Raw genomic sequence first — 576,716 nt, 5'->3', positions numbered from 1 at the left:
GAGTAATGGGCTAATATAAGTTATAAGAGTTAATAAGAAGCCTGAGCTAACAGGCCAATCAGTTTATAATTTATGTACACCTCCGTGTGATTTTCTTTGGGGCTTAACAACTGTGGAAACTGGGCAGGACAGAAACCCCAACAAGCAGGCCCTCAGTCAACAGTCAGGGAAGTTCTCTCTATAGTTGTACTTGAACAGAAATGGAAGGAATTGTGTGTGAGAGTCAGGCTGTGCTGGACTCGCAGGACAGCCCAGTATAGGGTGATAGCAATGCCTAGGCTAAACACAGTGCGTAAAGAAGCATGACCAGAGATCACAAGAGCTAGAGGAGCATGAGATGTGCCGCCTCCAAGCCTTGGTTTCAGTCTGAGACTGAAATCTTGGAGGGTTTGACCAGCGAAGTGACACCAGCTGATAGGATTTGGTATGACTTGAAAGCTTACTGTGAACTGTCACATAAAGACTAATCTTGGAATGGGGAAGGTAAAGTTAAAAGAAGGAAAAGAAGCTGGGAGTAAATCAGAGTAGACAGCGAAAGAGTTGTCTGTGGCATAGACCAGGTTGAACGAGTGCGTTAGGAGCAAGGGAAGCCATTCTGAATACTGTAGGGCTGGAGGGATTTGCTGTTAGACTGGATGTGGAGCATGGTGCATAGACTTAACATTCCTTCCTGAGGCCAACAGAGCCGCTTTCTAAGAGTTGAGTGTCAACTCTTCTGACTCTGCTAAGAACCGTGGCATTCACCTTCCTTACTGCCTCTATTAGGTTTTTTCCAATTCTGCTACAGCATTTGAGATGTATTTTCTGTCTTAAAATAAGTTCTAAGTTAAATGACTTTCATTATGTTTTGAAATGTATATTAATCTAAGAAAAAATAGTACAAACTCTATAGAAATATGATTATGGAATTGATGCTTAAGGACTTGTATGATCATTAAATTAAATATGGGCACATAAAAAGTCCTGATGAAGAAAGTTCCAGGAAAATGAACCTGTGTTTCCATAGCAAAAAAAAAAAAAAAAAAAAGTGTTTCAGAATTCTATTCTTGCATGTCACAGTGAGAAGTTTAGTCTAGAAATTTCCACTGGGAACTAAAGGAGCACAAAATCTGCTGGTGACGTATATGCCGTCTGCTCATTACCCTGTTTATAATGCAGGCCAGTGTGTACAGAAAAGGAGCTGGAGGTCGCATTACTGCATCCTTGGGTCGGACCAAGGGAGTCTCACTTTGCTGCTGTATTGTGGCTGTGACATGGATGCCTGCTCCTCCACACCCCAACAGGAGCTGATTAGCACTCTGGTGCCCTATTTAAGCTTTCTAGCTCCAGAGAGAAGCTATTTTGAAAAGTGAAAAGATTACACTCTGATAATAGAGCCTTACACATGTGGATGGTTCACAGAGGATTAAAAGACAGGTTCAGAATAAATGCAGCCTGCACCTGATGGAACGAGGGTGAATCACCTTGCACTGACTAGCAGGGCTGTTCAAAGAAAGTTCTCTGCTCAGATCATTGATGTCTCTGTGAGCCAATGCAGCGGTGAGGGGTTAGGGGGCTTGTCTGACTGCTGTCTCCTCGAGAAATCAATTATATTGTTGCATAGTCCTGTGATGTGTCCAGGATCTATGTCCTAATTGATAAATATCTCTGTTCCAGCTGTGATCTCTTTCTATGTGTTCCCACATGGGAACATTTTCCCCAGGATCACCAATCACCTTAAGACGGGTATTTCATATTTGTTCTAGTTTATTTTAAAGATAAAATGATGCAGATTAGAATCATTTTGTAATTTCAGGCTAAGACTGTTGGAACTTGCACCAGAAAGATGTGTTGGTGAATGGGGCCTTTAGGTTGCAGGTCAGATTTGAAGTCAAAGCTCAAGAAAACTGACTCACTCAACTATGCTTCTACCTGTGTTTATTTACCAAGAGAAACTACATAGTTTAGGAGTTGGTGTGTGTTGTGACATGACATTGAACTTTTTTTGTAAGTTCAATTTGAATTTTAATATTGTTTATTTCATATCAATATCCCCTCTTCTGTTCAAGTGACAACAACTTTTCATCCACAGAAACCCACATGGAGTATTCTTGAAGAGAGTATGGCCTGGCGATACACATGGCTTGTCAGATGACCTTTGAAGATAGTTTTATTCAACTAGATGTGGCTCATACCAGCCCAAAGGACAATGAAGCTGAAGAATTGCTATGACTTCCAGACCACACTAGGATATAGAGCTAGATCCTATCTCAGAAAAAAAAAAACAAGTAAAATCAGATATATATAAATAGCAGTGACTACTCATTTGAAGGAGGAATTTACATGTGTGGCAAATGACAGAACCTTTTCTTATTAATTTCTGAAAGATGAATTACAGCAGCAATGTGTCTTCCTAAATTTTTCCTTTATGTACATAACACATAGTCCCAAGAGGAATACATGGAATTAAGAATTTGAAGGAATATAGCTATGAAGTTTCCCACTAGGAAATTAAATCTGAAAGTCACTTGAAAGTACTGTGAGCTAAGATATAAACTCTTTCAACATCTCAATTTCTTGATGTTTCTAGATTGCGTACTATATACTTACTGAGATTGTGACAATAATTGCTCAGATTTAAAGGCAATATAAAGAGATATGTATCAAAGTAAAACAAAAACTATTTAAATCACTTTTATATATGACCAGGGAGGGTTTATTGTTATAGTACTTGAGTGGTGTAGGAGGTCCTTCTGTTTGTTTGTTGCTTTCATTGGTTAATGAATAAAGAAACTGCCTTGGTCTGTTGATAGGGCAAAACTTAGGTAGGCGGGAAGACAGAACTGAATGCTGGGAGAAGGAAAGAGTCAGGGAGATGCCATGGATCTACCACCAGAGTAAGGCATGCTGCCAAAATTTAGCCAGTAAGCCACTGCCACAAGGCGATACACAGATTACTATAAGTGGCCAGGCAGCCAGGATGAACAAGCAGTCCTCTTCCAGTAACCAGTTGAGCACAAACTGGTTCTTAGAAAAGATTCTGGCACGAGTTATTTTCTACTCAGAGAACAACCTAGGAAACTCATAATTAAATATCTATATTCAGTAACATTAATTAAACATATTAGATGTGTATTATGTATCAAGGGCCATACTTGCTAGTGAGAATTTTTTGATGGAAAGGTTTAAGACCTTTGTCTAGGTTCTACAGCCAAGAAGCTCCACCCAACACCTTCTTCTGAACCCTGTGAAAGGTAGAAGAGAGGGTTAATATGCATTATGTAGTCCACCATTTGTGTCCTAGATCCTCTCAGGTATCTAATGCGTCTTTTTCTGATTCAAGCCTATACTGTAAGTAAAAAAGACTGCCATCCGCATGGAGTATCAGTTGTAATGGGTTTCAAGCTGCATGTCTGAGAACTTGGTCAAAATAACAAGAATCAGGGTAGCATCAGTAACCCTCACACACTCCGGTATGGCTCCCACCCTTCTCCTGGCGCTGCTGCCACTGGGAGGCCACATAGCTGACAAGGACAAGATCACTGGAGCCTCCAGACTCCACAGGGATGGGAAGGACTTGGAAGTGCTCGAACATATCAAAAATGGACTAGAAAATGGATTAAACTGGCAGTGACTCTCCTCTTCAATGCCAAACACAGGTGCTTGGCCCTGCCCTAGAAGTTGAGAGTGAGGACATATTCATTACATCTTGTCTCACGTATCAGGAAGGCACTATGGGAGCCATGGTATGGGAGGTACTTTTGTCTGTCTGATGCTTTCATTGCTTAATGAATAAAGAACTGCTTTGAACCTATGGCAGGGAAGAACAAAACAAGGAAGGGAAAGCTAGGCTGTATGCTGGGAGAGAGAAAGTGGAGTCAGAGAGATGTCATGTAGCTGCTGCCAGAGTCAGACATGCTGAAACTTTGCCAGTAAGCCACAGCCTCATGGCGATGCACAGATTACTAGAAATGGGTTAAATTAAGACATAAGAGTTAGCCAATAAGAAGTTAGAGCTAACGGGCCCAAACAGTGTTTTAATAAATACAGTTTCTGTGTGATTTTTCAGATCTAAGCTAGCTGGGCAGCTGGGAACCAAAAAGCAACCCTCCTTGCAACAGACTGGCATCCACGTGGCCAACTAAAATCCACTTAAAAACCTGAGAGAGCTTAAAAAGTAATTCTAGACACAAAAATACAGAGTTTAACACAGCTTCTTGCTGTTTGCTGGTGGTATGCTGTGGCTCCTTTAAGAGAGGTTTTCCTGATTCAGCTGAAGCAAAAACAAAACAAAACTTATACAGTTTTAAAATGTGGCTTCCTGGGCCGTGCTGCCAGCATGAACTCTGGCTATGAAGCATTTGAATGGTATTTGTGGGTCCAGGTGTTTGTGTGTCCACTCAGGTCCTGGTGGAAAGTAACTGAGACCATGACCACGGCTAAGTACTCCCCACCTGGGCAGGCAGCAGGATCAGGTCTACTAGGTGTGCACAGGCAAGAGAGCATGGCAGATTGCTGTCGCCATACACAGAGATATTTTCAGGCCACACAGTGCACTTCAGGGCATATTTAGCTATTACTAAGATAAAAAAGGGGGGAGGGTTATGTGCTTCATGCTCATTCTGAGTTAAAGTGCTGAGCATGGCTCTTACCTGGAGGCCCCAGAACTGGCAATAATGGTATCTCCGCCATTTTAAAAGTAGAGAGAGGTGGATCCAGCATTCAAAGCAGCTGCAACTAAGCTGCTTACCATTTTAAAAGCTCTTCAAGACAATAAAGAATTAAAGATATTGCAATAAGGGCAAATTCAGACATGAAAGAACTCTAAATGGGTCACGGTGTTTGATAAATGTATGTAGGCTTGGGAAAGAGAAGAAAAAGAGTATAGAGAGTTGAAAAAGAAGTAAATCATTTAAATAAAAAATCTTTAAAGAGACAGAATACAGATAGTCACAGATTAAAAGGAATAAAGAAAAATAAGCCACGTAAAGATGGACTATGCACAAAGAGTCTGGATTATGTATATTATTATGTTTTCTTTGAATTTTTTGAACTGTGAGGGAGCTAAGTACAGAGAAACATTTCATTGTATGGGCTGCTAAGCTAAACCAGAATGTATATTATAAAGGTACCATGACTTCAAAATTTGGGTCTAAGGATATGTTGCTTTGGAAAAAATGATCTTCTTTTGTTTCCACTGAGGATGAGAACCTGTGGATTTATTCCAGGCTAATATGGTTTGATAGATTACAAGCCCCCAAGAGGTTGCTATGAATACCTTCAAAAAATTACTTCACTCAATAAACAGCAAGAAGAAGTTTTGACAGAATTGCACCCATATTCCCAAATATTGTTTGTAAATGTTTCTTTACATTTAAAAGGGGATATGCTATAGAGATTTGCATGGGTATGGATCTTGGTTTATTGATGCAAATTTAAGGTTAATCTTGTTATATGTATTTTTCTGCTCTTGATTAAGGTATTGTGATTTGTAGTTCATTTAAAAATATAATGTATAATTAATAAATAGAGGTTAATAGTCATCTATAATAGTCAAACTTGTAGTCATGTTAGTTAGATTTTCTAGATGTACAGAGATATATTTCAACTAGATAGGTATTCTTCAAATCTTTCAGAGACCTTCAGAATATTGCATTTAAAATGTTTAAGAACTTAAGACTTTTCATGACAGTGAGACATATCTGCTCCTGGCAACACCAACCTGTCTCAAGAGGATGATGGGCTTTGAAGAGGCACTTTATAGAGTTGGTTGACCATTTGGAAAGAAACTGTTCTTGCCTGGACTTCTTGATAAACTGGACACGCAGGACCCACAGAGAAGTGACTGCTAAACTTGCCTAAAGGTGAGATGATCCTTTGGGGTTCCTGACTCATGAAAGAGTCTGCTAGACATTCTGTAGGACACACACACACACACACACACACACACACACACACACACACACAAATGTGATGGACAAACTGCCAGTATAAGTGGAACTGTCTTTGAAATTTCCTGCTTTGTGAAAAAGTCTGCTAGATACTGTGGACCTGTAGGCTGAAGATGGATGCCCCAACAGTACAGAAGAATTTTGGGTGACTGTCCTGGCAGCAAGATGTCTCTGTCGACTGTAGAATTTTGGAAGTTGCTTATAATGCACTTCCTAAACAGTAATATATAGGTAATATTATATCCTTCTGGAGTCTTTGATGGAGTTGAAGAATAGATAGATAGTTATAGATATATTTTTCCTTAGTTACTATAAAAGATAAAGTAAATATAAATGTTGTAACTGTAATTCTTGCTTGATAACTGTTTTGTTATATGTAATTTTACTATGTGAAAGCCTTTTGTATAAACAGAAAAAGGAAAATGATGTGGGAGGTCCTTCTGTCTGTATGTTGCTTTTATTGGTTAAAACTGCTTTGAGTCTATGGCATAGAAGAACAGAACTAGGCAAGGAAAGCTAGGCTGTATGCTGGGAGAAAGAAGGTGGAGTTAGAGAGATGCCATAGAGCCACTGCCAGAGTCAGACATGCCAAAACTTTGTTGGTAAGCCACAGCCTCGTGGCAATGCACAGATTACTAGAAATTGGTTAAAGTAAGATGTAAGAATTAGCCAATAAGACCTAATGGGCCAAGCAGTGTTTTAATTAATATAGTTTCTATGTGTATAATTATTTCGGGTCTAAGCTAGTTGGGCAGCCAGGAACCAACAAGCAGCCCTCCTTGCAACAGAGCCAGTGCCTCCTTCCAGCACTAACTGGGCAGCCTTGAGTCAAGAGACCTTGCCATGGAACCAAGGATATCCTGAGAGGGGTTGATCCCCCTCAGCACCTTCTGACTCTCCCTGGAACAGGAACGACCCTGTGGCTACTTCTGAGGTATCCAGGGGGAGTGGGGTGGTTGAGAGGCAATGAACTGTCCCTGCTCAGGGCCCTTCCTCAATGTGAATGTGAGGGGACAATTTCAGAGGAAGCAGTTCCATTGAGTCAAAGTGGGAGCAGCAATGCAGGCAGAACTAGGGGAGAAGGTTGCTGATGACTGTTCAGAAGGGCCCGCATAAGAACCCTGCAACAGGCGGTCATTGCTCTTGCTGGGTCCCAGCAGCAGATCCTGGCTGGGCAGACTCTCTGAATGATTCAGGCAGGGCAACTCCAGGCTTTCTGTGTTACCTTTTGTGAGGAAGGCACTCCCAGAGGCCAGAGGAAGAGTCATAGGACAGGGGCTGATAGTAGGGCAGAGTCCAGGGCTTAAACTGGATGTCAGGCACCTGGGCTTCATATCTAGTACATCAGTTGTCTCCAGAATGTACTTTGAAGGGTCTGCTACCTTAACCACAAATGTGTTCTCCCTATCAGGCATATCTAGGGTCATGGCTGTGCAGAAATCATTGAGAGTAGAACAGGGAATGCTGAGTAGGGGCTGGGATGCCTAGGGTGGCATGAAGAACTCCAAGCAACTTCCTCCTTTTCCTCCTTCACTTTGTAGCAGGAGAAGATACTTCTGCCACTGAGACCGCCCTCCTCCCCCTGAGGTCATCCCAGCTGCCCCTCCTCCATGACCCACTCCTGCTGGGTCAGGGGCAGCTTCTTCAGCCCCCAGAAAACTGAACAGCTCTTCTCTTTGTACCATTCCTGTAATGGATTAAGTAAGTATGCTGTGGATTCCCAAGTGTCTGCAGCAGCAGAAATGCTGCAGGTCCCGAAGTGGCGGCAGTGGGCAGTGGGTCCCAAGAGCAGCCAGTCCCAGGCAGGGAAGGCACAGTTCTCCAAGTGGCTGCAGTGGGTCACAAGGGGCAGCGAGTGCCGTGAGGAGAGACAAATGGAATGGCACACCACGAAACCTTGCTGCAGGTCTCCAAAGGCAGCTGGTCCCAGACAGGGAGCCACGCGGTGGGTGAGAGACAGAGACATGGATAGGCTCGCCATGCAGAGTGAGGTTGGATGTTATTTAGTGGGTTATGGAAGGGAAGGGGAGAGAGGGTAAGGGGAAAAAGGGGACTATGAGGGAGGGAGGGAAAGAGAGAGAGAGAGAGGGAGGAGGGGGAGAGAGAGAAAGAGAGAGAGAGAGAGAGAGAGAGAGAGAGAGAGAGAGAGAGAGAGAGAGAGAAGGGAAGAAGAAATGGGGGAGAATGGAGCTAGGCAGAAGCTGTCTCTTAGGGAAAGAGACAGAAAAGAGAGGGGACTCGGGCTGGAAGCTAAAGATCAGCTTGGGGGGGGGGGAGTGGGCGTGGATTGTCTCTTAAAGGGCAGAGCTGATTGTTACATTTACTGTTCTGTCTTTCAAGGTTCCCCCTCCACCACTCAATCTCAGTCTCTCAAAGTGGTAAGTCCCTTTGTCCCCAGGGAATGTGCCGTCACTAGCCAATCCCCTACTAACCGTCCCAGCACCACCAGAGGAATTGGAGTTGCTGTTTCCACCTAGGACTGAAGGGCTGACGTGGCCTTCAGAGGCCCAACTGGGGAGGAAGTGTCAATGGCCCCTTGCCACTGCAGGATGCCTCTTATAGAAATTCTGACTGAGCGACCCACTGAAGGGAAGGAAAAGTAAAGTTTCTTGAGACTTTGAGGATGCTGTAGAACATGAAGAGACTGAAGAAGGAAGGGGGCCAGCGAGGTCCTCAGAAGATAGAGATGGGTCCATCACAGCCGGGACCCTGCCCTTTCTGCAGCTGTCAAGGGGCAAGTCATGTGATGGTTCAGTCTGCACACCAAGAATCAGTGGGGTCAAGACAGTTGGGGAGAGTAAGCCCAAGGTCCAGGCCACCTCAGCTTCAAAATGGCCAGAAAAAGCAGCTTTTGCTCCAGGCTCTACATATTGTGGGTGGGAGGCCAGGTAGAGGCAAAAACTGGGTAAAATCTAGGGCAGGAGCCCTCACATGGGACTCACAAAACTCTTGCCGACCTGGGGGAAAGGGTGATGGCAGCACTTCCAGAGAAGGGATGACTCCATCCTCCGGGGAAGGAGCATCATTCACAATGGGCCCCAGGAGGAGCCTGTGAGGAGCTACAGCAAAGAAGAAAGCGGCCAGAAGACATGGGGCGAGCAGCAACAACTGCATCCTGGTCCCCACGCTCAGCTCCAGAGTCAAGCTAGTAGAAGTAGCCGCCATCTGAGGAGAATGTTCCAATCCCAGAAGGGAAAGGGGATTCAACCACAGTTGAACGGCAAAAGCCTTTCTGTGAATTAAGAGAACAGCCAGCTCCCCATGGCTCTCAACTGCTGGACTGTAACCGGATTAGTTGGGATGAGAGGCTAGGAGCGGAAGTTAACAGTCCACACTCCGAAGAGCAGTCAGGACTCCCTGGAAAGCAAGAGAGCCTTCAGACCATCCCAGAGAGTGGCCCTGGGACAAGTCATTAGTTGCTCTCAGGCTACAAGGGAGTCTGACAAGGACAAGGAATGAAGGGAAAGTACTGTTTGCTGACCCAGTGTGCTGCTTATAGTGAGGAACTTCCGCGGTTTGTTAGGCCATACATTTACACAGTGATTCCAGGTTAAAAGGACCTGACTAAGGGTCCTTTATTGGTTCTACCTCCTGGGTGGTCAGCCCTTATGTGGAGGTACTGGGACAAACTGAGTCACGATGGAGAATTCCTAACCAAGACGATGAAACAGGGAAAAGAAAAAAATACATAGGGACAGAAAAGAAAGCTCCATTCACCATGGGCTTAGAAAACGAAAATAGGGGTCAACTCACGGAAAACAGCTGAAGGAGCAAACTCAAGACACCAGCCCGAGCACCAAGCAAGAAAGAAAAATTCCCAAAAGAGGGTAAGGAGAACTCAAAGAGAGAGCAAAAGGAAAGGGTTCATCCAGGTCAGGTGCAAGTTACAATTTTGCAGGCTTGTTGCCGCTGCCTGTTGTGCGATCCATGTTTCCCAGGGGGAAGGGAAGAGACAGATGCAATGGTTCAGACTCTGAGGGATTCCAATGCAGAAACCCTGTCTCGAAAAACAAAGAACAAAACCAAAAAAGGTCAGGGGTTTATATGGGGTTAGCAAAATTAAGCTGCCTCAGGAATGTTTCTGGTTGGTCCTTCTGAAACTAATGATCACTGCTGGTGTGTTACGATTGGCTAGGAGCACATGTCATTAGTTACCACACTTTTGGTCTGCTGACAGGTGTCTTGGTCAGTTTTGTTTACTCATTGTGAGCTTGTATGCGCTTGCTTGTGCTTACATAATTGCCCTACCTCAAAAAAGGAGATTAGACTCAGAAACTTATTTTGAAAAGAATAAAAGGGGAAATGCTGTAGGACAATGCTTTCGTACACTGTAAAGATTTGTCAGTTATTTTATTGGTTCAATAAAATGCTGATTGGCCAGTAGCCAGGCAGGAAGTATGGGCTGGGCAACCAGACTAGAAGAGTTCTGGGAAGAGGAAGGACAGAGACACAGTCACCAGCCAGACACAGAGGAAGCAAGATGAGAATGCTACACTGAGAAAAGGTACCTAAGCCATGTGGCTAAACATAGACAAGAATTAAGGGTTAATTTAAGTTATAAGAGGTAGTTAAGAATAAGCCTGAGTTAATAGGCCAAACAGTTTATAATTAATATAAGCCTCTGTGTGTTTCTTAGGGGCTGAATGGCTATGGGACTGGACAGGACTTAAACTTCTGTCTACAATAATGGTAACTTTACAAATCTTCTATATATTGTTAAAAACTTTAAAAGAAATTTAGTTTTAATTATATAAATGTGTGTGTGTGTGTGTGTGTGTGTGTGTGTGTGTGTGTGAATGTGTACATCAATATTGGTACTATAGAGGCCAGAGGAATCAGATCCCCTGGAGACAGAGCTACAGGTGGTTGTGAGTCCCATGCTTCCCAACAACCCCCACCCTGTAGGTCCTCAGTAAGAACAGTGTGCTCTTAGCTACTGAGCCATCTCTCAAGCCCCTAATAAAAACTTCTGGTACCTATCATTTGACGTTGTTTTCTACTGTATGGATTTACTCTAATTCACTAACCATTCTACAAATATTAGACACTTGGCTTGTTCTCATAAATGGTGCTTTAGTGAACAACTATGTATTTACATCTTTGACCTCATTTAATATCATTTCTTTATAATCTATCCCAGAAGTTGAATCATAGATCAGAGGTTACAAAGATATTTAGAGCTCTGGGAACCTATTCCTAGAATCCTGTGCAGAGGGCATTATGCTTGTAAATTTGCCAGCGTTGAGCATGTTGCAGACTTGCTAGTTTGATGGGTAAAGAATAACTATCATTGTTTCCATCCAAATTCTTGTTCTAAATATATTAATGTTAGGATTACTATGTTATTGTAATCTATCTCCTGGTTATCATTTGCCCTTCCATCTGATACCAGGTTTTGGGGTATGTGTGTATGTGCGCACGTCATGTATGTGTGAAAGAGAGACAGTAGAGACAGAGGTAGACTATTATAGGTACAAGTGTGTAGGTATATATGCATGTATATGCAAATGCATACATATATGTGCACTTTAAAGCCAGAGGAGGCTGTCAGGTGTCCTCCCCACTCCTTTTCCCTCGAGTCAAAATCATTCAATGAATCTGCATTTAGTCCATGAGCAACAAGCCCAGTGACTTCCCATATCTGCCTCTCACAGCCCTGAAATAACAAGTATGTATGGTTCAAAACTCTTGTCATGCTTATGTAGCAGTTTTATTAATCCACTGAGTCATTTTTCAAGCCCAGGATTAGTTTGTGATACACAGGAACCCTCTATTCTCATTAATATCTCCTCTTGAAACATCTTCTAGTAGATCTTCAATGTCTACATTAATAACAGAAGTGGGAGCAGGGATGGAGATCAGTTGGTAGAGTTCTTCCCTAGCACACACAAAGCCCTGGATTTGATCTCCAGTACCATACACATGGTGTTGCAGGTCTGTAATCCTAGCACTCAGGAGGTGCAGAATGGAGGATTAGAACAAGTTTGGGTTTCTCTTGGAGTACATAGTCACTTTGATTCCAGTCTGGGGTATGTGAGACCATGTCTCAGACAGACACTAGAAGTGAAAGGCAAGTACATATTCACTTGATGTAAGTTAACTTTAAATCTGAGTTTGATGATGCACTGTTTCATAGTACAAGAAACAATATCAAAGATAAGGGTGATCAGTGTCCCGCGTAATTGTTCGGTCAGTGAGCACTGTCTGCCCTCCTCTCTCCCCTGCCATCTGTAGTGCTGAGAATGGCAGGACCCTGGTTTCCCAGGACTGCTTCTCTGTGAGGGGCACACGTGACTCCCGCAGCGTCACAGTCACCGCTGTAATCACTTTGGATTTCTGTCTCAAACCTTTAAAAATGTCTCCTCCAGAGGCCTGTGGGACTAGGGCAGCAAAACATCCACCACCCCTCTGCCAGCCTCACAGGGAGCTGTGGTATGTGATAATGAGCGGAAGAACCAGGTCACCTGAGGATAGTTGCATGGTCCAGGAAGGACAGTCTCAGAGTGTGCAGTTGACTCCATGAAACCTGCTCTGTCCTCTCCAGAGAAGATGCTCCTGTAGCTGTGTCTTCTGACGCCTCCTCCTCCCCTCCTGTTAGCTGCCCCCTTTCCTCCTGCAGTTCTCTCCTAAGTCACTCAGTACTCTCCCCCTGCCCTTCCTTCCTTACTGCTTCACATAAGAGGCTCATCCTTAGCATCTCATCAGCTCCAACAGTCTTATGTGCTCCTGTGTGCTTATTGCAGCTTCCCTGGGCCCAGCCCAATGCTAGGTTAGAAAGAACGGAATGAGAAAACTGAAGAGAAGGTAAGATTTTTAAAGCAAACCAAAAAATTACAACCTAAGATACAAGCATAGCTCACAGCGACATTATTTTTATTTTAGATAATACAGTATGACAGGAGAGAAGCGATTTGTGCCAGCTTGACTCTGGGCCCTGCCCACTATTGAGCAGTAACTTACCATTATTGCATTAAGAAGCATTTATTTGGCTCTCTGTGCCTGGTCTTTTCTACAGAAGGAGCCACGCTGTCTATAAAAGACTCTGCAGGATGGATGTTTCCTGCAGCAATTAATTTGTGAGTTAGTTTGCCTCACCTCAAAATGGTGTACTCCCCACTTGCCTCCAAGATAACATATTTCTAGAGGATTCTCAGTCTCCATGTTTGCTTTGATTCAAACATAACCCTTGTGTTTTAAAGAATTAGCTTATACATTTAGACACACATTTTTTGAATTAAAGAATATATAGGCTTAAGTTTGCTTTCCAGGAATAATGGAAAATGTGATTTTGCAGCAGCCTTCTCTATATATTCATGGAGATAGCAATTGGAAGGATTCTCTTTTTACTGGGAATCAAATACTAAAATTATTATATTAAATATATGATCAGTAAAACCAGCCTGCCCTGGGATGAAACATAAGAAGAACATTTTCTTCTTGTGTAAACAAAAGCTGGTTGTCCTCATGGCCTTGTGTTCATGTATACTGAGCTTGGGGAGGCAAATTATTTACATGAGGAGATCTGCTGGTAGGAAAACCTGCTGGAGTTCATTCTGATGCAAACGTGAGGCCCAGAACTGAAAATGACACAAAGGTTCTAGGGTGTGAAGGGTATTTCTTTACACTGTGTGAATACATCTCACTACGTTTTGTTTAATAAATAAGATGACTTGCCAATAGCTGGACAGGTAGTGGTTTGGTGGGGCTTGCAGACAAAAAGAGAGCATGAAGAGGAAGAAGGAAAGAGTTTTAGGGTCATGAAGAAACACAGAAAGAAGCAAGATGAACTTGTCATGTTTAAAAAAGCAACCACAACATAGCAGTGTGTAGATTTGAAATAAGGGTTAACTTAAAATATTGTTAGCTAGTAGCAGGTCTGAGCTATCAGCCAAGCATTTTTAATTAATAAGTCTCTGTATGATTAGTTGAGAACTGAATGGTGGGACAGAGAAGTCTGCCTATAGTGTAGTTCTGGGCTGTGGCCTTGAATAGTGTAGAATACTCAGCTTCAGGATGTCTTTGGGATGTACCCATGCAACAGATTTATATACCCCAAGGTTGGTATAACTTTGAAAAAAAGCATATTCCATGTTGGTGATCTGAATGAGGACACTGCCATAGCAGTGAGGAATCTTCATGGACTCTTGCCACAGACACAGTTGGGCACTCCCTGGCTCATACCTGCAGTACTGGCATATTGAAGTAGACTGTGGGACAGTGGAGGCTGTGGGGCAGATATGTTTTCTGAATTTTCTTCTTCAGATGCTCTGAGTGAGCCTCTAGTGTTCCTAAACACTTTATCACATTCAGTGGCTTCAAGAAGAAAATCTGGGTTTTCCAGAGTTGCTTCAATAATATACCTGTTTTCCATTTTCATGTGTCCAGCCTATCACCAGTTGATTGTCAACTTGACAAGATGTAGGGTCACCTAGGAGACAGACCTACACACATACCTGTGAGGTGTTTAGATTAGGCTAGTCTATGACCTTGCTTGTGATGGACTCTTTTCTATTGTTTATATAAAGCTGTCAAACTTCAGCATTATATTAGCAAAGGTCACAATTTTAGAAATAGTACTAAGGCAATGTTTTGATTAACACTCATGCAGTTCAAACAGAGGTTAAAGAGGCTGAGCGAAGCAGTAACATTGTCAAGCACACTTCTCACAGAGATGGCTGCAACAGGTTAGTGTGAGAATGATCTCAGTTTTATCTGAAAAGCGTGTTTATAAATAGTAAGAGTGGGGTGCCTGTGTATGTGCCCTGTGTCTGTGAAGGATTATCTTGATGAGGTAAGTCTCTCCTAGTTTGCTGTCACTGTCAGCTTGACACAGTCCAGGGGTGTCTGAAGGAGTCTCGATTGGGGAGTTGCCGAGATCAGAGTCGCCTGTGGGTATGTCCTTAAGGATATTTTCTCCATTGCCAACTGATGAAGAGGGCAGGGTGACTAGCCACTGTGGGCAGTGCGATCTTTAGGGAGGTAGATGGACCTGGGCTATTAAAACTGCAGCTGAAGGCTGGGCATGATGATATACATCTATAATCCCAGCACTTAAGAGCCAGAAGCAGGATGATATCTGTGAGTTGAAGGCCAACCTGATACATATATTCATCTTCCCAGTGAGAGGAGAGACAGAGAGCTGACTGTGAGCCTGGAAATGAGCCAGTAAGCGGTGTTCCTCTGTGGTTTTCGCTTGAGTTCCTCCAGTGTAGGTGGAGACTGCTCGTTCATTCCCAGTCATCCAGACCTGAAATAATTACACAGAAACTATATTAATTTTTACATTACTATCTGACAAATAGCTTAAGCGTATTTCTAGCTAGCTATTACATCTTAAATTAAATCATTTCTATTATTCTACATATTACCACATGACTGTGGCCTACCAGTAAAGGTCCAGAGCATCTCTTTCCTTTGGCAGCCACATGGCGTCTCCCTGACTCTGCCTACTTTCTCGTCTATCTCTGCTTGGAATTTCCTTCCTGCTTTGTCTATTCTGCCCTGCCAATAGGCCAAACCAGCTTTATTCATTAACCAATGGTTCACAGCATAAAGAGGGGAATCCCACATCACTCCAGGTCTTTATCACTGACTTCCCTCAGTGACAGACTGTAATATGTAAGATGAATTAATATCTTTCCACAAGTGGCTTTTGGTATTGGTGCTTATCACAACAAAGAAAATCAAACCAGGACAGTATCCAACCTTTCCTATGCGAATTAGCTTTATTAGGTTAACTGAGGTAGAAACCTGTACCAGTTTGGGGGGCACCATTCTCAGGACTAGGATGTGTGTGTGTGTGAGAGGGGGGGGAGGGAGAGATTCCATATGTAAGAGAAAGGGGGTCGAACACAGTATTTATCACTCTCTTCTAATTATATTGTGGACAATATGACCAACTACTAGAAGCTCCTACTGCCTTGACTTTGTGCTGTGATGGGCAGTATCTTAAACTGTGAGAGAGAAAAAAGCTTCCTTCTCTAAGGTCCTTTTGGCAGAACGTTTTGTCACAGCAATAGGAATAGTAACTGAGACAACTCTAAGTGAATCCACCTGCTTTTGCAAACCTCCGCCTTGGCGGCGCTAGTTGACCATTGGCGTTTTTCTGCTTTGTTGCTTTTCCAACTCCCTGTGCAATCCTGCTCCAACAAAATTCACTCTTGTGAGTCAGAGTTCACCTTTTAAAATGTAAGTCAGCCTTGCTGCTCTCCTGCTTTAAAATTCATTCATAATAAAATCTCCAGCTGGGCTAAGAGGTCCCACAAGGTTAGACCTTTTCAGTCTCTCATCCTTTCTCACCTTTTCCATTAACTAAGACACTTTCTGCTTGTGAAACAAGGTCGGTCATTCCCACCCACTGTCAGCACACTAGTTATTACCTGTGCCTGCAGTGCATTTCTTCTGACTTATTTTTCCTCGGGGAGTCCTCAGGTCCCCTTCCCCACAACACGGTAGTTTTATTAATTATTTGAGAATTTCATACAGCACTCACTGCTCCTTCCTCCCAGCTCCACCCTCCTACCCTTGCACCTCCCCCAAAAGAAAAACCAGAAAAAGCCCCACCAAGTCCAGTCTGTGTTGCCCATATACTCACTGTAGCATGGCCATTCTGGTGGCCAGCCCCTTAAAGAAAACTGAGTCCTTCCCCATCCCACTCTGCCAGAAGCCATCAGCTGTGAAGAGCTATAGTCCAGCATCATTTTCCCAGTTTTTAAGGACTCACCAAGTTAAGGCAGCCACTTCTGTATGATCCTTTTCTGGTAACCATTGACTAAAATAGTCACTTTTTGTGGTTTCAGTTTCAGTTGTCTGTGGTAAACTGTGGTCCAAAATCTATTAGGTAAAAGTTGGAGGAACATCATATCTTTACATATTAAAGGCTTACCTAATGTTCACAATAGATAGTATCCATTTTACAGAGAAGAGTGTGGTGACAGTTATTTTGGTAAACACAATCTAAACACAAGAGTCCAAATTCTTAAACATGCCAAAGTTTTCCTATTTCTATTCATCCCCTCCATTCCTAATCTGCAGTCAAAATAATCTCAAATATACCAAAATCAAGTAAAAAACTTGATTCATCACCCCTATGAATAAGACCTTTTAATGGTATACTATTGACCTAAAAAAAAAAAAGTTGGAGGAACAAAGCAATGAAATCCTAAATCATTTTAGTCTGTTTTACCCAAGATGTGAAACATCCCATGGCCCAGGGTGGCCCAGTAGTGTATCCATGTGGTATATGCCACCTGCCTGCTGATAATTCACGAGCAATCTCAGCTGTCAGATCACTTACTGCAGTATCACAGTGCTTGTGAACAGACTGGGGATGCTGGCTAATGTATAAAGTACCTCGTTTGATCCACAAAGTCATAAAAAAAAAAGAGAACAAAACCAGAACCACAAAGGAGGCAGTGCTTGTGTTCAAAATAATCCTTGTTTTTTCTTAATGAGGTCCAAGACAGGAACCCTGACAATTTTATTATACTATATTATTGTACTTATAAAGCTGTAATTGTCTTTATAAATTTGGGTGTCAGGGTAAAATCTGAGTTCAAAGTGAAAGTTGGGAGTCACCACATCCCAGTTGGAGGTACAAGTTTCTCTTAACATCAGGGAGTGTCTGACTTTCAGGAGCATCTTCTTTGGAAGGTACTTCCCATCTCTCGCTTTAAGAAAAGCTGGCATTTGTATCTTTGTGGCTTCATCTCTGGCAGGTGGAGATTGGTTGTAAGCCGACCTGCTGAGCCTAGCTATGAGGCTTTCAGACGTGAGATCTTGATTAACAGTAAATGTTAATTGAAACAGTGAATTATTAATGTGCTTTTTCATAAATGATAAATGCTGCTGTCGGCTTCTTTACCCTGGTGACATCATAAAACTTTCCACGAAATTGCTGGGTTTGTCCAAGGGAAACAGAAAGAGATGGCTGCATTTGATGGTGTTTGTGGTGATCTCCGTATGTTCTGTGCCCAAACCTGACTGAGGATTACACTATCTTTTCTTCTAGACTTCTATAACACTCAGACAAACTAGCAAATCATCTTTCCCACAGATGCAGAACATTTTCAGGCGATCTCGTCCAGTATCCTCACTTCAGTTCACATCAATAGCTGATGACTCCCAACTTTCACCTCAAACTCAGATTTTACTCTGAACCCCAGATTAATAAAGACAATTAGTTTACTGAGAAATTGTGTCTGATACCATGAATCCTCAGATTCATTCCTGCTCATGCTTGTCCTGTACCTGCCGTATGTCCCAGCATCATTCAATTCAGGTAGGCACTAAGACAATAACAGCAGGAGAATAGAATCCTTTGTGGCCGAGGATGTAAGCTGAGTTGGTTGACTGCTCAAAACGTGCACAAAACCTCAGGTTCTATATACAGAATCCCATTAAAAAAAACTGGCCATGGTTGTGGCCATACAATCCCATTATCTGCCTATAATCCCAGAATTCAGGCGGCAAAGGCAGGAGAATCAGAAGTTCAAGATCATCCTCAGCTACACAATGGTTTCGATGCCACCCAGGGCTCTATCAGACACTGCCTCAAATCAAAGTTTCTAGAATGACTGGAGGAGGAATGCAATGTATAGGAGTTGATCAAAATTGTACTGCTTTAATCATAATAAGTTAGAAAAATTATATCATGACCATCTCACTCTTACCTGTGATTACACATTTAACCCATGTGAATTACTGGATTCATACCTGAAGACAAAAATAATTGTATGAGGAAATAATTATATGATGAAATAACCAAATTCTCTAACTGAAATACTAGGCATTTAGGCCCAACCAATGACAGCTTAAGGTATATAAGAAAACCATATTAGGCATAGCAGATAGGGTAATATTAAAGGCCATGGACTGCTCAAAAGAACTGTGTAGAAGTGATAGGGTAGGCACTCAGTTATGAAGAACAGAGAGATCATGAAACAGAGAAAACTAGACTCCACTCTAAATAAGAAGAAAGTGTGGGCATTACAAAAGAAAAGTGACAGGTCAAGCATGGAGGTGGACACGTGGCTGCCCAGGGGAATAGGTTCTTTAGAGCAAGTATAAGCAGCAACTGTTTGGCAAGGGTAGTGTGGACTTTATAGTAAATGCCCTTGATGTCAGAGGGAGGGTTTGTATTCATGTCTGTTGTATGGAAGTGGGAGACAGAAAAGATTTTAGGAAGTTCAATTTTCAGAAATGCTTACTAATGACATTCTGTGGGGAGAACCAGGAGCATGCAGCAGTATTCTGCCCAGCAACAATGGTTTTCCTCTTGGATCCAGAACTATGTTCCACAAGGATAGCCTGAACTTTTCTTGAGCTACTGTGATGAAATAGGATTTAGGAAAATCCCCAAATATGTAGCTCTGGGGTTTGGGCATATACAAGAATGGAATGTGGTTTGTTAACATAATTCTCACTGGAGAAATAGCTGAGTTAGGTAAATAGTTCCCATTCAGACCATAATCCTGCCTTGTAAGGTTTGTGCACATACTGCTCAGGAAGCATGGATTGTGCCAAGCCAATAATAGGAATAATGCCCTGGATTTTCCTTTGAATTCAATCATAACTCATATGGGAGATTGTAAAGAAACTGCTCGTTTTTGAAAATATCTTTCGGTACTGATCATCTAAGCATTTGAGATCAGGACAAATCAAATATTGTTACTCTCTTTTGCCAGCCTCTGATGAAAGAACACACATCAAAATACAGTCTACAAGGCAGACTGTCTCACTCAGCTTCCATTTCTGTCTTTACTAGACACTTGCTATTTGACAAAGACTGAAAGATCTCAAACTAAGATTCCCTACCCTCTCTTTCAGCTAGACATTTGGATATAAATTAGGGTCTACCAATTGGATATACTCACATGTAATTCAGAAGGACTTATTATTCTGCTTGTGACTATTTGCCATTGGCAAACATGACCCAGAGAGCAGTGGTTACTCTGCTGCGGCACCCCCAGGCCCATTTCCCAGTCCTCTGAGTGTAGAGAGGCCATTTCAGCAGAAGTGTGACCAACTGTCCAATTCTGACATTTTGAACTGAATCACAGCTATGGAGTATGCTCTTGTTCTAAGTTGATCAGTTCTATTGTATTATGAAAATCCCCCCAGAAGGCCCAGCCTAGACACCGTGCACAGTGTTAAATCTCCTTCTGTTTAAAGTATTTAGAGTGTATTTTATTCTGCAATGAACATTCGCAGATGGTATAAAGAGTATATAAACAAAATAAGTGAGAACCTAGTCAAGTCTATAACTAATTCTCGGATGAGTTGGAGAAGTATCTCTATAGGAGGAGATGCTGCTTTGTATCTTTGTTACTGTCTTCTTGAGACATGATGTTTTGCTGTGAAATGGACTTGGGAACTGAATAGCTTAGACTAGACTCCATCCTGCAGCATTCCTCTTGCTTTGGCCTTCCAAAGAATAGGTTACAAGAATGTCTGATAAATATAGTACATCATAAAGAATGAGTAGTAATTATTATTCTGGAGGCTGGCAGGGCAATCTAGGCATTGAAAAAAGTTAATACAGAAATACAAGTGTTAGCCGATAGTCATCACAGAACACTGAGTGGACAACAGTAATTTTAGGCGAGTTACTAGTATAGTACTTTCATAATTCAGACATTTCTTGGTATTTTCCTATAGAATATCAATTAATTATAGCTTATAGTGCTAGTGAGAGAGAGAAGACACAGAGAGTGCCTGTGTGTGTGTCTTATATAAAATCAACCAGCAGTGTAGGGAATTATCAGGCAGAAGTGTAGTGGGGTGATGGTTTGAATGAGAATGGTCACCATAGGCTCATATATTTGAGTGCTTGGTCCCAAGTTGGAGGTATTATTTGAGAGTAATTAGGAGGTATGGCCTTGTTGCTGGAGGAATGTCACTGGGGTGGGCTTTCAAGTTTCCAAAATCCACATCCACACCATTCCCAGTTAGCACTCTCTACCTTGTTTTTATAAATAGTGATGTAAGCTCTCGGTTAGTGCTCCAGCATCATACCTACCTGCCTAATGGCATACTCCATGTTCCCTGCCGTTGTTGCTATGGACTCTGAAACTATAAGCATGAAATAAACGCTCTCTCTCTCTCTCTCTCTCTCTCTCTCTCTCTCTCTTTCTGTGTGTGTGTGTGGGGGGGGTTGCCTTGTTGACTATTGCTCTGAGGTGCCTGACAATGTTGATCTTTGGAGGAACATAGAAGACTTTGGAACTTTGGACTAGGAAGTGTCTGTTGAATGCTATAGGGGGCTTAAGGGGCCAACCTACTAGGAGCTTGGAAGATAAGACTGCAGAGCACACTGTGGACAATGGAGGCCCAGCTCAAGAGTTTTCGGGGGAACCAATATTAACAATCAGGCTAGAGACTATCCTGGTGATATTTTGGCAGAGAATGTGAATGCTTTTGTCCTTGTCCTAAAATCTTACCTAAGGCAAAATTGAAAAATAATGGATTAATTTAGTTGGCAGAGGCGATTTCAAGACAACTTAATATTGACTATGCTGCTTGCTTATTAGTAATCACTCTTGTGCAAATCTGCAATGAAAAAGCCCTAGCAGGACAAAAAGAAATACTAAATACACAATTTGAACACCACGAAATTTAATGTTGGAGTCAAGGCGTTCTGAAAGAGATAAGGAGAGGCTTGGTTTGAAGTGGAATAAAGGGAATAATAGTCAGTCACCTCAGGGCAGGACCCCACCCCGGAAATTCTGCCACTTCTGAAGGGAAAAGGCCTGGGGGGTGGCTTCTGGTCCTAAAAAGCAACAACAAATCTAAGTTTATGCAAAGATAATTCAAGGTGGTGGTCAAGCTCTGTAACTGGAGGTTTCTCTACCTCCTGCCAGTTCTCAAATCAACACCAATGGCTCAGACTTCCTACTGGCTAGCTCTCCATATTTAAATTAACCCATTTCTGTTAATCTGCCTATTGCCCTGTGGCCCATGACTTACTAGCAATGCTCTGGCATCTTCCTCCTCCAGCAGCTGCTGTCTCCCTGATTCCTTCTCTTTCTCCCTTTATCTATGCTTAGGTTTCCTGCATGGCTCTATTCTGCCTGACTGTTGGCCAAATCAGCATTTTTATTGACCAGCAGTAATAAAACATACTCATAGCATACAGAGGGCATACCACATCAGGTTCCACACAAGCAGGCAGCTGAACTTGGCAGGTTAGGTCACAGTGGTTCTGGTTTTAGAGTCATGAAGGGTACAGTGTTATTCCTTTGCAGTGCCTTTAAGGACTAACCACGCCCACTCCCCAGCCACTTCTGATCTCCCTTGTCGCCATCTTCCCTCTCTCTGTCCTCCTATGGTGTGTACACACGTGTCTCTGTCTCTCCCTATGCTTCTCTTTATGTCTCTCTGTTTTCCTCTTCTTTAAGTAATAAATATCTCCCTCTTCTCTAAGTAATAAATGTTTAGCTTTATGTATAGCCTTATGTCCATTTACTCTGCCATCCAATGCATCCAGCCGCCTGACTCTGCTGCTTGCCCAGGGACCCTGCACTGCTCTGGCGGCAGCCTCTGCCTGGCTCGCAGGCCACTCGGGGCATCCCAACCTATCTTCTTTTTAAAGAACAATTTTTTTTTAACTTAGAGAAGAGGGAAATATTTACATATTTATATTTATTTATAGGATTTAGAATTTGCCCTGTTGAATTTGGGTCTTGCTTTGATTCAGTATTTTCTCACTATGCCCCCAATCCTTCCTTTTGTAATGACAATGCATATTCTGTACCATTGTGTGTTGGAAGTATATAATTTGCTTTTTGATTTTAAGTTTACAGCGGCTTACAGGTACAAGATTGTCTTGGGTCTCAGAAAAGACTTTGGACTTTGAAACAGTGTTGAGACTGTGAAAGACTAGGGGCACATATGAAGTTGGACTAAATGCATTTTGCATTATGATAAGTTCACAGACCTATGAGGGTCAGGAACGTCTGGTTCCTAATTGGTAAAAATATTTGGGAATGATTGGGGAGTACGTCACTGGGGGTGGGTTTTCAGATTTCAAAGTTCACACTGTTCCCAGTTAGGTATCTCTGCCTCTTATTTATGGAAAAGTATATAAACTCTTAGCTACTGCTCTAGTGCCATGCCTGTCTACCTGCTATTGCCATGCTTCCTGCCACCATAATGGTCACGGACTGACCCTAGAGAGCTTTAAACCCCAAATAAATTCTTTTTTTATTCTATAAGTTGCTATGGTCATAGTGATTTACTGTGCAACAGAAAATAACTTAGACAGGTGGGTAGGATGTGGGCTCAGGAATCAGACTGCTGATATTGCTGAATGAGTCTGTCTCTTGGATCTCTGAAAAACCCTTTCATATATGCATAAAACCTGCAGTAAGTGTCATTTACAGTGACTATTCTTAGGGCCACACTGCCTTGGTCAACAAGTACGTATGCTATTCTCTGTCTCCACCTTTGCAATAAACTGCTTTTGAGCTCCCCTGTGGTATTTCTTCCTACTATTATTAATGTGGTTTTGTGAGCTTACTTGACTTTTTCTGCCTATGAAAAGATGTTTCAAGACAATGGTCACAGTGTTATAAGACTACCAAGAAAAACTTTGGTGTTGGTTGTTACAATGCAAAGTTTATGATGATACAACACAACAGAAGGCAAATATCAGCTGAAATTGGTGGACATGCCTTGACATTTTAAAGGGAATTAAAACATACTGTAGACCAAAACTGCTTGACACAACCTGAAAAGAACTATTGATAGTGACAGAGAAGCTCTGGTAAAAACAGCTTTGAAGCCTATTTGGTTTACCCTGCCACTCTTAAGAAAAAGCCTTTTCTGTACTCAAAAGGCTTTGCCTAAACTTTCTTTATATTTTGTGGGTTTTAATTTTAGACATATTTTTATTATTATTTCAGCTGGAGTCTATATAGACAGGAATCAAACTGAATATGGAGCTGAAAATAATTTTGAACTTCTGATCTTCGTTTTTCTCTCTCTCGAGTACTAGGATTACAGGCCACACACCATCACTCTCATGTTATTTGGTGTTCAGGAATGAACCCAGAGCCTCATCGCCCCAGTCCCTTCTTTATAATCTATATTATTTGTATTGACAACTTTCTATTTTTGTCCTTCTCTACATTTCTTGAGGTTTTTTATAGCTTTTTGTTGTTGTTGCTTATTTTGCTTAGAATATATTGGCAAGCTTCAGTTCTATGCAGTGGACTTTAGTTAGAACAGCAGACTTTAGTTGGAACAGCAGACTTTACTTAGAACAGCAGAATAGGCTCCTGCTATTCAGCTCCTTTGACCTCTTCATGCCTGGGACTTATGTGCTGGAACTTTGAGCTGACTGGCACAGTCTCCTTTGTATCTTTCATCAGCTACTGTTTTTATGCCCCATGCTTATATTTTCCACCAAACAACTATTTAAAGTTTTTACAACTTTTTCTGTTCCCAAATATAACAAAACCCTTCTATCTTGATATTAATCTAATTATATTGTCAAGTTCTTCTTTGATTACAAAATCTGTTGTATTTGTTATGGGCAAGTGGAATTTAAATAAGGAGGGAGATTCCTTTCAAGGAACACTTTGTGGGTAGGGGGTGGAACTGACAACAGTGGGTAACACTAATATAAATAAACACCTAGAGATTTCTGTAGGAAACAGATCAGGTGCACAGAAGTAGGACGTCTTTCAGTGGAAAAGTAGCGTGAGCTCTTGGCAGATGCTTAGAGATGGTAGACATGTAATTTTCTTTTTACAAGTTTTGGTCAGTTATCTATTTTTAAAAGATTTATTGAAATATAATTCACGCCAGGCAGTGGTGGCACAAGTTTTTAATCCCAGCACTTGGGAGGCAGAGGTAGGAGGATCTCTGTGAGTTCAAGGCCAGTCTGATCTACAAGAGCTAGTTCCAGACAGGCTCCAAAGCTACAGAGAAACCCTGTCTCAAAAAAAAAAAAAAGAAATGAAAAGAAAAAAGAAATACAATTCACTATTTGTAGATATTAGTGAATCCAAAGACATGTACATCTAATACCAAATCCAACTTCAAAGGTTTTCTCATGATCCCCAAATTTCTTATGTGCCTCTATTGCAGAAGAACCATTACTTTGTTAATTTTTTTTTCTTTCCCAAAAGGAGTGACACTATTAGGAGATGTGGCCTTGTTGGAGGAAGTGTGCCACTGTGGGGTGGGCTTTGAGGTCTCTTTTCTCAAGCTTCACCCCGTGTGACAATCAGTTGACTTCCTGTTGCCTCTGGGTCAAGATGTAGGACGCTCAGCTCTAGTATCACATCTGCCTGCATGCTGTCATGCTCCCTGACATGATGATGATGGCCTGAACCTCTGAAACTATAAGGGAGCTACCTCAATTAAATGTTTTCATTTATAAAAGTTGCCATGGCCATAGTGTCTCTTAACAGTAATAAAAACCTCAACTAAGATGTAGAGAGGAGACCGCTTGTTCGTCCCAGACACCCAGAACCAAAATAACACACAGAAACTGCTACATCCACGGCTGTCTCGCCAGTGTACCAGAAATGCTGACTGGATGGGCAAATATTGCCGGAAGGATCAGGATCTGCGCTTCTCGGAGTTGTGTCCTAGGCTGTCCCTTGGCAATCAGTTGTGGTGCAATGCTACCTGAGTTGCCATTTGTACTGACTCGACCTGACTGTACTTGGTGCTATATGTCTGTCTTTTCCCCTTATCTGTGTGTTCTTTGTGATCCTTGCATATTGCTAACAGATCAGACTATTCCAGGCAGCTACGGATACAAACAAGACTGCTGAGGACATTTTTGAGTTTTGCGCCCCTATTCATTAAAGCCGTTAAAGAAATAGCCAGTTCTGGAAATAGGGAAATCATCGTTAAAATAATTCCTTAATGATGTGGAGCAAAAGGAGTTGCTCTTATCAGGAGAAACCTTAGAAGCCTTCTGTAGGAAAACAGCTGCAGCAACACTAGATGTTTGCCTGAGAATTACGTGCAGGAGGCCTATGCAGCCTTCATTATGGCCAGAATAAACCTAGGCTAATTACAACATCTGACCCTGAGAGTCAGGGAGGGAAGAAATTTGAGATTTATGGTATGAAACCAGATTCAGACAAGTTTGAGATCATGTCTAAAATTTCCTAACAGAAAGTTTTCCCAGGAAGATAGTGGCCTTCTCCTCTCACACCCCAAGATATTCTGAACACAAGGTCACTTAGCCCTGCCAACCGCCTGGTACAGACTGGGCGAAAGTCCTTGTGCCCAAGTCAAAGCATTTTCAAAGATTCTTTTTGTAAACTATTCTATGCTTTTTTTTATGATCTGATGATGTATGCCTTTGCCAAGTTCTTTGTTTGTAATAATATAAAAACCTCACACTGAATAAGTAAAACACAGCAGCATTTTCAAAATACATTGAGAGTGGCTGTCTGTCAATTCCTCCGCCGTATCCTGAAATCTTCTGTCCTTCGCCCTGATTCCCTCATGGTCTGAGTGACTCCCCTGAGCCAGTCCGTAGCAAGAAACTATATTAATTAAATTATGGCTTGGCCCATTAGCTCTAGCTTTTTATTGGCTAACTCTTACATATTAATTTAACCCATTTTTATTATCTGTGTATCACCATGAGGTCATGGTCTACCAGCAAAGTTTTACTAAGTCTGTCTCTGACAGTGGCTTCATGCCATCTCTCTGACTCCGCCTTCCTCCTCCCATGCTATAGGCTAAGCCAGTTCTTTATTCATTAACCAATAAAAGCAACACATAGACAGAAGGACCTCCCACACCACTAAGACATATACATATATGTACATTTCCATATTCTGAGCATTTCACATAAATAGTGCCATATAATATATGGGAGTTTGTCAGTGGCTTCTTACATTTCTGAAGTTTATCCATGCAGTCCTGTAAGTGCTTCATTTCTTCTCAATACCAAAGACTACTCTATTGTATGGATAGACAGTACTTTATCTGTGCACAACACAAAGGATGTCTGAGCTGTTTCTCCTTGGGGCTGTAACAAATAAAGCTGCCCTAAATGTTTAAGCACAAGCTTTGATGTAGACATAAATTTTCTTTTCTTTGGGGTGAATATCTATAATTTCTGAAATTTCTAGTACTCCATGTTTAATTGCTTGAGGAACTGCTATGCTTATTCCAAAAGCAGCTACATCATCTTATATTTGCCCAGTAGATGCTTTAGCTTCTCTGGATGTTTATTACATTGACTGTGTGAAATGGAACTGGTTATAGAAGAAAGTGTTTTACTGAACTTTATATTTCCAGTATCTAGAGAATACCAACACAGAGAGTGCATCTTATGTTTCAGAACTGAGGAACACCAACAACAACAATAAAGCCATGCTAGCAAAAGGAAAAGAATTCAAAGGCTCTGACCAAAAGAAAATCAATTATTTTCTGTGAATCATTGCAGACTTAGTAGGCTGAAGCATCATTCGATGTAGAGAATTTCAGAGAAAAAAATAGTCAATTAATCAATAAATATTGATGCCATCTTATACCAGGAAGTGATTTTTACAATGGAACATAACAGTAAGCAAGCTGAAAATTCTTTGCTCATAAAAAGGATTGAAAATAAAAATATTGCCTGTGATAGTGAAACACTCTTGCAATACCATCTAGGACAACAAATTCCCATTTGGGACAGGCAGATTCTATCTCAAAAATAACTGGAATATAAGATAGAACTATTATAAGCAAATCAAAATTTCATGAATGAAAATATTTGGAAAAAAGTGGATGGTATTATATAATAAAGATAAATTTAGGTAAAGGTTATGGCCACATCGACACAATTAGAGGCAGCAATGACCCTTTGGAAGGACTGACTGATACATGTAGGTAAGCATTTTACCAACTCAGCCTCATCCTAGCCCTTTTTTTGACAGAGCCTTGTGGAACCCAAGCTGGCCTGGAACTTGCTGTATTGCCCAGGCTGGCCTCAGACTAACAGTGAGTGTCTTCACACCCTATTTCATCACTAGTCAGCAGGTATAAATGAAAGCTGGTCCCAAGTTCCAGTTTTGTTGTATCTCAATTAAAAAATATGTGAACACTAAATTTGTATTGCCCCCAAATACACCATGTGTATTGGGGAGTGAGAATAAAAATTTACTATTAATATACATGTAATGTATGCTATTTTTTCTTTTTCAGTTGAGTTTCATGTCATGTAAACTTGAAAAATGAAATAGAAACAGCCCTAGAAGGGAAAAGATAAGCCTGAATGGAAAAAATTAGTGCAATAAGCCAGGTATGCTTTGGAGACTGAAGTAGAAATGTTTCTTTAGTCCAGGGATTCAGGCCAGTCTAGGAAGCATAAGGTCTTTTCTATAGATAAAGCTCTTGAAAATACACTTAGTAGAAAACAAAGAAACAAATAAAACAAACAGGAAGTGCTGTGGGACAATGGTCTTCTGCACTGTAAAGAGTTGTTACTTGTATTTTAATAAAACACTGATTGACCAGTAGCCAGGCAGGAATTATAGATGGTGTAACCAGAACAGGAGAATTCTGGGAAGAAGAAAGATTCAGTCTACAGCCATCATCCAAACACAGAAGAAGCAAGATGAAAATGTCTCACTGATAAAAGGTATCAAGCCACAAGACAAGAATTATGGGTTAATGTAAGTTATAAGAGTTAATAAGGAGCCTGAGCTAATATACCAACCAGTTATAATTAATGTTTAATATATTTTTAATTTATTATGTTTTAAATACATACATTTATTGCATTTATTACATATATATGTGTGTAATTATATATATATATACACACACACACACATATATATATGTGTACTTGCACCCAGATCAAAGGGCTTATGTGGCTATAAGGGAGTAACTTGCAGTTGGTTTGTTCTTTCTACCATGTGGAACTTGGGGATAAATTGATGTTGTTTACTCTGTGGGTTGGTTGACCCTGTGTTGCCACCTTTCCTGCTGATGCTTTTCTTCACTGGTATCAGAACCCAGACTCCTTGGGCTTCCAGCACAGACTCAAAATCAGTGGCTCTCCAGGCATCCCCAATAATAGTTATTTGTCTGGGTAGATTGCATTTTGCTTCTCCATTCTTCCTTTAAAGGACTTGTTGGTTGTATGTACCTTCTGACTATTTTGCATGTTCAATGTCCTTGTTTATAGGTAGTACCCACTTATGAGTGAGTACATACCATATTCATCTTTTGGGTATGGGTTACCTCATTCAGGATAGTGTTTTCTAGTTCCATCCATTTGCAAGCAATATTCAAGATGTCATTGTTTTTTTACCGCTGAGTAGTACTCTAATGTGTAGATGTGTCACACTTTCTTTACTCATCAGTTGAGAGGCATCTAGAGTGTTTCCAGGTTCTGGCTATTACAAATAATGCTGCTATGAACATAGTTGAACAAATGCCAAAAGCCTCTTTTAAAAAAAAAAAAATGATGTTTTAACCTGGGCTAGAAATACGCAATATGGGCTTTGAAAATTCTGTAGTGCCAAAAGGGAAATGTTACACACAGTCCCCTACATTCCCTACATGTAATTTAAGTAAAGAGATGTCAACTGAAAGAGTTCCTTGTGGCAAGGGAGCCTCTTGAGCCTCAAAGAAAATATTGCCGGATTATAAGCCAGATACTAAAATAAATACTCATCAGTACATACTTGAAATGAATTCTCATTTCAAAAGTAGGGGTTCACTTAGTGACTTGTTCCAAAGGACACATCATGAGAAAGGAAATAATGAACAACCTCAAGCTGTGGAAGAGCCTGACAAAAACTGCCTCAGTGGTGGGGATCCATCATCAACCACACTGATGAACAGGCTGATATGAACACCTTTGAAATAATATTTTTATATATTTGTATGTGTGTGTTTGTGACTGTGAGTGTGTGTGTGTGTGTGTGTGTGTGTGTGTACACATGAAGTTCAAATGGAGACTTGGTTCTCTCCTTCTACTGTATGGGTTTCAAGGACAAAACCTATGCATTCAGACTTCATGACAAGTTGCTTTACCCATTGAGTTATCTTTCTGGCCAGTACCTTAGGTATAACAATGCTGCCTTGAAATTGTGGTCTTCCTAATGCCCAATTTAATCATGAAATGTCATCTAATTCTCAACTGAAGAAGAACAGCCTGCAAAATACAGGACCAGTACTTAAAACTGTCAAGGGTTATCACGGACAAGGAACACCTGAAAAATTGTCGGTTAGATGTAGCACAAATTCTTGTTGTTCTTAACAGAAAACCTGAAGTCAGATTTTAGTTGGTGAAAAATGAGAGATCAGAAAAGCAGAGCAGACAGCCACTAGAGAGAACTTTTCACTCCACCAATGCTCAGACCAAAAGGGCGAGTCTGTCCTCAGACTGCCTCCTCAGACTCCATCCTCTTTCTGACTATTTCAGATGTATTTCAGATTGCATCCTCAGACTGTATCTGATCTGTCTCCTCCCACCTTACATTTCTCTCTTTACCCAACCATACCCCTCCTACTCTCCATCTCCCTAGTGTTGGGATTAAAAGTGTGCTTCTCCCAAGTACTGGGATTAAAGGTGGCTTCTAGTAATTTAGCTCTGCACTCTGATTTTCAGGCAAGCTTAATTTGTTAAAACACAAGCAAAAGATTACCACAGTTAGAGGAACTTAAGAACACCTGACTATTAAATTTAATATGGTATTCCAGATGTGTTCCAGGGATTGAATAAAATATGTGAACCGCAGGGAACTCTGAGTTAATTGTGAACCTTATTTAATAATCACAAATCCAACTAATTGGAAAAAAGAAAGATTAATATTAAAAGACGGGGTCAATGAGATGTCTCAGCATGTTGGAGTACTTGCTGGCTGCACAAGCTGACCACCTGAAGTTGAGCACCAGAGCCCAGGGTAAAAGGAAAAAAAAACCCTGGAAGAGTTCTCTGATCTCCATACACCCATCATGGCATGAACACACCCACGCTCATACATCTGTGTCACATGCACAGTGCACACACACAAACACTAATAATTATACAATAAAATGTGTTAAAAATTAAAAGTGAGAAGGGCCTTTACCTGTCACTAAGACACAGATGCCAACTTTATCTCTGTCTCGGGTATAAGCTGGAAATCTTTTACCTGTATGCGTTTTAACTGTCTTCAATTGCTTTTTCAGGTTTCTTTAGAATATTTCATTTTGTTTCCCAAGTCTGGTTCAGCATGGACTTCTGTTCTCACTGGGAAACCACTTCCTATTCCTCTATATCTTCTCTGAGTTTCCAGCCCTTTAATTTGTTAGTTCTTAATAAGGAAATACATTTTAAAAGAAACACGCCACAGAAATCCCTGCTGACTTCCTTCATTTTTCAGACCAGTTAATAGAACTCTGAGATGGGTTGCAGAGCACTTCTCTTAGGGAGTCCACCTCTTACTGGGAAGTGTTCCTGCTATCCATTTCCATATCATTAGCAAATTCTTCATCTGTGGTGGGAGGGGGAGGCCAGATCCTTCAAACTCAATGATCTGTAAGAAAGGACTCCTCTTCTTTACATTGGAAACACATCATATTGCAAAGTTTCTCCCAGATGTCATGTTAATCTTTCGGCATGTAGCTGATACTAGTTTTCTATCATAATTGGCAAGGTGGGATGGCATAGGCTGGGTATTGTGGAGGATGGCACACATGCATTCCAGGCAGAACACTTCTGGTACACTAGGGGCTTGGAATGTTCTAGATGCAGCAGGAACATAGATCATGGTAAGTGAGATACTGTAAACAGTGGGTGGGTTTAGTTGGGAGTTTGGGGCTATCAGGCCTTGGAGGATGTGTTGAGCACACTGGAGTTTTCTCTGAGGAACATGGTAAATTGTCTCTTCTCTTTCACTGGTTTTCTTCTTCGGGGCAAGGAAAGACAAAGCAGAATCTCTTTTGACAAATCTATACCCAGGCCCCTTTATGTTCTCTCACAAGTAGTTGTGGCTTTTGAACCTTATTTTTGCATTGCCCATTTTCTCCAAGAATCCTGATAACCTGATCACCGTGGATCCCTGATAAAATTCCTCACCCCCTCCACTCTGTGGTAATGCATTTTGACCCTAGTCTGAGCAGCAAAATTCCTGTCCTATAGGTCATCTTCTTTCTCTAGATTTTTTAATTACTTTTTTCTCTATTTATATCTTTTCCTTTGCTGTAAATTGCCATTTTTGCTTGTTTTACTTGAAGTTCAGTCAATATCTCCTTCTTCAAGATACCATCAGAATAGCCATTATAGCTAATAAGATGACCCTGAATGACCTTTGCATTTATATTTTAATAATTACTATCAATATTTTTATTTATTTGTGTGTTTGTTGGTTTTGCATCCAGGGCACAGTCTCCTCTCCTCCCAGCCCACTCCCCCAACCCATCTCTGTTTCCACCTCCCAATCCACTCCTTCTCTGTTTCTGTTCAGGATAAGGCAGGTCTCCCACGGATATCAAGAAAACATGGCATATCAAGTTGCAGTAAGACTAAGCACCTTCCCATGTATTAAGACTGGGCAAAGTGACCCAATATAAGGAGTAGGGCCCCAAAATCCAATAAAAGAGTTAAAGAGAGTCCCTGCTCCTTCTGTTATGAGTCAATCAAGAAAACCAAGCTACACAACTGTAACATATACGCAGAGTGCTTAGGTCAGTCCCATGTAGTCTCTCTAATTGCTGGTTCATTTTCTGTGAGACCTTATGATCCCAGGATATTTGATTCTATTTTTTCTTTAACAGAAGATTTCTTTTTCAAGCCCATGGCAAAATCTTCTATCTAGACTCTGAACCTCATTTTTTTTGTTTTTGTTTTTTTGTTTGTTTGTTGTTTTATGAATTGCTTTTGCTGCTGTGGAATAATAGTTCTGTACACTGTGAAGATGTGTTGCTGTCATTGTTAATAAAAAGCTGATTGACTGATGGCTAAGCAGGATTTGGAGGGCAGAGAGAATGCTGGGGAGAAGAAGAGCATTCTTGGAGGCGATGCCACGAGATGTAGAGTGAGCAGGTTGAGAAGAATGTACACGGGAAAATAAGCCTCAGAGAAGCACATCCAGTAATAGAAATGGGTTAAATTCGGTTATAAGAGCTAGCTAAAATGAGCCTGAGCCCCGGCCAAGCACTTATAATTGATATTAAGTCTCTGTGTGGTTATTTGGGGCACAGCTGGTGGAACAGAAAAGTCTACCTACACTTTGCTATGTCGTATACATTTCATCATCATCATTTATGCCCTGACAATACTTAAGCATGAATGGGCAGCCCTTCTATAGTGGTTCTCCAGTTGTTTTTATCCTGGGAAGTCCTAGAGGCTTGTGTTATTGTCATATCCAAGGTTCCACGGTCTTCCTTTATGCTGTCTATCCAGTGTTTTGGGGGCCTTCCTCTTCTCCTTATCCCAATCAGTCCTCCAAGCAGTGCTATCTTTGGGTATCTACCATCATTCATACTCATAACATAGCCAAAGTATCTCAAGCGCTGCTGCCAAATCATATAGTTTCCTTCCTTCTGTAGGTGGAAATGCCTCTTTGCACAGTTTATATCTTCGTGTGATACGTAGAATTATCCTGAGACATGCCATCTCAAACACATTCAGCCAGCACTGAATCTTGATTAATTGAAATTTGAAATTTTCAAACATAATTTTCATGGTGCTTATTTTTTTGCTTTAAATGATGTGGCAGGTCCTTCTGTATATATGTTGCTTTTATTGGTTAATGAATAAAGAATCTTCCTTGGCCTTTGATATGGCAGAGTAAAGCTAGTCAGGGAAAACTAAATTGAATTAGGAAAAGCCTTGCAGCCCTACTGAAGACAGACACTGGAGGGAACTCGACCTGATAAGCCACAGCCATGGCTTATTAACAGATTAATGGAAATGGGTTAACCAAAGGTATAAAAGTTAGATAGCAATACATTTAAGTGATTGGCCAAGCAGTGATTTAAATAATATAGTTTCTGTGTGATTATTTTATGGTTGGACAGCTGGGAATGAACAAGAGGCCTCCAACTACACTTAGAGACTATGTTTTCCTTTGGTAATTATTTGCTTGTTTAACTGACATTTTTCTTTGTTCTCTTTTTATACTTGTTTCTTAAGGAAAGTCTACTGTTGTTTCTTTTTTAATCATTTTTTAAATTTTTTTGTTTATTAAAAATTTCCACCTCCTCCCATTTCCCTCCCACTCCCCCAATTCCCCTCCCCCTTCCTCTCCAGTTCTAAGAGCAGTCAGGGTTCCCTGCCCTGTGGGAAGTTCAAGGTCCTCCCCGCTCCGTTCAGGTCTAGGAAGATGAGCATCCAAACAGACTAGGCTCCTACAAAGCCAGTACATGCAGTAGAATCAAAACCCAGGGCCATTGTCCTTGGCTTCTCAGTCACCCCTCATTGTCAACCACATTCAGAGAGTCCGGTTTGATCACATGCTCATTCAGTTCCAATCCAGCTGGCCTTGGTGAGCTCCCATTAGATCAGTCTCACTGTCTCTGTGGGTGTTTTTTAATCATTTTTGTCATGTTTGTGTGGTGTGTATGTGTGTTTGTATGTATGTTTATGTATGCAAGATAGGGACTCTCAATCAAACCTGGAATTCCTCAATATGGCTGGTCTTGTTGGTCATCTTGCTCTTGATTCTTCTATTGTCTTTCAAGACTGGAATTACAGGCAACCTGTAATTATTATGCCTGCCCACTAATTTTATCTTGTTTCTGGATTCTGGTCCTTGTGCTTAAGTGGAAAGCACCTTAGCCACTGAGCCATCACTTCAGCTCCACTTTCTCTTTTCTTTATTTTCCCATTCATGGTTTGAGTTGTAGGCTGTGATTCACAGCATTTTCTCCTTCAAAATAATAGTTGTCAACTTCATAATTCACACTCTGATGGCAGAGTCTTATCCACATCAACCGTGATCACACTTGTACTTCTGCTGATCAGTCCTTTAGTACAGTCAGTCTCCTTGTTCAGCTTCTCAATGTCCTTTTTCCTTCTCTCACCTCTGTTAGGTCAATACTAGCTTCTATTTTTCCATTTAACTATGTGTTTTATTATTAACCAAAATCCTGCTTTGCTTATATATTTATATTTTAAACATGTAAATGAAGTGCTCTGAGACTAAAGAGATAGTTCATTAGTTAAGAGCACTGACCACTCTTACAGAGGGCCCAGATTTGGTTCCTAACACCCTCTAGCTCTAGGGAATCCAGTACCATCTTCTGACCTCCAAATGCTCTCACATTCATGTAGTATGAACTCTGTTTCTCTTACACACACATACACTCTGGTCCATACATGTAAATTAACTAAAGGTTAAAAATCAGTTAATTAATTCAACTAATTAATTAACTAGTTATATGATCATGTTCAGACTCATAGCTTTAATTATTGTGTAATAGCCTAACCCCAGTATTTCATTTTGATATCTCACTGAAATTTAAATATATATATATTAGACAAATGTGTTTATGTTTAGCTTATTTTTTATATTTATACATTCAAGATATCTGAAGCTCAGCATATCTTTAGTTGTGTATGTTCCTAGTGTTCATAGAAAAGTTATTATTTAGCTATGAAAGCTAGTCAAAAATTTGGACATTGTCTCATATTTTTTTTTCTGACCTCTGACAGTAAACTTTGTCTATTCCCTTTATTAATTACTTTAAAGTCTGACACCTCATCTCAAGTTTCACTATGTACAATCTTCCAGACTTAGTTCAGGTTGTTAATTTTATTGCATTGTTTATTAAAGTATATGACCAATTCTTACTCCCCTAAATTACAATTACATGATTGTTATGAATGTTTTGCTTCACAGGCTGTGAAGATTGCCGACTGATATATTTACTGATATATCCATAAATGGAAAATATTAAGTAGAGAGTATAACCATATCTATCAATCAAAAGGTAGCCAACACAGGCAATGATCTTTGAGATAAAATGATATGTTTTTCTTTCAAAGAAAGCAGGTGATACCTTGTGTGCAGCTATCAAAGTGAAGCATAGTCAGGCAGAATTAAGAGTCTAAATGCAGATTTTATTCAGGAACCACTGCAGTAGAAGTATAGAGACATCAGCATAGAACTGGGATCAACTCCAAGTATAACAAAAAGCAGTTGGGAGTTTATAACAACAAGCTGGATGAGGGAGGGGTCAGTGGATGGAAACTTACAAGTAACAAGATAGACACAAGGGTTGAGGGATCCTCACTGAACTCAGTTCTGGCCAACAGCAGGCCAAGGTGGTTAAGGAGATTTGATTTGATTCAGAAATTTTATTAGATATTATGGTAAATCACATATCAATGGCAAGGACCTCTCTACTGATTTATGGGGGATTTTGCTAAAATTGGATTATATAGGCCCAGCAGTGGTAAGCTCTAATGTTTAGCTCTTGTGGAGAAGAAAGCTCATTTATTGCACTCTAACTAAAGCTTGGTCAAAGGGAGTCTTTGCCAGTTGTCAATAATATTCGTAGTTCTACTGGATAAATTGCCAATCAATACAATAAAGGAACAAGAACTTCAGAAAAGTAAGAATCAATTTTTCAAAAATTATTCATTTATTTATTGTGTAGGGGTGTCATACTGTGTGTGTGGTCAGTGGCAAAATTTTGGGTGTTAGTTCTCTCCTACTCTGTGGCTTCTGGGAATTGAACCCAAGTATGGCAGCAAACACCTTTACTCACTGAACCATCTTGCCAGCCAAGATCAAAAATTTAACCAACATATTTTTGACATAGGATGATTTTAAAATCCAAACTTATTATTTTGAAATGGATTTTGTTTGATTGTTTGGGCTTTTTGTTTGTCTTTTTGTTTTGTTTAGGGGAGTAGGATCTCACTCTGTAGCCTGTATTGGTCTGTAATGCCCTATGGAGATCAGAATGGCCTTCAATTCGTGATGACTCTGCCCCCTCAGTGCTGTGATCTGTATAGGCAAGGGCTTACAACCTTTGCCACAAGAACCATTGTCATACACATTTCATATGCCTTATAAATCAAGCAAGATAGAAATAGTTGCTTTTTCTTACATATTCCTTTTTTCGTATGTGGCTTTTTCTATACCTTAGACTTCATGTAATATATTCCTCAATTTCTAGCATGCTGTTGCTAACTTTATAAACCCTTGAAGTATCATTTGAGACCTACCTTTCCATTGTCTCTTCCCCAGAGCTTTCTCTTGCCCAAGAGTTAGGTGGAAGTGCTCTACCTTCTGTATTCCCAGAGACCCTGACTATACATTAGTTGGAGCATTTATGATACTGATGCACTGCCTACTGTACATAAGGAGGCAAGTCAGTTGGAGCATTTATACTGTACTGCAATTCCTAGTTTTCATGCTTGCTGTCCCTAAAACATTGCACCACAAGTAGGAAATAGGATTGTTACAGTCACTACTGTACTCAGATTCTCCCTCCAGCCTCACAGCATCTAGTTGGTGCTCAATATATGCTGCATATTGGTTTAATGAATGGATTAATCAATGAAAGAGCCAGGACTTTGTGCAGAATTATCTGCATAACATTTGGCAGCCAGTGCAGACCACTGCTAAGCCCAAATCTCCAATTTTTTGTATGCAACAAGAAAGAGACACCTGCAGTTGTTATTCTTGGGCAACTTTGGGAAGTAACAGATTCACAAAGAGTGCATACTGCCTGGCATAATTCTAGTGGAATTCTGACAGGTATTTTTGTGATTGAAACAAAGTCCTTCAAGATGTTTCTTTAGAAGGTAAAGTTTTGATCATTATGAATTGATTTTTATCTCACCAGGCACCTGAATCATTCTATAGCAGGATACGCAAGAATAAAATAACACACAACCCGATTGAGACTTTTCATGGAGACCAGAAATGTTTCATGAATAAAAAAAATCCGTAGTTACTGTTCTCTTGTCATCTCTCACGCGAAAGCAGCTGACTAACAAGGTAACATTTGCCATTCCTATGTGAGGTCTGTAGTTTGATCCAGGAGAATGAGAGAAGAGAACATTTTCAGACAAATACTAAATGCCAATAGGAGAAAAAAATGCCAGAGTCAGTGTAATATAAGTAAAGAAAAAATTAAATAAAATATTTTTTGAGGGAAGAAATATATGAACATTTATTCCAGAAAGTAGATAAACATCTTGGAAAACAACTATTTCATTTGTTTGTGTGTGGTGGGATTGATAAAGAAAACAGAAGACTGTAATGATAAATATTTTCTAGAAAAGCGAGTAAACAGAATTAATTAGCAAATATAAATAAGTACACAGTTACTTATTTTAAGGTAGATTGCGAAGTAAATCTAAAATAGACACCGACAGGAGGTTAAATAACATTGCAGACAATGACATTGAAAGGACAAAACTTCAAGAAAAGGGCATCAGGATTAAAAGCTTTTCTTTAAAAATAAAAGTTCCTTTACTGTCATTTTAGGAAGAGCATAAGAAGGAGAGCGGTAAATGCTTGCTTCAACCTCTGCTAACAAAGAGGAAGAAAATGGCACTGTTGGAGCAGAGAATAGGACCTGCGCGCTGGTGAGTGCTCATGAGCCCAACCCATCCATAAATGTTCCATTACTGAAAAGCATTATTTTTACCTAGGCTACTGATAAGGAACTCTTGACTGGAGAGCATGTCCCAGGCACTCCTACTTGTGTCCTTTAAATCTTACATTGTTGAGCCTGTGCACATGTCATCCGCAGCTCAAAGAATGCCTTTCTAGTGTCTAATGCTCTGTATGGACCTCCTTTTCTTTAAGAAGGTGATGGTATATGCTCTCTGTTGTCAGTATACTGCCATTTCCTAGTGATATCCCTTGCTTTGAAACTTTTTCATCTACTGAACTGTGCATTTAGTGGATCTTCATGCCCTTCAGTCCAAGGATTGTTTTTGAATTAATTCCTTGAAAGCTTATTTTTCTCTTTCTTGGATTTACATTATTCATATTTTCTAAAAACTCTTTCTAAAACTCTAATCATGAGCACAAGAGCTTCCCATCAGAGGATCCATATAGCATACAAAGGGTGTAGAAAAAGTCTGGTAGGTAAGAAATGAACACAGCTAGACATAGTGGTGCACAAATGTAGTCTCAGTGTACGGCAGAGACAGGAAGATCATGAGTTCCAGGCCAGGTTAGACTGCATAGTAAGACGCGGTCTTGAAATTTTGGTCTGTGAGGTACTGATTTCACCTTCAGCAGTGAAATCCTAACCACATGTATATGGTCCTGGGTTGCATTCTGGCTCTGTAGCAACTGGACATGGTGACAGTGGTACACATCTGCAATTTCAGCACTCCCAGCAATCAGGGACAGAGGCAGGTTCAGAAGTTCAAGATCATCCTTGTTTATACAGAGAGTTTGAAGCTTGTTGGGGAAGATGCTTTTTGTTCCCTGCTGCTCAGACCCAAAATAATCACACAGAAACTATATTATTTGCAATACTGCTTGGCCAACAGCTTAAGCGTATTTCTGGTGTACTCTTATATCCTAAACTAACCCATCTCCATCAATCTGTGCATCACCACGAGGTCATGGCCTACCGACAAAGATTCTGCAGGCTACAGTGCAGGCATCTGTCACTGGCAGAGGCTACATGGCTCCCTGACTCTGCCTTCTTTCTCCTAGCATTCAGTTTAGTTTTCCTGCCTAGCACTATTCTGCTAAGCCACTGGCTAAAACAGATTTATTCATTAACCAATAAAAGCAACACATAGACAGAAGGACTTTCCAAACCAGAAAGCTAATGAAACCCTTCCTCAGAAAGAAAAGAGACAATATGAAAGAGTGAAAAAGATTACTCACAGAACAGGAAAAATATTTGAAAATCATATTCCTGACATGGCTCTAATATCTGAGTCATATACAAATGATGAGAATAAAATTGATATTGGATTTTTATCAGATTCATCAAATGCAAGAAGATATCATCCTTACTGGGAGATGTTGGAAGCATTTCCTTTTGACATAGAAGAATAATACTGTGTGCTCCCACAAGGAGGAAAATTCATTTCATATTAATGTATTCAGTGCAATTTCAATGAAAATAAACACAGAATATGTTACAAAAATTATCAAACTATTGCTAAATCTTGTATTACAAAATTGAGCACCCAAACAGGAAGTCATTCTTTATAAGACAACTAGGGCAAATGCATAATTTGTAGCCATTGTGATATGTTGGGAGTGGGTGAAATCCTCAATGAATATGTATTGTTGACAAGAGCATAGCCCTCTCAGGGATTCCAGTGTCTCAGACCCATCAGAATGGCAAACCCTTCCCTGGGTCAGAGTGTGTGCCAACAAGATCAACCACAGCTTCCTCCTAGATGATTGCAACCTGAGACCATTCCTTACAGAGACTCCCTGCTGAGCAGTCCTTACTCCCTACTGAGTAAGGACTGTTTCAGCAGTCTACAATAAAGGTGTACACAGGCTGAGATTCAAGGATGCCGGTTCTTCTCATTCAGAAGTCCTGGCCCACCAAATCCTAGCTTTTCTGTACCTGTGTCTTTTCATTATTCTCCACCCCAGTCAGTTCAATCCCAAAGTTGTGCAGATCGTGACAGTGAGATTAATTTATGTCAAAAATTGCTATTTCTAAAGAATAATAAAGTTATTATTTATAATTAGTTATCTTCTAATTCATTAATCATTTCTTGAAATCTAGGACTTATTTAAATATTAATAACATTCTACTGAATATTATTACACAGATGTACAAAACTAATAAATAAAATGTATTCACTAAACAGATTGTTTTGCAAACATTTAAATGTTGATTTCAGACTTAATCAAGTAATTCTAAATATTTAATTAGAATCTCTTGAATGTAGATGTAGAGAAGCTTCCTAAATGTCCTAAAATCTATCAAAGTTCACATGCAGGATGATTACTGTAAAGCTAACCAAATGCACACTAGGATGCATATATACATACAGGGTACACATGTGGATTATACAAGTTCTTATTCCCATTATATTAGGTCGCTTTATACAGTGAGATGATTGCTGACTGATGGAAAGTTAACACATCTATCATCTCATATATTTACTTTTTTATGTGCCAAAAACTCTGAAAATCTGTCTTAGCAAATCTCAGGAAAGAGTACTCTATGGCCCACTCTACTGCTCATGCTATGAAGTTGGCCTCTAGATTTTTTTCTACACAATCAACTTTATACCCTTTGACCTATGGCTTCCCAATGCTGGCCCCTCCCCTACCTCTGCTAACAAATTTTGTACTTTTTCTATGCATACTTTTTTGGCACATGAGAATGCAGTATTTTTCCTTCTGTGTCTGTGTTATTTCACCTAATATAAACTCCAGGTATATCCACTGTTTGCAAATGAAAGATTTTTTTTTCTTTTTGAAACCCATTATATGTGTCTGTTCATTTAATTATGGATTACTGGGTTGTTCCTGTGTCTTGGTTACTGGGAATAATGCCATAAGCAATAGGGTATAAAGAGAAGCTTTTCATCCCACCCTGTCCTGCAGCCACTTTTAAAATAACTTTTATTTTAATAAAATTTATTTAAATAAACAATTATTATTTATTTAAATAAATAATAGCTATTATTTATTTAATAATTTTATTAAATTATTTAATTTATTTTTATTTAATTTACTTTTATTTAAATAAATAATAATTATTATAAATGTTTGGCCAATGGCCCAGGTTTATTATTAGCTAGCTTTTACACTTAAATTAGTTCACTTCTATTAATCTAAGAATTGGCACGTGGCCATGGTGTTACTAGTCTTTTGGCATATTGTTCCTTGTCTGGCAGCTGGATGAAATCTCCCAAACTCCACCCTTCTTTTTCTCTATCTCTGCTTGGATTTCACACCTGGCTCTATCCTGACTTGTCATAGGCCAAAGCAGCTTTATTTGTCAACCAATGATAGCAATACATATTCACAGAATATAGAAAGACACCTCACAGTATTTCTCCTTTCATGCCTAATCAAAAAGAAAGGACTGGAGAGATGGCTCAGAAGTTAAGAGCACTGGCTGCTCTTCCAAAGGTCCTGAGTTCAATTCCCAGAAACAACATAGTGGCTCACAACCTTGTGTAATGAGGTAACCTTGTGTAATGTCTCTTCTGGCCTGCAGACATACATACAGGCAGAACACTGTATACATAATAAATAAATCTTTTTTAAAGAGGAAGACTTTAACATAGTAAAATTACATATAACAAAACAATTATTAAGTAAGAATTACAGTTACAATATCTAGTCTATTTGTATTTGACAAAATTAAAAAAATACTTTATCATCTATCCTACCTTTCTGAATCTAAAATTTTATGTATAACTTATCTTTTATCATAACTAAGGAAAACTGTAATTATCTAGTCTTCAGCTCCATCAAAGACCCCAGAAGAATATAATATTACCTAAGTAAAAAGGAAGTGCATTGTAAGCAACTTCCAAAACTCTAAAAGTGACAGTGACATCTGGTTGCCTGGAGAGTCACCCAAAATTCTTTTATAATGTTGGGGCATTCATCTTTAGCTTAATGAAGCAGGAAATTTGCAGTGCAAAAAAAAAAATCTCTGAACATGTAGAATAATAATCACAACCCTCTTAAAAATCAAAGCTGACTTTGGAGTTGGACAATGGTTATCTTTCTCTAAATCCAAGCATGTTGTTAAAAGAAAGATTCAGAGTTTCTGTCTCATATCAGGAGCCATCATCTATGGGACAGAAATAAGAAAGAATTTAGAAAAAGTTTTCCTTTTCTCCATACCTATTCTTGTCTCTATCATATTTTTCATTGACTGTATGCCTATATAAATAATGTTCATTGGATATATATCTGTATAAATAAAGTTTAAATTTTCTACAATGAACTGATTCCTGCAGTAATCTAAGTTTCCAGGAAGAAGATGGGGCCCTACAACAATGACTCTACATAGTTGATATGACATCATAATGTTGATAACGCTACTTTAAGACTGTTTCCACAAAACAGGCTTTTGTGGAAGGTTTCCACAAAAAAAGGCTGCTCAAGATGGTTCCAACTTGGTTAGCTGAAATGGTGCACCTTCTTACAACATTCTGGCCAGAACTTCAAATGGGAATCTCATATAAACTGATGGGGAAAGCTCTGTTAACTAATCACCTTTAAGAAGTGGAACCTAGTTAAGGCATAGATACCTGGAGCCCAGGAAGAAAACTGGGTCAGACCAGGTGCACGCTGTCTGGGTGATTTCCGCCAGACACAGCAGAACTTGGACTTTCCATTCTTGTGGCATAAGTTTCCCCTTATAACAATTAAAAATGTAATTGTTTATCTTTAAGTTGGCCTGGTTATTTCCTGAATCTAGCAAACAGGTACAATAAACCCTATCAAATACTCAGAGATTATTTGCAATTATACAAGACAGTAATCTTAAAACCTAACCATCATTTTACTTTTAAATGATCCCATAGAAATAACATTGCCCCCATGACAGCTGGAAATAATTTTAGAAGACAACATCCCTTCTCTCAGCAAAGCTTGTCCTCAGGGTTAGGGACATCAATTAGGGGTTGATTATAACTGGTATAGGGTTGGGGGTTGGGGTAGAATTTATGAAGGCTCAGGGATCTCTTTGGAAAAAAAGAAAAAAGGAAAATTGGATGGGATAATAAATAGTTTAGTGTGATCTTACTCACACAAATAATAATAGTAATAGAGGAAATACTTGTGAGCATTTATATTTATAGGCAATTTACATTGGTGTAGATTCTTGTGTATTGATACAAATTCAAATTATATTTGTTATATTTATTATGCTCCTATTTCTGTTTACCATATTTGTACATCTCTGCAAAGTTATTTGTCAGATTGTATGCAAGCATGCTTCTACCTCTGCTTAAGACATTTTGCATGTTGATATAATTTTAGTATATATTTATCATCTTGCACTATCCTTTTCTACCTCTGATCAAGATACTTATACACTGTTTACATTTTGAAGTCATTGTCCTCATTTGTTGCACAGCTGTTTAAAATTGTTTAATATATTCTAATATGAAGTCTGAGTCTTTAAGATATATAGGTATTAAGAATTAGAGGTCAATAGTCATCCATGTTTGTCATACTTATAGTTAGACTAATCAGGTTCTTTAGATACATAGAGATTATATTCTGCATAGATAGATAATCTTCAACCACTTCAAAGAACTGTAGAATATGGCATTTAAATAACGTAGGGTTCTTTTGACATGAGACATGAATGCTCTTGGCAGCACCAATCTATTCCCAAGAGAATGCTGAGCACTGAAGACACTCCACTTGGAACTTGCTTTGTTCTTGGCAAAACTGGTCTTTGGGCAAGGAATTCCCCATGTCTGAACCACTGACAAAATACATGGTGCCTGCACAAGGCAAGCACGATACAAGAAAAAAGACTGTCAAATCTTGCCAAGACAGGATAAGACGGTTTTGAAAAATTTCCTGCCTCTGAAAATGGTATGTCCATTTTGGCCTTAGCAAAAGTTGGTTGCTCCAATGTTGCAAATGAGACTTTGGGTGATTGCCCAGGTAGCCAGTTGTCTCTGACATTTATTGTACATTTTGAAAGTTGCTTGATAGCACTTCCTGTTTACTCAAGTAATATTATTTCCCTTCTTAGGTCTTCAATGGAGTTGAAGACTAAATTGTCATAATTACTTTCCTCTCATGATTTAACTAAGCTCTTTCTAATACAAGACTTAGACTCCTTAGGATAAGATAATTATTGAAACATTTAACATATCTTCTTTGCTTGATATTGTTCATGCTGGTTTTAATTCTAATTTTTATATTTGATATTTGTTCTTATTGTATATAGTTTTACATTAGACGTAGAACTCTCTTATTTAGACAAAAGGGAGTGGTGCTGTGCAAACTCCTTCAGGCAGCAGCCTTTAAGATACCAGCCACTTGGGCATGGTCTGTTATTCTATAAATGCTGTTGTAAAGCTTGCGGGCACTCTCTCTTCTGGCTACTGGATTCAGTTCTTGTTCCCCATTCATGCAGAGGACTGTGATCTGTGGGTCCACTCCTAAATAAATAACCCTTTATTGTATTCAATTCTGAGCTAGTATGGAGTTTTTTTTAGCATCCATCTTCACATTACATTTTAAATGAACTTCATAAACATAATACCTTAAACAAGAGCACAAATATACCTACAGTATAACAAAGTTGATTTTAAATTTGTATCAACAAGCTAAAATCCCTACCATTGTAAAATATTTTGAGATTAACAGTTGTATTTTTGGATTAAAGTACATTCAACATCTACCTTTTTCCATCATTTCAATATCAATTTCTTTTAGAAAGAGATTGACTATAACTGATAGCAATTTATAACCAATGCCTCTTAATTGAAAATAAACATTGATAAACAATATTTTGGGAATTTGTATGTAGTTATCTAGACTTCTTCCTGCTGATTGGGAGGAATGGTAATCCTATGAGGACCCTGCGAAAATCTGAGATAATGGTCAAGTCCTGGGGAGACCAGTTAAAACTTTTGTTAATAGGTATTACCTGTCAAGGTTCAAGAGATCTCCCTTGATCAAATATGATCCATGTTAACCTGGAATGAATCCATAGCCTCTTGTTTCCTCTGAAAACAAAAACAAAATTGCTTCTCCAAAGCAAGGCATCTTTTCAGTTCCACTTTAAATATATATATTTGACTTCTGGTTTAAAGCTAAGACATTTTTAAATATTCAAGTTGGTGTATTTCATCAGTCTCTCTAATTTATCAGTCTCTCTATTTCACCAGTATCTCTAATTTATTATTCCCTCTAATTTATCAGTCTCTCTATTTTATCAGTCTTTCTTTCAGTCTCATGTCTCCCAGCAGCTGCCTTTTGTCCATCAGCCAGCAAAGCATTCAAAATCAGCACAATACTCCACAGGATTCAATCTCCCTGTGCATTTCCCTTCTTTACTTGGCTTTTTCTTTTATATTATTTTTTACTGTATCTTTAAAGACTTTGTTTTATTTTTTAAAACTATTTATTTCTATAACTGCCTATACCCATTTTCTCTCTTTCTTAAGCCTATACACATTGTAAAACACCACTGGATCCTGTTTAGAGGTTTTTCCATCTGGACCTCGTTACTGCATATCTTTTCACCTTTTTTGTCTGTATGAGCAAAAGTTAAATCTGCCATGCAGCATGCTATGTGGCTTGGAGAAGCCTCTGTGTCCCATGGCGGGAATCTGCCATGCTGTGCTCAAAGCATGCATGACACTGTATCTCTGTACCAAGGCCCACATAAGAGACACAGCTAGGAAGCTGGTTTTTGACTGTTTATGTGTTCTAGAACCCCTTTTTTAAACTTTCTTGGGCACCATGGAAATTTGAGAGCCTGGTGTTTGTAGATGGAGACTTTCAGTCATGCCCAGTCCTGCAGCCACTTTTAAAATAACCACTGAGTGGTTTAAAATTAATTATAAATGTTTGGCTAATGACTAATGCTTGTTACTAACTCTTACATTTAAATTAACCCATTTCTATTAACCTAAGTATTGCTGTGAGTGTGGTGTTACTAGTCTACTGGCATGTTCCTTGAGCTAGTGACTAAATGGCATCTCCCAGATTCCACCCTCCTTATCCAGTATCTCTCCATAGGTTTCCCACCTGGCCATAGGCCAAAGCAGATTTATTTATTAACCAATGAGAGCAGTGTATATTCACAGTTTACAGAAAGACATCTTACGGCAATAAGGTGCCAATATCTGCATGAGGTATAGACTTCACTTCTTCTGAGTATATACCCAGAAGAGGACTCATGTATCCTATGATGGTTTAAGTCTTGATTTTTGAAAAATATACATAGCGTTTTTCATAATAATTGGGCAAATCTTCATTCCTACAAGTAATGTCCAAGGGTTTTCCTTTTTCCATATCCTCACCATTTCTCTGCATTAGCTGTCCAGGCATAGACAAGCATATAGCTCTTTAAGAGTTTGGAATTTCTAGTTTCTTTCTTGCTGTCAATTTTTGACCTGCGATGCCTTTGCCAGAGATAATGTGTATGTTTTAGATGGCCCATCTTTAACGTGCATGTGCTAAGGCAAAATTTAGAATTTTTGAGAAAATATAGGAAACCATGTAATATGAAAAGAAGAGATCATTTCTTTACACACAATTCTAAAACAAGCATGAGAGCCACATATCAGCTCAGTGATTTGACGTTCTCCACAGACAAACACCACCAGCATACATAAATGACGCTGTGTGAGCCCTGTTCTGTAGGATAGGAGAATAGAAGGTGTTTGCCTTAAAGCAGTATTCTGACACAGTCTTCCAAAGCCCTGCTTGATATTTCTATAAGTTTGTCTAGGTCATTATCAGGAAGCAGGTTTTTCAATTCGTTTCTTTAATAAATTCTTTAACAAAAATTCTTTCTCTGTACTGCACAAGTCTGCATGAACTATAAACGCTTATTAAATGTGCAACATTTTCCCTCACACCTGAAGCATTTTCAGAGAGACGCTCTCAGAGCTCGAGACAGCCTTTTCGCTCTTTCCTTCTCCTGGATTCCCAGGTGATGTTTCTCTGCTCCCGAGTGAAGTAGGAGAGAGCAGAAGCTTAGGTGTGGGGTGCACACAAAGGCAGAAGTCAGCACTTGCCTGACAGCTGGTAGTGTTTCTAGGTGTGCAGGGGACTAGACTGACCTTTCTTCACAGACATCTCCCCACACCAGCATATCGGCCAGGAGGTCCTCACATTTCCTGCCTTCCCAGCCGACATAATCATCCTCTAAATTTCAGACTTCATGAAGTAAAATCAACTGACATTGTTTGCCTTGGGCACAAGTTGGAAGACAAAAACACATGCCATCACAAATAAAGTTCACACATCACAAAGTACATGCTATCACAAACTTCAGATTATCATAAAACAAGTACATACTGTCACAGTTCACAAAATACGTGCAATCACTAAGTACATGCTATCACACAACATCCACACTATCACAAACAAATGATCATGTGATCACAAATAAAAGTTTATGCTGTCACAAAAAAGTATAACTAAGAAATCCTTAAAAATTTCCCCACATTCTGTATCTCAACTTAGGGAATATGGCAGCTCTTCTCACCTGCTATGCACAATTGCTGCCAAGATGCAAAACAGTCTGTGGGACAATGTTCCTTTAGTTAAGGTACACAAGAATAAACCAGTGCTGTCAGTAGAAAGAAAGATATTTTTACAGGATGTAACTGAATAATGGCATTAAGGATCATTTCAACTGACGCTGGAAAGAGAAGAGCATTTGCTCCCAAGACCTTATATGGTGGCTCACAACGTTCTATAATTCCAGTTCTAGGGAATCCTGATGCCGTCTTCTGGCCTCAGCACAAAGCACACACACATACACATATTCAGGTGAAACGCCAATACAAGTAAATGTTTTTTAAACATTTATGTTGATCTTCTTGAATGTTAATTACAAAATAATTTTGCATAATTTCTAAAGAATAATTTAGTATTTTTTCCACTCTAGAATTTTGTTTTTTTTTTGTGAAAAATCAGGTATTCTTAGCAACATGGATTTGTGTCAGGATCTTCTGTTTGGTTCTATTGATCTACCTGTCTGTTTTTATGTCAGTACTATGCTGTTTTTATTACTGTAGGTCTGTAGTAGAGTTTGAAATCATGGATCGTGGTACTTTCAGCAGTTCCTTTATTGTACAGGATTGTTTTAGCTATCCTGGTTTTTTTATTTTCTAATATGAAGTTGAATATTGTTCTTTTAGTCTGTAAGCATCATGTTTGAATTTTGATGGAGATTGCATTGAATCTGTAGATTGCTTTCGATTAGGTGGCCATTTTTCCTATGTTAATCCTCCTAATCCATGGGCATGGAACATCTTTCATCTTCTGATAGCTTCTCCACCTTCCTTCTTCAAAGACTTAAAGTTCTTGTCATATAGGTCTTCCACTTGCTCCGTTAGAGTTATACCAAGATATTTTATATTATCGGTGGCTATTGTGAATGGTGTTGTTTCCCTGATTTCTTTCTAAGCCCATTTACCACATGTATATATGGGAGATACTAATATTTTGAGTTAATCTGATATCCAGCCACACTGCTCAGGGGTTTTATTAGCTGTAGGAAATTCCCTGGTAGACTTTTGGGGGTCCTGTATGTATACTATAATATCATCTTCAAATAGTAAAATTTTGACTTCTTCCTTTCTAATATGTGTCCTCTTAAGCTTCTTTTGTTGTCTTAATATTCTGGCTAGAACTTTGAATACTAACCCAGGATAGCTAAAACTGTCCTATACGAAAAATAAATTTCCAGAACTATCATCATCCCTAATTTCAAACTCTACTACAGATCTACAGTAATCAAAACAGCATGGTACTGGCATAAAAACAGACACATATATCAGTAGATATGAATAGATATGGAGAGAGTGGACAACCTTGTCTTATTTATGATTTTAGTGGAATTGTTTTGAGTCTCTCTCCATTTAATTTGTTGTCCTCAACAAATGATAGTGGCATAACTGAATTTTGGCATATAGAAAAATGCAAATAGATCCTGCACAAAGCTCAAGTCCATGTGGATCAAAGACCTCAACTTAAGTCCAGTTACAGTGAACTTGATAGAAAGAGAAGTAGGTAGGGGCGTAAATAGAAACTTTTTATAATTTAATAAAATTACTAAAAAAAAATAAAATAAAATACACTCTGTGCCAGGTTAAAAAAAAAAAAAAAAAGAAAGAGAAGTAGGAAGTAGCCTTGAACTTATTGTCACAGGAGACGTGTTCCTGAATAGAACAGCGATAGCATAGACACTGAGATCTATGATAAAAGGGACCTGCTGAAACTGAAAATCTTCCATAAAGCAAAGGACACAGTTAATAAGACAAAATGTAGGTTATAGACTGAGAAAAGAACTCCACCAATCCCACATTTGACAGAGGTCTGATCTCCAAAAAACTTAAAGATATCAAGGAACTAGACATCAAAATACCAAATAATCCAATTAAAAATGGGTTGTAGATCTAAACAGAAAATTCTCAGCAGAAAAATCTCAAATGGTCAAAATTCATCTATAGAATTGTTCAACATTCTTAGCCATCAGAGAAATTCAAATCAGAATACTATGAGATTATATCTTACTCCAGTCAGAATGGCTAAGATCAAAAATATCAATGATAGCTTATACCGAAGAGGAAGCAGGGTAAGGGGAACACTCCACCACTGCTGGTGGGAGTGCAAACTTGTACAGAAACTTTGGAAATCAACATGGCAGTTTCTCAGAAAATTGAAAATCATTCTACCTCAACATCCAGCTATACTAACCTTGGGCATATACCCAAAGGAGCTCAATCATACCACAAGGACACTTGCTCAACTATGTTCATAGCAGCACTGTTCAAAATAACTAGAACCTGCAAAAACCTAGGTTCCCCTCAACCAAATAATGGATAAAAAAATTAATATATTTACAAAATGGAACATTACTCATCTGTCAAAAACAATGACATCAGGAAAGTTGAAGGCAAAAGGATGGAATTAGAAAAATAATCATCCTGAGTGAAGTTACACAGACCCAGAAAGACAAACATGGTATGTACTCACTCATAAGTAGATTCTAGCTGTTAAGTAAAGGATAGTCATGCTATACTCTACAGGCCGAGAGAGGCTAGGGAACAAGGAAGGCTCATTGGGGGACACTCAGATCTCCCTGAGAAGAGGAAATAGAAGAGATCTACTTGTAAATTAGGGGTGGATGGGGATTGGAACATGAGGGATCCATTGAAAGTGGATGGAAGGGGGGACTAATGAAAGAGAGGTCTTAATGGGGGCATTACAGGGTGAGGGAGAAACCAGTAGAAGGGAAACTCCCACAGATCTCTAAGGATGACCTCAATCAAGACTCCTAACAATACTAAGGTGGATAGGTAGCCTGAACTGGCCATGTCCTTTAATCAGATTGGTGACCACCTCAATTGTCACTGGAGAACCTTCATTCAGTAACTGATAAAAACAGATGCAGATATTCCCCAATCAAGCTCTGGAGCTGAGCTCCAGGAATCCTGTTGAAGAGAGGGAAACAGGATCGTATAAGTCAGGGGTCAAGGTCATCACAAGGAAAACCACAGAAACAACTAACCTAGGTTTGTAGGTGCTCACAGACTCTGGACTGACAGCTAGGTAGCCTGCATGGGACTGACTTAGGCTGTTTACATATGTATGATAGCTGTCTAGCTTGGTCTACTTGTGGGACTCCTATCAGTGGTAACAGAGCCTGTTCCTAAAGCTTTGGCTGGCTCTTGGGAACCTATTCCGCATACTGAATTGCCTTGTCCAGCCTTAATACAAGGGAAGGAGTTTAGTTCTCTCTCAACTTTATATGCCATGATTTGTTGGCACTCATGGGAAGCCTGCCCCTTTCCAAACACAATCAGAGGAGGAGTAAATCTGGGGAGGATGCAGAGGGGAGGGGAGGAAAGAGGGGAAACTGTAGTCAGGATATAAAATAAATGAATAAATTTAATCAATCAAAAAAGAACAATTTATGATTGAAAACATGAGCCATGAGTCCCATGTGGTAGTTCACACTGGAATCCTAGAATATAGGCACGGAACCATATGTGTGTGAGAGCCTGGTAACTCAGTGACTTGAAGGCCCTCCTTAGCCACAAAGCAAGACAGGATTCAGTCCACTAAATTCAATTACACAAAGAAAGGACAGATCCTAAGTAAGAATCAGCAAAAAGTAACTCCATAAGAAGCTGGGAAATGTTTTGTAATATCAGAATTATGAACTATAATTAATAAATACCTTAAGATAGTCATGCTAAAGAAAGACTGATCTATATCTCTCACAAATGACAATAACAATCATAATCATCTCAGGAAACAAAGAACAAGTAGAAAAATACATGAGGAAAAGAGTTAAAGATCTATGTTTGGCTAAACATAGGACTGGAATTATTCCTGGTAGGTCTATTATGGTTGTTCAAAGCTTTTACAAATGTATAATTTGTGTTGTCTTTCTCATTCTCAATAGATACTAATATTTAATAAGAACTTCCTGACTTTAATTTTATATCACTTTCTTTTTTTGTAGAGGTCTTTCATTGGACCTAATATTGTATGTATCTTTTTTCCTAAAGAGAAGTTCAAATATTAACTTGATTAAAGTATCAAATATACTCAACCTACTCTTTCATGCAAAACTCAATGACATGATGTTGTAGAAAATATTGCTACCACAGGTGAGTGAGAGAAGTAGGGGATACACAGAGCATTTATTTATTACTGGGCATGGTGATGATACCTGTCATCCCAACACTGAGGAGGCCATGTCAGGGGATTGCCATAAGCCTGAGGCCAGACTGGGCAGCAGAGACCTTGTCTCAAGAAGTCCAAACCAGAGCCAAATCTTTTTGAAGCTGTAAAGAGATAAATCTTCAGAAAATTCACATTGTTTGGACCACAAGATGGCTTATGAAAATTAAACCTTTTTTCTTTAATGAAATACCAGTAATAAAACATAGAACAAATCCTGTTCCAGAGTATTGTAACAAGTTGTTTAAGAATATTTGTTCCAAGGGACAAATAATTTATGTAGAGTGTCAAAAAGTCTAGTTTGATATATTTTCATATGGCATAGTCAATGTGCAATAGTGACAGATTTTTTTGTTGGCCTTTTGGTTGTAGATGAGGTGCCAGAAAATAAACATATTGAAATACATACTGAAATATTGAACATCAGAGTAAAAAGTACTGAATGATTGATAATCAATTTGTCTAATTTGTTCAAAAACTCTTCTTAAAAATAAAACTGGGATAGGATCACTGAAAATGGAATCATGTAATGTCTGAATCTTACAACGACCAAGGAGAAAATGAGTGTTAACCCAGTGTACACAATCACCCGTTTCCACCTAAGTCTCCTGTCTGGAGGCAGATGTGCCCTCCAGCAGGAGCAGAACTGTAAATGTAACTTCCTGTCTTGAGGGCTGAGACAATGCATAGATCTGCTACAAAAAAGTCATGGACACAAGTTCCATGCTTGAACAGTGTAAAACCTCATCTACTCTGTTGCTAAAAAATAAATAGGAAAGGGGACAAGTTTGTCTCTTTATGTTTCCTCCCATTTTCTCAAGTTCATATAAACCTCAGCTCTTCAAATTAAAGTTTACTTTGATGATTTGTTATTAATTAATTTATTTATTTTTGTGAGACTGAGAGTCAAATAAAGAGAATTGTGCTTTCTAAGCAAACACTCTGTCTCTGAATTACAAACACCAGTCCAAACCCTAGCTGTTGGTAACATTAAAGAGAATATGAAAGTTAGCAAATACAATACCAATTAATATTTACATCCTCACCATGATATGTACCAGACAGCCTTTAATTTGATTGAAGATTTGCCACAGCAGAGACGGAGGCCTATGGTATTTAGTGGAGGTAAAACAATAAATAAGGACAGAAATTATTTTTTTAATATATCAACCATGTTTTGCTATAGTAGATTTCCACATGACAATAAAGTCAATCTCTATTTCTGCCTTTTACAAAGATACACTTATACCTATACATCCAGCCATTGGAGAGTTAGAGTAGGGGAAATGCAAGCTCAAGGTTAGCACTAAGTATTCCTGGGAAGCCTGAGGTACAGCAAGATACAGTCTCAAAATCAGCTCAGGATAGGTCTGGTGGACCCTCAGAGAACAAATATATCTCTGTTCCAATTCACTAGATGTAGGGCAGGAAGAAGTTTACCCACAAGCCCACCTGCTGCTTCTCAGCATCTGGCCCTAGGAAGTCAGGTACCATTATAATTCTTGGAAGAGGTGTATTGCCCGGTACCATACTGGACAGAGTAGACAGCAAGGCCCACACATGCTGCTGAGCAGATGGACACTTATGCTGAGCAAGTGTATGATTTAGTATGGGAGAAAAAGAGACAGAACCAGAATAGCTCATGTCCTAAGGACAAAGGCACATTTGACGTAGAAGCAGTGAGGAGCAGGCTGATATGGGTAGTGTGATTGCCACCCAGGTCCTGGTGATATCTGTGCCTGGGCTGCAGCAGGGACCCATGTCTGAGATCATGATCCTGATGCAACTATGATTAGCTTTGATATCCATAGCTCCTGATACCACTAAAGGCTGAGAGGCAAACCCTGTACAAATTTGGTACTGCTCCATTTATAATTAATAAGTCTCTGTGTGGTTATTTGGGAGCTGACTGGTGGGACAAAATACTTCTTTTATTCAGAAATATTATATTGTTCCCAATGTCCACCACGTACATTCACATAAGGCCTGAGAAAACTTTAAAAAAAAAAAAACAGACCAGAGTCAAACCTGGCTTCCTGGTGATTGAAGTCTCTCAGATAGGCTTAGCATACGGAAACGGCCTGCAGGCTGGAGCTAGCCACCAATACCATTTGCTAAACTAAGCTGAGTGGGCAGCTGACAGCAGTTTAAGATCCATCCCATGGGATTAGAGAACACTACTGATGTTCAGTAAAGACAGAACCAAATGGGGGAAAAAATCCTCTAAAGTGGTCACAGTATATTTATAAATGTACTTAAGCTCAAGAGGAAAAAGAAAACATGGCATACACAGTCATAGGAAAAATAGTCTAAAAATAATAAAGTTTTTAAAGAGAAAAGTAATATAAAGAAAAAATCATGAAAAATGGAAAATACGTCCCGGGTCCTGGGAAGACCAGCTAGCCCTGTTGCACTGCTGAGGAGCTCTTCCCAGAGAGCTGAGTGGGTACTAGTCTGGGCAGCCTGCCTGCCTGTCCGGGAAGGGAGCACAGCCCTTCCCCCCTCAGCTTCTGCGGCAGGGTCTTCGGTGTTCCAAGGGACCCCTCCCCTCCCCCCACTGCTGCGGGCCCTTTGTCTCCCGGGTCCTGGGAAGACCAGATAGCCCTGTTGCACTGCTGAGGAGTTCTTCCCAGAGAGGTGAGTGGGTGCTCACATGGGCAGCCTGCCTGTCCGGGAAGAGAGCACAGCCCCTCCCCCCCGCCCGAGCTTCTACAGCAGGGTCTTCAGTGTTCCAAGGGACCCCTCCCCTCCCCCGACTGCTGCGGGCCCTTTGCCTCCCGGGTCCTGGGAAGACCAGCTAGCCCTGTTGCACTGCTGAGGAGCTCTTCCCAGAGAGCTGAGTGGGTACTAGCCTGGGCAGCCTGCCTGCCTGTCCGGGAAGGGAGCACAGCCCTTCCCCCCTCAGCTTCTGCGGCAGGGTCTTCGGTGTTCCAAGGGACCCCTCCCCTCCCCGCACTGCTGTGGGCCCTTTGTCTCCCGGGTCCTGGGAAGACCAGCTAGCCCTGTTGCACTGCTTAGGAGTTCTTCCCAGAGAGGTGAGTGGGTGCTCACCTGGGTAGCCTGCCTGCCCGGGAAGAGAGCACAGCCCCCCCCCAGTTTCTGCAGCAGGGTCTTCGGTGTTCCAAGGGACCTCTCCGCTCCCCCCCACTGCTCCGGGCCCTTTGCCTCCCGGGTCCTGGGAAGACCAGCTAGCCCTGTTGCACTGCTGAGGCGCTCTTCCCAGAGAGCTGAGTGGGTGCTAGCCTGGGCAGCCTGCCTGCCTGTCCGGGAAGGGAGCACAGCCCCTCCCTCCTCAGCTTCTTCGGCAGGGTCTTCGGTGTTCCAAGGGACCCCTCCACTCCCCCAACTGCTGCGGGCCCTTTGTCTCCCGGGTCCTGGGAAGACCAGCTAGCCCTGTTGCACTGCTGAGGAGTTCTTCCCAGAGAGGGCTGAGGAGCTCTATCCAGAGAGTGCTGTGAAGTCCTACCCAGAGAGTGCTGAGGAGTTCTATCCAGAAAGTGCTGAGGAGTTTCATCCAGAGTGGAGGAGATGGGCAGGCGCCAATGCAAGAATTCCTCCAATAACCTGAAAGGCAACATGACATCGCCAGAATCCAGGGAGCTCGAAACTAGAAGAGTTGAACACCCTACTCCAGAAGAAATAGAAGAAATCGACTCTAAGCGCTTCTTTATGAAAATAATAGAGGAACTTAAACAGGAGGTGAAAATCTGCCGTAAAGAAATGGAAGATAAGTATAACAAAAAAATTGAGGAAATGAGTAAAGAAATGGAAGAGAAATATACCAAAAAGTTTGAAGAAATGAGTAAATCCGTAAATGAAATTCTGGGAAACCAAGAAAAAACAATCAAACAGGTAATAGAAACAGTTCAAGATTTGAAAACTGAAATGGAGTCAATGACGAAATCACAAACCGAGGGCCGGCTGGCTATGGAAAATCTGGGTAAACGAACAGAGACTTCAGAAACAAGCTTAACCAATAGAATACAAGAGATAGAAGAAAGAATCTCAGACTCTGAGGACACCATAGAGAAATTAAACACTCTGACCAAAGAAAACAGCAAATCCAACAAATTCTCATCACAAAACATTCAGGAACTGTGGGACACAATATAAAAACCAAATCTAAGAATAATAGGAGTAGAAGAAGGAGAAGAATTGCATTTCAAAGGTCCAGAAAATATACTCAACAAAATTATAGAAGAAAACTTTCCCATCCTAAAGAACGATATTCCTATGAAGGTTCAAGAAGCATACAGAACACCGAATAGACTGGATCAGAAAAAAACATCCGCTCGTCATATAATAATCAAAACACAAAGCATTCAGACTAAAGAAAGGATATTGAGAGCTGCAAAGGAAAAAGGTCAAGTAACTTATAAAGGTAAACCTATCAGACTTACACCAGACTTCTTGATAGAAACCATGAAAGCCAGAAGGTCCTGGATAGAGGTACTGCAGAAACTAAGAGACAATGGATGCAAGCCCAGACTACTTTACCCAGCCAAGCTATTGTTCACTATCAACGGAGAAAACAAAATATTCCAGGATAAAAACAAATTTAAACAATACGTAGCTACTAATCCAGCCTTACAGAGAATACTAGAAGGAAAATCACAACCCAAGGAATCCAACATTCCCAACACTGCCTACATTAACTCAGACATCTAGCGACCCTTCACAAGCACAACTCAAAGAAGGAAAACACATACACTCTACTACCCCAAAAAATGACCGGAGTCATCGATCACTGGTCATTAATATCACTTAATATCAATGGACTCAACTCACCTATAAAGAGGCACAGACTTAGAGATTGGATACGAAAACAGGATCCAACATTCTGCTGTCTACAAGAAACACACCTCAACCACAAAGACAGACACCTACTCAGAGTAAAGGGTTGGGAAAAGGTTTTCCAAGCAAATGGACCTAAGAAACAAGCGGGTGTGGCCATTCTAATATCTAACAAAATCGACTTCAAACTAAAATCAATCAGAAGAGATGGAGATGGACATTTCATACTCATAACAGGAACAATTCATCAGGAAGAAGTCTCAATCTTGAATATCTATGCCCCTAATATAAAGGCACCCACATATGTAAAAGAAACTCTTCTAGAACTCAAGGCAGTCATCAAACCACACACACTAATAGTAGGAGACTTCAACACTCCTCTCTCACCAATGGACAGGTCAATCAGACAGAAACCTAACAGAGAAATAAGAGATTTATTGGAGGTACTGAATCAAATGGACTTAACAGACATCTATAGAACACTCCACCCAAATAGGAAAGAGTATACCTTTTTCTCTGCAGCTCATGGAACCTTCTAGAAAATTGACCACATACTTGGTAACAAAGCAAACTTCCACAGATACAAAAAAAAATATTAGTAACCACCTGTGTCTTGTCAGATCACCATGGATTAAAATTAGAATTCAACAACAATGGTACCCCCAGGAAGCCAACAAACTCATGGAAGTTGAACAGTCAACTACTAAATCACCCCTGGGTCAAGGAAGAAATAAAGAAAGAAATTAAAGTCTTCCTTGAATATAATGAAAACAAAGACACAACGTATTCAAACCTGTGGGACACAATGAAAGCAGTGCTAAGAGGAAAGTTCATAGCACTAAGTGCCCACCTAAAGAAAACGGAGAAAGCACACATTGGAGATTTAAGAACACACTTGAAAGCTCTAGAAAAAAAAGAAGCTGATTTACCCAGGAGGAGTAGAAGACTGGAAATAATCAAACTGAGGGCTGAAATCAACAAAATAGAAACACAGAAAACAATTCAAAGAATCAATGAAGCAAAAAGCTGGTTCTTGGAGAAAATTAACAAGATTGACAAACCCCTATCCAAACTAATCAAACGGCAGAGAGAGAACTTGCAAATTAATAGGATCAGAAATGAAAAGGGGGACATAACCACAGACACAGAGGAAATTCAGAGAATCATTAGATCTTACTACGAAAGTTTATGTGCCACAAAGTTGGAAAATGTAAAAGAAATGGACATTTTTTTAGATAAGTACCATATACCAAAGTTGAACCAAGACCAGGTGAACAATCTAAATAGACCTGTTAGTCGTGAAGAACTAGAAGCTGTTATCAAACATCTCCCTACCAAAAAAAGCCCAGGACCAGATGGTTTCAATGCAGAATTCTACCAGAAATTCCAGGAAGAGCTATACTCCTTAATGTATTCCACAATATAGAAAAAGAAAAGTCACTGCCAAACTCCTTTTATGAAGCTACAGTCACCCTAATACCAAAACCACACAAAGACACAACCAAGAAAGAGAATTACAGGCCAATCTCACTCATGAACATCGATGCGAAAATTCTCAATAAAATACTGGCAAACCGAATCCAAGAACACATTAGAAAAATTATCCATTATGATCAAGTAGGCTTCATCCCAGAGATGCAGGGATGGTTCAACATACGCAAATCTATCAATGTAATCCATCATATAAATAAACTGAAAGAAAAAAAACATATGATCATTTCATTGGATGCTGAAAAAGCGTTTGACAAAATTCAACACCCATTTATGATAAAGGTGTTGGAGAGACTGGGGATACAAGGATCATACCTAAATATAATAAAAGCAATATACAGCAAGCCGACAGCTAACATCAAATTGAATGGAGAGAAACTCAAAGCCTTTCCACTAAAATCAGGAACACGACAAGGCTGTCCACTCTCTCCATACCTCTTCAAAATAGTGCTTGAACTTCTAGCAATAGCAATAAGACAACATAAGGGGATCAAGGGGATTCGAATTGGAAAGGATGAAGTTAAACTTTCGTTATTTGCTGACGATATGATAGTGTACATAAGCGACCCCAAAAACTCTACCAAAGAACTCCTACAGCTGATAAACACCTTTAGTAACGTGGCAGGATACAAGATCAACTCCAAAAAATCAGTGGCACTCCTATACACAAAGGATAAAGAAACGGAGCGGGAAATCAGAGAAACATCACCTTTCATGATAGCCACAAATAGCATAAAATATCTTGGGGTTACTCTAACCAAGGATGTGAAAGACCTATTTGACAAGAACTTTAAGCCTTTGAAAAGAGAAATTGAGGAGGATACCAGAAAATGGAAAGACCTCCCCTGCTCTTGGATTGGGAGAATCAACATAGTAAAAATGGCAATTCTACCAAAAGCAATTTATAGATTCAATGCAATCCCCATCAAAATCCCATCAAACTTCTTCACAGACCTTGAGAGAACAATAATCAAGTTTATATGGAAAAACAAAAAACCCAGGATAGCCAAAACAATCTTATACAATAAAAGAACTTCTGGAGGCATTACTATCCCTGACTTCAAACTCTATTACAGAGCTACAGTATTGAAAACAGCCTGGTATTGGCATAAGAACAGAGAAGTCAACCTATGGAATCGAATAGAAGACCCAGATACTAACCCTCAAACCTATGAACACCTAATTTTTGACAAGGGAGCTAAAGGTATACAATGGAAGAAGGAAAGCGTCTTTAACAAATGGTGCTGGCATATCTGGATGTCAACCTGTAGAAGAATGAAAATAGATCCATAACTATCACCATGCACAAAACTCAAGTCCAAATGGATTAAAGACATCAACATCAATCTGTCCACTTTGAACCTGATAGAAGAGAAAGTGGGAAGTAGTCTACAAGATATAGGCACAGGAGGCCACTTCCTAAGTAGGACCCCAGTAGCACAGACAATAAGAGAAACAATGAATAAATGGGACCTGCTGAAACTGAGAAGCTTCTGTAAAGCAAAGGACACTGTCAGTAAGACAAAAAGGCTGCCTTCTGACTGGGAGAAGATCTTCACCAACCCCTCATCAGACAAAGGTCTGATCTCCAAAATATACAAAGAACTCAAGAAACTAGACACTAAAACTCTAATTAACCCAATTAAAAAATGGGGTACTGATCTGAACAGAGAATTCACAACAGATGAACTTCGAATGGCCAGAAGACACTTAAGGTCATGCTCAACCTCCTTAGCGATCAGGGAAATGCAAATCAAAACCACTTTGAGATACCATCTTACACCTGTCAGATTAGCTAAACTCAAAAACACCAATGATAGCCTATGCTGGAGAGGATGTGGAATGAGGGGAACACTCATCCATTGTTGGTGGGAATGCAAACTTGTGCAGCCACTGTGGAAATCAGTGTGGCGGTTTCTCAGGAAACTGGGAGTCAACCTCCCTCAGGACCCAGCAATTCCTCTCTTGGGAATATACCCTAGAGATTCCCGAACATACTACAAAAGCGTTTGTTCAACTATGTTCATAGCAGCACTATTTGTAATAGCCAGAACCTGGAAACAGCCTAGGTACCCCTCAATAGAAGAATGGTTAAAAAAGGTGTGGAACATATACACATTAGAGTTTTACTCAGCGGTAAAAAATAATGACATCTTGAATTTTGCATGCAAATGGATGGAAATAGAAAACGCTTTACTGAGTGAGGTAAGCCAGACCCAAAAAGAGGAACACGGTATGTATTCACTCATAAGTGGATTCTAACCATAATTAAAGGTCTTTGAGCCTATTATTCGTGATCCTAGAGAAGCTAAATAAGAAGACGAACCTGATGAAGATTATTTAGCTATCCGCCAGGAGGTAGGAAATAGTCAAGAGTCCCAGGTAACCTTGGGTGCATGGGGGGGGTGGGAGGGTTGTTGGAAGGGGAGAGGGTTAGAGAGAAGGGAGTAGGGGAGGAATGGAGAAAGCTCGGTCGACCGGGATGGGGGGAAGGGAGGAAGGATGAATATGGGATCAGGGAAGAATATATTTCAACTAAGGGAGTCATTTTAGGGTTTACAGGAAACTTGATTATATATGGGATCCCAGGTCCAAGGAGAGATCCCCAGATTGTTCTCTGGACAGAGGAGAGGGTGCCTGAACCGGCCTTGGCCCATAACCATACTGATGAATATTTTGCTTATCACCATAGATCCTTCATCTGGCGTTGGATGGCGATACAGACGGAGACCCACATTGGAGCACCGGACTGAGCCCCCCAAGATCCAAATGAGGAGCAGAAGGAAGAAGAAAATGACGAAGGACTGCGAGGGATGCTATCACCCACTGATACAAGGGGTCGGATCTAATGAGAGTTTACCAAGGGCAGTTGGACTGTGACTGAACGAGCACATGATCCAACCAGATTCTCTGAATGTGGCCGGATTCTCTGAATGTGGCTGGCCTGGAGTCTTTCTGAGAAGCCATTGACAATGACACTGGGACTAGTTTCCTCTGCATATACTGGATTTTTGGGATCCAGTCTGTTTGGATACTCACCTTCCTGGACCTGGAGGGAGAGGGGAGGAACTTGAACTTCCCACAGGGTAGGAAACCCTGACTGCCCTTAGGGACAAAGAGGGAGGAGGAGAGGCAGGGGGGAGTGGGAGGGTGTTGGGAAGAGGGGCGTAAATGGAAACTTTTATAATTTAATAAAATTACTTTCAAAAAATGGAAAATACATGGGGATTCTGAATCCTGTACGTTATTGTATTGACTTTAAATTTTTTGTTTGCTGATGAACAAACAGCTGCTGAGAGAGATTGGATTATGGAGGCTGCTGGGTTCAACAAACCTATATATTTTAAAAATGTCATAACTTCAAAAATGGAAGTCAAAGGCTGTGTTACTTTGGGAAAAGATTGTCATTTTGTTACCACAGAAAACAAAAGACTGTGTATTTGTTCAGGGTTGAAGAAGATCATATTTGACCAGGGGAGACCTCCTGTATATTTTGATTATAGACATAAGAAAGGAACTCAAAATAATGGGCTCTTTGCCTCCTGGGCAACACAGTAGAGTTGACCCTGTAGAGAGGGGCATTGATGAATCAACCCTGAGGGTGTAAGGAGGCATAGCTGGTACAACCACTCTCAACCAACTTGGTATGGTGGAAGGGGAGACAAGGGAAAGATGCCCACACCCATGACCTTATGGCTTCCAATAGGAAAGGGAAATGACCCCTTACTAGCTGTAACAATTGTGAAAACAGGTCCTACACTTCATCTAGGAAGCACAACAGACATGACCCTGTTGATGAGAGCACAAGTAAGCTGCCCTAGAAATGTGAGCATGGGAGACCTGGTCCCATACCTCACCTGCTTTGTGATGGTGTGGGTGGAGAGAGAGATGGACCCCCATCAATACCTGAGACAGATAGGAGAGCTGTCCCTAAGGTCATAAGAACTGGAAAGCTTCCCCTTCCCCCTACCATTTGCAACACTCAGAAGAGCAGGCCCTGCACCTCATCTGGAAAGCACAAAAGAGCCAACCCAACTGGCAGAGGTGAACTAGCTCTGAAGTTGTGAATATGGGAGAGTTGTCCCATGACTCATCTCTCATGTGGTGATGTGGTTGGGGGAGAAATGTCTTGTACAATAGAGATCCCTGACATCAAACTCCATTATAGAGCTACAGTAATGAAAACAGCTTGGCATTGGCATAAAAACTGACAGGTTAACCAGAGGAATCAAATCAAAGACCCCAATATTAATCCACACTCCTAAGAATGCCTGATTTTTGACAAAGAAGTTAAAATTATACAATGGAAAAAAAGAAAGCATCTTCAACAAATAGGGCTTGCATAAGTGGATGTCAACATGTAGAAGGCAAATAGATCCATATTTATCCCTATGCACAAAACAATTCTAAATGGATTAAAGACCTCAATATAAACCTGAACACACTGAACCTGACAGAAAAGAAAGTGGGAAGTAACTTTCAATGAATGGGCACAGGAGATCACTTAGTAAATATAACCCCAGAAGCACAGACACTGAGAGCAACCACAAATAAGTGGGACCTCCTGAAACTGAGAAGCTTCTGTAAAGCAAAGGACACAGTCAGTGAAACAAAAAGGCAGCCTACTTAATGGGAAAAGATCTTTACCAACCCCACATTTGGACTGATCTCCAAAATATATAAAGAACTCAAGAAATTAGACATCAATATTTTAAAAAAATTAAAAATGGAGTACAGAATAACAGGGAATTCTCAACAACAACAAAAAAATTCAAATGCTTGAAAGCACTTAAGGAAATGTTCAACATCCTTAGCCATCAGGGAAATGCAAATCAAAATTATTCTGAGATACCATCTTATATCAGTCATAAAGGCTAAGATCAAAAACACCGATAGTTTATGCTGGATAGGATGTGGAATAAGGTGAACACTTCTCCATGGCCAGTGGGAATGCAAACTTGAACAACCATTCTGGAAATCAGTATGGTGGTTTCTCAGAAAATTGGAAATCAGTCTACTTCAGGACCCAGTAATACCACTCTTGGGTATATGCCCAAAGGATGCTCAATCATGCTACTAGAACATTTGTTCAACTATTCTTATAGCAGCATTATTTGTAATAGCCAGAACCTGGAAACCACCTAAATGCCCTTCAACCGAAGAATGGATAAAGAAAAATGTGGTACATTTACACAATGGAGTATTACTCAACAGTAAAAAATGACATTTTGAAATTTGCATTCATATGGATGGAACTAAAAAAAAATGAGTGAGGTAACCCAGACCCAGAAAAATGAATATGGTATATATTCACTCATAAGTGGATACCAGCTGTAAAACAAAGGATAATGAGCCCAGAGAAGCTAAGTAACAAGGTGAGCCCTAAGAAGAACATAAATAGATCCACTTGGAAAGAGGAAATAGATATGATCACCTGACAAAATTGGAAGCACGAGGGATCGGGGAGAAGGGAGGGCGAAAGAGGAAGAGGAGGGGAGAAGTGGAAGGGGGAAGAGAACTTGAGGGAACAGTATAGATGAGATGGAGGAAGGACAGAGATGAGAACAAGAAATGAGATATCCTGGTTGAGGAAGCCATTATGGAGCTAGCAAGAAACTTGGCACTAGAGAAATTCCTAGGAATCCACAAAGATGACCCCAGCTAAGACCCTAAGCAATGGAGGAGAGGGTGCCCAAACTGGCCTTGCCCTGTAGTCAGATTGATAGACATCTTTGTGTAGAACCTTCATCCAGCAACTGATGGAAACAGAGGCAGAGACTCACAGCAGAGCACTGGACTGAGCTTCCAAAGTCCAGTTGAGGAGTGGGAGGAGTGAGAATACGAACAAAGAGGATAAGACCATGATGGGAACACCCACTGAAACAATTTACCTGAGCTAATGGAAGTTCACCAACTCCAATCAGACAGGGAAGGAACCAGTATAGGACCAAACTAGACCCTCTGAATGTGGTTGTTTGATTGGGGCAGACTGTGGGGCCAATGACAGTGACACCAGGATTTATCCCTACTGCTTGCACTGGGTTTTTGGGAACCCATTCTCTTTGACTGGATACCTTGCTCAACCTAGAGATAGTAGGAAGGGCTTTGGACCTGCCCCAAAACACTGTGCCTTACCCTCTCTGAGGAGTGCATAGAAGGTGGGTTAGGGGATTAGTAGAGGGTCTGGGGGAGGGGGGAGGGGGAACTGGAACTGATATGTAAAATGAAAAAAATGTAGTTTGTTTTCTTTAAAAAATATAAAATAAATTGTAAAAATTAAAGTAAGTCTACCACTGCAACCTTTTCAGTTGAGAGATTTTATTGTCCTCACTCTTTTAGTTATTACCCATGATGCTTTTGTAGACAACCTTATTGTTCTGCATTTTTTTCAGTGCAGGAGATTGCACCCAAGATACATGGTAGTAAAATGTTCTACTACCATTGAGGCACACCTGTAGCTGTAGATTTAATTGTATACTTTTATATAAGTATTTCTGTAATCTGTCTTTCCTGCGAAAACAGAAATGCCTTAATGCTATGCCTCCCACTACAGTAACGTTTGCTACATGTGACAATTCAGTTCTTGAAATTCTTCAGTTGCTAGAGCCCAGTGAATGCTCATTTTAAAGGAAATTCTTTCCTTTACAATCAACATTTGAAGCCCAGTTGATTCCGCATGTAAGAAGGGGCTTAGATAGTTCAAGAGATGCTAAATCGTCTCTCAGAAGTGAAAGCAGGAGAGGTGCAGGTCGATAGCTACTTTTAGTGGGTGCATGTCTCTCATGATCCTGACTTGGCTGGACTTCTGCTTATTTGTGAGTTACTACTGTTGCACTCTGGATTGTCCTTCCAGTTAATTAAGCAAAATTGTGTTTGATGTTCTGATAGAAGTTAAAACTAAACTAAGCCAAAGAATAAACATACTGGTTATTAGAGGAAAAATATTTAATTTTAAAACTTTGATGAGGCCGGGATGCAGACTTGAGGATTGGAGTTTGGGCACCCAGGACACGTGTAATGTCACTTTGGTGTGAGGACCACCTGTAATCTAACACAGAGGAGTCAGAAACAACAGATTCCTAGAGCACGTGGGCCAATGATGAGCTCTGGTTCAGATGAGAAACCCTGTCTCAATATTTAAAGAGGAGAGCAGCTTAAAAAGATATCCAATGTCCACCTCTGGCCTCCACAAGCATGTGCACACATGCATACCCATGTGCACACACTTACAGATGAACATATATAGATACATGCAATGTACTGACCTGATTCACCACCACCCCCCTAAAATCACCAAAACCCACCAACAAATGGTAGAAGGGAGCAAAATGAGTACTCAGTCTGCTCACAGTGAATCATTTATCAAAGCAGACTGGCAAAGGCAGTAGTGCTGCTGCTGGCTTAGCAGCTGACTCTTAGAAGTGGACTGATGGAACAGTCAAATAAAATAAAATAAAATTTTTTAGTCCAGAGTAAAGGGATTGGGAGGCAGAGGCGGGGAACATATGGCACTGGAATGAGCAGGAGACTCTGATAAACCGTAACCCCAAAGAGGCAAGGGAGACCCTGGGAAAGTGTAGTTACAAGACTGCATCTTACGGCATAAGAGCAGAGGGCTTCTCACCTTTACTTCATGGTTCTCAATCTAATGCATTCTTTGGGGGAAAGATAAGTAGAAAGATAGATTGGTAGATAATTAGATTGATGTTTTGAGTGGTGGAAACCACATGAGATTGGGAAATTATATAATTAGCATTCATTGCTATGCTTTTTTCCCATAAAATGTATTACCTGGTTCAGGTACTGTAATGCACAATAACCAGACAAGGAACAAAATGTTCTGAAGATCCCACACAGTAACGATAAAGTCCTTGAGGGCAGGAAAGCAGGAAAGAGACATCTGGACACAATTTAATTCTGTGACTAGAAATTCTTCCCCTATTATGGTGAAAGAAATTCAGCATAATCCTTTTATCTTGTTGCCTTATAGCAAGAGCCCCTGCTGTGCATTTTAAGAATCAACACCAGCTTCATCTATGGTTGGCTTAGTAGCGATGACATTCTTAATAAAATAAATGTGCATTATTAAACTCACACATGGACTTTCTCATTTGTGCTATGCATTTTTCATAAAATCTTTTGTACCTTAATATTAAGATAATGACCTACAAGCTGAGTGGTGATGGCCCACGCCTTTAATTCCAGATCTCTGGAGGCAGAGACAGGGATATCTCTGTGAGTTTGAGGCCAGCCTGGTCTACAAAGTGAGTTCCAGGACAGCCAAAACTAACCAGTGAAACCCTGTCTCAACAACAACAACAAAAAAATAAAACAAACAAACAAAAGATATTGATCTACACTGAAAATTAGTTGTTTGAGTATTAGAAATAAGTATCATTGAGCTGGCAAGGTGGCTTAGCCAACAAAGGCGCTTTCCACCAGTGGAACAAGCGAACTGCCTCCTTCAAAGGGTCCTCTGACTGCCACATGTGTGCCATGACACATATGCATATGATGAATAAAAGTACATTTTTAAAGAAGGATACATTCCCATCTAAACATAGGGATTTTTCCAAATACCTAAATTTAAATTAATTGTCAACATTTGATTCAATGCTGTATCATTTTCACTGGAAATGAAATAAGGCATGGAAGTCTTCTGAGTCTTGTTGTCTGCAATGTACATTAGCAATCATTAAGCTGGAGGCAGTGGCTCCTGGGCCTGTTGGTCACATACTCAGGATGCTGATTGGGGAGCATCAGTAGAGCTCAGGAGTTAGAGGGAAACTTGGGTGATAGCAGGATCCTGTCTCAAGGACAAGCAGAGAGACAAAAGAAGTAATGTGAGCCTTACCACACGAGATAACAAAACAAAATATGTGTGTGTGTGTGTGTGTGTGTGTGTGCTAATAAGACCTGAGAGATCTAATAAAGAATAGCAATAACTGGTGGCAGAACTAACTGTAGCTCAAATAATACATCTTCTATATGCCAGTAAGAACCAATTAGAACGCATCATAGAAAAAGTCTACTTTATTATAACACCTAAAATCATGGTATGAAGAGAGAAATTTATGAAATAACCAAACTTTACCAAAACTCATAAAAAAGCCAATATTGTTTTTCTCTTTCTTAACTTTATTTATTATTATTATTGTGCATATCCATGTGTCATGTGGGTAGTGGGCACTCACGTGCCATGGTGTGCATGTAGAGGTCACAGGACAAGTTTGTGGAGTTGGTTCTCTCCTCCAGCTTTTATGAGACATCTGGGAATTGATCTCAAGTCATTAGGCTTTTGTAGCAATCACTTTTACCCACTGGGCCATCTCCCTGGCCATGCATAGCATTTTAAGATAGATTCATACAACAAAGAGACCAAAGAGGGGCAAGGTAGTGCACACTTGTAATCTAGCACTTGGTATGCTGAGGAGGGGTCATTGCCACAAGTTCAAGGTCAACTTGTGCTACATAGAGTATCAGGTCAGCCAGGGACACATAGAAAGACCCTCTTTCAAAAAGAAAAATCCTTGTTACCTTAGATCAGGCATTGTTGTCTATAGCTGTAATTCTAACACTCAGGAAAGTGAGGCAGAGAAATTACCAAGAATTCAAAGCTAGTCTAGGATCTATAGTGAGACCTTATTTTGCTTATCACCATAGATCCTTCATCTGGCGTTGGATGGCGATACAGATGGAGGCCCACGTTGGAGCACCGAACTGAGCCCCCCAAGATCCAAATGAGGAGCAGAAGGAGGAAGAAAATGACGAAGGACTGCGAGGGATACTATCACCCACTGATACAAGGGGTCGGATCTAATGAGAGTTTACCAAGGCCAGATGGACCGTGACTGAACGAGCATGTGATCCAACCAGATTCTCTGAATGTGGCCGGATTTTCTGAATGTGGCTGGCCTGCAGTCTTTCTGAGAAGCCATTGACAATGACACTGGGACTGGTTTCCTCTGCATATACTGGATTTTTGGGATCCAGTCTGTTTGGATGCTCACCTTCCTGGACCTGGAGGGAGGAGGGAGGAACTTGGACTTCCCACAGGGCAGGAGACCCTGACTGCCCTTGGGGACAAAGAGGGAGGAGGAGAGGGAGGGGGGGAGTGGGAGGGCATTGGGAGGAGGGGTGTAAATGGAAACTTTTTATAATTTAATAAAATTACTTTAAAAAAAAACAAACAAAAAAAAAAAGAGAGAAAGGGGGAGGAAAGCTTAAATCCTACATCTGTTTGTACATTCAGTGTAACTTCATTAAACTACAATAGAAAGTCTTTTCAACTTTGCAAAACAATTAGAGAAATATTCAAGTGAAAATACTAAAAAATATTGAGAGCAAAGGTTGCCTTGACTTAGCACATATTATTGTATGTATTATACAGTAAAAGTAATTTAAAAAAATACCACTAGTGGAAGCCAGATGAAACAATGGAAAGGCTTTAACTCCAGGCTCATACCCAAGGTAAATGAGACTCATGTATCTTAGTGAATGTCTTTAGTTGGTAAGGATTGGAAATGGTTATGTAGTTAAGACAATAAGCTATTTGAAGAAAAAAAAAACTTGTACTATTACATACAAAAGTTAACTCTTGCTGAAACTGAAAAGCTCACTTATTGGTCCGTAGTATAGTCTTGGGTGAGGAAGACCTTTCTAAGTTTGTCTTAAGTCTCAAAAAGCATAATAAGAAAGACTTGTAAATTTGACTCCTTTTAAAAAATAAAAGTTCTGTACAAAAATAAACATTGTAAAATGTTGAAAGATAAAAGGTGAATTGGAAAACTATTTGCCATAAAATGAAGACAAAGAATCAATATCACAGACAAATAGAAGGCTTTTAAAAATCAATAAGGAAAATGTTAAATGTTTTAATGGAAAAATGGACAATATACTCTAAGGTAAATCAACAAAGAAATACAAGGCATATGAAAAGTACTTCGTCTCACAAATAATCAAAGAAATGCTGGTAAAACATGGATAGTTCCCCCACCCCCACATCAAATCAGAAAACTTTAAAATTACTGAGGGACTCAAATGTGTGGTTTTGAGAGGTCAACAAGCATCTTATTTAAAACTTTTGAGGGTGTGAAGCAGCCAGATGGTCTCAGGGAATACTGCTGCAATCCATGTTAAGATGTGAGGGGACACCTTCTGCCTCACACTTGAAAGGAATTGGCCATCAGGAGTTATATATGCATTTCTCCTCTATTTACAGCACTGAAATGTGTGAAAAACCCTAATGTCCATCAACAGTGGAGGGCCACCTAAATTATGAGGTACAAAATTTATATTGCTCTCAAAAAAAAAAACTTTTTATTGACCACGAAGATTTTGTGAATTGAAAAATTGGAGTTTTGGAATATAGACTGCATAAAATTAGAACGTTAAGTTTTGCGCCTACTTCTGAACAGATAGATATTTGAAAACATGTCTCTTCTTTCCCCCTAAAGAAACATAAAACCAAAATATGTGCCATTTTTATAAGAAATCAAATTATACAGAGGTATTAAAATAGGTTAACATGCTCTGGTTACATTTCTAAGTCCCTACAACATGTGCTCCACTGGCAGCCACCAAATTGTCCACAAGATGATGATTGCTAAGATCAAAACTTCAATATTTGTGTCTACTCTTTCACTAGCACAGATGGATATTGAAATATATTGTATTTCAAAGTCTATATTGAGCTGGGCATGGAGGCACACAAATATAATCGCAGCTCTCTGGAGGTGGAGACAGGAAGGTCAGGAGTTCAAGGTCTAGGCTCAGCTGCAGAAGGAATTCTATACGAGCCTGGATTACATGACCAAATGACAAAAGCTGTTCTAATTACACTGATTTTATATTTCATGGAGTATTGTTTGCATGTATAAAAATGCACATACAAAATTGTATATCTCTATGACTTCACACAAACTAAACATATTTGGACAAGTAGTTCCAAGATTAAACAATAACAAAGTTATCTAGAACTTTCTGGCATCCCAGAAGATCCCCTTTCTGTCCTTTCTAGTCTCCGCTCTAGTCACTGGGGCAGGGACGAGACACAGCTCTATACAACTACCTACCGCAGCCCGAGAAGGTCTACTAATTCTTCAGGAATCTCACTCAGGAAAAACAAGGTCCTTGGATTCAGTGTAGTGCTGTGTTTATCTATGTTGTTCTGATATCCATAAAGACTCAGGGGGCAGATATTGCAGTGAATACATGATAGATCAAAGAAGCAGAAGAGGAGCAATCAGCTGACCTTTTCTCCATACTTCCTAGACCAAAAAGAAAGTCCAAAAGGCCATGAATATCCAAGTTTCTTTCTATTCCTTCCTGTGCCTCTCTATTTGTATCCTGGGTCCTCTATAACTACTTCTTGTTGACTAGTTGCTGACTACATCCCCTAATTCACGATTAACTTTATTAACAGTCTCAGGGTGTCATAGTACCATCTAATATCCTGCAACAATGTAGTAAAGAATTTTAGGAAAAGCAAGTGTGAAATAGTGTCAAGAGTTTCTTAAAAACCTGTTTTTACATATGTATGCATGTGTCTGTGTACACATAAGTATGTTCATTGTGTGGTTACTTGGGTGTGTGCTGATGCAAGTGCGTGTGTGTGGATACTGGGGGTTGACATTGAACATTTCCTCAATCTCTCATCTTATATACTGAGGCAGGGTCTCATTGAACACAGCGCTTGATGTTTTGACTGCCCCGACTACCCTGCTTCTCCAGAGATTCTCTGCCACCAAACTACTAAGCAGTGCTTGGGAAAAAAGACACACCCAAGGGTAAAGGTGTGGGCACTTCTAAGAGTGAGTTGCTCTTAAGCAGCTGAATATTGGCAGTGTATTATTTTGATGAATCTCAAGTTGCATCTCAAAAGGCTGCTAAGAAATCTTTTTTTTCTCCATCTCTTTCCCTTCTTTTTCAGTTGATGAGATTATAAAGTGGCTTCAGACGTGTCATGGATGGTGTTACAATCTAACAAGATAAACCCAGGAGCCACTAGGATTGAGCAAGGTATGGAACATATCATTTTACTTTAAAGTAGACTGAGAGTCTTAGAAATTGTATGTTTACATTGAGAATTGTAATTGAGAAAGGCCTTAAGTAAATGCTATCAATTGTAATGTAATTCTGGATTCTCAGCTAGACCAAAATACTAACAGATACCAAAATAGATATTCCTCAGCCATACTCCTGTGTAAGGGGTCCTCACATGTACCTATGGTCTTCCCTTACTTTCTATCCTTCCTTACTTTGACTGCAGACTTCTAACAAGAATATTTTGGTCAGCTTTAATCTTTAAAAAATGGAATGACTACCACAATATTTAAGGGTGTTACTTTTGTGTCTTGATTCTTTTTTAAGGAGCATATACCTAAGATAGTCCACTCTGCTGCATATAGTTGGGAATCACTTCTTACAGAGCTGTCTAGTGTTTTATTGTGTGACTGTGTCACAGCAAATGTATCCAGTGACTTTCTGAGGGCTTTGGAGTGGTTAATAAATTGTACACATTTTTTGTTGTTATTATAATTGTTTTGTTTTTTTCTTTGTGAGTATTAGGGATTGAACCCAGAGCCTCAACTCTGCTAAGCAAAAACTACACCACCAAAAGGGATCCTCCAGCCTAAAATTTATAGTTCTGGTGAAGAGTGCTCCTGTGAACATTCTTGTGCATGCCTTTGGGGAATAATACATATGCTTTTCTGTTCAAGAAAGGATGGAATTGCTGGATCATAGAGTCAAAATAGCATTCAGTTTTGTATACATGTCAAAGAAATTTTCCAAAGGCAACTTATATATTGCTTGTGATGATTAATTTTACAAAGAAGCTTTGTATGGCCACATTGTCTAGGTAGTTGGTCAGACAATTCTGAGAAAGTATTTAAAGATGATATTAACACATACACACACACACACACACACACACACACACACACACACAACAAAGTCTGAATCGGTAGTCTTTGAGTAAAGTTGATTTTAGGTCACAGTGTGGTCTGCCTGGTGGTTGGGACAGTTCTGACCGCACACTGCCTTCAGACTTGAATTGCATGAGGGTTATTTGTGGTCAACATGACAGGTGCTAGAATCACCTATGAGGTAAACTCAGAGCAGGTCTATGAGGGAGTTTCTAGACTAGGTTAACTCCCTGGATGTGGATGATATCATCATGTGGGCCGGGGTCTTAGACTGAATAAAATAGAGAAAATCATCATAGATCATCTTTGATCTATCCGTTTCCTGACAAATGCAACGTGATCAGCTGCCACACACTCCTGCCGCTATGACTTTACCACCAAGATGGGCTTAAACTGTGAGCCAAAACAAATCCTTTCTTTCTTAAATGTTTGTGTCAGGTACTTTGTCACACCAAAAAAGAAACATAATTAGTATAATAAACAACTCCACCCTGTATCTACAGCCTACCGCATCACTCAGCAAACACTGGGCTTGTCAGTCCCCACAGCTGGAACAAGTTTCTCAAAATAAATCTCTCTCTTGTGGTACCATTTCTGGAAAGTCCCTGCTTAGTAGTCTCATCAGCCAGTATCTGGGAATTACTGTTCCTCCTCCCATCTCCAAACCCTGGATTTGCTATCTTTCATTTTTGCAGTCTGATGGGTTCAGAGTCACTTATTTGAGCACCATCTGGGCCCACATAAGATATTTGGCTTTAGGAAGTCTAGTGCTTTAAGAGCTACATAGTCTCCAGTTTGTGTGCATAGCATCTTTTATTTAACTACATCCTAATAACAGAGATTTGGATCATCTCAGTTTTCCGTGGCTATAGATAAGAAAAATGAAATGGCACAGGAATGTTTTACAATACAGTGTTTCTTCAGACTATATTATTGGATCTGAAATTTGGGGTCCTAAATACCTATTTAAAATGATGGCCAACATTTCCAAAGTGTCTAAATATGTACCAGTGCATGTTCCCACTGTGCTAAGCAATGATACACACTCTCTACCCCGTTGCCAAAAAAAGACATATTTTGAAGATCTATCTGGTTTTCATTTCATTTGCATCTTTTTATCTGCCCCGTGGAACTGAAAACCTTGTAGTAGTCATGTATATTTTATTTTCTGTTTGTATCTACTTTTCCTGTTGAATTTGTTCTTTCTAAATCATATGTGGCTGTTCCTTAGGCACAGTAGATATTATATTGAATAATTTATGATGTGACTGCCCCTTTAGGCTTCTGCATGTTTAGGAGGTGACAGAGTATACTGTTTAAGCGAGTAGCATTGGAACCAGAGTTCAGTTGTTTTATATATATATATATATATATATATATATATACTGTTTGTCACAGAAATCTCACAAGATGGATCTCACTAAGCAGCTCCACCTGACCTTAGCTCCAGACTTGCTGCGTAGCTGAGACTACAGGAATGAGTGTAAGTTTGGGCAACCTTGGTTTCCACAGTGCCAAGTGAAGACAACAGCAATCTTCCTCCCTGACCTGGAGAGCTGGGACATGGATAGCTGTGAAAACTGTCACTTGTCAGACCCCACCCTCTGTCTATCTGGTGGAGCTTGTCCTTACTGTTGCCCTTTACCCTGTAGCTTTGGTTGCTTAAGCAGTTGACTTAATCTTCTTTATCACCTCCCTGTGTTGTGCCATCCTCTGGGGTGGTAAAATAATGCTCTTTGGTCCCTCCTAGCCTTAGTATAGTTGGAGATTCTTCTTTTGGACTGCCAAGCTATATAAGATTCGTATTTTGCATGCTATAGGGACTCACCTTTATCTTCTTCAAAATAGAGAGACAAATAGAGCTACTTTATAAGTCATTTCTTCCTGGGCTTTAAATGTCACTGTTTTAATAGTAAAATAATATTTGCCCTTGGACCTGTTTCCGAGTGTCCTTTCTGTTCCTATTTATCTTTTTCACACCATGCATCTTGTAGTTCAACGTTGATGGAGATGTTCACATCTTCTGGGTAAGGCTCCTATTACTTTCACTCCTTACAACAGGGTCTAATTATTGCAGATTTATGCCTCCAAATGAAATGTGGACTCAGCTGCCATAATCAACCTCCTGGGGCATGACCCTTGCTTTCTTCTTGGTTTATCTTAGCTCCTTTTGATCTGTTAATCTTTCCTTGATGTTTTGATTCAAAGAATGTTTGTCCTCTAAATTCTCTGAGGATACAGGAAGGATTTAGTTTCAAGTTTTCTTTTTTATAATTCCCATGCATATGACCCACGCACTCTCATTTCCAGTACTTACAGCAGAGATGTCACATGCAGCTGCCCAGTTTGTCTGGTATACAGTTTTAGGGGTCACTTTTTATATAGATACAGTACACATCTTGCAAAACTGTTATATGGCAGATCTAATCTGCTGTCCAGAATCTTCAATTTGCTGAAGAATAGTGTGCATTGACTCTACTTGATGGCAATCCAAAGTAAACTGAAAACAGAATGATTTGTGTCAGTTTGTAACCTACTTCTAATCATTGTGGGGAGCCAGAGGCAAGAGTCAAAGCAAGCAGTAAACTGAGGCTAACATCATTCAGAAAGGTTAGCACTAAGGCTAAGGCGTCAAACTGTTCAACATACCCTTCTCCATGGTGTTCATATCCCAAAGAAGTTAGATATAGCCGTATGACAAGGAAGTGTGAGCTCAATCTATGTGTCCTTTTCCAGATAAGAAGGAAGAAATCAGAGAAGGTTCTACTTTAGAATAGTGGCAATATTTGGTTTCCTAACTGAGTTACTGCACATAGTTCTGAGGAGCAGTGAGATAACTCGGGGGAATAGAGGCATTTGCCATCAAGCCTGATAACTTTGAGTTTGATCCTCAGAACTCATATGTCTGAAGGAGAGAGCTAGCTGCAGCAACTTATCTCCTAAACACCGCATGCACACTGTGCCCCCCACACTAATACATATATCAGTATATGCATATATACATGTAAACACCACATTCACACTGTGCACCCACACTAATACATACATTATTATATGCATATATACATGTAAAATCTTGAAATTTTCTCACTTCAGGACCTGTCTCTTTTATAGCAATAGGGTAACTTGGATGAGAGGACCCTGCATGGATAGCTCTTGGACAAGTTGCAGTTTGACCAAGCTAAGGGGTTGGAGCTGGATCCTGTCATGGGGCCTTAGAGAGAGGACAGGAGGTAAGAGATTCTGCTCGTCTACAGTAGCCTGTCAGTCCACCACTCATGCCAGAGGCCTCCATCAACATCCCTAAGGACAGTGTTCCGGAACCCTCTACTTGGACAGTGACCTGAAAGTCACACCCCTCCTCCCCACCCTGCCCTGGCCTGCATCGCTTCCTTTGTCTGTTCCTGAGTCATGAATGAGTGGCAGGCAGTGAAGCCCTTCGTTCCAATGAATTGCAAACCTGAAGGAGGCATGGAAATCCCTGACTTCTAGCCAGGCAGTCAGAGGTGCAGGCCACAACCCACAATTCTCACATGGAATCTGAAGTAGGGTCAGCCATGTGGGTTGTCCTGTGGGCTCATGCTGGGGCCCATTATCCACCTCAGGATGAATGCTAAAGACTATGGCCCAGAAGAAAGTGAAAAAGACTACTAAATTATTGGTAGATGACAGTTAACTTACCAGGAATGTTTGCCTGAGATTATTATGTGAGGAAAAAAATGACTTTTTATTGGGTTAAGTCACATTCCGCGGGAGGATTTGTATGCTATAGGATATATTTCTAAATAAAATAGAGAGTCAATCAAATCAGTGTGAGGCATTGCTAGGCAGCCAGTCAAACGTTAGCAAGCTTTCGGGTCATTGAGGATGGGCTCCTCATCATAGTAAGCCTTGGGTTCCACCACCTGTATCCTTGGAAACGCATTAATTTTTAAAACAGAAAGTATCACAGTTGTCCCTTAGTGTCTGAAATGCCACATGAAAGGAGGCACGACAACTTGCCTCCGTAAGGCTCAAAATACTATAAGCAGCTACCTCCCCCAGAGCAGGTACTAGGGAGAGACCTCTGAGGGAGCAGGCCTGAACAGTAATCTTTGTGGGACCAGGTCCAAGCCAAAGACTTCCACAGGAGCAGGCCGAAGCCAGCAATCTCCACAGGAGCAGGCCCAGGTCAGTGACCTTCATGGGAGCAGGCCGGAGCCAGGGATAGCGACAGGACCCGGCCCTAACCAGCGACCTCTGCCAGAGCGGGCCTGAACCAGAGACCTCCTTTGGAGCAAGTACAAGGGAACAACCTCCAAGGGAACAGGCCTGAACACAGCGATCTCTGTGCGACCAGACCCAAGTCAGTGACCTCCACGGAAGCCTGATCCAGGGACATTTGTGGGACCAAGCCTGAGCCAGTAACCTCAGCTAGGCCCAAGCCAGTGACCTCCACGGGATCAGGCCCTAGACAGGCACACCCACAGAAGCAGGCTCAAGCCAGCAACCTCTGCCAGAGCAGGCCCTAGCCAGTGACATCTGGTGAAGCAGGCTCAAGCCAGTAAACTCTGCAGAAACAGGCCCAAATGAAGCAACCTCCACGGGAGCAGGCCTGAGCCAGTGACCTCCCCAAGCCCAGGCCAACAACCTCCATGGGTGCAAGCCTGAGCCAGGGACATTCGTGGGACCAGGATCCAGCCAGCAATCTCTACTGGAGCAGGAACAGGTATGAGGGACCTACTTCTGAAGAAGTAGGCTTGAACCAGCAACTTCTGTGGAACTGGGCCACAGCCAGTGACCTCCACAGGAGCAGGTCCAAGTGAACGACCTCTGTAAGAGCAGGCCAAGCTAGCAACCTCCATGGGACCAGGTCAAGGCCAGTGACCTCTGTGCAAGTATGTCTGAGCCAGGGACATCCATGGTACCAGGCCTGAGCCAGCGACCTTCACTGCAGCAGGTACCAAGGAGCTAGCCACCTCTGTGGGACAGGACCTGAGCCAGCTCTACCTCTCCGGGAGCAGGTGCAAGCAAGTAACCTCTGTGGGACCAGGCCCAGGCCAGCAGCCTCCTCTGGAGTAGGCCTAAGCCAGTGACACTCTTCAGAGCAGGCCCAAGTCAACCACATCTGCCAGACCAGGCCCAAGTCAGTAACCTCTATAGGGGCAGGCCCAAGCAACCAACCATCATGGGAGCAGGCCCAACTGACCTCCGGGATTCCAGAGCAACCTCTAGGAATGCCAAGCAACATCCAGGAATGTCAAGAGACTTTTGGCTTGACTGGAACCGTGGCCCCAACTGCACCATGAGGAACAAGCATCTAAGCCATGGATTCACTTGAAGCTGGAAGAGTGATCACTAGAGACATGACCCCAACTACACCAATTAGAGGAAACAATGGGTAGACAATGTAAGAACATTCTCAACAGTACAAAGACCAACACAACACCAACAAAAACTAGTGACTCTAAAACAGTAAGAATTGAGCACCCCAATACAGATGAAATAGAAGAAAATTACCTAAAAATTAACTTTAGGAGAATATTTGAGGTCCTTAAAGAGCAAATAAAAAATTCTCTCAAAAAAAATGGAGAAAAAGACAAACTAAAAATTGGTAGAAATCAACAAAACTCTTAAAGAAAACCAAGAAAAATCAATCAAACAGGTGAAAGAAATAATTAAAGACTTGAAAACTGATTTAGAGCCAATAAAGAAAACACAAACCAAGGGAATTCTGAAAACAGAAAATATGGAAAACCTATCAGGAACCACAAGTGTATAAGCATAAGCAGTAGAGTAAAGGAGAGAGAAGACAGAATCTCAAATGCTGAAAATATGATAGAAGAATTAGACTCATCAGTCAAAGAAAACATTAAATCTAACAGAAGTATAACACAAGATATCCAGAAAATATGGGAAACAATGAAAAGACAAAACCTAAGAATAATAGGGATAGAAGAAGCCCAACTCAAAAGCACAGAAAATATACCCAAAAATATCATAGAAGAAAACTTTTCCAACCTAAAGAAAGATGTAAATATGAAAATACAAGAAGCTTAAAGATCACCAAATAGACTGGATAAAAAAAAGTTCCCTCACCACATAATAAAAAAAACTCTAAACATGCAGAATAAAGAAAGAATATTGAGAGATGCAAAGGAAAAAGGTCAAGTAACATATAAAGGTAGATCTATCAAAATTATTCCTGACCTCTCAATGGAAATAATGAAAGCCAGAAGGTCCTGGTCAACCATTATGCAGACATTATGATACCACAGATGCCAGTCCAGACTACTATACCAAGCAAAATTTTAAATCACCATAGATGGACTAAGCAAGATGACATGAAAAAAAAACAGATTTAATCAAATCAATCAAATTAAACCTACCCACAAACACAGTCCTACACAAAGAACTAGAAGGAAAACTCCAAACCAAGGTAGTTAGCTACATCCACAAAAAACACAAACAACAGATTATCTCACAGTAACAAATTCCAAAGGAGAGAAAAATGCACACACTGACATCACCAATAATGAAAGCTAAAATAACAAGAACCAGTCATTAATATCCCTTAATAGAAATTGACTCAAATCACCTATAAAAGGACACCGGCTAACAGATTAGATACAACAGAATCTCCTGCATACAAGAAAAACAGCTTAAACTCAAAAGGAGACATTACCTCAGACTAAAGGGTTGGGAAAAAAATTTCCAGTCAAATGAACTTAAGAAAGAAGCTGGTATAGCTATCCTAATATCTAACAAAACAGACTTCAAACTAAAATCAATCAAGAGAGACAAAGAAGGAAATTTCATATTAGTCACAGGAAAAATACATCAAGAGGAAATCTCAATACTGAACATCTTTACTCCAAATACAAGGGCACCCTCATATGTAAAAGAAACACTTCTAAAGCTTAAATCATACATATAACCCCACACACTAATAGTGGGAGACTTCAACACTCCCCTCTCACCTCTGGACAGGTCAACCAGGCAGAAACTTAAAAGAGAAATAAGGGAACTAACAGATGTTATTACGCAAATGGACTTAACAGACATTTATAGAACATCTCATCCAAACATAAAAGAATATACCTTCTTCTCAGCACCTCATGGAAACTTCTCAAAATTGACCAAATACTAGGTAACAAAGCAAACCACAACAGGTTCAAAAAAATTGTAATAACCCATGTATATTATTAGATCACCATGGCTTAAAATTATAATTCAACAGCAACACTAATTCCAGAAAGCCCACAAACACATAGAAATTAAACAATGCACTCCTGAGTCACCACCGGGTCAAGGAAGAAATAAAGGAGGAAATTAAAGACTTCCCTAAAATTCAAGGAAAATGACCACGTAACATACCCAAATTGATGGGACACAATGAAAGCAGTGTTAAAAGGAAAATTTATAGCGCTAAATGCCTACATAAAGAAGTTGAAAAAAAATCCCACATTAGTGAGTTAACAAAACACCTGAAAACTCTAGAACAAAAGAAGCAAACTCACCCAGGAGAACCAGAAGAAAGGAAATAATCAATTTGAGAGCTGAAATCAACAAAATAGAAAAAAGAAAACAATACAGATAATGAGACCAAGAGTTGGTTTTCAAGAAAATCAATAAAATGGACAAACCTTTATCCAAACTAACCAAAAGACAGAGAGAGAATAACCAAATTAGTAAAATCAGAAACAAAAAGGGGGACATAACAGCAGACACAGAGGAAATCCAGAGATTCGTTAGGTCATATTTCAAAAACCTGTATTCCACAAAATTAGAAGACATAAAGGAATTATGTCAAGACCAGATAACTCAAATTAACTCAAGACCAGATAAGCAAATTATATAGATATCTGCTAAAGAAATAGAAACAGTCATCAAAAATCTCCCAACCAAAAAAAAAAAAACCCAGGACCAGATGGCTTCAGCTCAGAATTCTACAATATTTCAAAGAAGAATTAATATCAATACTCCTCAAATTGTTCCACACAATAGAAAAAGAAGTAACATTGCCAAACTCTTTTTATGAGACTACAATTACCCTGATACCCAAACCACACAAAGACATTACTAAGAAAAAGAATTTTAGACTAGTCTCACTTATGAGCATTGATGCAAAAGTACTCAATAAAATACTGAGTACTTTTTATAAAATAAAATACAAACCATATCCAAGAACCCATCAGAAAAATCATTCACTGTGACCAAGTAGCCTTCATCCCAGTGACGCAGGGATTATTTAACATATGAAAATCTGTCAATGTAATCCACCATATAAACAAACTGAAAAATAAAACCACATGATCATCTCATTAGATGCTGAAAAAGCTTTCAACAAAATACAGTATCCCTTGATTATAAAGGTGTTGGAGAGAGTAGGGATACAAGGAACATGTTTAAACATAATAAAGGCAATAGCAAACTAAATGGAGAAAAACTCAAAGCGATTCCACTGAAATCAGGATCAAGACAAGGTTGTGCACTCTCTCCATATCTATTCGATATAGTTCTTGAAATTTTTGCTAGAGCAGTAAGACAACAAAAGGAGATCAAGGGGATACAAATCAGAAAAGAAGAGATCAAACTCCCAGTATTTGCTGATGATATGATAGTTTACATAGGTGACCCCAAAAATTCTACCAAGAAACTGCTATAACACATAAACACCTTCAGTAATGTAGCAGGATACAAGATTAACTTGAAAAAATCAATAGCCCTCCTTTACTCAAATGATAAATGAACTGAAAAAGAAATCAGAGAAATATCACCTTTCACAATAGCCACAAATAACATGAAGTATCTTGAAGTAACTCTAACCAAGCAAGTGGAAGACCTGTATGATAAGAACTTTAAGTTCCTGAAGAAAGAAATTAAAGAAGGCCACAGAAAATAGAAAAAAATCTCTCAGGCTCTTGGGTACATAGAATTAACATAGTAAAAATGGCAATCTTACTCAAACCACTCTTCAGATTCAATACAATGCCCATCAGAATCCCAGAAAAATTTTCCAAAGACCTTGAAAAATCAATACTCAACTTCATATGGAAAAGCAAAAAACCCAGGATAGCCAAAACAATCCTGTGCAATAAAAGAACTTATGAAGGCAAAACAACCCCCGACTTCAAACTCTACTACAGAGTTATAGTACTGAAAACAGCCTGGTATTGCCATAAAAACAAACAGGAGGACCAATGAAACCGAGTTGAAGACCCAGATAACAAATCTCATACCTACGAACACCTGATTTTTGACAAAGAAGCAAAAAATATAAAATGAAGAAAGAAAGCATATTCAGCAAATGGTGCTGGCATAACTGGATATCAACATGTAGAAGAATGAAAATAGATTCATACCTATTGCTGCATAAAACTCAAGCTCAAATTGATCAAAGACCTCAACATAAAACCAACCACATTGGACCTCACAGAAGAGAAAGTGGGAAGTACACTTGAATGTATTGGCACAGGAGACCACTTCTTAAATATAACCCCAGTAGCACAGACACTGAGAGCAGCAATTAATAAATGGGACCTCCTAAAACTGAAAAGTTTCTGTAAAGCAAAGTACATAGTCAACAAAACAAAATGTCAGCCTACAGAATGGGAAAATATCTTCAACAACCCCACATCGGAAATATACAAAGTACTCAAGAAATTGGCCATCTAAAGAACAAATAATACAATAAAAAAAATGGAGTAAGAATAGCTAAGATAAAAAACACTGATGACACCTTACGTTTAAGAGGCTGTAGTATAAAAGGAACATTCCTCCATAGATGGTGGGAATGCAAACTGACACAGCTGTTTTGGTACTCAGTATGGCAATATTTCAAAAATTAGAAAATAACCTACCTCAAGACCCAACAATACCATTTTTGGGTATATATCCAAAGGATGCTCAATCATACCACAAGTACATGTACTCAGTTATGTCCATAGCAGCATTATTTGTCATAGCCAGAACCTGGAAACAACCTAAATGTCCCTTGACTGAAGAATGGATAAACAAGATGTGGTATATTTACACAATGGAATACTACACCGCAGAAAAAAATGACGACATCTTAAAATTTGCAGGCAAATGGGTGAATCCAGAAAACATTATATTGAGTGAGGTAACCCAGACCCAGAAAGATAAACAAAATATGGACTCATTCATAAATGGCTTTTAGACATAAAGCAAATAAAACCAACCTGCAATTCACAATCCCAGAGAAGCTAGACAATAATGAGGATCACAAGAGAAACATACATGGACCTAATCTACATGGGAAGCAGAAAAAGACAAGATCTTCTAAGTAAATTGGGAGCATGTGGATCATGGGAGAGGGCAGAAGGGTAGGGAGGAGGAAAAGAAAGGAACAGAGAAAAATATATAGCTGAATAAAAAAATTTAAAAATTCTTAAATAAATAAATTAATTAAATACCATAAGAAAGGGAGGAAAGTGGAGGTAACAGGCTTCCACAAGACCTATTAAATGAAGAACATTTTGTCCTGTTAACACAGGACTGTTTTATCTTGGCATGTCAATTCATACATGTAGTCCCAGCACTCAGGTGGCAAGGGCAGGAAGATAGTTGCAAGTTTTGGGCCAGTCTGGTATTGAAAATTCCATGCTAGCCTTTCTTTCTTTAATTCTTTTCTATCTGTACTTTATCATAATATTTAGTTAAAAAGAAAATGAAACCTGAGTTGTACCCAGCTTGGGAAGACACAGGACAGTCTAAGCCATTCAGAAATTGCAAGGACATAAAGACATACTATTGCCACTTTCCCTAAGAGTTAATCCAGGGAATGGCCTATCCATCACCTGGATCGGGTATTCTTCTTAGAACGCTAGAACTTCAAGAAACATGATCCATGTGAAGATATATCAAGAACATGGGAAGAATAACTAATGCCTTGTTGAGTCAGGTACTTGTATACTCCAGAAGCCCACCTCAGTACAGTGGCCAGCAGACCCCCACTGATAGGCCTGCCCTGTTTCTGAATTCTAAATAAGAAAGCATAGCTTTGTGTTCTCTGCCTCTCTACCTACCCTTTTCAGACATGGGCCTAATCTCAAGCCTGCTTGCCCTGATACTCTGGACATGTTCTCTCACCCTCTAAAGCGCCCCTCCTCTCTTGTCACAATACGCAGGGGCTCACAGACACCCATTGCTGAAACTACTTAATTTCACTGACCTCTGACTCGAAAAGCACAAATTTCTCTCTCTTCCCCCTTCAGTGATCTCTAGCTTTCCATCCCTGTGCTTTTCCCCACATCTAAAAAAGTTATCCTAAAGTTTCCATCTGAGCTAATTTCCAATTTTTTTTATCTGCAAGACTATGAACCCAGAAAGGCGACTCCATATTTCCCAGTAGCAGTATGACCGCTCCTCCTGTTGTCTCTTGAGAACAACTTTGAAGAATTTCTTCAAGGGTCATCATAATCCCCTGGCAGGACACTCCCAGTGCGCCGCCCAGCAAGCCCACCTGTTAAAGGTTCCACACCATCTCTCTGCACTGCCACACTGAAGGCCAGCCAAACTCACAGCACACAAACCTCAGGAAGACACATTTAACCCATTTTCAAAGCATAGAAGATGGTGTTTGTGCTATCTTAATCAATCTCAAAACTCCTGTTAAATATAACAAACTGCTGACCTGAGCCGTGGTATCTCGTAGCATTTATGATAAATATGGCATATTTTCCAAATCTTATCACTCAAGTTTGGTCATGACAAGACGCTAGATGCACTAACCTGGACAGAATAGTGCAGAATAACTAGTCTGTCATCTTTGAAATGCTTGAATTCTGGGGCTGGAGGACTTTCCCAATATAAAGGAGAAAAAAAAGAAGTGTGATCCCTATGTTATATTCTTGTAATTCTATGGTTTTGTTGTAAGGGACATTACTGGGTGGCACCAGGGAAACCGGCAGGGGAGAAACTCAGAAAACAGAGATGAACTATGCTAACATTCCTAGAAGGAGGTAAGTTTAGGTGTCAGATTCACTGATAGTTAACTGAAGTTGTCTAAAACTTCTAAGAAAAGATCTGTTGAGAGAACATTCTTTAATTGTGAGCCTAAGAGCTTCCTTCATATGGAGCCATGGAGGCTCTTCATGCTGAAAGGGATGTTTACTGGTATTTGTGGATATGCCATGGCCCATGGGTGGAGGTCAGAGGACAGCTTGTGAGAGTCGGTTCTCTTATTACACCTTGTAGATTTGGGGGATTAAATTCAAGTCCTCAGGCTTGGTAACAAGCACCTTTATCCACTGAATAACCTCGCCAGTCTTATTTCTTCATTTGGGATATGTTTATTCAGATTATTTACATGATTTTAAATTAAGTTGTTTGTTCTTTCACTTTTAAGATGTTTGAATTCCATTGATATTTTGTTATTGCTGCTCCCAATCTGTGTTTTGTCTCTGCTATGGTGGTTCTTTCCTTAGCTGGACAGAAGCACTTTCATTTGCTGTAATCTTGCTTGCCTATTTTGGGGTTTGATGCCCTTGCCTTTTGGGTCTTACCCAGGAAATCCCACTCCAATGCCCTGAAGCATCTTCAGTATGCTTGTTTTTCTCGTTTCATGGTTTCAGGTCTAACATTTATTTGAGTCTTTGATCCATTTTGGATTGATTTTTGTAACTGAGAGATTGGTGTCCCATTTCCTTGTTCTGTATAAGTATATCTAGCATTCCCAGCTGTGCTTATTTTTAAAACTCAGACTTTAGCCACTGAGATAGAGGTGGGAGAGCAGTAGGCATATCTCAGCACATCTGGTGTTCATGCTGACAGAAGTGTGAAGTCAGGTTGTCAGAGCCCTAGCAGATGTGGTAGAATTTGTATTATCTGTTTCATAGTATTACATTGGAGCTTCATAAACATTTCTGTCATACAGACCAAAGATATTATATTATTTCATGTTATTCATAAATACTTATCCTGTGCATAGTACATATTTTATTAATTTAATTGACAATTAAAACTATTAAATATTATCAATCATTTAAAAATATTACAAATATATTTAGTCGTGAGAGGTGAAAGATAAATATTGCAATGTATGGTTGTAAACACAGTGAACTCTGTGAGTAGGAAACAGAATTATCTGTTAAGGAAACAAATATGTTTCCTGCCATCTGTGTAGATAAATAAAAGAATTATAAAGTGTAATAACTGGAACAGAAATGAAAACCAAAGATTCTTGTAGGTACTGGGGAGAGAAATATATTTTTTCAGCTGTACAAGTGCTTCTTTTAAAATGGAAATATTTTTTAAGTATGCACCTCACTATTTAGTAATATTAGCAATTCCATGTTGTTTATAATATCACTAGGGGCATGCATTACCAGGACACAAAATAAGAAACTTGTTTAGCAACTTGTTAGTTGCCTGCATGCTATAGCCCATAAACACCACAACCTCCATCCAGTTGTGTTAGCATGTTCATGCTATGACAACTCATTTAATACTAAGGCATTGTTTACATATACCATGGTGGCCACACAAACATGCACACACGTACACAAACACATACAGTCATAACAGTCCAAAGTATATCAGTGAATATGTTTGCATTGTCATTGAATTGCCCCAATGGTTCAACCTACATGCGGTGTGATGTGACCACCATTACACTGATTGCTATTCAGCACCACGCAGGACCAGAAGGCATCAGCCTCACATAACTGACAGAAGACGTCTATAATGACAACCATGTGTGCTAGCCAGGGATCTAGGAGCCCGGATGCTCTCTAACAACCAAATTCATGCACTGTAACTGCTCAGTCTCTGCTAAGACAGCTTTATGTGAACCAAAGCAGATAGATTACTATGAACAGAGAGGCATTTTCTATTACTTTGCAACCACCCAATATCCAAGTAGAAACTAAACCTCTTAGAAGACCAGAATGCAAAGTAAAGGCCCAGAGTGTGTCAGTTTGCTTGAATTTTAACAGTCAGGAACCCTTATACTCCTTCTCAGCCACTGAAAAGTGTATTATAAGCCATTCTGTGAGCACAATGACAACTTTGGACAGTGACTGCCCAGAGTGTGGAAGCTTGCTTGTATCAGAGCAGTCAGTGTGTACATCTTATCTGCATCATGCCCTTTCTTCTAGGAAAGCAGTGCAGTGTGTGTGTGTGTGTATGTGTGTGTGTGTGCATGTGTGTCTCCCTCACCTTGGTCTCAGAGGCACTTATGTCAGTGCACTGTCTCATGTTTTGGTTGCTTGTTTTCGGCTCCCACTTCCTTCAAGCGGTTTCGTCTTATCACCATTCCCCTTCCTCACTGCAGAAGACTGCAACAGCCTGCTGACCTGCTTAACATCTCAGACTACAATTACCAGCACCAACCATAAACCCCCTAAGATGAAATATGAATAAGTAAAGAAACAGTCACTTTAGGAAGAAATGAATTTTACAGTTTAACATCTTTTCTTCTCTTCTGACTGGGCAATCATTGCATACACACAGACAGACACACACATGCATGTACACATGTACGCACATACACAAAGAAAGGAAGGAAGGGAGGGAGGGAGGGAGGGAAAAAAAGAGGAAAGAAAGAAAGACAAAAAGGAAGAACAAAAGAAAGAAGGAAGGAAGGAAAAAAGGAAGGAAGGAAGGAAGGAAGAAAGAAAGAAAGAAAGAAACAAACAAACAAACAAACGTAAGCCAAATCTCCTAGTAGAGAAACAGCTTGGGCTCACTGTCCTCAGCTCCCATAATGCTCTCAGGCTTTCTTCCCAGCTCATTTGCATGTTACACCTTTCTGTTATCCAGGAATAAAGCCCTGAAATCCCTGTTCTCTAAGAATGAGAGTCCTCATGGTTTCCATTCATTCTCGTCTTCATTGCCTCTTATGTCTGGACATCTGACAGTCAGAAAAGTGGCATGTCAGAAAAAAAAAGATCTCATGTTAAATACATAGCCACATGTGAGCTGTTTTAGGAGTTTGTTAGTCTGGCATAATTCTTTATAATTTTGGAGAAGTATTGCAATAGCGTCTCTTGTAGCCTGGACTGGCCTCAAACATGGTACGTTGCAAAGTCTGGCTTTGAACTAGTGGTCCTCCTGCCTGGGCAGCCCAGTATCTTCTAAACATAAAACATGTCTCAGTTCCCAGGTTCAAAGGGGATAATTTCTTTACCCAAAACAAGCAATAGTCTAAGGATATATATGGCTTTCAGGAATTCTCACTGAACTCAGTCCTCAGCCTCTACTTCCTGAGTGCTAAGATGGCAGATATGTGTCATCCATGTGGCTACTGTTTATATTATATTTATTTACCATCAGCGCTGGGAACTGAACCAAACCCTGTACTGTCTAGCACTGACTGCACTCAGTACCTCCCTAGCTGCTTTTGTTTCGTTTTGTTTTTCCATTTATTTTGAGACCTGGTCTCACTGAATTGTCCAGGTTAGTCCTAAAGTCACTCTATGGCTCAGGCAGGCCTGTAATTTGCCATCTTCCTTCAGCTTCCCAAGAAATCATAATTATAGGCATGGTGCCACCATGTCCAGCTTTTATTAAATTTTAATAAGAGGAAACTGAGTAGTCATGCCTATTCCAAACTTTTTGAATCAGATTTTTGTTTTTTTTCTTTTCCTAACCTTTCTACCCTTTGGAAGATATTATTATTCACAAACATTTTGTATAGCCATCATTTTCTTAAATGTAATGAAAGAAAACTCTGCATATTTTAATCAAAGTTTCATATTTTAATGAGGTTCAGACTCTATGAAGACTTTCGACTTTATGAATTTGCCACGCATCATGTTAGCCATAAACTACTATGGAGCCAAGAATCATTTTGAATTTCTGGTCTACCACCTCCACCACCTGATACTGTAATTTGATAATTACAAATTACAGGCATGTGTCACTAGGTCAGATCTGAGAATTCCTGAATATCAGGCAAAAATTCTGCCCCCTGAGCTACAGTCCCAGCCTGGTTCCTAAATTTGTTACAACAAAATTGATAGTATCCATCTTAGAGCATTGTAAGAGTGAAATGAGATAACTCATTGTCCCTGTTACATGCCAGTAACTGTGCTGGGGGTGTGCCAGTGAGAAGAGAGAGAGAGGGGGGAGAAGAGAAAAGGAGAGGAGAGGAGAGGAGAGGAGAGACAAAGAGACAGAGATTCCTACTATCAAAAAACTGGTGATTCTAGCCAAAAGCAGCTATTCCAGCACAGTGTGTGATGGTTGGGGGGTCAAGTTAAGAAAGACTGAGATCTGGGATGAGTGTGCAGGAGCTGTTCTCTGAGAAAATGAAATTTTAACATTCAGAAAACTGACAAAGGTGAATCAGGCAACATCTGGAGAAGGCACAGCTAGCACAATAATATTGAAGGAACCTTTCAGTTTGTTCAAGGAATTGCAAGGAGGCCAATGTGTGTGCGACTGTGGCTGAATGAGTAGGAAGACCAAAGATCCAATCAGAGGCTGAGCCCCAGGTCACCTGGGACTTTATTGGTCACGGAAAAATCATAGTTTTCCTTGCACCCGGATGAAACAGCACAAGCGTAGTTTAGAGCAGAAGAGAGCATGATCTTATTTCAATTTCAGAAGATTTGTTGTCTTGGCTAGAATTACAAATGAGTAGTAGAGAGAGGCAGGTCAGGTAGCAGGGAGATCATTTAGAAAACATACAGGTAGGCAATAACAAGCTTGTCCCAGAGACTATCTCAAGTGATTGATGGCCATGTTTGCCTTCTCATTCAGTCATATTACATTGTCTCTGGCTGCATCAGTGCTCAGGAGGACAATTATAATATTACCTCTTACAAAGAAGGAAGATAAACTTTTGTGACTGGGCCGTCTTTAGACTCATCAGTTCACTTGTTTATCTAGCTAGCAAATAGTTTAATAACATTTTTAAGTACTTATCATGTAAAACAAATAAAATACATATCTAGAAATAAATGATAATCAAATTATTTTAGTGAGCATTTTAAAGGATCAGTTATATAGGATCAATGATTAATCCTAGTGAATGGAATAATTCATTAATTTTAAAATGTTTGGGTTTTTATTTGGTTGAGGAAGTCTTGCTGTGTAGCCTAAGCTGGCCTGGAACTTGTGATTCCCCTACCTCAGCCTCCCAAGTCTGTAATAATGGCTACTAACTATTATGTGCCACTGTAAGTCATCATTTTAGACAAATACGTGCTCATAGGGTAAATAAATACACAAGACAAATCAATAGTCGAAGAATTTTAGAACTAAATCTACACGATCCATATATGAGTACACATGACTGTGGATTTTAAGCCAAGAATGAGCATCACTTATTAACATGACCCCCCCTACACACACACACACACACATAGTTCACTAAAAATCCAGTTCTTTCCAGTTTGGAACTAGGAACTATGTAAGAATGCTAGAAGGCAGAATAAAACTTCCTTAAAACTATTTATAATTTTTATCTCATTGACTTGTCTCTAGCCTTAAAAAATACTATGACTCCTTTTGGTTATGGTGGGTTTGTTTGTTTTTGTTTTATCATAACTATTTGGTTCTTCTTTTTTACTTTCTTTTTTATTTAAATAGCTTTTTTTCATTTATTTTACATTCCCCTCCCTCCTCTCTTACAGTTCCCTCCCCTTTCCCATCTACACCGCTCCCCATTTACTCCTCCTCCATCTCCATGCAGAAAGGGACAGGCTTCCCATTGACTGGCACAAAGCAGGACACATCAGGATGAGACAGAAGCCAGCTCCTCCCCTTCAAGGTAGTGCCAGGTAATCCAGCATGGGAAACAGGTCACCAAAAGACAGCTAAGTACCCGGAAGAGGTCCTGCTCTCACGTTAGAAGCCTTACTAAGAGAGCAAGTTACATGATTGTCACACACATGCAGAGGTCCCAGGTCGGTCCCATACAGGTTCGCTGACTGTTGATCCAGCGTCCATGAGCTCCTGTGAGCTCAGGTCAGCTGTCTCTGTGAGTTCCCCAACATGACTGCCGTTGCCGGTACAATCCCTCCTCCCTTTAGTCTGCAAGATGCTCAGAGCTCAGCGCAGGGCTTCTCTGACTCTGCTTCCATCAGTTCCTGGATAGAGTATCTCTGATGGCAATTAGGGAAGTCATCAATGTGCTTAAAGTAGATGACCAGTTCAGGCACCCTCTCCAATCATAGCTGGGGTCACCCTTATGGATTTCTGGGGATTTCCCTGGCACCAGGTTTCTCCCTAACCCTGAAATGCCTCCCATCAAGATGTATACATATATATGCACACACACACACACACACACACACACACACACACACACACACACACACACACTTGCTAGAGCAACAAGACAACAAAAGGAGATAAAGGGGAAACAGATTGGAAAGATAGAAGTCAAACTTCTTTTGCTATTTGCAGATGATATGATAGTATATATAAGTGACCCCAAAATTTCTATCTGGGAACTCCTACAGCTGATAAACACCTTCAGTAATATGGCAGGTTGCAAGATTAATTTTTAAAAAATCAGTAGTCCTTCTATATACAAATGATAAATGAACTGAGAAAGAAATCAGAGAAACAACACCCTTTATAATAGACATGAATAAAATAAAATATCTTGGATTAACTTTAATCAAACAAGTGAAAGACCTGTATGTATGATAAGAATTTTAAGTCTCTAAAGAACAAATTTGAAGAAGATACCAGAAAATGGCCTTGTTAGAGGAGGTGTGTCATTAGGGGTGGGCCATTCCCATGCTTAGCCCTCTTACTCTCTACCTGGTGCTTGTGGATCACATGCAAGCTCTTAGCTACTGCTCTGGTGCCATGCCTGCCTGCCTGCCTGTTGCCATGTTCCCTGGTATGATGGTCACGGATGGACTTTCCCTCTGAAACCCTAAGCCCCCAATAAACTCTTTTTTTCTGTAAGTTTTCTTGGTCATGGTGTTTGTTGTAGCAATGGAAAAGTAACTACGATAGTTATTAAGTCTCTGTTCTGAACTTTTAATTCGTTTATCTTTCCATTGAGATGTGTTTAGATGATTTTCTTTCTTGAAATCTGGCAACTGTGCTGAGGAGATGAGTGTTGGTAAAATGCAGGCCACACTCAGAACTAAGAGCTAGCTCCCACACAGGAAGCTGAGCACAGCCATGCACATCTACAACCACAGTGCTGTGGCGGGGAGAAGACACAACAAGAGCCCTGAATTGTGTTGGCCAGCCAGCCTAGCAGAATCACAAGCCCCAGATTTAATGAGAGACCCTGTTTCAATGAAAGGTGAAGAGTCATCAAAGAAGATACAGACTTGACCGCTGGCCTCTTCATGCACCTGCATATATACATGTATGTACATGTACACACCACATGAACACACTCGTTCACCACAAGAGAGCAAGAATTCAACAACTGGGTCTTTCCTATTAGCACACCACAATGTTGAATAGAAATAAGAGTGCATATACAAAGATGTTACAGAAAACAGTGAAAGTAGAACTGATATATTTTTACTAATAAGGAGATGGCTGTATTCATGCTAACATATCCGTTCAGTGGAATATGCTAGAGCCCAGTAAGAACCTTCCAGAAAATTAGAACAGTCTGTCTTTAAGGACTGCATCTTAGTACTTGCACAAATTTATATTCTCGTTTCTCGGCAAGCTGCGCAGATTTTCTCCAACTTAATTACTCCAAGAAAATGATATGCTCATGGATGCCACACACAACTCTAGTAGATTTCGAAGCTCTGTAAACATTATCTCACTCAATTAAATTGTACATAGTCTCATAAACCTCAACTCCAACCCTTTCTTGACTGTTGCTCCTTCATTTTTGTGAGTTTTATCTCCAGTTCTTTTCTCACTGGATTTTAGCAACTGCGAGCTAGTCTTCCCGATCCTCTGCAGACCTGGCATTCCCACCTGTGCTTTGTACTCGCCTGCCTTTGATAAGGGTGCTCCTTGTTCTACACATCTAAAGATGCCCATGCTTCTGTGCCCAGTCCTGTTGTGCAGCAATACAACTGCAGGAGTCATACATGGCATGCTGACTTCACCGACTTCCAGCATGCATTCTTGAGAACGGAGGAGAAACAGTCACTGTGCCCTTCCTGCAGAAGGGGATGCTGGAAAATCATGTCAAAATGTGCAGCTTCACAGACAGAATAGTAATGTCCCTTCACGAGGTTGACAGCCCGGGAGTCAGGCTGTGCTGAAGTAGTGACAGGGACTGCGAGTGAGGGCCTTACCTGCCCAGGCTTCTCCTTGGGTTGATCTGAGGAAGAGATGAAAGACTGTTCTTAAGAATTACTCAGACCCCCTAGGTAGGCCAACCAGAGTCTGTAGGGAGCTTCCAGACCCTTTTTGCTATGAGCTTATCTTAGGGGAATGAATGGGAAGTGGGTGGGTGGTATTCCTAGTGAGAGGGAGCCCCTTTCACCGGGACAGTTAGGACTCTGGAATATAAATTACAATGTAGATGGCAGTTCTGTGTCTGGGTAATAGTGAATACTGATAAAAACAAAAGTTTATCTCTGGCAAAGGAAAGAAAGAAGAAGATGCCTTATATCTCAATGTCCTTTGATTTAATGTCTGAAAAGACTTGTCCCTCTTACAGGCTGAGGACAGATTTCATTTCCTTGTGGTTACAGACCTTATGTTGGCGGCTTTCCTAATCTCTGACAGAGTACCTGTCAGAAGCAACTTAAGGGACAGGAGATTTACTATGGCTCACAGTTATCATTTGTCATGGCAGGGGCGCTATGGAGTTCATGCCACCAGGAGCACGAAGTGACAGCTCCTCTGTTGATCATGAAGCAGAGAGCTCCAATCAGAAGCAGGACTGGGCTATACCCTTCAAAGATTTGGCCATGGTGACCCACTTACAAAAGTCATGCCTCTAGTCCCAAAGGTTCACAACCTCCCAAAACAGCACTCCCTGCTCAAGGACCAGCTGTTCTCACAGACGTCTTTGGGTAGGACATTGCTTAGCTGGTAGAGAACTTGTCTAGCATGCAGAAAGCCCCTGGCTTTTGTCCTCAGCTCTGCATCAGCCAGGCACTGGAGTGCACACCTGAAACCCCAACACTTGGGAGGTGGAGGCAGGAGTATCTAAAGTTCAAGCCCTTACTGGGCTATATGAGACTTTGTGTCAAAAAGAACAAGAAGAAAAGTAAAAATATAAAAAAATATATATTAAACACAGTTCTTAATATTTCATGTGGATAGTGTGACTATATTCCATTCATCCATGTACCCCAGAGTCTAGCATAGCCTCTGGCACACAGGTGTTTAATATACATTTATTGAATAGGCTCAGTAATGACCACTTCTTTGCCTTGTGGCCCATGTCCTAGTTTCTTAGTTTCTATTTTGTATGTGACATGTCTACTTCTGCACAGTATGCATCCTTTTCTAAGTAGAACACTGTCCAAGCAGAGTGGTCCAACTTAGCCGTCTGATTCTCCAACCATCCAGGGTATCAGACTCCTGCTGTCTGCTGTGATAAGGCTTGTTCTCACCCATCTCCTCATGGCCACAGCAAATCATTTCATCAGACCTCCCAGTCACACATTATCCCAGTCTTCCTCCTCAAAATGCCCCCATACAAATTTAACTTCCTAAAATATATATCTCTAGCCTAGACCTCCCTAAACTGAGTCCCACATATATCAGTTTGTCTAAGAAGCACCTCAGGTTCAAAATGTTCGAAACTCAGTTTCTAGCCCTCACCCGAACAGGCCCCTTGTGTTCTCCTTGTCATCTTGGTTCATTAGCTGGATTCATTGAGTTATCTTTATTCTCTTTTTCTTTCATATATTTCAAAGTTCTATAACCTATTTCAAGTTTTCTACTGGTTTACTCAATTTAAATGAGTATTTGAACCTTTTTATCCTTTAGCAATAGTAAGAATTAAATAGCAATTATGTTTCTGTCCTCTGAATGATATGATAATAATAATAAGAAGAAAGAATAGCCTTAATGGTGATAATAACAAATGATAGATCCTGCCCGTTAAGTTCTTATTGCCTGCTAAATACTCTTCTAAGTCCTTATATATCCTGATTTGTGTATTTCTCAAAACAGTCTTATGAAGCCTGTGCCATTATTAATCTCATTATTATTGAGGAAGAAACCAAGGCACAAGAGGCTAAATAATTTGCCTTTCATTAGAATAGCTAAGACATGACGCAAACAGCACTTCAGCCTGGGGAACTGCACTCCAACTTACTCCCACATTGAATATTAACTTTTTTCTTATGTTATGTCCTTCCTATTTCAAAAATTCTGTCTTAACAATTCCCATAAATATCCAAACCATAGTAACAACTATTATTTAAATTGAATCTTCACTAGTGTCATTGATTGCCACTATTTCTCGTATATCCAATTTTTTTCTGTTTTGAGATCTTTATGCTAATACAATTTTTATTCAACTGGGTTGCTTTTAATGGATTTCTATTTCTTAGAAAGAAAATATGGGTGTACATTTAAAAAGTATGAATCTATTGCTGTCATGAGTGAACAAAATTTGATTGGACATGGTAATATGAAATTAACACTTATTTCCCTCAATAAACCCACTAATATCACTCCACTGGGAGGGTATTTCCAATACCAAAATGAAGACATTGGTGCCGGTCTCATTATTTTTTTAAGTAATGCATAAACATTTGGATTTCATCTTTTATTTCTAAAATGTCACCAGGATATGCTTGTGTGTACACATTTTTCAATAATCTTGGCTAATATTTGCTTTTTCAGTTCAGAGAAAATTTCTTCCAATTCAAATTTTATTGCCATTTTTCCTTCATAGCTTTGTTTTGTTTACTCCATGAGTCTTCCCATTTGAAGTGTCAGACTCCCCACTTCAGCGATCCCACTATAGACAAAGCTTCTGCAAAAGCTAATGAAAACCTGGCATCTTATTAATCTAGAAAAATAGCAGCTTCTTTTTATTTTTCCCTAAAAGGTCATAGGTCAGCAGAGACTGTGGATCAGTTCATTGACTACTTACCTAATGTGCACAGAGCCTTGGATTCGGTCCATAACACAGCATAAGGGCAGTAGTTCTCAACCTTCCTAATGCTGTGACCCTTTAATACAGTTCCTCAAGTTGTGGTGACCCCAGTCATAAAATTACTTTCATCACTACTTTATACCTGTAATTTTGCTGCTGTTATGAACCGTAACCAGGAGGTGGTGGCAAACACCTGGGAGGCAGAGACAGGTGGATCTCTGAGTTTGAGGCTATCCTGGTCTACAGAGTGAGTTCCAGAACAGCCAAGGCTACACAGAGAAACCCTATCTCAAAATAATAATAATAATAATAATAATAATAATAATAATAATAATAATCAGAATGTAAAAATTTTTGAAGATAGTGGTTTGCCAAACCTCTGGTGTGTTAGCACACTCTATAATCCTGGGGAAGTAAAGGTAGGAAGATCAGGCATTCAAGGTCAGCCTTGGCTACATAGGAAATTTGACACCAACCTGGGCTACACAAGACTCTGCCTCCAAGTAAATAAAAGATCATAGGTGAGAATGGGGCAGGCCGTCCCATGCATGGCCAGAGCTTCAACACTGGTAATTCTCTAGCCTCACAGAGAATAGAGTTGTCTGCAAAGTTGCAGTTGATGAACAAGTTAACCCCTTGCCAGGCTATAAATGAGAGCCAGTCAGAGGTGTTCCTGTAGAGTAGGCCCCTTATAGAGGCAGGCAACTATAAACATAGATTTGACTTCCAGCTTTGGCTAGTTCTGAGTAACTATAGGCAAATGGCACAGACCTGAGTTAGAAACCAGGAGATACCAGCTGACAACCTTCTGCCTGTGAGCAGTAGATGCTGGCAGACAGTAGGCATGAGGTTCCTTTGGCACCTCTCCCTCTATGAGCCTGTGAAGCTGCAGTTTGACCTCTCTCTGTTTCCCAAAGATAATAACTGAGCTTTGATTTTCTTTCAGTCTTTGTTAGACTGTTGCAGTAGTAAACAGAATTTATGTTTCTCCCTTTTCAGAATTGTACATATTTTAAACTTAATTTTTCCAAACCTTAAATTTGTAGTAATAGAAGTACATTAATTCATTTTAAGAACAGACTGTGGGAACTAGAGAGATGGCTCAGTGTTTAACAGTGCCTAGCGATCTTGCAGAAGATCTGAGTTCAGTTTCTACTATCTACAAGGTGGCTACTGTTCCAGGTGTTTCTATGACTTTTGGCCTCATTGGGCACCAGGCACAGAGGTAGTTACATACATACATTCAGGCAAATACTCATATAAATAAAATAAAAATAAACAAACCCTTAAAAAAATAATTGGTTAAACCGTCTTGAAAAAACCATGAGTAAGTAAATAAATAATTACTTGTGGTCTTAATTAACCCTACAACCCAAATTTCATGGACCACAGAATGTTCATGAGATCCTAACCAGCTGGCGTTCACCCCTAGAGTTCTTTTCCTTAAACAATAAGTCAGGGGGCTGGAGAGATGGCTCAGCGGTTAAGAGTATTGCCTGCTCTTGCAAAGGTCCTAAGTTCAATCCCCAGCAACCACATGGTGGCTCACAACCATCTGTAATAAGGTCTGGTGCCCTCTTCTGGCCTTCAGGCATACACACAGAAAGAATATTGTATACATAATAAATAAATAAATAAATAATTTAAGAAAACGATAAGTCAGGTTAGAAGTGCTATGAAGAAAGAAAACATAAGCAAAAAAGCAACATTCTCCTTTGAGTTGTATAGGAAAGATGTGCAAACCAGATCAGCAGGAGTAAGACACAGTGGTCCAAGACGCATGATAGAATCTGGAACGTTCTGAATTTATGAAGTGTCTGATGTGTCTGCAGGAGCCGGAGCTCTGAGAGCTAGGCAGCAACAGACCATGAGGCATTTTTAATGCCATGGTAAAGAATTTGAACACTTTCCAGAAGGCAATGGGAACTTGCAGGCTTTTAAGGAAGGAGCAATAAGATTTAGAAAAGTGTTTTAAGCAAATCTTTCTAAGCAGCAGTGTGGGAAATGAGGGGGGAGGGGAAAGGGAGTGAGGAAACCCATTAGGAAGCCATTAAAGCGGTTTGGGTGAGAATTTATGAGACAGGACTAGAGTCTATAGCAACTTGGGGAGGAGTGGAAAGACTTGAAAGCTTCTCATCAAGGAAGATAAAGAAAGCTGCTCTTGGATTTTAGGCTGAGGTGAAGCGGAAACATAGAATGACTGGTTGATGCTGTGATCTGAGACGGGGAATACAGAGAGCAAGCAGACTAAGAAAGGAAGAAGACAGGGTCTAATTTGCCTAAGATATGTGAGTACACATGCCCAAGCAAGCATCACATATACCAGCCTGTTAGGAGCCGCCAGGATGTCGCCTTGGCGAGGTAGTGACAGCGGTCCTACAGCCTGGAGGTATACAAATCCTTTGATGCTGGCCAGAGTGCTTGGGGCCTTGTTTTGCATTTCAGAGCCTTGGTCCTGTGGCCTTGGGCCCTAGCAGAATGGCATCAACCAATCTGCATTCGAGCCTCTCACCCTAGAAAAGCGGCTGCCTTTGGGTTTTTCGCCCTCTCTCGTCATCCCTTTTCCCCATTCCCCTTTTTAATCAAGTGGCTCCAATAAATTGTGATTGAGAAGGATTCTTGATTTTGTGATCGTTCCTTCTTGCTGGACAAGGAGTGTGTGTCGCACCAGCCCAAATGCCTGAGTAAGAACATATCATATATAGGGACATCAAAAGCATATGTTTAGGTCACAGGGAAACAGTTATTAAGCCAAATACAATCTGGTGTTCTTTTTGAGTTCTTTTTGTATGCGTGTGTCAGGCTCCCTGAGTTTGTGTGCCTCACATGTGTGGATATGCCTGAGGAGACCACAGGGCTTCAGAGTCCCTGGAACTGGACTGGCAGACAGTTTTCACTTGCCTGATGTGGACTCTGGAAACCCTGGTCCTCGGCAAGAGCAGTGTAAATTTTAATCACAGGACCATCTCTCTGGTGCCCCAAATTTGGACTTCTTGATACTATATTGATGTATTAGAGACAGACAGAAGACAGAAATCTAGAAACTCATGCCTAAGAGCCAAAATTAAACAGAAGTATAAAGGAAACATGAAGTAAAAATAAAACGTGGGGAAGGAAGAGAAATGATTTAAAGAGTAAAACAGTCATTCTAGTAATGTCAAAGAAGTTGCAGACTACTTGTGTTCATCAGTTAAGAGCATTGGCTGCTCTTGCAGAGAACCCGGATTCCGTTCCTGGCACCACATGGAGGTTCACGACTACCTGGAACTCTAGCCGCAGGGAATCTGATGCTCTCTTGTGTCCTCTGCAGGCATGAGGCATGAATGTGATGCATGTGCACACATGTGTGTGCACACGCACGCGAGCGCACACACACACAGAGAAAGAGAGAGAGAGCGAGAAAGAGAGAGAAAGAGACTCATGAACATAAAATAAAAAGAAATAAAAGTTTTATTAAAAGGAAAGGTAGCCTCATGATGTGGAGAAGTTCAGATTTCTTCCCTTAGAATTGAATTTGGTGTTGGTTAGCTGCTCTTTGATCTGGTGTTAGATGAAGTACTCAAGATTGGAAAGAAGTCCCTGAGAAGAAAAAGCGCCATTGATTATTGCTGGAAGTGAATAATGCCAAATTTCTAAAGTGTGAGGAAAAGCTGAGCCAATCCTGCCCCCACAATTAATGTGGGAGGGCTCATCCCATTGTGGGTGGTGCTGCCCCTAAGCAGGTAATCCTTGGATGTATTTATAAAAAGAAAAGCCAGCTGAGTAACTGCCTGAGAATAGCAAGCTAGTCAGCAGTGTTCCTCCGCGGCTTCTGCCTCAGTTCCTGGCTCCAGGTTCTTACTTGAGAACCTGCTCTGACTTCCCTCCATGATGTACCATGATACGAACATATAAGCCAAATAAACCCTTCCCTCCTCTAGTTTCTTTTGATTATGATCTTTTTCGCAACAATAAAAGGCAAACTAGTAAAGGGGTGAATGCGTAAGATATCATCTACACATTCTCTTAGCCAAAAAGCCTTGAAATCATTGTTACAGCATCAGATTTGTATCTACCTATCAAAACTTGATCATTTTACATCATTTTCAGACTGATAAAAAGGCTCCAGAAGTTAATTTGAGGCAGATAGAGATGGTTTCTCCATACCTACATTTTCAACCCCATAGGATAGTGAGATTTGATGGGGTTCTGGCACTTTAACCCATTTCCAGATGCCTGATTGCCGGGATCTCAACCCTTGGTGGCCATGATGAGGGCAAGTCTCAGCATATTTGGAGTTCTGTTTATGACTCTGCTTCTCGCCTCTAGCTATCTAGACGGTCTGGGTAGTTCTTCAGCAGCTACCCTTCTTTTCGAATCAAAATGCAAAGGTTAATAAATGCTTCCATATCTAACAGCTAAGATAAGGCTTCACTGAAATTAGAAATCTCTCCTGAATGCTGACACCTCTATCTGAGTTTCAGTTGGAGAATAAATTGGATGAGAAGAAAGCATAGGGCCAGTAGAGGAAGGGGGGGAAATTTCCAGAGGTCTGACAAACTCTAGTTGGAATGCCCTCCCCAATACTGCTTTGGAAAGTAAATCAAATTGCTCTGGTAGGAAACGATTGCTTGGGGGCTATTAGCAAGATATGACCTGAGATGCAATGTTTCCCATGGTTGTAAGGATGGCTATATGTGGGAGCTGATCATTAGAAAAATGATGAAGGCTATTATTAACGCATTACTCAATTACTTATTAATTACTTTAAAATGTGGCTAGAAATGAGGCAATTAGGAGTTCACAGTAGTAATTGGTATTTGGACTCACAGAGGGTGAATTGATGAGCACCAGCTGCTCTGACATTTTGCCTGGTGATCAACTACTGAGGAAGCAGGCCGCAGAGCAAGCCTGTGATCTCTCTATTCACAGCATGGCTGCACTCAGGGAGGGCGGATGTTTCTCCTGGGAGAATAAAAGAGCATTCTTGCTTCCGTTTGACTGAGAGCTGTGAAGTCCGTAGAAAGTAGAAGGGAAGTTGTGTCTCAGACATTCCCATAATGGTCAGTGGGTCAAATCTGCACTAGAGAAATGTATTAGAACAACTATTGTTGCAGCTTAGACTGATGGGTTATTAACCATAAAGATTCATCTAATGTGCATATCAGTCATGCAGCCTCAGAGACTTCGGACCTCTTGGGACAGGGTCTAAAACATTGAAGATACCTGCATTCGGGTTCTTGGATGGCACTTCTGTGTCTTGGGATCGTGCACAGCTACTCTAGTAAGAAGTCAAGAGGCCTTAGGAAATAGCCCTCCGGCATGCTTCCCAGGGACTCCATTCTCCAAGGAGATACCCTTCAGTTGTAATTCCTATCTGGAATGTCCCCTACAGGCTCATGGGTCAAGCCCTTTTAGCTGATAACAATGTGTTGGGAGGTTCTGACAACGTTAGAAGATGGGATCTAGCTGGGAAAAGTAGTTTGTTGGTGTGGGTCCTGTGCTACCTTGTCCTGCCTTCTTCCTCTCTCTGCTTTCTGTCTGTTATAAAGAGAAGCTTTCCTTCCATAAAACCGTGCTACTATGATGTTCTGCCCAAGAGAAAAAGAGCGCTCTGAAACCATTGGCCAAAGCACATTTTGTTTCAGAGAAAAGAGTTGAAATTTGAATCAGGTGTCATGACCAACAATGTAATCAGTCAATGTCAGCCTCCATAAAAATGAGAAAAGTGGGGTTCTAGGCTTCTGGATGGTGGAACATATGAAGGTTCCTACAAAGAGGATATATAGGTGAGAGGGACACAAATATGATCAAAATGCGTTGTGTGTGTATCAAAATCTCAAAAACAAATAAAAATAGTATGTTAAAAGAAGTAACTAATATATTTTATACTTGTACAAGCTATCATATTAGATGCTCTCTAATACTGTTATGCTTGTGTTTTTGTCCCCTCATCCCGTGCCTTTACTCATTTGCTTTGAAACAGAACAGTTTTCATTATCTCTTATCTATAAAATCTTCTCATATTCAGTCTTATAAGAAAAATAATGAAATTCTTTCCCTCAAATCTCAGAGTTAGTTATTTTCCAAACATGACTTCTTCTTATAGAAGATGGAAAGAGGTATGCCATAATGTGGGGAAGTGAGCATAGGAGGTAGAGAAGAATGAGAAAGAAATAGAGGCAGGGCATAGTAGCATTTAGGAAGTTGAGGTAGGAGCATGTCATGAGTTCACGGTTAGCTAAGGACACATAGTGAGTACAGAAAGCCAGGGATATATAGCAAAGTCCTGTCTTAGAGAAACAAAGTAAAAGGATGAGAGGGGAGCAGGTTCCTGACATACCTTGGTGAAATATCCCAACCATATAAAAGTTGGAGCATCTCTGACCACATCCCAAAACTTTTCAATTTCTGTATGTTATGGGAAAAGAATAGTTGGTATGACATTCATTTCTAGGACAGATCATGCTTGAGGACATCTCTGTCATCGTCTAGTCCCCACCTATTGTAACATGTGCCTCAGGTGTCTGGAGCTCTCTAACTGCCATCCTCCACCACATCCATCTTCCATGCCAACCTCCACTGTTGACAGGAATTTCTGTCCCGCCCGGTCCCTCAGCCGTTCAGTCCGAAAGAAACACACAGAGGTCTACATTAATTGTAGATTGGCTGACCTATTAGCTCAGCCTTCTTATTAACTAACTCTTACATCTTCAATTAGCCCATTATTCCTGTCTATGTTAGCCACATGGCTTGGTACCTTTCATCGGTGAGGCATTTTCATCTTGCTTCCTCTCTGTCTGGGTGATGACTGTAGACTGACCTTTTTCCTCTCCCAAATTCTCCTGTTCTCATTGCCCCACCTCTACTTCCTACCTGGCCACTCAGCCTATACTTCCTTCCTAGCTACTGACCAATCAGCATTTTATTAAAATACAAGGGACAGGATAAAAGAACATTATCCCACAGCATTCCATGAAAGACAATTCAGAGAATGCTATTATCTTTTAGAGTTTCATATTAATTCTCCAGAGACCTTTGAATAAGAGAAAATTATATAGAACTAAAGTTTAGGGATAACTAGTGAAGAATTAAAGTGAATATTGTAGTGTAGAATATTTTTGACTGCATTGTACAAATGACTTTCTGCTATAAAAATATTTTCACTTTTATTGCCAACATTTTCTCTTCATTGTCTGGTAGTAGCGCCCCTCTTCCATTTGAGAAACCACCGTTTCCGTTCTATTGGTCTGTTATGCTGCCATCATGGTACCCACTGCTCCTGACAGTCTTAATTTTTCCAACAGGTAGACACAAAACAGAAACAAGGAAATCAAAGGCTTTCCTTGAAGCTAAATGACACTGAGAAAAAATGGCCATCCTTTTAGTGTAGTTATGCAATCAAAGATTTGAACTGGGAGTTGTTGCCCAGCACGTTCTATAACCATAAAGAAATAGCTCATCAGCACAACTAGAGACTGGGACCAGCACAGCGCCACATGCCTGTATGTGGTATATACCACTGGAGATTTGGAGGAGTCGGCACATAGTGTGAACACGAGAAAGCATTCTGCTGCTTCTGGCCTCCACTGACAACATGCAATGTAAAGTAAAGCAAGGCAAACTTTGCTTTCAGACAACTGATCAGAAAGCAGTAAAATAGCACCAGCGAATTTTACTACATGCCTCTACAAGGAGATGCCTCCTTGGCCCTGGATACAACAGTCGGTAGAAGAGGGCTGGGAAAATAATCCTAGAGCTTTTGAAAACAGAGAAGTTTCATTCTTTGCCTCTGCAGAGACTAAAAGGTGGTGAAAAGTGGGCAATGCAATTAGGACCTGAAACATTGGGAGTTTTGAGCAATTTATACCTCCTCCAGGTTGGAGGAGCCTCCTCTTCCTTTTACTTTTCTCTAAAAAGAAATTAAAGATATGTAAAAGTAAAGGATAACTCCTTGGAAAGGAGAGAAATGATCGACCTCAAGATCCAGCAATAACACTCTTGGGCATCTACACAAAGGAAACTTTAACCTGCCACAGAGACAGTTGCTCAACCATGTTCACTGCTGTCCATCCATAATAAACAGAAATTGGAAATAACCAAGATGTCACCTAACAGAGAAATTGATAAAGAAAATGTGGTATATTTATACAATAGAATATTAATTAGCTATCTAAAAAAATGAAGTCATGAAATTTGCACATAAATGAATAGAAATAGAAAAAGAATCATTCTGATTGAGGTATCCCAGACCCAGAAGGACAAATATGACACGTATTCACTTTATGTGGATAGTAGCTGTTAAGCATATAATAACCAACCTACCGAACAAAGGTTAGGTAGGGAGTAAGGGGCTAGGAATGACAGATCTTGTTAGGGAAGAGAAATAGAGTGGATACTTATGGATCAATAGGGGCTGGAACGGGAGGATCAAGTGCGGATGGGGAGAGCTGAGGGGGGTGAAGAAGGGAATATGGGAGAGACAGCTAAAATTAAGGACCATTTGAGGAATAGAATGGAAATCTACTAGAGTAAAAACTTCCTAAATTATGTACATATATGAAAGTGATCTCAATAAAATCACCAAATAATGGGGGAGGCAATGCCCCAATTTGACATCTCTTATCACTAAATAAAACTTCCAGACCAGGAATGAGTTACTTCTATTTGTGTTGTTGTTCAAAGGAGCCCCATGGGAGTCCCCAAACAACCTTTGCCAAGAAACTGATGGCAAAACCCTATTACTAAAGAGAAGACCTACACAACTCATTGAACATGAAAGAAGTCCAGCTGACATCTTCTTAGAGTCTTCAACCTTACATCCCAGTGGCTTTGGTACAGGAAGATACTCTGCATGTTACCAAAAAAGAAACATTAACACCAACCCAGCCACAACCTTTTGATCAAACATGGCATCCTGCTGGCAGGATACACTAGTGAAATTGTGGCACAAAGCTTGTGGAAATTAACTAACTCATATCTAATTTGATGTAAGGCCTAGTCCATGAGAGGGGACCCATAGCCAACACTACTTGAGTGACAAAGAACCTGAGACGCTCAGGATAAAACCTAGCACTGCTTGTCTTAGTTAGGGCTTCTATTGCTGTGAAGAGACCCCATGACCACAGCTACTGTTATAAAGGAAAACACCTCATTTAAGTGACTTATAGTTCAGAGGTTAAGTCCATTGTCATCATGGTGGGACACAGTGGTACACAGGCAGACATGGTGGTGGAGATGGAGCTAAGAATTCTACACCTTGATACAAAGGCAACAGGAAATGGTGTGAGACATTGGGCATCACTTGAGCATATATGAGACCTCAAAACCCACCTCCACAGAGACACACTTCTTCCAATAAGGTCATACCTACTCCAACAAAGCCATACCTCCTAATAGTGTCATTCTCTATGAACTTATGTGGACAATTACATTCAAACTACCACACTACTGTTAAAAGAGAAAGCAAACAACAATGGCAGCAATAACATGACTTTTAATGGTATTCTGCTATACTCATAAATGCATGCTTTGTTCACCATTATCAGACAAGCGTCTTCTTGCAACATATGGAAACAAATGCAGAGTCTCACAGTCAGAAATTATGCAGAGTGAGAGAACTTGAAACACTCAGCCTTAAACAGATTGTCTCTATCAAATCCCTCCCCTGAGGGATCAGGGAACCCCTCATCAAAGGAGACAGAAAGAGTCTAAGAACCAGAAGGGGTGGGGAACACCAGAAGAACAAAACCCTCTAAATCACCCGAACAAAGCTCATATGAACTCACAGAGACTAAAGCAGCAAGCAGTGACCTGGTCTGCATTAGGTCCTTTACTTATATAATATAGTTTCCAGTTTAGTGTTTTCGGACATTTTTTGAATGAGTGGGTCTCTGGCACATCAATGTGGTCCCCAAATTTCTAAATAGAGCCTGAGCAAGCTGAAAACAAATAAACAAACAAACAAGCAATATATGACTCCTTTAAAAGGCTCTGCTGTACAGTGAGAGCTTTAATAGCCAGCACATTAAGTAGAAACAGCGATCAAAGTAAAAATGCTGCCACAGTGAGGGCACCAACTTTCTAAAGGTGGAGCAGTTGAATGCAGATCCCATTTAAAGAGTTAGATGGTTAGAAGCAGTTCCTAGTTGAATCCAGCTCTCAGCCAGGCCTGTGGCAGAAGGCAGGGTCTCACAGACTGAAGAAGGGATGGAGTCAGTTACCAGAACCATGACAGAGGGTCAAGCTACTGCTTAGCAGTTTAAGGTTTGGCTCATGAAGTCAGAAAAGGTTACAGATACACAGTAAAGACTGGTCCAGATTAGGAAAGAAAGAAAAAAAACTCTAAATAAGTTACAGTGTTTTAAAATGTGTTTAGATACTTAAGAAAAAAGGAAAATGGGTATAGACAGTCATAGGAAAAAATAGTTTAAAAATGATAAAGTCTTTAGAGAGAGAGTAAAGTAATATAAAGGGGAAAAGTCACATCAAGATCAGAAATATACAGGGAGTCTAAATCCTATATTATGTTGTGTTGACATTGAATTTTTTGAATTCCAATGACAAAACAACAGCTGCTGAGAGATATTGGATTGTAAATGGGACTGTTGAATGAACCAGCCTAGAAGCTTTAGGGATGTCTTAACTTTAAAATGAAATTCAGAAAATGTATTGCATTGGGGAAGGGGTTATGGATATATGGTAAAGTCTGTGGAATTCTTTAACTTTAATAGAGATCAGATCTGATTGAAGAAGACCTCTTAAAAACCTTGGCCTCAGTATAAAGAAATAAACCAAGAAAAACTGTAAGACAGGTGACATATACACTGATCCCTCTGCATGGGACACTTCTGAGACTGACAACAAATGTTAGAGCTAGCTTTCCTAGGACTTGACCATTGTCTCAATTTTCTCAGGGTCCCTTGAAGATGTTGCCACTCACTCCCAAACAAGAGGAAGCAGTCTAGAGAACACAATACCCATATTTCCAAGAAGTGGGAAAGGTAGGTGGTATGGGAGGTCCTTCTCTCTATGTGTTGCTTTTATTGGTTAATGAATAAAGAACTGCTTTGAGCCTATGGCAGAGAGGAACAGAACTAGGCGGGAAAAGCTAGGCTGTATGCTGGGAGAAAGAATGACAAAGTCAGAGAGAAGCCATGGAGTCGCTGGAGATAGACGTTGAAAACTTTACCCAGTAAGCCACAGCCATGTGGCCATACACAGATTAATAGAAATAAGTTAAATTAATATGTAAGAGTTAGTCAATTAGAAACTAGAGCTAATGGACTAAGCAGTAATTTAATTAATATGGTTTCTATGTGATTATTTCAGTTCTGGGCAGCCGGGAACAAACTAGCAGGCTCCTCCAACTGGTGGGTTTTGTCATTTGGTGAGTTATGGATGTTTGTCATCGTTTAGCAGGGAAATAGGGATATAGGTTAAAAAGACAACTATTAGCCTCAAATATTTTATATTGGTATGTACTTTGGTATATTGATGCAAATTTAAAATTATTTTTGTTATTCTGTACGTTTCCACTCTTGTTTCAGGTATTGTAAATATGTAGCCCATTTTAAAATGTAATGCATAATTAAGAAATGCAGGCTAGTAGTTAGTCATCAATAATAATCAAACTTGAGGTCATATTAGATGGGTTTTCAAGATTAAACACATACATTTTAGATAAATAGGTGATCTTCAGATGCTTCAGAGAACTATAGAATGTGGCATTTAAGATGGTTAGTAATCTACGGCCTTTCATGACAGTGAAACATGTCTGCTCCTGACACCACCAATCTACTTCATAAAAGGATGATGAGCATTGTAGAACCTCCATATAAGGTTGGTTCATTGTGGCAGTCTAGTCATTTGGGCAAAAAACTGTCCTTGCCTCAACTGCTGACATAGCAGGACACAAAGAAAAAAGACTGCCTAACTTTGCCATGGCAAGGCAAGACTTGCAAAACTTCTTCTTCATAGAAAAGTCTGTCAGATATTCTAGGCTTTTAGACTTAAGATGGGTGCCCCAATGTTGCAGAAGAATGTTGGGTGACTGCCCAGGCAGCCAGATGTCTCTATCATTTCTATAGTTTGAAAGTGGCTTGCACTCCATTTGTTGTTTACTCAGGTAGGATTGTATCTTTCTAGTGTCTTTGATGGAGTGGAAGACTAGATAGTTACAGTTTTCCATAGTTATGATAGAAGGTAAATTAGGTACAAAACTTTGGACTCACCAAGGTAGGATAGATAATGGAGTATTTTTTTTCTGAATTTGACAAATTTAAATGAACTGGATATTATAAATATAGTTCTGACTTGATAATAACTATTATTGCATATACTTCTACTATGTTAAAGTCAAAACCTTTCCCTTTTATTTACATAAAAAGGGAGAAATGTTGTGAAATAGAGTAATTAATTGTAAAGTATTACATTTGTTTATGCTGCATTTGTTTAACTATGTAAGGATTGTTACATTTGTTTATGTTGCATTTATTTAACTATGTAAAGACATGTTACATTTGTTTTACACCTGATTGGTATAATAAAAAGCTGAATGACCAATAGCCAAGCAGTAAAGGAATTGGTGGGGCTGGCAGGCAGAGAGAATAAATAGGAGAAGAAATCTAGGCTCAAGAGAGGAGAACAAGGGAGAAATAGAGGGAGATGCCTGGGACCAGCTAGGCAAACAACTGTCAGTCAGCCAGACATGATCCTCCAGGAAACTAGAACATACAGAATGAAATAAAGGAAAAAAGTCCCAAGGCAAAATGTAGATGAAGAGATACAGGTTACTATAAGTTACAAGAGTTAGCGAGAAAAGCCTAAACTAAGGTTGAGCATTTATAATTAATAATAAGTCTTTGTGTCATGATTTGGGAGTTGGTTGGTGGCCCAGAGAAATCCTACTACAGGTCTCTGAGTTTTTAGCCTTCTCTTGGACTCTTTTTCTGTTTATTTTGTTCAATTCTGATGTGTTTTTGTTTTATCTTATATTTTATTGTTATACATTATATTATGACATTATACATTATGTTGTATACATTATGTATGCATTATTCATTACATTATATTTTATTGTTATACATTATATTATTTCTTAGAAGGCTGTCTGTTTTCTAATGAGACAGAAAGGGAGTATATCTAGATAGGAGATGAAGTGGGGAGAACCTATGAGGAGTAGATGAAGGGAAAACAGTAACCAGGATATATTATATAGGGGGGAGTTAGTTTTATTAAAAGGAAAAAAAGAATAACATGACAAATATGCATTCACCTAAAACCTGGACTTCACGGTGTTAATTTGTAGATGTTTAAATTAATTCACAGCTCAATTAAGTATCCAGTATTTGACTACACGATTCTACTTAAAGCTTTTTTTTTTTTAACCAACTCACTTTGTAACAGATATTTTTCTGTTTGACTCTCTTACATTGCAAATGGGACATTAATTGCTTTTGCTAATCATGTTTTATTGCATATGCGTGTAAGAATTTCTCCTAATTTCTACACCTAGAAATAGAAGCTAGATTATCAAGTTTGCATAGCTGTAATTTTACCCAGTTCCAACAGTTTCTTTCTGAAATTGTCATTTATAACATATAAGAATTTTGTTCTCCTAAAATCCTTGCAAATAATTGGTACTTGCAGACTTTAAGTGTTTGTTTAGCTGCTAACAAAAATGATACTACGCTGCTGTTGAAGTCTGCTCATCACAGAATTGGAAGGACGTGCAGCTTACTGCCCTATGATCATTAGGACATTGTTTTTGCTTTTGTTTCTTGGTAGGAGTTCTTTGTACTCATTCTCATATGGATACTTTGCTTAGGTAGTGCTTGTCCTATCTGGACTTTGGCTCACTCTCCTCAGACAGTAGTTGTCACCTGAACTCTGACTATATCTTCCTGTGATTGAATGCTGACTTAACCAGAAAGTTACCTTCTCTGTGCTTCATGTAAACTCTAAACTAGAGATAGTAATAGTTCATCCTTTATGGTGTTATCATGAGGATCTTTAGCATTAGAATTTTTCAAAAACGTTTATAATGTGCTTAATAATTTGAGGAATATAGCAGAGGAGGAAACACAATGAGAAAAAATTCACATTCTGATATTATTTGCTGCTGCTTCTTCTTCCTCCTCTTCCTTCTTTTTAGTAGCAGAAATAAGACAACCAGCACAGGTCAAAACAAGTTCCTAAACCACACACTTCAGTATCCTTGCAGCATTACTTACTTTGCTTTTCACATGCAACAGCTTTAACTGTCTTTATTTTGCATGCCACTCTTTACAAAGTTAACATAAATGGTACTTCTTGAAAGAAGTCATCTGATGATACTTGGCTTCCAGAATTCTCTGACACCCAGTTCTGATATACTCCACACCTCTGCTCACCCTCAGATATTCGAGGTCATCACCATCTCTTAGAGATTGATTAAGTGTCAAAGGACTAGCTGATAAAAGCTGCTCTGAGGCAGGACAAAGATAATGCTTTAAAGTTCTTTTTCATTAAATCAATAAAGAAGAGAGCAGGAGTATATGGAAGATTCATTTTGTAATTATGTGTCAAATGTGTTTTTTATGAATTATGACATTTTACTTGGGAAATTCAGTATACATAATATGTGCACACTGTGTACTGCACATCATGTGTGGACACATGCAAACACTACATTACAAAAATGGCAGCACTGCCTGGGGAGGAGAAGAAAGTAGCTGACTCTAGTTCTTCCTGCAGCTTTTAACAGAATAATAAATAGTGCTTTTCTGGGCCTTAGTACAGATTTCTGCTAAACTGAACTCCTGAACAGCAACACATCAGAGAGGAAGGAAGGTGTCATTTGGCAATTTGGCGGCTGCTGATGATACAATTGTTTCTCATGAAACAAGTTAGCTCCAGGGGAGGGCTGCCTATGAGAATAGGGTCAGAATAGAAAGTTACCAGAATTGCTACTATGTTTCCTTTGCGGGAAAGCAAGCTATTTTTTCTGATTATGAGAAAAATGCAACCTATTCATTCTGACTGTGATAATAGTAGAAAAAGTACAGTTGAAAACCAGAAATACAAATCCCAAGGGACAGAACTTGAGCTGGCTCAGCATAAAGAGCACTTGCTGCTCTTACAGAAGGCGCTGGTTTGGTGTCCAAGACCAACTAGTGGCTCACAACCATCTATAACTCCATTTCCAGAGAATCTGACACATTCCTCATGTACTTAGAGCACAAACACATACTCAGACACTCACATATATACTTAAGATGAATAAATAAATCCTTAAAAAAATAAATACACACACACACACACACACACAATGACCGAAGTGGAACATAGTGAGACAACTCTCTGACTTTTCTGTTTGTACCTCCTAAGGACTACTAACATAAAATATAGATAGTCACATGGAAATATTGGCAAAAGTCCCAGCAGATCCTAAGCAAAGCTATTGTATATTGACCATAACTTTGGAAGATACTAAAATATCAAGGGCTAGTTCCCTATATCACAGCAGCAGAGAAGCCAACATCTATGGAACGCTCATATTCAAATCACATATATTAAGTATACTCTCTGTGTTTTTAAGGAATTCAGTTCCCAGGATTCAACACAGCAGAATCATAGAGAGATAGATTGAGCCTTGTATCCAAATATCAAATGGTTAGTAGGCAAGAAAACACAGAAAAGCTCTACACATTTTTTATCATACCTCTGAGCTACGCAACAAATTCAATGGTTTCCACCCTATTTCCCTTGTTATAATCCTTACACTCAATTAATATGCAAAATGTAATTGCCAAAGGTCTGTTCTATTTTAGGCTGTGATTTTCTTTTAATATTGATATTGAAAGTTATTTTGAGAGGGTGCTTGCAGCAGTAGATTAGCCAATTACAAGTGTGGTAACCCGGTTAATAAAGTTGTCTGGGCAGACCGCCTGGGTTAGAACCCCAGCTCTCCTGCTTACTGTTTGTGTCACCTTGGGCAAGTGGTCCACTGTCTTCCAGGCCCTGGAGTCCTTGCCTGAGATGTGAGATAGAGGTAATACAGCAGCCAAAGTTAAAAATCATGTTGAAGAATCAGTAAGTTAATTCTTGCAAAGTGCTTAGAACAGCAGCAGCTCCACAAATGGACTCTGCCTGTGTTAACACTTAATTCTGCAATGAGACAGTCAAGGAGAGGGGGCGGGGACAGACAGTGGACAAGAAAAGAAACCTTAAGCTTCTGGAGTGCAGAGACATTCTTTTTGCCTCAGGAGTCGTCTTGACCCAGAAACAGTGTTAGTGGTATGACACCAGGCTACTCTGTGTTCCATGAAAATCTCATATTAATATTGATGCCCAAGAGGTCATCCCTGGAGATCTGCACTTGGGCCTGCTTACACTTTAGCCCTGGTGAGCCTTGACTCATACAGATTTCTCAGACAAGGATGACCTAAACTTGAGGAAAATTTTGCTTATTGGGCCTCTGTTTTTCATTTTATGATTCTGTTTACTTTTGTAAAACAAATGATTGACTTCTTTGTCTCTCAAAGAAGCAGAGAAAAACATAAACTTAAAATAACTGCATGCAAAAGAACTTTCCAGACAGCAGTGCTGGTGTTTGGGACATCATCTATTCAGGACAGAAAGCCCAGTGTTGATGTACTGTCTGTCAAGACACTGGAGGAAGCTGCTGAGACCTGTGGCTTTCCCAGTGTCCACCTAAAGCTTTACAGTGAATTGGGATGGGGCACTAGCTCTATTAGCAGAGTGCTTAACTAGCATGCAGGAAGCACTGGGTTCCACCCTTAGCCCTGCATAAACTGGACATGATGGCTCAGAGGGTCTGGAGTTCAGGATTATCCTTGGATGTCTAAGGAGCTGGAAGAAAGCCTGGGAGGCATGAGACTCTATCTCTAATAATAATAATAACAGCATTAGTAAAAGGTTTACTCTGAATGGAATCCTTACAGGAACAGGAGACAGCAGCCTGGGTACAGACCAACAAGAAGCATGAGGCTCACTCATGCTTGTTCTTTGTGATAAGGTCCATAACAGACAGGAAAAGGCTTCGAAATTTAGAGATTTGTCTGGGAATTCTTCAGGGCTTAGAGATCTCCTATACTCCTCACTGTATTAATCAATATATATAAGCATATGTCAGGCGTTTTTCTGAGTTATCTTGCATGTGTGTGCACACACACAAACACATCTTCAAGTTACATACACACACTCAAGTGTGTAATAGCCATGGGTCCACGAAGATAATGAGAGGCTCATAGAAGAGGGAATATTTTGCTTCCATCATAGAAGGAAACTTTCTGAGAAGTGATCAATCTGAAACTTCTACACACAGTCCTTCACGGATCCTTTTGGTGGGATGTATTAACAGTAAAGTGCCAGGCAAGCAATAACTAACTCTCTGTTCACATCTCAAATTATCTGAGATTATTAAAAGTAAAATGAAATTATCTTTAATTTCTTGTAGAATTCTGTCAGTTTACAGTGTTGAATTCTATACTATCATAGGATATTAGAACAAGAGGATAAGACAAATTTTAACTAGCCAATCTACAAACACTTAGCTGATGCCTACTGTGGATTTGGCAGTGTCCTGGGCACAGGGACTGAAATGGAAACACTATTCCTGTCCCATGGGAAGCTATCAGAGGAGATGAGACTCTTGTACGCCTGGGACTGACTGAATCCCAGATAATTTTAGACTATCAGTACCTCAAAGGACTTTATCAAACACATTTTCTTTTGTCAGTGAGACACCTATATCAGAGATATATAGGTATATTTTGTTGACGAATATCTATGCATGTATGTTCTTATATAATAGACGAATTCTTCTGGGCAGAATTATCATTTGTACTCTTCTGCATTGTTTTGTGATTTTATAAATGCTTTAATTTTTTTATTTAGTGTATCTGTGTTGGCAGGCATGTATGTATGCCACCGTGTGTAGAGAAGAACAGTTAGAGGACAACTCTTGGGAGTTGGTTCTCTTCTACTCCCTTGTGAAATCTGGGGATCTAAGACAGGTCACCAAGCCCATAGACAAGCATTTCAACCCATTGAGCCCATCTCACCAGCCTTAAAGCTTTGTTTTAAACAAAACACTATGCTTTGTTTTAAATGAATCAACCCATCTGCCCCACCCCCAGAATCTTGACACCCATAGGCAAGAAGATGATCTTGTACATCTATGGAGCCACTGTGACTGATGGAGCCACTCTCATGCAGGGAGCATTCAAATCACCAGCCTAACTTATGAGGGAAGAGCAGTCTGGGAATGTTGGCCTTGGTCCACAGTATCATTCATTACAACAGGTAGAATACTGATGAACATGAATCATGGATACAAAGTCAACTGACAACATTGAAAACTCAGCCTTAGTGGCAGAATAGTCTTTAAGCCCTTACATTTTCTTTCCCATATTAGCCTCCACTCTTGTGTAGTTTCGCACAGGGCCAAGACTTGTTCATTTGAGATAGAAGAAAAGGTCAGGTTGTCCAGGTACTGTTGATTCTTCATGGACAGAATCATGGAAAGCTTTTGATATCTGTCTCATATGGTATTTTTTGTTTGTTTGTTTCTGTTGGGTTCCTCAGTCATCAATTTTTTTTTTAACAAACTCCGTTTAAAGTTTCTACATCTTGTCATATACTGAGAAAGTTGTTGCCTTTAATTTGCCTGGTTGAACTATTAAATAATTACTTTATGATCAGGAAGAGAAAAGGGTGTAACTGTCATAGTAGATGGCTAGGGCTGCTGTGACAAATTGTCACAAACTCTGTGGCTTGAACAACAGAATTAACCCTCTCTATAGTTCTGGAAAGCGCAGGTCAGAAATCCAGGTATCCTCAGGGCCTTTAGAGGCTCCAGGAAAGAATGTTTCATTGCTGTTTAGCTTGTGGTGGCTCTCGGCAATTCCTTTGCATTCCTGGGCTTGGGACTGCATCACTCTAATTTCTGACTCTGTCTTTTCCATGCATCTCTCATCTCCCTCTAAGGAAGAAGTCACAATGGTGCAGCCTACACTACATCAAGGGCATTTTCATCTCATCCTATATAACTAATCACACATGCAGATCCCTTATTTCTAAATGAAGCTGTTTCCTGAGATTCCAAGAGAACATATATTTAAAGGGTAGTTTAAACCACTATTAACATAAACTCAGAGACAGAATTTGGGGTTCAATCTGAAAGTCAGAAAAGCAAAACAGCCAACCACTGGCTCTTACCTCTACCTCAGTCCGAAATGGCGATAATACCTCCAGGAATCTTAGAATGAGACTGTGACTGAGAACTGTCTCTTTTGTCTTGTAGTCCTCTCTAGTTCTGGGATTAAGGGCATGCACCACTACTGCCTGGTATCTATGGCAAGCTAGTGTAGGATTAAAGGTGTGTGTCATTGTTGCCACTGAGATTAAAGGTGTGTATCATTGCTGCCTGGTCTGTAAAACTGGCCAGTATGGATGTTTTGCTTTTCTGACCTTCAGATTGAACCTCAGTTTCTGTCTCTGAGTTTTTGTTAATTGTGCTTCATTTGGCACCCAATGTGGGTGGTACAAATTCCCCAAAAGAGCCATTTGCCTGAGGCTTTTTAGCCAACAGTACAGGCCAGAGCTGGAACCTAACCTAGCCACTGACATTTGGGAGAAAAACTAGTGCTCCCAGCTCCCATCCACCTCTGCTTAGCTTCCATATAAAGATGGAAAATACACAGAGATTCTGGATCCTGCATGTTATTGTGTAGCCTTTGAGTTGTTTGACTGCCAAGGAAGGAGCAACAGCTGCTAGAAGACGTTTGATTATAAACGCTGCTGGATTAATCCAACCTATATATTTTGAAGATGCCTTTACTTCAAAATTTAAGTCAAAAGATATGTTACTTTGGAGAAGGGGCTTTGCTTTTGCTTCCATAGGAACTGAGATACTATGGATTCATTCTGGGTTAAGAAAAATCAGGTTTCATCAAGGAAGAACCCCTCAAAAATCTCTGATAGGGACAGATGGCCCAGATGATCCAACATTTTAGAACACCTCTTTTGCAGTTTCCTCTGAGCTCTACCTACAGAACATCCTCAAGACTGCTGGCTGAGATGATACAGCCTTACAGAATACTCCAGTCAGGACTTGATCATAATCCTAAATTTTCTTTGGGTCCCCATAAGATAATCATCACCCCCAATTAGCAGCAAGTAGACTAGAAAACTATGCCCATATTCCCCAAAAAATGGATTATGGATGTTTGCCTTTGTTTAGTGTATTGATTACAAGTTGTTATGGATAATGGTCAGGAAAAAAGCAAAACAAAGAAGAATATATTCAGGGTCTTGTTTTGTAAAGAAAATAGGGGGAACTGCTGTGTGATAATGCTGTTGTATAATCTAAAGATTTGTCACTCTTATTGGTTTAATAAAACACTGATTGGCCAGTACTCAGGTAGGAAGTATAGATGGGAAAACTAGACCAAGTGAATTCTGGGAAGAAGAAAGGCGGAGAGATGCAGTTACCAGCCAGACACAGAGGAAGCAAGATGAGAATGCCTCACTGATAAAAAGTACCATGCCACATGGCTAAACACAGACAAGAATTATGCGTTAATTTGAGTTGTAAGAGCTTGTTAATAACAAGCCTGAACCAATAAACCAATCAGCTTATAATTAATATAGGCCTCTGTGTATATCTTTGGGACTGAACAGCTGTGGGACAGGCAGGACAGAAAATTCCATCTCTAACAGTTAAAACTTAAAAGTCAACCCATGATGGCTGTCATTCCTAGCTTGGGTCTGTGCTCATCAGAGTGAGTAAAGGACGACAAGGGAAGGAAGCTTAACTTGATCTGCATGGATGCTTCTCCTACCTTTGTGCTGGGTCTGCAGAGTTCTAGTCTCTTCCCTGAGTTTGTCCACATCCAGAATACTCTTGGAATCTGTCACCTGACTCGAATGATTCTCCAACATTAGACATTGGCTCTTACCAATTCAATGTTCTCTCGAGTACCATCTGGATCTGAGTGTGGTGCTTCGTTGTCTATATTTTTCATTTAACAATTATTCACTAGACAAGTCAGGCATGATCTTGGATGCCAGGACCTCAGGACAGGCATGAAGGAAAAGCTCTTACCTTAATTTAGCAAACATGTAGGTTGGCATGAACTAAACAAGAAATAAGCAAAGGCAGATGTTGTGGTGCACTCCAGTAATCTCAGCATTTGAGAGGTGGAAGTTGGAGGATCAGGAGTTCAAGGCCAGCTACATAAGAACTGGTCTTAATAACAACAAAAAATTAAACAAACCAAAACCCTAGGGTAATAAATATTCAACACCCAGAGCAGTTTCTGTCACATAAAGATATTCAATAGATATAAAAATAAGCTTGATAGGATGTAGAGGGCTGTTTCTGATAGTGACTAAGGTTACCAAGGGAAAGGATTGTTGTGAAATGGAGCATCAAGGTATGGCCACCACAGAAGGCTGTTGACAAGGCGTTTTTCAGTCTGACATATGAGGAAATCTCAGGGATCAGCTACAGCACATGCCCAAGCAAACAGAAGATCAAAGAAAACATCAGTGAGTTAGTAGCAGGCTGGGAACAGACAAGAACAGTGGAACTGAGTCATCCTGAGTGAGGGGAGACTAGTGAAAGCTGGTGTGAGAAAGGTGGAGGAGACTATCACTATCAAACAGGCATTTTCAGGGCTACTGGAAGCCATCTGTGCATTAAGGAGTAAACTGATGTTGTTGCTGGGATGGATTTGTATCTCTAACATATGAAGTTCTGGATTCAAACCCCTACCCCACAAAAACCAGGTGTGGTGGTACAATTCTGTATTCCTAACACTCTGGAAATACAGCAGAAGGATCAAAAGTTCAGTAGACTACAAATCCTAGTTTGAGACCATTTCCAGCCACATAAGTTTGTGAATCACAAAAAAAAAAACAAAACAGATAATTCAAAGAGAAAACCTGTAGGAGGTAGGATGTGAGTGAGAACAAAGAGGAAAAGGTTGTGGAAGTATAACATCCCCCAGTGCCAGTGTAACTAAGAAAAGACTAGGTTGATGAAATCTGGAAGTCTGCAGAGTTGCTCTGGTCTTGGTGAGACTCACTGCTAACCTGACCATGCTAACCTTCCTGTCCTTGCCTGCTACCAGGTAGAAGAGTACTGCTTGCCTCAATAGTTTTCTTGCATTCTGACCATCCTTTTTTCTAATAACACATTCCTTCCATATTTGAAGAATTTTCTGCTATGGTTTACTATGGTCCTTGTAGCTGGCATCCACACACTATGTTATTCTCCATCATTGTATCAGAACTTCCTCTGGGAAGCCAGTAGAACAGAGGTGGTGGTGTAGCCTTGTTTCAGAAACTTTGGAGGGAAAGTCAGGGTTTGGGCAGCCCCAACAGGCTAGGATTAGCCACACAACCCCATAAGTTAATTAAAGGGACACATCCTGCTAAAATCCAGAGATGATTTAATCAATGTGACCACATTCAGAAAAACAGATAAAGGAATCCAGTAACCCCAGTCCATATTCAGGATTTGTGAGATTTGTCTTAGGGAAAGGACTGGGGCAAAAGGTGTGAATAATTAAATAGCCCAGTGCAATGCCAAGAATTGGATCAGGGCTTCACACAGAGGAGACAAGCATCCTTTCAACAGAACTAGATCCCTAGGCTAACTGAAACTACTTCTTTCAGAAATGGACAGTGAGCTTTGATATGCAATGTCATTTCCCCAAGGCTGTACTTGATTAGAAACTGGCTCTTACAGCAATCTCTGCCCTTTGTGTTTTTTAGGGGGAAGTAATACAGTCATTGTTGAAATATTAGTCAGTTGGGTCTGATTGCCAAAGCTCCAGGTCATTTTGCCTTGGCCTAACTGTTAACAGCGAATAGTAAAGAAAGGCCCTGGCTTGTACTTGCAGGACACAAAAGGAAGATGCATCTGCTAACCTGACATCAGGGAGCAGGTTAGAAGAGCGAACAGCACTGTCCACAGTCTCCAGGCCTCTGGTCAAGAGCATCAAATGGGGCTGCAGTCACTTTCCTTTAACTGAGGCTGCTTTCAAGGGCTTTTTTTTTTTTTCTGGTTGGCGTTGGCCCAGCCTCAGTTCCTCAGCAGGCCAGCCTTCCTACAGAGACAGATGAGTGATCTCAAGGAATGGTACCCCAGAATGAGCCATCCAGGGGGATGACAAGAGCTGAAGCTATAGCCTCTGGCTTTTATCATAAAATCTCCAACGTCTTGCAGCAGGTACTTTAGAAAATGCTTTTGCTAAAAAGCTCTGTGTCCTGTATTGGTTCTACACAGTAAGTAAAAGCCAGACAAGAGCTTCCATTAGAGAGAGCCTGCCTTGCTCTGGCTACCTGCTCGGCTCTGCTCAGACAAGGTGATTTCTCCAGGTGTGCCTATTAAAGTGGAACCTGTCCATATTATGGTGTCAGCATTCAGAGGGCACCTCCAAAGAAGCTGCATGATTTTGTGTCCCAGAGAGAAGGAATTGAACACCACATGGATAGCTGCAGAAGCAGGAAGAGTTCATTCAGAGAGAAAAACAAACCAAAAGGCAAATTTTTAGACAAAAAAAGACAGGGCCAAGCAGTTCCTCTTCACTTCCTCAACCCAACCGCTCCTCACCCTGCCCACCGACTCCACTCTGTGGGACTGTTTGAAGGTAATGACCTTTTCATTTCAACTTGTATCTGATGTCACAGATGGATTTACCTCCAAGTGAGTTTCACTTGCAGTTGAGTCTAATAACCACCAGAGACTGAAGAAAAATAGAAGTATAGTTGAGACAAGGAATGCCTTAGACAATCCATCTTTTTTCTATCTTGAATAATATTTGAAAGAAATTTTCCTCATAAATGTAATAGCAAAGGCTAAAAACTGAAAGCCCGTGAAATAAGCCTTGAATCTCTCTTTTTAAACCCCAAGCATCTCATTACCAAACCTTGAATGAGACTATCCCTTACTAATTTATTCAGGTGACACAGTCAAACAACTCAGATGGAACCACTGCCATAGTAGCACTAGTTCCAAGGCAGATGGCCACCTCCAGGTCAGCGAGGGTCATAATCTGCATAAAACTCTCATCTGAACTTTGCAAACTTACTTTCCTTTCAACAGACCAAACTCTCAGAGAAAGTCTGAATAAAAGATTCTTCAGAAAATGGAAAATCAGCTGTCTCCTTGGTTCACTGGGGTATTCTCTGAGTCTCAAGGACGCTAACTCTACCTGGAAACCAATGTTTCTTCTTACTGAATGGAGTGGTACATGCATGCCTGCACGGACAGTGTCTTCCTTTACAATAGAGAGGAAGAGAGAGAAAGATAGAAATGCAGACAAAAACAGAGAGAGAAAATACTCTGGACCAAACAAGAAAAGAGATTTCCCTAACTAGATGAAAGAAAGGAAAGAGAGAAGGAGGAGGAGGAGGAAGAGGAGAAGAAGAAGAAAAAGAAGAAGAAGAAGAAGAAGAAGAAGAAGAAGAAGAAGAAGAAGAAGAAGAAGAAGAAGAAGAAGAAGAAGAAGAAGAGAAAGAGAAATAAGAACCTCTGTAAAGTCTTTCAGATAGGAGCAGAGAACACCTGTTTGTGTGATAGTGTGAGCTGATATTCAGAAGAAAGTCTGTGTTAAAGATTTCAAGATTCTACAAGGTTGATTGGCCAATTAGAACTTCATGATTAGAGAGTTGGAATGCTTCTCATCTAGAGCCAAAAGAATATTGGGCATCTTTTGCTGTAGGGTAATCTTTCTGAACACAATAAAAATGTATTCCTCTCATTGGTTAATAATAAAAGCTCTTTGACCAATAACCAGACAAGATAAGATTAGGTGGAACAATCAAACTGAGAACTCAGATGAGGAGGGGCAGAGTTAAGGGAGATGCAAGCCAGCCACCCAAGAAATAAGATGCCAGCAGACCAGCCATTGGCAATACATAGATTAATAGAAATGGGTTAATTTAAAGTTAAGAGCTGGTTTGCAATAAGCCTGAACTATAGGCCAAGCAGTTTGTAATTAATATTAAGGCTCTAGTGATTATGTAGGAGCAGCTGCAGGACAGAGCAGGACAGAGAAGCCTCTGTTTACAATCTTTATTCCCCTTCAAAGCCTTTCATGATGCACCTCTGTAATCAAACATTTGACTACCAGGTAAAACTGTCAGAATGTCTTCTTAGCTGATCACTAGCTTCCACCCAGCCAAAAGCTAAGAAAGGCATCAGAGAACTTCTAAAAACTATTGCTGAAATTTCCCCATTTTGCTATAACCCACTTACCTGGTATCTCCATAATGCATTTGTCATATGCGTAGATTTATTGACATTCTTTTGTTCTGTGACTGTAAAAAAGTCACGTGACCATGTCCATCCAGGTAAACCTGAATCTGGGTTCCCAAGCCATCCTCACTCATGTTTGACTCAGAAAAGCTCTACATCTTACTGGCTCTGGAGTGAGCACTGTGCTTTGTGTTGGCAAGAGAGAACAAAACTTACTCCCATTTATCAAATGGGAAGAAAACATAGGTGCTGTTACTGGGGATGTACCGCGTAAAGTCTGCAATCTGACAGCTGCAGATAGGGAAATTAGCATCTCTTAGTTGGCAGAAGATAACACAACACAGATGGGCATGAGGCAGAATTGTAGAAGTGGGAAGGAAGTACAGCGGGAGACAGCCTGGAGGCAATGCTGCTGCTTAGGAGGTGAGACCGGCTGAGCAGAACATAGGAGCGGCATGCTGCTTGTAGTCTGTGTAATCTCCTGGGCTTTAATCAGTTCTTTAGGAAGTCACATATAACTTATTTTCAAGTTGGGTATTTGATTTTCCTAGGCATCATAAATATTCACTTTAGAAAATGTATTTGACTGCCCAAGGTGATCATAAAAGTCTCCAGAAATTGATATAAAAATGAGAAGGACTCCTGCAGGCTAATTCTGACAGAAGAGTCATGGGGAGGCATATTGTAGCAGTTGAATTTAAGTCTCTGGAAACCCCTATCCTGGATTTGAATCTCTGCTCCATAGTGTGCTAGTGACCTTGGGCAGGTGACTAGAGCTTTAGAATTTTGATATTGTTTTATAAAATCAGGATGATAATAATATTAAGGATTTTAACTAGTAGTAGTAATAACTAAAAGCATTGGGTACACAGCTCAGCAGTTAAACGTACTGACTACCTTTGTAGAGAACCTGAGTTTAATTTCTTGTACCCATACTGAGGCTCCCAACCATCTGTAACTTCAGTCCCAGGGAACCTAATGAGCTCTTCTAAGCTTCCTGGGGTTCTGAACACATATGGTCTACAGGCATGTATACAGACAAAACACCCATACACATAAAATAAAAATAAACCACATTAAACATAGCATATGCCCATGGGACACCCAACAGTTGCTCGGTGAGCTTCACCCATAAATGGATACCCAGGACAGTTTGCAAAGCCCACACAGGTCACAAATGCACGTTGTCAAGCCCTCCCATCTTCACGTGTAGAAAACAAAATCAAGGTCTACTGCATTCCGCATGACTGGAGAAGGCATCAAGTCAAAACTTTTCTTTTTGGCCATCTGGACCACTTTAAAACCGGGGTTCCCATGTGGGTAACCTACAGTGAGTCACACAGGCCATCTCTACTACCAACTAGTTGTGTGAACTTGAACAGGCTACATAAATGTCTTCCACCTCTTCTTGATTCTGTCTCGTTGTTGTTCTAGACAATGCCTCATGTAGCCCAGCCTGACCTCAGACTCTCTATTTCGCCTAGGCTGGCCCTGAACTCCTGATTCATTTGCCTCTACCTCCAATGCATGCTGGGATTACAGGCATACAAACCACTGCTTACTTACATTTCCAAACTTAGTTTCCTTAGGGAAAGGGGGGGGGGGGAACACTAACATCTTTCCCAATGAATTGTTAAGAAGATTACATGAGCTAATTTATAGCATTTTAAAAAGTTTTTTGGCACATGGCATGAGCTAAAAACGACAGTTAAAATAATTAAAATATCAAAAATAAACCTCTAGGATTCTAAATTCTACTTTGCTTCTTGATATGCTTTGCAGAATACATTTCTGGAGATAAAATAAGAAAGAACTGAAGAGGGGGGTAGCAAGAAAGTTTTTAATAGAGATAAAGAATTGTACCAAGAGGATAAAGGTTTTATATATATTCAGAAAAATATTTTTGTGGTAAGATAGAAATAACTTTGCAAAATTAATTCATGTGAGATATAAGAAAGCTTATTAATCGTGGAATTCAAAGTTCAACACAGAAGTTAAATTTTTAAAAAACAAAACAAAACTTTTGTATTTAATGGGCACTTGCTGGACATTGGCTGATTAATTGTATTAAAGGGGACTCCACTCCCCAAACCATAACTCTGGTCATACAGTTCCTGCACCAGACTTTCCCGAGAAGTATAGCTCTCACCACCATCAAAGAAGTTTCTTTCTACAGCACACAGAGAACCTTACAGAAATCCACCACAGGTCAAAGTGCAGAAAACAACAGGCTGTGAGGTACCAAACCCCAGTTGATACTTTGCAAACTCTACACTCAAGACTTGGGACACATTGCAGAGAAGGGGAGAAGTGATTCTAGGAATCAGCAGTTCAGGATGTCTGCTGTTTGATTAACCTGAACCCATGAAATCCCAACAATGTGGTTGCTTAAGAATATTTGCATAACAATGTCAGCTGATAGGCCAACTCCGATGGAGGGGAATTGCAAGGGGCCCCACCTCTAGATGAAGAGCTACAGTCAATTAAAGACTGCAGAGACAATCCCCCTGATTGGTTAGATCTAATCCCATGTAGTCACTACTAAATAGATAAATTCAAGCAACACTAAGTGGACTCAACTGGTTGCATAAATACATTCATATGCATGCATGCATTGCAAACACACTTTGTTACATATATTTAGGTAACAATAATACTTAAAGAACAAAAGGCCTTGGAGTTGAGAAAGTGGAGCAGGAACATGGGAGGAGTTGGAGGAGAGGACAAGAAGGAGTAAAAATAAGGTAAATATAAATTTCTCAAAAATATTTTAGCAGTTTAATTATATTAGTCTAAAAAATAAAAGAAATAATTATAAATTTTAAAATAAACACTGATGTTGAGAAAAAAATAAATAAATGTAATAGGGAAAGCTAAACATGGTAGAACATACTTGTAACCCCAGAAATTAGGAGAGAGAGGCAGGAGGTCATCCTGGGCTATGGCAACATAGCAAGTTTAGGGCCTGCTTGGGCTACATGAGCACTGTTTGAAAAGACACACATACATAAACACACACACACATACACACACACACACACACACACACACACACACGTTTTTAGAAAAGTATGTTTAAAGTAAAAATATTATCTGGGACCTGGAAGTAACCTAGCATGCAGGATGCCCTGTGTTACTTAACCAGCACAGAATAAATCAGACACTAATTATGAGACTGTAATCCCAGCTGTAGGAGGCAGGCCAAACAGAAATTCAAGGTAACTTCTGTTGTATAATAAATTTGAGGTCAACTTGGGCTGCATGAAATCCTATATCAAAAAATAATTTTTATCCAATGGTGGAGGGAGATGAGGTCCAGAAATTTGACTTCAGCTCTCTCTTCTGACCTCATTATAAACAAATACAAACCTGTGTGACGCAGAGGACACAGTAAAGGAGGGCCAGGCCTGTGGCCCATCACTTTGCCTTCAGGCCTTTAGTGGTTGTCTCTGCAGTGGTGTGGCTTTTAAATGACAGAGCTGATACAACTCTGCTTTCTTTAACATGAAAGAAATGGTAGTTACGATATTGTAGCCATCAACCATTGCGAGGTTTCCTGAGCCTCCTTATTCCCCAGGGAAAGGTGAGTGTGCTATCTGCTGATCCCATAGCCCCATGATGCAGGACAATCAGATACAATAGTGAGTCGAGTCAAAGCAGGAACTCAGTTTATTACTGTGAGCGGCTGCTTATAAAGGTTAAGCGACATCCCGTGATGTGAGGGACCTCCAGCCAATGAGAGGCGGCCAACTCTCCCCATGGCTGGAGGGGCGTCTACCGAATTTTTGCTATCTCATCCTTACTCAAACTCGAGTCAGGCTTTTCTCTGTCTTACAGGCCTCGATGTCTCGGCCCTGAACCGAACCAGGTTTTTTCTGTCCTATAGGCCTCAAGGTACAGACCCCGAGATAATTTTGGCCCAACAAACCATAAAACTAAGAAGAAATTCACACAATCCAGGCAGGAGGAATAAGAATCTTGAACATAGTTGGACAGTCTGCTCCTTGGAATAATAGCTAAGAGAACACTCAAATGGACAAAGAAGTTTCTAACAAGTTCCCGAAAACTTTAATTTAATCTCAAGAAAAAATTACCTAAATAGGAAAGAATGAAGCTATCAACTTACAAAGGAAGCTAATGACCAATGAGAAAGCAGGTGTCATAGAACATGAGCTCCAAGTCACTGCAATTCTCTTGGTCAAGGTGAACTGTATGTCAGGGTCAGAGGCTACTGTGATAATGAATGAGGAGGTTTGTGAGTACTTCAGGCCAGTGATAATTGTTAGAAGATAGCTCTGGGTCTCATTTCCTTTTGCATAAAGCAACGATTTGAACAAGAACTGGATCAGCAGAAATTATGACTGAAGAAACTTCTGTCATTAGGCACCCATAGCTGCTCCTCCAGAATGGGAGTTGGGTCTAGAGAGCTCATTCATGGCATCCCCTCTTTGCCTTTACACGGGGTCTGCACCATGGGTACCAGGTGTGATCAATGAGCAGCATGAAGTTGCAGGGCACACACAGGGGTTCTACTGCTATATCCTAGGTACTGCCATCCATGAAGCAAAGTAGAAGCTTGAGGCCCAAAGGAAGCAGGAGACACAGCACCATATGCTGGGTAACACCAGAAAGGCTGCCTGACACTGACTTACCGGGTTCAGCTTAGGTACCACATTTCAGCAGGAATTTTCAGCAACTAAAGTCATGTAGCAGAGAAGGAACAAATTGATAAAAGACTTTCAAAATCTCAGCCAAAGAGTAAAGACACTGGGTACTTTCACGCTAGAGGTAAAAGTACCTCCAGGTACAAAAGTTTCGCATGCAATGGTGTGGCATATAAAACAGAGTCTATCTGGATGTGGTAGCTCACTCTTGTGATACCAGCATTCAAGAAGGAAGGGAAGAGGAATCAAAAGATCAAAGCTAGCCTCAGCTAAACAAGACTCTTTCACATAAAAACAAAAATAAACAACACCACAGAAATAAAACATAGGCTCTGGGGCCAGACATACCCTGAGTCTTGGCTGTCAGGACTGAGATACTTGGAAATGCTACTACGTCTTTCTGTGCTTATTTCCTGATATGTAGAGTGAAGAAATAATAGAGGTCAAATGCAGTAACGAGTGTAAAGTACACGGTATGGAATAAATGCTTAAGAACTATCAGGTAGAATGACATCACCCAGAGGATGCCATAGCTGCTATTAACTGTCTTTCCAAAGTTGCTTTTCCTCAGCGTGCAAACTAATAGTTCTTATGCTCCATCTTCAGAAGCATTGCAGCATCGATACCACTTGTCTAACCTGTGTGATAGTTCTGTGACAGTAGAGCTGAGACAGAAAGTCTATTGTCTTACTTGTTGACTTACTGTGTAATCAAGTAGTCCAAGACAGGCTCAGCCTTCCTGCACAGATCACAGGCATGTGCCATCACTCCTAATTACCAGCAATTGTCACCATTCTGGAGGCTGGGAGTCCAAGTGGAAGGCAAGGGCCCCCATGCTGTCATGACACAGAAAAAGGTGAAAAGAAAAATAAATAAAAGAAGACAACTTGTCCTTTGATAATGATGTCAATTCCATCCTCAGCCCTCTAAACCTTATCACTTCTCTGTGGTCCCATTAAAATAGTGGTACAGTGGAACAATATTCAAGGTAAGTTTGGGGTACTTAGAAGAAATAATTTTGTAGGCCAGGGTGAAGCTGAGGAAACAGAATTCTTTTTCTTTTAAAAGATGGATTTATTTATTTTCCTACAATTTCATACCTATATGGATACTGATGGTGTTGTCCCTGTTATCTAGCCCTTTATATCTTTCTTCCCCCTATTGATCCACTTGTTCTTCCCAACAACCTCCTCTTCTAGTTCATGACTGTCTGCGTGTGTGTGCGTGCATATGTGTGCACTTGTGTGTGACACTGCATTTAATTAGGATTGCTTGCATAAGTGTGGGTGTGTAGGACTGGTAGATATTTACTTGAGAAAGGGCCACTTCTCAGTGACTATACCCCTCGGGAATATGACTCCTCATCCTCCTCCCCCCCCCCCCCCCCCCCCCGCTAGCAACCATATGAACTTTCTAAAGTTCCTTAAGGAAGGAAGGGGTCTCATGAACCCCTTTCCCATATATGATGGAATGTTGATGATTCTAGTCTTGTATAATCATTGTTTGTTAGTTACAGTTGCTATGTGTTTATAGGTGCACTACCAGGTCATGTTCAGAAGATATCACTTTAAAGCACCCTTTTCCATCCTCTGGATTTTAGATTCTTTCCTCCTGCTCCTCCATGATGCTCCTTGAACTCTGGATGGGGTGATGGAGATGTTCCACTTAGGGCTGAGCACTCATAGTCACTCCTTCTCAGCGCTTTGCCAAGCTATAAGTTTCTGCATTAACCATTGCCGATTGAAAACAGAAGCTTCTCTGATCAAAGCTGAGCAGCACTTAACTATGGCTATAAACACAAATACATAGAAGGCAGCTAGATACCATGTCTACTCAACACAGCACAAGTTTTATGTTCTTCTCTAGGTCCTGTGATTTTTCCAAGCCATGGACTTGACAGGTACCAGGCAGGAATTCCTCCTGTGGAGTGTGTATCTCAACTTCAGTCAGAAAGTGTTTGGTTACTCCCATGATAGTTATGTTGCTATTGCACCAGTGGGCACATCTTGCCTGCCAGATTGATAGTCAAGGTTGGCATGTGGATAAGAGCACTGATGGTTTTTCTTCCCCAGAAAATATAATTTTAGTAAATTTCCTTTTTGAGTCAGGTTGGCATGGAACCTACTATGAAGCTCAAAGACATACACAACCAGATTTTAGCCAAAACACTAACAAGATCATGGCCATCAATATCACATGTCATTCCATTGTAAGATGTTTAGGAGAGTAAAGGATATGGAGTTTTCATTTTATCCTAACAATATTTTCTTCTGAAATATCTCCTGAAAGACCTGACTCGAGATTATATGACAGATAACTTTTTTTTTGGGGGGGGGGAGGAGTTGAGACAGGGTTTCTCTGTAGCTTTGGAGCCTGTCCTGGAACTAGTTCTTGTAGACCAGGCTGGTCTAGAACTCACAGAGATCTGCCTGCTTCTGCCTTCTGAGTGCTTTGATTAAACGTGTGTGTCACCACCACCTGGCTCCAGATAACTGTTTTAATAAGTAGAAACATTTAAACCCTGAAGGATATAAAATATAGAATACACATAAATTAGAAACAGCCATTTTTAAACATGGTATTATGTAGTATACATAATTTTGCACCCTCTACTTTTATGTAACTAGCAATATAAGTAGGTTTGTTTATGCCAACATTGCCAAAATGAGCAATGCAGTGGGCTGCAACATTTTTATAGCTAAGACATCACTTGAGTGATAAGAATTTTTCTGTTGTGATATAGTCTATTCTTGAATGAAAATGTTATGTAGCTCATGACATCTCCCAGTTTAGGATGCTATGAATAACAGATTAAGAAATGTGTTTTGTACCAAGTATATTACAGTAGACATAAAACAGCAACAAGGAAAATGCATGAGACTGGGCATGGGGGGCACATCAGCAAGCTCAGTACTCTAGAGGTAGCTGCAGGAAGATCATAAGTTCAAGGTCATTGGCTACAGAGAGAGTTCAATGTTGTCCTGAGCTGTCTGAGACCACTTATCAGATAGTCTACTTACGTCTATCTGTCTGTCTGTTTGTGTGTCTATGTATAAATGTACACACACACACACACTCCATCATAGTCAATTGCACAGTTCCAAATGCATTACTTGTACATTAATAGATTTAAATGTATTGCTTTAGGTAATATCAATATCAATTCAATTGTGCACATATTAGTATTATCTGATAAACTCCATGTAGAAACATTTTAACTTGCAAGATGCTGGTTGCTTAGTAACTATTTTACTTCTTGAATGTCATATAATCTGTTGTATCCTAAGGGCAGTTATTTTTTTTAATTGTGTTTTGTTTTATTTTGGGAAGGGTTTGCCATCAGAATGTGAGTGTTATGAAAAACCACTGGTATCTTGAAACCAAAATGAGAAAGATAAGACATCACCATTGCTGTTAATGCACACAGATTCATCCAGGTCCACCACTACTGGCCGCCTACTCTACAAATGTGGTGAGCTTGATAGGAAGCATCGATAATCTTGAAAAAGGGGGTGCTGATCTGGGAAAAGGCTCTTGCAAGGATGCCCAGGTCTTGAACAAACAGGAAGCTGTGCGTGAGGTTGGTATCACTATTGACATCTCCCTGTGGATATCTGAGAGCAGCAAACATTATGTGACTATCATTGGGCTCCCAAGAACAGTGACTTTATTTAAAAAAAAAAAGCAAAATTTATAGCTCAATAAAGATAATAAAAAATTAAATAAAAAAATTTAAAAACATAATTTCAGATTGGCGTGCTAGCGTTAGTGAATTTTGATGCTGGTTTTTTCCAAGAATGGGCAAGCCTGTGAGCATGCCACCCTTCTAGTTTACACGCTGTGTGAAACAGCTAACAGTTCATGTCAACAAAGTGAATCCCGTTTAGCCACACTAAAACCAGAAATCAGCATGTACATTAAGAAAACTGGCCACAACCCCGACATGGTAGCATTTGTGCCAATTTCTAGTTGGAATGGTGAAAACACGCTGGAGTCAAGTGCCAATAGACCTCAGTTCAAAGGATCAAGATGGTGGTGTAGATAGAATGATAGTGCAGGGAGCTTTGGATTATATCCTACACCAACTCATCAGCTGACATGTCTGCAGCTGCCCTTCCAGGGTTACTATACCTGTGGGCCTAGTAGAAACTGGTGTTCTCAGACGTGGTAACCTCTGTTTAAACAAATCACACAGCCTTGAGTGAAGTGCTTCTTGGAGACAGTACGGGACAATGTAAACTACATGCCTGTCAGAGATGTTAGTCGTGACAACATTGCTGTTAACACCAATAATGACACAACAACTGAAGCAGGTGGCTTCATTGCCCAGCCAAATTTGCACTGCCATGCCCTGTACTGGATTGTCACACAGCTCACATAGCATGCAAGTCTGCTGAGATGAGAGAGAAGATTGGTGACCATTCTGGTAGAAAGCTGGAAAATGGTCTTCCATTCTTGGTATTTGGTCAATACAGCCATTCAACAATGGTCTCAGGCAAGCCCACGTGTGCCTAGAGTTTCTCTGACTATCCTCCCTTGATTCATTTTGATGTTTTCGACATGAGGCAGACAGTTGGTGTGGAAGACAAAGCACCTAGAACTGGCAAAGTCACCAAATCTCCCAGAAAGTTCAGAAGGTTAAATGAATGGCATCCCTAACTGTTGACAGAGGTTTCTGTCCTGCCCGATCCTGCAGCCGTTCAGTCCCAAAGAAACACACAGAGGCCTACATTAATCATAAACTGATTGGCCTATTATCTCAGGCTGCCAATTAACTCTTATAACTTATATTAGCCCATAATTCTTGTCTGTGTTAGCCATGTGGCTTGGTACTGGTGAGGCAGTCACATCTTGCTTCCTCTGTGTGTCTGGATGATGACTGCAGACTGAGCTTTCCTCTTCCCAGAATTCTCGTGTCCTCATTGTCCAACCTCTACTTCCTGCCTGGTTGCCCCACCTCTACTTCCTGCCTGGCTACTGGCCAACCGGCATTTTATTAAACAAGTACAAGAAACAAATCTCTACAGGGTAAAACCATTGTCCCACAGCACCTAACACTGGCTGCTCCAGTATTCATCAATTGTGGAGGAATGGTTTCAGAAAGGTTTGCCTAAATCAGTCATTAAAGTAAAAGTCAAAGGCAAGTTAATAGTTATTGTACAATGTAAAACCTTTAGAAGGAAAGGAGAATATTTTGTGGACCATTTGTTCATTTGTGTGGCAGTTTTATGTTAGTAGTTTTAAAAATCAGTATTTTTGTTTGTTTTTGAGTTAAAATTTCACTACATTTTTCCCTTCCTTTCCCTTACTCCAAGTGCTTACATAAACCCCTTCCAGTCTCCTTCAACTTCATGACCTCTTCTTACTAATTGTTATTGTATGCATATATGTATTTGTATACACAATCATATACATATATATTCCTAAATATAACCCATTGAGTCCATATAATAGTATGTGTATGTATGTTTTTGGTGCTGTTTAACAATGGATAACCAGTTGGTGTGCTCTTCCCTGGAGAAGACCACCTCTCCTGCTCTCAGCTTTACTCATTTGCTTGCAGTTCTTTGTGTAGGGCTGAGGCCTAGTGGGCTTATCTATATCCAGTTTTGCATGTCCACTGGTGCCATCCTTGTTCAGTTGACATTGGTGAGGTCATATTGGTGAGACTTTGTCATCCTAGCTTCTGATGTTACTAGGAGATACAATCTCACAACAAACTCCCTGATCCTTTGGCTCTTACAATCTTTGTGACCCTCTTCTGCAGTGTTCCCTGAGCTAGAGATGTGGGAGTGTTTTGAAGATGTATAAGTTGGAAGTGAGCTACACAATTCTGCATTTTGATTGGCTATGCTATTCTGTAGCGTGTTTTGTCTGTTGCAAAGAGAAGTTTCTTTAATGAGAGGTGAAGACTATACCTGTGGGTTTAAGGCCAAATGTTTATAGGCTGTTGTTAGGGATTATGCTGTCTTAGTAAATTAGTGGTTGTAGAGTCTCCTCCACTAAGCATGATTTCACTAGCACTGAACAGTTAGCTAGGTTTCCAGCACTAGGCATGTTACCACTCTTGTTGAGTGGGTGTTAAATGTCCAAGTAGAGAAGTGTTCCTTACTGTCAAGATAAGCAACCTAATTGAAAATCTGTCAGAGAATTCTGAGATTCATTAAGACAAGTTCAATGAGAAAACATTGTTTTGTGGTATTTTGTTTTGTTTTTCAGACAGTAGCCCAGGCTGGTCTCAAACTCCTGATCCTACTACCACTGCCTGCCATGGGTAGTGATTATGCCTATGCACCAGGATGCCTAGTTTTCAGGACACATCTCTAAAATTGACAGTTGTCAATTACTTCTATCAAATATACTTTCTTGTACTTTTGTAAATTTTCTAATTTCTCCTTTTTAGTTGAGTCACATTTTAAAGGCCAGAGTTATGTCCTATCCCGTTTTTTACCTTCAATGTGGCAACTCTCTTTTTATTCTCATTAATGACTGACAGACTTCTGTCATTCAACTCTAGGTTCACAATCTTGGTGCCATTCGAGACTCATATGTCCCAGGTATGCTCTCAAACTGTGGGAGACTGGAAGGATTATGTTTTGGTTTGGTTTCTTGTTTTAAAGTGTAAATTGTTTTATTTTGTTTGTTTGTTTTGTGTTTGAGTCTTATGGTGTAGACTTGGCTGACTTTGAACTTGAAGGAATCCTTCTGCTTCCACCTTTCTGAGGACTGGGACTACAAATTTGGGCTACAGAACCCAGCTCTACTCTTAAAATTTCTATGTCCTTGTATTTTTCAGCTTCTGCTGGTTACAGTCTTGTTGATATTTGAAATATCTTTCAAATTTGAATGTTTCTGGCATCAGCTGTTGCCTCCTGTTTGGTCAAGGCTGTAACCAGATCCTGATCTCAAGTCATTACCTAACTGAATTTAAAGCTTTCAGATATTTTCTGACATCATGGCATAAGTTGTATTCCCGGGGTGTCTGGGTTCCTGGCTGGTGGGCCCAACTCTCTAGACCCTAACCCCCAGAGGCACATCTCATGCTGCTCCCTGACAAAGCCCCAGAGATCTAGTAGCAACCTCCCCACACCTGCAAATATCCTCCACGGCAACTGGGCATCTGTGACCACCAGAGCCTTGACCCTGACTACCCCTGGAGAGGTGAGTGTCTGGGTTCCCAGATAAAAGGCCCTGCTCTCAAGGCCCTAAGCCACAGAGGAACATCCCATGCCCCACCTCCAACCACCAAACCCCAAAGACCCTGGAGCAGCCTCCCCATACCTGCAACCATCCCCCACTGCACCTATGACAATCAGAGCCTTGGCCCTGACTGCACCTGGAAAGGAGACCCCAGAACCATATCAGTGACTACCAGAGGCACTGCCCTGCCTACACCAGGAGAAATGGTGACCACCTAAGCCAAAGGCTCCACCTGTACCAACTGAAGAAAGAGGTGGGTAAGCACCAATGCAAGAATACACTCAACAACCTCAATAGCAACATGGCAGCACCTGAACCTAGTGGTCCTACAAAAGGAAGAACTGAATATTCTAACCCAGAAGAAGGAGAAGAAAACAACCTTAAATATAACCTTATGAAGATTATAGAGACTCTTAAAGAGGAAATGAAAAATTCCCTTAATTGGAATTCCCTTAAATGGAGGAAAAGACAAATAAAACATTGGAAGAAATCAATAAATTTCTTAAAGAAAGCCAGAAAACTAAGAAAAAAACAAACAGGTGAGGCAAACAGTTCAAAACTTGAAAACTGAAATAGAGACAAAGAAAACATAAACAAAGGGATTCTGGAAATGGAAAATCTGGGTAAATTAACAGGAACTACAAGCATACCCAACAGATTACAACAGATGGAAGAGAGAATCTCAGGAGTTGAGGATATGATAGAGAAATTAGATTCATCAGTCAAATAAAATAAAATAAAATAGATTAAATCCAATGAATCTTTAACACAAATATCCATGAAATCTGGGACACCATGAAAAGACTAAATCTATAAAAGGAATAGAAGAAGAAGAACTCCAAAACAAAGGCACAGAAAATATATTCAACAAAATCATAGACAAAGTTTTCTCAACCTAAAGAAGGATATGTCTATGAGGTTACAAGAAGCTTACAGAACAACAAATAGATTGTACCAAAAAAGTCTCTTTTCCATATAATAATCAAACCACTAAACATACAGAATAAAGAAAGAATATTAAGAGCCACAAGGAAAAAACTCATGTAACACATAAAGGCTAACCTATTAGAATTATACCAACTTCTCAATGGAAATTCTGAAAGCCAGACAGTCCTGGTCAGATGCGCCACAGACATAAAGAGACCACAGATGCAAGTTCAGACTACTATACCCAACAAAGCTTTCATCAATCACCATGGACAGAGAAAAAAAGATATTCCACGACAAAACCAGATTTAACCAATACCCATCCACAAATCCAGCTTCACAGAAAGGAATAGAAAGAAAACTCCAACCCAAGGAAGTTGGCTGCACCCACAATAACACAGACAACAGATAACCTCACACCTCACACCAGCAAGCTCCATAGAAGAGAAACACACAAACACTACCACCGAAAAATAACAGGAAGTAACAATCATTGGTCATTAATATCTCTTAATATCAATGAATTCAATTAACCTATAAAAAACATAGGTTAACCGAATGAATATGAAAACAGGATCCATCCTTCTGCTACATTCAAGAAACACGCCTCAACCTCAAAGACAGACATTATCTCAGAATAAAGGACTGGGAAAAGATTTTCCAATCAAATGGACCTAAGAAATAAGCAGGTGTACCTATCATAATATTTAACAAAATTGACTTCAAACTAAAATCAATCAAAAGAGATGGAGGACACTTTATACTCATCACAGGAACAAACCATCAAGATGAAGTCTTAATTCTGAACATCTATGCTCCAAATACAAGAGCACTCACATATATAAAAGAAACATTACTAAAACTTTAATAGCACATTAAACCTCACACACTAACTGTGGGAAATTTCAACTCTTCACTCTCACCAACAGACAGGTCTGCTAGATAGAAACTTCACAGACAAATATGAGAACTAGTAGATGTCATGACTCCAAGGGACTTAACAGACATCAATTGAACACTTCACCCAAACACAAAAGAATATACCTTCTTCTCAGAACCACATGGAGCATTCTCTAAAATCAACCACATCCTAGTTAGAAAGCAAACCACAACAGATACACAAAAATAATGGAAGTAACTGTTGAGGACCGGCCTAGTTGAAATCACCTCTTACCAGGGTAGGGGTGTAGGAATTTTAGAAATATAAATAAAGAATATGAAGATGCATAAAAAAATAACAGGACAGATACCATAGAAAGTATCAGGAGGGCATTCCAGTGACTGAAAACCTGAAATCAAATCACCCTTAGTTATTTTTCCACAGCTTTTATACCCAGCATAAAAGGAGGTGGGGGAGAAGGTAACCAAAGACTTTATTAACATGATACAAAGGATAACCCACACAGTCAATTGCTTTATCACTCTAAGACACCAAATCATTAGCATTTTGTTGTCTAGGTAGCCAAGGTGCACTAGATCCTGAAGACCGCCCCTCCCCAGGTGACCTCATAGTTACAAAAGAAGAAGCAGAAGTATGTTAGCAGGATATTTAAATGTGTTAAAAAAAGAAAAAACCAAGCATTCACGGTCTCAGTTGGGATGTGCAACTATGCTTGTTGATCATTTGAGCAACCTCCAAACTCTCTGACCTTTAGACAAGGTGGACCTAATATCTTGGGCAAGTAACCCCCTGTATCTTATCAGATCACCATGGCTTAAAGCTAGAATTCAACAATAATATTAATTGCAGAAAGTCTACAAACTGATGGAAATTGAACAATGCTCAACTAAATCACTCCCGGATCAAGGAAGAAATAAAGAAAGTCTTTCTAGTATTCAATGAAAATAAATACATAAAATATCCAAACCAATGGGACACTATGAAAGCAGTGCTAAGAGGAAAGCTCATAGAACAAAGTGCCTACATAAAGAAAATGGAGAAATCTCATACTAGTGACTTAACAGCACACTTGAAAACTCAAGAAAAAAAAAGCAGACTCACTCGGGAGGAGTAGACAACAGGAAATAATCAGATTGAGGGCTGAAATCAATAAAATAGAAACAAAAAAAAACAATACAAAGAATCAATGAAACGAAGAACTGGTTCTTCAAGAAAATCAACATAATAGACAAATCCTTACACAAACTAATCAAAAAGCAGAGAGAGAATATACAAATTAACAAATCAGAAATGAAAAAGAGGACATAACAACAGACACTGAGGAAAACCAAACAATCATTAGGTCATATTCGAAAACCTGTACTCCACAACATTGGCAAACCTAAAAGAAATGGACAGTTTTATGGATAGCTATCATATGCCAAAACTAAATCAATACCAGATAAACAATTTAAATAGATCTATAACCCCTAAGGATATAGAAATCATCAAAAGTTACCCCCTCCCCAAAAAAAAGCCTGAGCTGGATTGTTTCAGCATAGAATTCTACCAGAACTTCAAGGAAGAGCTAATACCTATACTCCTCAAATTGTTCCACACAATAGAAACAGAAGGCACATTGTCAAACTCTTTTTATGAGGCTATAGTCACCATGATATCCAAACCACACAAAGACTCATCCCAAGAAAGAAAATTACAGACCAATCTCCCTCATGAACATTGAAGCAAAAAATCAATAAAATATTGGTAAACTGAGTCCAAGAACACATCAAAAAAATCATCTACCATGATCAAGTTGGCTTCAACCTAGAGATGCAGGGATGGTGCAACATATGAAAATCTGCCAATGTAATCTATCTATCTATCTATCTATCTATCTATCTATCTATCTATCTATCTATTTATCTATGGATTAACTGAAAGATAAAAACATATGATCATCTCATTAGAAGCTGAAAAGTCTTTGACAAAATCCAACACCCCTTCATGATAAAGGTGTTGGAGAGCTCAGGATACAAGGAACAAATCTAAACATAACAAAAGCAAGTCGAGAGCCAACATCAAATTAAACGGAGAGAAACTCAAGGAGATTCCACTAAAATCAGGAACAAGACAAGGCTATCTACTCTCTCTATATAAGTTCTAACTGGAACAAAAAGACAGCAAAAGGAAATCGAGAGGATATAAATCAGAAAGAAATAAATCAAACTTTTGCTATTCGCAGATGATATGATAGCATATGTAAGTGACCCAAAAAATTCTGTTAGGGAACTCCTATAGCTGAAAAACACCTTAAGTAATGTGGCAGGATAAAAGATAAACTCAAGAAAATCATTAGCCCTACTATATACAAGTGATAAAAGGGCTGAAAATGAAATGAGAGAAACATCAACCTTTATAATAGCTCGAATAACATAAAATATCTGGGTGTAATGCTAATCAAAGAAGTGAAAGACCTGTATGATAAGAACTTTAAGTCTTTGAAGAAAGAAATTAATGAAGATATCAGAAAATGGGATGATCCCCCATGCTCTTGGATAGGTAGAATCACCATACTAAAAATGGCAATCTTACCAAAACCAATCTACAGATTCAATCAATGCCCATCAAAATCCCAGCATAAGTTTTCACAAACCTCAAAAGAACAACACTCAACTCTATATGGAAAAACCAAAAACCCAGGATAGTCAAAACAATCCTGGACAATAAACATCTGGAGGAATCACCATCCCTGACATCAAGCTCTATTATAGAGCTACAACTAATGAAAACAACCTGGTATTGGCATAAAACCAAACAGGTTGACCAATGGGATCGAACTGAAGACCCTGTTATTAATCCACACACTTATGAACACCTGATTTTTGACAAAGAAGCTAAAATTATACAGTGGAAAAAAGAAAGCATCTTCAACAAATGATGCTGGCATAACTTGATGTCAACTTGTAGAAGAAGGCAAATAGATCCATATCTATTCTCATGCACAAAACTCAAGCCCAAATGGATTAAAGACCTCAATATCAGCCCGACCACACTGAACCTGACAGAAGAGAAAGTGCGAAGTAGCTTTCAATGCATGGGCACAGGACACCACTTTTTAAATATAACCCCAGTAGCACAGACACTGAGAGCAATAATTAATAAAAGGGACCTTCTGAAACTGAGAGTTTCTATAAGGCAAAGGACACAGTCAGTAAGACAAAATGGCAGCCTACAGATTGAGAAAAGCTCTTCACCAACCCCATGTTGGACAGAGGACTGATCTCCAAAATACATTAAGAACTCAATCAACTAGACATCAAAATACCAAATAATCCAATTAAAAAATGGGGTAGAGATCTAAATAGAGGATTCTCAACAGAAAAATCTCAAGTGGCTGAAAGGCACTCAAGGAATTGCTCAACATCCTTAGTCATCAGGGAAATGCAAATTAAAGCGACTCTGATATATCATCTTAAACCAGTAAGAATGGCTAAGATAAAAAATCACCAATGATAGCTTATGATGGAGAGGATGCAGAATAAGGGTGGCACTTTTTCATTGCTGGTGGGAGTGCAAATTTGTACAGCCACTTTGGAAATCAGTGTGGCGGTTTCTCAGAAAATTGGGAATCAATCTACCTTAAGACTCAGCAATACCACTCTTGGGCATATACCCAAAGGATGCACACTCACACCACAAGTATATTTGCTCAACCATGTTCGTGAAATTTGCATGAAAATGGACAGAACTGGAAAAAAAACCATCCTAGGTAAGGTATCCCACATCCAGAAAGATAAACACAGTATGTACTTACTCATAAGTAGATATTAGATGTAAAGCAAAGAATAACCAGCCTGTAGTCCACAGCCCCAGAGAAGCTGGGTAACAAGGAGAACCCTAAGAGAGACATACATGGATCTCCCTGGGAAGGGGAAATAGACAAGATCTTCTGAAAAATTTGGGAGCATGCCAGGGCAGCGGGGTGGGCAGCAGGGGAAAGAGGACGGGGAAGGGGAAGGAAGAGAAAAACATGAGTAAACTGGATAGTCAAGACGTGGGAAGGACAGAGAAGGAGAGCAATGAAAGAGATATCTTGACTGTGGGAGCCAATATGGGCTACCTTAAATCCTGGCACCACAGAAATTCCCAGCAATTCACAAGAATGACCCCAGCTAAGGCCCTAAGCAATAATGGAGAAGGTGCCTGAAATGGCCTTCCCCTGTAATCAGATTGATGACTACCTTAATTGTCATCATAGAGCCTTCATCCAGAAACTGATAGAAGCTAAGCACTGGGGCAAGCTCCCAGAGTCCAGTGGAAGAGAGGAAGGAGTGATAATATGAGCAAAGGGATCATTACTACGATGGAGATACCCACTCAAACTAATGGACGCTCACTGACTCCAGCCGGACAGCAGGGAACCAGCATAGAACCAAACTAGTCCCTCTGAATGTGGGTGACAGTTGTGTGGCTTGGGCAATCTGTGGGACCACTGGCAGTGAGACCAGGATTTATTCCTACAGTTTTTTGAAGGTCATTCTTTTGGAGAGATACCTTGCTCAGTCTAAATATAGAGAAGAGAGCCTTGGTCCTGCCTCGAAATGATGTATTAGACTTTGTTGACTTCCCATGGGAAACTTTTCCCTGCCTGAGGAGTGGATGGGAGGTGGAGTGAGGTGAAGTTGAGAGAGCAGGAGGAGGGGAAGGAGTGGGAACTGGGATAGGTATGTAACCGGAGAAAAAGATCGTTTTAAAAAAAACAAATTAAAATAAAAAAAAGAGTTGCATTGCTACTGTCTTTAACACACACCGCCCCTGTTTATACACAATCCTCCAGTCTGTCACCTCCACTGTCTCATTCCCCCCACACCCTACCCCCAGTCCCAAGTGTTCCCTTCTTTGGAAGAGGAGCGCCTGCTCAACCTTTCCCAGGGCTTCTTTCTCAGTTGGTTTCCTTTCTCACGATGTGGTTTTGTCCGAGGTGTTGTTTGCTTGAGACACGTGTAGCCCAGGCTACTTCAAAATCATTTTGCAGTCAAGGACGACCTTGAACTTCTGATCGAGTGCTGGGACTATAGGCTTGTGCCACTTTGCTGGGTGTATTTGGTACTGGGGGTGAAATCTGGGGCCTTGAGCACGGTAGGCAAGCACTCTACCAATTGGTCGGCATCCCAGCCCTACCCCTTATTTTTAACCAAAAAGTTTTAAAAGTGGAAAAAATAAAATACAAAATAAGAAAAATAGAAGAGTCTACCTGCCTCTTCACAGCTCTTTGGAGTTACCTTTATATCCACAACTGTCCATTCTCTATTACTCCAATATAAACTCCACAAAGCCTAGCAACACTCACTACAGAACTTTAGATTTTGTGTGCTGAGTAATATTCTTAGGGACCCTATATTACCTCTGGGGCAAAAGATTTTGAATGAGACATTCTTAGAGACAGTGCAACCTTATGGATAAGAGTGTTAGTTAACTGTTCTAGAATGAATTTTGACATCAGGTTTATCTAACTATGAAAGAGGGGTGTGTGGGAAGAAAGAGGAAAAGAGAAGGAGAGAGGGGGAGGGCAGTTAAGGAGAGAGGAAGAGAGTCTAGTCCCTTATTAGGAACTTGAGCAAGTAGCACTTTTGTGTGCCTGCTTTTTCAGTGATAACGTGGGCAATACACACACACACACACACACACACACACACACACACACGTTCAAGGCTATCTAGAGAATTAAATAAAATTATACAAAAGGCTGTAGCACAGTGCCTTGTGCACACAAACAAGCTCAATAATTCGTGGTTATTTCTGGGCTTAGTGCCTAAAAAACTGAAGAGATGGGTAGATGAAAGGTGATTGAGGTCTTCGCAAACATCCACAAATTCTGGATCCACTGTCTCCTGTGCTAGGGAAACGCTGGCAACCTTTGTCTTTCCAATCAGCTGCTTAGAAAACCAATCAGGACCTGTGAAGCTCCAGGTAAGCCTCCGCGTCTTTCGCTGGGGTAAAGCATCTGCTGAACTCAGTTCTGATCAGCGCCTCCACCTTCTCCAAATTACCACCGTGCTGTATATCCATTCTTTGTTGGCAAATCTTGGCTCCAAACCTCGCACGTGATGTCCTTAGGCCCGCGGTTTATGCTTAGACCGCGCTTTCCAAGTTCGAAGAAGGTACTGATAATACTGGCGGGTGTGGTCTACCTCCCAGCCTTAGCTTCATTCACCAGAAAATGTGCCTTGGCACCACGCGGGGATCCAGAGGTGCGGGGGGTGGTGTGAGCGGGGAGGAAGGAAATCGTGGGATGCTAGGTTTGCATCTGGGCGGAGGAATAGGGTGCCAAGAGCTTCTGGTACGCGTACCAGCTTGTCATCCCTGAACCTGGGCACCGCCATTCGGAACCTGGGGTCCCAAGCGAGTCAGGTGCTCCTCCGGCAACAAGCAAGCGCCTACGTCTCGGCCCACTGCTCCCCCGCCCCGGCGCGTCTTCTTGGAGGCCGCAGTGAGCCCCGCCCGCTGCTCGCACCCCTGACCCGGCCCCGCCCCCGGCGGCTGCGAGTAGCGGGCGGAGCGCGGAGAGGCGCGCTGGGCTCTGGATGCACCGCCTCCCTTCGGCTCCGGGGGAGGGACGAGGGGCCGCGCGGGAGACGGAGAAAGCCCGAGCGAGCGTCTAGCGGACCTCTGCATGCAACCGGTGGGAGGCCGGCCGGGCTGGCGCTGCGGCTCGGGCTGGGAGAGCGGACCGGCCGGCGGCGGCGGCGGCGGCGGCGGAGGCTCTGAGCTGGCAGGCGAAGGGCTTTCTCCCGCGCCCGCCTGCCCGGCGCGGTCCGAGGATGCGGGGGGGCGATGCCCGGGGCCAGGGACGCGCTCTGTCACCAGGCGCTGCAGCTGCTGGCCGAGCTCTGTGCCCGAGGGGCCCTGGAGCACGACAGCTGCCAAGATTTCATCTACCACCTGCGGGACCGTGCTAGACCCCGGCTCCGAGACCCAGGTAAGCGCCGCCGCCCGGCGCGACCCGAGGGCCCTGGGATGAGGACTTGGGGCCGCGCCAGGGCCTGAGCCAGGAGAGCAACACAGACTGGAGGAGAGCAGGGGGTGACCATTGAGCCCAAGGAGCTCTCCAAAAGCACCACATCGTGGCCTGATGCTAGAACTGGATGGAGGCTGCTGAGCGGAGGCCGAGCCGGGGTGGGCTAGGGCAGGCTTGGAGGAACCACGCCCGCCGCCACCTGCGCTTGGCTCCTGGGGACAGCTTCTTAGCTTAGAGCTGTGACTACCACATATTACCAGCTGGCTCCAAAAGCTAGGGGAGGCCGCGGAGGCCTCGGAGCTGGGAAAGGGATCGAAGAGCCCAGGTAACTCTCGGAAGTTGGGAACCAGGCTGCAACTGATTCCCACCGGGAGCTGCTTAGCCTGAGTGCCCAGTTCTTCTCCTGCTCTGGGATGAGAAGGGAAAGATAAAACTGTGCATGGGGCAGGGCCCTGATGCCACACGTCTAAGGTAGCTGGGCTTGAACCCTATCGCTGCATGTCGCAAGGTGTGCAGGCACAGAGGCCTTAGTTTCCAGTTTGTCCCGCTGCTGCAACCTGGCATACTACACTGGTGGGCTTGCTGGTGGTGTCCTGTGCAGTTGGCAGTTGCCCTAGTTAGAGCTGGCAGGATCCTAACTTTGAAAAGTTCATTTACTTTGGCATTTGACCAATTAAGATTAGAAGAAGGCATTTTATTTGAGCAGTTTGCTTTTTCCCACTGCCCTGGGTCCCACTGTCTTCTCATTCATCACCGGTCATCAGGAGAGGAGATGTGTTCCTTTACAATGTTGCCTGAGCGTCTTGTCAGCTGGAGGACTCAAATTTTCAGACTTTTTTCCAGTGTAAGTGTTTTAAGTTTTAAAAGGCATATTGTGGTTGGGTTGTTCAAAATGGGATGAGAGTGATCTGGGCCTTGATGGACACATGTGGACACTGCGATTCGCTATTGCTGTGCAAACTATTAAGTGCAAGTATTTCTCAGGTTTTGCCAGTTCGTTATATAAAATACATTTACCTAAAGGGTAGAGAAGTGCTTGGCTGTCAAAGAGCAGTCAGCTGACTTAAACAGCCTACCTTTAATAAGATATTCTAAATGTGTGTGGTGAAGGCAAGTGTTAAAAGTTTGTCACATTTTTCTATAGTCAAAACGGCTTTATTTTTCCTGCCCGTGGTTACGTTAATAAGTTTCTCAAATGATCGCTAACGTTTTACTCCAAAGGGGAGAATTAAGTGAAGAAATACTGATTCCAGTGACTTCCTAGGAGGCTTGGTTGTCCAGTCTGTGTGTGGCTCCTCAGTGGATGAGACTGTGTCTCTCAGACCACAGATATGAATGGAAGTGCTTCACCTCACCCACAGGAGTGTGGGGTGTGGTGTGTGCCCGTATCAGGACCAAGGATACACACTTTCCCCAAAGCGCATGTGAGGGCTGAAATCTCTGTGTTCCTGCCCCTGTGTGGTAGGTTTTCCTTGTTATCTCAGACAAGCTGTCATCTTTGGCTGTACAAGAGAAGGGGAATGAAGCCCGTCTCTGAATTGGGCTGTAAATGCCTCATCTTTTTGGCCAATTCTCTGCCTCTTTCCTTTACTGCAAGGGCTGCTTCCCATGTGCTCAGGTTCTCCCAGTTCCCACACTGGGTGGGCCTGGAGGAAGAGTCCCAAGGAATACTCCTTACAAGAGGAATTCTGGCTCCTTGGCTGAGAAATCGCTTTTCTGAAAGACTGACTGCCTTGCTGCTCCCTGACTTCCTGAAAGCAGTGCTCTGCTTAAACTAGGGCACATGGCTTTGAGGCAGCTCCTGCCCCTCTGGCTCCTTCCATGGGACAGGAGAGGAGCCCCGAAAGTAAAAGCTTGGAGGAAATACAGCTGAAGATGCCACCCTCTTCTTCAAGGCACTTCTGCTCAGTCCAGAGCTCCCTGTCTCCCTCCCTTCCTCACCTTGCTCACAGTAATTCCCACATACATCACATGGATTTTTGTCCATTCCCCTGAAGCTGTTTGTCTGAGCCAAGAGTGCCCTTAATCTCTGAGCCGTATAAGCTGAGTGACTGGAGAGGCCACACTGCACAATACTAAATGAACATTCCCCTGCTGTTGGATAATGTGACCCAGAACATCCATGTACAGCTGCCCGTGATGGTCCCCAGAGAATCCTTTGTGTAACTGGGTGACTTCCTGTTCTGTGAAGGAATCCACCTGAATGCCATGTTCCAGCCTTCTCTGCCTGATGCCTATCCATGCTACCCCATGGAAGCTGTTTTCTTAAGCTCCATCCAAGATTTCAGTTATAAAAGAAGAAAACAAGTAATTTTGTATCTAGGATGTTTTTTTCCCTTTTTCTGAGAAGGGGTAAGGCTGGGTCCCAAACCAGTGTACTTGAGTTAACAGGAAGAGGCTGTGGAAAGGTTCTGAGGCAGGAGCATTGTGGCTATGATTCAGAGAACACTAACTTCAGGGGTGGCTGGAGGTGGAGCGCGGTCAAGGATTGGATGGGTCAGATCATGTAGGGTCTTGTAAGCTCTTAGAAGGACCTTGCTTTTTACTCTGAATGAGATATGAACATTAGAAGTTGTTAGAGAAGTGGCAGCCGGACTGCCATGCAGGATGAAGACGCATGAATGTATCAGTGGTCTGTCTCAGAAATCCAGGAAGAGGTGCAAGCTCAGCATGGTCTTAATGGAGTCACTGAGGTGTAACGGTTATGGACCACTTTGAAGGAACCACTACTAATATTTGTTGACGGGGGAATCAGGAGGGTGGAAGAGCTGAGGAGGAGTTGCAGGGCTTCTGACGGAGAAGCAGGTTTCAGGAAGAGGCTTGGAGTAGGGAGGGAAAGCAGGGACGTTCTCTTTGATGTCTAGCGTTTTGTGCATAACTGACTATGCCGTGCCTCTTTAGTTAGCCAAGCTGTCCTGCAGCTGATGGTTTTCCCTTGTAGGGAATTGAAAACTCTCTGAGCTTCTCCTCATTCAGCTGTTTGCTGTTACACTAGGGAATCGAACCCAGGGCCTCTTCTGCACCACTGAGCTACACCCCCAGCCTTCTTGATTGACATCTTGAATGTCTCATTCTTATTCTCCATTCTCCATCTCTGACTGTTAGGAGGGAAGCCATCGGAACTCTGTGCCCATCGTTTCTACAGCTAGAAAAGACAGGGTGCTCAGATGCACTTCCTAGTTTCAAACATTATGATGCTCCTGTCTCTGCTCTGTAGGACCCTGATGGGACTGCACGGATGCCTTGTGTAGGTCAGTTCCCTTGGTCCTCTTAACAGTCTTCTGAGTTACTGCTGCTCAAAGCAGCTGTCTTGTGCCAGGAACGTCTGGGTCCTTGTGAGACACCCCAGATCCTAGGCCTGCTCCACACTTGCTCAATCTGCACCTTTGCTTTTGCAGGATCCCCAATTCGAGTTCAAGAAGCATGGTCAGGATGATTGGCATGTATAGGGAACGTGAAATCAGAAACTTACGCTAGTCCATGGCCATGCTCCTCACTTTCAGGAAGAGTTGGGCCTAAGTCAAAGTAGCATTTTAACCAGTCATGTCCTATTTACAGTTGTCCCTCAGTATCTGAAGGACATTGGTTCAGGGTTCCCACAGTGCTAAAATCTGAGGATGTTCAGCCGTTCATATAAAATGATGTAATGTTTGCAGGTGGCCTGTGCTCACTCTCCCACAAACTCTGAATAATCTGTTGGTTTTGATACCTAAGAATGTAAGTGGCATGTCAGTTGTTACAGACTATTGTTTACAGACTAATGGAAAGAGAAGAGTCTGTCCATGGTCAATACGGGTACACTCTCCCCTGGACATTTTTGATATACAGTCATTTAAATCCATGGATGTGGAGACCTTTAACACAGAGAGCTGACCGAACTCAGAACTCAGAAGTAATTGTCAGTGGTGATTTCTTAACCACTTTGTGACAGCCATCCTTAGGCCTGCTTTCTCTATTCTGAACATGTATAGCAGATTAAATCCCCCAAGTGTAGGTTAAATTGTGTGGATTAGAGACACCTTACTATTTGGTTTATGAATTCTTTAACCAATATCGTTTTTCCATTCCTGTTCCACTGCCATGTTCTGGAGGATTTCCTGCATATTTTTATCATCTGTACCAAAGAAAGGCCTAGAAAATGTTTTTGTACTAGCTCAGGTATGAAGTAGAGCTCCAACGTCATGTTATCAGTGACCCTTCCTTCCAGCCAAATACTACTGTATTATGGGAAGCCCCACCTCCACGTTCTCTACTTTGGCTATGGATTAAAAATATTTAAGGGCTCTAACAGAAGGAAAAATAACAACAAAAACATAACAATTACTGGGCTGTATGCCAGACCAGTCAAACAAAAGTCCCAGGCGTGGTGGTACCTGGGATGAGAGGGGTGAGTATAATATATTCCTTACATTTCTTGATTGATTCTGACTTATGGTCAGGTAGAGGACAACTCTTGTGACATAGATGAAGGTAAAGACCTCCTAACGCTCCTCAGCTCACGTTTCCTTACTGCAAATTATGAAAAACGATTTTAAACCCAGGAGAATTGACTGTTGCCTTTGTATATACTACTCTTATCAGCTGATCTATACTTGCTTTTGACAATATTTTGCCAAGTTTTTTCTTGAGCACTTTTAATAAATATCACAAGACTTTATCATGTCCATCCACTTTTAAAGGGAAAAAAAATTACATTCAAAACTGAATGTAGTGACATGTATCATGTATTTGCAATCTCAGTAGTTGGTAGCTAGAGATGTGAGATCAAGAGCTCAAGGCCAGCCTCAGCTATGTTATCAATTTGAGGCTAGCCTGGGCTACATGAGATCCTGTCCCCGGGCCAGAGAATGTAGCACTTTCACTGGTAAAATCTTGTATTGAATTATAGTGAAATCTCTTATCAGGAGGTATGTGTGGAAAATAATAATTAAATATAGTTTTAAGGGAAAATCTTTGTAACCATCGTGAATAAAAATTACCCTTAATTCAAACCTTACAAACTAGTAAAAACAATCATTTTTAAAATACTGTTTTTTTTGCGGGGGGGGGATAGTTTTTGGTGTGATTATGCACAGTGAGATTAACTTTTAAAGGTTAACGTTAATTGCAATGGGGAAATAACCTTCCAAGGAGTGAGTGGCATTGGATGTACAGTATGTGAAGGTCTCATTTGCATTTACTTCAGTGACATTTTAGGGCTTCGTCCTAAATATTTTATTTAAACAAGTGTGTTTTCATCTCTGTGGGATTCCTCTACATGGACCAGTGAGTGGTTTAGTCTCGAGGTAATTATCAAGAGAGAAAAACAAAAGCAGAGCCTGGTGCAGGCACCACAGGCAGGCCCCTGACCAGGTGCCTTTCAGAATAAACAATCAAAGGCACAGACTTTTTGATGTGGGCCAGGGTGTGGCAGAAAAATGAAAGAATGAAGCTGAGTGTGGAGGAACATCCCCTAAAATCCCCCCTCTCGTGTGTGTGTGTGTGTGTGTCTTGTGTGTTTGTGTGTCTATGTAACCCAGGTGATATCACTAGAAGCATGCTGGCACTTCTGTATGGGCGTGGTGGGTTCCCATGTGGTTGTCTTAGAAGAAATATACACTCATTTCTTCATCAAGTGACCACGTTCAGAACTCAGGGTTCATTAAAAGGGACAAAGTCAGGAAGGCAATTGCACTATGAGAGGTTAAATGTGGAGTGCGTATTTCTGCATTCTAAATGAAGTCTCAACTTGATTTGTGCAGGTTTTCCCTACGGGAATTGATTTTTTTTGGGATCACTCACTGTGTATCATGGACTGAGCAAGAGCTTTAGAGTCAGAATCTTATCCTGTACTTGATAGTTTAGTAACCTGGAACAAAATATTTCAACTTACTATTCATTGATAAAATGGGAATGGTCTGTTAAGACAACTGCGTGCTCAGAATAAATACTCAGACTCTGGTTTCCCTGCCTGGTTCCCTTTCAGTGGTGGTCCATGGACATGCCTGGTTTGTTGGTTTTTTTTCTTTTTTTCTATTTTAACTATTTTTCTATTGAACTCTCTTGAAGGCAGTGTTTCTGTTCTACTCTTTTTTGAGCATAGCATCTTTTCACTTTTTTTTTTTTTAGCTGTAGGCCTCTGAGAAAGTTTCTTCACCTCTGTATTCTTGTTTTCTCATTGATAAAATGGATTTCTAATATTTTTGTTCCCATTAAAGGAGCCAAGTAAAGTTCTGAATGCCATTTCAATTTAAATTTGAGATAAACATGTAATATTGTATGGGGCATACTAGACAAAGTAGCTAGCTGTTGCTTTTCTGAAATTCAATTTGAATTTGTCGTCCTATCTTTTCATTTGATTAGATTGGCAAGCAAACTCAGTATATCGTAATTCATATCAAATACTTATATAATAAATGCAGAGTCACCCTTAGCCATTGTTTCTATGATTATTGTCCAGTTATAATTATCATTGTTGTTGTGATTGCTATATATACTTTCCAAAGAATGAATATAATTCTTTTGGACATCTTAGCTGCTAATTTTACTGTCCCTCTTTTCCTTCTTCCTTTCTGTCTTCTTGTTGTGTTGTTGTTATTCTTTGTCTTTTGAGACAGAGTCTCACTGTGTAACCCAGGCTAACCTCACATTCACTCTATCTCAGGCTAGCCTTTAACTCCTGGTAACCCTCCTGTCTCCCCACCAGAATGCTGGGATATGTGTCAGCATGCCCAGTGGTGCTTCTGTATTCTTTTCTAGTATGATAATAACTTCTATGTATACTCCTTTGCTTTCTTTTGAGGAGTTCTTGAAATAATAATGAGCTTAAATTGATTTCTAGTGGGCCTATGTCATTTAGTCCTGTTACATATCAGCCGTCAATTCATTCTGAATGGGAGACACAACTTGAGCAGAAGCCTGCTGATTCAGTAGGCTTGAAGTGGCTACCTGGTGATTTTAATCTGTAGTTTGTTCTTGGTAGAACTGAGTGTTTTGACTATGTTAGACCTGGCTAAGCAGGCTCTCCCAGATGAATTTTCTATTTATTCTTGACAATGTGCATTTGAGTGTTGTTGGTTTTTGTTTTGTTTTGTTAGAGAATCTTAATGCTTTTCTTACAAATTTACATTTATTAAAATGTAAAGTTCAATCAAATTAGCTCATAGAGGGAGCACTGTATATTGACTTAATTAACTCAGGTTGTCTGACTATAATCAATCCATTGTATTGTGCATCCCATTTTTTATCTTTGTATGTGTGTAGGCACATGTATGTATGATATATATGTGTGCATGTTTATGTATGTGAGTGCAGACACACACCTGAAAGTCAGGATAACCTTGGTGTCTGTTCTTGCCTTCTACCTTGCTTGAGACAGGTCTCTTTTTGTTCACTACTTTACATTTTACAGACACATACTACCACAGGAGGCTTTACACAGACTCTGGGGATTCGAACTCAGGCACTCATATGGCAAGTACTTTATCCACTGGGCATCTCCTTTGCCACTTTTTAATTTCTTTTGGGACAGGATATCCTGCAGGCCCAGCTGGCCTTGAGCTTACTCTATTACTGAGAATGACCTTATGCTCCCTGCCCTCCTGCCACCATTGTAACGGTCTTCCAGTGCCAAGTAGTGCTTTCACTTATACGAATATGAAAGGATTATTTATGTAATTCATCTGTGACTTCACCCCATTTCACTCTTTTGTCATGTGACCTGTATGTTAGCCACTCTGATATGATCACTCTTTCCTAATGAAAATTAAGTTCAGAAACATTCATTGAGTGCCTCCTAAGTGCCATGTACCAGGTTAGCCATGAGTAATTGAAAGGCACATTAGACAAGTTTACTGCCCCTATGGAACTGAGATAGAATAATAACTGCAATTAATAAAATCAGGGGAGGAAGGGAGCCTTGCACTGAATACAGTACAGGAAAAGGGAAGTAATCAGCCGGTGTGAGTGGGTCTTTAAAGACTTCCTAGAGAAGTCTATTTGTGGGGCGGGGTGAATTCTAGGAAATTTTAAACTCATAACACAGGAGAGAATGGATCCTCTGTAATAGTAAGCGCAGTTCATGTTGGGAAGGCTGAGAGGTGAAACTGTTGTTCTTAGTACTGGTCCATCACGGAAGTCCTTGTGGGCCATTGTCAGAATCCAGGGAGGCCAGAGCTAGGTGGGCTTGGGCCCTGAGAGGCAACCTGAAAATGTTTGGACCTGCTGGGAGTCCAAAGGATCTATTCTCAGCAGAGTGAGGCAGGAAGTTTTCAGACAGGGGGAATTCTGTGGTGTAGCTTTTCAAGTCCTCTCTGTCCTCTTGGGAGACATGTTCTGGTTGTCAGTTTCTTCTTCTCCAAGGTAAGGTCCTGACAGATAGGAAATCTTCTGCTAAATGATTCCAATTTTAGATTCCCAGTCATGTCCCTCTGAAATGCAAGTGTAATTACCTCATATAGTTGTAAAACCTGCCTTTGACATCTGGTTCCAACATCTGGATTCCAGATATAATTTCCAGCGATGCCAGCGGTGACATCTTTCTACTTTGCCTAGCTATTCAACAATGAAAAGGCTGCCAATTCAGTTGCACTACAGTCACCCGGTCCGTGGTTGAGCCCAGTCTGTGTTCTCTGTGTCGGCAGCATCCAGGAGGGAGTGAGCATGGACCCAAATCCATGCTGTGAAGATCATTATTCTCCTCTATATGGGAACTACCGAGGAAGAGGCACTTTTTAAACAATTGAATCAAATACCTACAGGTAACGGGCTGTCTCCTTTTCCCCTCTGTACTCTGCCTCCACACAAACTTTGCTTTCGACACGTAAAGGACATGCCTAGTTTCAGAACACATTTCAGGTTGTATGCATCATAGCAGTCAGACCCACTGAGGGCTTTCACCTAAAGACTGGCATGAAAAGATTTGCTTCTGTTTGTGTTGTTTCGGGTTCACCTTGAGATAGGCGCCTGCAGGGTAGCCCATCCAGGCCTGGAACAGCGTATACCATGTTGGCCTTGAACTCATTTCTATCTTTCTACCTCATCCACATGAATGCAGGGATCACAGGGATGTGCTACCATGCCCAGTTCAGATTCACCGCTTCATTAGATTATTCTGGAATCAGGATGAAGGTTGAGTATATAGGTTGTTAAGGGGTTTGTTCATTTGTTCCTCACATTTATTGAGTTTCTTCTGTGTGTCAGGTGCTATTGCAGGTGCAGTCACACGTCAGTGATAGGGAAATGGTTTGAAAAGTGCAGTGTTAGGCAGTTTCTTTGTTTTGTAAACACAGAATAGATTCATATAAGTCTGTTGGTATAGACTAGTCTAGTCTATTACCACGATCTCAGTGCAGTCAAGAGACAAGAGTTTTTCTCTTCATCATAACAATATGATACTATCATATATGTAGTCTGTTATTGACCACAATGCCATGCAACCTTATGACCACTTACAATGGAGAGATGTTTAGATATTGTACACAGATGCATGTAGTTATATATACAGTAAAAGCATGCAAACACAAAACAGCTTTCCCTCATGGAACATGCATTATTTGTGAGAATAATTACATATAAATCAATTACAGGGTATGTTAGGTATTACTCTGTGCTAAGGAGAAATAAAAAAATGGAAAGAGTATAATTTGCTTATGAGTCAGGATCAGAGGGAGATGTGGGAATAAGATACATGCATCAAGGGAAAGAGCATTCAGGCAGGGGAATGACAGGTACAAAGGTTCTGCTGCAGGAGCATGCCTAGCTGTCCAGGTGTCAGCCCCAGAGTCACTGGGGTTATAGTGACATAGGCAAGGAGGAGGGCAGCAGTGGGTGAGGGCAGAAAGATCATGATAGTTAGAGTATAGGCTCTAAGAACCATTAGGGCTGAGTATGTAGCTCGGTTAATAGATGAGAGCTCACAGAGCTCTGGGGATTCATAAACTACATAAAGTAGTGCATGCCTGTGATCCTAGCTCTGAGGTGGTAGAAGCAGAAGGATCTGAAGTTCAAGGTCATCCTCAGCTATATAACAGATTCAAGGCCTGCATGGGCTACATGAGATCCTTTCTGAAAAGAAAAACAGAAATTGGAGAACTAGCTGCCGGAGAGAGACCTGAGAGACATTTGTATATGTGTTAGTCTGGGAGAGCTCACAGCTCTTAGGTGATAGGAATAATCTGGTGTAGGAAGTAACAGTTCCTTATGGCAGACAAAGATGGGGGGCTGCTGGGCTGACATCTTATGTTGCCATATGGATGCACTTCCCAGGAGTTCGCAGAAGAGGTCTAGATAGCAGAAACATATTTAGATGCCTAAGGAACATGGGCAAATTTATAGCCGAGTGATTAGATGGGAGTACTGAATTAGTCTGTTAATCCCTTCATAGCAAAATTGCTCTGAGTGGGGAGGAAGACTGCAAACACTAAGCATCTATGTTTTGTAGTTTTGGAGACTAGGAAATCCAATTAGGTCTTAGGTGTCAGTACCACCTGAGGTCCTGTTCCTCATAGATGGTTCCTCTCTGTGTACTCACACGGTAGAGGGACCATACATTCTCTCGGGCCTTGACTGATCGATTAATTGCCCGAGACAGAATCTTATGTGTCTTAGGCTAGTCTCAGCCTTGCTATGTAGGCAAAGATGACTTTGACTCTCAATCGTCCTGCCTCTACTTCCTGAGTGTGGAAATTATAGGCATGTGTCACCATGCCCGGTTTGTCATGGCATTCTTCAAAAGCAGCTCTAATCCTATCTGTGTGTGCTCTACCTTGATTTTTATATTTGGCAGTTGTGGGAATTAAACCGTGGCCTTGTAATATTAAACAAGGGCTCATTCACTGAACTACACCACCAGCCTTCCATCCTTGTTTTCTAATCATCTCCTAAAAGTCTCCACTTCTTATTTTCTTATTATTCATTTATTTATTTAATTTTTGAGACAGTTTTTTTTTTGTTTTTCTTTTTCTATATAATAGCCATGGCTGTTCTGGAACTCACTTTGTAGACCAGGCTGGCTTTGAATTCACAGAGAATCACCTGCCTCTGCCTCTTGCTTGCTGGGATTAAAGGCATGTGCCGTCACCACCTGCCAGGTCCTCTTTGCTTCATGTTGTCACTTGGTGATTAGGTTTCAATGTGTAATTTTGGGGCAGGACATGAATGAACATTCAGACCACAGCACCGACAAAGAGCAAATGAAGATAGGCCTCACACAACTTCAGAGATGAGGACCTGCCAACAAGAAACTGGGAAGGACCAGCAAGTGGGAGAGGAAGCAAGAAATGGGAGTGTGTGCCTAAACATGAAGAGAGACTTCTTGAGGCACGGACATGATGCTATGCATGAAATACAGCTACTAGGCCAAGCAAGGTAGCAACCAGGCTGACCATCACACTGAGTGATGGAGAGGCTCATTGGAAACCTGGAACTAAGTTATTTTGGGGGTAAAAAAGAAAAAAGCTGGGGAATGTCTAAGGAGCGTCTTTAAAAAAAAAGAAAAATTAAACAAGAAACAAATTTGTAACGGGAAAGAAGCAAAGATTGAAAAGATGACTTGTAATAAAAAGAGAACCATTTGTATGATGGGGGAGAGGAAAAACAGGCAAAAAGGAGTGACATGCTGGGTGCAGGGTGTGCTTCTCAGCAGTTCACCCTTGATCAGAGAGGTAAGGCAGAATCCCTGGGCACAGTAGGGAAGGGATGCTGCCATCATTGGTCTTAGATTATTCTTCCCATCTCAGTGAATGAGGAGTAAAGCTCTTGTGACAGTCAAAGTCGGGGGGGGGGGGGACTGGAAGCAGGAGTGTGATAATAATTACCTAGCCGAATGGGCGACTGAATGGATGTGATGACTGCTGACCAGTACTGAGGTCCTGCCTCAGACTGATGATCATGAGTTTCATAAAATGTGTTTGCATGTATGTGTGTTACTTTCCTACCACATTCAACTCTGCTTGTATAGATAAGGAAAAGATTTGTGTTCATTTTCTTGAATCTTTATTATGTCCTGGGGCTCAAACTTAGAGGTCATCAGACTTGGCAGTAGGCTCCCTTACCCTAAGTCATCTGCCACACTGATATTTGTGTTTAAACGGGAATATGAGTATGCATCAAAAATGAAAGAGTAGCAAAAATGTCGAGAATGCATAGCATGCAGTGATTTGACTGAAATTTATTATAAGGAGAGAAAGATGCACATGGAAGAGGAATAAGGGTGGGCTGGGAATGTAGCTCAATCAGTAGAATCCTTGCTTAGCATGTGTGAAGCCTTGGGTTTGATCTTCAGCACTGTGTAAGACCAGGCCTAGGGCACAAAGCCCATAATCTCAGTATCTCAATAGAGACACGAGGATCAATTAAACGTTATTCCCAGCTGTATAGTAAGACACTGGGAAATGCTGTGTTAAAACAATTAAAAGAGGGGAATTAAGGATGAGAAAGATTAAACAGTCCAAGGCTCTGTCAGGGGATGGCTATTGGAAACTCATTGAAGAAGGGGAGAGGGTGCAGTTTTTCAGGGTGATGGAAATGCTGGTCTGTTGGTGACACCAGGATGCAAGGCATTTTCACCACATAAGGTTCTGAAATAGGGCGGAGGACAAGATATTGAAAGAGAAAAGCTCAAAGAACTGCATCGAGGGTTTTGGAAGCGTTATGACTATACAGATAAAGAATTAACCAGGAATTGTGATGACAGTGGTTTTAGGGAGAGGGACAGTAAGTCAGCAAGTGGGTTGTGCCAGGAAAGGGGGAACAGCCTAAACAACAGTAAGCGGTGGGGGGAAGGATGGGCAGTTGTGGAGCAGTGGTGTGGGAGAGCTAAAGCTGGGGGATTTTAGAGGAAACACCAGCAAGTTATTTATCAGGCAGAAATGTTGACGGGATATGTTAAGGCAGTAGACAGATAACTTAGAAAGTATTGAAGAGGCAGAATAGCCCGTGCATGACATAAAATAGAGAGTTCTTGATTTCCAAGTGTCTGGTGGCTGTACCTAGGAAGGTGATCACATGATGGATAGGGCTTACTATAGGAAGTTGGGACTATGGGAAGTTGTGAAAGAAAAAATGAGAATAATTTTAAATACATCAAGTTCAAGAATGCATATGGTGCCTGCTGCAGGTGCCCACGGTTATGGGGCGAAGTTAGAAGATCATCAGAGTCTAAAGTCCTTTACCGTACAGAAATTCTATGGAGTAGGTCTCTGTGGGGCTGGGGCATCAGAATCAACCCAGGAATCTTCAAAGATACAAATTCTCTGCCCTGGTTGACTGAGTCGCAGTCCTCAGGTTGACCCCAAATTATCTGTGTTCTTGAGACTAATGAACTGTCAGGGCTGCAAAGGTTAGTGGCCTTCACGGGTTGAAATGACTTTTGCAACCCAATTATAAAAGAAAAATATGCTCAAATCACCTGTGTAAAACTTTTATAAAAATTAGGCAAAGAAATACAGACATCCCAATGCATTTATTACATAAAATTGGTAATTTGTAAAACTACGCTGGGAATTAATACACTTAGATTATGCGGTACAGCCCCCACTGGCAACATAAATGGTAAATTTTGAAGAAAATTTGGCTTTAGGATGTAGCTGTAATATCCCATCAATAAGGAAAACGTTGGCCTTCTTTATTACTAAGCATGTAACATGAATAACATCTGTGCATAATTTAGTATAACCGTACAGTAGATATGGTTGCAAAAACTCTGGGCTAGAAGAGTCTCGTCAGCTAGAAATCATCTTGGAATACTGTAGCTACAAATATTCTGAGTTCTGCTGGTTCCCCTGGACTGGGTTTTCTCTACCTAACTGTTCTCAAAGCCACTTATAAAATAACCACTCTGAGGCTTAATATTAATTGCATGCTCTTTGGCCTATTAGCTAAGGCTTTTTTTTTTTAACTAACTCTTACATCTTAAGTTAACCTGTTTCTGTTATTTTATATTCTACCATGAGGCGTGTGGTTTGTTACCTCACTTCTTGCTACTTGGTTGGCAGCATGGCATCTGTCTGACTCCGCCTCCTTTCTCCCTGCATTCAATTTGGTTTTCCCACCTAGCTATATTTTGCCCTGCCATAGGCCAAAGCAGCTTCTTTATTAACCAATGGTAATTAAAAAAAAAAAACACAACATAGTGAGGGGAATCCCACATCAGAATACCTTTTCTCTTGCCAGAAATATTCCTGGAACAGAGAACAGATTTGACTGGATTGAGAAAGCCACTTTTAATATTTTATTCAGGAGATAAAGTGATTCAGGGAATCCCAAGCTAAACATATTTTCAATTTTATTTTTTCAAATACTATGGATGTCAGATGCCAGCATAGCTGAACTCACTCTGCAGGCTCCCCCAATATTTCCTGGGGAGTGAGGAAAACAGGCTGCCAGCCCTTCTTCAGTCTTCTCTTGAACCATTGCTTTGGATTTCGTGTTAGTGCAATATCTGGGATGTATTTGTCATTTTTAGTCTAGGGATTTAAGCCTTTTTGTGTACTGATTTAGTTTTGAGGTAGCTAAGATTCATCACACCGTATTATGATTCAGAGAGAGTCTACAAAGAGAACCAGAATATCCCTCAAAGTGTTTCTTTCCATGTGTTCTTGGTAAAAAAACACCCATGGATTCTAACTGGCATTGCTTTGCAGACATTTGTATGTGGATTATTTATTAAAGCCGTCTCTTGTGTAGTGGGGGGGAGGATCCAATTCCCATGGGTTGGATCCACTCTGCAAACTGATGACGATTCAAGTCACAATTCTCTTCCATTATACTGGATTTTAAAATATCTTTTAATTTCTATAAAATTGTGCTTCAGTAACCCAATCATAGCTGTCTTCCCAGTGGTTCAGTCTATGGGAAGTTAAGTTGGGGACACCATTGTGCATAGACTGGATCCAAAGAGGTTCCAGGAAGGGAGTGACAAGTGCTGATCATCATAATGCCAGTGAAAGCGTGGGGAGTTGTCCCTGACAACTTGTGTCTGACTCTTTCCCTGTTCAGAAGTTTCATTAAATATATTGAATTAATAAGTGAAAAATACTTGTCCGTGGATTTTCTATTGACTTTATCTGTTCTTTTGACAAAACTTCATGCTAATTGAATTATCTCTCCTATAAAAACTGTATGCAAAGTAAATCATCACATAAAACCTATTTATAGTCATATTATGAAAAACAATGGGAACTTAGGAACCATAAATTTTTAATTAGTGGAGAAACAATTAAATGTGTAAAACTGAGTTTACTAAGGCTTTACAACCTAAGAAAATCAGAATTGGGGACCTACTGCGGTAATATGTTAAATAGACAAATAATTAGAGAGTAGAATTAACAAGCAGTTAAAAATCTGATGCACTTTTGGAAGTGTCCACCCACTAAGAGAAAAGTAATGTTCAGGAATCATTTTGGAAACTGATAAGTACATGACCAGATCTTAGAAAGGAAACACAGCCTTCAGCGGGGTGACTGTGTGTGCACAGCTGAGCATGCTGGCCCATACTTGGAATCCCAGTAGTTGGAAGGCTAAGGCAAGAGGACCGTGATGAGTTCAAAGCCAGTCCGGGCTACACAATAAAACCGTGCCTCACCAAAAATATTCACTAGGGCATATGTTCCACATCACGCACTTCATCCCTTCTAAGTACGCAGTTTGGGTCTCTCCCATAAATCATAGCTGTTCTGTTCGAGCATCACCATAAATCAGTTCTAGAAAGTCCCTATCACCCCAGAGAGGTTCCTCATGTATGTGTTCTGCTAATTCCGACCTCAGGAGGTCATTAGGCAACCTTTCATCTCTAAACTTATTTCTTCTGGATGTTATAGATAAATGCTGTCTATCACAAGAGCTTGCTGCGGCAGGGTTCTTTGAGCATAATTTTGAAGTCCAACCATGTTCTCTGTATCATTAGTTCTTTTTAATGCTGTAGTATTTCATTATATAACTGCACTGTGTTTTATTTATCTGTTTACCACTTTGGGGCATTTTTTCATTTTCGTGGTATTATTGATAATAGTATTTAGAAAATTCAAGTGCAAGGGAATTTTACTAAATTTATTCTTTACAAGTTTTCCAAACAATGTGTGTGTGTGTGTGTGTGTGTGCATAAGCATGCATTGGGGTATGTGCTCACATGTGCAGGCCAGAGACCAATATTAGATATATTCATCTATTTTTCTCCACTCTGTGTTTTTAAGACAAGGTCTCTCACTAAATCTATAGCTTGTGACTCAGGTAGACTGATTAGCCAGCAAGTTCCAAGTATTCTCCTTGTCTTAGTTACTTTCTATTGCCATGACCAAGGAAACCTATAAAAGAAAGAATTTAATGGGACCTTACAGTTACAAAGAGTGACTCTATGACCATCAGGACAGAGAGTGTGAGGCAGGCTGCTTTAGAACAGCAGCTGGGAGCTTATATGTGGTCCACAAACATGAGGCTAGGGAGCTAACTGGAAATGGTGTTGGATTTTGAAACCGTAAAGTCCAGTGACATACCTCCTCCAACAAGGCCACACCTCCTACTGCCTCCCAAGCTGTTCTAATCCCTGGGGACCAAATATTCAAACATGAGTCTATGAAGGCCGTTCTCATTCAAACTACCATACCCTTTTCCCACTTTCCTCACATTGTTAATAGGTGTGTGCCATTATTTAAGCCTGGCTTTTCCCACGGTATTTGGATATACTTGGTTCATCATGTTTGCGCAGACAGCAACTTAACAACTGAAACTTCTTCCTGCTTCCCTAGGTATAAGTTTTTATATAGATATAGTTTTTTTTTTCATTTCTCTTAGCTGTATGCCTAGAAATAAGATTTCTGGGTTGTACTGTAAATCTGCATTTAACATCTTGATGAACTGCCAAACTGTTCTCCACGATGACGGCAGTATTTTATATTCCAACCAATAGTGTACAAGGATTCTCATTTCAAAAAAGCCTTGTCAACATTTATCATTATCTGTCTTTTTTATTACAGTCATTGCAGTGGGTGTGAAAAGCTATTTTACGATAGCTAAGATTTGGAGAAACAAATACTGTCTTCTCAGGAGGTAAGAAGAAAGCAGTGCTACTCCTGATAAAACCTTCGGAAACAGAAACAGAGGCAGTGTCTGCATGTGAGAGGGATGCTGCTGAGAGCAGCCATTATGACAATAGCAACAATGCATTCTAGGAGGTGTTAACCCTTTTACACAATCACTAATGCAGCAACCTTGAGGTGGGGTCTACTGATAAGCATGGCTATGAACTACCATGTGGATGCTAGGAACTGAACTGGGGTCCTCTATGGAGCAGCAAATACCCTTAACTGCTGAGCCATCTCTACAGCCCATAGCCTGCCCTTTTCCACTCAGCCCCCTGCTTTCATGCCATTGATCAGATTCAGTCATGTGGTTCTACCAACCTACGGAAAAATGAAGAAATGAAGTCTTTTGGCTTGAGAGGTATCATTTCTCATACAATGCTTGTTCTTCTAGAAAACTGGAGAAATAGATTAGGTGGCAACGATCCGTTTCTGTCATATTTAAGGCATATAATACCTTTGCATGACCTCAGACCTAGCAACTGCAAAGCACAAAGTTGAAAGATTCAGACAATTATAGCAATTTTTACAGAAGATGCTACAAACAAAATGAAGTGTACCAAGTAGGGCATGTTAATAGCAATAAATGACAGAAAATGCACATCCTTAAGTGTACAGAAATACGCTTACTAATAAGAAACACGACTGTGTCTTTTGGAAAGAAAACACTGCAATTTTGATTCCTTTTTACAGGACACTGAATAGACAGTTCCTAGTCTTATGTGTGCTTTTTCGTTCTTATGAGTTGAGTGTTTTAATTTTAATTCTCTACCCTCAAGGGCACATTCTAGACTCATCTGTTAAATGCTTGCCTGTATTACTAAACACACATATAGAGGCTGTTTGATTTAGGACAGACTCAGCAAGATTACTGGAATGTTCAATTGACTGCCATGGTGAAAATCGTCTGCTTTGAGATAGATAAGAAGATCAAATCAGTGGCTATCCTCAGTCCAATGCTTTATCAGGAGTGAATGAAAGGGAAGCCATTAGTGGTCATTTCCCACATACTAATTACTCAACTTCAAATCCTAGAAAAATATTTGCACATTCTTGGTAATTATTATAGATTGGAATTTTTTAATAGAGTTCGAGAGTTGGGAACATTGGGAGGGCACTATTTCTGGCCAGGTTATTTAGACAGTAATAATTCTTCACAGTTTTCTGATAACATCTTCTGATTTAACAAGCAATATGGAGCCAAGTGATTCTGGCTATTTGGTATCCTTGGCAACCACTGTTAGATGGTAAATTGAATCAGTTAAAATTAATTTCTTATGAAAAATCTGCCTTCATCAAAAGGGTACTAACTTTGATGCTTACATGCACAAGATGTACATATGCATCCACACATATGTGCAGTGCCATCGGATATGATATAGATGAATTTTTCAAAGCCTCATAACAAAGGCCTAGCACAGAGTGGGGAGGTTGAGGGAAGGTTACAAAGAACTCTGCCTCTAAGTATTTTTGCTTCTGTTTGGAGCGGGAAGACTTACATAAATGCAGAAACCTCAGGCATGATAGCTGCTGTGTGAGTGTTAGCCATCATGACAAAGCTATGCAAAAGATTTCAAAGGACTAGAGAACACATTTTCCCAAATGTATAATGAAACAAAAAAAAAGGAAGAAACAAAGCAGCCTTTAAGTGTTAGGTAGTATCTGGGAAACTATTTGAAGGAACCTGAGTAAGTTTAAGGTCAGCAGAGGTAGACTGAGAAGTTAGACTATGTCAGCTTTGTGCTGATAGACAAAATTTAGAAAGCTATGTAAGGGTCTTGGGGACCATGTTAAAATTTGATTTGTACTTTAAGGTAGTAATAGTCTATTTTCTAATCAAATCCATAGGGCATGGGCTAGAATAGAAGAAAGGTATAAAGACAGTCTGGGGCTTATTACTTAGGCAGGCTACTGGGTTGTTCACTATGCAGGGCCAGGACTGGGCTGAGGGAGTCACAGAGATTGTATTGAGTTTCCGAAATACAGATTGGAAGGGTGTAGGACTTACAGAGTTGAGTCTAAAATGAAAGAACTCTTTCAAGTATTATTTTGAAATTATAATAATAGTTGCATTCCTTTGTTCCTGGCAGCACTTTCCTTTAAACACATGATTCTGTTGCTTCTACACTCCCTAGTGTTTCTATGTGTATAGTGGTCATGGCTCAGTTACATCCTCCAGGAGAGATCACAGTACAAGAACAGAGGTGAGGTGGGAGAGGGAGCCCAGTGTGCACGTTCTATGAAGGGATTAGAGCAAGACAGGGTGTGTTTAGCCTACAGTGCCCGGGAGTGGCTTACAGGAACTCAGAAGTTGGCGTCTTTCCAGGAAACAGAAGTGCCATTCTAAGTGAATTTCAGACCTGATGGCGGTGCCGGGAGTGTGAGAATGGGGTTATGGAGGGAATAGTCAAGTCTTATCCTAAGTAGACTCAATTGCTGAGATTGCAGGGCCTTCCAACCATCACCTAATTTCAGAAATAGCCATGATTTTTCTCTCTTGTTGAATCTATCTAAAATCTCTTGGAGTCTATTTTTATTGCTGCCCTTTTAGATAAAGTCCTCTGATATGTTTATTGCCTGCTGTGCTATGTAAAACTGCTTTGATTCGCCCAAGCTTTATTTCTCTTTTGCTTGCAGCGAAGTGCTTCATTCTGATATTTCAGGATATGTTGTTCAGACTGTATGTATAAGGAACAGCTTTTTCCTCAAAGAAGATAAGAGGTGTTTTATTCTGGAGCCAAATCTGAGTGACCGCGGCCCAAGAACACAGAATCAGGTTATCCCAGATTCCATTTTCTGACATGGAGAAAGTTTCATGAAGTTTTATAGTAACAGAACAAAAGAGTCATAGCACAAGGCACTTTTACATTGGTGGGAACATCAGGTAGGTGCTTCTATCAAAGTGGGGGCGTCTCTGCTATAGGCCTCAGATGCTGTCTGACAACGTTCTTTGCCTTTGGGCTTGTGATACCTGGGGATTTGTTCCTGCATTTTAAAATCAACCCAGTAGTCACATATACACAAGTAGGCAGCACCTGACTATTAAGGTGTTGAAGATGACACGGGATAATTTGTCTCTGCTCTTACAACGTCCCAACATGTCTACATCATTGATGTGCTAATCTGTCAGTTAACTTTGTAATCATAGAGGCTCTCTAGAAATTTTCACCCACAAAACCATGATTTTGTTGCTCACCCCTGCCATGATTGCTTAGTTTTTGCTCAGATCTCTGCTAGTTCATCTTTTTATCTTACTAGTGTGCTGGGTTATTTTCTCTCTGTTTACTGTGCCCTTCCTCTCCATTACTTGTTATGTTTCCTTTTCCTTTGTCCTGCTTGATGCATGAAACTAAACATGACCTTCAATTTCTGGGGCCTTCTGAATGGATGGTGGAATGAATTTTCCCTTGCAGGATGCGGCACCACAGGAAAACCACCTGCATAAGAGACTTAGCAGTAGGTCCCCAGCCCCCTTTCCATGGGAAAGCTCATCACAATCATGCTATATCGTGACTACAGCATCTCCTATTCCACGGGATCCCATATACACACCTGGGCATAGTTTGCTGAAAATTCTTACAAATCTGTCTGAGGAAGAAATGATAGGTGTCCCAGCTTTGCCATTCTGACTTGCTCTAGCGGAGTCATTGGTTGGAACTGGTTTCCAGGAGCCAGTGCTGTTCGTGATTAGCAGGCACAGTGAGCATGCCCCCTGCCCCCATTATATGCACTTTGTCGGAAAGTGGGGCTTACGTTCACCCTCCCTGACTGGCCAGCTCTGGTCTTCATGGGATAGTCTCCCTGCTTTCACAGCGATCATAAGGCACCTTTCTCTGGCTGAGCCCCCCCCCCACTGCCATGATGTCACACCACTGTAGTACAGTTCCCACACTCCCAGCTCCTGAGGCTGCACCAGCTACAGTTACAGCTACAGCTACAATTACCAGTGACCCGCTAATTTCTCACCCCGGGAGACACATTTCAGCCATCAGGACTCTGCTGCATTTAAAATGGTGAAGGCTGCCTTCTGGCCTCAAACACTATGTAATGGTGAATCCCCTGCTTCCTTTCTTCTCTCATTGGTGTCTTGTCTTCCACTTACTCAGTAAATGTTGGCATTTTGTCCCTTGTAAGCTTGACCCATTGTCTCCTCATGCTGATATATCTACCAAGTTGTCATCTCCCATCTCAAGACTTGGGAGAGTCTCATATAATGGTAATTCCAAATCAGTATTCCAGCCTGGGTTCTACTGAGCTTCAAATCTCCACTCGGACAGAGTGACTTGCGATTCAACATGATCTCATCCTCACAGGTTCCATGTACCTCACCTCTCTTTCATTAGCCTTGGTGCTCAATGAGTAACTTCCTAGAAAGGTCTTATGTGCCTTTTCTTTTCCAGGCTTTCTTTTCTTCAAAGAACGTTATCAGCATTTTACCTAATAGTCTTTGCTTGTTTAGTGTGTGAACCCCCCACTAGTATACAAACTGCATTTGTCCCCTTCAATGCCCTCAGAACACCTAGACCAACCTTTGATACTCGAATACTAGGTAAATGGCTAAGGCATTCCTCCAGTTCTGCCTATTTCTCATCTCAGTGGGTGGCACTACTCCCACCCCCAGTCACTCACCCATAAAGAGGGAGTCATTTCAGAGACATCGTCGCCACGGCCCCACAGCTATCCATCCATCACCACCTATGTCCAGTGGGTTTACCTCGTAATTCTTCCTTGTATCTGTCTTCCTTCTCCACTATTATGACTGCCACCCAATTTCACACCATCAGACCATCCCCTAGCTATGGAACCTCCTTCCTCCTTCCTGCATCTGTTTTTTACAGTCAAAAATCTACCTCCATGGAGGCAAGAGTAGACTGTCTGAACAGCAGATATGACTCACTGCTTTCCTTTAGAAAACTCTTCAGTGGCTCCAGTCTACAGCTGGACCAAGACCAAGGTGCTCTGTTAGGCTGACCGGGTTGCGTTTTGTGTCACCGTCGCTTTATGCTGCGTTGGCTGCTGTTTCGTATCTCTTAAACTGCCCCTAAGCCCAGGCTAATTCTCCTCGCCTACCTTCTTTCCTTTCTCATTCATTTTTCTCCATCACTCCTTAGTCCTCAGCTTCAGAGTTCCCTGAATTCTCTGTTCACCTGTTCTTTTCCTATCCTCTGATCATTTCTTCTCTTGGTCCATGTATCTGCTTCCTTCTTTAGCCTAGCAGTATGCTGAAGGAATGTGATGCATATTTTCATCTTTTTACTCCCTCATTCAGTGCTCAAAGCATCATAGGTACTTGATAAATATTAAAATAGATGGACGAGGATTGGATGGTCTGAGTACATATTTGGTTTTGGCTGAATTCTGGTCATTGTCGCCATGTTATATCACGAATTACATTTTCTAAACCTGAAAGGTGTGAGAGACTTGCAAAATGAGACTTTCTTACATGTTGTATGGTAAACAATATTGTGTTTACATTTGTCAGACTGTCCCTGCCTTACCTTCCTCATCAGAAGTCAATGATAACTACAGAGATAATTAGTGAGGGCAGGACAAGGAGAGCCCATTGGAAGATTGCTCCTGTCATTATAAATCTGAAGGGTTTTCTCAAAGGGAATTTTTGGTACTAAAGTAGCTTTGCTGTTATGAGTCTATGTACTGTATTGGGCTCTGGCAAGTACAGTTTATCAGAGAGCTCCTTAAGCATCCTGTATGTTTAGTTGAAAGTTGATGCCTCTTCTCCCAGACTGCATGCTAGATTTGTGTTTTCAACGTTGAAAACCATGTGTTTGTTGCAAAACTTTTTTACAGACTCACTGGAAATCATGCTTAGAGTATTTTCAGTTGAACAATTCTGTCACGGTGGTGTGTAAATACACTATGTAAGGCAGTGTGCCAAGGACGCTGTAGGTGTGTGTAAATCCAGGAATGTGGCACAATACTTAGATGGCAAAGGAAAGCAGGTTCTAAACTGAAGTGAGTGCTGAGCTTTTGCATCTGCGCAGTGCTTTTAAAACTCTTGTTTCACTCAGCCCTGGGTTTCTGCAAGATTGTCTTGGGAACACCTAAGTGCCTAAGGAGCAGAGCTGAGCTTTTCCCTGCTGCAACACCAGGATGTGATTCATAGACGGTGGGTGTTTTTGGTTTTGTTTTTGCTTTCCCTTGGTTTGTGAGCCCCTCTACATCCCAGAAAGAAACCTGATATATAGATGACAGTGACCACCCATCTCCTGAGCGCTGAGATCACAAGCATGTGCCACAATGCCTGGTTTATGAAGTGCTGGGGATCAAAACTGGGGCTTTGTGTATGGTAAGCAACCACTGTACCAACTGAACTAGATACCTCCAACCCCTAGAAAGGGACTCTTTACCATATTTCAGTATTTGTTTTCCTGATTTAGCTAGATGGATATAGCTCAGTTTATGTCCTGTAATATAGATGACTTAAACGAAGGTATAGTTTTCTTATTTAAAATTTTTTGACAAATACCAAGTAAATAAAAGCTACTTTTTGTGCAATTAGATTCCAAATAACTTAAGAATGAAAATAACTTTTAAGATTTTAATATTCTTCAATTGTTTTCTTTTAAGTGGGTTTGGAGAGCCCTCACTATCTTGGCTACTCTTATCTACCAGTAAGCACAGATTAAAATGCTTTAAGACACACAAATGAAAGGGCCTGGCTAACATACATCTAGAAACCTTCAGAAAGCATATGGTGTGGAGAAACTTTCAGGAATTTCAGTTGCTAGAATTAAATGGATTTTGAAAACATCCAAAGAATATTCAGAAATGTTGTTATTTTACTTTATGTTTAAACTGAAGAAGAAGATATCTCCTTCCCTGGGGAGAGAGAATAATGGTGACAGATGCTAGAAGATGTCCAATAGAGGCGGCTCCCCCAGCAGATAGAGTTGGGCACAGAGCCCAGTCCTCACAGTGGAGGAAACGTGGAATCTAGAAATGGAAGGTTGTCAGCTCAGTGTCCGTCCCTGGCAAAGTCTTCAGCCAACTTAGCAGATGGCTTGTGAGCATTTGGAAAAGGTGTTCGAGATCCAAACCGAGTCATAGGGAACCCCCCGTGCTTCTTTTCTGGGTCTACCCCTCTTCATTAGGTAGATTTTTCATAAGGCTGTTAGTGATAGCCAACATATATCTTTTTTTTTTTAAGCTTGGAACAAGGAAACTTGGTTAGGGAATGGGTGGGTGAGGGGAGATTCATGCCAGCGAAGGAGAAAAGCTGGAGAGACAGGAAAATGTCTCCTATGGCTAGATTGATGGAACCATAGTTTGCTTAGGAGGCAGTGGGGAGCTTTGGTAACGACCGTGGTTATGTTGCGTGTGCCATAACACTGCCTTTCTCACTGTGACTATCAGGTCACCTGCTGCCTTCAGGATACTGGGGGCTGTTTATCTAAAATGTAGAATTCTGAGCCTCATTAAGTATCAGTTCTCTGGAGGCTCAGGAATCTACTTTGAGCAAACTTCTGAGGCAAGCATCAGACACACATAGATTTTGTAAGTTTTCCTTCAAGGATAACATTATTTGCCCTGAAGAAAGTTACCCAGAAAGAGAAGTGTGGGGATTCTTTAGTCATCTCATGAACAAGTCAGGGTGTTTTTATTTATTTTTTTGCATATGATTGTGACTCTGGGATTTCTGATCCTTCTCTACATCTAACTAACTGCCCAGGGTCATACCCAGTCCTGCTGCCATCTGGTGACAGCCATTGATGCTGCACAAGCCAGGCTACTGAGGCAAGTCTTGTTGAGTTCTGAAATGGACTTTTCATGAGATTTAAAGAGCAGCAGATACATGAGAAGTAGCATGGTTTTGTGTGATTCTGCAGGAAAGTCAGACTCCCCACTTCCTGGATTAGGAAGTGTGACGTACTAGTACTATGTAGCAACTAGCTCTCCAGAATAAAATGTGTACATATAAATACACCCCTAAGTTCATAAGTATCTCTCATATAAGGAATATACAAGACAGCTTATAGTAAAACACATTCTATTTTATCAATTATATTACAACTGATTCACACAGAAGGCTTTCTTCCTTTCTTTCTTTCTTTCTTTTTCTTTTTTTTCAGGATATGGTTTCTCTGTGTAACAGCCCTAACTGTCCTGAAACTAGCTTTGTAGAACAGGCTGGCCCTGAACTCACAAAGATCTGCCTGCCTCTGCCTCCTGAGTGCTGGGGTTAAAGGCGTGTGCCTCCACCTCCCGGAGGTGCTTTCTTTTACTTTTGATCATACTCTTGTTTCCATAGCAATGTTTGATAGCAACTGATAAAGGAGTGTAGGTCCACCATATATACTGGTTCATAGCTTCATTTATGTTAAGACCAAAGTGAAACACTACCACCACATGTCAAAACCTCTCTTGTTGGCCATTAATGTAAGCAACTTCTTTGTTGAAACAGAGATTTTTTTTTTAAATCCTAGAAGACAATATCCTCAATTTTCTGTGCAATTCCCAGTGTAATGTCTACAAGTGTGGCACAGTTTTTATCTGTGACATTGTAGTCCCTGTCAGTTTCATGGGTTATCAACAGAACAGTAAATCAAACCTTGCTTTTTGGTGTTTGCAATTTCATTGGTATCAGTGCTTCTATCATGGCCCATTTCAAGCTACTAAAACGATATCACTGGAGGTGGAGTTGGGAAGGCATGCCTGATTACATGTCAGTATCTAGTATTTCCACAACACAGACAGCATAGGCACTCTGAATAGGTGATAGAAATATGTAGTAAGAATTACTAGGAAATTATCATTCTGGGGTACTATTGCCTTTCTTTCCAATATCATTTATTTAATGAGTTTATGCAATTTCATCTTTACCAATACCTGTGTTTAATAACCAGCTTTTAAAGTTACTGAATATTTGGTAATTGACTCTTAAGAGTGTCCATGAGCTGGCTATAGCTCATCAACTGAATAGAAGCACATTTCCTGAGCACACACATATGTGGCAGAGTTAAGTCCTTGCTACTGCGCAGGATCAGAAATAAGTACTCCAGTACATTTTCATAGTTGCACAAGAAGGCAGCTACCCAGTAGCTAACATATGTGCCCCTCTTCTGGGCACCAGCATCAGGAGGGATTCCTAAACAGATTAAGTCGGATTCAATAGAGAAGTTTCCTCTGCCTTGTCTGGGAAACTAGGATTTGAACAATTGCTCAGCTCTGTGTTTTGTGTCAGTGGATATGCTGACTTGGACAGATGCCGCACTGGTGGGGCTCCCTACAGACTTCAGCCAACTGGTTTCTGATGCCTTTCCTCTCTCCACAAGCTCTTCTGAGTACAGCAGTGCTGTGATATTGTTGGTTTTTACTTCCCCTTCTATACCTTTCCTGTGAAAGGACATTCAGCTTCCAGTTTAAATTTGATGGCGTCGTAGGTGCTGTGATCACAAATTCAGCCTTTTGGAGCTCTTTGTGAAATCTCTAGGTAGAACTAACATAATTTTCAGGAGTTAAAATTTGAAGCTCTGCCACATGCAAAAATAGCCGCAGTCTTTCTGAAAACTCTTGTTTAATGCAGTGCAGCGTAAACTTTATTTGGGGGGAAAGTTTGAATAGCCACAGAGTAAGCAGTACACCTCTAATGCACTAGACTCTTCATGTTTTCTTACTGCTATGCTTGCATATAAACTGTTAAATAACTTCATTATGTTCCCTGGAACATTTCCTAAAGTATGTTTGAATATCCCACTCTAGGTATCTGGCCTCTATCAATACTTTCTGAAATGATCCCTGTAATTATAGCATGGGGGCCTATTTACACAGAACTTCGCTTGCTGAATGACTGTAAACACAAAATTGCTTCAAGTTGCTAATTGTTTTTTTCCTGCTGTGGACATTGGCTATGACCCAGCAACTTGGCTCTAGTTCAACTATATAAGCTCCCCTGTTGCAGGCCCTTGAATATTACCTCAAGGAAAAAAATGCTCTGAGGTCCACTGGTTCTTAACTGCAGTAAAAGAGGTTCTCTCAATATTTTCATAAACATTTGCACTGAAAAGTGAGCAAAGGAACTTTTTAATATCTTAGAAAGAAAAACTAACCTTGGGGCTAGAGAAGATGAGGAAGCCATTTGTGAGTATTTCTGATGTCATTTTCCTTCTTTTTCTCCAAAGCACAATGGCCCCACATGGACAATGTGTGTTTGGTGGAGCTGAGTCCATGTTTCTGCATCAGGGGAAAATTGAGATCACAACTGAGGAATTCCACTAAAAAATCCCACGGCCTGGTAGAAAAGAAGTGTGCATTCGCAGATGGCAGGCTGTGCATATAGGCTCTGGGGTACCCCTTGGTTAGGCATGCTTAATCACAGTTCCTCAGTGGAGCACACCTCCCAGAACTCTCTGCAATTTCTTGGACTCAAGGACACTCTTCCTAGATCATCTAGGTACTCCACCCTGTAGTAGCCTGTGATCCTGCTGGGCAGAACCTTCCAAGAGCTTTCCTACACTCTCTAGCTGCAGTTTCCCGAGATGGAGCCCTCCTGAGCACTTTGTGCTCCTTATTGGTCAGAAATTGTAATGGTTCGGCTTCCTGTTTTAAAGCGTGTTTTCTATATATTAATTTAACCTCTGTCCATTTTTTGCAAGTTTAAGTATAATAATACAAGTAATATATATGTACAGTGTTTGTGAAAAATAGCGAGGGACAGACTTCAGTTCACTCCTGTGAGTCTACTCACAAAACAACCATATTTATTTACCCTTGCCTAATTTTAGCTTTATGCTAATTCACTCCTTACTGTAAACAATACTTCAGATTGTGTTTACTGGCGCTAGACTCTCTACATATACACACACACAATGAGGAATTTTTCATTTCAATTGTGTGTGTCTCTGTGTGTGTGTCTGTGTGTGTGTGTCTGTATGTGTGTACATGTACAAGTGGTGGGTCAGCACAGGACAGCCTCCAGTACCATCTTCAGAAATACCATTATTTGCAATCTGAGCTAATGTAGCTGTCACAATATTGAAATTTTGAATAAAGGTACTCATTACCAAGCTACGAAATATGTTGTGACCTCAGAAATGGAAACAGTTTATGTCCTTACTCTTGCACCTGTTGAAGAATACAGTCACTTATATCCAAAGTCTTCAGTTATATGCTTTCGAGAGATGAACATAACAAGATTACATCGTCTCTGTCTTTGGCTGTTGCTTTCTTTTATGGCATCTTGCATCTCTTAAATTGATGTATAATATGTTCTATCCCTATACTTTGCAAACAAGCAAGCAGGTCTTCCCTTATTTCCAATGTAGCTCACTCCCAGTGGATACATCTATAAAACACTCCCATACTTACACTAAGGAAAGATTATAAGAACCAGAAGATCAGGGAATTTGCTGTAAGACTGTCTCCTAGAAATGTGAGAGTCTACACCCATAAAGTCTCACCAGTGTGACTGCCCAAATGTGAGCTGAACAAGGATGACACCAAAGGACATGCTGGACTGCACAGGAGAAACCCATGAGGCCTCAGCCCTACATGGAGAACTGTGGGCAACTGAGGAACGCTGGGAGCAGTAGTAAGGAAGAGCACACCAAGTGGCTGTCGAACTCCATATGGTCAGCCCTGAAAACATACAAATAAGTAACTTTATATGGAGCCAGCAGGTTCTATTTAGGGTATATATGCATGGAATAATTGGTTAAAAAAGAGGCCATGAATTTGAAAAAGATTGGAGAGGGTTATATGGGAGGACTTAAAGGAAGGAAAGAAAAGGGAGAAATGTTATGATTATGTACTCTTAAGAATAATTTTTACAAGTAAATAATCAATAAAATTATGTTAATTAAAGGTTGAAGGGCACTGGGTTTCATGGCAAGAGTCAGAGGGAAGTGTTCTTTACCGTTCATTTTTCAGTGTTGACTAAGGGGATTCTGGCAGGTTCTTTGAGTCACAGCAGTATATAAAATAAGTAGGTATTTGTGAAGGGATTAGGAACTGGGATGTCTGAGATCTCAGCAATTAGGTGAGATAGTATTGCCTTAGGTAGTACTCTGGTTGGGGGCTTAAGAGGGGCTTTATATATAGATTTTATCTATAGTCTTTGTAAATAGTTTACTACTATTTAATAAGCCTAAAGGCATATTTTTATCAAAGATATCTGTCCATCAGCTGTCCACTGCTAGGTGAGTCTTACATTTTATGACAATGTCTCATCTTTTCCAACTTTTCAATATGTCTTACTTTTCATTAATTATTGTGTAATTATTGTGGGCCTAGGACCCAAATGGATCTCCTGGATCAGTAACTAGTCTTTAGCTGACGAGATTAGGAAGGACCCCTGGCCTATCATGCATTGTACTTTCCTAATCCTGCAATTGGGCCTGTGGGGGAGAATAATATATTACATAAAAGAAATATTTCTGTGGCTTTGTTGTGTTGTGACTAAGACTCTAGCTTTTCTAATACTCATTCATGCTCTCATTGAGCTTTCTTCTCACTGATGTTTCTTCTGCTTTTCTTGAGTTGGTTTCTTGCTTAGGCCTGTTCTTTCTGAAGCCTACTTTCTAGCCTGACGCCAGCAATATGGCCTCGGTTTCTTCGAGTCCTGTAGCTATAAGAACCTTGCTCTCTTCTCATGATGTAGGGAGTCCTCATTACTCCTGTCTACAGTGCTCACATTTCTGGTATGTAGAGAGCACCTCAAAAAGTCTTTAGATGGCATCTCATGGCCATAACTGCTTGTGCCTCTCTTGATATAGGATACCCATGACTGCTTACAAGGGTTGTGAACCCCACAGGAGAGGATGTTTACATTCAGGGTCACAGGATTGGGAGACTTTAGTCATCTGTGTATATGTCCTATACCCGTGTCATTTGGGTTGTGCCCCCAGCGTCCTTCTTTACTTGGTATTTGTGCAGCATCTGCCATCCCACTGGTGCCTCCTTCCTAGGCACCCTGCTGTCCTGCCTGTGCCTCCTCTCTATATGGTACCCTCTCATCTTTCCTATACTCCATGGCTCCAGTTCTTTTCTGTGACCCTTTTCAAAGTTAAGCTCTTGTCTTGTGACCAGCTGTCATTCAAATGATTCAAAACACTTGGTTCACCATAGACATAAAGTAGGCAGTGCTTACAGGAGCATAGGGGTGTGGGAAATGCGGACTGAAGAGGCAATGAGTACTGAGATCCAGTGTGGGATGATGAACTAGGAGCAGTGAGTGTTTGTGATGCCAGTGAGCTGTGTATTTTAATGTGCGTAGGTGCTACATTGTATGCTATGTATATTTTACCATAATTTTTTAAAATGTAGAAAATACTACCAGGTATGAAAGGAGACGAGATTGTGGGAATGTCGTAAGTGAAGCTGTTATTGCCTGCTTACAACTAAAGTTCTGCCCACTGGCTGTTACTGAAGTGCCTACAATTCATGGAGGACAGGCCTCGCGAGAGCCTCGTGAGAGAGAACAGCTGGTATCCTTGTACCTTCCTGTGAGTGTCAAGAATAGCACTGAAATCTTAACCACTTCTTTTTTTCCTGGTTGGTGCTCCTTAGAACAATTGCTATATTTCTTCATCTTCTTTTGGCTATTCACTTAATTGTACTGTTAGTAGAAATGAGTGATTGAAAAGATTCTGCCTTCATTTTAATACCATTAAATATTACTAAAAGGAAATTGATTTTAAATCATATAATTTGTGGAGGGAAGGTGATAATTAAATACATAGCTTTTAACTAGTTACCAGCAGTCTAAAATTGACTTTGGCATAGGCAGATCAATAATTTAGGAGTACATTTAGGTATGGAAGGCCACATTGGTGAGGGTTATAGGTTAGACTGTATCTCACTGTTAACCATGCACTAGGGTTAAAACCAAATGGGGAATGTGGACAGAGTGGGAAGGGAATCTCCTGTGCTTACACTCTGGGAAGTCTTCGAGAGTAAGTTCTTCGAAGGTTGTTAGTCTTGGCCACAGAAGCAAGGTTGTTTGATGACATCTACTGCCCCCAACAGACTATTTTGAAGATGTCGTTCCTCTAGCATCTTCTGAAGAGGTCATGGTACCTCTGGTAATGTAGTATCTTCCTGAGAGGTACTTCAGTATATGTGTTGTGAAGTTAGTTTAAGAAATTAGGTCTATCCCCATGGTCTGTGCTCCTCCTGTTATGTACTATTTGAAGTATTAAACATTCAGAAAAGAGTGAAATATTGTCTCATTTTAAATAGTGAGAATAAATATTTTTTTATTGCTTTAGAGGCTCGCCATGAACTTGCTACAGAGTCTTACCTGCCGTCAGACTCTGGATCTTATTCTGTCTGCCTCCTGACATTGATTGGGGTTGCAGACCCATTTCACCATGTCCAACATCAATAAGTGATCTTATTGATGATTCTGTCTTAAATAATCTTGTCCAGAGTTCTTAGAAGTTTCTTTTCCTGAAACACATTTTTAGTGGAGTAAGAATTGATATAAAGTAGAAATGATATATAGCTTATGATTTTATCACTTATCAAACAAGAGTGTGTCTTGTGAATTGATGCAAGCTGGGTCGCAGAGATTTAGAAATGGAAATTTTCACTTTATTTGAGAAGACGAGATCTGGAAGGCTCTTCCATCTCTATGTGTTTTTGTTTTACATATTAGGAGTCTTCAGATAAGTTTCCTTGATGTTATCCAGGCAGCCAGAGCTAGAGCCAGGCTGGGGATAGAAAATAACCAGTTCTACAGTGAATTAGTCTGGGTCCTAGTGGAAGCAGGCAGCATGATCAAACGGTAATTTAACACAAGGATTCTCTTCAGTCAGTGTTCAAGGAAACCATTGAGAGGCAATGCGTACTCTAGGGCCAGTAACAGAAGGGAGCTGTCACCAACCTGTGGATTGAGAAGGACCTAGAGAAAGAGCTAGGGGCTTGAGCATCAGGACACACATGACATGCTGACAACAAGAAGACAGCCGAGGAATCAAATGCCTTAGTGGGCCTGTCCCTCACCATCTAGCTTTCCTTTGGAACGTCTTATTGGCCAAAATCAACTGGAGCAAAAGGCACGGGAAGCCTGGGATATAATTCATAAGGGTCAGGTGAGAGTGGTTGAAAGCAGTGAAGAGAATGGAGGTCAGTGCATTCGGGAAGGTGGAATTCCCAGTGTCTCCCACTGAAAGAGGTGAGGACAGGGTTTCATAAGCAGGTGTGAAAAAAGGGCCTTTGACTATAAAGAATGCCATGTACAAATGAGGAGTTAGTTATGTGATTATAGGATTTTTTTTAGTTCCTAGTTTAAATGAACACAATATTTTGGAACCGGAACTGTGAGGTGGCTAGATCCTAAATAACTTTCAGATAGTTACACATAAAATCCATGGCTCATTGTCTCCAAAGTTTCCTGGGACTCACCAGGAACTGTGCTCTTGAAAGGATTAGGAGCAGCATGTGCTTAAGTCAAGTCCGCATAGGACAAGTCTGCACTCAGTCTCTAGGTTGTCTCCTCATAACTCCCCTCCCCACAGCACTCCATTCATTCGAACAGAAGCTTCTGAGTCCTCCAGCCTCACCAGCATAGGCCCAGGCAGCAGAAAGCCAATGCATAGTCTGCTTTCAGCCAGGCCGGATGTCTCAAGGGCAAGTCTCTTGTTTTGATGGTGCCCAGCCATGTCTGATGAAGGACTCAAAGAGAAAGTCTGCTTAGTGCTAGGATCTAAAGCCCAAACCAACTTCCCAGTGTTGTACCTTGTCCTGTACATGTGGGCAAGGGTCAGATAGGAGTGGGAGACAGGATAAGTCTGGGGTTCGTGGTCAGGCAGTCCACTTAGTTGCTGAATGGTGAAGGACTGGGAGAAGTATTTATATTCACCTAGGGGAGCCATGCTTCTCCGGCAGGGCCTAATGGGAAAAAGCATTCCCAGACGTTGGTCTATGAGATGTCCAAATACTAGTTCAGAACGGTGCTTGTCAGCAACCTTTTGATCTTGTTTCCCAGTGTAGATGAGAAATTTGAGCAAAAATTGGATCAAAGTGAGAACAGATCTGACCTAGCAAAGGATTCTGACTGAAAAAGCTTGGAAAAGGGCCCAGTGGGAGGTGTGGATCATTGGGAAATAGATTGGAAGGTGCTGTGCAGATGCAGGTGTGCAGCCAGGTGAAGAGGAATGTCTCCCCATGACAGAGGTGACACTGTAGGCTGCCAGCAGTCTCCCAGTCTCTAGGTAACTCCCACAGGGCTCTGGTGGGTGGGAGGGGGGGCTGTATCATCTGTCTTGTGAACACACCAAGGAGGGTTGTTGACTCCTTCAGCCTAACTTTGCCACTGCCTGTTATAATTCAAGAAGTTCCCTGCCAGACCTCAGGCAGAGGTCTGTCCCTGATCATCTGCATATCAATCTTCTATGACTTTTTTCAATAATTCTAATCATTAATTAATTAATATCTAATTAAGAATTCAATAATTCTGAATGTTTCTGTTTATTCTACATGTGCCAGGATCCCAATATACATAAAACATGAACTGGACATGGTGGTACAAATCTGTAATCCCAGCAGAGGTAGGAGAATGGATTGCAAATTCAAAAATAGCCTGGACGCCCCCCTCCCCTACCACACCTATCAATGCCTGAAGCAGATGGGAGAATTGTCCCTGCCCAACCCCCACCCCACCCTCACCAACTGCAATACTCAGGAGAGCAGGCCCTGCACCTCACCTAGGCAGCATCATAGAGCCAACCATGTTGGTGGACATGTGAGTTAGCCAGCTCCAAGGTTGTGAGCATAGGAGAGAGAGCTGTCCCCATTACTCATCTGCCATGAGGCAGTATGCCTGGGGAAGATATGCCCCCCATCAACTCTTGAGGCAGGTGGGAGTGTTATGATGTAGGAGAGGGAACTTTGTATCGGGTGACAGACAGAGCTTAAGTGTAGCTTTCATTGAAGGGGGGAGGAAGGGGGAGGGAGAGAGAATAACAGAAGATAGAAGAGAGTGGGTGGGGCTTGTCTCTTAAAGGGACAGGGCACTGTCTACTATGCAGGACATGATGCACTGTGCCAGGGTGTGCCTGAATACTGTCAGGGAGATCTGTCCCTGAGGTCATAAGAGAAGGAAAGCTGCCCCTGTGCCTTATCAGCTGCAGGCCCCTACACCTCAGCTAGGCAGCAGCACAGTGGAGTTGGCCCTGAAGGTGTAGGTGTAGGTGTGGGAGAACCTGCTCCCTGCTCATCACTGCAAAGGGTGAATCAGCAAGGTCAGTCCTTGAGTGCCCACCCTGACGGAAAAGACAGGGGAGAACTGGTGGGCTGAACAACCCTGCACCTACCCCGGCCCAGAACCAACATACATCTCATCTGAGATCTGCTGGGGCATGAGGTGGGGGTGGGGTAGTGTCAGCCCTGTGGACGCAGGGCTGCAGAATCTCCATGACAGGGCAGGCAAGGGCTGTCCAGGAAGGGTCCCAGTGAGGGCTCAGCGTTAATGGTACAGCAGAGACCAGGGGCCTTGAACCAGGACAAAGATTCTTTTCAATAAATGCCTGCACTTAGAATATGCGCGTAAAGGGATTTACTTTGTAACTTGCTGTTGTGCTGCAGCTTCCATTCCGAGTTGTTCCCCTATGATTTTTCTTTTCTTCCTTCCTTCCTTTCTTTCTTTCCCTCTTTTTCTCTTAAATTTTATTTTGTTTTATTTTGGGGTGGGGAGGGGGATGGGTGGGATTGGGAAGCATGATGTGAAAGACCCAAAGAGTAATAATTAAAAAAAAAAAAATCAGGATTACATAGTTCCGTGCCATCCAGAGCTACACATTTTGTGTATGTCTCAGAAACTCAAAAGCAAAAACAAAAGAAAGTGCAGGTTCTACATGCATTTTGTTCCAACTAGGTAAGTGATAAAATATAAGTAGGTTTTCCCCACAATCAAATAATTTCTAGAGAGAAAGTACAAAGAGATTGGAAGCACAGTAGCCAAACATACCACGGTGACTGAGCCTTCCTGTCATGCAGACAGTGAAGGCTTGGGTCCGGCAAGCTTTGAAAGGGAGCATCATAAACACAGGTGCTGCAGCCCAGCTGTGAGCGCTTGCACCTGCCGCCCCTGTGTAGCCTCATTTGGCTGAGGCAGAGGTGACAGTGGTAGTGTGAAGAAGAGCTGGTCACACCCATGAAACAGCACTTTGCAAATGAAGGTGCAAGAGACTATGTCGCCCCATGCCAATTTTAGACCAGCTGCTTAGTTACACAGGCAGACTCATTCGGACAGCCTTCTAAGGAAGGAATCTGTGGACACGGTCTGGTTACAGATAGACCATGCTCTGCATTAGTGACAGGAAAAAAAAAAAAAACTGCAGTTGATGCCATTTGCTAGGCTCCGTATTCTAATTCATTTTACTCAAGGTCTTCTTAGAGTTAAGGCAGCTGCGTGTTCTGTTTACCTGGCTCAGCACCTTAATAATGGGCCTCTGTAGGCCTGAGTTAATGCTCCTTAATCCTTGCAATTTTCACCATGAGCTAGTGCTAAGAGAATCTCATGTCTGCTGCAGAAATAAAAAGCAGGAATGGCCATAAATTGTAGCCTCCAGCCGGATAGCACTCTGATGGTTATAATGGGAGCTATTATGATGACTTTAGTCCTAGACAGAGGCAGTCTGGTGAGCCCTAAGACAGTTGTCAGGCTTCACAAGAGCCACAGAATATGTAAGTGTCGTGTCTAGGTCAGAAGACTGTAGTGAGGCAAAGACTTAGCTATGGTCACAGTGGATAAATTGTGCAAAGTCAGGTCTAGGTCCCTTAGAGTGTGAACGCTCCTTCCTAATCACTGTATACATATATGTTTGATGGTTTGAATGAGAATGGCCCCTATAGGCTCGTGTATTTGAATGCTCGATTCCCAATTAGTGATGTTTAGGAAGGATTATGAGGTGTGTCACTAGGGTGAGCTTTGAGGTTTCAAAAGTCCTCCAGGCCCGGTTTCAAGCTTGCTGCCTCCTGCTTGAGGTTTAGATATTAAACTGTCGGCCACTGCTCCAGCACCCTGCCTGCCTGCTTCCACAGTCCCCATCGTGATGGTCATGGATTCATCCTCTGAAACTGTAAGCAAGCACCAATTAAATAAATGCTTTTTTCTTTAAGTGGCCTTGTTCGTGCTTTCTCTTCACAACAATAGAACAGTAACTAAGACTTACAACCTATAGTAGGAATCCCTGGCCATTATTTTCTCCTGATATTCTACTGAAAACATAATCAGATGCTGTGAATTTGGTCTTATATGTGAAGTGTGTACACGAAGAACTAGGCTTATTAGTCTTAGTCCAGGATCATTATGGTCTTATCTCTTTAAGTGTAACTCTGATAACTTTTCATCATTCCTTCCCACGTCTTCCTTCTGTGTTAGGCTGTCACCTTTTCAGCTGAAGTCACTGCTCAAGTCTGGTTCACGCCTGTATTAATTCCTTACTCATGACTTGCTTAGCCACAGCCATTGTGTTCATCACATGCTTTTTCATTTTCTACCATTTGAAAGACTAAGACTTTTTCAAATTTAAGCTTCATTCCTGTTGGCTGTCATTTACAGTGCTGGAAGGGGCTTTGCACACTACCAGAGAAGTTATCACCCTTCTCACCCAGCTGTGAAACCTATGATCTACAATAGCTACCTGTGTGCTAGTCTCTGTGTGCAACACTGCCATAGATGTTAAGGGAACAACCAATCATCGTTTGATTTGATTTAAGATCCTCCCTCTCCACAGGATGGATCTATGCCTGACACTGTGAATGAGGCTGTGGAACTGTGGCTAAATAAGTCATTGATCCTAAAGAGAAAAACCTGCCACATAAAATGACCCCTAATGACTTAACATTTTTCAATTCTCATCAAAGAAATTTCTTCCCACAGCAAGTGACAATTAACACAGATGCCTACGACTAATCAGTATTCAGAGAATAGGAGAAATTGTAATGTTCATTTTGAAATAAGATGTTCGTACTACTATCTTCAAGTCTCAGGGATCTGTGCAAAAGAGGGGTAAAAAGGTTATTAAGAGTCATAGGCCAGAGATGACTTAAAGAAACAGTGTTTCCTTGACATAACAGGGTGGTGCAGTGCACATGCAAACTCACAGTGATTAGGAGAGCAGTCACAAGGCCCCGGGCAAGCTCAAACCAGATAAAATCCCAGCATGGAGGATGGTAGGTAGGCGTGAAGTCCAGCCCCTAACTGAGGAGCTAGTAATAGTTGATTGATGATAGTAGATGATTTTCTTCAATGGAATGACACACAGTATAGTAACCACACTCCAAAGCAGACTCTACTCCTAAGGGAAGTTGGTCAGCAGAAACTGGACTTGATAGGTTTGCAAAAAGAAAGTTATAAGAGAATGAAAAAGATGGAGTTGGGTAGACAAGGAGGTGGAAGAGGAGTTTGGGGCAAGCTATGAACATAATCAAAATACACTGCATGAAATTCTCAAAGAGTAAATAAAGCATTATTTTAAACAACAATTTTCCAAATATTTAAGTTTTATCTTATTTTTTTGCTTAATAAATTTGTTTTTAATTGATTTCTATCATCTTTGAAGTGTTGACAGGTTTCTGTCTTGTCCAGTCCCATAGCCTAAGTCCCAAAGAATCACACAGAGTCTACATTAATTGCAAACTGATTGGCCTATTAGATCAGGCTTCCTATTAACTCTTATAATTTATATTAGCCCATAATTCTTGTCTGTGTTAGCCACGTAGCTTGGTACCTTTTTCGGCGAGGCAGTCACATCTTGCTTGCTCTGTGTCTGCAAGGCTGACTTTTCCCTCTTCCCAGAATTCTCCTGTTCTCATTTCCCCACCTCTACTTCCTGCCTGGTTGCCCCACCTATACTTCCTGCCCAGCTACTAGCCAATCAGCATTTATTTAAAATACAAGTGACAGGGTACAGACCATTGTCCCACAGCACTGAAGTTTCTCTTAGCCTTTACCTGGGAGGAGCCAACTTTCAATACGTTACTTAGAATAACTGGAACTAAATTTTATTGTTTGCATGTTCTGTCTTACACAAAAACATTGTACATGAGCACAGCTTATCCAGTTCTTCACACCATAAAGCAAAGACCATCTAAGTTCTAAAAACACCAAGAGAAGAGTCTTTACCTCATGTGCCTGTCAACAATCCATCCATGACCACGTGGGGATTCAGCAAGAGGGACCTTTGACCAGCTTTCTTTTCATTCTCAGTTATCATCAGAATCACCCCAACAGTCCATTCCTAGATCTCTCCAAGCACCCATGTCAAAACTCAGCAGTATCTGCCTGTTGTTCAGCTCAATAGCTGCTCCATAGCATTCCTGCTTCCAGATCCCATCTTCAGCCTTAAGCTTTGGGGGAGTCATCTGAATCCCAGATTTGGTACCATGCCCCAATTTCCAGAATCCAGTAGTACTGTGAATTGGGAATAGTAGACAAGAATCCTCCTGGCTAGTACTTTCTTAAGGATATGGACTAATATTATTTTAAGCTTCCAGTTTAGTGTTTAGTATATTTCAGTTATGAGGGAAGTACCTTCTCTTGTCCTCAGAAATTGAATGCACTAGGCACCGATCAGGCTCTCGGTGTGTGTTGGCAGCTGGACCACCTCATAAAGTCCGACTGTTTAACTGCAGGGATCACTTCATTGTGGCAAAAAAATATCTGAACATGGAACACCCTGATCCTAGACATATCAAAAAACAAAATAATTTATACTAATTTAGCACCCATAAGTTTAATTTAAAAAAAAGAGTTTTGGTGTGTGTTGTGTGCTATGTTTCTTTATGATGTATTCATGCGAGTGTGTGGGTGTGTGTACACATAGAATCTAGAGCAGAGTGTCTTTCTTTTATCATCCTCTGCTTTATTCCTTTAAGACAGGGTCTCTCACTGAACCTGAAGCTCACTATTTTGGCTAAGCTAGCTAGTCACTGAGTTCCCAGGATCCACCTTTCTTTGTTTCATGATACTGGGGTTCTTCCCATGTGTAGCCATATCCTGCATTTTTTTACTTGGATGTTGGGGATTTTAACTCAGGTCCCATTGCTTACACAGCAAGTGCTCTTATCCACTGATCTATTGTCCCATCCTGAGCTCCAGGAACTTTCATTACAGACAACTCCAAGATGTACAATATTGCTATGACAAATAAAGATATAGAGAAATTAACCTAAGATTACACAATCAGTGTTGAGAGAAAAGTCATTTTTGTTGTTCTTGCTTTGAGTCGGGGTCCTGTGTATCCCAGACTGACTAAGTAGTGGAGGGTGGCCTTGAACTTCTAATTCCCCAGTTTCTGCTTTCCAAGCACTGAGATTATATCTCCACACCCACTGCAGAGACTCGCAGCTTCACTGTGACTCGCAGTTCTACTCATCACTGCCTTCTGGGTGCCTACAATTTTATAACACAGCAATATCTTTGCATAATTGCATTTTCCAGGCAAGTTCAAACATTTTAACATCAAAGCATTTAATTTTAACCTGTTATCTATGACACGTGTCATTTTCAACATGCTATTCAGAAGATGCCCTGGCGCCTCCTGCAGTATGGAGCTGAGTTCCTCTGCACTGGGATTTCCAGAGGGCTGGGATGCTTGAATGCACATTTACCCTCCTTCCTCCCCTTGTCCTTTTCCTCCTCTTTATTTGTATTTGAGAAGGGTTTTAGATTCACAGTAATATTATCTCTTTAAACTGTAACAGTTAGAAAAGAGTCCATTGTATTAACTTACATATATAATGAAGTGTTAAATGTAGCAACACGAAAGAGATGTTGATAAAGGAATTCTCACATAAAATTTTCTGGGTGATGCTAGAGATTCATTTTCATACAGAATGTCCTCATTGGTTCTGTTCTCTGACACTCTTAACATCCCATCACGAGCGCTGTTTGGTGTTGCCGATTTCCTCTCTCTAATTACATTACCACTTTCCCTGCAAGGCCCCATGTGATGGCCTCAAGTTCTCCACGGCCGAATTTCCTAACAGAATTTCCCGGTGTTATCTGCATAGGTCCCAAAGACATGACTGGTAAGAAAAATATTTTGTGTTCTGAAAATGAGCCCAAGCAGGCACACACACACGGTTTAATTTGTACAGATTAAGATTAATTTGTAGGTATTAATCACTAATTGTGATCCATAAACCACATGTATCAGATTCAACTGAGATTTGAGATCCTTCTTAAAATTGGAGATTCTGAGCTGGACGGTGGTAGTGCACACTTTAATCCCATCACTCAGGAAGCATAGGCAGAAGCAGGCAGATCTCAAAATCCTAGGCCAGCCAGGTCTACAGGTCTACAGAGTGAGTTCCAGGACAGCAGTTCTAAAGCAGTTTAAGTTCCAAGGCAGTTCTAAAAATGTTTCTTGAAATCTTACACACTTAATCAATAGCATATTTGGGTAAGAAATTTTAAGTTGAATGTAGGTTTTTGTTTGTTTTTCAGAAATTTGCATGCATTTCCTTGTTGTATATAGTTTCTGGTAAGTCAGATTATCATTCCAGTTCCTTAATGTTTGTGTGTGTGTGTGTGTGTGTGTGTGTGTGTGTGTGTGTAGACAATAGGATGATTTTTGTTTGTCTTTCACTGTCACCCTCCACCTTATGATTTGAGTCTCTTCTGACCCCAAGCTCACAAGTTCCATTAGCCTCCCTGGCTAGTGAGCCCTGGGAATCTTATCTTCACATTCTCCTCCATCGCCTCAGTGCTAGGGATACAGATGTGCACACTCACACCCAACTTTTACATGTATGCTGGGGATCTGAACTCAGGTCCTTGTGTTTGCAGAGCAGCAGGGAGTTTACTTTACAGACATCATGATTTCAGCCCCTGTGTCTTTATTATTTTTATCTCAACCTTATGGCTTTCTCTTATCTTTACTTATTACATTTCATAATAAAAATATCTGAGATCATAGTGTTGTGTTCTAGGTGCTCGGTGGATATCTACCCATTTGTCCTTCAGTTTTAGGGAACTTTAACCTCTTCCATCTTTGATTTTTGCCTTCATTTTCTGTGTCTTAGTCTTTCAGTAATTTTTAATATTAGATCTTTGAGGGGTAACACCCTCTGTTATTGCTTGCATTTTTGAGATGGGAGTTTTGTTCTTGCTGGTTTATTTCTAATCAAGTTCCTTGGCTGTAGTGTTGCTGCATTGCTCTTCTATCTGAGGAATTGTCTTATGTTATTCCCAGGTCTGATGGGAGCTCCAGGGTCCTCTTTGTTGATTAATGCTGCATCCATGCTTTTTAATCTGCACTGCTATTTCATAAATCTCAGTACAGAAATAATTTGTCTCTGGCTCTAATTCAATTCATATCATGGGCCATTTGTTCTAAGGCCTCAGCTTGGCTGGTGTCCTTTGAGTTGCTGATCTTTCTGTTTGGTTTCATTCATTGTTCTTTCTGGCCTGTGGTGGTTGGAATGAGAATAGCCCAATAGGCTCATATGTTTGAATACTTGCCTCCCCATTGGTGGAACTCTTTGAGAAGGATAAGAAGGCGTGGCCTTATTGGAGGAAGTGTGTAATGAGGCACAGGCTTTTGGTTTCAAATGACTTTGCCATTTCCAGTGTCTCTCCTAGTTTCCTGCTTGGGGATCAAGATGTAAGCTCTCAGCTGCTCCTTAGAATCATGGACTAAATCCTAAATCCTGTAAAATCATAAGCCAAATTAAATGTTTTCTTTTACAAATTGCCTTATTCCAGAGACAGAAAAGTAACTAAGACAATGGCTGATATTCTTTGGTCCATATATAACCAGTAGATGAACAAGTTCTTTTCTTCATTGGTCAGTAGTACTTGTCACTTATTAAATTTTGCAGCTATCCTTTAGGATTATAATTGTCTAGCTAGGATGCTGTGCTGCAATATTGTGTCTGATGTACAGCAACCACCATTATAGTACATCAAGGGCCATGGTGAACACCTAGTTGCAGGGCATTGTTCTTTTATATCTCCACCCTTGAGAAAGTGCCACATAGCTCTTGCTACACTTTAATAAACAACCCCCTGCCTGTATCACTGCCAGCCTTCAGGCAACTGTAGCATTTGCCCAATTCCCAAATCACGATCTAATTACTTTTTGTCCCATGGACAAAAGAACTGATTACACTGTTCTTATTCTTTAGGAAATATATGTCAGTATATTTTATCTTTATTCTTTTCCATCTTTAAAATATACCACGAGTGCTACTGAGTATGTGTAATGAATATATATGTAATTTACATGTTATAAAGCAAATGACCACATACCTACCACCTACCTTTAAGAAATAAATTATCTCTTTAAAAATATTCAGGTATTCTAGACTGACTTTCCAACCCCACACCCCTTTGCTCAGGTCACGTTATTAAGAAATGGGAGTGGACTTAGTGATTTGTCCTTCTTTTTGGCAGGAGAGAACAGTACAAACACGGCGTCTTGAGAACTCATGAGCTGTAGGTAACAGACACTCAAATGCTGCACTGGAGGCTGGTGAGGTCACATAGCCTACCAGTGCTTTCTGGGATTCTGGCAGGTGTTCTGAAGCCCCGCTCACTCACCTGGTGTTTTGTGTAAACATGAGATTTTTACTCTTTTTGGTTTCAATAACTATGTGCGCGCACACACACACACACACACACACACACACACACACATACACACACACCAAAAGCCTATCAGATTATGAATCCATAAGATTCTAGCCACCTCAAGAAAACACAAATAAGCAGGGATCCAGTTTCCTCTCCTAAATGTACCTTCGGAGGCAGGGTATTTTGAATCCATTAGAGCCTTTCTTATTTAAAAATCTAATCAGATGGTTTTGCATTTCTTTAGGGGAAGTGATTTCTTTTATTGAGTCTTTGTTTACTCTGCCATTCACATTTACTTTTTATGTTTACTGTTCCAAATACAGTCTGTATTAAGGAATTCTAAAATACCAAAACAAAACAGCAAATGATTCTAACCACCTGAGTTTACAGACTGCAGCCCTACCCTTTCATAATTCAAGGTTGGCACGGAGGATGTAGAGCTCCTAAGATGGGCTTCATCATTACCTCCATACTCACGCCAGGAATGCTTCAAAATGCTTGGCACCCAGTGTTTAGGTAGAAAAGCTCTCTGCTTTCATGATCCTTGCCCCATGACTGGAATTAAGAGCAAGTTTGTTTTTGGAAAAGCAAAGCCTAGATTGTTATGGTTTTTGTTTCTTTAAGAGACAAGCCACGCCCACTCCCAGCGGCCCCTCCCTGCAACCGCCATTTTAGATCTCCTACTGTCCCCTCCCCCCGTTTTCCCTTCTTCTCTCTTTCTTTCTCTTTCTCCTCTCTCTCTCTCTCTGTCCCCCACCCCACCTTTCCCTTTCCCCTCCATAACCCCCTGAATAAATATTTAACCTCACTCTACATGTTGGGTCTATCCATGTTTCTGCCTGCCTGCCCCGCGATGTGCCTTCCTTCCACCCACTTGCCTGCACTGACTCGCCACATGGTGGGACTGGCGACCAGCCTGCCCCCACCCCCAGGATGCACGGATCGCAAGCCACCCTCCCGGGACGAGCGAATTTTAAAACATTGGTGCCGTGACTTGTATAGATGTCATTTAGCAAACTGAGATTGTTATGAACTGGGTCAGAGGTGATGACTACTAGTAACAGTGGGTCAGGCTCCATGCTGTTCTACATGTTGTGTGTGCCCAGTGGAGTCCTAGTAACGGTGGATCAGGCTCCGGGTTTCTCCACATGTTATGTTTGCCCAGTGGGGTCTTAGTAACCGTGGATCAGGCTCTGTGCTGTTCCACATGTTGTGCGTGCCCAGTGGAATCCTAGTAACAGTGGGTCAGGCTCTGTGCTGTTCCACATGTGTGTGCCCAGTGGAGTCCTGAGAGGAAGTGTACTAAGGCAAATGAGCTCATGTGGGATTTATTACTTATTTTTTATTTTTAGATAATATTTCACTATGTAGCCCTGGCTGCCCTGAAACTTGCCATGTAGACCAGGGTAATGTGTAACTATGATGTTTCTCTTGCTTCTGCTTCCTGAGTGCAGAAAGTAGATATATTAATCACTTTACCTGGCCTATCATGTTGAGCTCAGTCTTTGTGTGTGTATGATTGTATGCATTTATATGCATACCTGTTCATGTGTGCAGAGACCATAAGGTGTCATGTCTTCTCTCCTTTTACCCTTTGTATATTCCTTTATGGCAGTGTCTCCTCAAACCTGGACATCATGTTTCCTAAGCAAGCCAGGAAGCCCCAATGATTCTCCCATTTCTCCCCACTCAGAGCTGGATCAGAACGGTGCATGGAATGCCTGGATTTTACATTTGTGATGAGATCCAAAATCTTGTCCTCATGATTGCATAGCAACATTCTTAATTGTTGAGCCATTTCTCCAGCACCACATTAAATTCCTAAGTCGAGATAACCATATGTCTTAGTTTACCCTGAACAATCTGGGGTTAATGATCTTAACCCCATTTAGTTATTATGATGTAACACTGTTTTTCTTTAAAGCATCCCAGCTCCTCCTGGTAATTTATATGATCATATACATTAGCCAGTTCTTTTGCCCTGATACCAAATCCTTTTAAAATCACAGAGACTCTAAACGCCAACTCTTTAGGTTTTACTCATGGATCTGTGCCTCACTTGCAACTGTGTCACAGGCTGTGAGTCTGAGTTAAATTTATTCCTCGTTCTAGACTTGGTGCTTGTTCCATAGATCATTTTTTTAGGGTGCAAAGGCTTGAAGATCAGCCTTGATAGGAGGGCTCTTACTGTCAAAAGAACCTCCAGTCTGAGGTTGATAATTGCATTGACTCATCTTCCATTGGCAAAACAAGTCAGTGTCCCAGACCAACAAAGAGAATTGTGATTTTAACCGGCTCCATGGAGGAGAGTGTTATGACATGGGAGAGTGATCAGTAAATAATACACAGTGACCACCTTACAGTCCTAACCCCACTGTCTCCTACCATCCCCCTCCAGCCTTTGCAGCTACTCTTTTTGCGGTGTATGTCAAAATAAAGCTGCAGTCGTTAATAAAGGAGTTCTGGCTGCGTATGGAGTACAGACTGTGTCAAGGGATTCCACTGTATGTGTAGCCTGGTTCTGCTACGGCGGGGGTGGGGGTGGAATGGGGTTTGATGTTTGCTATGCCTGTAAGTGTGACCCCAGCCAGCTGTTATAGAAATCTGGAGTGGACACTTCACTTCACTATGTGAAATGCCACAGCCAAGTAGAGCCTGAGGTCACACCTTTTCTTCAGTGCCCTAACTGTGTTGGGGATCTATGAAGCAAGGTGACTAATGTCTTTATTTTGTCTTTATCAACTGTGCAACCTACTCTCCCCACTTCTCTACTTGTGAACTTTTTGTGTGTGTGAGAGAGAAGGTTTGCAGCAACCCAAACCATCCTTGAAGTCACTATTATACCAGGGATGACATTGAAATTCTGGTACTGCTGACACTAGCTCCCAAGTTGTGGGATTACAGGTATGTGCCACTATGCTTGATCTATGCAGAACTGGGACTGGGAATCTAGTGCTGGACCACCTGCATGCTGGGCAAGCATTCTGCCATCTAAGCCACTCCCCCAGCCCTGTGCCTGCGATTTTTCATTTTTGGTTTGATTAGTGTCCCCTCACTGGTTGGTGCTAAGTGTTCACTACTGGTTGGCTTTTCTACAACAACTCTAGAAATCCCTTCATGTTACTCAGTGGTGATGCATGTCTTGTTTCAGTGAGATTTTGAGCCCAGATGATGAACGGAAACAGGAATCCCAGTGTTATTAGCAGAAATGTAATATTGTTTTACCACAACAAAGACTGATGGGAGGCATAGGGGTATCTGTTTGATCCATCAGCAGCCTGGCAGCTTGCTCCTTTCAAGAGCAATTTTCATGACAAAATGATTATTATTTCCTAAGAACAATCAAAGTCATGGTGAAAATCATGGCTGGTGGTGGATCGGCTTTATTTAGTGGGCAAGTGGTGTAGGTCCTACATGATTTAGCGGGTTATATATGACTGTCACAAATCATAGAACATTTATGAGTATTAAGAATATGAACCTATGAAGGTATGAAGACTATTATCTTACTGTGTCTCCAAAATGTAGCATACTGTCTGTGACATAATAGGCGTTCAGAATACTGTAAGGGAGCAGTGCAGTTTTAAAAAACGCCTGGTAGAGACAAAACCCGGGGAGAGTCTTGTGGGGTGGGGCAACACAATGAACATGTGGGGGCATCCTTTAAAGTAGTGGTGTCAGGGATGAGGTCAGGTTCCTGCTGCAGTCTCTCTGACCTGACCTTGAGATAGGAGCCTGGGAGAGACTATGTTTTGCCTTGAAAGGTATGAGTATAGCTGTAGAATACTGCGAGGCCATGGGACATGTAGTTCACACACAGTCACCATCATTCCCAGCTGTGTCCCCTTGCCCTTGTCCCTTTGTGGCACGCCTGCAGACCTCTACTGTGGCTTCAGCATTGGGTTCAGTGTGGGGTTTTCTTCTGGCCATTGAAGCTCCTTCTTCCTCCTAGGCTGGATGCTGAAGTGCTGGTATGGAATGTTCTTTAGAACTTCCCTCAAGTTAGTGACTAACAGGAGTGGGTGGAGGAGCCCAGGATCTTCACTTCCTGGGTGGGATAACCCTGAGGTGCACAGAGCTCCTGCCGCAGCTTAGCCTGTAACTACCACTCTGATAACTGGATTGATGTTGCTCAGCATACTAGATCCCCAGCTTGGTCTGTATTTTTTTTTTTTCACCTTCTAAGAAAACCTCCTGCTCTTGAATAGATGTCCCAGGCTTTACTTCTGGGGAAACTCAAAACGGTGACATTCTAAGTTCTGAAGACCTAAGTGGTAGGTATTTTTGATGCTACAAAGCACACTAACCATGTGAGCTTAGGCCCTTAAAAACTTAATAGAAAGATATGTGTGGTTTAATTACTAAATTGTGTGGATCCTTGAGATGACAGGGTAAATCTAAAAGACGGTTAAAAGTTCCATACTCAGAAAACCTTAGTGATCGTTGTTTCCTGTAAGATAGTCTTATGCAAATTTCTAAACTCAATTTGCATGCCGTGTTATCTTCTTTCTCCTTTTTGCTCCTGGAGCCTCTGGTTTGTATCTGCATCCTCATTGTAAGGAAACACTGCAGCATCTCCCAGCCTGGCCTTCAGAACTGGGTCCTTCAGAATGAGTGGGCGAGATGCTCCTTCTGCCTGGACTGCGCAGAGGGCCCTGAGAGCCATCATTGCACTGACTGACTTTTTCCATTTCTTCTTTGCAGATATCTCTGTGAGCCTGCTAACCCTTGTGGTTACCGCCTGTGGTCTTGCCCTCTTTGGTGTCTCCCTCTTCGTGTCTTGGAAACTGTGCTGGGTTCCATGGCGAGAGCGAGGCCTGTTCTCTGGTGGCAAAGACAACAACCAAGAGCCTCTTAACTACACAGACACAGAGACCAATGAGCAGGAGAACAGCGAGGACTTCCTAGACCCACCCACACCCTGCCCTGACTCCTCCATGAAGATCAGCCACACTTCCCCCGACATTCCCCTTTCCACCCAGCCAGGTGACCAGGAGAACTGTGCCCATGCCATCCGTGTTCAGCGACAAGTCACAGAGCCAACGCCATCAGCTCGGTCAGTAATGCCCCTTTTTTTATGAATGCAAGGCAAGGACCACCCCACCTCCCCATGTTTAGCCTGGCTAGCTGAGGGTCCAGTAATCATCGAGATGTCCACTCAGTCTCAGGAACATGAAAATAGTGCAACTCTGTGGCTCTTTACTAGACTTAGAGCTCTACTTCATTTCCATAAAATCCATAAAAGTAATGATTGACATTGCTCCCATGTCACATACTTATTATTTTTATAAACAGTTCTAACATGTGTACTGTTATTTTAATTTTTCAGTAAGGGAAACTTAGAATTAAGGAGGATGTATATTAGCATGTAACCAGATCAGGATTTGAGCACTAGAATCTGAGCTGTTAGGTATTTTTCTTACGGTGTCATCCTAAAGCCGTGAAATTGACTCACTGTGCTTCTGACCTGTGCTAGCATTCACAATAGGCTGACTTTAGATGCCACAGAATACCTGGAAGTCTTTGTCCACCCCCTGGCTTTCTAACAGTTGCAGACAGCTGGGAACGGGGATCCTATTGTCTGCATGCTGTGCATTCCTCAGCAGTGGATAACAGAGTATACTGGATAAAACTCTGTGGGCTCTGGGATGTAAAGAGCTGCTTTATTTATTTTTGTCGTGGTGTTGAACAAATTACGTAACCTCCATGTGTGTCCTTATTGGCTTCTGTAATAGAGGGGTAGTAGAAATACCAACGTAGGAGTGGTTTTGAGTACGGAATGGTAACGCACACTTGCACAGATTTGCACTGGTAGCACTGACACTTTGCTTTCCATGTCACTGTTTTCACACAACTATCACTGAAACACAACTCTCCCGAGATGCTGAGGTTGAGGCATTCCTCTTCCAAATGCGAAAGTTGTGCAAAGGTAACCAGTTCTAGTGACTGGATAGAAAACCTAATTTTTTAATAAGGCATTTTAGGAAAGAAGACATGGGAATCAGCCTTTTAAAAAACTAAACTAAACTAAACTAAAATATTTACTTGAGTGATAGCCAGGAGAATAACATGTACAGTTATTTTTTTGAAAATAGGAATATAGTTTGGAATATTTTTAAAAAGTTCTTTCTGTTCCCTAGAAATATGAATGATAATGAAGTTTATCCTAGAGACTGTACTCACTCACATTAAGTGTGGTAGAATATGACAGTTTATAGTGTGATTTTTTTTCTACAGAAACTTATTTTAGCATTATTTCCAGTTTTGTATCAAAAACCAAAACTTAAATTAGTCCTCTTTAAAGGAGCTGCTGTGTTTTCCTCTTGATTTACAGGAAACCCTCAGACTTCCTCACAAGGATATCTCTTTGGATGGCTAGAGTTGATATCACCATGAAGTTCACACAGTGGGACAGACTTATAATAAGATCTTTTTAGTGTTCCCAAGACCTGGAGCTGGTCATGTGGGTCACTACTCATGCAATTGCTCCTGCCTGGGTTCCCTGGGATACAGAGTGATAAAAATGTTCCTAATGGATTCCATCTGTACATACTGCCCTATAACTAAGAAGCTGTCATCACTGATATCCCTGAAATTATCACAGTGTTTATCCTAAAAATATTTAGATAGACTATATAAAGAGATGTGTTTGAAAGAGGAAACCCATTGTTAGCATCACCATAGATCTATGGAAACTCAGTAGAAGAAATTAAAAAAGAAGAACAAAAGATTAATCCCTATAAAATGTAAAAGGAACACCCGCCACCCGGCTAGCTTTACCCCCGAAATAATTACACGGAAACTGTATTCTTTCAAACACTGCCTGGCCCATTAGTTTCAGCCTCTTATTGGCTAATTCTCACATCTTGCTTTAACCCATATTTAATAATCTGTGTAGCACCATGAGGTGGTGGCTTACCGGGAAAGATCCTAACCTGCGTCTGTCTCGGAGAGAAGAGTCATGGCGATTGCCTGCCTCTGCTTTCTTTCTCCCACAATTCTGTTCTGTCTAATCCACCCACCTAAGGACTGGCCTATCAAAAAAGCCAAGGCAGTCTCTTTATTAACCAATGAAAGTAACACATAGACAGAAGACCCTCCTCCATTAATAAAATGCATTTTATATCAGGTTATTTTAGATTCAAAGATAAGCAATTAAATTATCTTTCAAACAGTGAAAACTGGGTTCAGTAACAGCTGAGCTGCCATCAGCAATCTATACACTTTTCGGCTACATTTGACCTAGTATTAAGAATTTGCATTGTTACGCATGTAAAACATTCATACCTAAATTACGACTGACCTAGTTCCTTGCATTCTTCCTGAAAATGTGTCTTTGTCTAGCAGTGATCCTCAAATTCATTAGCAACTGTTTTTAAGAATGTGGTGCACACCTGAGCTCCAGGAGGCACAAGGACTCAGAATCAACAGCTAGGGAGCCTGTGTGGGACCAACCTAGGCCCCCTGCAGTTTGTGACAGTTGTGTAGCTTGGTCTGTTTGTAAGGCTCCTAGCAGTGAGATCAGGACCTGCCCGTGGCACTTTGCTTTTGAGAACGTGTTTCCCATGCTGAATTACCTTGCCCAGCCTTTATAGAGGGGGAGGAGGAAGAGCTCAGTCCTACAACAACTTGCTGTACCATGCTTTGTTCAAGCCCATGGGAGGCCTGCCTCTTTCTGAATGGAGACTGAGGAGGAGTAGGTGGATGGGGAGGGGAGAGATAAGAAGGAAGTGGGGGGGGGATGGGAGGAGAGGAGGGAGGGCAAACTGGTAAGTATATAAAATAAAGGAAAAAATGTTAATAATAATTTTATTTTAAAAAGGAAAGTGGTACACACACACACACATACACACATGAGACAGAGAGAGAGAGAGAGAGAGAGAGAGAGAGAGAGAGAGAGAGAGAAGAGAGAGAGAGAGAGAGAGAGAGAGAGAGAGAACTCAAAGTTTTCTTGTGGAGAACCAAGGTATAATTCTGTCAGTGTCTAACTTGAGGAACCAATGAGTTTACTTACAGGAGCATGAGTGACCCCAAAGCAGCCACACCAGCAAAAGAATCTCCCATAACTACATAGAGGGGTTATAGTTCCTATAGCTTCAGTTAACCTGCCAAATTCTCTAATACTTCCTAGGACCTTGAGGCCACATGGAATTAGGTTAGAATTGCATACAAATGGCCAGAAGTTGCAGAGGGAGGGACAGGAACCTCTTAAGGGTTCAAAGACCCTCTGTGTCTTCTTCTATGAGGAAGCCCCAGTAGTTAACAAGCTTTATTTTAGGGGTCTTTTGCAACTAGTCATATCTACTCTGCTGAAGATGGTGTCTGTATGTGCTTAAAGGAAGTACTCTACAATACACACACACACACACACACACACACACACACACACACATACACATTTTACTGACAAAATGGAAAAATGAATGAAATTTCCTTCCTTCATTCAAAAGATTGGTATTTTTACGGCTCTGAGGACCACAGGAGCTTGGAAATGCTAGGTGTTGTCTTATCACTGAGCTACACATGCAGCCTTCTAAACCATTTGTGACATTCCGTTTAAGTACCATGGTTGTGGGGATAGGGATAGGTTCTACTGTAATGGCTCAGAATCGTTTACTCTTCCTGTTTTTGACTCCTTCTGCCTTTTCCCATAGTTTCGAGGACAGCTCCAAGGCCCAGTACACACAGTGTTCATGGTACCTTCCATGTTGCCATGGTTATCATAGCTTCTGCTGTAGCATTTACATAGGAAATCGCCACTTTACCTGGCCTCTTCTTTCTGAGAATGTTGGGCTCACCTTGTTGTCTAAAGATGAGCTATGCTTTTATCTTCTAAGAATGTCAGCCTGGCAGTGGTGGCATACCCCTTTAGTCCCAGCAGTTGGGAGGCCGAGGAAGGTGGTTCTCTATGAGTTCCAGGCCAGCCTGGTCTACAGTGAGATCCAGGACAGCCAGCAGTACACAACACAGTGAAACCCTGTCTCGAGAATCCACACACACACGCAAACACACACACACACACACACACACACACACACACACACACACACACACACACCGAAGCAAAAGAATGCTTCTTATCAGCATGACTTTCTGCTGTTCTCCCAAGGCCAGCCTTGCTAAAATGCTGTGTCTGGTTAATTCAGTTACTGCTGCAACAACCCAAAATTCCTGTTAATTTTTTTCATCTGGGTGATGTCTTCCTTGAAGTATTGACCTAATAATATTTTGGGAATGTGGACATCTTACTTTTCTCAGAATTGGTCAATATCAAAGCTTTCTAGGAAAACTTGAATATATGAAACTTCCTGTATCCCCAAAGTAGAGGAAACCCAAATGCGATTTGCCCAGTTTCCTGAATTGTGTCCCATGATGAAAGTCCGGGTTGTTTTTTTTTTTTTAATAACTCAGATTTCTTGACTAACACTTCACCTTTATAACAGAACTGGTCACACCACAACCTCTCATCAGATCTGTGAAGGTCCTGCTTCCTCCTGCCAGGGCCTCCGTGAGGCACAACGCTGGAGTTTACTGTTCACTAGGGCCCAGCAGAAAGCTCAATGCTGTCAGCTACACATGCCTCCCCGGCTCCCTGAGGTATCTGAACTTGTTCTCGCCTAGAGTCCCTGGCACACGCTGTTCCCTCAGCCACTGGTGATTTTCCTGTCCCTGCCAGTGTTAGTGTCCCAGCTTAAACGTTCCTGTTCAGGAGGCTTGGGCACCCACCTGAAGGATATGTTCTCTATGCTGCCTCCCACTCCGGCTTCACATGTTTTGTTTTTGCTTCTTCATGACATTCAACTCTATTTCCAAGTTGTCATTTGTTTCTTTATCACCCATCTTTCCTCTGTGAGAACAAACCATATCTGTTTTGTTTCTTTTTCTATGTCTAGTCCCTGGTACAGCTCTAGGAATAGCAGACCTTCTTCTGTGAACAGCTGACAGAACACATTGGCCAGTAACAGCCCACATTTCTCTGACAAGGATGGCAAAGGTCAGAAGTATAGATTACATAGGGCCTTTTGTGGTGTGAGCTGGTCATTTACCTCAGACTTATGCTTATTAGAAGCCTTCCATGTCAACCTTTTAATTTATCTCTGAAGTAAGCAATCCATAGAACCTTAGAAATGCCCTGCAGGGATTAAAGAGGATGATAACCCTGAGCCTTCACAGTTGGACCCCTTTATTGGCGACAACCCAGTAAAGAGTACTGAGGCTGACGTTGTCATGACTCTATGTGACATTCTTATTTTCATGGCTGGGATCGAACCCAGAGTCTCACGCATGCTAGGCAAATGCTCTATCACGGCATTCCATCCCCAGCTCTAGGTGGCATGCTTCTAGTAAGTCCTATTTTGGTATTGAGAACAAAAAGATTTTGCATTATTCTTATAGTTATTTCTTTGGATTTAATAAACGGATGATTTTGAAAATGGAAGTTGCCTAGACCTCACTGAATTCCCATGAAACCCCAAAGCTATATTTAAATGCATATTTCCCTGCTAGTAATTATAAGAAACTGTTTTATTCATGGCAATAATGCATTTACTGTACATAAATATGCACATTAAGCATCTGTTATGAGAAAAATTCTATAGTGGGTACCAATATCTTTTCTAACAGGCAAAGAACTCTCTCCTCAAAAGGCCCCAAAGAAGGTCACAAATCACACAGGTTGGAATGTTCAAATCCTTATAGGCTAATCTGGTAGGAATGCCAGATCTGTGGGATCTGTGGAGCCTAGGCACCGGGACTAATTCAGGCCTGCAGTGGTGAAGGCATGTCTGTCTAATCTGGGTACACTTGGGGTTGGAATGAGATAGTTGATAAGAACTGTATAAGAAAGAAAATGTATCTGAAAGTGACATCAAGGTTTTGAGCCTGGGTGACTTGGGAATGGGTGGGAGGGGAAAAGCCACACTTCTAAGTATCTACTGGCTCCAAGCAGATCCCTTCATCTTTACAACGTCATTCTTGAGAGAAGTCTGAAAACCTCAGATTGCCACACCTCCTTCCCTTGCAGTGTGTTGATGTATCTCCCCTGTCTAGGGTATCTCTTGTCTGTACCATTAAGAATAAGCAACTCTTCTCTCCATTAAACAGAGTATCAGGGGAGACTGGGGCCTTGTCGCACTATTTCTTTACTTTGTTGCCCACAAAGGTAGTTCGGAAGTTCAGTTTGCTTTCCCCTTTCCTCCCTTTGGTCCCTGGAGCTTGTGGGGAAAGTAAATAACGTTTCATCTCTGAGATGAGGTCACCAAGATGAAGGAACATAGAAGAGTGTATCCATGGTTGCTCAGGAAATAAGAAATGGGTCCTAAGCACTGGATGCTATGTACAGTAGGCTTAGCAAGGGGCTTTGGAGAAAGCTACTGGGAACACAGAGCTGAACATCCTCCCGAGAGAGCTGGGACCATGTTGAAAATTCAGTTGTTTTTCTTTGAGGTCTCCAGTATTATTCAGAATACAGCTGGGGCAAAGCCAACTCAACTTTTCTTCCTAGTTTTCTGATCCAGAGCTTCTTTATCCTGTAGTCCGTACTTATTCCCACCTGTTAGACTTCAGCGCTCTTGTAGAACTGTGTCTTCACCTCCCAGGCCAGTTGTCACCTTCAGGACCTGGACTGCACTGTTTTCTTTCTCCGCACCTTTTCATCCACTGTCTGTCTGTCCACATTCTTGTCTGTTAAATTGCAGTAAAGTCCCGTCTCCTTTCTAATGAAAACGATTGGCCCTGGGGGTGATACTTCCGGGACTGATCTTAGGGCTGGATGTGGTTAGTTTACCTTAAAGGAAAGGGGAGGAAGAAAAGCCCCTTTGCCCTGAGAGTTCTTTCCCCACTTGCCTTAGGCTTGGGCTCAGTCCAAGGCTCAAATTCCTTCAGACATAGAAATGTGTTTGCTAGTATTTTACAGAAAAACTGTTCTACAAACTGAGTATCTTTGAATGCAGACATCTTCGACGCTCAGCTAAGGTCTGGGATAGCCAAGGGCAGTCTTTAAGTTGTTTTCCTTGCCGCCTCCATGAAGAGAAATAGCATCTTCTGGCCCTGAAAGACTCAGACCTGGAGAGAGCTGAGAGCTGCAACCCTGGCAACCAGCTTCTCAGAGTCCGCAAGGCTTGTTTACAAAGGAAAAGAATTGTCTCTCAATTCCTGGACCCATCATTCTTGGAACTTACCTTTTCCTCCTCATGTTTGTGTGTGAGTGCATGCGTGCGCATGTGTGTGTGTGTGTGTGTGTGTGTGTGTGTGTGTGTGTGTTTCATTAAGATTATTTTATGTGTTTGAGTGTTTGACTTCCTGTATGTTTGTTCACTACACATGTCTTTGGTACCCACAAAAGAAGAGGATGCTGGATCCCCTAGAACTGGAGTTACAGATGGTTGTGAGTCACAGCAGGGGATCGAGGAACTGTACTCTTCAAGTGCAGCAAGTGCTTTCAACCTCTGAGCCATCTCTTCATTCACTATGTGCATTAAACCCTGAGTACAGTACTCCTCAGACCTACTCGGAAGACTGTATTTCAGACAAATTCCTCCTACCACAGTCACTAAATGTTACAGTGTCATGCAGAGACACTACAATTCTAGACCCTCCCTAAGGAACCTCTCGTTTACTATACTGTACTGTACTGGTGTGGGTCGTGTGGGTCAGAACATTGTCGTCTGTCTTTTCTATTTGTTTTAGACTTGCCTCTTCTCCTACTTCCATCTGAGTACCCCATGAGAGCTATGGGATATTGATTTTCCATTTCCTTTACCTCATCTTCTCCTCTGTGTCTCCAGGGCAGTCTTCCTGCTCTGATTTCAGCCCACAGAGTGCTGTCAGTTATGCAGGGAAGCTGTGAGTTATACCGCTTCTCTGGTTCCTTGGACCTCTCTATTCTATGTGTATGCCACTCAGACACAGAGACACACATCCAGAGACACATACATACACACAGATATACACACAAACACGTATGCACACACAGAGACACAGAAAGATAGGCACACATGAGCTCATAGAAACAGAGACGTATATGACATATTTGCAATATATACACACACACAGATTTAATCTACTACTCTTCAGTGAGATTCAACTGTTTTCCCACTAGCAATCTTGGAGAGAAATTTTAGCAGGCATGAATTAACATGTATTTGTCGTGCAATAATATTCATATTTGTGACTGATTTTTATTATCTAGAGAGAAAGTGTATGTGTGATTTTTTTAGGATATTTAGAGAGAGTGTATGTGCATGCATACATGCTTCTCTCTCTCTCTCTGTGTGTGTGTGTGTGTGTGTGTATACCATGTACATGTGTGGTACCTGAAGAGGTCAGAAAAGGGTATTAGAGCCCCTGAAACTAGAGTTACAGAAGATTATTGGCTGCAACATGGGTGCTGGGAATCGAACCCAGGTCCTCTGCAAGACAGCCAGTGCTCTTAACCACTGAGCCACAGCTCCATCCCCTCAACTCAGATTTTTGTATGTTCAAAGCAAGCCCTTTACTGATGCAATTTGTTTTAGAATTTGGAATAAGGAGCTTCCTGCACATTCTCAGGGAACGAGATTTTGCTTCTGCCTCTGAAGCACAAATGTCTCCATAATGCCCTCTCCAGCCCATTCCCTTTGCCATCTGGCTATCCCTGTGGTTAGGAAGAGCTAAACATGTAATATTAATCTCTCCAGATTTCTTGTCTAAGAGAACAGGTATGTTGAGCAGAATGTACTTCACTGCTAAGAAGGCAACTCTGTTTATCTTAAATTTAAATTAAAATGTGTTCCTCCGTATGATAGTTCCACAGACATGGGTGCAGACAAAAATTTTTTCTGTGATGACTCTTCATCCAGAGCTATAAAAGCATGAAGGTATCCTGCTATGCACACAGTCTACTTAGCAGAAACCCAGCAAGAGTGTGGCACAGTGCTGCTCAGACTCGAGTCCTGAGTAGAAGCACTCTGACTGTCTCCGAGAAGGAGTCTCATGTATCCCACACTGGCTTCCAACTTGCCATGTAGTCAAGCATGATCTTGAATTTGTGAGCTTACTAACCTCTACCTCTGAGTGTTAGGGTGATAGGCATGCCCCACCGTACCCAACTTTAAGTTGTGCTGAAGATTGGACCCAGTGCTTGGCATGTGATAGGCAAGCGCTCTATCCACTGAACCGTATCCCAAGGCCATATCCAGTGTCTATCAAGAGAGCTACTTTATTTCATAAACAGTACCACTAACTATGATCGCCTGTTAGTGCCACCAACTAGTCCTTAGCCAGAATGGAATAAAATAGCTTAATTAACCGCAGTATGGACTTCTGAATCTAACTTGGAAAAAAAGAGGAAGAGCAGATAGACATGGGACTGATACCCTCATCTCTTCTGGTTTCTGTCTAGGGCAGGATGATTGTTAATCTGTGCCAGTCCCTCTTGCACACAAAGGCCAGCAGGGCGAGCTTAAAGCTCTGTTCTTGCTCCACAGTGGCTCCACTTCTGGATAAGGGAGTGACCTGGCTACACTAATGGACAGCCAGCTTGGCCACTTAAAAGCATCTCCTGCCTCTCTGACCTCCTCTAAATCACCTTTAACACTGTGGATGTCTCTAGAAGGAATCATAATCTGCAGCAGTGCCTGCGGACTGTACAGCCTTTGTATGCTTGGGAAATTCTGTACCTGGGATATGTCTGCTTGCTGTGCGCTGCGTTGAGTGACAGGTACAAGCTGGCAGTTCTGTGACAGCAATCTTGGGCTGCTATGTGGGTGATTAGTGATCAGGGCGCTATGTTAGGATGCATCAGGATGTCTGCGTGACAACATCTGAGCTATAAAAAGGAGAATGATTTAAAACATGTTTTGGGTCTATAGATCACATTTTTACATGGTTATTTCATGAGGGAGTCTCAAGGAAGGGAAGGGGAGGGGAGGGGAGGGGAGGGGGAAATGTGAATGTTTGCTCTGCCCCTCCAACTAGTCACTAGTCCCTTAGGGATAGCTCAGCTGTCTCTATTGCTTTCCACTAGGGACACTATTTTAATTCAGGTTAAGACTGACTATTTAGCATATAGAATGCACTCTGAGTTAAAAACAACAAAAAGTAACCTTTAGTACAGTCTTATTCTAGTCCTGTTGATGGAGACCTATAATGGCAGCTAATGGGGCCTACCAGAGGCTAAAGCAGAAGGATCACACTTCAAGGCCTACGTGGCCTATAGAGTGAGTGTAAGAATAGCCAGAGAAACTTTGAGAGCTTGTCTCAAAGGAAAAAGAAAACTGGGATCTTAGAAGTCAGTTCATGGAGCATCTATGGAGCAGGTAGGAGGCCCTGTGTTTGTTCCTGAGCACCACATAGAAAGCAGTTCAACAAATGACCAGCCATATGTGTAATGATTGCTTCTTTCCCCTTGTGAGGACCAGTTCAGATGAGACAGGATTTAAAGGAAACATTAGGGAAACTTCTGTCTCACAGTTTAGAGGTGAAGACTGACTCCATTAGCAAAGTCTAATTTGCTAATATCAGGATCTAGCCTTCCTTAATTTATCTCTAATTTATGGTAGCTCATCTTTAATTTTTTTTCTCAATGGTGTTTATTTCAGAAGCGAAGCCTCTGGGGCATAGAGAAATGTGTCAGCACTTAGAGTACTTGCTGCACTTTCAGAGGACTGGTTGGGGCCAGCAGCCATACTGGGTAGATGACAACAACCGGCAATTCTAGGTCAAAGGATGTGACACCCTCTTCTTCTGGCTTTTCTGGACACCCTTAGACACGTGTCCACACATACAAATGATACATTTTTAGAAAGAAACCTCTCACTTGTTGATAACCCCTGTGGAACAACAGACAGTGTCTTCTCTGTCCTGACACAGGCCCCAGTCACAACAGCACAATCCCTCGCAAGCAGCCATAGCCCTGAGCTGTCAATCTTTACAATAGTGAAAACCTCTGTTTTCACAATGAAATAATTTTTCTGAACCAGTAAGAATTTGTGTCCTTATAAAGCTATAAACCAGTAGTAGATAATTTCATGTAATATAGAGAAAGATGTCTTTAGTTTGGTTTGGTTTTTGCAGCCTGGGCTGGCTATGAACTCAGTGGTAACATTGCATCTCTGCCTCCCAAGTGCTAGAATTACAGGCGTCAGCCACCACCACACCTAGATTGAGAAATATCCATTCTTTCTAGCATGACACATAGCCAATTATTTTGGCGATATTATCTAAAGGTGAGTAATTTTCTTCATCAAGAAGCTTGTTCATGCAAATCTTCACCAGCCAGATAGGCTCTAATGTACATTAGACCATTTAGAAAGTACATGCAAACCTTTAACACTCTTTGGGTCACATGTTCTTAAGTTCGTTTCCTGATACCAAGCCTCAAATTTTAGCCTACAGCTGTAGGAAGCAGCTTTGCTCACGTCAGTCCCATGATGAACATTTTGAGTTTAGGACAAAAAGACAAAGACCAATAGAGATAAGACACTTCTCAAAACGTAACAGCACACTGACATTCCAGGCACAAGTTTCTGAAAGACAGACAGCAAATGAGGTTATAACTCTGCTGTGTCTGCTCTTCATTTAAGGCACAACTCAATCCGAAGACAACTCAACCTGTCGAACCCGGACTTTAATATCCAGCAGCTTCAGAGGCAAGAGCAGTTGACTGGGATTGGTAGAATTAAACCAGAATTATATAAGCAGAGGTCACTGGACAATGACGACGGGAGGAGGAGTAACAGCAAAGCTTGTGGGAAACTGAACTTCATTTTAAAATATGACTGTGACTTGGAACAGCTTATCGTGAAGATACACAAAGCCGTCAATCTGCCTGCCAAGGACTTCTCTGGGACTTCAGATCCTTATGTCAAGATCTACCTGCTTCCTGATCGGAAAACAAAACACCAGACTAAAGTTCACAGGAAGACCCTGAACCCTGTATTTGATGAGGTGTTTTTATTTCCTGTTCCCTACAATGACCTTGAAGCACGGAAGCTTCACTTCTCTGTATATGACTTTGACAGGTTCTCTCGCCATGACTTGATTGGTCAAGTGGTGGTGGACCACTTCTTCGACTTGGCTGATTTCCCCAGGGAGTGCATTCTTTGGAAGGATATCGAGTATGTCACTAACGTGAGTCTAGCATTCCTTTGTTTGTGGTGGAGGGATTGCTTTTTAGTTTTCAGGGAAACCTACTGCTTACGTATTTCTCTAGACGCTCTTTGTGTGTCTGGAGCGATAGGTTTTTAAACAACATTGATTTTGCTATATACAAGAATAATTTGCAAAACCTATGAAGGAATCACCTTTCCTGTTCTCTGTCAGTCCTCACAACATATTCTTGAGAGCTAGCTCAGGTTCTACTAACCGAGCCCCAGCATCCTTTTCCCTGTATTGTATAGCTGACAGTCCATCGCCTGATTGGCAGCACCCAGTCCATGCCTGGGTTCTGCTACTGGTTCGGCAGTGCTTTGAGGATCAGATCCTCAATTTTAACCCTGAGCCTGGGAGTGCTTAAGAATCCTGAGCACTGTAATTTCAAACATAAAACTCATTAATTAAAATGATAAGAAAGCCAGTCTGAAAAGATGGCTAAACTGTTACACAGATGGTCAGGTTTCATGTCAGACTTAGAGAGGGGGCAGAGAATCTATATGGCCATGTTTGCATTTCGGTGGCACCGCATGGGATGCTTTTACTCCAGTTGCATCCTTGACACTCCCTGCTGAGCCTTTCTGAAGCTTTAGCCTGAGCAAAACTGGACTTTCTCAGGGAACTGATGCTTTCAGGAAGCCTGGTCAGATTCCCTGAGGTGCCTTTTCTTGAGCCCAGAGTTGCCCTCCTCACCTTCACATCACTATCTGGCTCAGGCACTGATTCAACTTGAATTAAGCCTTGAGGGAATGAAAGACTCACTCTGCTAAAGAAGAGGACCCACAAATCTTTACCCTAGAACCAAATAGCCACACTGTACTCTTCAGGCCTCAGATATATTTATGATCTGGGGCCTTCCTCACACCTTAAAAGTTCCCTGCACATGCCCTAAAGTACCTGTGCCAAGTTTGTCATGATATTTAATCTATGTAAGGAAAGTGTGGCCAAGGTCATGATGGCTCCATCTTCATGTCTGGAAGGAGGAGAAGGTGTAGAGAATAGCTGTTGATAAAACTAGAGTGATTTGGGATGTTGTGAAAGGAGAAGACCTCTTCACCTTGAGAAAGTATACCATTTGTAAACTCAAAAATGGATGCTGGGGAGAGCAAGGATTATCTTCAAGTCCCAGCTGCCAATATCAGAAGGCAACTGAGAAGGCTTAAACAAATGAAATAGAAAGGATGTTCATCATAGGGAAGATTTATTGTCTCCAAATAGCACCTCCTGGGCCTTTTAACAAATTTCTATGGGTAGAGAAGCCAACCATGATGATGAGCCCTGATGAAGTCTGATCTCAGGCTTGGGTAAGGAGGCCTTGTTCACACCATCCAGACAGACTCTTAGTAAGGTTCCGACATGAAGAGTCATCAACTAGCCAGAGAAGTTCTAGGAAGCTCAGTGGGATCCTGGATGTTCCCATCTAGGTGTTTTATAAAGAGAGCATCAGCCTGTGCCCAGAGGCTGATCACAGTCCAGGTGAGGCAGGTCCCTGGTGGAAACATCTCCTTATTCCTGTGGGACAGGAATAGGGTATCAGGCTGCAGAGATCTTCTAGCTATGAGATTAATACCATTGTGGCCTTTTTCCAGAACTAAAAGTTTCTAGATCATTGTTGGAAAATGCTGGATGGCAAAAGAGTTAAGAATAATGTGTGGCTCATCATGAAACATTTACCCAGGCTTTAGGATGTCCGTGGGAGAAGGGATGTGTTGTGAGTGGAATTACAGAGTCTTTCATAATCTGCCTTATATTGTTTGATGTGACTGTGCCAGAAACTGAGAACAGAGATTCTTTTTTAAATTTTTTTTATTTTTTATTGATTTTATTGAGCTATACATTTTCTCTGCTCTCCTCCCTTCCTTTTCCCTCCCCTCCCTTTAGCCCTCTCCCATGGTCTGCATGCTCCCAATCTACTCAGGAGGTCTTGACTTTTTCTACTTACCATGTAAATTAGATCCATGTGTGTCTCTTTTAGGGCCCTCATTATTGTCTAGGTTCTCTGGGATTGTGAGTTTGTAGGCTGATTTTCTTTGCTTTATGCCTAAAAACCACTTATGAGTGAGTACATATGATATTTGTCTTTCTGGGTCTAGGTTACCTCACTCATTGTGATGTTTTCTAGATCCATCCATTTGCCTGCAAATTTCATGATGTCATTATTTTTTTTTCTGCTGTGTAGTACTCCATTGTGTAAATGTACCACATTTTGCTTATTCATTCTTTGGTCGAGGAGCATTTAGGTTGTTTCCAGGTTCTGGCTATGACAAACAATGCTGCTATGAACACAGTTGAGCACATGTCCTTGTGGCATGATTGAGGATCTTTTGGGTATGTACCCAAAGATGGTGTTGCTGGGTCTTAAGGAAGTTTAATTTCCTAATTTTCTGAAAAATCGCCATACTGATATCCAAAGGGGCCATACCCATTTTCACTCCCACCAGCAATACAGGTTCACTAAGACTTTGCTTTAACAATGCAGAAGCATGAAATGCCATGTGTATAATATATGCCAGCAGAACAATGAGAAAATAGTTAAATAAGCAGGCATGAAACCACCAGCGTGAAGAAGAGCCCATACCCATACTTTTACCCTTGGTGTTCTGTTCCCATAGTGTCTTCCACTACCCTGAATTTTACTTACATTGTGATAAGTGTGTGTGTGTGTGTGTGTGTGTATGTGTGTGTGTGTTGAAATTTTGTTCCTACTTTTCATAGCTCTTCTTTGACTTACCAATTTTTTATGCTCAACATTAATTATAACATTTAACAATAGAGAAGTATGCAGTGGATGTGGTTTCATACTATACAACATTTTATTATTCTAACTTATGACAAATAAATATTCTTTTTGGAAGGATTTTATTGATTGATTTTTATTTTATGGGTAACTATTTTGGTTGCATGTATGTTTGTGCCTGGGTACCTATGAAGGCCAGAAGGGTGTCAGAACTGGGGGTACAGGCAGTTGAGAGTCACTATGTGGGTCCTGGAAACTGAACCTGGGGCCTCTGCAAGAACAATAAGTGTTCTTAACTATGGAAACATGGTTCCAGCCCTAGCATTCTTACATTGATGACATTGAGGTTATTAATTGCTTGTGATTCAGAATAGAATAACAGGATGGTTTTATGTTTGTATAATAGTTCACATGTACCACAGTTTTTTAGAGTGTATTCCCTGTTGAAGTTAAGATGTTCAGCATTTCCAAGTAGTTACAAGGCCATTTCCATGGTGGCTCCTCAAATAGATGCCCCTGCTGGTGAGATGTCACCATTCCCAGTGCTCCACTTTCTCACCAACTCTTGCTCTCCTCCTGCTGGTTAGGGTGTATTTGTGCCCATGTGAAGTAGTGTATGACTGCTTTCTTCGTGGCTGCAAGGTTGACCATATTTTTAATGTGTTTATTTGTCTTCCTTGTGAGATGCTTATGTTGCACACTCTTCTGCTGTTTTCTCTTCCATGACAATCTAAGTTATTTGTGTAGTTTGGATGCAAGCCTTTGTTAGCTACATGTGCTGTAGATCCTGTCAGTTTATGGCAGTGTGTATACTAACTCTGTGATGTCTTATTGTGATTTTTATTTGTGTGTGGAGGGTTGAATAAATATTTCCATTTGCCAACTGTGGAGGTCAAAGGACAACTTTGGGGAGCTGGTTCTTGCTTTATATCTATTAGATAGAGCAAGGTCTCTTTGGTTTTGTGCCTAAGCTTCAAACTCTAGGCCTCTAGGTTAGTCTGCCTTTGAGCCTGTCTCCCATCTTATTGTAGGAGTGTTGAGACTGCATACACCTTCAAACTACACGTGTTACCAATTACTCTTATTCCATAATGCACCTTCTTTTAGTTCAGTTTTAACTGATACTTGATTTTTTGCATAATTTTTAGAGCTGTATTGTCAAACATAAAAAAATCTTTCTTTTAGTATCTTAAACCATCAGTATAAGAACCAGATCAAAGGAAACTATAGTTTTGTTTTTAAAGTTAGAGTTTCTCCCTTTCATTTTCAGCTTGTTTTAACCATATGCTGATACAGTTCTGTAGTCTTCCCAGGGACGCTGAATCCTCACTTCAGCTGAAAGTATTTCTAAGAAGCATTTGTTCAGCTCTGTCATGGCATTACCTGTTATGTTCCAGAGGCATTGGGTAAAGCATTTGCCTAGTATGAGCAAGGGTTCATTCTTATCTCATTATGGAGTATGTGAAATCTATGGGGCGGGTTGCTGATGTGGGATGTCCTTTTGTATACGTGTTGCTTTTATTGCTTGATGAATAAAGCTGTTTTAGCCAATGGCTTAGCAGAGTAAAGCCAAACACGAAGGAGAGAGAGAGAGAGAGAGAGAGAGAGAGAGAGAGAGAAGGTGGAATCAGGGAGACACCATGTAGCTGTCAAAGGAGAAAGAAGCTGAATCCTTATACTGCTACATAGATTAATAGAAATGGGTTAATTCAAGATGTAAGAGCTAGCTAAAAATATGCCTGAGTAATTGGCCGAACAGTATTGTAATTAATATAGTTCCTGTGTGATTATTCAGGACTAAGTGGTTGGGAAACAAAAGAGCAGTTTCTGCCTACAGCTTACAGAAGTACATATCTCTGTATTGACAGCTTTCTTTCCATTTATGTAGTCTTTAGTTGAAGCCTACCCTCAGACTTTGTGGTTTTCCTGCATAAAGTTCTTGCTAGACTCTTGTTGAATTTATTGTTAGCTATGCCTTTTTGTTACCTTCAGTGATAACTTCTAAAATAGCATTTTCTGACTACTATAGATATATAAGTGAAATTTTGTATGTTTCCCTTGTAAAATTCTCAATTCTTATAGGTGCTGCTGAATTTTAATTAATCTGTAAATAATCACTTATATATGAATTCTGATGGCTTTCCTGCTTCCTGATCTATCGTATTTATATCTTATACTACTATTTTGGTTTTGTTGTCATTTGTTAATATATAAACTATGTCATCCAGTAGAGTATAAACTAGTAAATATGGGAGCAAACATCTTTGACTTCTTGCATATTTTAGACAGAATGTCTTTACATTCCTAGAGAGTATGGTTTTTCCTAGAGGAATTCTGTGGGTACCTTCATCATATTCAGGATGCAGTCCTCTGCCAAGGATGATATCTCACACCATTCTAGCGTGCAAGAAACTGACGCAAGAGAATTACAAATCTGAAGCCACCATGAGCTGCATAGGAAAACCCTGTCTCAAATAAAAAGTCTGTCATTGTTCCTAGTGGACTGAGTTACATCAGAAAGCATGTCCCTCTCTCAAATGCTGTAATTTTGAGAGACCCTTTAATCTACCATTATGGTCAATTATAGTTTTCTAATTTTCACTAATCCCATAACCCCACATTCATCCAAACTTGCTCTGACGTGTTGTCTTTTTCCGTATGCTGCAGAGTTCATCTTGCTGATGTGTTCTACATTGTTGCATGTGAATGGTTCATGAAGTTCTCCTTGTGTGCTGTTCTTGTTTGCTCTAAGAGCAAGGTAGTTTTTACTTCATCACCTTAGTTGGAGGAGTATTCCTTCCAGTCATTCTTGCTTGGTGCTTCTGGAGACCTTGAAGTTTTTACTTCTCTCTCCACACTGGAGAGACGCCCACCCTTGCTGTCTGGCATCTCCTGAGGATCAGATCACAAGGAAGTGAGGAGAGTGAGACTGGGAGGTCGGTCTGTTTCTTGGAATGTCCTTAGATTAGCCATAACCTCCTTTCAACCCTGCTTCTCCAAAATGTGTCTTCGTTTTAAGATTATTTTTTGAAGGTTACTTTTCAGGAAATAAAAATTTAGGAGAATAAAACTAACTCTCTGTTCCTTTGATTTGGGCAACGTGAAGCTATCATTCCATGGTTTCCTAACTTCCTTTTTAAAGTCAATATTTAGTGTGCCATTTTACTTTGCATGTCAATTTTCCTTTTTTTATTGCTCTCCAGATCTTCCCTTCCTCCTTAGTGTTCTATACTTTATTTATAACATTGCTAATTGGGCATTTCTTTTTGTTTATCCTGGTTGGGATATAGTCCTGAGTCTGAGCATCTTTTCTCAAATCAGTTCTAGAAAATTTTCAGCCACTTTTTTTCATTATTTAAACATTTTGTATTTGTCTAATTTATTTGATTACCTTTCCCCCCTCAATATACTATCCTTTTCTTTTATACATTCATATACAAACCCATATATAGGTACTATACATGTATAAATGTATACATGAATGTATCTCACAGTTTCATGTGTATTTCCTTTTGTGTTTGGTTCCTCATGGCTCCAATTGAAATCTAGGCAGCCCTGGCTCTTTTCCTTGGTATTTCTATTGGCTAACAACTCTTCAGGTCTTACTGCCTATTTTATTTGTAACTATAAATTTGTCTGGCTTAAAACTTTACAGAAATTTCAATGTGTGCATTTAAAATACATTCCTTCAACCATGATTGAAGATTGTGTCTTTAAGATGTCAAGATGTCCAATTTAAGCTAAATGCTGAGCTTTAGAGCTTTGAGTGGTGGGCAGTTTGTATTATCAGTTGGAAACTGGTTATAGCAATGGTTTTCCTCCTTTTTCTAGATGAAGTCCATGACAGGATATATCCTCACTATCTACTGTTTCAGTCATCTTAAACAGTGTGACTCTCGGGCTTTAGGAACCAAGCCTTAGGCAGGACTGACAGTCCTTTGAATCCCAGGAGCTAAACCCTAGAGCACATTCCACTCCTTCCATCCTCCAGGGCTTACTTATGTCTGTGGATTCAGAGTTATTGTTTCTGGTCACTGAAAAATTCTATTTCTTCCTCATTAGCTCTGCAGCACACTGAGAAGGATTTTATAAGCTAGTGTTATTACTTACCTGCAGGAGTTTCTGTGAATATTTGCCTTTATGCTGGGAACTGCCATCCTGCTTGAAGACTGATTTTAAAAAATGCTTCTTTTTTGCTTATACTAACTGAATATATATTTATTATGTTCGTTTTACCATCTAATAAAACTATACAAATCCTACGATATAAACTTTTAATTTGTCAGGTCAACCTTAGAAGGATGCCCCAGTAAGAGATTGAGCCAGGGATTTATAACTGGACAGCAGCTGAGTGGGAATTGGGATTCCTCTGCAGCGGTCACTCCGTTTAGTTCACATGATGGACTATGTCGGTTTACCTCTGTGTCCTCTTTGCCTGCTAACTCCACCAAGCTCTTGTGTCCCATCTTAAAGATTGAACGTTCTAAATCCTGGATTGGGAAAAGTCTTCCTGTATTTCTTTTCCCTGTCACTCTGTACTTCAACCATTACATATACTGTTTTCTTCTGTGCATTTGTTCAGCTGTATTTCTTCCTGGTCAACTATGATGTTAAATGCGAAAACCAACTTGTTCTTGACTGGTTCCCTGCCTCCATGATAGTGTCTAAAAATAAAGTCTATACGTTTGTTTTTATGAACTAGGATCTCACTTTGTAGACCAGGCTAGCCTAGCACTGGTAATCCCCTGATTCAGCCTCCTGAGTATTGTGATTGCGGGTGTGTACCGCATGATAACTCAAGTCCATCTTTTATCTTACTAAAATAGTGGATCAAATGAAGTTCCTGTGAAGGCTGCGTGCGGTCAGGCTCTGGGGATTCTGGACTTGAAGGTGTTATGTAGAGGTAAACCCACGAACCAGTTAATCTCTGTTAAGTTTTTATGCCTTTGCAGAGAGTGTGAGCTTCATAAATATTCACATTAAAATAAAACTTAATCTTCCTATTTTCCTAGACAAAATAGAATTGAAATTATTGAATTAAAAAAATGATGGGTTTTGATCTCAGCCATGGAAATCAGATCAGTAATAATATAATGGACCGTGGGGGAGATTTTCCTTAGTCACGAGAGAGAGGGCAGATCCTGGCAGGAGGTTTGGTGCTCAGCAGAAACAGTGACTCCAGACCCATGCTCCTGGCATTTATTACTGGCTCAAAGGCAAACAGGCCTGGGACACATCAGAAATCCTTCTTGGTGCTCTGCTTCTTAGCTGGTGACTCAGAGGTTTTCTGTGGTGTGCTCAGACTCTTCCTAAGAGAGGATGTCACAGATCTTACCTGGTGACGGCAGAAGTTAGGAGAACCCCACTCTGCCAACATGGATAGATTGCATTCAGAAAGGGGCATGCTACAACATAGGTCATTAAGTAATAGATACTTTAAAGCCTATATTTTCGTTAAATTTTACTTACTAAGCCATTTTCATTGGGAATTTCCCATGAGCATCAGACCACTTCCAGATCTGAGAGCAATGGGTATGTAATTCTGCTGAGGCAGGAAAAGATGTCAGGGATGTCTAGTTGTGTGTGTTCTGCATAGCTGAATGCAGGTGAGGTGGGCACTCTCTCCAATCAGAGCTTACTAGTGGGAATGTACATCATCCCATTTTTCTGCAATACACAGGCAATGAACATACGATTTTACAACTGTGTCATATCTGAGGGTATGCTGGTAGATGGTGTCGCCAGGCTGGAGGATGGGACCCGGGGGAGAAAGGATAGCTGACCTGTAGCGTTTGCTGTTTCCTGTGTTGTAGTTACTCCCAGCGAGCCTGATTTCAGGTTGCCAGTGTGACATCACTGAAGGCAAGGTTGAGGGGGAAGATTGGCTTTTCTAGCTGGTTCCAGATGATGACACCAGCTCAGGATATCACCACATGTAGTACTAAACCCCCTAAGCACTGCTCGGTTCACTGATGCAGGAAAGCCCTATAGAAAGCCCTGGTTTGCACTAGCTGCCTGGGAAGCCACGATCCATCTAAGTGGCTCTCAAGAATCTGGCCATTGCTGGGGTCTACTTAGCTGTGTCTCTGAGAATCCACTGACTCTCACTCTGCGTTGTTTTTCTACTCATTACCTATCTCACACATAATCACCCTGCTATTTGAACTACTTAAACGAGAGGCATGGCAGGAAGAGCTGTAGGATGGAGCACTTGAAACAAAGGGAGCGTGAAGCTCCAGGCGTCTTACAGACAGACCTCAGGAGCTTTCATGATAGTATGATTGCTGAAACATAGAAAAGCATCTGACTTTTCAGACCTGTGGCTCATGGCCCCTAAACCCTTTCAGAGGGGTTGCATATCAGATATCCTTCATATCAGATATTTACATTATGATTCATAACAGTGGCAAAATTGCAGTTAAGGAGTAGCAGCAAAATAATTTTGTGGTTGGTTGGGTCACCACAACATGAGGAACTGTATTAAAGGTCTCATCATTAGCAAAGTTGAGAACCTCTGTTTTCGATGGAGTTGTAATGCAGACAGCAGAGTATATCATGCATGCATATGCTTTTTAAATAACAACAAATGAACACTGGCTAGTGCAGAACTTCCCTCAATAAGGAGAATATTATCAGTCTTTTTGCAGCATCCTGTGTGTCCCTTGACTGTCTAAAGCTTTCTTAGAAGTAATCAATATATGTAAGTTTAGTTCCTTTGTTTTTTTTTTAAATAATTTACCATATAACAATAGTGTGCCCAGTTTTTCCTACCTTTGAAATTTATTTGAAAGAAATAACATTCACTATATTATTCTATAAACTATGTTAACTATGATGTTGTATGAATAATTGATGTTATGTGCATAGCATTAGTCTTTTGAACTTAATTGTATTTATATGTTGTTTTGGGTTTTTGTTTGTTTTTTGAGACAGAGTATCTTGGCACACATACTGTCTTTAGTCTGACTGTGGAACTGAGATGACATTGAACACCAGATTCTCCTGTCTCCAACACCCCAGTGTTGGGAATGTAGACAAGAGCCCCCGTGCCTAGCTTTATTTTCTGTAGTGATGTTTTCACAACTGTTGTATGGCGTACCATAATTTATGCAGTTGATACAAAGTTTGTTTATTTTTCTTTTTCAATACAGTGTTTCTCTGTAGCTTTGGAGACTGTCCTGGCACTACCTCTTGTTGACCAGGTTGGCCTAGAACTCAGAGATCTGCCTGCCTCTGCCTCCCGAGTGCTGGGATTAAAGGCATGGGCCACCGTTGCCAGGCTACTTTGTTTCTACTTTAGAAACCATTGCCATTATGTTTTCTTATGCATACTCTACTCAATAGGAGCAAGAATTTGTCCAGTGTATATATCTGGAAATTGTCAAAGAAAATTCTAAAGTGGTGGATTGTACCACCTGCAGCATTTCTCCTTCCATACTGTATTCTCGCCAACACTTAATATTACTACATATTGTGTCTGATACTTTAATCACAAATGGCTTATATTTTATGTGTTGACTATTTTAGTATGTATGGATAAGGACCATTTTGTTATGCGTGTGTGTGTATGTACATGTATGTGATATGTGTACACATGATGTATGTGTAAGTCACAGCACATATGTGTGGTGGGGACAGAGGTCCATGTCAAAAGTCTTCTACTATCACCTACATCCTTATCTTTTCTGAGACGGGGTCTCTCTGTGAACCCAGCACTCACTGATTGACTAGCCTTTTTGTTCAGTGAGCTCCAGGGAGCTGCCTCTCTCTGCCCCTCCCCCATTGTTAGGATCACAGACATGTGTGAACACACAGAGCTTTTACACAAGTGCTAGAGATCCAAACTCAGGTCCTGGTTCTTATGATGCAAACACTTTCCCCCACTGAACTACTCAGTCCCCATTTTGTTAGTCCTTTCCTTTCTCTTGATGTCTCCTGTCACTCCATCTTTATTACTTGTTTGAACATCCTGCAAGAACAGCATCTGAAGGATGCACCTACCAACCTTGTCAAGATCTAAACAGAGCACAGTTGCGTGACAGAAAGATGGCAAAGGGGCAAGAAGATGAGGATCCAGAAGGGACTGTGTCCCACATCACCTCTGTAGTGGAGGGACATGATGGGAATGTTGAGAAGAGACCCGATTACCTCTCCCCTCATCCCGTCTCCTACCCTACACTCTTCTAGGCTAGTCAACTCGCCTTGGGGTGAGCCGGCTAGTCCTGAGAAGGAGGCTGCCGAAGACACAGGATAAGTGGAGAAACTTCTTTAGATCCTGCAACAACTCAAGGAGAGCTTAATAGATTTGTCAAGGACAGCAATTTCATCTCTGAAGAAAGGTGACACTAGTCGGGTAGAACGTCCCCCTGGGACAAGCTTTAATGATCTTCTTTTGGAACCGTTACTGTCCAGAACAGCAAGACAGCTTCCTGACAGAAAGCCTCCTCCCCAGGACTGGCGGATGCTTGCTTGGAAAATGAGTTTTGAGCCTTTGGAGAATCCAAGCAGTCTGTGGCATTTACAGTACTGCCCTACTGTCCAGTAGCGAAGGGTGGTCTAATTCTGACAGATGGCTCTCCAGGGAAATGTTCCTTCAGATTGGATTATGCCTGCATGCTGCAATGCTCTAATTAAGGGGAGTCTAAATAAACATGGTGGGGGCGGGAGGGGGTGAGCTGTTTCTTAGGAAGCTGCTTTGGAATGCAGCCATGTTTGCAGTCTTTATCTCCCCAGCCCCACTCTCTGGCTTCATGGGAAATCTAGGCCATTGCTCTAAAGACAGGAAGCACTGGGTCATTGACCAGTCAGGCTTCGTTTCTTGCAGAGCCCATCCTCTCCAGCGGGTCCCCATCTGGTTTCCTCTCGGTTAACCGTCACAGGGAAAAACATTCAGAACACATGATAGTATTAAGATGAGCTTGGGTGGCTTTTTAAACATTCCAACTGACCTACACATTCAGCTACGTCACACATACAAACATTTCTCCAGGAACTGCACTACTTGGTTTTAAATTATTTAACACTGAAAGATATTCTCCTTTTTTTTTTTAAAAAATTCTTTCCTTCCCCCCCCCCATCCCCACACATACCTCCTTCTTTTACTCCGTTTTCTCCATCCTTTCCCTCCCATGGCCTCCCTTCATCTTTTCCCTTGTGCTAGGAATAAAACCCAGGGCCTTGGCACATGTCAAGCTGCAGCCCAAGCCTTCTATTGTGGTTCTTTAATGTGTGTGTGTGTGTGTGTGTGTGTGTGTGTGTGTGTGTGTGTGTGTGTACACTATGGCATGCATGTGGAGGGCAGAGAAAAACATGTGAGAGTTTATTTTCTCCTTCCACTGTGTAGGATCTAGGGATTGAACTCAAGGCTTCAGGCTTGGTAGCAAGCACTCTTACCTGCTGAGCCACACCACCAGCCCTTCATTATGTTTTGCAATATTAACCAAAATTATAATGTTACATTACATTAAATCATCACAGGAGAAAGTACATCCTGGGGTCGGATACCTGTGATAGATTTTTGCATAGGTGGCTTGTGAAAATAAGTCTAGCTTGGAAGTCAAGGGTTGACTGTTGAGTCAGAAAGTAAACCCTCGGACTGGGTGGTGGTGGTACAAACTTTTAATCCCAGCTCTTGGGAAGCAGAGACTGGTGGATCTCAATGAGTTTGAGGCTAGCCTGGTCTACAAAGCCAGTTCCAGGATAACCAAGACTGTTTCACGGAAAAGCCCTGTCTCAAAAAACAAAAATAAACAAATAAAACCTGGTTTTATCTCTTGCCCTTCACTCATTGTTTCTTAGAGGGGAGGCAGCATTCCAGGCATTGAGGGCACAGTGATCCCTTACTGTCTCGAAGCTTAGATGGGATGGATCATGAGTAAATTGCACAGGTTTCTTACATGTGTAGCTGGCACTGTAAAGATGCCAGTGAATGCTCCAGGGTTCCCAGAGGAAATAACATTAAAGACTTAAAGACTGAAGGATGGGTTAGGAGTTTGCCTAGATACGGGCAATGTCCCCAACAAGGAAACTGGGCAAATAAAAGCCCTGCAACAGGAGCAATGTTGTCAAGTCCAGGAGCAGATCCTGCAGTGTGACTAAAACGAGAGGAGCAGAAGGGAAGAGAGACTGGAACTGGAGCAGGAACAATGGGGAGGGGTTGTAGGCAAGAGTAAATGTTTACATCTTTGTGAGTCATTTTTGAAGGATTTTGAGCTACATAGTAACATGATTAGAAATATTTTCTTAAAACATTACTCTCTAACTACAGTGCAGAATTGGCTCCTGGTCTGAGAAGGAATGGTCAGCCTATTGTCAAAGCCTAGAAGAAGACGGTAATTCTCACCAGTGTGGTGGTCCTAGACATGCAGAAAGGTGACAGATCCTAAAAGCGTTTCAAAGTAGTCTTATTGAGGGATAATTGACATACAATAAAGTGTATGTTTGAAGTGTGCAATTTGACAGTACATGACATGTGTGTACATTTGTGAAGTCATCATCCATAATCAAAATAATGAATATACTCATTACCCCCAAAACTCGCTTGTGCCGCTTTGTAACCTTCCTTTTTCTGCTGCCTGATTCGCATCTCAGAGCCCTCAGGCAACAGGATCTGTTTTCTGTCGCTCTGGGTTAGTACGTGCTTCCTGGAATTGTGTGCAAGTTAGAACCATACAGTGTGTGCTTTAGCATGTCCAGCCAGCATAATTATTGCAAGTTTGATCTCTTCTGATATGAGTGTCTGTCGTCCCATGCTTTTCCTGCCCAGTGCAGTTCTCTTGCAGAGATGTCCCTGCTGCTGGAGGGCCTTGCCTGTGGGTGAGCACTGGTTCATTTTCAGTTTGGGATACTACAAATAAAGTTGCCATGAGCATCTTGTGTTAGATGGACACATCTTTCACTCCTCTCACATACTCTCCCAGGAACAGGATGAATGGGTTGTGTCATAGGGGTGTTTTTTTGTTTGTTTGTTTGTTGGTTGGTTGGTTGGTTTTTTTTTTTTTTTTTTTTTTTTTTTTTTTTTTTTTTTTTTTTTTTTTTTTTTTAGAAAGAGTCAAACTGTTTACCAGTGCCTGTGCTGGTTTGGGCTCACTCACAGTATCCGTGTTTGCAGATCCTAGCTCTGTGTCCCCACCTGTTATTGGTGAACTGGGCCTTAAGTTTTAAGGCATTCTAAAGGTGTGAAAGAGAAGCACATTGTGGCTTTGCTGTCCCTGGTGATGTGTGCTGCCGAGCATGATTTCATGTGTATAACCACTCACTGTTTCTTCATCTCGCATGAAATGTCAGTGCAACTGTTTTGTCTGCTAGATATGAGTGAGTTCTGAGAGTTCTTTATTTATTCTGGGTGCCAGTCTTTATCAACGATCTAATGGGCAAACGTCTCACCAGCTATGGCTTGTATTTTTATTCTCTCAGCATTGGGTTTTAGAAGGCGGAGTCCTGTATTTAAGTCTATTTTATTAATCTTATCTTTATTTTAGGGGTGCTGATTTAGTAGTATATCAAAGATATTTACATAATCTAAATTCATATAGTATGATTTTATTGTCTTATTGAAGATATCTATTCTTATCTCCTACATTTATGATTTTGATCTATTTGAACTAATTTTGATATGTGGATATAGTATGAGGTGTGAAATATTTTTTGTATGTGTATCCAATTGTTCTAGCAACATTTCTCAAAAAGATTATTCAAGCAATTTATCCAGGTAGTTTCCTTTTATGTTTTTGAAGGAAGTCAGTTGAGCAAATATTTTGTTCTGGACTCTTTTTTCTTTTTCATTGTTCTATTTATCTAACTTTATTCCACCATAATTGAATTGTACATTTGTTGAGTCCTAAAATGAGGCAGTCTGCATGCTCTAACTTTGCCCTACTTTTCCAGAATGGTTTTGGTTTTCCTACATTCTTTGCATTTCTGTATGTATTTTTATAATCAGCTTATATAAACATAATCTTTTTGGAGTTTTGATTAAGAGTGTATCAAATATAAAATCAACTAGAAAAACTGAAATTTTAAAAAGACTGAGCCGTTCCAGTTGCATTGAGTCTATCTTCTTCAGTTTTCAAGCATAGCCCTCTGGGGGGTGACATTTCTTCTTTCTAGTGCTCTGACCTCCAAACTCTGACTGGATTTGTCTCTGTAGATGCTCAAGACCATTTCTTCAGCTGGATAGGCTCTCTGGGCTCTGCCTGGATTCCCTTCTACCTGTGCTGTGTCTTGGATATTCTGGGTATGGGCTCCACCAAACTATTTCATCTCCCATCTCTCATAGACCAACTCTTCACTGTGTGATTCTATGTTTTGGAAACCACTGTATCACCAACCCCTCTCCCAAAGGATTGATCTCATGTCAGATTTAGAAAAAGTGTGATTTTCTGGCTTCCACCATGGGCAATGTAAAGAAAGCTGTTGTGTATAGTGAGTGTCAGTCCTCAGGAAAAGCATAGGTTGGGTGTTCACCACCTGCCGTTAAGCCTGACAATCTGAGTTCAATCCCCAGAGCACACATATTGGAAGGAAAGAACCAACTCCTAAGTGATGCCCTGTGAGCTCCACATGTGTGCACCCACACATAATACGCACATTCACTGTTAATGCTATTTGGATACTAGACACTGGTGAAATGACTTAGTATTAGAATGTAGAGTGATAAGGAAAACATGTGTGGGATGAATTCCTGAATAATACCAATGCATAGAATTTAAATGAAGACCTTAAAGTAACCAGAAATGGGACAGTGCAAGAAGTGAAGAGGTCAACTATATTATAGAAGTCACCAGAGGAATGTTTCAAGGAAACATGAGAAGGCAGACAGTTTAAAAGCTGATCTGATATTGATTAAGAAAGGCTCAAAAAGAACCCTCTGGATCCTGTGCCAGGAAAGTGTTCAGTCACTTTAGTAAGATCCCCAAACTAAGAGGAAGAGGGGAATAGAAATCAGACTTTTTTTCATAAGATGGTAGGGACTAGATTGTCTAAATACTGAGAGGATTCTGAAGATGAAGGAGGAGAGGGTGTAAAACAGCTGATGAAGGCCCATGGATGTGAGCCCATTAGAAGGTAAGAACAGGTGAAGTCCACGGTGGAGCTGGGGAGTTCACTTTTGATAAGATGTTCTGCCTGTGCCCTAAGCAAAAGGAAAGGACAGCTGTGTTAGCGGAGGCTGCTTGTTCGTTTCATGTCTGCCCAGACCCAAAATAATCACACGGAAACTATATTAATTGCAATATTGTTTGGATAATAGTTTAAGCATATTTCTGGCTATCTCTTACATCCTAAAATTAACCCATTTTTATTATTTTATAGTTTACCATGAAGCTCATGGTTTATGGTACCGACACTCAGGCATCTTTCTCATCTGGCAGCTACATGGTGTCTCTTTGACTCCGCCTACTCTCTCCTCTGTCTGCCTTCCTGCCTTGACCTATTCTACACTACAATAGGCCCAAAGCAGATTATTTATTAACCAATGGTATTCACATCCCACATCACAGCTCTATTTATGAACCCAAACAAGAAGGATAGTGAGGCCTAAGTGCCATCTTTTCTCTGAAGCATGACAGGGCTGTGGACTGAGTGAGTCTGTGATGCCCCCACCTGCAAGGACCCCACCTTCAGGGAGCTTGTGGTCCTATGGATACTTGTATCTCTGGGTTTCTTTTATTTAACTACTAAATACTTTTCTTTCTTTATTTCTCTCTCTCTCTCTCTCTCTCTCTCTCTCTCTCTCTCTGTTTGTCTCTTTCATAGAATCTTCCACTCTAGCCTTATCTGTCCTGGAACTTCCTATGTAGACCACATTGGGCCTCAACCTACTTTAATTCTTCTCCCTCTGTCTTCAAAGTTCAAGGATTTTAGGCATGCATCATCATGCATAGCTTCAAAATATGACATTTAAGCTCAATTCAATCTCACTTTAATTTTGGTCTTTTAAAACTTTGGAATGTGTTTTGCTTTTAAAAATAATATGTCTATTTTTCCTTTATTAAATAATCTGCTTGTTTAAAAAAATAAAATAGAAGAGTAGATCATCCTGAATGTCTTCCATAATCACTCTGTACAAAATATCCATTTTTAAAATTTTGCCTTTCCCTAATTTAGCCTCTGTCCATGGTACTCCATTTGCTTTTGTTTTGTTGTTGTTATTGTTTGAGATAGAATTTCTCTGTGTAACAGCCCTGGTTGCCCTGGAACTAGTTTTAGTAGATCAGGCTGTCCTCGAACTCACAGAGATTCGCCTATCTCTGCCCCAAAGTGCTGGGATTAAAGATGTGCACCACGACCACCCAGCGGTACTTTATTTGCAAGAACTGTCAGTGGTTCTCAACCTTCCTAATGCTTCAACTCTTTAATTCAGTTCCTTTTAATACAGTTATGTGGGGTCCCTCCATCATAACATTATTTTTGCTGCTACTTTATAACTGTAATTTTGCTGCTTTATAACTATAATTATGATTACATTAGGAATCATAATGTAAATATCTGATGTGCTGGATATCTGATCTGTGACACCTGTGAAATGGTCATCGACCCAAACAGGGTTATGACCCACAGGTTGAGAACAGCTTTGCCATGTGATTGTGCACTGCAAGAAGCAGAACAGTTGCATGCTTAAGGATGCTCTGTCAGCATATGAGACCCCTTTCCCTGAACAGCCGGGCAGACCTTATTTTTCCTCCCAGCCAGATATTCTCAAGCTACCAAGTCCAACATATATCCTTCAAAGAAGTTCCTCTCAGTTCTCTTTGGAGGCTGATCTTCCTGTCTGGAGCAGTAGCTGGCCCTGATCAGTTGCCCAATACAGCATTCAAATAGCCTTCATTGATCCTTTCCAGTGAGAGCAGGGCAGCGATCATAAGGCTGGGGAAGCTCATTTACAATGTTAGTGACACTGGTTGCAGCCTCTCTGTAGTAAGGCACACTGCAGGTCCTGAGAAGTGGAGGACAGGGCAGACGAGGCTCCCTCTGGCCAGGAAGGAAAGGCACTGACCTTCTGTGTTGACACGTGGGTAGCAGCTTGTCAAGCAGCTTATGGAAAGCATAAGGGAGTGAAGTCTGTTGTCTTGTCATGTTAAATGGAAATGAGAAAGTGAAGGTAGAGCTTTGGCAAGTAAGTCAAGGGCCAGCAGTGCATTTCTTCTTTAAAAGCACAGGCCCAGTACTGGGCACCGGAGCCTATGTAGAATCTGAAGTAGATTGGAGGGGAGAGGCAGGAGATAGTTCAGTTGACGAAGTGCTTACTATGCATGTTTGAGGACCTGAGCTCTGTCCTTAGCACCCATTTAAAAAGTTAGACATGGTAGCTGCATTTGTGATCTCCGCTCTGATGAGGTAAAGGTGGATAGATTAAAAGGGGCTTTGGCCAGCCAGACCAGCCTAATCAGTAAGCTCCAGACCCTAGTGAGAGACAGAGTGCACACACACACACACACACACACACACACACACACACACACACACAGGAGAAGGGAATTGCAGGCTCCAGGACAGCGACTCTGGAGCATTGGAGCAGGATGATTTCATGAAGAAGCAAACTGGCTCTAGCTACATTTATTTTTGTCTTACCCTGAAGCACTGAGGCAGGATATTTATAGTTTCCTAACAGGGATCTTGCACTAATACCCAGACTTTATGTTAATTGATACTTCAGAATTAAAAGAAACTCCATATTCCCTGACGGAGGGCTCCCTCCAGTCACTGAATTGCTAATAATTAGTGTATGACTACATTCTCATAGAAGAACAAACAAACAAACAAAATCAGGACCTTCAGTGATGTGCTCCGCTCCATGGAGCCACCTGAGAATCTTCTATTGGCCCCTGCACCAACTCTAACACCCTCTCCACTCTCTATTAATCTGTTCCCAAAAAGAAATGTCACCAGATGGTCATGCAAATGTCACCTGGCCATCAGCATGGCTTTGCTCAAAACAGGGCAGTGCTAGAAAATCTATCTACGCCATAGTTCATTGCCTGCATTTCAGATCAGTTTGACACCCTTCAAAGATTTCTTAACAAACTGGGTTAGGGAGAAAGACCTATAATCCTGCTGCTTCTGAAGAATATTGCTTTATGTTAAGTGGAGGAAGGTCCCACTGAATTCCTGAAGAATTCCTCTCTCATTAGCATTTCGTGCCAGGTTTTGCTGCCCCTTTCGTGAGCTGCTCACTCCCTGCATATTCTTAATGCCTTGAGCTATTTTTGGCATAATCCCTTGCAGGTATCAGGGCCATCAGACCTCCTGTTTGGTTTAAATACACACACACAAAGAAAATCCCCTGTATTTCCAGAGTGTGACTGGATGTTGCTTAGGATTGAACTGGTCCATTTTAGCAGTGAGTCTCTCCCCCACTGTCTCTTAGATGTCATGTTTGCCCAGTTGCGGGCTAGTATACTTAGTCTCCATCCTAACATGTTTTTTAAAAAAATACTTTTTATTAATCCATATAATTTTATATAATACATTTTGATCATATTCAGTCTCTTTCCCTACCTCCTCCCAAATCCAGCCTCCCCATCCCGCACCCAACTTTGAGTTTTCTTCCTCTGTCCAATCAAATTCAGTTTATGTTGCCTCACTGCTCTTGTGCATGGAGCCTGCCCTAGAGTGTGGTCACCCTACCAAGGTCACAGTGTTAAAGAACACCTACTCTCTCTCTCCCCCAGCAACTATCAGATGCCAATGACTACACAGCTAGTGGTAGGGTTTACTGCTCTGTGCCGGAGTTTGAGCTTGTACAAATCTTGTACTTTCTGTCCCAATCTTTGTGAGTTCACATATGCTTTGTCTTGCTTTGTCCAGAACAAGATTTCCTTGATGTCATCCATCATCTCTCTTTTACAGTCTTTCCTCCCCTATTCTAGAATGGTATTTTAGAAGTAGCTGAGGTTTGTTTGACTGACCCTGAAGGAAGAAAAAGAGGCTGATGTCCATCAACATTATAGGGCCACAGCTGGGCAGCAGAACTGCTGGACTGTCAGGCAGAACGGACAAACACTGTTGTGACTGTGAGCTGCCTAGATTTTATAGGGAGTGGCTTCCATGGCTGTCAGAAATTCACAGTGGATTGCCAGGGAGAGGATGGGAAGGCTGTTTAATGGCTCCAGTGTCTGTTCAGCATGATGGGGTTAATGGAGAGGGAGAGTGCCGGTAACCGCAAGTCCTGAGTGTGCTAATAGCTGCTGAAATGCACACTTAGAAATGGTTGAAGTGGTGAGTGGTGTTTCATGCCTCCTTTACCACAATGAAAAACACAAAACAAAACTTCCCAGATTCCCAGAATCCCGTCCCATTATTCTGTCATCTTCTGACTTTGCAGCGTCCACCTACTTCTTTCTCTACCCCCTGGCTCTCCCATCTCACCACCCATTTCCAAGGTTACTTCCTGAATGGAAGTCAGGATTAAACGTTTCTCCAAGCTGAGAGACTCCATCATTTCTAATGGACCTACTACCTGGGCAGGATTCTCAAGCCTACAGGAAGAAGAAGTGAGAGTCATCCGTATGTTCTCTATTCCAGACCCCAGTTTCACAGTTAATTTATACACCTGTGAAATGGATATGAGAGCTGAAGTAGACGGAAAGGGACCCATGACTTCAGCAAGTTGTACCAGTATTAAAATGTGAGCCCAGGTTTGAATACTGGTCTATGTAAAGTCTGTGTTCCAAAACCCAAGCTTCTCATTTTCTGTTCTGTCACTCTGCATGCTATGTATCTTGGCATGGTGGTTTTCTTCTCGTTGCTGTTTTGAGATAGGGTTTCTGTATCCCAGGCTGGTCTCAAACTCACTATGTAGTGGGGCATGACCTCAAACTTGCCATCTTAATGCCTTTACCTCCCAAATGCTTGGATTACAGGCATGAACTACTATGCCCTGCTTTTCACGGTCCCTTCATCATTCTGAATTGAGACCTGTGACTGAATTCTATCATACTTGTGAGAACCACTAAGCAGTTCCCATTACACTCTACCCAGAGAGTCACTCATACCAGCAGGACCCACCTCAGCATCTTGTACCCATAGTCTGCTTTTCTGCTAAAATGGATGCTACATCAGAATGAGAATAAGGAACAGGCTGGCCAGACAGCTTTCCAGAGACCTAATCAATAATGGTACTATAACATTGAAGTGGAAAGAACTATTAATCAGTGTTCTTTCTGGGAAAACATTACCTGTGGTTGGAAACAATACTTTAATAAGCCAATTAGGAAGAGTGATAACACTTCTCCTTAGCTCGGGTTGCAGAGAGCTCAACCAATAAATCTTTTGACAGTGCAGCTTCAGGTTTGGGCCACCTGAGTGGACAGAAGAAAATAACACTTCTTCCCAAAACCGCTCCCTCTACCAGACAGAGGAATTGACCTCTGTTCTGATAAGTACTGAAATAGTATGTAAATAATACCAGTTTGAAAGAGGGCCAACGTTATCTCTGGTTTGAGGTGCCTGTGTACTCCTCTAGTCTATCCCATAGACCATAAATCTCCATCCCTTCTTCTCTGCGTCTCCTGTGTCTCAACTCAGCCTGCCTCATAGAGTTTCATGGACTGCTACAGTGCCATCTGTGGCCTGGCCAATTTTACCTTTTTCTCTCTTCTCCTCCTTTCCTCCCTCCCCATCCTTCTTTCTCTCTCTCCCACTTGCTCGTCCTTCCTTCTCCTTCTATTTCCTCTCCTCTTCTCTCCTTCCTCTTTCCACTCCTCCCTCCCTTCCTTCATCTCCCTCTTGTATCCCTGGCTGGCCTCTCAGCTTCTGTCTATCTGAGAATGACCTCGAGCTTCTGCCTCTCAGGCCTTCAGCTCCTGAGCACTGGGGAGGATTATCAGTTTGTACTAGACTCAAACCCAAGGCTTAACTCATGCTAGGCAAGTACTGTATCCCTAGCTCCAATGCCTACTTTTTATTGACTGAGCAACATGAAATTTGGTGGGGGAAAAAAACTAAAAGCTCAATAATTCCCAAAGTCTTTATAAGAAAACTACTATCAGTGTGTCCTTTGGGGCGATGGTTACATTTTTGAGAGTCTGCCTTCTGTGCTAATTGATCAGAGATGTGGCTATCCAGGGTCAAGCTCCCACAGTCAGTGCAAAATGGCCTTGAGGCTCTGGGCAGCCTGCCTGATGGCAGCTACCTAGTGCCCAATGCAGTGCTGAGCCTGGCCTACTTTTGAGAGCAGGTTCTGAGTGGCACTGCCCATGTGGGAGCTGTGTGCCCGACTGGGAGTCCAGACTGTCCATTCCAGCCCAGAGTCTTACCCTGTCATTATTGATTTTACGAGGCAAGCATTTCCTTTTGTAAACACTAGCCATCATCTTCAATAAAATGATGTAATGGGATTAACGATGCACTTTCCAGAATCCTTATCGATTGTGAAGATGGAAGTAGAAACTTGAGATGGAACTGAGATCTGTTTTGTCAACATTTTGCTGCTATAGTAAGCAGAATATTCTCAAACAGTGGGCTAACTTGAAACACAGGCTAGTGTTTGAGTACTCAGGGATGGGAGGGTTCTGTCTGTAAATATCAGCTCGGGCATCACTGGCAGGCATAAGAGGAAGGAGCCTGGAAGGAAAAAATAATAAGTGACCAACTGTTGTGGAATATCATTTTAAATAGGCAAAGATGTGTTGCATTGTTTATGCTGCAGACTATTGCTTTAACTGTCTAAAGATGTGTTACTTTTGTTCATGCTGTATGTGTTTAATTTTGTAATATATGTTGCATCTGTTTCATGTGGCCTACCTAAGGCCCCTGATTGGTCTAATAAAGGCTGAATGGCCAATAGTTAGGCAGAAAGAGAATAGGTCGAGTTATCAGGGAGAGACAATAAATAGGAGAAGAAATCTAAGATAAAGAGAGAAAGAAGAATGAGAGAAGGAAAAAGAGAGAACCCAGGGCCGGAAGCCAGGCAGATACCAGCCAGTCAGACATAGAGAAGCGGTGGAAGTGAGACCTGCAGAAGGAAGAAAGGTAACAAGCCCTCAGGCAAAAGGAAGATAAAGAGAAACAGGTTAATTTAAGTTAAAGAGAGCTAGCCAGAAATGTGCCTAAGCTAGGCTGAGCATTCAATGCTAATAATAAGACTCTGTGTCATGATTTGGGAGTTGGTTGGTGATCCAAAGAAAAAGTCTGGTACAACACACAACTGTAGCAGGATTTCTTAGACCATCAGTCCCCAAATCATGACACTGACTTATTATTAATTATGAATACTTTGCCTTAGCTTAGGATGTTTCTAGCTATCTTTTATTGTAACCCATTTCTATTAATCTATGTACTGCCCCAAGGCTCATTTACCCCACTTGTGTACTGTCCATCCTGTTTTCTTGCTTCTTCTATGTCTGGCTGGCTGCCCTATCCCCATCAGCTGGCTGCCCTATTCCCATCTCTCTCCCCACAAGCCCTGTCTATCCTTCCTTTGCCTAGGATGGCCATTGGCCAGTCAGCTTTTTATTAGACCAATCAGGTGCCTTAGGCAGAAAAGGTGAAACAGGAAGACATTTTACATAGTTAAACAAATGCAGCACAAACAAAAGCAATGCATCTTTACATAGCTAAACTATTATTCTGCCTCACAAACAAATACAGCACATCTCTACACAATTGAACAAATATCCTGTTCCACAACAAACAACTCCATTTCAGAACCTGTTAGTGGGTGATCTGGCAGAGATTGATTTGAGGCTATGTTTTCTGGGAAATAAACTTTTCTATATGAATCAGGGGAGGCAGGTGGGGATGGGGAAAGCCGCTGATACAGCAAAAGGTGCACATCTGCTCTCAGCCTAAGGGGGTCCCAGATGTTGGGCATGTGTCCTGTTTGGCCAAATTTCAACTAGTTAAGTAGACCATTGGTCACCCTCCAAGGGCTGAAAAAAATATGTTTTGTGAGGTGACAGGATATCTTGTGCAGAGTAGAGCCCTATCTGCCTCAGGCAAACTTCTGATTCACATGATTTCAAAGAAAATAGGGTTTTTTTCCTTCTAGGAGCAGTGTCAACAAGGGAGCGTCTATGCAACTGTTGTCTATGTAAATCAGAGACAGAAGGGAGATCAGTCTCTTCTCAGAAAGGTAGCTGGGCTATACAGCACCGAACATTTGTGCTGTGCTGACACACACAATAGGAAGATGTGACAGTTGTCGTGTAGAAAGCAGTTTGGTGCTGGTCTTCAGGGGCCTTGGTTTGGGTGGGAGAATGCCAGACGTTAGAATGCCAGACAAAACATTAGCTGTTCCATGCATATTTTAATCAACTTCTTTCTCTTGTGTTTGCCTATATAAATGCAGATTGATGCACATGTTCACTTTTATAAATCAAGATGCATTCATGAAGTGGTGAACTACAGGCAGTTGTAAGTTACCCGTTGTGGGTGCTGGGAATCACACCCCAATCTTCTGGAAAAGCAGTAAGCACTCTTAACTCTTCAGTCATCTCTCCATCCCTTGCTTTGGTTTTTTTGAGACAAAGTCTCATGTAGCCCAGGCTGGATTTGAGCTGTCTGTGTAGCTAAGGCTTACTTTTAATCCTTCCATTTCCACATCCCGAGTGTTGGGATTTTCAGCTTGTGTAATCAGACCAGTCAGGATTTAATTCGTCATGTGAAAATAACCAGGCTTTTCCATTTTGTTACTATGCGAATTTGCTATTCCTTGATTTATATGTGAACCAAATGATTGTTTTAAAATAAATTTTGTTATGATTTAGTCTCAGTTAATGTTTTTTTCATATATTTATTTTAGATGCCTCTACTCCCCAAAGTATAAAAAGTTTCTTGGTATAAAAGTGTCACAAATGGAAAAGTTTAGAAGATATGGTCAAAGTCACTTCCTGGTCTTATTGGTAGTCTGTTCCCTATACTGCAGACACAATAATTCCCAGAAAAATCATTCACCTTCTTCCTTGAGAACTTTGTTCCCTCCTTGTTATTTTAGATAAAATAAGCAGCTCCCTGTAGACCATTTTGAGCTGGCTGCCTCCATACAGTCAGCCAAGTCCTTTGGCTACAGTGGATCTGATGTGCAAACCCTAATGGGATCCACCGGTGTCTTCTTCAACAGTCTTTCTGCCTACTCTCTTCACCCCCACCAACATGTGGAAATAGGGGGATATATTCTGATGACTCTTATACCAGCATGCTTCCTATTGGAACCCAGATCTGGGTTTTAGACTTCAACCTGATAGATGACACCTTCTCAGCTCTTCAGTAAGTTAAGTGTCTTTTGGTTCTGCTTCCCACTACCTGTGGCAGATGAGTGTTCTTCTCTGTTATTTCTTCATCAGGATGCTTCGATGTTTTCTGTCAAGAAGATGTTCACAAACCAGGCCACTGCTGTGCTTTCCAATGTGTTCTTGGAGGTGAAGATGCCATGCAAAATACACCCATCACCTTACTTGACACTGTCACTCAACACGCACCAACAGCGACACAGCTGCCAGGTGACGCCTCCATAAATGCTCTGGAGCCGTTTCTTTCTGAGCATCACTATTCTTGTGAAGCTATTAATACCTGTATTTACCTACAGAGTTGTAGAAAATCCGTCAGTGTTTGGGCTAGTACCTGTGGTGGACCAGGGATTTCAATAGAAATGGCCCTCTTGTGTGGTCCATAGGAGCATCAGTATGCTCATATGTTTTCTCCCTGTTTCTCATCTCACACACGTGTACACTTCTCCCTACCTGAAAATTGATATAGGACTCTTGACTCAGAGCTTCCCAGCTGACATAAGAGTTTCCAGGCGTAGAACATGGCTGTGACACACACGACCTCCAAATATGCTACAATACTGATTGTTCTTCATGCTTTTGGGACTCAGTGAGCTCCCTTCACTCCAGCCCCACTTCTTCACTCCACAGTGTACTATAATTGTGACTTTCTGTGTTTTCCTCAAACCAAAAGTAGGGGGAACATGCATACACACTTCACTTTTTCTCTTCCCTTGATCTTTTGGACTCCAATCAGATCCTACCTTCCTCCTGAATTCTTCCATGCCTTCCTCATCCAGAAGGAATACAGACACCCATCTAATACTGCTGAGTCTGCCTTCCTCCATAGGTTCTCCTGCAGACATTATCTGATGTAGTGAGTCTGCAGTTAACAGAGACTTAGCTCTGGCCCGTGGTTATTTCTTATATGTTGTTACTCTGTTAAGGAGTGGGAGGAGTCACTGAGATTGATGAATATAACCATAAAGCCCAGAGCTCAATTTGTCCAGTGCTCTATAGACAGGGGAAAGGATCCTTGTCTAGGTTAACTTACCCAGTGTCACTTGGAGTTTAAATCAGAGTCCCTGGATTTGTGTAACTAGTTCACAAGCAGGATATTGGCGTTTTTCCTACAGGTCTTCTCTCCCATCCAAACCAGGAGCCCTTTGAGGCTTCATTTCTCCTGAATGACTTTTATCTTAGCCTGGCCCAGGGTCCTGCACAGAGAAGGAGGTCATGAAATCCTTCTTCTTTGAACCTAATTGGTCATCTTCAGCCCTTGACTTTAACTTGGGAATCACCTAAGTCATCCAGAGGTAGTAATTTCTTTTCTGTTTATCAGCTATCTCAAGACTAGGCCTGGAACCACCAGTGAGTTTGAGCCTACCTGGAGATTGATAATGGTTACCACAGTTAAAGTCAAAAAGTGGAAAAGAACCCCTCAAAGATGGAGGAAGGACCCCTAAGAGGCAGTCTGTCTGGATCGTCTTTACAGCCTATTGCATCCTATCGGGAAACCTGGAAGATTCTAAGCAGCTTCTAATTCTTACAATAATCATTCTTATGTCACTCTTTAGAAATGCATTTTAAATGTCCAAGTCTGGCTTTGTCTGACTTTTTGGTTTTTTGTAGATGTAAAACACACTTAAGGTAAACATCCTTGTAAACAGCAAAAGTGAAGCAACTGTTGGTCCCTCTGTAGGGAAAAGGAGGCGGGATTCTGATCCTCCTGCTTCCACCTCCCAAGTAGGCTTGCACCACCACATCTGGCCTTAGGTCAGCTTTTATAACTATTCCATGGTCTAATAATAACAATAACAACAATAGTAATACTTCCTAAGGCTGTAGAGATGACTTAGCTGATAAAAAGCACTTATTGCTATTGTAGAGGATCAAGTTTAGTTCCCAGCACCCACATGGCAGCTCACAACTGTTTATAATTTTAGTACCAGGGAATCTTATACCATATTTTGACCACCTCAGGCATCAGGCACACAAGTGATACACAGACATACATGTAGGCAAAGCATATATACACATACATAAATCTAAACAATACAAAGAATGCTCTTCTCCTATCATCAAATTCACAGTTATATATGTGTTGCCTTGATCAAGCTTGATAGTTATATTATTTACATAATCTATATTCTCATGTATGTTGTCTGCTTAGGTTACCCTTTACTGAAAGGGAGAGTAATTTCTATTACCATGGAACTGCTGACTTCTCCCTCTACTAAATATCTGCAGGATCGGGGTCACTTCCTACTATCATTATGTCTGCTGAAAATGAGATCACTTGTATGGTCTAGTAAGCTAGCAAGTGACTGATTGAAAAAAATATATCATTTATCTCAAGAAATAAGAAGTCTAGTAATAGACAGCTTAGGACTGGCCATACCATATAAGTAGATGTTCAAGGTCAAACATTCTTTTTATTACCTATTTGTAACATGTGGGCCGGCTTGTTGGGGTTTCTGTCCCACCCAGTACTCCACAGCCGGCAAGCCCAAAGAAAATCACACATAGGACTCCATAAGGTTATAAACTGATTGGCCCATTAGGTCAGGCTACTTATTAGCTCTTATAACTTATGTTACCCCATTATCCTTATCTATGTTAGCACATGGCTCCGTACCTTTCTCAGCAGGGCAGGTTACATGCTGCCTCTTCAGTGGTCTGCACAGGAATGGCGGAGGGAGTTTCCTCCTCCCTAGCCTTCTCCTATTCTCATTGCCCTACCTCTACTTCCTGTCTGGTTGACCCGCCTATACTGCCTGCCTGGCCAATCAGCGTTTTATTAAAATATGATTGACAGAATACAGACAATTCTCCCACACCACCTATTCCTCTGTTTTACGATCTTATTTTAAAGTCATAGCCACTAAATGGCCTGCTCCCTTCCAGTAGCAATGTGGAAGGAAAAGCAGCCATATGCCTACTGCTTCTTTAATTCAGGAAGATATTGGATGTCCCTACACTTGTCACACAGTGGATTCCCACCTACACCCTGCTGACCTAGAAAACTGAATGAACTAGAGTTCTCCTGGCTGGAAAGAAAGAGATTAATACTGGGTAGACAGCAGTGTCTGCCATATTTTCCTGATCTTTAATAATCCTTTTTTACAACAAATCAATGTTGCCCAATATAAATAACATCTTTTAGTTTGTATTGGTCACATATTTTACGTTACTTTCAGTGTTAATATGCTATTATATTTTAAAACCTGTATCATATAATAACATATGTCTACCTTTACCCCTGTTCAGTTTTCATCTTTCAAGTGGCAGTAGAATCAGTTTATATACATTGGTAAGCATATATGACTTTATGTCCGCCTTGTTATCATTTTGCCTTCTAGTTAGCATGCTGGGTTTATTATTATTATTATTCTGAAGGGGTGGGTAATATTTGCCTGTTATTTTTTCCTTGTTATTTATTGAACTGATCATTTTATTGGCTGACCAGCTGTGATCTTGTTAACTGTCAACTTGACAACAATTAAACTCTCCTGGGAAATGGGCCTCTATGTCTGTGAGGGGTTATACTGACTGCTTCAACTAGGGTCATTTCCTAGGCAGAGGATCTTGGACTGGAGAGAGTGAGCTGAGCATTAGCATTTGTCATGTACTGCTGTCCAGCTAGGATGAACGTGATGTGACCAGCTCCCTCAAGCTTCTGCCACTGAGACTCTCCCACTGTGGTGGACTGTAAACTGCAGCTGTGAGCCAGGCGAAACCCTTTCCCCTTTAAATTGTTCTTTTCATGGGATTTCGTCACAGCAACCAGAGTAGAAACTCAGATACCACTATACCCCTCTTTCATCAATTTCTTACTAAGGATTTGGCTCCCTTGTACCTTTTTATCAAACATTTCTTCAATTACTTCTATCATATAAATAACATTAATTTCCACTGCTACTACCTTAGTCCAAACTATCATTGTACTGAATTGGTTTGTTTTTGTGCAACTATCTTATGAGGCTCCTAGAGTCCTCTCTGCGTTTTGAATGACTTTTCTGGTTGAAATAGAGTTATTAGGAAGACTTGGTCCAATCAAATCGAGTGTTCTCATTATTCTTTCAACACCAGTAACTCAAAAGAGGGAAACGGTGATAGTAATATTTATCACATTAGCACCCAGGTGAATGGTGACTGCACTGACAGAATCCAGACTACTAGACGTGAAACACCTTTAAAACTTGAAGATTATAAATTCATCCTTGTACACAGGGAAGGTGAGGCATTGGTGAGTCACTGCAGTAGTGGATGAAGCTGAAGAGACCGTTAGACACATGGGTCAGAAACTTAAAGATAGGGCTGGTTCAGACACACTGGAGAGACCATGCTAGATGGTGTGGAGCGAAAGGGAAGCTGCGCCTGCCACCAGGCCATGGAAACATCTTGCGCTGAACAAGCATGGAAGAATTTTCCTTAAAGGAATGGGGAATGTAGAGGAAGGAAGCAAGAGAAGCAGGTATGGAATCTAGAAGTGAGTATATTCATGAGGAATAAATCACCTCTTCCTACAAATGCCTCTGAGAAGTCCAGATGGAGGGGGTCTTTTCAGCAAAATGGCAAAAACTTTTTCTAGACAGAGCCCAGGTGCATAAGCCAGGTAGAGGTAGCTGGGAGTCGGCAGGAGATAAGAAATTGAATGAAGTTTCTTTGCTCACATAATACTTTAGGGAAATGTGACCAGGTATGGGAAAAGTGACAGGCTGGAGAGGAAAAAAAACACTTTTTCAGTAAAGAGATTTATTTTTAAGATACAAAAATTAGGGTAAAAATACTAATACAGAGGCTCCCTTGAAGAAGGAAATACTGAAGACTGAGGAGGGCAGAAATAATCCATTGGGTTTCTGAGAGAGCTTAGTGGGAGGGGGTGTTCGTCCTACTAGATAAGTTGAGGGATACATCTTCTCAACTGGAAGGAGGATGCCAGTGTCAGCCTCTTCCTAAGGATGCTGGTGCTTTCTGTGTGTCCCTACTTAATTACACTGACTTTTCTGTGAAGTATGAAGCAAAGCCATTTTCTCATAGACAAAAATAAACACAGACATGGAAAGGAGTAAAAGGCCTGTTCAATGGGAGATAATACCTGAATTTTGTTGAGTATCTAGTGTCAAAAATACGACTTTTCATATACCACAAAAATGCTGTTTTTAATCCCTCTGTATACACAGAAACAGCTGTTTAATTTACTCAAACTCGCAAAGTTGAAATGTGTGCCGCAAGCAGCAGAACTGAGTTTGAACTCTAAATCTACTTGATTTTAAAATTAATACTAATTTGAAAAGGTTAACAGTGTGACAGACAAAGGAATATTTTCCCAGTCTTTCGCTGAATTATTGAAAATTCTTCATTGTCCCTTCATAATCATTCTGTAGTTTGTACATACACTTCTGTGTGTGTGTGTGTGTTGTGAGACAGGATCTCACGCAGCCCAGGCTGGTTGAAAACTGGCTGTAGAGCTGAGAACTTCATGCCGATATTTAAGGTCTCTTTATGACCCAGGTGAAAAGTCTAAGCTGCCTGATCAGAGATGGTTGTCTCCAGTAGTTGCATATGTCTCTGATAAATACCAAGCATCACCAAGATTAAAATAGAATTTGGGGTCAGATCCCTTCATGGCTGGGGAACTCTGCAGCTGTGACAGATGGGTGAGAGAGCCAGTGCTAGAGCGAGAGAAGAAAGAGACAAGGATCTGTCCTAAACTGAACCTTCTGCCCAGACAGGGAAGACGTCTCCCAGACAGGCTTGAGGGATCGATTGCCAGGGCTTCTTTGCGTTGTTGGTGTGCCTGGGTGAACTTGTTCCTGGTTTAACTTGCCCAGGTTTATGCATTGTTGGTGTGTCTGGGTGAACTTGTTCCTGGTTTAACTTGCCCAGGTTTATGCATTGTTGGTGTGCCTGGGTGAACTTGCTCCTGGTTTAACTTGCCCAGGTTTATGCATTGTTGGTGTGCCTGGGTGAACTTGCTCCTGGTTTAACTTGCCCAGGTTTATGCATTGTTGGTGTGTCTGGGTGAACTTGCTCCTGGTTTAACTTGCCCAGGTTTATGCATTGTTGGTGTGTCTGGGTGAACTTGCCCCTGGGCCATCTCAGATTTAAACAGCATTTGTTCTAGACTCACTCGCCCTCATCCCCACCTCACCCTTCCCTCTTACTCTGCAGCCCTCCAGCAACCACAAGGCCTATGAGGAGCTGTGATAATGCTATCCTAAGCCTTTCTTTTTCTTTCAGCACTGAAGGAAAACAAAGTAAGGAGATTCCTTAAAAATCCTCATGATGGGTGGGAAATGGGCGCAGATGTGGGGAAAAGACTCTAGTCTTGTAGAGTCTTTTATTCTCTTCCACTCCCAGAGAACAGTTGATTGTATCTTCTCCACAAAAGGTGAAAAACTCTCTTTTCTGTCTGCTATGTGTCATATTCTGACAGTGTGTGCTGTGCTTGACTGCTTTGCGCTTAGGTGCACCCCTGAGCAATAGAACAGGGACTCTTCTGAGGCAGGAGATGGTTGAACTCACCGTTGCTTGTCATGAACTGTGGGACCTGATGCCCAGGGTGGCTTTCTTTGCATAAATGAACAAGCTGGCTGAGCAGTCTGCCCAGCGCCTTCCTACCAACTTGCCCCACTGCTTTCACCAGATGTCACACATGCAGTGGGTACACTGTTCTTATCCAACTCCAGCCCACAGTTGGTTTGGCCAAAAGGTACAGCCCGCTGGTAGCCCTGTGTCTCTAACTTGGGATGCTGGCCCTAATCATCAACTCCTGCTCTGTTGTATCCTGTGGTCAGGTAATCTCCACTGAAGAAAGCACTGCTGGCTTTAGTGTGTTACCAACCCTTCAAGGGACAGAGTGTTGTCTCTAACTGGATCACCCTCTGAACACATGACTTTTGAGAGACCATCTCACGTAACTCATTGTTCTTTCTGATCATGAGAACATGCTCCTACCTCCTCTTGTTTCCTCTATGTCTAGCAGGTTCTCTGAAATCTGATTATCTCTGAGTCTTGGTGCCTCATCTGTAAATGCATCTTTCCCTGACCAGGCTCCCCTTCTACCCAGCTAGATCTTAGGTACTGGCCTCTTCCTACCTACAAAGTGATATTATATATATATAATCATTAATCTGAGAGTTATGTTGTGTATATATATATATATATATATATATATTTCAGAATTTTTTTCAATGCTTAAACTTAAGCAAACTCTTTTTTAACAGGCCCAAGATTACTCTGCATATAGTCCTTCTATAATATAACATTTTGCTCTTTGTATAAATTTTTCCATATTAATTAACAAAGGTGCACATCTTCAATTTAGATTCTACCTTTTCTGACTATTGTCCCATTGCATATGCAGATGTACTATAGTCTATTTTAATCAATCTCAGATTGAGTGATAGTTAACTATTAATTTTTGGCTTTATGCCAAGATTTCAGTTCTCATATGTGCACTTTTTACATTACTCAATTATTTCCTCAGGATTACTTCTGATATAGACATTTAAATTTTTTTTATATGCCTGGTCAATTTGCTCTCTAGATTTACTATTTTGTTTTTACAAATCATGTCTAAATGCCAGTTTTGCCATTCTCTCATAATTTTTATTATTAAATTAGCTGTACTGTGGGTATGAATGTTTGTTCTATAAATGTACATGTGATGGTTTTATGACTTATGGAAATTGTCCCTGGTTTATAGTCATTTTCAGTCTCTGCTCTAATCCATGCCATAAAGAAGGCAGTGCCCTTCAGTTCTCACTTCTCCCTCGGAACAGCATTATCCATGGTCTCGTCAGTCTTTCTGCTAGCTGTAGTTACTATTTAAGCTAGCGTGGCCCTCTCAGAATATTTTTTAAAAAAATATCATAATAGTCTAATATGCGATGATAATGCTTGCTTATTTAAAAAGCAATGTGTGGTATGATCTTTTATTGGTAGGATGATTTTGATGTGATTTGTGTTTGTTTTAAATGTTGATGAAGTTAAACATTGTTTTCTAATGACCATTTTGTTGTGACTTGCTCTTTAGCTTTTATGTATTCTTATATCATCATGTATTTCTCTTTTATTCGTCATTTTTATACCTCTTTGAAGTTAAAACTGTCAGCATTTATTTGCCTCAAGTGTTATTGTTTCTGAACTCACATGTGTAATGTTCTCCTCTGGAAAGTTCTGCCTTGACAGTCATCCCTGGAAAGTCCCTCCCACTCACACCTTCATTTCCAGGATCATAAAAACCACCATTTCAATCACAGCAGTGCTAAGAACCAACATCTACTAAGTGAGTTTAACCATTTACTAAGCGCTGCTCCAAGAAATCTGTGTGCTTTGTCTTCTGCATTCCTCACAAAACCTTCTGAGGGTCAAGTGATTTCATATAGTGAGTACAGATCTTAGAATCTGGATAGCCTGACTCCAAGGGGGGCAATCTAAAATCACAGTCTCCACTTTATAATGTGACTTCATTAGAAGCTAATTGGTGTATTATAAACTAATGATCTTAACTAAATTACCAGAAAATAACCAGTTATCTCATTTCTATCTGAATAATCCATTTGCTGAACAACCATTATTATTATTTAACAGATTCAGATATTTTTAACTTTTGGCGCAGTCATAAAGTAGAATCCTGAAAATTGCAGTAAAATTAAGATAAATATGGAAATAATTAGAATATAAAAGCTGTTCATTGTTGTCCTCAGACAGACGTTCTCTTACTCTAAGCCTGTTGGTCGTGGGACGTACTGGAATGGAAGACTATGTATGAAAGCATATTATTTAGAATTGTGCAACTGTGCTGGAGAGATGATACTTGCATAAAGCACTTGTTATATAATAATGAGGCCTGGAGTTTGTATCTTCTAAACCCATGTGAAAGATGAGCAAGTGTGGAAGATGGCTTTAATTCCAGCACACGGGAGGCAAAAATGGGAGACCCAGTGCCAACTTAAATTAGTTAGCTCTAAGTTCAGTGAAGAACTCTGCCTCAGTAAATAAAGTAGGCCATAACCTCAGAAGATACCTGATTTCAACTTCAGGCCTTCACATGTCCATCACCACACACACATATAGATGTAAATAGAAACATATTGTGCTACTAGTATGTGTTGGGGTTAAATAAGATTCAGTTCTTGGAGAATAAACAAACCCCTGAGTATGTTTTATGCATTTTTTCATATGTTGTTACTATGAGACAATCATATACCAAAGTAGTCAGTATCTGCATACTTTGTTCACTTTTTGCATTTTAAGTTTTTTCTATTAATCTTTGCATTTCTAATAGCAATAATAGCATTTTATAATAATAAACTTCACCACCTAACTAGACAAATTCCTAATCTTTGAAATAATATATTATTAGTTCTTTGAGAATTTCATACTTGTATGCAGTGTATTTTGTTCATACTCGCACCATACTCTTCCCCCTAACTCCACCCCTACTCCTCCAAGATGAACCTTCACCTCCTCTAAACTTCACTCCTACCCCTCCACAATGAACCTTCACTTCCTTTAAACTTTTGGTCCTTTTTTCTAAAAAATTAAAATCCACTAGGTCAAATTCCGGCTGCCTATATCCTCATTGCATGGTTGACCTCTCAGGGTCCACACTGTCAAAGAACAGTGGCATCCCTTTTGTAGAATCAGTCTCACCAACACCCTTCACCTGGGGACAGAAACTCACGAGTTGAGTGGTGATTCCAGTTTATGATAGAGCGGTGATGGCTTGTTCTGGTGCAGGCCATGTGCACACAACCACACCTGCTGTGAGGTAATGAGCTCTCCTCTCATGATCAGATTCTGCACAATCTGTACAGAAAAAGATTTCACGTGATGATATCTGGGAGCAATATTAACCTATGGGTATAGGTTTATAATTACAGTAGGTATAGATTATGGGTATAGAGAGTATATGCATATAGCACAATAGTAGTATGTTCACCCCTGGTGCCTATGAGCTCCCCAACTCTGTGTTTCTGAGCATATTTTCAATCCTCCTGTTGAGTGGGTCTTAAATTTAATCACAAAGCAGTTGATTTCCCCCCCCATAACATTTGTGCCACTATTATAACAATGGGAATTTTTGCCACGTCCATCATTATTTTAGCTCTTAAGGTTCACAGATGGGTAGGACCGTTGATGACTTATCCCGCCAAACCCTAAGTACCTCCTTCAGGTGCTATGAAAGCTAGTCAACAGAGAGGAAGCCTCCTGTTCAGCAACAACTTGATCTCTTCATGTTCTGTATCTGAAGTGGTGGGTGTTTTCAGCAATAGAGTCTTTTCCTGTTTCTCCTCCTCCTCCCTGCCTGGAGGAAGAGTGTTTTTGAGACACAACCTCACAGTACAGATTAGTCTGACCCGGAACTCACTATAGGTAGGTTGAACTTAGATTCATGGTCTTCTACTTAGCCTCCTGAGTGCTAGGATTAGTCATGTGTCTTCCCTGCATAGCTCATAAACTTTCTTTATCTAAGTTTCTTATATTGTTTTTGAAGATATTTTTCCTTCATACGTTTTCTTTTTGCTGGCATTGAGAAGTGGAAATTTTATGTTTTTAAAATATTCTGCCTTTCTGTTGAATATAGAGCCTTCTATTGAATTGAAGTATAAATTGTATTTAATAAATAACATAGATCTTCAGTGCTTAGTTTAATTTGAAGAGTTTGACATTCATGGCAGTCATGTAAGACCAGGTATAGTATATTTCTGTCTCTGCTGAAGGCTCCCTGGTCCTTTGCTCCCTTCAAATCCTCCAAGAACAGGTACATTCTTGATCAACTGCTCTTCACCATGATTAACTTCTCTTGACTTTTGTCCCCAAGATTTCCTGCTCTTGACTTCATGTGCATGTGCGTGTGTGTGTGTGTGTGTGTGTGTGTGTGTGTGTGTGTGTGCACGACTTGCATGCAGGGAGAGTTTCTTTGCTTGCTGTGGTGTTCTTGATACTTAGTTGTGCTATGGAGTGTGGCAGTAGCTTTGTTGTTTTTTTTTTTCTCTCTCTTCATCTGAGCAATGTTACACTCTGTATCAGAAAGTATTCTTTATTCTGCTCTTGGACACTTGGATTGTTGATTACTGGTTAGATTAAGTCTTTGAGTTTATACTTCTGTCTTGATTAAATGCCCAGAAGAAGAGTTTCTTGCTCTTGAAATAGATTTGTTTTTGTAAAAAATAAAAACCAGGGGGCTGGAGAAATGGCTCAGTGTTAAAGTACTTGTTGTTCCAGAAGAGGACCAGAGTTCAGTTCCTATCACGCACATCAGGCAGCTCAAAGCAACCTGTAACTCCAGCTCTGGGAGATCTCTTCTTGCCTCTATGGGAACCAGAACACATGTGCACATTCTCTGTCTCTCTGTATCTCTCTCTCTCTCTCTCTCTCTCTCTCTCTCTCTCTCTCTCTCTCTCTTTCTCTCTGTGTGTGTATCTGTCTCTCTCTCTCTCTCTCCCCCACCCCTCTCTCTCTCACACACACAACACAACACACATACACAACACCATTTGTTATGGCATGATGACACATGCCTGTAATAGGGGCTGAGGCAGGGTTGTGAGTTTAAGGTCAACCTCGGTTATTTGTAGTATATTTTAGAACATCCAAGGCTAGTTTGCAAGACCCTCAAAACAATCTGAAAAACAATCAAACAGAAAAGAAAATGAAGGCAGTTTTTCAAAGCACTGCTTTATATTCATGCCAGCTGTGCGTGTATACTCCGGCTGCTTCACATTCTTGCCAGGGTCTACGGTTGCCATTGTGGCTTTGGCGTTTCTAGTGATGCCATTTTATTGTGATTTTCTTTATAACTAATGATTCCGAGAACATTCCTATATATATTCTTTTATTAAATTTACAGTTTACTTTTTGCTGTTGAGTTTTAATTGGGTTGTTTTTAGTCTTCTTATTTGTAGGAGCTCTTTATCTTTGCCCACTTGTAATTAGCCACCTGCCTCATTAGCTTCAACAGTTTTTTTTTCTTAGTTATCTTGGATTGTCAACTAAGTTCTCGTTTCCTCTTTGAATAATTACAAAGCAACTGCTTTTTAAAATCATGTGTGTTTTATTTATTTTTTTTACATTTCCAGTATTTCATAGAACATCCCAAATTATTTAAAAAGGGTGATTGGGTAACATCTTTGTTTACTTTCCACTTTCTTGTGCCCTGTCCTCCCCACCCATGTGTGTGTGTATATGCATGTGCACATGCATGTGTCTGTGTCTGTATGTGGAACCGGTCAGAACATGGCTGCCTGGGTTTTTCAGGGTCAAATCTCTTTGTGGAGAAGCTCCCATCAGCTAAGCTGGTGGCATTTGATGACAGCCTCGAGGACTGCAGTCATCACAGTCCTCACCTTGAGCTGTGTCATCAGTTGGACAACACAGAATTTACAGTATGCTATTTTCAACCTACAAAATGGGCAGCTTCACAGAATTCAGGCCATTTCCTCTGAGATGTCTGGAGGCTCCTGGAAGCTGGGAATGCTTTTTTTTTCTGATTGCTGAAGATCTGAAGGAAAGGCCTGCAGTGGATACGGGTGGACACATAAAATAAAAGAAAGGCTTCCAGATGAATATTTTAAGCTCTTTTTGCAGCTTTCTTAATTTCTTTCTGTCTCACACTTTTGTTTTATTGGTTTAACTTATTTTTAGCATGTATGTGTGTGTGTGTGTGTGTATGCGTGTGTGTGTGCGTGTGTGTGTGTGTGTGCACACGTGCATGCGCACATGCGCGCAGAGGTATGTGCATATAGTTGCAGATGTCTGGAGAGGCTAGAAAGGGACATTAGATCCCCTGAAGCTTGAGTTAACAGTGTTTGTGAGCTGCCCAACATGAGTGTGGAGAACCAAACTTGGGTCCTCTGGAAGAGCAGGAAATGTTCTTGACCTTTGAACCACCACTCCAGCCCCTTAGTCTTTTAAGGTAGAATCTTACTTAGTAAGCTTGAGAAATTGCTCAGAGGTTAAGAGTGTTTATTGCTCTTGCAGAAGTCCTGAATTCAGTTTTTAGCACCCAGGTCAGATAGCTTACAACTTCCTCTAACTTCAGCTCCTAGGGATCTGATAGCTGTGGCCTCTGCAGGTACCAGCATTAATATGTATATAACCCATTACACAGACTCATACATGTCATTTAAAATAAGAAAATAAACCTTGTTATAGAGGTCCTTTATGGACCAGCCCCAGGGTCCTCTTCAGGGTTCAGATCTGATGTGACCAGAAGCAAAAGGAACATTTTTCTTAGGGTATCTAAGGGTGAATGAACTCTCTCACACACATGCTATTCTGAACAAGTCTCTTTATTCTTCTGCTTCTATTATAATTCTGTCCTCCTTTTAATTCCTGGTAGCTTCTCCTCTAGTCTAAAAACACTCTTTCTTACAGGAGCCTTGGAGCAGTAAAAAAAATTGCAAGAGTTACCTCTCATTGGTCAAAAGCACTTTCCTAGGATAAGCGATAAGTTGCTGAGCCATTTATCATGGCAACACAAGGTTCCAAGGTTTGGGGAGTAAGACTGTAGTTGGAGTCAGGTAGCACAGTGTCCATAGGTCTTTTATCACATAGACTTGGCAAGCAAAGAATTGGCATGCTTTCCTTAGGGTGATTTGTGTAACAGCATTGTTAGACACCTGATGACCTTCTGCATAGTTGTAAGGTTTTAAACTTATCTATTTACGAAAGGTCTTTAGTGTAGTTTGAACTTGCTTTGAGGTAAAAGTGAATTAATTATGTGCAGTTGGTGTAAGCAAAAGGAACAAAGGATTTTAAGTGTCTACATCCTTGTAGGACAAATAGATCTAGTTATGAAGCATGTCTTAGTGTATATTCTATATGTCAAAATTATACAGTTTAATGAAAGTCATTTTCCTGACCATTCACAGATGTTTGTGCCCATAAGATTGAGATCAACTTTGTGGCTGTGGCCCACCTACTGTGGGCTGATGTTTAACAATGGCGGATTGTTGTATTTCCTGAGAAGTTCTGTCTGCTGCCAGGGGAATTCTTCCTGCACACGCGTGTCTCCCTTATACACACTGGAGATCAGACTGTAGAGTGTCTTTGCTGAAGAGTTGAGCTGGAGGAGAAGAGTCCCTGCCCTGAACTGTCTCTGGTCAGTCTGTCTGTCCTCCTGAAGAGACTGGTGCCACTCATCCACTGGTGTGCTCCTTTTCTGTGGGCCCACTCTGTGCCAGGCCCTGCTCAAGGAGGAGCACTGTAGAAGACAGTGAGTTGGCACATGTATATCTGCTGCAAGGCTAATTGCCTGGCACGTCTTACCGGAGAGTGGGTTCAGGCATGGTCTATGATTGCCCCTATTTGAAGTGTCCCTAAGAAGGTCCATTATTACACCTTCCTAAAACTGTCCTTTATTGGACCAGATTTCCTCTTCCCTCAGTAGTGTTAGAAAATTGGGCACAGAGGAGAGTGGTCTGATGTTCGCGCTTGGATAAAATGTAGATCCTCTTTGGCTAAACCACCATTTGCCCCAGTTCTCAAAGTGGATTTAGTCAAGGTAGTGCTTTTCTGTTTCTCACTACTTGTTGAAAAGGCAAAAACAGTTCCTTATGGCAACGGGTAGGACACAAGGTCATTCCTGAGTGTGGGGATATTATGTGGCAAAAGGAAGAATCTAGATCGTTTCTTGTTAATTTTTTTTCCCTCCTGGTCCAGCTTTTCCAAGTTCCCTCAAATCTTCACTATTTAAGAAAGAATGTCCCCACCTTCCCTATGACCACCTTCCCTATGAGCTTCAAAGAGAAGGTTGGCTGTTACATGGCCCCCTTCACAGGAGAACTACAGGATCTGCAGTCATACTGCCTGGTTGGCAGTGTGGCTCCCGCAACAAGTAGCCTAATGACCTGGAGAAAATTAATTAACCTCTCTTACTTAACTTCCCTGGATAAATGTGGCCAAAAGAATGCCTTGCTCTTGCCTTCTGCATCTCAGACTCACAACTATCCTTTCTCTATTCTCTCATACATTACTTCCCAACAGCAGGTTCCCCACCACCACCTCTCCTCCTAGTTCCTCCCATCTCTTCTCCCCACCCCACCCCAGATCCACTCCTCCTCTGTTTCCCTTAAAAAGAAAATGGAAGAGGGATCTCCCTGGATCTCTTAGTTGATCCTGTGAGCCTTCTTCTCATGATTTCCTCAAACCTCTGGCTCCAATAATCCTTCCTCCCCCTCTTTCATGCAGTTCCCTGACTTTGGATCAACCATTGGTTGCCCACATCACCATAACCCCAGCATATCTTGCAAGCAGGGCAGATTGTAGGCAAAGATTATTGTGGCTGGGTTGATTTCCAGTCCCACTGCTGTGACTCTTGCCTGGTTATAGAAGATGGCCAGTTCGGCTTGTATATCCCCATTACTAGGAGATTTCACTAGGCTCTCTTTCATAAATTGCAGGGAGCTTCCTCGATACTAGGTTTCTGCATTGCCCCCCCCCCCCAAATACACTTGTTCAGTGATGTTCATAAAAGCCAGAAACTGGAAACAATCTAGATGTTCCTCAACAGAAGAATGGGTTTTTAAAAAACTGAGGTATATTTGCACAACAGAGTATTACTCAGCTTTTAGAAACAATGAATCATAAAATTTTCAAGCAAAAGAATGGAACTAGACAAAATCATCCTTAGTGAGGTAACACAGACCCAGAAAGACAAGCATGGTATATACTCACCTGTAAGTGGGCATTAATTATTAAGTAAGGATCATCATTCACAGATCTAGAGAGGTTAAGTAATAGTGAGGGATCAGGCAGAAATGCATGGACCTCCCTGAGAAGCAAAAGTAGAATAGATTTTATGAGTGGACTGGGAGCAGGTAGGGATGGGAGCAGGAAGGCTCAGGTGGAGGGGTGTAGTGTATTAGGAGAGATGACTAAATTGGGGGACATGTAGAATTGTTTTAAAAGACAGGATCCCAGCCGGGCGTGGTGGTACACACCTTTAATCCCAGCACTTGGGAGACAGAGGTAGGCAGATCTCTGAGTTCAACGCCAGTCTGGTCTACAGAGTGAGTTCTAGGACAGTCAGAATTGCATCGAGAAACACTGTCTCAAAACAAAACAAAAAAACCAGACGGGATCTCATGTAGTCCATGCTAATCTTGAAATTGCTATGTAGCTGAGGATGACCCTGAATTTCTGATCCTTCTGTCTCTGTTTCCCACTATGTGGTACTGGTGAGCAAACACGGGGCTTCATGTATTCTGTGCAAGTACTCTACCAACTGAGTCATATTGCCAGCCCTATTAATTTCATATGATAATAGAAGTATGGACAAAGAGTTGCCAGAGCAGACAGCACAGGCTTGGAGTGATTCTAAGTACTGAGATAAGGAACATAATTATTAAGCTATCAGGGTCATGTCATTGGGATAGGAGCAGTTAAGGGGGCCGCAAAGGCAGTGGAAGATGCATAATGCTCATCTCCAACCACAGATAACACCAAAAATAAACATGTCCTATGATTGTCATTGGGCAAAATCTCATCCAAGGTAGAATAAAATGGGCTTTTCTGTGTGACTGCTCACACGAGAGTCATGTTGGTTTGACTCATTTTCCACCATGCTTTTCTCCACGGGGCGTCCTTACTGGAGTCCCATCTTCAGTTTCAATAAACAGCATGACTTCCTAGCTGGAAAGTCTCAGAATGACAAAGTGCTGAGGATGCAGGGTGAATTCAAAACCACTTCCAGCTCGTCTTAACGTTTTCTTCAAAAGCCAGTGAAACATGCTGTACCCAACCAAGCCAGCACACAATGCTCAATTCTGAGGATGCTCTAAGATTCCCACAGCCTTTAAATAAGAACAAATTTTCATCAAAATTTCTTTTGTGAGTTTTTTCTATTGAGGTTGGAGAATCTGTTTTTTTAAAAAAAGAAAAAAACTCCTCTGAATAGTTATTGAACATTCATATTAAATACTAGAGACTTTGGGGGGCCCTTTAATTTTGAAAAACTTTTGTTTTATCCAATGACCTTCTATAGCTAGACATGGCCCCTGGAAAAACAGAATGAAAAAAAAATGAAATCTCAAAGTATCTGTTAGGAAGGCAATATTCAGAAGAGAAAGGGAGGGGGAGAGGAAAAAAAGATCTCATCCCTTAGATTCCGTTGCCAAGGGCACAGAGTGTTGGGACTCGGCTGCATATTACCATCTCCCTTTATGCTCCTAGAATGTGGATTAGCATCATTAAGCAATAGACTTCATCTCCATCATCCCTCCAAGACAGTCACACACTCTACCTAACCACACCTCCTTAGTTCTGATAACACAACAGTCCTGGCCCAGAAATCTGTCATGCCTCTTACTGTCTTGGGCAAATGTTTCCAGGTTCTTGGTCTTTTATTTAAAGAATTGTCCCAAAGGTGCTCACAGACTGCAGAGTAGCAAGGAAACTTTGTTTAAAAGCAAAACAGTAATGCAGATGAAAAAGAGATGCCCTGCCAGTTATGACCCCAGGCTGTGTGACTGAGAGTACACAAGGGCCTCTGGTTGTTGTCTGTGTCTTCCTTGACAGCGTTCAAGAAAAGGAGCTAGTCTGTGAAAGCACTTCATGCCCATGTTTCTCTGTTTTGATTGACTGGCATGGATTACATAAAACTGCTCATTGCAAATGCCTCTTGCCGGGATACATCTGAATTTAATAATATGCATATCAAATTATACATAGGCATAATATGGCAAACTGGATGTTCCCAATAAGTTTATTCAAAGAACACAGTTTGTCTTATTGAACATGCACCCAAAACTAATTCAGGCCACATGGACCCATCTCCCTTCATTTCAGGATATGTTGTAGGACCTGTTTGAATCAAACAGGACGTTATCAAGGAGTTGTTAAAGGGAATAGCATATTTCCATTGTTTAAAGCAGATATACATGCAGGTGGAGCATGCCAGGTTTCTTAGGTGCATCGTTAGAAGAGGAGTGTGCATAGCCAAGCCAAGTAAACTCAGGTTGCTAAGCTTGCCCCTATGTTTGCCTGCCTCATTACCTGTTCCCTTATGCCTGTGACTGATCCAGGGATTAGAGGGGATCAGAACAGCAAGAGAGAAGCCTTTCTGTTTGTTTAACTGCCTTATTGATACTTGATTTTTCTCTTACACATTAGAACTTACTGAACAGATGGGGGAACATATCACATTCAAAGACAGCCCATGGTTTGGGATAGCGATAGGAGAGAATATTGCGGATCTCCTGTGGCTCTCACTTATGGATCCCAATTCTTCTTGTTGAAACCATTTAAAGAAAATCCAGCCCCTCTTCTGTGTGACAGCAATTCTTATTCATGCCAGCAAGAATCTGTACTTCCTGGTTATTCTTTTTTTCCGTAAGGCTTACAGGCTTACCGGTTACTCCCTCTCCTGCTATGATCTCCCCATGGTAGCTAGTCTTATCTCTGTTCACATTCCAGCTACTTCCACATCCCAGAAATCTAGATGTCAAGAACAGAATGTATATTTCAAGTGGAGGTGGGAAGCTGATACCACACCCTTCCTCTTCAAACTATACCTCTGTTGGTGTAGCCTAATGCTAAATTAGTTTATGATAATTATACCACCTTTTGGCTAAAATAATAATAAAACCTATGATTCTTACATGCATTAGGTTACATCTACTTTAGGAATTGTACCATTGACTTTTTAGGTCCTCAAACAGTTTATCTTAATAAATTTATTTTTTAATTGAAAATAGATTCTTCTCTCACATAGTACATCCCAACCAAAGTTTCTTCTCCCTCAACTCCTCCTAGCTTCCTCCCACCCACCCACCCCCAGACCCACTCCCTCTTTATTTCCTCTTCAGAAAAGAGAAGGTCTCCAAGAGAGGACAGCCAGATAGGACAAAACAAAATACAGTAAGACAAGGCGAAAGCCCTCGTATCTAGGCTAGACAAGGCAACCCCATAGAAGGAAGAATTTCAAGAGCAGGCGAAGGAGTCAGAGATACACCCACTCCCACTGTTACCGGTCCCACAACACACCAAGCTAACAGCTGTCACATATTCGCCGAGGACCTGGTGCAGACACATGCAGGTCCTCTTTGCTGCTCCCATCTCTGTGAACCCAACTTAGCTGATTCAGTGAGCCATGTTCTCCCAGTGTCCTCCACCCCCTCTAACTCCTACAGTATTTCTTCCCTCTCTTCTGCACTGTACCCATCTCCCTCCTCTCAGAGAGAATAAGGCCGATAGAGACCCGATAGAGGCCTCCAATTTAGACTCTGTCTCCCTGACCCTCTTCCATTTGCTGCTAGAGGAAGCCTTTCTGCGGATGACTGCTGGACAAGACATCAATCTGTAAATATAGCAGAACATCACTAGGAATCATTTCATTGTTTTGTTTGGTTTTGCCAGTGTGTTTGGTTCTACCATAGGTCTCTGGATTATCTAGTCTCCAGTTCCCAACCATCCAGGCAGTGTAGGGCAGGGCTCCCTCACGTGGGATGGGCCTCAAGTTAAACCAGACATTGGTTGGCCACTTCCACATGTTCTGCACCACCATTGCCCTAGCAGGTCTTACAGGCAGGACAGATGGTAGATGAGAGTTTTGTGGCTGGGTTGGTGTCTGGGTTTGTTTCTCTTTCTGTGGCCTGCAGAGCACCTTCTCACACCAAAGAAATTAGAACATAAGGTGAGAGCTCCAAGCCTGCACCAGATCGGCCTCGCTATGGTCAATGATCTAAGTGGTTCTTTTCCCCAGTTAGTTTTCAGAGGGTGACCTTCTGTCCTAGCATCAACCTGAGTGTTTTAGGGATCTCCATGGGACCTCCTCAGCCAACAATCAAATGTAACCCAGTCCCACCACTGGAAGTCTTGCCTGACTGCAAAAGCTGGCCGGTTCAGACTCTGTATCTATCCTCCATTATCAGGGGTCCTCACTAGGTTTCTACACTCCCCATGCTCCGTATCTACTTCAGGAACTGTACCAGTGACTTTTTAGGTCCTTTAATAATTTATCTTAATGAAGTTATATTATTGGCTTTATATATCTCACATAACAGGATTTTTATGGATCATGAGTCTGGATTCCCCCATACTCATGAAGTCTGTTGTATTATATCAAATTATGATTCTTCTTGACTATTAAAGAAAATTGGAACTGGATAAGACCCAGGTTATTGAATCATTCAGTAACACCATTTATACATTGTGGTCCTTTCAAATATGAATTCACCTTTAGGCTAAATCTTCTAGATCATTTGCAAGGATTTCAGGAGAGGACTCATGTCTTGCTGAGGTTACACTGTGCCCACGCAAACTTTCTGTTCTGAGTCTGGTAGCTTGGTTATAAAAGGAAGAGGTCTTAGTTTGATAGCAACTGTTTTGAATGAGCCCATTAACTAAATGAGTTCTGGTATTGGGGTGGTGAATATATGTTCAAGAGTGCATGCAGGTGTGCATGTAAGTGGGTCTCGTGCTTGTATAGCAAGCATACTCAATATTTTTTTGAAAGATTTGGAAAGCATCCATCAATAATGGCTCGTGATAGCACACCTGAGATGAGAACCATGTTTGATTTTTCTGGGAAAGTGGCTTAGTTTTTTATACTTGAGGAGGTGGCTTTTATTTGCCAGCTGGGACCCAGGACTACTGCCCTGAGGAGAAGCTCTACTCTGTGTTCCCAGTTGGTTGGTTTCAGTATGACAGAAGATATTTGGCTTTGTACTGAGAAAAGCTGTCCACCAAGTAGGCCCTCTCATGGTGAGATAGTGCCACCTAATATGTCACAGTGAGTACCTGCCAGATTCCAAACCAAGCACAGCCATTGTTTTCTTATAGGGAGGGGACATGGCTCCATCAAGTTCCTCTTAGTGTTATTATCATCATTGGTCCCAATGATGTCTGTCACTGTAGCCCTGGGATGTGGCTGGCTTCAAGTGTACACAGGTGAGATGAGAGCATTCCAGCCACCTCCCAGACCTTTGAAGGGAAAGCCCTAGTCACACGGGAGGGTCGGGCACCCCGGTGTCTCCTCACGTATCCACATAGACATCCCTTTTCTCATTCAACCCCGTCTGACTCCTTGCCGATGATCAGAGTGGACTGAACCTGAGACTCAGAGCCATGCTACAGTACATGTGCAAAACAGTGTTGTTTTGCAGTAGGGTGGCGCCATAGTGAAGGAAATTGGGAAGAGCTTGTAGTAGGGTAACACCACAGATGAAGGAATTGGGAAGATTCTAGATACTTTTGAAGGGAGAAATGTCATGACTTGCAGATGTGGGAGGGTGAGGAGGAATATAGATCCAGTGGCAACTAGAGTTTAACTTCAGCCTTTGGGAGGTTTTGCTACACTAAATTGGAAGGAAAGGGGCTAGATAGGAAGGCTGGGGGCAGGTGAGGGAAATGAATTCCATTTGTAAAGGATGATTAAGATTAAGATGCCTGTTAGACAACTTGCCAGGGATCGGAAGATGACATTGGATACTATATCTATACTGCAAGGAGGAAACTAGACTAGATATCTAAACATTGGAGCTATTAAGTGCCATATTAAGACCAGATAAGACAGTGCTGAGAAATTTGTTATTGACCACAGAGCATTGTGCAAGTGTGGTGTTAATCCCCTGGTCCATTCCTAGGGTCAAAGAAAATGCTTCCTTAAGGGGAACTAGACCTAGAGTCCTTTGAGAACATGTTATATGGGGGGCAAGCGTGGGCTGATCCCATCCTCCCCCCGTTATCCGGCGAGGGCTGCCGGTTCACTTAAGTGCCAGCAGCAGCTCAGAAAGTATCATCCTCCAGGCGCACTTCCAATGCAATTAATCATGTCAATACCTATAAATAAAGTGCGACCAACAGTCGCTTTAACAGCACATGCTAATTATCAGTAAGATTGTCACCGAAAAAGGGTCTCTCTCTCTCTCTCTCTCTCTCTCTCTCTCTCTCTCTCTCTCTCTCTCGTGCTTTTTATTTTTTGCCTATTTTGCCGTGTCTTGAGGGTAGTATCAAGAATGCCGTCAGGATGTCTGAGGAGGTGGGATGAACAGATCATTAACAGAGGCCATGCTACAAAAGGATTGGGTTTGGACCCTCAATGTAATTGTTATGGGTGACAATAAAGGACATCCAGGAGAAATCTCACAACTAGGGTTGCACTTTGTGCTGTTTCTTACAAGGTTTTATTTTTAAAGGGGTGCTTTAAAAGTAGGGTTTCTCAGAGAGCCAGACGCAGTCAAGAATATGGTACTGGGAAGAAGAATAGACAAGAGATAGAAGTTCCATAGCCTTGTGGTTCATTGGTCTGGAGCTCCGCTACCTGGACAGCAAGCCCTAGGCATCTGCCTTGTCTCTCTTTCCACATGCTGGGGTTACACGCCAGTGCCAGCACGTGGACTATGATGATCAGTCTCTGGACTACATTGCCTGATCAATCAACACATTCCCTATGTGTTTTAACTTTCATTATCATCAGCCTTGTAGATAGATAGACAGACAGACAGACAGACAGACAGACAGACGGACAGACGGATGGATGCAGACAGTCTGTTTGGATTTCTCAAGACAGGGTTTCTCTGTATAGCCCTAAAGACCATGCTGGCCTTGAACTGGAGATCTTTCTGTCTCTGTCTCCAGAATGCTGGAATTAAAGGCTGAACCACCACCATCCAGCCTCTCTTCAAATATTAATCCCCCAAAGGAGAAGTCTGAGAAGAGGTAACTGAGAAATGACAGTGTTCATCTAATGTTAAGTGGGCAGTCAAGGCTTTAACTGAGCTTCGGTCAGTCACATTGTATGGTCAAGCTTCAGGGGTTTTTTAATACAAGGAGTTAGACCATTTATTTTTAATGCTACTAATGAGATAGTTTTGTTTAAATTTGTCATCTTATAATTTGTTTTTTATTTCTACTAGATTTTTCTCTCTGATCCTGTCCCCTTCCCATGTTTACCTGTCTTTTTCTGATTACTGAGTATTTCCACACATCTGTATTATTTTATATTTTTACTTTTTTAGCCACAAACTCCTTGTATTATTTTAGTTTTTTCTTTGGGGTATGTATTACCCATCCTTAACATATATAAGTCAACTTAAAGTGATGTTATTCTACTTTTACTATACATCATGCAAAAAGCACATAATTTTAGTCTTAACCTTTAGTGAATAACATCAGTAAAATGAGAATTTTTAATATTTAGTTATCAATCCTAGGGATGATTCCAACAACCCACTTGGGTTATGTACCCACCCCTTGTCCCAACAAAGCCCAGTGTAGTGAATATAATGTTGTGGTTAGCATAGTTTCCAACAGCACCTTTTTACGATATCGCAGAGTGGGAAAGGAATTTACTGGGAGAATGTAGAAGAATATAAAGTGCACTAGCCAGCCGGAAAATACAGCTAATATTGACTACTACAGGTGCAGTCGGAGAAGAGAGATTACAGTTTGGCAGACAGAGAACTTAGACACACTTCTGAACATTTCCCAGTGTACCCTGTTGACGGTGCTGCACTTGACCACACCAAGCAGGAGCCAATGAGGCGTTGCTCTGCATGGCATTTCCTTTCCCCACTATCCTCCAGGACACTCAACACTGGTGATACTTCTGCATTCTGGTTCTCTCTGGCTGAAATAGAAGACAAGTATTCCACCATTTCTTTGTATGTGGCTCTTCTCAGCATTCCAGAAGATGTCCTAAGAAACTCCACACTCATATACACATTGTTTCTCAGTGCTGGCACAAGTCACATTTTGGACTGGATAACTGTGGCTTTTCCTGTGTACTGTTCTTGCAGTGAACCTGGACTGTATCTATCTGTCTGTTAGATGTCAGTAAAACATCCCAGTCCTCAAAGGTGACAATCAGAAGCTCTGGATTGCGTCGAATATTCTCTGAGGAGCAAATTCACTTCTGATTGGGAAGTACTGATTCAAGGGAATGTTCGTGTGTATAGAGATTCCACAGGTTCTTGACACCAAACCTGCATCAGCTTATGGTGAGGAAGGAACATCACCAGCAAATGCCTCCTGATGTGGAACTGAACTCAGGCCCTCTAAAGAGGAGTCTGCACTCTTACCCAATGAACCATCATTTCAGCATCATTTTATTTTTGTTTAATTATTTTTATAAATAAATACTTCTACATGTAAAATCTTTAAAAATGTTTGCAGGATTTCCTTTGATTTTGTTTCTGAGATATGATCTCATGTAGCCCACTCTGCCTTTGAACTTTGATGCTGCCAAGGAAACCTTGACCTCCTGATCCTCCTGCCTCTACTTCCCAAGTGCTGTGAGTGTCCACTTTTCCTGGTTTATTTGTTGCCTGCTAGACAAGAGCTGTACTGACTGAATAACACCACACACACACACACACACACACACACACACACACACACACACACACAATTTCTTTTTGAATCACTTGAGGGTCAAGAACATTGATCCTGATAATTATTTGTTTAACTTAAGTGCTTTAAAGATAAACTTAGGGATTTTAGTCTTAGAATTTTGTTGTTATTTTTCCATTAAACTCATGAGTATACAGTCTTACTGTAGAAATATTTATGAATGGGACTCATAGTAGGGAGGAAAACCACCACCACATACTTAGTACATAGTACAGAAGAAATCTGACACTTCATGTTCAACTATGTTCCTCGAGAACCCTAAGTAGAATGAGCACATTGCACATCTTTCAGAGTGAGGTACACTGTGTGAACCCCCAAGAAATAGAATTGCTGAAAGAATTGACTATGGTACCTTCATGGGCATGATTTTGACCAATCCTAGAATTGCTTTTTCAAATTGGGATTCTCTGGGAAAAATGAGGTAGAACAAGAGAGCAAGGTGCTGTGGAAAGGAAGACTAGGAATCAAGGACACAGGAGTGGACTTGAGTATAAAAAGCAAAGAGAGGGTTAGGCCTCCTGCAGAAGGGAACACAGCATCACACAGCAACAAGAACCTGCCAGGTGTGAAGCCTCACTCCTGTGCAATGCCCCCTAGCCTTTCCCCACAGGGAAAGATCTGGCCACCAGGGCTCCCGAGGCCAAGGCTCGAGAAACCAGGACTGCTTGGGCTGCAAGGTGAGGTGATTTTGTTTGCATGAGCCAGGCGATGCTTCTAGACACAGACCAATTCATCTGCCTTAGCTACCAAACAGAGCCTTTACCTCCTCCTCTCTGTGGAAGCAGTCAAGCCAGGTTGTTGGCAAGGTGACCTTCCAAAACTGAATCTGTGCTTCCAAAAATAGAAGCATCCTCCAAGAATCCAGAAGGGGAGGGGAGGCTGTGGATGTTGAAGCCAGAACCCAAGTCCCTGGAGCACTGTCAGTATGAAACCGTATTAATTAGACACAGGCACCCAGATCCATAACCTCAGGTATCTCACAGAAACTGAAACTAAATGAACTGGCTTTTTTCCTCTTCCTAGTTACACTCTCCTGGGCTTTAGAAGAGGGTGGAGGGCAGGAGAAAGATTTCTATATTTTGACCTATTTGGATCGGCTGTACATTGCCCAAGGAGATGTCTTCCACAGGATCCCAGTAGAGGGAATGGACCTCATTCAGATACACTCAAAATAGGAGGTGGCTAAGTGAGACCTTGAGAAACAGACATCAGGACTCCCTAAAGCCGGGTTTTGAACTTTTCTCCCTGCATGGACATTGTGCGGGACGAGGTTTGTGTCCCAATGTGTCTAATTATGTGGGAATATAGGTCAGAGGCTGGCACTATCGTTCTCATGTAATATCCTTGTCCAGAGTTAATTAGGAGCTAGAAGATCCCATGATCTGATGGAACCACGTGTTACTGATCTGTAGAGGTTGTTTACAATACTAAGGGTACAAATGGCAGTGTAGAGTGTGAAAGAGACTGGCTGGGTTATCGGGAGTGTGGGGGGGATAGTGTGGCTCATTTGACAGCTCTGTGTAGATGGGCAAGCATATGGGCCAGAGTGAAGCCCTGCTGGAAAGGTCACAGAAAGTTGAGTGGGGTGGCAGCTGAGTATCTGAGCTCTACTGGGGTGAAGATCTCTGTTAGGCTTCTCTTTGCATGGCTTTGTGCTGAGAACTCTCTCTGGATTGCAGCAGCCATGTGAATAGAGCAACATGGAGGGGCACTCTGAGAATGCTGTGTTCTGGACTATGGGAACCAGTGTGAGGCTGGACCTGTGGGCCGGGTGTGTGCTGGCTTCCTGTGGACAGCCTCTTGAGCTCTGCCATCTTAAATACGAGTTGTGCTATCCCAGCAGAGGGGTGGAGTTTGTGTGTGACATTAGGACCTCAGGAGCTGACCAAGAGGAGCAGAGAGTGGCCTTTCTGACCCGCCTGCTGCTGAGCCTCCCGCACAAGGGCTGAGGACGGTTTCTAATGCATCGCTCTGTGCTTTCTGAACAGGACAATGTGGATCTGGGAGAGCTTATGTTCTCACTCTGCTATCTCCCAACGGCCGGCAGGCTGACCATCACCGTGATAAAAGCAAGGAACTTGAAGGCAATGGACATAACGGGAGCATCAGGTGGGACATTCTTCAGTTCCTCAGCTAGTTCTCATTCAGTACTTTATGAAGTTGCTATTATGGTGCCTTGGGTCTGGAACCGAGTTGCCAGGTTTAATCACATTCCTGCCACCTCTAAGTGCTGTGTGACCTTGGAACAGTCACTTAACCACTCTAGGCTTCAAATTCCCATCTGTAAAGTGAGAGTAAGATTTGCCCCTGCTGAGTTGTTGTATGATGAACTGCGTTAATATGTATAAGATGTGGTATATTAAGATGCTACATGATGTGAGCTGAATCTTGAGTCTTTTACTACCCGCATTTGGGACTCAACCCACAGTTTGCATATTCTGAGGTGGTCTACCAAGTTATGCCTTTTCTCAGACTTCACTATCTTGGGCTCATTGAAAACTAGAGACAATTCTGACTACTTATAAAAGTGAACCATAACTTGGAATTTCTTTTCGGTGAACCAAGCATATACCTTTAAATTGTAAACCTTGATTCAGAATGTCTCAATGTGCAGCTCACACTATGCACATTCATACCGGTCTTGGCCAAGTGGTCACTAATACACAGACCACTGGTACACAGAGTGGCTGAACTCGAAGATCCTGAAATGCAGTGCATTCTTTTGTTATTGCTGGGGTGTGTGTGTGTGTGCGCGCGCGCGTGTGTACATATGTATGCACATACATATAAAGACCAGAGGTCAATCTCATATTGCCACTCCCAAGGAATCATTTCCCCCTACTGCATCACTGCTCTCCAGCTCAAAATGGATTCCTGTATCTCTCTGTCTAACCACATGCCACCCCGAGAACTCACCCCTTCCTGAAGGTACTTTAAGCCAGAGGAGCTGTATCATTTTTTCCTTTCTTAGAAACAGCCTAGAGTATAGAATATAAACTATAACAACACCTTAGAGTAAATGTCATCCTTGACTTTGGTTTTTAAGAAAGGTTCTCTCATTGAGACCTGGACTTACTTGTTAGACTATGACTGGACAGCAAACACCAAGGATCCTCTTGTCTCCACTTCCCTTGCGCTGGAATTATAAGTGCATGTCACCCACCATGCCCAGATGTGTAAATGGAATACAGTATGTAACTCAAGTCTTATACTTGCATGGCAAGGTTGTTACTGACTGATTTTACTCCAAGATGTTGATACATTCTATATTCTATCCTCCAAGCTGTTTGTAAGCAAACAAAGAGATATACAGCTCCTCTGACCTTCTGCACAGCTTAACATGCCTTCTGGAAGGGGTGAGGAGTGAGGGCAGATGTGCTGAGGAAGAGAGATACAGGACTGCCTTTTGAGCTGCATAGTAGTGAGGGTCTAGTGGGACCAGAAGTGCCACCTCCAGAGCACAGTCAGCCTGGTCACCTGTCACTCTGCCATGGTCATGCTATGAACAGTCCCCTGTCTTCTCTCTTACTGGTTAGTGAATAGTGACTCTCTTTGCAAGCAGATTTGCAGGAGCTCCCAGTACGTAAGGCCATCCACCCCTACAGACTGTCCCATTCTCTAGGAATTTAGAGTTCATAAGGCTAGAAGTATTCTCCTTCTTAGAGGCCCATTCTTTAAGCAAAGATCTCCATGGGTAGCCCAGAGTTGGGGTGCTGAGTCCTGTCTCCCACTCCTGGGAAATGTCTGTTTATCTTCCTTTCACAGGCAGGCGGGTCCTGAATTATGGTTGGAATATTTTATAATTTGGCAACAGATGTTTTCACCCTATTTTTAAATTTCATGAATTTTGAGGAGACAGTGTCCTGTGTTTTTTCTTGAAGGAATAACTTAATTATTCTAAGTAGTTGCTGCCCACATCACATATCACATGAATTAAAATCCCCAAATCTAGTCTCCAGACAGAGGAAGAAAGTTTTCCCTTTTGGTCATGCACGCCCAGCATCTGTATTTGTCCTCACAGTGCCCTGTTCTCATGCCTGTGCAGATCCATACGTGAAAGTCTCACTGATGTGTGACGGCCGGCGACTGAAGAAAAGGAAAACATCGACCAAGAGGAACACGCTTAATCCCGTTTACAATGAAGCCATAGTCTTTGATGTCCCTCCTGAGAGCATTGACCAGATTCACTTGTCCATAGCTGTCATGGACTATGACCGGTGAGATGCCAGGAGCTCTCTCTCTCCCTCCCTTCCTCCCCCAACTCTGTGTGTGTGTACCCGTGCGTGCACGCACAGTCTCTGGGCAGGAAGAGCAGATTAGGGAGCAGCCATTATGCGAGGGGGGGGGGGGGTTCCAGGACACAGAGTGACCACAGGGACTGCATGTGGAGGACAGGCTGATAGGGAGTCACACTGTCCTCGCCATGTTGTCCTCTCACTACATCTAACATCTTCGCCTCTCACTCCCCATTTCTTCTTCTTCTCCACCCTGCCATGTCCCACTTCTTTCCATTCCCATTTCTGCTTACTTCTTGGTATCTCTGTGTGTCTAACTATGGTCCTACAAGTCTTATTTCCCATTGAGCAGCCTCACTCCTTTAGTGGGAAGCTTCTATCCAAAACACAAAATGATTACTTTAGCCACACCACCAATGTTTCTAAATATATAGCTTCAATCCTTTTTTTCCCCTCCTTGCACTGTGTTTAATAAAGATCATTTCCATCCACTTAAGTCTGAAAGCAAACACAGAAATGTTCTCTTGAAAATGCTGGGATCAGTATAGATGACAGGGTACATTAAAATGTATAAGATGCTAGACTTTTTAATTAATACAGCACAGAGAAGATATTTATAGCCTGCATTGTAGCCAATTGTGTATTTAAAGGATAGATTTGAAAAACAGACATTTTAATATGCAAAGGAAGTACCAACAGGGAATTATACATGTTAAACCAGTCATTAGACTGAAATGCAAAGTCTCTTTTTAATTAGAAACCTCCCACGTGGTCTGGGCACAATTATAAAAGAAAAAAATCAGTCTGGCTTCTAATATAATCTCACAAATATTACTTGTAGCTAAAAATCTTTCCATCTACCTCTGAAATGTTAGCACAGTGGCATCAGGGACCTCGGTGCTTTTCCAGTAGATCCCTACAAGAACCATGCTTTGTCTTCTGACACAGTTGTCCATGAGTACGACAGCCCGTGCTGGGCATAGACCTTGTTCTGTCTTCTCTGGACACACACAACATCATAGTGCCAGATCCCAGGAGGGGATGCTTCCCACCAGCTTGGAAGCTAGGCTGGTATTTCCCAAGCTATTGCCAAGGTTCCTGCATCAACAAATCTGATTATGTGATTTCTGCCTTAATTTCATTATCAGTAAACTCATAAATCTGGCCTGGAAAAATCCACGACAGTATCCACAGGGTCTCTGCATGTATTTGATTTTAATGAGCATGGACTTAAATATCCTAAACAATCCTTATCTCTTCTCCTTCTCCCCACACGAACAGAATAGAAATCACTCCTCTTTGCTGGGAGGACAAAGAGATTATCCCAAGAGTTGAAAAATGGGCCACATACTTTCAATTACTTCAAGGGACTATTTTTTTTATTTTTCACGAAGGAAAAAGTAAAATAACACAAAGCTAGACCTGCTCACAAAAGTTTCAAGCTGTTAGCCCTAAGTTAAAGGAGCTGGGTGCCTTCCACAGTTGAGAACTCAAGTTGGCTCAAAGAACCAAAACCGAGAGTAGAAAGAAAGAAAGAAAGATGTGGAGAAGATGACAGTGGTAGTCCCTAATGAAGCAAGGAACAAGAAGATACAGTAACCCTCCCCTCTGGGCTCCTCGTTGGCATCCTTGGTTGCCTCTTGTGGAAACTGGAGTCTGGGTTACATCATTCACTCCTTCCTAAGGGCTTCCTTTCCATTCAGTGTCTCTGGAAGCAGCTTAGCCTCCAGCCCCAGAAGTGATTTCATTACCACACATCAGGGAGTTCTTTGGACAAAGGTTCTCAGAACCAAATGAACCCATGTCAGTGTGAGGAAAGTTGGACATAGTCTTGAACCCTAGGTCTATCTGCTGTTTAGCCTAGATTGTAGTTTTAAATTAGAGAATATTTTTTTAAAAATATCCCACTACTTTTGAATTTCTTCCACTCATTTGAGTTGTTGCTTTTACTTCTGCATACCAAAATTTTAAGAAAAAACTATTGTGGCCCATTTTCACAGTGTAGGTCATAATGAGGTCATCGGCGTGTGTCAAGTAGGCAACGAAGCTGAGCGGCTGGGCAGAGAGCACTGGAGTGAAATGCTGTCTTATCCTCGGAAGCCTATTGCACACTGGCACTCTCTGATGGAGGTAAGACCTACCCAAACATGCTCCACTCTGTGGATTGCATGCTTTGCTGCGGAAGTGCAAAGCTGTTGACAACATGAATGTGCCAGGCTCTTTGTCACTAGCACTGTCCCTGGTGACATTTCCCAGGACTGTTGGAACTTGCATGAAATCTGAAACACAATTAATAAAAACTCAGGGAGAGAAATCAGGGTTCAACCTGACGACCCAAAAAACAAAGCAGCCAACCACTGGCTCTTATCTTGGTCTCAGTCTGAAATGGTGATTCTGCCTCCAGGAATTGCAGAATGAGATTGTGTCTGAGAGCTGTCTCTTCCCATTTTATAATCCTCTCTAGGACTGGGATTAAAGTCATGCACTGGGATTAAAGATATGCCCCACTGGTTTCTATGGCAAACTAGCATGGCTGTTGGGATTGAAAGTGTATATCATTGCTTCCTGGTCTGTAAGACTGACCAGTGTAGCTGTTTTACTATCCTGATCACCAGGCAAGCTTTATTTATTAAAATACAATTGAAATGCTACTACATTTCCCCTTTTGTCTAAAATAAAAAAGGTTATAACTAATATAAGGAACTGTAACTATCTAGTCTTCAAATCCCTCAAAGACCCAAAAAGGAAATAATATTAACTGAGTAAGCAGAAAGTGCAAGCAAACAACTTCTAAAAAAATGTAATAAGAGAAACAGCTGGCTGCCTGGACAGTCATCTAAAGTTCCTCTGCAATGCTGGGGCATGCATCTTCAGCCTATAGGCCTAGCATATCCAACAATCCTTTTTTACTCTCAGATCTTCAGACAAGCTTTATTTATTAAAATACAATTTAAATGCCACTACAGAAATCTGAGGTTCAGTATTTTCTTCCCACCAGCCTAGGGTGTTTGGGTCAAGGATCATCCCTCATTTTTATTGTCTTTTTAAAATTGATTTTTAGTGAGCTCTACATTTTTCTCTGCTCCCCTTCCTTCCTCTCCCCTCCCCTTCTATCCTCTCCCAAGGTCCCCATGCTCCCAATTTACTCAGGAGATCTTGTCTTTTTCTACTTCCCTTGTAGATTAGATCTATGTATATCTCTCTTAGGGTCCTCATTGTTGTCTAGGTTCTCTGGGATTGTGATTTTTGGGCTGGTTTTCTTTGCTTTATCTTTAAAAGCCACTTATAAGCGAGTACATGTAACAATTGTCTTTCTGGGTCTGGGTTACCTCACTCAAAATGATGTTTTTTAGCTCCATCCATTTGCCTGCAAAATTCAAGATACTGTTATTTTTTTCTGCTGTGTAGTACTCCATTGTGTAAATGTACCACATTTTCCTTATCCATTCTTCAGTTGAAAGGCATTTAGGTTGTTTCCAGGTTTTGGCTATGACAAACAAAACTGCTATGAACATAGTTGAGCACATGTCCTTGTGGCACGATTGAGCATCCTTTGGATATATACCCAAAAGTGGTATTGCTGGGTCTTGAGGAAGGTTGTTTCCTAATTTTCTGAGAAATCACCACACTGACATCCAAAGGGGCTGTACCAGCTTGCATTTCCACCAGCAATGCAGAAGTGTTCCCTTTTCCCCACAACCTCTCCAGCATAAGTTGTCATCAGTGTTTTTGATCTTGGCTATTCTTACAGGTATAAGATGGAATCTCAGAGTTGTTTTGATTTGCATTTCTCTGATGACTAAGGATGTTGAGCATTTCCTTTAGTGTCTTTCAGCCATTTTAGATTCCTGTGTTGAGGGGTCTGTACTCCTCCTTTTTTTTTTTTTGATTTTTATTGTCTTTTAAAAGGACCAGGATTTGACTCCATGCTACAATGTGTGGAAAGCATATGTCTCTCTTCCTTACATATACCAAGTCCAAAGGAAGACTGTGTAGGGGGCAGCACCATGGTCGACAGAAGCCTAGACTTCTCTGATCTTTCTTGTTAACTGTCCCAGAAATTACCTCATTATGCAATGTGACTGCTAAACTCAAAAACATTTTATCTTTCATGTCACAAAAGTATGGAACAAGGCAAGGATCGAAAGAACACACAGTGCTTCTTACTGGGTTCTCTTTGCGATCTCACAAGACATTGCTTCTCAGAGCTTTGGACATGTCCAGTTTCAGAGGAGCATAATAAATATATTCTTTTTACTATGTGCCTATCTAAGAAGTAGGGCTTTATTTTCAGTGAAAGGGAGAATGCATACTGCCCACCATCCTGCCACTTTTCCCTCACCCACTTTCTTCCTTGTCCCTTCTCATTTCCTCTTCTGCTTATCCTTCCTTATTGACAAAGTTATTTGGACATTCTCCTAAAACGAATTGTGACTGAGAAGCATTTCTGGGGATTACATGCCATGTAGACACATGAAGCACACATGTGAGCCAGAGGCCACTTTCTTCTTAGCTCTTACAGACACTGCAAACCAGAAGTGTCTTTTTAAAACTAAACTTATTTATTCATTTACTTATTGGTGGTGCCCATGCAAAGGCATATGTGTAAAAACCGGAGAACAGCTACGGGGAGTTGGTTTGTTTCTTCCACCAAGTGTGGCCTACAGATAGAACTCAGGTTGTCAAACTTGGAACCAACTACCTTAGCCCACTTGCCATCTCACTGGTCCAAGAGAGGAAATGGAATGTGAGTCATTGAAGTGCATAGCCATAAGCTTTGTCCTTCATAGAAGGAGCAGAACAGGTAAGAGAGGTGCCCCTTGAGCTTGCAGGAGACCAGAGCTGCTGGGAATGGGAGCACCAGGAAACAGGCAGAGGCCACTGCCCAAGGGTGTGTGGGTTCCAGGCAGAGAACTTTCCTCTGTTCTCCCAATGTAGGCAGCTTCTCCCCACATACACACCCTGAGAGCGCTGCCCAGTGTGGGTCCCTCTGCCCTTGACAGTGAAGTGAACGTGAAGGAGTAAAACATGCAGGCGACCTGCAAGGAAGAGAGGCTCCAGCCCAGGCCTACAAACAAGGGCCGCCGCCTCTGCGGGAATGCTGCATGAAAGAGACTCCAAGCACGATGCTGTGGTAGACTAGGATCCCCTGATTTTCAGGTTCCTGAGTATATCTCTGCCCCTGGGCCACAGACGCTAAACCTCTCTTTTCTTGCATCAAAATTAATCCCTAAGGGAGACCTCAAGACCTGTGAGCCGCATGAGAAAGAGCCAGGGGACCTATGCCTCATTTCCTCAACTCCTGGTGGAATTCTCAGAAGAGCCCATATACAGACTTAGTAAATTGCCCAGGGATACACTGGTGAGTGGCAGTGAGAACCGCTGTAGTCTACTTCTTGTACCCTTGGAAGTCACTTCTGACTTAAATCCTTTGTGGTCAGAAGTGTCAAAGCTCTGCGACAGAGACTGGGAGAGGAGTAAGGTCCAGAGGGATGAGAGATGAGTCCTGATGCAAGCAGGACTTTCTCAGTGGCCTTGGCAGACAGTAACCCTTGGTAGGGTGTGGCATGTCAAGTGTGGGATAGGAGGCACCATAGAGCTGTCCTCCACTTCAGAGGGAAGACGGCTATGCATCTTACGTCCCTGGGAGGAGCTCCTTAAACCCTTAGCTCTCAACGTTTTGCAAGCCTGTATTCAACAGTTATGTAACTGAGAAATAAGCATCTTGAGGGTTAAAGTAATGAAACCTGGGAGTCATTTCTACAGTGGCTGGAATTACTTCAGCAAACACAATGGTCATTTCTCAATGGTTGCAGCGGAACTGAGGAAATGAAATGCCTGTGTCCCCGATATGAAAGGCAAGTAAGGCTGCTCATTCCCTGTGGTCCCTTGCCTGTCTTTGAAGTCATGTCTTGAACTCCGTGATCCATCTCCAGAGGGGCAATGCTGCCTTCCCTTTTAAAAATAAACATGTAGCTGGCAAAATTAGGGCAATGGTACCAGATGAGATTAAAGAAGGTGGAAGATGAACTGTTCTCTGTCAGCCACCGTATGGATGGAGGCGGTCACAGGGCAGGTCTGGGAAAGATGTGTGCTGGGGTGGATGGACCTAGATTCACACTGCTGTGCAGCCATGTGCCAGTTAATTGTTCTTCGCCTTTGGTTTTTCTTATCTGTAAAATTGCCATACTGCCTGTGTGTAAGAGTCATTGTAAATATTCAAGTTTTTAAGGAGTGGGAGGGTTGAGGTGGGGCTCACATAGCCAAGCTTGTTATATAGTCAAGGATGACCTTGAGCTTCTAATTCCCCTGTACATTGTAGGTGCTAAGACTATAGGCACACACCACCAAAACCATTTTACACAGTGCTGGGGATCGAACCTAGGTATTTTTATTTCTGAGCGAGCACTCTACACACTGAGCTATACCCCCAGCACAGGTCAAGTTAATCTATGAGAAATACAGCTCCATGGCTGGCACCTAGCCAGTGCTTGGTAAAGTTCTCATTATTGTGTGTCGTATTCTGGTGGGTACTGTGTGTCCTCTTGGGACTATAACATAAGGAAATATCACCCATGATATTTTTCATGGTGACACCAGTGAGCATCATCCCTGGTTGAAAGAGTGACTCACTCAGTACTTGACTGGACATAGATATACAGATTTTTTGTTTTATCTTTATTTCAAAACAGGGATTCTCTGTGTAGCTCTGGAAGACCTGGAACTAACTCTGTAAACCAGGCTAACCTTAAACTCAGAGATCCACCTGCCTGTGCCTCCCAGATACTAGGACTGAAGACATGTACCACTACCTTGTTCAGGTGTGCAGATTTAAGGTCTACTTCCTTTCTCCTTTAACTGTGCTGTAAAGATAACCTGCTATTATGCTCTCCTAAGCCAAGACCTGCTTAATCCTAGGCTTCTTGGTGTGTGTGTGTGTGTGTGTGTGTGTGTGTGTGTGTGTGTGTGTGTGTGATGTACATGTATGTATGGAGCACAGGGTGGAGTGAATACAAGTGAGCATGTGTTGGGATTTCGTGTGTAAGAGGTTGGCCTGACAGAAACTCCATGCTGCTAGGGACCAAGGGACTAGTTTAGAAATGAACCCCGATAACTGCAGAGACTTGGCTGTCTTCTCACCGCTGTATCCAACATATCTTGACATTGCCAGGGCAGGTAGCAGATGGAGTCTTCAGAACCAATGAGTTCAAAAATCTGTTACTCTCCCTGGGTCTCGACATGATTTCACTGCACACCCAAAGGTCAGCCAGTACCTCTCCCTCTCCTCTTCATAATGTCATCAGCTTAGAAAGCTGTGTAAGCTCCCCAGAGCAGTTTTCCTGGTACTTAGAGGTAAGAATGTTCCTTCTGTGGAACTGCAGGAGATGAGAGAATGCTAAGGGCCCTTCTCATAGTGTCTTCCTCTGTGTATCCATAAGAGGTGTTGATCAAGACATGTCTTCACTTCTTCTCACCCTCCTGACAGTCAGGTTCACCTGCATCCAGAGCTTCAGGAGGCTAACAGAGAAAAGTTCCATGTTTGCACGGCTTCCCTGTGACATGCTACATAATGTCTGGATTAAGACTTGAAATTATCGGAAATCAGATGCCATTTGGTTAAATTATGTTTTACTTTTCTGAAATGATAAAGACAGATAACCCAATCAGAATATATTGTGAAGGTCTTATATCGATTCATAGGATGCAATAATAATACCATTTATATTATTGTAATACATATATTTATATAATTATAATATATATTAATAATCCTATACTAGGGTGCTCAGTGTGGTTCTGTCTTCCCCTCCCAATTCTTTGCCTTTGTACAGACAAGGTCATCAGACCAGAAAGGTTTTACTCCAGCATGGCTGACTGCTGAGATCACCTGATTAAGCCTGCTACACCCTTTCCTAAGGACAATGTTATAGTGTAGGACAACATGAAGTGGCCAGGGTTCTCTTTGTCTTCCTTAGATTCAGGGAGGCTATATAGGGCTTTGAAGGACCCAAAGCAAGCATCAGTAAAAAGTCTGGCCTTAATCTGCATCCGTGTCCCCCTTTAAAGCATTTCTAGATACTTTCTATCTAGTGTTAAACAAAGCCCACATAGAGTCTTCAGTCCATATAGTCTCAGGAGAAAACATCTGATTTCCCAGACTGGATTAAAGAAATGTAAACCACTCCATCAATAGTGTAGGGAGTGTAGTTCTTGAGAAAGGTATTGACAAGTCAGGGACACTCAATAGAGTAACCATGCTGCTTCCCAAAGATGCAGGAGACTTAAATACCCGGGGAAAGTTGCTATTTATGACAGCCGGTCAATAGGATCAATTTTAAAGGGAGGATGTGAATGGAAAGGACACATGGAGCTGTGGAGCCCGGGTGCCATCACAGGCCTATACAGACCGTCTTCCCTCTTGTTCCTGTAGCTCATGGTAATCCAGGGGCCCCATTTGCACTTAGTTCCTCTTTCAGTCCATCCGAACATAGGGTTTCAAACTTAGTTAAACTAGAATCGCTTCTCCCTTCTCCCAGACTTTCTCATCTGGGATTTGGCATGGCTTCACTGCATACCCTAAGCTAATCTAGGAGACTTGAAGCTCCACAGATGGTATCTGACCAGCACTCAGTGAAATTCTTATGATTAATGTGCAATCCTAAATCCTGCACGCCCTTCAGCTCCATTTATGAATTGAATCCCCCCCCCCCCCGAAAAGTATCACTCACCAACATGGCTAAAAGTAAGACATCCCACTCTCAGGAAACATGAATGTTGTTTACAGTTAAGGAAAAACCTGTTCTTCTTTTGTTTCTGAGTGATACTTTTCGGGGGGGGGGATTCAATTCATAAATGGAGCTGAAAATCTTAAAGGAGAGTTTCTTCAAAATTAAGTAAAACTTCACAAATTGTCGCCCATTACATAAAGCGGTCTGAAGTTTCATGGCCCGCTGTGCAATGGTGCATCACACGCCAACTGCCCAAAACAAGCATTCTGTAGGAGACAGGAGACATCAAAGTAGTTTTGCTCTGTGTGGCTGAAGATCTGAATGTCACCTGCTTACATACTTTAATATTGATAAATAAATGTTCAGATTGATAGTTGACTAGAGAAAGGTCATAAAACCAATCAAGCTAGTAAATGCCATCCAAAAATATTAAGACTGACTACAAATTGTGCTATGTAAACATTCAGGATTTTTCTTCCTGTTATTAATGCTTAATGAAGTCTCTGCAGGGGACATGGAAATTTGGATCCAAAGAAACCCACATCTGTTTGTATTTTTCTCTGGGCTTTATCTACATTTTATCTCTGTGATGGACTAAATGTTTGGTTTTTTTTTCAAAAAAAAAAAAAGGAAGAAAGAAATCTTGTTAAAATCAGATCTCCAGTTTGGTATTGCTAAAAAGGTAGGAGATGATAAGTGAGGGGTCTCTGCCCCCGTGGTTAGAACTAGGACCTTACAATAGAAGTCTATCACATAAGGACACAGCAAGAAGGTCGTGGCCTGTGAAGGTTTAGAGCTAACCCTCACAAGACACCAAAGAACTGGATCCTTGATCTTGAACTTCATAGACTCCAGACTATGGGTGGTAAATTTCTGCAGCTTAGAGATGATCTAGTCTAAGGTACTTTGAAGCTGAGAAGACCAAGGAACCCTCCTTGTTATTTGTGTCCACAGTCACATTAAGGAACAAGGATGACTTGAGCTAGGAAATAACTCCTTGCTAAGAGAAAGTTGAATTGCTCTAGATCGACATCCAGAATTCATCAACGCAATACTTCACATGATTCTTTTGTAGCCTATTTCTAGACCCTTCTCTGCAGGGGGATGAGTAAGCCTCCTTCTAGTGTAAATGACATCCCAGAAGGAGACAGATGACCTTTTTGCTGCACACTCTAAGGACTGGAGTAGGACCTTGCATAGAGGATCCCGGCCTTTCAGGCTGGGTCACCTTGGATGTAGGATTGGACTGTATTAGAGTGCTTCTCACTTTACTACACAAGGCCCAGGAATGAGTTGACCATCAAGGCCCCTTGGCTATGGAAGATTACATCACATGACCCCAAAGCATGAAGTGTAGCCTAGGAGAGCAGTCCTCTCTTTCCACCTTGCACCTGCAGGGCAACACCACCATACTTGGGTTTCTAGTAGAGAATTTAATAGAATTAAATTCTATTAATTTCTAGTAATAGAATTTAATCTCTCAATTGTATATTAAATTTTGAGTTCAAAAGAGTTTCAGAATGTTCACTTCCAAGATTAGAGCCAATGGCTCTTACATTGTTACTTTTTACAAATAGTATGGCATTTGTTACTTTTCAAGTATGAAATCAGCATATGTGACTGCAGAGAAAGAAATCACAACTGAGTGAAACCGTTTACTCTCGATGTAACAAAGGAAAATCAGACACATAGACATCACTTCTCCATTTGAGTATGGCAGAATCTAAGTCCTTACCCATGGCATACTGCCACATCAGCTCCAGCTTTTTGCTTCTTCCACACAGCACTGGGCATAAAAGAGTTAATAGCAAAGACCTTGGGAAAGCCTGTCCTTGTTACAGGAAAATCACTTTTAGCTCCAGTTGCTGCTGTCAGAGGAGCTGCTTGAAATGTAAGAACGGGAATAATAGGGAAGAAAGGACTTTTGAATCACAGGGGAGTATTTGAGGACTACTCAGTTCAGAAGATGGTCCTCTTACTGCTTTCAGCCAATAATTCTCTCAAGCCCCAAAGCACAGATATAGAGCCTCCCCATCATCACAGATTGTGTCTTAACTCATGGGTGCCCAGGACACTGCCCTGTTAGGTATAAAGCTCCATCAATAGCAGAAATTGAGCAAATCAATATAAAATAAATGGAAATAAATGATGCTGAGCTCAAAGCACAGCACTAAGGAGGAAAATCATCAACAACTGTGAACCCAGAATACAACATTGACTTTCCAGGCAAGAAATGCTCAGTGGTGCAATAGTGGCAGCTCTGTGATATGGGTAACCAACTGCTTTCTGATTAGAACTAAGGCAGCTCCACCAGTTAAGATCCTGTGCTAAGGACATCATAGGCCCTAGTGATGAAGCTACAGCCATTGTTCTGTTACATGATTATGCTGTGCTTTAGTGGAAGTAGGACACTAAGAAAATATAGAGTGGTCGAACCATAAGTTCCACAAATGAGCCCTCCAATAGATAAGGTAATGTGGAAGCAAACCACTGAACAATAAATCTGGACCAGAGTCTAGGCTGCCCTGAGTCCCGTCCTAGAAGGAATGAGAAGCTGAGCACTGAGCTCCCTGTAACTCTAGCGCATCCATGCTCAGAGAACAACATATTCCCTCCTTTGGGGGGTTATGTGACCAATGGGATTCGTTTGCTGGATAGCTATTGTGGTGAACTTGGAGTTGCTACATGAGACTACTTCATGTGACTGAAGAAACTGAAGAAAGAGTAGAATAGCTGTGGAAGACAGACAAGGACTAGAGCAGCCACCAGCCACAAGGCATGGAATCATTTAAATTTGTATTAACATATATTAATTATGTAACAATGTGTTTCATTATATTTTCACATATATATATATATATAATATATTTTGATCATATTTATCCTTTCCCCAATTACCTCTCATGTGCCTCTTTTGCTCCCACTAATCCTTTCTCTTCCCAGCAGTCCCCTTCCTATTTTTAATGTCTTTTTAAATGACTCAATGAGTTTGGTTAGGACTGCTTACCAGAGCATGGCCATCTTGACAGTGGGTATGCCACTGAAGAACATACCCCCTCCTATTAACTAACCATAACTGTTTAGGTTCTCTTTGAATTCATTCCTAAAGTCTGATTCGAAATAGGAATGTGTAAGACAGATCCAGGCAATCACTACCGTGATTGAAGCAACCAGAAACTGAGAACGTAAAATCATGTAATCAGAGAGAAATCCATGGCCCGAAAAAACATCCCGGTGGGCTCCTCAGTATGCTGCTGTCACTGGTGTCTAACAGGGAGAGTCTTGTGCCAGCTCTGCCACTTAGCTGAGCTCAAGCGTGTCACCTGATTTCTCTGAGGATCGGCTCCCTCCTGTCAACAGGAGCGTTAGTGCCAAGCTGGAAGCACCTGTTGTAATTAGACGGCGCACATAGGAAAGGGATTGACAAAGGATATGGCAATAAATTATGCTCAGCAAGTGTCTTTCCTTTTTCAGCCCAGGAAATATTGATTTTCTTCTCCTTCCACCCACTGGTTTTTCAAGGCAGTGCCTCTCGGGTTGACCTTGAGCCCATGATCCCCCAGGCTCGGCTTCCCGAGTGCTGAGATTGATTGCAGGTGTGTGCCACCACGCACAGCTTACGATTTTTATGTTTTTATTTTATTTTTCTTTGGTGATAAAGATCAAGCGTTGGGCCTTGCACACGCCAGCTGGGTGGGTGCTCTGCCAGCTCAGCTACATCCCTCACCCCAGCAGCTAATCTTCCGCGATGTTATTGCAGTGCACTCAGATGAGCGCGACTCCATGGACTTACTCCAGGGGTCTCTTTCACTCCCTTCTTCCTCCCCAGCTCGTCCCTCTCCTTACCTCCTTCCCCTTCCTCCCCCCTCTCTTTTCCTGCCCCCTTTTGGAGTTTTCAGTGGTTCACAGAGAACTTAGTATCTGAAATGTAGTCTGTCACACAGTGTTGGAGCAAGTTCCCATCGCACAGGGAATAGAGTGAGATATATTTGTTCCTCAGTTCTGCTTTGCTCTGATCCACAGTAAGAGACACATTTAAGCTGGGCATGGTACTATTTGCCTATAGTCCCATCTGTGAGGAGGCTGAGACAGCCTGTGCTAATAACGAGCCTCCCCCCAAGAAAAAGTAAAAGAAAAAATGAGGAAGAAAAGGAAAAAAGAAATATTTGACATTATTATAGATACATAATTTTTTGTTTTTTCCCCTTTTTTAGTGCTTTATAAATAATACCACTCAAAGTTTCCACCTCCTCCCCTCTTTCCATTTCCTTCCAACTTCCCCCACTTGCCCTTTCTCCTCCCCCTCCAGTCCTAAGAGAAGGCAGGGTTCCCTGCCCTGTGGGAAGTCCAAGGCCCTCCCCTTTCCATCCAGGCCTAGGAAGGTGTGCATCCAGGCTAGGATCCCAAAAAGCCAGTACATGCAGTAGAATCAAATCCCAGTGCCATTATCATTGGCTTCTCAGTCAGCCCCCATTGTCAGCCACATTCAGAGAGTCCAGTTTGATCACATGCTGATTCAGTCCCAGTCCAGCTGGCCTTGGTGAGCTCCCATTAGATCAGTCACACCGTCTCCGTGGGTGTACCAACCCCTCGCAGCCCTGACTTCCTTGCTCATCTTCTCCCTCCTTCTGCTCTTCATCTGGACCTTGGGAGCTCAGTCCAGTGCTCCAATGTGGGTCTCTGTCTCTATCTTTATCCATCACCGGATGAAGGCTCTATAGTGATGATACATAATTATAAAACATTTTTAAAGGTTCAATGAAAAATGTTCATGCTTGTAGTGTGTTTGGGTTCTTTACATTTTTATTTCAGTTTTAAAAGGAATGCTTGTTAGAATCATTAAGTGAATTTCACATATTCAGCAATGGGTAAATATTTTTAATGCAAAAACTGCATACATTCAGAGAAGCATATTCAGTTTTGTTCCAAAATGGGCCTGTAATGGGGGAGATAAGGAATTGAATCATGATCAAGTGTATATATACATTTGGGGTGGGAGCATTGCAAGGCCCTTGGTTTGATCCCCAACAACAAAAGACAGGATGCACACATTTTTGATGCTGTGTTTTCTAGCCTTTCCTAAGAAACTCCCAAGTTCCAGGCTTTGCTTCACAGGCATTCGCCAGGAATCAACATCATCTAAATGGGATGCTGCATGCCTGTGTTTGTATTGCTAAATTTTCATGAGCACAAGTAAGTTGTTTTACCACAAATATGAAACCTCTGCTGGGGGCTGGACCTTTGCCACAAATGTGACACATATTTGTGGTTCTCAGGAAGGTTCTCAGCCTTCCTAATGTTACGACTCTTTAATACATTTCCTCCTGTGGTGGTGACCCCCAACCACAAAATTACTTTCATTACTACTTAATGATGTACTAATTTTGCTACTGCTATGAATCATAAAGTAAAGATCTGATATACAAGATATTTGATATGTGGCCCCTGTGAAGGTCATGACCCATGGTTTGAGAACATTGGCTTAGATGGCAAACAGCATAGAGACACTATGTTTAAGTTATATGAGTCTCTATGTTGAGTCTCTATGTTGAGCATAGAGACAACTGTGTTTGTCATTGAAGAAACACATTTTAAAGCCAGAGAAGGAAGAAGTTTCAATTTGTGTTGAAGTTAAGCCCTACCTGCTATGAAAGAGCTCTTTCCAGAGGTCTCCTTCTCTCTGCTATGGACAGGCAAAATACGGAGTGCTGAAGCTGCAGGGGTGAGGACTAAGTGCTGGCTTTTCGGGAGGCTGGGCAGGTAGATGGGCAGTAAACTGTCCCAGTGTAATCCGACCAATTACATAATTGGTGTGTTCATGGTGTGTAAGGGAGGATAGGGGAGAGCTATAAGCAGACACATGCTGACACTGTTTGAGCTGGCTTTTGGAAGCGTGTAAGAACTCTGTTCAGCAAAGAGGAGGGAAAGAGGGATCTTTACCTTCAGAGGCGGAGTCTTGAAAGGAGAGGAGCAGAACCTGGGATGGCAGATGGAATGACTGAACACGAGGGTTGTGGAGGGGACACAAACAGTATCAGGAAGGGATGGTGGAGTATGCACTTTCTGTTGGAACTTTGGAATGATTTTAAGATGAATGGCAACGTGCTCTCTTAATAGGACCGTAGCAACCATGTGGAGGAGATGGACAGGAGGCTGGAGACAGATGCCAGCAGCATCGGGAGGGGTGTGCTGAAGGCGAAGAAAGGCAGATGTAGACTGCCCTTGATGGCGATGAGCCGACATCAGATGGAAAGTCAGAGAGAGGGGGAGTTTGGGACAGTAGCCAAATCTCAATGTTGGCCAGATGGATGGTCCTGCTGTTTCCCAAACTACAATGGCAGGGAAGGGGGCCTGGAGTAAAGGTTGAAAGTGGGGGAAGCGACTGATAGGAGAAAGGGGAGATTGAGGAGGATTGGTGTGTTGTACTTACTACCTTCAAAAAGATGCCCCTCTCCAGACTGTGAAGCCAATGATAATGGCACCGGGATTTGATTCTACTGCATGTACTGGCTTTTTGGGATCCTAGACTATTTGGATGCATACCTTCCTAAGCCTGGATGGAGGGGGAAGGGCCTTGGACTTCTCACAGGGCAGGGTACCCTGCCCTCCCTTAGGACTGGAGGGGAAGGGGGAAGGGTGAGTGGGGGAGCAGGAGGAAAATGGGAGGAGTGAAGGAAGTGGAATTTTTCAATGGTACTATTTCTAAAGCAATAAAAAAATAAATAAATAAAAAGATGCCCCTCTCAAAGACACATCAAGTACATACCAGTTACCTAGATTTTAACCATCACCCTCCTACAAAGACACAGGAATATGCATACACACACACACACACACACTGTTCCATACAGTAAGTGGCAGACTGGTTCACTAATTATTTTGTTTCAGTGAAAACGTGCCAGTAGTTAGCAAACCAAAGACCAATTAGGCTCTAAGTAAGATCCCTTGACAACGAGCATGTCAGAAAGCTGAGTACTTGGCTGGAAAGCTTTTCCTGAACTAAGACTGTGGTTTGTTTGAACAGCCTGTGTATCAGTGCTAGACGGCTCCCAACTCAGCTGTGGCCTTAATGTGAAGAGAAAGGACCTCAGTTCAGACTGGTATGGGCCAGATCTTGCCACCTCTCACAGATGAGTACAAGAATGTGAACTGAAAAAAAATTCTGGAAGAGCATCAACAATTCTCAGGATCTTAGGCAGACAAGACTGTCATAGTTGGTGAAAGAGCAGAGGCTAGAAAAAGATACATAGATTACATTAATAGTAGTATACACAGCAGACCATGCAAATTAATAGCCTGAAATCTGCTCAAGTAAACTTCTATTTCAATTTGATAATATTTTAAAATCATCCATAGCTTAGTCAAGTGTTTGCCCTGAAAGCATGAGGACTGTGTTTGATCCCCAGAACACATTTAAACAGCTAGAGATAGTGCTTAGAATGCCAGTGCTGGGGAAATTGAGACAGGTGGATTCCTGTCTCTGGCCAGCTAATCTAGCCTAGTTGAAAAGCTCCAGGCCAAATGAGAGACTATCTCAAAAGAAAAATGGGTGGAGGTGGTCAACAAAAAACAAAAACACCTGAGGTGTCTTCTTGCCTCCGTATGCATGTGCATATATCTGTTGGTGTAAACATGACCATGCATGTACACACATAGTACCCTCACATACACATGAAATTATTCCTCAACATCAGGTCCTATCCCCAAGCCTTTTGTCTTCCTGAACACAGGCTGGACTGACTATAGAAGTTTGGTGGTGGCCTCTCATTGAGGAGTGATGGTCTCTGCAGGCTTCATAATTGGTGAGAGGGAGACAAGGATGGTGGAATTGGAAAGTGAGGAGGTGGAGTCCATGGTTATATGTAATTCCTTCAGGTGTCTTGATGGAAAGAGGACATGCAGGAGATAGGCTAGGGCTAGCAAAGGAAGAAGAAGGGTAGTGGGAGAGAGAAGGGTTTTCCCTCATGGAAGCAAGAAATGTTAAGATTACATTGAATAAGAAAAGACCAATAAAGGAGACTGGGTTGATACAGGAGAAAGAGTGGATACTTCTGTGTAGTTCTACCCAGAAACTTCTCCTTTCTCCTTACAGTATGTGTTCGATGCCCCTCCCCTAACCGGCCCATTGTGATACCATCTTGCTTCCATGGCATATGTAACTGTTATTCTATGAGAAATTCTAGGAAGTGCCCACTCTGCCGCATTTGACCCAGAAGCAAGTAACCCAGCATTATGCAGTACCTGCCTAGGACTTCCCCAAGTGCTGGAACTAGGACACCACCTGCCTCCTGTTCCCCAGGCTTCCTAGTTACCTGGGTTTTCTCCATATAATTACTACACAGTCTAGTGTCATAGAAGCGGCTCTGTCCTCTTCCATCTAGCATTGAAAGGGCTGTCCTGCCTTGGTCCTACTGGGCCTTTTGCCAGCTTCTAGACCAGTGATTCTCAACTTGTAGGTCATGACCCCTTTGAGGGTCACATAGCTGATACCGTGCATATCCAATATTTATATTACGGTTCATGATAGTAGCAAAGTTAAAGTGATGAGGTAGCAGTGCGACTAATTTTGTGACTGGGGTCGCCAGAGCATGAAGAACTGCATTAAGGTGTCTCAGTATTAGAAAGGGTGGGACCCACTGCTCTAGACCTGCCTGCACTTGCTTCCTCACGTGCCTTCTTCATACTGTCTAGAGTGACCCGTCTCTCCCATGCTGCACTCCTCAATCAAACCTCTTCTGCACTGTCATCCCATGGACCTCCCACACCCCGCCCCTCACTCTTGGATGTCACATTTTTGTTCAGGCTTCATCTCTGATTTCAGCATCAGCTCTTGACACAGAAATTTTTTTCCTACTAAGTCATCTCCTCCCAGGTCGGCTTCACAGCCCACACTTGCATTCATGTTCAACAAGTCTAACTGTGCGCAGACTTTGAGCATTTGTTCTAAAATCCTAAAAGCCTGGTGCTGATGCAAGAGACAACCTTCACCAGTCATAAAGCAGCCATTGGACCTCTTGGTTTCAATGGGATCACTCCCAAGATATTCGGAAGAGGAATCAGTCTGGGAAAAAAAATGTTTATGAAACTCCAGTTCAGGAGGGAGCATAAGACACCAGTGGAGAATGGAAGAAAGCATGTAGATTGGATTTATACTGACCAGTAAAAAACTGCAGGCAAATATATTTTATAGATTATAGATTATAGGGGAAAAATCACTCAGTTCACTATTCCCTGATGATATGAGACCTATATGTAGTTTAAAATGTGAATATCAACATCCTGAGAAACCAGAAAAAAATGGCTAAGGAGAATCCTTATGGGTGTCCAGGTAGAATTAGAGAAACCATCTCATCTCAAGCTTCCTATACCACGCAGGAAGCAGCCTCAGGAACACTGGACCATATAGGCTGAGGCTGCTCTAGAAGCATTTCTAGGGAGTGGAGGTCACACTCCACCTCAGTGGAACTGCAAACAACATCAAATCAAAGACAGACTTAATACTGAGAAGAGAAACTATGGGCTAAAGAATGGGGAAGAAAAGCAGGGGAATGAGGATTAGTGCACAGAGATGAGAGACAAGTCCATACTGGACCATGTGACCCACAGTACCTGCTCAGCCTCTCCTGCACATGGCAAGACCTCACTCTCGCTGTTGAAGAGGCATCTCTAAACCTATGTCAAGTATGTGTGCCTTGTCACAAATGAAGGGTCATGTTTCTAGCAGCCACTTCGTGAGCTTCCCTATGACTTCTGATACGGTTTGATACCCCGTGACTCATTGAGACAATTGTGTTTTATCAGCAAGCTTTGGAAGGAAGCATCATGAACATGATGGCGTCCACAGAACCAGAGATTGAAGTCATCAGCTTTACAGAGAGAATTGAAAAGGCTTAATAGGTCATGATGGAAGATAAATTGCAGGCATCACAGAACTATAATGAGAAGAAATGTATGAAAACTAGTGGGTGAAGAACCTAAGAGGTAGAAGGAGGACAGAGAAGAAATAAACTAGGAAAACTTAGTCTTATTAAGAGCAGAGGCTAGTTCAAAGCACTGGAGGTTCTGATGCTAAGGCCCCGGGGATTATCTTGGATGGCAAAGAGAACTCCTGCAGCCATCATGGTTCCTTCTGTGGGGCTTCTGTAAGAATCCACTGCTATTATTATTCATGAGTATTTAAATAATCTCAAACAAGCCATCCAAATGTATATTAAACACTCATGAATGAACCTAAAGTCCTCGTAACCCAAGCACCCACCAGAACTAGTGTGGGTTTGGGCATGTCCAGAAGCCGAGGAGACACAAGTGTTTGCTCTAGACACTTGTTTATACATAGTATTCTGCAGTAAGTGTGCTGAAGATGAAACCTTAAAGGATGGTGATCTCTTGAGTAAGAAAGAAACTAGAAAAAGCAGAATAACATAAGCAGAGGTGAGATTCATCGTGGTGGACTATATTGTCTGCAACAGCAGCAGATGAGAGATCCTCCACCACAGTGGAAATAAAGCTGCATGGAGACAAGCTAAAAAGATCTCTACTAATCATGTTTTGTTGTGATGCATGAAGAAACTCTGGGGAACTGGGTATGTGACTCAGTTGTTGGAGTGCTTAGCTTACCTCCTGTACAAAGCCCTGGGCTCCTCTTCAGAATCTTATACAGAAGCAGATGACCGTGACAAATGCCTCTAGCACTCAGGAGGTAGAGGCAGAATCAGGAGCTCCAGGATCAACCTGGCCTACAAAAAAGGAAGAAGTGAAGAAGTGAGGAAGGAAGGAATAAAACGGGACACAGAGACAGAGAAGTAAATTAACTGTGTCCCAAAGCAAGAAGCCGTCCTGCTGTTCGGTAGAGTTTGCTAAAACTGGTCACGCTCACTGCATATTGCAAAAAACAAACCCACAGGAGCGAGCATGAATGTGTCTTCAGAGGTGGGGTTGGGTTGGGGTTGGCTTGCTTGGTTTCTGTTGGAAAATGATGGATTCACAATACAGTTGAAAAGATGATAAATTCACGAAGCAGGTGGTATTCTTATTTTGCCCGCATGTTGCCCTTTGAAACTCTGGAGCACTGAGCTGTAATCAGAGATGATGATTTGTGGCTGTAGGGTTTCTTTTGAGAAATGTCCTTTTCACTGGGCCACGTGTAGCTTGGCAGATGTTATTGATGTTTTGTTGCTGAATTTTTGCCATTCTCTATAAATTTTGGATTTTAGTTCCCTTTCCAGGGTATACATTTGGCAAAAACTTTCTTCCATTCTGTGGGCTATGTTCTCTGTTGATAGCTATTGTTCTGTACATAAACTTTTTAATTTCATGTAGTCCCGTCTATCGAATCTTGGGATTACTTCCTTTGCTTCTGGAGTTCTGTTCACAAAGCTTCCACTGGTATCTTGACTCTCAAATAATAAAAGGAATCATTTGTATCCAAGAACACAGATCATATTATAAAGACATAGGACTGTTTCTCAGAGATTGGTCAGCTCACTTCATCAATATTAAAACCTGTTATTAGGATATAGGGAATGAACAAAATGGAATAACCCATGATACCATTTCATATGTATGTCTTTCAGGTGGAGATGGGGGAAACCTTAAACAAGAAGTGTCCAGTAAATGACAGGAGATAAGACAGAACGCCCATCTATTTGAAGTATGGATGAATGAGTCCTTCAGAGAGAATAGGCACAATATCCCAGGACAGTAGTCCGTCCCCTTATAGGTAGCACTGGCGTTCAGGCAGGCCAGCAGACGACTTAGAAACACACATGTGTGAATGGGAAGTAGTTCCTAGAAAGACATGCATATGATGTTGAAAACTTCTTGATAAACTGAAGTGTGGGGTTGAGCAGAAATTATCCATATGGGACTATCTAGGAAGAATTCAAACCCCCAAAGCATGACAGAGAGCCATCTAGTCATGAGGAAAAACAAAGTTCCTGGAAGTTTTCTTTTGTTAAGAATATGGTATCTGATAAGTCTTTGATTTGGTTTTGCTATGAGATATAGTCATTGGGTTACTTTTGTTGTAAATAACAGAAATTCTACCAAAAAAAGCATAGCTTAAGCAAGGAGAAAATGTATGATCTTGCCAGAGGGTCTAGAGAGAGGATAAGAGCTGGGGGATGGAGGATTCAGTAGCTGAGGATGGTGGACATCTTTTCTTTGTTTCATCTTCAAACAAGTGATATTAACAGTAGACATCAAGTCCAGAGTAAATGGTAATACTATACTTCTTTGTAGCTCTCATTTAGGAACCAGGGAAAACCTCCTCAGGCCCCTGTCAGACTTTGCTTTTACATTTCATAGCCATGAACTTGCTGGTTATTGAAACAATGTGAACGAGAAAGACCCAAACCTGAAGATGAATTGCCTTCTTAGACACCATTAAAAGCACCTTCCCTGGCATGACCTGTTCAACCTTCCAGCTGATTCTCCCTGTCATTTCAAAGTTTACCCTCAAGTTGAGACTCCATCATGGCATTCCAAGAGACTAAAGCCAGCATGGGTGCCATGTAACAGCAAGTAAAGAGAAGATCCAAGCCCCTTCCATACCAGCAGATTCCATGGAATCTTTTCAAACAAGAGATGGTTGTTGCCCTACTGCCTACACCATCTCTGCATATGACTGTCAATACTCTTTCCTCTGATGAAAATGGAGGACAGGAAGCTTTTTCTCTAAATCCCTGTACTCTGCCTGTGGAAGAGAACCAAGCCTGTGATGCTAACCTAACGCCTGTGGAATTCTGGATTTCAACTCCCCGCATATCTCAGTCCCAGCACTGGACACTGGCTTCTCCAGCTGTCACTCAAGCGGTTTCCCTCCTTTATAACACTAAGATTCAATGGACACTTGTGAACAATTTTTCTCCAGTCCTAGTACCCTCAATGCCACAAGTAGTCAATGTTAGTTATGGGACCCTTGCATCACTGCTAAGCATCTGTCTACAAAAAAGCACATAGCTGGCAGGAAGAGGCAGAGGTTGGGGAGCCCTGCTACCTTCACAACACTCTGCTACCCTTTGCTGCCCTCCCCTGGCCATTGATACCAGTGCAAATACCCTGGGATTATGAATGCATTCTTCCAATAAATATTGAGGGCCAATCACTACCATACAAGGTTCATGCACTGAGGAATAAAATATGTGACCCAGTAAGAATACAGAAGAAAAGTGGCTGCATACGAGGAGACAAGCCAGATGGATGGCATGAATGGATTCTGTTGGGGTACCTACCCCTGAAAGCTGACATTTGTTCAATATTTTGTCACTTCTCACCATTCTACTGCCCAAAATCCTGACTTAAGAGAGAGCACATGAAGTTGACGTCCGTTTCCCCTTTGAGGGAGGGTTCGAAGTCCATGGCATTCCGCTACTCCGTGTTTACACCCATCATGGCGGCTTCTTCCTTCACAGCATTTTCAGACTCATTTTTTTGAATAAAGCAAATATCTCTGAACAGGTGTCTGACACTCTGCCAGACTAAGACACATGCTGATTTCATCCCAATAGCTGAGTAGACAGTTTGTTTAATAACAGTTCCGATGTTTCCTTATGCTGTGTTCTGTCCAATTCATACCTAGCAAGAGGTCTGTGTGGCAAGGATAGAATTCAGGATCCATATTCTGGGGGTATGCTATGAATAAATCACAGAGAAGCACAACCTGTAACCATGGCGAGTACCCCAGGAATGCTGAATGCCTGCGAGGCTGTAGGGCTGACAGGGGCAAGCGTCTTTGTCTAGCTCAGCTGTTGTTAGTGGCTCATGTACACTCTCTTCCACTGTAGCATGTTCACTTAACCCAAACTATTCACCCCTAGATGAAGCTCCTAATTTCTCAGACTGGACTGCTGTTTAATTAAAAGTCAAGTGCAATATAACCCAAAAGTCACAGGCCAGTCTGGTTACAGGCACCATGTCTGCCCTATATATTATGGAATTACCTGGTCTTCCATATAGGACCTTGAACATTGTTCTTTGCAAGAAAACAATTCTTAAAATGATAAAGAGGAAGAGGGCCGTTGTGATGAGCTTAAACACTGACTAGAGGAAAGTCAACGATGTCCAATTACGCAAAGTAGAAAGAATAACCAATTTTAAGGACTGTTTATTTTTTTAAGTTATTAGGTGTTAGGCATAAGATGTTAGGCATAAAATAGTGAGAACATTTAAAATGATGGACCAATACCAGCTTTTAGACACAAACCAAAAGAATTCATTTATTTCTATTCATTTCCAGATTTCTGTGGTTGGTGTTGAATGAACACATAATGGTTTGCATAACTATCCAAACAAGAAGTAAGCCTTTGAAAAGAATATGTTCATAATTGAACTCACTAGATCTTTGGAGGCAGTCATTCCTGTCTGTTCTGACCAAATACAGACAGAGAATCTAATTTGACCTATGGGCCACCAGCAAGGAACAGACTTGGAATTCTCATGCTGCCACCGATCTTCCTCAATGTGAGGGCTCCAGCACCATCACTGTGTTGATTTACATGTGCCCCACCTTGTTGATTCTACTGTCCAGCCTCTAGAGCACAGTGTCAGTAATATCTACTAACTGATCGGAGAACTCTTCCTAGAAAAAGAAAGAGGAGAGGAAAGGTTTCCTGTGGCAAGGAAGAGAGAACAGAGCAGTGCACCGTGACAGTGATGAGCAGGGATTCAGACAAGCTAAGACAATACATCCCCTTTCCAAGGTTCTACACCTCCATCGGCTGGCCCTATGGGGATGCCTGTACTGGTGCTGACCAACTTTTCCTTAAAGATCCAGCAGAAGCTGCAACGAATTTTGCTTAAAACTACAGCTGGTTTGTAATTTTGGCCTCAGACAGTAATTACAGCTGCCAGGGCTCCTCAGAGAGATAATTATGGGAAGGATTCAGCACACTCGTTTTATCTACACACTTAACCATCAATTAAATCATTACCATCTAATCCTATCCCAGAGTCTAGAAATGTTCTATGAATATATAATTTTGAAGACATCAAAGTTTGTTTTCAGTTGATTTTAAGTGAAAAATTGCTCAATTTCCATAACCCACAGAGGCCCATGTGTTTGCTATCCCTGTGAAGGCAGAGCCAGTGTCCCTCAGGTTGTGGTCACTGCCTCTGGAGGCCAATGCCACATAGAGAGCTGAGCAGGAATGACCTGGCAGACAACAGTCCTGACTTTGTCTTTGATCTGTACTGGAGTTCATGCTCTATTGGTTCAAGTTCATATTGGTACTTAAAAGTCAGTAGTTAGGAGGCAGGTGAGAGGTCTGTTCTTCAAAGAAGTTTCCAGAAGGACCTTCTCCTTGTTGGGTTTCTGAAGGATCCTTAGGCGACTCCCCACTGACTCAAACTTAGAAGTGGGTCTTTTCACATTGGAAACTCAGGACTCCAGAGCCTAGTCACTGAATTCATATTTTGCCTGATTCTTTCTGAGCTCTGTATCCTTGAACAAGTTAATAAATTTATCTAAGTCATATTAGTCAACACTTTAGACACACAATGATAGATCCTACCAAATAAGAATATCCGTCTTACATGAGACCATAAATGTAATGTTAGTTTAGCACAGGACCCAGCATTTACTAGATACTAGGCAAATTTTAATGGTCAGTGTTATTCAGTATATACAGGGAGAGGCAGATGGAGAACAGGAGGGTCCAAAAAATATGACTCAAGACTCCAAGAGCACTCGGACTGATGGGCTGACTAGTGCTGACACTGGGGTAGTGCCTTGGGCCTCTCTATCTAGCCTTGGACTTCACAACCTCTGACCTCTTGGTTCTTACCTTCTTCGAGGTGGCGCAGCTGAAATCCCTGACTTCTGTCCTTCCATATATCTCTGTTCTGGGTAACTGTATGCCATTTTAACAGAGCCTAGAGTCATCTGAGAGGAGGGAACACCAATTGAGAAAATGTTTCCAATCAGTCAATCAAATTTGTAGGCAAGCCTGTATGATATTTTCTTACTTAGTGACTGGTGTGGGAGGGCCCAGATCATTGTAGGTGGTCCCAACCCTGACCTGGTAGCCCTGGGTTCTGTACAGCAGACTGAGCAAGCCATGAACATGATGAGTAACCAGGGCTCCTCCATGGCCTCTGCATCAGCTCTTGCCTCCCTCTAGTTTCCTGCCCTAACTGCTTTAGATGATGAAATGTTGTATGGAAATGTAAATGAGATCAATACAGTCCTCCAAAAATTAATCTTGATCATGATGTTTCATCACAGAAATATTAACCCTACTAAGACATCCCATCTCCCCTGACCCAACTGCCCATCAACTCCTACCCTGATACTTTCCCAGAGCCTGGAGCTCTGCTGACTTTCACACCAGTCTGCTTTCTTACATGGCTCTCTCGCCAGTCTTCATGGGTTAACATTCAAACATGGCCATGCCCCATAGTTTATTATTTTCATTCTTTGTTTTCTCTATACATGACTATGTTTTCAAGCAAGGGGACTGATGATCCATGAATATGCAACTGTTTCCTGCCCTCCTTATCCCAGAGAGACAAGCTTTAAAATACATATTTCGATTGACATGCAGTAATTGCATGCATCCATGAGTTATAATATATAACATTTTAATACATGTATTCAATGTGTAATGATCATATGAGGGTAATTGGCATATGTATCATTGATTTATGTTGAGACATATCAATTATTTGTTATTAGCTGTAGTTTTCTAGTTGTGCTGAGTAAAGCAAGAAGTTATCCCCAGTCTGGATGTTTGACAGAACCAGCCCCTTAAACTCAGTACCTAGCTCTGGGATCTCAGAGATGCTCTGTACAGTGGGTCCATAGGAGAGTCCTGTATTTTTCAGCCAACTCTTCAAGACTACCACACCAGGTCTCAGCTACTGTCCATCCTGCCCATAGCACATGGCTCCCTTGCTGAAGTCACTGAAAAGCCCAGCTTTTGTCGTTAGTTTGGAACTAGCCACTGGACTGGGTATTTTATTAGAATAAGCAATAACACTGTGGGAGTCCCAATCAGGGAACAAACTCCAGGCACAGCATGGATGTCAACTAGATGCCAGGCTAGCCTGAAAATCAGACATTAGATGTTACAGCCGAGCTTAACTGAGCTGGGTGCTGCAAAGTAAGTGAGGAGCCTCCAACCCCTGAAGTCATGATCCCAGGAATGTCCAGTGACTATGCTCAGAAATATCATGATTGCCATGGGAGAAATGTAAAAAGGATATTGGTTTTTAGCTGCTTTCAAGAATTGTAAGAATTGAATAAGTTAATATTGCAGAAGACCTGCAAAGGTGCATAGTTCTTAGTATATGCTGCGTGTATAATAGTTACAGTTAGTGTCGTCATCATGATTAAAGGAGGCTGAGGAGCCCTGGTCACAAACTGATTCTCTTCCTTTGGGAGTTCCCAGGGGGTTCCCTTTTAGGCTAGCCATCCTTTATGGTGATTGCCTAGTCCGATGAAATCACAACTTCCTGATCTCTTAATGAAGCCTGGGGTAGTCTCAAGAATGAGATCCTGGCTCTGCCCAGAGCGGGGAAAGGCAAAGCCTTCCGTGTCATCTCCACTGATTCATGGTGATTCATTGAAGGGAAAGCAATTAGGGCAAGAGGTGTAAGGCCAGCTGGTGTACTGGTACATTTCAGCTTCTCCTTCCTCCTACCCCTGGAAAGTGTGGGTAGGCAGTTCTTGCCCCTCCCTTCTGTCAATGAGCTCATGTTGGCCCAGGTGCTCCCGAGAATGTTCAGAATGAAATGGTGCCTGTCAGCGGACGTTAAGGACTCAGTCCTTTCAAGAAGTACTGAAGGAAACATGGGGCATGCCTGCACTGCCTAGCATTATCCACTCTGGGGATCAGGAGCGTCCATTTCAGTGCCCTCTTGAGCTGATGTGGAGTTTGGCAGTACAGAGCTTGCGGGTCTGCAGAGAGAGGTGGTCATGCACTGTGGCTGAAGAGCCTCCGATGCAGTCCAGCGCTCTGGGGCAGCGTGGGTTCAGGTTTGACAAGTCTTGTCCTTGATCTAATCCCTCTCAGGCTGCTGCTGGTTCCCTCTTGCCACAGGAGACAACAGTCCATGACTAACTCCAGTACCTTACCCCAGTTCTTTTATTCTCTCTGCCTCTCCTCAGCTTTTTTTTTTTCCAGCTTTGAATGCAGGTTCCTTACAATGTACACAGAACCCTCCACAACCTGGTTAACTCCTGTGTGGAGTTTATAACCTATCACTGCATCTTGGCATAATACTTACATATGAACTACTTTCAGGATCGTTGAGTTCTTTTTCTTCCCAGTGGTCCTTTGGCCACAGGGCCATGAGGGGAAAGGAGCAGAGGCAGCAAGCAGGCCTTTGTCTGTTCTGTGAGCTCCTTTCGGGAGACAGCTTCAGTGTTACAGCTCAACTTTAATCTAGGCTGAGGGAGATATGTAGGAGAGGGACAGCAGCGGGGACATCTCCTGATCTGCATGAGGCAGCGAGCTCCTATCACAAAGCTCCTGGTTCCGTGTCTAGTTACCATATGTGACAGCACAGTGGCCCCCAGCACAATGTCTGATTACCATATGTGCAGCAGGGGAAATCTTTTGCAGGAAACTGTGTCAAAGCCACCTTTGAGTTAAATCTGGCATCCAGGCCTAGAGACAGTCTCCAAATAAGGCTAGGGAGAGAGCAGGAAGCCCTCACTGGGTGGGGCAGGGAGACCTCCATACTGCACCTAGCTCTGAGAAAGGTGTCCGGACATAGTAAAGTGCCACCATGACGAGCAGTATTGACGGAGGTTTCTGTCCCACCCAGACCCGCAGCTGTTCATCCCAAAGAAACACACAGGGGTCTACATTAATTATAAACTGGTTGACCTATTTGCTCAGGCTTCTTCTTAACTAATTCTTACATCTTAAATTAGCCCAATTTTCTTATCTATGTTAGCCATGTGGCTTGGTACCTTTATCAGCGAGGCTTTCTCATCTTGCTTGCTCTGTGTCTGGGTGACGACTACAAACTAACTCTTTCCTCTTCCCAGAATTCTCCTGTTCTCGTCTCCCCACCTTGGCTTCCTACCTGGTCACCCCGCTTATACTTTCTGCCTGGCTACTAGCCAATCGGCGTTTTCTTAAAATACAAGTGACAGGGTACAAACCATTGTCATACAGCAAGCAGGGCCTCCCAAGAGACCCTGAGAATGTGTCTGTCTGTGGAATCCCTTTGCCCTTGCATGTGTGTTTTACTTTGCCTGGGCTACCTCCAATGCATTCTAAACCGACTTCTTTGGGGTTCTACCTGTGATAGGTTGGACATGGTTTAAATGTGTCTTCTGAAGGTCCTTGAGTCACTGGGTCAAGAGGGACTTGGGGATTGCCAACCTCTTTGGCTTCTCACATGGAGAGATGACCTTCCCTTGCAATTGAACCCTATCCTCCAGGCATGCCATGGCCATTGACATCTAGAAATTAGAACAGCTGTGATAATAGAATGTCACAAGAGCAGGCCAACTACCATTGCATCCTGGAAATGGGTATGTGAGGCTAACAAGACAGAAGAGATTCCTACCCTTCCTATGAATGTTTAAGTGTGTAACTATTACTGGGAGAAACGAGACTCTGCTGCAGTGGTGTGACTTGGCCAGCACTTGGAGTAACTTGTCCACATTCCCATCTGTCACCCTAATTAAAATCATTGGTCAACCAAACTACACTTGGTTGATTTCTTTGATTTTACTCTCTCTCTCTCTAGGGTTAATAAGCATTTATTCCTGTCTCCTGAGGAAAGTCACACAACATTCATACACCTGCCCTTGCCAGATGTGTTGCATCCAGGAAGTCCTTAAACAGAGCTGATTTGATATCAATCAACACCGTGCCCATGAGTCTCTAAATCTATGAACTAAATAAAACCTCTTTATAAAAACCATCCTGACCCAGATATTTCATTATAGTAACAAGAAATAAGCTAATACAACATTTAGCTACAAGCTTTCCTGAGAAAATAAACCTTTTCAATAACTGCTGTAATGCAATCTTCAAATTATCTTTGTTTTCCTGAATAAGATGTGAGCTCTCTGGAAACAGGATTATATCTCGTCCATAATGAAACTGTTTGGGTAGCTCCAACACATGGGCAGGTGGTCAGCATTGGATGATTAAGGAAGAAGAGGAGCCTGGAGCCCCTTTGGCCTTACATACCTTGTGCTTGGCATAAGGTGTACAGATCACATTTGTAACTCACAGATTTACAAAACTGGTAACAAATCTCTTAGAATTTTAGATGTTATGTTTAAACTGCATGCAGAAAGATGATAGGAAAAGCCCTGCTGACAATATCCTACACTTTTTCTCTTAGCCTGAGATCTGCCCCCCTTGGGAAGAGCTTTAAGAGAAGCCCTTATAACCCACAAAGACAGAAACGCTACCAGACTCTGGAGTCCAACCAGGCTTCAGTATCCTGTGGACCTTGGCACTGTGAGAGTGTGTGAGTGTGAAGCTGAGAAGTGAGAGGTTCAGAGACACCAGGGAAGGAAGGCGGGTGGAGGTGCCCAGAGCCTGGCCTCTGTAGTCTTTCCAGTCTGTCCCTATTCTGAGAGCAAATTTTACAAGTAAGGCGGCGGGGGGAGGGGGCTTACTTAGAGGAGGGGGCTGGCTTGAGGCTCCGTTACCTTTTTGGGCCCTGCTAGATGTGTGCACAGGCCTTGCAACTAGATCTTATCTCCTCAGACGAGGATGCTCATCCCTGCTGTGTTAGGGATGGGGAAGAACAGGGCAACAGCATAGCCTCCTGCTGGGAAGAAGGAAGTATCCTCCATGAGGGGACAGACTTCAGTGAGACACCATACTTTACTTCCCATCTCATGTTGTAATTATTCTGCTTCAACTCTCCTGAAAATGGCAGCCATACCCACTGTGCCGCCAACATGTGTCACACAGAGTTCTCATTTCAGAATTACTCAAGGAGTTTGATAAACTAGCATCGCCTGCTCTGTGGCAGAACACAGAAAATTCTTTCAAAATAATTCACGTTTCATGAGCCCTCAGACAGAATTCTTCATGTGTGCCCAGGTCTCTAGATACCCCCAGACTTCTGGCCAGGATGCTCAAGGATAAATACCAACCAGGCCTCGTTTTTTGGAGCAGCACAGAGACAGGGCTTGACTGGAAAGGAAACCCAAGAGCAAGAAAGGCCTTGGTCCTCAATGAATGGTACCAGGGAGGAGAGGTTAAAGGTGAACTTGGAGGGAGCACTATACATTAAGATGGAACAGAAAGGCTGTGAGGAAGACAGACAGCCCCGCCCAGAAATTGTAGGGGTGGTCAGATGTGCTGAGACCACAGGAAGAGTGGAGATGGTGGGAAGAGGGCACAGGCTCTGTGCTAAGGGATGCAGAGCATCAGGAAGGAGGCAGCAGTCAGAGGAGAATCAATGGGCAGATCTTACAAGGAGTGAGGCTTGGCAGGTGTGTTCTTCAGGGGTTTCCAGTCTACCTGGCCTGCAGGATGCTGGGTGACCTTCCTCAGGCCATGGCAAGCCTGTTGGAGAAGGGCCTGAACCATTGTTCACTATGAACGCCTTTGTTTCTCCATTGTACAGCATTTATGAACATTGGGTGTTACCTGCTCTTATCTTCTCACCACCTTAAACTCTATACCCTGACTGTTTGACGGCCATCTTCTCTGCTGTGTTCTCCAAACCTAAGTCTCCCTATCCTGCTTTCTTGTGTTTGCTTTTCTCTCAAACTTCGTATTTATGACAATATCTCAGATTAACACTAATACAATGTAAACTTTCTTTTGCCAAACACCTACTCTCTCCAAGACACTCTAACATGCTTTGTATATGCATCATCTGATTGAGCCCTCACTTTGTGTGATAACCAATCTCCACGGCCAAAGGGTCTAGATTTGGAATCACCTAGGATACACACCTCTCTCTGTATCTCTAAAGTGGAGTTTCCAGAAAGATTTAGCTGAGGAAAGTAGACCCAATACCAACACCATCCCATGGACTGGGGATCTGGCTTAAATAAAAAGTGGGAAGAAAAAGTGAGCTGAGCACCAGTTTTCATCTGTCTCTGACTCCTGACTGTGGACACGATGTGACCCGATACCTCATGTTCCTGCTACCATAACTTCCTTACCACAAAGACTGTATCCTCTCAAAGTGAGAGTCAAAACTAGCTCACCCTTCCCTAAGATGCTTTTGTTGAGTATTGTGTTGCATAACAAGAAGAGGAAGGAATACAACCTATAAACGGGAAACAATATTGTCTCCCCATGAAATAAACTGAGTGTTAAATAATGTATTCACTGCCACCAACAAGTGAGCTTCGGAGCAATAAGATACAGTTTGTCTGTAGTATTCATTCTGTATGATGTGACTCTCCACCATCTTGTTAGGGTCTTAGATCAGTGACTTTTGACTTGACCTTACTGCTTGCTGTGGTAGTTTAAATGTAATTGGCCCTCATAAGCTCATAAGGAATGGCACTATTAGACTTTGTTGGAGTAGTTATGACTTTGTTGGAGGAAGTGTGTCACAATGAGGGTGGGATTTGAGGTCACATATATGACCAAGTCACCCACAGTGCCTCAGACCACCTCTTGCTACCTACAGGTCAAGATGTAAAACTCTCACCTCCTTCTCCAGAACCATATCTGCCTGCAAACCACCACGTTACATCATTATGGTAATGGACGAATGCTCTGAAAATGTAAGACACACCAATTAAATATTTTTCCTATATAAGAGTTGCCGTAGTAATGGTGACTCTTCACAGCAATAGAAATCTTATCTAAGACACTTGCCTTAGCTTGTAGAATACAGACTTTATAATAAGTCAGTCCATGTGACGACTTTGGGATGCATCATGTGAGATCACTTGCTACCTTTAGCCTTAGGGTTCTGTCTTGGGTACGGCACCCAGGCAGCTCTTTCGATTGTCCTGGAGTGAGAAGACAGCAGCAGCAGCCTTGTTTGGCAGAGCAGCAGTCAGCCCACAAACTGAGCCATAAAGTGATGCTCGCTGTGTAAGGAGCTAAGACTCGGGGATGCCTACTACCTTCACAAAAGCTGATCCATGCAGATTTAAGCAGGTCTTTTGGTCCCAGACAATGCTTTTAGGCATAGTATTCTTCCACACCGTGATGCTGAAGTGTAGCCTCCACTCCCATCCACAGTGGATCTAGCCTTGCACTGTTAATTCCACTGGTGGAGAGTAAGACCACTACTACAGTCCAACGTCAGATTTGAAGCAAGATTTAATTAAATGCAAGCCAGGTTGCTGAACTCTCTGACCAGGTTCATCCCTGATTTTCCTCAAACTGGCAAGCATGGTTTGCAGGGGCAAACATACATCCTGCTGTATTTCCTGCCTTGAACCTCCTGCCCACATGTGATCAAGCACATCCTGTATGGTTGGGTCAAACAAACTTGTTTAGGGGAGTAAAAGCATGTGGTTTGTTATCTCCCTTAAAGCATTTCAGGAATTTTCTGTCCTTGGGCAAAGGGCTTGCAGATCAGAAGCATTTTTGTTTCATGGATCTTTTAGGGACAGTAATTAAGACTAAAAATGTGTCTGTATCATTGGCTCCCACAGGATTCCTTGGGAAAGGTTCTCCCTCTCACTTTGTCACCGTAATAGTTGTGCTTCTTGCTACTATGACAGAGTACCTGACACAACAAGAAGGGAAGGATGTGTGTGGTGGTTTGATGAGAATGGCCCCTATAGGTGCATAGGGGGTGACTTTATTGGAAAGGATTAGCACATGTGGCCTTGTTGGAGTAGGTGTGGCATTGTGGGAGGAAGTGTGTTGCGGAGGTGGGCTTTGAGATTTCTAATACTCAAGCAAGGCCCAGTATCTCTCTGTGCTGCCTGCCTATCTAGATGGAGAACTCTGGGTTCCTTCTTCAGCACCATGTCTGCCTGTGCCACCATGCTTCCAGCCATGACAATGGACTGAACCTCTGAAACTCTAAGTGAGACACCCTAATTAAATATTTTCCTTCATAAGAGTTGGTGTGCTCATGGTGTCTCTTCATGGCAATAGAAATCCTAACTAAGACAAAGGGTTTGTTTGGCTTCCTAACCCTGGCTTCCTAACCCTGACTCCCTAACAGTGCAGGTGGGGGAGGTGTGGCCAGGGATTTGAAGTATCTTGTGTCATTGTTTCCACAGTCAGGACACAGAAAGAGAGGAATGGTCTTGGCCAGCTGCTTTCTCATTTTTATACAGTCTGGGATCCCAACCCAGGGAGTGGTGCTGCCCTCTGATAGAGTGGCTCTTCCTGCCTCAATTTACCTAAACTAGAAAATCCCTCAGACATGCCTGGAGTACTGTCTGCTAGGTAATTCTAGATGCTGTCATGTTTACTCTCATTATTAACCATCACTATCACTGTGATGAACCTCAGTCTGTAGATATCGCCTGTAGAACTTTGCCTTGCCGTGTGCCTGGACAAAGCATACAGATGCCTACTCATCTCCTTACAACCTGCAGTCCTACATCTCAGCTGTTAGACATAAGTATACCACTCAGAGCTCAACCAGGGGCTTCCACGGTTTAGGGATCACAAAGTTAACTAACTCTAAAGTTGTTTTTCCCTCTGTGTTATTATTATTCCGCTCACTTAGCAATGTTAGAGGAAACAAAGCCTAAGAATTCTCAGGAAAATGCCTTCGTTTCTATCCTGCTGGCACCAATTCACAGCCCCTGATGACCTCACATTCCCGAATTGTTTGTGATGTAAGAGGTTTTTGCCAATTTACTCTCAGTTGTTTTGATCCTGCTGTTTCTTCCCCCACCTAATCATCTGCTTCAACATCACCATAATTTCCAAGCCCAGTAGGATGCACACTGAACAACAATGCAGTAAAACTGGAGAACCAAGCTCCCTTTATTTTGGAAACCTTTAATGCTTATGGATTTTTTCCTTTTTAATTTAGTGCTATGCTGTGTTCTGAGTCCCCCACCCAACCACTAGATTCTTTTTAAATATATTCTTTTTAAATACATTCTTGCTTCGTAGACACAAAAACTTGGTTCTTCTAAAGCAGAACCTGATTTTCCCTAGTTATCTTACCCTGCAATACCCTGACAGGAAAAGTTGGAATTTGCTAATTCAGCACTCCTCTTCTGATAAAAGGATATCCTTTTCCTTCTGGGCTCAGCCCCCCTCCCCTCTGTACAAGTAGTTTGGAAGAAGATAACCAAACCGAAGGGTCTCTGTCCCTTCTCTTAGCACATCCCAGGATTGCTTTAGGGGAAGCTCATGACCCTGTAAGTCCAGGAGTCTTAGTGAAAGTTTCTTAAAAAGAAAAAAGAAAAGAAAACAAAAGAAAAACCACACTGCTCCACTGTAATTGGAGCTATGAGGTGCTATTACAGATCTGATGCCTTGACTTCTAAACATTAGAACCCAATACCAGAAAGGAGTCAGACAAGAAAGAGGCCTCTTGAGAGTTGGAGAAAGTGATGAGGCCTGATGACATTGTCTGGACCTATTGGTCTGGCTGCGCCTGAATATGTCTCTTATGTGTGAACATCGACCTATGAAGAACAGGAATACACCTTTGCATCTGACACAGATCCTGGTCAAAATTCCCACCCTCTACAAACAGAGAGAAAACACACACATACCCGGTTCTTTATCTTAAACTGTGAATGTACGTGAATGGTCACTAAACAGAAAAGAGCTGACAGTCGAGCAGACTTAAAACACACACAGTTCCAACAACCTTTTAAGAGACTTTACCATCAAATGAAGAAGAAATCAACCATGTAATGGCTTTAAGCATTAGCATCTAGGAAATCTGTCCCTTAATACTATTGCCTTCAAAGTATCAGAAAGGATTGTCATAACAGGCCTCACAGGCAGTGGGACTGCCAGGAGTGCTGTGGACTGTCTACCTCCAGACTAAAGGCCTTTCATTCCAATTCTGTGACCTAGAATTCTACCCATATGGAGCGCTTCCCTCAGACTTTCCCATGGGCTCTCTCCCGCCGCTCTGCACATGCTTAGGTTGGGCCCAGCTCATAGGTCAAGGGATTGCATCGCTGGTTTGTGGAAACTCTGCTATATAGTCCTGAGTCTGTGCAAGACATCATATGAGCAAGACAGTGCTGGTGACCAGGAGAGACTTCATTCTTCCAGCATGACCTCTTCAACAGCCCACTAGTCTACTGACCTGCTAATCCACCATGAATACCTTCTTTCATGAGACCAGAACCCTCCCCACCAATCATATCCCAAAGAGCCCACCTCTCAAATTGCATTAACAATTAACATACCTATGGGACTTGGAGAAGACATTTAAACCCTGATACCTGCCTTACCCAGGCTTTCAGAGAGAGCTGGCCCATAGCATAGTGAGAATCCCACACAGTCTAGCCAGAGAACCCCATACTGAAGAACTTTGTCCTTAGCTGCTACAGAAGCCTTGGGATGGGACAGTTCTCATACCCCTGAGACATATAATACTTTGGACTTCTGGGAACGGAAACCTCAGCTCAAACTGCTTTAAAGAGTGAAGTGGATTTATTGATTCATGCAGATTAAAGATGAGAAGTCTGTTTTAATGTAGAAGTTTACAGTGCCTAGGGCCTCTATTGTGGGGCTCTTGTATTCTCTTGAATCTATGTTGAATCTATATGCTTCTGGCCAAAACTCCTGCATCACCCAAGCAGCTGCCGGGCCCAGCCCCGGTTAGGAAAATAGGGGAATGCTGATGAGAACATGATGTGATGAGGGGTGGGTTAGACAGGTACAACATCTGAACCCAGTGATCCATCTTAAAATGGCTAAAAATAGGACAACTGGACACAATGTGCTTTTTCCTTCAGCACAGCACCACCTGCGGCAGTCAGTGTTTTCTAGAGGAACAGAACTGAGAGAATGAATACAGTTCACAAAGAGGACGGATTAGCTTTGTTTACAAGCACAGCCCAGGTAGGCTAGCAATGGTGTCAACAGGCGGAGAGGTTGAGAGTGTGGTACCTACTCTGTCCATGAGGCTGGATGCTTCAGCAGTCCCAGCTGGCACTGAAGAAGGTCTGGAGGGTTTCTAGAGGGCTGCTGGTCTTCAGCCCATCTTGGAAGGCCAAGGAAGCTGGATTCCCATGTTAGAGAAGGAGAACAGGAGCAGTGGAGTGCATGTGCCCACCAGCAGGGAGTGGAAGTGAGCAAGCCTAGCCAGCCCTGCATTCTCCTCAGACTGCTTTATCACTGGGCAGCCAGCAGAAGGCGCTGTCCACTCTGAGAAGTAGTCCTTCCAGGAAACATCCCCACAGACCCACCCAGAGCTCTTGGCTGATGCCAAATCCCTGCCCTGCCCACACTGCTTCAAATCCTCTAGTACCTGCGCTCAGCCCTGAGCAAGCTGAAGATCAGAGTTCCTTTGTGTCCAGCCTCTCTGTGACCCTTGTCTTTCTCCCTGTTACACTTTACACTGGGGCCACGACTAATTGCTTTCTATTGACCCCACACCCTGCTTTACTTTTTTGTGCTCTTTTCTGCCCCTGTTACCTGAGTAGATCCAGCTCATCATTTCAACATCTGATTGGCTGCCATTCTCAGGAAACAGCCAGAAGCCCCTCTAGGATGAGCTAAATGGTTTCTGTCCGTGCTTCTCTCCTTAGCTCGCTGTGTCTAACCCTGACATCATAGTTGGTGTCGTCAATATCATCTGCATATGTGTCATCCCCAGCACTTCCAGTTGCTGCTTGAGGCTGGAGCGTGCTATTCATCCTTGTGTAACCTGTATCCAGTGAAATGCCTGGCAGAGTCCACACTGAGCACATTCCTGTTGGGTGGAGTTTCTCCCATCTGTGATATATAAAATGACTGCTGATTTCTTACAGGTTCTGCAAGCCAACGTTCAAATCAGCAAGCGTAGTGGTTCTCTTATGACGTAACAATGAGTGAGCCCTGCTGTACAAACTGACATTCTCGTTTCTCAGTCACTCTTTGAGCCCTGCTTTCTCTGTGGCACTTCCTCCTCCGAGCCTTGGACAACACTTTAAAGACAAGGACAGTCAAGGTTCTGTTTGTCAGCTCAGATGAGATTTTTCCAACCTCCAGCATAATGCCTCAGATGGTCCTCATCAGCTTATCACTGTTTAAGAGACGGACTGGGGCGGGGCAGGTACTTCCTCTAGAACACTCAGAAGTCCTGATGCTTGGGATCACAGCTGTCTGCCTTGCTGTCAGCTTATCTCCGTGATCTTTCAAGACTCCTGTTTGTGCTGTGACTTTGCTGCGCTGTGACATTCTGTTCAAGCAAGGACCAGTCAGACTTCCTTTGAAATAATCACTTTGAGGATGTAAATGCTGACTTCAAATATTTGTTCAACAGATATCAACTGAATACTTTCAGTGGGTGCTGATAACACATTTGTGGTTAGGAGTAGACAGAAATCCTTGCCCTAATGGAACTTATATTCTTATGAGAGAAATAGAAAATAAACATTCTAAAGGAATATATTGTGTGGTATGTCAGGGAGCTTTATAAAAATAAAGTCAGGATGATTAAAGGTGTGGTAAGCTTGCTTGTACAATAAGGAGGCTAACCACACATGCCTCAGTGTCATGCTGGGAAGGAAATTACTTGTGGTAGTCCCAGGGCAGTCCTTAGCACGTGCTATATAGTGTGAAACAGTGAGCTAACCATTTTAATCTTTAAAATAAAATATTCACTTTACTTTTTAGATTTCTCAATTTAACAGATTAATATCCATAAACTTCTAATCAATTTCACACTTAACCAAATTCTCATAAACATTTTTACATGAAGAAACAGTATTTTACAAATCTAACAAGCAAAATTCTCCTAAATATTCAGGTACTGTTTAAGCAATTGTAGGCTGAAGACCCTTGAACTATAATTGCTGAATTAAAATGTGTTTTATCACATGCCTCAAACAGCAAACATAGTATATATTAAGCAAAGTGGTTTTCAAACATCTAACGCTTATAACACTTAAACCCTAAGACTTCACACCTTTGGATTAAATTAGCATCAGCATCTTGAAAGTAACTTAGAAGATGCTCTCCTGATAATTTAGACTTTGTCTACAGGTTTGACTAGTTAAACCAAGCATGGTGGCACATGCCCAGGACTCCAGAGGCTAAGGCAGAAGAATTACCAAGAGTTTGTGGCTATCCTGAGCTACATAGACAGTGTCTAAAATAACACACCCAAAAAACAGAAAAAAAATAAGTTATAGTAAATAAACATATTAAAATGAAGAATGAAGCAATTTTCTAGTATAGAGAATTGTTAGGGATGTGGCTTTCAAAACAAATAAGCTGTGCATCACAGTACAAGAATGGGCTCATACTTCCAGTACTTGGGAGGTAGAAGCCTGAAGACCAGGAATTTAAGGCTTGCCTCAGCTTTGTGTCAAGTTAGAAGATGCCGTGGTATATGTGAGATCATGTCTCAAAAGCTTTAAATAAATACATTTAAAGTCAAGCATAAGACAGAATTAGTATCACAAGAAAAGCATTGCTACTAAGTAAATACATTTATACAAAAGCTTCATTATTTCACCATTTACAAGTTGCAAGCATTGCACCTGTCTGGTGTTACAAAGTTAATTTTTTAATTAATAAGAATAGAATTACCAATTTAGCTCTTTATTGGTAATGGGAAATACATATGGCCATCTAGACACTTGCATCTCAAACTAAAGAGGTAAGAGGTAAGGCACAGACACAGGGTGGCAGAAATTGCTGCCTCCTGGAGGAAATTTTACCAATTCTGGGCATTAATAAGCCAAGTCCCTCTACTAAAACACAATTGAGATTTTTTTATTTTATCTCATAATCTAGTGCATTACGTATATCTTTGATCTTCTATCCTTACCCAATTTTTATGATAATCTTTTCCCTTGTGATTCTGAGATCTGGAGAGATGGTGTCATGTGTCCCACACATGTAGAGCACACAGAGCTTTCTGCTGAGAGTGGCTGCTTAGCCTCGCCATCTCGTGATTGCCTTGAGTTCTCTAAGAGATAAATAGGCATGGTTCATCTTTGTGTTCCGGTGTTCAGTAAGTGTGTGCTGAATTTGTTAATGAGTGAACGTAATGATACAAATGAGAGCGACAACTCCATATATCTTCCACTTGATCTCAGTAGTCATTTCTGCCTTTCAGAAATTTTCTACTGTGCTACCTCATTTGAAAAAATATGATATTTATCTTTTGAATGGCATTGCTACTGGAGCCTCATCTCAGTGTGTAGTTAATGAGTTCCTCTCTGTGAACAACATACACGTGTCATACACACACACACACACACACACACATTACTTTCTACATCCTTTCCCCTCACGGCCAACTTGACAGTGGACTTGACTCACTTTCTTGTGACATCTGAACAATTCCAGAATGAGCCTCTTTTAAGGATTTATTTATTTATTATTATGTGCATGTGAGAGAAGGTGCCTGTGGAAACCAAAAGAGGGTATTGGATTCCGCTGGACTTACAGTTGTGAGTCACCTGACATAGATGCTCAGGACCAGACTCTACACACTCTTAACCGCTGAGCCATGCCTCCAGTCTCCTGAGACCATTTTTATAGAAAAGTTCTGTAGTGACATATCAAGCCTAGTGTGTGTCTCCAGAATTCTGTGTAGATCCATGAGGGTGTGATGGCAGAGTCTGACTCTGCTCTTTCCTACCTTTGGCAAATCCCTTAACCCCTCCAGAGGAAAAATGTGATTGTCCATCTGACAAAAAGGATTAAGTGAGATAAGGTATACGAAGACCTTAAGATGGAGCCCAGGTACTTAACAGAGTACTCTGTACCTAAATGGACATTTCCATTTTCTAAGTTGTTACCCCAAGCTCCTGATAGGAAAATAGTCCATTTATACTGCTTTATTTCTTTGGTTGTTTATTTTAGTTTTCTTCCTCTACAGTTCATACACTTACATAACAAATTATAGTCTTTTTTAGCCCCTATGATCCCATTTCATCTTCTCTCCTCCTCTTAAGACCCTTCTTCCCAATGCACCCCCTCCTACTTTCTTGCATGTGATATGTGCGACCCACTAAGTTTAACTAGGTTGCCTGGGCATGAGCAGGAGGTTATTTACTGAAGCATGGGCAACTTATCACTGGTTACACCACAAAAGGAAGCGGCTCCTCTTCCCCTGGCCACCGATACCTCATGAGTCCCTCTTCCATGATGGCGTGTTGCCAGCTGTGCAGTTCTTATGAAGGTAGTCCAGCTGCAGAGAGTTCTCAGGTTCTTCAGCCGTGCCGTGTCCCAGAGACAACGCTTCACAACACTCCTCCCAAACCTCTGCCTTGCATTCTTCCCAGCTTTCTCCCATCCTGTTCCCAAATGAAGGGGGTGATGGAGAGATCACATTTAGTACTGAGTCCCAAGGTCACCTCTTCTCTGCACTCTGTCTAGTTGTAGCCTCTGTATAAGCCAAGGCAACTATAAAAGAAGCTCATCTGATGAGGGCTCAGAGGTGCACCACGGTATACAGTAGGTGTTTAGAAGTCACTTGGATGCTGTTTCTATTTAGCTACCACAATAGCAGTAGGTCCTACTTTAGGGCACGTGGCCTCACCATCCATGAGTTACCACACACTGTCTGATTTCTTTAACATGCAAGCTCCACTAGGGGAAAACAACAATAAAAAAGAAAAAAAAAAGAATGTCATCTTTGAGGAAGGAGGTGCTCACCTGATTCTAGATGAGAAGGGTATGTAGTGGTTTTTTATATATAAATATTTGTAAAGCTGTCCTAAACAGTAGCCAACAAAATGGAGAGGATTTTGCACTTTTTAGATTAAAACATTTTAAATACAAAAGTAACAATATTAAGTACATGTAACAGACAATAAGAATCACTTCCGTTTTCGACAGACTTCCTTAGTTCAAAATCCCTATATAGAAACTTCCTGTAATCAGAGCCCATTTTCAAATTCACAGGCAGATACGATCGAATGCTCCACTCAGTTCCTCTGTGTTCTTAATTTGGGGTCAGTCTAAGTGCCCTGTCTCACATCAGCTGTCATTTTTGTGATTGAAGTGTCATTGCACATTATGGTTTTCAATGGGACAGTTCTCATCTTTGATTTCAATTCAATTTAATTCCAATCAAGTTCTTATGTCTCGGGACAATTGAATTCATTTAGAAACCTTTCTGGTCAGATAGGATTGTAACCACCACTTCCTGTCATGCTGCTGAATTTTCTGAAGCCTTTCAAACCCATGACATAGCCTGGAAGGCCCTTGGGTTTGCTAGCAGGGAGAGAGATGCTGTGCTCACGGTGGTAGCACTAGAACCAGCAAGGGCAAGATTGGACACACGGTGCTTCAACCACCATTTCTGTCTCTATTCTCTTATCTCTACCACACCCCACTAGGTCAATGCTATTCTGAGCTAGAGAAAGCTTCCCCTAAGATCTTTTTATGAAAAGATTATATGAGAAGCAACTCATTGGATGATATAAGTTAAAAAGATGTTGCAATATATTTACTTTGTTTTGTTTGATGGGACTGTATCAGTGTTTTCTTTCTTTCTTAATATTATTTACTTATTTTTATTTTATGTGCATGGTGTTTTACCTGCATATATGTCTATGTGAGGGTGTCGAGTACCCTGGAACTGGAGTTACAGAGAGTTGCCAGCTGCCATGTGGTTGCCAGGAATTGAGCCCAGGTCCTCTACAAGAGCAATCAGTGCTCTTGACCGCTGAGCCATCTCTCCAGCCCCTCTTTTTCCCCTCAATGAGAGACAAAAGGTAGTTGTGTGGTAGCATAAGCCATCCATGTCAAACTCAAAATTCTCCTGAGACAATCAAACTACATTTTTTTCAGACATAACCTGGACATCTGACTTTCCTGGAATGGGTGAAGTTTTCCCTTGTAAGACTATTGTTAGAGATGACCAGCAATTCCTTCAGATATATTCGAATTCCTCTCTCCTGTCAGCTTGTGGGCTTGGTCCCTTGCCACATGTGTTTTGGGACCTAGTGGCAGTATCCAAGGGAGGAAAAACAAAGGACATTAGACCCTGATAGGCTTGGTGGTTGAGCAGGAGGGTTTAATCTGAAGCAGGAAAAACTAGCAGACCACTCCATAGCACTCCCTGAGGCTATGCCAGAGACTGGTAGTCATACACACACACACACACACACACACACACACACACACACACACACACACACTCAGAGAGAGAAAGAGAGAGAGAGAGAGAGAGAGAGAGAGAGAGAGAGAGAGAGAGAGAGAGAGAGAGAGACCAAATGAGCACACTGCAGCTGCAACATCCAGTTGGAGTTTTGCTATTACTTGGGTCACTGGCAGACTGCCCTCTGCTATTTGTTTCCCTGGATATGGGGAATAGTTTTAAAAGTCTAGGCCTAATGGAATCTGTGAGAATGACCCTAGAAAAGGCTTCTAATAATGGGGACGCAGAGTCTGAACTGGGCATCTTCTGTAACCAGGCTAGGCTTCAAGTGGAGGGATTGGGACACCAACCTAGCCACAAAAACCTATGACCTACAGTTTGTTCTATCTGAAGATGACTCTGGGACCAGAGCCTAGCAGAATCCTCATCAAAGAGACCAGAGATACTTCATTCAGCAGCTGATGAGAACAGATACATAGACCCACCCACCGCAAACATTACTAGGAGCCCAGGAAGTCCTCAGAGGAGGGGAAGGAAAGATTGGAGGAACCAGAGGGGTTGGGGACACCACAAAAACATGGCCCACAGAATCAATTAACCAAGACACATAGGGGTTCACAGAGACCAGGGAGCCTGTAGGTGTCTGACCTAGGTCCTCTGCATATATGTGTGTCTGAATGGCTCGGTGTTCCTGTGGGATGCCTGGCAGTGGGAGCTGTGCGGGAATCTGACTCTTGACTCTTCTGCTTGCTTGTGGGACTCTTCCTCTTCCTGAGTTGTCTTGCCCAGCCTTGGTATGGTGGTGTGTGGTCTTATGATAGCACATTTGGTTGATGTCCCTAGACCTTGTTCTTTTTGGGGGTGGGGGGAAGAAGAGGGGATGCAGATCTAGGGGAGAGGGGAGGTGGCAGAGAAGGACTGGGGGAAAATGTCTAGCCCTCTGAACACACTCTAGACCAGGGCATAACCAGCCCAGTATAGAGGTGACTCACGAATCTGAACACCACTGTACTGGCTTGTTTTTGTGCCCAAGGCAATCTTTTAAGATTTGTTCAAATGACAAATGTCTATTTGCACTTCCCTGTTACCTTCAGAAATGAGTACAGCTTTCCTGAGGGATGTGTGTATACAGGCATGTACGTACTTCAAAGCCAGATGTGGCTCTCTGTCTCCAGCGTCTGGCTTTAATTACTTTACTTACATTGGAGCTTTATTGCAGAACTTCGATTTCTGAAATGCAGTCTATACATTCCAGTTTGAGAACATTCGCTGTTCTCTCAGGCTGTGTGTAAAATTTTGTTAGTGTATTCACGGAAATCACTTTTCTTTCCTCACTATATGTCTGCCATATTAATACCCTATATTATTATATTTATCTATATTTAGTGGTGACACCATGAGTTGAATTTCAGTTGAATACTAGCTTGAGTGAGCAACACAAGAGAAGCTGCTTATCTAAGTCTGAGGTTCTACTAAGAAAGTTCACTTTGCAGGGCTGGGGATATATCTTAATGATAAAACACTTGTCCAGCACAGGGACCTGGGCTCTATCCCCAGCCAAACACACATGCATGTACACTCATACGTGTACCTTTTACAGATGGGAAACAAGGGTTTCAACAAGGGTTGAGTGTTATGATATTTCATCACTAAATCCCCTTCATCCAGCTCAGTAATACTTGCTGCTGCTCAGCTCCTCACAATACGGTTCCTTCGCCTCAGTTCTGATAATCCTTCCACGGCTCCACTCCCTTCTCCTGCCTCTGCATGAGGCTCTCTCTTCTGGCCCATCTTCAGCCTAAGTGATACTTGAACTTCAAAATTCCCTCAGTCACCTCAAAGGCTTCTTTAGAAGTCTGTGTACACCTCTATGGTTCACTTATCCCTTTATGTGTCCTTTGAAACCTGGTCTTTGTGTTCCTGGCATCTGTCACAGTGCCTGGGCTTTGTTTGGTACACATTAGAAATGTACAAGTGAAAAACCAATCGCTCTTTGTTTCTTCTTCCTACAGAAACGATGACTGGGGATAAGAAGACTGCTTGTGCCAAGGACACAGTTGGACAACTATGTAACAAAGATCTTAAGTAACTTTTCCCACCTAGCGACACCCAGATGAGTCCAGTGATGAAATACTCAGCTGTAACCGCAGCAATAACTGGCCCTCCTTCCAAATTGGATTTGGTGAATCTGAATGGTCCATCCACCTGCTTTAGGTGACCCAAGCTGATGTGCTCTAGGGAAGCTCATCCCTCACTGTCTGTCAAAAACCAAATTGGACTCAAGAAGAAAGCAAGTGGCATAGTGAAAGTCCTGAGTGCCAAGGCTCTTAGTGACTGCTGTGAGGCCTTTGGGTTGTGGGCACTAGGTCGGTCCTGGTAGCGGTCAGTCTAACAGAAAGTCACTTGACTGAATGCCCTGGAAGGACAGGATATTTTTAAAAAATATATCCAGGTGCTAAATAGGCTGAAGATTTCAATTCAAATTCTACTACCTGTGAGCTAATGACTGTCTTCAGAGAACAAGTCTATCCCCAAAAGTGCTCCCATTTTCCAAGGAACGGCCCAAGAGAATACTAGCCAGGCAAGCCTGGAGGAGGTCTCCTGTAAGGCACATGATTCATAGCAAACTCACTGTCCCCTCCCATGCACATGGCAGAGTCTCACTTGGCTATGGCCATTCTTCACTGCTAAACCCAGTTCTGGGATTCCAGAATACTATTTCCAGGTAGCCAACAGGCACTTTGTTCCCAGCAGTGTGGCGTTACTAGAATGAAACGTGTCATCCTTATTAGAGAATCATGCCTGTCAATGGCATATGCATTCTGTAATATTCTTTCCTGAGCACAGGAGTGTGTGCTATGAGATAAGATTGCTGAGAGATGACACAGGATCCACTAAGAAAAGACATAGCTTTGGGGCTTTCTTGACATGACTGCCTTCTGGGTATTTCTGTGTGCAGCAGCCCAGCGTCTAAACTTGGGCATTCACAGACAGACGCTCTTTCCAGTTTCAGACACATATCACTTTTGCAGCACTTGGGGAATGGAAATACCTACAAGAACCAAGGCCAAGGGCTCTCCCCAGGGTAGCTCCTCCACTGCCCAGCATCCGTCTCGAGCAGTCTACTGCCCGGTTCTGCACCTCATCCTCCTTGCTTCTCCCTCCATGAAATGAAACCAAAGGCCTCAGCATACCCTGGATGGACCAGGAGCCGTCACCCAGAGGTCCTGTCTCATTGTGGGTACAGAGCATCTCCCCCACACACCTACATCACTGCTCCATGACCGCACCCCCCTTCACCATCTCCGCGCAGAATCCAGAGTTGGGCTGCAGTTAGCCATCCTGGATGAAGCCTTCTCGTCATTTCAGCTCACATTTCAGCATAGGTTGTACTGGATAGATGCACCATCACATGTTGTCGGAAAGTTCTGGTTGCCATACACACCTCATAGAAGAAATCCTACTGCCAGTATCAGGTCTTGAAAGGGCAGAGGCCTTTGGTTGTGCAAGGCGGTGTTAATTCACTCAAGCTTAGTGCATTCCCCAGCCTGCCTGATCCACTCTCATCTCTTTCCATCTTCCATTTGCAGGGGTTCCAAGAGAACCCCAATTCTGCCTATGTCTGATCAAATGAGAAAAAAAACCCACATTTTTCTTTCCCCATGGGTCCTCTCTACCCACTCCCTTCCCATTCAGACATCCTCATCATCATACAGATGTTTAGAACCAAAGCATGAAGGGCGAATGCCAACAGGGATAGTGAACAGAAATGGTGTCACTAGATCCAGGCAGGTGTGCCTAGAAGAGTGGTCCCAAAGAAACTAGAACGACTCCAGCAAAAGATTATCAGGTAGCCATCTTGTGAAGCTTTGACATGTCCTTGGCAATGGGAGCTCAGGTTGAGACCCTGAGGTATCCAGTTGTTCCCAGCTCTGGAGCTCCTTACCTTGAGCTAGCAGCCCTCAGTACAGTGAATAAGCTACTGGCTCAAAGATAGCTTTGCAGGGGCATTCAGGCAAAGAAGACTGCCCACGTGGTGAACAGATGGCTTGTGTGTGGATAGCTTTACCTAGTAGCCAGTACAGCTGTGGCCAGAAGCTGGCTATCGATTTGAATTCCCTCAGCTCATTTACAACTCTGCCTCCGTTCTCTTGTGTTTTGTTTGGTTGCCCTTTAGTTTCCTAGTAAATATTCCTTTTGAAAAAAAAAACATAATTGTTGTCTCATTAAATTGGAGGGGGTGTGAGTTTCTGGATTTTTTTTTTCAAGGATAGAAGGACACTACAGTATCTTGAGAAAAAAAGTGAAAATGATGGTGGAAAGAGAAATGCCTTGATCAGATCTTAGGAAAATCCTTTGGTGAGATCCGGTGCTGAGCCAGAGAAAGAGGCCAGATGTCCTGCCAACAGTCCCCAGCTATTCTCATTACTGCCCTCACTTCAGGGAAATCTATCCTGGGCGTGTTACACTTGTGTCTCTTGGGCCAATGAACTGTGTGCACTCGGCAGGGGTGTAATGTCCAGCACATGGACTAGCACTGACAAGAGTCAGGGAGGTGGGGAAGGTGGGTGTTTCTCTAATGCACGTGTTTCTAAAACTCTCTAGGGATCCTAACTCTTCGTGGCCATTGGTAACCAATTTTTCATACGCAAAGAGGAAAGTCACTTATACTCAAAGAGAACTCACAGACAGATGTGGAGAATGACTTCCTACTGTTATGGTTAAACTGTCTGCAATGGTGGGTGCTGTAGGTATCTATTACTATATAAAAAATCATGACGATAAAGTGTGTGTGTGTGTGTGTGTGTGTGTGTGTGTGTGTGTGTGTTATAGTTTCTCTTTGTGACTCAGGCTAACCTTAAACTCACAGGTCTTATGCCTCAGCTTTGTGAGTGCTGGGAGTAGACACATCCACGGTTAGCAGACTATGGAAGCTGTCTTCTGATTCTGTGGGTTGCCTGGGCTTGGGCGATTGTTCTCTCTCTCTCTCTCTCTCTCTCTCTCTCTCTCTCTCTCTCTCTCTCTGTCTCTCTCTCTCTCTTTCTCTCCATTGTAGTGTGAGGGGCTGCGGGCAGGCCTGCTTTTCGTCCTGTCCGGCTCCCGCACGGCTAGCTTAGCCCCAGAGGTAACAACACACAAATTGCATTCATTTAGACACTGCCTGGCCCATTATCTCTAGAGAGTTAGTTACTGGCTAACTCTCACATCTTGATTAACCCATTTCTAATAATCTGTGTAGCACCACGAGGTGTGGCTTACCGGGAAAGATTCAGCATGTCCGACCTGGTGGCTGGCTCCAAGGCGTGTGCCTCATTGCCCTCTTACCAGCATCCTGTTCTGTTTACTCCGCCTACCTAATTTTCTGTTCTATCAGAGGTCTAAGGCAGTCTCTTTATTAACCAATGAAAATAACACATAGACAGAAGGCCCACCTACATCATTCCATACACACACACACACACTCGCCTGTCAGATGGCAACCAGGGCTGATGTCATCTGAAAGCTTGGTTGGCCTGGATGCCATCTTTGGGCCCCCCACTATCTTAGTCATCCCAGCTGGAGAATGGGCTTTTCTTTCCACATGTTAAGTTTCGGCTTCCCACCATTGTGTGGAGCCCTCACAATCATCAGACTTCTAAAGCAGCTAGAACTAACATTTTAGGAGGCCCAGGTTCTTCTCAGTAGCATCTGAAGTCACAGTCACTTCTGCAATATGCAGTGGGTTGAAACAAGTCATAGGACCAGCCCAAATCCAAGGGGAAAGAGTTTATGGTAGTAGAATCGTATGACTCAGTGGTGTCATCTTGAGAGACAGTAGCAATAGGAGTAGGGATAGGAAAATTACAAAGAACTCCCTAGGTAGCTGACACCAGAGGTAAAACCCAGAACCTTGACTATGAGAGTCTAATACTCTGCTGCCAGGCTACATCCCCAGCCTAGGTGGCTGCCTTTTGATAAACATATACAATACTTAACATGCATAGGCAATAGGTGGGAAAGAGAAGAGAAGGGGAAAAGGCTATCCATAGAGTGCTCAATAGCATAAAGAAAAGCAACTGGTTATAAGTCATCGGACATGACAGATGTGAGAAACATGGATGACAGCTATGATTACTATCACTATTCTAGTAAATTAGTCTGGATACCCAATTTTTCCTTCATCTCTGCACCAAACCAAAGGTGAAAACAAGGACTTCACCATGCTTGGGATTGTCCCTAAAGATAAAAGTGGTGATAGAAATTGTCCATCCCTCTTTTGAAGACTTCACAAAGAATCAATGTGACTAACTAAGAGAAGGATTTTACCAAATCTAGTTTGAAGTTAAGCCTTTGTCTGCTGCCCCCCTGCACGAGGCCCTCATATCACCTGTGTTGCCATGGCACCTTCTGCCTGACTCTCTCCTGAGGCCCTCATATCACTGGTGTTACCATGGCGCCTTCTGCCTGACTCCTGCAGTTGTCCTGCCCAGTGGAATGGCCTAGTTCCCTGCTCATCTCTATTCCTTGGCTTATTCCTAATTCATCTCCCTTGCTAGAGCTTTCGTATGAAACTTTCATGAAAGAACTGAAGGGAAGCATGAGAAAGAAAATAATCACAGAGAAAAAAAATTAACCCACTAGTAGGAAAGTTGCCCTACCAGAGAAAACCTGAAGCAGAAACCCAGTAAACGCAAAGTGATGGCAGCCTGGTATTCTGGGAGTTGCAGAAGGTAAGCCCGGGTCTCCTAAGTCAAGGATACATTAAAGGGGAGCAGTTGCAAAGCAGCTCTGGGCAATGCCATGGGCCAGCCTGGGATTCCTTGATGGCAGATGAAAAGTCACTTGTTTTCCCATGTGACTGTAGAAGGATGGTGGCAGGAACTGCTCCCTTCTCCCACCTAAAAGGCCTGCTTGTTGCTGCCTGTCTCCCCTGGACACAGAGGTATAACATTCACCTAGCTGTAGGATCCTCTCTGTCCCATCTTTCCCATTTGGATCCAGGGTTTCTGAGACTGGGAGGGATTAAGAATCCAAAAACAAGATGGACAATGGTGGCACACGCCTTTAATCTTAGAACTCGAGAGGCAGAGGCAGGTGAATCTCTGGGAGTTCAAGACCAGCCTGGTCTACAGAGCAAGTTCCAGGACAGCCAGAGCTGTTACACAGAGAAACCCTGTCTCAAAACTAAATAAGTAGATAGGTAGATAGATAGATAGATAGATAGATAGATAGATAGATAGATAGATAGATAGTTAGATAGATAGATAGATAGATAGATGATAGATAAAACACAAACAAAACCCAAGTTAAAAGAGATCCCCCAGGGATCTAGTTCTATATTACAGTCATCTCAACTAAGTTTCAGTGCCATTAAGGTCTCCAGTTCTTCCTCACTGGCCAGGGTCAAACTTTTTTATCAGTCAGTGACTCTGGGCACCTCCTGGTGGGAAAGGGATGGACAAGCCAAAGAGGGCTGGCCCACTTCTGCCCTCCTGTGGCATAGTTAAAACCTCCAAAAACACTGTATAAGACTGATTACCTTGGCAGCTAGATGAACTTTGCAGACAATGCAGGAAATACGTTTATCAACATGAAATGTATTGATGGTACATCTTAGAGCCTGCAAGGATATTGCTTTTATACATTTTATTTATTAGTTGAGAATTCAACTTGTGGTTCCCCACAAAGTCACTTCTTTTTGCATCATTGCTAAGCTTATTGTAGTTCTTATTCCAATGATTATCCATTGGTTTCAAGCTACTTCCAAGTTGGCATTTAACATAAGAATATTGGCGAATTTTTCCATTAAGCAACCACTATTTTTAATGCTTACTTTTATTTGTGTGTGTGTGTGTGTGTGTGCAAGCATACATGTATATGCAGCATGTGTACAGATGCCTGTGGAGACAAGAAAAGGACATAAGATCCCCTGGAGCTGGAGTTACAGGCAGCTGTTAGTCAATGTGGGTGCTGGGAACTGAACCCAAATCTTCTAGAACAGCAAATGCTCTGACCCTTAACTGCTGAGCCATCTCTCCAGCCAGGAAAAACATCATCTTTAAGACCCTGACTCCCTTACAATTTAGATAAAGTGTTTTTTCATGAGGACAGCATCCGAGCATTTTTCCAGTTTTAAATTAATCAAAAACAGTTCATTTGCCAAACATAAAGTTTTGGGGTTTTTTGTTGCTGTCATTGTTATTTGCTTGTTTGTGTTATTTGGCTTTTCAAGTCAGGATTTCTTTAGGCAACCGCCCTGGCTGTCTTGGAACTAGCTCTTTATAGACCAGGTTGACCTCAAACTCACAAAGATCCACCTGTCTCTGCCTCCCAATTGTTGGGATTAAAGGCATGTGTCACCACTGCCCAGATCAAACATAAAGTTTTAATGCAAAGAAAATAATAAAACAATTTCTTCAAATAGCTGGAAATACTTATGAGGGTTTCAGAGATAAACTTCTAAATTATATGAATAAATAAATCTTCCAGAAGAAAGCTGCAAAAGGTAATGATTTTTAAAAATACCTCAAAGGAATTTATATTTAAAATAAACTTTTTAGACAATCCTTTTCTTAAAAACAAACTAGAAAGTACAACCAGCATAAGAACTTGATAAAAAAGAAGCATTGCTATATGTGTGTGAGTGTGTGTGTGTGAGAGAGAGAGAGAGGGTGGGGGCACATGCACATAGCTAGGAGGCCAGAAGTTGACATCATTATCTTCCATAATTCTTCTCTATCCTAGTTACTGAGGCAGAATCTCACACTTACACCCAGGTTTGCTGATTCCTCTAGTCTAGCAAGCCATTATTGCTCAGGTTATCCCTGCTTCTGCCTTCTGTGCCCCGGGACTAAAGCCTGGTTTACATGTGGGTGATATGAATCTGAACTATGGTCTTCAAGCTCATCCACCAAGTGCTTTACCTACTGAGCCATCTCCCCAGCCCCATACTGCATTTTGAGAGAAAGAAAGGAAGGAAGAAAAAAAATGAAGAAAGAAAGAAAGAAAGGAAGAAAGAAAGGAGGGAGGGAAGGAAGGAAGGAAGGAAGGAAGGAAGGAAGGAAGGAAGGAAGGAAGGAAGGAAGGAAGGAAGGAAGGAAGCCACTACCCTGATTGCAGGTTATGTTCACAACTCAAGCTGGGTCTCTGCAAGTTCACGGGCATTTTTAGCCAAGCAACAATACCTAAAGAGTGGCCCAATATTGTAGTCCATGTCTTCTAATTTGATATTCAAAATGGAAAAAAAAGTGAATACAAAATGTTCCATTGAAAAGGAGAACCAGGAAGCCCTGTGCCAAGCCTGATGAAGAGGTGGTTTGACCAGCCCTTAACAAGAAAAGGGGCTGGAGAAATGACTCAGCCTGTAAAGTGCAAAACTGGGTAAACATGAATCCGTAAGTTCAAATCTCCAGCACCCATGTGAAAAGCTGAGCACCATGACACACACCTCAAATCCTACATGACACGCACCTCAAATCCTAAACTTGGACAGTTGGAACAGGAGGATCTCTCAGATTTGCTTGGCAGCCAGTCTAGCTGAATCTAGTTGAGCTGGCAACCCCCAATCTCAACAAAAGACCCCATCTCAAAAGATAAGGTGGGACTGGCAAGATGGCTCAGCAGGCAAAAATACAACTGTGTAAGCCTATGTCTGGAGTTCAACCCCCAGAGCCCACAAAAAGCCAGATGTGCCACATCCCTAATCCCAGAATTCCAATGAGGAGATGGAAGTGAGGACAGGAGAAACACCTGGAAACTTCTGAGCAAAGTACCCTGGATTATGAGCCACGGTGGCAGAAATGAGAGATGTTGCTTTGAAACAAGGGGGAGGGAGAGAACCAACTCCTAAAAGTTATTCTTTGATCTCTGCACTCATTTGTGGATATTCGCATACATACATGAGAACATATACACACATACCCCACAGATAAAAAGAGAAAATGAAAGAAAAGTTGCAATATGCTATCTTCTGAATTATAACTCCAGAGGTTAAAAGTATTTCAAATGAAAATAAATACATAAAACATACTAGTTTTATCATGTGCTCTGCAATGTTGAGTGTCATGTTATCCTAAATAACAATACTGATTTTTAAAAAAATTTTATTTGCTGCCATGAAATTAGCATGAAGACTTTTAAGTCTTCTGGTTTTTAACACTGGAAATTTATGTTGAGGAGTCAGTGACATGCGTTGTGGTACACCTGGTCCTGGGGAACTGGCAAGAAGAGGCTATATACCTGATGTGCTGTGATGGACATTACATCACAGCACCCGCTGCCTTCACTGTGACCACCTGAATGGGTGTGAATGCCCTAGCTGTAGGAGTCCACTGAGCAGCGTAGACAAGCCTGCTGGGGTTCCTGCACTGAGGTAACACCATCTTGACAGCAATGGCAAGGGCTTCCTTGTTTCCTGAAACTACTAAAAGGTTTTTCTTACTCCTACCCCAACTGTGGAGCAGGGAAGAAAAAAAAATCAAAGGAGAATTGTCAATAAGCAAGATGAACAACTCTTGTGAGGGGTGTGTGTGTGTGTGTGTGTGTGTGTGTGTGTGTGTGTGTGTTGCTCACTCATACATGAACACATTCAGGACAGTCAAGAACATTACCTAAAACTCAAATGCAGTGTCCCTATTTTTTTTGTTATGTTTAAAGTTTGCTATCTCGAAGAGTGTGTGCATTTGTGCTTATGAGAAAGAGAGAGAGAGAGAATGTGTGTGTGTGTGTGTGTGTGAGAGAGAGAGAGAGAGAGACAAATACTCTACCACTAAGCCCAATCCTTGCTATGGGATGTCTTTTTCTACACTGTGAATAAGTGTTGCTCTCGTTGGTTGATAAATAAAGCTTCTTTGACCTATGGCAAGGCAGGATAGAGCCAGGTGGGAAATTCAAACAGAGCTACAGGAGAAGAAGAGTTGAGTCTGGGAGACACCATCAAGCCACCCAAGGAATAACATGCCAGGAGACCAGTAACACCAGAGCCACGTGACAATACTTAGATTAATAGAAATAGGTTAATTTCAATGTAAGATCTAACTAGTAATAAGCCTAAGCCATCTGCCAAACATTTGTAATTAATATTAAACCTGTGAATGATTATTTGGAAATGACTGTGAGATGGGGAGGGACAGAGAAAAATCTCCAATTACAAATTCTCAGCCCTTAAAATTTGCTGTCTCAAATTTTTAGGAAAAATAAAGATATAATTTCAAAAATATACGGTGAGGCTAGACCTTTAATCCCAACACTCAGGATGCAGAGGCAAGAGAATCTCTGTGAGTTCGAGGTCAGCCTCTTCAATACAGAGACTTCTAGGACATCCAAGGCTAAGTAGAGAGACCCTGTCTCAAATGCACACACACACACACACACACACACACACACACACGCCACAGACTGGCTCAGGGGAGCCACTCAGTCGTGGGAGAAGCAGGGTCTTGGTACACAGGAAGGCACAAGTTCGACGAATGACAGACAGACACAACACACAAGAGAGTGGTTGGAATCTGCTGCGATTTTACTGAATTCATGTTTTAATTATATTCAAACAAAGAATAAATCAGAAGGTCATGTATCATTGGTTGGCACAGTATGAAAGCTTCTTTTAGTTACATCAGCAATTTTTAAGAAAAGTATATTATCAGAAGCAGGTGTTAGACATAAAACATCCTTAGAAGAGGAAATCTTGTCCTTGGGAACGTAAACCTCAGACATGTGGTTTCTTCTTATGAATAGAAAGTTTCTGTCTCATTATTGCTATCATGGCCCTTCCTCTTTCTGACCCTTTCTTTATTTTATCTAATGACCAAATATGCCTAATCAGTTCTCTGCACCTGTTGAAATATACTTTTTGGTACCTTCTAATGCAGCAGACATCATGGGGGTTGGGATCTAGCAAGCTTATCCATAAAGTTCAAAGTATAATATAACACTCTTTGTCCATCAACATTAACCCATCTATTCCCTTGCTCATCATACACCCCGTGTATGACAAAGGTTCTGCTGTAGTCTTATACATTCCCATACTGTGCTTCCCTATCCCAGAACTGTTCCTGAAGAGATAATACTTGTCTTGTAAATGTATATAATATCATTATTATAAAAGAGATTGTGCAAAGCCCATATCCCGCATAGCCAGCTAATCGAGAAACCCGTCTATGCCTCAAGGGCCGCCAATACCAGGCCATCTGCCATTGACCTTCAGGAAGCCTAGTCCCATGGGACACCTAGCTCCCGTCCAGCATAATGACATACGTCATGTCACACAGACGACACTGGAGTTGGTGTGGCACACATACACTAAAAAGAAATTAAAGGGACATATCTGTGCCTTTAAAGAGTTCTACAAAGTCAGTAAATTTAGTCAGTTGTTCAAATGCTTATAGCTTGTAGATCAAATATTGGCATTTCCTGGGTTGTCTCTTATGTCAATCTTTCCAGCCCATGTGGAAACAACTGTTGGCTTTTGCCTTCATAAAGAACCGTTCCTACATATGAAACTTCTGTATGACCCCGGGAGGAGGATCTCTTCTGGCTTAGCTGAGATGAGATGGGCAGTTCAGGACAACAGCATGGCCTTCAGGTTGTCTGTTTTGAGAGGAGGGAAGGTCTGGTAAAGGAAGGTGTGTATATAAATGAGGAAAGAGTCTTTGCCAGCCTTCGTTTTATGACCTTTGTTGATTCCACAGGACAAAGTGAAATCACCAGTTTTGGAGACAATAGCTTTCAGGCTTGGGACTCTAATCACCCGGGGTTAAGGGGATGCAGGGAGATTAAGCTCCCATCCACTACTTGAGACTATTCCAGTATATAAACTTAATGTTTGGGGTTCTAGCCATAAAATCTTTACCCAGTTTCTGGTGGGTAGACACCGTGGGTTGTCACTGATTAATTCCAAGGAAATGGAGAACAAAACAGCAGCACTTCAAACCAGCTCTCTCCGAGCAGAATGTGAGCCGTAGCCTTGCTCTGTGGAGAGCTGGGAGCTCTAGACAGCCGTGCTCTGTGGAGAGCTGAGGACTCAACCCCCAAAGCTCCAGGCCTCACTGTCCTATATGGTTTTTTTCATCAGGAATCCCACTCAGACTCCTGTCAATCCCAGTGCAACCAGAACACAGAGATCTAAGGGGAAAACAAAAATCAAGAAAACAAACAAACAGTGCCTGTGGTTGTGCTTGGTTGTCCTTCCGAGCTTAAAAAGACCTTCAGTTATCCCCAAGGGACTGGACAACAGAAGCATGGCCCTGAGAACTCCTAGACCCTCCTTTCTTGGCCCACCTCTTCACTATTCTTTTCATCATGGTGCTTAGCTTCTTACTGTACATGCCACTGTACACATACGCACATGCAAGCATGGATGGAGTCCATGGCTTCCTGGTTCTCTCAGAACAACGAAACAAATCACAGAAATCATGGCCCTGTCAGAGCGAGGAGCTCTGGCCCCTTTGCAGCAAAGAGGAATTGCTGCAAAGGTCTTACAGAAATTGCTTCGTGGGAAACATATACGTAAGTCGAGGGCCTATGGATGTACTTACCAACTTAGCGCAGATAGGCAGTCTTCTCAGGAAGCCTCTATCTCCCTAAATACTTACCAACTGCAGCCACAACAGCTCCCTTCTCGTTTTAGATAGGATCTACATAACACCTTCTTAATCTGGTGAAAAGCATCCCTGAGGGGATCTCACCTCTGATTTTTAAGAGATGTCAGAGACTCCAGCATCAAGGTGTCGGTTTATCAGAGCTGACATTTCATCTGAAAGGTTGCCATTCGTGTGTAGTGTTTGCAAGGAGCACAGAACAAGGACTAGGGCACACCTTATGTGCTATGGATGGAAAACAGAGCTACGGATGGAAGCTGGAGTCTAGAATTCTCTCTTGCCTCTGATTCCTAGGCCTTCTCTGAGGAAATCTGTTTCTTCTCCCACGAGAAATAGTTGACACAGTGTGTTCTGTGCTCTTTCACCTTTAAAGTTTGTATCTCTGCATCTGGGAGCTTCTTGGATCTGGGGCAGAGCTAAACAGCCTTAGAAATATATGGTCCACAAACCACAGTTCAGTCTACCTCTGGGCGGGGGGGGGGGGGGGGGGGTCCTCATTGTCAAAGGATATCAACTGCCTCTCTACCGTGTTCCTTCTTTTTCTTTTTCTTTTCCTTTTTTGTGCCCTTTCCAATGACTTTTCATTTTTAACAAGTAATCTGAAAGGAATTTGATTTTGAGTGTCCAAAAAGCCTCTATAATAAACACTGAAGACTACAGCAGACCATAAAACTAGGACTTATCTGCTCCATCTCGAATTAAATACCCAAACAGGCTCTCTTTATAACCATCCTAAAGGGCTCTTCATAGTCCAGCAAGTATGCCAAAAGGAAGGAAAGAGGAAGCGGAACCACAAGGAGGTCTCTCGGGGAGAGGTGCCGCTAGACAGAGATGAAAACAAGGGTGGCTGTGCCTCTGTGGCTGGCATAGCCAAAGGTTAGGAGAAAGTAGGGCACTGAGCACTCTTTTCTGGCCTACTTACTTAAGCACCAACCTGTAATCCCCCGCCTAAGGCTCTGATAGAAACTTCATCCCAGGAAGCTCATGGATTTGTGCACAGCTCACCACCTGTGTTTCTGATAGCATCAGGGCGGAGGTGCCTGACAGCGTCAAAGCACAAACCCTCCTATCTCAAATTGCACAGCTCCCACAAGGCCTCAGTATCCATCCCTGTGCACAGTAGATTGAGATGTGCACGTCAAAGACCTGATGTTCTGTCAACCGCAAGATCTGTCATCCTCCTACCTCAGGCAATATTTTCAAAAGGTAAATTCAAAGTTCAGTTTAGTCAAGAACAGTCAGACTGGAGCAGAGGAGAGGTTTGTGGTAGAGTAGGAAGTCAGGGCCAGGGGATGTTTCCAAGGGGGTGGAGTTAAGCATCTACCCATCTTGGTAGAGCCCATAGGTCTTCATTAAGGTCTCTTCTGGAGGACACTGCCAAGGCTCATGAACACAGAGTGCACAGGCAAAAGCCATCATGACCAAGTATATATTTTCTAGAGTATACATTCTCATTCAGTCTAAAAAGTCAGACGGCTACCTGAAAAGTGTCTGCTCTCTAGTAGAGAAAGTTTACATCAATCGTTTACACAAAATTTAACTCAGTGTTTAGGTAGGAAACACTGACAGTGACAAGAAAGCCAGCTCAGCTTAAGTCCTGGGGAATCCAGTGTGCTAGAAATTCAGAGAACTCCAGAGACCTCAGTTGGGAACCTGCACAGCAGAGACCAAGGGTAAGCCCTACCTGGTAGACACAAGTGTGAAAGAGTCATTTCCATGAGGAGATTTACTTTCAAAGTAGCTCTCTTAGGATAATCATCAAGACACGTGACTCCATGCTTTTGAAAGTTACTAACCCATTTCCTACCCTGTCAGTGGTTCCACCCCCTTCCCTGCAGCCTCCACCCTATTCCCAAGCTATATGACAATCTGAAAGATTTCAGAAGCTCTTGGCAGAACGGTGGTTATCAGGTGCTAAAGGACAGACTCAGCATGGGCTCTGAAGCTCAGCCAGATACACCTGGTGTGCCCAGCATTTGACGAATGCCAGGCAGGGTAGGACTCGGCCTCCAGAGTGAACCAGCTAATGGGAAACTGCACAGGTGATTTGCAAAAGTCATCACAGAATGATCATGATGAGGTGTCAGATTCTAGGAACTCTGGTGTACACAGTCTTAATTTCAAAGAACACAGGAAGGGAGGCTGTTCTACCATGTGAATGCTGGGTAAGCATCTCCCCCACCCTGGGGATTGAGGAGAAGCAGGAATTGGCTCTTTGCTTGAAAGAAGAAAAAAAAAACCAAAACAATTATACAATTATCACTGCTGGGCACCGGAAAGTACTGGGGCAGAAAGCAGTTCCAGTAAAACATGTGCTGGGGTTAAATAACCAGAATTGAGAGGCTGTTCTGAACAGACTCAACCAGAGGGAAAGAATAGGGTTAAAAGAGGTAGTTGAAGGTCCAGTGAGATGGTTCAGCACATAAAGATGTTTACTAGGCAAGCCTGACAGCCTGAGTTCAATTCCTGGAACAATTCCACATACATGAGTGGAGAGAACTACACAAACTGATACAAAACTCCACAAAACTGTCCTCTGATCCCCAGATGTGTGTATGTGTGCGCACACGCACAGACATGCATGCACATACATGCACACATAATTTTTAAAATGAAAATACATGCAAGAGCATCTTGGAAACTTCTCACTCATCTCTATTTATGGTTACTGATAAATGGAGGTTGATGCCATGAACTAAATGTTTATGTTCCCTTAAATTCTTACATTGTATCCTCAGCCCCCAGTGTGATGGCACTTGGGCATTTTGAAGGTTAATTAGATAAAGCTACCATGAGTAGATTAACATCTTTATAAAATAGGAAGGAGCCTACTGTAGTAGCACATGCCTTTAATTTTAGCCCTCAGGAGATAGTCTGATCTCTGTGCATTCAAGACCAGTCTGGTCTACATATAAGACCCTATCTCTAACAATGTTCATCAAATAGGAAGAGCAGACAGAGCATGCTGCCCGTTACAGGGGGTGCAGCAGGAGGCGGCTGTCTATGAACCATAACATGAGTTTTTACAAGTCACTGCATCCAGCAGCACCTTAATCTCGGCCTCCCAGCTTGGAGAACCACTAGAAATAAATGCTTGTTTTGCAAGAGTCTACAGTATTTGCTGCAGCAAAGTGAAGACAGTTGGTGACTCACAGCAAAAGGAACTGCTGACAGAGCTGATAAAGGTGTACCTGGCAAGGATTTGAAAAGACAAGAGTAGTGGATTACAAATGCTGTTGTACTTAGTGAGTGTGGTAGTGGAGATGCCTGCAATCTTAGCGCTGGAGAAGTAGGAGCAGGGGTTTGAAATTATAGAGTCTAGGGACTGAGACATGTTTGACATGTTTGCATGTCAAACACTTCACTGACCAAGCCACCTCCCTAGCCTTGTGAATTTTTTGTTTAAGAATTAATTTAGTATTCCAAGCCAACAATGCTTCCTATGTTATTTGCCACACTGACCCAAAGAAGGCTGAACTGTGAACACTGAGTCTCCCTGCACAGCTCTCGCAAAGGCCATCAGCTCAAATTGGTCTTTTCCTGTCTCTCTAAGATGGCAGAGAGGTGGGAGTGAGGATGTCTTTCTCTTGAAGTATGACAGGACCTGAAATGTGCTCAATATTTGGGAAAGGAATCCTGTATATCTTCGGAGGCAACAAGGAATCCTTAAACCCTACAAAGTCTTTCCCGAACATCTCTGCCCTAATTTCAAGCTTTCCTTGGGGGCAATTGTGTGCTGTAGCCAGACAGAGTGTGAAGAAATGCTGGCACAGAATTCAGAGCAGAGTGTGATTTCAGAAGAGAGAGCAGAGGCGAGCACCCACCTGTGGGAGTGGGTCCCAGGAAGGTTTGGCATTCTTTCTGGGGGACCTTCATGACAATCAGCCCAAAGCCTACTGTAAATCCTGTTACAGGGACCAGTCACCAAATCAGGTTGTGGTCTAGGAGAAGGAAGGAGTAGAGCAGATGAATGAGAAAGGAATAAGTACACAGTCCCTAATAATTTCTGAAGCTATGTCTAAACCTAATCCCAAACATGGCTATTTCAAGTGCTAACAGGGAATGAGCCTATCATTGGACCATTTTGTTTAAAAAATAATGGGAAGGTGAGGGTTGAAGGGAAGGAGGGGAGAGGCAGGGAGGTGAGCAGAGAAAAAAGTAGAGCTCAATAAAAGTCAATAAAAAATAAAAATATAATGGATGTAGACAAGGTGGACAGAAGGTCAGAAAACATTTAAAACGTAGACCCAAAAACTAAAATTCTCTAGTAGTCCTCACCTGGTAAGAAGCCTTGCAAATTGCTCTACATACGTTAACAATCTCTGAAAGAGCCCTGTACAGTAGCAAATATTCAGAGATTTTATACCATTAAGAAACAATAAGTGGTAAGCCTGGATAGACAGCTCAGTGGTTAAGAGCATGGGTTGCTCTTCCAGAGGACCCATTTTCAATCCTCAAAACCCACCCGGTAGCTCACAACCTTCTGCAACTTCAATCTCAGGGGATCCAATGCCCTCTTCTGACCTCTTTGGGTACTGCACACATGTGGTCCACAGACAAACACTATCTTATGTGTATTTGTCAATATACATAAGATATAATTAAAAATAAAAGAAGCAGTAAGTGGCCAATGAGATGAGTCCTAGATAAAGCACTTGACAAGCAAGCCTGATGGTCCGGTCGATCCCCGGATCCCATGTAAGGGAAGCAGGAGACACTGACTCCCTGTCTTCTGACCTCTACAATGGGTATGGTGTATGCCCCTCGACAATAACAGCAACAACAATAAAAATTTTAAAATGGAATTTTATAAACTTTATAATTTTTTAAATGGCTTTTAAAAAGTAAGTAAGTCTGAAATATGTTTGAGAGGAATTTTATTAAAATACAGAAGCTTAAAGATGTTTTGGTGCTTTTCAGTGGGAGGAAAATGCCTCCTGTCTTCTGAAAAAATATTTATTTGTGAAGCCAAGCTTATTCCTTCCCCAGCAGCCGTAGAAAGATGTACAGGTTACCACAGATCCTGTGAGCTCATGAATGCAATGACCGTATTCAGGACGTTGCGCTGGGAGGACCTTATGCATCCTCCAGCTCCCGTATCATGTCCAGGACACAGTGCTGGGAGAACCCTCTGAATCCCCTAGCTCCCATATCATGTCCAGGACACAGTGCTGGGAGGACCCTCTGCATCCCCTAGCTCCCGTATCATGTCCAGGACACAGTGCTGGGAGGACCCTCTGCATCCCCTAGCTCCCGTATCATGTCCAGGACACAGTGCTGGGAGGACCCTCTGCATCCCCTAGCTCCCGTATCATGTCCAGAACACAGTGCTGGGAGGACCCTCTGCATCCCCTAGCTCCCATATCATGTCCAGGACACAGTGCTGGGAGGACCCTCTGCATCCCCTAGCTCCCATATCATGTCCAGGACATAGAGCCAGGAGGACCCTCTGCATCCCACAGCTCCCCTATCATGTCCAGGACACAATGCTGGGAGGACCCTCTGCATCCCACAGCTCCCATATTATGACCAGGACACAGTGCTGGGAAGACCCTCTGCATCCCACAGCTCCCGTATCATGACCAGGACATAGAGCCAGGAGGACCCTCTGCATCCCACAGCTCACATTTTCCTGCCTCCTCTCCACAACATTCCCTTTGAGGTTTCAAGAAGGTGATACAGTTTCTCATCCAGGGAAGAGCAGCCAACAGTCACTTATTCTCAGTTCTTCGATCAGTTAGGAGACTCTACATTCATCATTCACCACACAGACTTTTGCGACAAAGACAGAGAACAGCACTAATCTTGGGTATAAACATAAATATTTAGAAGGCAGTTTGATTCTGGATCCATTTAGCAAAACAATGGCAGTAGATTTCGCTGCCCATTATCTTCTGGGCAGTACCAGACATGAATTTCTTCCTGTGGGGCAGACTCAAATATAAACAAAAGTAGTTGGCTACCCATAGTAACAGTCCTGCCACTATTTCTCCACATCTTGCCTGTCAGGTCGGTGCTGTAGTTTACAGAGTTCACAGCTGGGTAAAGAGGTTGAGGATTTGTGTCTCCCAGGAGCCTGCACAGCATCTTCTGGTACTCTGAAATCTAGTCATCAGGAAAGAAGCTTCCATCTCAGTTCCAGTTTAATGTTCTGTCTTCTGCCACCAAAGTATATAGCATCTTTATCAACACAGTCTTACCATCCACTTCTGGTGGGCAACCAAGACAAAGGCAACATCATGTATTGTTTAGGGTCATTGAGGCCTCCCCCAGCAACAACTCATATGTAGGTATCCCACATATAGCACTGGGATTTTCATTGAATAACCTACGGCTTCTGGGAGCAGCATTTTCCACTCACAAAAGGTACCTTTATTCAACCTTTTTAATTGTATTTTGAACTACCTTACCAAAACTACTAGGCTTCCACAGGCGTTTTCATACATCCTTAGTTTGGTTGGCCTTTCCCGTGCCTGCTGTTGTCCCAGTCCCACCTCCATGCCACCCAAACCTTTCCACGTTCAGTTAAAAGTCTTTTCTGTAATGAAACCATTGTGTTTCATGAGAGCAGAAACCCTAATGTACAGAGCAAAAGACGGAAGTGCCGACACACCACAGCGTCAAGTCTGAGCAGAGATGTCTCAGGCAGCGCTGGTCCAATCGCACGGCATAACAGCTCACATGAGTCTGAGTAGTCCCTTGTTTTTTAATGGTGAAAAAGTGTATATTTAGAATTAGCCAGCTGGACTCAGTTTGGATGATCTCAGTTTTGTTGGCAGCATCCAGAGCATCATATCAGCAGCCGACAGAACAAATGCCTTCTTCTCTCCGCCAGCCCTTATGAGGGTATTGCCTTTGGCCACAGCAGTGTCCTAGTGGTTTTTCACAGCCCGTTTGATCTGGTGCTTGTTGGCTCACATCACAGTGAGCACAAGTGTGTTGTCTTCTGTCTTCTTTGGGGATGACTCAGTGATCAGGGGGAATTTTATGACGGCACAGTGGCCAACCTTGTTCCTCCTGGGCTTGCTCTTTCAAGCGTATTAGGCCTGCCTCCCGAGCCGCAAGGTCTTGGGCCGCTGGAAGGTGGGTAACATGAGTGTGGATATCTTTCATCACTGCTTTCTTGGTTTTCAAGGCCCTCACTTTGGGTTCAGCTTTGGGAGGGGCAGGGGTTTCCTTCTTTGCTTTCGGCGCCACCTTGGCGAAAAGAGGAGTCTGAGTATTCCAAACTTTTTACCATTGCCAAACTTTTCACCACCCCCATATCTGGCAATGTGAACCTCACTGATGCTGTGACCTTTAGTTAAAGAAATTGTGACATGCATGAAGAGTCAGTTCCAGAAGTAAATCTGAGTCCAGTCCACGAAGAAAGGGGTTAGTCCAGGCGAGGGTGTGATGTTCAGGGCTTCAAGACTGAGCAGGAGACATGTGGCAAGGACAGGGCAGCATCTCAGACACTGGATCTGGGAAGAGTGCCCAGTTCTAAAGGGAAGCCTACTAGCCAAGACTGCATTAAATGGAACTGAATATGTGGGTCCCCCTCCACTGGATGTATATCCCATACATATTCCCTCTCCCTTTTAGGACCAGCTAGTTACTCCTGTAAATCTCAGCTATGATCTAGTTTACTTGCAAAGATTTCACTGAATCTGAGGAATGTTGACTTTATTGGGAAAGAATTGGCAGATAATTAAGGCTCCTAAGCAGGAAAATTACATAGTAAGCTGGCACATTAGCTCATCACCATGGCTACAGTATAAACAATAGATAGTAGGGGTCAGAATGAAGGCTGGCCATCAGTTAGACTCCGTCTTCAATGTGCCACTTATTCACTCAATCCATAACTAGGTTCTGTCAATTCTACATCCTGTATACAAAAAACACTCATTTAGAACCTCCTGCACCGACACTATCCTAGCTTTCATATTCTCCCGCAAATCTCTGCAATGACCTTATAATCCATCTTGTGCCTTGAATTTAGTCTTGGATCTCTCCAGTCTAACCATCACCTGGCCTCAAAGAGGGGTCACCTTCAAACACAAGTCTACTTATGTTACTCACTTTGAATTCTGTGACTCTCTTATTGTTCTCATGACTCCTACAATGTCCATCCTGTCCTCTATAGTTGGCAATGTCCCGGTTCTCCTTATGATGCTGAAGGAGTCATCGATACATTGTCTAAATTTACTACTAAAAACAAGGATACTCATCTGTGAAGCTCTTAGAGTGTTAACCACTCCCAGATCCCAGCTGAGGCATTCTGTGGGATTTGTCCTGAGGCTAAGAAAGCTCCCTCATCAAGGAATTGGTTGGTGTCAGGGCAAGGACCTCTTGCCTCAGTTTAGGGTATACCTAATGGGCTCTTGTCATGGTTTAATCTACACTGTCAACTTCCTTAGGTTCAGAATTACCATGGAAACATACCTCTAGGGGCCTAGGAGAATGTTTTCAGAAAGGTTTGGGTGAAGAGGAAAGAGTCACCCTGAATAGGCTGGGTTATCGGACTGAATAAAAAGAACGCAATTAAGCACCAGCACCCGTCTCTGTGTCCTGACTGCTGATGCAATGTGACCAGCTGCCTCATACTCCCACCATCCTCACCCCCCTGTAAATCAAACTGAAGCAAAATGAACCTGTCTTTCCTTAAGAAGCTGTTGTCAGGCATTGTTCTCACAGCAACGAGATACAGAACTAAAATAGCTCACCCAGACTCCAACCTCCTTGTGGAATCAGTTGAGACTTGTATTGCAATGGTATTAAAATTCCACTCCTCTCTCTGCCTGGTCTTCTTCCCTTCCTCCCTCATAGGATTGTTCCCAAAAAGCACACCTTCAGAGACATCTTGTGTGTGAATTGGCCTCAGAGTCTATCTCTGAGAATTCTAAAGTACAACATTCTCCTAGCCCCATAGGAATGCCGTCATGCATCTTTGCATTAGCTCCCCAAGTCCACTAAGCTCTCTCTAGGTCATTGTTCTTTGAATGAAATGCTGCTTCTATCTTAGGGACATTTTCTACTTCTCCTCCCCATTATCCACTTTGTAGAGTTCATTTCTATGCATCCTTTGGGTCTCAGCTAAGATTTACTTCCTTTGAGAAGTCATCCCAGATTCACAGAGCCCTACTTGGTGCTGTCCTTACAACTATGGAATTATAACAATTATGGCACACTATACTTACAAACCTATATGACTGACTCACCTATTAGGACAAGAAATTTGTCTACCATGTCTGTCATTGTATCCCTAGAGCAAATGAAAAAGTAGGAAATGCCATTAAGTAAGGAATTAGCAGGATAAAAAAGAAGGGGATATATATATATATATATATATGTGTGTGTGTGTGTGTGTGTGTGTGTGTGTGTGTGTGTGTGTGTTTGTGTGTGTGTAGTATATGTGTATATATATATATATACATATATGTGGCAAGTTTAATTTCTGATGACTGACTAAATGGATATAATCCAGGATTATGCTTCCATTTCTGCATTTGTTAGCAATAAATTATGACACTCTTGGCTTAAAGAAATAGTTCTGAAGGAAGTATGATGAAAAAGATAAGTGAAAACAGGTCACATCTGTGGTAGTTAGCAAAGATCCAAGCACAGATGTCCAGTGTGAAGGTTGGAATTGGGGCTCAACAGAATCTCCCCCAGGAAGTTCCCTTGTCAGTTCATTTCTGACCACTAACACCCTGCACTCGATCATTAGACTCTCAGGGTATTTTACAAGTCAGTATTTACATTTGTTATCGTGGGTTCCTAGAACAAAGTACCACAGACCAGGTGACTTAGATAATAGATGTTTAGTTTCTCTTGGTTCCAGAGACTGGAAGGTCAAGATCAAAGTGTCCATACCTCTGGCTCTCTCAGGCCACTGTCCTCAGCTTGCAGAAGGCCTCCTTTTCACTGTTCCCCTGCTCAGTCTCTTATCTGTATCCATATCTATGTCTAAATTTGCTTTTACTGTAGTGACATCAATTTGACAGGTTTAGGATAGACCTCAAGAACTGACTCTCATGTAACCACCTCTATCTCCAAATATAACACCTCGGTCTCTAAATACAGTTACATCCTGAGATCACGCTGAGGAGGATACAAACAGAAATCTAGGGACATAGTTCAGCTCATAAAAATGAAACATTGTTTCCTCTTCCCAAATCCACTGTCCCACAGGCTGACCACCCATGCCTCTCCACCAGAAAACCTTTCCCTCAAATTCCCAAAATTCAGAATTGCAAGTGTTTTAGAACAGGTGAGGAGGGGGCTATTCTGCCTGTGGCAGTCAGGTGGTAGGAAGACCTGAAGGAGGATGAGCAAGGATTTGTAGTCTCAATGGGAGAAAATAGTCTAGGCTGTACCTCCTCCTAACCCCTCCTCCAATTCAAGTCTAGAAACCACCACATTGTTAATTTTTGTGGTGAAGTTTGGAGACAGTCAGACCTGGCTCTTGTGGAGGAGGAAGGTGGCCGTGCGAGAAGCTGAAGTAAGAAAGGTTGGCTAAGGTCATGTAATAAAGAGATTCTTTCATTTGCCATAAATCAGTCAATGCTTTATCTAGAGATGAACACAGGGAATTAGAGGCCTCTGCAATCACTCATGCAGGAAACAAGGCAATTACTTGTAAGAGGTTGAAAGATTTGTGCAAGACATTAATAGCCATTAGGTGGGGGTGGGCAGCTGGGGTAAGGCTGGGGGAAAGAGAAAGGAATCAGAAAGGAGAGAAAAGAAAGCCAAAGACTTCCCCACTCAAACATAAATCAGGAATCCCTGTCACCCTAGTGGATTCTGCTGAACTGGCTTCTGCCTCCTTGATCGGGTAGATTCGCCTCCTCACAGACTTTCTCAGAATTCAGCATCTCTCAGCCCACTAGCAGAGGAAGGCTCTGGAAGTCAAGGGAGTGGTCAGTTAACAGGAAGAACGTGTGACAAAAGGAGTCTCCAACAATGCAGGTGTCTAACTGGCAGTCATTTAGGTCAGAGCGGGGCTTAGAGGTCCAGGACTACCCACACCGAGGAATCAGCAGGGAGTCTCTTAAGAGCTGCAGTGTCCTGTCAGAAAGCCAAAGAGACTGATGATGGCAGAGGAAGAAGGTGGGTCACAGTACTTGGTCACTATCCTCATTCACAATCTTAGAGTGAAAGTCAAGGTCAGAGGTTAGATGAAAAAAAAGAACCACTACACAGAGATTTTTCAGGGGTCTTCCTTGATCAAACCTTGTTTTTCTTAACCCAGAATGAATCCACAGCCTCTCATTTCCTGCGGAAACAAAAGCAAAATCTCTTCTCCAAAAGAACATACCTTTTGACTTAAATTTTGACGTCAAGGCATTTTCAAAATATATAGGTTGGATTAATCCAGCAGCATTTATAATCAAATGCCTTTTAGCAACTGCTGCTCCTTGCTCAGCAAACAATTCAAAGACAATACAATAGCATACAGTATCCAGACTCTGTGTATTTTACTCTATTTCTTTTATTTTTATTTCTAATTTTTGTGGTTTATTTCTTTGGGCAGGTTTTCTCTGTGTATCTTTGGCTGTTCTGAACTCACTCTGTAGACACCAACACTAATTTCAGAAAGCCCACAAACATATGGAAATTGAACAGGTCTCACCTGAATCACCAATGGGCCTTCTTGGGCTAGAGAGATGGCTCCGTAATTAAGAGCATTTGCTGTTCTTGAAGAATTCGGTTCCCAGCACCCACATGAGTAAAGTTGTAACTCCATCTCCAATGGGTCTGTGATACCATCTTCTGGCCCCTACACTCACATGGATACGCATACACATAAATTAAAAATGAATCTAAAAACAAAAAGAAGGAAAGTTCTTCTAAGTTCAACCCTGACAATTCTCTGCTGTCAGCCTGAGTAGCCAGGATGGGGGTCCACTGTACCTCTCTGCCCAGAGCAATGCAGCCTGTACACTGACTTTTCCGAGACAGTATAGATTAGTATTCACATTTCCTTGCTATGCCTTTAAGAACCACCAGAATGCAAGGGAAGTCTGGAAAGAGAGGTGGGGTCTCCTAACAGAACTTCTTGGAAAAGGATCCTAGGAATTTCTGCCAGAAACTGAACTGAAATTCCAATGCTGAGAACTAGGGGGTGGCCTGTGTTAAACTAGGCCTATGATTGGACTGCACAGTCCATTAGGGAGGAGGAAAACAAAATTAAAAAATCTGGGGGGTGGAGGGGAGGAAAGACCTCCTCAGCCCTACCCCACTCCATACACTCCAGACCTGGAAGCAATATGCAGTCACTAGCCTGGAAGGGGTCTGTGCACGTTCAAGCTGAGGGCAGCAGATGCTGGACCCAGGGAGCTCTCTGCAGCAATTGAGCAAGCAAGGCCTCCGGGGACTGACTTGCCAACAGCTGGACTTGATCACCAGCTTGAAACAGAGCTCATGCACTGCGTAAAATAACAAGCGGACTTTGTTCTCTGGCTGTGCAAAGCGTTGTTTTCCAAGGGATTGCCACAGCAGCAGAGAGAAAACCAGAGATCACTACCTGGACCCTTGAGTCTCTGTAGAGAGCCACAGTGTAAGAAATTGTGCTGCTGGGGAGTTTGCAGGATGATGGTGGCTCTCCGGGAAGCTTGTTCACTGGTTCTCTTCCTTGCAGCATTTCTGCCCCCACCACAACATGCCCAGGACCCAGCTATGGTACACTACATCTACCAGCGCTTCCAAGTCTTGGAGGTAGGTGACGGGTGTTCCCTTCACTGGTACTATGCCTCTTGGAAATCACTCTGTTGTGCCGCACTTTCCTGTCAGCTAGGATGCATGTCTTCCAGATACAGAGTGAATCACTGGTCTAATTACATTTACAGATGTGCATAGCAGTGATACCACTTCCAGTCCAGACCGTTCTATCATGAGACTATAAGCAAGGCTTCACTCTACATTTTGCCCTGGCAAAGTCTTTCTCACCTATTACATGGACATAGAGATAGAATTTAACTTCAGAAAATGTTCTGAAGATTTAATGAAGATATTTCAACTTTGAGAAACTGGGAGTGTTTTATTTTGGGTCATTAATCCATACTCAAAACATGGCTGATCCACTGAGTAAATTTCCAGGTTGTTGAATATTTAAAACCCAACAGTCCAGTCTTCAAAGTATGGAATTATAACTGTAGTCACATTTTTTTTCATCTTTTATTATATTGGGATACTAACTGATTCCAGCTTTTCTTTTTCCCTTTTTATGATAAACTGTTAAGTAACTATAAAATGCAGTATGATAGCGGTTCATCTTGAATTTTGTTTTTTAATTGTAACTGGATTTAGAATTAAAAAGTGAGATTTTTTGGCAATGTTAAACAGAGAGAACACACTTGATCTTTCACCTCATTAGAAAAGGTAAAAACTTGGGCTTGGGATTGTGCCTCAGTTGGTGCTAGCCAAGTATGCACAGAGCCCTTGGTTCAATGCCTAGCATGATATAGCCAGATGTGTTGTTGGCATGTACCTGTTATCTCAGCACTTGGGATAAGGAGGCAAGAGGATCAAGGAGTTCAGAGTCATCTTTGGCTACATAGAAAGTCTGAGGCCAGTTTAGACTACATAGATCCCTATCTTAAAACAAAAATGAATGAACAAAATTCAGTGTTTTTTTAGGACAGTAAGGTTCTCAGGGACAAATATAGCCTTCCACTTTAGAATGTCTGGCTCTTGTGCAAGTTAAACTGGCATATTATGCATCTTCTTTCAAGGACACTCATATCTCAAACATTTTCTATGTTTTCCTTTAAAAAAATCTGTAAATCCAAACGATGGTGCCACCTAGCTATAGTCAGTAAAATAAGTCCACAGAGCAATCCAAACACATTTCCTCACATTGTCTGGCAAGCAGGGCAAGGCCTGGAAGCCATGGATGAAGCATTCCCAGGCTTCAGGCCTCTTACTGCTCCCCTGCCCCCTTCCTGGACACACCACCAACCTCACTTGCTTAAAATGCCAAAATCTGCTCTGGCTTTAGCACCAGCTAAACTCCTCTGCATTGTCCCTCAGTACTGTGGGAGTTTGTCTACAGACAAGGTAATAACACACAGAGGAAGATATTCACGGCCCTGAGTGTGGATTTGGAAGATCGGGTATGCTTTGTAGATACTTAAATATGTTCTATAGAAGATAAAAGAAATGTCATCTGACCGCTAGGTACTGACCTGCAGGTGAATCAGGTCCCAGGTGGCAGGTACTGCTGGCTAATGCAGAGGTTTGACAACCCAGAGATACAGGGCCTGTCCTGAGAGGGGCATGTGGGAGAATAGGAAAGGGAAATTAGATACTTGAGAGTTATTAATATCCATTCTCTCTCGTCTCTGTCTCTGTTTCTCTCTGTCTGTCTGTGTGTCTGTGTGTGTGTGTGCGTGTGTGTGTGTGCACGTGTGTGCGTGTTTGCGCGTGCGTGTCCGTGTGTGTGTGTGTGTGTATGTGTGTGTGCGTGTGCTACTGCTGCTGCTGCTTTTCATGTCTCTAGCTCTTTCTCTTCCGAGTGAAGTGCCCTACACACTTATGTTTAGAGTAAGAAGTTTTCCATTTGTGGAGAAAGTTTTAGTCAATGTCGCCAAGTGAGCTTTAACTACCAACTCCGTGACCCATCAACCCCATTTCCACTTATTTACTCTTCCATTCACCTAATAGTCATTGAGCATTCTCTATCCTTAGCTCATGCCAGATGTAAGGAAACGCAGCTATATCTTGGCATCTAGTCTAAGAAAATAACTAAGGACATAAAAATATAAATACATAGTTTTTATCCTAACATTGAGTGAAAAAAAAAGAAAACTAAATGTTTCTTTAAATGAGTTGAATGGAGCAAACAATGGGATTTCAATTTAATAAAAATCTTGCCTCTTATTGAAATCATGCTACATACGGATAAAGAAAACGTACATATACACAACACAATGTTGTTCAGTCTTTCAAACGAAATTCATATGTGACACTGTAGATAGACTTGCAAGATCTTCTGCTAAGTGAAGTAAGCCAGTCACAAGAAGATAAACACTAAATGAAAGATTTCACTATTCATTTAGTCTGAAAAAGTTGAACTCATAGAAACAGGGAAGAATGAACAATGAGGAGATATTGGTCAAGGAATACAAAGTTTCAGCTCGAATCAGTTCTGTGGCAGTACAGTGTGCTGCCTTAGCCTGAGGACTTGAGTTCAGATCCCCAGTAACCTCGTAAAAAGAAAGATGCGGCAATGTCTGTCTGTAAGCTCAGTGCTGTGGAAGCAGAAGCAGGCAGTTCTCTGGGGCCTGCTGGCTAGGCAGGCTAGACAGTTAGTGAGCTTCAGATTCAATGAGAGACACTGCCTCAAAACATAAACGGTTCAAACAGTTATGAAAGACACCTTATATTGCCCTGTGGCCTCCACGTGTACACCTGCATGTACACACACACACACACACACACACACACACACACACACGAAAGAATAAGTTCAAGATATCTATTGTACCTATCAATACTATAGAAAACAACATTATACTGCATACCTGGATATTGAAAGAAAAGATTTTTACCACCTCAAAGGTAAATTTGTAAAATAATACATATGTTAACTTGCTTGATTTAATCATTTTACATCAAAATATCAATGTACAACAATTATATAGGAGTTTCATTTGTTAATTAGAAAAACACAGTCAACACAAAAAACTTACAGTGTGTTATAATGATATGGTAATATATAATAATGTAACATATTTATAACAATATAATAATGATATTTAAATGTCAACAATATATCAGCTATTTAAATAAGCAAATATTTAGCAAAGTCACATGTAAATATATATTTATATGCATCATAAAATACATTGAAAAAACTACTATATTAAATGTCAGTAGTACCTATAAATTTAGGATTATGGGTTATTAGCCTCTTTTTGATTATTCTTTTCTAATAATTTTTTCTGTAAATAATAGCTATTCATTTTACTTGAATAATTAAAATGATTTACAGTAATTTGGCAATTTATTTCCTGTTTGAAGCAAAGACTGGAAAAATGTACCCAAACCACAAGGGCATACATTCAAGAGTTCCAGGAATTCTCAAAAAACATATCCATCATGCTGGGGAGGTGTCAGACCCACACCAGTGAATATAAGAGTGCAGTTGATAACCTGGCACTAAGAGTGGAGCGTGCCCAGCGGGAGATTGACTACCTGGAATACCTGCGGGAAGCCGATATATGTATCGAATCAGAGGAGAAGACACTGGCTGAAAAGGTGCTTCAAGAAGCTGAGGAAGAAAAGAAGATCCGAGCTCTGTTGAATGCAAGTAAGGGATTCTTCTACCGCCCCGTCTAGGGCCTGACACAGCTAGAGATGCAGATGCTGTGCAGTTAGGAAGTGTGATCAAGTGATGGGGGAGAACTGGATGCATTCCCGTGTGTATGGGCTGGGAGCAACTTGGCACATGTCCCATGTCCCAACAGAATTCCCCTTCAAGGAAGCGACTTTCTTTTCTCAGAGAGTTTCTAAAGACCTCACAGAAGGCCAGGTCTACAGTCTGAGAGGCAGCTTGGGGGATGCCCTTTTGCTAGACTTTGGGTTAAAGGAGACAAGTCCCCAGTCCTTTTAGGGAGAGTGGCAGGCTGGTGCCAGCTACACCAAGGGCCCTGGGAACAGAGAGCTGCTGCCAGTATAACAAGAAACAATGTGAAATGAGAAACTGTGACAGCCAAACCTCAGGACTGGGTACTGCATAAGATTGCTATTGCGTGCTGTCTGGGATGGTGGCATTCAGGAATTAGTCCCCAGTCTTGTGACACATCAGTATCAATGCTGGGCTATCAATAATAGTATCTAGCAGCTCATAGTATAATAAGCATCACAGCTGAGAAGATTTGTTTGTTCATGAGTCCATTTCATTAAAACAACAAGAAAAACAGGCCCCCACCTGTATTTTGTATTCTGAAGACTTCACTGCAAATAGGGAGACTATTCAGGTACTAATTACTCCTCCAAATTGGGAAACTCCAGCAATGAAATAAGGCATAATAGGGGTTATCTTTGCTTTTAGGGCTTCACATACCTTCTTAATGTAATCTTTTTAAGAAGCTATAGGTCATTATAGGAAAAGTCTTGGCATGAGAATGTAGCTCAGTCGGTAGAGTACTGCCAAGCATGCATGAAACCCTGGGTTCCAACTCCAGCATGAGGTGGAGGCAGTTTAAGGATAGACTCGGTTACATCATAAGTTTAAGCCCAGCTTGAGCTACATGAGACCTTGTCTCAACAGCAAATAAATAGGGAAGTTCTCTATCAGTGAAATGAGCATTAAGGATACTTCAAGGGCTAGCACAAGCTATAAAACTATGGCCATCTGCAAATCTGGCTGAGAGAAAGCTGTAAGGCCGGAGACTACAGAGAAAAAGGCTAAGACCACCAATCAAGCCCTGTGCTGGGGTCATCCACTCATTGGTTCACTTATTTACTGAAAATGCATGATTGGAACAGAGGTACTAATCCAGGCACTGGATGTAGATGCTGAAATAGCTTGTGGTCCATGCTAAGGAGATGGAACGTGACTAGAAAAACTGATGAGGTATTCTGAGTTGGGAAATGCTATAAAGGAAGAGACTATGACAGAGAGGGAGACCTGTCCGGAATACTGAAGAAATTTAAGCAAATAATGAATCAGCATGAAGTGCCACCAGATAGAAAAAAAAACTGTTCGATTTAAAAGCTATTATTCAGAATTGAAATCTACATGCTTTGGTAACTGACAGTTGAAAGTATAGGATAAATGAGAGACATGAATCAGGGATACTTCCAAGGTTTGGGACTTAGGTCATTAATTGATCGGTATGAAATCTGTTCAGATAGAAAACTTAAAAGTTCTTTGGAGGCATGTATGACTTGACAAGTTTTTTCCAAGCACTTACATCTTCATTTGTTTTCTATTTCTATAACTGAATCATGCACGGTAATTCGTAAAGAATAGAAGTTTACTTAGTTTAATTAGTCATTTTCTAGAGGCTGAGAAGTCTAAGAACATGATGTGGGCATCTATTTAGTGTCAGGGGAGGGCCATCTTGCTGCATTGTGACATGCAAAAGGCACTGCAAGCTAGCCCAGAAGCCCTTTATTTATTTATGTGTGTGTATGTGTGCATGTGCTCATAGAGGCCAGAGTCAACTTCGCATGTTCTTTAGATGCCATTCATCTTGGGTTGGTTTGTTTGTTAGATAAAGCCCCTCATTGAGAACTCGGGCTCACTTATTTTTAGGCTAGACTATTACTAGGTTTGAATATCGAGTTCCAGGGGTCCTCTTACCTCTACCTCCACAATGATGGGATTACAAGCGTGTATTCTAACACCAGAGTGTGTGTTTATTTTTTATGTGGATTCTGGGAATGAAATTCAGGTCTTCATGCTTGCAAGGCAAGCACTTCTACTGAATTTTCTTCCCAACTCTGTTTTGTTTTATCTGTTTTTTTTTCTTAAAGAACCACTAATACAACTATAAAAGATACTTCCTTCAATTTTCATGACATTATCTAATCCCAATTACCTACCAAAGGCTCCACCCCCAAGTAATATGAATATGTGACTTTAAAGACTAAACCTCTGATATGTGCCCTTTGAGGAAACATATTCAAACCACCACAACTTAAAACTTCAAAGTTTTCACGTTCATTTACTGGCTCACTGCTCATATTATCCTCCATCTATGCCAGCTCCATGAGAGCTTAGACATTCCATTGCAGGACCAGTGCTGTGTCTCCAGGGCCTAGAAGAGGGTCTTAGTTCAAACAATTTATGTCAGTAAAGAAACAAGTGAACAGATAAGTGTACAGACTGAGTGAGTGCCAGCCCAGCTTTAGAGTTTGGTAGAAAGAGAACATATATTACTGGACGTAGGTTCTATGATGACAATTAGGGTAATAACTAATCTGATTATAGGGAAAAGTCCGTTCAGGCACCCTCTCCACTATTGCTAAACCATTCACCATTGAGCTGTTTGAAAGCCTTACCCCTTTATTTTGAAGTGTTTTAAGAGATGAGATCAATATGGGTCCCCAATCAAAAGAATGTTGATATTAAATGAAATTTTTAGACTCTTAACTACCCCCACCTTCTATCCCCACTCCTTTCCCACACATACATGATTTAGAATAAAAGCGAGTAACAGATTTTAAAGTCATTCCCAATGTTTGGTGCTAAGACAATTGCTAAAATAAAACTTTGCCTATTGTAATTGTCAGTTTATCACACAGGCACCTAGACCAAGAATTTATCCAGCTGAAGTCTTTGAGAGAGTCCACAGGCTGCATTCTTGAGTGGATAAAAGTATTGACCTCCTTTTAACTTGTAAGTAGCTTTTGAAACAGAATTCTCAGGGCAGTCAAAACAAGCCATTATAACAGATTTTATTTTCTTTCTCTAGTCCAGCTCCTTTTATTGCAAGGAAGCATGGGAGTAACCTTATGTAACCTCCCCCCTGCTGTCGTTAGATAACTCATATCTTTTGTTATATTATATTTCCAAGAAGTCTGATGAAGATCTGAATGCCTCTGGAATATATTCAAGTAGACAGCTACATGCCTGTATTCAAACCCACTACAAACAAAACAAACACCTCACTCACTGAAAACTAACAAGTCTGTGAGGCAACTCTCAAGGTCCATTGGCACTTGATGAGTAGACCAAAACATTAAGAGAACCATAACTAATTTGTAACGGAAGTTTTAGCTAAACAGGAGGGGACTGAAGATCGATCTGAAGGCAGAAATATAGGAGATCATAAGGGAGCTTGTGTGTGCATGTACGCACAAACCTAGAGTTGCTGTACCCACAAGGCCAGCAACGCAGGACATATGTGTACAGTTTAGTTGCTCTTGCACATTCCCTAGAGAGTGCATGCTGATGGGTCCAGGAAGGTCTGTGCACACAGAATTTCTTTTGGTTACTCATCAAAGAATCCTGTTTTCTGTGAGGCTATTTCTAGGCACTATGAGTATGGACATAAGTTTCCAATCATGTCATCTTGTAGCTTTTGGTTCCAGTTGGTATAAACATTCATTAATTTTCTCTCACTAATTTGTGCATAGGTTCAACAAATGTCCAAGTAAATTCCAGATACATTTTGGACTTGGGCTAGCATTATAGATGGAACGTTGGCTATGATCTTTGTTCTCAAAACCACTTATAGTAAAATAGAGAAGTAATCTAGACACAAAAGAAACAGTCCAATGTGAGTACTACTCTGGTAGAGAGATGTATAAGTTATCACAGAAACATGTTAGGTCATGGGGTCTAGGTTGTCATGATGATAGGAGGGATGGGACTATAAAACTGGAAAGTAACCCTCTGGCTCAGTTTTAATCACAGAAAAGCGCTCATTAGATGGAGACTGAATTTAAGAGCATCCTACGCAAATGAAGCTACACACAGCAGCACAGTGGTAAAATGAGGCTTGCTATGTTGCTTGGAACAAATTATTTTATAGAACTCATGCCGCAGAAAGAGGGGGGAAAAGAACCAAAGGAGAGCTAAGCTCCCCGTGCTAAACAATCTCCCATTTACCAGCTGGACCAATGGGAGTAATGAGCACAGTAGCTAATATTTACTGATACTACATTTTAGGTTGTCTCCAAGCGATGTACGTATCTTAATAACACTTATCATGTAATTGACAACAATCTCACCAGTTAGGTATAACCATTACCCCGCCACCCATTTTATATATCAGGAAAGCAAGACTGTGGAAAGACAATTTGCCCGAGCTCACACAATTAAAGAAATGTCCAGGATGACATTCAAACCAACTCTGGCTTGCACACATGGCAGCCTCTCCCATCATCCCCCTGCTGAGTATGGGAGTGCCGCAGCTCAGACAAAGGATTGAGAAAAGTCACTCTAGACACAGGCTACAGAACAGCCTAGCAACAAGGAGAGGTTGAGAGCATAGAGAAGGTAAAGGCTGGAGCCGGCAAAGCAGGGTCAAGGGTAGTCACTAGGAATACGAGCTTGGAGCCTCCTGCTCTAAAAGTAGATGTCTATGCTAGAAGCTTCTGATCTCAATGAGGGTCACAGTGTGAAGACTATGGTTCCATGTCACAAGAGATTGATTAATTAAATCCTGGCTAAGAAAAATCAGTTTCCTGCCCTGTTTTTTCTTGATTTAGTACTTTATTTTTTGAGACAGGGTCTTATGCAGCCTAGGACAGCCCTGAGCTCACTGCGTGTCTGAGAATAACCCTCCTCCCTCTCTGTACCTCTGGACACTGGGATGACAGGCATGCATCACCATGTCTGAGTTTATGCAGTGCTGGAGTTAGTGCATGCTATGCCAGCACTTCCCCAACCCAGTTACTGTTCCAGGTCCTCTCCATTGATTTTTAAGCAGCAAAATGTCCTTGCTTTGCTCCCTACGCACTTCTGTAGCCCTCAATTGCCATCACCATTTCAGCAGAGGGTTTCTTCCAACTATTTCTCAAATGCCGTTATTTCACCTGCTCTGCTCTGTCTTCTCTCCCCTTGATTTCAAGCATCTCCCATCACCAACACTCTGCACTCACCTCCCTGCCCCTATCTCTCCCTGCCCCAGGACTCTGCTCATCTTACTAGAATGTCAGCAACATCAGGTTTCCCCTTGATGGCAACTGCAAACCCAAGGACAAACAAAAACACTCTTTACATTCCTATCCTACCATAACTTTCATTAAATACTTATTTTTTTCTCTACAAAAGGGATGCTTGATGATGAAATAAATACTACATACTGTTGAAACTATATTTAACGTGTTTCCTTTAATTTTAAAGGTAGACGAGAAGCCAGCAATCAAACCTAGCCATTTTTAGTATTTCTCAGTTTTGTTTCCACCCATGCCTGGTGTTCTAAGCTGTTTATTTTATCTGCTAGTTTAAAAGCATACTGCATACATCCTCGCATGCCCAAATAGTGGATGTTGTGTTTCTAAAATCTATCAGCACAGTGCCTAGAGTGAATGTGAGATCAATAGCTCTGACCTGAAGTGCTTCACTAGACACTGGAAGCAACCATGGGCGTGGGTTCACACTGTACCGTTCTTTCTGTTGTCCAGTGCTCATTCTGTAGTTACTATTGCTCTGTAGGTACTATCACAACTTTTTTTTCTTTTCAGATAAAAGCACTGTGACTCAGGATCTTCCCCCGTATTCCTGCTTTACCCAGGGATTCATACCATCCCAGACATGCAGGTTTTATTCTGAACACCTCACCCCACATCAGCTGTCTGTTGCCACATTAACATAACTCCAGACCACTCCAAAATTTGGCTTAAACCAACTCCCACTTCCTATTTTTCAGGAGTTTGCAGCATGAGGAGGACATTCTATTGATCTGTGCCAGGACTGGCTTGCCTGCACATCTTCCATTCTTGGCACGTTGCTGAGGAATGGCTTGTTGAGGAGGACCTCTTCTGAGATGTCCTCCACATACCACCTGGCTCTCCTGGAGGCTGATCTGAGCTCATTCTTTTTTTTTTTTTTTTAGATTTTATTTATTTATTATGTGTACTGTGTATACATAATACAGTGTTCGGCCTGCAGGTATGCCTGCAGGCCAGAAGAGGGCACCAGATCTTACTATAGATGATTGTGAGCCACCATGTGTCTTCTGGGAATTGAACTTAGGACCTCTGGAGGAGCAGCCAGTGCTCTTAACCACTGAGCCATCTCTCCAGCCCTGAGCTCATTCTTATGATGAATGCAGATTTCTCAGAAAGAGGACAGAAATCCCCTAGTGTAACAAAAGGGCCTGCTTGTTGGGGTTTCTGTCCTGCCTGGTTCCCACAGCTGGTAAGCTCCAAGAAAATCACACAGAGGTCTCCATAAGTTATAAACTGATTGGCCCATTAGCTCAGGCTTTGTATTATCTCTTATAACTTATATTAACCCATTATTCTTATCTACATTAGCCACATGGCTCAGTACCTTTATCAGTGGGGCAGGTCACATCCTGCTTCTTCGGTGTCTGGACAGGCCTCAGGGAGGAGTGGGCTTCCTCCTTCCCAGCACCCTAGGAACTCAACTTCATCATTTTTACCACCACCACCACCACCACCACCACCCCTTTCTTCTTCTTCTTCTTCTTCTTCTTCTTCTTCTTCTTCTTCTTCTTCTTCTTCTTCTTCTTCTTCTTCTTCTTCTTCCTCTTCTTCCTCTTCTTCCTCTTCTTCCTCTTCTTCCTCTTCTTCCTCTTCTTCCTCTTCTTCTTCTTCTTCTTTCAAGACAGGGTTTCTCTGTGTATCCCTGGCTTTGCTATGGGGACCAGGCCAGCCTCAAACTCAGATCCACCTGCCTCTGCCTCCTGCATGTGCTGGGGTTAAAGATGTGTGCCGCCACTGTCCAAAGCAAATTTCAAGCTGACTCCAGGGTCCATCCTTCCTCTATAAACTCTAACTGCATCTATATTGGGTTTTTTGTCTTGATGCTCTTGTAAGCAGGAAGCAATCAAGATCAGCTTTTAGTTATGCAAACATATAAGTCAGACAAGAGAACCTGTTGATTAATTGGTTTGAGGAAATGAAGCAGAACCAGCAAGAATGCTACGAGAGTTCAGGTTCCAATACAGTGAGACAAGATGGAGAGGAGTGAAGAAAGTGGCATTTTCTTTATAGGAGTGTGGATGACTTTGCTTTTTATCCAAAGAGGTGAGAGAATGGCAATGTCACAGCTATCAATGGAGAACATGTCTTTCCCTTTTTAGTTTGCTAAGAAACTTATTTAAAAACAAACAAAACTCAGCACTTAAGAGCACATGTTGCTGGGCAGTGGTAGCGCACAACTCGGGAAGTAGAGGCAGGTGTATCACTGTGAGTTCGAGGGTAGCCTGGCCTACAAGAGCTAGTTCCAAGACAGATTCCAAAGCTACAGAGAAACCCTGTCTCGAAAAACAAACAAAAAAGAGCGTTGTGTCTTATGGAGAGGGTTTAGTTTTCAGCACCCACATGATGGCTCACATTCATCTGTAACTCCACCAGTTCCAGAGGATCCCATGTCTTCTTCTGACCTCTAAAGATACAAGACACATATGTGGTGCATATACATACATACAAGCAAAACACCCATAGACATAGAGCAAATATATCTCAAAAAATTTAAATCAAAACATTGAAATCACTACATATATACATATATATATATATATACATATATTTATCAAGAACCAACTCACTCTACAAATGAGGAAGAGATGGAATCAAGGAGTTTACCGTTATCCCTTGGAAGACTTGGGATGTCTCAAGAGGAAGATACCTGATATAAACTGGCAGTTGTGTGAGATCAAAAATGCCCCACATGATGGACCAGTTCCCTGCTTGGCCTCATAAATATTTTCCAGCTGTGATTCTCTCAAGCAGCCATTCTCAAGTATTCAGTCACGGAAACTCCTTTACCATCTTAAAACTTATTCAGGGCTCCAGAGAAGGCATGCTGAATTTCATTACAGACACTGATCTTGCCACAATTAAGTTAGGGAGGTTTAGCCTGCACCAGGTATTCTTCCAGAGAGAACACAAAGTAATGAATGAAACAGATATGACAATGTCTTGAATCTCTTCACATTTATTTTCTATTGAAGATACTATGAAAATAAATATGTCAGCAGACGCATATATAATGCATCATAAAAGCATAACAGGCACTCAAGGGAAAGAAATCTATTACAATAGGAGGTTATAGAGAGCTAGCTTCTTCTAGAAGACTGCCAGATGGATGTTTGTCCATGTTGGGGTCCAGCTATAGGCACCGCGTGGTAAAAGCTGGTTGGATGCACACTCAAAGCTTAGACATCTTCCTGGCTTTCAGGAATTTTCCCAGTGTTCTCTACTTGTTGCTGGCGAATGACACACACCTAGATAAAAAGATGCATGGATCAAATCTGGTTTATCATCATCACATGGCTACTCCATGTAGCCATGAACCCCTCTTTCTAACTGTCTCTTGAATTCATGGCTGTCACTTTTTGGCATCTTGAATCTGTACTACACTTCCAAACTCAGTGCCTAACTTCCCTGTGTCCATCACCCCACCCCCAAGTCCCCACCCTCAGGCACTTTTCCACCAGACATGAACCATTGTCTCTAATAGTCAGATTGAGTCACAATTGAGGAACAAGTCTTATAGGTCCAGTAAGTGTTATTAATAAGGAAACAAGTATTTTAAAAGGTTCAAAAGTGATATTTGTATATGAATTCCTTGAGAGGCCTTGGGCTAAATTCTACCCCAATTGCTTTTCTAAAATTTTGCCTATGAGGAACCACACATTCAATGTCTTGGTTTGCATGTGGAAATTTCACATGTCATTGTTTCTGTTAAATAATTTGCATCTTAGTTGAACTCAAGTTTTTTTGATTTACTATTTCCAATCTTTGCTCAACTCTTTCTTCCTGTTAATTTTCTGTTTGCAGGAGAAACACATCAGAAAATATTAATTTACATTTACTGGTACACTGGAAATGTATGCTCCCTAAATTTAAGAGAAACTTATATAATAGTAGAAGATTATCTCTGATAAAAAGATAGAGAGCACCTAGTCTTAAATCATAGCTTTAGGACTGGCACAATGAAGACTGGATTGACAAAAGCAAGTTCAAAGACTGGCTTCCGGAGCCACCAGGTCTCCAATACTCAGTCCTGAGTGCCATCTGCATACTAGAAGGAGTAGCAGAAAAACATAGGGGAAATTATTTTTTTCTTAAAGGTTTTTAACATCTTAATAAAAAATATGCATCTCCACGAGTTCTACCTTAGAAGGGAGCTTAGACAGATAAGGAGGAATATGTATATATACCTTCTATATTTTACTACTTTTAAATTTAATTTAAATTTATTTTTTGAGATAGGCTTTCATAATATAGCCCAGGTTATCCTGGAACTTACAATGTAGCACAGTGGGCCTCTAATTTACTATGTAGAACAGGCTGACCTCAAACTTGTAATCTTCCTAGGTCTACCTCCCAAGTGCTGAGTTTCTAAGCCTGCCCCTCCATAATTACCTTTCTTCTGTTTTTTGTTTTATTTGCATTTTGGGGGGCAGGGTCTCATGCCAGACTGGCATCCAAATTGCTGTAATGCTCAAGATGATCTTGAACTTCTAATTCTTCTGTTTTTACCTCTTGAATTATAGGCCTATGTTACTACACCCAGTTTGATGCAGTACTAGTATCCAACATAGAGCTTCACAAATGCTAGGATATGTGCTACCTATGTATCCACATCCCTAGTCCCTGCTCTTCTGGACTGTAATTTCTTTTTCCTTTTTTTTTGACATAAATTTTTATTGATTTTTAAAGGAATTTCCCATCAATCATCCCGATTCCACTCACCTTCCAGTCCCTCCATATCTGCCCTTCACCCTTGTAGCATTTGCCCTACAAAGGAAAGTTTAATAAATAAATAAAAATATAAAATAAAACAGAAACAACAACAATGAAAGCAAAACAAAAACAAACAAACCATCACCACCACTACAAAAACACCTCACTCCTATGTCTTTCTTACTTCTCAATCACCTCTTCATTCTTCTCGGTGGCACTGGGAGCTGCAGTGTGGCACACAGTAGACCCTTCTGTCCAAAGAGCATTACTTGCAAATTGAATCATTGGTCTGGTTGGAGGCCTCTGGCTTCTGGTACACCATCAATACCGGATCCTCATCGAAACTCCTCTTGGATAATTGACTCCACAGGGCCAGTCCCTTTATGCACCCTAGCAGGTCATAGATGGGTAGATAGATATTGGGGTGGGCCAATTGAAATCCCTGGATATGTGTCTGGATGGTAGCTGAGTTGATCAGTCCAGTCTCCGGGGTCATTCCCCTCAGGTGAAGGGTAGAGCCTGCTCTCCCACAACCGTGGTGAGGTGTGGGACCAGCTATCATGAGTGTCAGGGCAGTTCTCCTATGAGGGGTGGGGCCAGCCCAGCACAACCCTTGGATGTCAACACACATGGCTCACATGTGTCCCTGTGGTAACATTGGTAACTGACATCAATACAGATACCCCTCATGCCCCCACCGCTGTTGCAGCAGAACCAGGGACCCAGACATGCCTTTGGCAGCAGCTTGGGCCCATTCTTCACCATGGTAATAGTGCTACCCCAGTGGTAGCGCAGGCCACCCAGATCAGCAAGGCTATGGGGGCGTCATGGACCTTAGACACCAACATGGCCTCAGGTGTCATCTGCATGGCCTTCCATGATAACAGAAGCCACGGACATCAACAGAGGCCCCAGATGCAGCATTGTCACAGACCCAGAAATCAGCTCAGGCCCAGATGTCACCAAGCAGGAAACCAACAAGAATGTTTTCTTATAGACAAGAAACACGGGTTCTTCATTCTAAGACACAGTCCTTATATAGTTTAGCTTCAAGTCTGTTCTTCCCTGGCAGGAGGGAAGGGGCAGGCACTGTGAGGGCCACCTACTTTAAGTAGATATCCTGTCACACTTGAGAGCCCATTGCCTTTACTGGTTTTTTTCTGGGCACACCAGTATACATAGTTCCCAACCCTTCCAACCACATACACTACTCTGCATCTGAGGCTGCCTGGGAGTGTCCTGGCTCTCAGCTCTGAGTTTAGAAGAACCCTTCGTCACTGGCTAGTAATCTTTTCAAGAAACTAATGCAATCCTTAATTTTCTTCTCTTGGAAACTAGTGATTAAAATATATGTCATGGCTACTTACTATAAGAATCACATAAATTAATATAAAAGTTATGCAGTACAGTACCAAATGGGTTCTATGTATTTGTAAGATATTTGATAACCTCCTCAACACTTGGACTTGTTCTTTAACATGGAATATCTTATGTGAATCTTTAGGGACCCACAGACCGTCTTTGCTCTCCCTTGGACATTCATCCTATGGTGACTTAAAGGCTTAAAGTCTCACCCACTTCTCCTCGGTGATCAGCCCAGGATCAGGGAAGAGCAGTGGCGTCACCTCGGCCAGGTTCAGCTGTGTTCGAGTAGAGATGGCACCCTGGGAGTCAGAGTGGCTGTTCCACTTCTTCCACACATTCCCTCTGCCCCCAATAGCTCACGACAGCAGAGGCTCCTTCTGTCATGTGCTCCTGAGATGTTTAAAGTCCCTGGATGACTTTCCTGTGTCGAGCGTCCTATAGTCAGGTCACCCATGACAATGTAGACACACGACAGCAAACTATCATGCTGTTGGAGCTTGTTAGTCAGACATGGTGGCTGCTGGTAGCTAAGAGAGCTCCTGGTAGCTTCCTCCAAATCTGGCCTCCATCATAGTATGAGCCAGGTGAGGTCACTGTGCCTCTACCTAAAGAACTGACTTCCCGGGATTCCAGCTAAGCCTGTTCTCCATTTCATGTGTTCTCTTCAGAAAAACTGGAATCCATTTTTTTAATGAAAGAGTGGATTTAAAGGTATCTTAAAAGCTTTGAAGTGCTTTATGAATGATTATTTACTTACGATGGGTCTGCGGTCAGAACTCAGAAGTGCTAGACTCTTTAGACCCAGCAAAACATCTGAGATTTTTATTTTCTTCACTCAACTGCCATGTAGTGAATCCTCAAAGCCTTTAGGTACAATACTAAATGTGAAAATTAAGGCCCTGGTTTTTTTTTTCTTCTTTGGAGAGTCCTGTGAGGGAGGTGGACAATAAGTTAGTAAAGAAACAGATAAAACAGTTAACAGTGTACTGAGTGATTTCAAGGAAAGAAGAAGCCCATTAAGGAGAGAATATTGGAAGTGAAACTTGGCCAGATATGGTGGTGTAGACATACAATTTTGTACTTGTGAGTCCTAGGCCATCCTGTGCTACATAGGGGGTACATACATGGGGGTGTGCATGAGTGGGTTACTTAAAGAATGAATGGGAGCCAATCCACTGTGCAAAGTTCAAGGAAAAGAGTGTTTCAGGTAGACGAATTCTAAGTGCAAGATTTTTGAGGCAAAAAAAAAAAGTTGGCGCAGTCACAGAACATAAAGAAAACTATGTTATCACAACACAGTGAGCCACAGAGGAAGGGCCACATTGCCCAGTCTTGTAGGCCAGGTTAGGGGATTAGGATGCTATCCATTCCAAGTGTGATGGAGAAGGAGAAAAAGTTTAACATGTCTGATCTCTCTTACTGCTTTGTGGAAAGTACATGTAGATAGCAAGCAAGAGTAAAATCAGGGAGACACATCAGACACATTTGTAGTTAACCACACAAGAAATTATGACTCATGGTTTCCAGGGGAAGAGTAGGTAGTAAGATATATAGTTGAATATTTTTATTAAATTTTGCAAAAACATTTAATAGAATGTATCAGATTAAAAATGTAATGTATTATACGTTAAATTAAAATTTTAATTAAAAATTAATATGCTTTGATAATTTGATACTTTTATATATGAATGCATACAATGCATTTTGATCATTTTCACTTCTATTCCTCCCAACTCGTCTCATCTCAACTCAAGACACACTCCCTAACCACCTCCTCATGCCCTCTTAAAGTTATTATAACCCACCAAGTCCATTTTGTACTGCCCATGCGTTCACGGATGTGGGACCATCACTGGAGCATGAGTGAACCTACTAGGAACGACATCCATAAAGAAAACTGTCATTCCCTTCCCTAGATATCATCAGCTATCTACAGTCTCCAGCTAGGAGTATAGCTCTTAACCCTAAGCAACCCCACCACCACCACAGCTGGGATATTGATCCGATTGATCTTATGCAGAGAGAATGAGCGCAACCGCCCTGTCTAGTCCTGATGATAAGGTTCCCTTCCAGACCTCCCTGACCCCTGGCTCTTGTAATTGTTCTGGACCCTCTTCTGTGGTAGTCCCTGAGCACTGAGGGGAGGGAGTATAAAATGGTTATCCCCTTCACCACTGAGCACTCTCCAGATACTTAAATTCTGCACATTGACCAGTTGTAAGTTCACTGTCTTCTACTGCACAAAGACTCTACTCTGATGACGTCTGAGAGCTGCGTTAATGGTTGGGTATAGAGATATCAGTTCAGAAAACAGTTTGAATCTATATCCATTTAGCAAAATAATAATAATAGGTTCACCCTTGTGGCCTGTGAGCTCCCTAACCATGGGTTCTTGGCTGCATTTGCTGTGATCTATCGAAAAATCCCAAATTAGAACAGATGACCTACTTTTCCTGAAGTGATCAGTAGTGCTGACCTCTTGAACATGGCCACAGTGATGAGTCCAAGGGGCTAACATCTGGAAGATGGCATACTGAAAGGCAAGGTGGAAAAAGCATATCCCACTCCTGTCTATATCCCACCAGACCAAGCAAATCAGTATGTGCAGCTTAACCACAGAAGGGACTGTGAAATGCTGCTTCACGTGCAATGAGCCAGAGTGAACCGAAATGGAATTGGAGCAGCACTGCTCATGGTCTCTGCCACACTGTCAGATGAGAAACCGGAGAAACACACAGAAACAAGAATGGGTGCGAAGGCGTCTTGGAGGAGGAGGAACTGATCAGTGCTGTTATACTACGGAAGATGAAGTCACATGCCCACATAACAGAGTGGCGGGAATTTTCATTTAGGAGCTCTCTGGTAGCATTACCAAGAGCAGATTATGTTGTGTAGTAAGAGTGGGAGGTGAGAAAGCAAATATGGAAAATATAGACTGTTCTGTGGGAGAAGCTAAGGATGAAATGTTGGGAAATGTAAGAAAATATCCAGAGATTAACTAGTTGGAGATATTTATTTGTTATTAAGACAGGATCTTACTATGTAGCCTTGGCTGGCCTGGAACTACTATATAGACCAAACTGGTCTCAGAATCACAGAGAGCTGCCGGCATCTGCCTCCAGAGTGCTCAGCATATACACCATGTTCAACCATGAGATTTAAAAATAATAATAAGCAAGATGCATATAAGTTAAGACTAAGGGGCTAGCTATGAAAAAATTAAATATCATAAGATGATTGAAGAACCTAGAAGTTGGGGCTGGAGAGATGGCTCAGTGGTTAAGAGCACTGACTGCTCTTCTAGAGGACCCGGGTTCAATTCCCAGCACCCACATAGCAGCTTACTCCACATAGCATCTGTAACTCCAGGATTCAGCGCCCTCACACAGATATACATGTAGGTTAAAACACCAATAAAATAAAATAAATAATTTTAATAAAACATCTAGAAGCTAGGATAGAATGTGATCAAAGTACAATGATTGTATTATTCCTGGAAAGGAGAAATAACACAGTTTCTTCTTTTTAAAAATATATATTTATGATTTATTTAACTTTATTTTATGTGCATTGGTGTGAAGGTGTCAGATCCCCTGGAACTGGATTTACAGACAACTGTGATCTGCTATGTGGGTGCTGGGAATTGAACCTAGGTTTTCTGGAAGAGCAGCCAGTGCTCTTAACTGCTGAGCCATCTCTCCAGCCCCAACACAGCTTCTTCTAGGAAGCTTCTTCTACAATGAAGGGACAGGAAATGAAGGGAGTTCATTTAACAGTGTTTAATTTTTCAAAGGAGTTTATGCCTGTGTTCCATTTCTGCTCTAGGATTCTCTGAGGGAACCTTTTCTGCTAGAGACCATGGCATCATAGCGGAGAGGAGAGGATATTCTCTACTAGTATTAGATCCGAAGGGAAGAAGGGTCCTTCAGGTGTGGTGGGTCTTCTAGAAGGTAGACAGTTCATGCTCATACATAACCTGTTCCTTTTCTCCTGTCTGGCTAGGCTGTGACAACATGTTGATGAGTATAAAGTCTCTGAAAATAGTGAAGAAGATTACGGACCCGGATGGCTCTTGGATGAAAGATGCTGGTGGTAACTCTGCAAAAGTGTATTTATTAATCGGATCCAGAAACAAAACAGTTTGGGAATTTGCAAACTTGCGGGCATTCATGGAAGACAGCACCAAGTCTGGCCCCCGGAAGCTAATCTTACCACTTTCCTGGCAGGGAACAGGACAAGTGGTCTACAAAGGTTTTCTATTTTTTCATAATCAAGGAACTTCTAATGAGATAATTAAATATAATCTGCAGAAGAAGACTGTGGAGGATAGAATGCTTCTCCCAGGAGGGGCAGGCCGAGCACCCATCTATCAACACTCCCTATCGACCTACATTGACCTTGCTGTGGATGAACATGGTCTCTGGGCCATCCACTCAGGACCAGGTATCCAAGGCCATTTGGTTCTAACAAAAATTGAGCCGGACACTTTGGGAATAGAGCACTCGTGGGACACACCTTGCAGAAACCAGGATGCAGAAGCTTCGTTCCTCATATGTGGAGTCCTGTACGTGGTCTATAGTTCCGGGGGCCAGGGCCCTCACCATATCACCTGTGTCTATGACCCACTGGGCACTGTTAGGGAGGAGCATCTGCCTAATTTGTTCTTCCCCAGGAGGCCAAAAAGTCACTCCATGATCCATTACAACCCCAGAGATAAGCAGCTGTATGCCTGGAATGAAGGCAATCAGATCATCTACAAATTCCAGACAAAGAAAAGACTGCCTCTGAAGTAATGGATGGCAGTTTGGAGGGAGAGTTGTGCGGTTGGGGCAATGGTTTTTCTAGGATACTGAGATCACAACTCCTTTACAATGTAGTATCCCTCTAGAAGTACACAGGAACAGGATCTAGAAGTTTAAATACATATTATTCCTTTACCAAATGTCACTGCCTTGGGAATCTTTTGAGAGCATCGATGAGGCCATCATTTCGAAGTTTTGACTAATACTCCATCCTCACCCAAATCTGATGGAGCTAAGGCCTCCTTCATCAGATCTATCTTAGCCCCAATCTTTCCTAATTGCCTTTCAGCATTTTCTCTCACTCTATTCCTCTTCCAACAATTAGGATCTTGCCACCCTGATGCTCACTGGTTTTTTTCTTTGGTTTTCACTCAGGTTCTGTTTTCTTTCTCATATGCTTATAAATATTTTTTAATTGCCCATCAGTTACTTTTGTTGTTGCTATGGCCAAATACCTGGCAAGAAACAAATTAAGAAAGAAAAGGTTTGTGCTGGCTTTTAACCAGGCACAGGGGTGCCCGCCTTCAGTCCTAGCAAACAGGAAGCAGAGGAAGGTGGATCTCTGTGAGTTCGAGGTCAACCTGCTCTACAATGTAAGTTCCAAGCCAATCAAAGCTGAAGAGTGAAACCTTATCAATGGATATAGTCCATCATGGTAGTAGGGAAAGTGAGGGGCATGAGACAACTGTTCGTATTATACCTGCAATCAGGAAGCAAGGAGCAGACCAGATGTGGGGCTGCACTAAGAAACCTCATGACTGGCCCAGGCCTCACTTCAAGGCCTGCGCCCAGCTAGGAACCAAACGATCAAACACAGGAGCCTGTTCAGCTCATTTCACATTGAGGTCATAACACCCAGGAAGCATGATTTCTTATTAATGTTTAATGTTTATTTCCTCTAGCCTTGCCCTTCTGCCAAGCCAAGTGGATACAGTAACAAAGTAAAACCATTAGTAGATGGATGTTACTTTCTAGCTACAAAGCTTTTTAACATCTTTTAGTTCTCTTTTTACCTTTGTAAGTATGTACAAATCTTTATAGTTGCTAAGCCAGACATGAGAGTGCAGGTGAGTTATTCAAAGTGGCAAACTAAAATATGTAAGAGCTGGAAAAGGTTGCAAATATCAGCCTTTCTGTCATCCAAGGAAGGAAGGACCAATTATATACTTTTGCCCACCTATTCTTAACCATTATGTCCATCAGTTCAGCCTAAAAATAATAGTTTTCCCCTTAGGCAGTTGTCATGTCTGCACAAGGTCTTCTCATAGGTCTTTCAAAGCCTACTTTCTCCAGAAAACCAGCCTAAGGGTAAGGAGGAAACTCTAGCCTCATCTAGTCTTTCTGTTGCCTGCTTCTTTCTTCTTTCTTTAAAGACAATAAAAGTGAGGTTAAGCAAATAACCTCATCAGGTTATGTTTGCCTATATTCCCTCAGCACAAAAACTTTCCAGTATTATCTGTGTTGGGCTTACTGTAAACTGTTCCCTAACTCATGGAGGCCCTTGGTAAATATACTTGTCTGGATGGAAACCAGGTAGCAGGCAAACAGCTTTGTCACAGTTGTTTGCCGGGCATTACAGAGGGTAGTTGAGAGGGGCATCTGCAAAGTATTCCCCACATGTGTGTCCCATTTGACTGAGTCTAAGTCACAAGTGAGGCTGCAGTGCCAGCCCGTGTCATGTGCTAAGGTCTCTGCCTCCTCAGGTTGGTCACATGAGAAAGCTTGCTTTGTGCGCTTGCAGCTGTTTGTCGGCCTTTGCCAAGTCCAGGCTGGGATCACAGGCAGTGAAGGGAGACCCTCCCCCTCCCCACCGCCACCACCACATACCATTTAAGTAGATCTTTGGCAGAAAGGAATGACCCACAGTTCTGATGAGATGGCCCTGTGAGCCTAAACCTTATGCACAATAAAGCAGATGTGAAAGAATAAACATGATGTAATCACTCCATGAATGAATTCAGGATCAATACTTGCTCTATGGGCAAAGTCACATTACCTACCTTACAAAGAAAGTGACCTACTCACATTGAAAGATACGCAGCGGCGTTATCAAAGGAGTGAGTCCTGTATACATGGTTCCTTTGAGGTCAAGAGAATAGTTTACATGTAGCGTGCTGTCTGGCTTCTATCTGGGAAGAGCTTGGAATCGACAGCTCTGCAGGATATACCTATCCCAAACTGCTCACCCTGGCACACAGAATCCCCACAGGGAGGATATTTCTTTTAGGTGAAGAAATGTTCTCCAGGAAGGACCTAGTCATTGCTATTTTCCCTAACAGCATGCAGGCTCTGGAACCCCTGTTTCAGTATCTTTTCATGTGTGTTTTTCAGCTCTAGGCTGACTGGATTGAAATGAGGATTGTTGATGTCTCCATGAGCCACATCACTGGTTAGTACCTTGTGGCACATGCGAATCAGCTGGGGAGCTTTAACAATCTTACTATTCAGCCTAGACTTGCCAATGCCATTAAAACAGACCCTCTGGAGCTGGGAGGAAAGCATCTGTCTTTTAAAAGCTCCTTCCCCAACTGCATCTAAGTTTGGGAAAGCCAATTTCATGCAACATTTTGCACAATAATTGCATACTTCTGAGAAAATATGAGCAGTTTCTGGGGGCCTGGGCAAGAAACTGGGCCTCCTTAGGCTGCACGTGAGATTTGGAACTGCCCACTAAGGCACGTGAACTCATGTGAACTGCGCAGGCAGGCTCTGTCTCCAAAGGCCTCTCAGCTATTTTAAGGAAGTGAAAGAACCAAAGGGTATCCTGCTGTGACACACGTCTCAGGGGCCCCAGCTTTTCGATGCTGGCTTTGCCTTTGCTCTGCTGCTGGCCAGGTCCCTGCACTGCTCATACACCTGTTTGCCAGAGTGCTTAGGTTTTGTTCACACGTGCAATCCTCTGGTCACACGAGTAATTTTAGACGACCAGGGTTAGGGAAAAAAAAGTCATGTCCTGTAGAATCTGTCAACACGCGGGTGTAAGCAAATGGATTCAGCTTAGGAGCAAGTCCTGCCAGAGTTCGGGTGTCCTTGCCCTCTGAGGACCTAGAGATTTTAAGCAGCTAAACTGAGCAGCCGGTCCCTGGAGGCCCCAGCAGGGCAAGCACCTGTGATACAATCACAGGCCTGCACATCAGAGGTAGGTGTTGGGACTCCGTCTCCAGGGCACAATCCTTTGGGATTTGAAAAATCCAGCCACTATGGGCAGACACCACCACAGTTTTCTTTGGCTCTCTGGTACCTGACCTTGCTGGACACAGGAAGTGTTATTCACGAGACAGGACACCAAAGCTTTCCGTAGGTTGTCAGCCACTAGAGGTCATGAGAGGTTGCGTGTCTATGTGTGTGTGTGTGTATGCGTGCGTGCGTGCGTGCGTGCATGGGATCAATGCTGACAGACTGCAGAAGCTCAGGAGACCTGTAAACTTGAGTATGGTGGGTACTAGGGAAGTGCCTAGGGGAGAGTCCGAGGTGCAACCAGTGGGTTGGACCCAGGAGAGGCGTGGTCTCATGGGAGGGGTGGAGCTTGAGACTCGCACGCGGAGCGCTGCCGGGGGGCGGGGCTGACGAGCAAGTGGAACTGGAACTGTGGCTCTTGGGTCCCGGCGGGCCACAGCGGGAGTGGGAGGCGGGGTGACAGAGGGGCGGTCCTAGGGGAAGACTCCAACAGCCAGAGAGCCTCACTCCCGGACGAGCCGTCACGTGGGCGCCGGACCGGGTCGGTGCTGGCAGGTCGGCTGGTTGGTTGGCAGTTGATCCTTGGGCCAGTGGCCTGTCGCTGAGTTCTCTGCTCTTATGTTGGAAGGTGAGAGGGACACGGGAGCGAACGCACACCTGAGCCTCCGGGAGAGAAGCAGCGCTCAGGCATCCAGGTCAGTGGACTCTCCTGGCCCCGGCTCACCGCTATCCCGGGAACTGAGCGCGCCCAGATCCAAGAGACACATGGGTAGTTTGGAGGTTCGTGGGCCTTTAACCTCCGAACGTTTTCAAGACCTGGGGACCCACTTATTTGGCTGGGAGATTGAGAGAAGGGTGTAACTCCGGTGGATTTGCTTGCGTTCCCCACCCCACCCTGCTCCGAATGTGCCACCAGCCCCGCGCTCCTACAGGTGCTGGAGTGGTCCGGGATACTGGGGTGCTCCGATATCTCATAGTTCCGGGCAATTATATCCCAGCTTGGTGCCCCATGAGAGCAGCAGTGGCGTCAGCTGGAGAGCCCAAGGTGGTGAGGAAGTTGAGGGCGGCTCACTCAGGTTACTCTCCCTGCTCTATAGAGCTTTGGCCCTCAGCGCCTTGGCCAGGAGCAGTTCTGTACACCAATTACTAAGTGCAACAGGCGTCCCAAAGGCTCAAGGCATGGGGTCGCTCTAGAACCGGGTTGGGATGTCAGGGATACTTCTATTTTAAAAACTGGCTTCTTCCCCCAACTTCTATCCTGACCCATAGTTTTCCCTCCGATGAAAATAGGGTTTTGTGTTTAAAAACAAGCACTTCCAAGGTTCGGGTCAGTCATTCAACTCTTCCTTTTAGGCCATTGAGATAATTTATATGGATCAGTCTTCCTCTTCCATATTTTGGTCTTAATCCTATCGGTCTTCATCTCTTTCGGTCCTGAACTGATTATACAACAGATCATTGTGTTTATAAGATTACCTTGTATTTTGTGAAACTAAATACTCAGCTACAGGAAGAAAGTCAACCACAGATCTAATTAACCTGCAGTCTTAGATTACTGTTGGTATATCAAAAATGTTACCTGATTAGAAATTATTTCTTCACCTTGGAAGAACCAGCCCGTTCATATTCTATTTACATTCATATTTAAATGACTTTAAAGTGGAATATTGTTAAGTCTTTTGCTATTATTTTCATTTGGGATTTTATTTAATGCTAGTGGTGATGGAGACTGGTGAACTAATTTAGGACCAGGTGAATGCCAGATCAGCAAGAGCTCTCCACCACTGAGCAACAACTCCAGCCTTCACATAGTATATTAGTGGTATTACCTTGAGATCTGGTTATGTGCCAATTTTAGTTTATTGCTTCTAGTTGAGACAGGCTCAATGCTACCATGGGTTGTTGTAACTAAGGTACATAAGGTAGATATACTATGTTTTTGTTGTTGTTTTTGGTTTTTTTGAGACAGGGTTTCTCTGGGTAGCTTTGGAGCCTGTCCTGGAACTAGCTCTTGCAAACCAGACTGGCCTCAAACCTGAGACAGGGCTTCTCTGTGTAGCTTTGCAGCCTGTCCTGGAACTAGTTCTTGTAGACCAGGCTGGCCTTGAACTCACAGAGATCTGCCTGCCTGAGTGCTGGGATTAAAGGTGTGCGCCACCCTTGCCCAGTTTAGATGATTTTAAGAGTAAGTTGATAATGTAAGTGATACGCGTCACAGTAGCAGGAGAAGGTGGGAACAAACTTGCAGAAATTACAGTTTTTCTTTTTTTCATCAGAATAAGGAAAATCTGGGATAGTTTTAAGAAGGCTCAATCTACGTGAGGTATGACACAGGGAGACCTTAGGGGTGGCTCCAAAAAGTGGCTACTGGTTCCTGGCCTAAGTGGTCGACAAAACAAAACAACACACAAAATGAATCGTCCCAGCTGGTACCTGAGGCAGGTGCGAGGCCTTGGGCATCAATGCTTGGGTAAGCAGACACTGACTTGTGGTCAGCTGAGCTTATCAAAGTTAGGAACCTTGAACCTTGACCTTCCCAACTCCCAGACTGACAGCAATCCAGTAAACATTTGTGGAGTGGTCAGATGGTACTGTGGATCAGCACTCTTCAAACACAAGCCTGACAGTCACCTGATGCCCTTCAAATGTGGTCAGGGGTGGATCCTGACATTCGGCAATTCAGCAATTCGAACCTGAAACTCTCCTGTCTGTAGCAAGAATTTAAAGTAGTGATCTACAAACCTGTGCACCTCTGAAGGCCTTGGACTTGCCTGGGGGAGCTTTTCCAACTATTCAGGTAAAGTAGGTCCTAGGCAGGTAACAGGTGGGATAGGCTACTGAACTTGGCTGTGCTTGGAGGACCACAGTTGGGAGACAAGTTAGGAGACCAGCAGGCCAGTTGAGGTGAATGTGAGGAGAGTGAAGCGTGAGCAGACAAAGGAGAGATCCTAGGAATACTGAGTCTTTAAGACCAGGGCCAAGGAGTGGGAGGTGTCAGCCCCATATGTCCCAATCATACTGATTTGGCAGAATAAGACTCTAGGAAAAGGAACCATTTTTGGAGAATTCTACTTAAATTTTGGATGCAAAGTGTGCTGCTTAGACGGTAATGGTCGGCAGCTAATTGGTATTTGTCCATAAGGTCTTTTTTCCCTCCTGAAATGCAGACCTGTTCACGATTCATTCCTGTTTCAAATCCCCTCATCGAGCTCTGACTGAAAATACGAGAAGGAAGAGTGACCGCAAGTACCAGTGACACTTTTAAACGTTTAAGCTCCAGATTTTATGCCTCCATGGGAGATATGATGGTTACCCCTTATGTTCACAAAACTAAAACTAAAACTCTGGGTTTGGGTTTTCCTGAGTCACTGTTTTTCTTGCTTCCTCCTTCCTCGGAGGAGTTCCACTTCCTTTGCCCTTTGCTATCCTAGTATCTTGTTTTGTTTGTGCTTGAAGGCACCTGTGTGTGTTTATTTTCGGCATCTAGAGGAGGTGAGCTCTGTCCCTTTATAAAATCTTAAAGGGCAGTCTGATGAGCAGTCTGTTAGTGGCTCACTTCAGGGACTGTTATTATCTCCGATGCTTGTGATAAAAAGCCTTAGAGGAAATGGGTACCCTAAAGCAACCTGCTGAGCTGTCTGCTGAGATCTCCAGAAGGCCTCAGACTTCAGAGGCATTCAGACTCTGCAGCAAATTGAAAATTTCTCTGGACCTTAACGTCATTGGTTTGGTGCTCTTTGGTAATTCTTGCTTTCATTTCCTCTCTGTGTTCCTGTGCACATTTATGCACACGAGAGCTAAGCATTCATTGCGTACGATGCCTTTTATTAACCTCCAAGGTTATATAGTAACCTTGTACTTACCTGTTCATGTCTGTAACACATCTGTAGATACAGGTAGGATAAGACTGCCTTTCTGATAAGATAAACTATGATATTCTTGTGAACTTTTAGGCTAATTCTTTTTCCAAATCTCTCTACACTGTTGCCCCAAACTGAGGAGCTAGACTGTCCCTCTCCTTTTTGGCTCTCTGTTTGAGGAGACTATGCTTCTTAGATTATAATCTTTGGACAATGCTTTTTGCATGGCTATGAGTCTGAAATACAAATCTGATCATGATCCTTTTCTTCTTAAAATCCCCTGGTAGATCCCTTATTGGAAGATTTGAGAAGAGTAAATCCAAACAGAACAGATGGAATGTCCAAACACTGACTAAGTCCTGTAGATTGTATAGCCCTACGCAAGATGTGACAGGTGCCTCTTCCTGGAGGTACCTGTTGTCTCTGCTCTGTAACGTGGTGAGAACCCTAGAAACCCCCTCACTCTCAAGTCCTTTCACTCTTTCTACTATTATCATATATGAATTACAATAGAAATTCCTCTCTGCAATGTCCCTTCCATCTCTCTGTCCATACTCTGAACATAGCTACACCAACTTTTGTGTGAGACCCAATACTTAACAGTTATCAGCAACTGTTATTAGCAAGTGTTTCCCCTGTATCTGGGTCCCATTGGCTGGCAGGTTTTGCTTCTGTAAAGAAGGAAGGGAGCAGGTAGTTTTGTGAGAGAGAAGGGAAGAAATGGGAACAAGTTCAAAGAGAGGAGGGGCAGGCTCAAGGAAGAATGGCTCAGTGGCTAGAATCATGGGTGTGGTAGGGTGTTGTATGACTCTCCTGGGGAGACATGAGCAGTTGCCTATTCCACCCAGCTAAGACGCTGATGACACCCTAAAGAAATGATTCCACCCAAGCCCAGCTTGGTGAACCAATGGGTTATATGAGGGGTTTCTGATAGGAGTGTGGGTGACTTAGGGCAGCTACATCCCTTTGTGTGGGTGAGCATGCAGGAAGACTACACCCCTAGAACTCCTTGCTCAACTTGTAGACAGCACAACTAGATAGTCTCTTCTTCAGCAATTATTTAATGGTTTTGTACCTAGGGGCGGGACTTATGTGTCCTGTAACTTTCGAGACTCCCAAGTACCCCTTAGGTAAGTTTCACCAGCTTTCTGCTCCCTCCAGGAGGAAGTGTTTCCATTCATTGGAAATGGCTCTATATCCTGAGAACATTTGGAGAGGATAGGCTGGAGCTCAGGAAGGGAAAAGATGGTGGAAAGTCCTGAAGGTTGGAGCTAAAGAGTTAAATTTGGCCTTTATGATCACACATACACACACACACACACACACACACACACACACACACAGAGCTCTCAGGTACTTGGCAGCATGGTAAAACTCATCTAAAACAAAATTTCTCTTGTACTGATGACATGGAAAGCTATGAGTAGTTTGGAGTGTGTCTTCAGGATTCTGGGCTGTGAAAAGTAGACTTGTGGGACTGTTTAAAAGGACATGTCATTGGAGTAACCATAGAATATATTGGGTCCTGAATCAAGGCAATGACCATAGCAATGGAGAAGTGAAGTTTCCAAGAAATGACTGTTTTTGAGGGAGAGAAAAGTGTCATACTGGATACTGACTGGCAGAGGATGAGGTGGTTGTGAAAAGGTGTGGAACCATGGAAGACTTTCTAATTTGGAAGAGGGAAGGAAAGGAGGGTGGTGATGCATTTTAAAATCAGAAGAGCCTTGGGTAGCTTCTTGCCTACCCTTTATTATTTTACTCAAGAGGATGGTAAAGCCCAAAGCAGTCTACTGAAAGTCGCCCATTCTTAGTTGCAGACGCAGCTTTCCTAACCTCCTGGCAGCTATCATATCATCAGGAGCCGGTTTTTGGTTTTGAGGCCTTTCCATAGGAGGGGCTGCTTGGGTAGAGAAGTGCTTTTCATGGCATAAGAAGAACTCTATTCTGTATATGTTGCTATGTGCATATTCAGGTTTTTCTGGGGATATAACCATTACTCAATTTACCAGTTTACTGGAAATGTATATTCTAAGGATGTAACACTCTCTTCTCTCCCAGACAAACTTTGGGGACACATTCAATATTCCATAAGATGTTGCTACTGTAGTGAATAGATGAGAGAAAGGAGGGGAAGGTGCTGGGATTGATAGCTAGCTGGGGACAGCAAACCAGTCATAAGGACTTCCTGTTCTTAATCTGGTGATTGTGTGATGGATGGGAATATTGTGTGATGGATGGGAAGTCTCACTGAGAGAGACTCAGGTGGCTCTGAGGTCAGAATTTCTTCCTCCTCGCCCATCCTTTCTAAACTTCACTGACCAGCCAGGCTTCCCAGCTGCTGGCCTCCCAGGACGGACAGTCTTGCCTTTGTCATGGACGTCAAGGCAGAGGTCACTTCCATCTGCTAAGACAGAGGTAGGTTAATGTATTTGGCACAGTTGGAATTATCACTTGGCAAATCCATAGCAGGCAAATTTAAACAGTCGTTCTTCTGTGCTGGGATTTGAAAGTGAAGTTATCTAGCCATCCTGGCTTTTTCTTGCCAGTTTCTACCTCATCTTGTTTTGAGGCTGAGTTAGTATCTTTGTCCTGTCCTCCTAATGAGACTTAAATATGTGCTTGAGCCTGCTCGCCCATGGTAAGGTGGCACGGATAGTCATAGACAGCAGCCTTGGGTTGCCCAAGGCTTAGGAATGATTTATGCAGATGTAAGGTGGGAGGAGAACCCATTAACAAAGATTAGTTACTCCTGGTGACTTTGGAATGCTTGGCCTCTCCCCTGTTGTGGAATTCCCAAGGGGCTCCTCTTTGAGTGTAACTGTCTCCTCCCAGAGATAAAGATTCTAAGAGGGAAGGCAGTTATCTAAATCCTGGGATTTATTTGCCCTCAAGGGAATACTCAGAGCCCTGCTGACTGCCTGAGGGTGTTTAGCAAGAATAGTCAAAAAGCTTCCCTCCCTCTCCATGGGTGAAGATGTAGTTTCACAATGCACTATGGACTGTACCAGTCAAATGCAGCTGGGCATCTCAGGCTGGGCAAGGACTGCTTTGAGCTGGAGGGCTACTCCAGCGACTGCACTAGGTGTCTCAGGAAGTCACTGCTTTCTCCGTCCCCTTCAATATTTTCTTTTTGTTTTAAATTATGTTTATTCATGTAGGTATGTACATGTGAGTGTAAGTACCCTTAGAGGCCTTAGATGTCAGGTTCCCTTGAAGCTAGAATGAGTGCTGGTTTTGAGTGTACCAGCATGGGTTCTGGGCATCGAACTCAGGTTCTCTGCAAGAGCAGTGTGTGCTCTTGACTGTGGAATCATCTCTTCTACCTCCAAGAGGCCTTTTTTTTAAAAAAAAAAATTCATGATTCTGACATTTCTGACACGAATTAATTAATTTTACATCCCAACCAGTTATCCTCTCCCTTCTCCCAGTCCTTCCCCTAACCTCTGTCTACCCCCACCAATTCACTCCTTCTCCATTTCTGTTCAGAAACGGGCAGGCCTCCCATGAATATCAACAAAATATGGCATATCAAGTTGCAGTAAGAGTAAGCTCCTTTGCTTGTATAAAGGCTGGGCAAGGTGACCCAGCATGAGGAATTAGGGTCCCAAAAGCCAGCAAAAGAGTAAGAGAAAGCCCCTGCTCCCACTATTAGGAGTCCTACAAGAAGACCAAGCTACACAACTGTCCCAAATATATAGAGGGCTTACATCAGCCCCATGCAGGCTCCCTGGTTGTTGTTTCAGACTGTGAGATCCTATGATCCCAGGTTAGTTGATTCTGTGGATTTTCTTTTGATGGTCTTGACCCCTCTGGTTCCTACGATCTTTCCTCCCTTTCTTCAGCAGGATTTCCCCATCTCAGCATAATTTCTGGCTTAGAGTCTCTCTTTCTGTTTCCATCAGTTGCTGGATAAAGCTTTTCTGTTGACAGTTGGGCTAGGCACCAATATGGCAGAATATTGTTAGGCATAATTACATTGACTTTTTTTTCAGGTGTATTTGGTTCTATCCCAGGTCTCTGGGACATCCAGCCTGTGGGTTCTGGTATTCCAGATAGTGTCTTGGTGGGTTTACTCTTGTGGTATAGGTCTTAGGCTAGATTAGTCAGTAATTGGTTGGTCACTCCCTCAATCTCTAGGCCACCCTTACCCCAGCATATCCTATAGGCAGGACACACCTAGGCCGAAGATTATGTGGCTGGGTTGGTGTCCCAATCACTCCACTGGAAATCTTGCCTGGTCACAGGAGATGGCCAGTTCAGGTTATATATTCACTCTTGCTAGGCGCCTTAGCTGGGGTCATCCTCGTAGATTCCTGGGAGAGTCCCTTGTGCCAGGTTTTTACCTGACCCCCAAATGACCACCCTTTCCAGTCTCTTTCAGTATTCCCCCACCTCGACCTAATTGTTCATGTTCCCATCCCCACCTGCCCTCAGTCCACTCACAAAATTTCTTCTGTTTGCCCTTCCCAGGGAGATCTGGGCATCCCCTCTTGAACTCTCCCACTGCCCCATTATAGTCTCAAGAGGCCTTTTTAACAAATGTCTCTAGCCTATTTTTGGTAGAAAGACGCTGGGTTGCCTGTGTGTGTGTGTGTGTTGTGGAGCAGACTTGTATAGGAACCTAGAGAGAAAGGAAGGACTGGAAACAGGAAAGAGCCACAACTCAGACCAAGACGACCTGTTTCTTGTCTGTGTATAAAGGACTCCTCTTAGCAGCTTCTTTCTCTAACACAAGACTGAATTCCCCGTAAGCCAAAGAGGCTTTTCCATGAATATCTCTCAGTACTGGACTGCTTCTGGAGGCAACAGAGGCAGAGCCATGCTTCACAAAAAGACTCTTCCAGTGGAGCTAGAATAATGGAATTGCCTGTTGGATATGTTTAACAAGGGCTTATCTCGTGAAGAGAGGTCGTATATTTAGTTTTCTGGGAAACACCCCATGCTGGGGTTCCAACTCAGGACAGTGCATATTACCACCTAGGGCTCCCATCTCTGGGAAACAGATTTTTTATGGTTCCTGAGTACTAGATTTAATTTTATATGTTGCAACATGAATAATTTGTCTCTCTGTGTGTTCATGTCGGGCCATGTGTGTTAGTGGATGTAGGGGCCAGAGGTCAGTCTTGGGCTTCTTTCCTTAGGAGCTACCCACTTTGTCTTTCCTGCCAGGCATAGCGGCATACGCCTTTAATCCTTTGTGGATCTGAGACAAGGTCTCTGCCTGGGTCTCTTGCACTGCTTAGGCTTGGCTAGCTGGCTAGCAAGCCCCAGGGATCCTCTTGTCTCTGCTTCTTAGCTTCGGGATTACAAGTACACCACTATGCCTCAGACATGCTGGTGATGTGTGGCATCAAACCTGTCCCATACCCCAAATTCCATGAGTGATAGGGGCAACAAGGAGGAAGGGTGATAGGGTGGATTGGCATGCTTAGAGGAGAGAAATTAAACTATGATTTAGGGAGGAAATGGCAAGTTTTTCTCATTCATCATTTAACCAGAACAAAGGACTACTTCTTGGCTCTGACACCTGACCTTCACTGGACGTTGTCATGAAAAGGTTTTATTACATAAGCTCTTCCTGCACCCCGCCAAAACATCTGGTTCTTCGATGCAACACTGCTTACCTGGTAACAGCAACAACATCCCCGCGTCTGTCTAGGTTTTCATTGTGCCAGCTCACTGGTGCAGACAATGCCTGGGGCGCAGATTATTGTCCTGCTTCTGCAAGGGAAGAAACTGACTCCTCCTGCTCTCCCCACCCCCTCATCCCATTAAAGCAGGCAGCTGCTTTTCTCCATGTGAAGGCTGGGTCTGCCTGATTCTTAAGGACCTTAGCAGTTCTAGGATGCAACTTTGGATCAAACCGTTCTCCATTCAGATCCCCGTGCTACACAGGTTCAAGGTTGCAATTTTGAGCAAGTCTGCTTACCTTTCTGAGCTTTTACATTTCTCATTTGTTTATTGACTTAACAGCAGTACTTCCTTTGGTGGTTGTGAGGATTGAATGAGATGGTGCAGACATTGCTGGCTAGAGTGTTTGGCATGGCGTAGACAGACAGTAAATGGTATTATCATTATTTTTCCTTTCTCAAGAAGCCTGAGGAAAGCATTTTGTCAGAAGGAGCAGTTCACATCATGAAGTAACCTTGTAGTCTCCCTCATTATCCTGAACATTCAAGAGGAAAGCAGCAGACGTGACATAGGACAGCCATGGTGCGGGGGAGCAGAAAGTCCGGGAGGCAAGTGCACAGTAGAGTCTGTAGCGGATCGGTTCCGAATGGCTGGTCACCAGTAGGCCGGACAAGGGAAGCCCACGGAGCTCAGCTCAGTACGATGTGCTGGGTCGGGGCAAAGTCCTGTCCTTAGGCTCCTGGAATCAATTTGTCTGTTTCTTCACTATCCATGTGGAAAAGCCCATGTAAATTTGGTTAGCTTGGTTTCATTAATAGAAATAGAGGGGACATTTCCTTGAATTTATTCAGACTTGTCACATCGAGACAAGTGAGAGGAGGGACCCCCCAAATGTTGTAATATTAATGTTCTTGTCATGCACAACCAGAAAAGAGACAGGAAGGCGTAAGGGATGAGGCACAAGTGAATGAGGCAGCTACCGTGTTCTGCACTTCTGTTAGGGGGACTTAGGGGCTCTGGGTAGTGAGGGTAAAGGAAACTAAAGAGGCAGATATATAGTTTGAAAATGCTGGTGATACAGTTCAGTGGGCATAGGGTTGGCATGGCATTCCAGAATACCTAGGTTCAATCCACAGCCTTGCCTAAAATGGGGTAGTAGACATACACAAGTCTGTAATTCTAACCACTTTGGAGGTAGAGGCAGGAGGATAAGAATTCCATACTTAGCCACACCTGATCTTGCTCCAGGTCAACTGGTTACATTAGACAATAGCATAAGTAACGAAATTCCAGGTAAGTCAAGCTTATCTCTAGGCCCAGAAGATGTTGACAAAGGTTTCTGTCCCACCCAGTCCCACAGTTGTTCAGTCCCAAAGAAGCACACAGAGACCTGCATTAATTATAAACTGGTTGGCTGGTTAGCTCAAGCTTCTTGTTAATTAATTCTTACGTCTTAAATTAACCTATAATTCTTGTCTGTCTTAGCCACGTGGGTGGGTACCTTTTATCAGCAAGGTATTCTCATCTTATTCTGCATCTGGGTTACAGCTGCAGACTGAGCCTTTCCTCTTCCCAGAATTCTCCTGTGCTCATTGCTCCACCTATACTTCCTGCCTGGCTACTGGCCAATCAGCATTTTTTTCCAAACACTACGAGTGACAAATCTTTACAGGGACAGACCATTGTCCCACAACAGTCCCCCCACCCCCTGCCTTTTTTTAAAGACAAGAACTGTGAATCTAATCTCCCTTGTTTAGCATTTTTCCTGATCATTATCTGTAACAACTTGTAACCAACACTCTAAACAAAGACAAACATCCATAATCCATTTTTGGGGAATGTGGGCATAGTTTTCTGTACTGTCTGCCTGTACTACGGTCCTGTGGTATGAGACTGGAGGTGCATTATGGGACTGGATATGAATCTTGGGCAAGGGCCTGGAAATTGACACACACACACACACACACACACACACACACACACAGAGACAGAGACGTGAGTCATCCTTGAGTTCCCCAAGAATGTCCATTTTATTGTGTTCAGGGGCAGCTTATATAGTGTTCTGACCATGCCCCAGCTTTCAGGACCTTTCAGCTGCAGCCACCAGAAATCACTCCCCTGCCATCAGGGTCTTGTGCTCAGAGCAGCTGCAAGCACAGGAAACCAAGTTGTTTTGCTCAGAGCAGCTGTAAGCATAACAAGTTGTTTACAGGACATCCAGGGTGTGGGGGTTCATAGCCCCCAACAGTTTCTAGGCTACTTCCTGCTGATTGAGGGCACTGATAATCTTATAGGAACCTAAAGAAAATTTAGCATTATGATCAAGTCCTGACTGGCATATTCTGTGAAGCTTGATCATCTCAGCCAGCAGTCTTGAGACTGTTTTGGATGTAGAACTTAGACATCTGGGCCATCTGCTTCTATGGGAGATTTCTCAGGGGGTCTTCCTTGATCAAACCTGATTTTTCTTAACCCAGAATGAATCCACAGTCTATCATTTCCTGTGGAAACAAAAGCAAAACTTCTCCAAAGAAATATATCTTTTGACTTAAATTTTGAAGTCAAGGCATTTTCAAAATATATAGGTTGGATTAATCTAGCAGTGTTTATAATCAAATGTCTTTTAGCAGTTGCTCCTTCTTCAGCCATCAAACAATTAAAAGACAACACAATAACATACAGTATCCCTGGATACTATAAAGGGGAGGTGATGTGGGATTCCTTTCTATATATGTGTTGCTTTTATTGGTTAACGAATAAAGAAACTGTTTTGGCCTGTGATAGGGCAGTTGGGTGGGGAAAACTAAACTGAATGCTGGGAGAAAGAGGCGGAGTCAGTGAGAAGCCATGTAGCCACCCCCAGGGACAGACACACCGAACCTTGCCAGTAAACCATGAGCCTTGTGGTAAAGTATAAAATAATAGAAATGGGTTCATTCCAGATGTAAGAACTAGCTGATAAGAAGCTAAAGCTAATAGTCCAAGCAGTGATTTAATTAATACAGTTTCTGTGTGGTTATTTGGAGTCTAAGCAGCTGGGAATGAAGAAGCAGCCTCCTACAACAAGAAGTTGTCTTAGAGCTTGCATTAGAATCTCTCTTAAAGGACATTGTCTGAGGGTTATCCATTAGGAAGCAGTAGGTAAAGTGACAGGAGAGGCAGCATTGTGGGATTAACAGAAGTGGCGTAGGATTTTGAAGGCGTAGGATTGATCTGCTGGGTCTTCTATAAACCAGGTTTGTATTTACTGGGCACCTGGAAGGTTTGGTGTGAGGGAAGAGAGAATGCAGAGATCCTTGGTCAATCAAATGTTGTGAATAAAGAGAACAGGAGGTATACTTGAGAAAACTGGGTAAAATAAATAAGGAAGAAACCTTTCATAGCTGAAAGTAGAACAAAGAAGCTGGGCCTGATGGTTTGTGTCTTTAATCCCAGCACTCAGGAAGCTGAGGCAAGAGGATCACTTTGAGTTCTGAGCCAGCCTGGGCTATAGAGTGAGTTCTGTACCAGCCTGGGCTATAGAGGGAGACTCTGTCTCATAAAACAAGAATCTGGGATTGTGGCACGGAATGGGAGGCGGGTGGTGCTTTTCAGTTCTAAACTGAGAAGCTAGGCTTATCTTGTCTAGGGTTGGGAATATCTGATAGCTTCTGAGCCAAGACAACTAGGAGTGTAGCCAAGACAAATAGGAATGTAGGGTCTAGCAAGGGCAGGAGGCTAGAGAGGGCAATCATCAAGCCTCACTATCTCAAGTCATAGGCTGATGGATTAGGAGAATTGAAAGCCGCTAAGTAAATACCCTGTAGGCTGATACTCTGGTCAGGATCCTCAAGATGTAAGAACCAGGTGTATTTTCTGCTTATGCTGCCCTTGGCCTCACCACAACTAGGTTTTGAATGCTCGTTCAGATATGAGGCCCCCTGTGAAGATTGTAAAAACATGACATCCTAGGATATGGTGAGCCATGGCATCTGGTCTGAGGCATTAGTCCTTCAGCATCCAAGAGAGTATAATAGGTGTAGAAGGGAAAAGGGATGAATGATGTGACCCAAGACTCTGAACTCTCAGGTGATGGGTGTAGAAGGACCTTAGTAACAACATTGAGAAGTCTGACTTAATGCTGCCTGGTCCACAGTGAGGTTTCAGCCCCAAGAGCAGGCAGGGAAGGGCTGTGGCCACTAGAGTCTTATACAAGTAGGCTGAGGTTTTGGGTGGGGTGTGGTGGATAGCAAGAGGGAGGGTGTTGTGGTTAGGCAATGTGGATGCCCATGTAGCCTGAATTGGAAGGCCAGGAGGGAGCTTGGCTCAGAGTGGGAGGTTATCTACCAGGTCTGGGGAAACTCCTACCTTTTAAAGAACAAGGTAGAATGTAATTCTTAAGTCTTCTAGCCACATTATTTCAGTTACTAGATAATATTCAGACCATTGTCTGCAGGCATAGTGGGAGCTCTAGCTGAGTAGGTCATCCCCTTCTGTGGAATTTAAGAGCTGAGAACAGCCAGTGATTAGGTTGACCAAGGAGTCAACAAGGTTTAGCACCAGAGATGGACCATTCTCATTTAGTAAGCACGCCCCATACCTGAGGCATTGAGTAAAGGGGGTTGTGCTTACTGAAACCTCACTGGTTGCCCCTCAAACTTGAATTCTGCAGGACTCTGACACCGCATGTGACTTTAATAGGGTTTTCTAACTGGTGACTAGCATCACATTTATACTCAGTCATCCTGACCCTAAATGCATGATATTTCCACCATTGTCACCACATTTAGAGTTTAGATTAAACAGATGATTATTCTGAATACTTTTTCCCTCTTAATGATGACAAGGTAGGACGATGGTCAAATCAGCATGTGCCTGACCATGTTAATCCTTGAAGGAAATTGGTGTGTCTGAATTGTTATGAAGCATATTCTAGTCCTAGTTAGCAGAGCTCAAAAACAGTAACACACTGATGATCTTTTCTCTTTAAGACTTTAATTTATTTATTTATTTGTGTGTGTGTGTGTGTGTGTGTGTGTGTGTGTCTGTCTGTCTGTCTCTCTGTCTGTCTCTCTGTGTGTGTCTGTGTATGGGTAAGTGCCTGCATGTATGTATGTCCACCACATGTATGCTGGTGCCTATCAAGCCCAGAAGAGGGCTTCGGATCTCCTGGAACTGGGGAGATATGAGCCACATGTAGGTACTAGGAGCCAAACCCAGGTCCTATGCAAGGCCAACAGGTGTTCTTAACTGCTGAACTGTCCTCCAGCCCCTACATTGCTGTTTTTTAAAGGTATCAGAGAAACTATTAGTCCCTCACTACTATAGGTAATTTCAGAAATCTTAGCTAAAGTCCTCTATTTTCCCCCCACTCAAGAAAATATGTTAAAGTAGGACATGATGATCCTGATCGTCTCAGGGTGTACAAAATGTACCTTAACTTTACCTACTTCATCATTAGTCACATCCCTTGCAACAACACCATCATTTTAAGACCCTGGGATATTTAGCAAGAGTGATGCGCAGGAGTGGGCTGGAAGACCATAGTGAGAGGTGAGAGTCAGGACAACGTGGGCGGTAACCCAGGTGATGCTGTGGGGGTGGAGAAGGCTGGCTGATACAGTGTGGTAAGCATTTGCCCAGAGCTTGCCTAAACAGAGATTTGGAGTGGGTACTAGGATCCCTGCATGAAAGGACAACATTGTTCCCATGCATGGCTTGTCAGGCTCTGAACAGGTGGGCGCTGGCGGGAGCTGCCTGTTCAAGTCAGGGATCTTTCTGATTCTGTTTGCTGGAGAGCCAGCTGGCCCTTATCGAGTGGCTGGGCCCTGGTTCTGATCCTCTATCCAGCTGCTTCCTGCTCTAGTCCTCCAGGCCATGCTTTGCTCTGTCTTCCGCAGGAGCCTGTGAAAGCTGCCCATCAGCCCAGAAAGCCTGAGAAGGTCAGCCTAGCAGGCTGTAAAACAGGGACTGTTTAGGTCAAGAAGGTTTGGGAGTATTTAGTCTATAATGTCTGGAGATCTCATGCTATTTCTTGGAAAGAGAGAGTCTCTACTTTCATGTCTTACCTATCAAATTAGAGCACACAAAATGTTGAGGGATGCCCTGCTGTCGCAATCCAGCACTCAGGTGTCAGGGTTACTCACATTTAAAAGACAGTTTTAGATAAAATGACAACTGAATGAGGAATGGTGCTAATGAAAAGAGTCGTAAGGTATGTGAGAAAAGTATGCCATTGCATCATTGTTGTCTGCCATGCCTTCCTAAGTCTTCCTAACTCTTGGATTGATTCCTTCTTTGGTACTGATGTCCCTCTCATAGTATGACACCCACCAAGAGCATTTGTGAGGCTTTTCTAAGATGCTGGTTCCACTTGGATTTCATCCCTCAAAGTTATCACTGGACTTCATATGGGCAGTCTTGGTACCAGTGCACTAGATAGAGGTCTTGTTTCAAGACTAAACTAGCTATGAATGAGATCAGAACATGGCCCTTTACCCATGTAAATCTAAAGGACTTTAGCTTCCGTGGTGGGTACCTTCCAGATCTTTTTCTCTGGTTGTGGCTTCTCAAATTAGTCTGTAAGTGCCCCCTGAGCCTCATAAACTTGGCCTGCTTCCTTTCCCTCAGCAGGGTTATCTGCTAAGTTTCTGGCAAATGGCTCCGCAAAGAGCATAGGACTGTAAGAATGGATATGTGATGTCTAAGAGTGGAGAGACTTTCAACTCAGAAAGGTCTTGGCCTTGCTGTTTTTCTGTCAGCCACTGATACTGAGACCCAGAAAGTTCAGAACACATGTCCTGTGTTTGAGCGCTGGTACTCTGTGTCCACTCAACGCTTCATGTTGAGGCTGGCCTGGAGGTATTTGGTTACTTTTCAGACAGTTTGGCCACAGAGAGTCTTGGCCTAATCCATCTTCTGGAATAGTGAATGCAGTAAGCAGGTGCTCCCTGAGTGGGCTGAGGCAGGGCATTGCAGATCTATTGGGTTCAGTACTGAATCTGAGTGTTTATTCTGCCCTCTTTCCTATCACACTGTCCAACCTTCTGTGAATCAGGTATAATAATATCCCCAATACGCAAGAGCCTAAGATGTTGATACATATATTACCTAAGGTAGAACTGAACAAAACTGAACAGAGCTAGAATTTAATTACTTGTCCATCTAACTTTGCTCTGACTGAAATATTTATGTTCTCCTCATCTGTACTAATTTCTTGAAATCCTAACCCTCGAGGTGATGGTGTCAAGTAGGACTCTGAGAGGTGGTTAGATGTGGGAGTTGAGCCCTTGTGAATGGGATTAGTCCCTTATAAAAGGGGCCTGGGAAAGGAAGCTAGCCTCTCACATTGTGTGCATGCACAGCTAGAACCAGCAGCTAGAACCAGGAAATGGGTCTTCACCAGGTAGTGCCAAATCTTCCTCGTTTTGGACTCCCCATCTTCAGACTATTAGGAATAAATCTGGGTTTTTCATAAGCTACCTGTCCAGTTTATGGTGACATTGTTATAGCAATTCAGACAAAGACAGGGTTGGATCCCCCCCCACCCCCGCTGCTCCCGTTCCTCTTATTTTGGAGGTGGGAAACCCCATCTTTATTTGATAATAAAGGAACTTCCAAAGACCCCGGGTAGGGTGGCATTATGTATGGGAACCTGGAATTTATATGCCTGACTTTGCTGTGTGCCCTTTTGAATTGAGTCACAGGGGTCTCAATACCTTTCACTTCTTTCCTTGACTTCGAGGAACAGTTGGCATATCTTCTGTGGCAACTAAAGGCTGTTTTATGTGAGAGAAGATTATTATTATTTTAAGTCATTTTCATTTCCTTGGGAAGAATGAGACTGCATGGCTCCACAAGAGGGGCTATGCCATGCAGAATCTGGCTCCAGCAGGCTGGGGCTGAGTACTTCTGTCAACTCTATACCAACTAGAGTTGTCTGAGAAGAGGAAACCTTGGCTGAGGAATTGCCTCCATCAGATTGGCCTGTGGGCATATCTGTTGACCATTTCTTAACTGATAATCAATGTAGGAGGACTAGGCCCACTATAGGTGGCGCTATCCCCAGGCAGGTGGGCCTGGGCCATGTGAGAAAGGTAGCTAAGCAAGCCACGGGGAACAAGCCAGTAAGTAGCATTCCTCCATGGTCTCGGCTTCCAGGTTCCTGCCTTGCCTTCTCTCAGTGATGGAGTCAAACTTTTTCTGTCCAAGTTGCATTTAGTTATAGTGTTGATCACAGCAATAGAAACCTAACTAGCACAGGCCTTTGTTTGATCTGCAGCTGCGCATGAACAAGTAGGGGATTCCTGGTGCCCTGTTCTTGGGAAGGTCCCTAAATTACTGTCTTGCCTGAGAACTCACAGGCAGAGAAGTGATCTAAGTGACAAATCCAGCTAAGGTTAGGGGATAGGCCCCGCTCTAACCCTCCCTGCCCAAATGATACGCAGGAGCTGTTGCGCTGGGTTGAAGAAGAGCCGGCTGGGCTCAGGGCTCTGGTTTCTTGCCTGCAGCTGGATAACCGCCATTTCTGCAGGTCTAAGAGTTTCCTCCTTGTTGTGACCTGAGGTCCGCCATTTCTGCAGGTCTAAGAGTTTCCTCCTTGTTGTGACCTGAGGTCTGCCATTTCTGCAGGTCTAAGAGTTTCCTCCTTGTTGTGACCTGAGGTCTGCCATTTCTGCAGGTCTAAGAGTTTCCTCCTTGTTGTGACCTGAGGTCTGCCATTTCTGCAGGTCTAAGAGTTTCCTCCTTGTTGTGACCTGAGGTCTGCCATTTCTGCAGGTCTAAGAGTTTCCTCCTTGTTGTGACCTGAGGTCTGCCCTGATCACGTGGTTTTAGTTCCTGAGTGCAGTTCACCCACGAAGTGACTAACAAAGAAGATGGATAAGTGTTAAGAAAAGGCTGCTCCTTGATATTTATTGTGTGAGCGTGAAGCAGAACTCTCCCATAGACTAAGAGAGGGAAACACCATTGGATCAGGATGTTAAAATCACCAGCTCTAGGGAGGATATAGCCTTCTTCACAGGATCCTCCCTGACTCCGTATCCAAGGACAAAGAAGAGTATTCCTGAGTTTGCCCAGGCTGCCAGAAATAAGAATCAGAAAAGTGGGAGATATGTTTATTTTTTTTTACAATTATGGATGCCAAAAGTCAGAGATCATGTTGTTGGCTGGGTTGGTTCTTGTGCGTTCTCCCTCCTTGGATTATAGGTAGCTAGCTGTCTTTTAACTGTGCCTTTGCATGGTCTTTCTTTTATGCCTAGTGGTTAGCCTTTTCTAAGAAGGACCATTATGTCTGATTAGGTCTCACTGTAATGTAATTATCCCTTTAATGGTCTTCTTTCCAAAAACAATCATCTTACAAATACAGTGGCATGGGGGTTAGGACTTCAACATGCACATTTTGGAGTTAAGCTCATAATAAAATGTTTTCAGAATCCTCAGCAAACAAGCCTCGGCGTCATGACAGAGGACACAGAGGCACTCACTGCTGATCCTGACAAAGAAGGTAGACCTAGCCTAGCCAGTAGCTGAAGCTTGACTGATCTTGTCCAAAGGCTCACGTGGGAATGCTCAGGGTCTAGGCTTTCACTTGCCATTGTGGCTGTATGGCAGTATTGAGTTTTGCTTTGACTTCATGACTCTCAGGAAGGCCAGGCTGGTGGTGGAGAAGCCCTCTTTTCCTCTAACAGAAGCAAGAGTCCAAGCATGCTGAATCTGGAAAGATTTGGTCTTTGGTCTTCTGATGTTTGTTTATTTTTTTATTAGCATCTTTTAGTTATGCATAATGGATTTCATTGACATTTTCCTATATGCCTATGAAGTATTTTCATTGTATTCATCTCCTATTGCCCTGATTGTCCCCTCTTCCACTTTCACTGATACCCTCTCCGCATCTCATCGCTCTTTCAGACAGAGCTGCGTGAAAGAAAAGGAACTAACCTTGGTGTCTTTTACCTGAGATTGAGCCTGAACCTGATTTGTTCTGTAGAGTTCTGATACCCTGAACAAAGACTTCCTCTGTACTGAGCTGCACAACAGCTATGGTCTCTAGAAGGAATGACAAAGTTTTGTTTTAATCAATATTTTACAAGGTTCTTATAAAGAAAGAAATTGTCTTTCTCACAATATTGACTCATAAGGGCACACAGTCACAATCAGATATTATCAGTCTATGTCCACATGTTGTGTTTCTGTGGAGGGCAGCACACATTGTTTTCAATACCTCACTGCTTTTAGTGAATGTTCATTAAACTTAGTTACCACACATACACTGTTCTGAGCCAAGGGCATGAGTGGATCATGAAGGAGAAATGGAAACATAGCATTTGATCAAGGTTAGGCATTTAGCTTAGCTTGTAGGAAGTCCAAAACCTAGTAAGATTGATTATTTTGTTTTTCTTAAAAGGTTAATTCTGGACAAGCTTAGGCACCAGTTTGTCAGCAAAGTAATAAAATAATAAGTGATTATTATTATTAACTTATTATTAACTTGGTTGAAGATTGGGAGAAAGTTTGATTTGTAAAGGTGTGTTTCATGGAGCATTTCCAGAAAAAGCATTTCTATACTGTTCTCTGATATCTTTTTTCTCTTTGGTGACCTCATGAGTTTCATTGGGGTTGCTTACAGGGGCATGTTAATTACCGGAGCTGGATAGCTCACTATTGGCTACACCACTGAAGAAAATGTCTCTTCCTTCTTCCAGCAGCCATTAGCTGTCTACAGATCCTTAGGGAGGAGTGAGGTCTTGTGGACCCCTCCACCCTGCTAACTATTAACTTCTGACAGATCCTCAGGGAGTGTGTGAGTGGGTGGGGTATTGTGAATCTCTCTTCTCCCTTTATGATGGGATGTTGCTAGAGCCAAGCTTGTGCAGTGGCCCCAGCTGCTATGAGTCCAAGAGTGCAAAGGCCGTGCAATACCTGGAAGACAGCATTCCAGATACCCATGCCCTCCTCTGGCTCGTACATTCTTCCTTTTCTTCCCCCTTCATTTTTTCAAGACAGGATTTCTTTGTGTAGCCCTGGCTGTCCTAGAACTCGCTCTGTATACCAGGCTAGCCTCGAACTCACTGAGATCTTCCTGCTTCTGCTTCTCCAGTGCTAGCATTAAAGGCATGGGCTATTACCACCTGGTTTCTTATATTCTTTCTAACCCCACTTCTGCACTGTTTATCCGAGCCTTGGACAGGAAGAGAGAGATGTACCGCAAGCATTCAAAAGTCACTTATTTTCATAATTTTGGCCAGATATAAGTTAGCAGTTCATCCTGCCCACTGCAAAAACAAAACTTTTCTGACCAAAACTGACAGCAACACTAATATGTGTATCTCTTAAAAAATAGGGTCTTATTATGTGTCCAGTCTTGTCACAGACTACTGAGCTCAGGTAAGCTTTCTATCTTGGTCTTCCCAGTTTCTAGAGCTGTAAACCCACACCATGCAACACCCACCTTACAGCACCCATCACAAAGCACTCATCATAGAGCACCCACCACACAGCACCCACCATACAGCACCCACCACGCAACACCCACCACACATCACCACACAGCACCCACCATGTAGCACCCAGCACATAGCACCCATCACACAGTACCCACCATGCAACACCCACCACGCAGCACCCACCACGCAGCACCCACCATGCAGCACCCACCACGTAGTACCCATCACACAGTACCCACCATGCAGCACCCACCACGCAGCACCCACCATGTAGCACCCACCATGCAACACTCACCACGCAGCACCCACCACGCAGCACTCACCATACAGCACTCCTGTTTTTTTCTCAAATACAAAAGGAATCCCTTGCTTTGAGTCAGATTCAAGTTTTTCAGCAAACATTAAGATGAAGGTTCAAAAAAAAATACATTTTGAGTGATTCAATTAATATGTGCTTTGTACATGCCAAATTCTGGGACTTCAACCCCCTACAGGCAGCTAAAGAGGATTGTAGGAGGTAGCTGCTGTAGCTTCTCGTTATACACAAGGCTCTGAATACTCTAGATAATAAAGAGAGCATGCCAGTGTTTTCAGACCTGCTTTTTTTCTTGCTGTTTAGCATTCTAAGCTAATGGAGCGAGGAGAAGTGCCTGGCTTTATTATCTGCCATATCCTCTGCTCTTGTTGGTCCTTTGGGAATACAACCCTATCTGTCATTTGCCTGTTGTTCATTCATGCCAGACACAAGCACAGCCAGGTTCCCTTAGTGATAGCATAGCCTTCACCACTGAAAGTCAGGCAGAAGAGAAAAAGCTAGAGGTGGGAGAGGCCATCATGGTTGGCCCTCAACCCTTCTTTCAGAATACTGACAAAATACTGCTTTTCATCTCCAAGATACACAGACGTTTACTAAGTGTCCTCTTGTGCCCTGCTACTTCACTGGCTTCCCAGGAGAGAAGGAGTAGAATATAATCCTCGCCCTTAAATCACTCTATTCAGAAATGGGGACAAATACATTAAAACATAATTTATGGTCAATCTCAAAAGCAGTGTAAACAGCTCCAATGATTAATGTGGGTTCTGTGTGGGGCTGAGGCAAAGATAGGAGGCATCCAGCATCCCTGGGGTGTAAGAGTTTGGAATACCCCCTGGTGCATTTGCATAAGGCCTTAAGTGAGATTTTGAAGTACTGGATGGAAAAAGCATTTGAAGTAAAGTAGGTTTTCGGTGTATGGATTTTTTTTTTTCTTTTTTAAAGCAGAGTCTCATATATCCTATACTAGGTTTACTCTCACTGCATAGCAGAAGGTGACCTAGAACTTCTGATCTTCCTGCTTCCACCTCCTGAATGCTGGGATTACAGCTATATACCACCATGCCTTGCTTATATGGCACTGGAGATTGAACTCCAAGGTTGAGTGCATGCTAGGCATAGAGCTACATGCCCATTGGCAAGAAAACCTTTCTGTCTTTCAAGGGTAGGAAGTATTGTGGTGTGTTTGAGACTCACACCTGGAAGGTGAGGATTTTTGTTATGCTACAAAATGGGGCTGTGTTTTCAGGGCAAGTAGTAGGGGGTCAGCTCCATAGAACATACCCTACGAAAGGGTGGATTGAAGGGAAGTTGACTAGAAGTCAGAAGCCCAGAGGAGGCAGCCTCAACAATCTGAGAGATGATGAGAGGAGAGAAGGGAGAGTTGAGTTGGATGATAGAACTTATTCAGGGCAGTCTGAATGGCACTGTTAGAGCTCATATGAGCCACCAGGAATGTAGGCACAGATAGACCTTTGGGAAAGTGTTCAATTTGAAGTTGTATATGAAGCTTTTCTCTGAATCAGCCCTTTGATCAATACAATGACAGCATATCCATGTGTTTATCTCAGAAGGTGACTTGAATGTGTAAGCATGTACTTTTGTAAGTGTGTGTTTGCCTTGTCAAGAAGAAAAGTGAGCATACTTTTTTTCGGGGGCGGGGGAAGGGTGGGTTCTAGGCCTGAGGAGATATATAACCCACAGAAGCCCATCAGTGAAGTAAGAGTTTGTCTAACATGGTGGCAGGCGTGTGGAGTGGGGGACAGAACGGAGAGAAGTACTTTTGGGAGGCAGTCTTTTGAGTTAGACACCCCAGTGCCCACTGGAATGTTCATATTGGTGAGAATCTGATTCACACTGGCAGACCTGACAAGGCTCATCCAAAGTCCAGACACTGGGGATAATTCACTTTGACAGGCATCTGTCCAGCGGCCACAACCCAGATAGCTTTCCTTCCAGACAGCCTTTTCTGCATTGCCCTATGTGGGAAAATGAATCAGCACCAACTCAGGTTTCTGCAGAGCCGAGCTCCCAGTTGGAGCACATGAGGAAAGTAGGTACATTGTCCTTGGCTGTGAACCACCTGGTAGCTACTGAGGGTGCTTCTTTCTACCCTTGGAGATAGTGTATTATTGGTCACCAGTTGCACAGGAACCAATAATTCTGTGGGCACTATTGTTTTGTCTGTCACCGAGTGGCCTGGCTTCATTTGAGAGATGCTAATTGTTCATATTACTTAAATTTAGCAACAGCTGGAAAACAGAACCATAAGCTGGAGGGAGGCTAGGCTATCAGCTTTATAGCTGATGGCATTATTTATAGAGAATGTGGTGTCATAGAATTGGGTCCTTGGGCATCCCTCTGCAGAATTAACATGCCCACCTCTAGTGTAGGCATATGTAAATGCAGTCTCCACTGGAAACAGGCCACCTCCCTCATTAGGATGTCTCTAGGGAGAAGACAGGACTGAGCTGGGCATGCTCTGTTCCTTCTCTCATGCTCACCAGCCAATACTTAGCCATGCAAGAGAAGATGCCATCTTCTTTCATTGGATGCCTGCACAGGAACATGGAACGTTAAATGAAGGTGTGAGTGCCTTTTGTGTGCCATGCAGAGTCTAGAATGGTTTGAACGTTGAAAAAGAATGTAATGTCTTCTAGAGACTGGAGAGAGGGGTCTTTAGGTTGATGAGACAGCGTGCAAAGCACACAGGGGCATGCGGATGTTCTGTAGCTTGAGTGTCAGGGATTCCAGCAGACTGAGTGAGAGTCTAAGTTGGGGTTTTCAGTCTAACTCCATCTCAGACTCACACCACCGGAGACTGCTCCCTGATACTGGTGCCTTCTTTTATTCTTTGCATCCTCCCACACTATTAGTGAGAAGGGTAGGTGGCTTCCAAGTGCTCCTTTCAGAGAAGTGGTTGCCTGGAGGAGGAGTTCAGGGGGTGAGTGGAGGTGAGGCTGTTTTCAGGCTGGCCTCAGCTTCACCTGTTGTCATTCTTTCTCTGGTCTCTGCTCACAGACTTTGCAAAACAGAGCTGATAATTGTAATGTATCCCTCACTAATGAGATAATGTAGACAAAGTCTATTCACTCCTGGGAGGCAGGAAGCCTACTGTGAACTCCCTGAAGGCCACATTTACAGGCAGGTGGAAATTGCCTAGGCTGGAAGCCATTGGTCATCATTGTGATGCACTGTGAACAGCCGCGGGGTATGGGGGCCTGCCAGGGGAAAGACTGCAGTTTTTAGTTGTTCCTGGTCCTCTTCACCTTGTCCTTGCCATTTACATTTACTTCTTAGACTAGCATTTTCTGAGGCTCTCAGAAGGAAGCAAGGAACCATCCTCCCAAAGTTCTCTGAGTGGCTACAGAGGCTCCTCCCTTTGTGTGGAGACAGATGAACTTGTCCTAGGGGACGACTAAGGGGCAGATGAGTGGAAGGCTCTGGTGCTCTGCTGCCTGCATGCTGCTTGGCTCCCGATCTTCCTCCACAGGCTTGTGTTCTAACCTCACTTTGTACCTCCACCCTGAGTCCGTCCCTTGGTGAAGTGTCTGTGTAGTCTGCTTTCAGACCTGCCCTAACAACCCATAGTAGGGCACAAGGGTAAGGACCATGACCTCGGTCCCAGTGTCCTTGTAGTCTCTTTACTACAGTCGTCCTTTAAATTAGAGATCACCAGCTCGGGTGCTGAGCCGAATGGCAGGGGCAGACTTGGGGATGTGAATGGTCAGAGGAAGGTGAAGATGCCATGGAAGGTATTAAGTCACCAGATGAAGGGAAATGCCATCCTCTTCTGTGCTTTCTCATCTGGGATCAGATATGCTGTCGAAATGTAAGCCACTCCAGTCACTGGCTTCCTGACCTGACTGTACTCCTTGTGGGCTGGGCTCAGCGCTACAGGGTAGTGTCTCCGGCTCTCTTGGGTGGTATCTTTCCTGAGTAGCTTGCATTTTAATAGGGTGGGAGATATCTATCCTGGTCCCAACACTGATGGACAGCAAGGCTGGAAGTTTGACTTTGTAGCACTCGGAAGTGAGGTCTCGGTGCCCCAGGATGCTCTTTGTGCCCTGTAGAGGAGGGTGTTGAGCTGTGTGACTGTCCTGCTGCTGTTAGCATGGTGTTGGATTATGGTCTTGTTTAAAGGCCTGTGGTTTGGTGAGAAGGGCCTGAGTATTTGGGTAAATGCTTAAGTGGAAGCATCTGGGTTAGGCTATGCCAAGAAGGGCTGGTGGTGGGGCAGCAAGGACATGTGATGGGAGCTGGGCCGGGTTTGAAATGGAACTTCCAGAAAGCCAAAGGAATTCTTCCACTATGCGCCACAGAGCTGGCTTGCATGCAGCACAAATGTTCATAACAATCTCTTGGAACTCACTATTAAGGAGTGACTGGCAATGCCCAGTGTATGCCACCCTCTAACCTGGCATAATAGGAAAAGATGCTAAGGGAGCAATGTTGCTTCAGAGCTCCAAGCCGTGCAAGAGAATACAGTGATTTTGATGCTGTGAAACCTAGTGTGTGTTGTTCTCAGTTGCTGATGTGTTACTAGGTGGGGCCTCATAAAGCAACTTCATTACTTTGAGTGGCACTCTTTTCTCCTCAGCTTTTCTTAGACCATGTAAGGTGCTGCTGTCACTAATGGAAGAAAGCCCCTCTTACTAGACCCAAATATGATCCAGCAAAGACCTTCTTCTTCTCTGGCAACAACTTTCTGGGCTTCCTGCCTCTGGGACGCCTTGACTCCTCTGACACAAGAGAATGTTTTTGCTGTGCTGTCTTCAGGGGACCCAATGCCTGTGGCCTTGTCCTTGGGTTAGGACACAGTTTGTCTGTAGCTCTGGGACAGTTTTCTCAGGCCTGGTAAACCCTGTTTCTCTTCAGAATAGGCTTTTACTATGGAACATGGTACCCCCGGGCTTTTTAGGACTTGACATGGTCTCAAGGCCCTAGACTTAGGAGAAGGCAGGTAACATGGCCTGCCACCTTTGGGAACCTCTCCATGGCAGTTCTGTGACCCTCTTCTTTCTTCAATTCCTCCCTTTAGGAATGGGAAGATCTGTCTTATGCCTGTCCCACCAACAGGGTGTGGAAGCAGATAACTTGTTTCACAACCTCATAAATGGAAGGATTCCCCCCCCCCCCATATCTTGCAGGCATCTGTTTGGTCTGTTCATTTCCTCCATCATGTGAGCTGAGATCCAAGGTTAGAAACATGGCTTTGCCCTTGAGGGGCTTATCACTGAGACCCAAAAAAGTCTATATACAATGTGGCAAGTACTCTGGAGAAGTCTGTGGTGGAATGGAGTAGGGGCTAAGAGAGGGCCCCTGGAGAGGAAGATGCTAGAATTGATGCTAAAAGAGGAGAGGTTGGACAGAAGGAACAAAGGTCTTAACTAAGCATCGTATACTGAGAGCAGGAGCAGGCTGGTGACAGTGACGTCACTGTTGCTCAGGGCAGGAGCCTGCAGTGGCTGGGAGAATAACTGCTGAACTTCCACACACAGGTTTGAGCTCCTGTGACCCTGCATCTTCTAAATAGCAAAGATGAGGCTTGTGATGTTAAAGGACTTTTTTCAAGGACACAGCTGGTAAAGGAAGAACTCTGGTACACATGTGGTTTGACGAATACATGCTCCATGAATTCTTGCCTTCTTTTGTGGATACCCAGTCCTCCATTCATGTCCTGGGTGAGACATTATAAAGCTCTAGGGACACACCCCCCTGACCACTATGGGGAAGGTTGGAATGGCAGTGGCAGAGGAGGCTGCAGACGGAAAAAACAGTTAGAAAGACAGGGAAGTCATTTTGAAGGCAGGCTTTGACCAGGGGACATAGCTCAGGAGCCTGGAGGGATGGGAGAAGGAAGGAAATGGTACCATACCTGGTCTACCAGCTGAGGATGAAAGAAGGGAAGACCTGTGGACAGTCGTTGCCCTGGGTGGGAGACACAGCCCAGCACTGCAGCCAGGGGTCTGAGGAGAACTTTCTTGCCCCCAAGGGTCTTCCACCGACATAAAAGCAGACCCTTGACTTAGCCACAGGATGAACCAGAGTAAAGCAGTGGTCCTGAGTTTTTGATGTAGAGATAAAAGATAGCACACATATAAGAATTTAGAGAACAGGAGAAAATGTGTAAGAAAAGGGTAATATAAGGCGGGCGGTGGTGGCATATGCCTTTGATCCCAGCACTCGGGAGGCAGAGGCAGGTGGATCTCTGAGTTTGAGGCCAGCCTGGTCTACAGAGCAAGTTTCAGGACAGTACAGGCTCCAAAGCTACATAGAGAAACTCTTTCTCAAAAAAATATGCAGCCTTAAGTCATGGGTCCTGGCTGTCAAGAGAGCCCACTCAAGTGTCCCTAAACTGGCTATGTATGATTCTGTGGTTTCTGAGTTGTCATGTATGAGGAATATGCTACTATACAACAATGCTTATAGATTAAGCAAAGTTTAAAAATTAAGTAAAAAAAAATCATAGAAACTTATTTACTTGTTTTCTTAAAGCTTTTTCTTTGATAAATGAGAATTTCAGATGATTTCTACTAGGTACATTATTTAGCTTCAGGGAAGAGAGAGTTAAAGGCACTGTGTAAGCATTGCTTGCTACTTTTAGTGTCTTTAAGATGCTTTAGGAAGAATATATGCATTGTTTGTTGGCCATTTTGGCTTTTATCAGTTTTATTGAACTCTGACTAAACCAATTCCAGCATAAGGGGCTTTAAACTTTCCTACACCTCATTAAGTTCTCCCGTCTTTCTAGCCTGCCTCAATCTCCCTCTTAAGACTTGGTTCCTTTAATCTGAAGGTGTCATGATAGTTCAAGACTTATTTTCTGAAGCTACCTCTGGTTTTGACGGGGATGTAAAGAGGGTTGAAGCTTGTGGATCTAAGGAGCACTATTTGTTGGAAATTTAGAAGAAAGGATGCCATTAACTGAAGCATCATGTAGAAACAGTAAAGCATTCAGCAGATTGTTATTCCTAATTTTAGTGTTATCACTAAAAATAGAATAACATTTTTTACAAGGTGTCTGAGAGCCATGAAGTAAAAGAAAAAAGAACCATATAGTGGTGATTGTATTCTTAGACTGTGTCAAAACATACAAGAACAATTCACAAAAGGAATATGGAGACTGGGGAGAGGCTTAGAGGGTAAGAATGTTCTCTGTGAAAGCAATAGGAACCTGAGTTCAGGTCGACAGCACCAGTATTGAAGCTACTGCATGTGACCATGCAAACCTTAACTCCAGAGCACTGCAGACAGGGATAGATGGACGCTGGGAGCTCAGTGGTCAATTGGATTAGCCCCCCATAATGACAAGCTTCAGGTTTAGGGAGAGTTCCTGTCTCAAAAAATAGGGTGAGAGTGAAAGTAGAGGCGTCTAACATCCCCTGGTCTTTGGATGCATGTGTGTAGATGGCCCTATACACATCAAGCATACATCAAGCATACACACACAAACATGCCCCCCCACACACATGGAGTGTGTGTGAGAGGGGATTAGTTTTGGCATAGATTAGAAGGGAAATAGTATAAAGTTGTAATTATTGTGATTGAGACTATGTGACTACATCTAAAGGAAACACAAGAGAGAAGCAAATTAAACCCAAAACTAGATTAGAGTTATGCACAGATTTTTAAATGGAACTTATCTTTGCTTAAAACTTGTAAATCTAGTTTGCAGGTATGAGAGACCTTGTCTTCAGGAGGCTCTTGAGTCTTTGAGACTCAGAAGGAACAGGTTTTATTTTAGAGAATTAACTTCTTGAGTTTTTTTCTTTGTTATTTTGGCCCTGGAAGGGGACACCCTCTATCTGAGAAGGTGTCAACACACAGCACACACCAGAAGAGCTACATAGAATCAAGTTGCCAGTCTTCTTCAGAAAATGCCCCTCCCTTTTGGCCTGGGCTAAGAAGACAGCCAGTTAATCTCACCTGGGTTCTTACAGAGCTCCAGAAGACAGGCACTCATGACTTCTTGTCCTGTGGACTTTATGTTCATTTCTGAAAGGCAAAGGGGCTAGAACAGTTAATGTTTCTCTTTCCAGGTGGCATGAGTCATCGGGTCCCTAAATCATTTTTCACTCATCTGTTTGGAGCCACAGAACACCTCCCTCCCTCCCTGTATCTTCGCACTGGGTGGCCCCAACAGATCACACAGCTTTAATGCCCCTCATCCCATCTCAAAGATCCCAAGCCAGAATCCTGGGAGTCTTCCCTGGTGGGTGTTAGGCGTGGGTGGTGGGGCACTGGCTCGTTCTACCTATCACACTGACGATGAGATGGTAAATCTGTAGCCACTTCTCCGTGGACTATAAAGATGACGTGCCAGAGTCCAGACACATAATAGGGATGGAGGGGAAGAGGCTGGGCATACAGCCTCTCTCATCCCTTTTCTTCAGAATGGGAGAGATTAGGTGAAATCACATTTAGGTGGGCAAGATAGAGCTCAGTTTCCTGCAACTATTGGCTTAAGAGGAACATTGGAGCTTAACAGAGAAAGCTGTTGTCATGGACATAAAAGTGGGAAAGAGAGATTGGGCAGTCAGATGTCAGATATTCAGGCCTACACCACTAGTAAGAAGGGATTTTATTAGGACGGGGCAGAAGGCTGCCAAGGATTATGATGGAAGTTAAAGTTTCAACCTAGTAGGTTGCATCCATATGTTAAACATCCCTGTGTCTGCTGGTGAAGTGCCCAGCAGAGTCTAGGGCCTCCTCTATGCCAGAGAAGCTGGCACTCAGCTCAAAGAGCTGTTCAAGTGATCCTGATAAACATCAAACTTTGAGGATTGCTGAGATGGGTGAATCTTCAATGTAGGGTGAGTGGAAGGGCTGCTGGGATGGAGGCCACCAGTTAGGCAGCTTTTGTAATCATCTGAGTGAGGCAATGAAGGGCCAGCTGAGGCCTTGGAAGCAGATGAGCTCACCACTGGCTGGAGTCTGGAAAGAAGATGCTTCCTGGCTTTGCGCAGGAGTGTGGGCACACCTAGTTGTCCTGTCTCCTCACATGCCTCTGGTGACTCTCTCTCTCTCTCTCTCTCTCTCTCTCTCTCTCTCTCTCTCTCTCTCTCTCTCTCTCTCTCTCTCCTCCCCTCCTCTCACCTGGAATCTCCCTGGCTGCAGTTTCTCTCTGTGCTGGGATATTCTGGGGCATCCCAGGCACTCCTGTTTTTTACTCTGTATCAGTTCAGAAGCCTCTCTGTTTGATTGCTTTAAATACTGTCTTTCTGTAAACGACTTTTAAATGGCTATTGAAACTTCTCTGTGAACATAAGACTCAGAGTTCCAGGTGGCCTTGTAGCACACTTTCTTAGAAGTCCAGGTATCCTGATGGGTGTCACTTGGCTGTTCCTTTTCTATGGGCTTGAGATTGGAACCTGATAGTCAAATTCAGCTTTTCTCTTGGGCCTGACTTTGCCCCTGACTTTGGGCAGGACTTAAAATATCTACAACCATCCCTGCCCTCATTGCCTTCTCTTTTAGGTTGGCTTTTTTGTGTTCACAACTGTTTCTGTGCTGTGTATTTTCTGAGCAGCAGTCCTGGTGACTCCTCTACATAAATCCTGTCTGTCACCATGTGTTCCAAACCCCTCAGTGTGTTCCTATCTCAGGAATGGAGAGGAAGAGTATGTTACCTTGTTTTCTCATCTAATAGAGCAAGAATCATTCCTAACTGGTATGTGAGGATTAAATGAGATAAAGTTGGATAAATCCTGATCTATATGGCTAACAAATTCCTGCCCAACAAAGGAAGAGAGAATAAAGAAGAATTGGGACTCACATCAATTAAATTTTGGTTCCATAAACACATCTTCTCGGTCTTTTATTTTTTAAATAGGTCTCACTATGTAACTTTGTCTGACCTGGAACTCTCTATATAGACCAGACTGGTCTCGAACTCAGAGACCTTTGCTTCCTAAGTGCTAAGATTAAAGGTGTTCACTGCTAAAACCTGCCAAGTTTTTATTTTCAGTTTTTAAGCTTAAGCTCAGGGCCATAAACACGGTAGGCAAGTGTTCTACCATTAGGCTGCACCCCAGCCTTAATTGTTTTAAATTTATGTGTATGTGTGTGTATATGTGTATGGATATACATGTGTATTAGTGTTCTCTAAAGTCACAGAACTTACAGAATGAATCTCTCTATCTATATAGATATATACACACATGTATATACACACATATACATGTATATATACATACATATGTATGTATATGTGTATGAGAATTTGTTGGAATGACTTACAGACTGAGTCTAACAGTGTCTAGCTGTGACTGGAAAGTCCAAGGATCCAGTAGTTGCTCAGTCCCATAAGACTGGATGTTCTGGAGAAGTAGGCTCCCATGCCAGTGAAGGAATGTTCTGACAAGGCAAGGGCAAGCAGGCAAAGAGGAACACATACCCTTCCATCATCCTTCCAGCAGAAGGTGTGGCCCAGACTACAGGTGTGCCTTCCAGCCTCAAGATCCTGCTCAAAGGCTTGTTGTCTTCTTACCTGGATTAGAGTTCATTCCAGATACAGTCAAGTTGACAACTAAGAATAGCCATCACAGCATGCCTGTGTATGCTGAGACCAGAGGACAGTTTCGAATCTTGTTCCCCCAGGTTCCATCTGTCCATTTTGAGACAGGATCTTGAATTGGCCTAGAGCTCATTTATTAGGCTAAGTTGGCTAGCCAGAGAGTTCAGGGATCTTTCTGTCTCTATCACCTCAGTGCTGGGGTTACAAGCATGTGCCACTACTGTTGGATTTTTTTCTTTACGTGGGTTTGAGGAATCAAAATGCAGGTCCCTCATGCTTGTGTGGAAAATCAGTCGATCCATCTCACTAACCCGTTTGTTTAAATATTAATCACTATGATATAGTCACACAATTTAAAGAGTTAAATGATTATACATAACTTATTAAAACGGACACTCCCAGATCTGTGTATTCTCATTGTTCTTCTTGGGGTGCAGACACTGAGATTCTTTTACTATTTTTCATTTTCATCTCTAAAGCATAGCCTGTTCTGTTACCTTTCTCTCTTATCTCATCATCTAGCGATTAGAGGTTCTGCAGAAACCCTGAGGGTGAGGGTTTAGCTGTGTTTACTGCTCCACCCTGTAACCCGCAGCACTTGTCCACCTATCCACGTCACAGTGCAGTTTCGGTGGGATCAGTATGTGGGGCTCACTGTAATGACTGCATTTTGTTTCTGTGGCATTTCTTTGTTACTCACTTGTTTTTGTACTTTTCTTATCATTGAATTAAGCAAATTCTTCACCAATTATATAAACCTCCTACAGTGTTCAGATGCCGCTGGTGTTCTCAGCTTCATGTTACCGCAGAAACCTCTCCCAGAGCTTTGGGCTGACATCCATCGGTGCTTGGTACATCGCTGGACCTCTGGCGTCGCCTCTGTGACTACGATCACGTTCTCTGTGTCCTCGTGCCTTTTGTTTTCCAGAGTAAATTTTTGTGTTGTTGGTTCAGTGGGCAGCTAAATTAGATGTTTGGGTTCAGTTTCCTGTATTTACTTGAGGTCTACTTTGTTTACTCTGCCCTGAACAGTAAGATTCATTTTACATGGATTTGAAGATGACACTGTGGAGCCACAGAAAAGTTAAATACGTTATATAAAGAACCACAGTCACGATTCGGCCAAGCCCAGGTCTCTCTGTGTGTCTGTTTCTCTGTTTCTCTGTCTCGTGTGTGTGTGTGTGTGTGTGTGTTTGCATGTGTGTATGTGTGTACATACAGGTTAACATACCTGTGAGTGTACTTCTGGAACAAGAGGTCCATATAAGATGCTTTCCCGGTCACTTTCCTCTGTCATTATTCATTTCTTAAAACATTTTAAGTAGAATCTCTCACTGTGTACCCCTGATTAAACTAGAACTCACCCTGTAGACCCGGGGGCCTTGAACTCATGGAGATCCTCCTGCCTCTGCTTCTTGATTGCTGAGATTAAAAGTGTGTGACACAACACCCCACCTTCCACTATGTTTGAGAGAAGGTCTCTTATTGAATGTGGCGTTCACTGATTGGCTAGACCAGCTGGCCAGTGAGCTCCTGGATCTCTTGATTTCCCTTCTCCATCTCTGGAACTCTAAGCCTGCACCACTGTACCCAGGATTTCTTTTGTTGGGCACTGGAGCTCAGAACTCAGGTTCTCTTCCTTGTTCAGTAATCACTTTACCCTCTGAGCCATGTCACATGCCCCGGGCTTAGGTGTTCACTGAAGTTTGTCTGGCTGCACATCCTGTTTGAGGATCTTTACAGATGTGGTTGAGGACTTAGGCACTGCCAGGATCTTCCACACCTCTCTTTTTTCCTCCTTCATGTTTGAACAGTTCCTTCAATTTTTCCCCCCAGAGATGCCTCTTTTAGCCTTTACAGACTGACTCTCAAGCTCAGAAAGAGCAGAATGCATTTCTTAAAATAACCATTTATAAGCAGCTGTGGGTTATGGGAGGCCTGTGTGTTACTGGACAAAGATTTCAATTTCTTTTGATAAGGCAGCACTCCTTGACCCTGTCTTGGTATCTGGGGAGAGACTGGGTATGAGATGAACCACACATCATGAACATTGTATGTAAGGGATTGTGTAGGTTGTGTCTGCTTGCGTGATTGCTGGGTTCAGCTGTTTCCCAGGCTGGAGGAGCAGGGGTTCCAGGGAACTCCATCCCTGCTCCCAGTTTGTCCTGTTCGGCCAAGGTATCCAGCTGGCTCGTGTGCTGATCCTGAGATCATGGTGTCATCACAGGCTGCTTCTCTACACATAACTGTTCCTTCTGCACTGGCTGCTTTTATAGGCACAAGGGCCGTTTCCTTTATTTCTGGTAGCAGAGAAGAAAGGAAGATTTTGCCTTAGCAGGAGCTACAGGCTGAGCCACCTTTACAGAGAAGAAAAAGATGTCATCCATAGAGAAAAGATGTCATTCTATGAGTGTAAGGCAAGGCAAATGATACATGGACTGAACCTTTTCTTGAACAGAACACCCTGTTTTAGGTTTGTGATCAAGGATGAGCCTATTTCTTGGTGTCAGAAGCATGACTGCTCATCTGCGCTAAGTGTTAAGGGTTGACTTTAACTCTGTTGTTTTAAGTATGGTCACTGTGTGGGCACATTGAGAGCAGTGTCCATTCTGAGATAGTCTACACACCACACTGGTGATCCTAGTTGTCTGTATTCTATCTAGTAGGTTGCTATTATAGAATGGTTAGCCATTCTACCAAATTATAAAAAGAAATAATCTTTCCCCATTGATAGGGAAGATAACTTGTTCTGTTTCTTACTGTTCCCTTACAGTTCACCCAACTTCCTCTTTGGATTTGCAGTCTGGCTGTCTTTTTTTCTGTTCCCTGTCAGTTGGTGTCCATTCTGACACAGTTTACTTTCTTCACTTCCATTCTATGGCATACCCCTCAGCACATTCTGTATATTAGTCACACTTGTCCAATGCAACCCACTGAGGAGGGAAACCTTGCTTCCTTTTGTCCAACAGTTTTGTACTAGTTTAAAACATTCCATCCTGCAAAAGTCTTCTTAAGCAGGAAGGCAAACAACTCAAAAATACCTTCAGGAAGTCCCTGAAACTGATCAAATTCATTAGGACCCTCCCTGGCAGAGTAAGCAGAGCCACTCTGCAAAAAAGACCCTTAGGGGAGGCTAGATGCCAAGAAGACTCAAGATAAGCTCAGCTGCCAAGATGACTCTGAGAGGAAAAAAGCTTCTCAGAGATCAGACCAGCAGCATGGAAGAAGCAGAAACCAGCCGAGTTGCATCAACGAGGTTTACACCAGATTCCCTTGGAAAGGATGCTCTCCAACCTGTTGAGCTGCCTGTAGGCTGTGCAGTGTGCTCCAGGTTCCTAGCTTTTTTGAGCTGTCATCTGTAGTGGCATTTCAAGTGTATTTTAATAAATAAATAAATAAAGACTGCCTGAAGATCTGAGAGTGAAACAGTCCCTCTGGTCTGTAGAAGTTAACTCAATTCAGGAAATAACCAGGATAGCTAAAAGATAAAACAATTATATTTTTATTTATTATAAGGGGAAAACCCATGAAACAGGAACGAGAAGTCCAGCTCAGCTGTGCCGTGAGGAACCACACAGAGAGAGAGCACCTGGGTCATGCACCGTTTTTCTCTGGGTCCCAGAAAACCACACCCTAACTTCGTCCTACCTCTTAAAGATAACTGATTAAAAAGGCTTCCCCATCAGTGGTCAACCTTACATAGACCAGATTATGGTAACACATACCTTTAATCCCAGTAGCCACCCTAGTTGCCATAGAAATCAGTGATTCATGCCTTTAACCCCAGTGGTATATGCCTTTTATCCCAGCCCTAAAAGAGGAATATAAAACGGGACAAGACAGCACTCAGATACAGTCTCCTGAGATTCCAGCAGGCAGGATTACCGCCTGAGGTTGAACTAAGGTTGAGGTGGCTGACTGTTTTGCTTTTCGGATCTTCACATTGAACCCAATTTCTGACCCTGAGCTTTTATTAATCATGCTTCAGTTACCCATACTGAGCTGGGCTTTGATGATGTGACTGTCTTTGAGTCATTACTGCTTCTGTAAGTAACCCATCACTCATATTTAAGTAATCCCAATAAAACTCATTGGCTCACCAAGGTAGACTTTGGTGATATCTGTGTTTTGGTCTGTTGTGAGTTCCCAATCTAGTGTATGTAGATGTGTCTGTTGTATCTCCCCAGAAAAAAAATTGTCACACACAAAAAATTGGTGCCCAAACAGGGACCCAGCAGAACCAAAGATGAGTTGGGAAGGCGTGAGTTCATAGTCCTGGCTAAGGGTAGCAATGTATGCAACTGAGGTTGAGAAACTTGAGTGAGGAGCATCTGTGGAGGAAATTCCAATAGAGTTGTTTCCTGTATGGTGTGTGTTAATGTGCCTTCATGTTATGATAGCAGTTGCATGGTTCTTGCTATGGTAGTGAGACATACAACTAAGGGTGAGCATCGGGATTAGGAGTGTCTATGGGAAAAATCCCAGAATGTCAGTCTTCACCTATGTAGAATCAGGTGGCATGCCTACTTGATAAGTGGGGTCCTCCACATGAATATGGAGGTACTCTGAAAACAGCTAAAGGTTAGAGGGAATCTTTCAGTCTTTGAGATCAGTGTACAGGGGCCAAGAGTGTCTGCAAGTAGAGGCAGAGGTTGCCTGGCCTCTGTTGTGTATAGCTAGGGATGCATCTGAGTCTGAGATAGTGTCCAAGTAGGAAGTGGTTTGTGTAAAGGAACAACTGCAATAAGAAAGGAAGATGGGGGTTCTGTCCTCTGTGTCAGCGTACGATTTGGCAAGTAAATTAGAGAAACTAAAGGATGAGATGGAGGTGTTGACTTGCTACTTCTTAAGGCTTGGAACTGGAAGGAAAAGAGAGTAGAAGTTAGAACCATGCTCAAAAGCCCTTCCTGGGATCCAAAAACTTGGAACCCATAGGGCAGCTCAGAGAGGGAGAAAAAGAACATCATAAAAGCAATAGAAAATACTCTTAGGGTCTGACCTTTAGTAGAAAAAGAGGGAAAAACCTGTGACCCAACATAAAGATGGCGGCCTAAACAATGGTCTGGTACAAGAAACTAGGGTGATCAGGAAATATTCAGCATTTGAAATGCTGGAATTTTGGGAGACTTTTAAACAAGCAATGAAAGAAACTCATTGTGTGGCTTGTGAGACTGTGGGACATGGGAGTGAATGGGATCAGTCTAACCACTATGGAGGCATGAAACCTGCATGAAAGCTGAGCCCTTAAGGCAAAGGTTGTGTAACTTCCTAAGAGAGTATGAGGGAAATCAGCCCCTGATGAGCTGCTTTCCAAAGCCATTAGGAAAACTTGGTTGTCAGTGTCTGAGGTTACCATAAATGTTGGGAACTGGAGGACCATGGAGGGGCGGATGCTGTTGAGGAAATAAGAGAAACTGTGTTTGAACCCCAGTTCACTAGACCAGATAGAACTGTGTTTACAGAGGGGTTATAGAACAGGCTGATCTGGCAGGGACCTCGAGTTTGGGGTGGAGCTTTAGTGGCTTTGCTCAGCCCATTGGTGGGGTGTGGGATTTATAACGTAGGGGGCTTTGGCAGCTCTCAGTGACTTAGACCATCATGTGAAGGGTATTCATGGGTAAAAGAATAATTTAGAGGAGATAAGAAAAAGGTAAAGCAGAGGAAGAGGCCTGTCTGGGTTCCTCAAAGACAAATGTGGCAAAATCTAGCTCAAGTTCTTAAGGGAAGAACTGATAGAAAGCCAGATTGTGTGCTAAGAAGCTTCTGGAAGGCTTTACAGCACTGGTTCTCAACCTTCCCAGTGCTAAGATTTCTTAATGCATTTCCTCATGTTGTGGTGACCCCAACCATAAAATTATTTTTGTTACTACTTCGTTAAGTGTAATGTAAATATTTGGCATGCAGGATATCTGAATTGCGACCCATGTGAAAGGGTCATTTGACCCAAAAGGGACTGAGCCCGCAGGTTGAGAATCACTGCTTTAAAACTGGAGGAGCAGTTAACTAGACAAGCATGATGGAACAATGCAGATGAAGCCAATCAGCCGTGCCAGGGTAGTAATTGTACCTCCATACTCAGGGCTCTACATTTCCTTCCAGGAAGAGTTGTGCTAGGAGAAGGGAAAAGTGTGAGCTCACGACCCCCAAGGTCAAGTTCTCAGCACAAAGATTTGTTTCCCCAGGGGACAGAGGGCAGAGAATAAGAGACAAAGACAGGAGATAGAGCATGGGGGAGGAGAAGGGAACAAGAAAGAGGGGGCACTGGTATTTGTTCCAGGGGACAAAGGACTGCCTCTGGGTAGAAAGGACACAGATACTGCACACAGGAAAATTGTGGTTTATAAAGGTAAGATGGAAACCCTGTGATAGGCTGAGGTGTTTGATTTTAACTGAACATGTTAATTAGGTGAGCCAAAGGGGGTTTTTGATTGTGGGACTTCAATTCTTTTATAGTTGGACCTTGGTAGTCAGCCCCAGGAGAAAGTGGCCAAATAGGAGAAGAGACCTTGGGCACTAGCTTTAGCAATGTAATCTAATGATTTTTAGCAAGGCAGAGGGAATCAGGGAGAAGGGCAAGGCTTCTGGTCCCTTCACTAGGGGTCGAGATAGTTTGTTTAGTTAGGCGCACCCCAACAGCTAGGTATGGCTAACAGGCAGTTGAAGCTGCAGGGCGATTGGTAAAGAAGAGTCCCCAGACTATCTTGATACAAAATATACAGCTTTAATAAACAGAAGTAAGACTTACAACAGCTTACACCAGAATCCTACCGATCTGTCCGGACGCAGGAGCCAGGCGAAAAGAGAGCTAGCGGAGTGCGCTTGCTAGGTTTATAGGCAGGCTTTTGCCTGAGGGCGGCACGCCCCGAAAACAGAATATGACTGGCTGAACTCCCCTATCAGGCAGTCAATAGCTACAGTGCCAGCAGAGGGCTTCTCTGACCCAGGGAAGCAGTAGGTAGGGCACAGAAACAAGACCATGGTTCCTTTCATCCCTGGTGGTAGATCTGAGCAAAATAAGTCAGGCCCATTGAGTTTGTCAGGTATGGAAAAAATGCAGGGAGGCGCCATGGAAGAGCCCCAGGATATGGAAGCAGAATGGCTCAGAGGGGATTACTGAGGGTTACAGAGGGATAATTGACTTAGCACCTCCTATCCATGCTTCCTACCCAACTTTGATCTGTGCAGGAAGCAACTGATACTGATTAGACCTTGCTTGAGTTTGAATTTATTATATCTTTAATTGTAAACCTCTGGGGTCAGCTAACTTTTGCTCCCAACAGACCTTCAGAGTACTTCGCCCGTGTTTTCTTTGGGATGTTGCCATATTCTGCCCATCCTCTGGAAAACGTTTGGTTATATAGACATAGTGCTAGCCCCATTGAAGAGATAGCCAGGTACAATGATACTTAATGCTTACCTTACAATCCTACTGGCCTGGGTTAATAATTAAAAGGAAAAATGGGTTGTTAAAACAACAGCTAAAGAGTTGAAATCCAGAAGGTCCTCTATGTGGATGAAGAAGGACACTCCTAGAGGATATAAGGTGTTGTGTCCAGAAATAAGGGGTGAGGATCCCACATAAGGTTGTTGAATAAAAGCTACTTTCCTGGGAGTTATTGGTCAGAGAAGCCCCTGAAGCCCCACAAATAATAAAAAAGCTATTACCACTGTTGTTGATTGTATGCTAGAAACAGAAGGTAAGATCCTATTGCTGAAGACATCACATGTGCATGCTTTGACTATAGGAGGAGGAGAAGTTAAGCTGGGTGTGAACTGGGAACTCCCACCCCTCTGGCTGGCCTTGTGTTGATAGAGGGGGCCATGCAGTCTGCTGGTGATGAAGTGTCACCAGCATTCCCACTTGTCTGTGGACCCTGAGTGCTACAACACCAACAAGCCAGGCAGGATAGGCCTCTTGGTTGGCTATTCTGGATATATGAACAGCCTTCCAATTGGATTTAAGGCCCAACAAAAGGGAGTTAAAGTCTGGTGTGGGGAGGTCATAGAATGGAATAGGGAAGCAATTTCTATGGTTTTCTAGATGGATGTGATGTGCCTGTCACTGTGGGTATCAGCCTCAACTCATAACCACTGGTAACGTTACTGAGAACAGGTGACCGTTACTGTGACATGGTGGCCGGTTTCTTAGCTACAGGTAGACATCTGTAGTTCCCCTCCAAAGTCCAGGGGTCATTGTGAAAGAGGGGGCAGAAAGAATAGAAGATCTTGAGGAGGGGGTAGAGTGTCATATAACAATTCCCACAGAGATTCAAAACATCCCATCCTTCAGGAAGCTTCTTAAGCAGGAAGGCAAACAACTCAAAATAGCTTTAGGAAGTCCCGGAAACTGATCAGATTCACTAGGACCCTCCTTGCCAGAGTAAGCAGAGCTATCAGCCAAGAAAACTCAGACAAGCTAAGCTGTCAAGATGACTAGGAGAGGAAAACAACTGCTCTGAGATCAGACCAGCAGCATGGAAGAAGCAGAAACCACCCTACTGCCTGAAAGACCTTCAGACCAGAGTCAGATGGAAAGGACATTCTCCAACCTGTTGAACTGCCTGTGGTCTGTGCAGTGTGGACCAGGCTCCTAGCTTTTGTGAGCAGTCACCCATGTTGGCATGGACCTTGTTGATATAGCTGTCCTTGAGTCATTTTTGCTGCTGAAGTAACCCCTCACCCATATTTCTGTAAGTAACTCCAGTATTCAGTGATTCCTCAAGGTGGACTCTATACTTCGGTCTGTTGTGGGTTCCCTGTCTGGGGTGAGTAGATTTACGTTCATCTTCCCAGGGAACATTTTGTCACACAACACTGCCCTATGGGGAGGAACAGAGAATGCAAGGAAGACACATCATTGTCTGTTGTCAGGTAAACACACTTGCTCCTGAGATTTGTATGTTGTATGATAAGAAATGATGTGTGATTATTTTCCCTGTTTCCTAGCACAAGGCTCCGAAAACTCTTGAGGTATAGAGTAACTTTTAGATGTATAGCTAAGACTAGAGGTGTGTGTGTGTAGTAAAAAATATATAAATTATAAGTAATAATAATAAGTAACTTTTATTATTTATGATAAACCCCTTTCAACCATATCTAAGTGTATGCAGATGATGTGACTCCCAGAGAATGAAGCCTGGTGACCTGACCAAAGGAACTAACCGTGAGATTGGAGAGCTTAAACTAACTTTAAGTGTGTGTGTGTGCGTGTGCGTGTGTGTGTGTGCCTGAGTATATATATGTGCACCATGTATGTGCAGGAACCTGCTAAGGTCAGAGCAGGCATTGGGTATCCTGGAACTGGATTTACAGATGGTTGTGAGCTGCTGTGTAGGTTCTTGGAACTGAACCCAGGTCCTCTGCAAGAATGCAAACATTCTTTCCTGCTGAGCCATCTCTCCAGCCCCGTGGGTTAGAACTCTTAACCCCACGCTTAACCCTTTGCAAAATATGATTCTTAAGTTTTGAGAGCCAGTTTAGCAGATTATCAAATCTGAGGAAGGGGTTGTGGACCCCTTGTTTTATAGTCAGTCAGCCTAGAGGCCTGAACTTTTCACTGGCATCTGGGGTGGGGACAGCCTGTGGGACTGAGTCCTCACTTTGTGGGATCTGAGACCAATTCTGGTATGAATTCTGGTATGTGGTGTGAAAACTGAGTTGAATGATATAGAATCCCCCAGACAATTCATAGGAAATTAAAAGTTTAGTGTAGGAAGACCATACACATTTACTGTCACAAGTGTGAAAAGAGAATTGAAGTTTATTTATTTATTTTTTAAACCCAAGATTATAGAGGCAAGGTTGCCCCATTGTGGGTTGTTTGCTAACACAAAGTCTACCTTAGACAGTTAGGATAGGGGGAGAATGACTGTTAGCAGTTCAGAAGGGGTATGACCAGAGACTTCTGGCTTCCCTAATTTAGTAAGATTGGTGTAGCGTTCACAGAGTTGGGGGAGGCTCTTACTGTCCCTTGTACTCTGACACCATAATACCTCACAGTGGCCTTGTGACAGCTGGCAGGAGCCCATCGGTACCCACGTGTCCTGCTGTTGCCTCAGATTCAGTGAGCTCATCAGCTCTGCCCTGAGAAGCTTGTCTAGTCCTCCTGGGCGGTGGCAAGGATACACCTTTGACTCATGCTCCTCTCCCTGTGGGCTCCCAGGGTGCTCCCAGGGTGCTCCCAGGGTGCTTCCAGGGTGCTCCCAGGATCCATCCGCTTGCTGTTTGCCAAGTATGAACTCATCCATTTTTCTAGGTGGTTCCTTTAAGGCCTCTATTGCAGGGGCACATATCATGAAGCTGGTCCCAACATGGGATTCATCCTGGTCCCAGCCATGACTCATCAGTGGAGCCTACCTGACCCCTGAGATATGAGATCTTTCTTAAAAATCTTCACTCTTTTTCCATCTGAGATTGTTTTCTATTTATATGCTGCTATTAAGAGCTGCAAAGTAGTGATTCCCGGCTTCCTCTTATTGAAGTGTCCAGATCCTGCTTATGGGAGCCTGTGGAAGGCTTTGACTCATTGAAAGTAGCTGATTGCTCCTATATAATCTCATCAACCATTTTGACTTTAGCCAACTGTGTCTTGCCCTTACATGCCTCATGTATCACCCTTGCTACCTGGAAGAACACTCTCCTCCTTACCTTCTGAGAAAGCTCCTACTCATCTGTCAAAACTCAGTGACGCTGCTTACCCTGCCTACGCTGTCAGTACACCTCACAGTGTGCCATAATTATTTGTTCATATTTCCGTCTTTTCCAGTAGACTGTGTGGCCCATAGGAGCAGTTACCAGTACCTCCCCAGTGCCAACTCCAGCAGAGTTCAGGGAGTGATGGCTGCCTGGATTCATCATTTTCTCACAAGTATTTACTCACAAACTGCTTATGCCAAGTATCCTGTAAGGCGCCGAGACAACAGGGGTAGTAACGGTTGACAGAGTTCTTTCTTCTTTTGGGAAGGTGGTAGGATGGAAGTGAATGCGTTGGTGGAAGAGATGCGTAGGAATGGTGTGCTTTAGAGGAGGGGTGTCTAGGGAAGGCCTCTCCGAGAAGGCACTTTGAAGCTGAGCTCTAAGGGTGAGAGGAAACCAGCCTTGCAGAAAGCTCGGCAGTGAACTCAAGAGCGGAGAGGATGGCATAGTCTTAGAGTGGGGAGCAAATGGCAGGCCAGAGCTATGGGAAGAACAGTGCCAAGCTGGCCTGGCAGCACTGCTGTTGTAGGCCATGGGAAGGATCACGATCATTTTCCCTTCTAGGAGCAGTGAGGTGGTTTTTGGAGGGAAGTCTTTCAAAATTTGTGTCCCTATGGCTGAACGAGCCCTGCTTCTGCTGCCTCCCCTTTCCCTGCTACTTTGTCTGTCCTGACCCAAGCTTGCTTCCGTTTCAGACTCCAGTAATGGCACACTCTCCAACCAGCCTAGACCGTTCTCCTGCTTCATGGGAGCTCTGGCCCATGAGTGTGTGACCCCATACTAGGACCCTGAAGTACTAGTCAGGTCTCTGGATCTCCTTTATGTGTGAATGTTCTTATTCCCTTAAGCTAGCTGTGCAGTGGTTCTTGGCTTAAGACAGATTCTCTCCCCTTCCCCTAGCCAAGTGCCCTTGCTTTTGAACCCTTCATGGACCTTGGTCTTGTGGAATACTGCTTTTTCCTCTGTGTGCAGATGGCCTTCTTTCTTTGTCGTGCCCTCCTGCAGGGAAACTGGCTTCTGAGTGTAGCTGGGTTCTTTCTCCCTGGCCCATTGCATTTTACCTTCAAATCTTGTCATGTGAACTGGTCTGGTAAAGGTATATCCAGAGGTATTTCCTCACTTTAAAAACAAAACGGCAAAACCAGACCTTATTGCATGCAAGGAGTGTTCAATATGTCTTTTCTGACCATCTAATCCCAGCACAAACCTTGTAAGATGCTATTGCCCTCATTTTGCGGTCGATAAAACAAAAGCTCAGTGATCACACAGTAGATCGTATATGGTATTTCTGGGCCAGCACAATCGTATACGGTATTTCTGGGCCAGCACACAGAGTAGTTCTTTGTGATCCTAACTTTCTTTACTGTTTCATCTCTCAAGCCACAGCTGTGTGGTGCCTATTTTCCTCCCGGGGTCCCATGTCACACAGGAAGCAAGTGGAGCCCTTCAGAACCATTGGTTTTGTGCTTTGGCGTGGGAACTATGCCTGGGTCATTAAAAGTAGGATGCACATTAGGCACATGCGTAGGTTTTTGCTGAATGAGCAAACAAACAATGACTCCTGTTCCTGATTTCCAGACATGAGCTCAGTATCTTCTTAGGATGACAAATGCTTTTGTAAGACCTCTCCTGTCATCCAGGGAGGTGAGAAGCAGGACACTGTAGCCTCAGTGTCTTTCTAAGAGGCAGATGATCCAGACATGGAAGTAGTTGCCCTGGGTGGGTGGGATGGGAGTGAGGGGAGGAAGTTATCTTTGTGACCCTTCCAGATGGGCACACAGGTCACCTGGAAGAAGGAAAATGACAGTTGGAGTATTTTGGCCAGGATCAGACATCCAGGAAGGACTGTGATAAGGGAGACATGTGGCTCTAAGACAGCAGGGTCTTCCCCAGTGATTGTTAAGTCTTCCGGGGGCCTTGACTGTCAGCATGGAGATGTGTAACAGCTGTGTCTTGCAGGGGACTCTGGGTAAGCTGGTAGCTTTTTATTACAAAACGCGAATGCTCAAGATTCATATTGAAAGACTGTTCTTCCCAGGGGGGAGAGTGCATGGAGATGCTGGAAACTAACGCCCTCTGCTCAGATCTCCCCTGCTCCCATGTTCACCATGTAATTACTATCTGTGTGTGCCGCAGCATGTATGTGTAGACCAGAAGACAACTCCTGTCCCTGTCCTCTCCTTCCACCTCTACACAGGCTGTTAGGCTTACACAGCAAGCACTTCCCCTGATAAACTCTCTTGCTGGCTCTGACCTAGATTTAAAAAAAAATATTTTTATTTTATGTGTGTGAGTATTTTGCTTGCTTGTATGCAGAGGCCAGAAGAAGGCATCAGATCCTCTGGAACTGGTGTTACAGATAATTGTGAGCTGCCATGTGGGTGTTGGGAATCAGACTCAGGTTCTGTGGGAGATCTGCCAGGACTCTTAACTGTTGAGATATATTTCTGGCCCCTGGCCTGGATTCTTAATGAAGGTGTGTTGTATGTGCAATGAGCACTGTATTCCACACATAGGCATTTGTAGAAAAAGTAGCTTTCTCATTCATTGTAACTGCACTTAGCCCCAAAACAAACAAATAAAACTTTTAAAGTTGCTAGCTATGTTTATTACCATTATTTGGTCACGGTGTTGTGAAGTTTTTGTATATGCCGAAACACAACAGACAGAATACGTTAAATATATGCAGTTCTTTGTTTACCAATGATACCTCAGTCAAGTTACTGTTTTAAACACTGAAAAAATATATGTGGATGGATCTAAAGCACTTTCATGGTCTTGCACATATATTGCATGACTTCTGTAATTTCTCCTTTGTTCTGTATTTGAATTTTCAGTAGCAGCAAGAGGAGACTAAGTGGACAAAAGGAGCCATGACTTCTGATGCTAGTCATGCACTGGAAGCTGCCCTGGAGCAGATGGATGGGATCATTGCAGGTAAGCTCAGGGGTCCCTAGGACTGATATACCATCCCCCATGCCTCAGCCCCGGTTCCTTTTGTAGGCTTTGAGAAAAGTCCTTCGTTAGACTAGTATTTAAGTAGTTTACATGTACATGCCCCCGCCCACTGGTGGGATAGTTTAGGAGTCTGTGTTGGCCTTTGTGGGTGCACTAGTGCCTGTGCAGAACTCTGTTTCAGTTTTGCTCCTGACTGTGAGGCAGTGTGAGTGCAGTGAGATTGGTTCTGTTGTAAAATTTTCAGAGCACATCGTGGCTTATTACTGTGGAACTGAAGCTTGAAATTGAGCTGACTTTGTACCCTAATCAGCATCTGTTCATTTTCCTCGCTGTCATTCAGTGTGTCGAGACAGCAGGCAGTTTTGATTCACACCATGATTATGGCATTCTTTCTCTCCTATCATTTTTTTAAATTCACCGTAAGGTTCGGTTTTTAGTATTCGTCAGTAGGAGCTTTCTTTAGAAAGGCTACAGTATAATCATGGATACTTGGGGGAAGTCTACCGTTGGTCTGCTCTGGCTGATTGATTCTTTGACAGGAGTAATGAGGAAGTCGTACTCATTGTAACAAGCCTGTTATCGCAGACCTTACCAGAAGGTCCCAGGTTTTCTTTCTGTCCTATTGGCCACACTTCAGTGCCCCTATTTGCAGAGTATGCTGCTTCAGGCCTGTGCTCCCCACTGTGCGCAGTCTGTGGCTGGAGGAGATGGAGAAAGGAGGCACAGGGCTGCATGGGGCTTGACTGCAGGAAGCGCTCAGGACATCCGATACTGCCTCTCTCCTGTTGTTTGCTTCTCCCCATTGCAGAAATACATCTGAGTCACAGAGGGTTCTTGGAGTTGGAGCCTGGGGTGAGGGTGGCTGTTGTATCCTACAGCTTCCTCATGTTACAGGCTCCACTGTAACTCAACCGAGCTGTCATCTGGCGGGCTCTCAATTTCTCCATGAACAGAGGTGTCCTTGAGCGGCTATGACCAGTGTCCCGCTTTTCCAAGTCTCCATAGTTCGGGATGTCTTGTTCTAAGTTAGGGTTTGTGATAACTTACTGAGAAGATACCATCAAGAGGTGGATTTCCTAGCAGTGCACTTAACGAGCCTCATCTAGCAGCTCTTGCTTGTACTGAGATAAAAGCCCCGGGGTTATCTTTGACTGACAGGTCAGTACATTTGAGCCCTGCCCGAGGCTGATTCCCCTGGCAGGATTCATGGGTGGTTGTAAGGGGTGGGTGAGATGGTTACTATTTCCACACTGTATTGCCTTTGTTTCTTTGTCAAAGATTATTGACCGTAATTATGTAGGTCTATTTTTGAGGCTTCTGTCCGGCTCTTTACTAGTGTCGCAGTGTATTGATTACTGTAGCTCTACGGTAAGCCTTAAAGTCGGCTTTTATTGTGTTAGTATTACAACTTTGTTAGTTACCATTGCGTTGGCCAGCCTGAGTCTTGAGCCAGTGTTCCTTCCCTCACCCATCTCTCTCCTTCAGAATCAATTTATCCAAACACAGAGGAGAACTTGTTGATCTTCATATTGCTTTGGAGCTAGGGAAGCAGCTGAATAACAGAGTACTTGTCTGGCCTGTACAAGGTCCTGGATTCAATTCCTGCCTCTGCTCAAAACAGCAAGAACTGATGTCTTGACAGTATTGATTTTTTGAGGGATGAAGACGCTGCTTCCTACAGAAAGTAATCTTGTGTGGGGTAAACATCAGGACAAAAGTTCAATCCTCAGAACCATATAAAATAACCAGATGTGTTGGTCTTGGCTTATTAATTTCAGCATTGAGAAAGTAGAGATAGGAGAACCCTGGGGCCTCACTAGCCAGTTACTCTAGCCTAATAGGTGAGTTGCAAGCCAAGTAGAGATCCTGTCTCAAAACATCAGAGGACACATGTACACTTAAAAAAGAAACATGAACATCTCACAGGGGAATCCTCCTGTATTAGATAAAGCCAGGTGAGGTCTTTTGATCAGGTGACATTTTATTAGAAATCTGAGGAGAGCTGTAGAACCGCTGTCCAGGAGAGGACACAGAAAGCGTCATGGGCTGGGGAGAGTCAGTGTATATGCCAGGGGAAGGAAAGGGGACACAGCCTCAGATGCAGAAAAGACATATCATATTATGGAATGGCTGGTATTGGGAGAACTTCAGAGACTGTCCTGAAGGCCTAGGAGAGAATCAGAGATTTATGGAAAGAGTGACTTCAGCTCCATTCTTAGGCTGACTTGGATGCCCTGTGGGTGAGACAATCTATACGGGGCAAAAAGAAAAGCAGAGACTTGTCAGGGCTATATGTCAGTCTTAGAGACCCTGGGCAAGTCCATGGTTGAATGTGCATACCGTATATAACAGAAACCATACAACCTGGGTGGGCGAAACAGGGCTTCCATAGTGAGAAGCAGGCTCTGACCTTTGAGGAACAGACTCAACATGGTAAAGATGTTCTGCCCCTCTTTTAATTTATCAGAAGCTTACATTTTAGCCAGATATGATGGCTTACACCTGTAATTCCAGCATTTGAGGCAGGAGGATCACTCCAAGTTTCAGGCCAGTCAGGGCTACATAGTAAGCCTCTGTCTTGGCAAATAGCATTTATTTTATAGTACTTAATATGTGACAAGAACTGGTGTAAGCGGTGTATGAGGGTAATATCCCACCTCAGGAGGGAGCTGTTCTTAGTCACATTATACATAAGGAAACTGATGCTCCTATCTTCACAAAGACAATTTGTAGAGCTAGGATCAAAATCAAATAGTCTGCATAGTTATTGCTCCCTATGCTCCTGCCCAGAAAAATCTTAGGTTTTTCTTCCTACAAAACTCTCACAACTGTTCCAGAGGGAAACCCTGAAAGTCTGTCCAGATACACTCTTCCAGGATGGAGGGCTATGGCATAGGATAAAGAAAGAGGACTCTTTGCCCTGAGAAAAGAAGAAACGAGTTTCTCCTGTTTTCCCCAGGTTATACTATACTAAGTCATACCCTTTCCCCTCCACCTGCCCCAGATTCTTACCTGCAGATCCTGAACCCAGGCAAGGCCTTGGATCTAGTTAAATAATGTCAACGACAGGACTGTTTTTGACGTGCTGTGTGGGAAATCAGGAGGCAGGAAGAATCAAGTACACTATGTACTGAGCCATCTCTCCTGCCTTGTTTATATGTCTTTATAGCTCATTTATATTGCTCTTTTTATTGTACCCGAATGCCAGTTTCAGGAGGACAGAGGCTGTACCGTGGCATCTCTCCATTAGCCTGTAACACACAGTAGTTGTTTGGTAAACAGCGTATGCTCATATTTTATCTGCTTTTGTGACTAATTTATCCTTTCATTGGTTAGGAGACATATACCTGTTTCTGCATATGTCTTCTCTCTGGCATCGTTCTGAATTCTCCTTTCATTTTCTTGACTTGAACCTCTGGATGAGTTTATTGTTCAAAACTATCACTCACTAGTTTTGAAGACTCGGTAGTTGCTAAATCCTATGAGCAGTTTCTTGGTTGTAATTAGCTGACACCAGCATATGACACACTCGGCATTGAATGTTTTACTGTCTATAGGGCATGCACCTCTGTGATACTTTAGTGAGGAGGACGCTAATTATTAAAATGTGGACTCAAGATTTACAAATACCATCCACATTGTCAAGAAGGCTGGAACTTTTTGGACCGAAGAGCTTAGAACTTGTGTAATTACTAATATGGAGCTAAGCTTCTGTGTTGTAAGGAGGAGCAGCTTGGTCCCCGCCACCCGGCTAGCTTAACCTCTGAAATAACCACACGGAAATTGTATTAATTAAATCACTGCCTGGTCACTAGCTCTAGCCTCTTCTTAGCTAATTCTTACATCTTGTTTCAACCCATTTCTAATAATCTGTATGTCACCACGTGATTGTGACTTACTGGCAAGAGTCTAATCTAGATCTGTCTTGGGAAGGAGAAGCATGGCGTCTGCCACACTGTTTTCTTCCTCCCAGCATCCAGTTCTCTCTTCCACACCTATCTAAATTCTGCCCTATCAAAAAGCCCAGGCATCTTCTTTATTCAACCAATGAAATCAGCACAAATACAGAAGGGCCTCCTACACCACTTCTGAGCTTTGAATTCCACTTCAGCCAGTTACTTCCTCTGTGGTGTCCTTGACAGTTTTTAACCCTTCTGCAGCTCAGTTTCTGTGTAAATGGAATAGTGGTGTCAGTGTTATCTATCTCTTTTTGTTGTGAGGTTTAAATTAATAATGATCAGGTACTTAGTGCCTGGTACTTGGTCAGTACTTGGCTGATCTGCAGTATCACTGCTTTATTGATGTTAGTATTAATGTTACTTTCACCATCAAAAGGTCCAGTGCTGTTCAGTTAATAGAGATAATACTGATGATTGTCGTTGTTATACATGATGAGGAGTGTGGGACTGCCCTACTGGAGAAGTTTGTCCTGATGGCAAGTAGGCCTGCCCCCACAGAGCCTCGGCGATGAGGTTCATCTCAGAGTGATCAGTGACAGTGTGGGGGGAGTTGCAAGATAAAAATTGGTTTCTGTTAATGCAAAAAGAACTGCAATAAGCAAAATGCAGAACTGTTAACCTTCTAAACTTGAGTTCTTGAAATCTGCATGGGTATGCTGTAGGTATGAAGATACTAAAATCCTAGATGTCTGTGAGAGGAGGTGACTGTGGAGACCCTTGGACCAGTGTCAATAATGATTTGCTTCTAATACAAAGACCAGTGTTGCAGCTTGCAGTCGGATGTTAACCTTCCATCTAATCTTCCTTCTCATTAGTCCCCATGACTCCATCTGCAGATAACACTGTAATTGAATTGTGCTGTTGGCAGTGGAAATCCAGCCATGTGCTGTCTAATTACATCCCTGTGGATGGCACGAAGCAGCCGACATGGGTGCTAAGTTACAATAGGGCTTTACTGTGTAGACACACAGGTTCAGTGACTCTTCTGTCGGGCCCGCTTTGTCACAGGGCCAGAGCCCCATAATCAGCACACAGAGGGCCATTTATTCTTCATTGATTTGGCAGTAGGTCACTCATGCAGTTATCTCTAAGCTGTGCTTATTGATAAGGGACAAAGACTGTTTTAGGGTGGCTAAGTAGGTGGTTACCCATCTTCTGGGCCTTCTGCCAGCCCTGATTAGTGTCTGGCTTTGGATGAAGGAATAAAAGATTTCATGGGGGTGGAAAAGTTCTGGTCAAGGCTGAGATAGTTCCTTTGGCCCTTGAGTATCAGCCATGGGGGTCGTGGCTGAGGCTGTGGGTATCGTCTCAGTACTCATTAGCCGGTCTTGTCCATTCCTCGGAGGTCCATCAGCATAGCCTATGCTCCTTGGAGGAGCATAGCCAATCATCAGTAACAGCACACCACCCCTGCTGCCTGTTTCTCAGATTTATGTTGAGAGCCCTGTAACAGCTTTGTTTGGAAGAAACTTGCAAGCTGGGTGTATGATAGCGTATATCTAAGGCTAGTATGCAGGAAGCTGAGGCAGGAGGATTGTGAGTTTGAGGCCACAGGGAGATACATACTGTCTCTAAGTAAAATAAATATATACATACATGCATACATACCTCCAAAGTTTTAAAAATCATTTTTGTGTGTGTTTGTGTGCATGTGTGCACGTGGCATGCTTGCATTTGGAGATGAGAGGACAACTGTGGAAGCTGGTTCTCTCTTTCCACAGTATGGGTTCTGAGTATTGAGCTGCACTCTTTAGTTTTGGTGGCAAGCACCTTTACCTACTGTGCCATTTTGCTACACCATCCCGCCTCCTATTTAAGGGAGAGGTGGAGTGGCTAGAGGTGCCTAGGACTGAAGTGTCAGCGGTTGCTTTTGGTGTAAAGATGTCAGATCACTCCCTGTGGAGTCTGCTCCTTGGTAGCCAGCAGTGTAGTTTTCCCAGCTGGCAGAGCCCACTGTCCACTCTGCAGTGTGTCTCACTGTCTGTTGCTGAGAGAGTTTGGGTAAGTCAGGGACTGTTCCTTAAACATTGCTGTGGTTGGAGGTATAGGATAGACCTGCCTGGAGCTTTGAGCCTATTGTTTCCTTTTGGAAGTGCGGTTGTAGTAGTTTGTTGTTGTTCTTGCTGGTTATGGATGCTTAGGTTTTAGTTTTTTAACTTTTGGCAACGTAGAGTTTTCTAGAAGTATGTCCATGACCGAAGTCTTAACTTTCGCTAGGAAATAGATGGTCATTATATTTTGTCCATCACATTTGCTTTTATCTGTGTCTCTGTGTGTATGTATGTAGGTAGGTATACATGCTGGTACAGATGCGCACACGTGTACAACTGTATGTACATGTGTCTGTGAAAGTATAGGTCAGAGGTTAATCTTGGGTCTTTTTGAGCATGTGTGTATTTGGGTATGTTGTATGTGTGTATGCATATGTATGTCGGTTCACATTTATATAGAGAACAGAGTATGATATCATTGTCTTCTGTTGCTCTCCAGGTTAATTTGTGAGGCACTAAGCCTGGAGCTCCAGTTGACTGGACTAGCAGGGTAGCAAGCTTATAGGTTCACTCTGTTTTCTCCAAATCCTGGGATTGTAGGAGTGACTACCATGCCTGGCTCTTTATGTGTGTACTGAGCATGTAAACTCAGGTCCCCATTCTTGCATGACCAGCATTTTACCAGCTGAGCCACATCCTTAGCCCCCACCTTGCTTTTTGAGATGGCAAGGCTTGGGGGCCAGCAAGCCCCAGGGATTTTCCTGTCTCTGACTCCCCGTGTTGTGAACACACGTGCATGATACCACACATGGCTTTTAAAATGTGTGTGGAGGCTTGAATTCAGGTCCTCATGCTTGGGCAGCAAGTGCTTTATGGACTGAGTGGTCTTTCTAGGCCCTGTTTTTATTCTAAATACCATCTGTGCATTTATATTTGGATCAGTCTTGCCAGAGATAATCTTTTTGTTACTACTCTGTACTAGGTACTTTTGGTTTTATTAATCAGTTGCTATATATTGTCTGTGCTTAGTTGTGTATGTTATTCTGTGAATAGTTATGTATGTACATAGTTGTATCTCTGCACTACGTGCTATGTTTTTCTATCTCTTAATTTTTTGATAGCTATTCATTTTCTTACTTTCTTAGATGTATCTTCTCTTTCAGAATCTCCCTTTCAAACAGAAACAATCATACGTATTTTAAGTTGATTTCTACCTTGCATTTGGTTGCAGTGGCTTGTAGCACGTAACTCAGTGAAGTTTACAGATGCTCTCGTGGTGGATGGCCCACACCACTGCCACCAGTCACTAACGTCCCATGGGCACTCATGGGCTCTCGTGGTGGATGGCCCACACCACTGCCGCCGGTCACTAACGTCCCATGGGCACTCATGGGCTCTCGTGGTGGATGGCCCACACCACTGCCGCCGGTCACTCATGTTCCATGGGCACTCATGGGCACACATGGTTTTTTAGTTGTTATCTGTATTTTTCAGTCACATTAGTTTGTGAGTGTGGTTATCTGCATTTCCTCTGTTCTTGGTGATTATTTTTTGTCTTCTGGACCTCAGCAATGCTTGAGAACTCCTACATGGTGAGATTTTTAGTTATCTGTTTCTGTGTGGTGCTAGGGATTGACGCCAGGGTGTCATGCATGCTGGGCAAGCACTCTGCAACTGAGCATTGCCTCAGCCTGTAGATGAGGGACTTTGGCCTCTTAAGTTATGGGTATTTTGCCTAAGTACTGAATTATTTGTGTGTTCTTATTCTGGGTTCCAAACCCAAGTTTTAAGACTGCTTTTAAAATTGATTGGCTGAGGTTATTTACTTCTGCATCCTGGCTTTATATAGAGGTCTTCCGCTTATTCTCGCCCTTGCTCAGCTCGAAAGATGTGTCTGCTTCTCTCAAGTGGGCCACTGAGGCTTGTTCCTGAGGAGGCCGAAATGATGGCTCAGCGGTATTCACTGCCCTCACAGTGGACCTGACTTTAGTTCTCATCGCCCTAGGCACACAACAGCTTCCTAGGGATCTCCTGCCCTCTTCTGGCCTCTGAAGGCACTGCATTTGCATGCACAAAGCCTACATACATATAAAAATTACAAATAAAAATCGTAGAACAAAATAGCTCAGGCTGTAGCCCACGGGGGATTTGACAGTGACTTATAGGCCAGACGCTGACTCAGTTGCTTTTACTGCAGAGGCTCTGAGCTCCAAAGGCTCCCTTCAGTGCCACTGCTTTGAGAGGGGTGTGTGTGTATATACATGTGCCTTTGTATCTCTTTGTTTTTCTCTGTGTAGCTTGCTTTGTATGTCTGCCCAATGGCTGTTAGAGTTCTGCGGCATTCTTTACTGATGGTCCCTTTCTCTTCCTTTAGACTAACGGATGGCTAATCACAATTCTTCAAGCCTTTTCTTGTTTCCCTCAGCTGCGCCTTTAGAGTCTGGGTCCATGTGACGTGACACATTGACAGGAGCCAGGAACTAGGATGTAGACACAGGCTTGGGTGGGGTGAACTGTTCATATGAAAACATTAGCTCTGCTGAATTACTGACTTGAGAAGCTGGCTTGATCCGAGGCTATGAATAGGGTCGTAAACAGTGTCTTTCACACACTCCACCTCAAACACACAGCAAAGGAACTTAGTCTCTGACTGCAGACGTCACTCTGCAGAAGGTCTCAGAAAGATTTCCTCAAGGAAGGAGCCAACATTCAGGAGATGGGTAACCGTGGAGAGAAACACTGAATTCCCTTAACTCTTTAGTCAGAGAACTATTCTTTGTGTGTGTATGTGGCGGGTTAGGGTAGGGAGGTCAACTGAAAGAAGGAAGCGGAGACACCATCAACATGGCAGTAGGGAAATCGATCTTACTCTCCTGTGGAAGCATGTAAACAGAAAGTGTGTTTTAGTTCATTTTGTTCTACTGTAACAGAACATTTGAGACTGGGCAGTTTATAAAGTAAAGAAATTTCTCACCATTCTAAACACAAGCAGAAAATTTCAGTATCAAGTATGTAACATCTGATAAGGGCTTGCGTCATCCCATGGTAGAAGACAGAAGGCAAGAGAAGGTAGCCGGAGAGAGAAAAGGAATGGGGGCAGAGCTCACGCTTTTACTAGAGACCTATGCCCAACATAGCTGACCCATTTCCGTGAAAGTCACCAATCCATTCATGAAGCGGAACCCTCCCACGTTTGATTGTCCCTTTCTGGTTCTCCCTTTCCTCCCCTCCTTCCCTTATCATTTCATTTTCTCTTTCCTTTGCTTTTCCTCCTTTTGCTTTCTTTCCCCTCTCCCTTCTTTCTTCCTTTAAGGTTCCCTTCCTCTCTGTTACCCCTTTCCCTTTCTTCTTTTTCTTTCCCCCTTACCCTTTTGGAGACAAGGTCTCTTTCCCAGGCTAATCTACAGTTTATGATTCTCTTGCCACAGCTTCCTAAGTATTGGATTTCAGGCATGTGACACCACATCTGGCTTCTAATTAGCTTCTCAGGATCCCACATTTCAGTGTTATTGTGTTAGGATTAGGTTTACATATTTGTTTATTTTGTAGATAGTAATGCCTGTAGCCCAGGTTGGCCTTGAACTCTCAGTGTAGCTAAGGATCCTTCTGCCTCCACATCTGAAGTCCTGGGATTACAGGCATGTAATCCAGAATTAATGCTGGGGACCAAATCTAGGGCTTGGTAGCACTTTACTGCCTGAGCCATATCCAATTCTAGGATGAACTTTAGGGAAACCTTTGAACCACATGAACTTCCTGTGAGTTCTTGGTTTTCCGCTGGGACCTCCCTTATGGCTTAGTATATATGGTCACTTTTGGGAAAGTGTTCTGTATGTGTGTAATTTAATGAAATGTTCTCCAGTGAGGGGAGACCTTGGTCTTCACATACTTTATCAAATTCTGGTTTGTCATCAATTTATGTCTGTTTGTGTCTGCTTGATTTATTGTTTCCCAAGAGAGATGAACTTGATTCTCATCTTTGTACATTATGTGATTTGTTTTTCATATTTTGTATACAGGATTTATATATCTGGCTTACCAAGTGAGATGGACTGTAATTTTCTTTGGTAGTAATCCCAATGTCTGAGGTACACAGTTCTGGGATGCATGAGGAGGCACAGGTCACCGTTTTCCCTAAAACCTGTCTGGATACTCTGTCCTTACAAAGTGAGTTTCCTCATTTCTACACTAAACAATCTGTTAGGCTGTTCTGAAATGTTTGATAGAATTAACTGTGAAAGCATTTGGCTTAATCTTTTCTTTGTCAAAAAGACTAGGAGAGTAATACAGTTTCTTTATAGGATTATTGATGTTTCTTGGCTTGTTATAGGATATTTGGTTTGTTATAGAGTTATTGATAAATTTTTTATTGTGGCTGTTTTTAGAAGTTGGATCAAAGTATTTATTCTGATGTATGATACACACAGTTATACCCCCTACACCCAAATATGCATGTGTTTACATATATACATGTGTGAAAATACCATAACATCTATTACTGTGTACAGGTAATATACACTAATAAAAGTTTCATCATTAAACACTATTAACAAAATTCTATAATTTGTTTTGTCTTATCCTCAACAAATATTTGAACATTAAATAAATAAAATTACTATATCTATATTGTTTGGGTTTTGGTTCTTAAAATAAAAGTGCTCAGATAGCCTCTCTAGTCATTAGAAACCAACATTGCTTGCAAATTAGCTAGACCAATAAGGAAGCTAAAGGAGATTAAGGGGATACGAATTGGAAGGGAAGAAGTCAAAGTATTGCTATTTGCAGATGATAGGATAGTATACATAAGTGGCCCCAAAAATTCTACCATAGAACTCTTATAGCTGATAAACAACTTTAGGAAAGTAGTTGAATACAAAAAAAAGAACCAAAAAAAAAAACCCCAAAACTACAAAGCAAAAACAAACAAATAAAAAAATTAGGGAAGTAACACTCTTCACCATAGCAAAAAGTAATATAAAATATCTTGGGGTAACTAACCGAGCAAATGCAAGACCTGTATGGCAATAACTTCAAGTCTTTGAAAAAAGAAACTGAGTAAGAAAGCAGAAGAGGGAAAGATCTCCTATTCTCATGGATTGGCAGGATTAACAAAGTAATAGTGGCTATTTCACCAATAGCAATCTATAGATTCAATGCAAGTCCCATCAAAATTCCAACACAGTACTTTACAAACCTTGGAAGAACAATATTCAACTTGATATGGAAAAACAAACAAAACCCCAGGATAGCTACAACAATCCTGTACAGTACTTCCAGAGGCATCACCATCCCTGATCTCAAGCTCTACTACAGAGCAATAGTAATAAAAACCACGTGGTATTAGCATAAAAATAGAAACATTGATCTGTAGAATGAAATCAAAGACTTAGACGTAAATTCACATACCTACGAACACATGATTTTTGATAAAGAAGCCAGAAATATATGATGGAAAAAAGAAAGCATCTCCAACAAATGGTGCTGGTCTAACTGGATGTTAGAAATGTCGAAGAGTGCAAATAGATACGTGATGGAAGAGAAAGTGGTAAGTAGCATTGAAAGCATTGGCACAGAAAACAGGATACCAGTAGCATAGACAGTAAGATCAACAATTAATAAATGGGACCTCATGAAACTTAAAAGTTTCTGTAAGGCAAAGGACACAGTCAAAAGGACAAAATGGCAGCCAACAGAATGGGTAAAGTTCTTCACCAACCTCACGTCTGACAGAAGGCTGTTTTCTAAAATATATAAAGAACTCACAAAACTAGACATCAACAAACCAAATAATCCAATTAAAAATGGGGTACACATCTAAACAGAGAATTCTCAACAGAGGAATCTCAAATGACCGAGAAGCACGTAAGGAAATATTCAACATCCTTAGCCATTAGGAAATGCAAATCAAAATGACTCTGAGATTCTATCTTACACCTGTCAGAATGGCTAAGATCAAAAACACAAGTGACAGCTCATGCAGGTAATAATGTGGAACAAGAAAGAACACTCCTGTATTGTGCAAACTTGTATAGGACCTTTGGAAATCAATACCAGTTTCTCAGAAAGTTGGGAATTGACTTACCTCAAGATCCAGCTATTCCATTCCTGAGCATATACCCAAAGGCTACTTTACCATACCACAAGGACACTTGCTCAACTATGTTCATAGCAGTTTTATTTGTAATAGTCAGAAACTGGAAACAACCTATATGTCTGTCAACCAAAGAAGGAATGAAGAAAATGTGGTCCATTTACATAATGGAGTATTACTCAGCTGTTATAAACAGTATTATGAAATTTGCAGGCAAATGGATAGAACTAGAAGAGATAATCCTGAATGAAACCTCCCAAACCCAGAAAGATAAACACAGTATGTACTCACTTATAGGTGAGTGTTAGCCATAAAGTAAACGATAACCATGCTAAATCAACAGACCAAGAAGCAATGAGGACTCAAAGGGGGACACACAAATCCCTTACTGTGTAGAGGACATAGAATAGGCATTACAAGTGGATGGAAGAGAGGGGTCTGGATGGGGGTGGGGTGGGATTGAAAACAGGAGAAATCGGGTGTGGGAGGATAGAAGGAGAGAGTACTGGGAAAGACAACTGGAGTCAGGGGCATCTCGGATGAGCTAGAACCCTAGTGCAATGGAAACTCCCAGGAGTCTATGAGGATGACCCTAGTTAAGACTCTTATCAATGAGGGGGAGAGGGGATACAGAGCCTGAAACAGCCACCCCCTGTAACCAAGCAAGATTTCCAGTGAAGGGACTGGGGCTCCAGCCTAGCCTCACACCTCTACCCTACAATTTGTCCTGCCTTAAGGTATGCTGTTGTAAAGGAGGCACAGAAACTATGGGAGTGGCCAACTAGTGATTGGTCCAGCTTGAGACCCACACCATGAGAACAAACCCACCCCTAACACTGCCTTGCGGACCAGGACCCAGATACCGAACAGCTCAGAGACCTAGTATAATGCCTAACATGAGCAAAAGCAATGAAATTATTTCTAATGATAGTCTCTTATAGGTCTTTGTCTATCTATAGTTGTCAACAGAGGGGCTTCACCCAGAAACTAATGGAAACAGATGCAGAGACCCAGAGTCAAACATTAGGTAGACTTGGGGAATCCTGCAGAAAAGGGGTAGGAAGGATTGTAGGAACCAAAGGGGTCAAGGACACCTTGACAACTAACAGAAACAACTAACCTGGGTTCATAGTAGCTCACAGAGGCTGAACCATTAACCAGAGAGCCTACATGGGACTCACTTAATCCCTCTGCACATATGTTATAGTTGTGTAGCTGGGTCTTCTTGTGGGACTCCTAACAGTGGGCACAGCGGCTGTCTCTGATTCTGTTACCTGCTTTCAGAACCCCTTCTTCCTACTGGTTTGCTTGTCCAGCCTCAGTAGATGAGAAAGTGCCTAGTCTGGCTGACTGATATTCATGGGAGACCTGACTTTTTCTAAAGAGAATGGAGGAGGGAGTGGAGGGGTGCAGGGAGGGGAAACTGATTGGACTGGAAAAAATTAATTAATAAAAAGTAGAATGTTTAACACAACACTTTTATGAGATTAAAAAATTCTATACTTCTTTGCTGTCTTATCCTCAACAAGTGTTTGAACATTGAATTAAATAAAATTACTTTATCTAAATTAAGTTTTAGTTTTCTTTCTTAAAGTGAGAGTTCTAAGGTAGCCTCTGAAGTCATCAGAAACAAGCATTGGTTGAGTGACCTTTCTATTGCAATAGTTTCTACTTTGGCTTTATTTTAGAATGCTGGTTACCTTTTCATTATCCTAGATCACATCTGAGACCAATTAAATTCAGTTCTCCCAAGTGGGACCTATGGCAAAACTCCCCCTAAGAATTCTGTAAGCCTCAAGGTTACAACCTTTATGCTGACTTATATTTCCTAAACAGTACTTTGTTGTTTAAGATAATGGAAACCTGTGCTCCCAGAGAGAGGAACTTGTTTTTAGCACTTGGATACAAGTTGAATCACCTTTTTCTGCGAAATAATTTAGGAGGGAATCCCTTGCCATATACACAGGCATATTCAGTGTTAATCTCTTGCCTTATTCTCTTGACCCCAGGATTAAGGCACACATTCTCTTATTTGCTGTATGTGGTTTTTGATTTTGATTTGTGTTTATAATTTTGTGTAGGAGCTGATCTTCTGCAGGGACAATGTGTGTCATGGGGAGGTGAGCCCTCTGGGAGACTGTGCCTTTGGCAGTGTTTAGCAACACTCTGACCATCATGTGTGCTGCGTACTGGCTTCTGCTTGGGGATTCTTAGGAAAGAATGCCTAGTAGGCATTTCGCCTGCACTTCTGGTATGCAGAGACCTCGAGTTTGCATTTCTCACAGTGTGTGGGTACTCATGGCTCTACAGACATGCCTGGGGCTCTCCACATTTCTCTGCCATGGGTGAATTTTCTCAGAGCCCCTGAATGAAACAGATACTAAGTATGGCTACTGCCCCTATAGACATTTACTCAGCTTAACTCTTCCCCTCACGGGTGCCCCAGCTCCAATCACAGCTCCTTCCTCTGTCTGGGTCTTTGCTCAGAGCTGCTCTGGAGTCAGTTTGAACTGTTTAACCTTCCAGTGGTCCCCCCCCCCCAGTCCCCAAGGTTTAAATTTTCTTTCAATCATGGCTCCGAGTTGGGGAGCATTTTCAGCTTTTCTGTCTCTGTTCATTGTGGGTGAAGGGGACTCCTGGTGGTTTGGATCTGCCCACTTGCCCAGAGATTCCCTCAGGCTTTTCATGCCTCCAACAGATCATGTGACCCAGCCACAGGTCTCTGAGATTGCCTGAAAATATATCAGTTCTTCATTTGTACAATTCCTGAGTGAAAAAAAAAAAGGTCATCAGGGCTCAGGGAGAGAATATGTCTGTATCCACTCACCCCAAAACTGTTTAAAGAAGGGCTGGAGGGCTGACCAGATGGCTTAGTGAGCAAGTATGAAGACTTGAGGTCCGAGCTCCAGCACCTATGTAAAAGCCAGGTGTGGTGTATTCACCTGTAACTGCAGTGCTGAATGTGGGGTGGGGGGTGAGTAGAGGGGCAGTTGGATGCCAGAGCTCACTGGCCAGTCAGGCTGAAGTGATGAGCACAAAAAGTAATGTGAAGACATATGGGCACACCTGCATACATGTATGTATACATACACACATACACTACGCCTCCCCCCCAAATCTCTTGTGCTGGCAGTGCATAATATCCAGTATGGATTTAGCGTGTTTAAATCTGTCTAAATGCCAGGTTGCAATCTCTTACCTCTAAAAGTCATTGCCAACATTTAAAAATTATTCTATCTTTGTATATATGTTTAAACATCCATGCATAGTAATTATAGTTTCTTTAGAATTTTTTTTTATTATCTCTTATGTGTTACCATGTTCTCCTGTATGTACCTCTGTGTACCATATACATGCTGTGCCCAGGGAGGTCAGAAGAGGGCATCAGATTCCCTGGAACTGGAGTTATATAGATGCTTGTGGGGTGAGTTGAGTGTTGGGGATTGAACCAGGTCCACTGGGAGAGCAGCCAGTACTTTTAACACTGAGCCATCTCTTCACCCATTTAGTTATATATTTTACAAATTAGTATATAGCCTTATATTTCTGGTTCTTTGGACAATCATTTCATATATATATACATATATATATGCCTATATGAATTATACTTTTGAATATTCTGAATTAATTTAAATACTCACCTAGTTGATGGTATTTACCCCCATGTTTCCAGAATTAGCACACTATTGAGATCATTATTGTGTGTTTATCTTTAAAGAACATCTGGTTGTATTTCCTCAGGTTAGATTTGTAAAATTAGAATTACTAGTTAAAAAGTATGAACATTTTTACTGTATCTTGCCAAACTGCTTATGCAAAGAATTGGGCCAATTTTTATGTCTCTTAACAGACTCTGAGTATTCTCAGTGTGTGCTTGTCAACATTGATCATTGCATTTTCAACTTCAATCATTTTAGCAGTGAGCAACTGAACTCCCATTTTTTAAATGTTCCATGAACTATTCAGAAAACATTTTATTTCTGTATTTTAATTTTCTCTTTGTGTTTTTGTAGATGTCTCAGAGTTAGCTGTGTAAAACCCAATGACTGTTTTGTGTGTGAGAAGTGAACTGGGACTTTTTCTTAAAAACTGATTCGTATGGTGTCTCTGTATGAAGGATCTATTAATGTTTTATTATAATCATTGTAAAGTAGTGTTTTCAGACTTGTTCTTTATGTAGCAGAAGTTAATTATATAGTAAGTGTGCAGTGTTTTGTTATATTTTGCTCAGTCACTCTTGTGCCTATCAGATCTTAATCTAACCCAATTTTCATCTACTCCTTTATACTCTTATATTTTAATATTTATAAACAATACTCATCTCTCTAGGGTTTATTTTTGTGTGTGGTATTAAATACACAACAGCCTTATTATCATGTAAAGTTAGCAAAACACCTCTGTATTTTCCATCTCTTTCAGCTCAACTCAATGTATCCTTCATCTGTATGAAACACTCTGCAGTTAGACTGTGGCACGCAGATGGCTCCCTGCATAAAAGCTCTTGCTCTGCAAGCCCAATGTCCTGAGCTCAATTCCAGGAACCCACAGTGGAAGGAGAAAACCAGCACACCAAAATTATCCTGACTGCTATACTCATATGTGTGCCCATGTGCACGTGCATACACACACACACACACACACACACGATTTAAAAACAGGAAAGGGTTATACATTCAGAACGCAGAGGAATGATTGCTGAGCAATTGTGTGGAGATTGGAGGGCTTGCTGAGCTTCTAGTCGTTTTCTTCCCTGAGGTTTGGCTTGCACAATTCCCAATCAGCTCTAAACTGGATGTGTAGGAGCCAGAGAGGGCTGAGCACACACCAGAGCATGGATACTTGTACTGTTTCCTAGCTCCCCAGAGCCTGACTTGTTTGTGAATTGTGACCTACGATTCCCTCTGTCATACATTTTCAGAAGGCAAACTGGCAATCAAATTCTGTGGTAATTGTTTCCTTCTGTGTGGATTTTTCCTTCCCAAACTGCTTGGCAAGGACATGGTGGCTTCTAAAAGTATAAAGGGGACCAGGAGTTAGATGCCAGACCCATAGTGGCCCATCAGTTTCCATTTTCCAGGGTAGTCCTAACTTTAGGTAGCTTACCTTATTGGCTTTTTACAATCCAAGTGCCCTAAAACAATTCATACTTTAAACTACATTTTACGAAGTATTTCTTACAGCTGAAAATCCAGAATTCCTTTGTGAGACTCTGTGAGGTCAGTTTGGTCTTTTCTGTAGCTGAATGATAGGGTGTAGAAAGACACAAACAGCCCTCCCTATTTTAGACATACTAAATTAGAAGGAACTGACCCAGCATCCCAGATCTCTGAGGAAATCCAGGCACTTATTTCTGTCTCTCTAGCTATCTACTTGAGTATGTGTGCAGTCATTTGAATAAGTTACATTTCAGCATCTAGTGGGTGTTGGGAACTCAGCTATGCCTGGTGTAGACTCTGTTCTCAGCGTCCATGCAGTCTGTTACAGGGAGATGGGCTGTGGATATGCATAGGAACTAATACAGTTTTAATACAGCAGTGTCCCAATCAGAGCTTCCAGAAAGATTCTGTTTTGCTATACTCCATCACCAGAATGAGTATAGTAATCCTTGTCCATAACTGTGCTCAACTAAATCCAATCAACTCTGTTTGTTTCTTTATAATTTCATAGTTGTGTGGTGTGTTCATTGGGACGGCTCGTGTTATGTCATCTGGAATGGCTTCATTCACAAGTCTGCTACCATAGAGAGATGGCTGCTGGCAGTTGGGGCTGTCTTCTCTGCAGGGCAGGCGGCCTTTGTTATAAGGTGATTGGCATGGGAGAGGAAAAGCAGGAGCTGTCAATCCTCTTAAGCCCCAGACCCAGCATTAGCACAGTGACTTCCATAGTGTTCTAGTAATATCAGTGACCAGGCCATGGCAGGGAGAGGAATACCCATAAGTGACTGGGAGGAGCTTGGAGTGGCCATTGGTGCAGTCAACATTGACTTAAAACCAATATATTTATAAATGGTGAAGAATTGGGTCTCATTTATTTTGGGCACTGGTGAGGGCTGACTGTGTTTTATCAGGTATCTTCATGTGCAAGCTTTGTATGTCAGGTTTAGTGGGCTGTACCCACATGATGGGTCTCTCTTCTACCATTCCAGCTGAGAGTAAAGATGCTGCTGCTGTGTTTCCATGGTGAAGCAGGAGTGATCCTCCAGCCCTTCTCCTCCACTTCTCACTGTCTTTGCTCTTGATCAGTTCACGGATGGTGACATCCACTCTTCTTACCAAGGTCTCTTCCTCTTTTTTGTTTCAGGCACTAAAACAGTCACAGATATTAGTGATGGCAACTGTGAGTCTGGCCTATCTCCTCCATCCTCCTGCATGAACTCCATACCAGTGCTCCATCTCATTGAGGACCTGAGACTGGCGCTGGAGATGTTGGCCCTTCCTCAGGAGAGAGAAGCCCTCCTGAGCCAGATCCCTGGCCCCACGGCTTCCTACATAAAGGAATGGTTTGAGGACAGCTTGGTAAGTGTGAGTCTGTGGCCAGATAAAGGAATTGTGGGATATATAATTAGCAATGGAATGTATCCAGCTGCTTTTCCAGAGAGATGGGCAGGCCATCCTGTGGAGAATTTATAATATCTGAAAGTAGGTAAGCTAAGGTGCTAGCTCATTGAAGTCAACTGGGATGTAGCCATTGGAAAGGGCTGAGGCACAGACTTTTAATGCTAGAGCCCTGCAGAACTGATCAGAATTGGAAAACATGTGCAAGCCTGGGAGGTAAAGGTTGATCTTGGAAGTTGAGACATTCTTATCCATAAATCATTTCATTTATGGTTAACCAGCCTCCATCCCAGATGTCCTACCTCCTTTCTGTTCTAGAGGGATCTGTCAGTGCCTCTCACCCCATGCTCTCCTCAACACTGAGCAGTTCCTCATTATCATCCATTATTTGTGTTGTTCAATATTCTCAACTGTCTCAAGTTGTCTGCCTGGTACCTGTGTCATGTACCTGTAGTAGGCAGCATAATGGTCTCCCAAAGATGCCTGTGCAACAATGGCCAGAACCTGTGAATATGTTTATGACCTTAAAGGTGAAGGGGAAGTAAGAACAGTTTCAAATAAAGTAACCTTAAAAATAGGGAGCCCAGCGTGGGCTGTTCAGGTAGGCCCAGTGTAATCATAGGAGTTCTTATAAATACATCTGTTCTGTCCTCTGAATTCTTTTATGAGTCTCCAGGGCCTGATTTTTGCTGGCTCCCTTTTTGCTTTGTCTAGAACCTTCCATCACATAGCCAGGAGAGTGATTGACAGTTCTTTCTGAATGGGAGTCTTATCTCCGTAGTTCAGCAGTCTGTCTTTCTTCTTCACTGTGCAGTTTACGATGAACAGAAGTGCCCCTTGGCCATCTTATGTGACTGTACTGTCATTTATGTGACAGCCTTTCTAATATTGACCATATCACCATATGAGAAAGCATTGCTGAGTAACTAAACATTTCTGCCTCTAGAATTTTCTAGCAATATAATTGCAGAGATCAACTAGGGTCATCATTTAAAATATAGACTATCTAGTGAAATTTGACTTTAAATAAGCAGTGAATAATGATGATCAGGTGTGTCCTGAGCAGTTGGCTAAACCTGGTAACCATAATTCAAGAATGTTAATAATTTTAAGCCTTTGACACATTTTTGTAAATATCTTTTCAGAAGAATTTTATTTTCTTTATTTCCTTTGACCAAGATTAAAGAAAGTCTATTCCAGATTATCCTAAGATCAGAAATAATCACCAATATTAAAATATGGCTTTAGCAGTTTCACAAGGGAAAATTTTTACTGTTGTTTTTGTACACTTCTTTCTTTAGTGAGAAGGCTAAACTTTTTATTAGGTTATTAGTATTTTCTATAGTTTCTAAGCTTTTAATCTCATACCGTGCATGAAAAAAAACTACATATACATGATCACATGAATTATTTTACTAATGTCCAAGTAAGGTGTTCAAATGTAGAATTTGAAAGAATAAGCTTGAAAGTAGTTCTAAATTTTCTTCCCACACAACCTTGCTGTCCCCTTAACCCCTTGGGCAGGGCTGTTCTGCCCCGTGTTTATATCTTGCTTTCATTTTCTATAGGTGTGTTTGTGTTACCTTATTTTATTTCTTTTGGACATATATTTTCTTAAGTGTCATGCTTTTCAAACCACGGGGTTTGAGAAGATTTTAGTTGACTCTCTCATTCGTAACTGTTTGGGTCTCTTCTCTTCCTTGCAACCCTACAAAGGCCTGACTTAACCTCACTTCAAGTAACCAGGCATCCCTTTCCCTCCAGGAGGTTCATGGTTTGCCTTTTATCTGACAGTTCACTCTAATTCATCAGTTTTTAATGTGTGGCATGAAAAAAGTTGATCTAACTTTTAAAATATTTTGGGGAAGTACATTAAAAATAATTTTTTTCTGAATGCAGCTGATGTGTTCCTTGGAGAAATAGCATGTGTTTTCAGATTTGCACAGTTTTTAGGGGCTGATCATTTACAGTGATTGCGGAATCCACTGTTTAAGACAGATTTCCCTAAAAGCTATTGTGTTCATAAATCTTCTAGAGTAATTATGCCCATTAGCCACATATGAATGGTGTACTTTTCAGGGGTCAGAAGTTCACATAAACATTCCCAGAAACTAGAGCTGCATGTTAAGGGTTTGATTCTGAGCAGAAATGACCTGTCTGTTTTCAGATCTGACCGACCTAAAGTCAGTTTACACTCTGGCTCTATACACATTCCAAACTCGGTCTTCCTTGCACAGCCCCCAAATTCAGAGCAGTGGGCAGTTCCCCAAGTGCTTTAGAGTGCTCTTTCTGCTGGAAAACTTGCTATACAAATTTTGGTCTCACAGATATTGGTCTATTTGGCTAGGAGATTGTGAAAAACGTTAGCTTTAGATCAGGCACTAAACTATCTTAAAGTGATTCGTTAAAGTTTAAAAAGCATTGCTTTAATCACTGAGACTCCTTTTTGTTTAGACAGGCTCTGTATAACCCTCGCTGGCCTGGAACTTGTGATATAGGCCATACTGGCATTGAACTCATACAAGTATGCCTGCTCTGCCTCCTGAAAACTGGGACTAAAGGTGTGTGCCATCACACCCAGGTTGTGTGTGTGTGTGTGTGTGTGTATCTGTGTGTGGTGTGTTTAAGACTCTTAGGTAGGTTAGAATGGGAGTTGGAATGAGAGAGGTAGTTTGAGGGACAAGGCAAGACTGACGTGTGCCTCCTGCTCAACACAGGCTGCGCATCGTGTGTGTGTGTGTGTGTGTGTGTGTGTGTGTGTGTGTGTGTTAGCACGTTCTCTCCTGCAGAGAGTCACGATTGTCACGTACCTCAGAGCTCCTATTTTGTTGGAACATTAACCTGACATGGTTGATCTCTGCCTGATAACATCACTATCTTTTGTACTTTCTCCAACAAAGCAGTGTCAACAGTAGGGTTTAGATCACTAGAAAAGTGTAGAGAGGCTGGACATCCCCCTTGGAAATCATTGGCCAAAAATGACTTCAAAGGCTCTGGCTCCTCCCATCTTCCTGTCCCAGCATCCCTCAAGGCTGGATTTTCCTTTTCTGTATCCTCTATCCATGGCTGATGGAGCTCGGGCACCATATGATCACGTACACACAGCTATACAGCTCTGTTCAGAGTTGACCGCTTTCTTCTGGACAATATGTCTATTCCTTATTTTTGATTAAGGGAAGAGATGTTTATCGGAATCTCTCCAGCAGATTTCCCATTGGTCCAGTGGCCAACCTGCTACTGAAGCATCAGGGGAAGCTGAGTAGGAATAATAGGGCATTAGACCAAGAGCAAATTGGGTAGTCTCCATCAAGAAATCCAAAGGTTTCAATTGTGTAACATTTTTGATTCAGGGTTTTTGAAATTTATTTCTCTTTTCTTGATTAGGGATTCTTAGCCAGTAAATTCTGTGTAAATAATAATAAAATTCCCCTTTAAAAAAGCAAAATCACAAACAACTAAATACTGCCAGTCCCAAGCATTTCAGATAAGAGAAATTCACCCTCCATTGACTTCATTTTGTTATAATAAGTAGTCCAAGGTGAGCTGAGGCCTGGCTTGCAGGGATGGATGCTGTCAGAAAGGAAAAGAGTGAAAGAAAGAATGGCCCCTAGACAGACATCCCAAAATGTCTGTGGCAAGTAACATGCACACTCGCATGCACGCACACACATGCACGTACGTACATACATCTGTACAAATGTTTACTCTTCTAATTAACCAACAAGTCTTTCCTGTCTTTCCTTTTTATATTTTATTTTTGATACAGGTTCTTATGATGGATGTGTACCACTACACCTAGTTTTAGGTGATGCTGGGTATTGGATCCAGGACCTGGTACATACTAGCAAGCACTTCACCAACTGAGCTAAATCCCCAGCACCTCCCTCCATTAAAACTACCAAACAAAACCTCAAATCCCCAAAGAATCTCACTGACTTGCTAACTAACTTTGGGGCTATGTCCTCTAGGGACATAAAAATACTAAGTGCCAATGAAATAGAGATGTAAAAGTTAAAGCAGTTATATCTATTTGTGAGTGCGTGTGGACATGTTTATGTGTGAGAGTGCGTGTGTTCCGTCGCATGTATGTGGAGGTCAGGGAGCAACCTTGAGTGCTGGTTTTCACCATCTGTCTTGTTCGTAAGATAGGACCTTTCTTGGTTGTCACTGACTGGATACCCCAGGATTTTCTCCCATGAGCTAACAAGGGATTCTCCTTTTTCTTCTGCCTCCCCACCTCTCCTTAGGTGATTATAGCTGCACACTGCATCTGGCCTTTCTATGGATTCTGGGAGCCTGACCTCAGGTCATCAGGTTTGCACCAAAAGTGCCCTGGTCCAAATGTTAAACGTCAACAGAGCTGTAGATTAGCTATTGTTGTGTCAAATGACCCTTGCTAAGAATCAGTGAACTCTGGCCAGAGAGGAAGGGCTGTGGTCCCTACTGCTGTTCTTTGGGGTTGTTAGTCTCCGGACACCATCGGATCCCTAAGTTAAAGGGACTTGCTAGAGTGCAGAGTTGGGAGTGAGGGAATGACTGCTGGTTAAGAGGAGGACTAATGGACTGGAACTAGGCCTGCCTTTCCTTTATGTCTTAGATGGAGAGGGCATTCCTGCTCCTGCTGTATCAGAGTGGGCAGCTGGGTGTGTTTGAGTGTAGGACTTGTTCTCTGCTGGGTCTTGGGCAGAGCCGAGGCACAGCTGTAGCAACATGGTCCGCAGAAAGCTTGCTGGCCAGACTTTGCCAGGATTACCTCCAAGAGCAACAGATCTGCCCAAGATTAATCAGTGCTGAGTTCTAAGTTTCTAGAGCTCTGTCCTAGACCTTGGCAATGAATGGACTGGGAAGTGGGCTCCAGGCCTGGAAGGGCATGTCCAGAGCTCTCTGACTGGGATTTGTCTCTGGGGTCTCAGTGAAACAAGGAGCAAGAGGTTTGGATTTCCTTGAAGTCCATATCTGAATTCTGGACCTTCTTGTAGAAGGCTGATTGACAAGGCTTTTGTACAAGGAATTTCTTGGAGTCCCAGGCATACTGAGGTCCTGCAGAGAGGATTCAGGGAGATGCTCCCATCCATCCTATAGGCAACAGAAATGTTACCTTCAGGAGACAGGACTGTAGTTCTTTATGTTTGGTAGACAGTGTGAAGTCAGTGTTCACGGAAGATGCAGCCAGGACCCCCACTGGAAGTTTGAGCCACAGGTTGATGCCTCTCAGGGGGTGGGCCCGTAAGAGCTCCTGAACCTCACCAGACAGTTTTGAAGTGAAGAAAGGAGATGTTCCTTAGAGGCTTGATGTGTACCAGAAGCAAGAAAGGCTTGGTGCTGCTAGGACTGCTCCCACAGCTTTTGACTGTGCCTTAAGAGAACTTTCGTGTGGTCTGCAAGGGGCTTATCTGCTTCTTCATACCTGTGTGGTTGACCGAGTAAAATTTTGCTGCTGTGGTCAGCTTGGCTATGTGTGGAGTCTTCTAAAGAGGTTACTCTCCAGAGTCAAGCATTCAACTAGCGGAGCAGACCCGTTTGCTAGTGTTGAGCTGATGTGAGCCCCAAAGCCAGCAGTCTCCAGATGGGATAACTGTGGGTGTTTCTCTAACAACATTCTGGTATACACACCCCTCATCTGCCAGCAGCTGGTATATCCTGCTGTTTGATATTGTGGATATGGGCCAAGGAGATCCTTGGCTAAAATTCAAGATGAAGTCAGAGAAGGGGCAGGGAAGCCCAGCAACAGCAAAGCAAGGTGAGGGCAAGTCAAGGCAGCACCAGGTTGCAGGCTGTGGGCCAGTAGTTGGCAGAGACTCCAAGGCCCTGCTGTTCTCTTTGGAACTGGAATACTTGTACACCCCCAAATACCACCCCAGGAGCCCAAACTTTCCTTTGTAATATAGCAAGTGTCCAGGTCAGTGAACCTAGACACGTGACAGCAAGCTGAACCAAGGCAGGGCAGATATAGGAGGTAAGAAGTTTAAAAGACCAATCGTCTGTCCGCTGAGACTCAGTTTTCTATTGGAAATGTCAACTTAGTTTCTGCATCTGTAGGATCTGGCCGAGCTAGCTAGCCTGCACAGCTGAGAATTGGCTTAGCATTTTGATCTTCGTGCTTCTACCTCTCTAATGCTAGGGTTATGTGGTGGTGGGAATGCCAGGGTTTCATGTATGCCAGGCAAACATTCTGCCAGCTGAGCTGTATCCCAGCCCCCCTGGATAATCATTTCATATAGTGTTTTATTCTGGGGGTTGGAGCAACAGACTTGCTTTGAACTGCCAGTCTTTTAGTTTCCAAAGTGGAGACAGTTTTGGGAGCCTCAAGTGAGGTCTGAATCTCAAGAACAGTGCAGAAACCTGTCTCATGTGGGTAGCCTCTGGTTGCATGGTCAGCCTCTGCTGTGATTGCTGGGAGGCCCCGTGTAGGGTATGTGTGCAGCTCTGAAATCCTAACTAGTCAATGCAGGCCCCCTCACATAACTTTTGAATTAGTCTCTCAACAAAGAAAGAGATCAGGCCTTGGAGAGGGCCTGACCACCTCTCGTATCAGCTCCCAGACACCTTGTTACAGATGGTGGCTTCTGCAGTTCCAGCTCCTCACACAAAGCTTTGAGCTTCCCCCCTGCCACATTCAGTTTGCAATTCTTCACAGAAGAAAAGTCTGTTTTCCACATTGGAAAGCTAGAGGCGATTCAGGAAAGGTAAGCAAGAAGGCTGTTTCACGGGTTATAAAACATGAGCCTATGTTCTTCTTGCCACGTGATTCATTTCTCTGTCACCGTTCTCCAGCAGGACCAAAATGTTTATATTGAACATTGTAATTGTACAGAGCTACAGGCAGGGGATCTGTAGGGAAACCTTTTCTCTTGGGTTTTCAAAAGAATATGGGGATGCCATTCAGTGGCTTATAGCTTAATAGTAGAGTACATGCTTAGAATGCAGGAATCTTGGGCCCAATTGTCAGTGTGTGTGTGTGTGTGTGTGTGTGTGTGTGTGTGTGTACATACAGCAGACAGACAGACACACACACAGAGGTTGGGGAGTACTTAGTTTTGTAGAGCAAGAAAGGCGCATTGTTCATAAGCTAACTTCTAATGGCAGGTGCAGTGTACAGTTGAGTGAGCTCTCGAAGTAGGTAAGGATCTGTGTCCTCCCACCCCAATCCTTCAGCAGGCCCTGGTCAGGCACAGGGTGCTTTACCCAAGTGCAGTACTTCAGGAAACCAGTAGGTGGGAGTCAGGAACAAAAGCTAGACTGTAAAGGCCGAGGACTAGTGATCAGATCGTAGGTTTTGTAAGAGAAAATGGTCTGGAATTTTGTTTTCTGTTTTTTCTGGGTCACCTGAAAGCAAGAGTCTTTTCTCGTTTTCCTTAGAAACCAGTGGACAAACAGCTGGCAGGGAAGGCTCCATTATGGGGTTGTGGAAGGAGAGACAGGTCCTGCCTAGTCCTGGGCCCAGGACCATAGATTTGACCTTTCCCTTGTTAGTAGCAAGAAAACCTCTCAGGGCCCCTTGACCCTTGTTCCCTTCTCCTGGTCACAGGAGATGGCTCTCCACATTCCAGGAGGCATTTCCTGGGCCACGTGGTGTCTGTTAGTGCTGCCCTAGAAACACTCCTTGTGCCTTGGGGGATTATGAACACAATTTTCCTGGCACAATAGACCATATTTGAGGGACTCTCAGTTATTGCAGATTTAACAGTTTTACTTTTTTTCTCCCTGGGTTTTTATTGCTCCCCCACCCCCTCCTCCCTAAGCAAGTAAATTCTAGCAATCTGGATCCTTTCAGGACCTGACCAAAAGAGACTGTTTCAGTCCCCAGAAACCAGTGTTTATAAATGACCAAGAATGTACAAACACTGGTGGAATGGCAAATAAATCTTGCCCTCTGAATTTCCTGCTTCAGACCCAGGGGACGTAGTAGAGGATGTTGCCAGGTTAGCATGATTTGAGGTCTAAGCATGTAGACATCCACTTACCCTCAACCTGCAAAGAAGGCCTGTCATATACACTGCCCAGAGCCTTCTGCCCTCTCAGCACTGCTGTGGCTGGTAGGCTAGCCACAAGAATTCAGTCTCCCAGTCCTAAGTTCTATGAGAAACTTCTGGAAGTGGTTTCTTATTTTATATTACTCCAGGTGTGGTCCTCGGACCAACCATGTGAGTATCTCCCTGGAAACTTGTTAGTGATGTGCAGTTAAATACAGGCTCCATCCCTACCCTGCTGCTCAGTTTGTCCGTTTCAGTACAAGCCTCTCCAACCAAGATGGAGAAGCTTAGTCCTAACCCAGAGGTTTGTGAACCCTGGTCTATATTTGGCCTATTGCCTGTTTGTTATGCCCTTGGATCAGCTAAGAATGATTTTCACATTTTAATAACTGAAGAGAAATCACAAGAATATTTTATGATGTGGAAATGATTTTTTAAAAAAAAAATCAAATTTCTGCTTCCAAAAATAAGGTTTTACCAAAACTCAGTCACACTTGTTGGTTTAGCATTGAGCTAAACCATAGCATTTAGCTATGACCACTTTCATGGTAAAATTAGCAGTCAAGAATTGAAGGCTGCGTGGCCCACTGGGCTTCAAATATTTAGCGTTTGTCTCTTGTCCTGACCCACTGTGGAGATGGGTTCTCCAAGCTTGTGCATTCTAGGGACATGGGTGGGTGGTAGTGGTGGCCATAATGCACGCCTGTAGTCAGGATTTCTCCCCTGAGCTCACCCATCCCTCTCCTTACCCTCTTGTCACAGCTCGGGTCCCTGTTTGCTTGGGCACAGTCTTGTGTCTGACTGATGGGAGGGTTGGAGGTATCCTTACAGCTGTCACCATAGCCCATCCCTGTTAAGGATGCAAATGGTGGGTTGGTGCCTAGATCTGCCCTGTTGCTCCTGGTAGCTGGAAGGAGTCAGTACTGTTTGTCAGAATGTATTTATGGGCTTCTCTAATTCATTGAAAGCACTCTTGACCAGGATGGCCTTTGGGGTGGGTGTGGCACAGCTGGGATTCACCTGCAGTACTTTGAGGGGGCTCTGACCAAACTCCTGGGCTCTCCTGAAGTTGTAGATGCCCAAAGTTCTTATGTTCATGCATCTCACTTGTGCCCATCCCTGTTCTTCTTACCAGCCACATGCACATCTCGGTTCCAGATTCTTTGGAGTGTTATCTTGTGGATTTGGGGTTTGAAGTGAAATAAGTACGATGAAGGAGAACATGCTTTGGTGTTTGTGGCAAAGCAGGTGAAGCCTCAGGCAAGAACTGCTGCTTGAGGGCATGGAAAAGCCGCAAGAATTTAGCTCCCCTTCTCTTTTTCCTCTCTCCTCCTCCTCTCCGCGCCCGCCCTAGTCCATCGCCCACAAGTTGAGTTAATAGATGATATTGGCTCTGGTTTGGCCTCTATTAGGCAAACAGGTCATTAAACCCTTGTTTTCTCTTAAGTAGAACATTAGTCTTTGCTTGTCTAAGTATTTGAGCCTTGCTCTTTCATTCCGAGAATGCTTAAATCTCTTCTGTGTAGCAAGAATCATGTTGGGCGTGAATATTAAAAGAAATGAGTCAGAAATAAGGTGCACTTCCACAGCCTGGTGCAGTAGAGCCTTATCCACCATCAGGTGCAGTTTACTGTGGGCTGAAAATCCCTAGGGTCTGGGGAGGAAAGCTCTATCCAGCAATGGAGGACTTGGGATGTACCAGGAAGATGCTGAGGAAGAGTTGGTTGTCAAGGGATGCTTTCACCCTGATTCATCTGAGCCACCTCTCCTGGGTTTAGGCCTGTAGTTTGATGAGAAGTAACTTCGTACCACTTCATTCCCGACTCTTCTAGCAGAAGTAAAGGCAGGCACTGAACTCCTCTGTGGAAAGGGTGAGTTTCCCTTATCCTCACCTCAGGGATTGCGACTCTGCCTCCAGATCAGCTCTCCAGACTCGGCACACCTTTATTGCATACTGTGGAAGAATTATCTACTCAGGGCAGGAAGTACATTTCATTTGTCTTGGTGCAGGGCAAGTGTTTGCTTACTGAATGAGTTTCTTCATTTGACTTTCTCAGGTTCCTAGACAATAAATATTTTCTGGACAAGTCCTCCCTCTCCTGTACTCTTCTCACATTGCACTGAGGTTTGGGCAGGGAAAACAGCATTGGGCTGGGGATGTAGGGTCCTAGACCACATGGAACTAGGCCAGGAGGAGGTACAGTCTGGAGCTCATAGCAGGGCAGTGAGCCTGCTTTTTTCCTTCTGGCCTCTGATCTGGGTGTGTCTGCAGGAATCTACTCCTCCCTTCATGCCAGCTGCCTGCTTGAGCCCTCCTCCCTGGCCTCTGATCTGTGACTATGCTGTCAGCCTTATTTGTGCCCTATTTTTCTCGTGTTGCTCGCGGGCTGTGGTGAACATTGATGCCACGTTGAGGGGGCTGTTGACACCCAGTGGAGTGTTCTCTTCCTGCTGGGATTTCCAGGAAAGACACAGAAAGGCCCAGAAATCACATGATGTGCGTCTGTAAGTCATTCACAGCAGACAGCTGAGTGCAGAGCCTTTGCATGTAACCGCCATCCCCACTGCACCCACATCAAAGATCACTTCCATAATCATCATAGCCAAAGGCCACACAGTAAGGGTTGGGCCAGGGAGAAAAGCTGTTTTGGGGGCCTCTCAAAGGAGATGTCGAAGTATGAGGAGAGGAGGAATGATGGCATCCGAGAAGTACTGGAGGGGTACCCTGGGAAACCAGCATATAACCCACCAATGGGCTACACCGTTTCCCTTCTCCTCCAAGCTTTCCAGGGCTCCTTCTTACCTGGAGCCACTCCCATGTCACATGAAAGTGTGCCCTTCATCTCCCTGTTTTGTAAGGTAGTCCTCCACAGGCGAAGATAGCCAGGAAGCAGTCCTGAGACCGAACAGAAGCCATAAGCCCTGGGGTGGCCTCCAGGGAACCCAATGGTGGTGGCTCCCAGCCCAGAGCTGTACTCCCTGAGGGAGCCAGTAGTAAAGGTCTCAAGGTTATAGCAGTTGATCTCTGGATAGTGCCAGCAGCGCCAAGGACAGCAGACTGCCTACCTAGACCTGGCATACCTCTGAGCCCAGAATTGGCACAGGAGCTGGTTTTAAATCTGTCCTTTTTGGAAACCCAGGCTTTCGTTGGGCCACAGCCTGTGGCCCATCTGTGAGAGGGGTAGGTGTGTGTGTGTGTGTGTGTGTGTGTGTGTGTGTGTGTGTGTGTGAACCAGCAAGCTCCTCTGGGAGTAGTGCTTATTTTTAGTTGTCTCCCTAGTCCCAAATAAACTGAGAGCAGCTGGGAGCCTGTGGGTAAATGCAGAGTGAAGCAGAGACAGGAAATTGGGGGCTCTCGGTAATGAGTTCCAGCCACACCAGAAAGGAGAAGCCAGACAAGGCATTTTCTTCCGGACTGTTTCCCTCTGGCAGGCTCTGGTATTATCACTGAGAAAGTTCCCATTGCCCATGTGTGAGTGAGTGTATGCATTCAAGTGTACGTGTGTTTACAACCCCTGCCTTCCCTTTTGATGAGGTTTGATTGCTCTGAAGGACTCTGAAGTCAGTCTTGGTCTGTGTGGGTCCATGTGTCTGTGTGCCTGCCTGCCTGCCTGCCTGCCTTCTGTGGGGGCGGTGGGGGAGGACCCTGGAGCAGCACCATCAAGTCTGAGTCTTGTGTATCTGAGCCTGTTTAGGGAAAGAAAGGCTATAGGACACAGGCCAGGGAAGTGGGGAAACTGGAACACGCTTGCTGTTCCTGCGGGGGAGGGGGCAGAGGCCGGGAGGAGGAGAAGGCTTGAGCTCCAGCCAGAATAAAGGGCTTTTTCTCAACCAAGGACTCTAACTGCTGACATGGGTACCCAGCATGGATGGGGATATTGATGTTTACAAGCATTTCTCGTGGCTGAAGAGGGTAAGTGACTGGCTGTATTGTCTGACTTTCTCTGGAGATGAGTAAGGAGAGAGACTCTTGGGGTGGTTTGACTCTCTCTCTCTCTCTCTCTCTCTCTCTCTCTCTCTGTGTGTGTGTGTGTGTGTGTGTGTGAGAGAGAGAGAGAGAGAGAGAGAGAGAGAGAGAGAGAGAGAGAGATAAGGGGAGGCATTTGTCCAGTGAACCCTGTTGTGGCCAAGTTCTTCATGAGAATCTAATTATAGACACCAAGGGAGAAACAGGCAGCTGCCTTTGTTTCTGCCCTGACAGCCCAGTGAATGAGCCTCTGTACTGAAAGGCAAGAATAGAGTGAGGGAAGTTAAGTTGTTTTAACTTTGCCTCTTAAGCAGTCAGGACCTCCATACACCATGGCCTGAAAATTCTGTCCACTGTTTTTGGGTTCCAGGACACAGAGAGGAAGCCACTACTGTCTTAAATGCCTGCCTTCGGAAGTCATTTAACTCATTCTCAGCCCTGATGTTATCCGGAGCAGAGGGTATATGTTGCCAGGCCAGTGAGCTTCTGTGTTTCCGGAGGAAGGCTCCAGGGTAGTTCTCTTTGTAGTGTTCTGAAGCCCAGGATTTTGTTTGTTAATTGTTCGTGCCATTGTTTAGGATGCAGGCATGTGTGTGGAGTGTGAGTGAGGAATGAGTGAACCTGGTGGGGGGGGCATTGCACTCTGAACTCTAGTGTTCCTCTCCATTCGTTCATACGGAGGAGTTCTAGGCTGAATGTGTTTGAGAGGGGGGAAGGGCAAGAGCACCTGACAGATAAGAGGTTTGACTTTGTAACTGCAGAAGGACAGGAAATGTCCTGCTTGGAAGGAACACACAGACCTTCACTGTCCAGCTTCCAGGCACGGACTGGCTGGCTTTTTGTGTGTGCCCTCTGCCGCTGCAGTGCTTTCTTTCTTAGCAAATGCTGAGCTCCCAGTGCAGTGTGTACAGCAGTGAGCAAAACTGAACCAACCTCAGAGGGAGAAGGGGTCACACAGTCCCAGGAAATACATGTCAGGTTACAAGAGTGCAGTAAGGGAGGCTCAGAAGGACTGCTGATGATTGAAGAAGCAGGTCAGGAACCCTCCTTGCGGAAATAACACTTCAACAGAAACCTAGAAGAGTAATAGGAACGAGTCATGTAGAATACGGGAAGAGAAACATTCCAGGCCAAAGCAAAGGTGGGTGGCTCATGTGCAAAGGTCCTCGGGCAGGAGAGTCTGGCGAGTTTCAAGACAGAGAAAGCCATTGTTGCTGGACTCAGTCTTGGTGGGGAGAGATAGGCAGCTACCAAATCACATAGAATACTGAAGGCCATGTAGGGGCAGTAGGTGACAGTGGTTTGTAATGACTGGGTTTGTAGTGAAGAAGTAACATGGGTTCTAGTGCTGGGTCTAATTTGTATGTTAAAGAGATCCCTGTAACTGTGATGTGGTATGCAGTGAGCTGTGTTGGGAAAATGAGGCATCTGAGACATGATTAGAGAGTTGGATGACCAACAGGAGTCAGCTACTACCAGACTTCATTTAGCAAAACCCAAGGGAGGCCAAGGACAGTGTGAGTGCTCGTTGGTCAGTGGTTGGGCAGCCTGGTCTTGAACCACTTTCTCTGTCTCTTGGTCCTGCTCCTTCCTTAGTTCTGCCAAATATGCAGAAAATGATTGGTTCAGAATGCGACAGAAGTCCTGTGTGTACTCAGCCTCTCCTATGCAGGGAGTAGGGCGTCTCAGCCAGTGGGAGCATGCTGGGAAGTCCTGCGTGTGCTCAGCCTCTCCGATGCAGGGAGTAAGGCGTCTCAGCCAGTGGGAGCATGCTGGGAAGTCCTGTGTGTGCTCAGCCTCTCCTATGCAGGGAGTAGGGTGTCTCAGCCAGTGGGAGCATGCTGGGACAACTGGACATTTTGGCAAAAGTCAGCACCATTCTAAGCTTTTAGAAAGCTGTGCTAGGCAGATCCTGGAGGGACCCGGGAAAAAGCATACTGCCCACAACTTAGTCTTTGTGTCCTCATTTCCAACATGAAACTCTTAACTGAGAGGGTCTACAAGTTCCCATATGCCTGAAATAGGAACCATATTTGTACCACTGCGGAATGCTGTGACTGGTCCCTGGACAGGGGTTCTGTCTGCAGGTACCAGTTCTGCCCACTAGGCAAAGTAAGAAGGTTCTATCTCCTCCAAGACACAAACTGAGCTCTGATGGACTCTCTGAGCCAGGCAACAACTTCGGAACCCCCACAGACCCATAGCAAATATATTTTCTCTGTTTTAGGATTTTGAGAGTCATTAGCAACAGTAAATCAAACATCAAGAATTGCATATGTCATAGGATATGTCATATATTCTGTGATGGTGGGTTCCCTTCTTTACCCCAAATCCTTATGTCAGATTTTTTAATCTCCCCAAACCCGAAGACGCTCCTGTGTGTGACCCTGGCTGTCAGTGAGCCTCTGGACTCCTCTTCAGTCTGGAAGAGGAAATGCAGCCTCTTCGGCTTCTTCAGCCTTTGGTTCCAGTCTTTGCCCTTTTCATTTCATCATTTAGTAACCTTCAAGTATATATTTCCTGAATTTAAAAATTTTTTCATTTTAATTTTTAAGCTTTATCTCCGATGTCCTTTTCTCTATTTTCCCACCTTCTTTATCTAATTCCATTAGGTCAGTTATATAGGAATATATATAATAGGTCTGTTGGAACCATTCCCTTACTGACCTAGTCCCTCTTGGGGTCGGTCAGTCCAGGTGTCCAGCCCTTCCCACCTCTCTGAACTTATGCCTTTGAAGGTAGCAACACTGTTTCTTTCATTTTTCCATGTATAAGAGGCAGGTTCTAGAAGAAGAGAGTCCTGTATGAATTGTGAGCTAGTGCACATAGTAGGAGCCTTGCCCTTTGACCTAAGATAAGACAGGTGTCAACTAGTACCAGTCTCTGTTTACCAAGCCCAAGAGAAGTCAGAACAAAGAGGCACTCTATGTTGAGGGAAGAGCAAGCTGAAAGAAAAGTATTTACATGGAAAATAAGCATCACTTTGGGGCCCTTGAGGAATGACCGGGTGGTGTGTACATTTATAGTTATAGGCATACACAGATGGTGGGAGGTCTGGATTTGACTCCTGGCTTTGCCACATTTACCAGGTATGTGATCTTAGGTGGATTTACTCAAAAGCCTGGGCCTGTTTTTAATCTATAAAATAGGGAAGCTTCTACTAGTGTTTTCTACACAAGTCTTTTTGAGGATAAAGTAAGGTTAATGCTTATAAAATGCTTCATATAGTATCAGTTGTGTATAAGGAAATATTCAGCAGCATGTTTATCGTTAGCTGCTCATGTTATTAGTAGGAAAGGGAAACTGAGAAAGGAGCAGGCGAGAATGGACTGGTTCTTCTTAGACATACATGCTAGGTAGGCCACTGACTCCTCGAGCTCTAGACCTCTTATGTTCCAGATCACGACTTCAAACCAAGCAAACGAAAGACTTAGAGGAGATGACAGCAACCTGGCCCAGCATATGTAACCGGAGGCCCCCTGACTGCTGGAGGCCCCCCAGCTCTGCTCAGCTGATCTCTGGTTGCTGAGTAGAAAGTGCTGCGGGCTCGCCCTTCAGTTCATTCTTTGAGCAGATAAAACCTAAGCACTGGGTAACTCCTGCTACAAGTACCCAGAGGCCCTCATCTTCTCTAGCTAGCTTCCTGAGTCACCAACATTTCCTATGTATCCTGCACTGAGATCCGTAGATCCAGCCCACATAACCATGAAAGAGCCTCGGAGGATTTCTCCCAGCAGTGTCTGTGGGAGCAGCCCACTGTCCCCTGAGCAGCCATTCATTTTCCCAGGGAGAGAACTCTAAACAGTGGTGTTTGCCAAAAGGTATTCAAACAGCAGTCCCTTCATGTTGCTGCCTGGCTTTAGCATTTAGACACCCTACAGTCTTCGGTTGTGTAGCTAGTGGGCCCCTCAAAGCAGCGTAGGCATCTGTAGTTCATGGGCTGGCAGTTGCTCTTAGGCATCTTGTGACTCACTCTGCACTCCTGGACAATCCTCTGTGGCAGCGCCTTCATGGTTTTTCTCTTTGACTCTGACTTGGCCCTCTATTCTCAACTGATGTCATTACTGACTTACGGGGACAGGGTGAGGGTCAAATTTAGATGAATTTCTCATCTTTGTTTCCCTTCACAATATGTAACCATGCTTCGAGCTATTACTTCCCAGCTTTCTTCTCTTCCGTGTGGTTGGGGTCTTCTCTCCTAGCCAAGGCTGCCCCGGTGTCTGGTCTTCTTGACCTCATCGTGCTCCAGCTCTTCCTAGTCTTCTGCCTTCTCTCAGTGGCTCCCTGTCTACTCTATTGCTCTTGGAGGAAAAGGTTTTTGTTAGTTTTCAGGGAAAAAGCAAATGAAAACCACCTTTGTTTCTGTACTTGCGTCTTTGTGCTGCCTTCTAACTCACCTGTCTTTTACCAGGGTTCTTGAAGGAGTTAAAAACTTTCGGTTTCTACTCCTCTTTACCTGAGCACTCTTTCTTTGTCCTTTGTCTACAGCCACCTTTACATTTCACCTTTGCAATGTCCTTCGTATGTGAACTTCCTAGACAACCTTTTTCTATCCATTTCCTTGTGAATATTTTACGACTTTTTTAAAGTCTCATGTAGCCCAAGCTGGTCCTAAACTAAATACTGAGGATAACTTTGAACTTGTGGTCATCCGGCTGCTACTTCCCAAATGCTGGGATTACAGGTGTTTGCCACCGTACACTATTTATGCAGTACTGAGGTTTGAGCCCAGAGTCCTGTACTTGCTAGGTGAGCATCTATCAACTGACCTTCAGTCGAGCTTCTTCCCCCCACTCCCGTCCCCTCCTCCCCCCCCCCCCCCGCTTCACCTACTGAGAATCCTGTAGGGTGGCTGCCTTCCTATAAAACTTGAACTGTCACAAGGCACCAGTCAATTAACTCTAGTGCCTCTAGATAGCTAAAACACCATAACACTATGTTGGTTTGATCCTCGACTCCTAGCACTTCGTGATGCTGCTGTGTCTCTGATGCTGTTTTCAGTAATGTCTATTAGAACTGGCAAGATGAGGAAATTCTTTAGAATCTCCTCTTCTTCCTTTCCTCCTAGTTGTATAGGTGTTGGCACAAATGAACAAATGCCAACTCAGTGCTTTAAGTTTCTTATGTATCCAGCCACCTATAATGAATGTTTACCAGGAGCCAGAGCTGAGCCACATTCATAACTTTGGGAAGAGATATTGGTAAATCTCCTATCTTTCTCTCCAAATGCATGTTGCCAGGAAGGTGAGCTTGGAGCCTTACTCCACCCTTCTCTTGGAAAGCTTGTGGAATTCAGAATGTCTAAAGGGATAGTGATTAATCAAGTTCTCAAAGACAGCCTGTCTGCCTTGGGAAGGCTGTTTGCAAGGGTGTTGTTGTTCCCCAAGAAGTCCTTTATAGCTTTCAGATTTAATCCTGGAAGTGGGACCTCCCCTCTTCTGCCTTTTGAAGGTAAAAAGTTATTCATCTCTTCCCCATGGCCTTGCTATTGCTGTACACATATTACTTTCTCTGATACTATTTATTATACCTGCTAAGATGCTTTGTAATATCTTAGTCATTGAATAAATGCATGAGTGAAGTGTGATGACGCAAATGTTGGTTAACCAAGAAGCTATTTAATTCATTACTGTGGACTCTGCTGAGTTTCCTAAAGGTGGATATTTAGATCCCTGGATGATGAGAAGCTGTCCAGCAACACTTAACCTCCCAGTGTATATAACTGAAAGCTAATGGAGGAGGGTAGAAGGGTCAAGGTTAGGATAGATCTCCCTGCTGGACTCATGGTAGCTAGAGCGGCTTTCATTCTCTGTTCACATTGCAGTTAACTCTGGACCAATGATAAGAAAGTAGGTTGTCTTGACTGTTCTTTGCTTAGACAAAGTAGAGCTTGTCTTGAGAGTAGATGCGTTTATAATTTCCAGGAAGCCAAGGAATGTAGGGGACATTTTCCCATGTGTAGGCATTCCCGACACTCACACTGTTTGCTGACCTTGGTAATTGGTAATTGCCTTTATTGTTCTACTTATGTGTTTTACATTTCTACTCCTCCAACACCTCCTGTGTACCTTTGCTTGCTCTCAAACTCATGATCGTTTTTCTTTATTATTGTGTTCTCGTTCTCTCTCTCTCTCTCTCTCTCTCTCTCTCTCTCTCTCTCTCCCCCCCCCAACCTGCTGAGCCTGTTGTCCATATGTATGTATGTTTAGAGTTGACTGCTTGGGGACCTATGAGGGAGACTCATCTCTGGAGAAGACTAATTCTCCTCCTCTTACTAGCCATTAATTGCTGCCTGTCATGTAAGGGTGGATCTTGTAGGATTTCCCCCACTCACATTGAGATGTCAACTGGTGTTGCTCTTGATTAGATCTTGTTTGGCAGCTGCATAGTTAAGATTTTATGGGTCCAGCTCCCTGTCATATGTAGCAGAGTCTGTCTCTTAGCAGATGTCTTGGTCCCCTGGCTCTTGCATTCTTTCAACTCCTTCTTCTGTGTTCCTTGAGCTTGGGGATGATTGTTCTTTGCTCCTTGGACAGTTGTGGATTTCTCTGCTTGCTGTATAAAGAAGTTTCTTTGATAAAAGATGAGAGCTTCATCTTTCTTTTCTTTCTTTCTTTCTTTCTTTCTTTCTTTCTTTCTTTCTTTCTTTCTTCTTTTGGTTTTTCGAGACTAGGTTTCTCTGTGTAGCTCTGGTGCCTGTCCTAGAACTAGCTCTTGTAGACCAGGCTAGCCTCAAACTCACAGAGATCTGCCTGTCTCTGCCTCTCAAGTGCTGGGATTAAAGGTGTGCGCCACCACCGCCCAGCTGAGAACTGTTCTTATCTATGGACATAAGGTTAGGCTTTTTCGATGTAGTTGGGGATTATATTGGTTTAGGAAATTGACAGTAGTGTGTTTTCCTTTTGATTCCATGGCGTCAGAAGCTACAAACAGTTGGCCAGGTTTCGGTACCAAGCAGGCATTCCCCAAGGCCTGTATTTTTTGTTTTTAAAGGCTTGCATGGAGTGGTTGTATTTGGTACCTTTCTTTATGTTTTCTCCGACAAAACACCTCTTATAAGTAATTTAAGGATGGAAGGATTTCTCTTGACTCACAGTTTGAGGGTGCAATCCTTTTTGGCAGGGAAGGTATGGCAGCAGGAGAATGATGTAGCTGGTTGAAGCAGAGAGAGATGAATACAGTTTATAATGATTCAGCAATTGGCAACATCTACTCATAAAGGCCTGAATTTGGGGGTGCTAGGGAGATGGCTCAGTGGATAGTCAGGCTTTCGATGAAAGCTTGAGGACTTGAGATCAAGTTCCGAGAACTGACATAAAAAGTCACTTTCTACTTCCTATTCTGTCTGGGACCCGAGTCAGGAATAGTGCTACCCGCAGTAAAGGTGGGTCTTTCTTCCTGAGGTAAGCCAATCTGGAAACTCCTTCACAGACATGCTAGGTTTGTCTCTAAAGAAATTCTGTGTGCTGTGGCATTGATCGTATTAACCATTCCAGTGGTGCTTTTGAGCTTTGGCTATAGTTGTAGTGGCTTTGACATTTCTGCCAAAGCCCTGTGCCTAGTAGTTGTGGCTCACAGAAGTTTGGTCTTTGGAATTTGACAAACCTTCGTGTCTATGCAGATTGGAGATAATAACTTTTTTCTTTTACTTTCACATTCTTCTAAAAGCACAAGTTATCTAAGTGGCTAATGAAAGAATCAAGCACAGTAGTACCTGCTTGTAATTCCAGCACTCGGGAAGATGAGGTAGAGGATCAGAAGTTCAAGGGCAAACTAGGACTATACAGCAAGACTTTATCGCAATAAAGAGAAAAAAAGCATTTCAAGAAATTGTCCAATGTGGTGTACTCAGAATCTCAGCATATTTACAGGCAAGTGTTTTGATATAAGTCAATATAGTCTGACCAGTTGGAACAACGTGTGCTCTATAACAAAGATCTTGGAACTGGAATCCAGGGCTTATAAAACGTACTGAAGGAAGTGGGACTCTATCTTGCTAAGCCTACAGATCTTGAAGCTTCATCAAGACAGGATGACAGATATGCTCTGACAACCTTAAAGCATTAGCTTTGAGAAGCAGTTCTTAGCTATGAAAGCAGCATGAAAGCCAGAGCTATTGTTAGGGGGTGTATCTTAGGGTTTCCCCACACTTCTTAGTGTTTTCCTATAAGCCAATGATACTTCATTATGGTGTTTTCCTTGCTCCATTTGATCTCGAACCTACTCTGTCACCAAGTTCAGTCAAGTTCAGCACTGACAATAGTCTCCTGGATGTGTCATCAAGGAATGATAAAGAACTGCTCTCACCCAGCATCTCTGAGAATGGACCACAGTATGTTTCTAATGAAGACCGTACTCTCCAGTAGACACTGGACAGGTTATGCCAGTCACGTCCTGGGGGTTCTGTTTCACCCCAGCCATGTCATCAAACACTCAAATGCCATCTAGAACTCCATGAAGAGCTGTGTATAAGTAGCTATCCCTTCCTTGATCAAGATCCAAGGGAGGGCAGACGAGGAATGAGAAAATACCATAGAATCTGATGAGCCACTGTGGTTTAGTGATGGCTTTTAAGAGGCTGCTGGAGGTGGATTTAGCTGGCCTAATGTCTAAATTGGAACAGAGTATTTTGGAAATGTGTATGTGCACCTGGAGGCTAGAAGATGATGGTGTTAGATGTCATGCGCGCTCTCTCTCTCTCTCTCTCTCTCTCTCTCTCTCTCTCTCTCTCTCTCTCATTTATCCACCTTATTCCCTTGAGGTGGCATCCTCACTGAACCTGGAGCTCATGGAGTTTTGTCTAGGTTGGTAGCCAGCAAGCTCCAACAATGCTCCTGCCTCCACTTCTCTCCTGCCTCTCAGAGCTGGGATTATGGGCATGTGCTCAGCCTTGCCTGCCTTTTTATATGAGTTCTGCGGGTTTGATCTCAGGATCTCATGTTTTCAAGGAAAGCTGGATTTACCCACTGACCCATCCCTCAGCCCCTCAAATGTGGGCTTTTCTGAATATTGAAATTTTGCTGTCTTCATTATAAATATGTGTGTAGCACAGAGTACTTAGAGTGCACAGCAAATTGTTTGTAAAGAGGAAAAACTTGCAGTCATGAAAATCTGACTCAAACCACAGGCACCTTTTCGGGGCAGTGGAAAAGTGAACATGTCTTCAGCTTCATGCCGTGCCAAAGACGTGAGTCCAGTCCTGTTGGCCAGCAGCGCAGTTTGTGTGGTCAGTCAGGCTCTTCTGATTTCCTTTCCAGCCTTTGGTTATTGTTCCTGTGGGTTGTTTGCACAGATCTTTGTAGATACTTCTTAGATGTCCTGATGAGAAATACTGCCTCTTGTTCTCTTGACCAAAATGGGGCTTAATTAAAACTCTCAGGAGTGGGAATTAACTGCTTCTTCTAACTGAACCTTGGTCTCTGGGCTTAGACAAAGCCATTTAAATGATTTCCATATTCTTTTGAGCATTCAAAGGCTGTTTATAACATGGAGGAATTACTAAAGCACCCTGCTTTAAAAAGCACTCTGTACTTTTAGTCCCACACATTTTTATGTATGCAGACCTAGCTGGCCCCCACCGCTGCTGCTCTATGAGCATTTTTTTATAAATGAATGAACTGGATGCTTGAGATGAGGTGGTCTCCCTGAGATGGCAGCCTGGCTCTTTTCGATTTGTACTCTGACAGCTTACAGGGATGCTGTAGAAACCTATAAACGAATATTGAAGCCTCCAGCAACTTATGAGGCTTCCTCTGCCTTAAGGTCTAGTTGCATAATGAATGGGGCCCAGAGAGCCTGTAGTTTTGAGTCTCCCAGGCCCCAGCCCTGTGTACAGCTGTGTAGGACTTAGAAATTCTTTCAGCATAGCCTCTTAAATAGGTAGGCTTATATTCTTATTTACCTGACATTGTATGTATTTCATTTCATCTTTACCTTTTGGACTTCAGTTTTTGTTTATTTTATGTCTTCTTTTTATATTTTTTCTTTATCCCACTCCACCCTAGTACATGCCCCTGGGTCAGTTTATTCTTGTCCTCATCTCTTGTCTTCACCTTCCTGGAGGCAGACAGGTGGTGGATAGAAAGCCATCCATTCCCCACAAAAGAGACTCACTGCCCTTTTAATCCCAGTATATCCCACACAGACACACCCTGAGCCACACATTAGCCCTTGATATGATAATCTTGGTATCCTGGTTTTAAAACTACAGTGGGTTTAGAACTGACTGCCTGGTTTTAAAAATTGCCAGCCTAAGCAAATTAAACAAGGGAAGGCAGAATTCCTTTGTAATTCAGTACTATATGCAAATTGCAAAAATTCTTTCCTATGAATCTGTTTCCAGAGGAATAAACTTCGGTGATCATGTTGAGACAGATGCATTAGCCAAGACTTTTTGTTCACAAGTAGCAGAAACTCAGTTTGATTGAGCCCAAGCCTGGACTCATAGGATTAACACGAAGGGTCAGTATATGTCTCTGATTTTTACAGCATAGACCAGGAAAGAAGATACCATCCTGGTTTTGGGATGCTTCCATTCATTCAGTCATATTCTCTCTCTCTCTCTCTCTCTCTCTCTCTCTCTCTCTCCCCTCCCCCTCTCTACCTACTTCCCTCCCTTCCTTCCTCTCCTTTCTTTTTTTCCCTCCCTCTTCCCCTCCCTCTTTTTCTTCTCTCTCTTTTCATTATCTCCTCTCTCCCCCTACTTCACTTGCTTCCTCCCTTCCTTTTCTTTTGTGTGTGTTCATTTTATCGCTCATGATTCTTGGCTACAGTAGAGGTGATGATCTTGGCCCATTGTGGACAAGGGATGATTCCATTAAGGCAGAGTTGAGAAGGATCCTCCGCCAAGAGTAATTAATTCAAGCTTTCTTCATTTCTCTCCCTTAGCAAAACAACAAGGGGGAAGTTGAATAATCTGGGGTTCTCACATGTGTAAGGTTTCTTTTTGGAGACCTGAGTATCTCCTGATAGGCTCATCACCAACTAAATTGCAGTGTCCTGCAAGATGTAGGAAGCTGTTTTATTTCTTGAGCCTACCTTCAACTTCAAGCTTTCCGTGCAGGAGGAACTTATCCAGAGAAAATACTTGGGAGCTGGAGAGGTAGCTCAGTGGTTAAGAACACACGCTCCTGCAGATGACCTGTTTGATTCCTAGCACCTACCTGGCAGTTCATGACTGTCTGTAACTCCAATTCTAGGGTACCTTGATACCCTCTTCTGATCTCCATAGACACCAGGCACACATGGCGCGTAGACATACAAACAAATAGAATACTCATACACATAAAAAGTAGATAAATTAAACAGATAATTCTTTTTTAAAAATGGTAAATATCTTAAAGCCCAAGGGAGAGATGTGAGGGTTTTAATGGTAGCATGCTAGGTCGGTATTCTTCTGTAGGTCCAAACTTCACTTTATCCAGATACTACTCTTGCTGGATCTTTTTCCGAGACAGGGTTTTTCTGTAGCTTTGGAGCCTGTTCTGGAATTAGCTCTTGTAGACCAGGCTGACCTCGAATTCACAGAGATCCACCAGCCTCTGTTTCCCGAGTGCTGGGATTAAAGGCGTACGCCACCACAACCTGACTTTCCTGCTGGACCCTGATGACCAGTCACGTCTCTCTTAGACACACCAGGCTTCCCTCCATCCCGTGACTGCTCTTCTAATAACTGAAACTGACAAACTCTTAGAATACATCCCAAGATCTCCAACCAAAACCACCGCCCATGGCACTACATTTTCATAAAGCCTTCATACTGGTGTTTAAACAGTCCACCCCTAGGCTATTGATTTATTCAAGCTATGTGCTTGTTAGGCCTGCTCAGCTCCAGTGGTGGCAGCTAGTCCTATGGAAAATGAGATGACCTTTGAGTCAAGGAAACATGTTATTCCTATTCCCAGGACTTTGGAATATGACTCCCAAGGCTTAGGGAAGGTGTTGGAATGACAACTCTTGTTCTTGTTTTGTAATTCACCTCCAAGAGATTTGAGAGTTTTTTTGTTTTCTGAAAGATTTTTAAGATTGTATTTTATGTGTGTATGTGTGAGTGTCTGCACCTAAGCCTGTATACCCCATGAGTGAAGATGCCCATGGAGGCCAGAAACGGGTGGCAGAGCTCCTGGATCTGCAGTTACAAGAGGTAGTACTGAGTCTTTTACTTTTGGTGCAGGTAACTGACCCTGGGTTCTCTGCAAGAGCAGTCATTTCTCTTACCCCCCCAGCCTCTCCAGCCCCTGGGATTGGAATTTTAAAGGACGGAGTCCAGCCTTTACCCTGTCTTTGGAGAGTCATGCTTCGAAAGGGACAAATGTGATTTGTCTCTAAAAGTTCTTGACCAACATACAAGAAATCTTTAGAGACCCTGCACACCTTGTTCCAATTCACTTGAGTGATATGAGGGAGGTAGTATGTTTCACCGTGGAATCTCTTAGTTAGAATGCAAGGGATATAGCAATGTTCTTCCACAGTCCAGGTTCATACAGAACACATGCTTCCCCTTTCTCCAATACTTTTAGGTAACTGCCTTGACTTAGAGTGCTGAAATAGTTTTAACCATTGACATCTATTTGTCTGTCTGTCTATCATCCATCCATCCATCCTTCCTTCTAGTGTGCACATACCATGGTACACACGAGAGAGCAAAGGACAACTTTCAAGAGTCAGTATTCTTATATTTTACCATGTGGATCCACATGGTCTTGGCAGCGAGAACTTGTACCTCCTGAGCTACCTTGTCAGCCCAAGAAAAAAATCTCTTTTAAGAAACTCAACTATTAGGCTGAAGTCCCATTGTCCTTTATCTCATCTCTGACCTTCCCCTAGAAGAAAATACTACTAAAGGCTATGAGGTAACCTTATGGAAACCCCTGTTTTTCCACACATATGTAAACAGCTTTGGAATTGTGTTGCATTTCATCGTCATGCTGTGGGCCACTTTTGTGTCGTGCTTTTCCCACGACCCATCTTGTATTTCTATGCTAGGCATAAATAAGAGCCTCGAGTTTTAAGGCAAGTAAGTGGTCCAAATTATGAACAAGCCATCTTTTGTTTAAGTATTCCCTTAGAGATATTTTCCAACTGTGAGCACAGTGCACAAAACAATACAAAAACTACATTTTATAGTAGAGCTGTCCCTGAATTAATCCCAAACAACAGAAAGCATAGTAATTTGCTACATAGTAACTTGAGCATATGATTTACCTGCTCCATAGCTCTTTATCTGTAAAATGGGAACAGAAGTAACACTCTTTACGAGGTGATGGGAAGAAGCAGAAGAAGGGCTGTATGTAAAGGGCTCTGTGTAGCTCCTGGCTTCTGTTGAATGCTGTGTGCTGAGAGTGCTGTGCTCGGACAAGGCTGTGCTGCTCTCACAGAAGTGCCGTGACCTTTGCTGTGTGTGTTATCCTTCCAACTATTTTGTAAGCATCCCAGGAAAGCAATGAGTTTTACTGAACTCTGTTTACGGTGTCATCATAGATGCGGTTTATCCCAGTATACAAAGTCTCTCTGTGAATAAGTAGACCTCTCCTAGGTAGTCAGTTTGATTTTCTAAACAGACTTATCTGCCAGGATCTCACTACACAGCCCAGGCTGACCTCATATGATCCTCCTTCCTTCGCATGCTAGCCTTCTGTGTGTTCATCTTTGACACATTGTGATTCTTCCACTTGCTGCTAGAATGGAGCCTGCACCATCAGCCTTTCCTACTGTGTCCTGTGAGCTCTGTGTCAGGAACTTTCTGTTTGAACTTAGGACTCTAAGTTATTTTCTTACCGTGGCTTTTGGGTCAGTAATACAAATGGCTGCTACAGTGAGTGACTGTGGGACTGGTTTGAATGAGTTTTGTTACCAGCTCAGGTGGCAGGTACTGTGCCTAGAAACCACCAGAGGCCCAGCTGGAAGGGTAACTGTGGAAGAACCACCTGTATGAGAATGGCCTGCATGGGTGTCCTAGGTCTCCCAACTGTCAGGGGTCAGAGTTCAGGCATGGCACCAGTGGTGCAAACACAGTGTGAGAGAGTAGGAGCTTCTACTACTTATGGTCAGGCGGAGAGAATGAGGCAGGACCTGGGCTCCATGCAATTAATTGGTTTCCCATAAGAAGTCTTAATTGGCGGATTTAAAGAGAGTAGATGTTAGATCCCCCCCTCCCAAAGAGATAGCAGCCACCTTAAGTTTGTTTGTCAGGTGTCTGCAGGAAGTGGTGGGAAAGGAGAGAGGCTTATGAGTTATCACTGCTCTCCCAGTAGGAGCCGTTCTGGTTTGGTAGAGCTCTGCCAACTCTCAGTGGTGATTGAACCTTTGACTGCACCTTGCTATGGGAAAGTAAGACTTGCATTCAGAAACAAGAGTTACGGCAGGGCCTGGTGAGACAGGCCTGTGGTCCCAGTACTGGGAGGCTCAGGAAGGACTGCTGTGAATTCAAGGCCAGCTTGGGCTACACAGTGAGATACATGGCGAAACCCTATCTCACATAAGACAAAAATTCTGTTGCAAAGGGAAAATAAAATTGTAGCAGTCACTGTAAGGGCGGGCTACACATAACTAAATACAGCACAGTGGCTATGGGGACTTGCCAGAGTCTTGTGACCAGATCCACCCTTTAGTCCTTGGCCTTCTCCACCTTCCTGTAGAACAAGTTGTGACTCTATGGCTGGACAGTGTCATTTATAAATAATGGTGATTTTGACTTTGGAATCAGACATCACTGACATTTGGGAGACCGGCTGCTTTCCTCTCTGTCTTCTGAAAATGGCCACCCACTGTGAGTCCTTCAGCAGGAGAATGTGCCCTGCTCCTAAGAGCTGTCTTCTCACCGGTTCAGGAAAACAAATGTTCGCTGTGACCCACCTCTGGATGCTAGGGGCAAGTCTGCCCCGTGGGAGAGCCTGGGTATTAACCACTCTCGCAGCAGTAAACTGCCATCCACAAAGGAGCCATTGGTGATTGTGAAGGCTCTTTGTCTGTGGCATGAAAGGGATTCCGTCAGTGTTTAGGTGGTGCAGGCTTGAGCTGAACTGGAAGGAAAGGCAGTGGTGTCACCAGGTGCCAAGAGCCATCTCAACTGTGCCTGGTCCAGCTGTCTGGGAAATGCCCTAGGCTCACCCACTTACTGTCCCTTCAGCCGAAACCCAGTGCTCTCTCTAGTCAGGCTCCATTTTATAGGACGCTTAGCTGTTGTAGATGGGAGTGAGTCTGTCGCTTGTCCATCACCTGGGATGAAGGGCAGAGGAGGTGCTTTTCCCCACAGACAGGTCTGAGAGCGTGTTCTGGTAGTTGCAACGTGGGGAGATAAGCTTCATGATAAGATGGGACAACCCTGGACTTTTCTGAATTGCCCGTTTGCACAACTGTTCTTTTCTCTGGATAAACACCTCCCTCAGGAATTGATCATTGACACTGGTCAAGTCCAGATTATCAGGATAACAGCTTTCCTACTGAGCAATGAGATCTTCTCTTTGATGCAGGCAACCCTCTGCATGGCTGCTGTGGATCCCTGGTTTCAGCCTTTGGGATGGAGGAAGGGAGCACCGATGGGTTGGGAGCCAGCTTTGTGCCATTAGGAGCTCTTACCCCACTCCCTGCCAAATCAGGTTAGGGAAGGGCAGTTTGTAGGTCTGTCCTCTGCCACTTCGCACCTCCTCTCTTTTCTTTCTAGTTTCTAGTTCTTCCCATTTATCCTTTCCCGTTTCACTCATTGAGATCCCCTCGGTATTATTTGCTTAGATTCCGCTCACAGTTGTGTCACTGAAGCTTACCGCTCTCAGCATAAGCACTGCAGAAACATGCTCTTGTCATGGCTGGGTTTGGAGTGGACCTTCCGACTGGTTTTCTCAGGTCTCTCTTTGACTGTTTAGGATGTAAACCTGCAGAACTCTAGCAGGAAAGTGTGAGGATTCCAAGGTTTTCATCCCATTTTTCCACACGTGCATGCTTGACAAGTGGTGCTCACTGCAGTCTCCTTCCAGAGCAGACACTTCATAGGCTAGGCCTCCAGCTGAACCAGACCCAGCATGCCTGGCTCATCAGGTCAAGCCCTGCTGCTTGGTTGGAAGCTCTTTTGAGGCCCTTCCAGCCAAGGGTGAGGTCATCGGGGGTGGTTTCACCATCTTGTAGGACACACCTTGTTGTGGCATGTGGTCTGGGCCTCTTCTGGGCTGTCTCGAAATCAGGTTTCCTGTTTTTGGGGTTGGTTTTGCACATAGCATTGCCGAAACTGTCCTTATAAGTGGCACACATTGTTGCATTGATTGGGAAGTGGTCAGTGCTTTTCTAGCCCTTTAAATGTGTTCTTTTCCCCTCTTCAATCCCAGGTCAATCACCACAGTGCTGCTAGTAATGAAACCTATCAGGAACGCCTGGCACGGCTAGAAGGAGATAAAGAGTCCCTCATACTACAGGTGAGTCCTCTTGCTCCCTAGCTTCCCCAGGAAAGAGAGGACTCCCCAGGAGGAATCCTCTGTTGGAAAGTGTTGTTAGTCTGTGAATCCTTCATTTATCTTGTGCTGCTAAGCATCTCGCTTTGCAGCCTATAAGCCCTGTGGACAGGTTGAGACTGGGTGCTAGCAATGAACAAACTGGGCCCAGTTATCTGGGAGCCTGTAAGTCTGCTAGAGGAGATGAGTGTATCCTTTGTCACTAATAAAATTGAGCCCTGAGTGACACAGCCTCAGGGAGCATGCTAATGGAATCTGGTCCATGACTCTGAACCTGGATCCAGACAGATCACTTGAATGCCAGATCCCCTGCTCTGGTAGCATGGGCTAGGCCTTTGCTGGCTCTCTTGCTCTAGGAGAAGAGTGGAGCTTTGAAACTTTTCGTAGAGAAAGGACACCAAAGCAGCCTCTCACTTCAAAAGTCATTGTTCCTTGGTAGGACATCACATTGCGCGTTCTTCTAGAGAGCCTGCATTGCAGCAGAAGGAGCTCTTTGCTGAGTTATCCCCCAAATGCACCAATACGTTTAGCAAGCAGGTATTCAGGGTCTCCTCTGCATTGCATACAAATCGACAGTTTGGAGAATGTAGAGATCAGTGTCCTAATTTCAGCTTCTTAAAAAGCTTGCAGTATTAAGAATAATCCTTAAGGAGGTGAAGGCTGGAATGCAGGTTTTAGAGTGCTTGCCTATATGCATGAAGTCCTTGAATTCCATCCCCAGTGCACTGGGATGGTGCACACCTGTAATCTCTGTGTTTGGGAGGCGGAAAAAGGAGGTCCAGAAATTCAAAACCACATAGTTGGTTAGAGGATAGCCATATGAGACACCCCCCCCCCCCCCACTACACATACACCAATTGTGCTGAAATGGAGGAAGTGTAGGAAGGGGACGTTGAGGTCTGATGTTGGCCCCAAGGTTTGGAGCACTAGGTAGGGATTGTGAATGAGATGGCAGGATGCGTATTTCTTTTTCTTTTTTTTCTTTTGTAAACTTCAGATTAATCAGTTCTTTCAGAAGCTAGAAATTCTGAGAATTTCACTAAGCAGATTAGGTTAGCATCTGTCCTTTGGTTGTGCCTCTCTTAACTCCAGTAAATGATTGAGTTCATACCAAACATAATTTGTAGCCTACTTTTATTCTTTCATTTGCTTCATTGACTTTTTTCTTCCTTTCTTTTTTTAAATGGTGTTTGTCTGCATATATGACTGTGTGAGAGTGTTGGATCATCCAGAACTGGAGTTACAGACAGTTGTGAGCTGCTATGTAGGTGCTGGGAATTGAACCCAGGTGCTCTGGTAAAGCTCTTGCCACTGAACAATCTCTCTAGCCCCTTCAATGACTTTTTAAATAATTAAATCATTATAAAGTAACTGAATATTTGGTTTGTCGGATGCTGGTTTTAGATCCTGTGGGTATGTCAGTAAATAAAATGGAGGAGGGGGGAGAAAATCCAAACCAATACTTAAAATATTTCTGGTAGTGATAAGTACCATGGAGAAAAATAAATTCAGATAAGCAGTGTACAGACAGGAGCTCGCTGGCAGAAGGGAGATAGGGTGTAAATCATGGATACCTGCAGGAGTGCATTCCGGGCAAAGGAGGTGATCAGTCCAGCCCATCAACAGAGATGGAATGTCCTTGATGTGTGGGCAGAACAGCAAGGGGCTGTTGTGGCTGGAGTCCCTGGAAAGAAGGGGTGGAAGCCCCCTTGGAAGGCGTCGCTGGAGCCTGTTTTTATAACACAGGTCCTTGAACAGTGTAGAATTTGAGACTTCATCCCCAAGACATGATTCATGAAATGATAGTCCACTTTAGAACTGCATAGCAAACAGTATGAAACTGCAGACTTTTGAGGCAGGACCCTTCACGATTGGAACAACACATAGCTATTTAGATGGGATTACAGTTAATAAAGAAGTCCCATGTAAAGAAGCTTCCTTTCACAGCCATTTCTGTTCTTACCACGTTCTTGACTAACCCCTGTTGAAATAATCTGAACACAGTTGAGGAGCTGGTGACTAATAAAGGTGAAAGTTGACCCTCATGTTGTCTGTTCTGCCAGGAGCAGTGTGCAAATCATTTACAACTTCTATCTCCTGCCCTGTTCAGCAGTGCCCTGTGGAGCTGGTTCTGCGATTCTCAGCAGGGCATGGCCACTTGCATAATCTGCACAGTAGTTGAGTCAGACTGAATGAGTTGAAGCCCTTAACCCAGAATACATTTTCCTGGGTCTCTTTGTAGAAGAACAAGATTAGTTTCTGTCCCCTCCCAGTTCCTAAAGTTATGTTTAATATAGGGCTCAAAGTATTTGTTCGTAAAGAATGAAGATAGAATTCTGAAATTTAGTGCCATCTCTATACCTCCTGAGTCACATGGCATTGACCTCAGGCTCAGAAGACCCTGAAGCCCTTTGTCTTTGGCATTCTGTACACCTGACCTGTTGCCTGTACTGCTCCACAGACTCCCAGCACATGATATCTAAGAATGGTACAGCTTTATAAGTTTTAATTCTTGTAGTGGCACCAACTATAAAACACCTTCCCATAACAGAAACCCTGAATCCCAGGAAACACAACCATTCCCCAGAACTCGACTCTCCTGAATGTGTAGTTCATTACCAGTTGAAAAGACATTTGCTATTGATAGTATTCAGGAACAAGGATCAAAACCAAATAAAGACATGTGACTAGAGAGATGCCTCAGCAGTGCATTGATTTTTCTTCCAGAGGACCTGGGTTCGATTCCCAGCACCCACATGGCCACTAACAGCTCAAGTTCCCAGGGTATCTGACACCCCCTGATGTCAGTGTGTCTTCTGTGGGCATTGAACACACACACATGCAGACAAAACAGCCATACATATAAGAATAAGCAATATTAACAGTAACACACACACACACGTGTTGTTTAAATGTTTAAATGGGCCTAGTTGGTGGGAGGAGCCCATCTTTGGATTATTGGAATGTCAGCACACAGCGCACCCCTGCATCAGCTTTAAGAGTGTTTCAATCATTCACTCCTTATTTGGGTCTAGAAGTACAATATGTAAAGTTGATAGGTTCATTTAAATGTGTGCCTTCATGAAAAGGAATTTTCTATCTCATAAATTCATTTAAACACTCAAATGAATGTATATTAACTTCTTCATGCTTTATTGATTATTACAGAATGAGACATTAATTAGAATAACCTATGTATAAATGACCACCGTATCTTCAACCAAGAAGATCATGATTTACTATTCATTAATTACTTGAGTTTTGGAAGGTCTCCTGTTCTCTTTTGTTTTCCTGTATGGAACTGTTTCATAATAAAACATAGAAAGGATCCTAGGGATCAGTTGGCTAATAGAGAAGGCTACTAAAATAGCCTTATAGCTATATAAAATATGTATATAGGGCACAAAGCAACTTTGTGTAAATATAGTTTTCTTAGTATTTCCACAGACAATCTCAGGGTTCTTCAGAAAAATGACTTCTTTCTTCCATGTGTGTGCAGTGTGGCTTTTGTGTTGTATGACTTAAGAGTCATGTTTTGGCCTGTAGAGCACAGAAACCTTTCTGGAGCCAAGTTTTGTCAGTGCTAATACATGCCCTTTGCGTCCCACATTCCTTAATTACTTCCAAACGCTCACTTGATAGGTGAGCAGTCCCCACACCCGTGTGAGAGAAGTAAGGTCATTGGTTGGTTTCCATAAAGGTTTGGATTGCTCTTCCCCATGAGGTGGCAGAGCCCTGGCAAGGGCTGAGATATGCCCCACTAGAGGAATAAGGAGCAGGAGTCCAGCACAGAGGCAGCTCTCATGACTCTTGGGTAGGTGCCTTCCTCTCAAGTCTGTTAAGAGCAGGAAATGTGACCAAGGCATTTAGGCAGTGCTAAGATTCCATGGTAAGGTGAGATTCTAACTGGAGTTGCCTTCCTCTGGGATACTGCTTCAACTCACTCACCTAAAGAGAGGCCTTCATCAGCAGGTTGCTTTCACAGCTTACCCACCCCACAGTGGGGACTTCTCGGCCTGACACACAGTCCAGATCCTCCACTATTGTCTATGTTCTACGACAGGTGAGCGTCCTCACAGACCAAGTGGAAGCCCAAGGAGAGAAGATTCGGGACCTTGAAGTGTGTCTGGAAGGACACCAGGTGAAACTCAATGCTGCCGAAGAGATGCTTCAGCAGGTACGGGCAGGTGAAGTGGAGGGCTTTGGACCTGGAGCAGTTCAGGTGTTAAATGCCCCTTTATGGGCTCCTGCTTACTCTCCCATGATGCCTGGAGGTGGGGTTGGCTGTGCACTGTGCAATGTTTAGACAGCGGGTGAAGCCAACCTGAACGTTGAGGGTGCGGTAGGGCGGGGCTGGCCTGTGGGAAATAACTTGTTGGGCTGGTTAGACAGAGTCCCAGGAGTACTTTCTCTCTGCTCGCCACTTCACTTCATCTTATCATCGAAGCTGTCATCTGCCAAGGGGCGGCATCTGGGGTTGCAGAAAGTCAACCTGTCAGCTTGTTTTCTGCCTCTCCCCCACCCTCACTCTAGTCATTCCCTCTGTAGTTTCTTTTGATTAAAAATTATCACCCAAGTGCCATCTTACTGTAATTTAGTAGACATCCCAAAGGAAAGCAATAGTTAGCTGCTTCCTTATCCTTTTGATAGTTCCGGTGTGTGCACACATGATTTGCAAAGTTGTGGTCCCACAGAGGGACAGTCTATTCCTTAAAGTTTGTACACTTCAGTATGATGTGGTGGCTCTTTTCCATTTGAAAAATATAGCGGTGTACCCATCTCCACTATCACAATTTTTTTTTAAGTCAAAATATCAGAATTGACCTAACCATCCTTCATCCTCCCAAAGAATTGTATCATATTGTCAAAAGTAAGTTAGGGCTATTACAAAGGGGTACTAAACTGTCGTAAAAAGTCTTGAAGGTCTGCTGGGCAAACCATTAAACTTTTGATTCAATCTAGTCCTAGATTTCCTCTGCTGAAATTGTCCTTGCCCTTTTAGCTATTTTGAAAATTAAAGCGTGGTGGAAACTTCTGTGTGTGTGCTTTGTAGCTGTTGATGTAATACCTGACATAGGGAAGTCTCACTCTCTATTCAAAGAACAAAAGCCTTTCTCTTAAAATGAATGGGTTTACTTAGATGACTGATTATAATCCTTTCCTCGGAGCTCCACTTCTTTTCTTTCTAACTGTAAGACCAGCCTGTGAACACAGTGTTTGCATTCTACTGTTGGCCTTAGCATAAATGTCATAGTTTCAGGGTGTGTTAGTTTTGTTTGGGTACATTTGAAGGATTTAAGGGAAGAAAAGGTAAATCAGTATCTTGATGAATGTGTCTTTATAAAAACTAGTTGCCAGGTGGTGGTGGCACAAGGCTTTAACCCCAGCAGTCTGGAGGCAGAGGCAGGTGAATCTCTGAGTTCAAGGTCAGTCTGGCATGAGTTCCAGGACAGCCAGGGCTACACAGAGAAATCCTGTCTCGAAAAATAAAACAAAACCCTAGTTGCAGTGGCATGGAAGTTGTAACTAATTTGCTATCTTCTCCTGATTAATAATTACCATGTCCGTGTCTCAGTTTGATTTTGCTTGGATTATATACCATTTTTCTTACTTACAGTTTTTCCTGGGAAATTATGATTAGCAACACGTTCTTTTTAGAAGAAAAAATTAATCTATCTTTTGACTACCTAGAAAAGAAAATAGTCTGATGGGTGAAAGATATCTTTTATGAAACATACGGGGATGGCATTTTCAGGTCTGCCGGAGGTGTGGTTTGGATGCGGGAGGGTAAGGAAGGACCATGACAAGTGCTGTAAACAGTTCAGAGAGACCCTGACGAGCTGAATGTGAATGTGAGTGAGTGCACTAGAATGTCTGACGGCTGACCTTTCAGGAAGGTGGCACCTGGCTAGAAGCCATGCTTAGAGCTTAGAGAATGGCTGCATTGTGGTGCTGGAGTTGTCTGCTTGACTGCTTCCCGCTACAGCAGTGTTCCTGTCTGTTGAGGAGTCTGGCGGGGGCCAGCAGTGCCTCGACAGAGCTTGGCTCACCCATCTGTCAGCATTGTCACTAAGAAAGCGTTTGGGACTTTGAAAAGTCTTAGGTTGATTGGCTTTTGTATCCTGTTTATTCTAATTCTGTGTCGTGTGCGGTGAATGAGGTATCGGGTATTGATTTGCTTATGCAGTAGATGTGATGTCATCCTTCACCTGCTACAAATTGAAGTAAGGGTGGCTCAGCATTTGTCGCTTCTAGAATTTGACTAAGTTCTGTGTCCATAAATTTCAGTATGACCTCTCAGTCTTTTAAAGGTAGCATTTCTTAAAAATTGCATGTTCCTATTGTGAGACACATTTGAGCCTCAGCTCCCCCTAGGTATTTATTGAATCTGGTGGTTTCAGCTCTAGATCTTATGTTCAGCACTATTGCTGTTATGGAATCTGCTTGATGCTGTTTGTGAAGACCCTTGGTTCTTGCCTCACAGTGCTGATACAATGCTGTTTACAGCCGGGGATATGTATATGTCCTGTGAACTAGGGCAGGAAGAGGCTTGCCCATTTTGGCTAAGATATCCTTCGCTGCAGGGCTCTTGGCTTCTGGTGGTTGGAACAAGAATGACTCATGGCCTAAAGGCAGAGAATGGACACAATTGCTTCTTTCTGCCAGCCCAGGAGACCATTCCCATCCTTCCAGACCTGCCCCATCGCTCTGGATGAGGCCTTTCCCTCCAGTGGGGCCTTCCCGGAACCCATTACTTCCCCTGGATGCACTGTTCTAAATAACACTGCGCACTGTCTTTGTGGACCCAATAATGCAAGATAGTCAGTTAGTTGCTGGGCTTTTTTTTCTATTTCTTTTCTTTCTTTTTTTAACATAGAGGTAAAAATTAAAGATTTAAAAATGTTTTAAAAACTTGACACTTATTTCAATTTTGACTTGTCCTGCATGAAATACAGAGTAAGTTACTATGGGTCGTGCCTAGCTTGGAGATCTCTAGCCTACATGTATGCTCTGGACTGTCCTCCATCCACAGGCTGGAATAACACTTGGAGACTGTCTCAGTTACTTAATTACTCAGTTAAGACACCGTGACAAAGGCAATTTATAAAAGAAAGAGTTTATTAGGGGGTTCATATTTCCACAGGGTTAGAGTTTATGATCATCATGTCTGGGAACATGGCAGCAGGCAGGCAGGCAGGCAGGCAGGCAAAATGCTAGAGCAGTATCTTACATCCTCATCCACAGACTTGAGGCAAGTGAATGCTAACTGGGGAATGGTGTAGACTTTTGAACCTCAAAGCCACCATCAATGGCACAACGGCACACCTCCTCTACCAGGATCACATCTCTTAATTCTTCCCAAACAGTTCAAACAACTGGGGACCAAACATCTAAACATGTGTCTGTGGGGGCCATTCTCTTATCTCAGATGCAATGCACATTACCCAAAACCAGGGCTTTGTCTAAGTTCCAGCAATCCCTCTGAGCTGCCTTTCCCGCAGCTGCTGTACCAGCGTCAGGCTCCTTCCAGGAGCCCAGAGGGATGAGGCTCACCTCTCACCCAGCTCATGAGGCAGTTCTCCTCTGACTTCCGCAGACTGTCCCAGCCCAGCCACTGCTCACCACTGATCTGCCTGCTAGCTGGTGCAGCTGAACTGGAACTCATCCAGTCTCCAGGAGAAACCACCTCGCTTGGCAGTAGATAAACCAGAAGTATATAGAGCCAGCACAGGGACAGGTTCACCGAGACTGCAGTACGCCTGAAGATACCTTGGGAAGGAAGGAAGGAGGATGCAAGCTTTCCTGACTTTGTGAAGGCACCACCCTGCTCTGAGAACTAGGGAACAACATCAACACGTTTCAAGCTTCCAGCCTAAACTATAGAACCCCAGGGTTTAGGTGAAGCCTAATGAGGTGTATGACATGACTGGGAGTTAGTGAGCCTGGATGTTGATCTGGGAAGCTCAATACATCTGTTCTTTTTTTTTTCTTTTAATTTATTATTATCATCATCATCATTATTAGTGATGCTGGATCTCAAGCATGCTAGGCAAGCACTACTGCCAGTGAGCTCTGGCTTTCTGGTTTTCTTTCTTGTAGACAATGGGGATGGCAGTCTGGATTCTAAATCATGCATCTCTGCTCTTTCATCATAGGAGACTAACATGATGAGGGAGGGTTATAGTAAATACTGTCCAGAATGCATGGTTGCCGATCCGACCCTCGTTGGACCCAGAGTTTGGTGGAGAGTTCTTCCAAGGCAGCATGGGAGGGAAGGAGTGGGCTGTGCCTGTGAAAGAAAGTGTGTCCTGTTGGGTAAGAAAGCTCCAGAGCAAAACAGGACCAAGACCTCATGACAAAGCCAAAGGCTACGCATGGAGGTGCTTTAATGGCCATGAAGGTGTGTCCTGCTAGTCCAGGACTGTTAGAAACAGACTGTCAAACCAATGGCCAGTGTGCCTGAAGACAACGTGCAAGAGTTAGGAGGCCTGGACACCGGCCCTGCAACTCGTGAAGAAATGGAGATTTTTTTATTTTAATCAGAGAGTATGAAACACAAATGATCTGGCAGGCACATAGATCTGTCTGAGGAGGCTTATAAGGCAGCAAATCATGAGTGAAGAAAATGGGCATTTAAATATTCTCTAAAACCCCTCAGATTTTAAGGCACAAATACCTAGTTTCTTCAAATTTATCTTACTTGATGTTGTATGTCCAGACATACATAGTAGTGTATGTCAACCCACATTGCAGGTGAGGCTGAGAGTTCAAGGAGACTCAGTCAGGCTTGAATGTGGCCAGAGTCAGTTGGAAGACTCTTTTTGTGCAGTGTTCCTCGTGGTCCTAGCTTTGTGGCAAGGCTAGAGTTTTTGGCTGCAAAGGGCAAAGGTACAGGGTTTTACTTTCTTGTTTTTCCACAGCCCGTTCTTTCATTCTGGTTTCAGATTGCCAGGCTGGTTGCAGGCCCCTGATAGTAATTCTCTGGGTCATGTTCCACTCTTAAAGATGGAGGTAATTGCTTCAAGATGTGGCCCTTTAAGGAGAGAATGAGTCAAAAGGCAGATTTCTTTTTTATCAGCTCTAGTCAGGATCTGAGCCTTGGGAAAAAGGAAATGGTTGACTGCTTTGAGACGTTAACTTTCTTTCATCTCTGAGAAAGGAAGTGCTCTTGTGCGGCCGGAAGAAGCTGGCGGTGGCAGTGAAGAGAGAGGGGCAAGTGGTAATTTTGTTCACTCTTTTCTACCAGTCCCTACCAGTTTCACAGCCCTTCACACTAAGTGGAATGACCGTCTGTGCCCCTCCCTCCTCCTTCTTGCCCGCTTTCTTTTAAATTGTAGGCAACCTTGCAGTAGTTAGGAGCAGGAAGTGCAATGCTGCTTGGGAAGCTTCCTCCCCTTACCCTCAGCAGACTGCCCACCTGCTGCTGCCTCCTCCATGTCCATCATGGTAGCTGCAGGACTCTAAGCAGTGCCCAGTGGGGTCCTACCCTGTAGGTCAGGAAGCCTGGGCAGGTTTGTCTCAGCTCCAAACAAGCAGTTTGCATCCAGAGCTGACTCCAGCGCTGGGAGTGACAGCTAGCAACGACACAAGGACGTTTTATTTAGAGAAGACAGAATAAAGGCAGTCAACAAAGAAGATGGGAGAGCAAAATGAATGGCCATGGACATCCGGTACAGGGAAGATGAGGTGACAGCCAGGAGCGTATGCCGATGAATGCCGTGGAGTCTGTAAAAGCCTAGAAGTATAAGTTATGGCTAAAGTTTAGACACTGGATCCTAGAGGAAAAACTGTTTGTGCCCCTTAGGTGAAGGCAGCGGGCAGACTACAGGCAGACAGACATCTTGTTGAGGAGTAAAAGGAAGAGGGGCAGGAGGGAGGGTTCTCTCTCTCATGTGTATGTACATGTGCATGTGTTACACACACAGCTCACATTTACTTATGCAGAGACAGGACCTATGAGTTGGTGGTAACTTTAAAGGCAAGGGAGGCCAGAGGGGAGGCTTCTTTAGAATGTCAGAAATTTGATCATGTTTATAGCCCAAGGAATGAGAGCTGATGGTGAGGACGAGATTAAATGCCGGTCAGAGTGCATGATTGATGGTCCTGTCTCAGACCAGCACAGAGCTTCATGGGAACTCCGTTCAAGGCAGCACAAAGGTGAGGGAGTGGCCAGGTCCCAGTGAATGGGAGTCTATCTGAGTTACTAGGTAGTGGAAGATCAGGGAACGCCAGCAAAGACAGCTGGTTGGCTGCCAAGGTAACTGTGACATTCACCAAGTTGTGCGAGTAAGCCTTGAAGGGCAGAAGTGGTAAGGTCAGTCAAAATGGTACAATTTAGAAAATTTAGTAAGTAGTGCTCTGTCTTTCTGTCTGTTTGTCTGTCTCTCTTTCTCTGTCACTCTCTTCATCTTTCCCTCCCCTATCTCTGTGCTTATGTGTCCATTTCTCTGTCTCTATCTCTCTGTGTCTCTGTCTCTCTTTAACTCTGTGTGTGTGTGTGTATCTGTGACCCTGTCTTTACGTTTGTGTGTGTCTGTCTCTCTGTCTGTGTCTCTCTCTGTGCCCCTGTCTTTACGTTTGTGTGTATGTGTGTATATATATGTTGCTGTGTCTCTGCCTCTGTCTCTCTCTTGGTCTCTCTCTTGCAGGGGTGGGGGGCGCTGCAGGGTCAGCTTAGCCCCATCTGGGTTCCCCTTCACTCAGCCTCTGAGTGCTAAGGTTACAGATAGATGCAAACACTTCCAGCTCTCTGGGATACAAACTAGTTGATGAAAGTGAGAGAGCGTGGTATAAGATGACAGTGCAGTCATGTCAGATTAGCTTTATAATGGGGGTGGGGGGAGAGCGAGAGGGAGGGAGGGAGGAAGGGGGAGAGAGAGAGAGAGAGAGAGAGAGAGAGAGAGAGAGAGAGAGAGAGCATGCATGCGTTTGCGCTCACGCAAGTATGTTTGCTCCCACTAAGACAGGGATTTAATGGAGACAATGAGGTGATAGTGGAAAACTCTGAAAGAAAGAATGTAAGTTCAGTGAAGATAGCAGTTTTTATTGTAGATAGGAGGAGAGTTATTTGACTAGAGGACATTGTGAGGTCTAAAACTTGGAGATTTGGAACAGTCACTGAGAGAAACCACCCAGGGATATGTAAAGTTTTACCAGGCAGTATTGGCAGTTAATTTATAATCAGTTATAATAAGTTTGTATTGAGACCGATGGACACGATTAAATGACTTTCAGTAGCAACGCTCAGGTCATCAGGAATGGAAACAAATATAAACAGATTTGGTTCCATCTGGGCCCTGGTAAACAAAGGCAGTCAGCTCTGGGCCAGGGGCACTGGGGGAGGATTTTTTTGGTGTAGATATAAATACAAATGAAATGACAAACCTCGAAGTATAGAGCAGCTAGGGGAACAAATATTGCTAAAGAAAGTTGATAGACCAGGAAAACATGGAGTTACTAAGTAACCAGTGGACACAGAAGAAGAAATTCTAGGTTGAGGGAGCAAGAGGGATAACTGAAAAAGGTCAGACAAGAGAACGTAAGAGGTGAGAACTCTGGAGACAAAGCAAACATACTCTGGGTGCAGATCAGGACCTAGCTGTTACCCTGCCGCTGAGAAGCAAAGCCCTCAGGAGCTGAGGTCGGTGTGAAGCTGAAGAGAAGGCCTGCAAGCAGATACAGGCCAGAACGGTTGGTCATTCACAAGGATGCTGAAGCTGCTGAGGAGACGCAGATCACCTAATGTAGGTAGCAAAGCCATTGATCAAAAGATGAATGCCTGGGGAGTGGGAACTGCCTTGCTTCTGGGTGTTTGGGAGACTGTGCTGTAACTGAACAGTGCTGCCGTGGGATACGTGTGGACGGCTGATGGGAACAGACAGTGGTTTGCAGGCAGGCCTGGGGTGGCAGATGGTTATTCCATAAGTTGGGTTGGTGGGGTCAGAGTGTTCTTTATCTGAGAGACTGGGGAGAGGGAAATATACCATATCAGATACAACTGCTGTGCGTGTTGGAAGGCGAAGCATTGAGATTGCAAGATAGCTAATGCCTGTTAAGTTATGCACTTTAGAGAACTGATTCCTAATAGTGGCCACAGATATCACTGGGTTTTAAGATGCAGAAACTGAGCTGGGTTGGCTTAAATTTGTTGAAGACTGCCTCATCTCCCCCGCCCCCAACAACCATCAACATTAAAATTCTATATTCTAAACCATGCAGTGGTGGTGCATGCCTTTAATCCCAGCACTTGGGAGGCAGAGGCAGGCAGATCTCAGTGAGTTTCAAGGCTTGCCTGGTGTACAAAGTGACTTCCAGGACAGCCAGGACTGACTGTTACACAGAGAAACCCTGTCTTGAAAAGCCAAACAAATAAACAAAAAGCAACAAAATTCCATTTGTTTTTTTGGTCTTTTTATTAGTCTATATTAATTGTATATAATGAGTCTCATGGTATCTTCACTCATGTATATAACGTAATTTGATCATATCCCCCCATTACCCTCTCTAGTCCCACTTCTGATCCCTTTCTTATCAACTTGTGCTTTCATGTCTGTTTTTATGATCAAGTTTTTCAAAAACTTTTCATACAAGTATATACTGTAGTCCAGCGAATCTCCCCATACCCTTCCTATTGCTGCAGCGTCTGTAATTCCCCCTTTCCTCCACACCATTTCAGTTGTCTGTCACATCATGTACACATACAACATATGTAGCTATGTAAAATCTAGGTCTCAAACTGGGAGAAAAATGTTTATTTCTGTGACTGACCTAATTGTTTAATATGGTTATTTCTACTTCTTACAAGTGACATAACTTAGTTCTTTATGACTGAAAAAATTGCCATTTTGTATACATACAGATTTTCTTTATACATATCAGTCAGGGGATACCCATGTTGGTTCTATGACGTACCTGCTGTGAACATTGCTGCCGTGAAAGCAGATGTGCAAGAATCTCCAGTGTGTTAACTTGAAGGTTGGCTTTTTTGGGTTCATGTGCTAGAACAGTAATTGGTCACAACACGGATATGGCAGGAATATCAATGAGAGGCTTGAAAGAGGCGTAAGGACTAGGGATTATCAGCGAACTGTAATCAATTAAACAGCCTCCGCGTTCATATTAACACTTGAGCGTGTCCAACCGGAATGTCCACTTGGAATGTTAGCATGACCAATTCAAACAGCAGCGTGACTAATTAGGGTGGCTATTGGAACTAATTACAGCACTGTCCTCATCAGCTGCAACACTGCTGTGACTGATTACAACCTGGGAGTTTAAATGACGAGGGGACTTTGACAGTGGCGAGAGCAGAGAAGACTCAGATACAGTGTAAGGCTTTAAAAACTTCCCCAGAGCAATGTCTGGAATGCTGATCCCTGCCCAGAAGTGCGTGGTTATCATCTAAGATCATGCGGCAGCCCACAGGGGTTGTGTTGCAATTGTCATGATTCTAAGTCTTGGCCTCTGGTAGGTGTTTAGAAACAGATAATGTCTACAGAAGACTCTCTTTTGTTAGATCTCAGCACTCCAGAATAATTGTCCTTATGGATTTACCTTGTGGAACTGTGCTTTTGTCCATTTGCGTAGGCATCTTGAAAGCTTATATATCTTTATGTTGGGATTTACCCCCAGTTGTCTGCAGTAATATCAATTTTGTGCTAACTATAAATGTGCCTTAATGTCTCTTCCTACTTTTAACTTTCTTTTGTGTGTGTGTGTACAGTGTGTGTGCACCATGACATATATGTGGAGGTCATAGGAAAACCTCAGGTGTTATTTCTTGTCTTCCATCTTCTCTGACATAGGTATCGTGTCTTGTGTTGTATGAAAGCATTTGTGGACCCTTCTTTGTCTGCATTCCATTTTGTCATAGTAGCATTGGGATTGTAGTCATTTGCTACCACGTCCAGCTACCTACTACATAGGTTCTAGGGATATGAACTTAGGTCTCCACACTTGAGTGGCAAGTTCTTTATCCACTGAGCCATTTCTCTAGCCTTGATATAATTTTAGCTGGAAATACGTATTTTGCAGACTGTCTAAAATTGGTTTTAGAACAAGGCACGTAGATGCAAGGATGGAGAAATTAAGAGAATAAGGTGTAGTAAAAGACAGAGATGACGAGAGGGAAGAGGGCGCAGGAGAGAATAAGTGATAAGCAGGGAGCATTGTGCACATCTTACAAACGTCACATATTCAGGACCAGGAGAAGTCATCATCTTGTTATGGCCTCTCACCCAGGGAAGAACTGCTTTAGATGATCTACAGCCTGCTTGACCTCAGCAACAGAGTTCTGTGTTGTATGTGTTCAGTGAAACCCTGCCAGTCTAAGTGGGCTCAGCGAATGTTTGTTAACTGCCTTTTCAACATTTTCTTATTTCTCTTTAAATTCTTTACTTCACCGCACACACCTCCCGCCCCAGTTTGGAAAACAGGATGATACCTCCAACAGGAATGAATTCTGAAGTCAAATAGGTCATAGCTTACAAACTAACTCTGCTTGTGTTTAGCTTTATGTCCTTGGTAGATTTGCTTTCCTTCCCTGGGCCTGTTTTCTCATCTGTAGAATTCAGATACCAGTATTTACTGGCACATCCCTGAGAAGGGGTGTTAAGAGGATGTGTATAAAAACAGACGGCGATCTTTGCTGTAAAGCAGGCACTCAACAGATCTGAGTCTGTCACTACCTTGGACATCTCATCTGACCGAGTATCCCATGGTTCTAATTCTCTAGTGCTCCTGCTTTTACCCTGCCATCCAGCCTCAAGCCAGGCTGACCAGGAGGAGCCTATTGCCTGGGCTCAGAGGGCTTCTAGATATCAGGTCGAGTTAGTCTGTAGCCCACATTTATCAGGGACTAGTGCCTTTCGGGTGGGGTTAGGGAAGTATCTGTTCCTAGTCAAACTCCTCTGTTCATGATGGCAGGACAATTTGAGATCTATGAAATCAGAGACCATCATTCTGTGGTCTGAGATGATGCAGTGTTCAGATCAGGAGGTTGTTTCTTTTCCAGATGCTCTTCTGATTTTTTTGTGTATCTTCAGTGCTAGGACCTGTGTAGACAAGGGTTTTGACCCTCTGCATATCACCATTTGCTAATGTAAAAACATTATTTTATGCTGCTGGAAGTATTTCTGGTCCTTAATAATGCTTCAGCAGCTGTCCTGCCTACATCCTCTGCTGTTTCCTCTTGTTTGTGTTTAATAACTGTGTGTGTTTATGGAAGGCTTGGTGTCCAGGAGCTGGGGTATTTGGTTGTCAGCCGCTGTTCTAGTGACAGCAGGAAGAGAAATAACCAGTAGAGAATACATCTATCTACATGCCACAGTCGTCAGCTGTAATTTTCCTTTAGTTGAGGAAAGAGCCACCTCACAGAACCACTCACCAGGAATCCACTTTATACCCTGACATCTCTGGGTTTATTGTAATGATGTCTTGTGTTGAGATTTGTAGAAGACTAGACTGATGTTTGATTGTACTCTGGAGCTGGTCTAGAAATTTCTATTTTCAAAAACTGTGTTGTCAACATGAGTTCATATTCCTTTGTTCTGATTGAGAGGGCTTGCTGCTTCGCCTTGAAAACAGAGATGGGAAATGGCCATCTTTTGAAAGTGCCCATTCATAGTCTCTGAAAATAATTAATAATGGTTACTATGGAGAAATATGTTTTTTGAGAAATGTCTTTCAAAGCTGGGTGATGTCAGGGGTTGTGCTGTCCCCATGTGACCTGGAGTCAGCCAAACCTCTCCTAACAGACCATGGCTGCTCTACAGCAGTCCCCAAGGCAGTATAAGACACAGCGCAGATATTGCCTTATGTGCTATGGATGGAACTGCAGCAGGCCTTGTAGCCATGGTGGCTTATGATGCTGAGATCCATTTTTGCTTACAGGAACTGCTAAGTCGCACATCCCTGGAGACCCAGAAACTGGATCTGATGACTGAGGTGTCTGAACTGAAGCTCAAGCTGGTTGGTATGGAGAAAGAGCAAAGAGAACAAGAGGAGAAACAGAGAAAAGCAGAGGTGAGTGTAGTGCATCCTGTCAGGGTCGGGTGAGGGTGGGGCCTGTGTTGTACTAGACTACTAGGCTGTCGGGCCAGCTGCAGCCCCAGCAGGCGCTGGGTACCGGGAATATTCATGCACTAGAGGCACAGTGATCTGTTTAATACCAAGTTATCAGGTTTTGCTGTCGCTGCACATTTCAGCATTGCCCAAACCACTCAGTTTTGGCTTTAGGGCTCTATCCTCAAACTGCTGACAGGGGTGGAAAGGGAAGAAGGATCAGACACACGAGGAGGGACACAAGACGTCTTTTGTGAAAGCTAAGGTAAGGACAGCAGCAGGAAGGAAGTCAGTCTCCCAGCAGGCCTGGGACTGTTTTAGACACACATTTCATTGTCCACACTGCCACGTTTGTGTGCTTTGCTTTGCTTTCCTCTTGATGGGTCGTGTGGGGGAGCCCACATGCAGACTGTCTCTGGAAGAATGTTTGCTTGTTTTGTTTTGTTTTTTAGGCTCCATATATGACTGGTTAGAATGTGCCAGAGCCAACTTTAGATAAGAGTTTGGAGGATTTTAGGCCCAGAACACCTGCTTTACAAGGAGCAGCATGTTTTAACTTGAGACAATCACCTTCGTGTTCTGTGTTCACACCAGGCATTATGACACATGAAAGAGGATAGTTTGAAGTTTAGGGAAACCTTGACTTGTTTACTGACTGATCTATTCAGTAACTCTTTGGACTTCAACAAATTAGTTATATAGTTTGTATGAACTTCAATTTCTTTATCTATAAAATATAATTAATGTGTTATAGGCTAAAAAATAAATCACAGATGTTGAATGCCTATCAATAATGAATGTGCTAAAGACCAATTAAATCACAGATGTTGAGTGCTCTCATGGTGTTTGGCGTTTTGTAAACTCTTGGTTTATATTCAGTTTCCGCTGTTTAGCTCTTTCAAGAGTCAAAAGATGGAAATTGGTCTTTTCTGATAAGTGCTAACATTGTTTGCACTGACGTCTGCCGTGGTTTTTTTTGGGGGGGGTGTTGATAACAGAGCTTGGGGCACTTCTAATATGCAAGAGGATGTTCCTTGAATTGCTTCCCCCTCTGCCTTGGTTTTTCCAAGACAGGGTTTCTCTGTAGCTTTGGAGCCTGTTACAGAACTCACTTGGTAGACCAGGCTGGCCTCAAACTCACGGAGATCTACCTGTCTCTACCTCCTGATTGCTGGGATTAAGGGTGTGCACCACCACTGCCCAGCCCTGAATTGCTTTTGAGAACATGTTTCTCAGTAAGATGTGTAATGGTCACAGGAAGAGATCTGTAGTGAGCTATGGACAGGAGCTCCTATTAAGAGTGCCAATTGTTGGATACCATCTCTAACTTTGAATAATGCTTGGATATTCCCTAGCTTTGAGCTCCTGCCTGTTAATTTAGTTCCCAAATCTCTAGTTATTCTTTTTTGCTTATTTATTTTTATAAGATGGCAGTAATCCTTGCTATTTCCTTAGTCATTCTTAGGACTGAAGGAGCACTTGTGTATATCGCCTGTAGCCCCTAACGTAGTGTGACCATGCAGTCGTAGCTAGCTTTTATGATTCCTTACTGACAGATGGACGCAAGCTGATCTCTGTGGCCTGTTTCTTCATTGTTGAAGGAAAACAGTCAAGTTTCCTGTTATCAGTGTCCGCAGGGTGTGTGATGTATGAGCATACATTAGGGGCTTAGAGGCAGACGTCAGTGAGCTCTGTGAAAAGTATAAAATGGTCACAGTTTAAAACCATTAGGGGGAAAGAGAGGGGGTTGCGGGAAGAGAAAAAGGAGTTGTTAGAAGACACAACATGAGAAGTTTAGGGTTAGAGCACAGCATGATTAAAGCCAGACAATCTCACTGTGCCTCCATAAGCCCATTTTAGGGCAGTCCTGTTTGCCACTTCATAGCAAAGATGGCCATCTGTAGTGCTAGACTGACATCTGCATATATTCTTTCTTAATGGTTCCAGCAAAAGTTGTAGGGTCGTTGTGAGTCTCATATGCCTGACTGGGCCTGGCACTCAGGGGTGGACACCGCATGGCGGGTGTGAGTGTGAGAGTCAGTTCATCTGTGAAGAAAATGCAGAATTAATGTAGAGTCAGGTAACTCAGCTCCTTCTTGGGGATTCGGGAAGGAGGCGAACGCCCCTTCTGTGATCTGTACACTAAAGCCATCACTTCCCTGCTTGCTTGCTTCTCTGTGGGATTGTTTTTAAATCCAAGTTTGAGGTTGTTTTCGAGCAGGCTGTTCATACATGAGGCAACAAAGCTCTCAAGCTCCTGGCCTCCATCCTGCCAGATCACTGCCCTTCCTAGTTGCCAGAACAAATATTAGGTTTCCATGTGGAGGAATTTTGTAGGCTGTTCAAACCTGTGAGAGGCAGTGAGCAGCCACATGACCTGAAATGCATTCCTCCTTATTGTAATTGAGCTTACTCTGCTGGTCTGCCCAGGACCTCAGCCTCTGCTGGACGCTGTGTGGAGCACCAGTGGCTGAATACCATGAGTGCCGCTGGAGTCTTACTGCTGTCATGTGATGGAAATGCTTGAGTGAGATATTTTGCTAGCTCAGGTCACTCGTGGTTGGAACCGCATAAAAAAGGGAATGCCTCTTCCATTCCTATCCTGCACAGTTTTTACCAGTGAATGCTTGTGCCCAAGGCTGAGGGTGGTTTAAAAAAGGTCAGATTTTGTTTTCCTTTCTGAGATAGCCAGAAGGGAAGTTCATTTCTGATGGCTTTGTTACTGTGTAGACACTTCTCTTGTTGCTGTGATAGAATCCCTGACGGAAGCAAGAAGGAAGGAAAAATTGTTTATCACCATCATCATTATTATTTTATTATTTGGTTTTTTTAGTCAGTGTTTCTCTGTGTTGCCCTGACTGTCCTAGAACTCACTGTGGACCAGACTAGTCTGGAACTCAGAAGTGGGCCTGCTTCTGTCACCCGTTTGCTGGGATTAAAGGTATGGACCACTGTAAAAACAGCTTATTATTTATCTTTGAACTCACAGTTTATGCAATACAGTGTGTCATTGTAAGGAAAGCATAGTAAATGGGACTCATCCATGGTAGAAGGACTTTGAGGCCTGGCTTGTGATATATCATTAGATCAGGAAACAGAGAGAGCTCTGATTAGAACCAGGGTCCTAAGTAAAGTACTTTTTCCATGTAGACTTCACCTCCTAAATATTCCAAAGCTCCTAAGATGGTGCCACCACATAGACATGAAGTATGTAACTACATGAGTCTGTGAGGGAGGGTGGTCTTTCACACATAAGATCTAGTAATATGCTGTGCAAAATAAAAATGAAAATAAATTTGAAGGAGACAGATTTATTGACTCAGGGTTTCAGGAGTTCCAGGCTGGCTTCACTGCAGTGAGGCAGAAGACCACAGCAATAGGGACATGTGGCAGAGAAGGTTGTTCAGGCCAGGCCAGCTAAGAAGCAAAGAGAAACAGGAAGGGGCTGGGGCAAGATACATGCCTCCATTGATAGACTTTCTCCAACCTGGCCCCACTTCTATGACTTCCCAGTCTTACCATGAAATTATGAACCCATCAAGGGTTAATCTATTGATGAAGTCACAGCTCTCATGAGCAAGTCACTTCCCCTCAAATCACATCAACAAAACCTTTAACATATGAGCCTTCCTCAGGCATTTCAAATTCAAGCCACAACACTTCCTTCATACGGTTAGGCCATTATCCTCGGATTCAGTGTTTCCATGAAAATAGTGTTAGTTCTTTAGAACAGAACACACATGGTTCTGATCCTAACCTAAGTCATGTGGCTTCAATCAGCACCCTGCTGCTTGTCCTTGCATTGTACACATGGTTGCTGGTAGCCTGTCTGTGATACCTGAGGGATTAGAAGTACTGGTTTTCTGATGACCAACCTTTCCAAGGACTAGGTTGGCAGTGGCCCATGTGACATGTGGGTGAATACAAATGTTTGCTTTAGTCTTCCTCATTAGCCTTTTACTGTATTCCCGGGTCATTTCAAGCTACCCAAGACTGCATAGATTTACTTCTGAAATCAGGATCATAGTAGAGTGACTGACAAGAGAAGTAAATACCAGCATTGGGATGATGGAACACAAAGTTTCTGAGACAAAAGAAAACCTCTTTGTGGTACCCCAGAGCAAAGGCACGTTGATCAGAAGGATCCTCTAGAAGGGAGTCTGAGTCCCTCGGCACTAGGGTCATAGGAGGGAGCGCTGGTGGGTGTGAGCAGTTGTCAGAGTCTGGTTAGAGGAGAGCAGAGGTCCAGGCAATGGATTCCAGAAAGTGAGGTTATCTCAACTGATTGAGAGCTAGGGATAATTTTCAGGATTTTCTTTCGGAACACACAGTGGCTTACAACATACCATTTTCTTCCTGTGCTCTGTACCTGAGAAGGGAGAAATTCTGATTTCTGAACTAGAGCAACCAGAATGATGGATTTGGACCACCGAGCAAGTACAGGGAAGAATGTATCTGCTCAGAGCTGAACTGGCCTGCTGAGGAGAATTTTAATATTTTTGTTTTTACTTTATTAATTTATGTTTTCATGTATATGAAAGAAACTGCTAAAAAATCAAAAGTTCATAAGGATGTATAATACAAGCTCCCATAGCACCTGTCCTCAGCCAGCAGATGCGTTCTCTGCTATCAGTTTGTTTTGCATTCTTCCAGAGTTATTTTATGCAAGGACAAGTGACATGTGGACAGATGGACATACTAGATGCATGCACATACATCAGACCACATGCACACAAACACACACATGCACACAAATACTGTTTCCTTTATTTTCATACATTTTAAAAAACAGAATGCTCGTACACTTCTTTCCATGGCAAGGATAGTAAACAACAAACCTTTCCTCACTTGTATTTATGTCTGCATAGTTTCTAACATCTGACTATGCCCTAATGCAGTTAACCAAGTCTTTTTGGTGGATGTTTAAATTGTTTCCAAGCTTTTGATGTTCCATATAATGTTGTAGTCAGTAATCTTATACAAGTGTGGGGTGCTCACAATGGAACAGAGGAGTCAGGGCACCTATGCTTGAAATTCTGACCTCTTTCCAAATCTCCCTCCCCTTCTATAGAACATAGAGGTTGTACACACCTCGGCAGTGTATGCTAGGAGAGGGTCAGGCCACTGTTAAACTGAGCATGAAGGGAGAGAGGGAAAGAACTAAGGAGAATTGTGAGCAGGTTTTTCAGGTAAGAAGGGGGTAGGGTAGATGATGATTGTGGGAGTTGTTTGATAGCTTCAGAGAGCAAGAGCCCTGGAAAGGGGGTGGATATTTGGCAAGGCAGACTGAATACAGAGTCAGCTGAGATTACAACACACAGTAGCACTTACAGCCTCATAAATGTCACCTGCACTTCGTGAATGATAGCCCAAGGATGCAACAGTGCTGCCAAAGGCTCTGCCCTATAGGAGAGAAAAAGACTGGGGACGAGAGGAGATGGCCAGCCCTGGAGTTAGAGTTCTAAGTTTCAGCGCCAGGTCCAAGGAGTGAGACACAAAAGCAACAACGGTGCGTGGTTAGGGAAGTGGACCAGCAGGCCTGAAGTAGAGCGCATGGTCCTGCTGAGGCAGCGGGAGGACAACAGGTGTGGACCCAACCTCTGACCTACATCTGCATGCTGCCTGATACAGATAAGAACGGAAGTGGAAGGGAAGGGAGCAGACGCTGTCTGGATTTTGGATTTTTTTTTTTTTTAATTTTCGAGACAGGGTTTCTCTGTAGCTTTGAAGGCTGTCCCGGAACTAGTTCTTGTAGACCAGGCTGGCCTCAAACGCACAGAGATCCGCCTGCCTTTGCCTTCCAAGTGCTGGGATTAAAGGTGTGCACCACCACCACCTGTCTTTCTGGATCTGTAAAGTCCACAGCCAAAGCTGATGTGCATCAAGTATGTTTAATGGTTTTTCTCACTTTTCTTACTCAGAGACCAGGGAACAAAACTGGGGAAACTGACTTGGCTTCGGTTTTGGAAACAGAGGGGAGTCTGACTAATACTGTAAAATGGTAGGGGTATGAGAATACCGGTTAGCCAGAAATTCATGAACCTCAGAGTAGCTCTGAGTAGCTGGGTGCTCTAGAGAGGAGACTTCTGAATCATCCTGAACTGCTGAGAAATAAGGTAGTTCTGACTGCGTGCAGTGTCAGTAAGAGGGAAGGGCTTAGTGTAGCTAGCCTTGAGGGAAACTGGGTTTCGTAGGGACCAGCACAAGAGATGGGAAGGGCATTTACTAAGGACAGAGTGCACCTGTGTGACCCATATGAGGAAGGGCAAACTCCAAACAATACTAAGAACAATGGCCTTTTAAAAGAAAGGTATCTTTTAATAAGAGGAATGAAAAAGAGCACTTGTTTCTCGCCCTGCCTATAATAGGTGCAAAGAACTGCAGTGCCACACTGCATGCTTCCAGTGAGGTTTTTGTTGTTTATTTCTTCTGCCTTTTTTCTTTGTAAATTCTGACCATCAAATTCAGGCTCTCCTGATGGAGCTATCTCCCCAACTCCAGATGAGGCTCAATATTTTTTAATATTAGGAAAAATATTATTTTAAGTTACTGTGTGTGCTAGGGAGCAGAGCCTGGACCTTGCGCATGCGCGTGCTAGGTGAGCGCTGCGTCACGGAGCTTTGAGTTCAGGAAATCTGGAAACAAAACATTCTTGTCTTAATTTTAAAACTGGGAGAAAAAGATTCGAGCCAAACCTCTGATGGATGTGAGAACCTTGAAAATGAAGTAGGTAGGAAGTCACAGGCCAGTGAGATATCTCAGTGGGTGAGGCTGCCACGAGGTGGAAGGAGAGACCCAATTCCTCTGAGTTGTCTGCTGACTTTGATACATGCATCTTGGTCACAACACTCGCCTGTGCGCGCATGCGCGCGCACACACAGACACAGACACAGACACACACACACACACACACACCCATACTGATGTATGCATACCGATTAAGGTATAAGTTTCATCAGACTTAACTCATTGTTTGGCTCGAAATGTTCTGGTGCACTGGTATAAAAAGACTGCTTAGGACACAGTTTGACAGGATGGAGGAATATAGGCTGGATGTCCAAAGAAGCCGATTAACACCTGGATGGGGGTAGAGTTGGGGGTGCATCATTACACACATGTGTGTGCTGTGGAGCTCACCTGTACGCAGGTGTCATGACTGGATGTGTGGGTGGGTGTTGGCAAGTGTAGCATGGCTGTAGGTGTGGAGGGAGTGTGCCTGGGCTCTGTGTCTGCCTTTGCTGCTGCTGCTGCTTGGATGAAGGGATCTGCCAAACTCCCTGTGCCTTGGTTGTTGACTTAGAAGAATGGCCATCCAGTATAGCAAAAAGTAGACGTCATACTTCAAGACAGGTCCAAGGATGGAGCAGGACTCAGGGGGAAAAAATGACATGGTTTTTGTTTATCAGAGAGGGGCCTGGCCATGGACTGGGCCACCCTTTCCTCCCCCATCACGCTCACCCTCTGCAAACTTCCTTTCCTTCTCATCTGCTCCCCAGGGAGGTCTGGATCTGGAGGTGACTGACCTTGTGTGCTTTTCTCTCCTTTCTCTTCCTTCCCACAGTCAGTTCTGAATGTGATCAGTGAGCTGCAGGAGCAGATGTGTAGGCTACAGCTGGACATCCACAGGCAGATTCAAGAGCGTCTGTTACTCGCTAGGGACCACCCTGAGGAGGTGGTGGCCGATGACCATGAGGCCAAGCCCCAGCCCTGCAGCCAGGACTGTGCCCCCTGGGAGGGGTCACCTGTAGGAGCCATACTTAAGTATACCCGAGCATGTGTGTGTGTCTGATATCTCACTGGTGGAGGCTGCTGTTTCTCCTAACCAGAATGGTGTGCAGTGGCTTCGCATGAATCTGCTGTTACCTCAGGGCAGAATTTGGCCTTATACAAGCCTCTGTTGACATGAGGTGGGGACCCCGGGACCCTAATGAGGCAAAGTTTGAGCAGGTGAGAATAGCCCTCAGAAGGCCACATTTTTCCCCCTTCAGGAATAGGATGGAGGTGCACCACAGGCTCTGGGTGGTGGGAGAGTCTCCTATCCCAGTGTGAGATCTAGACACTTATCCCTCTTCTAGGACTGGGTGTTTGAATGAAGCTTCATTGCGTGATTCTCTTTAATGGAAAAAAGTGGCATCATGTCAAAAAATCATTTCAAATATTTGTTTAGAGAAGTTTAGCCCCACCCTCACCTCAGATAGAAAAATAATGCCCGCATAATAATCACAGTATAGCGAGTCCGTGACTTTTTGGGCCATATATCAAAGAACTCACAAGAACCCAGAAGACAGTAGCTTGTGTCCTCCTGATTCTGCCCCCTTTGGGCACGGTGCCCTCGCACAGCAGATTGAGCAGCTCCACTAAGACAAGAGCAAAACAGACAAGACTCTTCCTACCCTCTGTCCTGAGCTGGACACTGGGACAGCGCAGGAGGCCCAGCAACATTACTAGAAGATGAATCTCTGGCAAGCCCGAATAGACAGCCAAAGGTCTCAAAGCCACTGATGAAAATCAAGGGCATAGTCACCTTAGCAGTGGAGAATTTTTTTTTTCTCAAGTGGTATCTAGAAATACTCACCCCAGCTATAAGTCATTCTTAATAAATCATCTTATAAGATTCAGGTGGAAGCAGTGTTACTTCATGACTGATTATCTCAATACAAAGACACCTAAGCCAGTTAAATAATGACTTGAGTATCGGATACTCATTTGTCAACAGCTGTGTGCCAGGACCTGCTGGGTAAGCAGCTAACAAAGACTCCCCAGCCTTCACAGAAGAGAACAGAACTAGCTTTAGCAACTCTACAGATAAACCTTATCGGGGATCTGTGGGAAGCACCAGAGAATCCTGCAGAGGGGTCTGAGGCTATATGGAGGTCTGGGTAGGAGTTTACATGGCGGACAGTTAGAAGTAGAATGCTGTGTATATAGAGGTGTAAGTTGGAAAGAGGAGTTGAAATTCTCCAGTGTGACATGTTAGAGCCTATCTGGGACAGGACAGGCTGGTCAGGATTAAAGTTTAGAAACTTTGAGAAGCAGGGGAGTGCCATGATCAGATTGGTGTGCCATGGCCGCTGTTCCTCTGGTGTTCAGCAGTATTTTCCACAGGGCCAAGGTCACAAAGCATAACCATTTGAAGAGACTCGGGCTTCCCACACTCACTGCTAGACCAGAGTCATTGTGGAATGTTGGGAGGGAAATGAGACGTAATATCCTGGATATGGTGACATGAATAAAGCTTGGACCCAAGTGGAGTTAATGATCTTTATGCCAGTTTGATGTGGGATTCCCCTTCGTATGCTGTGAATGCCATTGGTTAACAAAGAAACTACTTTTGGACCTGTAGCAAGGCAGAACTTAGCTAGATGGGGAAAACTAAACTGAATGCTGGAAGAAAGAAGGTGGAGTAAAGGAGAAGCCATGTAGTCCCGCCAGAGACAGACACTGGTGATACACAGATTAATAGAAGTGGGTTAAATTAAGATGTAAGAGGTAGCCAATAAGAAACTAGAGCTAATAAGCCAAGCAGTGATTTAATGAATACAGTTCTGTGTGGTTATTTCGGGGATGAGCAGCTGGGAACAAATGGTCTCCTACTACAAATAGGCGCTTTAGGCTATTGGCCAAACAATATTACAGATAATATGGTTTCTATGTGATTACTTAGGGTCTGAGCTGCCGGGCAGCTGGGAAACAAACAAGCGGCCTCCTTTTACACCAGTTCTTCTGGGAGGAGATAGTTGTTATCTGAAATGATTGTCCATTAAGTAAATTTTGGTTCAAGACACTGACAGAGCACACTGGTAGTACATATTGTCATCTTCAGCATGGAAGGTGAAAGTAGGAATGCAAGTTTGAGGCCAAGCTGTGCTACATGAGCTCTAGGCCAGCCTGGGCTGTGAGACCCTATCTCAAAAGAAGGAAACAAACCAGCAAAGATAACAGTGCTGAGTATTGCCCCCTTTACTGAGGAAATTTTAGCCAGGGGTCTAAATACAAGCATGAATTCCTGTTCTATTACTCTGTGTTTAGGTATCCCTTCCCATTCAGGAAGCTTCACTGATTTCCTGTCCATGCAGTATCACTCTGAGAGTGCTGATTTGTAGAGCCCAATGCCATTGTAGCTCCCCAGTCTCATCTCTAGTACATGCTGACATCTAATCTCTGCTGCACTACCGGGGCTGTTTCAGGGACGCCTCCTGTCTTGGCTCCTCTCAGCATGCCTTCCCTGGTTCTTCCTGCTTAACCTACTCATCTGAACAGGACACTCACAGTGGTATCTGCATTTGGCACTTAGTGTTTGTTTCCCGAATCTTACTGGCTGTGATGCTTAGAGAGTTGCTGATTCCCTCCTCTGGGTTCTCCACTCACAGTCGGTGCAGAAAGATGCTCCTTGTGTCCTGCCCTTCCCTCTGTACTATCAGGGAAGCTGCCTCCATTCTGCATCTCCATTTCTCCCGCTGACAAGCTTGCCCTGCCAGCTTGTGACACACCTGTGCATGAGCTGGGCATGGGGGTTCAGGGGTCAGAGAAAGGAATGACAGAACATAAGAACAAGAGGGTCATTTTGAGTTTTGGGTGGGAAGGTAGCTCAGTTGATAAAGTGATGAGTGCGGGGATCTGAGTTTCATCCCCATAACCCATGCTTAAACAAACAAACAAGCATACATACGAATGTTTGCAGTCGTGGCACTGGAGGGTAGAGACAGGTGAATCCCTGGGGCTTACCAGTCAGCAAGGGACCCGTTCTTAAAAAAAAGGCAATGGCTGAGGTATATACTCAAGGTTGTCCTTTAGCCTCCATATTTATGAACACACAAATGCACATGTGTATGTACACACACACACACACAGAGCAGCTGTTTCTCTCTTATGTCTGGAATTCCCTGGCCTTCATTTTTAAATGACCACATGGCCTTTTCTGGACCACAGACCATGTTTAAACCATGTCAAACCATGTTCAAAGCTGCAGTCATGGAGCCTGCTGCAGTCATGGGCCTGCGGCAGTTGCTGCTGCCCCGACTCCCTCTGCATGAGATTTGTCGAGTTTGGAGACTTTATCTGTTATTCTCTTTGTGTCTCACAGCCCTGTCACCTTCCTTCTTCTCTCCAGGAGTTACTGCAAGAGCTCAAGCACCTCAAAATCAAAGTGGAAGAGCTGGAGAATGAAAGGAACCAGTATGAGTGGGAGCTGAAGGCCACTAAGGTAAAAGGCAGTGTGAGGTACCCGAGGAGGGGGTTCACTCTCAGGGCGGAAGTGCAAGCCAGCGCCCGCCACACAGTGGTGCCCAGACGGCAGCAGAGAGACACACGCGATGTAGGAAGTTCCCTCCAGAGAGCCTGTGCACTGAAGTGTGAGCTGCCGTGGAGCCCCAGCCATCACTGCTTCCACAGCAGTGTCCTGGGGTCCCTTGCTGACTTAGACGAGAAGGGTTCTAGGTGACTGAGTTAGTGGGCTGCCAGACCAGTGATGGCAGTACTGACAAGTCCTCAGCAGGGTGAGGGAGGGCGAGCCTCATCTTAAACTCAGCTGTCCTGTTTATAGTCAGTTTCCTAAAAAAAGTTAGAAAACCATAATCATGCTTTAGCTTAAGAAAAGAGTGTATTGTTAAAATGATAAAGTTTTTGGTTTATTTTTTTCAGTCAAAGCCTTTTACTGAATTGCGGAGTTTGCTGTGTAAGGGACGCCAAGAATAAATTCTTTAGTGAGACAGTTTTCCCCTTCCTTGTTTAGTTCTCCCTAGTCGAACTGCAGGGGTTAAAAGGAGTGGCTGAGCTGGGTGCAGTGAAGTACCCGTCATCCCAGCACTAGGGGAATGAGGAGGAGCACTTGGAGTTTGACGCTCTCTGGGACTACACAGTGGGTTCTAGGCCAGCATGGTCTACATAGCACGCTTCTGTCTCAGGAAAGAACAGCAACAGCAAAAGCAAACACACAAAACATGATTTAATTATTTTTTTGTCTGCATATTATATCTTTCAAATGTCAAATTAGTTGGCAAGTGAACAATAGAAGACATCATATTAAAACATAATTATGCTGTTTTTAGTGTGTGTGTGTGTGTGTGTGTGTGTGTGTGTGTAAGAGAGGGAGGACAGAAGAGACAGTGAGCATGCACGTGCTTAGGCAACCTGTGGAGGTCAGCATGACTTGGGAAGTGGGGCTGTCTTGGGTTATTAAGTTTGGACAGCAAGAGCATTTACCTGCTGAGCCAATTGTCAGCCTATGAATCTGTTGTTTGGAAAAATATATAATACATTTCAAATAGACGAGCATAAAAACTCCCAACACTGTTGACCGTTGGAGCAGACGGACGTTCGTATCACCCTGATTTGCTCACTACACATTGTGTGCCTGTATCACACTATTGTACTGTGCCCCCTGGGAAGGGACAAAGAATACGATTCAATAAGAAAAGCTTCATTTGGGCCTTAGGAGGAGGAAGGAAACTCTTTAGCCACCTAGATAAAGTTTTTGCTATAGGGAGCCTGGGCTGCTGCCCCTTTGGGAGAAAACACATCTGCTCTTCTCTGTATCCTGTAGAACCCTCCACAGCTAACACTCATGATGCGTGTGGCCATTCTAGTATTCAGTTTGTGTCTGAGTTTTAAAAACAATGCTTTTGAGGGCTGAGAAGGTGGTTCACTTTGATCAATAAAAGGCTTGTCATGCAAGCCTGAGGACCCTAATTCAGTCTCCAGTATCATGCAAAAAGTCAGGTGTGGGGACTCTCATGATTGTGACTGCATCACTGGGGATGTGGAGGCAGGTAGATCCCAGGGGGTCACTGTCTAGCCAGCTTAGTTTAATTGGTGAACCCCAGATCCCAGTTTGATATTATATTTCAAAGAAGGTGGACATGTCCTGAGGAATAACTTAACCCCTCCTCTAGTTTACACACAAACACGTGCACATGGGTTCTCTCTCTTTCTCTCTCTCTCTCTCTCTCTCTCTCTCTCTCTCTCTCTCTCTCTCTCTCACACACACACACACACACACACACAGACTTTTGATTAGAATTATTGTGAGTTTGTTTGGGTCTTTGTTTTTTCTAAAGTTAGTTGCTAACTATTAAAAATAATGCTCATTGTAAAAAATTTCGAACCATAAAAGAGAAATTAAATGAGGGCTGTGTGTAGTGATGCACACCTTTAATTGCAGCACTTAGCACTCAGAGGCAGGCAGACAGATCTCTGTGAATTTGAGGCTAGTCTGGTCTACATAGTAAGATCCAGGCCAGCTAGAGGTACACAGTGAGACCCTGTCTCAAAAATAAAGAACTGGAGAGATAGCTCAACGGTTAAAGAGCACCAGCTGCTCTCCCACAATACACGGGTTCAATTCCCAGAACCCACATAGTGACCCCTACTGTCTGTGACTTTAGTTCTGAGAGATACAGAACATCTTCAGGCTTCTGCTATCACTGCCTTCATGTGGTACAAAAATACACAATGCAGACATAACAGCAGTACACATAAAAAAAATTAAAGTATTTTTAAAAGAAAGAAAATAAAAACTGCCCAGATCACCCAGCCACAACAGCCATTGTTAGTATTTCCTTTCTCCCAGGTATTTTTCTCTATGGTTTGCCTTCCTCCTTTCTGTCCTATCTCCTTTCTTTCCATTCCTTTCTCCATTCCTTCCTCAGTTCCTGGTGCTGACAACTTAGAATGTATATTATGCTTTTTCCCATTTAAATATTTATTATTTCTTAAGATAATAAAAGAAAAATGCCCTTTTCTTTTGTTTAGATTTATTTTATAAATAAATACTAAAATTTAGTTATTTGTTTATTTTAAATTTATTTAAAATTATTTATTTTATAAACACTAAATTTTGGTTAGTATTTGTATGATCATATTTTCATGTTTAAATATAAAAAACACACTTAACTGTTTCACAGATGATAAAATGGAGGCCTGAGAAATTGAATAACTCTTCCACACTCACTGCCAGTCAGGCCCAGCGACGGGCTAGTGTCTGCACACAGACAGCCTTGTGTGCCGGTCTTTGGTGTCACCAGTTCTAAGAGCCTTGTTTTTCCGGGAGCTCAGAACTTTCCACTGCAGTAGTCACCCTTGCAAGTCCAGCCCTGGTGAAACCTTTGAAGTTGCACGTGCCACCCTTTGTTATAAAACCAAGGAACTCTTTTCCTTTTAATTCACCCAAGCTCTCTCTGCCTTGGCACGTGGACCTGTGAGGTGCCAGCTGTGAGGAGTCTTTAATGAGTCCCAGGTGTGGAGCACCTCCTGCCAGAACCCACCCAGCCCTTTGCACACTTTCCTCTTTTAAGTCAGAAAATAACGCAGTGGTTGTGTTTGGTGCTGATTTTCTGGTAAAGACCATGAGATTTCAGCTGGCCAGGGTGAGGTTCAGGCCTGGGTCTCCCGTTTCTGTGCTTTCTCTCCCCTTCCTGCAGTGGCCGCTTCTCCACCTGAAATCCTCCCTGTGCTTGTAAGCTGTTGAGTTTTCTCTCTAAGCCTCCTCTGTCACTAAAGGTGGCTGTCTTCAGTTAAGCAGCAGGAGTTTGTCCTTTGAGTTTAATAAGACAGCCCTGTAGGGATGCAGGCTTCCTTTCCTGCCCCCAGGGAATCCAGAGCACCCATCTCTGCCTCATGGCCTGACTTCTGATGGTTTTGAATCTCTGGCAGCAGAGTGCTGGTTTTTATGGCTGTTTTAAAGGCTGAGATAGCTATTTCTTTCATGGTTCTGGATAGGGCTTCCCATCTACCTATGGGTCAGCTAACCTTCTAAGGATAGCAGAGAACCTGTAATGGTCTCCTGTTCTATAACTGTTCCAGAGTAAAGGCTGAGTCAAGTTGCCTGGTCTGTGGGGTTTGTGGCATAGGTTCATACTTTGAATACTTGTCCCCTAGTTGATGGTACTGTTGGGGAAGGTTTAGAAGGTATGGTCTTATTGGAAGAGATGTGTCATGGGAGTCAGGCTTTAAGGCTTTGAAAGTCCACATCATTCCTAGTTAGCTTCCTTTGTCTCATGGATACAATATAAACTCCCAACCACTGCTTCAGTGCCATGCTTGCCTGTCTTGTCTACTACCATGTTTCCTGCTGTCATGGTCATGAGTCAGCCTTTGAAACTGTATGCCCCAAGTAAATTTCCTTCTTTAAGTTGCCTTGATTATGGAACACATGAAATAGCAAAGAAACTAAGACAGAATCCATAATACATCAGTGACCTCATACGGAGGCCGGTCTCAGGAAGAGACTCCTGAGAGTCAGGTGCTGCACTCTGTCTCAGTAGGCCCACTTCACTGAAGTGTGTGAGACCAGCAGATAAGCATCAACATTGGATTCCTAACAGACCACCCTGTCCACAGTAAAGATCCCCAGGCAAGAAGCCATGCAAGAAAAGCTGAGAGGTTATCTCCAAACAATATCCTGAGCCTTCTGAAAATGCAGTGCATTTGGGTTGAGAATCCTACAGCTAGAATTGTCAGAAACCATTGGCACTGTTATCCATAGGTCCATGGACATGTGGGCCCCAGGTGATGTGTGGTCCATAGCCGCCCGTCTCAGTAAGCTGAATGGAATACCCAGATTGGTTCTCTTGATTCTGGACAGAGCCCAGAGTTGGGGGGATAGGACTTTATTGTGAGCTTTGCAGTAAGGAAATCTGATCTGTATCTCCTGTTTTTCCTTTACATCTCTGGGGCATTAGAGATTCTAAATTTGTTTGGCTCCAAAGGGTGTCTTGGAGTGAGACAGACAGAGCTCTGATTTTCTAATGAGCTGGAAAACATGGATAACCATATGAAGTGAATTGTAGCCTAGGCATAGTGGATATGTGGGAACTGCCCAGTGCCAATGCCAGTGTGTGCATATGTGAATTTGTGTGCAGTGTGCTTATGTGTTTTCCCGTCAAAAAAGTATACATTACTAAACACACTCTAAAGCTTGTATGTATTCACTTGGGTAAGCATTCAACTGTGCCTGGAGGTTGGGCAAAGCATTAACTGCACAAATGGAGAGTATCTAAGGCGGGAACTCTTGGCTCTCCTCAAAATCAGCGGTAGAGATTTGATCTCCATGATTTTCAAGTGTGGGGGAAGACAGAGTTATATATAATTGTTACAATGGCATATCTAAAGGAGTATGTGTATCTTGGGAGAGGAAAGACCACATGCAAAATCAATGGTCCAACAGAGACAGCCTTCCCACTGTGTGTAACCCCAGCTCCCCTGGTCTCAATTTTCCCAGGGTTTTACAGAGCAGGGAAGGCAAAGAACTTGGTCAGATGAGGAAGTGAGGAGATAGAACAAGGTGATGCTAGGTAGGTGAGTGAGATTGTTCTTCAGGGTTCCACCTGGTGGGGAGAGCCGGTATACTGTCACTCCTGCCCTATGCCCTTCACTCCTCCTGCCTCTTGGGGCCCAGTGGGCTCTGTGCTGTGACATGAGGTGCTTTGTTATGAGCTAAAAGTCTCTCTGACCTGGAAGGAATTCTCTCTTGCTCCCTCAGGCTGAGGTAGCCCAGCTGCAAGAACAGGTGGCCCTAAAAGATGCAGAAATTGAGCGTCTTCACAGCCAACTCTCCCGAAGTGCGGCTCTCCACAGTGACCATGCAGAACGAGGTAACTAAATTGACTGTGACAGAACACATTATCTTAGGCCCACTCTTAGAAGTGGACATGTATCTGCGGATAACTGTATGTGTATTTGCATATGTGGGTATGCTAATGTGCTTATGTGTACGTGGGTGCTTGCCTGTGAACCTGAGCTCTGGTGTGGTATCCTTCTCATACCCCTCACCCCCTTATCTAGAACACGGTATCCTTCTCATACCCCTCCCCTCCTTATCTAGAACACTCATCTTTGAAGGCTTTTCTTACAATGCTAACTGAAGCTCTGTGCAGCCCACGCAGCCCCCTCTGGAGCTTTTTTCCCCTAAAACCACCTGATTTCATTGGATTGAAAGGCCTTGCTTCGATGTTACCACCAAAGAGGAGGCTTAGCAGTTCATCCTGCCTGACATTTGTACAAGGCCCCAAAGTTACAAAAGAAAGTGAATTCCTTGTCATCCTTAGAGCCCTACTTAAAATGTCATTTCCCAGGAAGCTCCGACTGGCCACCCAACCTCAAGTGGGTAACACTGCTCTTGTTATTCTTAAATTCAGCAGCCTCTTGTTCCTAACATAGCTCACACTATAAATTAGCAGTGCTATATTTTGGGAGGTCTCGGGAGAAGGATTTTTTTTTTTATCTTTGTTTAAAACACTTCAGATTGTAGCACAATATTTGGTCCACTCTGAAACTGAGTCATTGAATGCGTGAAATGATACTAGATGTTTCCTGGGGAGTTCAAGTCTTGTTGAATAAAAACAGAAGAAACCCTCAAATATTATTTGTCACACCCACCTCGCCAGCAAGGAAGATGCAACACCGGACTCTTCTTACTGCGGTTTTATTCAGGACCCTTGAATAATCTTCTCACCCTAAGGGCAGACTTAGCCCACAGCTTAAATAACCTCTGGGTAGCCAACCTCAGCAAGCCACTTGGGAAATGCAGATAGGTTCAGAAACGCGGAAGCAAACCAGATCCGTTAGCCATATATGGAGTTGTTCACAGCTGAGAGCACTCACATCGGGAAGGTGAAAGGTGAAAACCAGCGCCACCTTTAAGGCGTGGCATCACGCAGCTCTCTACAATTATTTTTAACATACATAATATGTTTGTGGCAATTCTTCATGGATACAGAGAGAGCACATACACCCCAGCTTCTCTACTCCCCACCTGGGTGCTGAGCAGTGTCAGTCCTATGGGTTGCTGCTGCTGTCTAGTTTTCCTTGGCCTCACCATTGCCTGTCTTGGCTCTCCAGCTGGAGTGAGAACATTCTGTAGCCTTGTAATAGTAACTGAGCTTGAAAAAGGAATTGATGGCCACTAGCTTATCTCTTCCCGGCCTTTCACAAGAACCTTCCCAAGCTTTGACTGTCATTTATGCTGAGTCAAATTGGGTTCTAACCAGTGCATCCAGCTTTAACAGTCTTTATCTGAACTTATTCTCCCATCCTCATGGCCTCCCCTCCCCCCCAACTCTGCAAACTGAGTGACAGAACCGATGCTGGTACCAGAAGCCAATAGCTCTTCACACAAAGTCCACACATCTCCTGATGCTGCTCCTTAGTGACGGTCACAGAAGAAACAGGATATCTGTACTGGGATCCCTTGTCTCTTGTTCTGTTCCTATACAACATCTCTTCCTGCTGCTTATCTCATTTTAGGGTTAAACAAAGTTTGTTGATTTGCTTTTATTAGAATATCCAGGTCCATGCCAATTCCAAAACCTCTAAGAATCTTGCAGATTGTCTCTTCCTCTTTCAGACATTGATCACTCTTCACACCTATTTGGAAAAAGTCAGGCATGTCCCATTGAGTCTAAACTTGGAGAAAGCCTTTATCTTTCTACCATGGACCAACATAGAGCTCTTACCTATTTGTGACGAAGGGCATTGCTCTCCCTTAACCATAATATTTGGTTTTGTGTATTTATTAGTAAAGCTAAATATTTTTTTGTTTTGTTGTTTTTACTGTTATGTTTATTTATTTGTGTGTGTGTGTGTGTGTGCGTGCATGTGTGCACGCGCACTCATGCACACAGGTGCACACATGCCACATTATGTGTGTGGATATCAGATGATAACTTGTGAGAGTCAGTTCTCTCCACTATGTAGATCTTGAGGCTCAAACTCAAGGTATCAGGCACATTGGCAACTGCGTTTACTAATGGAGCCATCTTGCCCCTTAATATTTTTCATTTTTGTTTTGGACTGAGTCCAGGGCCTTGTGCAAAGAAGATACATTGCTCTGCTACTATACCCTATCTCTAGTTATTTTTCTGAGATGGGGTCTTCATAAATTTCTTAGACAGGGCTCAGTCCTTAGATCTTCTACCTCAGCCTTGAATAGCTATGATTATAGGCTTGTAACTTTTCTTTATAAACATTTCTTTAGTCAGATTTTACAATTTTAATTTTAACCAAGTTACCAAGCCTTTGTATAATGCCCAGTGTCATTTATCATCCATAAATTGTTTTGAGTTTTCTTTTATAAAATTTTCCTTTGCTTCTAGTTTGTCTGAGTCCATGGTCTTTCCCTCAAACTAGTCAGGAGTCTTGGCATATGCCTACATAGAATATGAGTATTTATGTTCTTAGGAGATGCTGTTTATGTTTGTTCCTGTCATTTTTGAGTAAATGCTGTTTCATTTTGCCCCTGGATGCCATCTAGACGAGAAGACAAAGCTCTAGGTTATTCACAGATGTATTCAGCAGATGGCTAATGAGACCCACTGTGCCAGACACCATCCCAGGTTCTTTCAGCAAATAAAAAGGAGCCACATTCACTTGTCAATCTTTATGTTTAAGGACCATCAGCCTATGGTAATAGCTGTCAGCATTTGTACAAATAATTCCTTCTATATGTCAATTCTTTTAGACCAAGAGATCCACCGTCTGAAAATGGGCATGGAAACGCTGCTGGTTGCTAATGAGGATAAGGTGAGACATCGCTGTGACACCCTGTTCTTTCCTTACAGGCACCACTGACTCTGTTTGCTCCCTTCTGGTCTCTACTCTACTAGATAGTGGCATGCTGTCATTGACAAGATGTTACAATCACAACTTTTCAGAGGAGACTCATCTTTAGTACATGTTTATTTGCCTGGGAATTTTACCTACACTCAGTCTCTCAAAAGCAGCCTAGAGCCCTGCCTGTCCAAGGTGGTACGCTGAAAAAAATACCCCTGTGCTCACTAATGCCACAACTCCTAGCAAAACTCAGCGATAGCCCCTGTGTGTGCAATTTACTCCTCATAGAACTATCATAGAGACACTCGGCAGCACGCAGTGCCTCAGTTTATCCTGCTACCTTACATTCTTCATATCTGATTCCTACATAATCATAAAATGACCTCATCCTCACATAGCAAAGCACTTAACTAGTGTCTCTGGGAATCACAGCCCCATATTCTCAGCTGAAGAGAGATAATTTTGCACAGGATCAGGTGACTGGCGGATAGCAGACATACCCACATATCCCAGGATCTGTGTGACCTGAGTCCCCAGACTATAGCCTTGAAATAATGAATCCTTTCTTGGAATATGTTCTGTTGTGTAAAGTACTTCAGACTACTAAGGGATGGGTGGGGAAACTGGGATGTGTCTTACGTGTGTAGCCCCAGAGGGTGATCCAGGAATCATAGGTGTTCTTCGTGTAGGCTGTGTTAGGAGAGCAGGAGACAGAGTTATACTTCTGCCACCATGGAGGCCTCTTCAGGCTACGTCTATAGCGGCCTATGAGGCAGACCGCTAGGGCCAACTGAACCTTGAATTTCTCTTTTGGAGGTCCTTAGAGGTCTTAAATGGGGTTTTCTTTATTGTGTTCCAAATAAAGTTAACCAGTGGTGCTATTAATCTTCCTCTGCTCTTCTGCCATGGCAGGACCGTCGGATAGAGGAGCTAACGGGGCTGTTGAACCAGTACCTAAGGGTGAAGGAGATTGTGATGGCAGCTCAAGGTAAGAGGAGGAGAAACCAACCCATTTCCCTTGAAAGACATTTCATCTCCTCTGCCAGAGGCAGGAGAAATTCTGCTATCAGGTCGCTTGTCCCCTGACGGGAGATGTACTGGAGAGTGGATCTGTGTGTAGACTCTTGGATGGTACAGATGGTGATTTCTAGAAATTTCATCAAATAAAACTTGTAGGAACTTCACAAGAAAATATAGCATTCAGTTTTAGCTCTTGGGAACCCTCCAATCTGTCTTCTTGGGATCCACCTCAGAGGGACTGACAGGAGTCAGGCTGGGTCTGTCAGAGGCCTCATGGGTTTCTCACAGGGTCTGAAGTTCCTGACAGGTGTAGAAGACAACTTGGGGACTCTGTGAGTCTCCAGGTTCCCAGGTTGCTGTAGAAAGTCATGTATTTCATGTGTACTACCCACACAAGTGCAGCATATAGTAACGTGTGTATTCACATGAGCACAGTGGTGCTCGTGTGGCCCATGCCATGAAACTGGCTCTCCTTGTAGATCCTGCAGGAGCAGTTACTTTGTACAGGAGGGCTGTTTTAAGGATATCTGATTCTGGCTGAGCTACTAACTCTGTTTGGAAACAAACTTTGTCTCTACTGGGTTAGGAACTGACTGGTTCCTGCCCAAGGAATCCGCCAGGCTCTTGTCTCAGCCTCTTTTCTCTAATTCTTTTTTATCTTGGGCCAGATACCTCATGAGTCCTGGTTGCCCTTTGCCAAGGATTAAGAAAGCTAGAAGCAAGAAGAAGCTTACCTCTGTTCAAGAGATAAATAAACTTTAACCATAAAGTGACCTTCATGGCAGCCCTTGATTGGACATCCTGGAGAATTTTTCCAATCACACTATTAACGTGTCTTTATGTAGTAATTGCTCTTTTTATTTCGATAAAATACCAAACAAGAAGCAAGGAAGAGAGGAAGAATTTATTTGGCTCACAGTTTGAAAACACAGTGTGCCATGGCAGCAGGAGGATGTAGTGACCCCTTGTATTCTGATTGGCCAGGAAGTGGAAAGACTAAACAGTAACCTCCAAGGATCACAGCTCAGCTCAGCAGCCCACATCCTCCAATGAGGCCCCACCACTGAAAGGTCTCCCAGTTCCCAAAACAGCAATGTTGGCCCGCGAGAACCAAACAGGGGCACCATAAAAAGTGCTCAAGCCATAGCACTTTCCATGTGTCTTAGTACTTCTGTGTTTGAGACAGAATGGAGTCAGACCCTCAAGCTGAAACAACCCTCCTCAGTATGTGTTAATGAAGATTACACACATGAGGGTTTTGTGGTATGATTCTTCTGAGCAAGTCTCACAGTAGTGATTTGCTACCGTTGCTTTACTGTTTCCAGGGCCTTCCGAGAGAACCCTCTCAATCAATGAAGATGAAATGGAGGGGAGCGTTAGAAAACGGAACACCACAAATAAAAACCCTGAGGAAGTACTGAAGCAAGAGGTACCACGCTTCCTCCCGCAGTGGGGTACAGGTGTCCTTGGGCGTGTGTCTTGACCTGGAAAGGCATCTGTCCAGCGCCTGTTCGCTATGCATCTTAACGAATGAATAGTTGTGCCCAGGGATTTGTCCTCAAGCTCCAGCAAGAAGGTTGGGGAACAAGGACCCAGACTCAGGCCTGAGCTCTGGCTAGGGACAGTATGGTAGCCACTGGGACTCTGAAGGGCAAGAATTTTCTTATTTAATTGGCTCTCTGTTTATATTTCCTCCTGCCGTGTAGCACAGAACAAGGGTAGTGTTTTTATTTACCAAGGCTTCTCCAGAGTCTGATACCATGACTTATTCCCAGTGGACTTCAGCATATTTGGTTAATAAGTGAGTCCACCTTAAGACACAGGCATTGTTCCCAGCAGATAGTCCTGCCTCACACACACCTCTGCCAGCCCCTCTAACCTGCACATGGATTTTCTTCTCTTACTTTAGAATTGGGTCCTACTCTGTCACTCTCTAGAACTTGGTAAAACACAGATAAGTGAACAGGTTCATAGACAGAGGGCTTGAGGGGGTGGGGCCGCACCAGGGGCAAAAGATCCCTGTGCTCTAGAAAAATCAAACTGAAAATGACTGTTTAACTGTCCAGCTGAATCATTTCTTTAACAAAGGACCAAATGTCCTCCAGTGAAACCCCCTGCCCCATTAGTGACTCAATGAAGGCACATTATGTTGCTGGTAGTTATATGTGAGCAGTAATCAGGACTGTCATGAGCAGTGTGCATGGCTCAGTTCTTACGACATCCTGTAAGGGCTCTTGTTTTACTACAATAAGGCCGAGTTTCAGAGAGGGTGAATAATAGTCTCTAGGTCACACTGTAGGTCAGTAGCAGAACAAAGCTTAAACCCAGATCTGTCTGACCAGCAAGCTCCAGTCTTTAATACCTGTGCTATGATGTTTGAGACTTTCCTAGAGAAAGCCAGGAAGACCTGAGGCGTGAAGGAAAAGACTTGTGGTCAATGCACCAGTGAAGACTGGACTGTGCCCTGTCATTCTCGTTGGCTCGGGCTCATCCTGAGATGGTGTTTTCTTTCTTACCTTCCTAATGAACCCCTTCTCACTTCTCGGTATTCAAGCTCAGTGTTCTCTCCTCTGGTGCCACCTCACAATCTCCCTGTGGAGAGGGACATTTCTCCCCATCACACCATGTTATGTCATTGGTGTCAGTGCCACAGCAGGTGACATTGTTTCTGTACATTTCCTACTATAGGGTTATTAATCTGCCCCTTGGGGATTATGCACATTCCTACTATAGAATTATTAATCCGCCCCCTGGAGGGGATTATGCACATCCCTACCATAGGATTGTGAATCTGCCCCCTGGTGGGGATTGTGCATATTGATGTGGATGCTTGCTGAGTGACTATATCACTCATGTCCTCCCAGAGTCTCAGAATTTGACTCTGACTCACTTAAGCCCAAAGAAGGTGCTTTAGGTAGTGTGAGATGGTAACCCACTGAATGAAAGAAGGTAAGAGACAAGCTATGAAAGGACAGAGGCATTGGCAGCCCCCAAGTTCTGGGAGTCTGCTGCTGGGACCTGGACTTATGTCTAAGGTCTAGAGCTTAGGGACAAAGGGTAATTTGACCCTGGTGGCTTGCTATGTTTAGCGTCTCTCAGAACTGGTGTATTACTTGATCCACGATGAGCAAAGCATCCACATGAATGCACCTACCGTGGCTGTAGCCATGGGCAGAAATATTTTTCTCAGAGGAGTCATCAAGGGGGACGTTGGGTTCCCAAATGCTAACTGCCTTTCTTTGCTGCTCTTCTCTTTGTGAAACAGGTATCACCACGATGCAGCTCTCCCACCCCAGGGCCACCTCCCTTGCCGCAGAAATCATTGGAGACCAGGTAGGAGAATTGGACGTCTTTCTCTTATCAGGGCACACAAGGTAGATGGTGACTGGGCAGATGTGGTGAGCATAGCCCCAGGGTTCTGGGCACAGTGTCAAGCCAATCTCTCCTGGCTACTCAGGGATTTCTCTCCATAGATTGAGAGTCACTGACATTGAGGAAAGGCCAGTCATTGGGGGACTCATTGGCTATCATCCCTCTGTTTTCATTGTGATCACTGGCAGCATTGCCCCTTTGTTATACATTTGATGTCCTTGGCAAAATAGCCCCTATGAAGAATGCTCAGGACAGCTAGAGCCAGGATGGAGGCTTGAAGGATTCTAGGTAATACTTCAAGCTGTGACTGTCTGGTATACTTGACTCCTCTCAAAGAAGGTGTCTGCAGCTTCCTGCCCAGATTGCTTTTGGATGTAAAGACAAGTCAGCACCAGCATTTTTCCTCCCCCTTGACTTTGCAGATACTGGGTTTCCTCTGGGAGACCCAGGAGTCATCTCTGACCAGTACCACTCACTGTTGGGCCATTCTTTCCCTAAAGTCTTATATGCGGGTGCGTACTATAAGGGTGATTTATCTCTGACCTTTACTCTAAGGCAAGCTGCTGGGTAAGCATCTGACATGCCCTGTGCATGAATGACACCGAGTGACTCCTCCCATGGTCACTGTGATTCCTTTCTTCTGTGTTTATCTAGGGCTCAGAAGAAACTCTCCTGTAGTCTGGAAGACTTGAGACGTGAATCTGGGGATAAGGTCAGCCCATTAACCAACTGTGCCAAGTGCTGAGTTACTCCTTTAGGCCCAGCACAGTGCTGGGATGCATAAGTGGGCAAAACCAGGTTTGGGAGAACATGGGAGCAGGACAACAAGGTCAGAGCCATATGCCATGTCAAGCCAGAACAGATCATGGGATTCTGGCCTCATCTCCCCAGTATGCCTGGGATATCTTCAGGGGTTCAGAATGAAGGAGTAGCCTAGGTAATGGGGGTGATTTCCAGAATACAGCCTGGGATAATCTGGAAGATTAGAAAGGTAGCTTTAAAGAAGCCTGAAAAGCTCTGAGGAGGACTTTGTAGCCCCCTGTGTAAGAATGGACTTGGCCATGTGACTGGGCCCATGGTTGGAGGGAACAATGGGAGGCTTTGAGCCTAGCAATGACTAAGCACAAGTTCTGCCCTGATGGAGCCTCTGGTGAGCCATACTTCATACTGTCTCCTGATCCCCATTGGAGTGACTTGGTGGAGATCCACAGAAATTGGAGTTGATAGCCAATTCTCAGCCATGTGCCTCTTGGTCTATTGATCAGACTTTTGGCAACTGTCCAGGATATCTTTCATTGACTAGACAGTGTCTTGTTTCCCGCTGTGAGTGGTGATCCTCTAACATGAAGGATTGGGATGGTGTCCTTACATCTCAGTGCATCAGATGTAAACAGGCAGGTGGTTCTGAACTACTCAGTGTGACTAACACAGCTTTCTTTTTCTCCTCATGTTCGAATCTTTTTGTCACTCCATAGTGTGTCGATGGGAACCAGCTGTCCCTGGTGGGAGAGCCCAAGGTATGTTCCTTTATGTCTTTATCATCTATCCTTGGTTGTAGTGTCTGCTAGAGTATTTTAACAAAGTACAGCTTTTTAGCCTTAAAATACATTAACTATAAGCGTTAAGAAGGAGTGAGGAAAGAGAAAATGTCATTGTTGTGTTGTCCATATGCATAATGCACTATCTCTGCCGTCATCTGTGGTATATCATTTATCATGATCACCTCTGCTTTGTAGGCTCAGAGAAACTAATCTTTGCTGAAGGGCTCTTGGCTTACTATATAGGAGATGTAGTCTTCTACACAGAAGAATGTTGACAGAACTCCTCTTCTGTGCTGGGATGCCATGGTTAAAAACACAGGTGTGCACTCAGACTGCCTTCAGTGGACAAGTTATGTTATAAAAGCTCCATTAAACCCATTTTCTCCTAGAATACCGCAGTGGCAGATGACGGCAGTTTTAGGCTGGTAGACATAGACCAATATTGAGCCCATGGTAAACCGAAACCTCCTATAATTAGTGTCAGCCCCACCCAGTCACCAACTATAGCATTTTAAGGGGAATGTGCTGTGCATTGCCCTTCTGTCTCCTCTGCCTTTCAGAGGAGACACGAGACTTCACTGCATGTGCTTTGAGAAGGCTCTGCATGCTTTCACACCACTATGGCAGCATGGGGCCATTTCTGCTCTTCCGACTCTTTGTGGAAGAAAGGCTATATCTGTAGCCTCATATCTTGGTGAAAGGCTTCTTTTTACTTGTGTACTTATGGTAGTCAGTGCTATGGTTAGTCAGCCATTCCTTGAGCCATAGAGATTGGTGAGCAAATGTCTCTGACTGATCTTCTGTCCTAAAGCTTTGAATACTCACTCCCTTGTGTTTTGTGTTTGGTAAAGCTCTGGGGCCCAGCTATCCCTCCTCCAGCCTCAGCTTCAGAGAAACCATTCATACTTATCTCTAAATGACAGATGTAATGGCCGCAGCTGCTTCATCCTTCATGCTTTAAGACACCGAGCTGCTTAGCATGGGAGATGAGTGATGCCGAGTGCTTACAAAGAGTGCATATTCCAGGCTAAACCTAGCTCTCCCACTCCTTTGATCAGAATTACAATCTTGTGAAACTTCACTTAGCTCAACCTGTCTACTTCTTCCCTGCATTTACACACCACCTCATCCCACCACCATTCCACAGATACAGTAGCTTTTCCACAGCATCTCCTTACTGCGGTTGTTGAGTATAAACTAGGACTTTTTATGCCGGAGTGTTCCTTATGTCCCAGTCACCCCTGCCTTCTGGCTGCTACCCATGACTCCTGCACCCCTGACATGCTCTCCTGTGGAATGAGTGTGTCTCTCCCATTGCCATCACTCTAGAATTGAGTTCCTCCAGCCCCCTGTGAGTGCTTTCTTCTCAGAAATTACATTGTCTTCCCCTGTATGTGGGTCAGCAGACTTAAATGCCCTCATTTCTCAGTGGATTCTTTAAATTGTGCCCAGGACAGATAGGCATGATATTCTACATGCAACCTGTGGTATGCTTTTCTGGATCTAGGGTGCTTCATTGCTGCCCCCCTTGGACCTGGCCTCTTATGTTTTTTCTGGGCTTCTGTTGTCTTGTGGAAGCTGTTTGCTGGGCTCTGGGCATACTGTTTTCAACTAGTCCAAGAGAGGAATTGTTATTCCCCTATTAGAAATGACTGAATAGAGGGTTTGAGAAGTTAAAAAGAAAGGGCTTTCCCTGAACCATTCTGGCCCCAAACCTAGCTGTCTGTGTTGGCAGGCTACCCCTTTGTTCTGATTTAAAGCAGGTGGGTAATAGGTTCTGTGCTGCTCTTTGGCTCTCCACTGCCGGGGTTATACTTGAAGACAGGAAACAGGACTGGGGTCAGGTATTTCTGTCTCCTTCCTGTCCTGCCTTGACATGGCCCTTCTTTCTCCAGCTTTACTTCTTGGCTGAAACAGAACTCAGAGAGCCGACTCCATTGCTCCCTGTTCCCTATGGGTCTGGAGCCTCAGCCTTCCTTGGGTTAGGGAATATTTGTTTGTACATCAGTTCTTCAGAAGAATATCTGTGTTCCCATCACTCTCTGGGTGGTCATGGTCAGGGTCTTTCTACTGTCATACCCCTATATTAGAGATTCTTATATGCTGACAACCAAAAACCTATACTGAAATTCCTTGCCCATTTTGTATTTCTTATGTAAGATGGAACTTGGTGTCAGGCTCTTTGATTCTCTAGTCTTAAAAACAAAACAACTGTGTTCTTGTGTCTGTGCATACCCGTGCATCAGAGGTCAACTTAGGGTAGCTGATTTTCACTGAAGCAGGACCTCTTGTTTCTGTTGCTGCCTTCTGACTGCAGGCTGACTGACCTTCAAGTTTCTGGGAGATTCTCCTGTCTCTGCCTCACATCTCAAAAAAATGCTGGAATTATATGTAAACCACCATGTCTGGCTCTTTATGTGGGTTCTAGGAATTGAACTTGGGTCACTGGGCCTATGTAGCTAGTGCCTTTACCTGCAGAGCCATCTCTCCAGCCCACAGTTCTCTTTTGACTACTCCCTTCCCATGGTCTGAGTCTGACTAAATATAAGAATAATCCAAGACGCTTGTTAAAAATACAGACTCCTGAAGTGGGTGCATTTTCAGAGGAGCCAATTCACAGGGCCAGGGAGGAGCCTGGGAGTTGGTGGTGTCTTTGATAGTGCCTCAGGGGAGAGTGAGGCAGCTGCCAGTGAATGAGCTAGCCCTGGGAAGCTGTTGGGCTGGTCCACAGGTCTGATCATGCCTGACCTCTCTGCCCTGAAGGTCATCACAAGCTTGAAAATGCCATGCTTTCATCTTTGGAGGTTCTGACGTGGCTACTCATGGACCAGATCTCTTTAACAGTCTTGTTTACTCTGTCCATATTTCTCCTTCCTAACTTCATCTGGGAGGTGCTTGTCATTGTGCAGTGAATGAACTGAATTTCAAACAGCTGCCGGGACATGGAAGCAAACTGAATTCAGAAATGCACTGCTCACTTGGCTTTCAGTGACCAAAGCTTCAAAAGGCGCCTTGGTCTTGGCAGTCATCCAATCCCATTCTGACTTAAAATTGGTTCTACCTCTCATAATACTTTTCTTCTGGGTCCAATCAAGTGATCTATAGTTGATGTCATCTCATTCTCTCTTTATTCTCACATTTGCAATGCATTTTATATGTTTTCCTCAGGCTTGTAGCATTAGTGATCTTTATATACTTCTTGACAAAATAAGTGCTAACCTTTCTCTCTAAATCAGCCTGCTTCTTTGGGGTTTATTTTTAGGCAGGATCCAAGCACAGGGCTTGTTGCACCAAAGTGGATGATTAAGTGGATGATTCTAAGTTCCTATTGGAACTGGGTTGGATTGTAGCCTCCAGCTCCCCAAATGTATACTTAGGTTCTTGGCCTGTCTTAATATGATATTGGGCAAAAGAACCATTATCACAACACAGACTTTTCCTGCTACTATTTAGGATTTAGACTCTAATACCGTTGCTGTACCATGGCCTTTCATCAGTCATGGCCTGTATAATTTGTGCTCACAGCTAAGCCCTTGGAGAGATCTGCCTAGGTCTGGTATGACTAGGGATCTTACTTAGCAAAAGCCCTCTTTCCTGATCATGGGAAAGCAAGTATGGGGAGAGCAGGGACTTCTGGACCAGAATACTGTTGCTCTCCTCTCCTACCAGCTAACTGTGGCTTGTGTTTTTGAGGACCCAGGGAGAACACATTATGATAAATTCACTGAACCTCTATCATGGGAGAAATGGCACAGGGCTCTCTTTTGCAAGCAGCTGCAGTTTTCTCTGGATTTGGGTTTGATACCTTCTCTCTTACTATGTGGGTAAATCTTTACCTTTCTCCTGCACTAGGAGAAGCAATCTTGGAAGGATCTTTGAGACAAACTAAATGAAAGTGACCCTTGAAGAAAGGGTTTATGCACACACAGACTTCCTGACTGGTTTGAGCTGAAGTCTGATGGTTAATTTGGCATCTTTCTTTCCAATAGGACAGCTCTTTCCCAGCGGATCAGAAATACCCTACATTACCTGGGAAGCTCTCAGGCACCACGCCCAATGGAGAAGCTGCCAAGTCTCCTCCCACTGCCTCCTCCCAGCCTGACTCTTCAGGGAGCAGCCTGCTGAGGCTGAGTAAGTATCCAGCCCCTGGGTTGGTAGCCTCAGGGACTCCGTTCTTCACACATTAACTGTAGCTATAACTGCAGCCCACAGAAGGAGTGGTGGGGTTCCCAGGCAAGTTGTGTCCCGCAGTGGTTCCACTTTAAAGATTCCCTGCGTGGATAAGCTGCTTCCCCAGTTGTTGTACCTCCATTCTCCCCTCTGTCCATTCTTCCTCGAACCCCTGTCTGTCCTCCCCACTGTTGCTTTTTTTCTCACGCTCTTAGACATTTCCATTTATTCTTCACGACCTGCTCTCTTCATCTGTCATCCTGGTCTTCTCTCTCCCATGTCTGCCATTGATGTGGCCCATGTTACCAATAGACCGACAGTGTACAGACTCCCACGTCAGAGTAGTTCAGATTCAGACAGCAGCAGAGAATTTGGTGTTCACAGAGTTCTCCCTACCTACCCCTAATTCCTCCACCTCCCTATTCCCTGGGCCACCTCATGCTTTAGTTCTTGAAACCCACATCTGCGCTGGGCTTCCATAGCTCCAGATAAGCCCATAAATAACCGTGTTCAGTTAGACTCAGACTGTTTCAAGTCATTTAGTATGAGTTCTGGCCCCGATGCAGAGGCTGCCTATGACAAAGAGTATATCCCCCCATCCGGCTGCTGACCCTCCCTCCCTGCCTGTGGACACCTCAGCATGTAAGGAAGTGGCACCAGAATACTTTGGCCTGGTGCCTCCTCTCAACATGCTCACCCTTTACCTCGTCCTTTGTGGGATTGTTTTCTTTTCTGTTTGAGTTTTTCTCTTTTGCTCGATGATACTCTTGTTATTTCTTTGCTCCCCATTACTGTTGGGCTGGACTTTGGCCTCTCTTGCTTCTTCATGTGGCTTCTCTGCTTCTGGGTTGCTGGAGATCGCGGCTGGAGTGTCAGTGCTCCTGTATTAGGTACTGTGACTATTCCAGGTGAGACAGAATGTGAGAATTCCTTGGTTTCCCATTTCTGATGCCCTGCCCACATTCCAAAGTCTCCCTCCCATTAAAAGCAAGCTCCTTGTGGAAATAGTCTACAATTACTTGGACCCCAAACCTTAGAATTGAAGATGTTAAATCACATAGATTTGAAACATTGGCCTCAGCAGTTCTTGGTGAGAGGCCTTGGAGGTGTCCCAAGCTCTTTAGGCTCCTGGCACCTTGAAATGAAGCTCTGTCCTAAGGGCAACACTGGGAAGAGTGTTCTGGACTTTTACAGAAGGATAGCTCTGGTGTAGGGGTGGGGTTCCGAAGGTCCTCCTCATTCTCATTCACGTATTTTTCAATCCTGCCCACCTTAGGAGAGACAGAAAGTGGTTGGGAAGATACAGGCGTGACCAATGAGCTCTCATCTACTTCATCTGGTACTGAGTCCAGCCCCCAGTCTCCCCTGACACCAGACGGCAAACGGAGCCCCAAAGGCATCAAGAAATTCTGGGGAAAGTAAGTTAGTAGTAATGGTTATAATCTTGTGCTTAGACAAGGCAGATGCTGTGTGAGTCCCTGTCTACCACACGTTTGCATAGCTGCAGAAGCAGAATAGTCACATTCAGAGAGAAGAATGTGACTTGTTCTGCAGGACTCAGAGAAATGTGACAGGCAGTAGTTAAATAGAGCTAGTTGCTGCGTGCCTTTCATTCTAGGCATCCATATATCCCACATGTCCTGCTCCTGTTCTCAGCAGATTACACTACCTGGGTTTCTGGGGAGGCACAGATGAGACCAGGCTCTTCTTTTCTTAGGAGCCAGTCTGTGTCTTAAAATCTTTTAAAGACCAAAAGCTGAGTACTTGCTAGTCCAACTGATTTATTCTGAACAGAGGCAGAAGCTGGAGTCTCCTCAAAGACATCAGCCTTTACTTTGATCATGTGAGGAGTAGCCCAAAGCCCAGAGTTGGGCTTAGAATTGAATCTCAGAGTCTGGCGGAAGCACTGTAGGTCATGTTCCTTGGCTTCAGGACAGGGACTTGGAAGGGTATTGCCTGAGTCCTGAGCCTGGCCTGCCTAGTCTTCACAATCTTTTGTGGATTCTTCTCCATGCAGAATCCGAAGAACTCAGTCAGGAAATTTCAACACTGATGCACCAGGGATGGCGGAGTTTCGACGAGGTGGGCTCCGGGCGACTGCAGGGCCAAGACTTTCTAGGACCAGGGATGCCAAGGGACAGAAATGGTAAGACTATCCAGCCCATCTTCAAAGAGCTTTGTGAAATCCTGGCCAGGATGCAGTATGAGCAGGGCTAGTGTTCCACAGCCTCAGAGGCTAAAGCCTGGGCTCTTTCATATAGGCCTTATTTATTGCCCACACTCATAGGTACTGAGGTAAAGAGGCTTGAGATTCCCTGCAGCTGGCGTGGTTGGGGTAGGAAGGCTGTATTTGTAACTTTTCTGACTTTCACAAACACCAAACCTGATAAAAAGCAACTTGAGAAAGGAGCTCTGTCTGACTTACAGCCCAGCCCACCACAGTGGGGAAGGCATGGTGGCAGGAGCTTAGCCAGTAGGCAGAAAGAGATGAGGTAAATGCTGATGTCAGCTAGCTCCCTCCTTTTGATCCAGCCTGGGACCCAAATGATGGAATGATGTTGCCTAAATTTAGGTTGAGTCTCACTGCCTCCGTTAACCCAACCCAGAATCTCTCATAGAACAACCCACAGATTTGTCTTCAAGGTGGTAACGGATCCTGTCAGGTTGCAATATTAGCTGTCAGAAAGGCTGTTAATGGCTCCGCTCCACCATCACTCATTGTCAGCAATGCCTTTCACACCGGACTGTTGAGTTCTGTTGAAGCCAATCCAAGCAGACTCTGGAATCCCAAAGCTCGGTTGCTGTCTCTACTTAACCACCCCTAACTGCAAGCTGCATGCTATTACCTGGCCTCTGCCCCCTCCGCTCCCCACTTGTAAAATGGGGATCGAAAATAAGTATTCAGCTTTTTATGAGAATTGTGTGAGCTACTGCACATCTGACTCAATCATAAGCCACATGCCCATGCAAAGGTCAATATCCTCTTGCCTTTGGAGAGTCTTGGAGCAGCCTGCATCTGCCAGTATCCCTCATAACTATATTACAGCGAACTTCACTGAAGTGGGGGTGGTAACTGAAGGGACCGCTAAGGTTTGAGGGACCTGGACACCAAAATGCTGAGTTTTACATGACTGTCCCATCATGCTCTAGTAAAATATACACAAAACCTGCACATCTGTTTGGAGGTGCCCCAGACGGAACTCTTCCGCTACTTCCCTTGCTCTTCTTTTCTGAGAGATCGTCTCCCACAAACCTGCCTGTGGATCCTTGCTCATGTTTGCTGAAACCCTTGTCTGTTTGAGCAGTCTCTGTGACACAGGCACCTCCAGCAGTATCTCTGGAAGCCCGATTTGCAGAGCCAGCTTTGGTACTGTTAGGTCTTCCACAGAACTGGATTGTGCTAGTTAAAATCTTACCGAAGGGAAACAAACTCTCCTGTTTGCCCTCAGGATTGGCACACACCAGGGAGAGAGGTTCTAGAGGTGTTCACAGGGCAAATTCTAGTTCCCAGAAACAACACAGTTTTCTACCACAGAGAAAAGAGCATTTCCTGAAATGTGTTCTGTTGTTCATAAACATTCTGTACACCTCCCTTCCTGGAAGGGATCCTTAACTTATTGCCACTCTCAGTTTCCAAGACTTTGCCAGATCGTCATAAGATCATTGTAGTGTTTGAGACAAAGGACCTTTTTTTTTAACCTCTCATTAATGGGTATCAAAGGAGGAGGATGGTAGTGATCCTTCTAATCTCAGATATAGATTTATCCTCAGGAAATCGCAGCCTTTGGGGGCCTAGAGAGCCTAACAGCACAATTCAGAAAAGCTGTCAATCAATTTGGAGCCAAAGAAAGCTTACCTATAAATTCCAAAATTAGATACCGTCATTTTCCTAGCAACTTTTCTAATTTAGACACTTTGTTTCTAGATTTTCAGAGATGGGAAAGTAAAGGTACAGAAAACTTCAGTGCTGTATCTTTAAAGACTGAGTGTAGCAGGGGAATCTTTGCATAGGGTGGAAGAACATGTATTACACCAGCAGGCCTTTCCCTAGCCAGTTTGCTGTGTTCCTGTCACTCCAGGGCCTGGGGTAGCAATACCAGGAACACCCTCTGTCTTAAGAAGGAGTTTCAGGGGCTGGAGAGATGGCTCAGTGGTTAAGAGCATTGCCTGCTCTTCCAAAGTTCCTGAGTTCAATTCCTGGCAACCACATGGTGGCTCCCAACCATCTGTAATGAGGTCTGGTGCCCTCTTCTGGTCTGCAGACATTCACACAGAATATTGTATACATAATAAATAAATAAATATTTAAAAAAAATGAAAAGAAGGAGTTTCAGTGCAGGGACTGATCCGCTGCAATGTCTTTGTGCTTTGTCGACCGTGACAATGGTTGATGTAAGGACGAATTAAGAGGTTCTGGTGAGCTTGCTTTGTTTATCTTTACAAGACATATGGTAGCAACTATGAATTGCCCCTGGGAAAAGAAAGACTGTTACTGCCCTTAAGGAGAATATAATTACATGACAATGCCCTCTGCCATTTAATTTTTAGATATTTAATACATAATGTTTTAGAAGAAATTGCCACTAGTATTCTCTTGCGGAAAGCACTTGATTCCTGAGTGCTCTCAGCACCAATTCTTTTCCAATGAAAATTAATGTATTTTGGAAAATTTTGACAATGTTCTTTAGAAAATTTCAGATCATAGAAAAACAATTTTTGTTGTTTCATTCCCCCACGTAAGGTCTTGCTGATTTTTATCATATAGCACACTGTACAGAGAGTCTTTTGCCTATAATCGGAGACTGTTCTTCTGTTTTCTGGCTGCCCAGACCCAAATAATCAGACAAAAACTATATACACGGTTTAGCTAATGGCTCAGGTATATTCCTAGCTAGCTCTTACATCATAACCCATTTCTATTAATCTCTGTATCACCACAAGGCTGTGGATTACCAGAAAGGTTCTGGTGTCCTTCTCCTTTGGCAGCTACATGGCATCTCCTGACTCCACCTTCTTTTTCCCAGCATTCAGTTTAGTTTTCTCATCTAGCTGTATTCTGCCCTGTCATAGGCCAAAGCAGCTTCTTTATTAACCAATAGTAATAAGACATATTCACAACATACAGAGGAGAATCCCATATCAGTTGCCACTATATCCTTACCAAAATTATGCATTCAAGTTTTTTCTGTTTAATTCCTCTTATAGGAGAGACATGCCACAAACTTAGGGGTTTTTTTCCTGTTTAATTTTCCCATTTGTTGGTTTAGATTGTAAATATTCTGTATTATAGGCTAGTTTTAATTAGTATCTTTATTATAAATTTCTGTCTGTTCTCTGCATATTGAAGTTAAGCCATGTCTGGTAATTATGGCTTGGGACTTATACCAGAATTTCACTTTTGTTAGTGGTACTTTGATAAATGAAACTTTTATATTTATATATGATGAGGAGCTTTGATTTCTTTGTTCTGGTTGGGGAACAAAGGTTAGTCAAATAGCCAGGTTGGTCTCAAATTCAAGATGCCCCTGCCTCAGCCTTCCAAGTGTTAGGATTACAGGCCTGTATTAACACACAGCAACTTCTCTTTTGATATTCATTATTTTGTTTGACTTTTTCTCACAATATTTAAAGACTGTATTTAAATAATTTATTTGAGGATTCACTTGAGCATGTGTGTTTAATATGAATTTAATTTTTTTTCTCCTCAATAAAAGGTTGTATTTAAGGCAGGCAGTTTCTGGAGCCATATGTTGGATCCCGTCTGTCTTACTTACTTTCTGTTGCTGTGGTAAACACCATGACGAAGGCAACACATAGAAGGATAAGGTTCCAGACGGTGGGAGTCCATCATTATAGGAAATTGTGGCAGCAGGTGGCAGGCTTGACAAGAGGAACAGCGCAAGCAAGAAGCAGAGAAATCTCAAAGCTATCCCCAGTAGCACACCTCTCTCTAGCAAGCCTGTGCCTCCTAAACCTATCTAACCAGTGCCACCAACGGGGACCAAGTATTCACATCTGAGCCCATGTGGCACATTCTCAGAGTTTCGTGTATGTGTGGAAGATACATTCTCATTTCGATCACCACACCATCCTTGTAGGCTTCCCGAGCTGGTGTATTGAGAACATTGTCCTCCAGGACTTCGGCATTATGAGGCAGATGCTCCCACCTCAGACATGTTTGTTTGCCCTTTCTTTCCCATACTCACTGTCAGAGTCAGATTCATTCAAAAGGTAAAGAAAATTCCAGAGAGGATCCAATTAGAGTTGAGCCATGTGCTTTGAAACTGTGAACACTGCTGACTGTTCTTACTCCCATGTTCTAACTCTGAACTATCCCTTGCCCTGGATGATAATAGAAGTGATAGCCATTTATATCAGAATTCTACCTTTGTTAGTGATACTTTGATAAATGAATATTTTCTACTTATATATAATGAGGTTCATTGACTTCTTTGTTTTTGTTTGGTGGAATAGAGTTTAGTTAAATAGTCAGGCTGGTATCAAATTTAAGTTGTTTCTGCCTCAGCTTCCCAACCAGTGCCAGATAAAAGCCCAGACGGCTGGCACATGTCTGTGCCATCCGAGTGCAGGGGGGAGCTCAGTGGCCAGCCAGTTTAGCCAGTTGGTGGGCACAGGTTTCCTTGAGTGGCTCTGACTGAAAATGTAAGGTAACATACAGTGCATACACATGTATATGCCCACACATGAGTGCAGCATGCACGTCTGCATGCACATGCAAAAGAAACAAGTTACAAAGCTGGGTATGGTGGCTCATATTTATATTGCCAGCATTTAAAAGATGTGTTGCCAAGAATTCAAGGCCAGTATGAACCATAGGATGAGGCTTTATCTCAAAGCACTAAACACTAAAATAAAACAAAGCAAATTATAAGTCAAAATGCCAGATCCCATCCAGAGCGGTAAAGGCAAGAGAAAGACTTCATACAGAAGTGACGAAGAAAATTGATATTAATTTAAAGTGAGTCACTTGAACTCACTGTGAAAAGGTTGTCATTTCTTGCTTGTTTTATGTCCTGTGCTGACATCAACAAAGACAACATAAATCTGATGCCCCTGCTCGAAGGACATGGACAACACACAGCTTAAGGGGTCTTTGTTGTAGGAGTGCGGCGGGCTGTGTCCCGCCGTCCGGCTTGCTTAGCCCCGAAATTATTACACAGAAACTGTATTCATTTAAACACTGCCTGACCCATTAACTCTAGCTTCTTATTGGCTAACTCTCACATCTTGATTAACCCATTTCCATTAATGTGTATCGCCACTTGACTGTGGCTTACCGGCATGAGTCTAACCAGCGTCCGCAGGAGAACCATGGCGTCTGCCACACTTCTCTTTTTCCCAGCATTCTGTTCTGTCTACTCCACCCACATAAGGGCTGCCCTATCAAAAGGCCAAGGCAGTTTTCTATATTCAACCAATGAAAGCAATGCAAATACAGAAGGACCACCTACACCAGATCTTATCAACTCAAGAGTCTAAGATTGGCCACCATACTGTAAATCCTGAGCTGTGTAGTGTTACCATTCATGCTACTTAATAGACATTTTCTGAAATATCACCAGTGATTGTGGAACTGATGTTGTTTTATTAGTTCCTATAGTAAAAAAAAAATGAGGACACGTGATATAGCTCTATTGTAGAGTGCTTGCCTAGCATGTATAAAGCCCTGCACTAAGGAGGCATACTGTTGCACACCTGTAATCCCAGCAATCCTAAGTTGGAGCAGACAGAAGAATCAGAAGTTCAAGATCATCCTTAGCTGCATATGAGTCTGAGGTCAGTTTAAGCTGCTATAGACCCTGTCTCAAAAAAATAGATAAGGGTTAGCAGTGAAGCTAGAGAATGGAGCGAGTGTATTTCTGCTGCATAGACAGTGTACAGAGCTATGGGTGCATGAAGTGGGCGGAGTACACACCTTAAAAGGGAGAGTGAAAGGTACTGCAGAGCTGTGTTTAGGAATTCATTTAAAGTTTTTGAATTTTGTGGCAAATTTTATTATGTTAAACTTGCAATTTTTTACAATGTTTTATCATTCCAAATATTCCATAATTATATATTCAACTTTTATAATTTCTATACAGAACCTACCCGATTTCTACAAATTTTAGTTTTAGAAAACCTGAGTCTGGACCTGCTTGAGCCCTGCTGAAAGCCAAGCTCTAGGCTGGGAGTGTTCAGTACCTATCCCCGTATTTATTCTTGAATGCTGGCTTCTTTCTAGTCTTTAAGAAACTTCCCTGTTTAAGGACAGCTTAGCCAGGTATTCAAAAAGTTTTTAAAACCCTTCCTGCATAGCAGGGATGCAGCTGACTCTAGGTATCCAAGACTTCTGTAACTACCGATTCAAGCGAAGAAGGCTGGACAATGTAGGTACTCCTACAACAGTTACCTAGACTGCTCTGAATCTGCATGGACTTTTTCCCTAACAATCAAATTTTTCTCTCACAATAAAATGTAACAACTACACATGCTGTTTGTGTTGCTTTGGGTGTGGCAAGTAATCCAGGTATTATTCAAAGTATTTGGGAGGGTGTGTGTAGGTTTTATGTATACACTACATTTTCTGCCTGGGGCTGGAGCATCCAGCTGGAATCCATCCTCCATGAGTACCAGAGGAGAATTGTTCTTTGCTGGAAGGGAATCTCTGAATAACTAGCCTCCTAGATTCATAAATCCCCAGTTATATTTAAAACTGAAAATGAAGTTTTGTCCACTCTTTCCCATGCCTCGGTTGGGATTTCAGATTGCCCATTACATTCACACTTCAGATGAAAAATTGATGTCCTTAAGAACGGATGGTTTTTAATACCTAGTCTAGGAACATGACTTGGCTCTTTATTTATGTCTTCTCTTATGTTGCTCAGTTGAGTGTTGCAGCTCTGTTACCCCATTGTACCTCCACTCCAGCCTCCTACACAGCAGAGTGTCCCACCCTCCTAAGGCAGCTCCCAGAGAGGTTATGATTCTAGCTGGTTTGGTGGGGATGTTTTCATTATTAATAAAAGCCATAGTATCTGTGTGGGTGATATCTAGAAAATGATGTTCGCATATAGCGCTCATTCCATATGCATATATGTGTTCATTTCTTTCCTACTTCCAGGGACTGGACTCTCATGTGTTTCTATGTAGGAAGCCTTGTCGTCTGGGAGAATTGAGCTCTTTATTTCCGCTTTTCTAAAGTTGTACCACTTTTATGCAGTCTTACCTGAGTAATCTCTCAGGTGGATGTTATTAATAAGCACGGATAGACACAGGCACATATGCCTTTCTGTTGATAATAGTGGAAATGACCCTAATATTTCATCAGTAAATAAGGTATTCACTGTTAGAAGTTAGAAGAGCTTTGGCTTGGGTTTTCTCTCTTTTTTTGTGTTAAAGAGAAAACTGTCTTTTCCTAGTTTCCAAGCATTTCCCTCAAAAGTGTTGAGTCTTACAGACAAAATTATTTGATCATAAGTGTTCATAGTGCATTTCTGGACCTGTGTGAACTGAACAGTCCCCAGGGATTATGGAGGCTATCCCATGCTCAGAAAAGCTTCAGTTGAAACATAAAACCTCTTACTAAGATGGCTCTAGAGTCTTACAAATGTGGGTGAGTTGTGCTAGAATGCCTTGTACCATGTTGGCTCTTTTTCAAAGGAGTTTTTCTGAGACTTTGTGCTGTGCAAAGCTCCCCATTTCTTAAAACAGAAGCATGTTCTTCTTCTGCTTCCCAGTGATGCCAACGCCCCTTTTGCCCAGTGGAGCACAGAGCGCGTATGTGCATGGCTGGAGGATTTCGGCCTGGCTCAGTATGTGATTTTTGCCAGACAGTGGGTGACATCTGGCCATACCCTACTGACAGCTACCCCTCAGGACATGGAAAAGGTAAGGACTGGGCGTGAGGAAGAGCTGCCCTATTTCCCCCCAGGCCAATGCATGGGAACTAGCGAATGGGTAGGTGATGGCCTCCATCTACCCCATATACACAGGGTGAACAGAGAAGGCCGAGGTTCCCTACTGCTATAGGTTAATATCCCAGGGCACTGTGCAAAGATCTACCACCACCCTCGAGAACATCTCCATCTTGACATGACATCCTCTGAGGACCTAGTCGTCTGCCAAAACTTCACACATAGTCTTCATCTTTTGCTTTTAGGAGCTAGGGATTAAACACCCCCTCCATAGAAAGAAGCTGGTTTTAGCAGTGAAAGCTATCAACGCCAAGCAAGAAGAGAAGTCCGCACTGCTTGACCACATTTGGGTGACACGTAAGGACAGGCATATATTTATTAAGAATGTTTCTGGCTGTTCTGAAGGGCAAAAGAATGTCCCATTGATTGTATGCCCCAAGGATGTGCTTTCTTATGAAGGGCGGGTGGGTTCCTAATGCTTCGGAATAAAGTGAGAGCCTCAGGATGATCATTTGTCACCATTCCCTCGACACCCACATTGTCTGTTCTCATGACACATTTGTTTCCGTAGGGTGGCTTGACGATATTGGCTTACCCCAGTACAAAGATCAGTTTCATGAATCAAGAGTTGATGGGCGAATGCTGCAATACCTAACTGTGGTGAGGATTTTCCCTAAGTATTTCTGTGTTCAGTGAGCACTCAGTCCAGGAGATCCTGTGATAGCTATTTTGACCTTGATTCTCCTCCCTTGCTCACATACTGAAGGTCCTGAAATAGTATCTGTTACATAAGGCATGCCAAATGCCAAAGTCCAAACCTTGGCGGTAAGTGGAACTGTAGAGATGTCCATGAGCACCTTCCTGAGACGTGGAAGGTGTGTCTGTGCTTGGTCAGGAAAGAACCGCTGGGGTCTTTGGTCACCTTAGAAACTGTCTTGTCAACCAGAACCTCTCTCTTCCAGAATGATCTACTCTTCTTGAAAGTCACCAGCCAGCTCCATCATCTCAGCATCAAATGTGCTATTCACGTGCTACATGTCAATAAGTTCAACCCCCACTGCCTGCACAGGAGACCTGCTGATGAGGTGAGGGATGTACTAGCTGTTGAGGTGGCCCTGAGTCAGGACACCTGAAATATCATGTGAGAAAGTGATGATGGCATCAGCACAAAATGGACAATGGTACTTAAGATTCTGGTACCTAAAAGTCCCCTAGTCCCTATACTTTGTATCTAATGGTAGTCACTAAACCCCTGATCCTATCTCACTATAGGATATCTCACTATACCCTCATTCAGGACAGTTTCTAAGTCATCACAGTGGCCCAATGATTTGTTATGACATAAAACGTGGGGAAAAGGAAAGACAGTATGGAACCATGGTATCAGAGTAGGCAGAGGAGGCAAGGTCCAGAGGGTCAGAGGAGACAAGGTTCCAAAAGTACTGTACAGTTCAGAGTGTGTTACTCTCCTTGCTGGAGCAAGATTAACTAGCCTTCAGCCTAGACATGTAGGATCTTACTAGAGGGGAACTAGTGTCAACAAATGTGAAGGACCCCATGTGTGTGTATAGATAATAATCTTCTATAAACTACAGCACCTCTGATAAGCCCCAAACTGAAGGCCTATGGGTCACATCATCACATCAACCTCCTCTGTTATGGGAACTGACCTGACTCGGGTTCTTTAGGGATTTAAAATGCCTACCTTTGCCTTCTGTCCTCTTATTTCCTTGCTCTTCAACAAATGGTCTTGCAGATCTTTGTAAGTGCTGAACCTCTTGAAGCCTACAAGGCTGTGTGAAAGTATGTATATATTATTATGTTTTATAGAAAGATTTACTTTTTAATTTTGTGTGTATATATCACATATGTGTGGGTGGCCACAGAGGCCAGAAAAGGGCATCTGATCTCTTGGGGCTGAGTGGTTATGGGGCTGGATGGTTATGAGCCACCTGGCTTGGGCGCTAACCTGGGTCCTCTAGAAGAGCAGTAACACCCTACACTGCTCAGTCATCTCTCCAGACCCAGCTTCAATATCTTAATGTGAATTCCCTTAAAATATTTGCCCATGCCAGGAAGTATTTTCACCTAGACAACACTTGGCTCATAATCAAATCTTTAAATTCTGTTGGATCACTGAATAAAAACCTATATGTCTTTATTTATTTGTGCTAAAATTAACCAGATGATTAGGGCCTAACAGGATGGTGGAGTCAGATACTTAAGTATAAACATTACAGCAAAATTCAAAAAGATGCTGGTTTCTTAGAACTGGGCTTGTTCTCAGGCAAGTGGCCCGATTGGCCTGGGTTGCCAGGTCTAAAAATCTGCTGGGACAAGGCTCTTGAGAGGTGCTGACCCCACAGAGGACAACAAGGAACCTAATTTCTTCACTCTCCTCCATCACAGAGTAACCTTTCTCCTTCAGAGGTTGTCCAGTGGTCCAACCACAGGGTAATGGAGTGGCTGCGGTCTGTGGACCTGGCAGAGTATGCACCCAACCTTCGAGGGAGTGGTGTCCACGGCGGCCTCATTGTGAGTGACTCTCTGGGCTGGCCCACATGCCTTGGTGTAAACTGTCCTGGGTTGTTTCTGTTACTGTGATAAAAATGCTAATAAGAAGCAGCATAAGGGAGAAGGGGTCTATTTTAGCTTGATTACAGGCTTCAGTTCATCACTCCAGGGCAGCTGAAGTAGCAGGAGCTAGAGACTGCTGGTCACATGACACCTGAAATTCAGAGGAGGGGATGAACACATGAATACTTCTGCTCGGTTCCTTTCTTAACTCTTACACCACCCAGAAACCAGCCCATGAAATGGAACCACCCATGTCCAGGACAGGTCTTCCCATTTCAGTTAACCCAGTTAAGAACAATCCTTCACAGTCATGCCCGCAGGCCAACTTGATCTAGGCAGCCCCTCTTTGAGACTCTTCTGTTAGGTTGATGACTGAAGCTAAGCCTCACACTTTGTAAGGGTCAAGTATGCTTGTGGAAAAACTGAGGTTCTTCATCTGGACCATGTTACAGAATTTGAGATCTCAAAGTGTTTCTGGTTGAACATTACCTTACAGAAAGAAAGGTGGCTTCTGCAGGAACTTCCTCAACTTTAGTCTAGAGGGTTCCAGTTAGTCTGGTGGTTGCGTTAGATCAATCCTGAACAAAGCAACGCCACCTGTTCCCAGAGGAACACGGGGGCTGGGGAAGTGAGGGGGTGGTCACCTTGTGCAATTTCCTGATTGCTATGATATGGTGTTTATCACTTCTTAGCTCTGTCAAGTGTCAAGGCCAGAAGGGAAGTGTGGAGGTGGTGGCCTAGATGCCATCAGAGAAGACTGGAAAACAGCCTTATCTCAGAGGCCTGTTTCCTGCTAGTCTGTGAAGATGAGGTTGTCCATCAACAAGCATGCTAGTCTGGTCAAGGCCTCATGCTGGGGAGACAGTGGGTGGGACACAGAGCACAGCCTATGTTCCGGAGGCACCAGGGCCCAGGGAGCAAGTTTTTACTATCCCCACCTAGGGCCCTCTTCAGTAGCCACTGTCTAGATTTGTCTGTGTGTTTTTCTTAGATCCTGGAGCCACGCTTCACTGGAGACACCCTGGCTATGCTTCTTAATATCCCCCCACAGAAGACACTCCTTAGGCGCCATCTGACCACCAAGTTCAACGCCCTGATTGGTCCTGAAGCCGAACAGGAAAAGCGAGATAAAATGGCCTCACCAGCTTACACACCTCTGACCACCACAGCCAAAGTCCGGGTGAGCTGTCAGAACCATTGTGCGTTGGTCCCCATGGCCTGCCTTCTGAGCCTTATGTTTGGCATCTGTTAGTAAGTGCCTGGGCCCAAACCAAGAAGTGAAGCCCTAGATGAGGAGCATGCCTGGCTTTTGCTGTAGGAGTCTTCCTGAGGTCTGTTCATCTTTACTAGATCCATTCCCTGCTTGGCCTAAGTCCCAGGAAAGCAGCACATGTTTCTTTATACTGGACATGCACAGGAAGTAGCTCTTCTTGAGAAGCTGTTCTCTACTCCCGTTCTGCCAAGCAGATGAGAGCTGGTTCCCTTCAGACCAGCCCATCTGTGTGCCACAATGCCCCAGGGTCTTGCTGCCTTGCTAGAACTGGGTGTGCCCCCATAGCAGCTGGTCTTGCTTGTTGTATTCTGTATAGCCAGCACACAGCTGACTTAGTATTAGCCAAGCACCTGTCTCATTGTCTGATCTCTCTGAATCCTACAAAGACCAGTCTGAGTCTGAAAGCTCGGTCTGAAACTAACTGCGGGCCCACAGTAACTCCAAAGGCCAAGCCGAACTCTCCTTAAGCAATCATTGGTCCCTATGGTCTAGCAACGCCTCCTATTGACACTCCCCTCTCTAAGGATGTAGAACAGATACCATGTCTCAGGGAGTCTAGCAGAAGCAGAATGGGGTGGATGAAACTCGGGCAAGGATGAAGGCCAACCATTCCAGAGGTTCTCATGTCTCTGGGTGTTCCTTACTCTTATGCCAGCAGCTGTGGTGAGACAAGTCCCGTGAACTTGACTTCAAGTGCAGACAGTAGCATTCCAGGGAACCTCAGTCCATCCTGGGAAGTAGGAAGTCATTTTGGGGGACAGCAAGCCTGAGTTAGGTTATTCATCTGTCGGCTTTGCTTCAGCATAGAACATGTCATCAAGAACCCTGCTTCCCACAAGCACTTTTATTTCTTTCCTCCTGAACTAGCTCCCAAATATATTGTCAGTCACATCTGCACGCTGACCTGGAAGCTTCTCCTTATCATCTTTCATATTTGCTGTTTCAGCCCAGGAAACTCGGGTTTTCCCATTTTGGGAACATGAGAAAAAAGAAGTTTGATGAGTCTACGGATTATATTTGCCCCATGGAGCCTGGTGATGCGGCCAATGACAGCCACAGGGTCTACGGTGTCTACGGGGGCCTTAGTCCCCTTGACAACCATGAACTAGATGGACTGGACCAGGTGGGACAGATAAGCTGATGCCCCTGTCATCTGCCTTCTTTGTGCACCAAGAGCTTGCAATAACACCGTGTGCCACCATCTAACTGCACTTCCTCCACCCTTGTGCATGATGTGCAAAAAGCAGCAATTGTGTGCCTTTAGGCTGGTCTTCCTACACACCGTAAGGATGGTCAGGATATGCAGTTACACAGCTACAACGGGGACAGACTTTGGGGGACTATAGGACTATAGCCAAATGTCGACTGAGGAGAAATCACCTGAAGATACCTGTACATGTTTAGTAATTCTTACTATCCGTATTTCAGCTGAAAACATTTGAACAGAGGCAGGCGCAGAGATCCTGGGCAATCCCAAGAGGTCCAGCTCTCAGGCACTGTACCCTATGCTCCAGTTGAGGGAAGAATTCAAGTGCCTTAGGCCTATGGAGCACAGAGTCTTGGCTGAGATAAAGGGACAACAGAGGGTCTTGTAGGCCATGTTGATAATGTAATTGGATTGTACCTTACTATGGGTGGCCATTTCTTTCTGGTAATAAAAGCAGTATTTATGTAGAAAGTATGAAACATCTTTAATTCTGTCGGGGGAAGAAAGCCAGGAAATGCTGGAGGTAGGGTGATACCAAGTACACCACTTAAAGGCCTATAGTTTAGGATTGAACCAGGAAATGGATCGTCTGTTAGAGAAGTCTGTGGCCCTGTTGCCTTGGGCCCCATTTCCCTCTGTGAAGCATAGAAGGGTCTTGGGTGTCACACACACACACTGGCTAGAGGTCACATCTGTCACACAGACCCTAGGTTGTTTTCCATTTCAGCAGTGTGAGCCTCAGAGTGAAGGGTGGGGAGATGAACAGGCAGCCTTTCTGGCAAGACTCTGCTTTTTACATCTTGCCCACTTTGTCTCCCGGAAGAGCAAAAACAGAGCTGTTCTCTTGCTTTAGACACTGCCTAGTTGGTAATGGGCCCAACAGATGGTCTGTGTCTGGCTGGAGACTGACCACGGAGAGATGTGTGCTCTGCCAGTCTGAGGCTCTGCTCAGGAAATTCCAGGTTGGCACTGGCCAGTATTTGACTCCTGGGTCCAGTTACCTTCATCTACAGAAGAATAACAGCAGTGTTGCAAACATCTGGAAGGGAAGGCAGGATCGCTGGCTTGTTACGGTCTTCTGATTCTGACCCAGATGCAGGCGATGTTAACATTTGACTCTTCATACACATAGAAGACTCAGCCATGGTCTGATACCCAAGGCTACTACCTCCCCTAAAGTCCAGCTTGCCAGGTGGCAATACTAGTATTTGGTTCTGGTACCCTGGGCCACTGACTGGCCATTGCTATTGTAGAGCATGGCAGGCCAGGTTTTGTGCCCTGTTGGTTATGTCCCAGTGAGGACTGCATGTACCTGTTTTCAGACCTTGCATGGAATTGTATTGCTGCTGAATCTCTGTGTGGCCTCATGCAACTACCATTCCTTTAGTGGACTTGAGTTTTCCCTGCTACAAGGGTTTGCCCTTGATGCCTCCAAGTCTGCAGCATCCAGATAAGGAGGACGAAGTAGGCCAGCAGTACCCAAGGGGAGGAAGGCAAGAGAAGGAGGCGCCTATGCCATGAAGAGGCAGGCAGCAGCCTCCTGATGTTGCCCTCTTAGACCACAGCATTGATATCTGGGGTCCTATGCCTGGAAACTATCCTCTGTCCAGCAGTAATCTGGAGGCTTTCATCCCTGTGAAACAGCTGGACTAATGGACATGTGCAGAAGGCTGCTTCTGACAAGCTCTGCCTGTGCCCTGCTTCTCCACTCGGAGTGCTGATGCCGGATGTGACCTCAGCAGAGTGTGTGCATGCAGTACCGGAACTGAACCTGCATGTGTCTCAGCAGCTGTCACTCCCTGGGGCCTAGAGCACACCATGTCCACGCTCTAGGGAAGACTGTCCCAGAGAGGACAGGCCTGAGCAGAAGGAGCTTTGCATGCCACTGTCTCTGCAAAGCATAGGCCTTGTTCCTGTGTGCTGACCAGGCTGCTGCCCATTTTACAGATGGCACCTTCTGAAGTCACCGTGACACAAATAGGGCTCCTCTCCCAAGACATCCATCGCCTCACGGTACGATTCTAACCCCCACTTCCTTGCAGCGTCGCTCGTGAAGCCCAATAAACTTGGTGTGGTAGTGTTCATGTCCACAGGCAGGAAAGGATGATGCTTGCTAGTGGGTCAGAGCCTTAGCCAGCCCTGTGGCACACAGCAACTGAAAGGCCTCCTCCACTGGCCCATTGCTGGGCTCTGAGCCACCACAGGGCATTGGAGACTCACAGGCCTTTCATCAGAGTCAGCCTGAACATACAAGGTGTTGGATCCTTTTCCTGGTCTCAGAGCTGGTAATGATATAATGCTGTCCAAGCAGTTATGGGTCAACTGTCCAGCCAGATCAAAGCTCTGGCTCACTTCTAGCCCAGTGAATACTGTCCTGCCTTCTTGGCACAGAGAAACATGTATTCCCACCACTCCTCTGACATCATGAATATGTTCTACAAGCTAGGAGAGCCTGCCATGACCAGGAATACTAATCAGTCCATAGGAAGGCAGCTTGGTCCCAAGGAAAGAAGAACAGGTTTTTTGTTGTTGGTGGTTGTTTTTTTGGTGTGGGGGAGGTCGGGGGGTCAGGGGTAGGAGTAGTTCAAGTCATTTGCCTTTTACTGGCTCTAGGATCATAGGTGTGCCACGGTCCCTCTGATACTGACTTTAGTTATCTGTAAAGCAGGGATAATGATAGTCTTCTTGTAAATCGCATGGGAAGACCAGAGGTAGCAAGGCATGGCTACCTACCCATCGTTAGAAAACCGTGTAAAGGCAGAATGGAGGAGCGTCTTATATCTAAGCAAGACCCCGTCAGTGCAACAGGCTTTGTCTCTCGGCTCACGCAGGGACATGTCTCTGTACAATCTTGGCCTGTGATCTCTAATAAACTTTTGGTGGTCTTGAAATAGTAAGTTTACCTCTAAGACAAAAGGTTTGGTTTTATCTTGTATGTGTTTACCGATGGTGGGGATTGAACCTATGACATTGTGCAAGTGAGTACAAAGTGAGTGCTTGTGTACTTGTGTACACCAAGCCTCACCCTCACCCCATTTTTATCTTGACATTACTGTCTGTTCAGCACTCAATGCTCAGCTCCCTGGGACACCACACTTTGCAGGTCAGCGGTATTGGGAGTGGGCCACTTCAGTGCCGCTCTGTTTCTTAGGAAGATGCTGTAGGGTAGCCTTGGCCTATGGACTGTTAACTGCCCTTTTGGCTATGTTCTTACAGACTCTACTGAGCCAGGACCAACTACTGAATGACTCGCCTGGCTGTCCCTGATGCTGATGAGTATGGATGACATTCTTCATGGCTGAGAGCCAGAGAGGCATGCGTGGGACCTGAATGTTTGCCTCAATGGGGAGTTGGCACAGAGCCATTTACAGAACCCAGATGGGGCTCTTTGGGGTCCCTCGAAAGCAGGTGCTGGCAGGAGCAAAAGCAGAGGGACGAGATGCGTGCCCAGAGGTGTCCCTGTATCGTCCATGATCACTGTTCGCTACAGATTTTCTACCTTTTATACTTTTATATACAAATTGCAGACATTCTTGTAGACAGGGAAGTGTTGTGTTAAATGCAGAACAAAGGCAGTGAACTCTTGGTTCATAAAAGCCTCTGCTTGGAAAAAAGTTGTGTAAACTGTTGTGATTGTCCTGCAGTGGTTGGTGAAGTTCTGGGGGGCCGGGGATCCTCTGGGGCCGCTTCATAGAAGTATGTATTTCCACTTCTGGGAGCCTGGTCCTGAGAACCAGGACTCCTCTCTCCATCTTCCAGCAACTTCATCCACCTGGGTCTGCTGAAGTAGCAGAGCAGCAGTGTGGTATTACTGCTCTGACCAGCAGGTGGCGGTAGCAGTTCCTGAATCGTGGGTTTTGAGGCACAGCTGCTAGAAATGGTAAATTTCTAACCATTGCCTAACCATGCCTTCTGCCTAACCATGCCTCCCTTGGCCCAGTGCCAAGGTGGAACCTACCACCTAGAGGTTGCTAAACTACAAATATTTTTCCATGTCTCCATCTGCTGTACAAAATACAAGACAGGGTTTCTAGAGTCCATATACTGTGATTGCCCTTCTGTACAGGTTCCTAATCCTGTTTATGTCTCAAAGTGACCCACATGGGAAGGAAGAACACACAAAGCCTTTGCCCTCTGTAAGTCTGGCCTTCAAAGCAGAGAAATGTAAAAAATGTTCATAAGTGGTTAGTGGGAGTTAGTTGATGGAACCCGTTTGGATCTTGCTGTAATTCCACCCAGGCAAGTTCTGGCTGCCCAGTGTGTTCCCTACATAACCACACATTGTGAGCTAAGTGCAGAGCAGTCCAGTTTATTACACAAAACTGGGAGAAAGAGGCGGAAGCCACCCAAAACACCCAGTCCTCTGAACTCTTCTTAGGTCCACACCCAAGAGACCAGCACCGTGCCCAAGGCTACATGGTGAGCCACTTTGCAGATACTATAGGTGAACAGTGAACAGGGTGAAGTCAAACTCACTCTGAAACAGAGGAGAGGGACCTGCCAAGGATTAGAGGAGGTGTTAATAGGTAAAAATCATGTCCTTGGTATAGCCGAGCTGTTCCAGACTAGGGTGAACTGCCTCCTGGATCATACGTGGTGGACCACACACCAGGATGAGCGTTCCCTCCCCAGGGGGAGGGAGGTGCTCCTTGATCATGTCAGCAGTGACGAGTCCCGAGCTGTACTTCCAGCCTGGAATGAAACAGAGCAGGGAAGAAGGGTGATTCTGCGTTAGCCCATGATGCTGGAGACCAGGCTGCCCTACAAAAGCTGAGAAGTCTGCGTTGCTGGTTCCCACATAGACCCAAGAAACAGACATAGGGGGTTTCAGTCGTCTGCAGCATTTACTCCAATTCCAGGTTCAAATCTTGGTCTCAGACTCGGGATGATGTCTCTTTGCTCGAAGCACTGAGTAGAGTGAGGTCCTTAGGTAGGGGTGGGTGAGGAGATCACGTTGGTGTGGTGGAGTGTTTGTGGAGTTGGGCAGCACCCTCTGCTGGACAGCGTGATGTATGCCAAGACAGGTGTAAATCAGGGAGACGTACAATGATGAAAGGTACATAGCTCCTAGGAGCTAGCAGGAGCTGGCTGAGGCTCAGCTTATGAACACTGCTGTCCAGAAGAGGTTGGTTGTAAGAGGTAGAGTAGCCGTGAGCAGTATGAGAGGGCAAGGGGCCAGTGCATCTTAGGTACAATGTGCTGAGTGTGGAGGGCAGGTGTGGCTCAGTCTATACTCAGTGCAATGTGGGGAGGGTAGAGGTGTGCAGCCCCTGTCCTTGACTCCCCTTTACAAACTGCTGCTCCCATCTCCTCCCATCAGTGTCTTGTGTGCCTTATACAGACCAAGAGCCCCAAGGCCTAATCTCTTGGGGTAAACCTTAAAGGCAAACCAAGCAAACAGAACCTAGAGCTAGTCCGCAGGTGTGTCAAAGGGTGGAGCTCGCTCAGAATCAGAGAGTAACATGGACCATACCATCGGGAGGCCTGTCCAGGGTATACCACAGGTTGAACTGGTCAAGGTGAGTCGTGGCGGTCTCTTCCAGCTCCTTTCTCAGCAAGATATCCTCTTCTGTCTAGAAAAGAAGCAACATTACAAAGGTCCCTTAGGAATAGCTTGTATGCCCACCTAGATTGAACATATGGGTGTGCACATTCATGCCTGAATTGCCACTGTCCTAGCTTGAGAGCTTTCCAGACTCCCTGTTCCTCCTGTACACTATACCCTCTCTATCAATATAAGGAGCTGGTGGGAGTCAAGCACTCGAGAGGCAGAGGCAGGCAGATCTCTGTGAGTTAGAGGCCAGTCTGGTCTACAAGAGCTAGTTCCAGGACAGGCTTCAAAGTAAGAGTAACCCTTTCTCAAAAAAACAAACAACAACAAAAATAGCTGGTGGTACTGATGGGGGACCAACAATATGGCTGTCCTCTGGCTTGAAGGACTGGCTACACACACCACTCCACTGTCTGCATGCAAAAGTCCCCACTCACTTCCCTGAATCCAGGGTCAGACCTGCAGGCCCAATGACCACAAGCTTAGTGCAGATCGGCCTTCTCTAAGGAGTCAGGGGAGGGCGCTGCTGGTGGTGTCCAGAAGAGGAAGGTGGTCTACGTTTGCATCTAAGGAAAGGGGGACAAGAAGGAGGACAGGGCTCCAAGAGAATACCCAGGCCTGGGTCGTCCAACCCTCCATGGCTCTTGTATGGCATTGTTTCAGAAAAGCAAAGTTGTCGGGTCAGGCCCAGTTGCTCATAATTATTTATTGTTTATGACAAAATCTAGAAAAACCTGAATGAGAATGTTTCTTTGATTCTGGTGTGAATATTTAAAGTCAGCGAGAGGAAGATGCCTATGTGATACTACTAAGTGAAAAAGTATATATAATATATAAAAAATGGGTATAAATAAGGGTATATCATATATAAATACACAGTATATATGGGGGAAAAGACAAATATCAAAGTATTTATATTCTTCTGAATTCCTCAGATTTTCCATCAGGAACATCCATTATTTAATACTCAGAGAAACAGAACTGGAATTAAGGAGAAAGCTCACTGCATGGGGTGGCTCTGTAGGGAAAGTGAAGAGTTAAGGAGAAACAAACAGAACAGGCCTGACCTCAGCTTCTTCAGCTGCCAGCAAACTTGCCGAGCCCACTAAGCCTCCCACAACCCAGCAGCATCTTCTCAGACAGTTGGAGGGGGACATTCCATGCTGCTGTGGCAAGCTCAGGGCTGGCTGCAGACTGACCTGGTTGGCAAAGAGGAGGGACATCCTGGTCCCATCACTGCTGTTCTTGGTGATGTGGCGAAGGAGCTGCAGCATGGGTGTGATGCCTGGAAAACAGTGGCAGGCCAGCTTGCTCCCATCCCCAGTGCCCCAGTTCCTAGCCTTTGGTGGATTAACAATCTCATTTGACCCTGATTCTACCCCTTCCCTTCTGTTCCCCAACAGCTAAAGTGGGGAAGAACCTTCATTTTGGTGTTTCTCTCTAATGCAGCAGCAGATCAGAGAACTGCTTTCCTTTTTGAGACAGGATTTCACATATCTCAGATTGGCCTTACTCCCTATGTAGCCAAGTCTGCCCTTGAACTTCTGATCATCTCAAGCACTGGGATTACAGGCATGTACTACCATGCCTGTTATTATGTTGCTGGGGAACCCAAGGTCTCATGTGTGCTGGGCAAATAGTCTACCAACCAAGCCATATCCTCAGCCCTTCTTTTCTATGGCAAGAGGGTATGAACTTTCTGTGAGCTAGTTCATGTCTTCACTTGCATAATAAAACTAACGGCCAGTAAATTTGATAGTATTAAAACTGCCAGCGGCGGTGCCTATATGTCTCCCTGAGGGTTCATTCTCAAGGAATTTTGAGAGTCAGGCTGGAACTGAATATTCCACTATTTAGGAACCATTGAGCAAAGCCAGCCCAGCCTCATAAGAGAGGCTCCTATGGCTTCCAGGGAGCCACTATGCTGGTTGTAGAGGAACAGGGTCAGATTCAGTATCAGACACCACAGTCCCATTACCACAGCCAGGGGAGAATTGCTTGTACCGACTCTCATAGGGTCAAATGATTCACAAGTTAGAATGGTCTTAGAGGAATCCAGAAACTTCTTACCTGTGCCCCCAGCAATCATCCCCAGGTGATGAACCTGTTTTCTTTCAGGCTCACTCGTTTTGTCTGTTTTGACTGTAAGGTAACCTAGAAACATAGAGAATGTTTCTGACTTCTGCAGGCCTTGGCTGGTGGCCTACAAAAGATTTCTGACTCTTGGGAGGCAAGGTTATATAGCATTCCAAGTTTGAATCAGACACGGTAGCTTCACTGGCCACCAGTGTATAGAGTGGAAACCGAGGCTAGGCATCCCATGGGATAGCTGGGCCTTTTCTTAGGCAAGCTGAAATTAATCTGGAGCCTTGAAGAGCGAGTGAGTGGAGAATCAATATGAGCCCCTCTACCCTCAGCAGGCATCTTTCATTTATCTGTGCCAGAGACAGTAATGAGGACATTATAGATGAAGCGTACAAGTCTGTGCAGCAAATATGAGCAGTGACAGAAGTCATTATAAATGTATTCATGTGAATGAATGTGTGAAGACTTGAAGTATGCGCCCATGTGCCCCAGACCTGAGGAAGACCACAGCAAGGCCACTGCAGGAATCTCCCAGCTATGAGAAGAATTGCAGCACCTGTACCTGGCTTGTGGTAGAACAGGCGCCCTGTTGGCCCTCGAATAAGGATGGTGTCCCCAATTTTCATGTTCTCTAAGTACTGAGTCATCTTTCCCCCTTCAGGATGCTTGGGGTGTACATTTCTGAAGTATATCTGAAAAGCAAGCACAGACCTTTACACTTCCAAGGCTTTGGCTATAGTCGCACACAGCTGGAAGTCATTCGAGTAAACACTGCCACATTCACTGTGCACAATTGTTTTGATTTCATGTCTGTTTCCACAATAAAATGCCCCAACAAGACAACTCGGGGGCAGAGGGGTTTAGTCTAGCTTCCAATTCCAGGTTAAAGTCCATTATTGTCTCTGCAAGAACTTGAAGCGGCTCACCACATCACATCCAGTAGAGTGACGTGAATGTATGCATACCTAGTTGTGCTCAGCTCATTCTCTATATTTGCACAGTTCAGGGTTCTCTGCCTAGGGAATGATGTCACCCACGGTGGGCTGGGTCTGTCTACGTCAATTAATAGAATGAAGACAGTCCACCACAGACCAGCCTGATATAGACAGGCCCTCACTGAGGCTCTCTTCGGGTGGTTTCTAGATTGTGTCAAGTTGTTAACTAAACAGTCCTTTGAGATCCCACAGGGTTAAGTGTAGCATTGCTGGTAAATGAGACGATTGGAAAGCATTGTCCAGGCCACAACTCCCCTCTCCACTCTACCACATTAAGGATACCTGGGGGCTCCAGATAGCTTAGTAAGATGGGCATTATTTACCTTTATAATGAAGTCCACAAAGCCTTGATCATCATCACTAGAGACAGGAGTGTAAGCCCTAATTACCAATTCATTGTTAATTTGGGCCAAGAGATGGACATAGTTACCTACAAAAAAATGTTAATCAAATGTTAATAGTCAAATAGAACTCTGAAATGGCCCAAAGATTCCCTTTGGTAACATCTATCCAGCTATGCTCACACTGTAACCTTTGGAGTAAGCATTAAAGGTGGGAATGGATACTAAAAATACCAGAAAGGAGCCAGCGGTGGTAACTCATACCTGTAATCCTAGCACTTGGGCATCAGAGACAAAGTTGACTTGAGTTCAAAAATAATCTGGGCTGTTAGTTGCAATCCAGGCTATATAAATGCAAGAGCTTATCTCACGAACGATATCAGAAAAAAATAATTTTTTTTCCATTTAAAGAAAACGATAGTCTTCATGAAATTCTTTCTTCCTAACCTGTCTGTGTCTCAGCAGAGAACAGGGCTTAGCCTCATGGGTACGGCAGGGTTCCAAGACCTCCACAGTTCTGTTTCAAATAAAGCAACAGTGCGTGCCATCCTGGCCACTAGTTCTGCTGAGAAGCAACAGGGACATTTACACTGTGTCTCTGCCTGTCCAGAGTAGAATTCGATAGGCCTGGAGGGCCAGAGACCCATGAGTTGAGATTGTAGCCCAATAGCAGATAGTGAGCCAGACTGAAGTCCAGACTTGAGAGACCAAGGCTATTAGTACTGAGGGGAGGAGCTGCATCAAGGGATGCTAAAAGCTAGAGACAAAAGAAGGCACCAGGTCATGTTCAGGTGGGGTATAAATCAAGTATACCTGAGAAATTAGAAATACAGATAGAAGTGGGAGCTGAGAAGCTGAGAGAGACAGATGAAGAGGAGGAAGAAGAAGAGGGAGGGAGGGAGAGTGGGATGCTAGAGTTGAGGGTAGTGCAAGATGTTAAGTAGTTTATGTCTGACTCTTGGAGGAATCCCTAGAAGCCGCGGTGCAAGCTTAATAGCCATCATCTGATTGGACACCAGGGACACCTGAAAACCAGACCTAAAGCAGCAGCTTCCACCCAAGAGCTCACCTGAAACTGAGAACTTAGGAAGGCGGTCACTGCATCCCCACACAGGATGGAGCTGTGTGCTCAGCCCAGAGCCCCACCTCCAACCATCCTCGCTTCAGCTGCACAGTGGAGCATTGGCGCTCTGCTGTCGGACTCTTAGAGGCCACTAAGCGTGTGTGTCCCACTGGCCATGCAGCTGCCACTGAGGCTGAAGGCACAGTGGGTCAGAGAAGTCCCTACCTACAAATTCTATTTCTCAGTGGCTTCTTCTTGCCTCCCAGGCAGGATGGTGACAGGCTAAAGTAGAGGAATGGAAGGACCTGAGACAGCACTCTCATGTACAGAAGGGTAAAGAGCGGCATGCAGGCATGGTCCTTGCAGTATAATTTCCTCACTTGCCAGAATTGAAGTTAGGGCTTTCTTTGAAAGAAGGCCATCAATCAGACTTCCACTAGGAGACAAGCAGCAAGGCTTCTCTGTCCCACACCTTTCGCTTAGGTTTTCCACCTCAGGAGAGTGGACTTGTTGTCAATATTGATGAAAATGAAATGGGGCAACTCAGAATCTGAGGAGGACAGCCAGAGGTGGTTTCTTTATGTGGGGCTCAGGCTCCCTCAGAAAATCACCCATTTAGGGCATCTGCATGCCTAGTGTCTCCCCACACATTTTGGGCGTTGATTATAACGGAATATCTGCTCTTCTCATGCATGTGAACTTTCACATCCACCAGCCATTTTACCCTCTACCTGAAGCAGACTGACGGGCCTGGGGAATACTATTTTACAAGATGGAACAACAGAGAGGAGGATTGAGGTACTGGCCTTTAACTGCATGGGCAGGAGCCTTTAATGACATCTTAGACCTTCTTCTGGGCTTACTTCTTTTCAGTGCTCCTCAAGATATTACTTTCCTAACAGTCGGACTGGAACAGTGGAGATACTGTCCTCAGGTCCATCTGCCTCTACCTCCAACCAAGTGGTCCAGGATTTTATCAGTGTGCCCTCCATACCCCACGAGAATGGGAACCTATTGCTGATAGGAACGGAACATCCCAAAGACCCAGACCTGGAAATGTCACCAAGCACTGCTCACCTACAGGGAGCCCCAAGACATGGTCTGGTGAGGGCAGTCCAAAGCGGAACCTTCGGGTGTTGTGGTTGATTTGCTAGTGGAACAAAAGCATCAGGTTATGTTGGCTTCTTAGGAGTTTTGCTGTGTGTGGCCCAGATCCTGAGAAAGACACTCAATTTGGCCCTGAGGTGACTGCTCACCCCAACTTCCCAGCTTGCATTCTCACCCCCACTCCCATCCTCCTCTTTCACTTAACCAGGGGACGGTTTGGGTGACCCACTACCTCCTTTTCAATCAAGGGCAGGGGGTACTTGGCTTCAGGGTCCTGTAAGGTGATGCGATCTTTCTTCTCTAAGCTCATTTTCTCCAGGGCAATGAGAATCACGGCGGTCCCGACGGCTCCAAGAACCAACAGCAGGGAAGCAGTCCTAAAAGACACAATGTGAGCACAGACCTCAGATCTCACCCATCCTGGGCTAGGCAGCACCAAGCACAGTTAATCTTATGTCTCAAAGAACTAGCACACAGAAGGCTGCCAGTGAGGACCAGAGCCGCAGAGAGGTTAGTTACAGGTTCAGCAGGCCTTCTGGACAAGACCTGACACCTGCCCCAGAGTGCTGATCTCTTCAGGCCCTTCCTGCCCACCTGCCTCCGTCCTGGCTTCAGCTAAAGATGCTGGGGAAGGGTGACAGCATTAGTTACAACAGGCTGCCCGAGAGAGAACTGTACTGGCCTTGCCAGGTGGTTGTGGGTTGTGGCTAACTGCAAGGCTGGAGACAGGACTTACCTCTCCTGGGACTTCCCACTCACTTCTGATCCGCTGATGTAGTGGAGCAGTGAGTGGATTTGAAACTCACCAGCACTTTCCAAGGCAGGCAAAGGAAGCAAATATACACTTGCCAGAGGTGTAGCCAGCCTCCCCACAACAGTCCTCAACTCCGCCCCATTCCCTAACCAGGCCAGTTTGTTCACATCCCGACCTGTTTCAGAGGCGACCGCTGCTGCCCAGTCCTCTGGTCCAGAGACCCAGGATCCCTACCAGCTGGTAAACGGCCGCGAGTCATGCCCAGACGTGGCCTGCCCTTGTCCCCAGCCTTGGATTCCTTCCTGCCCCGCCCCTCTCTGACGGAACCCACCGGGAGCGAGAGATGCCCAACTTGTCCTCGAGCTGGGCAGTGCCTCTTGGTGGTCCGGAGGGCGTACACAGGGCAGCGGCCAGGGTCATGCTGACTCCAGTCTGAATAGCGACACATTCAGGCTTCTGTGTCCCGTGACTCTGGCATCAGTCCAGCGCTGAGCCTCCGCAGTTGGCCCTGTGGGAATGGGGCCCATAATCTCCTCCAGAGTTCCTGTTCTCAACAGGGATCCTGGGCTTCTTAAGTCTCCTTGTGCATCCCAGTAGCCTTGGGGAAAATTCAGCCTCCCCAGCTTGTTAGCACCACAGCAGGATGGAGAGAGGCGTGGCTGTGAACTCATTTACAGTACAGACCGAGGACATGGGAATTACAGCCTAGAGGAGAGCACTTGAGTGACTACATGCCTAAGTCGCCATGTCTCCCGAGCTGCTACCCTGTGTCTGCAGGGTGGGGCTGACTGCAGCGTGTGGTGGCCTCACTAGCTGCAGACGGAACAAGACTGTGTAGCAGAGAGCATGAGACGTCCAGACTATGAGGGCTCTCCGCAATGCACCTCAGAACCTTGATTTCCTTTTCCGCTCTTGCCAGTGGCAAACATAAACTCTCATTTCAGACAGAGAGGGTCAAGAAACAGATCCCTATCGGTGAGGGCCGCAATAATGGAGGACCACAGACTGTCTCGGCAAAGGGGCTGAGTATTCAAAATCAAGGAATGGGCCAGGAGCGGCCTTTTGGAGGCCTGTTGGGAACAGAGAGTTCTTGCTGTTCTCCTTAGCTTTTCTCTTTAAATCATCTACCCTCTCTATGCACGTTCCTGTGTTCAAATTCCCCCCTTGTAATAAGGATCTCAGGCATACTGAATTATCTTCATCACCTCAGTTTTCTGCAGTGAGGACACATTTGTTGGTGTTGGGAGTTGGAGGATAAGGCAGGAACGTGAGAGAAATCAGCTCACATCATACCGTCCTCCACTGCAAACAACTTGCTGCAGTAGGCACACATAGCGACACCTTCCATGATACCTTCCTGGGCCCTCAGGTCATTGTCAGATAATGTGATTTTTTTTGACAGCTTCAGCATTTAAAATATAAAGTCAGGGCTGGTGGTGCCTGCCCGAAATTCCAGCTATTTAGGAGGTTGAGGCAGAATCAAATGTTCAAATCCTGTCTGGGCTTCAGCGTGAGTTTAAGGTCAACCTAGGCAACTTAGTAAGACTCTACCTCAAAACTTAAAAACTAACCAAGCACCCAACTAACCAACCAAATGACAGCAAGGAAAAGAAAGGGCTGAGGTTACAGGATACCATTGCTTAGTGTGTGAGAGGACTTCTGTAAGAAGTTCTTTGAGAATTGTGAATGCCTACTGCAGCAAGTTGCTTGCAGTGGCAAGAGCGGAAAAGGAAATCAAGGTTCTGAGGTGCATTGCGGAGAGCCCTCATAGTCTGGACGTCTCATGCTCTCTGCTACACAGTCTTGTTCCGTCTGCAGCTAGTGAGGCCACCACACGCTGCAGTCAGCCCCACCCTGCAGACACAGGGTAGCAGCTCGGGAGACATGGCGACTTAGGCATGTAGTCACTCAAGTGCTCTCCTCTAGGCTGTAATTCCCATGTCCTCAGTCTGTACTGTAAATGAGTTCACAGCCACGCCTCTCTCCATCCTGCCGTGGTGCTAACAAGCTGTGGAGGCTGGATTTTCCCCAAGGCTAGATTTTCACAAGATGCAACTCTTGGCTGGATATTTGATTCCCCACGAAGTAGCTGAAGCATCTTAAACATTTTTTAGAGTTAATCAAATTTTTATAGTTCTTAATGCTGAGACTCAGTTTTTCATAAAAATAAAGGACAAAAGACAGATGTACATTTAGGGCCTGTCAGAAATCGTTTGAAATTCTGTCCCAATCCTAAGCAGAAATTCATCTTTGTTATGAAACTCAAGTTGGTAGCTTAAACAGCAATTTTCTTGATTGATGATTGATTGGTTTTTCAAGGCTGGATTTCTCCGCACAGCCTTGGCTGCTGTGGAACTCGCCCTGTAGACCAGGCTGGCCTTGAACTCAGAGATCCACCTACCTCTGCCTTCTGAGCACTGGGATTAAAGGTATGTGCCACCCTGCCCTCAAACAGTAATTTTAAAAAACAAATCCAGTAACACAATTCAGCCCAAAAGAGGCACTGATTTGATACTTACATGCTAAAGAATGATGATGGAAAAATAACAATTCTTTGGGTTTTTTATAATTAAATATTGTGTTTCTATAACAGTATGAAATGTTGTTGAGGGATATTAAAAATAATTTGATTTTCTTCCCTGTATCTCAAACTGTGATTAAGAATCCTGTGTCAGGGAGATTCGCCTAGGCTGTATGGGGAGCCTAAGACGATGGGTCTGTGTGTGAGGTTCAGAGAAGACAGTGAAAGGCCAGGCAGTGGGAAGACAGCAGCAGTGTGGAGTGATGAACCTTGCACATGGAAGCAGGGGTCACAGACTAAGATGTCTAGCTAGTCACCAGAACCTGAAATGAAAACCTTCTCCTACAAACTTGGGTAAAAGAATGAGCCCCGTTGGCTCCTTGACTTTAGCCCGAGCTACTGTTACGTTTCTAACTTCCAGAAATGTAAGAGAATAAATTTACGTTGTTTTAAGCCATGAAGAGTATAATAATTTACTGTGACAACAATACATTAAACAAACAATTTTTAATCTCTGTGGACTTCTTTGCTTGCAATCTTTAAAATATTTAAAACGTATTTTTTTCGTGTGTCTTGGCTCAGAGGTTTCTTTCCCCCTCTCCTCAGGCCCTGATTGCTTTCATGGCCGACCTCTTTCCCAAAATCTGCCCCCCGCCGCCCCCGCTGGTCACAGCTGCAGCTCATTGTCCCTGCCCGGCCACATGAGCAGCTTTCCTGATTCCTCTGGCGTGGGCCCATCCTTTGTGTATTCTGCTAAAATGTCACTCAGGACAAAGAACCACAGCAGCCACATTCATTTGACTGGGGTGAGCTTTGTGAGGCACATGGGGAGCCTAGACTGCTCTAGGCACCAACACTGACCCAAGCAGGGTTGGATTTTCCCCTTGTTTTTTCTTTAAGCGTTTGAGACTAAAGTATATTGGTGCTAGCTGGCCAGAATCCCCCACTGAGCGCTGCAGATGGGGTATAACGGTAGCTGTACGTGAGTTTTTGAAATGTCTTCAACCTAGATATTCGTAACAGAAATGTGACTATAATGATTGGGGGTGTAGCTCATTTGGGAGCGTGATGGCCTAGTTGCATGAAGCCCTGGGTGTGATCCCCAGGATTACATAAACCAGGTCTGGTGAAGGATGGCAGTGGTGCCAGCTAGCTCGGGCAGAAGAAGCAGAAGTTCAAAGTTACCTTAGGCTATATAACAACTTTGAGGCCAGCCTGGGCTAAGGAGACCTTGTCTCAAAACAAAAGAAGGTGGCTATTAAAAAAAAAACCAAAACGTACATTTCTGTGGGATCCCAGCCATCTGCTCAGGCAAGACTGTGGAGAGGCAAAGGGGGTTGAGACTCCTGATTCATCACAGTTGGCCTGAGACTGAGACTGGGGAGAGTGAAGGGAACAGATTGCAGAATCCTGTTCCTGTTGTCCTTCCCACTCCCAGGGATCTCCTTCCTTAACAGCTCTGTCTGCTGAGCTCTGCCGATGGCGCTCCTCAAGCTCTCCACCAATATTTACAGCAGTTGCCTCACCTCTTCGCAAACAGCGTCTGTTGTGGTAGAGTCTGAGCTCCAGCCTCCAGAAGGTAGTGACTGTAAGTTCACAGCTTGGAGCATCAGGGAGTCGACGGGAAAGCGAATGCTGTTCCTAGGGGGAACCTGCCACCTGCTTAGAGTTGTGCCATCTGGGGATGAGCGCTTCAGGCCTCCAGTCAGAGAAAGGGGGCGGGGCTGCAGGAGGAGGGAGAGAGAAGGTGCAGGAAGAGAAATGAAGGGGCACGTCCTCAACTTCCACTTCGATACAGCTGGCACTGGTGCAGAAAACCTTAATATTTTCCTCTTCTCCCTGTCAAAGCTGATTATTTTACTCTGTGAAATAAACAGACACACAACAGGGTAACAAAAAGTTTCAGAAACACAGTTATCTGAAAAGTCTGAGTCTCATGGAAATGGCCAGACAATTGCCATGCATCTCCTTTAGATTCCCCTTCCCACTGAGGCTTCAGCGAATCACCTCTCTCTGCTTTGCACTATCACATGTCCATTCATTACCATATTGAGGATCACTATCCACGTCTAGCCTGCTGAACTGTGAGGCCTCTATCCTAAAAACTCTAGTAACACAAGGCTCCAAAGGTTGCCTTAAAAAGTACAGTTACTCACAGAGCAACTCTCAAAGGAACCTGTGGTGATCTCTGTTGGCAGGTGTTAGGACCCTCCTCCCCCATTCGTCTTCCTGTGGAAAGATCTTTCCAAGATAGACAGGCACAAGCACCTCAGAAGGCACATCGTTGCCCGAATCCTCTACTTACTTTACTAGCATAGATAGATACAAATTGCTTTCATAGAAGGACATATTTTCAGAGCTATTTCTATCCGCAGTTTATATGCTGAGGAAATACATTTAGAGCAGGGTATTTTACTTCCTCGCACTTGAGATGTTCACAGCTTTAGTCCAGTGTTTATTTCATCTCTTAAAAGCACAGAAGTGGAAGATTTTCAGAAAAATGTTTTGTTGTAAGGACCATATCTGTCTCAGAAGTGAGTTTAAGAGCAAGTGAAAACACAGCAAATTGGAATACAGACAATTCTAAGAATTCTACTTCTGTAGAATTGCAGACTTCCCAGTGAAGACTCACTCAGAGACTAACGCTCCTGCTACCACTTGAGTTCAAACATGATTTTCAGAGAGATCCTATGCTTTCTCTCAGAGCAAAGAGCAAAGCTAGAATGCACGCCCAAGTGTCTGAACCAAATCTTGTATCTTCCTTTACGTCAGCATCCTATACCACAGCACCCCAGTACCATAGAATCCCTATACAACAGCATCCTGTATCTCAGCACCCTTATATCACAATATTCCCTACACCACAACATGCCTACATCACAGTATCATTACATCACAGTATCCCTCTACCAAAGCATCCTTATGCCATAGCACCCCTATAGCATAGCATCTCTTATCATACCACCTCAACATCATAGCGTCTCTAAATGATAAGATCCTTCTATCATAAAAAACCTATATCATAGCATCCCTACACCATATCATCCTATCAAGCAGTAAATATACAAATAAAATTGTTTCTGGTGCAGTTATAATCTAGATTCTTGATTTCTGGTTTTAAAATGCTTCCTCATTTTTCTTTCTTAGAATGTATTTTATTTTTATATTTTTATTATTTAAAACAATTTTGAAATTTAAATATATTTTGATCATATCCTTCTCCTTCCTCAAGTTTGTCCAGATTTTCTTCTCCTGCCTATGCAATCAACTTTAATTTACTTCTCGAAAACAACAATAAAACACCCAAAACTTAGAGACCAAAATACATCACCCAAAACAAAATAACACACCAAGCTGTAACAAATAAAATCACACACACACACACACACACACACACACACACACACACACACACACATACACCTGTGGAATCCATTATTTGTTGGTCAACTACTGCCCTGGAGTGATTGATATCCTCTGTATTATGCCTTTGGAGAAAATTGATTTTTCTTCTCCAGGCAGGGGGCATAAATGATACTTTCATTGTCAACCTTTACCCTAGTGACTAGGTTTATGATAATTCATTTATCCATCCTTTAACATATAACATAATAAGATAAAACAGAAACTATTACACCAGAGTCAGACAAGATAGGCGAACAGAAGGAAAAGAGCCTAGAAGAGAATACAGGAGTCCAAGACTTACTTGTTCACATTCAGAAACCCCATAGAAACACTGACCCAGAAGCCATGATACTACGCAGAAGACCTGGTGCAGACCTACACAGGCCCTGTATGTGCTGCTCCAGTCTCATGAGTTCATGTGAGCTTTGCTTATGTTGATTTAGAGGGCCTTGCTTTCTTGGTGTCCTCCATCTCCTCTTCCCTGGGTTTCCCTGAGCTCTGAGGGAGACGTCCTGTTAGGGCTCAGTGTTTCAAGGTCTCTCATTCTTTGAATGTGTGAGAATGTCTCTGAGTGACTGTGAGTCTCTGTATTTGTTCCCATTTACTGCAGGAGGAAACTTCTCTGATGATGATCCATAGTAGCAGAATATCATTAGGAGCCATTTATTTATTTTTTTTTATTTTTCTTTTTTAAGATCAGTATTATTTGGTTTTATCCTAGGTTCCTGGGCTATATAGTCTCAGGTTCTTGGTCACCCAAGCATGCTGGTTATGGGTTCCATCTCATGGAGTGGGCCTTAAGTCAAATTAGCTATTGGTTGGCTACACCCACAAGTTTTGTGGCAATATTGCCCTGGCATATTTTACAGGTAGTAAACTATTGTAGATAAAGAGTTTATGACCAGCTTGGTGTTTATATTTCTCTTTTATTAGTGTACAGAGTACATTCCTATAACAAAGATGCTGGGATGTCAGAGTGAAGGCTCTATGTAGGCACAGGATCAAGTTTTTCATTTCCAATGAGTTGTGTAAGTATTGTCTTCAGCAATGGAACCTTACTGTCAGTTTGTGGAGAGCAATCTATAGTCTTGGTAGCAGTTTGGGTGGTTTGGGGATTCCTGTGGGTCCCCTTTGGCCAACAACTCAATTAGATGTAACCCAAATCCAATACAGGAAGCTTTGTTTGGTGGCAAGAGATGGCCAGCTGGGTCTCTGTCTCCCCCATCACTTGCCAATTTCACTTAGATTGCCTTCATATATGTCTATATTTTGGGAGGTTTCTATTGTATTATGTTTCTATAGTACCCCTCAAATACCCCTTAAGTTTAGCTCTCTCTTCCCTTATTCCTCCCATTATCCCTTCTCTCCGTTCCAGCCTCACTTGATCATCTCATTGCAGATACCCCCATCTATCCACAAATATCTATCTACTCCTCTTCTGTTTCCCTCTAGTACCTTACTCTATACCTACTCTTTGTGGGTCTATGGATTACAACTTGATTATCAATCACTGCTTTAAAAGCTAATATCCATGTATAAGTGATTACTACCATATTTTTCTTTCTGGGTCTGAGATATTCACTGGTAATTAATGCTCCATTATACAAATGTGCCACATTTTTTGTCTATTCTTCTGTTGAGAAGCATCTAGGTTGTTTATAATTTCTGGCTATTATGAAGTAACATGGTTGAGCAAGTGTGTCTGTGGTAGGATGAAGCATCCTTTGAGTATATACCCAAGAGTGGTGTAGCTGGGGCCTGAAGTAGATTGATTCCCATTTTCTGCAAAACCACCATATTGATTTCCAAAACGGCTGTATGAGTTTGCACTCCCACTAGTAATGGTTGAGTGTTCCTCTCACACTGTATTCTCACCTGCCTGAGTTGTCACTTGGGTTTCTGATCTTAGCCATTCTGACATGTGTAAGATAGAATCTCAAAGTAGTTTTGATTTGCATTTACCTGATGGTTAAGGATGTTGAACATTTCTTTAAGTGTTTATCATCCCTTTGAGTTTTCTCCATTGGGAAATTTGTTTAGATATGTACCCCATTTTTTTTTAAAAAATCTGTTTTTTCTTGATATCTAGTTTATTTAATTCTTTATATATTTTGGATATTATCACTCTATCATAAGCAGTTGGTAAAAATCTTTTTCTACTCTGTGGGAGGCCATCTTGTCCAAATAAATGTCCTTTGCCATGCAGAAGCTTCTCAGTTACTTGTGATTCTATTTACTAATTGTTAGTGTCTGCACTATTGGTTTCTGTGCAGAAGGTCCTTTTCTGTGCCAATGAGTTCAATAGTATTCTCCACTTTCTCTTCTATCATGTTCAGTGTTTCAGATTTTATGTTGAGGTCTTTGACCCATTTGAAGCTGAGTTTTGTGCAGGATGATAGACAAGGATCTACTTTGATTCTTCCCCAGGCAGCCATCCAGTTTGACTAACATCATTTGTTGAAGATTATATTTTTTCTAGTATGTATTTCTGGCTTCTTCATAAAAAATCAGGTGTCCATAGGTGTGTGAATTTATGTCTGATTCTTCTGTATCAAGATGTTTGATTTTGTGGCATTATCATGCTGTTTTTATTAATATAGCTTTACAGTAAAATGTGAAATCCCCAACAATTCTTTTATTATTCAGAATGTTTTTAGTTATCCTGATCTTCATATTATTTCCCACAGGGTTTTTATTACTGTGAAGAGATGGCGTGACCATGGCAACTCTTATAAAGAAAACATTTAATTGGTGTCTCACTTTCAGTTTCAGAGCTTCAGTTCATTATCTTCATGATGGGGAGCATGGTGGCATGCTGGCAGATGTGATGCTGGAACTGAGAGTGCTACATCTTGCAGGAATCAGGAAGCCTTACTGGGTGGTACCCTGAACATAGTAAAACCTCAAAGGCTGCCCCCACAGAGACACACTTCCTCTAAGAAGGTCTTTCCCATACCAACAAGGCTGCTTTTCTCAGCAGGTATCCCATGACTCTAGCCTAGCATCTCTGATGTCTTGGTACTTTAAGGCAATTCATGCTTCAACTTCACAGCTTCATGCAATGGCCTCTCTAGGTTTCTATTCCAGGATATCCCTGACGCATACCTTTACTAGGCAGCTTTCTTCCATGATTCCTTTCTTCTATTCTTAACTCTAAACCTAGAACCACATGGCTGAAGCTGCCAAGTTCTGCTGCTTACTGGGGCTAAAACGTGACCCCCTTGTTTAATTACATCTTCACCAGCTTTCTGTCTTTCACTGTCTAAGCTTAACTGTCCTGAAACTTGCTCTATAGACTAGCCTAGCCTCAAACTATCTGCCAGCCTCTGCCTTGCCCATGTTGGGTTTACAGGTGTGCCCTACCACACATGGCTCTAAGATATTCTTTAATTCTTTTGCACAAGTTGGAAACTTGGCTGGGTGGGATCCTACCCTGAGGTCATCACTCCCTTTATTCCATGTCTCAATCTGTTCATCTCCTTGAATACAGAATTTAGCTCTATTCTACTTCCTGGTGCTCTTTATTTCTTCTGAAAATTTTCATTTTGTAATTTACCCTGCTCAGCTTGATCTTTTTTTATTATAAATCTTCATTAGAGTAATCACTAATGTCCATATGACAGAGTCTATACTAAGCTCCTTTGAGCTTTTTTTTCTGCCAACATAATTAATACAAAACTCTTCTCTTTTACCTCAGGCAGATTCTTTGACAAGGACAAATGGCAGCTTCTTTCTTCACCAAAAATATCCCAAAATATAATAAATTTATCTCCTCCAAAATCTTTTGAGTGTGCCCCCTCCCACTGTGTAACAAACCTCTTAGTACCACCACTGTCTTCCAAGCTCCAACTAACATGGTCCATTTAGCAGTGTTTAAAGCATTCATTCCACTGCTTTCATAACCCAAAGTAGCAAAGTCCAAACAAACACATGATCTGGCCTATCACAGCAATATCCCAGTCTCTGGTTCCAACTTCTGTCTTACTTTGGGTTTTTATTGCTGCAAAGAGACATTATGACCCTGGCAACCCTTATAAAAAAACATTTACTTGGGGTGGCTGGCTTACAGTTTCAGAGGTTCAATCTGTTATCATCATGATGGTAGTGTGCAGGTAGAGGTGGTGCTGGAGCTGAGAGTGCTACATCTTGTAAGGAACAGGAAATCGACTCAGAGTAGTACCCTGAGCATAGGAAGACCTCAAAGCCTTCCCGCACAGTGACACACTTTCTCTAACAGGGCCATATACCAACAAAGCCACATCTCCTAATAGTGCCACTCCCCATGAGATTATGGAGGCAAATTACATTCAAACTACCACACATATGAAGCTGTCCTCTCAGGATCTGTAAAGAAACCGGGCTTCTTTTCTTTCCTTTATTCCTATTATTTTTAGATTTGGTCTTCTTAGTCTTCCAGACTTCCTGAATGTTTTGTACCAGGAATATTTAGATTGATATTTTCCATGACCAATGTATCTGTTCTATTGTGTCTTTAATGCCTGAGATTCTATCTTCCATTGTAGACAGAGGCTGATCATTCATTTCTCAGTCACTAAGACCCAAATAATCACACAGAAACTATATTAATTACAAAACTGTTTGGCCAATGGCTCAGATATATTTCTAGCTAGCTCATACATCTTGAATTAACCCATTTCTATTAATCTGTGTATCGCCACAAGGCTGTGGTTTACCGGGTAAGGTTCGGGCTGATGTCTTTCTCCTTTGGTAGCTACATGGTGTCTCCCTGACTCCACCTACTCTCTTTCTTTATCTCTGTTCAGATTTCCCACCTGGCTTTGCTCTGCTAGGCCATTGGCCAAAACAACTAATAAAAGCAACGCATATACAGAAGAACATCCAACATCATTCCATCTCTTGTATTCTGTTGGTAAAGCTTGCCTCTGCGTTTCTTGTTTGAGTTCCTAAATTTTTCATTCTTAATTTCCCTCAGCTTGGGTTCTGTATTGATTCTATTTCCACTTTCAGATCCCAAACTGTTTTATTCATTCACTTCTCATTGTTTTGTTTTCATAATTTTCTCTAAGAAATTTATTTCTTCTTTAAAGACCTCTATAATATTCATAAAGGTTGTTTTAAAGTTTTGTATTTATGCTTCAAATATATTGAATATTCAGTGCTTGACATGCTGGGATTTCTGGGTTCTAGTTGAGACACAGTGTCCTGGCTGAACTGATTGTGTTTTATAGTGATGACTAAGGCATCTGGGATTGGGAAAACTACAATTCTAGGTGCTGATATCTGGGGGTTTTTTTTGGGGGGGGGGTGTGTGTTTTGTTCGTTAGTTACTGTTTCCTAAGAGAAAATCTTCAGGAGTCTTGGTAGTTATGGCCACTGGGAGTTCCAGGTAAAATGTGTTTCTGGGTATTGGGGCTTGATACTTAGGAATGGGGTTGGCTTGAGGGTAGTTGAGAGACTTTGCAAGAGAGAGGAAAGTTGGGTATTCCATCAGGATCTGCTTAGTTAGTCCTCTGGGAATGGGGACAGGGAGTGCCAAAAGGGCACAATAGAAAGTCTACCTGGATGAGACTGGGGGAATTGGACTGGGAGGAATAGAGGGATCTGCAGTCAATCAGTCTACCTGCTTCCTTGACAGGAATGGTTCCCAGGGAACACTTGCTAGATTTGGGGGCTGGGATAAAGCAATTAATGGGGGAGAGAGAGATTAGGAAGGAAAGATCTGTGGGATCTACTGGAGATGGGGGGAGGGGAAAGGGAGGCTGCAGCAGGTGTTCTGTTGCTGACTAGGGAGAAGATAGGAGGAATTGATTTGGATGAATGAAGAGAGAGGTGAGGATTTGCAGTTAGCCTACCTGCTTCCTTGGCTGGAATCAACTTCCTCATTTTCATCTGATAGTTTGTTAGCCAAGTTGTCAGGGTCAAAGCCTGGGTCCTGGCAGTTCTGACTCTTATTAGCATTTCCAGAACCACCTCGCCAGCCCCAGGGGCCTACAGCTGCCTGTGCATTGCCACTATTTAGGCAAATGCCTAGTCAGCCCACGGCCCTGTGACCACACAGCACTATGTAATCTATGTGCATACACTGTGGGGTGGCTGTACAAGGCTCTGTACACATGTGCTAAGACCCCTTCAAAAGCGAGCCCAATTCATTCTGCAATCTCTTTCTACTACTTCCTTTTCCGAAGCAGGCTTCCACCAACCCCTCTCTTTTCACCCCCTGTCAATAAACTTCCACGTGGTTTGTTGTACATTTGTGGTTCATTCTTATCACTGCTTGTCCACAACACTAACAATCTAGGCTCAATCCTCAAGAGACGAATTAAGGAAACCAGTAATAATGAATGTGGCCACACTGGGGAGAGAAACAAAGAGGCCCACCTCACATTTACAAAGAAGGTAAGAAGAATGTTTAAATAAGCAGTTCTGGTCAAGGTGTGGCACATGCAAGTGGTTGTCTGAGCTCCAGTCTCTCCTCAAGGTGGTCTGACAAGTCACAACTGTGGGAGATCCCTTTCCCAATCTTTCTTCCTGAAAGGATGGTTGCATGCTGGGGCCCAGAGACAGATGCTAAATATGCCTTTGTTAAAAAAAGACCATAATTGTGTAATATGGGTTGAGATTGCAGCATTGTACAGCCTAGACTTTGTAAAAAACAAGTTGGATTTCTGCCACCATGGAAGAGAATTAAGAAACAGCAGAAAGTGTACCTCCTTTCTTCTGTCTTTTTCCTGCTGCTGGATCATCTGCTTTGTGCCTTTCTAGCCAAATACTTACTTGAAAAATTTTTAGATTATTAATACAACAGATAAAAAGCTTCACTTTAACCCCCCTCAGGGAGCTTATCTCTTCTGAACAGGAGTCTGAAGAGTATCACCTGTACTTAGACCTTGACCAGAGGTGAATTCCTCCCTTAGGACAGAAGTCTTCACAACTTCCTTTGAGATCTGTAGGGAGAAGGGTTAGGGCTGCTTTGAGGAACACTATGGGAAGGAAGTTTATCAGTTCAACAAAAATATTCTTTCAAAGTCTTGTGGCTATGGAAATACAGACCAAAATAGTCAACCAAGGCATGGATGCACCTGGAAGCATCTAGGTGTGAATCTGTCCCCAGCCAAAGCTCCAGGTGATTGTCCCTCAAATGATGCGTTAATCTAGGCATGGAATCATGTGCCTGTAATCCTAGTACTCACTAGGTGCAGGTGGGAGGATTTCAAGGCAAGGCCATGCTGGAGCACATAGTGATTTATAGGCTAGCCTATGCTACATAATGACACCCTGCTTCAAGAAAACTAAAATGAGAATGGGTGAGATAGCTCAGTGACTAAAGGCATTTGTTACCAGGCCTATTGACTGGAGTGATCCTTAGGATCCACATGAAAGTAGAAGAGAGCTAAATCCTAGAATCCTGAAGTTTTCCTCTGACTGAGAAATTGTGATATGTGTGTGACCTGGCACACGTATTCACATTCTCTCTTTCTCTCTCTCTCTCTCTCTTTCCTTCTTTTCCTCCCTCTCCCATCTCTTTCCCTCCCTCCCTTCCTCTGCCCCCCTCTTCTCCCTCCTCCCTTCTCCTCTCTTTCCCTCCCTCACTTCCTCCTTCTCTCTCCCCCCTCACTCACACACACAGTAAATAAATGTAATAAAAATATTTAAAAAACCCAAAAAACAAAATTCAAAGCCGAAGATTATATAGTAAGATATATCTAGGAGTCTTAGGGGGTTGGAATTGGGTACTTGGCAGAAATGATTACATTAGAGCTTTCTGAATGCAAAAAAGAACAGGCAAACTTTTCTAATGAGTCAGGGATTTGTGAGTCTCCAATGTTGATCTATATCTATATCTATATCAATATAGATATATATGCTGTAGATTGAATATAGTGATATATTTTATCTGTTTACTCTTTAATCTTCATGTTAGCAATCATTGTAAGTACTAGGGAGGGATAAATGATGTGGGATTTATTGATTATAGTCCACTTTCTCAAGTAGGATGAGATCCTTAGATGCCACTGAGTTGCCTGCCTTGTTCCTTGTTCAATACCAATTCAGAATCTAGGAGAAAACCAGACTCCTGAAATTAGAAATGTTGATCTTACCCCCTTATTTCACACCAAAAGTGGGCTTTTTACACAGGACATTCACTTCTTAAAATAATTTTCTTAAAATGATTTAGAATGTCCCTACAGATAGAGAAGATTTCTGTTTTGGAGACAAGGGTCTCTCTGTATAGCTGTGTCTAGCCTGGGACACCTCTCTCTCCCTTTCTAATGCTGGGACCAAAGAATCACCAGACATGGCAAGATGATTCCTCAAAGTCAGAGTTGTTCTATTTAGAGGCTGCCTTTTCAGGCTGCCAGGTGAGTTTTCCTTGCTCACAGAAGTGTTGTGGGCAAGAAGACAGACTGTTAGCAACTAGGTTATCTAACAGAGGTGCTTGCTTCCTTCAAAAGTGAAGCCAGCACCTACTGCTCCCCACAGTGTCCCCGTGGTAAAGACAGCACAACATCCCCAGGGTGCTTCAGAGGTAAAGATGGGACTTCTAAGTCACCATAGCTTGTTGAACTTCTTAGCCAGTTAAAGACAAGGAATTCAGGTTGTTAAAGTAAAATCAGTTCTTTTCTAAAGTTTGAGGGTAGCCTGGTCTACATAGTGAGTTCCAGGTCAGCTAAGTTACATATAGAGACCCTTTCTTATTAAAAAAAAATAAATAAAAAGGTGTTTTCCATCATTGGCTCATACTAACTCTCCTGTATGCCATTCCTTTTTGCTAATCTGAAGGTCTTCTAAGACACAGCACAGATAGATGTCAAACCCCTGCTGAAGCCTTTCCTAACACTCCCAGCCTATGCACTCCCATCTTGCACTGGGGAGGGCAACTGTACTCAGTTCTCAAATTGGGTGTTTGAAACCAAAGGCTGAACTTTATTAGTGTTTGTATCTCCTGGACTAAGAGATATCTCTGTCAAGAAGGCAGCACTCGGTGGAGATTTTCACAGCAGTGAATGAAAGAATGAATGAACCAAGGGATCTGTGCTGGGAATGTTGACAGGGCAGGGGAGGGTGGTATCAGACTCAGATGGAGTTACAGTCACATTCTCTAGGGCAGGCAGCTTGGGCGCAGAGGAAAGACCACTGAGCTTCAGTTAAATTAGCCAGCAAAACCTGACTTTCAGCAGTTGTGTGACTCTGTGTCCATACAGGCTCTGTATGTGTCCAGGCCTACGCTAGTCACTTCCCACCATTATGACTAAGCTAAGAAAACAGTTTGAGGGAGGCAGAATTATTTTGACACAGTGGCCTGAGACCTAACTTTCAATATGTGAACTCTTTAGAAAAGATTTATTTATTTTTCTTTTATATTTAGGGGCATTTTGCCTGCATGTATGTCTGTGCACTGTATGTATTCAGTGTCCTTGGAGGCTAAAAGAGGGCTTTTGATCCTCAGGGACTGGAATTTACTGGCAGTTGGGAGCCACCGTGTGGATGCTGGGACTGAGCTCAGGTCCCCTGCAAGAGCACCAAGTGCTCTTACCCCTGGGTCACCTCTCCAGCCTCAACACATGAATTTGTAAGTGGTTTTCATTTTTTAATAATAACAAAACCTTTGGTTCACTTCCAATTTTAATTTTTTAATATTTTATTTATTTATCCATTGTGTGTTTGTGTGTTTTTTTTTCTGTGATGTGTATGTGTGTGGTGTGTATGTGTGTGTATGTGTTTTAGAAAACAGATTTCAGGAGTTGTGTTTCTTCTTCTACCATGTGGGTCTCAGGGATTAAACTCTGGTCACCACGCTGGAAGGGAAGCGCTTTCATCTACTGAGCAAACTAACCAGACTGTTCTTAGACTTGAAGACAATCACCCTCACCTTTCACACCAGTGAAGGAAATTTCAGAAGAAATCAGAGAACAGCGACACTAAAACCTTGAGAGTTGGGAAGGGCTGTGAAGCCAGGCACCAAAGATGTGGTGGGAAGGCTTATCTAAGGCTGGATGACAGCCAACCTGGGACCCTACATGCCCAGAAAGTGGGTAGCCCAGGGCCCCTCCCAGACAGACAGACAGGCAAGATCCACTGACATGGATCAGCTAGATTTGTGGTACGAAGTCATAGTCCATAGTGATGCTATCAGAGGTAGGGTGGGTAATTACATGCTTGATGGAGCTTTTGTGATGAAATGAAGAAGTGTTAACTATACCCACTGATGGGCTGAAGAATGTAAGGCTTGGGTTGCTCGAGTTCTTCTAATGAGGAACCAACTTTCTGTGCCTGTACCTGGTGTTAGCCTATGGGATGGTGCCTGCCTCCTCCTTGAAATTCAAATGCTCCACCTTGCCCTAGGCAGAAGGTGAGGCTCGGGAAGGGTTTCTTAAGTGAGTGTTGCTGGTTCTGTGAACTTGCAAGGAAACAAAGGGAGACTCACTTAGTGGAAGGAAGAGGGCCCCTGTGTTTCAATGCAGGCCAGTTGACAAACTTGGGCTTGGCCCTCAAATTCTACCTATGAAAAAACAAAAGCAAGTCCAGTAGTTAAAGTTCTGCATGCCTCGCCAAAAACATTTAAGATTCAACCTTGGTGAACACTGGAAACAAAAGCTAGTGAAATTTGAGCAGTCACAGGGAAAAGCTAATGGCTTTGCCTACATGACTTTATAATTGTTTACATATTATTCTCATATATGTTAATAACATAGTGCAGTGTTTATTTGTCTTGAGCTGTAAGCTATATGCAAAGCACAGGGACAATTGTTGGTTCTTTTTATGGTTACTCACCACAGGATGGGGTGTTAGGGTGTTATGTGATGTGAAGAGGTGTTATGATGGAGAGGGGTCAAACAGCCACATGATGAACAATGGAAGAGCAAGCTTTTGTTGATTCTTTGGGTAGGCTAAAGTTTGATAGAGTTGTCTACCGGTAACGGGCACAGTTTTAGAAGATGTTTGTGTCTTGTGAGCTAGCATTCTGGCCTTTGGCTTTATAGATGGTTATTTAATTCAGTAACTGACAGATGACTCATTATTTTGCATAAGTAGCCTGACCTCATGGATTGTTCTGGACAAGGTCCCAGAGTTTACAAGGTTGAGGCTCATTAGGTGCTTGAGCTGTGGAGAAAGTGCGGGGGTGGCGTAGGAGAAACACACACCAGCTCCAACAAGTTAGTCTTCAATTATTGTAGTATTGGTAAAACTGATTTAAAAGTTCAATATGCAGAACCGAGAAGAATCTGACCCAAGGGTCAAAACAGAAATGGGGCTGATACAATGTGAGTATATAGATGCTGGTCCTTTCCTTCCAATTTAACCATTTACTGGGTGTCTTGGGCTCCAGTGAGTGTTACTGTTATGGAGAAAGGTGGCCTTCAAGTGTCTGCACTGTAACATGGGAACTGTGGCCAGATGTACACGGTAAAGGTGGTCACTATAGTGGCTAGTGGGAAGCTCATGTCCTGCTCAGTTACGTGACCACCACCCTTAGTGACCTTCGGTTACCTAAGACTATATGAAGCTCGAGGGCTTGTGATAATACCAAGAGAGAAATTCATTATAAAGTGACTGTAATTTTGCTCTGATAGAGTGCTTGGTGTCTGAGCTGATTCTAAGAACCTGAATTCCTCCATCAGGCACAACTCTCCCAGTCTCTTCTTTGTGTGGCGTTTATCTCGGTCAACCATAAGGACCGCCTACTCTATCAGCGCTCTGACTGTAAGGCCTTTTCTGGAGTCTTATGGCAAAGCTGTCAAAAACGTGTTTTCAGTGGGTAACTGACAAAGGGTCCGGTTTCCACTTGTCCCCTTGCTGTGCTCCTTACCTGTATCGTGTGTGGGACTTAAATAGGACACACGCAAATTTTTCTTGTTCTTTTTAAGTTTCTATGATGCTTGTGTGAGGTAAGAAATTTGTAAAGAAGGTTTGAGTTCAGTGAGAAAAGTCAGGAAAGCTTCTCACTGAAGTTTGACTTCCGGGTCTATTTATGGATTGTTTAATTTTGTTGACTAAATTTTTATTTGATACCAATGATTAAATTTTTATTTGATACCAATGATTAAATTTTTATTTGATACCAACCTTGCTCTGGGTATTCCAGGAGTCCGTTGGAATAAAATGATGAATGTCCTGTTCATTGTTGTAATGTGATTTTAGAAAATACTGTTCTTGGTTTAGGAAGCTAAAATAGTTTTGCTAAATCTGCCCCCTAGTGGCCAAGAGGAGAAAACACTGCATTCACACTTTACCCTGTGTCTCCTCTCTACATCAAGAGGTCAATGTCAAAGACGCCAGAATAAAAAGGTTCAGGCTACTCAAATCCTTACTCATTAAAATCAGCCTTCACTCTCCACACTGTATTACCCTGTGCCTCGATGTGTCAAAGAGTGTGGAAAACTAACACCAAGTAAATAAAATAAAAACTATGTGCCCCCCTCCCCCCAAGATAACAGAACAGCAAATTATAAAAGATTCTCTACCTCCATCCTCTGCCTGGCCCCCTCTCTACTGTATCTGTATCTTCCATATCAAATAGGACGGTACACGTGTGTTCATGGGTGTAACTAGGTAAAAGAAAGGGGCAGCCCTTCTCAGTGTTCTCTGGCATGAAACCACAACAGGGCAGCTGATAGTAATCAGTGCAGGGCCTCATGAGTCAGGCCAGCACTTGACACACAGTGAACTCTCCTCACCAAATCTGGGATTGGATTTTTTTTTCCCTTCTTGTGTCTGGAAATATTTTTGTGCTGTTCTTAGCGGAAAGGACAGCAATTATATCCCACACAGCTCAGTGATGGCTTTTTTTTTTTTTTGATAATTCACCTTGGCTAGGTGACCACCTGCAGTTATTCAACCATGTAGAAATTGCTGGGAAAGGATCTTGTGAATGTCACCAAAATACTAAACCTCTTCCCTTCAGGTCCAGACCGTCCTGGACTCTCTCTGTTAGCCAGGCTTGATTCACTGAAAGTCTTCAGAGTCAGGACTGAGGTTCCCCCTTGTTGGGAGAGCTAGGTATGAAGTTCACCTGATGGAGTGTTTGCCCATCATACTTGAAGCCCTGGGTTTGATACCCAACACCGCACAAACCAAGCATGGCTGTGGTCACCTAGCATACTGGAGGCGGAGGCGGAGGCAGGAGGATCAGCTACTCAAGACCGTCCTTGCTTACCTCGTCCTTGACCTTGTCTCACAGACAGAGAGACACGGACAGAGAGAGGGCTTCCTGTGGGGGGACAGCTGGCCTCTAGTCCTCTTTCCTTCCTGATCGCCAGTGCTGTGAGCGCTTAGTCAGCCTTGACGAATACGTTGGCCATTTCTGATGAAATGGTTTGCTAAAGGTACGGTGAAAAGAATACTACACACTGCACCAGTGGCTAGAATAGCATGAATTTATTGTCTCACATTTCTGGAGTAGAGAGGTCAAAGGTCAGTGAGTCAGCAGGTTGATTCTGGGTGCTGAAATGCTTCTTAGTGCCTTCCTTGCACTCCCCCTGCCTTGAGAGGCCACTGTCGCTTGCTGGTGTCCTCCTGGTGTTTGTCTTCGTCTTCCATGTTGTTCCTCTATATCTCTCTCTCTGCATCCACATTTCCACATTTTATGAGGACATAAATTATATAGGTTTGGAATGCTCTAATGACCTTATTTTAAGTCAATTACTTCTGTAAAGACTGTGTCTCCAAATATCAGGGTTACCTTCTGGGGTACTGCAGTTTAGGATTCCAGCACATTTTAGAAGACATTAATTTATCTCAGTTCTTACTGAGCCCTGAGTGAACTGCTTAGTACGATTCCTCACAGCAGCTTACCAGGAACTTTGACTGCTCCAGGAGGCACATCCCATGTTTCCAGAAGCACCGATTCATCCTCTGATATGGAGACATTGAAATCTGAGTATAAACAGAATGCAATTGCTTGGATCACAGACTGTCAAGCCTGGTATATCAGAAAATGATTTATGGTGATTTTATCAGGATTGTGGAGACACCTCAGTAAACAGGGCTACATGGGTCTCTTAGGTGTAATATTTTAACTGCGACCTGGTTCCCCTTCAGCAGCTGTTTAAGATTTAATCAAAATGGAAAGCTCAGGAAGCAGATAACTGGCTCCTTGGATCTCCCATACAGAAGGAAATTCATGAGTGTACAGATATGGAGGTCGAGGCGCACAAATGCCCAGGGCCTGGGATAGATGAAGTCGTTACATGATCTTTCCACTGGGCGTGTGTTCCATATTTGCGCATAGACAAGTGAATCTTCTCTGATTTAACCCCTACTCTCACTCTTTTTTTTCTTTGCTTTTGTCTTAGCGGTGTTAGGTGTAGAACCTAGGCTTCATGCATGCTCAGAAGATACTCCCTCACTGATCATAGCTTCCCACTCCACTCTTAAATATAAATTATTTTCTCACCATAAGACTGGAAATAATGAGTCTTACATGACATTCCTAAGACCATACATCTAGAAAGGACATGCAGCTTAATTTCATTCTTTGTGGAGTCCGTACATGGATCTTCCTAAAATTTATTTGTAGCCTGTGGTGGTTTGAATGAGACTGGGTCATAAATTGAATATTTGGTTCCTAGATTGTGAAAAGGACTAGGAGTAGGACTATGTTGGAGGAGGTATGTCACTAAAGGTGGACTTTGTTCTCAAAAGCCCACTGTGGTGGTTTGAGTGAGAAAGGCCGTCCAGGGTCACATATTAAAATGCTTGGCATTGTTTGAGGAGGTGTGCCATTGGAAATGGGATTTGAGGTTTCATAAACCCACTGAAGGCCCAGTCTCTTCTCTCTGCTTGGTGCCTTAGGATCCGATGTAAAGCTCTCAGCTCCTACTCCAGCACCATGCTGTCTCCTTCCTATCATGGTAATGGATAAACCCATAAACAAGTCCCCTGTGAAAGCCTTCATTTTATAATGATTGCCTTGGTCATGTTGTCTCTTCACAGCAATAAAATATTAGATAAGACACTCACTCCAGGCCCAGCCATGCTTTTTTTCTATTATGTGCGTGTGGATCAGGAGTGAGTTCTCAGCTATTGCTCTAGCGTCACGCCTGCTTTTCTGCTTGTCTGTCACCATGCTTCCCACCACAATAATCGTAGACTAACCCTCTGAAACTGAGACATGCCCCTAATTGTTTCTTTTTGTAAGTCATCTTGGCCATGTCTCTTCACAGCAATAGAATAGTCATAGTCACGTGCTTTTTTTGACACATATGATGCCATGTTACTACCAGCTGAAGTGGCACAAGGCACACTCTGCCGCTGCACCGTCCTCCTTCCCCCCTCCCCCGCCAGATTTATGTGTTAAATGTTTCACTTGTATATGCACTGTGTATCTGCTTGGTGCTTATAGAGGCCATGAGAGGGTGCTCATGTCCCTGGAACCAGAGTTACAGATAAGCTGCCCTGAGGACTGGGGATTGAACCTGGGCCCTCTGCAAGAGGAGGGAGTGTTTTTAACCAGCATCTCTTCAGTCCTTCATGTTACCATCTTGTTCTAGTTTTCAAAAGTCTTTGCCAATTTCTATTTGTTGCCCTGTCATTTTGCTGTTGTTTGTGTGTGTGTGTGCCTTTGTGTGTTTTTTTTTATTGGTCATCTAGCTGTTTAATATAGCTCCTAAGCGTAGGGTTGAACTGAAGTGCCCCCTAGTGGAAGAAGAAGACCACACTATATCCCACAGAGAGAATACATGAACTTGAGGCAGACAAGACGGCTCAGCTGATAAAGGTGTTGGCTGTCAAACCTGATGACCTGAGTTCAATTCCTGGAACCCACAAGGCTGAAGAATAGAACAGATTCCTGCAAGCTGTCTTCTGACCTCAAAATGTCTGTGGTGGCATGTGTACACACACACACACACACACACACACACACCCACACATATTAAAAAAAGAAAAAAAAAGAATGGTCTAGGTATGGCTGTACTAGCCTGTAATCCCATCGTTTAAGAGGTGAAGGCAGGAAGATGGCGAGTCTGAGGCTATATCAAGTTCCAGACCAGTCGCAAATCAAAATACATCTGCTAGATAAGTCTTTTAAGGACATGCATGTGCTGTTCTCTATGAATTTAATGTTAATGAGTAAAAATTACATATTAAATAAGGTAGATTTAATGAAGTTTATATAATGGCTGAATGATACACACACCAGGGGTTGTAAAACCTGACCACATCGATTCCTAGGAACATTTAATGGCTTCCTGTCTCCTATTTAGCATCCTTGGTGACTTTATAGGATGTAATTACCATAAGAAGCTTCAGCGGTACCTATGTTGTACTGCTCAGATTGCCCTTTGCTACCAAGATCTGAGGATTAGACCTGGGAACCTAAGAGCTGATTCTAACTTCTTACCTGCTCTAGAAATGAAGGAGACCTCAGCCTGGAAGCCCCTGGAGGTGCCATTCTCGTCTGATTGGAAGCTGATGAGCATTACACTGGAGGTGCTCAGCACAGGGCTGGGCACCACATAACCACATAGACGAGCTGCGAGGTCCCACACAGGTAAGCGAAGCCAATGTGAATACATATAACAGCAGATAAAGAAAAAACACGTGTGCTTTAGACATGTTGACAAGTCTTTCTGAAAATACAGCAACTCATCTTTCAAAGAAAGAGATTTGCCTCTTCAAACTATGTTTTGATCCCACCAGCATTTCAAGTTTGTCTCATTTGCTGAATACTCCCAAAGTGCTGCTAAGGGAATTGCCTCTATCCACAAGATTCACTAAGCAAGTTTTTTTGAGGTGCCAGGGCTAGGGATGAGCCCAAGGGTCTTGTGCATGCTGGGCAAGCACTCTGCCACTGAGCTGCCCCCCCTAACCCATGAGGCTTGTCTCTGACTCCTCTTCATTTGGGTCTTTTACATTTTGGTTCAAATAGTCTTTGGTCCTTGCTCTTTGCTCCTCTGCACAAGATCAGGGGGTGCTGAGACTAACTGCAGAGATGGAGGAGGGTCAGGGAACACAGGAAAATTAAGACAAATCCTTTTATTCCCCATCTCAAGACCAGGTCCAAGACCAACCAGGGGATGCCAGGGCTTCAGGGGAATACAAACCTATTTCCTTCTCCCCTTCAACATCACTGTGTACAGTCACATAGTCAGAAGTGCAGTCTCCATTTTCTTCTATTTCTAGGCTCTGAAATGACAGCTGAGAAGACTTCTGGTTATATCAAGGAAAGTTCAAGGAATGAGCCAGACAGCTCTAGGTCATTTACCTTGCTCTAGAGGACTGGTTTTCAACCTGTGGGTCACGACCCCTTTGGGGTCAAATGACCATTTCACAGGGGTCGCCTAAGGCCATTGGAAAGCACATATATTAGATTATGATTCATAGCAATAGCAACATCACAGTTATGAAGTAGTAACAAAAATAATTGTATGGTTGGGGGTCGCTACAACTTTGGGAACTGTATTAAAGGGTTGCAGCATTAGGAAGATTGAGAACCACTGCTCTAGAGTAAGAATTTAGTTGAGAAAGTTCTAGAGATATTCATGAATGACTAAGTTACTTGGAAAAGACAGTAGACTCTTTATAAATGCTGAAACATAGAAGCTATCAAACACAGCCAGCATGTAAGGGTGAGAATCTGTGTAAACATCTGAACTCCCTCAGAGACTGTCTTCTCTGGAGGCTGTTTTGGGGCTGTGCTACTTGGCCATATAAGTGCTGGTCTGGACATAAACTGCTTTTCTAGAGATCCTACACTAAGTACCTTGCTCTTGGTATTTAATTGTGGATTTCCAGCTCACTTGACTCAAAGCTTAAGGCAGTGTATCTCTCACAAGGTAAATCTTTCCACTGGGAAGGTGTGTCTGTCTCCTCATGACATTCGCTCTCTGTCGCTGCCAGTGTCTACCAGTGCCTCACTGACAGTTGCAAAGGGATGTAAGAGCTGCTATCAAACTAACTATTTTCTGGAATCTACAGGAAGCACCTGCAAAACGAACTCAGAATCAGAGCAGTGAACTTGGAGCGTTAACGGCTCTAAGCACAAATCTTAGTGAAGGGTAGAGACAGCTGCTTTTGAGTGCTGAGCTGAAATAGAAACCCCAGCAGTTTACTAATAACACATTATGACAGTTCTAGTCCCACACTTTCTGTGATCCTGACGTTTTGTTTATCTCTTTCCTTGTACTTGATACTTTTCTGTTATCTCAAAAATGTGTCAGAAACCTTCATTATGCAATTACCCTCCTTCCTTTGCATTGGTTTCTATATGTGGTATTTGTTTTGCATTAAGCAGGGAGGGGAAGTACACGGACAAAGAGAAATACTTTAAGAGGGAGCAAGGAAACTGAATTGTGACTTCATCTGGAGGGGATGAAGAAATTGTGAACAATTTGGCATCAGTAAATTTTTCTTAAGGAGCAATGAGCAAAATTTAACTCAAACACAGTATGAATCCACAGTGTTTCTGGTGTTCTTGCCTGTGTTACATCAGGTGACTCTACTACAGCCGTGGTTCTGAACATATAACACGTGCACTTGGCACTAAGAATGCGGTTGCATAATGCAATGACTGTGAATGCTGCACAAAACACCATGACCCAGATGCAAGTCCAGTGTCTGTTATGACCTCAGGAGTTTTTTGCCGCATATACAAAGTTTCCTGATTTTATATAAATGCAATGGCTTTATTACAGAAAACAAATATTCAAATATTTCCCTACCATCATTCCCCAGCATGAATCATATCACCAGATCTTTGAATCAGATTGTTTTAGAAGAGTTGATTTTAAGAACTTCCGTCTGAGTTACTGACTTTTTAAAAAAATTTTTAATTTTTAATTTTTTAAAAAAGAAATTTGGTTTGGGATTAAGAAGCATTGCAAGCAATTTCTGAAAGGGACATAAATAAATGTACTTCTATCATTTTATATTTTTTTAAAGTTAAGTCTCAGCACTGATGATTATAAAGTCAAAACACTGGATCAGTCCTGGAAATCATTGGAGATTCTCTCTCTGTCCTGCAATCTCCATCCTCACTCATTCTTAAAACCAGGATGATCTCATTTATTTAGGCTTCTAACCTCTGACTGTCCATTAGTGTTTAATTGACAACAACAAAAGGGGTCAAATATGCAATAAACTTCTTATCATGATATTCAAATGCCTATACTTTGGCCTCAGCCTCACTTTCTCTTTCTTTCTAAGTACAATTTATGACTCTGTTGACTACCTTGCCCTGGTCTGTGCTGGCTCTTCTTTGCTGTGTCTTCTCTGCTTGGAGAGAGTAACGACACTGGAAAGATTGTTATCAACTTTTTAATTAGTAATAATGCATTTTTTTTTCTAATTTGACTTTATAAGGGAGAGTATTTGTTCTTAAAAATGCTAAAGACTTGTCAAAGTCACCAGGTAGTCAGTTATTAAAGTAACACTGGGGAATTTCTGTTTGAACAAGAGCTACAGAACGCAAGTGCCATCTAGTGGTGGCTGCAGAGAAGCAGGATTGTCATTGGAGTATTTATTCAGGTACTGAGGACTAATGTATGGCTGTAAACAAGTCAGATTAAAAAACCTCTGCCAGAGAGATCCACAGCTAAGCTCTGGGTTGAGCTCTCAGAGTCCAGTCCAAGAGTGGGAGGAGCAGTAATATGAGCAAAGGGATCAAGACCATGATGGGGACAGCAGAGTGGGGAAGGGAACCTGTATAGGACCAAACTAGGCCCTCTGAATGTGGGTGAGTTGTGTGGCTTGAGCAGCCTGTGGGGCCACTAGCAGTGAAACCAGGATTTATCCCTAGTGTTTGAACTGCCTTTTTGGAGCCCATTCTCTTTGAAGAATATCATGCTCAGCCTAGATGGGGGAGAGGGGGTGTGGAGCTTGGTCCTGCCTCAAAGTGATGTGCCAGACTTTGTTGACTCCCCATGGAAAGCCTTTACCATTTCTGAGGAGTGGATAGAGGGTGGGGTGAGTTGAAGATGTGGGGAGCGGGAGGAGGGGAACTATGATAAAGACAATATTGTTTTTTTAAAAAATAAATAAGATAAAAGTTAAACAAACAAACAAACAACAACAACAAAACAAGAACACCAGAACCAAAAACCTCTGCCTACACAATGTCTGTCAGGTGTCTCGTGACAATATCATGTCTAATTTAGGACAAAAGCAATACCTTAATTAGGTAATGGTTGGGGGCTTGAAAGATCCAGGTACAGCTAGCCATGTCACTGTAGTCTTCAGGATAGTGAAGACTTTGTATGGTGCCTTCTTCCAAGAGGATAGTTAGAGATGTGCAGCCAGAATCTAAAACAAAGGAGGGCAGAGCAAATGCAACCCCTGAAGAAAGACTTCTGGTGTTCTTCCTCCTGTCTCTACCAAGTGATAAATTATGGCTTGTGGCAGAGCCAACTACAAAGGCAGAGACTTGTGAACTAGCTTACATCATTCTTAAGGCCCTCACAGCTCACTTGGGTCAGTGATCACCATGAACTTTCAGGGCAGGAGGAGGAGAGACTGCATCTGTCAGCTGGCCAGTGTGCCTTCTCCATTATGGAGCCAGCAGACCTTCGTGGGGGGAAGGGGCTCCCTGCCCCTCACCCAACTCCCTGATGCCAAAACTTCTGCAAAGGGCCTAGAAGTGAGCAATGGAAGTAAATGGATTTTTACCAGGAAGGTAGTTTGGCTTGAGAGCTTTGTAGGTGAGATTAAACCCAGTGGCATAATCTGTGGCATCAGAGATGAATCTCAGCCGGATAGAACTGGAGTCAATGAGAATGGACGAAGGGAGCCTCTCTCCACAGAATTTCCCTGTAATGTGAGAAGAGTCTTTGTTCAGTCTGGAAAACAGCACCATACAAATGCATTAAGGAGACGTGACCTTGTTCTGGAAGTTTAGGATGGCCTAATTAGGCTTCTCACCTTCTGCATAACTGGGGTTATGATTCAGAATGTTCTGTGTTCATGCTGCTCTTTGGGTTTTGTGGGATGTTTGTTTATGTCCTATCCCTTATAGAAGCCCCTCCTATAGTCTATAGTGTCACCTATACTCTCCTATAGTCTATAGTATGACCTATATTCTCCTATAGTCTATAGTGTCACCTATATTCTCCTATAGTCTATAGTGTCACCTATATTCTCCTATAGTCTATAGTGTCACCTATACTCTCCTATAGTCTATAGTATGACCTATATTCTCCTGTAGTCTATAGTGTCACCTATATTCTCCTATAGTCTATAGTGTCACCTATACTCTCCTATAGTCTATAGTATGACCTATATTCTCCTATAGTTTATAGTGTCACCTATATTCCCCTATAGTCTATAGTATCACCTATATTCTTTTATAGTCTATAGTGTCACCTATATTCTCCTATAGTCTATAGTATCACCTATATTCTCTGCAGTTGCAACAATCAAGAACACTTCTATAAATACTCGATGAAGTGGGCAAAGTTGATTCAGGGTGAAAATCACAGAAACACTACCCCATTTCTGTAATTTGATTGCTTGTTTGAGACAAGACATCACTACACCAGGCTGACCATGAACTTGTAATCCTCCTGCCTCAGTCTCCCAAATTCTGGGTTTATGGATATGTGCTACTATACTTGACTTTATTTCTGTTTTTGACATAAATATGCTTTGCTTCTTGGGGCCATTCTTCCCAGTCTATTGAAGCAGATAAAAGCCACTTGCATACATACCTAAGCAGTGTCCTGCTTGGGGTGGCTGGAGGACCCAGCAATTCATGTAAATTTTAGGCTTAGTTGGGTCAAAACACAGGCGGCCTGACTTTAAAAGTATCAAATACAGCTGCTGAAGTGCCCATAGCAGGCTCAGACTCAGATTCAGTTCTTCCCCACTTTAGGGAAGACTCTCAAAATTAGAAAAGGATAATGTTGTCATTTACAGAGGGCTCAAGGTCAGGCATACTGTAACCAGACCTTGTTAAGTCCACTTAACACAGCTTTCCATATGATGACAGTGTTAAGGACCACTCACCAATGAGCCTGTCTTCTAGGGAATACATTGCCAGGTAATTGTGGTGACAAGATTCTGCATCCAAGTGGGACAAATTGAGCAATATATGCATATCCTCTGGAACCAACAGGGTCCAGACACACAGTCTGCAGGCAGATACATGGGAAGGGTGTTACTTCTAGACATAAAGTAACAGTCACAATCCTGTTAACGAACACAGGCAGGCTGGAGGTGGAGTCTTGGGGAGGACAACAGAGGGAGTACTTACTGCTTGCTCTCATAGTACAGGTGGAGGCTTTCTGGAAAGTGCAGCTCTCCCTCAGACCCACTTATTAGACCATCAGGCTCACTACATGAAGCTGAGAGGGAAAGTCACAGCATCAGGGCTGGCACCCAGTGCTAACGGCTATTACACCTTCCAGAAGCTGAAGACAGGGGAGCTACTGGTGCTACTTTCTGTAGATTTTCATTCCACATGCACTGTTTCCTGTCTTGGCTGCTATGAAGCCTCATTTTTGTCACTTTTATGTCCCGCTTACCTTTGAGATGCTGTGACTTCCTCTGTCACTTTGACCTTGGAGCTTCAATCTGTGGGTACAGGGACTTCCCAGGTTCTAGCCTAGGCTTTCTTTTCTCTTCCTATCCGGGTCTTCAGCACAAGCTCAGTCACATCAGCAACTTCATCGCTTACCTCTACTCTCCCGACGTTAGGTCAGTCTTACAGTAATCTTTCCCAAAACTCAATATGGTACAAATGGGACTCCTCTTCATCAGTAAAACTATAGCTACTTCTGATTTGGTTTTGCATGTGCTTTCTGTAATGCTTAAAGCTGTGATGAGTCAAGTTGGATTCCTCCCTGTCTTTCCTTTCAGTCCTCACAAAACTGGTTCTAAACTTTTTTCCTTTTTATCTTTTCATTCTCTGGCCCTTATCCTGTTTTAATCCTTCATTTTTTCTTTTCTATCTTGAATTCTCCTTGATTTATTTGTTCCTTAATCTCCTTCATGCTTTTCTTCTGTTCTTATGGTATAGATGAAATGTATTTATACTAATAATCAAGTTCCCATCATAAAATGAAGCCCATTTTTTGACCGAAATGTGCAGTTTCCAGAATTTGATCTCAAATTATCTTTCTATTCCTTTTTCTTGTGAGAATTTCTTACACTTCCTACTTTTGAGCTGTCTTGGCTGTCTTGCTGCTGCACCCTATATTTTTCCTTCTTCATCCTTTGTAGTCTATCCTGGATAAGGAGGCTTCTGCTCCAAAGGCTACAACACTGCTCATTTATATCTGTGAGCAGCCTAACTCTGGAAAGTCTACTTTGTTATATCACTTTTTAAGACAGAGTCCTACAGGCTCAAAGACATAGTGAAGAGTAAGCTAAGACCCATTCTCCTGTCTTTACGGATGATATAACTGAGGAAAGAGCTTGCCCCAGATCTCAGAGTGAATTCATCCAGGGAGTCACAGTGAACAGGGATATGCCCCCCTGTGTAAGTAGGGACACATTCAGGGGAGGGTGTGTAGCTTATTAACTGTTTCTGCACCACCTCCCCTCTTCTCCTATTATCTAGTTGAAAGATTGTATTCGTCAATTAGTGTTTACTGAATTAGACAAAGCTATGGTTTTGTCATATATCAAAAAGATACATGGAATGGGGCTCTATGGTTGTGGAATTGGCAGACTGGCAGGAATATGTGGGTGCTCTTTGGATTTTTATACCAAGTGATCAGAGAAACATCTCCGAGGAAGACTTTTGATGTTAACAGGAACTGAGACTCAGAAATGTTAGTATTCATGCTCCTGCAAGGCTGCAAGGAATACCCACCTCTGGTGTTCTTTCTCCGATGGCCTGAGAAACAAAAAGAAAGATGCGATTCAAAGCTTCTGCCACCTTGACACAAAATTGACTAAAAAGTAGAGCGTTTTAGTCAATATCCAAATACTGAAAATTTAATCTGCGAGAAGGACAGCAGCTTGGATAAAATGACAAAGTAGGACAGAGGTCCTGGCCTCTTGAAATGATTTCATTTGCTTTATTCTCACTAATGATGAAACAGTGATTAACTTGGAGATTACACAGAGCAAAAAGAGGCAAGGAAGTATGAGAATTGAGGCCAGAAATAGAAATAACCTTCCTCCAACCATGAGTATTTTGAATAGTCACAGACTGAGGATCAGATAACCGTCATTGTGCAATACTCAAGAAAAATAACTCTTTAATTCTGAGTTAATTTTAATGGATCCATTTGTAATATAATGGAAGCCAATCTGAGACTACAAGACATCAGTTAATAAAACAGTTGAACTTGGAGGTGGAAGCAAAATTACAATTGTTTTTTTTGGGTTGGGCTGGTTGACTAGAAAACTGTATGGAGACTCCACCCTTCAGACTCACCACATTTGCTTCTATATCAGGGTTTCTAGATCTTTGCCTTATTAACTTGGAGTGAGATTATTCATTATGGTGGGGACTATGTGCTGCACTGTATATGACTTAGCAGCTCCCATGATCTCTATCCACTAGGCGTTGATATCCCTTCTTTAATTGTGACATCTGAAAATATTTTCTAATATTTTCTGGGTGGTCAGGTTATCAGTAGTTGACCATTACTGAGCTATGCTTTAGCTTGATGAATCTTGCTAGAACAGTTGACAAGTAGGTAGAGATGCATATATCACCAGTTAGCATAGTTTCAAACATACACAAAGCAAGTTATGAGGAATGTATTCATTCTTCAGTGAATATTTTAATACTCGGATATGGATGATGCTTTGCTCTTGTATTAGACTGTACATTTCAGAATCCTCAAGTGTTACACTGAGAACAGAAGTGCCCCCCTCCAGTCCCGACTTGTCTAGCCTGCTGATGTTCTTTACCCCGTAGAACTGTAGCTTCCTAAGCTTGCAGGATGGCTTCATTACCAGTCTGGATGTGCTCGTGGATCCAGGGAAGCACCCTGCTAAGATCTGTGAAGATCCCGGGAGATCCTTGCTCTTTTTTCCTTGAATTGTTTCTCCAGCCTCGACCACAGCCTAAACCCCAAGAAGTCACGCCAGCCAGAGTCCAGGCCCCTTTGCTATTCTGGCACATAAGTGATCCTCCTGAATCTCCCTGTGGGAGGAAGAAGGAAGCCTCTGTTACCATGATTGTTGGTGGAGGGGCCTCAAAGTGCCCACTTACCCATGAGGGTGCTAATGACAAGCATAGCATGGCCTCAACTTCTAGTAATTTAGACACAGCACTCTGGAAGAACTTCTGGACATGATTTCCATTTAGTCCTCAAACAGCAGAGTCTGTCATTTGCTGCTTCTTCTCCCCACCCCTGGCTCTCATCAAAGCAGCAGAATTCCTCCCCTTTCCTGTTCACGTCATGGACTCAAAGATGTCCTGCTTAGTGATACAAATGACCACAGTCTTCACAATGCCAAGAATTAAGAAGTGTCATTCTCCACACCCCTAGTCTAGAAACCTCAAAATAAGAAGAGACATCCTTAGGCGGTAGGGGAAACCTGAGCACCTCATCCTTAGGACCACCTCTACTATTTTCAGTGAAAAACAGATTCCAGGTTTGTCTGTAATCAGCACGCTTAGTCTCCTCCCTGCTAACAAGCTTTCCTGGGCCTGGAGCATAACTGCACCCACTTACCTGACAAGCATCTCTTCCTCCATCAGGGGATCCTGTGCAGAGAAAGGTCTTCCCAGTAACGGGGTTCCTTAAGCTCAACAGAGCCGCCTCACATTCCTCCTGAGTCAAAATTGGCAGGTTCACCTGCTGCAAGACTTGTGGGAGGCTACCACCTGGAACAAGGGGACAGGTCTGTCAAGCCATGCACTCTTCGGAAGTGAAGGTGCCCGGTTCTTTTGTCATCAGCAGTTAGATGCAGGTTTGTGTCTTTTTGGAAGGATGTTGATTTCTTAAATGCACTGAAATTCACTGCTTTTTGAATGCTTGTCTGGTTGTTTAAAAACTTTCTGGTTACCCATCAGAAAGTTTTGATTTGGATTAGTAAGAGTGGCGCAGGAACCCTTACCTTCAGCCAAGCGCCCCCAGCCTGCAGTTGTGCAAACAAATCCAGCCTTAAAGTGTTCTCCTGACTCTGGAAGACACACGGGCCTCACAGATTGGCCTGAGGAAAAGATCAAGGGAGGGGTTGGCTCCTTCATACAGGAAAGGATACCATAGTTATCCACCTATTGGCATCTGGGTGGTCCCCAAAGTCCCCTATGGTTTGTGATGTATCAGCCTGGCATCTTCAGGGGTCGCTTGCCAGCTCTCTTCCCCCAAACCACATAACCCTCCCTCCAGAATCACAAGTAAAGGACATTTTAGGTAGGGGACCCTCCAGAAAAATCTGTCTTCCAGTTTATGATCCAGAATAGCTGGTCTCAGCCTATATAACATGATGTGTAGGGGATATAGTACAGGTCAAATGGGGAAACAGGGTAGATGATCAGGGTGCACTACAATTATTTACCAAACTGGAAGGTTCCAGCCATCTTCAGAAGAGCAATATCATAGTTCATAGGTTTTCTGATGGAGAACTGCGGGTGTATTATGATGGTTTCAATGGCTAGGGTTTGCTCTCCTGGCTCGACTTGGCTTAAGTCATGTTCCCCAGCAGTAACATTCAAAGTTAATGCAATGTTTCTATGAAAAGGCAGAAGGAAAGAGATGGGGTTTTAATGAGCCTTTGAGTGTGATTGTAAATGCTGACAAATTGGTCTCTTCAAATTGACATGGGTGGATAACGTGGAGCGTGAGAGTGCCGAGCAAAGCAACTAAGAATGATTTGCTATAAAAAAAATGAAACACAGAGCTTCTCATTCCAGTGGAGGGCCTGTAAAGCGTAGAGATAGTGGTATAATATCATTCATATTTGTTATCTGTAATCAGCTAGAGAGATACACATACATTGTAATTTGGGGAGCTAAAATACATAATGAGACTAATTAGGCCAGTGGTTCTCAATCTGTGGATCATGACCCTTTTGGGGGACAAATGACCCTTCCACAGGTCATCATCATCATCATCATCATCATCATCATCATAATCATCATCATCATTTCCTAATAAGATTATTAGGAAACACAGATATTTACATTATTGTTCATAACAGTAACAAAATTACAGTTATGAAGTAGTAACAAAAATAATTTTAGAGTTGTGATTCATGACAACACTGGGAACTGTATTAAAGGGTCACAGCATTAGGAAGGCTGAGAACCACTGTATTAGGCTGTTCCAGTCACAACACCAGTGAGTTATTTTGTGAATTATTATTATCCCAGTAAGGATGTCGCTTCACTGTTAAAAAATTTCAAGTTGCATTTGTATTATAAAGGGCAGGACACTAACTCTGATGTTCTAGGGAGCATACATACTCAAGAATTTGGGACCAATTACAACAATAGAAAGTGGGGTTTGTCTCTATACCTTCTTATATTTGTAGTTTATAGTTCTCTCATGAAATGAGGAAGATGCTATTTCCTCAGGTCAGTGTTATGTAGAAGGAACTTGATAGGATGAAATGGGATGGAGTAAGCATTTTGAGGTTTTTATTCTTTGGGGCCCTTCATTTCCAATGGTGATACTCTATACATGATTGGAAAAGATATCATTTCTCTTGAAATGAGTTCCTGAATCTTGGATATGTTAGCTACTTAATCTATTAAATAACATCTCTAGCTTACCACTACCTGTAGTGTAGGGACATTGCCAGCTATTTATTCATTTGTTTGTTTGCTCCTTAATTTTTATTTTTACTCAACATGTAGGATCTTTCTATGTTGCTCAGGCTGGTTCCAAATTCCCGGACTCAAGCTTCTTCCTGCTTCATCTGTTTACGTAACTGTGTCTATAGATATGCACCACATTCCAGGCTAATTTCTCTTTTAAACAATAGACCCTCTGGGAGGCATCATGCCTTAGTCATTTTTGTGTCTTTGGTACACACTAGCAACTGGCAGTAAGTGAGCATCCTAAGAATGTTTTCAGACTTAAATGGAAAGGATAACTGTGGGAGCCTGATCTTGGTTACAGCCTGATGCACATAGAACACAGACAGTGGAGTATTTGCATCATACTAGAAAGTTTATGAAAAAATGAAAGTCCTTAGGTTGAAGCTCGGAGAAGCAAGGCCAACAGGAAGGAAGACTTGAGAATCGGTATTTTACTGGTCTGTCTTTATTTTCTTTTATCTATTTCTTAAGATGTATAATTGACCAGATAGTGCTTTTTCATGGAAATATTTTACTAAAACTAGTAGGAGACTTTCACTAGTCAGTCTTTTGCTACTAGTTTTTGTTGCCTTCAGTAGGTTTATGTAAATACAATATTTTACTTCTGCAAAGAATTCTTTTCTAACATGAGGATCAGTCTGCAATGTCAAGGACTGATCTGTCAAGTTTTACTTGTGACATCCAATTAGAAAGATTCCTTGCATTTTACATGAGTAATTGATTCTGATTCCAAGGAGGAAGAAAGAGTAACCTGGTCCTCCTCCATGAGCCAAGCTTTCCTACCTGTTAGCCATGCAGTGAGCGGCTGTGATGACCCACTGTGAAGAGATGATAGTTCCTCCACAGACATGCTTCTGCTTTTGTTTCAGGGACACCTAGATGGCAGATTTAAGTTGGTGAAAGTTAATGCTGTGGGATATACCTAAAACCTATAACTGAGCATTTTCTGAGAACAAGAGTAGTTTGGGTCTACTGTTTTCTCATATACTTAATGAACTATTTGACCCCTAGAACTTCAAATCTTTTCTTTTGTTAGTCTCTTCAACATACTTGAAATGACTTTATTCATTTTTATCCCCATTTCTTTTTGAGTACACAGCGAGTTTGTGTGTGTGCACACATGTGAGCCCACATGGAGGTCAGAGGGCAAATATTGGACATCAGTTCTCTATGTCCACCATGTAGAGCCCTGGGCTCTAGAGCAGGTTGTCAGGCTTAGTAGAAAGCACATTTACTCATTGAAATGTCTTTTTGGCCCCTATTAACTTTCTTTCTCTTCTCAACTCAATCTACCCATGATAATTGATCTGATTCTAAGGTGACTTAGATAAGTAAATACTTTCAATGAATAGCTTCACATTTTTAGGATGAGAAAAAGGCAGTTGATTAGAATTTTTCACTTTTTAACCAAAAATTATGTATAAACAATAGAAAAGAAAAAGTAAAAGAAGCACCAAGAGACACGGAAAAAAGTTGCTAAGGTTGAGTAATTTAGTGGTACAGTAATTCTCAGAGCTTTTTTTGGTTCTAACTGAGAAGCTTTGAACCAAAACAAAAAACAACGAACAATCAAACAGGAGAAATACTGAGAGGAAGCTAAGGATAAAAGACGTAGAACCAAAAACCATGAAAGAAAACCCAATGAGTCACCATTATGATTTGAATATGAACTTCTGATTTTAACGGATGATCAATTGTCTACTCAAGCAAGTATTTGTTAAGTTTATCAGTGACAGTCAGTGTGGTAGTCTGAATGTAATTGGCCTCAATAAGCTCATAGGGAGTGGCACTATTAGGAGGTGTGGCCTTATTGAAGTAGGTGTGACTTTGTTGGAGGAAGTGTGCCACTGTGGGGGTGGACTTTGAGATCTCTTATGCTCAAATTATGCTTAGTTCAATCCACTTTCTGCTGCCAGTGAATCAAGATATAGCTCCTTCTCCATTTTCAACTCCTTCTCCAGCACTATGTCTGCCTGCATGCTGCCTTGTCCTGCCTTGATGATAGTGGACTAAACCTCTGAACTGTAAGCAAGTCACTCAATTAAATGTTTTCCTTTATAAGTGTTGCTGTGGTCATGTGTCTCTTCACTGCAATAGAAACTCTAACTAAGATAGTCAGGCGACCCACTGAACAACAATTCAACCATGAATATTAATCTTGATTAACTGGGCTGGGAAGCATCTTTCTTCAAGATTAGGAAAGCACAGCTCTGGGAGTGTTGTGAGGGTTTTTTTCCCTCCAGAGAGGGCAACTGAAGGGAGGTAGCATGTGATCTGGGGAGATGCAAGCTTGAGCATCATAGTTCACCCACTAGAGAAGAGTTTGCAAGACTCACCTGCCAAGGAAAGGAACCCTTTTCTACTTGGCTTCCCCCAACAATGCGACTGAAAAGGTTAAAGTAATTCTGATGTTGGGGCTTAACCAGACTCTGCCCACAGTTAGACGCTGGGAAAGACAAGACAGACACTGATTAGATTCTAGGACTAGGATATATAGAAAAATCTGACCAAGGAAGAAAACCCCACAGTAGATGGAATCTGTAGAAAAATTACAACATGGCTTTAAGTTAGTGGTTGAGATTAGCTATGTTGTGTAAAACAAGAGATTATTACTCAGGTTTTGTCACATGTAAGATGTGCGCCATCAGGAGACAACTTCTATTTTATTTGCACATGTGGGTGTGTTCATATGTGTATGGGTACACATGCTCATGTGTACATATGAAGGTCCGAGGTCAACTTAGACTGTCTTCCTTAGCTGCTCTCCTTTTATTTTTAGAGACAAGGCCTCTCACTGACCTGGAGCTCTCCGAATGGCCTAGGCTGGATAGCCAGATAGCCCCAGGGATCTGCTATTGGGTATGGGCATCACCATATCAGAGTTTTAAAAATGGTTTCTGTGGATTGAACCCAGTCTTTTGTACTTTACTGATTGAACTGTCTCCCCAGACCAAGGGATGACTTCTAATGTGAAGGTTAAGGGCTCTAGGTTTAGGTTGGTACTGGAATGCTGTCAAGAACGCTGTCTCTTTTCTTTCGGAGCTTTCTGGTCTCTGAAAAAAGAGCACAGCACTCTCTAGTACCCTATGACACTCACTTTGTTCCAGGACAGTTATTTTTGGCTTTCAATCCAGCTAGACTGTGGACTCCACAAACGTGGGATTTAATTTTCTTTTCTTCCTTCCTTCCTTCTCTCCCTCCTTCTGCCCCTCCCTCTATCTCTTTTTTTCTTCCTTTTCCTCATTTATGAGGCAAGTTCATTTCAGATCAGGATGACCTTAAGTTTACGATTTCCTGCATCTGCATTTGGAATGCTGAGATTACAGGTGTGAAACACCATATTGGGCATATGCACAAAGTGTATTACAAGTCCTGATGTACAGAGTTGCTTGGTTAACTTGTTGATGATGCTGTAGTCTGCTTCAGTTTGTAATTGTGTCCATATCCCTCCCTCTGCTTTGTGCATGAGACTGAGTCTGAGACCATGGTCTGTGGTGCCTGCCACAAGTCAGAAATAAACAAATCTAATCAGATTTAATATGGGGCATAAAACAGATTGTTCATGGATAGTGGCATGAAGACGTCTTCAATTCACGTATCAGTGTTAAGACAAATACCTGTCAGGTAAAGGGAAAAATAATTTTACAGAAAAGTTTTCATTCCTGAAAACGTTTCATTTGTGTGTATTTCAGTGAACATCTGACTTTTTGTATAAGGGGCTAGATTAAGTTTATTTACTTGCACTGGGAAATCTAGTGATGGGTTTGTTCTCTTGAGGACAGTTCTTTCCATGAGGTTTTCAGGAGTGCATATAAGACTCTGCCTCATCATCACTCGGCTTCTTTACCTAGATGACTCATTGAGTGCTTACCTACCACCTCAACTGAGATGTCTGCCTTGATTTCCTTAAATTGAGTTCTGACTCTCTCCCATAGCATAGCACTCTCTCTCCTGACTCTTCATCAGCCTTCAGCAGTTTTTTATGTGAATAAATTGTTTGCTTTCCTCACTGCACTATGGACTTCTTGAGTGAGAAACTTAGGAATGTGGGTCATACGTATTAACACTTCTAGGGTCTAGCACAACTTATGGCCTGCAGATTGCATTTGAAAAACATGGGTGAATGAGCATTTTCTTAAGAACATATCCTTAAGAAGACAGCTAATTAGATCAACGTTAAAGTAGATAAGCTCACCCATATAACTTATTACTTAATTGCCACACCTTGCCTGCAAAAAGCACTTTCATCTTTAGATGTAAAAACTAAAAGTCAAAGAGACATATAGCTCATAATAGTAGAATATGAAATAACCAATTGTGTTTTCATTCTGAACCCAGTGCAGGTATGAGCAAAAACTTTTCCAGTTGCTTTAGCTGAAAGAGTCATAAATCTGCTAGATGTAAAATTTAGTATTCCTTGAAGTCACTGAGACAGAGGCAGAAAACATGTTGATTGTCCATGCTGGCAAAGTCTGATTACAGAGAAGCCTGCCAACAACTGTTTTCAGCTTATTATAATCAAGGAAAAAAATCACTCATGCTATATGTCACTGAGCAGGATAATTTCCCTGAGGATTCTAAATGTTTTTAAAGCTGTCCTGATCTCCTATATTGTTCCATGAAAGAACACAGGATTATGTAATGTGTTCAAATAAATGAACAATCCCAGATCAGCTGATAAAACTAGGAGAAAATACACCCCCCATAAATGTTTCACTCCAATTTCATATGCTTATCACAGGAGCAAAATTCAAAGAAATGGTTTTGAAAACCAATTACATTTTTGAAATAATTTGTTTCTCTTATATTCCAAAATGAGTAAGAAGTGGAATTGTTACTCTGATTCACAGAAAGAGTAATTCCATCAGACAAAGAAAGAAGGTAGTTCCGGAGTTAATTTAAAACTTACCTCTGATGGAAGAAAGGGTTGCAGAATTACCTTGTTCCAAACAGACCATTCCTAGTATTAGAATCAGCTTTTCCTTGCTTACAGTCATTTTGAGATTCAAAGCTTCTCCCAGATATGTAGAAAGGCTAACGGAAACAAGGGTGGCAATCTTTGGAAGAATAGCAATAAAACACCTGAAACAAGCTTATTTATTAACTAAGACTTTGGGCATTCAACCTTGTCCATAAGATGTTTCTGAATGTGGTTTCTTAGAAATGTCTTTTGTAATTTGTGGGCCATCAACTACAGAAGCAAAGTCTTGGTTGAGCAGCTTAACATATTTTCTTCCACCTACAGCAATAAGTTGCTTCCTCTAGTGTTTCTGATTTAGCAAAGTGATTTGTGTCTGAGGTTTTCATTTGTGATTGTTACTTGCTCCTTTTTCTATAAGAGGATTGAATCTTGGTGTCTGACACTATTCCTGGGGAGACACAAACAACTGTTTACTCACCCAGGTCAGGAACTGATGACAGACTGAAGCAAGGATACTGCCAATGTCCAACTTGGTGGGCCAATGAGTCTTATTGGAGTTACTCACAGAAATATGGGTGAAGGGAACTCACAAGAACTGAAAGAACTCAAAGACATCTGCTTCACAAAAAGCCCACTGCAGCATGGGTGACAGCTCACAAAAGCTGGAAACCTAGAGTACAGTGTATGCACACAGACAGTTGGATAAGTTGGAGAGAGTCTTTTGTAGGCAACTCTATTGGTTTGAGCCTATTCTAGGCAGCTCAGCTGTTCTGAATGTGTCTTTCAGCAGTATTTACTGTTTTGCATATACTTGGATGGGCAGAGTCTAGTGAATCTGGTCAGTTTCAGGGACTTCCTAAAGCCTTCACTTCTTGAGCCTTAACCAGCCTTCCTTTAGTACTTCCTAAGTCTTAAGGAGCTTCCTTCTATGATAGAATGTTTTATCTCAGAAGAATTTGCTACAACAAATTACCAACATTGTCCTTTTACAAGGGTAAACATTCTTAGCTGTTTGCAAACAGTCCACTAGAATGTACTAAAAAATTTTACTTTTCTTATTTTCCAAGTGTAACTGCATGGTTACTATTATCATGTGTTAGTGAGGAAGAGGAAAAGAAAAGTAACTGAGTAGTGCACTCCATAAGGCATATTGATAGACACTATTTTAGGATTTTAGGATGCTGCCTACTAGGGTTTTTGTGAAATTTCACTTTCCATCATTTAAAAATATATTCTAGATAACAAACGATATTCACTTCCACATGTGGTAGATGCCTAGACACAGAAAAGTGGTTATTCTTCCAGATTTTCCTCTTCCCTGAATGAATTATTGACACATTGTGTTGGCCACTTTTATATCAACTTGACACAAGCTATAGCCATTTAAAAAGAGGGACAAACAATGCCTCCTAAGCTCTACATAGAGCCAAGACTGTAGCACATTTTCTTGATTAGCAAATGATGTGAGAAGGCCAAGCTCACCTGGGCATGTGGTCCAGGATGGTCTAAGAAAGGCTGAACAGTCACGAAGAGTAAGGCAACAAGGAGCACTTCTCATGGTCTTTGCAACAGTTCCTGCCTCCAGGTTTCTGCTTGAGTTTCTGATTTCCATGGCTGATGAACTGACTATGAGATGTGAGATGAAATAAACTTTTTCTTCCCAAGTTGCTTTTAGTTATGATATTGTCAACTTGAACACACACACACACACACACACACACACACACACACACACACACACACTTCTATGAGTATATATCAGCACTTATGCACAGCACGGAGCTGGGAATTGAGAATTTGGTACTCTTACCTTTTAGGATATATTTTGTCTTATTCATTGTTCTGTGAAGAGACACCATAACTAAGGCATCTTTTATAAAAGAAAGCATTCAAATGGGGGTTTGCCTACAGTTTCAGAGGCTTAGTCCGTTATCATCAATGACAGGGAGCATAACAGCAGGCAGGAGTGGTGCCGACAAAGTAGCTGAGAGCTGCATCTTGATCCACAGACAGAGAGGCAGAGAGAGACTGGGCCGGGAATATGCTTTTGAAACCTCACTCTCAGTGGCACACTTCCTCCAAGAAGGCCGCATCTCCTAACTTCTAATCCTTTCAAGGAGTTTTAATCCCTGTGACTAAACATTCAAGAATATGAGCCTATGGGAGCCATTCTTAATCAAGCTATCACATTTACTCCCTTGCCCCAGCAGGCTAGTAGCCATATCATAATGCAAAAATGCATTCAGTTCATTTCAGTCCCCATAGTTAATCACAATCTCAACATTGTTTAGAAGTTCAAAGTTCAAAATCTCTGAGACTCATGGCAGCATATAACTGTAACCCCCTGTAAAATCAAAATAAAAAAGCAGATCATACACTTCCAACATATAATGACACAGAAGATACATTACCATTCCAAAAGGAATGAAGGGTAGTGAAGAAATGCTGGACCAAAACAAGACAGAAAACCAACAGATCAAGCTTCAAATTCTGCATCTCCATGTCTGATGTCATGCATTCTTCAGATCTCCAACCCCTTTCAGCTTTATTGACTGCATACATTTCTCTCTCTTTGGCTGATTCTATATGCTGCGCTCCTTGGCAGGTATCTCACTACTCTGGTATCTCCAACATTTTGGAATCTTCCATGAAAACCAGGCTTCACCTTCAGAGATTTTATACCGTGGCCTTTCTGGGCTTCCATGTAGAGACACCCCTGTCACATGCCTGGCCTCAGAGCTTTCTTAGCCATGGAGAAATTAGCATTAGAATTTGTCCTGAGTCAATAATAAAAACTAAACCAGAAAAATGTTGCCAATGTGTCAGAGAGAAGACTTACATCATTATGGAGACTAAATAATATAAAATCTAATAGACATGATGTTAACATTTCTGAAGAAATGAAAGGACACTCTTAGAAAAGATCAAAAACAAAAGAAAGCACCACATCCACACCTACAATAAAATACTTTGTATGTAAAACAAAAACAAAACAAAACAGAGACAGTTTAACCACAAAATAATACTCTGGAAATATAAGATAAATAGTAGATTAGACATCAGTGAAGAGGGAGCAAAAGAGCTGGAAGATAGATAATAGAAATTAGCCTGGCAAAGAGAGGTGTAGGTAGCCAAAAATGAAAAAAAAAGAAATCCTACATGTTAAGAAAAGAATGAGGAAGTCCAACAAATGTCTAAGAGGAATGACAAAGACAGTCAATTATGCACAGACTAAAGGACATCCAACGTTATGAACCATGATGACAAACTTAAATTCCATATAAAATACAAAGGTAAATAGAGTAGAATATGGGACCTCCGTAGACCCACCATCTGGCCTCAACAGTTACATCCAGTCAACCTCATTTCTTTTATGATGCTCTCAACACTCCGCAAATTTGTTTTTCAGAAACAAATTTTGTGTATTAAATTACTTCATCTGTAATTCAGAATGAGTCTCTTCAAGATGAGAGGTCAATAAAACACAACAGAAGGCAGCATTGTTAAACTAAAATTTCCTTCCATCACTTCAAGAAATGCCACATCATATTTTATTCATGTCATTTTAAATCTACTAAGCATCTGCAACATATTGAGCTATTTTCCCAAGATCTGCTGAACTTGCTGAAGTTGTACCTAGGGGACCCTTTCTCTCTGAAGGCCCCTTTCCCTTACGAGTATCTTACTTAGTGTAAGTTCACCATTCCTACTCTCAAGAGACTCTTATATGCTGAACTTCCTGATCTATTCATTTTTTGGATCTATTCCCATGTTAATGTTATTCCATATCTTAGTCCTCTTGTGTTCTAGGCTCCTAATGATGGTTGTTTTTCCCAGATGTCACAGATGATCACAGCTTAGTCTATGTTAATTGTGCTTATACAAATCATATTTCAAAATTAATTAGATCATTGCAGTTGTAACACTGTCTACTAAAATAAATATAGTAAATGAAGCCCCTGGGATTTGATCAGCACAATCATAAATGAAAATGAAACCACATGCAATTTTCTCAGTCTCATTAACTTTTCTCCCACCGGATTTTCAATAAGATGCTAGCAGACAGGAGCATGTCTAGGGATGAGATACTTATGGTCTTACATTTTAAACGGTCCTGAGTCCTGCATGAGAAAGGCCTGAAGTACAAAGATGATTCCTGAAGCCTTTTCTTGTAATGTGTAGGTAGCAGGTAACAATCAGTTTCTGTTATTGATGTTTACATGTCCCAGGAACAAAAATTGCAGTCACTTTTAATCTGTCACAAATAAATCTATAATGTACAATATCCATTGAGCATTCCAGAAATCAATCCTACTTTATTGACAGAGTATTATTACTTCAGATACTTTAAAGCTTGGGGACTTACACTAAAAAGAAACATAAATTCAAATTCAACCTGACATCAGGATAAGTAAGTATAAAAATTTTTAGGAGAGGGCAGTACATGTAGGGTTTTTGTTACTTTCTGTTTGGCTTTGTTTTTGACCCAGAAATGAGATTGAGACAGAAAATTTTCCTTATCATCCTTGTCTAGTAAGAGGATATTTTCACTGAGGTTGAAGAGGGGATATTCTTGCATTTTTAGTAGCTATGGAGTGAGGGCAGGCATGGGAGCCTCCACTCACCATGCCCCACTGTCTCATGCCCTTGTCTCCAAGGCCTGTATAGTTAAAGCACAGTTCCTTAGTGTGGAGTGGGGCTCACATCTCTAGATAGCGTGTTCCCGTTGTAGCGAGTTTAATGCTGGTGATCAATGCCCAGTGAGATTACTTTTTATTTTACAGAATCCAATTTCTGAATTCTGAGTAAAAAATCAAATTGTTAAATGATTAGACAGTAGTTATGCATATTTATGGTATACAACATGACATGATGTATAAATCTTTATATGCATCTATATATGTGTATATATCTATACAATAATTGTTGTAGAAAGGTTAAAGCTGCTCACCATATCCATCACCTCACTGCTCTGCTATTTTTATATTGCATTTCAAAAACCTCAAATCTATTCTTTAATAAGTTTGAAATATAAAGCATTATTAATTATGGTTACAATATGTCGAACTCATTGCTAAAATACATTATTACTATTTAATTTAACTTTTTGCCAGTCCATTCACTCCTCTCTGTTCTCTACTCTGGTTGTCTACTGCCTCCACTGCCTGGTAACCACCATTCTACTCTTTGTTTATGAAATGGACTTTTAAGTTTCAACATATGAATGAGATTTCACATCATTTGTTTTGTTTTTCTATCGTTAATTTTTATAACACAGAGCCCTCCAGGACTTTCTATATTACTGCAGTGATGAGATTTCCTTCCTTTTAAGGTAGCATGCTTTCTGTGCAGGTATCTTACTAGCAGTAAATATTCTAAGATGTGAGAGTTACTATCTTACTGCAAAATTAATTTACATCTCTGTAGTAATTATAGATGTTGAACATTTTCACACTTTTAGTAAATAAATTAATAGTATAAGTATTGAAAATATTTTAGAATATTTCTTCTTGCCAGCATTGTTTAGATGAAATATTGCCTTCATTTGTTTACCTGTTCATTCTCCTAATGAATTTTCCCTCAGTGATCTCTTGGTACTCCTACTTGTCTATTACTATGCTTGCTTTGACATGACTGGCATATTATAAGTTTGGTATTTTCTTAAAAAGCCATTGCCTTATCTAGATATGATTATAAAATGTATTCTATTTATTGTTCATCCTATATAGTCCTTAAGATACAAATAATGACCCCCAATAGACCTACCTATTTTTTATTATTTTCTAAGTTTTAATCCTACATGAAACTTTCATTTATAATAATCTGTAATTATATTAACCAGGTAAGGTTAGACTGTCCCAATAAATTAACTTTGGGAACTTACTGTTAGCTAACATAGAATAGCTCTGTCTTACTTCCAGTGCATGTACCATATATTTCCTGTTTTCATGTTTGAAGCTCAGATTGGTAAGAGGTGCCACCGTACTATAGATGTAACATGTGAAATGTACCACTGTGGAAAGGAAGAGAGAGTTGTTCATTAGTACACTGATTTAATTTTGAAGACTCATGTACATTCACTTTCACAACAGATTGGCATGCACACAGTGGAATATAACTACAAGATGATGGGGAATAGTGGGTGGGCTCCAAGGGATGGAGAAATAATGTTGAATTAGATACCGTAAACCCCAGGATGCCTCCATCATTTCAACCATTTGAGGTCTTAGAACATCAGTCTTCTATGCATTCACTCAACTATTTGGGATCTCAGAACTTCAGTGTTCTAGGCATTCATTTGGACTCCTCACTTGATCAAATGTCAGATCTGTGAGTGAGTCCTGTGTTCTGATCTGAGTCAGTGTGCAGTTTGTATCTGTAGCTTTAAGATAAATGGTGATTAGTATTCTGAAGTCAAGCATGATGTAAGTTGGTTTGGGAACACTTAGGGGAGAAGAAACATGAGACCAATCTGAGATCCATATTTATTTTTATTGGGTCAAAAGTGGAATGGAGCATATCAATTATAAAGTTGTTTAGTGTATCTGATAGCCACTGATTTTATTTCCGTAGGAATCGTCTGGAAAAAGATGGAAACTGGAAACCACACAATGGTAACAGAGTTCATTATTTTGGGGCTAACTGAGGACCCCACCCTTTGTGTTATCTTTTTTGTATTGTTTCTGGGGATCTACCTCACCACTGTATTGGGCAATGTCAGCATAATCATGTTGATCAGAAGAAGCCCTCAGCTCCATACCCCCATGTACCTCTTCCTCAGCCACCTGGCCTTTGTGGACATTGGGTACTCCAGCTCAGTCACACCAGTCATGATTGTGAGTTTCCTGAGGGAGAGAACTACCATCCCTGTGGCTGGCTGCATAGTCCAGCTTGGCTCTGATGTGGTCTTTGGGACTGCTGAGTGCTTCCTGTTGGCTGCCATGGCCTATGATCGCTATGTGGCCATCTGCCAACCCCTGCTCTACTCCACTTTCATGTCTCCCAGGATCTGCTTCATATTATTGGTTATTTCCTATGTGGGTGGATGTGTGAATTCTTCATCATTTACCAGCTGTTTATTGAGCCTGACTTTCTGTGGACCAAATGAAGTCAACCATTTCTTCTGTGACCTCCCCCCACTGGTGGAGCTTTCTTGTACCCATGTTTACATGGCTGAAATGTCTCCGGCCATCTCAGCAAGCTCCATCATCGTCATCACCCTGTTTGTCATCATTGTTTCATACCTCTTCATCCTTCACTCCATCCTCAGGATGCGCTCTGCTGAGGGCAGGCACAAGGCCTTCTCCACTTGTACCTCCCACCTCACCGCAGTCACCTTGTTTTATGGGACAGTTACATTTGTTTATGTCATACCAGAGTCAAGCCATTCACCCAACCAAATTAAAGTGGTGTCTGTATTTTACACAGTGGTGATCCCCATGTTGAATCCCTTGATCTACAGTCTGAGGAATAAGGAGGTAAAAGAGGCCATGAGGAAACTGATGGCGAGAACACATTCCTCATTTTGAACAATATTCCATGTGTATATATAAATATTTAAATGAACTTTTTGGGGGAACATTTGCAGCAGTTTTTGTTGTTTGCCTTCTTTTATATGAAAAAATCTCTTAATTGAACAGTAACATTATGCTTATTAATGATAACTTACTTAATACCCTTTGACTTTAGTAAAATTCATCATTTGCACTAAAATCTGGACTCTAATTAAATGTATATAGTTCATGATTGTGATACCTGTGTGATGCAGTTTTATTCTTTCATTCTGTATTATTTTGGTAGTCCATGGTTATAGGTTACTTTCTCATATATTTAGTATTGTATTTTTTATTTATTTAATTTTCTATTCAAAAATTTACACTTCCTCCCCTCCTCCCATTCCCTTCCCGCTCCCCCACTCATCCTACTCCCTCCCCCTCCCTCCTTAAGAGAGAGCAGGGAACCCTGCCCTGTGGGAAGTCCAAGGTCTTCTCTGCTACATTCAGGCCTAGGAAGCTTTGCATCCAAATAGACTAGGGTCCCCAAAAGCCAGTCCATGCAGTAGAAACAAGTCCCAGTTCCTTTATCAATGACTTCTCAGTCAGCCCTCATTTTCAGCCACATTCAGAGAGTTCAGTTTGATCGCATGGTCATTCAGTTCTGGTACAGCTGGATTTGGTGAGCTCCTATTAGAATAGGCACACTCTCAGTGGGTGGACCAAACCCTCGCGGTCCTGACTTCCTTGCTTGTCTTCTCCCTCCTTCTGCTCTTCAACTGGACCTTGGGGGCTCAGTCAGTTGCTTTGATGAGGGTCTCTGTCTCTATCTCCATCCATCGCCAGATGAAGATTCTGTGGTGATATTAGAGATAACCATCAGTGTGATAGTGGGGCAAGGCCAGTTCAGGCACCCTCTGCTCTGCTGTCCAAGGACCTAGCTGGGGACATCCCCATGGACACCTGGAATCCCCTCTAGAGTCAAGTCTCTTGCCAACACTAAAATGGTCCCTTTAATGTAGGTATCTTCTTCCCTGCTCCTATATCCGCCCTTCCTCCATCTCTACCCTCCCACTTCCCAAGCTCTCTCCAGTCTTTCCTTTCTCCCTTCTCTCTCCTTCTCTTCTTATACCCCAACCCCACCCCCACCCCTACCCCCACTCCCATACTCCCAACTTTTGTCCAGCAATCTTGTTTGCTTCCAATTTCCAGGAGGATATATATATATATATATATATATATATATATATATATATATATATATATGTTTTTCTTTGGGTTCACCTTGTTATTTGGCTTCTCTAGGCTTGTGAACTATAGGCTTAATGTCCTTTGTTTATGGCTAGAGTCCACTAATGAGTGAGTACATACCATATTCATCTTTTTGGGTCTGGGTTATCTCACTCAGGATAGTGTTTTCTATTTCCATCCATTTGCATGCAAAATTCAAAATGTCATTATTATTATTATTATTATTTTTTACCGCTGAGTAGTACTCTAATATGTATATATTCCACACTTTCCTTATCCATTCTTCCATTGAGGGGCATCTAGGTTGTTTCCAGGATCTGGCAATTACAAATAATGCTGCTATGAACATAGTTGAACAAATGCTTTTGTAGTATGATAGGGCATCTCTTGGGTATATTCCCAAGGGTCATATTGCTGGATCCTGTGGTTGATTGATTCCCAATTTCCTGAGAAACAGCCACACTGATTTCCAAAGTGGTTGCACAAGTTTGCATTCCCACCAGCAATGGCTGAGTGTTCCCGTTTCTCCACATCCTCTCCAGCATAGGCTATCATTGGTGTTTTTGATTTTAGCCATTCTGACAGGTGTAAGATGGTATCTCAATGTTGTTTTGATTTGCATTTCCCTGATGGCTAAGGAGGTTGAACATGACCTTAAGTGTCTTTTGGCCATTTGAACTTCATCTGCTGAGAATTCTCTTTTCAGTTCAGTACCCCATTTTTTAATTGGGTTAATTAGAATTTTCATGCCCAGTTTCTTGATTTCTTTATATATTTTGGAGATCAGACCTTTGTCTGATGTGGGATTGGTGAAGATCTGCCTTTTTATCTTACTGACAGTGTCCTTTGTTTTATAGAAGCTTCTCAGTTTCAGGAGGTCCCATCTTTTCACTGTTGCTCTTGTTGTCTGTGCTACTGGGGTTCTACGTAGGAGGTGGTCTCCTGTGCTCATGTGTCACAGTCTACTTTCCACTTTCAAAAATGTTAATTATCATCTTGGCTGATGTTAAGTGTTCCTTTTCAATCCTATTGATGACATTGTTGACGGAACTTGACTCAGGAACTCTTGGCAACTCTTGCACAGGATCATCACGCATCTGGAAATCTTGAAGTTTTGCAGTATATGTATTTCAGTGGGATTAATCAAACTAATGTGTGAAACTTCTACATCCTTACTAAAGCTTTCCTTCATTTTTAAAAAGTTATCATGGTTTCTGTAGTGCCTTACACCATTACTTTTAATGAAAATACTTTAATTCTATCAACAGTTTTTGTATTTTGAAACATGACTCCGTTCTTTGTGTTTTTGGGTTGTCACCTGAGTGCTCCCTGCTTTGACCTACAATTGCTGGAGTGGCTGTCTGCTCACCTGTACTCTACCCACATATCCTATAGGGTCTGTATCCCAATGTGATGTTTTATGTGGGTGGTTGTGTGGATGCTTAGAAAGTTGTTAATGCCAGTGAGTCTGTTCTGTGGATGCAGTCAGCTCATTTCTTCTGTGACCTTTGCTATTCTGCTGTATCTATTACTGAAATTGTCTCCTCCATCTCTTCAGGCTCCAACATTGTGAGCAGCATGTCCTTTCTCCCTCTTCAGTCTTCATCTTCATTACCACCTTAAAGACATGATCGACAGAAAAGTAACACAAGGCTCTCTACAGATGGACCTCTCTCCTCACTGCTGTCATTCTCTACTATGAATTGATTGCCTCCATTTCTGTTGTTTATGTCCAGCTACTCCATCGATGAGAACAAAGTGGTTGAGTTCTACATTGGGATGATCCCTGTGTTAAATCACCTGTCTATAGTTTGAGGAACAAAGATGTAATGGAGGTTTTAAGGGAAGCAATTGTTAGAGTATATTCATTGGATATGTTCTTTGAACTGAAGAGAACATCTAAAATTTTTATATACTAAGACCTGCCAATAGATGTGTGTGTGGGTCTTTAGATTAAGAACATACTTTGTTGTAATTTTCACTTGTTTTTTGAGACAAGTTTTTTTTCCCTCAAAGTTTATTAAAGTACAAAAGTCTCCATTTCCGCCCCTCCTCCCAACCCCCTCCCACTTCCCCCACTCCCTCCCCTCCTCCCTCTCCATCCCCAAGAGCAGTCAGGGTCTCCTGCCCTGTGGGTAGTTCAAGCTCCTCCCCCCTCCCTCCAGGTCCAGGAAGGTGAGCATCCAAACAGACTGGATCCCAGAAATCCAGTATATGCAGAGGAAACAAGTCCCAGTGTCATTGTCAATGGCTTTTCAGAAAGACTCCAGGCCAGCCACATTCAGAGAATCCGGCCTCATTCAGAGAATCTGGCTGGATCATGTGCTCGCTCAGTCCCAGTCAACTGGCCTTGGTGAACTCTCATTAGATCAGTTCCCTTGTATCAGTGGGTGATCGCACCCCTCGCGGTCCTGATTTCCTTTTTCATGTTCTTCCTCCTTCTGCTCCTCATTTGGACCTTTGGGGACTCAGTCCGGTGCTCCAATGTGGGTCTCCGTCTGTATCGCCATCCATCTCCAGGTTCCCACTGATCTTGCCTTCCTTGCTCACGTTCTCTTTCCTTCTGCTTCTCGTTTGGACCTAGGGAGTTAAGTCCAGAATGGGTCTCTGTTGAGACAAGGTTTTTCTGTTTAACTTCGGCTGTCCTTGAATTTGCTCTGTAGACACCTGCCTCTGACTCATGAGTGCTGAGATTAAAAGTTGTGTCACCACCACCCAACTGCAGTTTTCAGTTCCAAACACATGTAATCTGACTATTTGGGAGTCAATGAGATCTGTTGTATAATCTATCATCTCATCTATCTATCTATCTATCTCTCTCTCTCTCTTTCTCTCTCTCTATCTATCTATCTATTATCTATCATCTATCTATCTATCCATCCATCTATCAACTATGTATGTATCTATCATCTATATATCTATGTATCTTTGTGTCTATGCATTTATCTTCTGTTTATAATCTATGTATCTTTGTGTCTACCTGTCTGTCTGTGTCTGTCTATGTATCTATCTATCTGAGATAGTCATAATAACTGTTATTGATTTTCTTCAGTTGTCATCCACTCCTCTGTTAGTTTATTTAGCAAACAATAATCTGTACTTACAACATGTCAGACCTCATTCTCAGCATAATACTTTTATTAGCTCATCCATTCCTTAAAACAGCACAGTGAGGAAGTTCCATTAGCCTTAATTTAAAAATAAGTAACCCGCGGCCCAACATAAGTAAGTAGTTAACCCATAAAGATTGTGTTTAGAATATAAAAAACTGTTATTTGAATCCAGAGTATTTGATTTTTACAAATACAGTATTCTTCCACTTAGATTTTCACAGTAGTTGTATGATGCCAGAAATTAAGAACTCCATCACTATTAGGAAGTTCCAAAAGATTGCTTGACATATACGATCTCAACTCTGTTTTAGGTTCCTTGCACTTAGTCTATACCATGAAATACACTGATGCATGGGCAGTTAACTCTATGCTTACTTGGAAGAAACAGGAGTGCTAGAAAGAACGTTGTAACAGAGCCCCCTAGTGGTGAGATAATCTTAAGCGGCTCCACTCAGGAGATGAGGAAGGAGAGTCAGGCAAAACTACATATGGGGCACAAAAGAGGAAAGGAATCAGTGGCTGGGGCTACAAGGGGCAACAGAAATAGCGAGGAGTGGAATATATAGGACAAAAAAAATCTCAAAACACTGTTTTGAACTTTGAGATATCATCTTACACCTGTCAGAATAGCCAAACTCAAAAACACCAATGATAGCCTATGCTGGAGAGGATGTGGAATGAGGGGAACACTCATCCATTGTTGGTGGGAATGCAAACTTGTGCAGCCACTGTGGAAATCAGTGTGGCGGTTTCTCAGGAAACTGGGAGTCAACCTACCTCAGGACCCAGCAATTCCACTCTTGGGAATATACCCAAGAGATGCCCTATCATACCACAAAAGCATTTGTTCAACTATGTTCATAGCAACACTATTTGTAATAGCCAGAACCTGGAAACAACCTAGGTGCCCCTCAATAGAAGAATGGTTAATAAAGGTGTGGAACATATACACATTAGAGTTCTACTCAGCGGTAAATAACAATGACATCTTGAATTTTGCATGCAAATGGATGGACATAGAAAACGCTTTACTGAGTGAGGTAAGCCAGACCCAAAAAGAGGAATATGGTATGTATTCACTCATATGTGGATTCTAACCATAATTAAAGGTCTTTGGGTCTATAATTTGTGATCCTAGAGAAGCTAGATAAGAAGGTGAACCTGTTGAAAATCATGTACCTATCTGCCTGGAGATTGGAAATAGACAAGAGTCCCAGGTAACCTCGGGTGCATGGGGGGGTGGTGGGAGGGTTGTTGGAAGGGGAGAGGGTTAGAGAGAAGGGAGTAGTGGAGGAATGGGGAAAGCTAGGTGGACTGGGATGGGGGGAGGGAGGAAGGATGGACATGAGATCAGGGAAGAATATATTTCAACTAAGGGAGTCATTTTAGGGTTTACAGGAGACTTGATTATAAATGGGATCCCAGGTCCAAGGAGAGATCCCCAGACTGTTCTCTAGACAGAGGAGAAGGTGCCTGAACCGGCCTTGGCCTATAACCATACTGATGAAGATTTTGCTTATCACCATAGATCCTTCATCTGGAGATGGATGACGATACAGACGGAGACCCACATTGGAGCACCGGACTGAGCCCCCCAAGGTCCAAATGAGGAGCAGAAGGACGAAGAAAATGAAAAAAGAAATAAGGACTGCGAGGGATGCTATCACCCACTGATACAAGGGGACGGATCTAATGAGAGCTTACCAACGCCAGTTGGACTGGAACTGAACGAGCACGTGATCCAACCAGATTCTCTGAATGTGGCCGGATTCTCTGAATGTGGCTAGCCCGGAGTCTTTCTGAAAAGCATTGACAATGACACTGGGACTTGTTTCCTCTGCATATACTGGATTTTGGGGATCCAGTCTGTTTGGATTCTCACCTTCCTGGACCTGGAGGAAGGGGGAGGAGCTTGAACTTCCCACAGGGCAGGAAACCCTGTCTGCCCTTAGGGACGAAGAGGGAGGAGGAGAGGGAGTGGGGGGAGTGGGAGGGTGTTGGGAGGTGGGGCGGAAATGGAAACTTTTATAATTTAATAAAATTACTTAAAAAAAAACAAAACAAAACACTGTTTTGTTAGATAATGTCACAATGGTATCTAACACATTCTATTTCAAGTTTAAAAACTTAAAAGTTGACTATCTCAATGCGATCTAATAAACATTTTCTCTAATTTCAAAACAAGAACTCACAGTTTCACAGTCGTGTTTGTGATCCTAATATTTGCTGTGTGTGCCTCAGTTACAGCTGCTGTCAAACTAAGGCTTAGAATCCAGCGGCACCAACAGTTCAAATAAGATGAAGCTTTTTTGTTCATTTACCCATTAGTTTATTAGGTATTTTATTCCATTCATATCAAACTTGCATTTAAGTTTACTGTGTTCTACGACACAAGTAATATTAGACTTTGGGACATCAGTTGAGCCATCTACAAGAAGCTTCAAGCATTCACAGATAAAACCAAACTCTAACCATACAATTTCCAGTGGATTGAAAAACAAATACACAGTGTTCCCTGTGTGTGTGTGTGTGGGCGGGATATAGTGGTGTTCTTAGCCTTTGAATTTCAGTAAGGCTCTTTAGAAGTGGCTTAACAAGGAATGGATTGGTATCTGCAACACTGAATAGGTGCTGTACAGGTGAAGGGAAGAGCATGCAGGAAGTAGGGCTGTGTGAGAGTCCTGAGGCAGCAGAGACTGGGCATGCTTAAAGTTTTGAAAGGAAAGGAAACACCATGAGAGACAGAAGGGAAAAAGACCACATCTTTAAAAATATTTTATTTTTATTTTAAAAATCCTATTAACAAAGTAATAGGTTTCCATGCATATTTCATATTGGTTATTTCTCTGTCCTCTTATATCTCATTATGTCCCCCGACCCCACTGTATCCTGTGGGCCCCAATATTCTTCTTACCAGTTTGTTCTTCACCATATCACTTCCTTAAAGTCTCATTTACCCCAAGTCTCATGGGCCCTTTTCTATTTAGGGACTAGAATCTTTTGAAGTTTTTATGAAGAAAGTAATTTATTTGTATATATGACTATGGTGGTAACATGCAACATAATTTAGAAGATGGAAAGAAAGGAAAATTCATTAGGGATTGTATTTATTAAGCTTCCCCCAGAACAGAATATGTATATGTATATATATATACATATATATTTACTTTGATATTTACGTTTATAAATCTATATTAACTAATGTTCACATATTTATTCTAATATTTACTATACATTTTATATGCATGCTTTCATTTTAACTATACATATCAGCGTGTTATATATGTATATATATAAAATTTTTCTCAAATTATATGCAAAGTACAAAGTCAGTTAAGTATAGAAACAGCTTGAAAATACTGGCAAGAGCTGATACTGTAGTCTAGAGGTCTGGCGTTCTGATAGGTTCTCTTTGGAGGACCTCAGGCTTTCTTTTAAGGTCTTTAAATGATTAGACAAGAGCCATCTATATTAGGAATTTTCTTTTTACAACTATCAGTCTAAATGTCGAGCATGTTTCAAAAAATAGCATCAAAGGTACATTTGGACTAGTGTCTGACCAAGCACGCCAGTGTCATACTCTTAACAAGCTGACAACTAAAGTTAACCCTTTCACTGGAACTATTTATGAGAAGCTGACTGTGAAAGAGGAGGGGCTGAGGCAGAGGCATTGGCAATGAAGACAGAGAGAAGTAAACAAATCTTGGCAGCCAAACTTGCAAAACTTTATAACTAAATGTAGGAATGCAGAGAAGGAAGATAAGTATTTTTTTCATGCTTCTAATCCATAAAAGGATTGAATCCTAGAGCCCCTAATTAGAGAAGGCCACGCTGGAGGTGAAAGGGAGGATGGAGAATGGTAAACATAGTGGTGGTCCTCGTTGAACCTAGATAAATTAAGACTTTCAGGAGGAGCTGGGGAGATGGTTGAGTGATACAGACCTTAGTCACCAAGAACCAGGCACTGGGATTCATTTCTAGCACCACAACGAACAATCAAAGATTTTTAGGAGAGTGGGTTAACCAGAGATCTTGCATCCTTTCCTTTCAAAAGAAGCCTGCTTCTTACCCCAATCCAGAGACCGGGGACCCAGACCAGAATGTTATGAGTTCACAAAACCCATCTGGAGCAGTTACTAGTACTCCAGGAAGAACAATTCCAAGATATGGGAGAAACACTTATAAATCTGAAAATAACTCCAGGAAATTTATTTGTCATTTTCTCTCAAAATGTATCCCCAGAAATGATTATTCTTACCATGCACGTCGCAGAAGTTACTGTTGAAAATTCAGAGACCTTAATCATGTGCATGTTCCATGACTGTAGTTTATAGCAGATAGCTACTTTTGAAAACAAATGACTGAAAATGAAAAATATTTTTCAGGAAATTATTTTTTATAAAAATAGTTCTTTTATTAATCATAGATTTATTTAAATTTATTACATGTAACACCATGAAAATATAATTTATTACTTAATATATGAGCATCCACCCTCTACAGTTATGAAAACTTTCCAAGTGGCTAATTATATATACCAGGAGATATATTTCAGCCACAGGCATTTAGTTTTTTCATTACTGTATCAGTAGGACATCATTACTATATTAAATCTTACAATATAACAGACATCACTTAAGAGAATATTTTCCTGCCAATTTCTCTCTTCAGAGCACCCTTGATCTCATTATTTCTGAGGCTGTAGATGAGGGGGTTCAGCATGGGGATCACCACCATGTAGAACACAGACACCACCTTGTTCTGGTCAGTGGAGAAGCTGGACTTGGGCATCACATAGATGAAGGTGATGGTCCCATAGAACAGAGTGACTGCCGTGAGGTGGGAGGTGCAGGTGGAGAAGGCCTTCTGGCGCCCCTCGGTGGAGCGCATCTTCAGGATGGTGATGAGGATGTAGGTGTAGGAGACAACTATGACAAACACTGTGACTATAATGACAAAGGCAGAACAGAATGAGGGCGGAACTACGGGGACCCTGACACTAGAACAGGAGAGCTCTATCAAAGGAGCCAAATCGCAGAAAAAGTGGTTGACTCTATTTGGTCCACAGAAGAGAAGAGAAAAGAAGGAAAGAATAAAAGAGGAAGCATTAAGAAAACTCCCTATATAAGATCCTACAAGCAACTGGACACAGACTCGTGTGGACATTTTGGTTGAATAAAGCAGTGGATTACAGATTGCTACAAAGCGATCATAAGCCATGGTGGCCAGAAGGAAGCATTCAAGTGTTCCGAAGAAAGCACCCGAGCCAAGCTGGATGGTACACCCAAGGAAGGAGATTGTATTTTGCTCCACTAGGAAGTTGACAAGCATATTAGGTGTGACAGAAGATGAGTAGCCTATGTCAGTAGAAGCCAAGTGACTGAGAAAAAAGTACATGGGGTGATGGAGCTGGGAAGAGACTCTGATGAGAAGGATGGTGCTGAGGTTCCCAGACACGGTCACCAGGTAGATGCACAGGATGATGGTGAAGAGGACGACTTTAAGGACTGGGTCATCTGTTAAGCCCAATAAAACAAACTCTGTCACTGTAGTGTGGTTCCCATCCTCCAGGAGAGCCATGGGATGATGTAGCTGCTGCCAGAAAAAGGCTATGATGATGATATTACAGGAAAGGATTTATAAATATGTAGCATCATTTTCATCAACACATATATAAATGCTATTATAACCAGATATGTCATTTAAGAAAAAATTTCAGGAAAACACATTGAAGAAAAATTTAAACTAACTTTTTAAGTTTAACTATTATTTTACTCCACAGTTTTAGAATTTATATATTTATTTGCAATGAACCTTTTCATATTTCAAAACATTGTTTTTTAATAGCAACAACAGATAATTTGCTTCAAATATGCTCTGTGGATTAAACTTTGAAGAAAATATTTCCTTAAGTGGTATTTATATAAAATATATAATATTATATATAAATAGATGTTTTAAAATGTGTTCAAAGGACTTGGAAGACAATGTTTTTAAAAGGAATCATAAATATAACAAAATGATCACAACTTATAAATCTAAGATTATGTGATAAAGATTAGAGGAAGCAGTAATGCTCCCTGAATGCTTACTAAATTATCATCCTGGAAGTTAAAATTCACATATAACTATATTTTAATTTCCAGGGGATAATATTAAGTACTTTCACTGTTTCTGCTTCATAGACAAGGAAACAAAGGTTAAAAATGTTAAGCTACTCACATTAGTTAACACAGGAAGTAGACTGGGTTTGGGACATTAGATGCAGGCAAGCTGAACTCATTGCACTAATTCTGGAATTCATATGTGAGAAATGAAATAATCATGTATGATAAATGAAATTATCATAGCAGTTAAGTGAATACCAGTTATAGTGATGCTGGTTAACAATGATACAGCCGATTGATTCTTCAGCTTTCTGATGCAACAGCTCAGGATGCCACCTTTGCTGTCTAGTTCACAATGCCTGTTGGTTAAACAAGACTGTCTTAGAATAAATTTTAAACTGAGAAGAAGTCAGATTTTTTTTATAGAACAAAGAAGAGCTAGAAAGGAAGTGAAAGTTACAAGTGAAGTCACTATTTAAACTTTAAAAATACTTCAATATTTCCAATTCAGCCACAGCTTTCTGAAATCATTTTAATTATCATGTGACTAATAACTCAAATAAAATTATCAAGTTTTATTTAAACATGCCAAAATCTTTCCTACTGTAACAATGTTTCAACTGAAGTGTGGTGGAGTTAAATATGATTTTTAACGTGGTATGCAGATAATAAAACTTCCACCATGTTAAGAAGTGGTGCTGGAGAGTAAGCTCAGTGGTCAAGAGCACTGTTGCTTTTGCAGAGGACCTGGGTTCACTTCCCACACCCACACTGCATGTCTCAGCACTGCCTGTAACTACAGTTCTAGGGGTTCCAGGCCGCTCCTTTGGCCTCTGTTGGCACCAGGCACCCATAGGGTTGCACATATATGCGCACAGGGATTCACATAAACACATAAAATAAAAACAAATCTTAAAAAAATTAAAAAGGCATACTCAGGTTCACTCATCTAGAGACCAAATTGAATCTCATTCTGGCCACCCCATTTCCACCCCACCACAATTTGGCTTTATTTCCTACTCTTTGTCCAAAATATTTGGTGACTGGGATGCTAGGCTATCTGTATAATTAATAAATGAAGCACGTTTTTCTAAAAGAAATTTCCTGAAGGTAATTCCAAGTGCTTTGAAATTATCCACTAGTTTAGGCTTGTTGCAGAGTGATAATTTACATAGTAATCTTGTGGTTTCTGGTCTTAGGGGTTGTAAACTGGTCATGCACACTCTACAATGGAAATTTAATTTACCCCAGCTGAAATCGTTTTCTCCCTAACTGCTTGTTTTTCTGCACTATTGCTAAAGGAAGGCTTTTAGATGCAGATACTATTTGAAGGAATAGTTCTCTTCATGGGTAAATGGAAACAAGCAAGATTTGATCACAAAAGCTCAAATCTTACCTCTTGAAAAAAGAATTCATTCATCTTACAGTTATTATTACTTGGCGGCCATGCTATCTTTTATAATGTTTGGCTGAGGATAGGTCTCTGAAGATCCCAGAAATTCAGAAGTAAATTCAAACCCAACAGGGAACATGATCACAGCCTCAAGTGAATACTGAGGAGTTCAATTCATATGAACACATCTAATTTTCAAGGATTCTGTCCATCCTGAAATGTTTATTTTAAAGTACGCAATGGTACACTTTTATTTAATGATTACAGTGGGTGAAATACAACATATTGTGCGATTCCTAAATATTGACCTTAACTTTATTTTGCTATTTCAAGTTACCCCAGCAGGTTCTGATGACTTGGTCGTTCCAAACTCAAGGTCATATGGATAGCCCTATGTGACACTAAACAAAACAAAAACCTGTAAAATGGGAAAGGTCTTCGTTAGAAAGAATGAATGCTGGCCAGGATTTGGGGGAATAAATTATGTTGAGGGAAGAGTAACCATAGTTCATTATATTCATGTTTGAAATTGTCAAATTATGAAATTTATTAATTAAAAAAGAATACAAAATTGAAAATATAAATAGGCAACATTACATCCAACACCTCTCTATTTTACAAATAAATGTTTCACGGTAAATAATGCACATTTATAGAAACGCAGGGAAGAAATAAACATAACCATTTAAAACACACATAATTTTTATAGCCAAAGGTAGAAAATAAGCACTTTCAATTTATATTTAATACTGAAGCTAATGAGTAAAATAGTTTTTCATGGATTTCAGATTTCAGTGAAAAAAGAGTTAGAATAAGCCAACTTTATAAACACAAAACATGCCAAGATGAAGAGATGGGTCAGCGGTTTAGACACTTGCTCCTCTTGTAGAGAAATGGAATTTCAGTTGCAGCACCCACTTCAGGCAACTCCCAGCTGCCTTTAACTCCAGCTTCAGGGGATCTGATGCCCTCTTCCAGCTTCTGTGGGAACCCACCCATTCATACATGTGTCTTCAGGTTTCTATTGCGTGATGAAACATCATGACAAAAAAGCAAGCTTGGGAGAAAACGGTTTACTGGGGTTCCATACTTCCACATTGTAGTCCATCTCTGAAGGAAGTCAGGGCTGGAGTGCAAACAGGGCAGGAAGTTGGAGGCAGGAGTTGATGCAGAGGTCATGGAGGGTTGCTGCTTATGGCTCCCTCCCCATGGCTTTCTCAATCTGTTTTCTTATAGAACCTAGGACCACCAGTTCAAGGAAAGCACCACCTCGGTGGTCTACACCCTCCCCATCAATCACTGATTGAGGAAATGCTCTAATGGCTTTCCTACAGTCTAATCTTCTGGAGGCATTTTCTCAATTGAGGTTCCTTTCTCTCAGGTGACTTTAGCATGTGTCAAGCAGATATAAATCTAGCCAGCACATATGTAAATGGACCCACAAACACATACACATACGTAAAGATAAAATAAATAAATCTTAAAAATTAAATAAGCCCAGAGCATGGTAAACATGGTGTGGAAGAAGCACAAGCCAGTGGGTTCACATGATGGCTGGAGAGTGGCTACAGTGCCAGCTTACCAGCCTAATGAGAAAATCCAAATCCAGCATGTGATATCCGAGGGAGAATGGCAAAGAACCCACTTATGCAAGCCCAGGAGAAAAGGCTGGCAGACATAAACAGTAAATGCAAAGATCCCAGTAACTTCAAGAAATTAAAAAATGAGGCCATGGTAAACCATGCAGAGACCCATAGGCCATGAAAAATGTTTACAATTCAATTTTTATGTTTGATATGCTATAATTCCAAGTGTTTTAAGAGGTATAGCTTACAAAACATTGAATGTAAGAGGTAGATGCATTTTCATTATTTTTATACAAATCCATGACCTTGATGATATGTTAACAAAATTGATAGGCTACTCTCTACTTTGTTCTACTATGTTATAGTATTAGTGATTGTATACAATTAACTGTCAATCACATTATTTCTGAGCTCATTTCTTATCTTGGGTCTACTATGTACTAATCTACATAATGATACAAATTTTATTGAAATATGTGGAAAATATGTAGCTGCCAAAAGGAAAAAAAACACACAATGATGGACAATATTTAGAGGACACATTGCTGATAAAAACTGTCATTAAAAACATCCAGTAACTACTGAATCTCAGCAAGAAGGAAACAAAGAGGATGATTGAAAGCTATGTCAGAAACATTCACAGAAACCCCATCAGAGGGAGTAGAACAAAGAGTTTATGCAAGTGTGTTCCAAAATTAGTTCATTAAAAAACTGAAAATGTAAAGAGAGATACCCTTACATACCAAAAATAATGCCAGAATCTAAAAACACCAAGATCACCAAGAAAATTTAATTTTCATTATTTGTTGGACTGTACATAATATACCCATTTTGAAGGGTGTAGTAAAAATTTCTTTTTTTATTGTTTTTTACTGAGCTATATATTTTCTCTGCTCCCTTCCCTTCTTCACTCCTCCCCTTCCACCCTCTCTCATGAGCCCCATGCTTCCAATTTATCCAGGAGATTTTGTCTTACATGGTCAACAAGACAAAACGACAGCCTACAGAATGGGAAAAGATCTTAACCAACTCCAGATCAGACAGAGGGCTGATCTCCAAAATATACAAAGAACTCAAGAAATTGGTCATCAAAAGAACAAATAATCCAATAAAAAATGGGGTACAGACCTAAACAGAGAACTTTCAATAGACGAATCTAAAATGACTGTAAGACACTTAAGGAAATGTTCAACATCCTTAGCCATCAGAGAAATGCAAATCAAAACAACTCTGAGATTTCATCTTACACCTGTAAGAATGGCCAAGATCAAAAGCACTGATGACAGCTTATGCTGGGAAGGATGTAAAGTATAGGGAAGACTCCTCCATTGTTGGTGAGAGTAAAACTGGTATACCCACTTTGGAAATCAGTGTGGCAATTTCTCAGAAAATTAGGAAACAACTTACCTCAATACCCAACAATTCATTTTTTAATGAAAACAGAAAGTTTTGGAAATATCATCCAATAGTACAAGATGATATAATCAAATGTATGTGTTATTTATTATACATAAACATAAGCTGCCTTATTTTATGATTATCTTGAAAAGTCCTTATTCTTCCACCAATATGAAAAGAAGGTTTTCCTGGTTATTGTAACCATGGTTGACAGCTATTTTCTTTTGGGACTTGCAAGACTTTTTTTCTGGCTTCCAGGGTTACTGATGAAGGCTATGATGCCATTCTGATATGTTGGCCTTTGTGTTTGAATTCATGTCTTTTCATTACAGCTTATTTTTTTTCCTGTGAGTTTTTGATATCTTTACTGTTTTATGTTGTGGAGAATTTCTGGTATATTCATGCTATTTAGAGTTCTATACCCCTCATGTATTTAGATGGCAATTTCTCTCTCGAGATTCTGGGGAAATTTTCTATATCATTTCATTGAATTGATTCTCTGTTCTTTTATTCTTTATCTCAGCTACTCCTACTCATGAACTCTTAGGTTCATTTTCTTGACTGTCATAGCTCTTGTGGTTATATTAATATTTTCCTTACTGGTGTCTAAATATATTGATTTCTGATATTCTTTCCTCTGCTCCATTGAGTTGATTTTTGATGCTTTCTAACAAATTTTACTTTTGATTCACTGACCTTTTTTGCCTCCAACATTTCTATTTTTTTAGATCTCAGTTTCTTTGCTTACGTTTTCTGTCATGTTGGTAATGTTCTCACCTATACTGCTTATGTTCTCATTCATTTTTTTCTAACTTTTTCTTCTGTTGTTGAGTTTTGAATTTTCTCTCCAGGTAAGGGGCTGAAATCATCTGTTTCTTTGTATACTCCTCCATTCAAATTATTAACCAGATTTTTATAAGTAAACTTTTAAAATTAAGTCTTCATTCTTTGACATTTCAGAGGTGGGATTCCCCTTTGTATGCTGTGAATATGTTTTATTACTACTGATTAATAAAAAAGCTGCTTTGGGCCTATGGCAGCACAGAACAGAGCATGGTGGGAATTCTAAGCAGAGACAGAGGAGAAAAGAAGGCAGAGTCAGAGAAACACCATGTAGTTGCCAAAGGAGACAGATGCCCCAGAGCCTTACCAGTAAACAATGAACCACGTGGTAAAATATAAACTAATAGGAAAAGATTAATTTAATACGTAAGAGCTATCTAGGCATACACTTAAGCTATTGGCCAAACAGTATAGCAATTAATATGGTTTCTATGTGATTATTTTGGGTCTGACAGCTGGGAACAAACAAGCAGCCTTCTATCTACAGACGGTGACCAATGAACATTTGGGGTTGATGCCTGCCACCCACTTCAGGTCTGGATGCTTGTGTGCCCTCTCAAGGTTGGGAGAAAATAACTGAGATCATGCTTGTGGCTCAGAGCCCCCTATCTGGGCAGATGACAGAATAAAATCTGTTAGGAGTGCACAGGCAGGAGAGCATGGTGGATTCCTGCATCATAAACAGAGATATTTCCATGCTGCGTACTGTGCTGCATGGCAGATTAGTTTTGCTCAAATAAAAAGGATTTATATGTTACACGTTGCTACCTAGAGGTGAGGTGGTGAGGACAGTTCCCACCTAGCAGTCCCAGAGCCAGCAGTGAACTACCTCTGCCATATTGAAAGCCTGAGAGAGGCGAAGCCAGCAACCAGGGCTGTTGTGACCAAGCTGCTTACCATTTTAAAAGCATTCCTGGTCAGAAAATTATTACAGATATGCAATAAAGACAGATTCAGACAAAAGAAAAAGACCTCTAAATGAGTCACAGTGTTAAATAAATGTATTCAGGCTTGGGGGAGAGAATAAAAAGAGTAAAGATGCAGTAAATATGATATAAAAGAGTACAGGCAGTCATAGATTAAAGGAGTAAAGATAATAAAATAAATATTAAACTTGTAGAAAAAGTAATAGAGTAAGAAAAATAAGTCATGTAAAGATGAAATATACACAAAGAGTCTGGATTATGGGTATTATTGTGTTTTCTTTAAATTTTTTGACTGTTAATGTGCTAAGTACAGAGAGACATTCCATTGTACAGGCTGCTAAGCTAAACCAACATATATACTTTGATGGTATCTTGACTTCAAAATATGGGTCTAAGGATTTGTTACTTTGGGAAAGAGGTTCTGCTTTTGTTTCCACAGAGGATAAAAATCTGTGAATTCCTTACTAGCTAATATGATTTAATCAAACAAGACTCCCTGATGCAATGGCCCAGATGGTTTAACATCCATGACAGCTTAAGAACTGCTGGCTGAGATGGACCTAGCACACAGGATACCCCATGAAAGACCTAATATACAGTGCCCCCAATTTCAGGAAGTAGTCTAGAGAACCATGCCCACATTCCTAAAATTATTGTTTATAATCGTTTGTTTAAATCTAAAGGGGGATATGATATAGTGATGAATACTTACATTGATATTGTACTTGGTTTATTGACACAAATTTTAAGTAAATTTTGTAATATATGTATTTTTGCTCTTGATTAAGGTATTATGTTTGTGAAACTCATTTAAAATGTAATGTATGATTAAGATATACAGGTTAATAGGTAGTTATCTATAATAGCCAAGCTTGTAGTCATGTTAGTTAGGTTTTCTTGCTGTGCAGAGACATATTTCAAGTGGACGGGCATTCTTCAAACCTTTCAAAGTCTAACAGAATATGACATTTAAAATGTTTTAAGAACTTAGCACTTTTTATGACATTGAAGCACATCTGCCCCTGGCATCACTTCAAGAGGATGATGGGCATTGAAGAGGCTCCTTATGGAGTTTTTAAGCTATTTGGGCAAGAAACTGCTCTTGCCTGGCCTGCTTGATGGTATGCTTTACAAACTGCATGCAGGACCCGCAGAAAAATGAGTGCTGAAGTTGCCTAAAGAAGGTGAGACAGTCCTTCAGGGTCCCTGATTCATGAAAGAGTCTGCCAGACATTCTTCAGGACACAGAAGAAAGTGACTGACAAACTGTCAATATAGACAAAAATGTCTTTGAAATTTCCTGCTTCATGGAAAAGTCTGCTGAATAGAATGGGTCTGTAGGTTGAAGATGAATGCTACAATGTTACAGATAAACTTTGAGTGATTGTCCAGGCATCGAGATGTCTCTGTCAATTCTAGAGTTTTGGAAGCTGCTTACAATGCACTTCCTGTTTACTTAGGTAGTATTATATTCTACTGCAGTCTTTGATAGAGTTGAAGAAGATAGTTATAATTATAAAAGATAGATTAGATATAAAACTTAGACTCACAAAGATAGGATAGGTGCTAGAGTATTTTCCTTAATTTGCTGAGCATAAATGGACTAAATATTGTAACTATAATTCTTGCTTCATAACTGTTTTGTTATATGCAACTTTACTATGTTAAAGTTAAAACCTTCCTTTTTATTTAGACAGAAATGGAGAAGTGGTGTGGGATTCCCTGCTGTATGCTGTGAATATGTTTTATTATCATTTGTTAATAAAAAAGCTGCTTTGGACCTATGGCAGTGCAAAATAGAGCAAGGTCAGAATTCCAAGCAGAGATAAGGAGAAAAGAAGGCAGAGTCAGAGAGACACCATTTAATCACCTTGCCTCAGAACCTTACCAGTAAACCATTTGCCTCCTGGTAAAATACAAAATAATAGGAATGGATTAATTTAAGATGTGAGAGCTAGCCATAAGTGTGCTTGAGCTATTGATTAAGCAGTGCTATAGTTAATATAGCTTCTGTGTGATATTTTCACATCTGGGCAGTTGGAATGAACAAGCAACCTTCTGTCTACATGTTTCAGTATCTTTGAGTTTTGGGTTCTCCTAGAGGAGTCACGCTTCCTTGCTGATGCATGTCTCTTGTATTCCAGTATTACAATGTATCCATCTTTTTTTGTATGTTGACCTTGTAATTGTTATAAATAATTTTTAGTTTTTATATTTATTTTTGGTTTTATTGAGCTATATATTTTTTTCTCCTCTTCTTTCTTTCCCCTCCTATTCTACCCACCTCTGCTATCCCCACATTCCCGATTTACTCAGTAGGGTCTTGTTTTTTTCTACATCTAGTGTATATTAGAGCCATGTATGTCTCTCTTAGGGTACTCTTTGTTATCTAGATTCTCCAGGAATGTGAATTGTAGGCTGTAGGCTAGTTTTTTTTGCTTTATGTCTAAAAGGCACTTATGAGTGAGTACATAGTATATTTGTCTTTCTGTATCTGTGTTACCTCACTCAATATGATGTTTTATAGATCCACTTGTTTTTTTTTTTTTTGAAAATTTCAAGATGTCATTTTTTTCCCCACTGTATAGTATCCCATTGTGTAAATGTATCACATTTTCTTTATCCATTCTTCAGTCTAAGGGCATTTAGGTTGTTTCTAAGTTCTGGCTATGACAAATAACACTGCTATGAGCATAGTTGAGCACATGTCCTTGTGGTACAATTGCACATCCTTTGGGTATATATCCAAAAGTGGTATTGCTGGATCTTGAGGTAGGTTGTTTCCTAATTTTCTGAGAAATTGCTATATTGATATCCAAAGAGCTGTACCTGTTTGCACTTCCACCAGCAATGATGGGTATTCCCTTTACCCCACATTCTCTCCAGCATAAGTTGTCATCAGTGTTTTTGATCTTGGCCATTCTTATAGGTATAAGGAAATTTCAGAGTTGTTTTGATTTGCATTTCTCTAATGGCTAAGGATGTTGAGCATTTCCTTAAGTGTCTTTCAGGAATTTTAGATTCATCTGTTGAGAGTTCTCTGTTTAGGTTTGTACCCAATTTTTTTTGTTGGATTAGTTCTTTTAATAACCAATTTCTTGAGTTCTTTGTATATTTTCAAGGTCAACCTTCTGTCTGATATGGGGTTGGTGAAGATCTTTTCCTATTCTGTAAGCTGCCATTTTGTCTTGCTGACTGTGCCCTTTGTTTTACAGAAACTTCTCAGTTCCAGGAGGTCCTATTTATTAACTGTTGCTCTCAGTGTCTGTGCTACTGGTGTTATATTTAGGAAATGGTCTCCTGTGTCAATGCATTCAATTATACTTTTCACTTTCACTTCTTATGGTTTATGTTGATGTTTTTGATCCATTTGGACTTGTGTTTTGTGCATGACAATATATTGTTCTGTTTTCATTCTTCTACATGTTGATATGCAGTTATGTCTGTGCCATTTGTTAA

At 42.6% G+C, this 576,716-nt stretch overlaps 7 protein-coding genes and 1 pseudogene across 20 annotated transcripts; 4 read left to right on the top strand and 4 right to left on the bottom strand.

Moving 5' to 3' along the window:
• Positions 1-3,379: 3,379 nt before the first annotated feature.
• Positions 3,380-9,095, bottom strand: LOC125395271 (SH2B adapter protein 1 pseudogene; annotated as a pseudogene).
• A 132,048-nt stretch (positions 9,096-141,143) lies between these two features.
• Positions 141,144-298,763, top strand: Syt9 (synaptotagmin 9). 3 transcript variants are annotated; one of them, XM_087908588.1, is made up of 9 exons: positions 141,144-141,303; positions 188,644-188,995; positions 200,502-201,048; positions 252,369-252,489; positions 254,426-254,597; positions 256,616-256,745; positions 286,414-286,446; positions 287,367-287,373; positions 298,468-298,763. In XM_087908588.1, the coding sequence occupies exons 1-9, from the start codon at positions 141,159-141,161 to the stop codon at positions 298,542-298,544; spliced, it is 1,584 nt and encodes a 527-aa protein (XP_087764714.1). In that variant the 5' UTR covers positions 141,144-141,158; the 3' UTR covers positions 298,545-298,763. The 3 variants fall into 3 exon arrangements, 2 of the variants coding, with proteins under 2 accessions (XP_087764714.1, XP_048282528.2); XR_015003014.2 differs by lacking the exons at positions 286,414-286,446; positions 287,367-287,373 and having other exon boundaries at positions 256,621-256,745; positions 298,468-298,492; XM_048426571.3 differs by lacking the exons at positions 286,414-286,446; positions 287,367-287,373.
• Positions 298,764-322,248: 23,485 nt separating this feature from the next.
• On the top strand, positions 322,249-344,472 carry Olfml1 (olfactomedin like 1). Of its 2 annotated transcripts, XM_048426551.3 has the most exons (4): positions 322,249-322,573; positions 322,655-322,731; positions 326,038-326,326; positions 341,725-344,472. In XM_048426551.3, exons 2-4 carry the CDS (start codon positions 322,693-322,695, stop codon positions 342,513-342,515), a joined length of 1,119 nt encoding a protein of 372 aa, XP_048282508.3. In that variant the 5' UTR covers positions 322,249-322,573; positions 322,655-322,692; the 3' UTR covers positions 342,516-344,472. The 2 variants fall into 2 exon arrangements, with proteins under 2 accessions (XP_048282508.3, XP_048282507.3); XM_048426550.3 differs by having other exon boundaries at positions 322,250-322,731.
• Positions 344,473-346,217: 1,745 nt separating this feature from the next.
• Positions 346,218-502,356, top strand: Ppfibp2 (PPFIB scaffold protein 2). Of its 9 annotated transcripts, XM_087908585.1 has the most exons (27): positions 346,218-346,396; positions 390,983-391,082; positions 409,445-409,659; positions 437,955-438,041; positions 442,141-442,254; positions 453,969-454,100; positions 456,973-457,080; positions 465,250-465,342; positions 470,617-470,728; positions 473,593-473,654; positions 474,597-474,672; positions 476,030-476,133; positions 477,970-478,037; positions 478,731-478,788; positions 479,552-479,593; positions 483,607-483,748; positions 485,064-485,205; positions 485,805-485,933; positions 493,525-493,675; positions 493,947-494,058; positions 494,273-494,361; positions 494,664-494,786; positions 496,111-496,236; positions 497,270-497,458; positions 498,498-498,674; positions 500,706-500,771; positions 501,975-502,356. In XM_087908585.1, exons 2-27 carry the CDS (start codon positions 391,019-391,021, stop codon positions 502,023-502,025), a joined length of 2,832 nt encoding a protein of 943 aa, XP_087764711.1. In that variant the 5' UTR covers positions 346,218-346,396; positions 390,983-391,018; the 3' UTR covers positions 502,026-502,356. The 9 variants fall into 9 exon arrangements, with proteins under 9 accessions (XP_087764711.1, XP_087764712.1, XP_087764713.1 ...); XM_087908586.1 differs by lacking the exon at positions 456,973-457,080 and having other exon boundaries at positions 346,220-346,396; positions 501,975-502,352; XM_048426537.3 differs by lacking the exons at positions 346,218-346,396; positions 390,983-391,082; positions 409,445-409,659 and adding an exon at positions 421,429-421,584 and having other exon boundaries at positions 501,975-502,353.
• Positions 502,357-503,047: 691 nt separating this feature from the next.
• On the bottom strand, positions 503,048-511,227 carry Cyb5r2 (cytochrome b5 reductase 2). 3 transcript variants are annotated; one of them, XM_085692862.2, is made up of 9 exons: positions 510,986-511,227; positions 510,133-510,277; positions 509,871-509,943; positions 507,713-507,819; positions 506,957-507,086; positions 506,380-506,463; positions 505,509-505,594; positions 504,232-504,331; positions 503,048-503,450 (listed from the first exon to the last, which is right to left on the bottom strand). In XM_085692862.2, the coding sequence occupies exons 1-9, from the start codon at positions 511,072-511,074 to the stop codon at positions 503,278-503,280; spliced, it is 987 nt and encodes a 328-aa protein (XP_085548988.2). In that variant the 5' UTR covers positions 511,075-511,227; the 3' UTR covers positions 503,048-503,277. The 3 variants fall into 3 exon arrangements, with proteins under 3 accessions (XP_085548988.2, XP_048282495.3, XP_048282496.3); XM_048426538.3 differs by lacking the exon at positions 510,986-511,227 and adding an exon at positions 510,830-510,964; XM_048426539.3 differs by lacking the exon at positions 510,986-511,227 and adding an exon at positions 510,637-510,747.
• Positions 511,228-529,999: 18,772 nt separating this feature from the next.
• On the bottom strand, positions 530,000-549,223 carry Ovch2 (ovochymase 2). Its single transcript, XM_048426577.3, has 15 exons — positions 549,136-549,223; positions 546,563-546,672; positions 545,010-545,101; positions 542,963-543,135; positions 542,519-542,614; positions 542,134-542,285; positions 541,409-541,598; positions 540,312-540,335; positions 538,749-538,839; positions 538,502-538,626; positions 537,167-537,307; positions 536,673-536,803; positions 533,608-533,701; positions 532,905-533,036; positions 530,000-530,437 (listed from the first exon to the last, which is right to left on the bottom strand). The coding sequence occupies exons 1-15, from the start codon at positions 549,221-549,223 to the stop codon at positions 530,343-530,345; spliced, it is 1,734 nt and encodes a 577-aa protein (XP_048282534.3). The 3' UTR covers positions 530,000-530,342.
• Positions 549,224-555,728: 6,505 nt separating this feature from the next.
• LOC125395236 (olfactory receptor 5P4-like) lies at positions 555,729-556,842 on the top strand. The gene has a single exon (XM_048426545.3). The coding sequence runs from the start codon at positions 555,738-555,740 to the stop codon at positions 556,674-556,676; it is 939 nt and encodes a 312-aa protein (XP_048282502.3). The 5' UTR covers positions 555,729-555,737; the 3' UTR covers positions 556,677-556,842.
• An 8,797-nt stretch (positions 556,843-565,639) lies between these two features.
• Positions 565,640-566,584, bottom strand: LOC148121518 (olfactory receptor 5P50). The gene has a single exon (XM_087907678.1). The coding sequence runs from the start codon at positions 566,582-566,584 to the stop codon at positions 565,640-565,642; it is 945 nt and encodes a 314-aa protein (XP_087763804.1).
• Positions 566,585-576,716: the final 10,132 nt, after the last annotated feature.

The sequence above is a fragment of the Myodes glareolus genome, chromosome 7, assembly GCF_982192425.1.
Source record: "Myodes glareolus chromosome 7, mMyoGla1.1, whole genome shotgun sequence".
Classification (NCBI taxonomy): domain Eukaryota; kingdom Metazoa; phylum Chordata; class Mammalia; order Rodentia; family Cricetidae; genus Myodes; species Myodes glareolus.
Note: the sequence above shows the minus strand (reverse complement) of the source record. Positions and strands in the feature narration are given on the sequence as shown.

Bases quoted from the DNA above. Each gene is read 5' to 3' on its own strand.
- Syt9 (XM_087908588.1), top strand. From the start codon at position 141,159: ATGCCCGGGGCCAGGGACGCGCTCTGTCACCAGGCGCTGCAGCTGCTG. The intron at 252,490-254,425 runs GTGGGACATTCT...ATGCCTGTGCAG, and splicing joins GGACATAACGGGAGCATCAG to ATCCATACGTGAAAGTCTCA. The intron at 256,746-286,413 runs GTAAGACCTACC...TTTTGGTCCCAG, and splicing joins ACTGGCACTCTCTGATGGAG to ACAATGCTTTTAGGCATAGT.
- Olfml1 (XM_048426550.3), top strand. From the start codon at position 322,606: ATGATGGTGGCTCTCCGGGAAGCTTGTTCACTGGTTCTCTTCCTTGCA. The intron at 322,732-326,037 runs GTAGGTGACGGG...TCCTGTTTGAAG, and splicing joins AGCGCTTCCAAGTCTTGGAG to CAAAGACTGGAAAAATGTAC. The intron at 326,327-341,724 runs GTAAGGGATTCT...CTGTCTGGCTAG, and splicing joins CCGAGCTCTGTTGAATGCAA to GCTGTGACAACATGTTGATG.
- Ppfibp2 (XM_087908585.1), top strand. From the start codon at position 391,019: ATGACTTCTGATGCTAGTCATGCACTGGAAGCTGCCCTGGAGCAGATG. The intron at 478,038-478,730 runs GTAGGAGAATTG...GTGTTTATCTAG, and splicing joins CAGAAATCATTGGAGACCAG to GGCTCAGAAGAAACTCTCCT. The intron at 498,675-500,705 runs GTGGGACAGATA...CCCATTTTACAG, and splicing joins AACTAGATGGACTGGACCAG to ATGGCACCTTCTGAAGTCAC.
- Cyb5r2 (XM_085692862.2), bottom strand. From the start codon at position 511,074: ATGACCCTGGCCGCTGCCCTGTGTACGCCCTCCGGACCACCAAGAGGC. The intron at 507,087-507,712 runs GTAAATAATGCC...CTTGCTTTTCAG, and splicing joins TTGTGGACTTCATTATAAAG to ATATACTTCAGAAATGTACA. The intron at 503,451-504,231 runs GTATGGTCCATG...GTTTCATTCCAG, and splicing joins CCTGGACAGGCCTCCCGATG to GCTGGAAGTACAGCTCGGGA.
- Ovch2 (XM_048426577.3), bottom strand. From the start codon at position 549,223: ATGACTGTAAGCAAGGAAAAGCTGATTCTAATACTAGGAATGGTCTGT. The intron at 540,336-541,408 runs GTAATGAAGCCA...TTTGTTTCTCAG, and splicing joins CCACGAGCACATCCAGACTG to GCCATCGGAGAAAGAACACC. The intron at 536,804-537,166 runs GTAAAAATCCAT...CCTTTGTTTTAG, and splicing joins CAAGCCAAACTACCTTCCTG to ATTCTGGCTGCACATCTCTA.
- LOC125395236 (XM_048426545.3), top strand. From the start codon at position 555,738: ATGGAAACTGGAAACCACACAATGGTAACAGAGTTCATTATTTTGGGG.
- LOC148121518 (XM_087907678.1), bottom strand. From the start codon at position 566,584: ATGGCTCTCCTGGAGGATGGGAACCACACTACAGTGACAGAGTTTGTT.